The sequence below is a fragment of the Bos indicus x Bos taurus genome, chromosome 14 (genome assembly GCF_003369695.1).
Source record: "Bos indicus x Bos taurus breed Angus x Brahman F1 hybrid chromosome 14, Bos_hybrid_MaternalHap_v2.0, whole genome shotgun sequence".
Lineage (NCBI taxonomy): Eukaryota > Metazoa > Chordata > Mammalia > Artiodactyla > Bovidae > Bos > Bos indicus x Bos taurus.
In genome coordinates this window covers 20,578,612-21,155,327 of record NC_040089.1, presented here as the reverse complement: position 1 = coordinate 21,155,327, position 576,716 = coordinate 20,578,612, and the positions used below count along the sequence as shown (strand labels likewise).

At 40.4% G+C, this 576,716-nt stretch overlaps 1 protein-coding gene across 1 annotated transcript; it reads right to left on the bottom strand.

Moving 5' to 3' along the window:
- Positions 1-143,179: 143,179 nt before the first annotated feature.
- SNTG1 (syntrophin gamma 1) lies at positions 143,180-565,682 on the bottom strand. The gene is made up of 20 exons (XM_027560956.1): positions 564,613-565,682; positions 563,501-564,278; positions 415,226-415,300; positions 300,052-300,104; positions 283,085-283,219; positions 271,392-271,448; positions 261,490-261,547; positions 260,869-260,912; positions 260,737-260,778; positions 243,555-243,657; positions 238,855-238,937; positions 231,013-231,143; positions 223,722-223,851; positions 214,054-214,092; positions 183,726-183,842; positions 181,422-181,493; positions 178,004-178,156; positions 172,741-172,833; positions 169,337-169,447; positions 143,180-147,421 (listed from the first exon to the last, which is right to left on the bottom strand). Exons 4-20 carry the CDS (start codon positions 300,076-300,078, stop codon positions 147,263-147,265), a joined length of 1,554 nt encoding a protein of 517 aa, XP_027416757.1. The 5' UTR covers positions 300,079-300,104; positions 415,226-415,300; positions 563,501-564,278; positions 564,613-565,682; the 3' UTR covers positions 143,180-147,262.
- Between the last annotated feature and the right edge of the window lie 11,034 nt (positions 565,683-576,716).

Sequence of the window (576,716 nt, the reverse complement as noted above, 5' to 3'; positions counted from 1 at the left end):
ACCTCCTGCGAAGAGTTGACTCATTGGAAAAGACTCTGATGCTGGGAGGGATTGGGGGCAGGAGGAGAGGGGGACGACAGAGGATGAGATGGCTGGATGGCATCACTGACTCAATGGACGTGAATTTGAGTGAACTCCGGGAGTTGGTGATGGACAGGGAGGTCTGGTGTGCTGCGATTCATGGAGTCGCAGAGTCGGACACGACTGAGCGACTGAACTAACTAACTAAAAACACTTTTTAGATAATTATAATTGTGTTTTCTATTCAGAGTTTACTTCGTAAGAGTCTGGGTGCGACCAAAACATTTAAATATTTACTTCTCACTTGAATTTGAAATCACAGTCCATGACTCATATTCTCCATTTACATTGTTATTTTCAGTTTTTATTTTTATACTTTATGTTAGTATTTTCTTCACATTATTTTTTGTGAAATAATTATTACTTTTTGCTATAATTAATCCTTTTGAGTCACTGATCCATAAGCAGTGTTTTAATAACAATGTGTTAATGTTAGAAAATAAAGGAATGGTGTATGACTCTTATGAAAACAAGTTGCCCAGGAGCAATGGTGCCCCTGATTCAAGGTTCACTTCCTGCTCATGCTCATGCTCATGTCTACCATCAGGTGCAAAATGTAAGAGTATGTCAAAAAACAGGATACAGATAAACCATGCTTTATGCAATAAAAAAATTAATGAAGTAAATGAACCCAGAGCCTGTTATACAGAGTGAAGTAAGTCAGAAAGTGAAAAATATAGTATATTGTGTTTATATGGAATCTAGAAAGATGGTACTAATGAACGTTTTTGCAGGGCTGCATTGGAGACGCAGACAGATTTATGGACGGGGCAGGGGGCGGGGGAGAGGATGAGATGAATGGAGAGAGTACAGTGGAAACATATACACTACCACATGTAAAATAGATAGCCAATGGAAATTTCCCAATGACTCAGGGAACTCAAACTGGGACTCTGTAGAAACCTAGAGGGCTGGGAAGTGGGATACAGGAGGGAGGTTCAGGAGGGAGGGGACATATGTATTACCTATGGCTGATTCATGTGATGTATGGCAGAAATCAAACCAATATTGTAAAGCAATTATACTTCAGTTACAAATAAATAAATTTTAAAAATATAAAAAAGCTTTGTTGTTTGGGAAAAAAATCAAAAATAATGCAGAAATGCTTGATAAAATAAAATATCAACGTCTTAAATTAGGATCAGTATTACTGATGTTTATTTTTTTGCTCAGATACCTATATAGCAAATACAGGTAAACTATCTGCAAAATACAGACAAAATCTCTAGGTAAAACAATTAATAAGATATTTATTGACTATGCCAAAGCCCTTGACTGTGTAGATCACAATAAACTGTGGAAAATTCTGAAAGAGATGGGAATACCAGACCACCTGACCTGCCTCTTGAGAAATCTGTATGCCGGTCAGGAAGCAACAGTTAGAACTGGACATGGAACAACAGACTGGTTCCAAATAGGAAAAGGAGTTCGTCAAGGCTGTATATTGTCACCCTGCTTATTTAACTTATATGCAGAGTACATCATGAGAAACGCTGGACTGGAAGAAACACAAGCTGGAATCAAGATTGCCGGGAGAAATATCAATAACCTCAGATATACAGATGACACCACCCTTATGGCAGAAAGTTAAGAGGAACTCAAAAGCCTCTTGATGAAAGTGAAAGAGGAGAGTGAAAAAGTTGGCTTAAAGCTCAACATTCAGAAAACGAAGATCATGGCATCTGGTCCCATCACTTCATGGGAAATAGATGGGGAAACAGTGGAAACAGTGTCAGACTTTATTTTTCTCGGCTCCAAAATCACTTCAGATAGTGATTGCAGCCATGAAATTAAAGGACGCTTACTCCTTGGAAGGAAAGTTATGACCAACCTAGATAGCATATTGAAAACCAGAGACATTACTTCACCAACAAAGGTCCGTCTAGTCAAGGCTATGGTTTTTCCAGTGGTCATGTATGGATGTGAGAGTTGGACTGTGAAGAAAGCTGAGCACCGAAGAACTGATGCTTTTGAACTGAGGTGTTGGAGAAGACTCTTGAGGGTCCCTTGGACTGCAAGGAGATCCAACCAGTCCATTCTGAAGGAGATCAGCCCTGGGGTTTCTTTGGAAGGAATGATGCTAAAGCTGAAACTCCAGTCCTTTGGCCACCTCCTGCGAAGAGTTGACTCATTGGAAAAGACTCTGATGCTGGGAGGGACTGGGGGCAGGAGGAGAAGGGGACGACAGAGGATGAGATGGCTGGATGGCAGCACTGACTCGATGGATGTGAGTCTGAGTGAACTCCGGGTGTTGGTGATGGACAGGGAGGTCTGGTGTGCTGCGATTCATGGGGTCGCAAAGAGTCGGATACGACTGAGCGACTGAACAGAACTGAAATGAATCAAAGTTGAGGAATTTTTATAAATCAAATTGTTTCTGCATTCTCTTCTGAAACAACCAGAGTAGTTGTGAACCAATTGATCAACAACTGGAGATTAAAAGCAAATTAAATTCTAAGAAAATTCATTGTGAAAAATGCGTCCATTCAGTGTTTTCTGATGGGAAGGACTTGTATTTTGTGTCTATGAACTTCTGTTTGATTATAGTCACCCCTCATTATGGGCTTCCCTGATAGCTCACCTGGTAAAGAATCCACCTGCATTGCAGAAGACCCCAGATCAATTCCTGAGTTGGGAAGATTCCCTGGAGAAGAGACAGGCTACCTACTCCAGTATTCTTGGGCTTCCCTGGTGGCTGAGATAGTAAAGACTCCACTCCAATACAGGAGACCTGGGATCAATCCCTGGGTAGGGACAATCCCCTGGAGAAGGGCATAGCAATGCCCTCCACTATTCTTTCCTGGAGAATCCCCACAGACAGAGGAGCCTGGCAGGTTACAGTCCATAGGGTTACAAGGAGTCGAACTTGACTGAGTGACTAAGCACAGCATATCCTCATTACCTGTAAACTGGACTCACATGTCAGTTGCTGCCATTATATGTAGTGAAGGATATTCTGTTCTCTATTTTCCTTTCATTCATAAAAATAATAGCTTCTACAATTACATTTTTCGAAACTCTGTCATGACATAAGTGGATCTTTCTATTTGTTTGATCATACATAAGCATTTGAAATAGAGAATAAAACATTCCTGTTTTGTTTAACTTCTCTTTTACTTGGACTTGTTGGTACATGAATCAGTGATGCCATCCAACCATCTCATCCTCTGCTGCCCTCTTCTCCTATATGAAGTCATTCATATCCAGGTGAAAATATATTTAATGTTTTATATTTTGGTTTGGGATTTTGTTTGAAACATGTGTGAGCATATTCAAAACTGTGCAGTAATGAATCATACATTTGGAATTTAAGCCCTAGGCTTCCTACATCAAAGGCAAATTTCGTTCAATAGCATATAAAATGTTTATGATTCCTGAGCAAATGAAATCAGTTAAGAGATTATGCGTGCAACATAGTTAATGTGCCAGAAAAAGATTAAAGACAAATACAACATGGCATGAAATCCCACATCATGGAAAGCATGAGGCCGTGTTCAATCACTCTTTCCATTAATAGCAAGAGCTAGGGGGCTTGCCTCCTGCGACAGGAACACTTGGGCAACTGTCACAGTGATTAAACCACCATCTCCCCACCTCCAGCTCCACTCCCTAGGAGTCCTGGGAACACCTTAAACACGAGCTGTCAGTTGGCAGCTCAGATTTGAAGTGTGAGAAGTCTGTCCAAGAATATGATGTCAAAGCAGTCTGGTCACTAGCAGGTGGGAAATTCATTTTTTTTTTTTTTTAACTAAAGAATGTAATCAGATTAAATTCAAACGGTTGGCAAGGTGAGAGTACTAAAGACAGCTTCTATGTGAAATATTTCACCTGCTCTTTTCCCTTTCCATTAGTTTGATGTCTTGAAGACATCTCAAGTCAAAGTAACTCAAAAAAGCAATTAACATTACCTATCATATTAAAGAAGAAACTCAAGGCAAGACAGACATAGTGATATCGGTTGAAAAAAAATGTACATTAAGACATGGACATATTTTGAACACATATCATACTTAAATATTTCAAAAGAAAAGTGATTTCAAATTTGTGTTTTTAGCAAGCAATCTTTATGATAAGTTGGGCTAATTCAGAAGAAATACTTGCCACTGCCGAGAGAGAGAGAGAGAGAGAAAGTATTGATTTGATTTCTTTAAAAGAAACATAGCTTCTGTAGCTGTTTAAATGTTTCCAGGAAGTCAGTGAGGAAGGCTGAGTTGGGGGACTGTCTGGCTTTTATTTTGCTGATTTAATTTCAAAGCCCTTCTCTCCCCGTAGATGATGAATGGGAAGCATCTATCAGGTAGATGGAAAGTAATAGAGCTAGAAATGTGGTTTTCAGCTTTGTTCAGAAAGATACTGGTGACTTGAGAGAGTCATTACACATGAATATGAGTCCTGAAGGAATCTGTTTTGTCACCACATTCGGGAGATGGGGACGAGATGGTGAAGAAATATGTCCCTATTACTGAAGCAATGTTACTACAGGAGTGAATCACTTTAAGTGGATGGAATATAAATTAGTAATATGTCTCGTGGGGAAGATACAGTCCTCAGTGCCTCGTAAGTAAGTGGGCTTCTGGTTAAATAGCTACAAGGCTGCTACTCAATGAAACAAAACTAGATAAAAGGGGGAAGTAGTTGATAATCAGTTCAGGATAATTTTTAAGAAGATGCATGAGCCTGCTGGAAGGAAAGGAAACCTGATCCATTATTTGCTGCAACTTGACAATGAGAGGAAGATGACAACCTTGGATTTCCAAATACAAAGGATCAGTAATAATAATGATAAAAGTTTTTATTTCTTTAAGTCAACTTGACATATAGAGCAGCTTCAGGTTCACTGCAAAACTGAGTGGAAAGTGCAGAGTTCCCATATACAATCCGCCCCCATGGACTTAGCCTTCCCACCATCAACACACAGCACAGAATGGAATATTTGTCACAATTTGTGGATCTGTGTTGACACGTCTCTACTACTTCATTTTGACGTTTTGTTCATACTAAAATATATACTCGGTTTACATGATTTATTTATATTTTTACACAATTGTAGGTTCACATGCAGTTGTCGGAAATATTACAGAGAGAATCCACATATCTTTTACCCCATATTACCCAGTGGGGTCACCATGCTTGACTAGAGTGCAGTCATACAGTAGGAAACTGGGGTTGATACAACACACTGGCTGTATGTGAAGGTCATCATTCTATATGCAGTCCAGTGTGTGTGTGTGTGTGTATGTGTGTGTGTATATTTCATTCTTTGCAATTTATCACATGTGCAGATTCATAGAAAACCACTGCAGTTGAGGTGGAGGACACTTCATCACAGAGTCCTTTGTGCTGCCTTTTATAAGCCATTTCCACCTACCCCCAGAGCCTGCTGCTAAGTCACTTCAGTCGTGTCCCATCAGCCCACCAGGCTCTCCCACCCCTGGGATTCTCCAGGCAAGAACACCGGAGTGGGTTGCCATTTCCTTCTCCAATGCATGAAAGTGAAAAGTGAAAGTGAAGTCGCCCAGTCAGATCCGACTCTTAGCGACCCCATGGACTGCAGCCTACCAGGCTCCTCCGTCCATGGGATTTTCCAGGCAAGAGTACCGGAGTGGGGTGCCATTGCCTTCTCTGACCCCCAGAGCCTAGAAACCACAAAAGCCTTGCTCATGTTTGTAAGTCATGTCATTTCAGTACTTTTATTTAAGTGAAATCATAAAGTGTGTAATCCTTTTGGATTACTTTTTTCACTCCATGAAATCCCCTTGAGATCCATCCCAGTCTGTGTGTATTAACAGTTTCTTCCCGTTATTGCTACATGGCCTTCCGTGGTTAGTGGCGCCCACTGTGTTTAACCATCCAACTGCTGAAGGACATGCGTGTTGTTTCCAGAGCTTGCCTGTTAACATAAAACTCTTAGAAGCATTCATATCCAGGGTGTTACATGTGAAGATATATTTCTATTTCTCTGGGATAAATGCCCAGTAGCACAATTGCTGGGTCATGTGGTAAGGACAGATTTAGTTTGTCAGGAATTGTGAAACCGTTTTCAGAGTAGTTACAGTCTTACGTTCCCAGCAACAATGTGAGTGACAGAGTTCTTCCACACATGATGTTAGCCTTTGATGCTGTCACTTAAAAAAAATTGGCCATTCTGATAGGCATGTAGTGATCATTTGTTGTGGTTTATCTTGCATTTACTTAATAGCGAATGATGTTCACCAAATTTTCATGTGCTTAGGTACCATCTGTAAATCCTCTTCAGGGAGATGTTTTTTCATACCTTTGATTTTATTTGAGAATCTTTTCTGTTTTATCCTTTACATTTAGATTTACAACCTACCCATGATTGATTGCTTGTCTGATGTAGAATAACAATTTTCAGAAGGTTAGTAGATAATTTTGTGCAAGTTTACACAAGTTAAAATCACATACATTCTTATAAACACAGAAAATTTCTAGAAGGATACAAGGAGCTATTAAAAGTGAATATTCCTGTAAAACTGATATCATCAGGTATGGGATCACTCTTTTTTACACAAATTGAGCAGAATACACAATGGTAGAAAACTTAACATCTGTCTCTTGCCAAATAGACTTCTAAAATCATTATTTTGTAGGGTTAAGAAAAGATAGTGATGAAAATGCAACAGGAAGAGTCTCTTAGGGACCAATGCTATCTTTTTTCTTTACCATTGTTGTGCCAAAGACAAAAATTAAAAAACATGCTGAGAATCAGTACCTTGCCCTTAAAATGCCACATGGACCATCCAGAGAAACAGTGTGATTCTTCTCAGCTACATTGGGCTTTTTAATAAATTGATATGAAAACAAACAAACAAACATGCCGAGAATATGCCATGTAATAAAGCCTGGAGGAATTGGGGAGCTCCTTCAAAATCCTGACTGTGATTTTCAGCTGATAAAACTAATTAATCAAGTCTGGCTCAAGTTCAATTTGATTTTTTTATGGTTTGACTTGGTGTTGAAGGTATCTTTGGAACAAACCTGTAAACATTTCTATGCCTGATGACTTTCAAAGCCAGTACTTTAATAACTCAAAGCACAACAGAATATTTTTACAATACAATCTGAGAATATTATGGCACTTTAGTGCAATTCAAGTTAGGACTTTCTTTCCTTATTCTGTTATGTAGGAGAAGAACAGTGAGTCAAGACTAGTCAAAGTTTTCCTGAAGAAAGCTTTATAGCCAACAGTAGAATGAAGAAAAACATTAAAAAGATGTGATTTTTCCCTAGCTAATATCTAAATGTCCTGCTCCACTGTTGAAATGAGGTACTTGGCTGAATATTGACCTAAAGATGAATTGTATCAAGAAGCAAATTAAAGCATTGATAAGATGTTGATGTATACTTACTGCCCTAGCATTCAGATAAAATTTCAGGTTTACTGTATATGGAATTGAGGTTTATTATCTCATGTTTTGAGGTCCAATTTTAAGGTCTTATTTTTGCATGAATGATGGCAATGACAAGACTTTCAGCAAGTTGAACTTGCTGCCTCCAAGTGAGGTCAACCTACCGAGTGTGGGGGTGGCATCCATGCTCACTGGAAAAGGTAGGTTGTGATCCTTGGTGAGGGTGGGGTTAGCGTTAGGGTTCAGTCAGTCAGTTCAGTCATGTCTGACTCTTTGCAACCCCATGGACTGCAGCATGCCAGGCCTCCCTGTCCATCACCATCTCCCGGAGTTTACTCAAACTCATGTCCATCGAGTTGGTGATGCCATCCAACCATCTCATCCTCTGTCGTCCCCTTCTCCTCCTGCCCCCAATCCCTCCCAGCATCAGAGTCTTTTCCAATGAGTCAACTCTTCGCATAAGGTGGCCAAAGTACTGGAGTTTCAGCTTTAGCATCATTCCTTCCAAAGAACACCCAGGGCTGATCTCCTTTAGGATGGACTGGTTGGATCTCCTTGCAGTCCAAGGGACTCTCAAGAGTCTTCTCCAACACCACAGCTCAATAGCATCAATTCTTCAGTGCTCAGCTTTCTTCACAGTCCAACTCTCACATCCATACATGACCACTGGAAAAACCATAGCCTTGACTAGACGGACCTTTGTTGGCAAAGTAATGTCTCTGCTTGGGACCTGTCTTGGTGATTGATTTTCTTCTCCCTTTGCCCTCACCCACATGGCACCAGAGATGAGAAATCATTTTGAGGCAGATATAAAGACCTGCTCATCTTATGACCGTAATTCAAGCCCCAAAAATAAAATTTGACTTTGTAATATTTTACTACCAAGTTCTACAATGCAAAGAAAGATGACCATCCCACCCTACATTCCTGGCAACTTATGTGACCATCCTAAGGCCATGGGGCAACAGTTTCACAGTCTAAACACAGTCTTGACTGACCCTTCACTCTTGGTATCTATTTTCTTGCTGGTATTCAGAACTACCAGATATCCTATAATTTAATACTTATTCTCATTAGCCTTCAGTCAATTAGAGCAGATATTAACTCCTTGTTTCTGATACCAGTTACTGTAATGGTCAGGTTATTCATTGCAGACCACTGCATTCTTTTGTTTTAGCTTAAGAAAGGAGAGATTTAAGTGATGTGACCTATCAAACTTAAATGGAATGATTAATAATTTACAGAAGTTGGAGAGAGAGTGCATGTAGGTGTAAGAATTACATGTAAGCAAAAGGATAGTATTCCAATGACTCTGCCTCTGTAAAGGGAATGAATCTTTGACATAAATAAGCAGAAACCTGGAGAAGATCTATTTTATCATTGCATTTATGTTCTAAACGTTTTTGCTAGGAGTTTTTATCGCTCAGTTATCTATAGGATTCTTCTGACTGGTAACATGGTTGAATGGCTAAGCATTTTGGAAATGGTACAAAGGATCTTTTTGATAACCTGTCTACTGCACTGAAGTCTCTTAAGGACTTCAGGGCAGCCAGAACATTGCATTTCTTAGGCTTGCTATTTATTCCAAAGGCATTTCTTCTTGGGAGAAATCACTGAAATGGATGACCTTGTATATTATCAACCAAGACTGCCAATATCAACCTTAGTAAGTTTCATTTTGTTCTTTTACTACTAACTCAGTGGGTTATGACTTAGAATCAAATATCTTATCCTACCCTTTTCTCATCATAGATACGGATCAAATAATTGTACATACACCTGAGTGCTGCAGAGAGCATGGGCAATGTTTCGTTGCTGGTAGCGGTAGGGTCTCTTAACTCTTCATCTATAAGAATTCAAAATGCCTTGATAATTAAAGTCTGACACCACCCCCAGGATTGGAAAAGGATTAGCTCAAAACGCTATTTCTGTTTTCACGGATCGGCTATTGTGAAGAGCAATACTTACATTTTTAAAGAATTTGAAAGTGAAATGTAAAAGGGGCTAGCACTTACATGACAAATGTCATCACTGAAGAGCAGAGAAAGGTGTAAAAATTTGATTTGTGAAACATACGGTCTTGTCAAAGCAGAACTGATAGCCGTCGGATTGTTTCCAACTGAATAATTCACAAAAATTTGATAAGCAGACGAGTTCAAAAAAATACTGAACATGTGTAAAGGCTCCATATAGGCTGTGGGCTGTCACCTGAAAGTTCACGTGTGAGTGTTGGTGTGTACAGTGTTGCTGGGTGTGGGTAGAAGGGTTTAATGTCTTTGAGATGTGAAGAAACCTCCCCACACACCATGCAAGTGGAAAAGGAGATCACTACATTTGGCAGAAGGCTGGTGAGGACCCTGACTGCTGACGGCCAAGCCCAAGATGAACCTGCCACTTGATCAGAATTGGCTTTACGGAGTTTTGATCAAATGTTGGCTCCCCGCCTTCCCCGCTCCCCATGTATCAGAATTAATCTTGCCTAGGAGAGTTCTGAGAAGCTTCCCTGGTGGCTCAGATGGTAAAGAATCTGCCTGCAATGTGAGAGACCCAGGTTCAATCCCTGGGTCAGGAAGAGCCCCTGGAGGAGGAAATGTCTACCTTCAGTATTCTTGCCTGGGAAATCCCATGGACAGAGGAGCCTGGCAGGCTACAGTCTTTGGGGTCACAAAGTTGGACAAGGCTGAGCAACTAGCACAATAAGGAAAGATGGAAAAATATATTGATGACATTTTTAATCAAATTTGTTTTGATTCTATTTAGACTAGTTGCTTCACTTTGTATGTTATTCACCTTGGACTGTATAATGCTGCTTTGCAAAGAAAACCAGACTAAGAGTAAAAAGCTTGCTTCTCCTCAGTAGGACATGACTCAGTGTGTTAGACACAGGTTTATTTTTCAGCAGTTCATTTGCATTCTTGTGTGATAAATACAGTGTGGTTTCTTTGTTTAATATGATTTTAGGCAGCTGTAGAATCGTATGCTGCTGGCTTTAGAACACAAAACCATACTCATGAGGCTTCACAGTGTATTTCATCTTGGATCTTTGGTCTATTTCTCCTTGAATCTCTGTTGCCATGTAATTTGGTATGTGTTCTGCTCGTTCACATGTTAATAGATATTGTTATGCAGTCAAGAACTGAATGTACAGCCAGTTCCGTCTCAGTGGCTGTTGATTTATATTTGGAAGGAAGGAAAAGTAATAACCTTGCTTTCCAACATCTCCAGGTGAGTCTAAGCTGAGCACTGATGTGAAACCATTTAAGAGGGATCTATTCTAATACCAGATTTTTTAAAAATGTCATTTTCATGACATTTTGATGGTATTTACTCATTATGCTTTAAAATATTCTGTGATAATTGATATGGGAAAAGCATCTGAGAAAGAATGAATATATGTATATGTAGAACTGAATCTCTGTGCTGTACACCTGAAAGTAACACAGCACTGTAAATCCCCTATTCGCCTCTGTAAAATCAAAAATTAAATTAAAAAACTAAAAGTAAAGGAAGAGGTCTGAGATCACAGTGGGAACTGTCATTGTTTCTATAGTCTTGGGGTGAAATCAGTGAGTAAGTGGGGAGCCATGGTGAGCTTACATTCCTCCCCACCATGGAGGCTCCTCCGGGTTTGGTTTGTGTAGAGGGACCTTCGGAAGAGGCAGCAGTCAAAGCCTTGCGACCCCTCAGGCAACACAAATTAACTGAATCAGAAGCCTGATGACAAGGATGACTGTATATTGGTTCATCAGCTACACAGCAATGAGCCCGGACTGGCAGTTAACTCCAGTAACGAAGCCTAAGTAGATGCTATAAGGAGCATTAACCTGGGGCTCTTCATTCTGATGTCACACATGGTACTGCAGAGAGATGGACAGAAAATTGCCATGTTGTCCAACAGTCGCTTCATAACATTTCTATCTGGAATATAACAAGTCTGGTAACGCCTGTGTTACAGATGTGACACATCTGTATGAGGGAGCATCAGAGAAAAAGATGGAAAGATCTACAAAGTACAAGGCAGGTCTACAGACCTTCCGGTGCAGAATTTCTCAGTGATATACTCTGACTTTTGAGGCGATGAAACTCAAAAGCAGTGCTTCCTCTTCCTCTGAAATGCTGTGATTAGAACAACGCAAAACTAGGGACCCATGTAATGTAAGTAATGACTTGGGATAATTTTTAAAATAATTGATACCACTTTCTACATTTTGAAAATTGTCTAATAACAACAATAGACATAGAACAAAGAACATTGTATTTTATCTAAGTATAATAGGATAGAAAATAGCTTATAGGTAACTGTTATTATTTAGCAGCCAATTAGTAGAAACAGATAGTAGAGAATTATAGCATCTTAAAATGTTTTAAATTCTTTTCAGTATAAATATAGGTCTTTCATGAAATTATTTGAAAAGAAGTGGTAGAAGGAAATGATTTTTCCTCTCTGTGAGTTCTTTTCCAGCATAAGTCTATGCCTTTAAAATTATTTTTCAATACTAACATGTAGTAGTTGTTGTTCTTTAATTTCCCAAGGAAAATAAAGCTGTTTCTCCAAGGACTCTTAGAGTCACGTGCACACGGCATGAATGAAATCACCATGAACTTGCATGGCATCTATAGAAGGTCACTGAGAAATGGGACCAATCAATGCTGAAATAAGGAACTGAAGCAAAATTGAAAGGGACAATCTGATCCTAAGGAAAATATTTCCTTAACGAGTGTCAGACTATACTCCAAAACAAAATAAAGATTAAATTAGAAAATCTTAACTCATTTGTGACGCTAAATCATTTAATACCATCACCTTTTCTGCTTATCTGTTGATCATCTCAGGAATTTTCTTAGTTAGTGAAAAGAAAAAAGAAACCAAGTCATTTCTTGTACATTAGAGAATTCCATTTGTATTGATGTTTCCTTTGAATTATAAATTATGCATGGTACATGTCAGCTATGCTCTGTAATTTCCACTTAAAACTCAATAGTCTTGTATAAGGAGATATTCTCAGGCTCATTTACTTTGATGGAATATGTAATCCATAAGGAAACAGACTCTCTTGTCTAAGCTATCTTTATGATGTAAAAGTTATATGATATTAACATAATCAGACAATATAAAATACTTCTGATTGTTTCTCATTTAAGTGCATAAATATTAGAGAGGTGGGAGGAAAAAATAGAAGTAAAAACTAATATTCATTGAAAGCAAGGTACATGTAGATCTTTATTAGCTGTTATCTCACTAAATTCAAGTAATAAAGCAAGAAGTGGTATTTTTAGTCAATTTTCAGATTATGTGGGGCTTCCCTGGTGGCTCAGATAGTAAAGAATCTGCCTGAGAGTTCAGGAGACACAAGAGACATGGGTTTGATCCCTAGGTCAGGAAGATTCCCTGGAGAAGGAAATGGCAGTTCACTCCAGTATTCTTGCCTGGAGAATCCTGTGGACAGAGGAGCCTGGTGGGCTACAGTCCATGGGGTGGCAGAGTTGGACACAACCGAGAGACTGACACACAGGCTCCCCTGTCCACGGGATTCTCCAGGCAAGAATACTGGAGTGGACTGCCACTTCCTCCAGGGATCTTCCCAACCCAGGGATAGAACCTGCATCTCTTGTGTCTTCTTGCTGCGTCCTCACATGGCCTTTTCTTTATAAGCACCTCAAAGGAATGATCTCTGTTGTCTGTTCTCGTGAGGGAGTGGGTCCTGTATGATTTGGAACCTTATTTAACCCCAATTATCTCCCAAATTCCCAGCACTTAAGTGGTCGCACTGGAGGTTAGAGGGTATTCCGTACACTGGATCACTGCCATCCTACAGGGAACAGCAATCTTCTCATGAAAAGATACGGGGTTCCCAGATGTATTTTCCCTTTCTTTGTCTCTAATGAGTCTGCCAGCACTGCCTTCTGTGCACATTCAGAATGCTTTATCTGCCAAGACGATGCTCCAGGAAACACTGCTCTGACCCGGAAACTTCCTTCACAGGGTAAGAATGTGCAAAGGCCCATGCTGTTGAGTTTACTTGTCTTATTTCGAAACCCCATTGCTCACAAGCTATGGCCCGATGAATCTGGGAAGGGACCCTGGAAGACTCTGCTATGACCCTACCTGAGAGGTGGCATGTGGCAATTTGGATCCTCCAGGGAATGACTCTGAGAGAGAGTTTTGTGTCTGACATGGATCAGAAACTTGCTCTTTTTAGGTATTTCAGCATCTGTTGTTTTCTTTAATTTTGCTGTTACCTGGAGACCCTCACGGAGAAGGCAATGGCACCCCACTCCAGTACTCTTGCCTGGAAAATCCCACGGACGGAGGAGCCTGGTAGGCTGCAGTCCATAGGGTCTCGAAGAGTCAGACACGACTGAGCGACTTCACTTTCACTTTTCACTTTCCTGCATTGGAGAAGGAAATGTCAACCCACTCCAGTGTTCTTGCCTGGAGAATCCCAGGGATGGGGCAGCCTGGTGGGCTGCTGTCTCTGGGGTCGCACAGAGTCGGACATGACTGAAGCGACTTAGCAGCAGCAGCAGGAGACCCTCAAGCCCCATTCCTGCAGTTTTGATTCTATATTATGGTTTAGGGCTTTTTTGCCTCCTCTATTTTCTAATGCATAATTCAAAAGGTATAATAGGAACCTGGGTGGTCTTTCTTTGATTAAATTGACTCCTTGCTTACCATTGGGGGCTTCCCCAACAGCTCAGAGGGTAAAGAATCTGCCTGCAATGCAGGAGGAAGAAGACACGGGTTCAATCCCAGGGTCAGGAAGATCTCCTGGAGAATAAAATGGCAACCCACTCCAGTATTCTTGTCTGGAAAATTCCATGGACAGAGGAGCCTGGTGGGCTACAGTCCATGGGGTCCCAAAGAGTCGGACGTGACTGAGCAACTGAGCATGCACACTTCATTGACTTCAGCTCTGTTCACAGGTTTTGGAATCATATGTATTTAGAATTATTATTTTAACTGCCTTAGCAGTCAGGCACATATATCCTCAATAAGAATTCTTCCTGGAAAATAAAATGTGCATTAGACAGATAACAGAGATATGGGGCAAACAAAAAATAACACTGTTGTTGTAACCAAGCTAAGTGAGTATGTAAGATTCATCATCTTTCGTGCCATTGTTCACTTTTATTAAATGCATTGGGTGCCTCCCCAGGCATTCAACTTCTTCTGAAGAAGTTATTATTTCTTTACTCTAGTTGACAGGAAATTGATCAAATCTGCTTGTAGAAATCTAAATGATATCTGTAATATCAGTGAGTTGATCATGTTATTTTGAACCTGTCTAAAGCATTTTTCCAGAACTAAAGTCTTATAAATGAAATTTTAAGAAGTAAGCTTCATGATATTTTCAACCAGTAAATATATCATGTTATCTTAAAAGAATGGAGTACAAACAATTAAGTTTGTCCTTATGTATATATATAAGTACTTGTGTATATATACACTTGTGTATATATTTGTACTTGTGTGTATATATATGCACAAACTTCCAAGGTGGCTATATAATATTTTATATATATATATGAAATGTAGCAAAATATATTCTATAGTATATCATACAAAAAAGTATTTGGGACTTTTTATTTGGTTCCATTGAGATACATGCTTTTGAACTGTGATGCTGGAGAAGACTCTTGAGAATCTCTTGGATAGGAAGGAGATCAAACCAAGCAATCCTAAAGTAAATCAACCCTGAATATTCACTGGAAAGACTGATGCTGCAGCTGACCAATGCTTTGACCACCTGTCACAAAGAGCCGACTCATTGGAAAAGACCCTGATGCTGGGAAAGATTGAGTTCAGGAGAAGCGGATGACAGAGGATGAGATGGTTGGATGGGATCATTGACTCAAGACATGAATTTGAGTAAGCTCTGGGAGATAGTGGAGGACAGAGGAGCCTGACATGCTGCAGTCCATGGGGTTGCAAAGAGACGGACATGACTTAGCAACTAACCAACAATATCAACAACAACATTGATTAACCTTAATTTTTATTAGCAAAAGAAACTATACAGAAGGCTAGAAATTTAAGTTTAGGAATGTTGATCCCCTTCATTAGTATGAATTCACAACACAACACAAATCACTAAAGAGTACACAATTATTTGGTAATGAATTGTAATCATAAGTGACTTCCCAAAGAGTAAATTAAGTATTCATTAGAAAAAGTAATCACTATTAATTGCATTAATCATCTTAATTAAAAGGCAGAAAATGCATTTTTATATAAATTTGGGATTCCTTTAGTTTCAATCTTTGAAAAGTCTCAATTCTCTGGATTTTTTAAAAATAAAAATAAAAAGTAAAATGAGCATATGAATGTTTATTTACCTCTCGTTGCTGCAGTGTTTGAAGACAGTGAAGTGATTCTTCTCTCTGTGGTCTGTACTCATGTGAAGTTGTAGAGCCTAGAAAATAAACTCACTATTTCCAGAAAATAATGTAAAATCTTTTTCTGCCTCACATAATAGTTTATAAGATACATCTTTCATATTTTAACATTTAAATCTGTCCAGTGGGTGACATTCTAATTTCCTCAGTACAAGGTCATGACATGGACCACGATGGCTTCTGGGCTGCTGGACACCACATACATGATAAGACGTTGTTTCTGCATGTGTCTAGGAGGCTGTCTCAATGGGGGCTGACACCTGCACTGATGGATGAGTGAAGCAGATTGTCCTGCCCAGTAAGGGCCTAAATAGAAGGAAAAGGTGCAGGCAGGGAGGCTGGGCTCTACTGACTATGAACCGGGTATGGCTGTCCCCATTCTCCTGGCCCCAGGCCTTCAGATCCAGACTGGTGTCTACACCCTGGGCTCTCTCACTCCCAGGGCTCAGAACCACACCACCAACTGTCCTGGTCTCAGCTCGTGGACAGCAGCTCTTGGGCCTTCTCAGCCTCCAGAGTCCTGTCTGCTGGCACATTATTGGCTCGGGATTAGCTCTCCAATATGGTTAGATTTAGAGACTGATGCTCCTTCCATTAGTCAAGGGAGCTCTCAGATCTGAGCCAGTTTACAGATCCAGGGCCTGTGGAATGCAAGGGTGGAGCTGGGCTCCCTTGAGAAAACTTACATGGTCCCTCTTTCTCCATCCTTTCCCAAAGGGACCTGTGACTTTTCACCAGGGAAACTGTCCTTGAAAGGAAATGATCAGGGACTACTGGACACTGGATATTCTTCTTTCCTTTTTTTCCTTCATGAATTCATCTAATTTACTGAGTTCATTTGCCTTACATTTTAAAATCAAGATGACATTCATATAAGATTATACTGGCCATTTTAAGGGAACAATTCAGGGACGTTTAATACACTCACAGTGTTGCACAACCACCGCTTACATCTAGTTCCAAAACGCTTGTATCACCATTTGCCCCGAACCTCCCTAGGCTCACAAACACCCATTGGCAATCTGCATGGATTTTGTACAAATGGAATCATGTGATGTTCTGTGTCTGCCTTGTTTCAGTTCTCAGTGTGATAATTTTGAGGTTTATCACATTGTAGCATGTTTAAATACCTCATTTTTATGGCTGATTAATATTCCATTGTATTCATACACTACAGTGTGTGATCCGCTCATCCACTGATGGATGAGTCATTTCCACTGGGTCATCTCCACCTTTTGGCTACTGTGAATAGAAGTGCTATGAATGTGCCTACACAGGTGTTTGCTTGGGTACCAGTTTCATTTCTTTTGAATCGGTACCTAGGGCTGGATGGTGGGTTCATAGGGCAATTCTACATTTAATGTTTAGCAGCACCACCATCTGTTTCCACACGGGCTTCACTATCTCACATTCCCACTTGGAACACCTTGAGCTTCAGTTTCTCCATATCCTCCCCAGCACTGCTTATTCTCATTGCTCTGAGCTGGAGTAATCTTTCCATACTAGGCCAACTGCTTGCAGCTCTCTATTTTGCCATCTCCTCCAGTTTCCAGGCACCCAGTGGGGTCCTCTCCTGCCTTTTCTGAGCATGTATCCAGGCCTGGGCATGCAGTCTGCACTCCTGCTTTCTCTGGTGTATGTGGTGGTTGTTCTGAGTCCTCATTCCTGTAGAAGTCTTTCGCTGATCCTCCTCCTCACATCTGGGTCTGTCTGACCGCCATATCTGCTGTCCCCACACCAGACAGGCATAGGTGGTGGGCATCTCAAGATGTTCTGATGACACCAGTGCCACTCTCAGGAAAACAGCTCCAGCCCCAGGCAGCAGGGAGGAAAAATAAGGTCAACGTTTGTGCTTGTCCCTCAGGGAACTTCCGAAAGGTCAGAACACAAAATTTTAAGAATACATACTTTCACAGTATTTTAAAAACCAAGTCCACAGTAGCCTCTGAGCCATGGAGCCACACTATGAATGTGGGCCTCCATACCCATTGCTGAAGTCTCTCCTTTCCCACAGGCAGGACTGGTGGGCAGATGAATAGAAATATCACACTTTCTTACCAAAAATTACCTGTTCTTTGCATTATTAAACAGTCCTGTGGTTACTGGAAGTTTTAGATTAGTTTCTAGGATTCCAGGAAATTGATTCTCCGATTCTCTTTTAATATGAAATTCTCTTTATTACCTTTAAACATTTATTCTTTGCTTTCAAGTTTTAAGCTTAATCCTGGCTAAACCGAACTCTTGTCATCCTGTGCCTCAAATCAGGCTTTTCATGGTCTTGCCCATTGCTAGAAATGATATTTCTATCTTTTCTGTTTTATTTTTAGCTTGCCTTATTCTACTGGAATTGAGGCTTTACGTGATCAAGCCATCTGTTTTGTTCATTTCTATGTGCCTTATATCTAGAAACTATGATAGGCACTCGATGAATGTGTGGTGAATAGATGTCTAATGATCTTTCCACATATTTCTACCTGAATTTGTCAGTGTGAAAAAAGCTCTCCTATTTACACTGTAGCTTGTCTCATTGCAATCCTTATTACAGTCAGCCTCATTCCACTATTGTTTATGTTTTTAGGAAATTGCAGTTCTGGTCTGTAAATGCCTGGGGAATGAAATTTTCTTTACTTACCAGTTTCTTGCCAGGAATAGAATCTCAACTATTGTTCATCGTTTTTCAACCTCCAGCTGAATTCTAGAGGAGCAAAGAGCAGTATTATCCGTGAAGAAGCCGCTGGCTCGCATCACATAAACAGCCCGGCTTGTCCTCTGAACGGTGGGCGTCTACAGGTGGTCACCCCAGTGAGCACCTAGTGTTCACTCAGCACTAGGACCGTTAGTGGCCATTAGTGGTCACTCCACCTCCTTTCCTCCCTTCACACTTCAAAGGTCTGACAGAGCACTGTTACCTTTATGAATTCCTGTCCAAGACTCCAACTGCACTGCTTAGTTCCAACAACTACTGAAAACAGTCAGAGAGCTTAGTGAAACTAACCAAAGGTTAATTTCAGGGAGCTCAAATACCATGATCCTTTCCTTTTTTTTCTTTTTGTAGAGTTCTGCTCTTTAGAAACACCATAAAGTCCTTTTTATGGGCTTAAAATAAAACTTTTATATTGATCTTTAATCCTTTTTAGTTCTTTTTTATTTTTTGGTAGTATTTTAGTGGTAGACTGGTAATAAAAGGAAAACAACAGCAACTAGGACAAAACCATAGTTAGGAGATGACTGGAAACACATTTAGAAACACATTTTCATCTATCATATTAGTACTAATGGGACAAAAATGTGAACAATCATTTATAGTAAGGAAACCATCAACAGAGTTTGGTGTGCTAATACCCAGAATGAGATATTATAAGCCTTAAAATGATGTCTAAAAGTATTGAGCTGCTCATCACATCGTGTTAATTGCAAAGGGATCAAAATCTAATACATTCTGTGATACTTATTTTGTTTGAAGAGTTTTCAACATAATAAAATTCAAAGAAAATACATCAACAATTTTAATGTACTTCAGTGCCTGAGAATACAGATGGCACTTATTTTATCAGTTTACCTCATTAAATCTTCCCAATCAACCATAATGTACATTTATTGTTGCTTTCATTCTTAAAGAAGAAATATCCAATAGAGAAAATATGTGTATGTACATGCATGCATTATCAATCTAATTTAGGTAATTCTGCATTAAAACTTTAAAGATTTCTAGGAACCCTGTTATACCCACAATTTATCTATGCATTCATTGTTCTAGGGAGTCTTTTCTGAGTGTGTAGAGGGCATCGGTTCCCATGCTGGGTACTCACAGACCTGCAGGTTCTTCTCCCCACGTCGGACCGGGCACAGTCTCTGGTCTTCTCCCTCCAGGCTGTCAGACTCTGAGTTCAGGGGTGCGCCAGTAACACCTGTACCCCCAGCCCAGCATTATGATGGTGCAGACAGCAGTTCCTTACATGCTTTCTGAATGAACATATGAAGTGGTGCTTTTAGAGCTCAAAAGTCCATGGAGTTCAGCTTATTAACTGTTATACTTTAGCTGTTCATGGAGTAGGAGAGGTTTTGGTCTTTAATGATTGTCAGATAGTGCTGGTTGGAGAAAAATTTCTCTGGCTTTTATCTGACCAATGAGCCATTCTACTTACTCTGCTGTAACTCAGACTTTTCACATATTGCTGGACTTGTGACTTGGTGTCCTTGGGAAGGCATTTTGTTATCCTCCTGCTCACTGCATACTTATCCAAACACATGTTCATGTATTTCTGCATATATCAAATCTACCTCAGAGCAGGTAAATGAACTGATAAAGTACCATTAATTAAAAAGTCATTACTTACTCATGGATCTAAAGAGAAGAGCAGTCTCCTAAGAGAGTTTGTCAGTAGACAGTTTAAATAAATGAGATCTCATCAAATTTTTGTCCATGAGTTGGTGACCTTACCTGCGTGAATCATTCAGGCAATCTGTAAAAATGGTTTTTTTTTTCTCTCTTAGAAATAGCATTACTATCAGTCAGTCATCAATAGCTTAGCTTAGAGAATTCTAGGTAACCAGTTTTAATCGCCTAAAGTTTTAAGACAGACAATATGTACTTCCACAGTCACCATGAGAAAGTTATTGTTGCATGCCGTTGTTGTTGTCTTCCAGTTCTAATATAAAGTGACATCCCCAGGTAGAACATTGGTAAATATTTCATACCAGAATATGAAAATAAGATGAGACGTTTCAAGGGCAAAACTTAATTCATTAACTGTCAAGAATAAATTTAAACAACTTGAAAAATGTTCATGACATTTCCTGACTACTATCTGAATATTCATGTATTTGTGAATTATTGAACTCACATTTTAAAACACTATTCCCAAAACTAGAACAAAAGATATCTGCCCTAATAAAACCTCAAACTTTATAAATGACAATTTGATACAGTGCAAAGAAAGACATTTTAATGACATGAATATGAGTCACTGACTTGAGAAAATGAATAAATTCTCCTAAAATATTACTTTTATTCAATTGGCAATATAAAGCCAAATGATGAACTTGATACATAGAACATGAATACTCCTGTATGAAATTACATTGTCTTAGTAAGCAGTATCAAGACTTTACAATTAAGCAAATTTAATAAACACCCAAAGTGCCAACATCATGAACAAGTGCTGATGGGAGCTATGTTTCAGACAGAGCACGCCTAGAAAAATCTTCTAAAAGACTAATATTATCTCCTGATTCATTGTTCAAAATGGTTTAATGATGAGAGGGGTAAAAAAAATCTCTTTCCTATATCCACGTGTTTGTGGTTGGAAGTAAGTAGTTATTTAGTGACCTCATTGTAAGAAATGGAGGCTGTGGGCATCCGCTAATTTGATGGAAGAGAAAGAAAGGGCAAAAGGAAACAAAACATGTCTGAGTCCTATCTTTTGGGGGAGATGAACGAGCCAGGAAGAGGACTAAGAAACTTAACGGATGTGTTCTGTGGGAAAAGAGGTGATCGGGGATCTTTAAGTCCATGGAATTCAGCTTAGTACTTAAGTAACATACTTTAGCTGCTCCTAGAGAAGGGGAGGGTTTGGTCTAATGATTGTCAGATAGCTCTGGGCAGGGGGAAAACATCCTCTGGCTGCTTGAAAAGGCTGAAAACACGTAAAGAGACGGCTGCTCAATTTTCTGATTAAAATCATCCTCAATCCCTGAGCTCAAGAACAGACCATGAAGGGATAATGATCTCCCAGCTTGCTTTGAGAGAACAAGTAAAAGCTGACCGCCAGCTCCATTTTATTTGCTGCTTCCACTGACCTTTAAAGAGTAAAAACGTCATCTGAATTTTTGAGGACAAAGTGAATGCGTATTCTGGTTTTCACTGTTTACAGGGATTGGAAGGTGGACTGCCAAACAGTTATCTTTCAGGATAGAAGCCTCAGATTTTAAGCTCTTTCTATTACACTCTAGGCAAACAGAGATGAGCTGGAGTTCAGAAACCTGAACACCGGATCCTGTAAGTAAAGGACAGCAGAACTGCGGAGAAGGCTGCGTGCAGCACTGAATGCCCAGGGAGGGTGTCCTTGTGCTTTAGCGCCATCGTTGGTGCATGGGATCCAGGGTGAGTGATGGGGAAGCACCCCTCAGCACAGAACAGCACAGCTGCGCCAGTCCTCGAAGCCAGGAGCCAGCACCGGAGTTACGGCGGGACTGAAGAGAACCAGAATGAAAACAGAAGGTGGACCTGAGGAAGCTCTTCTGGTAAATAAAGTGAAAGCAATAACACAGCATATTACAAAGGAAAGCAGTCCTGCCTTGGCAATATTCTGAACAAAAGAGCTCACTAATGTGAAATCAGACTGAAAGGACTAAATCTAAGCAGATCATAATGGCTTCAGAGAGTGCTGAGTGAGAAGAGATTTTAATTGGAGACATTCGGTTTTAGAAATTTGGATTTCATGACCGAAGTCAGCAGAAAAATATTCTTGGATTTGGAAAGACTCTGAATACGCATGTCCTATTTTAAAAGAGTTTTTGGAAAACATACTCCTGATGGTCTTAAGATGAAGCTCAAGGGACAATTCAGGAGTTTTCAGTGACATGAAAAAATGGGCAGTGATGACGGTGAAATGGGACGTGGGTGCCCCAGCTGGTTTTAGGGGTGATGCCCCTGCCCCCTGCTGGGCAGATTGTCCCCATGCTGGCCCCCCCGTCACTTGCTGGTCCCCACTTGTCCAGGAAACACTGGCCGTCTACACAGAGGCTCCTCTCATCTGAGGTTCTCCGTCCTCACGTCTGGGTGAGCCTCAGATTTCTAGCGCCTGTATTTCTGAGAGGAGGGATCCCTCAGGGTCAGAAGAGGGCAGGTGAGGGGAATGGTCCCCAGGGAACTAGGGTAGCACTTACCTTTGTTCTGTCCACGTTTCACCGGGAGTGAGTGTGTGTGTCTGTGGGGGCTCTTCACACTCATGGAGTGGGAAATCCATGGAGGGAAAAGGAGAGAAGAAGGATCTCTTCCATCCAGAGGGGAATTCTCACCCACTTTGGTGCTCTTTTCACCTTATTATCCTCTCCTTCCACCTCACAGGTGGGAGGAGGGTTAGAACCCAAGACCCAACCTTACCTTGATGGTCCCTCCCCTAACTACCTTTCCCTTCACGTGCTCCCAGATAGAAGCTTTGACATCCCTCGTCTTCATGTCTACTGGGGGCCTCCCTCCCTGTTTTCTCCCCTCATCCCCGTCGGCTCCTCTCTGGGAGATGCAGAGACACACTGGCTCCTCCTTGAGAGGATTTCAAGACTGATCTGCAGGAGCACTTGTGCAGCATCACTGTAGTGCCCAGGTGGCTGTAACTGATTCTTTTTTTTTTATATAAATTTATTTATTTTAGTTGGAGGCTAATTACTTTACAATATTGTATTGGTTTTGTCGAGGTAGCCTTCATGTTCTATCAGAAGATAATGCCTGTGATGACCTCCTGATGAGGCACGGTGTCGAGGACTGAATAAGAAATGTTAACATTTTTCTCTTTTTTGGTTCACTATGAGATTTTATTAGGAAAAAATGTTGCATTATTTCACATGGGATTTCAGGTGGTGCTGCGATATGCTCAGTTGCTCAGTCATGTCCAACTCTTGGCGATCCCATGGACTGTAGCCTGCTAGACTCCTCTGTCTGTGGGATTCTCCAGGCAAAATACTGGAGTGGGTTACCATTTTCTCCTCCAGGGAACCAGGGATCAAGTTTGCAACTCCTGGAGATTTCAAGCACAATCAAGTAAATAATGTGTTTTCTCCTTGGACATTTTTTAATGTATTGCATTAATGAATCTTGTCTGTGTAACTGATCTTTGTTTTCTGAGAACAAATCCACTCTGTCAGGGTATATTTTATCTTCATGAAATGTCATTCTACTTGTTTATATTTTATTTACCATTGTTGTCTGTATATAAATGTATAATAGTTTGCAGTTTATTTTTGTTTTGTCAACATAACATTAAACTTGGAGGCTATTGATCATGACATGATAAAAGGCATGTTTTCTTCAGGGTAGAAGAGAGTTATATAGGTTGATTGAGTGTGCGTGCATGCTAAGTTGCTTCAGTCATGTCCAACTCTTTGTGACCCTATGGGCTAGAGCCTGCTAGGCTCCTCTGTCCATGAGATTCTCCAGGCAAGAACACTGGAGTGGGTTACCATGCCCTCCTCGAGGGGATCTTCCCGACCCAGGGATTGAACCTGTGTCTCCTATGACTCCTGCATTGCAGGTAGATTCTTTACTGCTAAGCCTGATAGGATGTAGAGTAGTTCAAATTTCAAATAAATAACACATGTGAAATTTCAAAAACAATTAAGGATTTATTTACAACTGCAAAATAGTGAAAGTGGAATATTTTTTAGTTCAGTTTTTAGAGAGCCTCAAATCATGAGGAGACAGTTTATGGCTGCCTTGTTCTGTAAGAGATGGAACTTGGAATAGATATAAAAAGTGGCATCATTGGGTTTATTAAGTCCAAATATTTGCATGACTTCCAGCCATCAGAATTAGAAAGCATCTAGTTGTTTCTTTCTACTCATGTGTTCATTCATTTTGTTTTTATTAAAATTCAAATAGTATCATTGCAATTTTATTCTAATCTTGAAAGTATAAGAGGGTAGGGAAAACACAACTAGAAAGCCAAAGGCTTAAGATTAGAAAAAATATAAATAATCATTAAAACTGGAGAATATGCATGTATATCTATGTCTATCCATCTATTTCTATCATTTATCTTGACATTCATTTTGTCTCCCTTCAAGTTTTATTAGTCTGTTCCCATATGTCTCACCACCATTACAGGCACTAACTGTATAATTTAAACAGCACATTATAATGCATACATGCTCAATCATGTCCAGCTCTTTGTGATCCCATGGACTGTAGCCCGCCAGGCTCCTCAGGCTCCAACTGGAGTGCGCTGCCATTCCCTTCTCCAGGGGATCTTCCCACCCCAGGGAACGAACCCAGGTCTCTGGTGTCCCCTGCATTAGCAGGTGGATTCTTTACCACTGGGCCACCATGTGTAATTTCACCAGTGAATCGTTCCCTGCCTTCTTGGAATTAAATTATATTGGAGGAAATGAAAAAAAATACAGATTATATGTTTTAAAATAATGCCAACTTCACAGAAGGAAAGAAAAAAAATTGCAGGTTGAGGGGGAAAAAATCAGACAAAAGAAGGTTGCCCTGGAGATGCAGATGTCTGCAGGTGTATTGATGGTGTGACACGTGAGAAGGTGTTGAGGGACTGGACCCAGTCAGCATGTGCATGTCTTGAGATGATGCTCCATCATGTTCAAGGGCCTATTTTTGCCCCCATGTTCTCCCTCAGGGCCTCCCACTTCCACCTGAGGTGTTGATGCTCAGGCCACATGAGTTGATGGACTAACTCCCTGTCTTCTATCTGAAGAACTTCCTCTGCAGTCAGAGCTGGGGATGAGTATCAGATTCTTCACGTGCACACCATGGCTAGGTCCCAGCTCCCAGGCTTGCTGCCAGTCCCTTTCTTGCTCCCAGGATAGGGGTGCAGTCACTCACCTTCAGGCCGGGCTTCTGCGAAGACCTGGCCATTCAGCTAAAGCTGCTGAAAGAGCAGATGTGGGTGCCAGGCCCTGAGGGGAGTCTGCACCCTCCCTCTTACCTGCTCTGTGGACAAAACTGACCAAGCAGTGCAGGTGACACACTTGGGCCCCCATCACAACAGAACGAGGTGCTGGCACGCTTGCAGCCCCATCCCCCCAGCCTGTGTGTCACTGGGGACAGATCCCAGGTTCTCACATGAGTTTCAGAGCAGCCCTGAAATTCCCTCACCCAGGGAAGAAATAAACCCTTACTGTGTTGGACTCTTTATCCAGGTGTTCGGCCAAAAGCCATCTCTCACACACAGAGCTGCAGAGACATGCTCACATTTCACTGGTGTGATTGACTGGTCACCTGCTCCTGTGCATTTTCAGCATCCAATGAGGAGCTGATGGGTGTTTATCTTTGTGCACCCATAACTATGTGCACTGAGTGGATGAAGCCAATGTTTCCCTTTGGTGCATTTTCTTATTCTAACTCTTTCTGTCAAATCAAGTTGCTCTCTTTCAGCAAAACTTATCTCAAGACTTCCATCCTGCCTGGAGCTCTGCCTGTCTAGCCTGCCCAGCATAATCACAGTGTGTATTCGTGTATCCCAATAATGCCTCATTCGTAGCACTTACAGATGGCTTTTAAATACCTGTATCTTTTGTAGGAAGATTGGAGTTGCCGAGGTGTCCTGTTGTGTTCCCAGCCTAGCTCCCCAGATGGGGGAAGCAGACCAAGAGCATGGAGGAAGCAGCAGGGGCCGTTTGGAGAGGATGTAAGCTTTGTATTCATTCAACAACATTAAACAAGACAAATACTGAACAAAACAAGCATTTTCTGCTCTCAAAGGACATGCATATATCAAGTATCTGGTCATAATTACAATGAGTTCTACAAACAGGAAAGTTTCTGTTTCCAGAGGTCTGAGGGGATTCCCACAGTTACTGTGCAGAGATGTTCCTGCACAAGAAAGGAGACAGAATCAAAGGATGTAAATACAGGCAGAAGCTTCCCTGGTGGCTCTGTGATAATCTGTCTGCAATGCAGGAGACACAGGTTCAATTCCTGGGTCAGGAAGATCCCCTGGAGGAGGGCACAGCAACCCACTCCAATATTCTTGCCTGGAGAATCCCATAGACAGAGGAGCCTGGAGGGCTACGGCCCATGGGGTTGCAAAGATTTGAACATGACTGAGTGATTAACACACAAAAACACAGGCAGAGGACACCTGTGTTCACCTGTATACAGAGCTATTTTACCCTCCATGCCTCTATGCTGGAGCCCACGTTTGCAATTTACCCCTCACACCCATGGAAGCCAACACTTTAAATTTTATATATATTTACATATACATGTCTAACTTTCTAAGAATCTACCAAACCATTCTGCCAGAGCTGCACAAGTTCCCATTTGCTCCCTAATCTTGCTAATATTTACTATCACCCTCTTAATCTTAGCCATTCCAAGGTATTGCATTGTGGTTTCTATTTGCATTTTCCCCACACTGAACATGTGCTCTCTGGACAGCCTATATCTGTGTTTGTAAAGTGTCTATTCTGGTTATTTGCTTTATCATTGTGCTTATTTTGTATTTTGTGACCATTTCTTAAGATTTTATTTTACATTCCAAATGCAAGCTTTTGTCATTTATATGCATTGTAAATATTTTCTTCCTAGACTGGTGCTTACATTTTTTTTTTTTAACAGTGTCTTTTGATGCTCAGAAGATTCTAATTTGAGTGACATCTGATTTATTACTTCTTTGATTTTGTAAAGTTTTTTTCTGCATGTTTGTGCTCTTTATGAAGCATTCACCTGTGTTAAGTTCACAAAGTTTTTCTCATATGTTCTATTGTAGGGACTTTGCCATTTTAACTTGCATGTCTGAAAGAAGCCCTTTTAATTCAGTAATCTGGGCGGCAGATTTATTGCCTCCCAAATTTTGGAATGAAAATCTGTGTATCGAAGGTACGATGGTCACTGGACTTTGTGTTTGGGGGAAAAAATTGGTAAATCATCCAATAAACTCAATCACAAAAGAATTTTAATATTTTTCACCTTCTTTTGAAATGATAATTGCAGACTTCAGGCTGGGTCATTTTAGCAAAGGAGATCTTTTAAGCCTTTTGGATTTCTAAGGGCTATTCATGATACCAATAGAGGGATAATCTTCAGAAAAACTAAATCAGTTCTCTTCAGTATCCCCTTCTCCAAAGCAAGGATCTGTTTTACACTATTTGCAAGTCCTTGGGGTACTACGGGTTGGCTGTGACGTGAAAGCCAGATTGGGGGCTAGACAGTAACCCCAGCTGGTAAACTCAGGGGTCTAGCATTGCTATTATTTGATTTGGGATCATAAAACCATATGGGTGTCCCAGGTGGCTCAGTGGTAAAGAATCTGCCTGCAATGCAGGAAAACACAGGTTCGACTGCTACATTGAGAAGATCCCATGGAGAAGGGCATGGCGACCCACTCCAGTATTCTTGCCTGGAGAATCCCATGGACAGAGGAGCCTGGCAGGCTCAGTCTGTGAGGTCACAGTCAGACACGACTGAGCACACAGCACACACACATGCCACACAAAATCATATCCTCTTTTTTTCAGGTTTAAGCACCAAATTTGAGAAGATTTTTTAGTCTTCTGTCTCTCTAGTTCTGCTCTGACGTCAAGAGTGCTGGACAGGCTCTACTATACCTGTCCAGGAACATGGCTGCTTTTCCATCAGTGCCACCTGCTGTTGCCACTCCATCCTACCATAGTGCTTCGGCTCCTACATCAAGCCACACAGTAAAAAAAGCTTCCTTATTTCACCCCCTTGTTCATTTTTTCTCATTTTGCTCCTCAAGTGACATATTATAAATACAGCTTCAAGACTAATATTTAAGGAGGATGTTTAAATCAAAACCCAAGTTATAATCAAAGCTCATTACTTCCCGCAGAAGGGAGCAGTTGGCCATCAACGCAAGGTTTCCTTTAAAACTATGAGCAATTTTTCATGCATTCACCTTCAGCTCTAATATGTACAGGCACTTGTATTTTTAAAATATTCACCTTAAAGTATGTCTTAAAGTACATCTTCTGAGGGGCATTTTTGCACAGAAGAAAACCACGAAGTACAGAGTTCTCCTGCTGATTGAAATACACTTAGTGTGATCTCCTGCTGAATTTCTGCAAATCCCACACATCTCTCAAACGGGCCTGAGGACAATTATATTTTCAGTCACAAGCACTGCTTAGGGAGGGGAGTTGGGGAAAAGTCAGGCCATCATTATAACTTTGTTCTGTGAATTTAGAAAAAGATTATTCTGTGTTTGGTCCGCTATTGACACAGGTAGGGTCTCATTGCCTGATAGATTGAAGGCTGTACACCCTGACTACCACAGATTACACAGTTTCGTTCCAAGTAATTTTATGAATAGAAAGTCCTTTAATGTATATTTTCCACCTCTCTAAGCTTCTGTGTTCATTGTGTGCAAACCGAGTGTCCGTGGACTGCAGAGAGCAGAGTGTGCTAAGGGGAACAAGATGCAGTGTATTAGATAGTAGCTTTTTACGACAACAGTTAGAGAGACATTAAACACCAGTGCTGCACCGTGCACTCGCCATCTGGAAGGCTGGAGTTTACAGAAACACCCAGAACTAGGTTTTGGTAGAGGTGAGAGGGTATCCTTTCCAATGCTGTTGCTTATCAGCCCGCTATTATCATTTGCCTGGAAAGGAGAATGTTTTGTTTTAGCAATGGATAATTGAACAATAAAGTCGTCACCTATTTGAAGGTAAAACATGATGTTTATTAATCAGCACTGTGTTCACAGCCCCTGGGTTCTCCCCAGGGAAGCTCCAGTCCTGGAACATCACATCCAAGGATTAAGATGTAGGGCTTCTGGAGGTTGGCTCCTCAATGCCCTCAAATTGATCCTCAAGTTGAGCCCTTCCTCATAATCTCTTTCCCCTCCAGAGTGACTGGTTAATTAGGAATGAACAGCCGATTCAGCGCTATGAAGCGGATTCTTGGTGTAAGATGTTGGGAAATGATTACCTCCTAACTGCCTTGTTTCCTGCATTTCCAATGGATGCGATGATTGGAGACGGAGGATAAGGCTAGCACATCGGGAGGACAAAGTCAAAAGTGTGCAGAGGAGTGGGTTTGAGCATCATTGGAGTGGTCATATTTCTAGACTTTCTGTTTGGGAAGTAATTAATGACCTTATGTTTTAAGCCAAAATGAAATGGAGGTTTATTTTACTTATAGTCAAGGACATCCCACCTGAGAGATTACATGTTTTATAGCCACTAACTATTGTGAAATTTTTAATTGTTTGAAAAAGTACTAAGTGTTTTTTGTTAAGGGTTAGGGTTAGGGTCCAGAGTTAGGACTTGTTTCTCAATATATAAAATACGAGATGTACAAAAAATTGAAGTATATAACCTATGCGGGCTTCCTTCATAGCTCAGTTGGTAAAGAATCTGCTTGCAATGCAGGAGACCCCAGTTCAATTCCTGGGTCAGGAAGATACCCTGGAGAAGGGATAGGCTACCCACTCCAATATTCTTGGGCTTCCCTTATGGCTCAGCTGGTAAAGAAACCGCCTGCAATGTGGGAGACCTGGGTTCAGTCCCTGGGTTGGGAAGATCCCCTGGAGAAGGGAAAGGCTACCCACTCCACTATTTTGGCCTAGAGAATTCCATGGACTACAGTCCACCGGCTCGCAAAGAGTCGGACACGACTGAGCGACTTTCGCTTTCGCTTTCGCTTTCACTTTCAACCTACAGGTGACGTCTTTATGTGTACCTCTAATATATACATGGCACTTGTGATTTTTTTTTTAAATTCATGTGACTTAAATATATCTTCTGAAGAGTATTTTTGCATAACAGAAAGCCATAAAATATAGACACTGTTGCTAACACACAGTTAGTACAGTCCCCTGCTGGATTTATGTAAATTCTGCAAATCTTTCAGAAGGATTCAAAAGGGATTGTGTTTTCAGCTGTGTTCACTTCCCTGACTAGAGGAGGGTTTGGGGAAATTTCAGATCATCATTATTCTTTCTGAGAGTTAAAAAAAATAGGTTATTCTGTGTTTGCCCGCCTGTTGACACAAGTGGAATCTCACCAGCTGGTTATATAACTTTTATGACATTTTCCCCAACAATTCAGAGTTTGAATGCATACATTATAAAATGTCTACATCAATGGATAAAAACAAGCACACTTTTAAACATATAAGTCTATAATGTAGTACAAATGACTTATTTATTCTGACTTTGTAGTGATGATTTTCGGGGCATTCCTGATGGCTCAGAGGTATAAAGAACTCGCCTGCAGTGTAGCAGACGCAGGTTCGATCCCTGGGTCAGGAATATCTCTGGAGAAGGGTATGTCTACTCCGATGGCACCCCACTCCGATACTCTTGCCTGGAAAATCCCATGGAAGGAGGAGCCTGGTAGGCTGCAGTCCATGGGGTCGCGAAGAGTCAGACATGACTGAGCGACTTCACTTTCACTTTTCACTTTCATGCATTGGAGAAGGAAATGGCAACCCACTCCAGTGTTCTTGCCTGGAGAATCCCAGGGACGGGGGAGCCTGGTGGGCTGCCGTCTATGGGGTCACACAGAGTTGGACATGACTGAAGTGACTTAGCAGCAGCAGCAGCACTCACTCTAGTATTCTTGCCTGGAGAATCCCATGGACAGAGGAGCCTGGCGGTCTACAGTCCATGGAGTTGCAAAATGTTGAACTTGCCTGAGAGTACATGCACACACACTCACACACATGAGTGGCTTACTCTGTCTCCGTAGAGATGCTTTTTGTCTGCTCTGGTAAAGGCCATCTCCACGTGTGTCATCTCTTAAGTGTCCTCACTGCCACATTGGTAGCTGGATAGGAGAGAGTGGGTGATGGTGTGTCCAGATCTGAGTTACAGACATCATCTGAGGATTACAATTACATTTTATGGCTGCTGTCAGGGTACCTTAGGAATTATTTTCTGAACAAAAAAATGACATCCTTTTCTTTTCTGTAAGCATTTAAGCTTTTTTATCATTTGAATTTACTGATTATTAGAATATCATTTTCCTATTAATTTCTGTAATGTGAATATTAGTATTTATTCTCCTGGTATTGAATTCAACTTTCGAATTATGAACAATTTTAATGATAACATTGACAAACGTTAGGGCAAAAAACACGCTCATACAAATTTTGTCATCTCCTTGAAAAGAAGAAAAGAAAGCAAGAATTGGTAAGTGTCAAAAATCCTTGGTACTTTTCATTCACTGTGGATTCACTGACCTTCAAATTATAATTAGATTATTCAACTTTAATTATAGACTTTCTTTTTCAAGGATTGTACCTTGATTTTTAAAGGTTTGCAAATCTACTTTGTATTTCCTCTAAATATTTTATTTCATATAAGGCTCATATGAATATATACTCAATATATGCGTAAAAAGTTGCTCAGTCATGTCCGACTCTTGTGATCTCTTTGTGACTGTAGCCCACAAGCGCTCCTTGATTCATGGGATTTTCCAGGCAAGAATACTGAAGTGGGTTGCCATTTTCCTTTTGCAGGGGATCTTCCTGACCCAGGGATTGAACCACGTCTCCTGTGTCTCCTGCATTGCAGGCAGATTCTTTACCCACCGAGCCATCAGGGAAGCCCCAAGCCAATATAGTCAGTGTGCTTATTACTCACGCTCTGACTCCCCAGTTATCCCTCCACTGACAAAGCCAAAGCCCCCAGCTTGTACCAACTGTGCTGAGAGGAAAAGCAAAGTCAGGATGTTGCCTCAAGTCACACATAAAAATGCCACCCTGCAAAATCAACACTCTGTACTCCACTTTCAAAACAACACAAATGTATATGTTCAAACACTCCATCATTTTCATCTCTTAAAAGCTGAATTGTTGGAAAGAATAGTATTGTATAAGTTATATAAAGTATATTAAAATCCCTCTCTTAAAACAAGTTTAGATGTACAACAGCTGTTTTATTTTAAATGCGAATATACAAAAAGCGAGCTGTGCATTTCTGTTTATGATATGCTGATACAAAATATCTAACATGTTGGCTGTTGTTTTCTTATAGAACCAGATTGCCCAGTTAAAATCCCTTCCATAGGAAAAAGTCTGACATACGGATTTTCCCCCATAAAATGAAGAAAACTGAAAATCATCTTGTGCTTCAGCACATAGAGGATGAGTTTAGCATCAGGGTGACCTGGTCACAGGTGTGTGCCTGTGGTGCCCACTGCCCTATGCTGGACCTCGCTAAGCCTAGGTGAGCACCCTACCTGAACTCTAACGACAGGAGCTGGTTAGATGGTCAATATCAATTACACAGTGTGTGTGTGAGTCACATCTATTGCCTCTCTGTTCTAATAGGTCTTTTCTTCCAGTATGTTCACAATTAATCCCGGTTTTGGAAATCTCATGCTTCCTCTCTTCAATTTTGTTTTTAGTAGACTTAAGGATTCCCTTGCAGCTCAGTTGGTAAAGAATCTGCCTGCAATGCAGTAGACTTAAACTCATAAAGTGTTGTAAATATATGCAAACAATAAAACCTTAAAAGAAAAAAATAAATTATCAAAGAATGTGTGGGACTTCCCTGGCAGGTTAAGACTTCATTTTCCAATGGAGGGGTTCAGATTTGATGCCTGGTTGGGGAGTTAAGATCCAACATGCCTCGTGGCCAAAAAACCAAAACATAAAACAGAAGCAATGTTGTGACAGATTCCATAAGGGTTTAGCTTTTTACGTGGTGCATCTGATCCATCTATTGCATACTGATCAAAAATTCCCAGTGCATTTTAGGAGATTTGTGTGCTAGGTGTGTGAATGTCTTCATGTGAAAATCCAGTACCTGTGAGGCAAGAACTTAATAAGACGTTCTGTGTCATTGTCATCATCATCTGATATTCATTGTGTTAGAACACTGTGTGCAAGACTGGCACTGAAGTGAATAGCTCAGGCTTATGCAGGCATAAGGGGAGTGATGTTTAATACAAAATAATTGACAATGTGTTAACTGATAATTAACAGTGTCATTAACAGTGATAATTAACAGTGTGATGGATAATCTGTTAGCTTTCTTATTGTTTTGTAACTTTGCTTTTAAAGAATTACCTTACCGGACAGTATGCCTCTCTCTCTCGTAACTGGAGAAACTGCATAACAGTCTATTAGCATAGGAGGTTTATTAAAATGTAATAATGTTTCCAATACTGTATTCTGAATATGGCTGGGGTACTGCATGCAAAAAATGGTTATAACTGTTTATTCATTAGTGTATCAGTTGGGCTCTGAGCGATCATATTGGTGACTCTAGTCTATCGTGCAGAGAAGGCGATGGCACCCCACTCCAGTACTCTTGCCTGGAAAATCCCATGGACGGAGGAGTCTGGTGGGCTGCCATCTATAGGGTCGCACAGAGTTGGACACGACTGAGTGACTTCACTTTCACTTTTCACTTTCATGCATTGGAGAAGGAAATGGCAACCCACTCCAGTGTTCTTGCCTGGAGAATCCCAGGGACGGGGGAGCCTAGTGGGCTGCTGTCTATGGGGTCGCACAGAGTCGGACACAACTGAAGTGACTTAGCAGCAGCAGCAGCAGTCTATCATGAAGTAATCATAGTGCTACCTCTTCATTATCAACACACAAATCATTATGTCCATAAATAAACATGGATTTCTTTTTCACATTGTCTTGTATTTTTTGATATCAAGTGTTAGTAATACATAAATCATCTACATTCTTTTGCATTATATAAACATATGATATAGGTACTGACAATTCATCTTGCAAACTTCTGGTACTGATAAATATAGAGCAGTATCTTAAGTGTGTTTTCTCTTCCTTATGATTTTCTTTTCTCTAGCTGGCTTTACTGTAAGAATACAGTGCATGATACATGTAACATGCAAAATACCTCTTAATCAACCTCTTGTGTTGTCAATAAAGCTTATGGTCAACAGGAGGCTATTTAGTAGTTAAGTTTTGGGGGGAGTCAAAAGTTACCTGTGGATTTTTGACTGAGCAGGGGGTTGGTGCCTTTAACCCTCAGGTTGTTCAAGAGTCAACTGTATTGCTAATGTTTATATTGTGTGTGTCTTAGTTGCTCAGTCGTGTTCGACTCTTTGCAACCCCATGGGGTGTAGCCGGCCAGGCTCCTCTGTCCATGGGATTTTCCAGGTAAAAATACTGGAGTGGATTGCCATTTCCTTCTCCAGGGGATCTTCCTGACCCAGGGATTGAACCCAGGTCTCCTGCATTGCAGGCAGACTCTACCATCTGAGCCACCAGGGAACAAGTCATAATTCCCTTGGGCATAGCAACCTGTGCTTCTTTTATCTTTGTGTCTGGTACCTGGGAGTGTACTTAATACGTTGTAGGCTTTTTGTAAATGTTGACCAAATGAGAAATGATTTCCCAGAAGGTGAAAAATTTGTTTTTCATTAGGAAACTGAGTTCTAGTTAACAGTAGCACTGTAGAACACAGCATTTTTAGGGAAGGTACTGAGTTTTATTCACATTTTAATTTATCTTGTGTGGTAAAATGACATCTTGGTAGTGGAAATACTTGCCTTGTGTTCTGGACACAATAGTGATAAGTAATAAAAGAAGAATTAATTAAAGAGAGCAGTATTTTATTTTACCTGAAAGCTTTGTGGAAGCGTGTATATTATAGTAAAATATAATGTTATATTATTATATTATATCATAGTTCTGTTTTTATACTCTTTTTATTGGGTGCTGCTGGTCAATTATACTCAAGAGGCACACTAAATGGTACATGGAGCCACCTCCTCAATCCTCAAGGTATAATGCAGAATCATTTTTTTCTTAATTATTTGGTTTTTAAAAATCCCTTAAGACGAAGGGATTTAAGAGGAAAAGTTAAAGTTTTACATAACTTCCTGCTCGTTCTGCCTCTGTAACTCAGCTTGCTCCTTGCAAAGTCTGGGTCACATAGTCTTAGAAAGTGGGGACTTATAATACTAGGAACTGGAACTTATCTCACTCATCCTTGTCCTTCTCTTTGCAATTGCCCGGTTCCTGCAAACTGCTTAATCATGCCTGTCAATGTAAAGGTCAGGCATCCCCTTCCCTGTCTTGACTGCTGTTCCCGTGCATGCGAAACCCCTAGTTTAAACCAGCCTATTAGCCGCTAGTGTTGCCCACTATAGTCTGTAGCTTTTATAGAGCTCTGTAACCCCTTTGTTTGGGGCTCAGAGCTTGGAGTGTTAACTCCTCTGGGCCTACCATCGTAATAAACCTGAATTCTCCAACTCTGCAAGTGTGGTGCTTGGTTTCTAGATTACTGGTTTCTGCAACATTTCTGGAGGTCCCAGTGAGACTCCAGCCACGCCAGCTCCTTCAGTCGCTGGACTGGTGGCTTGGCCCGGCTGGAGCAAAGGAGCCCCAAAATGAACGAGGAGGCGCGCCACCTAACAGTATTCTGGGTTCTCTTTCGGACCAGTGTTCCGACTCTCCAGATGGCCGAGCCCTGACTGGACTCATTGGAGGGATGGATCAACTCACCAGGAACAGCCACAGGATAAGTTAAGGCCCCAGGGCTTGTCCCCAATCTGGTCCTACTCCAACGGGTAGAAGAGGAGACTGATCACCTCCTTGGATCTCCCAGGAAAGGAGCAATAGTTAAGGAAACCTGGGGACTCAGGAGAAGGGAGGCATGGTGATAGCCTCTAAATGTGAGTGCATGATAACTGATTGAATGGAGTAAAAGAAATTTTTTTTTCTTTTTGAAAACTGGGAAACCAATTCTTTTTGTATATGCAATTAGAAACAACTAGCTTGTTAAAAGGCCTGCCCAGGGAAAAGCTCGAAGTTAACCCTTTCCATGTCCTTGAAATACAGAGCCAACTTTGTCTGAGACCTCAGCCTTGGGAAAATTAGAACTTCAAGCAAAGAAGGAAAATGGGGTCAAAGAGATATTTTAAATCTCAAACAGAAAACTATAAGATCTCTGTCTGTCTGTCTGGATTTACATATGTCTCAGTGTATATCTTTTTTTTTTTTCTGATAATATTGTTAAAGTTGTAAATGAGTTCTAATTTAATTGGCCTAAAGAAAACTGCTGCTGATGCTGCTAAGTCGCTTCAGTCGTGTCCGACTCTGTGCGACCCCACAGACGGCAGCCCACCAGGCTCCCCCATCCCTGGGATTCTCCAGGCAACAACACTGGAGTGGGTTGCCATTTCCTTCTCCTAAAGAAAACTAAGCACTTACAAATCAAACAATTCTAAATACAAGAAAAATTAACCTAAATAAATTCCAGATTCACATGAACTGGGAAATATTCAATATTAAATATCTAGTATTAATGTTTGTTTGCTAATCTAATAAGAAAGTAGGATATATGTTTTTAATATAAAAAGTACAAAAAAATAAAATTCCATTTTATGAAGGGAAAAGAAAGTAGGTCTGACTTATAGGTGGCTGTTATAGAAAGTGATTAGAAGGTTTGTGGAAAGTGGACCCTGAAAAACATTTTCATGCATGGTTAGGACTAAGTTTAAAATAAATTTAATTACGTTTACCTAAATGAGTTGAAAGTAAGCTGGTTCAAAACTTGAATTTGGCTTTTCTCTCTGTTAAGAGGACATACTTTTTCAGATGCTGAACTGCTTTTAATAATAGATTTAAGTTTTTATACCTCTTAATTGATCTGTTCTATATTTACCTTTGAAATCTGTTGTTAACTTTGGCTAAGTAAATAACTATTATTTCACAGTAACTTATATAATTCTACCTGACTGAGTGTTATAAACTCTTTTGATATTGATCAATAAAACTTCCTAAATAACTTGACTTCTAGCTAACTTTGGGATGCTTCAGAGGGCTCCTAGGATGTCCCAAAGAGGTATTAATCTACCTAGGTTCATTGGACATGTTAAGTTACATGGGAAGTACTGTTGAAGGGCTGATAAATCTTTTCAGGTTATACTGTATGGTTGCTGTTACTAATATAGATGGCCTAAAATTGTGTGAAATTCATATAGACCTGATATGCCCTGATGATATATGGTCAACTATAATTCTAGTTATCATATTATAGTATTACATACCACAATAATAACCAGGTTTACTTGTCAATTGCAATAGAATCAGATTTTAAACTTGCCTTCTATGGTTTTACTCTCATACCTTTAGAAGAATACTGCTAGTTCTTCAATATTTATGGGAAAGATTTTCTAAGATTAAGCAGATAAACAGATGTTGTTATTAACAGTAAGCTGGTACCAGACTGGAATTTGGTCTTCTCTCTGTTGAGAGAACAAAGTTCTCTTAGAATGGAGCTTTGATAACAGAGTATGAATTTCTTTACCTTTAAGTGATATATATTTGTTTTTAAAATCTTTTTGTTACTTTGGTAAAGTCAGTTCAGTTCAGTCCCTCAGTCGTGTCTGACTCTTTGCAAACCCATGGACTGCAGCATGCCAGGCCTACCTGTCCATCACCAACTCCCAGGGTTTACTCAAACTCATGTCCACTGAGTCAGTGATGCCATCCAACCATCTCCTTCTCTGTCGTCCCCTTCTCTTCTTGCCTTCAATCTTTCCCAGCATCAGGGTCTTTTCCAATGAGTCAGCTCTTCACATCAGGTGGCCAAAGTATTGGAGATTCAGCTTCAACATCAGTCATTCTGATGAGTATTCAGAACTGATTTCCTTTAGGATAGACTGGTTGGATCTCCTTGCAGTACAAGGGACTCTCAAGAGTCTTCTCCAACATCACAGTGCAAAAGCATCAATTCTTTGGCGCTCAGCTTTCTTTATAGTCCAACTCTCACATCCACATATAACTAATGGAAAAACCATAGCCTTGACTAGACGGACCTTTGTTGGCAAAGTAATGTCTCTGCTTTTGAATATGCTGTCTAGGTTGGTCATAACTTTCCTTCCAAGGAGTAAGCATTGTTTACTTTTGTGGCTGCAGTCACCATCTGCAGTGATTTTGGAGCCCCCCAAAATAAAGCCTGACACTGTTTCCACTGTTTCCCCATCTATGTGCCATGAAGTGATGGGACCAGATGCCATGATCTTAGTTTTCTGAATGTTGAGCTTTAAGCCTATTTTTTCACTCTCTTCTTTCGCTTTCTCAAGAGGCTCTTTAGTTCTTCACTTTCTGCCATAAGGGTGGTGTCATCTACATATCTGAGGTTATTGATATTTCTCCCTGCAATCTTGATTCCAGCTTGTGCTTCATCCAGCCCAGAGTTTCTCATGATGTACTCTGCATATCAGTTTTAAACAGGGTGACAATATATAGCCTTCATGTACTCCTTTTCCTATTTGAAACCAGTCTGTTTTTCGATGTCTAATTCTAGCTGTTGCTTCCTGACTTGCATACAGATTTCTCAAGAGGCAGGTCAGGTGGTCTGGTAGTCCCATCTCTTTCAGAATTTTCCACAGTGTATTGTGATCCACACAGTCAAAGGCTTTGGCATAGTCAATAAAGCAGAAATAGATGTTTTTCTGGAACTCTCTTGCTTTTTTGATGATCCAGCAGATGTTGGAAATTTGATCTCTGGTTCCTCTGCTTTTTCTAAAACCGGCTTGAACATCTGGAAGTTCACGGGTCAAGTATTGTTGAAGCTTGGCTTGGAGAATTTGAGCATTAATTTACTAGTGTGTGAGATGAGTGCAATTTTGTGGTAGTTTGAACATTCTTTGTGTTGCCTTTCTTTGGGATTGAATGAAAACTGACTTTTTACAGTCCTGTGGTCACTGCTGAGTTTTCCAAATTTACTGGCATACTGAGTGCAGCGCTTTCACAGCATCATCTTTCAGGATTTGAAACAGCTCAATTGGAATTTCATCACCTGCACTAGCTTTGTTCATAGTTATGCTTCCTAAGGCCCACTTGACTTCACATTCCAGGATGTCTGGCTCTAGGTGAGTGATCATACCATCATGATCATATGCATCATGAAGATGTTTTTTGTACAGTTCTTCTGTGTATTCTTGCTGCCTCTTCTTAGTATCTTCTGCTTCTGTTAGGTCCATACCATTTCTGTCCTTTATTGAGCCCATCTTTGCATAAATGTTCCCCTGGTATCTCTAATTTTCTTGAAGTGATCTCTAGTCTTTCCCATTCTATTGCTTTCCTCTATTTCTTTGCACTGATCATTGAGGTAGCCTTTCATATCTCTCCTCGCTATTCTTTGGAACTCTGCATTCAGATGCTTATATCTTTCCTTTTCTCCTTTGTTTTTCACTTCTCTTCTTTTCACAGATATTTGTAAGGCCTTCTTGGAGAGTCATTTTGCTTTTCTGCATTTCTTTTTCTTGCGAATGGTCTTGATCCCTGTCTCCTGTACAATGTCATGAACCTCCATCCATAGTTCATCAGGCACTCTGTCTATCAGATCTAGTCCCTTAAATCTATTTGTCATTTCCACTGTATAATCATAAGGGGTTTGATTAAGGTCATACCTGAATAGTGTAGTGGTTTTCCCTACTTTCTTCAATATAAGTCTGAATTTGGCAATAAGGAGTTCATGATCTGTGCCACAGTCAGCTCCCAGTCTTGTTTTTGCTGACTGTATACAGCATTTCCATATTTGGCTGCAAAGAATATAATCAATGTAATCTGATTTTGGTGTTGACCAATTAGTGATGTCCATGTGCAGAGTGTTCTCTTGTGTTGCTGGAAGAAGGTGTTTGCTATGACCAGTGCATTCTCTTGTCAAAACTCTATTGGCCTATGTCCTGCTTCATTCTGTACGCCAAGGCCAAATTTGCCTGTTACTCCAGGTGTTTCTTGACTTCCTACTTTTGCATTCCAGTCTCCTATAATGAAAAGGGCATATTTTGGGGGTGTTAGTTCTAGAAGGTCTTGTATGTCTTCATAGAACCGTTCAACTTCAGCTTCTTCAGCATTACTGAAGTCAGGACATAGATTTGGATTACTGTGATATTGAATGGTTTGCCTTGGAAGCGAACAGAGATCATTCTGTCATTTTTGAGGTTGTATCCAAGAACTGCCAGGAAATTAAAAATGGCTAAACAACAGCTGAAAATCAAAGAGACAGGGCTATGGGAAATCCAAGACAACCACTTGGCTTTTCCTAGCTCCCTGACAGACCTCATTTTCATTGATGGGTTAAAGCCTTCCCTGGCTACAGTGTTAATGCCCTCACAATGAGTTCTCCAAAAAGAAAAAAAAATTTTACTGAATGTTAAGTTCTAGTTTTGTTAATTAAGGTCTGTGCTTACTAAGTCTCACTTCTGAAATAGTTCCTTGTTATATTATATTGCTAAAAGATTTAATTAAGTTATTAAAAAGGACACGCTAAGGTTGTTTCGAAAGCTTATCTCAGTAACCAATCTTTGGATAAAGGTCAGATGCTTCATGATGTACAACCAGGAGATGAACACTTGGCTATAACCATTTAACTGAGTCAGATGACCTGGGGTATACCAGGCTATACCCAGTGAAAGTTCTTGACTTAAATTCTTGCTTGTGACCTTACTAATAACTGCTAGCTACATTATTTTCTATGTAGCTTGTTTCAGAAGATTATTTCTTATGTTACCAAATGTGTGACTGAGCCTGTGATAAAATACTGATATGCAGTTCCATATGAGATCAATAATTGTAATAATGTAACTCTAGATATGGGAAGAAGCAGCAAGAAGAAATATTTTCCTGGACCAAGAGTCTAGTGAGACAGGTATGGTCCAGAGACTTTTGCTACTTACCAGGCCTGGTCTAGTGACAACACGGTGAGTGGCCCGTCAGTGGAATCTGTGTCAGACCTGGGGGTGAGCCTCCCCAGCACCACAGGACACAGTGACCATGAAAGGCCCCCAAAATATGGTCACGGCCCCTTCATTGCTATGAAGGGGCCCTGCAGACTGGAAGTTGGCCCTTGCCAGTTGCCTCTACAAAGATTAAATCATGACCACTACAAGATGCTGAACTTCAGCAGCCCTTGAAAGGAGTTCAGGGACAAAAAATAAGGCACTCTGTGGTCTGGGAAAAACCCAGGACAACAGGCCTTCAGAGAGTGAGATGTTTTCAGGTAAAGATTTTTATGAGTCCAAATTCTTACATCTTCTCATACCTCCAGTTCATTTCAGTTCAGTTCAGCCGCTCAGTCATGTCCAACTCTTTGTGACCCCATGGACTGCAGCAGGCCAGGTTTCCCTGTCCATCACCAACTCTTGGAGCTTACTCTAACTCATGTCCATTAAGCTGGTGATGCCATCCAACCGTCTCATCCTCTGTCGTCCCCTCCTCCTCCTGCCTTCAATCTTTCCCAGCATCAGGGCCTTTTCAAATGAGTCAGTTCTTTGCATCAGATAGCCAAAGTATTGGTGTTTCAGCTTCAGCATCAGTCCTTCCGATGAATTTTCAGGACTGATTTCCTTTAGGATGGACTGGTTGGACCTCCCTGCTGTCCAAGGGACTCTCAAGAATCTTCTCCAACACCACACTTCAAAAGCATCAATTCTTCAGTGTTTAGTTTTCTTTATAGTCCAACTCTCACATCCATACATGACTACGGGAAAAACCATAGCTTTAACTAGATGGACCTTTAGAGAAACACTGAAGTCATGAACCAATGTCTGGGCTTGGTTCTCCTGGCTAGCCCCACAACAGCTTTCCTACTTCTATTACTCTTTGGGCCATGTATCTTTCTTGTTAAGTTTGTTTCTCCAAGTAGTAGTATGACAAGAATATCCCCCGGCCAACACCCAGACAGTGCTGGGACAAGCTGCCTTATCATTCTGTGGACTCTCACCTCCCTCCGTAAATGCACCCTGAGATCCTCAGGCTATTCTCCCTTTGAGATCTTATATGGGAGACCACCCGCAGTGATAGAAAAGCTCAAGGGAGACCACCAACAACTAGCTGACCTGGAGCTGTGCCAACACCTCCAGACCCTGGGAACAGTCTTCTGCCATATTGCCCGAGAAACCTTAGGAAGGACACCCATTCCTCTGGGCAACTGGGTTCATCCCTATCAGCCAGGAGATGAGGTATGGGTTAAAGATTGAAAAAAGGAACCATTTCTTCCAGTTTGGATAGGCCCTCACATGGTCATCCTGGCAACCCCTACTGCTATTAAAGTTATAGGTGTCATCCTTGTATCCATCACACCAGAGTCAAGAAGGCAGCAGCTCCCTGTGATGAGGACACCTGGAAAGCCATTCAGGACCCCGAAAACCTCAAGGTCCAGTTCCAAAGACAACAGCCCTCACCCATGAAGGATGCTGAGCCCTGCTCTAGTCACTCCGGAAGCTGACCTAGTCAATGCACGGCAGAAGCTTGAGGATTCTTCAGCCTTGCTCCAGCCACACTCCAGCAGCTGGCTGGTCAACGCACGGCGGAAGCTTGAGGATCTGGATATTGAAATAACGATGGATTTTCATTGTAAGCCCTGGCCTCTATCCCTAATCGGCATCATTGCTGTGCTCTTCATTACAGAACCAACTAGACACCCTGGCTGAGGTGGTTTTACAGAATAGGAGAGGGCTAGACCTACTGACAGCTGAAAAGAGGGGACTCTGCCTCTTCTTGAATGAAGAATGCTGCTTTTATATAAACCAATCAGAAATAGTCAGGGACATGGCCCAACAGCTAAGGGAACAAATCATAAAAAGGAGAGAGAAACTAGCTAATCCCTGGGGTAATTGGAATGATATCTGGAGCTGGGCGTTGTGGCTTCTCCCTTTAACAGGTCCTCTCTTCGTGGTCTTTGCAGTGCTCTTGTTTGGCCCTTGTGTTCTTAATGTAATTACCCAGTTCATAACCTCTCGGATTGAATCCATACAGTTACAAATGGTATTAGCTCAATTCAGTTCAGTTTAGTTCAGTTGCTCAGTCGTGTCCGACTCTTTGCGACCCCATGATTCACAGCACTCCAGGCCTCCCTGTCCAGCTCAATATAGCCCCCTAAACGGTGGGGCGCTCTGAATGTCCTACCAGAACATGAGATGATGATTTCTACACTGAGTGATAAAAGTATCAAGAGGCGAGAATGAAGATGAAAAGTTAAAATTTTACATAACCTCCTGCTTGTTCGTTCTGCCTCTGTAACCCCGCTTGCTCCTTGCAAAGTCTGGATCACGTAGGTCACGTAGTCTCAGAAAGTGGGGACTTACAATACTAGGAACTGGAGCTTATCTCACTCACCCTCATCCTGCTCTTTGCAATTGCCCAGCCCCTGCCAACCTGCTTAATCATGCCTATCCCTCCCCATCTTGACTGCTGTTCCCGTGCATGCAAAACCCCTAGTTAAACCCAGCTTATTAGCAGTTAGTGTTGCCCACTATAGTCTGTCTATAAAAACTCTGTAACCACTTTGGGGCTCAGAGCTTTGAGTGTTAACTCTTCTGGGCCCATCAGCATAATAAACCTGAGTTCTCCAACTCTTTGAATGTGGTGTTTGGTTTCTCGATTACTGGTTTCTGCAACAGGATGAAAATATTACCACAATGCTATTTAATATAAGGTGCCATTGAAGGAGGAAACAGACAGAACAGGCTCCGTCTTGAAAGCAGGACTTCATCTTGGGCCGGACTGTGGACTTTGGGCTATATGCCTAGTATCTATGGAAATGACATACCAACCGGAAAACCAGACCCCTGGATGGAAGAACCCCAGGGCTCATACCTAGACTCTCTGTTGCATAAAAGAATACCCTAATTATTTGTGTAACCAAATAGAATCATAAATTCTATTATGCTTATTGTGGTATGACCACAGGCCTATTGATAATTGTCCACTGTTAACTACCTAGGCTTAAGGCATACGAATCATAGGTTAACTTTGATTGTATCTTTCTTTTCCTTTGTTCAGACTAGTTTCAGAGAATTTGAGGAGGTGGGTTTGAGCATGTACACTTAGGGTATATAAGGTTTTATATATATATATATAAGGTCTGTATATAGAGAGAAGGCAGTGGCACCCCACTCCAGTACTCTTGCCTGGAAAATCCCATGGATGGAGGAGCCTGGTGGGCTGCAGTCCACGGGGTCGCTAAGAGTTGGGCACGACTGAGCGACTTCACTTTCACTTTTCACTTTGATGCACTGGAGAAGGAAATGGCAACCCACTCCAGTATTCTTGCCTGGAGAATCCCAGGGACAGAGGAGTCTGGTGGGCTGCGGTCTATGGGGTCACACAGAGTCGGACACGACTGAAGCGACTTAGCAGCAGCAGCAGCAGCAGCAAGGTTTATAAATAAGGACTATACAAAAACTGCTCAGGGTCCTTGGCTAAGAGGAGACTCTGCCTTGGGCTTTCTGGTGTAATAAACTGCACTCCACTCTCTGCATTGTCCTTCTGAGTGAGTTTGTTTCCCGGAATGCGTGGCTACAACATCATAGATCATAAGATCTGTCACTATCTAAGAGACTACTAAGGAAAAAACATGGTAAAATAAATTACATCGTAATGTTTTGTCATTTGTATTTTTTATCTTTTACTTAAGATTTTTAAAAATCTCTTTATTTATTTAAGGGCTTCTCTGGTGGCTCGGGGTAAAGAACCTTCCTGCCAATGCAGAAGACTTGGCTTCGATCCCTGGGTTGAAGATCTCCTGGAGTAGGAAATGGCAACCCACTCCAGTATTCTTGCCTGGGAAATTTCGGGGACAGAGGAGCTATAGTCCAAGGGATTGCAAAGGGTCAGACACAGCTGAAGCAACTTAGCACATAACAGTGAACGGTTGAATGTTTTCTTCCTAAATTTAGAGAATGAGCAGAGATGTTCTCTGATCATTTCTGTCCAGTGATTCTGGAGATCCAAATCAGTGTAAAGCAAAAAGGAGAACTGAGGATTACAGATTAGAAAGAAAGACTTAAAAGTGTCATTAGTTGCAGATGAAATAATCAATGTAGAAAATACTAAGAAAACGGCAAAATAGCTATTAAAAGTAACAGTGAAATTTAGTGAGAACACAGGGTACAAAGTTGATACAAAAATCAATTCATTCTCAGGTGTCAGCGAAAATGCACGCTGTAGGAACACCTTCGAAAATCTCCTCCATAAAAGCAACAAGAACAAAAAAACTGGCCCAAATTGTCAGAATCAACATTTTCTGGCTCTGGAAATTAACCCTAGATAAAGAAAGAGGCTGAATCTTAGTGAGATCAGCAATTTTTGTGGCTTTTGGTCCTGGTCAATTTCCATCCCTGGCCCAGGCTTTGAAAATCAACAGCCCATCATTGAAGGATGGCAGACTTGGACAGCCCAGGAAATGTCTCCTTGTCACAGGATTATTCTGAATTAATTACTCTGAGTAACTGCAAAGGAGTAGCAGTTGCCCCTTTGTAAGGGAAATCTGCATTTATAAGAGAAATTTCCATTAGAAAGGGGGCCTGTGCTGGAGGTGACATTTCCCCAGAGAGATTTGTCCCCTGGGGCAACCTTTGTCCCTCAACATTTTCTTCTGTACACCCCTCTCCCTAAGCCCCCAAGCCCTGTGCTTTCCTCAGCTCAGGATGCTGTAAAAGCCTTCATCGCTGGCCACATTTTGAACCTCACCTCTTTTGAGAACTGGAGTATTTCCTGCCATTTCAGTAAACAAGGATGGTAGGGTCCACATGGGGTCTTACTGATAAGATGGCTTGTTATATTGACCTTGAAAACAAAGACTAAATCACAGTGATCCTTGAGACTGACCAAATTGCCCAAATGGCATTCTGTTATCTCACTGGCACGTATCTTCTCAAAGCCGTGAGACCACCAGATTCCAGACCTCCAGCTACGTGACCATCCCTTCAGAGAGTTTTTCTTTGGTGGGGTATAAGACAAACTCTGTCAGAAAGGGAGAATGCTAGTTCTCTTTAGGAGCCAGTCACCCTCTCTTTCCCTTCTAATTTCCCTTTCTTTGCCTGACTGCCCAGCTTGCTCTCTTTTTCTCTGCACTCCCCATTACAAAGGGTGTTATAGTCATCACTGATTCCAGCCATCCCTGTGAGCTGATAAGCCCTAACGGCACTCAGGAAGGAGAAGAGTACCTTTGCCTTAACAGCCATCAGACTGTAAAAACAAACAAACAAACAAAAACAGGAGAGCTGACCCAGGAGAGCTGAGATACATACAAAAGGAATATCAGTGAACCCAAAGTCTTGCATCTTCCCATACATAGAAAAGCACTAAATTCTTTAACTTGGGATATCTGGTTTCCTTTCAGTTCAGTTCAGTCACTCAGTCGTGTCCTACTCTTTGTGACCCCATGGACTGCAGCATGCCAGGCCACCCTGTGTATCATCAATTCCCGGAGCCTACTCAAACTCATGTGCACTGAGCTGGTGATGCCATCCAACCATCTCATCCTCTGTCGTCCCCTTCTCCTCCCCTCTTCAATCTTTCCCAGCATCAGGGTCTCTTCAAATGAGTCAGTTCTTTGCATCAGGTGGCCAAAGTATTGGTGTTTCAGCTTCAGCATCAGTCCTTCCAGTGAATATTCAAAATTGATTTCCTTTAGAATGGACTAGTTGGGTCTCCTTGCTGTCCAAGGGACTCTCAAGAGTCTTCTCCAACACAGCAGTTCAAAAGCATCAGTTCTTCAGCGTTCAGTTTTCTTTATAGTCGAACTCTCACATCCTTACATGACTACTGGAAAAACCATAGCTTTCACCAGATGGACCTTTGTTGGCAAATGTCTCTGCTTTTGAATATGCTGTCTATGTTGGTCATAGATGTTTTTCCAAGGAGCAAGTGTCTTTTAATTTCATGGCTGCAGTTACCATCTGCAGTGATTTTGGAGCCCCCCAAAATAAAGTCTGTCACTGTTTCCATTGTTTCCCCATCTATTTCCCATGAAGTGATGGGACCAGATGCCATGATCTTAGTTTTCTGAATGTTGAGCTTTAACCAACTTTTTCACTCTCTTCTTTCACTTTCATCAAGAGGCTCTTTAGTTCTTCTTCGCTCTCTGCCATAAGGGTGGCATCATCTGCATATCTGAGGTTATGATATTTCTCGCAGCAATCTTGATTCCAGCTTGTGCTTAGCCCGGCATTTGGCATGAGGTACTCTACATGTAAGTCAAATAAGTAGGGTGACAAAATACAGCCTTGACGTACTCCTATCCCAATTTGGAACCAGTTTGTTGTTCCATGTCCAGTTCTAACTATTGCTTCTTCACCTGCATACAGATTTCTCAGGAGGCAGATAAGGTGGTCTGGTATTCCCATCTCTAAGAATTTTCCACAGTTTGTTGTGATTTACACAGTCAAAGTGGAGAAGGCAATGGCACCCCACTCCAGTGCTCTTGTCTGGAAAATCTCATGGACGGAGGAGTCTGGTAGGCTGCAATCCATGGGGTTGCTAAGAGTCGGACATGACTGAGTGACTTCACTTTCACTTTTCACTTTCACGCATTGGAGAAGGAAATGGCAACCCACTCCAGTGTTCTTGCCTGGAGAATCCCAGGGATGGTGGAGCCTGGTGGGCTGCTGTCTATGGGGTCGCAGAGTCGGACACGACTGAGGCGACTTAGCAGCAGCAGCAGCACACAGTCAAAGGCTTTGGCGTAGTCAATAAAGCAGAAGTAGATGTTTTTCTGGAACTCTCTTGCTTTTTTGATGGTCCATCAGATGTTGGCAATTTGATCCCTGGTTTCTCTGTCTTTTCTAAATCTAGCTTGAACATCAGGAAGTTCGCTGTTCACATACTGTTGAAGCCTGGCTTGGAGAATTTTGAGCATTACTTTGGTTTCCTTTAATTCACAATAATATCTTGATGTTCAGATTACCTGCTCTTTGTTGCAAAAATTCTGTATAACCTGGCTCCTCTCCCTGCCTCTTTGGAGCAGTTCCCTCAGGGTCACTTGAGATGCTGCCTCCCGGGTTTGAAGTCCTAAGAACGTCCACCAAATAAAACATAACTCTCAAATTTTAGGCTGTGACTATTTTTCAAGTTGATACTCTTCTTTGTCAATTTAATTCTTAGGCCAGCCACATGACCTAGAACTGTAGAAGGGAATATTTCTGTTTCCCAGCAGCTCCACAGTAAAAGCCATAGCCTGACAGCCACCGGAGGGGACAAGATGTGGCTGGAGCGCCTTAAAACCCTCCTCAGGTGACTCCAGTCCATGACCTGCCAGGTGTCTCCTTGAAAGACCTCAGCTGCAAGGCTCTCTTTGTCTTAACTGCCTGGAAACACACTCAAGTCTAGTAAAAAGTGTTTTCCCTGATCTTTTTCCTGAAAACAATTACACGTGTTGTATTAAAAAAGCATAACTCCAAGAGCATTTTTCATAATATTGTCTGTAATAGGAAAACACTAGAACCAATACGGTGGCGCTAGTGGTGCCACCACAAGAAACTTCCTGTCAGCGCAGGAGACTGAAGAGGCACAGGTTACACGGATCTGACCCCTGGGTTGGGAAGATCCCCTGGAGGTGGGCATGGCAACCATTCCAGTATTCTTGCATGGAGAAACCCGGGAACAAAGGAGCCTGGAGGGCTACAGTCCATAGGTTTGCAGTCACACAGGACTGAAGTGACTTAGCAGGAAGAGAACCAACACCAACATTATCAGTAGAGAACTACTGTGTGTGATTAGTCTACAAGGGGGCCTTTAGCATGATATTGAGTAAAATGTCACAATTAATTTAAAAAATATATTTAGGTTAAAAAAGTCCAGAGGAGGATTTACAGTATTGCTGTTTAAAATAAGATGTGTGTGTATATATATATATATATATATATATATATATGTGTGTGTTTGTGTATTTATTAATATATGAAGTATGCATATGTATGTATATATATAGGCCAACAGTGGCAATCACTAGGTGGGTGAACTGGACAATATTCTTAGGGATCATTGTCATTTGGGGAAAGTGTATTCAACATTAAAATACTTTATATTTTAAAAATCAAACAAAACTGTTATTTTTGTAATATAAGTGAAAGTGTTGGTCACTCAGTTTGTGTCCCCATGAACTGTAACCTGCCAGGCTCCTCTGTCCATGAGATTTCCCAGGCAAGAATACTGGAGTGGGTTGCCACGCTCATCTCCACGTGATCTTCCCTGACCCAGGGATCGATCGAACCTGGGTTCCTGCATTGCAGGCAGATTCTTTACCATCTGAGCCCAATATATATAATATAATATAAAACAGTGAATTAAAGTTTGGCAAAATCTTCTTGGGTTCTAAAATGCTTATAGTGGGAAATTTACAAGCGAGTCGGCAGGAAGAAAGCAGTTTAGTGTGAGATGGAAGCCATCAGCTTGTGTAGAGGGTTCTGATGCCTAGATTTATCAGAAGTGAGCATAAATTTTAAAAGGAGAAGAAAATTCTTACAGAATGACTAGATACTTTTTCTAAAGATTAGAGTAAAAATCTGTGTGTAATAAGATTTCTGAGCCCTGACATTTATTGAGGCCATATAGTTGTATTCAATACAACACCATTTTAATTGAATGGAAAAAAAATCGTGAGCATCTATTAAAGTTTACTGTAACTATACTTAAATAAACATCTTGAAAGAAGGGCTTATTTAAGAGTCTACATTACACTGGATAAAGCATGTTATTGCAAGGGGATTTAGGGATTATAAAGATAAACTGCAAACCCAGTTTTGAACTTTTATTATTGCAGAAGAAAATACAGAGGAGGGGAAAATGAGAACATGGAGAAATAGAACCTCACCTTTTGCACAGTCATGATTGTAAAATAGAAAATTTGACAAGTTTTAATTAATTGACAAAATAAACCCTAGATCTCAGGCCTAGGCAACCAGCAACCTACCTTGTGTCTCTCAAGATTTGCTTATCTGGACATTTTCATAAATAGAATCATATATGATGCGTCCCTCTGTGACCAGTTTCTTTCACTTGGCATGCTCTCAGAGTTCATCCACCTAGAGGCACCCATCAGTACATCATTATTTTTATTGCCAAATAATGTTCTCTGGTGTAGATATGCCATATTTTGTTTATCATTTCATCATTCAATAGACATTTTGGTTGCTTCCACGTTTTGGCTATTTGCAATAATGTTGCTATAAATATTTCCCACAGAGTTTTTCAGGGACTTATGCTTTCATGTCTTTTATTGGTACATTGTTGCTGTTGTTGTCTAGTTGCTAAGTCCTGTCCAATGCTTTACGACCCCATGGACTGTAGCCTGCCAAGCTCCTCTGTCCATGGGATTCTCCAGGCAAGAATACTGGAGTGGGTTGCCATTCCATCTTCCAGGGGATATTCCCAACCCAGGAATTGAACCTGCCTCTCCTGCATTACAGGTGGATTCTTAACTGTCTGAACCACCATGGAAGCCCTTTGGTACTACCTAGCTGCTAAATTGCTGAAGTTGCTAATCCTGGAGCTGGTGTTGGTCAGAAGTTGTGCCTCAGTCCCTCCAGTCGGATGAGCTGGGGTGGGGACAGGGAGGACCCTGGGCTGAGCTGACTCCCGGGGGAGAACTCCCCTCCTACAAGCAGGACCTCAGTGCTTCTGGCTGCACAAAGCAGAAGGGAGCTTCTGAAACCCTGGGCTGAGAGGATGGGAAAAGCCAGAGGCCACCCTCCTGGGGTCTCAGGTTCTAGGGCAGTTTCCGGACCAGAGCTCAGGTGGGTGGGGGTTAGGGCGGTGGGTGTGGTTCAAACACCAGAGACTGCCTTCCTCCTTACACTGAATGGTTTTAACTGGATGATTACATACTCATGTGCTGTATGCACTCAGGATAACTTCCTGAGACTGTAGTTATTTTTATAATTTTCCCTAGTTAAATGGTTGATTTGCTGAGAGTCCTCCAGGCTCCTCACTCCACTGTTTAGGAAATCTCAACCCTCTGGGGCATGCTATTATATTAAACTGCACGCCCTACACTCCACGCCCTTTGGACTTACTATCTGTATCATGTTCTTCTGGTTTAATGGGAAGAGGATGCTCGTAATTCTGGCAACTGTCTGTCTTCCTCTGCTTGGGGTCACCTCAGTCCTGTTTTGAGGCTGAGCCCTGTACATCACTGGGCTCCACGCCCGTTGCAGTCCACTCACCCTGCTCTGAATGAGGAGGTCAGAGAGGAGGCCCCTTCCTGCAGAACTTCTCCCAACACTGAGTGGGTGGCCCTCACGCCTGGCCCCACACAGAGGACAGAAGGTCCCATTTTCACTGGAAAAGCCGAGACAAACATTATTAAGGGCTTTGCAGAGTCATTCTAGAACTTTGTCTCTTTTAGTTATTTTCATGTTTATTTTTACCAGAAAATTATGAACAATTTGCCCAGAAACATCCATTTGTTCTTTTTACATGGCATACAAAGTAATTCGAGACATTGTTATACTCTGCCATACCTAGGCAGAGCTCTAGGTTGAAGTAACTGATTTTTATATATGTTCACTTTCCCTCAGCTGATAAGGGCAACGGTTGTTAGATAATAAGGGGGTATGTTAGTGGAAAGTTTAGAAAGTGAAATTGTATAATTTTAAATATTGCTTTTTAAAGCTATATATCTCCCTGGTAGCTCAGCTGGTAAAGAATCTGCCTACAATGCAGGAGACCCAGGTTCGATTCCTGGGTTGGGAAGAACCCCTGGAGAAGGGATAGGTTACCCAGTCTACTATTCTTGGGCTTCCCTGGTGGCTCGGTTGGTAAAGAATAAGCTTGCAATGAGGGAGATCTGGGTTCCATCCCTGGGTAGGGAAGATCTCCTGGAGAAGGGAAAGGCTACCCACTCTAGTATTCTGGCCTGGAGAATTCCATGGACTGTGTAGTCCATGGGGTTGCAAAGAGTTGGACACGATTGAGCTACTTTCACTTTTAAAGTGATAAAAAGTCTTTTCTATGAGGAGAGCACAAAATTATTGTTTTGTAATTCAAGGAAAATAAAAATAATATAAAAATTGTCTGAAGGTTTCTTAAATCCTCCTGTATTGTACATTTTGGGGACAATGCTTTTTTCCTATAAATTACTTAGCATTGGAGATTATAATGTCGTCATTGATTGAACCTCAGGGAAAAAAATTGTTGTTGCTGTTCAGTTGCCAAGTCATGTTTGACTCTTTTTGACCCTATGGGCTGAGGCATACCAGGCTTCTCTGTCCTTCATTATCTCCCAGAGTTTGCTCAAACTCATGTTCATTGAGTTGGTGATGCCATCCAATCATCTCATCCTCTGTCACCCCCTTCTCCTCCTGCCCTCAATCTTTCCCAGCATCAGGGTCTTTTCCAGTGAGTCAGCTCTTCGCATCAGGTGGCCAAAGGACTGGAGCTTCAGCTTCAGCATCAGTCCTTTCAATGATTATTCAGGGCTGATTTCTTTGGCAATGGACTTATATGATCTCCTTGCAGTCCAAGGGACTCTCAAGAGTCTTCTCCAATACCACAATTCAAAAGCATTTGTTCTTCAGCACTCAGCCTGCTCTCACATCTGCACAAGACTACTGAAAAAAACCATAGCTTTGACTATACGGACCTTTGTTGGCAAAGTGAAAAAAATAGAAGCACTAAAATAAACTACCAGGATATACATTCAGCAAAGTAAACCCAAACTTTAGTTACATCCTACAGATGGCTAATTCTGCCTTCAACAGCCTTGACATGGAAACACTGTGATAGATGTGAACAATTTAATGAGTGGTAACACACGGCTCTCACCTTCAGAAATTTCATATTCTGAAAGGGCAGAGAGGAACACACAGTGAAACCTGTCATTAGAGATTCTAAGAAGGTGATAACGTGAGCGCATCTTCACTTTCATTCGTAGCTCCAGTCTCTGCTGCTCCCACGTCTAGAGACACTCAATGGCTGCAGTGATTGTGTGTGAGCAAAATCAAGGTTCCTAAGGACCCCAGGCGACCCCACGACCCTCCAGAGGTAGGACCATCCTGGACAGTGGACACTGTAATGGGGCTTCCTGACCCCCAGAAGCCTAGGTGACAATGAACGAGTGACTGAGTGCATGGAGACCAGAGAGAATGGCTTAGCAAGCTTAACCAGGGGTATATAATCTGGGAGGAAGCTGACTTGTGGGAGTAATGAACAGGCACTTCTCAGGACTTCTACTTTGGGAAGCCCAGCTGAGCAAGGTTCCTCTGTTTTGAAATGCATCACCGTGATCTTCGCAGAGGCCAACTAACTCTCAGGGGCTGCTCCCAGCCAAATATGAATCCCAGCAGAGAGATTCCGGCAGGTGGTTCCTGAGAGAGTCTCAGTGGGAAACTGGCCTGAGGACTGGCAATGGCCTCACCAAACATCCTTACACCTGTGCTGAACATCGCCCGTCCAGATGGGCATCACTGCGGTTAGCTGCACCCTCCTCTGGTTGGTTCACCATTTCCCCAGGAGCATCTCCCCTGATCACCCTTCTCACACCCAGCATCTGAAAGTTTGTTGTTTAATCACGCGAAGACACCGGGATTCTTGGCCCCTGGAGGAGAATTCAATCCGGGGCCAGAGACGAGGCTTGATCGCTCAGAGCTTTTGTGTAATAAAGTTTTATTAAAGTATAAAGGAGATAGAGAAAGCTTCTGACATAGGCATCAGAAGGGGGCAGAAAGAGTACCCCTTTGCTAGTGTTAGCAATGAAGTTATATACTCTCCAATGAATCCAAAGAATGTCTGGAGGTTGTAAAGACCTCACCAGACCTACTCCCATAATTTACATTTCAAGATAACAGAATTAGCCAGAAGGTTTAATCCAGAGACTGTCCTCAGGCAGGATACATTATTGTTATATAATCCTAAGGAATGCAGAGAAGGGAAAAAAGTTTGTCCTTTCTTCCTTCTTGAGAATTCCAGACCCCTCTCTCCTTGGGAACCCCTAGACTCCTTATCAACCTACCTAGGAACTAACTCTCTCACATCTCACCTTGGAATCTGCTTCTCAGGTACCACGATCAACACAAGATTCTTTATCTTCACTTGCGCTTTAGGCTGATGTGGCCCTGGAAGAATTGACTCTCACTGCTGGGGGCAAACAGAATAGGAAACTGACCACTTGCATATCTGAGGACACCTGGAAACCAGGCAGAAGATCAAACAGGACCGACGCCCACAAAAGGAAATAGAGCTTCCTGAAGGGATGTATCTTGAATGATAAATTTAGAACTTTACTACATAATGAAAGTTCCTGTGATCTAAGCATTCTTTTTTTTTTTTTAAATTATGTGTGTGCTCAGTTGCTAAGTCATGTCCGACTCTTTGTTACCCCATGGACTATAGGCTCCTCTGTCCATGGGAATTCCCAGGCAAGAATACTAGAGTGGGTTATCATTTCCTCCTCCAAGGGATCTTCTCAATCCAGGGATAGAGTCTCTTGTGTTGCCTGATTTGACGGGTGGATTCTTTACCACTTGAACCATTTGGGAAGCCCTTTTTAAATTATAATGGACTTAAAATCTAATATGTCAAGTTCAGTAGATATGGTTTATTCAATGGTTACTATTCTCATGCAAATTAATGTTCTGGAAGATCAAAAATAAGACATATTTCTAAGCCCAGGGCAAAACCAAAAGAAAAACAGTGAAGATAAGATAATAAATTCAGAATATCTTATATATGCATAATTAGATATCCAGAGTTGTAAAAGGGGTTGACAGAGGAGGAAATACTTAAACCAATAAAATACAATTTTCCTGAGCTAAGGAAGGATATACAATTTTAGATTCAAAGAGTCCAGGCCCTGGGGTAGATTGATTAGAAGAGAAATACACAGCAGCATACTATGGACAATTCCTAAATGTCCCCAGGTTTCTAAATTTCAAAGAGAAGGATAAAATTCTACAGATAATCTTAGAAAGAACATACTATTTATTAAGGAAATAAATTAGACTTGTATCAGTGTTCTCATCGGAAATATTGAAATGACATCATTGGAATATTAAGAATAAATGACTGAAATTAATAAAATGACATGCACAAGCAAGATATCTTCCCTGTTGGAATAATGAGATATTGGCAGACATGCAGGAACTGAGTGTATATCATCCATATAACATGTAAGGCAACTTTTACTGAATTCTGTGTAACTATGATTTTGCTAGGATTTCATGTGCATCATTTCATTTTGTGTTTACAATCGTGTGAGATCAATGGACTTATTGTTTTTATATGAAGATCAATGACTCAAAGAGGTTAACAAATTTGGGCAAAGCACAGAACTGGCATGCTATGTTTGGATGAAAATTAGGTGGTTTTGATCCTATTTACTTTTCAAAAACATCATTTTTCTTTTTCCAGATAGCTATCACGGGAACCAAAAGTGTTAGTTTTATATTTATTATACTATTTTTTGCTAAGATTAGAAAAAAATGTAAGAAAGAGGGACTCCTGATAGCCTGATAGCCTCCAGCAGATTGGAGTTTGCAAAAATCTGTTTCTAATTATAAGATCTGTATATGTGTGTGCATCTTTAATATACATATTTAAGGTCATTAAGTAAAGTAAATGCCTAAACTCACAGTATTGCAAGTTGATTGTGTTTATACTCATGTCTTTAGTTTTGTCAAGTTGCTGGGACTCTTTATGTAAAAAGGGGCTTCCAGGGTGGCTCAGATGGTAAAGAATCTGCCTGCAATGCAGGAGACCTGGGTTGAATCTCTAGGTTGGGAAGATCCCCTGGGTGAGGGAATGGCTACCCACTCCAGTATTCTTGCCTGGAGAATGCCATGGATAGAGGAGCCTGGTGGGCTACAGGCCATGGGATCACAAAGAGTCGAACACGACTGAGCGATTAACACTTTCACTTTCCTTATATAAAAAAGGGGACACAGCAGTGGTTTTACAGGTTTTGAAATGCCAAGGCAGACTTCCTAGCGAACAGGAAACATTACTGAGGTATAAATTTTGTCTGCAGTGATCTCACTAGCTAGTTTATTTCATCATGTGATGGTGTATCAGCTTTTGAAGGACATATAATAACCATGGTATCACATTACTTTAGTGAAATGTAATCATGGAAAGCACTGTATAATATTAAATAGCTCCCAGAAGCCTGGAAGAGTTAATATACTTCTGACACTTAAGAACTCGTTGTCAGGGAGACATCAGACTCTAGTGAGGGGGACTAAGACCCAGCATTTCTTTCTAAGCATGCTCACAACCAAACAACAGCCAAACTTTCTGTAGCCAAAGTTCTAGTTCTCATTTCATACAACCCCTACTTCTCTGACTGTTTGTTAAGGTCTGTCCCGTGTACAGTGAGGTCTGCATTGTGAAGGGTGAACTGATGTGATAGATTTCAGCATGGCTGGGAATCAGAAATTTGTATTATTTTTTTCCATCAAATGTAGAAAAAAGGCACATCATAAGAATTCTAAGAAAGTGTCATTGTTTTGATGAGAGTTGCATAGAAAACTATTGATGCAAATCCCCAAATTATTTTGGCAGAGAAAAAGAAATATATAAAAAGTATAGCCTCATAGTATCAGTGAACACTAAAGAGAAAGAAATCTATAAGGAAAAAAAATGAGAATCACACATCACAGCTTTAAAGTCAAATGAATGTACTTGTAGTTCATGTTTAAATTTATGAGGGAAAGAAAATTATTCTAATGAGATCACTAGAAGACATATGTTAGGTGCTAAACTTTTTTTCATACTAATTGCTAAATTAACATGATAAAATTGTTCACAGTATTGCTAGCGTCTTGTTTGTCTGCCTTAAATGATTTTTTTATTAGCTTTGATTATAGGCTACTGTAAATATGATACTGAAAGACTGTTCTAGTCAGTTATATGCTGAGTGGTTTTATTATACTCTAGTTAAAATGCTGGCAATGTTCCTTTGTTTAAAAGAGATGTAACTTTTATTTGACTCTACTGCTTGGACCCTATGACTTGGCTATAGCCCAAAGCAGTTGATAAATATTATTATAATGACTGTGACCTGTCACCTGTTTAACTGAGACTAAAAGTTCCGTAAATCTTCCTCACCTCGGACACCACCTGCTTCTCACTGTATACTAGGTGAGGAACTCTTCCAGAGGTGACTCAGTGAAAACACAGCATTAAAATGATTATGGTATGGTCATCTATCAGTGCAATACATTTTATTGCCTGTGTTTTTTGGAAGGGAGCCGAACACCACAGTGGCTAACTATGAACTCAGCACTCAAAAGGTTTTATTTCTGCTGCTGTGTAGTGAAGACCCAACAGCAAACTGAGGCAGAACATAAAACACATTCTTATCAAAATGAAGAACAGTAGAAGAACTACTCCAATCCAGTATTCATTGTTGCCCCAACACACATCCACACACATCCACATACACACACGTACACACATATCCACACACACACATGCGCAAACACGTACACACGTGCACCTGCACATCCACACACACGTACACACAGACACACCCACACACACACAGACACATGTACACACACAAATGCACACACATCCACACACACACATGTATACACACATCCACACACACACGTGTGCAAACATGTACACACATGCACCTGCACATCCACACACTCATATACATACAGACACACCCACACACACACAGACACATGCACACACAAATGTACACACACATGCACACACATGTACACACACATCCACACACACATGCGCAAACACGTACACACGTACACCTGCACATCCACACACATATGTACACACAGACACACCCACACACAACCAGACACATGCACACACACAAATGTACACATACATGCACACACATCCACGTACACACACGTACACACACATACACACACATGCGCAAACACGTACACACGTGCACCTGCACATCCATACACATGTACACACAGACACACCCCCCCACACACAGACACATGCACACACACATGTACACACACATCCACACACATCCACACACACACATGCACAAACATGTACACACATGCACCTGCACATCCACACACACACATATACACACAGACACACACAGACACATGCACACACACAAATGTACACACACACCCACACACACACATACACACACATGCGCAAACATATACACACATGCACCTGCACATCCACACACACATGTACACATAGACACACCCACACACACACAGACACATGCACACACACACATGTACACACACACACATGAACACACACACACACACACACACATATACACGAGCAGCATCTGTAATAGTCAGTTCTGTCCCAGGTCTGCAAGTTCCCTCTGTCATCCTGCGCTGGGGCCGCTGCAGCCCTCCTGTTTGAACTGCTTGATGATTAAGGAGTTTCTAGATGGGGGAACATTACATGCTGACACTATCTGAAAAAAGTGCTGAGAAAACCTTAGAAGGTGCTCATATCACAACTAAAAGATCCTACCTGATGCAACTAAGACTGAGAAATAAGTAAGTAAATACATAAACTAAAAAAAAATGTTATCATTGTAAGGAATGCCGTAGGAGACAGGGTGAAAACATCTTAAAAGTATATATACATTTTTTTCATGAAACGTCATTCTTTAATAAGAAAATTTAATTTTCAGTTCTGTATATATTAAAAAGAGAGAATGAGATATTCCTGTTGTTTATCATGAAACAAATCATTGGTTTCTACTTTGAATATGATCACTGTATTTTTAGTAATCCTTGAATTCAAATAGTTTGAATCTTCTACAAGGAGCCTGTAAAGGCAAATGCAAAGGTGCAAACTGATCAAAGAAGTAAAAACAAGTGAGACATTAAACTCAGGTATGATTTGGGATCAGTTCTCTGACTGTGTTAAATATATTAGTTGCCATAAGTATTAGCTGTTTTTGATAATATAGTCTGTGCTGAATTTATTGATAATTTTAAGGTCAAAGCTGCTGCTGCTGCTAAGTCACGTCAGTCGTGTCCAACTCTGTGCGACCCCACAGACGGCAGCCCACCAGGCTCCCATCCCTGGGATTCTCCAGGCAAGAACACTGGAGTGGGTTGCCATTTCCTTCTCCAATGCATGAAAGTGAAAAGCGAAAGTGAAGTCACCCAGTCATGTCCGACTCTTCACTACCCCATGGACTATAGCCCATCAGGCTCCTCTGTCCATGGGATTTCCCAGGCAGGAGTACTGGAGTGGCTTGCCATTGCTTTCTCCGAGGTCAAAGCTAGAATTTATTTATTTTTATTTTCTTAAGGTTTTTAATTGGAGGATAATTGCTTTACAATGTTGTGTCAGTTTCTGCTGTACAGCAAAGTGAATCAGCCCTGTGTCTATATATATCTCCCTTTTCTGATTTCCTTCCCATTTAGGTCACCACAGAGCACTGAATAGAGTTCCCTGTGCTATACAGTAGATTCCCATTAATTATCTATTTTATGCAGATAGATAATTTATGTAGAATCTGCCTGCAATGTGGGAGACCTGGGTTTGATCCCTGGGTTGGGAAGATCCTCTGGAGAAGGGAATGGCTACCCACTGCAGCATTCCAGCCTGGAAAATTCCATGAACAGAGGTGCTTACTGGACTATGTCAATTGCAATCCCCCCAATTCATCCCTCCCCAGTCTGTGCAGTCCATGTTGAATTTAATTACTCAACTTTTCTAATAATTTTCAATAACAACTTACTTGTACAATGTACATCATACTATGCAATCATCGCAGGATACAGGCATTCCACCCTCCTACCCCAGAGACATTTTCTGCTTCAGAAGAAAATATATAAATAAATTTAAATTTGAGTTATCCATGTGTCAGATTTTGGGTAACTTAGTATTTATTTATTAAACCTATATGAATTATGCCATAGGAGAGAAATCACCTTAAGAAAATGGACAGAAGTGAGGAATGATTTGCCTTAATGACCTTAAGGAAGATTTAATAGAGACAGTAATATTTCAGCTAAGCCTTTTGTGGTTGGTAGAAATCCTGTCATGAATATATAGCATTCAGCACAGGGTAGGGTCCAAGATAGATACAGTAAACTCAGGATAATAAAAGCAATAACACGACAGAATATTAATTATAACATTAATGTTATAACATCACTGATGATTTTCCAATGCAGGTTTGAGGACAGTGTTCAGGACAGACCTGAAGGTTGGATGGGACCGTGGTGTGAACGAGAAGAGAAGGCATGGAAGCAGTGGACACAGCCTGGACTTCGAGGAAAAGACCACTCAGAGAGGAGCAGGGGGTAAGAAAATTGAAGTTCAAGGACTGAGCCTGTTTCTTTTGTTTGTCTCAGGGCAGAGAGACAAGATTATAAGTCAACAGGAGAGGAGATTGGTGATATAGGCGTAGGGGGTCAGGCGGTTGGTTAGGTGACCACAGCCTCTGGCCCACAGCAGCTCCTTGGCTATGTCTCAGCATTGATTAATGAACTGGACTTATGGAATTAGGGCATAAAAGGAGAGCTGGCCTTCGGCTGGCAACAGATGCAGAATCTGTAATTTAATGTTGTCTTTTATAGTTGCTTTTCATTTGCTTCATTAGAATACAAACAGAACTGATTTTGTGTTCAAATACTGTCCAAAGATTGTATCACTGATTCAATGAATGTGAATCTGAGCAAACTCTGGGAGATAGTGAAGGACAGGGAAGTGTGGCATGTTGCAGTCCACGGGGTCACAAAAATCAGACATGACTTGGCGACAGAAAACAAGGTTTGCCCACTCGTGAATTTGCAGTTGAGTATTTCTGCCAACTGGCATTTCAGTTACCACGTGATGTGTCCACCAGAGAAGTGGTCTACAGCATTTTATATACTTGCATAAATATGGTACACATTGTGAGTCTCTCTGAGTTCTTCTTTAAACTGGCTCTTCTTCTTATTTCCTCATAAATTACTGTTATCCTTTCCAGTTTGGTTTCTATGAAACATACCTCCGACTTCTTTTTTCAAAGCAGTGAGGAAGATAAATGGTAACATTTTCTGCCATAATCAAAACTGAAAGCGGTGAGAACGGAAGCCAGCTTCAGCTTGTTCCCTGCTGTTTCGATCTCTACCCTGTTGGGTACCCTGATAAATAATCCTCTCTGTAATTGTCAACTGCAGCATCTCTCACCCAAGACACATCACATTAGCCACTTACCGTATTGCATCCTGCAGAGCTGGGAAATTTCCATTGTCCCCTCTGCATCTCACGTAGTGGCAGGCCTTTTTCCTTTCTCCTCTCCTGCAAGATTTCAAAGGAGCAGATGCTTCTTTATTTTCCAAGGGGTCTGTTAGCTAAGTTGGCTTTTAGACGTGTTTAGAGCACAGGGGATCTTGGTATTCACAGACTGTCTGTGTGGCTTTGCAGGAGGCTTCAAAGACTTAGACAGCCTGCTTGACCCCAACCATGGCAGTGCCCATCTACTGTGTGTGCAGAGAAACACACAGATACATACACACACACACACAGATATATACATACAGACACACACACAGATGCATACAGACACACACACACACACACGAACATAAACACACACATGACAGGGACAGAGCTGGAGTCAGGCCAGTAGATTAAAAAAACCCCTAATTTTCTTTCACTTCTCATATTATTCCTTCCCCTACATTTATTCCAGCAAGTTGTTTGGGTTTCTCCTGTGGGCATGCTATTCTATGAAGATCTTGGATTTTTGATGAACTATTTACCCATCATTTCTTTGGTTTTAACTTTTAACCATGAGTAATTGAGATGTTCAAACAAGAGACAGATAAGATTTAGTATAAGGAAAATTACTTCTGTTATGAATTATTTGGGGAAATAATAAATCAAGATATAAAGCCGTATTGTTGGATCACCAAATGGCCTGGGGACATTTCCCATGGTTATAATGTTGTTAAAGTAGTGGCCTAGGTTCCTGGACATCCAAGCTTCCAGGTTCTGCCCATCCGTTTGTGTCCCTTCACGTTGCTTGTCTGGGCCCTAACAGAATTTGCAGTTGGCCCTGAATGCTAGGGGCAGGGAGTTCTTGCCAGGTCCTGTTACACAACCTCATCATCGAGGTTAAAGCGTCTGCCTGCAAGGCGGGAGACCCGGGTTCACTCCCTGGGTCAGGAAGATCCTCTGGAGAAGGAAATGGCAAAGCACTCCAGTACTCTTGCCTGGAGAATCCCATGGACGGAGGAGCCTGGTAGGCTACAGTCCACGGGGTCACAAGGAGTCAGACACGACTGAGCGACTTCACTTTCACTCATCATCTCAGAGAGACATGTCCTCACCATTTTGTTGTTGTTGTTGTTCAGATGGTCAGTTGTATCTGACTCTTTTGCGACCCCATGGACTGCAGCCCACCAGGCTCCTCTGTCCGTGGGATTCTCCAGGCAAGAATATTGGAGTGGATTGCCATGCTCTTCTCCAGGGGATCTTCCCAACTGAGGGATCAAACCTGCGTCTCCTGCGTCTCTTGCATTGGCAGGCAGGTACTTTACCACTAGCGCCACCTGGGAAGCCCCACTCAACACTTTAGGTGTTTTCAAATATCAGCTGTGTGAGGCTTTGCCCTTGTGTCACCTGTGATCATATCACCGTAAATTACCTGACCTCATTTTATCTCTGAATAGGAAGAGAGAACAGATGTTCACCAGGTACACACAGAAAACTAGCATTTCAGTATAAAAAACACTTTCAAAAGCAAACTCTCCATTGCTATTATTTGTCCCATGCTAGAAAATTTCAGGGAGAAATGAGTCATGTAGAACAGTTTTTGGAAAGAGATTCCAAACAACAGTTGGAGGGAAGACCCAGGTGGGGTTGGGCGAGAGAGCCAGCAACTTGTCCATGACGCTGGTTATATTGACTAAGAGGGTGTCAGGAGGTGGTCCTGAACTTGAAGAGATGAGTCCTGAGGGGAAGCAGGCAGACAACAGTGTGCGGGGCATGCTGAGTGGCCTCTAAGTGGCCCAAAGTCTGACCCCAGAGTAGAGAGCAGGAGCCACAGACACTGCTGGAGCCCCAGGAGCCCAGGCTCCTCCACCACCGTGGCTCTGTGCCCGTGAACATCCTCACTGAGGTCGTGGCTTCTGCTCATACAGAGGCTACCGTCTCCTGAAATACCCAGGACAGTCCCCACCTAACACAGAAAAGATGACAGGATTCATCCAAGTTTCATGGGCTTGAGGTTGCAAAGTGATGATGTGAGAAGATGCAAGGGCAGACAGATGTTTTCTCAGGCTGTTGTCTTTTTGGCTCAAACCACACGGCCCAGGGAGTCTCATCCATTTGGGAGGAGCTGGACACCATTAGAACAAAGGGTGATATCAAGTCCTTGTGTCTTCAAAGCTTGTCTCCTAAAAAAAGCTCATCTCTTACATAGCAACACGACGTCTAGACATCTGTAACTCAACCTTTCCTGCAGGGTGCGATCACAGAGAAGTCAGGATGTGAAAACAAGAAAGCCCACTTGTCTGGAGAAGAGGTGGAGAAGCTTTGCGGTGAGAACAGGAGTGAATCAGAGAGAGAGAAAAAACAGGAGCTCAGCCCCGAGGCCCCCACCCCCATCATCAGTGCCTTTGGTGCAGGACAGAGTAGGAGGCACAGGAATCCTCAGAATCTGAGACAAGAGCAGGGAGGGGCCTGATAGGGGGCAGGACCTCTTCCAGCCGCAACACAAGTACAAGCCAGTTAGAGGGGTGCTGATTCGGACACTATTTGGCAGGAGCTGCTGAACACCTGGGATGCTGAGGTCAGTGCCGTGAGTCTGAAACCTCAAGGACTGCAGATTTTCAAAGTGGGTCCCAGTAAATGCCGATAGCTGAGCTAGAGCGATGCTCCAGCTAGAATATTTGCTCATTATAAACAGTAGTGCCCTAAGAAAATCAAATGTTAAAGGTTGTAGAACAAACCATTCCCAGTGCTAGTAAATGTTATCATTTTTATAATTAGAAAGAGAATATGTGTTTACTATACAAAAACGAAACATGTGTGGGAGCATATGGTTTTATACACTGGGAATTATAAATTGTTTCTTTCACATCAGAGTGACTGAGATTACACTGTTTTGGAATTAAAATTATAATTCACATCAGCTAGTTTGGAAAAATCCATTAAAATGCATAAACGACTAAATGGAATGAATTCAAGAATCCTAGTTTTAGAGATTAAAATACTTACGTGTTTATATGTTTCCAGGATTTTTTTCTGAATATATTTTCATAAACTAAAACTAAAATTGAGACTAAGATTGCATTCTTAGGTTGTGATGTAAAGATATTTAAGTAGTAAGACTTTGTAAATGTATATTAACGGCACTGGATACATTTTTGTTGTGGTATGGCCCACCAGCTGAGAAGGCTTTTTAACATTTAAAATTCACTGAAAAAAATCAAAAGAAGAATATATTTCGTGGCACGCAAAAGTTGCATGAAATCCAAATTTTAGGGACTACAAATAAAGTTTTATTAGAACATGACCAGGCTCATTCATTTGCATATTGTCAGTGTCATACAGCAACAGAGTCACAAGTTGTAACAGAAACAGCCCACAAGCCCTAAACGTTTACTAACCGCTCGTTGCAGATTCCTTTGGTTGACTCTTGCTGTAAGCCTCTTAGATTTGAGAAAATACTGGGCCCTCTGACTCATCTTATCCTTCTCAGTTGGCAGCCTGATGAGTAAGTGTCCATACATTTTAGTAACTTTTGACCTTATTTTTACTTCCAATAGAGAAGCCACAAGCATTCAACTCTCCAAACAAGAACACGCATGCATAGCTGCCATGCTGTTTGGTGGTAATTAAAGCTCACAGCTGCAGGATGAGCTGCTCAGCCATTCATCTGGAATTAGCCCCCTCAAAGAACGGAAATGAAACTTCACCTCTGATGACAAGTCTAGGGGAGCTCATGACAAATGGCAGCCTTCAGCAACATAGATTTTTGGGTCCAGTGGAATCAAGAAAATTTAGAACACAGCATTTTTTTTTTCTAATTTCTGTTTGTTATTTTCAGGGGGTGTGTAGAATTAAAATGATACCAGAAGGGTACAGTCTGAGGAGATGTACATAGGACCACATCCCATCTGTAGGGACAGAGATGTCTGTTGGGAATAAACCCTGAATTTTGACCAGAGAACAGAGGGCTTAAGGGGTGAAGCATCTCCTCATAAAACTTTCCATCATTTGTGTATTTCTGACACAGCAATATGTATGTCAAAATCAAGCAATTATATTTCCCATTTTATTCCCATATGCCTTTCAATTTGTAGAAACTTTGCCCTGTATTGTAATACTTGTTTAGGAAATCATGGTTTTCATTCTTATTCTCATCAGAGGAAGTTTTTTTTTTTTTTCATTTCCCAGAAATGTTTATGTGAGAATCCAAGAGGTCATTTAATACTTTAAAAGGAATCAATCATTGATAATATAAATTAATATAATAGGTTAGCTTTGGATATCTTACAGACATTGAATTTTTTTTAGAGAACAGAATTAGTGATTTAAAAATATGAGGGGAAAATACAAAAGGACAAAGAGAATTAAAGAGATCAATTAATACCTTTAATTACTGTTACTAATATTGGTCCTGATTTGTAAAGGTGACCGAAGTTGTGAGCAGTCCAGGTGAATGATATATAATTAGTGCAAATTTGGTGAGTTTTTTTTCTTCCTGCCACTTCTAGCTGACACCTGCTAACCATTTCCAGGACTCTGTGGCCGTCTCCAGGTTCCCTGATCTTTTCCATAACTCTCTTGTAGAAATCAATGAAAAGTTCCCCTCAAGCAAAGTCAGCCTCAATGAGGTAATCACAGTCTACCCACTGACTAGATTATGGCTCTCAGTTTTAAGTGAGCTCTTCCATTTTCATACTGTCAGACAAATTAATTGAATTTATGGACTGGTCTAGTGCATTAGTCTGGGATTTCTATATGAGACTTTTAAATTATATTCTATTTTTCTGGGCACTAGATATAAAATTGTGGAAAAGACATGGTCCCTGCCTAGCAGAAGAGAGACAGACATAAACACAGATGATTTTAATAGAGTACTTTTAGATTTTTGTGACAGAGCTAACTAAAGGGTCTATAAAAGCCTCAAGGATGCATAAGCTTTAATATGTATACTTCATCATTTTTAAATTTTACACAGATATATTAAAAAAAAACCTTGAGAATATTTTTAAACAAAACTACTTATTTGCCAAATGTTAGTGGGATGTTTAGGTGTAACCATCAGCCTAGGGATGTCCAAGTAACACAAGCCAGTTTAAAAAGGGCTTCAAATCACCTCTAGCTTGGCAGCCAAAAAGTGTTCCCTAGAGAAATCTGAATCCTAATGCTTCCTTTTCTACCACACAGAACAATGGTATTTTCAGGACTTTTTTAGGTTACCTTCTCTATTTTGCTAAACTTGTTTTACTTCACGTGTTTCTTTGCACTAACTTGCCACTTCACATACACTCTAGATTTTCATGACTACTGATGCTCTATGCACAAACTTCGTATCTTGGAACCACACTGGCTGGGCCAGCGTTAGTGAAGTTCTTATGAAAGTAAGGGTAGATTCCCAAGTGGCTCAGTGGTGAAGAATCCACCTGCCAATGCAGGAGACTCGAGTTTGATCCCTGGGGTGGGAAGATCCCCTGGAGAAGGAAATGGCAACCCATTCCATTATTCTTGCCTGGAGAATTTCATGGACAGAGGAGCCTGGCGAACTACAGTCCATGGGGTCACAAAAGAGTTGGACACGACTGACCACACATGCACACGTAAAAGTAAGAATACTGAGTATAAATGCACTTGAATAAGAGCAGCAAGATAATATAAAATACATTTGCAACTACACAAGACGCAGAGGTACATGAGGATTGAGGTAACAATTTAGAAAGTGATTTGGGGTGACGGTTACCCACAATCCAAACTAGCTTTCCTATTTTAAAAATAGAGCCAAGGCAAACAGGAGAGATGATGGGTATGAAGGCTGTTATCTGTAGAGGACAGCAGTAGTGGTGGAATGTTTTTGTGTAATTTCCCTGAATCTCTAATTCAGTAACAAAAAATTAGATATCCTCCCAGACCCCAAAGTACAAGTGGATGGAGAAAATCCTTAAGAGCTGCAGGCTATCAGCATCTATGTAGAAAGAATCACAAGGAATAAATAAGGTAAGTCACACACCTAGAACAAGAGAGCCCTCAGTAAAATGGGGCAAGGGTAGCAGCTGAAACTGGGTTGACTATTGCTCAGTCTTAAAGTTGAGACCTATGGTCTGATGTGTCAAGGATTGAGGCATCTGAACTCTCAAATTTCTGTGATTTCTGTAAAGTCAGTCAAGGCTGATCACCTTCAGGTCCCACACTGAGGGGCAGGACTTATTGAGCAAACCAGGATATCAAAGCAAAGGGAAGCAAAATCCTTGCCAAAACTAATGGAAGAAACAGGACTAGGGAGCCTTGAAACCCAACAAACAAGAAAACGACAGCAGTGACTTCCCTGATGGTCCAGTGGTTAAGACTTTACCTTCCAGTGCAGCGGGTATGGGTTCAATCCCTAGTCAGGGAGCAAAATCCCACATGCCTCAGGGCCAGAAAGCTGAAACATAAAGCAGAAGCAATATTGTAACAAATTCCATAAAAACTTAAAAAAAAAATGGTCCACATTAAAAAGAGTTACAACATATGGCCCCATGTTGACTTCAGAAAAACTAATCTTGCAAAAACTGTGAGCCTCAAAAAGTATCAGCTTCTGATTCCACACAGTCACACTCCAGAGTGACGGAGAAGCAGCACAGTACCCCAGTGACAATGAGAGGATGCCAGAAAGACATTCCAATAAAACAGATTACATCTCACCTACTTCTTCCAAATGTGATAGAGCACACTTAGAAAATGACGGAAGAAATTAAAATGACAGCAAAATAGAAAAACTCAGGAATAAAATAAAATATGTCAGACAGAATTGGAAATAAAAAAACAAAGATGAAGAAAAAAATGAAAAGGAACACAATAAACAAATAAACAGAATGGAAAAATGGCTAAAAGGGAAGATAAAATGAATATAGAGTCCATTGTAAAACTTTCTAAGAAGAGAGATTAAGAGACAACCAGTTCTGAAGATTATGGAATAATGCACTAAACGATTTGACAAAATGTATTCTGATCTGATGAAATATTGACTTTTAGGCATTAGACAAAAGATAGTGCAGCTCTGTATCCCCAGGGAAGGGAAAGAGACAAGGTCAGTTCAGCAGTAGCTCCAATTTCAGGTTCCATCTGCAGGATAAGGAGGAGGGCCCCTGAGGGAGACTGCTGATCTTGCTGACCTCAGAAGCACAGCTCTGATTTCAGGGAGGGTAGGTCACCTGGAACAGAGGGTGGGGCTTCGCAGGGGCACAGAGCCCCAGAGATCTGCAGAGGGCTTCCCGCAGTTCTTCAGCTGAGAATTGATCTGTGTTTGCATGAGAGGAAATTGGTTGAGGCTGGGGAGAGAACCACCACCAATTGGTGGAGAGACACGGTGCTGGGAGGAGCTTGTGTCCACACAAGGCAGAGTGGATAAACCTTCTAAGCCTATGTTACCTGGGTGAACATGCCCAATCTTGAAAACAAACCTAAAAAGAGATCCAATCAATTCAAACTAACTTAACTATTTGCCCAAGCCTGGCGTGCTACAATCCATGGGATCACAAAGAGTTAGACATGACTGAGCACTCATCAATCACCAGCAGAAGATATAAAGACAAACTTCTAAATATGAAAAATATAGTATCTGAAATTAAAAAAAAAAAAAACAAAAAAACCCTTGGGTGAGATTAATGGAAGATTTGTTGACACAAAACTAAACAAAATACTTGAATTCATAGCAATAGAAATTATCAAAGTTTTCCCTCCCTCAAAAAAGAATTTATAAATTGAACAGAGTGGTACAGATCTGTGAGACAGTATTAGTCAGTCATACATGGGCAGAGTTGGTTTTCCAGAGACAGGATATATATCCAAGAAATTTTATGAACAAGAGTAGAATAAACATAAACAAAACTATACAAAAGCAGGATGAAATTTCTGAAAACTTGTGAGAGGCAACCATGAAGAAAACCAGAGGGAAAAATACTCATTAAATACAGAAGAATAAGGATAGTAGATGATTTCTGTTAAGAAAAACTGTAAGTTAGAACAAAATAAAGATATATTTTGAATTTACTGAAAGAAAAAAATGTATATATACTAAAATTCTCTATCCACCAAAGATGATTTTTAAAGTAAAGGCAAAATAAAACATTTTTAGACATACAAAAGCTGGGAGATTTTGTCGTCAGGAGACCTACACTGAAAGGCATATTCAGGAAGTCTTTCAGGCTGAAGCAAAATTATATAAGAAGGAAGTTAAAATCTTCATGAAGGAATGAAATTGGATAAAGTATAACTAAGTTTAATGACTTTTCTCACTTATTAATCTTGAAACAGATTTATTAAAAAATTTTTATATTAAAAATTTAAAAATGAGTGATTTTTTATATTAAAAAAGCACTCAGTGTAGCATGGGGCTTACAGAATATGTAGAAGTAAAATATCTAAGAACAGTAGCACAAAGAACGGGATGGATGAATTGAAGTATATTGCTGTACACTTCTTATATAATAAATGAAGTAGTATAAAATTAATTAATTAAAGGTAGATTATATTAAAAGTGTAGATCAACTAATAAAAAAGAGAAAAAGAAAAACTGATAAAATTGATAGTAAAAAACTGCTGCTACTGCTGCTAAGTCGATTCAGTCGTGTCTGACTCTGTGCGACCCCATAGATGGCAGCCCATTAGGTTCCTCTGTCTCTGGGATTCTCCAGGCAAGAACACTGGAGTGGGTTGCCATTTTCTTCTCCAATGCATGAAAATGAAAAGTGAAAGTGAAGTCCCTCAGTTATACCCGACTCTTAGCGACCCCATGGACTAGAGCCTACCAGGCTCCTCCATCCATGGGATTTTCCAGGCAAGAGTACTGGAGTGGGGTGCCATTGCCTTCTCCGAAAGATAAACTAGAAACAGTTTAAAAAAAGCTTAATCTAAGAGATAATAGATATAGAAGGGAAAAAAGGGGGGAAAGTACACGTAAGACAAATAGAAAAGAATATTGAGATGGTAGATTTGCACTTATTATCAATACTCACATTAAACTATAGATAGTTTAAGTGGTCAAATTAGAAACCAGAGGTTGTTGGATTGGCTGGAATGAAGCTCCAAACAATGCTGTCAAACAGAAATCTAATTTAAATAGTGATTCAAATATAGATGGAAAGTGGAAGACTAGAAGTGCATGAAAAAGAGACACTATGCAAAAACTAAGCCAAAAGTATAAATAGATAAAACAGTTGAATGGCTTATATGACCACAAGGAAAATTAGACTTCAGGGAACTGAATATTCAAATGGATAAAAGAAAGTCATTCTGTAATAATGAAAGGATTAACTGGCCGAGAGGATGAGAAGATGTGACCATCCTAAATTGTACTCACTTTTTAAGCTTAAAGGAGTTTACATAAAACCTGGAAATGTGAAGAGAGAAAAGTCCTCAGATATATTTGGAGATTTCAACATTCTACTCTCAGTAATTGATAAAACAAGTTGTATTTCCATATATTAGCAATAAACAATAGGATGTACTTATTTAAATATTCAGTTTGCAATGCATTCACAAAAATATAAAAAAATGAAATATTTAAATAAAAGGAACAAAAGGATAAATTGTGCTTCCTTAAAATTAAAAATCTTTTTTTATTCAAAAGACACAAAAATGACTTATTTTCTGCGCTATGCAGTTTGGTTTCCTTTGTAGTTATTGTACAGAGGATATATCTTTTCCTGTTTTCCCCTTCCCACAAATTATCCCAATTAAATTCCTCCCTCACTTTCACACCCTGAGTCTGGTGTTGTCTTTCTAGAGCTGGGTCTGCAGACTCACTCTGTAAGGATCCAGAGTGAATATTTCAACCTTGTGAACTAAGTAGGCTTTGCTACTGCTACTCAGCTTCCCTGGTGGCTCAGACAGTAAAATGTCTGCATGCAATGCAGGCAACACGGGTTCGACTCCTGGGTCGGAAGGTCCCATGGAGAAGAGAATGGCAACCCACTTCAGTATTCTTGCCTGGAGAATCCCATGGACAGAGGGACCTGGTGGGTTAACCGTCCACGGGATCAAAAAGAGTGGGACGCAACCAAGTGACTAACACTTTCTTTTTTCACTCAGCTCTACCACTGCAGCACAAACACCTCCTTGGATTACAGGTAAATGAATGGACTTGACAGTGTTCCAATAAAACTTTATTTACCCCAATATGTCAGCAGGTCTGACTGGACCCACAGCTTCAGTTTGCCAGTCCTGGGCTAGACCAGTCCAGTCCAGTAGAAAGAACACGTTGGCTGTAAATGCACCCTGCGTGCATGCTTTTAAATCTCCTCCTTGCCACCTAAGCTTTAAAAGTGACATTACTTTTGATATATTTTATTCGATCTACATATAAAGATTTTAATATATAGTTGACACAAAGCATTATTAATAAGATATTTGACATCCTTGATTTCATACTGCTGCTGCTGCTGCTGCTAAGTTACTTCAGTCGTGTCCAACTCTGTGCGACCCTATAGACGGCAGCCCACTAGGCTCCTCCGGCCCTGGGATTCTCCAGGCAAGAACACTGGAGTGGGTTGCCCTTTCCTTCTCCAATGCATGAAAGTGAAAGTGAAAGTGGAGTCGCTCAGTCATGCCCGACTCTTAGCAACCCCATGGACTGCAGCCTACCAGGCTCCTCCGTCCATGGGATTTTCCAGACAAGAACACTGGAGTGGGTTGCCAGATTTCATACTGCTGTTGCTGCTGCTGCTGCTAAGTCGCTTCAGTCGTGTCCGACTCTGTGACCCCACAGACGGCAGCCCACCAGGCTCCCCCGCCCCTGGGATTCTCCAGGCAAGAACACTGGAGTGGGTTGCCATTTCCTTCTCCAATGCACTAGAACATTCAAATTCCAGTGTATAATTTGCATTATGGCACATCTCAATTGGGCCCAGCTCAGTTCAATTCAGTTCAGTTGCTCAGTCGTGTCCGATTCTGCGACCCCATGAATCACAGCACGCCAGGCCTCCCTGTCCTTCACCAACTCCCGGAGTTCACCCAAACTCATGCCCATCGAGTCGGTGATGCCATCCAGCCATCTCATCTTCTATCATCCCCTTCTCCTCCTGCCCCCAATCCCTCCCAACATCAGGATCTTTTCCAATGAGTCAACTCTTCGCATGAGGTGGCCAAAGTATTGGAGTTTTGGCTTCAGCAGACTCAAGTTAATTGCCCAGTAGCCCCAGGGAGCTACCAGCTTCATTTGAACAGCACCCTCCCTCCCCCCCACACACACACAAATTGAAGTTTTCCACCACTCAGAATGGAGGGTGCTGCTGAAAGAGACTTGCAGAGTTCCAGAGGAGAGGTGGGGAAAACTGTTTTATCTTTGGCTCATGTTTTCCTTTCCTGGGATTATTTGCTCACTATGTGTGTGCTCAGTCGCTCAGTCGTGTCTGACCCTCTGTGACCCCGTGGACTGTAGCCCGCCAGGCTCCTCTGTCCATGGGATTCTCCAAGCAAGAACACTGGAGTGGGGTGCCATTTCCTCCTCCAGGGGATCTTCCCGCCCCAGGGAATCAATTCTAGTCTCTTGTGTCTCCTGCATTGGCAGGTAGACTCTTTGCCACTAGTGCCCCCTGGGACATATGAAGAACATTAGTTTGTTGGTATAGTTTAGTTGTTGATTTTACAATAATTTAGATTCCTTGTTAACCTTGTTTTCTGAAGGTCTCTTCTGCTTTCTGCTGACAGCTGAATCCACTGAGGTAAAGCCTTTCTCTCTTTTCTCTGCACTTTGAAATGGGAGTTACACATTTAGTCTATTTCAGTACCATTTTGGGGGGAAGTACACAGAGATTTCAGTGTTCAATAAGCTAAAAATAAGAAAATAATGGAGTGCTTATTTTTAAAATGCAAGTACAGTAAAATATGTGGATGTAGCAGAATTACATACAGATATATGTAGAGCAGCAACACAAAATAAAAATAATTTGAGTTTATGCTTTTTTTCTAATTAGGATTTGTAACATCTATTACTTGCAGTTGAGGAAACTTCATTCTGAAATTCATACGGTTACAAGGAGATTTAAGTAGCCTCTATGGGAAAGGTTAATGAAACAGTTAATATAGGATAGAAAAGACCAGAGGTAAATTAAGTTGTATTCAAGAGCATTGTGTTTGGGGGAAATTGCCCTCTATTTTCACTAAGGATAGAGCTGAGGAGAATTAGCTTAAACTGTAATAGAAGCAATTTAGCCTAGACATTACAAAGAAACTTTTTTCAGCATGAGGGCTGCAAAAGGAAGTGTTACCAGGGGAGTCCTTGGCATTTCATTTTCTCAAATATGTATGTTTTAAAGGAAAGAGTAAACAGATAATAATTTGAGAGCATTACTGGGGTATAATTTTTCCCTAAAGTGCAAGGAGGTAATAGACAAACAATATCTCTCTATTCCTCTCATACCTTTAATCTTCTGTTCATTTAGAGACATAAGCATTCTCTCAAATGAAAAGAAACGCAGCGAAGTGCTGAAAAGCTACAAAAATGTGCTGAGATGTGAGGACAAAAGACTTGTGTGGTTATTATCACATTTAGGCTGTTGTATTTTATTTTAATATTTTAATAAGCACAGTGGTAAAGAATCTGCCTGCAATGCAGGAGACATGAGTTCCCTGGGTTGGGAAGATCCTCTGGAGGAGGAAACGGCAACACACTCCAGTATTCTTGCCTGGGAAATACCATGAATAGAGGAGCCTGGCGGGCTGCAGTCTGTGGGGTTGCAAAGAGTCAGACATGACTGAGTGACCATAGCACACAGCACAATAAGAAGTATCCCCAAACTCTATTTTGTCATTATTTTTTTTTCAACCTTGAAAGTCTACAAAGCTTCTTTTCAACTCCAAAGGTAATTTTATTTTTCTAAGTGTCTGTTTCTAGTGTTTATTCAAAAATTGAATGGGCCCCTCAGTTGATTCTTTTACCTTCCTTTATATGGTTTCTCATTTTTCTACAAATACACCAAAGTGATAAATTTTAAATTTTAAATAATTTAAACATCACTCCTGTTATGTGGACAGTTGTATGGCATGTAGGTGTTGACAGCAACATTGGTTCCTTCAAAGGGGACCAAGTTGGAAGTGGGTTTGGTTAGTGAGAGAGAACCTAGCATAGGGCTCGAGCCGTGCAGAACTCACCACTGGCTAAATTCTAGGCCCCCCTGCTCTCCTTTTGATTTATCACCCTCCTTGCCATTCTTTCTTCTGCTTTTGAATCTCTCTAGTGAAATTTCCATTTCCGTTATTGTACTTTCGAACTCTAGAATTTGTATTTGGTTCCTTATTATGAATTCTATCTCTATTCATACTCTGTTTGCTAAGACATCATTATCTTGGTTTCCCTTGGTTCTTTGTCCATGGTTCCCATAGCTTTTGATCATATATAAAGCAGTGGATTTAATGTCTTTGTTAGTAAGTCCATGTTGTCCTCTTAAAAGATAATTTTTGTTCTTTTTTTTCTTCTGAGTGGGATATCATTTACATTTCTTTTAATGTCTTATAATTTTGTGTTGAAACCTGAATATTTTGAATAGTATATGATAAATCTGGAAATCAAATTGTTTGGTTGTTATTCTTTGTTACAATTGTAGCTGCTTGTGGTTTGATGCCTCTCTACACTATTTTTTTAAAGCTTGTATTCTTTGTAATGTGTGGTCTCTGAAGTCTCTTCCTTAGATTATGGCAAGCTATTGGCTTGACACAGAATCCTTTACATGTTTAGAGCCACAGAAAGGAAAGAAGAAAGCTGTAGTACCAGGGTGTGCTGATAGGCTCTGTGCTATGGCACTCCTTCAGTGCTTGGCCAGTCTGTTTACTTCTCTTCATTAGCCTGCACTCTACTTATACTGACTGTAACGATCAGCGAGAGGGGAAAGCCTCAGCTTCTCCCTTTCCTCCTGAATAGGACTTTCCCCTGGATCTGGGGCTGGCTTTCTAGGTACCCTATTATATGCTGGAGAATTCTGAAGTCCTTATGCCCTGAATTAACTCTCTCCTTGGCTTTCCCTCCAAGGCTCTTTGGCCTGTCGATTTATGTTCCAACTGTAATCTTTCATCCCAAGCAGCAGCCGCTTGTTAACTTCAATGTTGCCAAGCAATGCTATTCACTTAGGACTCTCACTCCCCAAGAGAATTCAAATTAGACTAAACAGACACAAATGTTTTGTGTCAATCAGGAAACCATCAGACCAGCTTAAGAGACAACACAGTTCCTCGAGAACAAACCCCACTCTGCTCCCTCCATAGCCAGACCACCATGCTGGGAACACGGCTACCATCTTTGCCACCACCCAGACAGGGGAAGTGACACAACTAAGTTCAAAGGCCACAAAGCCTTCCTACTGTGCTTAAGTCAGCTTTGTCCTGATGAAACGTTCATTGCATTCCTATATATTTTTTTACTGTTCTCCAGAGTTCTGATCACTTCATGGCAAATAGATTGGGAAATGGTGGAAGCAGTGGTTGACTTTATTTTTCTGGGCTCCAAAATCACTCCAGATGGTGATTGCAGCCATGAAATTAAAAGACACTTGCTCCTAGGAAGGAAAGTTATGACCAACCTAGTTCAGTTCAGTTGCTCAGTCGTGTCCGAATCTTCGCGACCCCATGAATTGCAGCATGCCAGGCCTCCCTGTCCAACATCATCTCCCGGATTTCACTCAGACTCACGTCCATCGAGTCAGTGATGCCATCCAGCCATCTCATCCTCTGTCGTCCCCTTCTCCTCTTGCCCCCAATCCCTCCCAGCATCAGAGTCTTTTCCAATGAGTCAACTCTTCGCATGAGGTGGCCAAAGGACTGGAGTTTCAGCTTTAGCATCATTCCTTCCAAAGAAATCCCAGGGCTGATCTCCTTCAGAACGTACTTGTTGGATCTCCTTGCAGTCTAAGGGACTCTCAAGAGTCTTCTCCAACACCACAGTTCAAAAGCATCAATTCTTTGGCACTCAGCTTTCTTCACAGTCCAACTCTCAACATGACCACAGGAAAAACCATAGCCTTCACTAGACAGACCTTTGTTGGCAAAGTGATGTCTCTGCTTTTAAATATGCTATCTAGGTTGGACATAACTTTTCTTCCAAGGAGTAAGCGTCTTTTAATTTCATGGCTGCAGTCACCATCTGCAGTGATTTTGGAGCCCCCCAAAATAAAGTCTGACACTGTTTCCACTGTTTCCCCATCTATTTCCCATGAAGTGACGGGACCAGATGCCATAATCTTTGTTTTCTGAATGTTGAGCTTTAAGCCAACTTTTTCACTCTCTTCTTTCACTTTCATCAAGAGGCTTTTTAGTTCCTCTTCACATTCTGCCATAAGGGTGGTGTCATCTGCATATCTGAGGTTATTGATATTTCTCCCAGCAATCTTGATTCTAGTTTGTGTTTCTTCCAGTCCAGCGTTTCTCATGATGTACTCTGCATAGAAGTTAAATAAGCAGGGTGACAATATACATCCTTGACGAACTCCTTTTCCTATTTGGAACCAGTCTGTTGTTCTATGTCCAGTTCTAACTGTTGCTTCCTGACCTGCATACAGATTTCTCAAGAGGCAGATCAGGTGGTCTGGTATTCCCATCTCTTTCAAAATTTTCCACAGTTTATTGTGAGCCACACAGTCAAAGGCTTTGGCATAGTCAATAAAGCAGAAATAGATGTTTTTCTGGAACTCTCTTGCTTTTTCCTTGATCCAGCCGATGTTGGCAATTTGATCTTGGTTCCTCTGCCTTTTCTAAAACCAGCTTGAACATCAGGAAGTTCACGGTTCACGTATTGCTGAAGCCTGGCTTGGAGAATTGACCAACCTAGACAGCATATTAAAAAGCAGAGACATTACTTTGCCAACAAAGGTCCATCTAGTCAAGGCCGTGGTTTTCCAGTGGTCATGTATGGATGTGAGAGTTGGACTGTGAAGAAAGCTGAGCGCCGAAGAATTGATGCTTTTGAACTGTGGTGTTGGAGAAGACCCTTGAGAGTCCCATGGACTGTGAGGAAATCCAACCAGTCCATCCTAAAGGAGATCAGTCCTGGGTGTTCATTGGAAGGACTGATGTTGAAACTCCAATACTTTGGCCACCTGATGTGAAGAACTGACTCATTGGAAAAGACCCTGATGCTGGGAAAGATTGAAGGCAGGAGGAAAGGGGGACGACAGAGGATGGGATGGTTGTATGGCACCGCTGACTCAGTGGACATGGGTTTGGGTGGACTCCGGGAGTTGGTGATGGACAGGGAGGCCTGGTGTGCTGCAGTTCACGCGGTCGCAAAGAGTCAGACATGACTGAGTGACTGAACTGAACTGAGAGTTCTGATGAACTTGATTCTGACAGATTTAGCTGTTTTTTTTTTTTTCCCCCACAACATTCTATCGAGGGCCAGACCCTTGGAGCTCCCTACAATGCCGTTTTAACTGATATGACCATTCTTGCCTAGTTCCTCACTTTAGTGGTGCATTAAATAAATAAACACAATGCTGGGTTTTAGGCTAAGAATATATTTTTTATTTATTATAATAAAAAAGATACACGGATTCCTATTTCATATACCTTTTAGTTATCTTTTCAGGGTGATGTTTTGTCAGATGTTTTCTGTACAAGTAAATAGGTTATCACATTATATATAGATTATCACATTCTTTTCATATTAAGATGTATACATATAAACATATGAATGTATACCTTAATTAGAATCACCCTTTCACTCCTAGAATCAATCCAATTTAGTTGCTATGTATTACTGTTTTAGTGTACAGTGTAAATATTTACTTAAAAAAATTTTTTTTAATTTCTTTAGGCCATACCACTCAGCATGTGGCATCTTAGTTCCCCAACTGGAATCGAACCCATGCCCTTGCAGTGGGAGCTTGGACTTAACCACTGGGCTGCCAGGGAAGTCCCTGTTTGTTTCTATTTTATTTTTGATTTGTGTATTGATATTTGAAGTCAACTAGGTTTAGAGTTGTCTTTTACATGCAATTTTATGATACAGTTGTATTTCTGTTTCTTAGAAAGAAGCTGTTGTTTTTCCTTTCCTTTCTTTGCTCTGGGGCAGCTTAAATAGCCCTAGTATTCTGTGACATGTGCCAGTGCCTTAAAACATTACTACTGAAGTTTAATATTATGGCTTCTAGTAGAATTACCTGGAGATGTTAAAAAAGCATTTTCTCTCAAAGTTTAATTTTTTCGGGCCACTGCAATAAAACGAAGCCAAATAAACCAAACGCATTATTTGGTATTTTGGTGTTAAGGAAGGATTAATCATCCACCGAAGTTAAGTTTAAAATTATCATTAACATAGTTCTACCTATCCCCATCTTTGCCTACGATGGTCCCTGACATTTCTAAATGGAGAAATAGATAATATAATTTAACTTTTGTCTTTCAGGATGAAAATGGATCAGATGCACTGGGTGTACAATTTCATTATCTGAATAAGAACTCCCTTCAATTTACAGGTGTGAACATAAATGTTAATCTTTCATTTATCTTCAGTAAGACTGTTAATTAACTATTTCACACTTCTTCAGCTGCTTTTATCAAAATGTCATAGGCTAGAATTCCTGAGGCAGTGTTTCAGGCAGTGAGCAAATTATTAGTGAAAGTACTATGTTTGCATCTTATATTTAAAGGGAGAATGTGCTAAAAATACATATTTTTGGAGTATGTAAATTTAAAGGATAAATTCTTAATATTTTTCAGTGGAAGAAAAATTATGTATGAATTATGAATTATTTATAAAAGTATGGCCAACTGAGTTGAAGAGGAAAATTGTATACACACTTTTTAAAGAAATAATATGTAGTATAAAGTTATTTTAATGAGACTAAACATTTAAATTATTTAATTTTTCTAGCATAATTTTCTTCAAGATAATGATGGACATGTATTCTTTGAATGGCTGTATTTTACGTACTTCATAAAGAAACAAAATTCCTTTCTTAGGAAAAGTCAGAGCTAGTAATAGATTCACATCCCTTCAAAATGCCCTCTTTTTATTGGAAATGTCATTAGATCTTTCAGAAAGGACTTACAAATTATTGATGTGTGTGTTAAGTTGCTCTAGTCATGTCTGACTCTTTGCAACCCTGTGGACTGTAGCCCACCAGGCTCCTCTGTCCATGGGATTCTCCAGGTAAGAATATTGGAGTGGGTTGCCACGCCCTCCCCCAGGGGATCTTCCCGACCCACGGATCAAACCAGCGTCTCTTATGTCTCTTGCATTGGCAGGCAGGTTCTTTACCAATAGTGCCACCTGGGAAACCCAAAATTATTGATCCAATATCATAAACTAACAGGGCAAATCACTATCACAAACTGTGGAGACAAATGAGCACAGAGAGATAGAGATGAGTTCACCTGGAGCAGACGTCCTCGGAGGTGTAAACTTACAGGGGCGCCGAGGTGGTAGTTTCAGTGAACTTCCCCAGAACGAATGTGAAGTAGGATGAGAGTGAGAAGCTCCTAAAGATTACTATCTAGGTGAGGGGTCTGCTTCCTGGGCTCTATCTCCAGGATCCGCATCGGGTTCTTCATATGGGGTCCTCTTCATGGCTCTTACATTGCACAGAAGGGAAAATGTAACCACTAGGAAAACACAGAGGCTTCTCTGAAGACCTACTCTGTAGGGGGGAAGTACCAGAGTCCAACTGTGAAACGTTCTGCCAATTTGGGAAGGGAAGCCCTCCTCTTCTTGCTCTCCTTTGCCTTCCTGGGTCACATGGAGCAGGGAAACCTCTAGCCAGCAGGGGTTAATAATTCATAGAAATGCATGAAGAATCCAGTGGGCAGGGTAGGCAGTAGAATTCTGAGGGGGTAAAGAGACCATTTTACTGGTGAAACACTCAAGAAGGTCAGAGACCCATGACGTCAGCCAAATTAAACTCTAAGGCTTAGCTGGGACATTATACAAAGTCCCCTGCCACAACCTTACCAAAACATATAGTATGAAAGCCTACTTGTGCGTGCATGCTCAGTCGCTTCAGTCATGTCTGACTTTATGCAGTCCCATGCACTGTAACCTACCAGGCTCCTCTGTCCATGGGATTCTCCAGGCAAGAACACCTGAGTGGGTTGCCATGCCCTCCTCCAGGGGATCTTCCAGACCCAGGAATCCAACCCATGTCTCCTGCATTGCAGGTGGATTCTTTACCCACTGAGCCACCTGGGAAGCCCATGAAAGCCTACAGTCCAGAACAAAGACAAAAACAAGGATGATAGAAATGTGAAGACTCTTGCATCTATATCTAAAAAGGTAGGTATCGCCCAACTCTTGGCCAAATCAACGTGAATACTTACACTAAGGACCTGTTTACTTTAATTCTACTACCTATATAACATTGCATATTGATAATGAAAATTATAAGGCAGCCAAAAGGCGAGAGAAAACAGTCTGAAGAAACAAAGAAGTCATCAAAGCTAGATTCAAATATAAAACAGATATTGTGAATTATCTGATAGACAATGTAAATAACAATGATTAATATTTTAATGGGATTCTCTGGTGGCTCAGATGGTAAAGAATCTGCCTGCAATACAGGAGACTCAAGTTCAATACCTGGGTCAGAAAGATCCCCTGGAGAAGGGAATGGCAACCCACTCCAGTATTCTTGTCTGGAGAATCCCCATGGACAGAGGAGCCTGGAGGGCTAAAGGGAAAAGCAGAAAACATAAAAGATCAGATAGATAATATAAGTAGATAAATGGAAATGCTAAGAAAAAAGAAAATGTTAGAAAATTAGAATCATAGGATCATAAATGAAGAATATCTTGAGTTAGCTCATTTATAGACTGAACAGCACCAAGGAAGGAGTCAGTGTTCCTTAAGATGTGTTAATTGAAACTGAAATGCAAAGAGAAAAGGAAAGTAAAACAAAAAGGGATATCCAGGGGATACGGGACACTCAGGTCTATGAAATTACAGTATGAGAAGAATGTGAGAACAGAGCAAAAGAAATATTTGAAATAATGGCTGAGAAATATCCAAAATAAATGCCAAGAGATTCTTAGATATGACTCCAAAAACACTGGCACAGAATAACAAACAGATAGTCTAACTATCAAAGCTGAAAACTTTGTGTATCAGAAGACATTACCAAGAAAGTGAAAAGACAGCCTACAGAATGGGAGAATATTGCAGCTCTTATACCTGATAAAGACTTCCCTATGGCTCAGATAGGAAAGAATCCATGTGCAATGCGGGAGACCTGGGTTTGATCCCTGGATTGGGAAGATCCTCTGGAGGAGAGCATGGCAACCCACTCCAGTATTCTAGATGGAGAATCTCCATGGACAGAGGAACCTGGCGGGCTACAGTCCATGAAGTCGTAAAAAGTCAGACATGACTGAGCGACTAAGCACATGCCTGATAAAGGCTAGTGTCAAGGGTACATTAAGTATTTTTACAACAAATAAAAACAAACCAAAAAAATTACAGGAAGATGTGCAAAGGACTTGAAAAATGTTTTTTTCAAAGAATATAGGCAACTGTCTAACAAGCACACAAAAGCATGCTCAACATCATTATTCCTAAGATAAATGTGAGTCAAAACCGCACTGGGACACCATTCCACACCCTCTGGGATTCTCTAATACACATTAAAAAAAACCCCCCAAAACAGGAAATGATAGGTTTGAGTGAACTAAGGAAAAAGTGGAATCTTCATAAAAATTTGCAAGGAATGTAAAATTTCCATTTTTACATAGTTTGAAATAGTTTGGCAACTCCACAAAAAGTTAAATATAGAATTACCACTTGATCCTGTAATTCCACTCTTCAGTATATAACTGAATAGTTGATAAGAGAGACCCAAACCAGTATACAGATACATGCATGTTCACCACAGGACTATTCACAACAGCCAAAAGGTGAAGACAGACCAAATGCCTTTCAGCTGATGGATGGATAAACAAATGTGGGCTGTGAATACAATGGAATATCATTCAGCCATTGAAGGGCTGGGACAAGCTACAGCACAGGTGTGTGTGACAACATTTTAGGATGCCTGATGTAAAATTCACATTGTGTTGATTCCATGTATGTGAAATAATCATAACAAACAAACTCTTGGAGACAGAGTGGCGATGGTTGTTTGCCAAGGGCAGAGGTTGGGAAGGGCAGCAAGGAATCGGAAAACTTGCTTATTGGGTAGGGGGTTTTACTCTGGATTGACAGAAATATTTTGGAACTAGACGTAAGTGGTACTTGCACAAGATTGTGATGTACTGAACTGTTCCACTGAAATTCGAAAATATAAAAATGAAGTAAAAACAGAGTATTAAGCAGTTTTTAGATTTATTAGTATCTTTAGGGATATTGAGAAGATAAGTATTACATTCGATTCTTAAACTAGAAGTGAGTCTGGTGTCTAAGCAGCTCTTGGATGATTAAAGCACGTTTAGACGATGGGAACTTGCTGAGATGCTGGTGCGCGCTAACACTGCCTGAGGGACTGGAAGATTTAAGCCAGAGGCTGGAATCAATTTCAGCGTGTCAATGTCAGAGCTTCTTCTGAAATTTAGTTTTCTGTTAATATAAAAGTAATATTTTGCTGTATAGTTTAGACTCATAAACATATGAAAGCAGAGAAAGCCAAGGGGAAAAAGGCTTTAAACTTTAAAGAAGATATGAATACCATCCAAACATTATGCCTGCTTCACATAATGAAAATAGCATTATTTGAAGTTATGTCCCTGCTAGACAGAATGCATTTGCTATTCATATATTTTAAAAACTGTAATTAAAGTCATCTAATGAGGTGTGATGCTTGAAGCTGTTTTTGAAGCACTTAAAATCAGATGCAAAAACAAGAATTTAAATTGAATCTGCAGTTGGACTCTTTAAAAAGTAAAAATAGATTTTACTGGTATAAAATAATATTCTTAATGCTCTTTCACCAGGCCAGGTGGTGTATTCAGAATGCTTTATTACCTTTTCTTCACAATTAGCAGAAAAAAATTAAAGTCAAGGCACTATTGTCAGGACTTAAAACTATTTGCTTGACTTACATTTTAAAATTAAAGTGCTATTGGATACTATAGGAAATCTTATTAGAATGCAAATAAGAGAGGGGTTATATCTGAATACAGAGGTGTGAGAAATAGATGCATAGAAGTGGTAAACAGGGTCACTAGAGATGTAAATAGCAAAAATAGCTACAAAGAGCAGCAATTCAAAGTCTGGACAACCATCTGCAAGTGAAGAGAGGAAGAGTAACAGCCAGGGTCTAAACAGTTCGAGAAAGATTCATGATGCTCAAGGACAATGAAAGCCCAGGAGCCCATCTTTCTCCACTGATGGCAGAGATGACTTCTCTACGCACCTGTATTCTCCACCATTTTCCATCCATTAAGGCCTACAGCTACTCGTGTTCCTTTTCTTCACTCGGTCAATGTGATTAATCCTTCACTGAATAAGTGACTTTGGATGCTCTTTTCTTCGTGATTGCTTGTCATTTAAGTTCTCCACTGAAAAGTAATTACTTAGAGCAACATTCCCTGCCCTTCAGCCTGATACAGATCTCATCTTTTGTGACAACCATTATTCTCTGTAGTTTTTTATGGTATTTGATCAGCTGTGAACAAGGTTGTTGTTTTTAGTTGCTAAGTCATGTCTGACTCCTTTGCTACTCCATGGACTGTGGCCTTCCAGGCTCCTCTGTCCATGGAATTTTCCAGATAAGAATACTGGAGTGGGTTTCCATTTCCTTCTCCAGGGGATCTTCCCAACTTAGGGATCGAACCCATGTCTCCTGCATTGGCAGGGGGATTCTTTACCACTGAGCTACCTGGGAACCCTGTGAGCAAAGTTGGAAAATGTTAAATCTTAAGGAGAGATGAGCATTGAATAGGTGTGGGAAAAGTGATGTGAAGAAGGTGACTTCTTCAGGGAAGAATATTAGCATAGACAGTGAAAAACCCATCATAGCCTCAGTTTTGCTGAGGTTATTTTCCTGAAATCAAGAATGGGCAAAGATGAAACCCAAGACTGTTTCAGTTTCCTACCAAATACCAGACAGTGGGCTGTAACTGAGTCCAGCAAGGTAATGAGAAGGTCAGCGGATTGATACCAGGGGTTCTGAGGTGCCAGCTGGGCAGTATCAAACATGCACTCAGGGTTCTGAGTCTTTTAGATCCTACCGCGCAGGTGGGCACCTTAGGAGTCCTGTAAACCAGGGCTCCCCACCCTGTGAGATCTAATGCCTGATGACCTGAGGCGGAGCTGATACAATAATAATAGAAATAAAGTGCACCGTGAATGGCAACCCACTCCAGTGTTCTTGCCTGGAGAATCCCATGGCCGGAGGACACTGGTGGGCTGCCATCTATGGGGTTGCACAGAGTTGGACACGACTGAAGCGACTTAGCAGCAGCAGCAGCAGCACCATGAATGCACTTAAATCATCACTTGAAACCATTCCACCACCCTAGTCTGTGGAAAAATGCTCTTTTACAAAACCAGTCCCTGGTGCCAAAACATTGGGGACTGTGGAATAGACCATTCCACCTGCTCCAGGTAGGGAAGTCCTATGGTGGAAGGAGGGGTGGTGAGCAAAGTGGCTCAGATAAATCCCGTAGGACAGTCCTGAGCCCTGATGCCACCATCCCTAACTTGAGCAGTGCTGGGTCAGCAGGAGTCAGATACAAAGCTTAGCGTAAAGGTGATGTGACCACCACCAAGGCTTGTTGCAGAAATGTGCAGCCTGCTCTTCTGGCCCAGATCCTGCTGGCTTTGAGGTCTCACTGCCAGGTTCCAGGTGGAGTCCTCACAGCTCTGATCACCAAGTCTGGTTCATTGCAGGGTGTCCTCCCTTAGAAAGAACAGTAGATGCTCCGATACCAAGGAACAGGGAAGCAAAGAAACACATGGTCTCCAGTGACCGATGGTGTAGGCTGGACAAGCAAGGCCAAAGGTCGATGTGTGATCTGCATTCTCCCTTCTGGGCCCTGTCATCAAGCCCCACCACCCAGTGTTTCCTCCAAGAGCTGAGCTTGAGCCTCTGAGGTGTTCTGAACCAGGAGGACTCACTGGATCTCGAGGCCTTTACTGAGGGCTTTTCTGACTGAAATGTGCTTTAGACTCTTGAGTGAGGTTGAGGAGTTTTAGTTAGAGGTTAATGTTCTATCCATGTCACCAAGGCAGCAGATAAAACCCAAGCAAAAGTGGCTTCCCTGATGGCTCAGTGGCTAAGAATCTGCCTGACAATGCAGGGGACACGGGTTTGATCCCAGATGCAGGAACATCCCACATGCTGTGGAGCAGCTAAGCCCATGAGCCACAACCACAGAGCCCACATATCTTAGAGCCTTTGCTCTGCAGCAAGAGAAGCCACTGCAATGAGAAGCCTGCACACACAGCTAGAGAATAGACCCCACTCGCCACAACTGGAGAAGGCCCCGCATGCAGCAACAAAGACCCAGTGTAGCCATAAATAAATAAAATTATTAAATCTTAAAAAAAAAAAAAGCAAAGGATATATTTGGAAGGAAAATGCTGGGTGAGGCGTGTTCTAATTTTGTTTATTTGCTTTGTGTGATTTCTGTTGGAATTCTGTACTTATGAGCAAGGTGAGTTCTACGAGTAGGTATAGATATGTGGCAGCTGTTACAGTCAGTATGAGGTGTGTGGGTAAGGTTGGAGATGGGGCAATTTACAGAAGGAAAAATAGGTGTACAAGGAAAGCTAAGGAAGGGAGCACGCAGCTCAATGCAGGGCTGCCACAAATCAGCAGATAATGCATGACCAGGTGGTATTCCTCATGTTATTTGGACTAAATATATTATATAGTATTAAATATAATATAATATTAAATATACAAATTAATTTTCTGCTTCATGGAAAAGAAATGCAAAAAAGCAAAATGGCTGTCTGGGGAGGCCTTACAAATAGCTGTGAAAAGAAGAGAAGTGAAAAGCAAATGAGTAAAGGAAAGATATAAACATCTGAATGCAGAGTTCCAGAGAATAGCAAGGAGAGATAAGAAAGCCTTCTTCAGCGATCAATGCAAAGAAATAGAAGAAAACAACAGAATGGGAAAGACTAGGGATCTCTTCAAGAAAATCAGAGATACCAAAGGAACATTTCATGCAAAGATGGGCTCGATGAAGGACAGAAATGGTATGGACCTAACAGAAGCAGAAGATATTAAGAAGAGATGACAAGAATACACAGAAGAACTGTACAAAAAAGATCTTCACGACCCAGATAATCACAATGGTGTGATCACTGACCTAGAGCCAGACATCCTGGAATGTGAAGTCAAGTGGGCCTTAGAAAGCATCACTACAAACAAAGCTAGTGGAGGTGATGGAATTCCAGTTGAGCTATTCCAAATCCTGAAAGATGATGCTATGAAAGTGCTGCACTCAATATGCCAGCAAATTTGGAAAACTCAGCAGTGGCCACAGGACTGGAAAAGGTCAGTTTTCATTTCAATCCCAAAGAAAGGCAATGCCAAAGAATGCTCAAACTACCACACGATTGCACTCATCTCACACGCTAGTAAAGTAATGCTCAAAATTCTCCAAGCCAGGCTTCAGCAATATGTGAACCATGAACTTCCTGATGTTCAAGCTGGTTTTAGAAAAGGCAGAGGAACCAGAGATCAAATTGCCAACATCCGCTGGATCATGGAAAAAGCAAGAGAGTTCCAGAAAAGCATCTATTTCTGCTTTATTGACTATGCCAAAGCCCTTGACTTTGTGGATCACAATAAACTGTGGAAAATTCTGAAAGAGATAGGAATCCCAGACCACCTGATCTGCCTCTTGAGAAATTTGTATGCAGGTCAGGAAGCAACAGTTAGAACTGGACATGGAACAACAGACTGCTTCCAAATAGGAAAAGGAGTATGTCAAGGCTGTATATTGTCACCCTGCCTATTTAACTTCTATGCAGAGTACATCATGAGAAATGCTGGACTGGAAGAAACACAAGCTGGAATCAAGATTGCCGGGAGAAATATCAATAACCTCAGATATGCAGATGACACCACCCTTATGGCAGAAAGTGATGAGGAACTCAAAAGCCTCCTGATGAAAGTGGAAGTGGAGAGTGAAAAAGTTGGCTTAAAGCTCAACATTCAGAAAACGAAGACCATGGCATCCAGTCCCATCACTTCATGGGAAATAGATGGGGAAACAGTGGAAACAGTGTCAGACTTTATTTTTCTGGGCTCCGAAATCACTTCAGATGGTGACTGCAGCCATGAAATTAAAAGACACTTACTCCTTGGAAGGAAAGTTATGCCCAACCTAGATAGCATATTGAAAAGCAGAGACATTACTTTGCCAACAAAGATTCGTCTAGTCAAGGCTATGGTTTTTCCTGTGGTCATATATGGATGTGAGAGTTGGACTGTGAAGAAGGCTGAGTGCCGAAGAATTGATGCTTTTGAACTGTGGTGTTGGAGAAGACTCTTGAGAGTCCCTTGGACTGCAAGGAGATCCAACCAGTCCATTCTGAAGGAGATCAGCCCTGGGATTTCTTTGGAAGGAATGATGCTAAAGCTGAAACTCCAGTCCTTTGGCCACCTCATGCGAAGAGTTGACTCATTGGAAAAGACTCTGATGCTGGGAGGGATTGGGGGCAGGAGGAGAAGGGGATGACAGAGGATGAGATGGCTGGATGGCATCACTGACTCGATGGACGTGAGTCTGGGTGAACTCCAGGAGTTGGTGATGGACAGGGAGGCCTGGCGTGCTGTGATTCATGGGATTGCAAAGAGTTGGACACGACTGAATAGATCTGATCTGATCTGATAGTTTTTGTAATAATACTAAGGGTAGTATAACATTTACCTTTTTAATGTATAAATGACCTTATTATGCTCTAAGTATTTATAGAAAATAGCATTCCATAAATATTAAGTTACAAAATTTTCTACATCTGTTCAGTTTTTATATAAACAAAATTGTAATACTCAGCACTAAAGCTAGCCATTAAATGTCAAAAACTAAAATCAGTCAGTCAGTTCAGTCTCTGCAACTGTCTGCAACCCCATGTAGCACACCAGGCCTCCCTGTCCATCACCAACTCCCGGAGTTTACTCAAATTCATGTCCATCAAGTCCGTGATGCCATCCAATCATTTCATCATCTGTCGTCCCCTTCTCCTCCTGCCTTCAATCTTTCCCAGCATCAGGGTTTTTTCCAATAAATCAGCTCTTCGCATCAGTTGGCCAAAGTATTGGAGCTTCATCTTCAGCATCAGTCCTTCCAAAGAATACTTAGGATCTCTACTAGCCACTGTACACCTTTAATGTGTGCATTTACCATTATTACATCTTTGCATTCTAGTCCCCTCTTATGAAAAGGACATCTTTTTTGGGAGTTAGTTCTAGAAGGTCTTATAGGTCTTCATAGAACCATTCAACTTCAGCTTCTTCAGCATTACTCGTCAGGGCATAGATTTGGATTACTGTGATATTGAATGATTTACCTTGGAAACAGACAGAGATCATTCTTTTTTTTTTTTTTTTGAAATTGCACCCAAGTACTGCATTTTGGACTCTTTTGTGACTATGATGGCAACTCCATTTCTTCTAAGGGGTTCTTGCCCACAGTAGTGGATATAATGGACATCTGAGTTAAATTCACCCATTCCAGTCCATTTTAGTTTGCGGATTCCTCAAATGTCTATGTTCACTCTTGACATCTCCTGTTGGACCACTTCCAATTGGCCAGGATTCATGGACCTAACATTCCAGGTTCTTATGCAATATTGCATTTACAGCCTCAGACTTTACTTCTATCACTGGTCACATCCACAATTGGGTGGATTTTTTTTTTTTTTTTTTTTTTTTGCTTTGGCTCTATCTCTTCATTCTTTGTGGAGTTATTTCTCCACTGATCTCCAGTAGTATATTTGGCACCTAGTGACCTGGGGAGTTCATCTTTCGTGTCCTATCTTTTTGCCTTTTCATACTGTTCATGGTGTTCTCAAGGGAAGAATACCGAAATAGTTTGCCATTCCCTACTTCAGTGGCCCATGTTTTGTCAGAACTCTCTAACATGCCCTACATGGCATGACTTATAATTTCATTGAGTTACACAAGGCTGTGGTCCATGTGAGCAGTTTGGTTAGTTTTCTGTGATTGTGGTTTTCAATCTGTCTGCCCTCTGATGGAGAAGGATAAGAGGCTTATGGAAGCTTCCTGATGGGAGAGACTGACTGAGGGGAAACTGGGTCTTGCTCTGATGGGCGGGACCATGCTCAGTTCAGTTTAGTTCAGTTCAGTCACTCAGTCGTGTCTGACTCTTTGCGACCCCATGAATTGCAGCACGTCAGGCCTCCCTGTCCATCACCAACTCCCGGAGTTTACCCAAACTCATGTCCATCGAGTCAGGGATGCCATCCGGCCATCTCATCCTCTGTCATCCCCTTCTCCTCCTGCCTCCAATCCCTCCCAGCAACAGGGTCTTTTCCAATGAGTCAACTCTTCGCATGCGGTGGCCAAAGTATTGGGGTTTCAGCTTCAGCATCAGTCCTTCCAATGAACATGCAGGTCTGATCTCCTTTAGGATGAACTGGTTGGATCCCCTTGTGGTCCAAGGGACTCTCAAGAGTCTTCTCCAACACCACAGTTCAAAAGCATCAATTCTTCAGCACTCAGCTTTCTTCACAGTCCAACTCTCACATTCATACATGACCACTGGAAAAACCATAGCCTTGACTAGACGAACCTTTGTTGGCAAAGTAATGTCTCTGCTTTTGAATATGCTATTTAGGTTGGTCATAACTTTCCTTCCAAGGAGTAAGTGTCTTTTAATTTGATGGCTGCAATCACCATCTGCAGTGATTTTGGAGCCCCAAAAAGTAAAGTCTGACACTGTTTCCACTGTTTCCCCATCTATTTCCCATGAAGTGATGGGACCAGATGCCATGATCTTCATTTTCTGAATGTTGAGCTTTAAGCCAACGTTTTCACTCTCCTCTTTCACTTTCATCAAGAAGCTTTTTAGTTCCTCTTCACTTTCTGCCATAAGGGTGGTGTCATCTGCATATCTGAGGTTATTGATATTTCTCCCAGCAATCTTGACTCCAGCTTGTGCTTCTCCCAGCCCAGCGTTTCTCATGATGTACTCTGCATAGAAGTTAAATAGGCAGGGTGACAATATACAGCCTTGACATACTCCTTTTCCTATTTGGAAGCAGTCTGTTGTTCCATGTCCAGTTCTAACTGTTGCTTCCTGACCTGCATATAGGTTTCTCAAGAGGCAGATCAGGTGGCCTGGGATTCCCATCTCTTTAAGAATGTTCCACGGTTTATTGTGATCCACACAGTCAAAGGCTTTGGCATAGTCAATAAAGCAGAAATAGATGTTTCTCTGGAACTCTCTTGCTTTTTTGATGATCCAGCTGATGTTGGCAATTTGATCTCTGGTTCCTTTGCCTTTTCTAAAACCAGCTTGAACATCTGGAAGTTCACGGTTCATGGATTGCTGAAGCCTGGCTTGGAGAATATTGAGCATCACTTTGCTAGTGTGTGAGATGAGTGCAATCGTGTGGTAGTTTGAGCATTCTTTGGGATTGCCTTTCCTTGGGATTGAAATGAAAACTGACCTTTTCCAGTCCTGTGGCCACTGCTGAGTTTTCCAAATTTGCTGGCATATTGAGTGCAGCACTTTCATAGCATCATCTTTCAGGATTTGGAATAGCTCAACTGGAATTCCATCACCTCCACTAGCTTTGTTTGTAGTGATGCTTTCTAAGGCCCACTTGACTTCACATTCCAGGATGTCTGGCTCTAGGTGAGTGATTATACCATCGTGATTATCTGGGTCATGAAGATCTTTTTTGTACAGTTCTTCTGTGTATTCTTGCCAACTCTTCTAAATATTTTCTGCTTCTGTTAGCAGAAGCTCAGCAAATCATGCTCAGTAATCAGTAATCAGACCATGCTCAGTTCAGTTCAGTTCAGTCACTCAGTCGTGTCCGACTCTTTGTGACCCCATGAATCACAGCACGCCAGGCCTCCCTGTCCATCACCAACTCCTGGAGTTCACCCAGACTCACGTCCATCGAGTCAGTGATGCCATCCAGCCATCTCATCCTCTGTCGTCCCCTTCTCCTCCTGCCCCCAATCCCTCCAAGCATCAGAGTCTTTTCCAATGAGTCAACTCTTCGCATGAGGTGGCCAAAGGACTGGAGTTTCAGCTTTAGCATCATTCCTTCCAAAGAAATCCCAGGGCTGATCTCCTTCAGAATGGACTGGTTGGATCTCCTTGCAGTCCAAGGGACTCTCAAGAATCTTCTCCAACACCACAGTTCAAAAGCATCAATTCTTCGGTGCTCAGCCTTCATCACAGTCCAACTGTCACATTCATACATGACCACAGGAAAAACTATAACCTTGACTAGACAGACCTTTGTTGGCAAAGTAAAGTCCCTGCTTTTGAATATGCTATCTAGGTTGGACATAACTTTCCTTCCAAGGAGTAAGCGTCTTTTAATTTCATGGCTGCAGTCACCATCTGCAGTGATTTTGGAACCCCAAAAAATAAAGTCTGACAGTGTTTCTACTGTTTCCCCATCTATTTCCCATGAAGTGATGGGACCAGATGCCATGATCTTCATTTTCTGAATGTTGAGCTTTAAGCCAACTTTTTCACTCTCCACTTTCACTTTCATCAAGAGGCTTTTGAGTTCCTCTTCACTTTTTGCCATAAGGGTGGTGTCATCTGCATATCTGAGGTTATTGATATTTCTCCCAGCAATCTTGATTCCAGCTTGTGTTTCTTCCAGTCCAGCATTTCTCATGATGTACTCTGCATATAAGTTAAATAGGCAGGGTGACAATATATAGCCTTGACATACTCCTTTTCCTATTTGGAACCAGTCTGTTGTTCCATGTCCATGCTCAGTGAATCTTTAACCCAATTTTCTGTTGATGGGTGGAGCTGTGTTCCCTTCCTGTCATTTACCTGGGGCCAAACAATGGGGGAGATAATGGCAACTTCTTTCAAAAGGTCCCAAGCAGGCATTACTACACTCAGTGCTCCCTGGGTGCACACCCCAACCCTGCAGCAGGCCGCCACCAACCCACACCTCTGCCAGAGACTCCTGGACACTCATGGGCAAGTCTGGGTTAGTCTCTTGTGGGGGTCACTGCTCCTTTCTCTTGGGTCCTAGTGCACACAAGGTTCTGTTTGTGCCCTCCAAGAGTCTGTTTCCCCCATCCTGTGTAAATTCTGGCATGGTGGGCTTAATGGTGACCTCATCCAAGAGGGCTTATGCCATACCCAGGTCTGATGCACCCAGAACCCCTGCCCCTGCAGCAGTCCACTGCTTACCTGTACCTCTGCAGTAGACACTCAAACACAGTTCTGTCTAAGTCTCTGTGGGGTCTCTGGGTCCTGGTGCACAAAAGATTTGTTTGAGCCCTCTGAATGTCTCTGGCAAGTATGGGGTTTGATTCAAAACATGATTTTGACCCTCCTACCGTCTTACTGGGGTTTCTCCTTTGCCCTTGAATATGGGGTATTCTCCTCAAAGTCATTCCAGTGCTTCACAGCCGCCGCTCCAGCACCTACTGTCTTGCTGGGCTTCTCTGCCCTTGGACACAGGTTATCTCCTCACAGCTGCTCTAGCACCATGCAGCTGCTGCTCCAGCATTCTGCAGCAGTCCATCTAAGTAAACAGAGCATAGACTGAACACTAAAACTGAAAACAAAAATAATCAAAGAGAATGTTAATTTTCACTGTACTTTGAATACCAAAGAGCTTACTCACTCATGTGTTTGTTTTTTTTTTCTGCTGTGGTTTTCCCATGAATGTTCCAGTACAGGTTATGAATAATCTAGCTGAAATTTAAAGATTCAATTAAAAATGTCATTTTTATTGAATATTTCAATGTGTTGTGCCATCTGATAAGCATATAATGCATATTTTATTTTTTAACATTGAAGTGTTTGCTATTAAAGACTCACCCTGGTTAGAAGATAATAAAAGTGAAGGTGAGATTAAGACATTTGCCCAACATCACCCAGCTTGTAGGTAAGTCTGGATAAGAACCCCTCTAGGCACAGTGGCTCTAACATTTATCTGACCCCGATACACATGTGAATTATTGATTCAGTATGTCTGAGGTGGAGCCTGAGATCCTGAATCTCCCATGAACCCTCAGTGGTACTGATGCTGCTCATCCGAGAAACAAACTTTGCAAAACAAGATTCCTCTCTAGACTTCTTCTGTTCAAAGATGACAGTGACTACATCTGTGGGACCATGGCATTCCTTAAGTGAGCCACTGTAGTTCTTAAAGTAAGAGAAAGAAGGAAAATTACATTAAGTGTTTAAAACAAAATCATGCAGCATTTGTCCTGTAGGTAGATGCTTATGTTTTCTTTGGGCCCACGGTTTCTATTTGGTCATTGTTTTGTATTTTTACTCTTTTATGGTTCTTTAAAGATTGTTGTATAACTTCTTGTATAACCAAGATGGTCATATAACTTGGACATTGCAAAGCTATATGTGGCATACTTTCTAAATGTCTTTTGGGGACTATCCCCCTTTCTTGCATTGTCTGGTTGTGATAGGCCTTCCAGTAGTCATACCTCATTAGCTTGTTTGGTTATTTATCCTTGGCTGTACTTTTGACTCACTCAGAGAGGATAAAACCTAGAGAACAAAACCACTCTTGATCAGGGATCACTAATGCTATCCTGAAGCAGTCTGTGGTCATTCTCTCGCTCTATATCTCCCCACCTCCTCACATGCCCCCACTCCACCCTGGGAGGAATTATATGGATAGTAGGGGATCATGTGACTGACAGAAAGGGACAATTTGAACCAAGGATTCAGGTCAGATGAGAGTTAGTTGATATCCTTCAAATCTCTGAATTCTCTGAAGATGACCTATTCCCAGATCTCCTAGAACAAGTGCATTTTATTGTCTGCTTACTTAAGAATGATTTGGTGTCCCATTGTAGGCAAGTGAAAACACACTGCAGTCATTATGTCTGTCTGCATCTTAGTTTTAACACTTCACACTTTTTCAACCGTGAAAAAGTTGGTTTATTGCCAAAGACAGCAACTATATCTTAAATAGTTTGAGGATCAAAAAACATCGTACACTTGCAAAATGAGCACTTAATAGACATAAAACCATACCATGAAAGACAAGAGTCTGTCCAGGAGTCACTTTGGTAGAAAAAAAATAAGTGAGGAGATGAAGAGAAAGACAAAGATTACTTCCACACGTCTCTGACCTTCTCTGCTTATTTCTCTTGTCAGTCGCACTTCTCACGTTTGATCATACCAAGCAATTTATTTTGTTGCTTATTATTTTTATTTAATTTTCTGTTTCTCATACGGGATGTAAAGTTCCACAGAGGCAGAGAAGTCTCTCTGTTTTGTTTACATCAAACAAATGCACCAAAAAAGATGCATCAAAGAACTTAGAACAGGGCTCCACACAATCAGAGACAGAACAGAAGCTCAATAAATACATGTTGAATAAATTCATAAATTTAAAAAGGTCTGTTCTGCTGAGAGAGAATTGCAAGGGACTGTTCATGGTTCTCACTCAGGCTGGTGGAAAGAATATAAAAATATCCCCATGAGAATTTGTAACCAAAATCCAGGCTTGACTTGAGTTTGAAGCTTGAGTTCAAACTCCCTGGGTTTCTGAAAACCTCAGCAGAATTTATTTAGGACTAGATGGGTCTATACTGTCACTATACCTGGCAGGAACCAATGCTCATTTTCTTCCAAGGAACAGACTCTCAGCCCAGGACTCACACATTTCAAATATTCTTCAAAAATATGAGCTCGAAGTAAGCAAAACAAAACGTAACCAAAATACAAAAGACAAAAAACAAAACCAAAATAAAGCCCCACCGAAACAAAACTAGATACCTTAAAAGCCAGAAGGAACATAGACATCAGAGTCACAGCTGCAAAGCTTTGACTGATGGAAGGCTCAGACTGGGAAATGAATCAAGAGAAATGCCGGAAAGCAGAGAAGGAGAAACCCAGACAGAAATTCCCTAAACAAGAAGGTAGAAATAAATCCAAATATATGACTAATCACTATGAATGTAGGGCTCAACTATCCATGAGAAATTATAGAGTATCTAATTAGCTTTTCAAAAATATGGCATGACACAGTTATGAAGCAGAAAATGAAATGTAGAATATAATAAGCCACATTAAAGAAGGTTGTAAAGCCATATTAATATCAGAAAAAAATAAACTTTAAGAAAAGAAAGCATTACCAAAGATAAAAGTGACTGTTACATAAGGACACAAAATAATCAAGAAGATATAATTTTCTACTTGTATCCAATGAATACCTTATCCTTAAAATATAGTTTGCATGTTAACAGACCTACAAAGAGATACTAACCTGTCTATAAGAATAGAGAAGGATTTTATCACTATTTCCCAATTAATGATTATCATTAAAGTTTGTGAGATAGTTAAGAAAAATTATTTCAAAAATGTTCATAGGAAAAAATGTGTTAGCAACAGATAGTAAGCTATACAAAATATCTATTAATATTATAAGGAAAGCTAATTTGCTATGATAAATAGCGAACATTTGGGTATCTGAGAGAAATAAAAATTGTACATGGGTGTTTATAACAGGTGTATTTATAATAGTAATAGGAAGTGATACAGGTGTCCATCAACAAATGAGTAGTCAAATAAATTATGGTACATCAATACTATGGGATACTATGAAGCAGTAAAAAGTTCAAAATATTGATACTTAACAACTTGCATGGATCTAGAGGGAATATTGCTGATGAAAAACGCCAGTGTCAAAAGATTCACGCCAGGCCTCCCTGTCCATCACCAACTCCCGGAGTTCACTCAAACACAGGTCCATCGAATCGGTGATGCCATCCAGCCATCTCATCCTCTGTCGTCCCCTTCTCCTCCTGCCCCAATCCCTCCCAGCATCAGAGTCTTTTCCAATGAGTCAACTCTTCGCAGGAGGTGGCCAAAGGACTGGAGTTTCAGCTTTAGCATCATTCCTTCCAAAGAAATCCCAGGGCTGATCTCCTTTAGGATGGACTGGTTGAATCTCCTTGCAGTCCAAGGGACTCTCAAGAGTCTTCTCCAACACCACAGTTCAAAAACATCAATTCTTCGGCGCTCAGCTTTCTTCACAGTCCAACTCTCACATCCATACATGACCACAGGAAAAACCATAGCCTTGACTAGATGGACCTTTGCTGGCAAAGTAATATCTCTGCTTTTCAATATACTATCTAGGTTGGTCATAACTTTCCTTCCAAGGAGTAAGCGTCTTTTAATTTCATGGCTGCAATCACCATCTGCAGTGATTTTGGAGCCCCGAAAAGTAGAGTCTGACACCATTTCTACTGTTTCCCCATCTATTTGCCATGAAGTGATGGGTCCAGAAGCCATGATCTTCGTTTTCTGAATGTTGAGCTTTAAGCCAACTTTTTCATTCTCCTCTTTCACTTTCATCAAGAGGCTTTTTAGTTCCTCTTCACTTTCTGCCATAAGGGTGGTGTCATCTGCATATCTGAGGTTATTGATATTTCTCACGGCAATCTTGATTCCAGCTTGTGTTTCCTCCAGTCCAGCGTTTCCCATGATGTACTCTGCATATAAGTTAAATAAGCAGGGTGACAATATACAGCCTTGACGTACTCCTTTTCCTATTTGGAACCAGACTGTTGTTCCATGTCCAGTTCTAACTGTTGCTTCCTGACCTGTATATAGGTTTCTCAAGAGGCAGGTCAGGTGGTCTGGGATTCCCATCTCTTGAAGAATTTTCCACAGTTTATTGTGAGCCACAAAGTCAAAGGCTTTGGCGTAGTCAATAAAGCAGAAATAGATGTTTTTCTGGAACTCACTTGCTTTTTCGATGATCCAGCGGATGTGGGCAATTTGATCTTGGTTCCTCTGCCTTTTCTAAAAGCAGCTTGAACATCAGGAAGTTCATGGTTCACGTACTGCTGAAGCTTGGCTTGGAGAATTTTGAGCATTACTTTACTAGTGTGTGAGATGAGTGCAATTGTGTGGTAGTTTGAGCATTCTTTGGCATTGCCTTTCCTTGGGATTGGAATGAAAACTGACCTTTTCCAGTCCTGTGGCCACTGCTGAGTTTTCCAAATTTGCTGGTATATTGAGTGCAGCACTTTCACAGCATCATCTTTCAGGATTTGAAATAGCTCAACTGGAATTCCATCACCTCCACTAGCTTTGTTCTTAGTGATGCTTCCTAAGGCCCACTTGACTTCACATTCCAGGATGTCTGGCTCTAGGTGAGTGATCACACCATCGTGATTATCTGGGTCATGAAGATCTTTATTGTACAGTTCTGTATATTCTTGCTATCTCTTCTTAATATCTTCTGCTTCTGTTAGGTCCATACCATTTCTGTCCTTTATCGAGCCCATCTTTGCATGAAATGTTCCCTTGGTATCTCTGTTTCTTGAAGAGATCTCTAGTCTTTCCTATTCTGTTGTTTTCCTCTATTTCTTTGAATTGATCACTGAGGGAGGCTTTCTTATCTCTTCTTGCTATTCTTTGGAACTCTGCATTCAGATGCTTATATCTTTCCTTTTCTGCTTTGCTTTTCGCTTCTCTTCTTTTCACAGCTATTTGTAAGGCCTCCTCAGACAGCCATTTTGCTTTTTTTCCATTTCTTTTCCATGGGGATGGTCTTGATCCCTGTCTCCTGTACAATGTCATGAACCTCCATCCATAGTTCATCAGGCACTCTGTCTATCAGATCTAGTCCCTTAAATCTATTTCTCACTTCCACTGTATAATCATAAGGGATTTGATTTAGGTCATACCTGAATGGTCTAGTGGTTTTCCCCACTTTCTTCAATTTAAGTCTGAATTTGGCAATAAGGAGTTCATGATCTGAGCCACAGTCAGCTCCTGGTCTTGTTTTTGCTGACTGTATAGAGCTTCTCAATCTTTGGCTGCAAAGAATATAATCAATCTGATTTCAGTGTTGACCATCTGATGATGTCCATGTGTAGAGTCTTCTCTTGTGTTGTTGGAAGAGAGTGTTTGTTATGAGCAGTGCATTTTCTTGGCAAAATTATAGACATGGGAAAAAGTTAATGATTACAGTAGTGAGTCAATTACTTGGAAACAAAATTACCGTTATTTACCTTTTGGGTCTATGGACCCTTTTAAATTCTTTATATTTTAAGTCCTCTTATTCATTTTATATGAATAAGAATAAAGGAATAAAAAAAAGCAACTTATCAGAAATTGTGATAAAGTTAAACCATAGCAAACCCAAAATTTATTTCTCATTTCCCTGGTTTTCAATTTATATGTACCCATAATGGGCAATACTTTGGCCACCTGATTGATGCAAAGAGCTGACTCATTTGAGAAGACCCTGATGCTGGGAAAGATTGAAGGCAGGAGGAGAAGGGGACACCAGAAAATGAGGTTATTGTATGGCATTACCAACTCAATGGACACAAGTTTGAGCAAATTCTGGGAGTTGGTGATGGACAGGGCAGATTGGTGTGCTGCAGTCCATGGTGTCTCAAAGAGTCTGACACAACTGAGCGACTGAACTGAACTGAACTGAAAAGGGGCAAAAATGGTCATCAAGGATCTAGAAAAATATCCATCTCATAAATGCTAGTACTAGATTCCAAATATGTTAATTCCAGCTCATCACTAGTGATTCCTCCTGCATTTCCACCAGCAAAATACAATACTTGAACAATTTTTGAAAGCTCTGATGGCTCACAATGATCTTGTATAGATGGCCATATTCTTGATATTTTACCTTATATCTTCTTGATATATTATGATATATCTTCCATTTTTATTTATAAACATCACTCAGAATGATCTACCCAGTAATTTAAAAATATCTACACCATCTATTTCCTTCCAATGACCTTCGTTTATTCACTTGGTTCATTGTTGTCAACTTCTGAAGAGCGTCAAGTGAATTTTGGCACCTAAACATGATGAGCACCCACTCCAGGATTCTTGCCTGGAGAATCCCACGGATGGAGGACCCTGGTGGGCTGCAGTCCATGGGGTTGCTAACAGTCGGACACGACTGAGTGACTTCCCTTTCACTTTTTATTTTCATGCATTGGAGAAGGAAATGGCACCCCACTCCAGTGTTCTTGCCTGGCAAATCCCACGGACGGATGAGCCTGGTGGGCTGCAGCCCATGGGGTCGCTAAGAGTCGGACACGACTGAGCGACTTCCCTTTCACTTTTCACTTTCATGCATTGGAGAAGGAAATGGCAACCCACTCCAATGTTTTTGCCTGGAGAATCCCAGGGACGGGGGGACCCGGTGGGCTGCCGTCTATGGGGTCACACAGAGTCGGACATGACTGAAGCGACTTAGCAGCAGCAGCAGCAAACATAATGAAGAATGAAAAATGTGAATTGGGATTGGCCAGAATCTTGTCACAAGATACTGCACAGTGAAATCCTTTCTGTTGAATGGCTAAATATGAACATCATATTTCCCTTTTAACTTAGACATACGTTGTCTATCCATACATTCTTAAGTTTGAGAAAATCTGTCTCAGATATTGTCGTTTGAGTTTTTATCTGATGTTACATTTATATAATCGAATTCATTCAACTCGAGTTGCAGTATCAAGTGTTGCTATCTATTTACTCTCTGATTTTTAAAAATAATTATGTCTTTCACTGCCACATTTTTTCCTTTTGGCATTTTTAGTGGAGGATAAAAAGCTGTTTTCAATAGAATTTTTTAAAAAAAGTCTATGAAGATGGTATCTCCAGTGTTCTATACATTTTTGAAAATGCATAACTCTGGGCAATACAGTAAAAAAATCTGAGTGATAATGCAATAGTGATAAATTACTGCACTTTTACATCATTTGAACCAGCTGTAGGCAAATTTTTGCTGTAAAGAGCCAAATAGTAAGTATTTAGCTTTGGGGGCTATGCAGTCTGTGACATCTTGTTTCAATTTTGTTTTTGTAGCATGAAAGGAGATGTAGGCAATGCATACTGCATACACTTGGAGATGATCTCATGAATCTTTATTTATAAAATTGGGAGGAATACTGGATTTGATCCACAGCTGCAGTATGCCAGACCTGTTTAAGGAGTTCATAATTCTTTTGGTTTCTTATTATTCAGTATATATACCTATTAGCTTCCCTGGAAATAATTTCTGCAGGTCGATGAATATCTACTATAACATGATTAGAAAGCAAAATGATATATCAGTTCAGTTCAGTCACTCAGTTGTGTCCGACTGTTTGCAACTCCATGGACTGCAGCATGCCAGGCTTCCCTGTCCATCGCCAACTGCCAGAGCTTGCTCAAACTCATGTCCATTGAGTCAGTGATGCCTTCCAACCATTGCATCCTTTATCATCCACTTCTCCTCCTGCCTTCAGTCTTTCCCAATATCAGGATATTTTCCAGTGAGGCAGTTCTTTGCATCAGGTGGCCAAAGTATTGGTGTTTCAGCTTCAACATCAGTCCTTCCAATGAATATTCAGGACTTATTTCCTTTGGTATGGACTGGTTGGATCTCCTTACAGTCCAAGAGACTCAAGAGTCTTCTCCAACACCACAGTTCAAAAACATCAATTCTTCTGTGCTCAGCTCTCTTTATAGTCCAACTCTCACATCCACACCTGACACTGGAAAAACCATAGCTTTGGCTAGATGGATCTTTGTCGGCAAAGTAATGTTTCTGCTTTTTAATGATATATAGAATATTGAAAAATAAGTCTCTAAGCTTTCTTAATGTTATTGAGATTTATAAAAGGGTCCCATGATTCAATATAAAAGTTGCAATGTAAAATTTTTCTATCAAAAATTAGTACATTTTAGTTTTAGGTTTTGAATGATATCTAAATAAGAATAAAATAACGAAATACCAATTATTGCAAATACTTCTAACAGCACAAAAAACTCAAATTAAAAGTTCAGTAGATGCTGGTGGACTTTTATCTGGCGATAAGGAAGGTACTACTTTGGGGTGAAACAATGGACCCTCTCATCTGACTTTCTCTCCAGAATTGTTGCCTGATAACAAATCCTAGTGACAGTAACCCAAGGAGGATGCAGAGGATCACCTGGAGGTGAGCACCCAGAGCACTCTACTATCCAGCAATAAAGTTTCACAGTAGCAGCCAGGTGAGAAAAATGGACCTTTTTATAAATTTAAGATACATTATGACAAAAGGAATCTGAAATAGTAAGCCTAGGAATCTTGAGTGATACTGAATTGATCCAGTTTTAGTAGTGACCCTTGCTTCCCATCAAAAGCATGTGCATTCCTTCTGAAGAAATCTAGGAGAATTTAAGCCCTCACAGAAAATCTAAGATTGAGCACAAATTAACACACAAGCAAAATCTAGTGTAGGAAAAAGGCCCAGTGGATGAGGGACAGTAGAAACAGAAATATCATCCCTACAACTTTAGATCAAACCACTCAATCCTAAAGGAAGTCAATCCTGAATGCTCATTGGGAGGACTGATGCTGAAACTTGAAATCTTTGGCCACCTGATGCAAAGAACTGACTCCTGATACTGGGAAAGATTGAAAGCAGGAGGAGAAGGGGACAACAGAGGATGAGATGGTTGGATGGCATCACCGACTCAATGGACATGAGTTTTAGCAAGCTCCAGGAGCTGGTGATGGACAGGGAAGCCTGGCATCTGCAATCCATGGGGTTGCAAAGAGTTGGACATGACTGAGCAACTGAACTGACTGACTGACACTTTTAGATCCTTGAGAACTTTAGGTGATATATTTATTATATAAAAATATAAAGTGCTTGTAAATTAAAAGGACACGTCACAAAAGCACAAAATAATCAAATAATAGAACATCAGGCTGATCAGAAAGATTTGAAAAGATATCTTTCTCTCATGTGTGTGTGTATATATATATATATATATATATATATATATATATATATAAAATGTCATCCTTTAATCTTGATCACCGACTCTAGCTGGTTTTTTAACCTAAACTCTTCTGTCTGAAAGCATCTCTTTCCTCCATGGTACCACCATACCCTGTCCCAAGTGGCCATTGGCTCTCTTCTGGATTCTGCAGTATCTTCAAAACTGACCTTATATCAACTCTCAACTCCTCACCCTCACTTGCTGTAACTAGAGGGATTTTATTTTTCAAATACATATCTAGTTATGTCACCAACTCTCTCCTACCACAATTACCCAGCACGGCCTTCTCAGAATGTGGGTGCTCCTCTGGGGAGAAGATCCAGCTGGAGTGGGGGTGCCAGGTGTTGCCACTCCACCCTCAGGTACCGTCTTCCGTCCCTTCTCAGGTCTTCTGTACTTGCTGGGATGTTCTGGTATCTCTTCCCACTCTTTCTCTCGGTCATCCCACTCCTCTTTCCTATGTAGCTCATCACCATGTTCTTGTGGGAGAATCCTGTACTTTCCTCCTTGGGATGCTCCCTTAGCAATATAAAATTACAGCACTTTGTATTCCTGTCTGACGCTTATTTGAAAGAGTGTAACTGTATTTATCTGAGTGGCTCTTTTATTAGCGCCCTTCCAGCCTACCAATTGCAAAATCCCAGGAGAGAAGGAGACAAAGAGCTTTTGGCTAACATAAGGCCTGTCATACTGTGGGCTTCAAAATATATTTACCAAGGAAAATGATTGAATAATTAGCATTTATGTGATGAAAACATAATTGGACCAAGAAAATGCTACTATAGTTACCGTCACATGAATATCAGTTTGTTAAATGAAGAGATCAGTGTGCTGTGCCATCAACATAAAAATAAACAAAACAGAAAAGAGTAAATGGATTCCAGATTCATTACTTTTTATTATGTATGACATAGGGAGCATCGCTTGTCATTGAGAATTAAATGGGTATTAAATAAACTGATATTTACATAACTGATTTGCATTTAAAAAATGAGTACATTTAATTCCCATATATATGGCTGTAAAAGAGAAACAGAATACTCATTACTCTGGACAATAATTCAGTTCTGAAAAAGTTATCCTAAATGGTCTCAACTTTCCCTATGATGACTTTGACCTTGGGGGTGCTGAATGTCCTAGGCTGTCACTTGCTGGTTATAATAGTCCTGCATCTATTTTCAGTTCACTGTAAACCCCATCCTGCCTCTGATTCTGATTTCAGAGCTGCTTGTCTTTTAAACATTTATTTTTTATGAACAGCTTGAGAGTTACCATAACACTGAGAGGAGAGTACAAGTATTTCCCACATAACCCCTGACCTTTTTCATCCATAGGCTCCCACACCAACACCACTCTTCAGATGGATGGTATTTTCTTTCTTTCTTTCCTTTTTTTTTAACCAAAGATGAACCTGCACTGACACATCATTATGCTCAAGAGTCCACCATGGTATGCCTGCTGTGAGTCTGGACAAATGTCAACATCACACCGTATTCTCGCTGCCCTAAAGTCCTCCATCTCCCACTGACTACCTCAACTGCCGCTTCCCTGGGGCTTTACTAGGGCTTCCATGGTGGCTCAATTGGTAAAGAATCTGCCTGCAATGCAGGAGCCAGGGTTCAGTCCCTGGTCAGGAAGATCCCCTGGACATGGCAACCCACTCCAGAATTCTTGCCTGGGGAATCCCATGGACAGAGGAGCCTGGTGGGCTACAGTCCATGGGGTCACAAAGAGTCGGACATGACTGAGTGACTAAACTTCAACTTTAACTGCTGCTTCACCCTGCAAACGCTAAAACTTTCTACTGTCTCCATAGTTCCGTCTTTTTCAAAAGGCCATACAGTTGGAGTCATACAGCCTTTAGCCTTCTCAGGGAGCTTCTTTCACTTAGGAATGTGCATTTAAAGTTCTTTCCATGGCCTGGTAGCACATTTCCTTTAAGCACCAGATCATAGATGCTTTTCCAGCTGCCTGAAATATTGTTGATCCTTTATTTTCTTTCCACGTTCTTTCTCCTTCTAACCTAACACTTACTCATTCTTTAATCAGTTCAGTCGCTCAGTCATCCAATTCTTTGTGACCCCATGGACTGCAGCACGCCAGGCTTCCCTATCCATCACCAGCTCCTGGAGCTTGCTCAAACACATGCCCATTGAGTCGGTGATGCCATCCAACCATCTTATCTTCTGTCATCTGCTTCTCCTCCTCCCTTCAATCTTTCCTAGTATCAGGGTCTTTTCTAAGGAGTCAGTTCTTTGCATCAGGTGGCCAAAGTATTGGAGTTTCATCTTCAGCATCAGTCCTTTCAATGAATATTCAGGACTGATTTCCTTTAGGATTGGCTGGTTTGATTTCCTTGCAGTCCAAGGGACTCTCAAGAGTCTTCTCCAATAGCCCAGTTCAAAAGCATCAATTCTTTGGCGCTCAACTTTCTTTATGGTCCAACACTCACATCCACACATGACTACTGGAAAAACCATAGCTTTGACTAGACAGACCTTCAATACTTAGGACATATTTTTCTCTCTTTTAAACTATCAATCTCTTCTTGTAAGCTGAAAATTCTTTCCACCCACCGTAGGACCCTCAGTGCCTTTTGCAGAGTCTGACAAACAGTAACACTTTGTATATAAGGTACTGAATGGAGCCTTACGGTCCAGTAAGAGCAGAGTCCAGACAGCCTGCACGCTCCCAGCATGAAGACACAGGTTCACCCACACCAGGATGAGTGCAGCAGGGACTGTCAATCTTGGTTAGGTCTTTGGAATAACTGCTTTCATAGAACAGGTAAACAGAAAAAGTTAAACAGAAAGGTTAAATTTTAAAAAAAATGTATTTATTTTTAATTGAAGGATAATTTCTTTACAGTGTGTTGGTTTCTGTCAAAACCTACATGAATCAGACATAGATGTACCTATGTCCCCTCCCTCTTCAAACTCCCTCCCACCTCACTCCCCATCCCACCCTTCTGGATTGTTACAGAGCCCTGTTTGAGTTCCCCGAATCATACAGCAAATTCCCATGTTACTCTCTCCATACATCTCACCCTCTCCTTCCCCTGCCCATGACCAAAAGTTTGTTCTCTATATCTTAAACAGAAAGATAAACTGATAATTAGGCATTGCTAAATTTGTTAGGTCATTTTGTATCAAAAAGTCAAGTACGAAATGTCTGGAGTTGTTCAACTAAAGGAATATGCTGTTTGAGTTTTGCTATTTGCCCAACAGTGTTAACTTTTTAACTTTTTAAATTCTGTTGTAGGTTTTGATTTTTTTTCCACCAGAAATTGGTTTTATTTGATGTACTGAGTCTTAAGTTTATCAGTAAGGAAAAAAAAAAATCTCAATTAAAGAGAGAACAAACTAATGACCAGTAATGCAAGTGTATCTTGAATAAAACTCAAAAATATTGATAGAAGTAATAAAATATCCAGGACCTCACGAGACACAACTCAGAACATCTAGAATTTTATTAATAATTTCAAGGGAGGAAACATAGCAAAATATGTTCTATACTTAAGAGGAAACATATCATAATTTATCCAGAATTGACAGGAATTAATAGACAAAGATATTAGATCAATTATTAGAACTCTATTGCATATGTTCAAAAAATTTAAGTAGAGCCATGGAAGTTATAAAAAAGACAAAATCAAACTTCTAAAGTTGAAACTACAATGTTTCTGGATGGATTAACATCAGATTAGATATGCAGAAGGTGAAATTAGTGAACTGAAAGATAAAGCAATAAAAATTATCAAATTCAAACATGGAGAGAAAAAATTAACAGAGCATTCTTAACCTGAGGCATAATTTCAACCAACATAACATACATATAATTAGAGTCTATGAAGTTGAAACAAACATATTTTAAATATAATTGCCTGAAATGTTCTAATGTTGTTGTTCAGTTGCTAAATCGTGTCTGACTCTTTGTGAATGCATGGACTGCAGCACACCAGGCCTCCCTGTCCTTCACTATCTCCTAGAGTTTGCCCAAGTTCGTGTCCATTGAGTTGGTGATGCTATCTGACCATCTCATCCTCTGCCGCCCTCTTCTGCTTTTGTCTTCAGTCTTTCTAATATTATGAAAACTATAAACTTCACAGATCCAAGAAGCTCAATGAAGCCAAAACACAATAAATATGGAGGAAGCAAATAAAATATAAAGGAAAGCATATCAAGTCATATTATAATCAAATTTTTCAAAGTCTGTGATCAACAAGAATTTTTATAAACAGTAAAGGGACAAAGACAACAGCAGATGAACCAAACACCCTCAGAATACAACCCCGGTGATACCATTCCCCCCCCCGCCCCCACTTCTGCCTGTAAGCGTTCCTCCCACGTCAGGCCCTCAAATCTCCAGAAGAATTATCATGTTATGGCTTCGCCACCTGTGTTGGGCACACAATTTAATAGATCACCGAAATCCTCAGTAGTCAAGGTAAATGGTATTTTAAAGCAATATTCTTACAAATGAAAACTTACACCAAAACCCTGGTTTAATAATTTATCAAAAATTTAAATAAAAGAAGAAAGGACTACTATCACCTTCATCCAACGTTACCATTCTGCTCATTTCTGGTTTTGATCTTCGCTCTGTCTCCTCCCCTGACCCAGTCCAGCCAGACACCCTCAGGCTCCTCACCGAGGTAGGGCGGCTCCAGACCCTCCCTCATCCAGGCCTTTCTGAGATTAGCAGATCTAACCAAGGTTCTAGAAATACTTGCTACAACCAAACTGAATTACCCACAATCTTCCTTTTTGGTGTATACAAGCACAAGTTTTTGCTTTGTTTTGTTTTATAACAAATTCTGCCAAAAGAGATTTCCTCCTAAAGAAATATCATAAATTATAGCTCTGACAGTTTAAAACATAGTAAGGGAATTTTATGTGAGCTAGAAGAATTTCTTTCAGTCAAAACTGCTAAAACACAGACATGGTTTACACAGGAATTTTCATTACTGAGGGTTATATATATTTTAAAGGCAAATACATTTTGTGCAAAGGGTTATCAATATAATAGGAATCCCAAGTATTTTATTTTTCCAGCCTTCAAATAAACATTTATCATTTATATTTTTTCCTCAGAGGAATTTACTTCTCAGTATACATTTTCTTTTAATAGAGCATATTTTTGTAAGAAACTTCCTTGTCCTTTAAATAATAAAAGTGAGGCTATTAAGAAACTTGATATAATAATGCAACTGTTTATTATACAGAGAGAAAATACAGTTTTGAACCTGGGTCTGGCACATTCATTCTCTTCCTGGATTTCTCTTAGCCATTTTCCAGCTGGTAATAACATGTTCACACTTCCCTCATGGGCTCGTGCCAAGTAATGTCACTGAGGTTGTTGCTGTTGTAGTCTAGTCTCTCAGTCGTGTCTGACTCTTTTCTGACCCTATGAACTGTGGCCTTATGTACGGTTTCTACCTTCATGCTGATGACAATGTCCTATGTAAGGTAAAGACAGGTGACTGAGACAAAGTGTATTAGGGATCATACACCACTGGACTTGAACATTTTATTCAGTGTAGAATATTTCAAACAACTTGATTTACCATCTATGTAGCTTGGATTTCTGACCCATGAAGCAAAAATACTGGGTGAAGCAGTCTTCATGCTTCTATGCAATTCTTACATTCTCTATGTGTAGCATATAAAAAAATAGTGTATTTTTTTTAACATTTTACTTATTCCTTATCCTTAAATATTTAATGTATTTTGGAATCAACTTAACTTCCTCTTACTGTAGTTATGTTTGTTTAAGATTGTGTTAATAAAGTGAATGATATCTGAGTATTTAAATTCTACATAACTCAAATGAGAGCAACTTAGGTAGTTGTTTGGATTAAAATTGCTAAAATACGTCCTGCTGCTGTTCGAATTGCTAATAATTGGGGATTAAAAGATGAGAAAAGATAAGAAAAATGAGACATAATTAAAACAACCCTGCTTGATATATAGTCTCACATTTTATGTTGAAATAAATTTAATCTACTTCAATATTTCTCAAAAGAACATTATATGACACTTCTAGTCATTTCTTCTGCCCTCTATCTTCCATTCCTAGAAGATTACATAGAAAAAATTATTTTCTTCTCTCTGACTAAATGCACTATTGTTGCTAGGATACAACCGGTTTTAGTCTTCTAAAAGTTGTTTTATGAAATAATAACTAAAATGTCTTTTTCTCAGTACAAGAATATAGGTGGGACCTCTCAAATCAGTCACTGCACTCTCTTTACAGAAGTAGACATTTTTTACTTGAATGTGCATAATGATTAATATAATTCTATTCCTGGAAGAGAAGGAGCTTAAGAATTTTGACTGTAAATGTCCTTTTAAAAATTCATTAATTTTAATATTTTTTACAAAATTACAAAGGCACATGTGTTTAATTTGTTTCTACAGAAGAAAAATATCTAGACAGAATGTGTTTCTCCCTGGGTTCAGAGATTTACTGCCTGAATATGCTTAAATATTTAGTAGATTGCATAATTAAAATTACTTTTTGTGCTATAAAATATTCTCATTTGAATATTAAACATTTGTTGCCACTTCTTGATGGAAATTTGTATAACTAATAGAGTCACTTCTCATAATACTCAAGTACGTTACTAATTACTATTCGTAAATCCTTATATTGCAGGGTGTTTTTCAAGATATTTCTTGAGGATATTTTTTGAAAGGAAATATTTTCTTAGCATGTAAAATTGAGTATACACTCTTAAAGTTGTATGTTTTCCTGGAAGATCACTGATCTGGTAAAATTAATGAAGACGCAGATTATTTTTAATGCTACAACACATCAGTTCCCTATGATACCTTAGTGGATGTTTTAGTATTATTTTTTATTTCATATAATTATTCAATGAAAGAATGCTAAATAAATGATTTCATTTTTCTTGTTAGTGTACATGTATGTGTGTGTATACACCGTATCTTCTTTATCCAATCATCTGTTGATGGGCACTTGGGTTGCTTCCATGTCTTGGCTATTGTAAATAGTGCTGCAAGGAACCCTGGGGAGCATGAAAACTTTTGAATTATGGTTTTCTCCAGATACATGCCCAGATACATGTGATACATTTTCTCCAGGTACATGTGAGATCATTGGATCATGTTAGTTCTATTCTCACTACTTGATAAAAACAATTGCTTCTAGAGTTTCTCCCTTTCACCAAACTATTAAAGTGTTTCATAAACACAGCATTCTACAAACTTAGGGGAGCACATTTTAAATTGTGAAACATTACAACATCATTGGGAATTTTGGTAGATTGATAAACTGCCAATTTTAGCCTGAATGTGGGACCCTGATTCTGTGCCCTGGTTCCCATTTACTAGCAGCTTTACTGATTAGATACCTTAATGCTGCTTCATGTTTCCAAAGCCCATGTTTGTCTTTATCATTTTCAATGTGGATTCAATTCACAGAGGCATTTCATGTTATTTATGAAATTTTCAAGTAGTGTGTTAGTTTCCTTAACTATCAAGTAAGAACATTTATAGTTTGGAAGCCCCTCAGGAACAAATGTGTGTGTGTGTGTGTGTGTGTCCTGACACAAGCTCGCTAAATGTTCCTGCATGCCTGCTGCCTGAGTGAAAGATGGCTGCACTAATGATGAGGTCCTTTCAATAAGAAAAAGTAATTTGATTTTGTAAAAGCATCCTTCCCTTCCATGATTATATATATATATTATTAATATAATGCCCCAAATGCCTGGTACTCTTGCACTTACTCTCATCGTCATTGCAACCACCGTGCAAGGACCATGTTGCCATGGTAATTACTTATTGCTCCCAAATAGGACTTGCTGTGGTAATAACATCCCAGGCAGATCTCAGGCAATCAAGTTAGAGCTGCCTGTATACGATTGTGCATCTATACGAGACATAGGTATTTAAAACCCCTTAATGTTGCTTTGAAAAAATCAAATGTATTCAGTGTACTGAGAGGTCCAGCTTGGTCTCCACATTTCACCTGCTGTTGCGTTCTCCCTTCTCACGTGTCCCAGACTGTGTGTGCCTTTTGGAATAAAATAGTCATTAACATGCTGCTGTCACCTGGCAGTGAAATGTTATGAAAACTGTGAGAAACAAGATGTATCATTTTGAATAATCGCGTCCTCTCTCATTTTTCAGTCTGTTAAGTGGGCATTAGTTCTGGCTTATTCTTCCTCCCTTCCTCCTTTCTCCTTTTTCTTCCTTCCTTCCTTTCTACCAAGTACAGAGGGGAAGTAATATGCAGATACCTGCATCAGGAGAAAGTGAAGTCGCTCAGTCGTGTCCGACTGTCTGAGACCCCGTGGACTGTAGCCCACCAGGCTCCTCCTTCCATGGGATTCTCCAGGCAAGAATACTGGAGTGGGTTGCCATTTCCTTCTCCAGGGGATCTTCCTGACCCACGGATTGAACCCAGGTCTCCCGCATTGCAGACAGACACTTTAACCTCTGAGCCAAGACTGCCTCTACATCAGGAGGAAGAACACGATAAACACGCTAGGAGAGGTGTTGAGTTGTCAGCAAGTTCAAAGCCTGGGGAGACTACACATGTGGAAGGATTTGGGGGTGTTTTTCAGAGGTTGGTGGCTTCAGCATTAGGCTGCAGTGTGTAGAGGAAAGGGTGTGAACAGTAGTGAAAAGGGCATTTTGCAGGGTAGTGTTGGCAGGACAGCACACGTGCTCACATTAAAAGACACAGAAGACTGGAGAGATGTCTGAGAATACGGTCAGTCCCTGCCCCCGGAGGAGCTTGACCATGTGGTCAGGGAATTTGGAGTCTGATTTGAGGGCATCATTGTGGAAGAGACCCACAGAGCCCCTAATATCCTGCAGCCCTGGCCAAAAAAGGATTATGTGGCAGGACTATAGGCCGGGCCTTCCCAGTGCCTCTAGGGAAGCAGTGAGCATGTTTCCCTGGAGGACACTGAGGTTTTTCATGCAACTTAGTGCAGGTAAAGGGTCCGGTTCTGATGGGAGGCTTGACGAGGCAGTGGGTATTTCTTCCCATCTCTTTCTCATGTGTGCTGCAAGAAGACCAAGTCCCAGAAAGCTTCTACTCTTTTGTGTCTTCTAAGAGAAAAATGAGAAATGGTGTGTTCGAAGACACTGATGTTCTGGGATTGTTTGTCGTTCCAACGAAGATGACTAACAAACATGGTCTTTTTCTGCAGGGGACATAATCCAGTCCCTAAAACTATTATTTGGATTGACCCTCTTAACTGTTTTAATTGAAAATCATGATTTCACCAACATAATTTGAAATATTCTTGGTGCTACGGATCCTCAAAATGTGTGAGTAAATTTAAGTGCATTTCAGGGTCCCTCATGGTTACCAGATCAAGAGCTACTTTAATTTCTCTTAATGCTTCTTGCCAAAACCTGAAGATTCGGTATCAGTGTGTTATATGAATATATTTTTTACTGAAATGAAATTGAAACTCTGAAGTGCCTTCCAATCCCACATCTTTAAAATTCTGTGGCTGTACTAATAAAATTTTCTGACTCATGTTACATATATTCATAATGCTTCTTGGTCTCTGGCTATTTCAGAAGTGACTAAATCCACATTATTCTAAAGCCCATGCTAAATAATTCCAGTTTTGAAAATTAGGGAGTGACATGGTGATTGATGTTAGTATTTAAGCTTATGTTTAAAGCATCCTATTTATACACAAGGAGAAAATTCAAAAGAAGAATTAGATTTTCTTTTGGAAGAACTATATCTTTGTCTTTGGAAAGGTTATATTAAATCCTATTTTTGATTGATCTGCTTTTCACCTTTCTTGCAACAAGAACATTTGAATACTGTCTGTTGTCTTGGGCTTAACTGTGTGTTGAGACCACAGTGCACTTGGTAGGTACCTAGCTGGTTTTCTGCAGTGACAGATGTGCTATTTCACTGGACTGTTTTCAGTTTCTCCTGGCTCTGCTATTTAGACAAGGAATCTTTGGATGAACTCACTCATGCCCAGTAACCTGCTGCCAGTTTTCCAACAGGGCTGTGGAACCAAGTGAGGGAGGTCAATTTTACTCTACAGAATACCTGAATGTTGAGAAGAGGGTGATTAGAAATATAGGAGGGAGGTGTTGTGTCCTAGGTGGCTGGACACTAGCTGTTGCTCACCATCCAAAGTTGTCCTGTCATTGCTAAAGTATATTTATTTGATTCTCTGAGATACTCAGATGTCCATGCAGTAAACCCTTCTGACATTAATCAGAATCTATTGAATTACTTGCAGTAAAAAATGTTGCCATAAAATGCTGTGACAGTGGTGCACACGCATCTCGGCAGGCCCCCTACTTTGAGTATTATCTTTGCGACTGTGTGAAACAGTAGAAAGCATATTGGGTCAAAAATCAAGCTAGTTTCCCAATAATCACCTTAATTTTATTTCAACAACAGCTACAGAAAGCCAGACTTTCCTTACTGATTAGCAGAAATAGAGCAATAAAGAGCTGATTTGTCTTCCCCTGCCTCCTTTACCCACTCCAGTGTTCTTGCCTGGAGAATCCCAGGGACGGGGGAGCCTGGTGGGCTGCTGTCTATGGGGTCGCACAAAGTCGGACACGACTGAAGCGATTTAGCAGCAGCAGCAGCAGCAGCCTCCTTTTACCTTATTGTCTTAGAAACAGTTTAAAATCAAGACTGATAGCATCACTCCCTTATTCAAAAACCTTTTGAGGCCTCCTCATGACCTACTGAAAGCTCTTTGTAATCCTTAGACCAGCATTCACAATATGATTGGAGCTTTATGTTTTAGCTATAAATTCTAAGCTCACCTCTCATGTGTTCTAAACACCTGAAAAACAAAACAGTGACTATTCCATAAATATACTCCTTTACGTTACAAGCCCATGCTTTTGCTCGTGTTAAGTTTTCAGTATCTAGAACATGCATCCAACTATACCTGACAAATTGGACCCAGACATTAGACTCATATACAAGTTCTGCCTTAGCATGAAAACCTTGACCCTAAGACAGCTCATCCAGTATTACTTGTTCAGTTTTTTCCATAAGATGGCTCTAGTAGCACTTGGTTGTCTTTAACTTTATTCAAACAGTTTTGTTAGATTGAATTGTGACAGCTGTCATATCAGCATGCATTTTAAAAAAATTAAAAGTGGTGAATTTTTGTGTAGCCATTTTAATATTGAAAATGGAAGGAGAAAAGCAACATTTTAAGCACTGATATTATTTCAAAAAAGATACAAACATAATTGAAATGCAAAAAAGAAAAAATGATTTGTGCAATGTATGGAGAAGGTGGTGTGACTGATTGAACATGTCAAAAGTGGTTTGTGATGTTCTGTTCTGCAGATTTTTCACTGGAAGGTGCTCCATGGTTGGGTAGACCAGTTAAAGTTGTTGCTGTTGTTATTGCTTAGTCACTCAGTTATGTCTGACTCTTCGTGACTCCATGGACTGAAGCCCACCAGGCTCCTCTGTCATGGGATTTTTCAGGCAAGAATACTGGAGTGGGTTGCCATTTCCTTCTCCAGGGGATCTTCCCTGACCCAGGGATCAAACCCAAGTCTCCTGCATTGGCAGGCAGGTTCTTTACCATTGAGCCACCAGGGAAGCCCTTAGTTGAAGTTGACAGCAATCAAATTGAAACATTAATTGAGAACAATCAATGTTATACCTCATGGGAGATGAATCAAAATATCCAAATCACTCATTGAAAATCATTTGTACAAGTTAATGGCTTTGATGTTTAGGTTCCACATACGGTAAGAAAAAAAAGCCCCCTTTTGATTGTACTTCTGCAAGTGAAATGAACCACCACCAACCACACCAAAGGCTGGTCTTCATCTGAAGAGAATGGTATCAGAAAACATACAATCTTCAATCAGGATAATGCAAGACTGCATGTTTATTTGATGACCAGGCAAAAACTGTTACAGCTTGGCTGGGAAGTTCTGATTCTTTCACCATATTTACCAGAGAATGCACCTTCGGATTTCCATGTATTTCTGTCTTTACCATATTCTCTTAACAGATACAATTTTAGTTCCCTGGAAGACTGAAAGGGACCTGGAGCAGTTCTTTGCTCAATAAGATAAACCGTGTTGGGAAGATGGAATTAAGAAGTTGCCTGAAAAATGGCAGGAGGTAGGGGAACAAAACAGTGAATATGTTGTTCAATAAAGTTCTTGGTAAAAGTGAAAAATGTGTCTTATTTTTACTTAAAAACTGAAGGAACTTTTTGGCCAACCCCAATTTTTTAAATTTAATAATTAATTCATACTTTTATGTACAGACCACAGTAAAATCTTAGAAAAAATATGGGGTTCTTTTGATCCTTCTACCACCTTGATAGCACTTAATATGATAGGTTCTCAGCAAATATTTTTAGATTGAACAGAAACTTGAATTATTCATACCCATGTTAGTTCCTACTTGCACCAGTCAATTTATCAGATGGTTGTGTTAAGCTACAAGCAATAGAAAATCCAAAATGACTTAGGACATAAAAATGATATATTGGCTTGTGAACCTGATGAACTCTTAAGTGTAGGACTAAGAAGAGGCTGGATTTACAACGTCCCCGCCCCATTTCTCATGCCATGCCCTCTCTCTGCCCGGCTCCGAAAGTAGTTTTAGTCTCAGGCTGTGACAAGTCCTGGATTGATGCATGCATCTGGATACATGCAGAGGAATAGAGACAGCCTTTTATGGGAGATTATTCCTCAAAGCAGAGGGAACTTCTAATGTGAAATCTTGCTTGGAGTTTATTAACTGAAATTGGGTCAAACACCTATGCTGATTCTAATCCCTATCACAAATGGATCGCCATGTGGGGAGTGGTTTTCCTGGGTTATGGAACCTGGATGGGGGAGAAATGCCCTTAGACCACCAAGCACACCCAAGGGATAGGAAAGGGGCCAAGTTCCCTTGATGCAAATGGTCTGTAGGAAAAAGACAGAAGTGTTGCCAAGAAAGAGATATCCCACGTTGGTCCTGGGGTCCAAATCCACCCTTTCTTCCCCGACTGTCCCAGGGGCTGGAAGTTACGACCACCCCCTGTGCTCTCCCAGTCCAGTTCTCTGTGAGATATAAACAGAAACCTTGAGTGTTGGACCATTTTCCTCATCAACCCTGCTGTAAAGGGCATGTGACAGCTGCCCACAAATCATCCTGTGGCCAAGAGGGAAATACCAGCAGCAGCATGGAGACGCCCGCTGGTGTCATGGGCCCTGAGACTGCTAACTCCATGGACATCTTCAGGTTCCTCCTTGTGTGACAAAAATAAAACCACTCAAGTCAGCATAACTGGGTCTTGCATAGAGACAGGTGAAAGTATAGCTAAAGGTCATGGTGGGAAAACGACCATTGTCATTTCAGTAACACAGGAAAGTGTGAACTCCCAAACCTGAAGAGAGTGTTTGATGTGGTTCTGCCTTCGACAGATTCCAGGAAGAGAAGGTCACTGAACCTCGATCTCATCACCAGTAAACTTGCTGTTAGTAAAATGCATGGTGCCGAAATGCAAGGTGTCTGATACCTAAAACTCCTCGTTGCTCAGATCTTAGGAGTGTCTAGTTCTATCTGCTCAGTCACTCAGTCGTGTCTGACTCTCTGTGACCCCATGGACTGTAGCCCACCAGGCTCCTCTGTCCATGGGATTCTCCAGGCAAGAGTGAGTTGCCATGCCCTTTCCAGGGGCTCGTCCCAAATCAGGGATTGAACCCACGTCTCTTATGTCTCCTTCATTGGCAGATGGGTTCTTTATCACTAGTGCCAGCTGGGAAGCCCATAAAGCTGGTGGCTGAAAACCACACTTCATAATCATTTCTTATAGTTGCGTGTGTGTTAGTCACACAGTTGTGTCCGACTCTTTGCAACCTCATGGGCTGTAGCCCTCCGGGCTTCCCTGCCCATGGGATTCTCCAGGCAAGAGTACTGGAGTGGGTTTCCTGACCCAGGGATTGAACCCACATCTCTCACAGGCAGGTTCTTTAACACTAGCACTACCTAGGAAGCCCTGTTGTTGAGCTGTTGAATAGGTAGTATTCAAGAAGAAGGGCCACAATTGTCTAAAAATAGTAGTGAAATAAGCCTCTCTCTGCAAACTGTTTATCTGTGTGAGGTAAGATTGCCATTATATATTTCAATCCAAACAACACAAGTTCAGAGAGTGAATTCAGAACCCAACTTCATTCTTTATGCTGCACGTTAAGTATTGGTAAATCTAACCAAGGCCACAACTCAGCTCACTGGTTTTGAAAACAGTTATTATCTTCAAAGGTATTTTGTTCATATATTTTATTCTTGACATATTTTATACAAAAATATAAGATTAAAGTGTTTCAAATATGTGAGTTATTTACATTATGCAATAAATTCACTATTGTTATTTTCACTGAATTAACCTATAACATTTAAATTGTTTTATTTTTAACTTCTATGAGAAATAGTGATACATATAACCCACATTAGGAAAAAAGCTCTTTAGTCCCCAATAATTTTTAATGGATGTTAGGATCTCTGAGAAGCATTCTCACATGGAACACCTTTTGTCTTTTTCCTTTCTAACTCATCTAAAACCAAGTACTAATTACCTTTGGCTGTGAAAAGTAAAGTAATAGTTATGTTTGGTAGTAGGACAAAGATGTTTCCCTTTAGAATGTATTAATTGACATTTATAAAATGATTATCCTAAATGAAATTATTTAACTTTAAAGCATACATATAAATGTCTATATATATAAATAATAAACACAGATACATGTATACACCTGTACACATGTTGTATATATATAAACAATAATTTGTTTATAAATATTTATGCACACATAACTAACTAATGTGTAGCTGTGAATGTTCATAGAGGGCAAATATATTGATGAAATAAAAAGATACTCAGTTGCAATAAACATACTTTGGTTTATTTTACATTCATTCAAAAATTATTTTATTCACATACAAAAATAAGCAAAATATTGTAAACAATCTCATAGGCATACAGACATGTTTCTTACACTCAGCCAAGTGACACATAGTCTAATTAGAGTGACAGCCTGAAAACAATGCAATCTTACTGCTAGAACCTATAAAGACTGTGTAATTATACTCTTGCTTGTTAAAAAATTTAAGTGGAAAATCTACAGTGTATATATGTTATACGATAATTTCATGTTATTCACTGTGACTAACTAAATGAAGCTGAGTGTGACACAGTTTGATGAGTAGACGTCCACTTATCTCCCCACTTTTGTTGTTTTGTGGCATGCTTTCCACCCAGACACTTGAAAACAATAATTTAATGACACTGTTAGTGAAGAACTTGATGGTGGTGAGGTTATCCAGGGAAGCAGAGGATTTCATGTTCTAGATGCCTCCATCCTTTAGCTTATCATTTCCAGTTTTTATTACCATCCTAATCCAGTTTTATTGGTTACACTGTTACACCTTTTAAAAAGAAAATTGGAAGAAATGATCTAAAAGAAGAGAATCAAAGTGATTTATGAATTAGGGAAATGAGATACGCATATATGACTCTTGTAAAACCCAAGGGAAAAGTAAAATAATTGGGGTTACTCCAGTGAGCCAAAGGCAGACTGCGTGTCGCCCTATTAAACATCACTCGGTAGAACGTGTCAGCACCAAGGAGACGACTCCGCTCTTCCCCATCCATAATAAGGACAGAACAAGGACAAATCTGCTTATTCCCAGAAACAGGGACATTTGGTTTGCTAGATACATGGAAGTTTTATGAAGATTTTAAATCTGTAAGAACTCCTTGAAGGTTTAGTGTAGTAGAAGATAACCTCGTTCTAGAGTGTATGAAATTAAGAGTCCATCGAGTGAACTGTATAACTAAAGAGCACAAAGTGGGGACTTTGGCGGCTCAGGAGGGGCGTAGTGTTTCTCAGACGGCTTTTCCTGAATGAGAGCTCAAGCTCAGTCACTCTGGAGAAAAGTCTTCCGAGCTTTTCCAGCTACTCCCAGCCCTGGAAGTGGCTTTCTAATGGCACATATGAAAACAAACTGACTGATCTGTGCTTCTTTATGCCACCTGATGTATCACGTTGACTGTTTACCTTATTATATGAAATTCTGTTCTCTGCTAAGGGACAGAGCTTGTGTAGGCTGAATATCATGTTATCGTAGAGTATAAAGTTGGAGGATATACTATATAGAGCAGGAAGAATTGTTCTGCAAAGGGAAGAGGGGCCGGAGGGTTGGGGGAGTACATCTGATTTTACCGGGACAGCAAGGAGACTCGAGAGTGTTTGTTTTGCTCCCTTGTTTTCTGTCTCTGGGTACCAGAAAAAGGAGCTAAAAACCTTGAGTTTGGCAGTACTGGCCCCACCCAGCAAAAAGGAACACAAACAATGATTTTTTTTTAAAAATCAAACTTCTGTGAAATGTGCAAAGGTAATATTCAGTCTTCCTCCTTTCTTATGGAAGGAATGAAGTTTTTCATTATCCAGTCAGAATGGATAAGTGAAGAACGACATATAAAGGATGAATGTAAAATTCACACAACCACTGTCCCTACTATGCAGTTCTTTATGAAGCTTGCTGCTGCTGCTGCTAAGTCACTTCAGTCATGTCTGACTCTGTGCGACCCCATAGATGGCAGCCCTATAGGCTCCCCCATCCCTGGGATTCTCCAGGCAAGAACACTGGAGTGGGTTGCCATGTCCTTCTCCAATGCGTGAAAGTGAAAAGTGAAAGTGAAGTCGCTCAGTCATGTCCGACCCTCAGCGACCCCACGGACTGCAGCCTAGTAGGCTCCTCCGTCCATGGGATTTTCCAGGCAAGAGTACTCGAGTGGGTTGCCTAAAGGGTAGGAAATAAAAATTTTTGAATAAACAAAAATAATTATATAACATGTGGGTCATTATTACTAGAAACATGTTACTTCTCAGTCACATACTCAATTTACAAAGAAAACCTTACATTTAAGCTCTATTTATGATTAAGAAATAAGCCATTATATAATGGATAATTAAAACATGTGAATAAGATTCTACTTTTATCTGGAACTGTGGATATAAAAATGAAAAGGCATCTAATTTTAAGTGATAATTGAATATGATAAATGTCATTAAATGACTTCTCTCAAAGTCTTAATATATTAACTCATTCTGCTGGTGCAGCCAGCCAGAGCCAAACACACAGGGAGATCAATTAAGACATTATTACAAGCCAGGGAGGAATTTTATTTTCTGTATGAAGCCTAGGATGTCTGAGATTTGAATAATCTTTATATGTATTTCTAGCAAGTCAAAGAAAGGGAACTAAAATGATCAAGAATAATATAAAGATTTTTTTGAGGTAAGATTAAAGATGAAAACTCTGGTAAAAGCCGAGAGTTTTGATCATGGCCTGAGCATGATGAATGCCAGAGAAGTATTAATTTACTTTCTAAAAGTTTCAAAGACTTTACTTAGGAATTTTAAACTAAGACAATGATTGTCATCAAACATGAGTACTACCCTGAGGATAAGACTTCCCTTGTAGCTCAGGTGGTAAAGAATCCGCCTGCAATGTGGGAGACCCGAGTTTGATCCCTGGGTTGGGAAGATCCCCTGGAGAAGGGAAAGGCTACCCACTCCAGTATTCTGGCCTGGAGAATTCCGTGGACTCTATACTCCATGGGATTGCAAAAAGTCGGACCTGACTGAGCGACTTTCACTTTCACCCTGAGAATAAGGGGGTGGGGCTGGCTCCATTCAGGGAGGGAAATAAGATCACAGCCTCCTAGGTCACTAGTCAAAGCCATATTCAATTTTGCTGGGATAAAATTGACCTTGTTGCCTCTGCATGTCAGGGAAAAATTAAGTGAGATGGAACACAAGCTTTTTTTGCTTTGGTGCCCCTTGACACTTGAGGGGATGGACAAAGAGGAGCTGGGCTGAGGTAACCCCCCATCCTTCAAGTGCCCCTAAGAGGAGGGCCAAGGTCTCTTTACAGATGGACTGCAGCTGCTGCTTAGACAACAAATGAAGTGAAGTTCCTCTAAGAGCGTGAGGTAGTGGATGTGGGTTTGATGAACTTGTCCATGACCTCAGCAATGCAATTTACTCAAGAAGAATAAAGAATATATGTGAATGATTTTAAGTGGTCTGATCACCCTCAAGCTGAGTGTTTTGGTTACTAAACACACTTTTCTAAGACAGATATTGCTTCTTTAGTATTTTATAAATATAGACTAATTGTAAAATATTTACCTTTATCTTTTAATATGACACCATTCAAAATAGTGGAAGTATTAACTAGGTGAGTGACTCAGATGGAAAGAATTTGCCTGCAATGTGGGAGGCCTGGGTTCTAACCCTGGGATGGGCAGAATCCCTGGAGGAGGACATGGCAACCTACTCCAGCATTCCTGCCTGGAGAATTCCATGGACAGAGGAACCTGCCAGGCTACAGTCCATGGGATTGCAAAGAGTTTGACATGACTGAGTGACCAGGCCACTGGAAAACTAACAGTGAGTGAATGAAATGTATACATACAGTACAAAAGAGCAAAAACAGTGGTTCTGTTACTAACATTGTAAATGAAGTAAAAATGATTAAAACCCAAATAATCAGCCTGTGATGTTTGTCTATTTGCATTATTCTCAGAAATGGAGATTTACTGTGCATTTGACATTCCAAATTTGAATATGAATAGTATTAGTATCATCTTTTGAATTTACATATAAGTCAGTTTCTTTCCTGTCACTCATGAACATATAAAATATGGAGTGGACAGCATACATAACAGAAATAAATATTAAATTGTGTTCATACTCGTGAAATACAATTAGCAAATTCCATCTAGCACTGTCTTTGAAATCAGGATTAGTAATTTGAAGCCAGGCTATTTGCTTTCAGGCTAGATGTTCTCAGGGTTATATGTATGTTTAAGAAGTTTCTGTAACTCTGTTTAATCACATGCTTTGAAAATGCAGAACTGAGAAAAAAATTACAAATGAATTTATTTCTTTTAACGTGTATTCTTGACCTGATACATCTAATTTAGTGGCTACCTAAACCATTGTAGGTTAAAAAATAATTTAAATAAAGATATTTTAGAAATAATCTTTCACTTTAAAACGCTTAAGGCAATCTGAAAAATACCGAGCATTGACACAAAATATATTTTAAGTGAGAGCTTCAAACAGGTATAATTTAAAAGGAGAGGATGTAAGGAATTTAGTTATGGGATAACGGGCCGATTTTTCGGTTCCGGTTCCCTGACTATAATATGGGATGATCAGGGAGGACTGGAATGAGCATTGCCTTGGATTACTGGTAATGTTATTTTACGACTCTGACATTCATTCTGAAAATTCTTAGGCATTAAGAGACTCTTGCCGGTTTGTCATATTCACCTGAAGAAATGAAGAAAATGGTGAGAGTGAAACTCACGTGCATAAATCACAGAGGATGAGATGGGACATCCAGGGACGTGACATGGGTCCCAGTGACCTAGATGTCCCAACTGACTCTCTGCGGAAGACTAGATGTAAGAAACTGCGCTCTACTGTGTTGTCCAAACAGGGAAACCAATCAGCGCTATACACCAGACCTTCCTTAGCTTCTTCTACCAGTAGCTAGAATTATGACTGGGTTTTAAATAATTACTCTAAATTGCATCATAAAAATGCGAATTTAATGATTACATTAATGGGCTTTTGCCATTGTGGACAGTAGTAATTGTTACCTTGAATTGGCAAAGTGTCTATGAGGATAACTTTCAAATGCTTGCCTAGACTAACCTAATATCATTTTATGCTTATTATCCTTGGAATAACATTTAAATTGCTAATTCTTTAATTAAAAGACAAATGAAAGTGATAACATAGTTTTACTTACATCAAGACAACTTTTCCCTTGATCTTTAACCTAAAGCTATGAGTTCATATGTACCACATCAGTCATAACAAATCTTTCCATCCTATGAAATGTCACACAATTCCTACATGAGAACTTTTCTACATTCTTATTCCCTTCACCTGATATAACATTCATTCCTTTACTAAGTTCCACCCAATTTTTTATTCTGGCTCTGTCCTCCCACTCTGTCCCATGAAACTTATCCCTGACTAGTCTGACTTTGTTCATTTTCTTGTTTCACCTACTAAAATTTGCAGTTTATATAATTTAATTTAGTGTACATATTTTGTTCATGAAATAGATTATTTCAAAAGTCATTGTCACAATAAAAAAAGGGATTTCTTTTAATCTGAGAAGTCAGTGTAAAAGAAAAGTAGGTTAGGGGAAATTTAGTGAAGGCAGTAGATTGATAGTACTTACTGATTGCTCACTCGGAAATTTCTTTGTGTATAATGTCTGTTTTATATACTATATGTGGAACTTCTGGGCTTGTCTCCAACAACCTTGGATGCTCATCACTCCTATTCTTATTACATAAAGTTCTTTAAAAATGAATAATCTGTGACTTTTTTGCAGCCATCAGAATCCTGAGGCCCCATGGTAGACTGCCACCTTAGATCAGGCTGAACAGGTGAGCCCTGAGGGTCATGGACAGGACCAGAAGCCACTAGAGGTAAGCAATATACAGGAATAAATGTATAATATACACAGAGAGGTGAAAACTCAAAGAAAGAATCAAAAGAAAATGCTAGAAATTAAAAAAAACTCCACCACGATGAAATTAAAAAAAAAAAAAATGCCTTAATGGTCTCATCCACAGAATGGGCAGAGCCAAGGAAGAGTCAGTGAGCTTAGGAGGTCATGCATCACCGACACATTGGACATGGGTTTGAGTGAACTCCTGGAGTTCGTGATGGACAGGGAGGCCTGGCGTGCTGTGGTTCATGGGGTTGCAAAGAATTGGACATGACTGAGCGACTGAACTAAACTGAACTGAACAAAAATCACTTATCTGGATAAGTCCACACTTTCTGACAATCTCCTTTCTAGAGGCTGCTGAAAGGCTAGAGAACAGATGTATGATCTCTAAAATGTTCTCTTTCTGACTCTCTCTCTCTGGTTGTTTCACATGCCAACAGCTGTTGCAAAGGCTCTTCCTTCTCTCCCCTTTTTGAAATCCCTCTACCCCACTGTGGTCTCCCTAACCCAGGACCCATGAGCTTTGGCACGCTGGTGTCGTCTTAAAAGGAAATGTAGGACATAGTCATGTTTCTGGCTACACATCTCTCCCTCTGTTTCTCATTTCTGCCTGTGGTTGCTTATCCCCATCAGTCTGGAAATCTCACAGGAATCAGCCCAAGCAGAGTCACCAAAACCTACTGCCACACAGGGAGCAAGTGAGCTGAACCTGTGAATAAACTCAGCTAATGTATCTTGGATGATATTTATCTGATTTGTTTTAAAAATATACTTCTTCATGGCTTAAAGTCAGTTTTGAATTCTTTGTTGCTCCCTTTTCTATTTTCTAATTACAGGAGCATTATTCGAGAGTGGATGGACTGCACTGAGTCAATAGCCAGTGAATCAGAAAGGAAGTGCTAACGTTTGTCCAGTCTTCTGAGTGCATCAGATGCCACAGAAAGGGCAAAGGTGACTCTCACAACAGAGTCAGGTGCTCTCTCAAGGTCTGCTTCTGTTTGTTGCACATCAAGTCATGGAATCCTAAAGGAACGCTTTGACTCTTCTGTACTTGGTATTCATAATTGAGCAAAAAAATTCCTTTGACCTTTATATCAGAGGTAAAACTTTTTCCATACTTCAGAAATTCTGCTTTAAAATCCACCTCAGTTTCACAAAAAGAATAATTTACAAACCTCCGAAACAAAATGAAACTAGGTAGAAATTTTTAAGTCAGGAAGAGGACAGGGTGTGAATAGATGATGCAAGGCAGACCTTTCTAGACAGATGAGCAGGTGCTGGAGCTTATGATGAAGGCTTTCTAAAGAAAATATAAAGGGATACAGACTTTACACAGAATATATTTAAATGGCATTTTTTTATAGTTATTGCTAACGACCTTTATATTTTTGAAAGCCAATGAATTGTCTTTCTGTGCATTTATACATACCATGGCAACTAAAAAATCAGAGTGGAGCAATTAATAAAAATTCTTATCCTAGGAGAATATTGATTATTAGCAACTGAACAACAATAACAACAACAATCTCCTTCCCTCTGTCAACCACTAATCTGATTGCTTATCTATGAGTTTGGTTTTGTTTTATTGTTTTTCTTTTTTAATTCCATATACAAGCGAAGTTTTATGGTATTTATCTTTCTCCGTCTGACTTGTTTCACTTTGCATAATCCTTCAAGTTTCATCCATGTTGTTACACATGGTTGAGTCTCATTCTTTTTTAATGGCTGAGTAACATTTCATTTAATGCATACACCACATCTTCATCAGTTCATCTATTGATGGACACTTGCAGGTTGTTTCTGTAGCTTGGTAATGCTGCAACAAACATAGGGGTGCACATGTCTTTTCATATTAGTGTTCTCATGGTCTTTGGATAAAAACCCAGAAGTGGAATAGCTGGGCTATATGTTAGTTAGTTCTAGTCTAAATTTTTTGAGGAATCTCCAGAACTTTGTTCCACACTGGCTGCACCAACATACACTTCTGCCAACAGTGCACAAGGGCTCCCTTTTCTCTGCACCCTCTCCAACGTTTGTTATTCCTTGTCCTTTCAGTAATGATCATCCTAACAGGTGTGAGGTGACGTCTTATTACAGCTTTTACTTACAACTCCATAATACTTAGAGACATTGAACATCTTTCATGTGCTCCTTGGACATTTGTATGTCTTCTTTGGAAAAATGTTTATTTAGGTCCTCTGCCCATTTTTTAATCAGATTAGTTGTTACATTCTTACAAATAGTGTGCATGTAAGGAAAAGTGTATTCTTCATCTAACATATGACTTGAAAATATTTTATCTTTTCCTCTTGCTTTAAATTTGACTTATGGTAACTTTTACTTTATAAGCATTTATAATTATTAGTAGCTGTGTTTGTCTGATTTTTCCTTTGTGGTTACATGTATTTCCAGGGAAGGATATTCTTGCCCCAATATTATAGTAAAAATATTTTCTATGATTTTTCCTAATGATTTTATTGTTTCTAGAGGCTTTTTTTTTTTTGGATCTATATTTGATCATTTACAATCTCAGGAAAAATGTTCTGCACAAAGAACTGCATAAACAGGATCATTTACAGGACTTCCTGGTGGTCTAGTAGTTAAGACTTCCCCTTCCAGTGAAGGGGATGTGGGTTCAATACCTGGTCGGGGAGCTAGGATCCCACATGCCATGGGGCCAAAAAACCAACACATAAAACAGAAGCAATATTGTAAAAAAGTTAATGAAAACTTAAAAAATAATAGGACTGTTTATCACCCGATCACCCAGGGGTTGTTCATTCTGCCCACTGGAAAGCCGCTTGGGGGGCCAGCCCTTGAAGGGTGTTTGTTCTCCAGTTCCTAGACTCGGGGGAGAGGTGTGCAGACACGCTTGCCATAAAGTGAGTGCAGCTGCCCGCTGTGCAAGCGCCTGAGGCTGGCTTGGCAGACACAGTCGTTCTGTAGCATGGGGCAGCTACTGGCTCCTTCTGCACACATGGCCCACAGAACAGCTGTGCTCTGTCACCTGGAGACATGACGTCCATCCTGTGAGGATGGACAGAGATGGAGCCAATGACACTCCCCCTTATAAGGGTGAATGGTGCTTCTGTGCAGTGGTTGAAGCCAGGTGTGGGCGCTGCTTTCTGCTCTGCTAATACAGTTCATCCATCACAGCATCAGACTCCCCCAAATCCACTCCTTTGTTCCCTCTAAGAAGTCAAGGCACGTGCAGTTTGTGCAACTAGAAACCAAAGTCGTCAGCATCCATCACTGTCTCGTGGTCCAAGCTCCTGAGATGCTGAGTAGCCTCTCAAATGTAAGGAGTGTTTTTCTTAAAATCTCTGCTCTCACTGTGATTTTACTAAAATTTACAAGTGCGCAAAATCTTTGTTTTAAGTGAGCATACTTTAAAGCTTCTTTATCAGCAGCTGAATTAATGTTTTAAAATTTAACTTTCAGTCCTTGGAAAATAAAATCTAGATGTCCAGAGAGAAAAGTCTGTCTAGAAGGAGTTTATTTATTTATTTTTTCATTATCAATCTTTTATTCTTTCTTATTTTTGTCTATATTTCAGGAACCAGGCATAGTTTGCAAAGATGATCTATACTCAAGTATTGAAGACTTGTAATACTGTAAGTTAAAAATTGCAAAATTAACAGATTCTCTGAAGGCAAAGTGCACCTTGAGAATGAATGACCATGTTGGACTTTAGCTAGTTGCTAGTACTCTGAGTGTCACAAAAATGATAATCTAATACATGGATGTGTGGTGCTATAGGTTCAATAAATATCTCCCCAATTGAAATCAAGCAATTTTATTTGCCATAAGTATTTACTTTTTGAAATCAGATTTGTTGTTTCTGGAGTTATTATGTGCAGTTAGTTCCACGGGGAACTGAAATGCTTGTAAAATGCAAATTGGGAAGGTCATCCAAGCTCTCTACCATTTCACTAGATTCCCTAATGCCCTGGCCTGAACATCTCCTGTATTGTTCCTGGGATTGGCAAATCCAGAAGGGAAAATAGCTCAGTATAAATGGGGCAGTCCATGGTTATTAAGACATTTAAAATCAAGGGCGAATAATAAAGTGGACACTCAGCTCATGCTATACCATATAATTTTAGTTCCAGCTGCTGACACCAGGCAATTAAAGATACGTTTGTTTTCAACAGCATGGATTACAGTAAAGACAAAGGCACTTTGGGTAGATAAAACTAAGAAGAATAAGATGACCTTTACAGCGCCTCTCAAGAAATTTTATTTAATTTGTGCTGGAGGCTCTCTTGGGCCATTGGTGGGAGAAGAAAATTAAGAGAACAGTGTCATAGCCCCTAAAGAGCTTATTAGAGGAGCCAAACAAACATATTTGGAAAATGATCATGCTGCTGCTGCTGCTAAGTCACTTCAGTCGTGTCCGACTCTGTGCGACCCCAAAGACGACAGTCCACCAGGCTCCCCCGTCCCTGGGATTCTCCAGGCAAGAACACTGGAGTGGGTTGCCATTTCTTTCTCCAGAAAATGATCATAAAAATGTAATAAAAAATTATCACAGGAAGCAGTGGTTCTGAGAGATGGACACAGTGACCATGTAGGACAGAGAAGAGAGAGGATCCTTCATTTCCCAGAACACGATGGGCAGTATCTTCACCTGTGACCCCAGTAACAGATGGACATTCCTCTAAAGGGGTCAACTCCTACAGATACACACAAAGTCATCAGGAAACAGAAATGATGAATGAAAGGGTTGATGTTTCTTTCAAACACACACGTTTGTGCTCATAATTATTTAAAATTAAATACCTCTTCACAAGCACTTTACATTAAATACTCATTTCCATTTTTCTTCAAATATCAACAAAATCAGGTTCTTCTTCATATAATTTTTAATGCATATACTTAAATTTAATTAACAACTATACACATGTATTAAGGAGTATTAAGCATGTATATATGCAAACAAAATATTTTTTCTTAAGTTAATTGTGCCTAGAACCTAAATTTGAGTGAACTCATTTCCCACCATAAGTCTTAAAAGTTAAATCACAAAGTGCAAGATAAAAACGCTGCATGCTCCTGGCTTAAATTCACACCAAACATTTATGCATCAGAACCTATGATTAGGAGAGGAGGGCATTTAAAAAGAGAAAGAAAAATATCTTCAATGGTTTTCTAATTTTTCAAACTTTTCTGAGGAAAAGTGGTCAAAAACAAGAAAATAAAAACCCAGATAATGACATTTTATAGACTCCATTGACAAATCCTCCCAGTCGTCTTTGTTTTATTCACCACACTTCCAGAGTTTCTCCATGCAGTTTACCTTTGACAAGATGTGGCCATGGGATTCTGTTTTTTGGTAACGAAATGAGAACAGAGGTATTTGAGCAGATTCAAACATCTTTCCAGTTGAAAGTCAAACCAGTTCTTCTGAAATTGTCTCTTTTTCCTTCCATCCTCTGGGAGTGGAATCTGGATGTCAATCTGAGCATCTTGGATCCCAACCAGGAAGTCATCTAAAAAGCACTGAAAGAAAAGATGGAAAGAACCTGACCAGGAGTGATCCCTATCTGCTCTGGGGTGTGTCCTAACGTCACACTCTCATTCAGAAAGCTTGCATTCTTTTAAAGACACTCTTGTGCTCCCTTTGTTTTAGCAACAGTGAACCTTCCTGTCAGTAATAACATTTTACTTATCTCATTTTACATCTACTTCAGTAGATTAAATCTATCTGCAGTCTTCAGGACATGGATAACTTTCCCGAGCACTTATTCCTGGTTCCTAAAGTTAGGTTGTGGTCTATGAACTTCAAGGTACTTTATTACAGAATTTTTAAATCTTTAATAAATAGAGTAATAGACAAATTTTCTTATTATTCTTTTCCAGGTTGATTCATTATTTATTTAAAAAAACATGTAACCTGTTTGGTGAATATCACCAAATATTTTTCAATAGAGTATCTCACAACACATCATGTTCAGGTTAAAATGTCAGATGCAAACACCAATATTTACAACTGTTTTAAAGAATATTCTCTCAGTGGTAAAGGACCTGCCTGCCAATGTCAGTTGGAGTCTTAGAGAATTTGTTTGTACCTTTTCATTTAGGTCCTAGAATTCTGGCTCTGGTAGTTCAATCATATATTTTTCTACATCATCAGCTTCCATACACAGAGAGATTCTGTGACGACAACTTCCACACTTTTTTTCCCCTCAAATTTTCATAAATGACGTCTTGTTTGAGACCAGAGTTCTCTTTCTCAGCCTAAGGAGAGCTACCCTCAGTTGTCTAAGCATCACATCAACTTTGGAAGAGATGTAAGTCACTGGGTGAGAACACGGATGCCTGCCCTCTCTAGCTGCACCTACTCCCTGAACTTCAGTGTGTTAGCTAACTTGGAAGTTTTTACTAGATTGAAAAAAAAGAAGAAGAAAGACAATAGAAGGGATGTAACTAAATTTTCACTGAGAAGAAATTGACAGTTTTAAACGTATGTGCTATAATCCAGTGGAGATCAGCTAGGAAAGGCAAAGCTAGTTCAATATTTGACAATCCATTAGTGTAATTCACATATTAACCAATTAAATAGGAAAAACCTATGTGGAAACTGTCTTTTCATGGTGTGATAGCTCTTTATTTTAGGGTTGATGATAGAATGACATGGTCTGCACCATAGTATATTTATCCATTTACCTACTAAGGGACATCATAGTAGTAGTAGTAGGGCTAAGTAGATTCAGTCGTGTCCAACTCTTTGTGACCCTGTGGACTGTAGCCTACCAGGCTCCTCTGTCCATGGGATTTTCCAGGCAAGAATACTGGAATGGGTTGTCATTTCCTCCTCCAGGGGACCTTCTGGACCCAGGGATTGAACCCACGTCTCTTGCATCTCCTGTATTGCAAGTGGACTCTACCTGGGAAGTCACCTAGGAAGCCAAGGGACATTAAAGTTGCTTCCACATTTTGGCAGTTATGAATAAAGCTTATATGGGTGGAGACTGTAGAATTCTTAAGAGCCAAGACTATGGAGCCAGACCACCTGGGAAAAGTGCCTTTGGGATATATATATATATATATATACACATTTTTTTTTTACAGTTCTGATTAATCTATGATCATTCCAAAATAAAAAGTTAAAAAACCTTGGTAGTTAGCCAGAGGAGTTGAAAACTTACATTTGCACACAAAAAAATATGGGTGCATGGTTTTGTGCAAATGTAAGTTTTCAACTCTTCTGGCTAACTACCATGATTTTTTTAACTTTTTATTTTGAAATGATCATAGATTAATCAGAACTGTAAAAAAAAAAAAAAAAAATGTATATATATAGATCCCAAAGGCACTTTTCCCAGGTGGTCTGGCTCCATAGTCTCAGCTCTTAAGAATTCTATAGTCTCCAATATGCAATCTAGAAATGCCTAAACTACTTAAATGTTAAATAAAGAAATAATTGAATGAAATAGAAAATGAACCAGGAAAATATTGGGAGATATTATATATAATTGTCAAGAGCTGTGAAGGCTCTGAGATTTCCCTGATCACTAGCTGTTAATCTCATGGCTGTTGGCAGAAGATATGAGGCTCCCAGGTACAAGCTGAAGCTAAGTTTATTAGTTGCAGTGATGTCAATAGGCAGAGAGCTTCGTTATTTTTTGTGCTGGTTTCCTGACCCTTGGTCCCATGGAGCAGTGAAAAGAGGACTGGATGATTCATGAATGGGGCTGCAACACCACTGAGAAGCCCAGAGTTATATGGACAATAAGGACTCCTGAACCAGCTACAGTGGACACTGTTATCTTATTACACTGAGCAGTTCGCCTGCCTGACCTCCACTCTAGGAGGAGACATTATCTCTGCTTCCCAAGGCTGAAAACAAACATGCTATTTGCTATTTAGGGAGCTACCAGTTCTATCATCCAAGACATTGGACTATAAAAGCATCCTTGCTAATGTCTTTCAGAAGAGGGACAGCCGGTGTTTCCCATGGAAGTTGTTTGAGTCATGAGATGCACAGGCAAAAACTGTCTCCAAAAACTGATCTGTGCACTAGGGGAGCATTATATAAATAAAAATAAACAAAGTCATCAAGAAAAACTCGGTATGTGTAATTAGGAAATAATTTGAGACATACACATGTCAAACAGCAGGCAAATAGCATCTTAAATAACAGACAAATGTTAAATTGGAAAGCAATGTAAAATAATTAAAAAGAGTATAAAATAAATTTGAATATTGTATATTAATGTATAGAAAACATGCAAGATGATATGTAATAAATTAATGGACAAATGGCAAAAAAAAATGCTCTAGGCATAAATGGACTCAAAAAAAATGCTCAGTATTTGAAAATAAATTTCAATATTGCTAGAAATTAAATAAATAAGCTAATAACACCAAACTCAGTCAGCTCTCACTTCATGGATATACATTATTACAATTCATGTAAACTGATAGAATATTGCTGTGAAACATTCATTAAATGTGTATGAAACATTTCAAATTCTTTATATCTTTGATCTTACTAATATAATTCTACTGTTAGGAATTTTTCCAACTCTGTTATAAGAGATCTGTATATATTTGGATTCACAATAAGTGTTTTAAAGAGGTTGGCATTTGTCAGGAGCCATGTTAGGCATTACTGACAAAATAGAGGCACGGCCCCTAGTCCCCTCTCCTCATTCCGCAGGCACAGACTGGGGATTAAGGAGTTAGGCCTTGTAATTTTGACTTGTCTTTTCCTCACCTCAGCTGAGTTGACTGAAAAGGAATATTACGGTGCTTATTGTTCTTGAGAGGAGCATGAGAAGGCACAAAGCCTTCTGCAGCTGTGCTCAGAAAATAATTCATAAAGTTAATCATTGACATTTGTTCAAGGACTTTTACAAAAGAGTGTTCCAGGATGAGCACATAGACCGTAGCTTGAGGTCATGGGAGGAATTGCTATCTGAAGCCTATTTGTCAGGAGAATGTTTATGACAAAGGAGTTTACTGAATTTAGGGCTTAACAATAATTAAAATAGTTAGAAGTTAAAGATTTAAGGAATGTTGTAAAGTTAGCATATTTTACTATAGCTTATAGAAGTTAGGAATTTTTAGAGATACTATAGCTAGAAGCCTTTTTAAAAGATAGTGAGCTCAGGATGTTAGGGGCAAACAGGATTTAGGAAGATAAGTAGTAAACTGAGGAATGTAGTATGAGTTACAATGTAATCACAAGTTAACTACAGGACACATTACAGGAGGTAGATAATAGATGATAAGGCTGATTCCTAGAGAATCTCTGAAGCAGGAACTCTGTTTGAAGAGCAACAATGATTTGTGGTGATAATAAATCTGGGAGAGGGGGAACCGAAAATGTCAAACCTCTGACCTAATGTTTTTGTAAAAGTATAAAAGAGAATCTTAAACTTGAAATAAACAGGCAGTCCATAGAAAATCGAGGGGCTGTCTCATTCTCATCGCCGACATGGTTCATCTGTTCAGGTTGAATCCCTGGCTGCTGGAGCTGGACTCCGGCAGGCATTTAAATTGATACCAATCTTGATGGTAATAGTATAATTGTTTTAAAATAACAGACAAACTTAAAAGGATACTCCAGCCATCAAAAGATATTGATATAAGAAGTATGAAATGAGAAGGAAAAAAATGTCCTCAGTATATTTTCAAGTGTTGAAAGTATGTTAGAAAACAGCACAATGACATGTTTCTCTTAGACAACTACATGCATATACAGACACATCCACAGGCCTGCAAAGACCATCAGAAAGGTAAATGCAGGTTTATTCTGAATTCAGCATATTTTTGTTTCTGAATTTATCATTTCTCTATTTTCCAATGTTCTTGGTAGATCACTTTTCAATTTGACTTTCAGGCTTACAGGAAGTTGCAAAGATGGTTCAGAGTGCAGCCTGGCTCTGTTCCCATCAATGTCACAGGTCACACGAGTAGGGCACAGTAACAAAGTCAGGACATCTGTATGCACACAGTGTGTGCAGATGTGTGTAAGCAGCATGGCAGTCAGGATGCAGGGCTGTCCCCGTCACAAAGACCTTACTCCTGTCACCTTCTGCTTACCTCCACCCCAAGCTGCTCGTTGGAAGTTCCTGTTTTCCCAGTGCTGTGTAAGGGGAATTGAGACCTGCTTCTTTCATGTCCCGGAATACCTTTGACATTCATCCTCGCTGTTGGGTGTCAGCAGTCTGGTCCTATTTCACGGCTGAGTGGTGTCCCACTGTTGAATACTTGACCATTCACCCATTAACGGGCCTTGTGTTTGTTTCCACTTTGGGGCACTGCTAGGGCAGCTGCTCTGAACACACTGCAAGGTCTTTGTGTGAAAACAGCTTAAAGTCCTGGGGGATGGGGCTTCCTGGGTGGTCTAGTACTTAAGATTCCGAGCTTCCACTGCAGGGGATGCAGGTTTGATCCCTGGTTGGGAAACTGAAATCCTGCATGCCACAGGGCCAGACCAAAAGAAAAAAAAAAAATTCCTGGGCGATAAATGCCCAGAGGGTCAATTGCTGGGTGGAGTGGTGAGCTCATGCTTATTTATTTATTTTTAAAGAAACTGCCAAACTGTTTTCCCATGTGGCTTTACAACTTTCCATTCCCATAACTAATGTAAGGGAGATCCAATTCATTTACATCTTCATCAAGATATGATCGCCAATATATTTTCTATAGCGGTTATGATATACTTGGAGAGATATCTCCTTGTGGTCTCAGTTTGCATTTCCTCTTGCCTGTTGATGCTGAACATATTTTCATACACTTATTTGCTCCTGTGTATTTTCTATGCTGAAATGTTTGTTCATATCTTTTGCCCATTTTCTAATTATTGGCAAAGATATAAAAGCAATTCAGTAAAAGAAAGTCTTCTAAACAAATGGTGCTTGAGGAATTGGATACATATATTTGTATACATGCATGTCTATATAAAAAATCTCTAATTGAGATTTTTTTTCCCCAGTTGAGTCACCAGGGAAGCCCACCAGTGGGTAGCCTATCCCTTTCTTCAGGGGATCTTCATGACCAAGGAATCAAACTGGGGTCTCCTGTGTTGCAGGCAGATTCTTTACCAGCTGAACTACCATGGAAGGCCATACTGTCTCTAATACATAATAAATAAAACTCCAATTTATTTGCATATATTTAATTAAAAAGTCAAATACAACCTAATCCTTACATTTTATACAAAAATTAAGTCTAAATGGTTCCCAGATATAAATGTAAAACATAGGAAAAAATCTTGAGGTCCTCAGGCAGGGTGAGATGCTCTTAGACATGACACCAAAAGTATGAGGCATAAAACAAAACAAAAAATAATGAACTGCAGATCATCAAAATGAAAATATTTGCCCTGCTAGTTGAGTTTTACATTTTTCTTTTTACCTGCCACAATGAATTGCTAAGTCATTTGAGGAGAAATTTTATGTCTGTTTATATTAAGTGTGTCTATCATAGGTGCCAGAAAATGATTAATTGTAATTGAACAAGCAAATGCTTCTGTATATTAGAATATTTAGCATGTGTTCAGGAATTAATGTTTATTGAATATTTATATAGTGCTGAGCTAAATCTGCACTGTGGAAATTCTCCAGCACTCAACAAGTATGTAATGAGTGATCATAATATTAACATATTCACCAACCTAAAGGGTTGGGCTTCCTTGTTGGCTCAGATGGTAAAGAATCCTCCTGCAATGTGTGAGACTTGGGTTCAATCCGGTTGGGAAGATCCCCTGGAGGAGTGAATGGCAACCCACTCCAGCATCCTTGCCTGGAAAATCCCCATGAACAGAGGAGCCTGGTAGGCTACAGTCCATGGGGTTGGAAAGAGTCAGACAGGACTGAGCGACTGAGCACAGCAAAAGGTGGATACTCAGAAGGAAAGAAAAAAGGTTAGTTCACTTTCCAAAAAAAAGTAAACAGTGTTCAAAGGGACAGTCTTTACCTACATAGAAAAAAATACGCCAAGAAGTCAAAATAAAAATTATTAGAGAAGGAAAAAGATGAGCGTGGGTCACAGAGGGCCCAGCAGAAGCTTAGGGGAAAGAGGAGAAAGACATTGAGAAACTAGAAGGAAGGCACTGGTCTTTGGGGACTAACTCTGGTCACTCGTTTTATACAGAAGGTGACAGACAGTCATGTTCTATCAACTAGGAATCAGTAAAACAAAGTCTAAACTGAAAGCATGGACATGATATGGAATCACTGAAATAATTCAAAATATATTTTCAAAATTTTTACAGGGCAAAAACTCCATAACAATTCCCTGTTCCTTCCTTCATTATTTTTATTTTTCTGAAGGAGAAAAGATGCCCTCCTTTTTCTAAACTCTGAGCCTATCATTATTTCTGCTTCTCTTCACTTTCCTTGGAAAATAAAACTTCAGGACAGGAGGAAGCTCATCTAGAACTCAGAGCATATACTTCTGAGGAGCCAGTCCTCCATGAAGAAAAGAGAATACTAAAAAAATAGTCAAAATACATTTATTCAAAACACTAGAAATTAACCAAAATCTTGCACACAAGTACCCAAAAGTGTTGATTAAGAAAGAAAAAAATGCATCATGTGAAGACCGCCAGGTTTGTGGATTTAACCTTGTCCTGTGCCCAATGCCACAGCATATATTAATTGCAACAGCCTTTTAATGTTATTCTACCTGAAAGAAGCCAGACAAAGGAAATCACATATTGTCTGATTCTATTAATAACTTGGTAAGTAGTTGACCCACGTATTGCGAAAGATTGAGAGCAGGAGAAGTGGGCGACAGAGGATGAGATGGTTAGATGGCATTACAGACTCAATGGACATGAGTTTGAGCAAGCTCCAGGGGATGGTGAAGGACAGGCAACCCAGGCATGCTGCAGTCCATGGGATCACAAAGAGTCAGACAGGGCTTAGTGACTACACTACAAGTAGTCATCAGAGTTTGGGGAAATGGGTAATTTGGTAGGGATGTTAATGGGTTAGAGTTTCTTTCTGTGGTGATGAAAATATTTTGGAATTTGACAGTGGTCATGGTTAGACAACTATGTGAGTAAATTTAAAAATCCAGTGTATTATACATTTTAGAAGGGTGATTTCTATAGTCTTTAAATTATACCAAATAAATCTGTTGTTTAAAAAATGACCTTCATAATACTTAAAAGCAAAGATATGTGTGAAATCAAGCTAACAATTGTTTAACTAACATAAATGTACACAATTGTTAAAATATCACCTATTTTATTAGCAATGCTGTTTATTGCTTGCCGTTAGAAAGTCTGCACACTAGCATTTATGTGGTAGTAAGTTAGGAGTTAAGTTGCTATATATATAATAAACAGAGACAATGAAAAATTTATGAAAAATGTTCTGTATGGTTTATAGCAAAATAAAAATAAGTAATATCACTGGATATAGCTGTTAAGTTTATAACAAAGCTTGCAAAACAAGTTCTGTGAACTGTATGTCTGTGAGGGGTGAGTTTATGCTCAATTTAATGAAGGCAATGGCACCCCACTCCAGTACTCTTGCCTGGAAAATCCCATGGATGGAGGAGCCTGGTAGGCTGCAGTCCATGGGTTCGCTAAGAGTTGGACACGACTGAGCGACTTCACTTTTACTTTTCACTTTCCTGCATTGGAGAAAGAAATGGCAACCCACTCCAGTGTTCTTGCCTGGAGAATCCCAGGGATGGGGGGGCCTGGTGAGCTGCCATCTATGGGGTTGCACAGAGTTGGACACGACTGAAGTGACTTAGCAGCAATGATCTTCATACATGACAAAAACGCCCATCCATGTAGCACAGTGGTAAAGAATTTGCTTGCAAGGCAGAAGACACAGCCTGTATCCCTGGGTTGGGAAGATCCTCTGGAGAAGGAATAGGCAATCCATTCCAGTAGTTTTGTCTGAAAAATCCCATGGACAGAGGAGCCTGGTGTGCTTCAGTCAATGGGATTGCAAAGAACCGGACACGACTTAGTGGCTGAACAAGAAAACAATTTTAGGGCAGCAGAATTGACTGCTTCAAAAATCTGATGTGTGTTTGGAGCTAAAGATGGAATATTGAAAGTTTATGTTAAGAACTTTTCCAATTCTTATATTAAAATCACCCCCAATAATATCAAATATAATTTTTTATTTCAATTTAATTTAGAAAACTTCATTGATATTTTTAAACATAAACTTAGACAACATATTCCATTTCAATACAAAGTTAACTTATATGGAAAACTTTAAAATTTTATTTTATATATCTTTATGAATGTGAAAGTGTTAGACGCTCAGTTGTATCTAAGTCTTTATAACCCCATGAATGGTAGCCCTTCAGGCTCCTCTGTCCATGGAATTCTCCAGGCAAGAATACTAGAGTGGGTTGCCATTTCCTTCTCCAGGGCATCTTCCTGACTCCATTTGACCTGGATTTCACGCATTGCAGGCAGATTCTTTACCCTCTGAGCCAGGGAAGTCCCTATATATCTTTATATATAACTGTTAAAATAACAAAATTCTAGTTGCATGTTAAATTTTTTCATAATTGCTTTTTTGTGAGAGAGCTTCTTGTCAGTGATGGAAAAATAGCTTGCAATGGTAACTTTGGGCTTTTCATTGTCCTTTTCTGCCATTTTCAATATATTTATTTTAGTCCACTCTGAACAAACTTATCTCTGCATTTAATAAAAAGGCTGTTTCTAGGAGTATTTTTATTTGTTTGTTAGTTTATCTGTGTCTTTTATAGAAGAAATAGAACAGGGTATTTTTTCTGACCTCATTACCGAAAACAGTTGATAATTTCATGAGCAATTGAAAAATGATCTTGTAGACATTGTTGATCAATAATAGCTCTTCATATTAATGACTGGAAAGCTCATAGCAAAGTCGGTGGAATGGGAAAAATGAGTGCATACACTTATACGAAGAAAGGAAAACATCTTTGGGGTCATTGACTGTGTAATGTAATTGATTAGGCCTATGATTAGAAATTCAACATTCAAAAAATAAAGATCATTGGGATCCAGTCCCATCTTTTCATGGCAAATAGATGGGGAAACAATGGAAACAGTGACAGACTTAATTTTCTTGGGCCCCAAAATCACTGCAGATGGTGACTACAGCCATGAAATTAAAAGACACTTGCTCCTTGGAAGAGAAATTATAATCAATCTAGACAGCATATTAAAAAGCAGAGACATGACTTTGCTGACAAAGGTCTGTCTTATCAAAGCTATGGTTTTCCCAGTAGTCATGTATGAATGTGAGAGTTGGACTATAAAGAAAGCTGAGTGGCGAAGAATTGATGCTTTTGAACTGTGGTGTTGGAGAAGACTCTTGAGAGTCCCTTGGACTGCAAGGAGATCCCACCTGTCCATCCTAAAGGAGATCAGTCCTGACTCTTCATTGGAAGGACTGATGCTAAAGCTGAAACTACAATACTTTGGCCACATGATGCAAAAAGGCAACTCATTGGAAAAGACTCTGATGCTGGGAAAGATTGAAGGTGGGAAGAGAAGGGGACGACAGAGGTTGGGATGGTTGGATGGCATCACCGACTCATTGGACATGAGTTTGAGCAAGCTCTGGGAGTTGGTGATGGACAGGGAGGCCTGGCGTGCTGCAGTCCATAGGGTCACAAAGAGTTGGACATGACTGAGTGACTGAACTGAACTGATGATTAGAACGAAAATAAAAATAAGTAGAATGTAGACATGGTTTTTAGAAAAAAAAAGTTAAAACTTCACTTATGGGTAAAGAAAGCATAGATAATTACCTTTTTGTTTACATATGATAGATACATGTTTCCTTATAATAAATCTAAAGAATCATCTCAACGCTTCATATCATCAAAATTTTAAAAATGGGGGCTTTCCTGGTGGCTCAGTGATAGAAAAAATCTGCTGCCAATGCAGGAGACATGGGTTTGATCCCCGATCCAGAAATATCCCACATGCCTCAGACAGAGCCACTCACCCCGGGAGCTGCAACTGCTGAACCACGTCTGCAACCGATGAATGCTGTGTGCCTGAGCGCCTGTGCTTCACAACAGGAGAAGCCGCTGCAGTGAGAAGTACATGTGCCACAAGCCGGTGCAACAACCAGAGAAAAGCCTGCACAGCAATGAAGACCCAGTAGAGCCAGAAATTTAAATAAATACAACTTTAAAAATGGATTTCTAATTTGTATTATGCATAAACTAAGGAATCAAAATAGGTTTGACTTGGTCAGGCTGAAAAAGTTGAGCACTAGAATTTGGAGATCTTACATATTAATATTTCAGATGGGAAGAAAATTAGAACATACTAATGATTAAGTTATCTTCATCAGAAAAGACATGAACTGAATCTAAATTATAGAAATTAAACTAAAAGAAGCAATAATTCTACACAAACTCATAATAACTCACACCCACAGAATTAAACAGTAATTCTCAAAATTTTTCACTTAAATGTTGCCATAATAACATTAGGAATTCCAAAAATTTAGATTGGAACATACCATCTGCTGAAAATATTAATGTCTGAACAAGTACAGCTGTGAGCTCAATTAGTCACACAGTCATTAAAATGAAGCATGCATAAAAAATGTACCCTTTCACAAATAAAAGCTAGCCTACTTAATTCATACCAATGTTCTGTGCTGTGGATGCCCTTGTCCTAAGAGAAGAAGATGACTAAAAAATTGCCGGAGTCCACACATGCAGGTGGCAAATATCACCCCAAAACTGCTTTCTCTGGCTATTTTCTTGAGAATCTTGAAAACCACAGCCTTCTGCCCAGAAGCTGCATGGAAGTACACGTCATCTAAATATGGCTTCACAGAAACAAGGAAACCTCTGTAAAATTAATAAGGCAGAGCATACCTCTTGCTTCTGTCAACTTTTAAGATGTTCTATTTCCTTATAAACCTTTTAGATCTCATAAATATTCTGGTAAATATGAAACACTGAAAAAAGCTTGTTAATGGAAGTTGCTTTTATCTGTTTCTCAGAGATCAGATCGGGTTGCTGAAGTTGAGTGCGTACATGAGTTTGAAGTATATTTGAGTGTGTCGTTCAATGAGAGCAACTTCACAGAGTCTTCACACTTGTTTCACATGCTGTCATAGTGTTAAATATTTCTTTCCCTTGATAAAAGGTGTTTGTTGAGCTTGACATATTAAAAACGGATTGCTGAGAATCCCTTCTTTGTGTTTTTTATATTTAGAATTGAATCATACTTGAATGATGTTTTGATAGCGTCTATCCTCAATGAAATGAATAAATTATTTCTTATTGCTCACATTTATCAAAATTTTATAATGCTGAAGGGTTACAAATAATAGCTTGTCATAAGCAACTTTTATAAAATTTGTGTAGGGGGGCAACTATTCATGTGAAGGAGGTTATATTGGAAAAAGTGATATGAAGGATCCTACGCCCTCATTCCCACATTTCATTCTTAATTTTTAATTAGCATAGAGTATGCATTAAATTACTATTATGCATCAAGCATTGTTCTTACACAAAGGATACGTTGATGAATAGGAAGCAGCCCCAGTATTCGAGCATTCATCATCTCTGTGGGTATCGATAAATGGGAATGACAACTATATTCTACACTCTTCTGAGACATTTCAGACACTATTCTGGAAACACAAAAACAGGGCACATAAAGGAGATTTGGCTGGAGTTTCAGGGTAGGAAAGTCAGAAGAGACTCTTTGCTATTCGCAAGAGCAGAATTAATTCTAAAGGAGGAGGAAGGTATGGGGGTTGGCGGAGCATCCAGGGGAAGATTAAGTTAAAGCCCTATATAAACAGATGTGACACTGTTTGGCTTCTGCTATAGTTCTGTATGATCCACACTGTACATGGAAGAAGTGAGGAAGTGGGAGGATCCAGGGCATATTCTTTCCTCTGTGTCATATTAACGGATTGAAATTTCCAGTAAAGTTACAGGAGATTTTTGTGAAGTATGGAGTAGGTGACACAGTCAGATCTCTGTTTCTTAAGGGACCCCATAGCTGAATCACAGTGGATTTTTAGAACAGGTCAAACTCCCAGCCCAGAGACCAAACAGGAAGGAGATAAATATTCTTGGTAGGTGATGGGAGCCTGAATGTGGTGACTGATAGGAATTACAATAGGTGGTCCTTGACTTGGGCCCCGCCATGTATATTGGATCACTTAATTTGCAATGTCATTCATTTTCAGTTCAGTTCAGTTGTTTAGCCGTGTCTGACTATTTGAGATCCCATGGATTGCAGCATGCCAGGCTTCCCTGCCCATCACCGACTCCCAGAGCTTGCTTAAACTCATGTCCATCATGTCAGTGATGCCATCCAACCATCTGATCCTCTGTCACCCCCTTCTCCTCTTGCCTTCAATCTTTCCCAGCATCAGGGTCTTTTCTAGTGAGACAGTTCTTCGCATCAGGTAGCCAAAGTATTGGAGTTTCAGCTTTGGCATCAGTCCTTCCAATGAATATTCAGGACTGATTTCCTTTTAGATTGACTTGTTTGATCTCCTTGTAGTCCAAGGGACTCTCAATAAACTTCTCCAAGACCACAGCTCAAAAGCATCAATTCTTCATTCTTTAATTCTTCATTCCCTTTAATTCCGAACAAAGCTTCACTTTTAATTAGTACTTTTATTGAAATCATTTAGCAGTAGCCCTTTTCATTAAGCCCCTTTTGTGTTCCAGGGTCAGCTCAGTGGTGAAGATACACAGCTAAGCAGTGTAGCCACGGTCACAGCCTTTGTAGAAACTAAAGCTTGAGAGGGATGGTAATTTCAGCCAGAGCAGTCAAGGTGGCCAAGTGCTGTGAACGTGTCAGAAGAATTCAGCTTTTTTTTTTTTTTAATTTTATTTATTTATTTTTGACCGTACTGTATCTTTATTGCTGTGCAGGCTACTCTCTAGCTTTGATGTGCAGACTTCTCACTATGTTGGCATCTCTTTCGTGGAGCATGGGCCTTAGGGCACTCAGGCATCGGTAGTCGCGGCTCCTGGCTCTAGAGCACAGGCTCAGTAGTTGTGATGCTTGGGCTTAGTTGCTCCACAGCATGCGGGATCTTCTTGGATCAGATATATGTATAAAGTTCATCTAAGAGGAATTGTGCTTGTTTTTGGTGGTGGTGAGACTTAATATGGTATCTATTTGGAGTTTTTGTGTTCTTTTTGATTGGTTTAATTATTTACGATGAACAAGTATTAATTTTCCAGCAAATTTTTTTCAAAAAAAGATAAAATGAGAACAAATAGATAATCATTAAGAAACTAAAATAACATAGATATCAGAATTGTTTCAAAACTATTTCTACAATTGTTCACTCTTTGGCACTGTAATTGCCTGACTGGAGTCTCTTATGACACAGAAATGAGCTGCTTCTCAGTTACGAATGACCAGAGAGTGATGTCCTGTCAGACCAGTCTTCTCAGTATAGATTCAGCTCTTAATGGACCATTGTGAAGCCATAACTCTGATGGCTTCACAATGGTGAAGCCACTCACAACTCTAGTCTTGCTTTCAGTAATTCTGGTTGCTTAAATAATTGGACAAATATCTTTATTCCATCTCTAGGGCCTTTCGGGGCCAGATAACTAATCTTCACAAACATTAATGCTTGTTACTAAAAGCTGCTCAAAAGTCAATAAACAGTCCAGATTGGTGGAAAGGAAAGTTTGCTTTATTTTGGATGATGACAACCGGTGGGGAGTGTAGACTCCTGTCCACAGGCCAACTCCTCCCCTCTCACCCTTGACAATCGGGGGCAGGGGTTTCATAGATGCAGGGAGGAGGTTACATGCAGAAACAGCAGTCAGCTCTAACAGTTATCTTAAATTGGCCATCAGTGGTCTGACCAACATCATCTTGATTGCTTTAGGTGCAGTTAATCTTCAGTTCTAGGGTCAGTTGGTTTCCATTTCCCTGAGGCCATTTCTTGAAACTGTAGCAGCTTATGTCAGTCTGGTCATCATGTAGTTAACTTCTTCCACTTGGTAGGGGTTTCAGTATCTATAAGACAGTTCACAGGATACGGCTCAGAATATGATCTATAACCCTTGAGAAGGAACTAAGTAAAGGTCCTTGACTGTGCTTAATGACTACATTATTATTATTTGATCTCCTTTGACCATTTTCCTTTGTTTCTGCATGTTCTCACTTCTCTGATTAAACTTATTCTTTGGCTAAAGTGTTTCCACAGATGAAAGGCAGGCAAAAGACACGGAGGGAAGGGCCATAGGGTCCTGCTCCATTTCATACTGGTGGGCCAGAAATTGTCTTCTTAGGGTTATGCACCCAAGGGAAGCAGCTCACCACCGGCCCTGTTCATGGCAGCCAAGTCTTCTAAGGACATGCTCTAAACATCTGTGAACTCTACAAATCAAACCCAGGAAGTGAAAACACAGATGTAGTAAAAATTATGTTTTTATTTTCCTGTATGCGTCATTAAAAAAAGGTACAGTTTTATTAGTAGTACATTAATGAACTTAAAGAACAAAGTGACAAGTTGTTGTCACAGATATTAATTTACATTTTACAAACATCCACCAAAACAATTAAAAATGAAATAAATATATTTACATTTCATACTTCTGGTATTTTCATTGCGTTTTAATATGTATAAAATATATAACATTTATAGTATTCTATTTATCTTTAAAAGCAACTTCAAATGTGCAAAGAAGTGAATTATAATTTTAAAGTATTAGGCAATAAAAGTAAATCATAAACAAGAGTTTTAGAGGAATGAATAAAGTAATTCTTTACGGAGAGTCATCAGGACAGCAGTGTGAAGCGTGTGTTAATATTATAGAACATTAACACTTACCTTAAAGAGCTATGCACAAGATCTCCCCTGTGCTTTTAAAGCTTCTCCACATTGCTGATTTCTAGCAGTAATTCTACATCTGTATTAGGATGAATACTTTTTCACAGTAATAAATCAAGCATTTCTCAAACCCAGCATTCCATGTAAACAAAGTTTATGACAAGTTTTGTTTTTGAAAACGAGGGAAACCTCTAACTTTAATGTTCCCAAAGGAAAGTCTCTCTGCTGACATAGTGAATATGGGGTTGGCATTTATTTTCAAGGACTTGTTTCTTCTTGATGAATGTGTTTTGTGATCAAAGGCTTTAAAACTCTAAGTTGGTGCATGCCTGAAAAATGGGCAAGAAATGACACGCTTATTATTTTCCCTTAAAAATAGTGTTGGATGGTAAATGTTGGGGTACACATTACACTTACATTATCTATTACAGTAGCTTTGAAATAAATACTTGTTGCAATATAACAAATTACAAATGTCCCTGCTTTAATATACTTCAGCTTAAATGAACTGTGACTCTTTATCAGGCAATATACATTGTTATAGTAGTTAGCAAAGAGGCCAAATGATATTTGAACTCCTTTCTCTGACCCAAGTATGTATAATGTAATGTTCCCTTTGAGCTTATACAATGTATACCATCATGAACTTTAGCATGTATTTATATACACACATATGTATACATATATGTATATATATGTATATTGTGTATGTACACACACACACATACACACATATACCAAGGCACTGGAGAGATTAACACATAATCAAGCTTTCTGCTGTTAAAATGGCTCTAGTATAAACTAGGATTTAAGGAGAAAATCTCATGCATCTAAATCTAAATTACACGAGAAGTAGAGATTAATCTGAATATTTTTGTTTATTTCTAAGTTTTCTCATTCAAGGAGTCCAAGTTATAACAAATTTCAGTGTCTAATCATTGCACAGTGAAAAAATATGTTAAATGTTATTTGCTAACTGAGGAAAATCAAAGTAATACTTTTGTAATAGGTGGCTTCTCTACTAGTCATGTTAAGTAGCAATTTAGGCCTGTGGGTTTTGTTTTCCAGTAGTATCAAAAATAAACTCAACATGGTATTATCATAAATTTTAATTTAGCCTGCAATTTACAATGTAAATTTAAAGTATATTAATATATTTACTTGAAATATATTCTTCTATAGAATTTGTTTAGCATTTTATTATATATACACGTGTGTGTGTGTGTGTGTGATACAAGGAGACATATACCCACACATATCTCATTGTGCACCTTTTCCTTTACATACACATAAGCACAGCCTAGACGAGCTTTATGGCATACAAAAAGGGCATTTAATTAAATTGCTTTTTTTGCTATTTTTTTGAATGGAGTTTTTACAAAATCTGACATTTTTAAATGATTGTGTTATACATGTAGAAAGCTTCAAACTTTCTCTTTCTTTAGGTTGAGTAGCCCATTTCCTATTGCCTGTGGCCCGACTGATCATCACATTATGGACGCACGGACGTCACCCCAATATGGGGCAGGCTAACACACACTCAAGGTGATGACAGAGGTCCTGTGATGAGCTGGCTTCTCTGCTCAGATCCTGAAGCAGGGGCCCATCCCTCCACACCCCGCCACCTTGAGCTGGTGGCCTCCTAAGTATGTCTTTGGTGGCTTCTGATTTTAGAATGACTGTTGTATCTGATCAAAAAACAGTGAGCCATAATGCCATAGTCATATCCCCATTATGCCATGTTAGTCGCTCAGTTATATCCGACTTTTTTTGCAACCCTCTGGGCTATATAGCCTGCCAGGCTCCTCTGTCCATGGCATTCTCCCAGCAAGAATACTGGTTGCCATTCCCTTCTCTAGGGGATCTTCTTGATCCAGGGATGGAACATTGCAGGCAGATTCTTACCTCCTGAGCCACCATATTCCTGTTCTGAAAATGTATTTAGTTAGATGGTCAAAATAAATTATTTAAATTTATTTAAATTTAAATGCTCTAACTAAAATAAATTATGTTAAAACTGTATTTTGTCCAGTTTCCCCAGTTCTTTTTAAAAGGACTCCTAGATCAAACTGAGCACTTGCTCAGCTACAATCCTGAACCTTCACTTCTTTTCAATTTAATGTGCTTAAGAGTTGATCAGAGTGAATTAATAATTTATAATGATTATGGAAATAGCTTGATGTTCATTTTTAATTATAATGTTCATGTGTCCTTTTTACAAATAATGTTTCCTTCCTGAGAGATTTTTTTTCCTTCTTTTTAAAATTAGTCCACCTTATTATATACTTGGTCATCTTCACAAGGAAGTATGCAACAAGTTTGACTGAGTTGGGAACATGTGTACTAATAAAAAAACTAATTTTTTCTTAATAGGGAGCTGGTTGTTTAAAAGATGATCTCAGCACAGCTGTGGTGTAGGACAGACAATGTTATACAAACACCTGGGATCTGAGCTGTGTGCACTTCAGGGCTTTCAAATTTCCAACCCCTTTATACCTACATTCCTAGGACAAGATGCCTACAATAATTCATAACTTGTCATTGTATGACTGCTTTTTATGACATGATAATGTAGAAGTTTTATTTATTTATTTTTTTTCTGTTTGGATTTTTTTTTAAATTTTATTTTATTTTATTGTAGAAGTTTTAACTTGTATTTTCATATCTCACCTTATTCTCTCATATGCTCTAACTAAAATGGAATGATGTTATCTACCCAGCAAAAGTAATAGATTTGAGAATACCTCCTGGGGACATTTCCCATCAGGATTAACTCCAGCTCCAGGTGGGGTTAGGAATACAAGAAGGAACCGTCTCTTACACCACATGAATTGATATTTTCTCTATGAAAGGTTTTGGGGTCACTGAAAATTTATGAAATTTTAATTTAATAATAAATTCCAGGTAAAATAGAAATCTCATTAAATGAAGGAAAGAACAAGAGGTTCACGGGTGTTTCCTTCATTTCTCGCTAAATTAGCACATTTTGGCATCTTTGAAGGAACACTGGCTGTGAATACAACATTTGGTGTCAGTGACCCCAGGAAGAAACATTCCATTTCACATTGTGTCTATTGTAGGTCAAATGTAATGATCTTTTTGAAATTCTCAGCAATGATTTACAACAGCATACACAAACTGGGGTGCCACTGTCAAGTCATGGGCTGAAGCTATAAGCAGAAATCCACACCAGTGAGCTGAGGTGCTCTCTTCTTGGACAAGGGTCTTCACGCTGGTCTCAGGGCCTCTGCCTTCTTCTGTCGCTCCTCACATAATAGCAGGGCACTGGTTCCTGATCAGGCCCTTCATGCATTTGTCATACAAAATAGTCTAAAATACAGACGTGACTGTTTAATGGGTGTTTTATTTATAGGTAGCTTACAATTTTTATATTATTTACACACGAGTCATTCATCGGTTCGTCTTCCCTTTCAATGAAAACAACGCAGCGGTCCTGACCCAACGAGGAAGAGCAAGTCGTCCCGCTCATTTAGGACGATCCCTCGAGACCTTCGAACTGCAATGCTTTGGGGATCCGTCTGATCTTCTCTGCTCAGATTTCCACTTGGCTTCACTGCTAACTTGGGGATGTGATGGCTTCTCCATTGTCTGCGGCGATGAGTAAGGTCATTCTGTTTACAAGTCAAGATGAGAGGGAGGCTGAGCTCAGGCTGTCAGGTCATGTACTTGGCTTTGCTCGGTACTCCAGAGCTGGAAGCCGCAGAGGCAGCAGCCTGACTGCCTAGAAACAGAGGGTCCAAACAAGCCACTTTGGCAGCGAAGAAGGAATGAATGCAGTGGAGAACAGCAAAGAGATTCGAAAACTCCAGCTCCTGAAAGGGACAGAGAGATGAGTCACACAAAATAAAAATCAATTTCCTTGAGATAAATGAAACATAACCACGCTAATAGATAACAGCTGGACCTTCTCTTTAAAGTGCAATAAACTCAACTAGAATTGAAGATATCTAACCTATGGAAACTGTTGGCACTTTTGTTTCATATGTTAATTTCAAATGAAGGTTTATTTCAAAATACAGTGCTCCAGGAGCTGGAAGGACTTAACATGATTATCACCCAGGAGAGTCTTTTCAACATTGATCAATGCTGCACAGAAATATACTTAGCCAGATTAAAATTTTACTCTTGATAAAGTGTAAACAAAGAGAAGCAGTAGATTTAAAAGTATTTTTATATCTTTAGAGACAATTCAAATGAAGAATTTGGATTAGAATGATTAACAAGTACTCTTCACTATTCTCTAGAATCAGTTGCTATTTGCTGTTGGACAATGAATATGAAATCCTGAAGCAAGGGATATGAGTATTTTCAATGCTATAAGCCAAACGGTTCACTTCTGAAATATAATGTGTGCGCTCATTTTAAATTTAATTAGTTTTGATGATCATACTTGGTTGTTAAATCAATGCAATGTAGGAGAGAGAGCTATGCGGTCCAAGTAATTCCCTTCATGACGTTGGAAGTTCTTAGTATCTGATGCTAAGTATTAAAACACCAGAGCTCTGGTTTAAGTATTTTAAGTTCCTAAAATGACTCCACCTAAAAGTGATCTTAGTTTTTCGGCCATTATGATTTCAGGAGCCTTATTTTTAGTAACCTGCCTCATGTCACTGTGAGGTGTTACTGGTCATACAGCAGGTTTCCTCTGGTCACAATTCAGTCCACAAAAGAGCCCCTTCATTCTCTGTGCAGCCAGCTCATTTTACACACAGGTTTTGAATACGTTCAGTGTCAACTTGTATAAATCCACTAGGTATAAAAAGGTGGGAAGGCTTTGGAAAACATGAGGTGTGCTTTCTGTACTCTTGGTAAAAGGGAGAATACTGTTGAATGTTGCAACTGGGCAACAATACAAGTAACTTTTTCTCAAAAATATATGTGCCGCATCTCTGTTAAACTGGAGATTATAGCTTGGTTGTCAGAAAAATAAATAGTCTAAATATGAAGACATTTCGGAATGATTAATATTTTCATACCTTGTCAAGAATATGTCAAGGATTTGATGTAGTTGGCACTTTAAAATTTTTACACCTATTTTCAGCTGTTGGGTGGGCAAGAAATTAACGGCAATCAGAAGAAAAAGCAGGAGGCAGAGATGTGCTTAAGTTTAGCCTTTGATTCCAACATCAACTCATCTTTCCTCAGCTCAGTGGTCATCTTTCACCATCACATCTACTCCTAAGGCTTTGATTTGCATTGCTATATACACAAGTAACACTCTTTTCCTCATTTCCAATGTAAATTCTAGACTTTCAGGTCCACCTATCTACTGAGCATCCACAGATGATGCAGATGATGTTCATTGAGCCATTTACCATCTCCTTGGAACAGAGCTCTTCTGGAGCCCATGAATCTCCCTAAGCATAACTCTCCTCAAAATGTAATCATTCACTCAATGAATATTTATTGAGAGTTTACTATGCATCAGGTCTTTTCCTTGTTGAAAAGACAGAGTCATAAGCAATGCAGACAGAAAAATGTCCTCCTAGGAGTTACAGTCTCGAGCAGGATACAACACGGAAGAGCATAAACAAATTAATATTTCTGGATGTAGTGATAAGTACAGTCAAGAAAATAAAGCATGGACAAGAGCAGAGTGTAGGAGGGGCTGTGGGATGGGAAGTCCATGTCGTCATGAAGGCAAAACCTCAAGAGATAAAGAAGTAAACCATCTGGATGTTTGTGAGAGAAACACTTGAGGCAGAAGTCAATTTCAGAGGCCCTGAGATGGAGATAGTCTAGGAGAGCTTGAGGAAAAGCCAGGGGCTGTTGGCACAGGGATGGAATGAAATGAGTGAATAATGGGGGCATCCCAGGCAGCTCAGTGGTAAAGAATCCACCTGCCAATGCAGGAGACACAGGAGATGTGGGTTCGATCCCTGGGTGGGGAAGATCCTGGGGAGAAGGGAATGGCAACTCACTCCAGTATTCTTCTTGCCTGGGAAATCCCATGGACTTAGGAGCCTGGAGGGCTACAGCCCATGGGGTCACGAAAGAGTCAGATACAACTTAGTAACTAACAAAACAACAACAGGTCAAGAAATGAGGTCGAGGAATAATGCAGGGCATTCCAGCCCCTTATGAGCTTTACTCCAAGCGACACAGAAAGCCACTGGAGATTTCTGGGCATAGAGTGACAAGAATTAGTATTAAGTCTTAAAATGATAATTTGGGTACACTGTTGATAAACTCTGTGGGAATATGATTTAAAGATAAAAAGGAAGTTGTAAAGTTTTTCAACTAAAAAATGTGGGGGATTGAAAGTAAACTCGAGTCAAGGAAGATTTCAAGATATTTGATGAATAACTGAGGAAGGATTTGCAGATTATCTGGTGAGGGCATAATATCCAAAAATATAAAGAATTCATGTAACTCAACAGCAAAAAACACAACACACTCTGATTAAAAACTGGGCAGACGATATGAATAGACATTTCTCTCAGATAAGATGTGTAGATGGCCAGCAGGTACACGAAAGGATGATCAGCATCGTCAGAAATGATCAGCATCAGTGACATCAGAGACATGCAAACCAAGCCCACATGAGACACCACTGCACAGCTGTTGCAGCTGGTTTCACCAGCTCAGGCAGCTGCAGTCTTACAAAAATTGCTGCCAACTGTTTTCAGCACATACCTCACTGAACAAGGTTTGTGTTACATCGAGTACTGATAAGCACTGCAAATGGGCTTTACCAGGGTAATTACCATTTTCATAAGCAAATTGTTCCAGGGGGGTCAAAATTCACTTTATTTTTTTTTCCATTTTCAAATGCTTTCATGATTTTTGCAATTTTGATTTTTTTTATAATGAGAAGATAACACCATACCTGATTATTTTGAGTTACTTTGCCTCCTTAGAAAAACTTTCAAGTATATCTTTATTCTTAAAATTTTGATTTTCAAATGTTTTTACTTATATTAAATCAAAATGCAATTCCATTTCTTCTATAGGTGACTGGTGACTTTGGGGAAAAAGGAAAAAAAAAATCACACCCTCGACCTGTTCCCTCTGACAGTTGCTTACTTTGGAGGCAGTTAATATATGTTTTACCTAAAAAATACCAGGTTAAGTTTTCTAGTTTACTAGATTAAAAGAAGTTGGGATTCTTAACATATGTGGGTAAACAAAATTCAATATCCCTATGAAGAATATAAGAGGCTTGAAAATAAATTATGCACAAGGAGGAAACATTCTCAGTGAGAAATAAACATGACTCAGAACCCTTGGGGATTCCCAGGAGCTTAAGAGCTCTTTTCAAGGAAGACAAGTATCCAATGCAGAGTTCTCCTTCATGTATTCATTTACCTGCTCCAATCAAGCGTTTGAAATAAAGTTTTAGGTAAGATCAGAGGTATGTAAATCTCACACACACACACTTGACTCATTCTCCACATTTACTTCCAGCCACTCCAGTTTCTTCTACACTATGATTTTGGATAAAGTCAGTTGTATGGAAATCACACACATGCATGCATGTTCACACACACACACAAACACACATACCTCATCCCCACCTCCATCCCCATTCACTCCCAGCTGCTCTAGTGTCTACTGCTGTATGAGGCACCAAACTGCTTTGATAAAGGACCTCATTACAAGCAGGAGCCGCCCCATCCTCACTTTTCTTCTCCAGAATCTAAACAGCTGGGGCTCTGGGAGTCCACAATCAGAGGAGAGTTCTAGAAAACCTCTGGTTCCGGATGCCAGAAAGAGTGAGAAACTGAGCAACAGGCTAGCTAGGAAGCTGATCTTTCACTTTCTACACAGAGGAAGGTTGTCGGCCCCAGTCCCTCCTGGGTTTGGCTTTGTGAATATTAAACTTCCTAGTTCATGAGCCCTCCAAATGCCAAATAGGAATCTGCTTAGATGATGAGTCATTATCTTCTGAAAGACAGACTTCAGCACATCATGCATTCTTTAGTAGGGTCTCTGCTGAAAGAGAAACTCCCCAGGTCAGTAGGTGCCCAATATGCTACTGGAGATCAGTGGAGAAATAACTCCAGAAAGAATGAAGGGATGGAGCCAAAGCAAAAGCAATACCCAGCTGTGGATGTGACTGGTGATAGAAGCAAGTTCCAATGCTGTAAAGAGCAATATTGCATAGGAACCTGGAATGTCAGGTCCATGAATCAAGGCAAGTTGGAAGTGGTCAAACAGGAGATGGCAAGAGGCAATGTCGACATTCTAGGAATCAGCGAACTGAAATGGACAGGAATGGGTGAATTTAACTCAGATGACCATTATATCTACTACTGCGGGCAGGAATCCCTCAGAAGAAACGGAGTGGTCATCATGGTCAACAAAAGAGTCCAAAATGCAATACTTGGATACAATCTCACAAATGACAGAATGATCTCTGTTCGTTTCCAAGGCAAGCCATTCAATATCACAGTAATCCAAGTCTATGCCCCAACCAGTAATGCTGAAGAAGCTGAAGTTGAACGGTTCTATGAAGACCTACAAGACCTTTTAGAACTAACACCCAAAAAAGATGTCCTTTTCATTATAGGGAACTGGAATGCAAAAGTAGGAAGTGAAGAAACACCTGGAGTAACAGGTAAATTTGGCCTTGGAATATGGAATGAAGCAGGGCAAAGACTAATAGAGTTTTGCCAAGAAAATTCACTGGTCATAACAAACACCCTCTTCCAACAACACAAGAGAAGACTCTACACATGGACATCACCAGATGGTCAACACTGAAATCAGATTGATTTTATTCTTTGCAGCCACAGATGGAGAAGCTCTATACAGTCAGCAAAAACAAGACCAGAAGCTGAGCTGTGGCTCAGACCATGAACTACTTATTGCCAAATTCAGACTTAAATTGAAGAAAGTAGGGAAAACCACTAGACCATTCAGGTATGCCCTAAATCAAATCCCTTATGATTATATAGTGGAAGTGAGAAATAGATTTAAGGGCCTAGATGTGATAGATAGAGTGCCTGATGAACTATGGAATGAGGTTTGTAACATTGTACAGGAGACAGGGATCAAGACCATCCCCATGGAAAAGAAATGCAAAAAAGCAAAATGGCTGTCTGGGGAGGCCTTACAAATAGCTATGAAAAGAAGAGAAGCGAAAAGCAAAGGAGAAAAGGAAAGATATAAACATCTGAATGCAGAGTTCCAAAGAATAGCAAGAAGAGATAAGAAAGCCTTCTTCAGCGATCAATGCAAAGAAATAGAGGAAAACAATAGAATGGGAAAGACTAGGGATCTCTTCAAGAAAATCAGAGATACCAAAGGAACATTTCATGCAAAGATGGGCTCGATAAAGGACAGAAATGGTATGGACCTAACAGAAGCAGAAGATATTAAGAAGAGATGGCAAGGATACACAGAAGAACTGTACAAAAAAGATCTTCATGACCCAGATAATCACGATGGTGTGACCACTGACCTAGAGCCAGACATCCTGGAATGTGAAGTCAAGTAGGCCTTAGAAAGCATCACTACGAACAAAGCTAGTGAAGGTGACGGAATTCCAGTTGAGTTATTTCAAATCCTGAAAGATGATGCTGTGAAAGTGCTGCACTCAATATGCCAGCGAATTTGGAAAACTCAGCAGTGGCCACAGGACTGGAAAAGGTCAGTTTTCATTCCAATCTCAAAGAAAGGCAATGCCAAAGAATGCTCAAACTACTGCACAATTGCACTCATCTCACATGCTAGTAAAGTAATGCTCAAAATTCTCCAAGCCAGGCTTCAACAATATGTGAACCGTGAACTTCCTGATGTTCAAGCTGGTTTTAGAAAAGGCAGAGGAACCAGAGATCAAATTGCCAACATCTGCTGGATCATGGAAAAAGCAAGTGAGTTCCAGAAAAGCATCTATTTCTGCTTTATTGACTATGCCAAAGCCTTTGACTGTGTGGATCACAACAAACTGTGGAAAATTTTGAAAGAGATGGGAATACCAGACCACCTGATCTGCCTCTTGAGAAATTTGTATGCAGGTCAGGAAGCAACAGTTAGAACTGGACATGGAACAACAGACTGGTTCCAAATAGGAAAAGGAGTTCATCAAGGCTGTATATTGTCACCCTGTTTATTTAACTTCTATGCAGAGTACATCATGAGAAACGCTGGACTGGAAGAAACACAAGCTGGAATCAAGATTGCTGTGAGAAATATCAATAACCTCAGATATGCAGATGACACCACCCTTATGGCAGAAAGTGAAGAGGAACTAAAAAGCCTCTTGATGAAAGTGAAAGTAGAGACTGAAAAAGTTGGCTTAAAGCTCAACATTCAGAAAATGAAGATCGTGGCATCTGGTCTCATCACTTCATGGCAAATAGATGGGGAAAAAGTGGAAACAGTGTCAGACTTTATTTTTCTGGGCTCCAAAATCACTGCAGATGGTGACTGCAGCCATGAAATTAAAAGACGCTTACTCCTTGGAAGGAAAGTTATGACCAACCTAGATAGCATATTCAAAAGCAGAGATATTACTTTGCCAACAAAGGTTCGTCTAGTCAAGGTTATGGTTTTTCCTGTGATCACGTATGGATGTGAGAGTTGGACTGTGAAGAAGGCTGAGCGCCGAAGAATTGATGCTTTTGAACTGTGGTGTTTGAGAAGACTCTTGACAGTCCCTTGGACTGCAAAGAGATCCAACCAGTCCATTCTGAAGGAGATCAGCCCTGGGATTTCTTTGGAAGGATGCTAAAGCTGAAACTCCAGTACTTTGGCCACCTCGTGCGAAGAGTTGACTCATTGGAAAAGACTCTGATGCTGGGAGGGACTGGGGGCAAGAGGAGAAGGGGACGACAGAGGATGAGATGGCTGGATGGCATCACTGACTTGATGGACGTGAGTCTCAATGAACTCCAGGAGTTGGTGATGGTCAGGGAGGCCTGGCGTGCTGCGATTCATGGGGTCGCAAAGAGTTGGACACGACTGAGTGACTGATCTGATCTGATCTGATCTGGCAGGTGCTGACTCAGCATACAAAGTGTTCCCTTCACCGTGTTGTATACTCAATCCTTACCTGCAAAGCAGGGAACATTTCATCCTGAGAGGGAACATTTCATCCTGAGAGTAATCCTTTTGGGCAGACACTTTTATCCACAATTTATAATCAGAAAATGAAGATTTATAGGAATAGCTGGTAAGTAGCATTACTGGGATTCAATCCTCAATTTCTGATTTAAGCCTCACTAAACCTTATATTATGTGGGAAGTTCTCTTGGGGCCACTTGATGTCTCTGAGACCATGGAGATTGGGGGCAGGAAGGATTTTGGGGAAAATGTCTGTTTAGAGGTGTTTTCCAAATTCTGCTCTGTTCCACTAAATAAAAAAGCAATTTTCTTTTTCCTTCTCTTACTATACAAAAAGTACTACCTTGGCTGCCAGATGTTAAATCCAGTAATTTAGGATTAATATGCTGTATACACTAGTTTATGAAAGATTTTAACAGTGTTTCCCTACAGGGATGGTCATGAATTTCAATGAATAAAGCTACAGCAGTGCCTTTAGAAGGCAGACTATTTTGAAGTCTGGGGATTCCCTGACTTCTTGTGTTATATCAAATTATAACTTAAAAGTAGATACACATAAAAATAATAATGAAATGTTAAAAATAGTAAGCAAATATATATATATATATGTATTTTTTTTTAACCTAGGAAGTTTACTAATGGCCAACAATGAGAATATGTTGGTAACCCTTGATGAATTAGTATCTATACTAACATCATAAAAACAGCACTTTAAAAAAAGTACCCAGGAACAATAAAATGAGCTTTTAAATCAATTATCAAATTACTGCAATATTGCTCATGACTTCAACAGAACCCCTTTGTTCTACTAGGAAAGTTCTGGGAAGTTTAATGAGGCTTTGAAAAACCGATGGCAAATTTACTAAGCTTTCTGAGTAATGAAGTGAGAATTTATGAATTTCTACTTTCAGAGAAAAAAAATATAACCAGTTTTGGTATTATAACATTGTCTTTGTATAGCCATAAAACAACAAAAACAAAAAATAAAGTATATTTCCCCAACTCTTGTCCTTTTTAAGTATTTCTAAGACTTTTCACAATGAAAATTTAAATACTATTTAGAACTTTTAAACTTGTAATATGCACAGCAACTCAATCACATTCCCCGAACAAACAATATCTCTTGTGAAATAAGAAATAAGCTCTGGCTTTAATGTATTTGCCTTGTAACCTGGGATATATTATATACTATGAGAGTATGTCTTATTCAAGAACTGAGTCCCTTTACTAAACCATTTCATCAGTTTTTTTTAATACAGCTTTTTGATGATATCTTAGACATATAAACCTATGTGTTTAAGGTGCATGAGTTGATGTTCTGATAAATGTATGCACTGTAAAAAGCACACCACAGTCAAACTAATTCATATACCACAACCTCTGTAACTACTAGAGTGGATGCTAGGGGTGCTTTACTGACTACCTATCCTTGCCGCAAATGTCAAGTATTTCATACCATTACCTACCATCACCGCATTACTCATTAGGTCTCTATTAGATAGATAGATAGATATGTGCTTCAGTCGTGCCTGACTCTGTGCGACCCCATAGACGGCAGCCCATCAGGCTCCCCCGTCCCTGGGATTCTCCAGGCAAGAACACTGGAGTGGGTTGCCATTTCCTTCTCCAATGCGTGAAGGTGAAAAGTGAAAGTGAAGTCGCTCAGTTGTGTCTGACTCTTAGCGACCCCATGGACTGCAGCCTACCAGGCCCCTCCATCCGTGGGATTTTCCAGGCAAGAGTACTGGAGTGGGGTGTCATTGCCTTCTCCAAGGTCTCTATTAATCTTGTATAACTTGAGCAAACTCTGAGAGGTAGTGGAGGACAGGGAAGCCTGGAGTCCTGCAGTCCATGGGGTTGCAAAGAGTCGGACACGACTTAGCAACTGAACAATCACCACAAATCTTGCATAAGGGAAACCGATATATTTTCAAGATATAAATTTCAATTAATTTGGAAAAATATCCAGAAGTGGGATTGCTGGATAATTGCTGGCACCCCCTATTTACCTCTTTAGAGGAATCCTCATACTGATTTCTATAAGAGTGGTACCAATTTACATTCCCACCAGAGATTCACAAGGGTTTCCTTTCTTCTTATCTTTGCCTAAATTATTATCTTCCGTCCTTTTGTTGATAGTTGCCCAAGTTGGTGTAAGGTGATATCTGACTGTGTTTTTGAATTGTGTTACCCTGAGATTTAGAAATATTGAGCAAATTTTTATGTATTTGATAGCTATTTACATTTCTTTTTTAGAGAAGTGTCTATTAGACCCTTGCTCATTTTAACTGTAATATTTGTATTTTGGTATTGAGTAGTATGAGTTCCTTATATATTTTGGAAATTAACTTATTATTGGATGCATGGTTTGCAAAAATTTTTTTCACATTACTTAAAATGCTTAAAAAATATTTTTTTGCTATGCAAATCATTTTAATTTAATGTACTACCACTCGTCTGTTTTGATTTTTGCCTATGCTTTCATAACATATATCATATTTTGAATTATATCCAAAATATTATTGTCAAGACCAGTGTCAAGAAGTTTTTTCCCTATGTTTTCTCCCAAGAGTTTTATAGTATCAGGTATTATGGTGAAGTCTTTAGTTTATTCTTTTTTATTTCTGTATTATCGATTGTAATGTTTCCTTTTTCATTTCTAAATTTGTTTATATATCTTTTTTCTTTAACAGTTTTTGAGTTTGTTTTTCTTTTAAAAAATACAACTTTCAGATTTAATAGAAGAGGGGTATTGAAGCTTCCTTTTGCTGTTGTTCAGTTGGTAAGTGGTCATCAGCAGATGGTCAATACTGAAATCAGATTGATTATATTCTTTGCAGCCAAAGATGGAAATGCTCTATACAGTCAGCAAAAACAAGACCAGGAGCTGACTGTGGCTCTGATCATGAACTCCTTATTGCCAAATTCAGACTTAAACTGAAGAAAGTAGAGAAAACCACTAGCCATTCAGGTATGACCTAAATAAAATCCCTTACAGTCACACAGTAGAAGTGACAAGTAGATTCAAGGGACTAGATCTGACAGAGTGCCTGAAGAACTATGGACGGAGGTTTGTGACATTGTACAGGAGGCAGGGATCAAGACCATTCCCAAGAAAAAAGAAATGCAAAAAGGCAAAATGGTTGTCTGAGGAGGGCTTACAAATAGCTGAGAAAAGAAGAGAAGCTAAAGGCAAAGGAGAAAAGGAAAGATATACCCATCTGAATGCAGAGTTCCAAAGAACAGAAAGGAGAGATAAGAAAGCCTTCCTCAGTGATCAATGAAAAGAAACAGAGGAAAACAAAAGAATGGGAAAGACTAGAGATCTCTTTAAGGAATTAGAGATACCAAGGGAACATTTCATGCAAAGATGGGGACAATAAAGAACAGAAATGGTATGGACCTAACAGAAGCAGAAGATATTAAGAGGCAGCAAGAATACACAAAAGAACTATACAAAAAAGATATTCATAAGCCAGATAACCATGATGGTGTGACCATTCATCGAGAACCAGACATCCTGGAATAAGAAGTCAAGTGGGCCTTAGGAAGTATCACTACGAACAAAGATAGTGGAGGTGATGGAATTCCAGTTGAGCTATTTCAAATCCTAAAAGATGATGCTGTGAAAATGTTGCACTCAATATACCAGCAAATTTGGAAAACTCATTAGTGGCCACAGGAGTAGAAAAGGTCAGTTTTCATTCCAATCCCAAAGAAAGGCAATGCCAAAGAATGTTCCAATCACTGCACAATTGCACTCATCTCAGAAGCTAGCAAAGTAATGCTCAAAATTCTCCAAGTCAGGCTTCAACAGTATGTGAATCAAGAACTTCCAGATGTTCAAGCTGGATTTGGAAAAGGCAGAGGAACTAGAGATCAAATGGTTAGCACCTAATGGATCATAGAAAAAGCAAGAGAATTCCAGAAAAACTTCTACTTTGTTGATTATGCCAAAGCATTTGACTGTGTAGGTCACAACAAACTGTGGACAATTCTTAAAGAGATGGGAATACCAGACCACCTTACCTGCCTCCTGAGAAATCTGTATGCAGGTCAGGAAGCAACAGTTAGAACCCAGACATGGAACAATGGACTGGTTCCAAATTGGGAAAGGAGTACGTCAAGGCTGTATATTGTCACCCTGCTTATTTAACTTATATGCAGAGTACATCATGAGAAACACTGGGCTGGAAGAAGCACAAGCTGGAATCAAGATTGCTGGGAGAAATATCAATAACCTCAGATATGCAGATGACACCATCCTTATGGCAGAAAATGAAGAAGAACTAAAGAGCCTCTTGATGAAGGTGAAAAAGGAGAGTGAAAAAGCTGGCTTAAAATTCAGTATTCAAAAAACTAAGATCATGGCATCCATCCCCATTACTTCATGACAAATAGATGGGGAAACAATGGAACCAATGCGCAACTTAATTTTCTTGGACTCCAAAATCACTGCAGATGGTGACTGCAGCCATGAAATTAAAAGATGCTTGCTCTTGGAAGAAAACCTATGACCAACCTAGACAGCATATTAAAAAGCAAAGACATTACTTGGCAGACAAAGGTCCATCTAGTCAAAGTTATGGTTTTTCCAGTAGTCATGTATGGATGTGACAGTTGGACTATAAAGAAAGCTGAGTGCTGAAGAGCTGATGCTTTTTAACTGTGATGTTGGAGAAGACTCTGGAGGGTGCCTTGGACTGCAAGGAGATCCTACCAGTCAATCCTAAAGGAAATCAGTCCTGAACACTCACTGAAAGGACTGATGCTGAAGCTGAAACTCCAATACTTTGGCCACCTGATGCGAAGAACTGACTGATTGGAAAAGACCCTGATGCTAGGAAAGACTGAAAGCAGGAGGAAAAGGGGATGACAGAGGAGGGAATGGTTGGATGGCAACACCGACTCAATGGAAGTGAGTTTGAGCAAGCTCTGGGAGTTAGTGATGGACATGTAGGCCTGGCATGCTGCAGTCCATGGGGCCGCAGAGTCAGACATGACTGAGTGACTGAAGTGAACTGAGTTGGTAAGTTGTGCCCCAGTCTTTTTGATCTCATGGACTACATCGTGTTGGATTCCCTTCCTGCACTATCTCCCGAAGTTTGCTCAAATTTATGTCCATTGAGTCGGTGATGCCATTTAACCATCTCATCCTCTGATGGCCCTTCTTTTGTCCTCAGTCTTTCCCAGCATCAGTGTCTTTTCCAATGAGTCAGCTCTTTGTATCAGGTGGCCAAATATTGGAGCTTCAGCATCAGTCCTTCCAATGAATATTCAGGGTTGATTTCCTTTAGGATTGGCTGGTTTGATCTTCTTGCAGTCCAAGGGACTCTCAAGAATCTTCAGCACCATAACTGGAAAGTATCAATTCTTTGGGGCTCAGCCTTCTTTATGGTCCAACTCTCACATCCATACATGACTACTAGAAAAAAAACATAGCTTTAACTAGATGGACCTTTGTCGGCAAAGTGATGTCTTTGAAGTCTTTTACTATGGTTGCCTTTCTGTCAATTTTTATCTTCAGATATGTCAATATTTTTATATATTAGGTGCTCTGATGTTATGTACATATATAGTGATAATTGTTATAACTTTTTGTTGAATTGAACCTTTTTCATTATATAATTTTCTCTATATTTTGAACAGTATTTTAAAGTCTATTTTGTCTTATTCAAGTAGAGTATCTGACATAAGGTAAGAGAAAAATGAAGTAAAATCATACAGAATATATTCTCTGACTAACTGTATCATACTAGTTATCAATTCTAGAAATATAACAAAAAAAATCTCCAGATACATAGAACATAAACATCATACTTCTTAAAAGAAAATCCATTTGTTAAAGAGGAAGCCTTGAGGGAAATTAAAAACACACTGAGTTGAATAAAAATAGAAATACAATATATCAAAATTTGTGGAATACAGTCCTAAGAAGGAAATTCTGGAATTAAATTTTTATATTAGAAACAAAAAAGTTTTGAGTCAACAATTTTAAAATTCCACTTGTGAAATCAGAAAAAGAAAAGCAATATAAAACCAAAGCAACCAAAGAGAAGTAAATAATAAAGGTGAGAGCAGAATTCATCAAGTTTCACAGAGGAAACTTCAACTGAGGAAATAAAGGAGAACTATTAGTTCTTTGAATAGTCTCTAACAAGACTGACAGATAAATAGAAAGAAGGCACCAATTATTAACACAGGGAATGAATTAGGGATGCTATTACAGAATCTGCAGACTTCAAAGTGACAATAAGGAAATACTATGAAAAAGTCTATACACATAAATTTGACAGCTTAGATAAAATTAATGAAGACCTTGGAAAGTAAAAATTACCACAAATCATCTGATAGGAATAGATAATTTGAATAGTTATCTACTAAGTTAGTTGAACTTATAGTTTAAAAAAATCCTCAAAATGAAATCTCCTGACTGACGTGGTTCCACCAGAGAACTTTACTAAACTTTTAGGGAAGAATCAGCAACAATGGTATACAATATCTTCCAGAAAATAAAAAAAGAGGAGGAACATTTTCAACTCATTTTATTCCAGCTTGTTCCAATACCAAAAGTAAGCAAAGACAGTACCAAACCAACCAGCCAACCAAACAAAAAACATCAAAAAAACCCCAACAGACCAATAACTCTCATAGATGTAAAAGCAAAAATACTTAAAATTTTGACAAATAAAATTCAGCCACATATGTAAGAAATTCCACATCATTATTAACTAGGGTTTATTCCAGTTGTAAGACAGGGTCAGTATCTGAAAATCCATTAATATATTCTGTTGCATTAAGAAGCCAAATAAGAAAACTGATATTGTCATATTAATTGATATTCATTCATAATAAAACCTTTAGAAAAATATGGGACCTAGCTTAACCTGAGAAAATAATTCTATTAGACCACTGACTCAGCTGGTAAAGAATCCTCCTGTCATGCGGGAGACCTGGGTTCGATCTCTGGGTTGGGAAGATCCCCTAGAAAAGGGAAAGACTACTCACTCCAGTATTCTGGCCTGGAGAATTCCACGGACTGTACAGTCCATGGGGTCGCAAAGAGTCAGACACAACTGAGCAACTTTCACTCACTCACTTGGTGAAAAGCTAAATGATTTTCCCTAAAATTAGGAACAAATGAAGAATGTCCACACTCATTACTGGTATTCAATATAGTATTTAAATTTTTAGGCAAGAAAAAGATAGCAATGCTATATGAATCTGAAAAAAGAAACATCTTTCCTTATTTCCATATGTCTTAGTAATCTATGTAAATAAACTGGAAGAATTTTAAAAAGCATAAATAGAAACAAAAGACCTAGAACTAATAATACATATATATGTGTGTATATATATATATATACAGGTTTCAGGATGCAATGTAAATATATAAATGTTAATTATATTGCTGCATATTAGCATTAATATTGGAATATGAAAAATTTTAAGATGTTTATATTCTCTCAAAAAAAGAATAAATGGTTTATCTAAGTTTAACAAAATATACATAGGATCTATATAATGAAAACTACACAATACTGAAGAAATAAATCAAAAGTTCAAAAATATAGAAAGATAATCTGTTTTCATTGCTTTAAGAAATCAGCATAGTAAAGATGTCGGATCTCCTGAAATTGATATCATCATGCCCTCCCTCTCGAACGGCCTCTGAGATTATTCATGGATATACAGAGGGTAATTCTGAAATGTCCATGGAAACACAAAGAAACGAGAACAACTAAAGCAGTTTTGAAAGATAACCATAAAGTGGACATAACCATCCGTTTCAAGGATTGTCGTTTAGCTTCTGTGTCAAAGAATGAATGATATTAGCAAAGTGACAGATGCAAAAATGAACCAAGATGTAGTACCACAGAGGTAGGACCAGGTGATTTTCCAGTGAAGCTGCTAAAATAATTCAACAGAGGAAGAATGGTCTTTACAACAAATGGTGGTGTTGTAACCTGATAACCACAGGCAAAACAGAGAAGGTCAGTCAAACCCCACAACTTATAGGAAAAAAAATAGACTCAAATGTATCACATATTTAACTGTCGATGGCAAGCCTATAATACATTTTGAAAATGGCATAAGAGAAAACCTTTCGCCCTTGTGATGTGCTGAAGAATTTTTACATGACACTAAAATCATTATTTCTAAGAGAAAGAACTGATAATTTGGTTTCTAAAAATCTTTAAATTTGTCTGCAAGATACATGATACACTGTTAAGAAGATGAAACACAAATTACAAACTGGAAGAAAATATTTGCAAACATTACATCTAACAAATCCTCGTAGACAAAATATTGAATTGGCCAAGAAGTTTGCTTGGGTTTTTTCCAAACTTCTTGGCCAATCCAATATATAATAACTCATAAAACTCTTAAGTAAAACAAATCACAAAATACAATTTGAAAACAGGAAAAAGTAGGAAGAGATGTTTCACCCAAAGGGACATAAATATTTAGAAAATAGTCACAGAAGAAGTTGTTCAGTACTGCTAGTCATTCAGTTCAGTTCAGTTGCTCAGTCATGTCTGACTTTGCGACCTCATGGACTGCAGCACGCCAGGCCTCCCTATCCATCATCAACTCCCAGAGCTTGTTCAAATTCATGCCCATTGAGTCGGTGATGCCACCCAACCATCCCATCCCCTTCTCCTTTCCCATCTCAATCTTTCCCAGCATCAGGGTCTTTTCTCATGAGTCAGTTCTTTGTACCAGGTGGCCAAAGTATTAAAGTTCAACTTCAGCATCAGTCCTTCCAATGAATATTCAGGGTTGATTTCTTTTGCAATTGACTTATTTGATCTCCTTGAAGTCCAAGTGACTCTCAAGAGTCTTCTCCAACACCACAGTTCAAAAGCACCAATTATTCAATGCCCAGCTTTCTTTATAGGCCAACTCTCGCATCCATACATGACCACAGGAAAAACCATAGCTTTGACCAGATGGACCTTTGTCAGCAAAGTAATGCTCTGCTTTTTACTGTGCTGTCTAGGTTGGTTATAGCTTTTCTTCCAAGAAGCAAGTGTCTTTTAATTTCATGGCTGCAAGTCACCATGTGCAGTGATTTTGGAAACCTCCCTCCCCCCCCAAAAAAAATATCACTGCTAGTCATTAGGGAATGAAAATTAAAACTATGATGAGAACTCTTGGAAAGAAAAGTAGTGACGATTCCAAATGCTGGGGAGGATGTAAGGAGACTGAGTTTCTGGTACATTGTTGGAGGGAATGCAAAATGTCACAGCTACTCTGCACAGTGATTTGGCATTTTCTTTAAAACTAAATAAACGTTTTCCATATGACTGAGCAACTGCCCTCCTAGGCATTTATTCCACAGAAATAAACTCTCATGTCTACACAATGACTAAATAATGGACCAGGAAATATTAAATTAAATGAAATAGAGACAGTTATGACTCGCCTGTTTCCAGGCAAGCATCAGGTTAAGCCTTAGGAATGCTGGGTTGTAAGAAACATTCCTCACACTTACACATTCTTGATCTAGTGGAGAAGGCACAGTGGTGAATAACAACCACATGGGGTGGACGCCAGTGTTACAACAGACAGAAAGTAATAGCACATATATCATATAATATGCAGGAGAAGTTTCTGTCCCTGACTTGGGGTTCCTGTCTCTAACCCCATTACAATTTTAAAAATAATATAAATTAATTGTCCAATGAATTTGATAAGTGACACAAACTTGGATTATGGTTATACATTTGAATTTCTTAAATGTGGACAGGACAGTGTACATATATAAGTAATCACCTTTACTAACTAGTCTTCTAATTATAACAACTGCTATTTTTTAATACTTCCTCTATGTTTATGCTACAGTCTTTGAAGATGAAATCATGCCTGAGTGATTTATTGTCTTCCATATGCCAGGTACCATGGGTATTTATTCCTTATATTTTTCCTGCAAGGCAGCAGTCATAATTTGGTGAATTGCCCAGGTCATGTAGCTGGGAAATGGTAAAGAAGAGAGTTTACTCAAGTTATTGTTCAGTCACTAAGTCATGTCCAACTCTTTGTGACCCCATGGACTGTAGCACACCAGGCTTCCCTGCCCTTCACCATCTCCCACAGTTTGCTCAACCTCATGTCCATTGAGTCAGTGAATGCATCCAATCATCTCATCCTCTGTCGCCCCTTTCTTCTCCTGCCTTTAATCTTTCCCAGCATCAGAGTCTTTTCCAATGAGTCTATTCTTAGCATCAGGTACTTAAAGTTCAGTTCAGTTCAGTCGCTCAGTCGTGTCCGACTCTTTGCGACCTCATGAATTGCAGCACGCCAGGCCTCCCTGTCCATCACCAACTCCCGGAGTTCACTCAGATTCACGTCCATCAAGTCAGTGATGCCATCCAGCCATCTCATCCTCTGTCGTCCCCTTTTCCTTGATCCTAATTTTCTTTTCACTGTATTGTGCTGCCTATTCCCTCATTTAGAAAAAGTGAGGAAATGCTGAATTCTCAAGTGACATCAGTTTTTATAAGTTCTGTGATGTGATACGTGCTGGCATTCTTCCTGCTTTCTTCCTGTGCAGGAGCTTCTGATTACTGCTCACATGTTACCGTGATAAAGGTTACAAAATAGCGACTGTACTAGTTTTAATAGTATATGTACTCTGTGGTATTGGCAGCGGCAATGCACACAAGAATGGCTAAATGATTCTATAGAACTGGCCGCTGTTCTGATTGGCTGGTTTTAAAACAATGTCCATGATTAATTTGATATTTTCAGTATCACCCTCCTAAGTCTTTTTCTTCCTCATTTTATATAAGGTGGTGACTTTGAATAAGTCTGGCGATTCACCAATGGTCACACTGTCTCATTAGCCTTGAAACTTCTCTTTTCACTTACTCAAAAATTACTGCCTCTAAATTTAAGGAGGAGTACCAGTGGAGCTATTTCAAATCCTGAAAGATGATGCTGTGAAAGTGCTGCGCTCAATATGCCAGCAAATTTGGAAAACTCAGCAGTGGCCACGGGACTGGAAAAGGTCAGTTTTCATTCCAATCCCAAAGAAAGGCAATGCCAAAGAATGCTCAAACTACTGCACAATTGCACTCATCTCACACGCTAGTGAAGTAATGCTCAAAATTCTCCAAGCGAGGCTTCAGCAATATGTGAACCATGAACTTCCAGATAAAAAGCAACAGAGTTCCAGAAAAACATCTATTTCTGCTTTATTGACTATGCCAAAGCCTTTGACTGTGTGGATCACAATAAACTGTGGGAAATTCTGAAAGAGATAGGAATCCCAGACCACCTGACCTGCCTCTTGAGAAACCTATACGCAGGTCAGGAAGCAACAGTTAGAACTGGACATGGAACAACAGACTGGTTCCAAATAGGAAAAGGAGTACGTCAAGGCTGTATATTGTCACCCTGCTTATTTAACTTATATGCCGAGTACATCATGAGAAATGCTGGACTGGAAGAAGCACAAGCTGGAATCAAGATTGTCAGGAGAAATATCAATAACCTCAGATATGCAGATGACACCACCCTTATGGCAGAAAGTGAAGAGGAACTCAAAAGCCTCTTGATGAAAGTGAAAGTGGAGAGTGAAAAAGTTGGCTTAAAGCTCAACATTCAGAAAATGAAGATCATGGCATCTGGTCCCATCACTTCATGGCAAATAGATGGGGAAACAGTGGCTGACTTTCTTTTTTGGGGCTCCAAAATCACTGCAGGTGGTGACTGCAGCCATGAAGTTAAAAGACACTTACTCCTTGGAAGGAAAGTTATGACCAACCTAGATAGCATATTCAAAAGCAGAGACATTACTTTGCCAACAAAGATCCATCTATTCAAGGCTATGGTTTTTCCAGTAATCATGTATGGATGTGAGAGTTGGACTATGAAGAAAGCTGAGTGCTGGAAGAATTGATGCTTTTGAACTGTGGTGTTGGAAAAGACTCCTGAGAGTCCCTTGGACTGCAAGGAGATCCAACCAGTCCATTCTAAAGGAGATCAGTCCTGGGTGTTCTTTGGAAGGACTGATGCTAAAGCTGAAACTCCAGTACTGTGGCCACCTCCTGTGAAGAGTTGACTCATTGGAAAAGACCCTGATGCTGGGAGGGATTGAGGGCAGGAGGAAAAGGGGATGACAGAGGATGAGATGGCTGGATGGCATCACCGACTCAATGGATGTGAGTTTGGGTGAGCTCTGGGAGTTGGTGATGGACAGGGAGGCCTGGCGTGCTGCAGTTCATGGGGTCACAAAGAGTCGGACACAACTGAGACACAACTGAACTGAACTGTACTGCACCTGGTGGCTCAGTGGCAAAGAATCTGCCTGCAATGCAAGACACCTGGGTTTGATCCCTGTGTTGGGAAGAACCCCTGGAGGAGGGCATGGAAACCCACTCCAGTGTTCTTGCCTGGGGAATCCTATGGACAGAGGAGTCTGGCAGGTTATAGTCTATGGGGTCTCAAAGAGTCGGGCATGACTGAACCACTAACACTATTAAATTCAAGGAAAAACATTCAATAAATAGCTTCTGAAACTATTTCTTATTAAATGAATTTATGAAGTATTATGTAAAACATGCTAACCATAAAAAGTAGCATTTTGAAGCTGCTGCTGCTGCTGCTAAGTCGCTTCAGTTGTGTCTGACTCTGTGCAACCCCATATATGGCAGCCCATCAGGCTCCCCCATCCTTGGGATTCTCCAGGCAAGAACACTGGAGTGGGTTGCCCTTTCCTTCTTCAATGCATGAAAGTGAAAAGTGAAAGTGAAGTCGCTCAGTCGTGTCCTACTCTCAGTGACCCCATGGACTGCAGCCCACTAGGCTCCTCCGTCCATGGGATTCTCCAGGCAAGAGCATTGGAGTGGGGTGCCATCACCTTCTCCTTTTTGAAGCTGGCAGACAATTAATAAATAGAGTAGTTAAGGAAGCAGTAAGTATATGAGCTACATTAACGAAGTCTAAATACAGCAGTTAGTAGTCATTTCACTGCATTTATCTTTTTTGCTTCATGTTGTGGACTAAGGTTTTGTTAGCATGTTAGATATATCAGACGAGAAGGAGTTTATCAAATCAAACATTAACTAGTGGTGGACACTCCACGTTTGCCCGAAGAACACAGAACTGACAACACTGACACCACTCACCATGTTAAGATTCCTGAGTGTTAAAGTGGGAAATCCGCCAAAACTGAAAGATACATCCTTTTGGAGAGTAGAGATTCATTCTTATAATGACACCAAGAAGCAATTGGAAGAGCAGTGTGCATGATGACACAGAGCAATGATCCACCCACGGCAGCCGGGGACACAGAGTTGGGGTGCCCACAGACAGGTCTGCATTTAGGAACCGGGTGAGGACATGGGAGTCAGGAGGGAGAGGGTGATGGTACCCAGGCCTCCGTCCACACTGACCGGAGACAGATGTGAGAAACAGCTGGACAGAAGCTGGCAGAGAGGAGTCGCTCCGCAACCCCATCACAGCTCCCAGGAGCAGGTGCTGAGAGGAGTCTAGGGACAAGCTCAGGGCAGGGGTGGGCACTCTGATAGGGTCAGAGCCAAGCAGACAGAGAGAGGAGTCCAGACAAAAGCAGGAGCAGCCTCGAGAAGGAAGCTGTCTTGTTAAAAGGAGAGCAAGAGCCTCTGGTCTGCACAGAGGAGGGCTGCAGAGCCCGGATGGGAGTCAGGAAGGGTCTGTCCTTTGAAGGCTTTGAATGTCAGCCAAACCTCCGCCGGACTTAATAGGTACCGGGATGTAACTGAATTATGGTGATTTTAAGTCAGAGTTGAAAATTTATATCTGAGTTTTCATTTCCATAGAATTCATTTTTCACTTTGGTATTCATTATTTATTCTCTCTTCCCCACTGAAATAATATATTTATAACTCATTCTAACCCAAAGACTGTTGGTGTGAATTTCACAGTAGGGCAAAGGAAGTCCTTCAGATTTTGAATATCTACAAATACATAATCATAAACATAAAAGCAGTGAATCTGTCTGATATATTTCAGAATACTGAAAGTATACATGGAGCAAAGCAAAAAACCATTCATTTATTCATTTTGTTTAACAGAATAACGTACAAAAACATGAATTGATTTTTAAAATATTTTTTAGGAATTGGTATTTATATCCAAAGGTTTCCCAGGTGGCGCTAGTAGCAAAGAACCCGCCTGTCAATGCAGGAGAGGTAAGAGGAGCGGATTTGATCCCTGGGTTGGGAAGCTCCCCTGGAGGAGGGAATGGAAACCTACTCCAGTATTCTTGCTTGGAGAGTCCCATGAACAGAGGAGCCTGGCCAGCTGCAGTCCATGAGATCACAAAGAGGACACGACTGAGTGACTGAGCACACACATACACTCATTCATATCCAAAGAGGGAATAAATAGTGATAGAATATCTTTTATGAATTATTATTTAGAATGTGAAACCACCAAGAAAATGTTTCGGTTCCCAGAATATTATTTTAATGTGACAGAAATTCAGTTCACAAAAATTAAAACTAAGAAATGAAACATTGTATGTAATTTATTCTCAAGTACGCATTTCAGTGAAAATTTGTCATTAAAATTTTAAAATGAATCTATTTTTTTGGTCATGAGAGCTACTCCAAAGTAAAAAAACCACATGTGTTTTTGCACTTACGGGTCTCCTAAATTTTCTCCCCTCTGTCTCTTAATGGCATGAATGCAGTTGGAGGTGGTTTGTGTGATGAATTTGGGTTTACCTTTGCTTCAATCTGTTTAGTATCTGGATTCTGAAACAAAAATTTGATTTTGCTCTTGCCGTCATCAGAGGAACCTTTCAGCTGAGAAAACTTATACCTCCAAAGTACCACCTAACAAGAAAAGAAAAAATAGGTGAGTCAGTGCAGCTCATCTCTGTATTCAAATGGAGAGATTGCTCTTTTAACTGGTAAAAGTAATCATACTAAGTTAGTCCTATATATCCCAGCATTAAAAAGTAAACTAAAATATGCTTATCAAAGGCTATAATTTAGTAATCGGTATATCCTTTAATTCCCCAAAGCAACATCCATTTCCATGAAATAATCATTTAAATATATATGTGAATAAAGTAATTTGAATATCTCATTTTACATAACCATGAAATAAAAGCCATGCCAGGGAATCAGCAAAAACACCTATCATCCATTTCTTTGTTTTTCTTCCATAGTAGCAACAAAGTGATTTTCAGCTGATTACTCCACAGAACTTCCTCTTGAAGCAAAAGCTAACCAGACCCACATCTTTGTCAAGATGAAAGGACACCCGAGTGTGTGACTACGAGGAAGCATCTTAGAAACATCATTCATCTGGCAATGGTGGTAGCGGGGACAAAGAGGCAGGGGACTCTCCCAGACCACCGAAGGCCCCCAGCTCCAGACCTGTCCCATTCATGAGACTGCGGGTGTCTTGAGAGGAGGGAAGGTATCCTTTTCTGCGTACCTTGTCTCTCTCAACTGTCAAGGCACAGAGTCCATGCATAAAAAGGTAAGGTAAGGTAAGGTAAAGTCGCTCAGTCGTGTCCGACTCTTTGCGACCCCATAGACTGTAGCCCACCAGGCTCCTCCATCCATGGGATTCTCCAGGCAAGAATACTGGAGTGGGTTGCCATTTAATAAACACAAGGAGAAGGCAGGCCTGGCCGATGCTGCAGGAATCCAAATGAGAATGACTGCCTGCACTGGTCAGGTGCACCCTCCAGATTTATTTAGGGGGAGTTGTTGAGGAAGAGGCCCGGGCACAGGACACAATTTAGGTTCCTTTTGATAATGGAGAGAGGAATGCAGGGGAGTCAGAACGAGATGGACAGCAAGCAGTAGGGTGGACCCGTGGTGCTCAGGGGCTCAGGATGCATCCTGAGGAAGCCAGGTGCGTATCTGAGCTGGAGTCAACAGAACAGAAACTCACCAGCATTGGGCCAGGCCCAAGACTGGATGAAACTTCCTGATCAAACGTTTTAATTTATTTTCCTATAATGTCTGTATCAGTATTTCATCAAATGTATCAGTATTTCCATCAAATAAATGGAACCTTTACAGAGGTTTAAACAGATGATGACTTTGACAGTTTACTTGGACTCTCTTAAAAGAAAAGGGGAAAAAACTAACAAACAAACAGAAAAAGTCTTTCTAAAATGTAGACCCTGTGGGTTGCTTTGCAGTAGCTTAAAGTCATGAAACTCTTCACTATGATCTTGTGTGGCCTTGCATGTCATGGCTCATAGCTTCTCTGAGTTCTGCAAATCCCCACATCATGACGAGGGGCACTGATTACACAGAGTACTTACTATAATCATATCTATGTAAATTTTAGAATAATCAAGATACACATGGAAAAAGGGGTTCTTGCTCATGTTTCCACCTGCTTGCTGAATGTGGTGTGCTGTTATTCGTAACTTACTAATCTTATATTGAGTAACTTCACATGCCATCTGCATAATAAAGACTGGCAGAAAATTTGGTTTTGCTGGTATTAATTTCTTGGATCCTTGGGAGTTTGTTTTTATGTTGTTTATTGTTGGTTGTTGCTTTTTTTCTGGCAACGTGATGAAATTCAGCCACATTTACGACTCATATTAGCAATTCTCTGCAGAAATCAGCCCTTTGCCCGTGACTTCTTTGTAGCATATGCATACACCTTTGCCAGCTTAATGGAGAGCAACAGCTCTGGGGAGAACATGAAATGAGTTTACTGAGATGGCTACATCTAAGTCAATATACCTGACAACGTAATAAGCCACCACTGCTTTCTTCTCCTCCAGGTTGTCTGAAGGCTGCTCCAGTGACAGAGACTAAGCACTTTATTAAATAACCGCTAAATTAACACATGAGCCCTAAGACATTTTATTTTTGAGGCAGTGCTATTCTTCAATTTGACTAATTTGATTTCTAAGCTTAGCTATGAACTTTATTACTACAAGTCAATCATTTTCCTTTTTTTCCCCCTAAGTATGATTTAAAAATCCTGCAATTCAAAGAAATCTTTATTCCTAGAAATTGACTCAAATGTAAAGGTGTTCATTAAATTAGCAATGTATAACAAGTTACCTTGGGATGAGTGGTCTTTCTGTGCTGAATTGAACTGATTTAGTTACATGCTTCCAGGCTGCCTTGAACTCCCTTTGCTGAGAACCAGTGAGCCTCCATCCTATAACTCTAACATACTACCTGTGTTGTGTGCTTAGTCACTCAGTCGTCCGACTCCTTGCGTTCCCATAGACTGTAGTCACCAGGCTCCTCTGTCTATGTGATTTCTCCAGGCAAGAATACTGGAGTGGGTTGCCATGCCCTCCTCCAAGGGATCTTCCCAACCCAGCGATCAAACCCAGGTCTCCTGCATTGCAGGTGGATTCTTTACCACCTGAGCCACCAGGGAAGCCCACACTACCTATAAAACTAAAAAAAAAAGTTTCCCCATTTTTGATATTGGAAATGTGGACACGGAAAAATAGTAAAAGAATACTTTGGTTAAAAAAATTGTTCTGAAAGAAGAAAATTTCCCTTCACTGTGAGGTCATACCTTTAGTAAAAGAGAATATACATATGTGTTGTGCTTAGTCGCTCAGTCGTGCCTGACTTTTTGTGACCCTATGGTCTGTAGCCTACCAGGTGCCTCTGTTCAGGAGGATTCTCCAGGCAAGGATACTGGAGTGGGTTTCCGTGCCCTTCTCCAGGGGATCTTCCCAACCCAGGGACTGAACTCAGGTCTCCCATATTGCAGGAGGATTCTTTACCATCTGAGCCTCCCAGGGAAGCCCATTTATATAAAATACATGGATATATATGTATATACGGGGCTTCCCTGATGGCTCAGACAGTAAAGAATCTGCCTGCAATGCAGGAGACTCAGGTTCAGTCCCTGTGTTGGGAAGATCCCCTGGAGAAGGGAATGGCTACCCACTCCAGTATAAACACTTTATATAGTAGTAATGTTTTGTGGCAAAACATTCGTTTTATTAAAATTCAAACTTCTATTTTTCTCTAAGCAGATTGAGGCATAATTTATTTCCTATTAATAAAGTTTGACACCTGATCACCAGGCAGCCTGCTGACAGTAGTTGGAAGCAGTTTCCGTTGTTCTCAGCACAGGACGCCTGCCTCATGCTCGAGCTGACGGGGTACCCTACCTTGGTCGCAGCGTCGAAGCAGATGAAGCCGGTGCTGAAGTCAATCGTGAGCCCCATCAGGTGACCCTCCAGCACACACGCATATGTCTTGCACTGGACAGAACAGAGAACTGTTACTTTCATGGGACTGACCCAACAGCAGGGTGAAGAGCCCACATTTATCAGACTGTGTCAAACTGCCTGTGACAAGTTCCTTATATGATTAATAACACAACAGCAGACTTCACTTCAGCAATAGCTGTAGAATAAAGCCGGTCTGACTGACATTCTGGTGTAAACAGAGCACGAGCTGAATGGTTGTGGATCTGCCTGGGGGATGCGGGATTGTTTCCCATCCTACCCTAGGTGACCTTGTCTTGACCTTGTGCCACTTTGATGCCCTTCACTCTTTTGGCAATAAAACTATACACATATTTTTGGGTGTAGGCAAGATGATATTAAATCGTTATATTCTGTAGCTAAATATCACTGCATTTTTATTAAACTAAAAGTGAGTTATTTTAAAATTATTGTCATTTTATCAATATTATTAGAGAGAGCTCTCAGGCAAACAGACATATTTACTAATCAGGTCAAGAACACCATGACCTTAAGAGTCTCTGTATATCGATTGGTACAAGTTACGTCCAAAAGACATTTACCTTTGCCTATTATTTGTGTAAACTTATTGATTCTTCTAAATCAATAATTAACAATTGTTCACACTGAGATCAGACTAAATTATAATTTTAATTATATAAATATTTTGGGAAGACTACTAAAATATAGATGCTGAGATACAAAGAATAACAGATAAGAAATCAAATTTGGGGATTATATGAAATGATGCATGTTTATGTTATAGGCCGGTTTTACTTGCACTTAATTGCAAACTGGAGTGGGATATTCAAATCATGAAAAATACTTGTAATTAACAAACAAAGGGGAAAGAGAGAGGGAGGAAGAAAGAGAGAGACCTCTACCAACTCTTATATCTTATTTGTGTTTGTAATACTGGGTATGAAAGTATCCATACATTAAGTGAGCCTCATTCTGACCATTGTTTTGTTGAGTTGCTAAGTTGTGTCCAACTCTTTCGTGACCCCATAGACTGCAGCATGCCAGACTCCTCTGTCCAACTATAACAATGGCCAAATGAATCAAGTTGCCTCCACCAGACAGGTACATTCATGTGCTTAAGCCCAGTTTACATAGGAAAGTTATGACCATGTCAAATTATTCATTTGAAGTTCAGTTTTTCAAAAAAGGAGATTAAAAAGCAAACTTAATGGGCCTTGTGAGTTGATCTGGGGGCTTCCTGGGTGGCTCAGTGGTAAAGACCACTTGCAATGCTGCTTCTTGCAGAAGACCCGGGCTGGAGGTTGAATTTCTGGATGGGGAAGATCCCCTGGAGGAGGAAATGGCAACACACTCCAGTATTCTTCCCTGAAGAATCCCATGGACAGAGGAGCCTGGTGGGCTACAGTCCATGGGGTTAGAAAGAGTCAGAAATGACTCAGCACGCAGCAAGTTGATTTTGGAGTGTAATTTCATTTAGTACACGAGCACCTTCCCTCCTTGCATCCAATCATTGTCACTTTATTAAAACTACTATCAAATTTAAGGCACATCCAAGGTTGCCTGATTTCCTCTAAATTATACATGATTGTTTTCTGTTTTCAAATGACATTATTTAAAAAATACATGCCAAGTGAAAACACCTTCAGTATAGAGCATGAACAGTTATCTAATAAAGAACATAATAGTGAATTAAATTACATTATTTCAATAATAATTATATTAAAACAGATGATATAAGTTGAAACCCCTCAAAGTTTTATTCTATGATTTATAGTCTTAGTAAACATATATAATGAGTATACTTGTATGTTTGAATATGGAAATATTTGATTTATTGTTTAATTTCTATGTTTATTTCATAATAAAATTGAATTATAGCTAGAAAAGAGCAAAAAATTATCCTTCTTAAAAAAGTTAAATTTGCACTTAATTATATATAAATATATATTTATATATTATAAATATATAATCATACAAATTATATATTATATGAAAGTGAAAAAAGTGAAAGTGTGAGTTGCTCAGTCGTTTTGGACTCTTTGCGACCCCATGGACTGTAGGATCTTCTGTCCATGGAATTTTCCAGGCAAGAATACAACAGTGGGTTGCCATCCCCTTCTCCAGGGACTATATAATTGTTATATATTATGTATGATCATTATATGTAATATAATTATGATATAACATATAATGATTATATATTAATTTGCACAATTTTATATATTATTACATAACATTTGAAGATACATCAAAAATAAAATTATTTTTCATATGCCCTTTTGGATGACAGCTAAATGTCTATAGTGGATAAAAAACACAATGAAAGTCTGAAATAAATAACTCCAAGAGAAATCAATTTTCGAATGTTATACACTTTACTGAAAGCCTTATTTTAAAAAGGCTGTATTAATTCAGATTGAATTAGTGTAAAGTAAACAATAATTATCCATCCCTTACCAGTATTATTCACTTACTCTGGGGAAATGTTTCAAAAATTGGACAAATAAAAGTACTAAAAATAATAGTAAATTAATTAGGCTTAATTGTGGTAATTTGAATACTAGGGAAATGTAAGTTGTAAGTCATATTTTGATTAATATAAAAATGTTAATTTTTGGTGTTCATTACATTTTATACTGTCATCCTGGGAAGTATGATTAAATTTTAAGATGTTAATTTAAATGACAATTAGGATGTTTAGAAATATCTCCAACAGTTAATTATCTATTAAATAAATATATAGATATTTGCATTAAGTACTAAGTAATTAGTGATCAGAAAATATTTAAATAGATAAAGGAATAGATTAGAAGGTAGAAAATGTTAAAATGCAGTCCTCTTAATGAAAACTGATTTCAAAATAAAAATAATTTATTAATTCTTAATAATTCATCAACTCACTGGACATGAGTTTGAATAAACTACAGGAGATGTGAAGGCCAGGGTAGCCTGGTGTGCTGCAGTCCGTGGGATCACAGTCAGACACGACTGAGCAACTGAACAACAACAACAAAATACCTGTTTCACAATGGGGCATGTGTCTCCTCTTTATTTCATTTAATTATCAACTTTAGTTGAAGTGGAAATACTAGGAAATATGAGTAAACTAAACTTATGAGTAAACACATAAAATTCTTCATGTAAATATTTTTACACGCTTGAATTTTGAAAATAACAGATCCACAGTAATCAGTCATTGGTTATTTCTGGTGGAGCACACAAGGGGAAGTTATAAAATGTGCAAAACAACGAAAAGCTAAAAAGATATTAAATACTTTACTTTCATGTATATATGCATCTTAAATTCCTATTGTGAATATGTAAGGTGCCAGTCAAAAAAAGGCATTGCTCAGGACATCAGCTTATAGAATATGAGGTCCAGAGTTAAAAAAAATAGTAAAATAGAATGAAACAATTTTATCTCTATCTCATTTCTAAACATTAGGAGACTTGAAAATCTTAAATTGAAACCAGCAAGTAGAAATTGCTGTGTATTTGTTTCCAAGTGAAGTGCAATATTCCAGGGAAATGATAATAAGGAAAACCTAAAACTATCAAAATGAGTAACAAAAATGTCAACTCCTATACAGCTTCATACAATGCTTTAATGTCTTTAATGTCATTTAATGCTTTAATGTCTTAGGGGTTGATACTTAAAATATTAATAAAATAATATTTAAGATATTTCTCATCTTTCCACTTTTGATATGAAAAATCTATTTACTAAATTGAGGTTCTATACAACTAAATTATTGAAACAACACGTCTTAGTTACTTTAACATTTTTAAATACATGCATATCAGCAAAATATTAGAAAATATTAATTGAGCAATGAAAAAATGATAAATGAGTCTTCTCCTTGTCTCTTCCCCTGATTTGTCATGTCACATTGTTGTGATTTGATGGATTGAATATAAAAATTTGTAGTCAGAAAAAAATTACTGCATGTCACAAATCAGTTCAGTGTAATTGGAAAAGTACGCATCCAGGTCCATTGTCACAGGCAACCATCCCCGGATAATAATGATGTGTTGTTGCCATCAGACATTTCACATATAAGAAATAAAGTTTAATAAACACCTGCTGATTACCTGTGAGTACAAAATGCACTGACTTCAGTCAGTGGAGAAATAAAATACTCCCAGAAACCTATAACTCAGTATGAGGAAAACATGTACAGATCACTCCAACTCATGCAGAGTGTGGACAGACCTAAGGAAAAAAGACAAAAGAGATGCTGCATTCTGAGGGGGAGGGGGGCAAGCTTGAATAGGACCGATGAGGAGGAACAGTGGTGGGCACATGGCAGGGCAGACTGGGAGTCAGGAAAATCGTCCTCCATGGCGTGACCTCTGAGGAAGCTTCAAATTCACCTGTGTGGTCTTGTAGGGTAGTGATGAAAACAAGGCTTCCCAGCAAGAAAAGAGACTTGTGAGTGAATAGTCATTCCGGCTGGAAATTAAGTGGTTGTGATTGGAGACCAGGAAATGGTTTTGTAAGCAATTAATTAAAGTAAGAACATTTCTGTTTTAGATGTCAGGTATGGATGTCAGAGTTTGGCTATAAAGAAGGCTGAGCGCCAAAGAATTGATGCTTTTGAACTGTGGTGTTGGAGAAGACGCTTCAGAGTCCCTTGGACTGCAAGGAGATCCAGTCCATCCTAAAGGAGATCAGTCCTGAGTGTTCATTGGAAGGACTGACGCTGAACCTGAAGCTCCAATACTTTGGGCACCTAATGTGAAAAGCCAACTCATTAGAAAAGATCCTGATGCTGGAAAAGATTGAAGGCAGGAGAAGTGGACGACAGAGGATGAGATGGATGGATGGCATCACCAACTCAGCGGACGTGAGTTTGAGCAAGCTCCAGGAGATGGTGATGGACAGGGAAGCCTGGCGTGCTGCGATCCATGGGGTTGCAAAGAGTTGGACACAACTGACTGACTGAACAACAACAGCAAGATTCTAATTAAATTTAGAAATGTGTTTTTGATGAGCAGTAGGAAATAGGCTAGAAAGATCAAATTATAGAAAAATTAAAATGCTTTCAGAGTCGTGTTGCACTTCATTTAAACAATGGCCAATGACTGAACATTTGAGCCTCACAGAACTGGATTTTCATGTTCGCCTGAATTTATAACAGAACTCTAGGGAGGGGTCATGCATCCTGGGGGTCACAGGGCCTCAGCTTTCACAGACCCTCACCTGTATCCGCTCCACCTCGAGGAAGGTTGCCGTTTGGAAAGCTCGTTCCCACTGCGCAAGGTCAGAGTCGAGCTCCACTGAGAAGTACAGGTCCTCCCCAGACTCGGACTGCACGGTGAAGCAGTGCCTCCGCCGGTCCAGCAGGTCACTGTCCTGATGGAAACTTGGAGTTATGCAGACTGGCACACACCTGAGCTACTGACCCAGCCACCCTCGGCTCAGTGTTGACCACTGTGTGGTGGAGACGCTGCAGGAACAAGGATTCCACCCTCTGACGTCACTAATTCTTCATTACAATGGTCACAGAGGACAATTTCCAGTCCTCAAAGTCCATAACTGACACACTTCCTTTCTGAACTGACACTGAAGAATTTCTGGCTTCAACTCTTCCTAGCAAGAGTAGTTATCAAAGCCCTGACTGCATGAGATTCCATTTCTCACTGGACAGGTGGATAACACACAATGTTCCTTTGTCCTTCCAGAGCTGTGAAGATGATGAGATTAAGCAATACTTAATGTAATTTGTAAGTTTTAAGGAGATTATAAGCATGGTATCTTTTACTGAGTTGATTTCTATAATCCTTAAACTATCATGGGAATATTCTACCAGCTGAGACATGAAAAAACTGAGTCTAACATGTTTCAGAAATTTTACTGCTTTTTAAAAACTACACATTTCCCTTACGTAACTGTGATTCATTAAGTCAAAAGGACTTTGACATGGCAATTTCTTGGTCTTAGGAGAAGTTTTCAACTAACATGCTCACACATCTATATGTGCAGCAACTTCAGGGATGTTAAAAGGTGAAAAGAATACAGCTAAGAACTGACGAAAAATTGTAGAAGAGAAAGTTGAGGAAATGACTCAGAATGTTATAAATCTGCTTTTGTACATCACAAAATGAAAAAAAAATTTTTGTGTGTCCTTTTCAACCAATATGACCAATGTGGGAAAATAGCATGCATTTTAAATGATACTAACTCAATAATTACAAAACTTCAATTCTTTTGTGCTATGCAGAAATTCGTCAAGAGTAGGTGAAAGTAATATACACAAATGCAAGTATTTCCATTTTTATAGCTACAGGAGATGCCAAGATATTGAAATTACTTTTCTAATAAAATGTCACTGAATACCTACTAGGATAATTATTTTCAAAATTATCTAGCCTTTAAATTATTATTCATATATTCATTATCCGAAGGGGTGTGGGGAAGGGGGATATCATGACCCCGGCTGACCCTCTGCCTTCCAAACTGCCCTCTGTCACAGCCTGGATAAGGATCCCCCTGTTTAAATCTAGCCACTCGGCCTGGCTTACACTCCTTCATTAGCTTAACATCTCTTAGATTCAGCTGTTGACAGGAAACCTGGAGGAAATTCCTATTTAAAAAAAGGAGAGTTCCAGTAAAGACAAGTAGCCCTCATAGACAATGCTGCATACTTTCAAAGGGAGAAATGTTTTATACTTAAACTTTTTAAAAAGTATACAGCATATAAACAAAATACGATTATCAAAAGAAGATTTTTATCTTTGATTTACATTCTTGATTTCTTATTTAGTATACTTGAATCAGTTTTCATTATTACTTCGACTGATATCAGCATTTCCCCCCTAAGACATTGTTATGAAGCAAACAGAAGCTTTGCTACAATAAATTAGCATAACTAGCACTATAAAAGCAAACAAACAAGAGACACATGAAAACAATAATGCTAATTTCTTATAATATTATTCAGGGTTGACTTTCAATACTGCCTATTCAGATTAATGGTTTTAATTAATAGCTATAAGATTCATCTTCAGATTTCTATTCTAATATTCTACTTCAGAGGATAATTACACCATACTAAAAAGAATCATCAAATCCATGCTTTGCAATCCAAAGAATATATGATTTTTAGGACAAAAATCCATCCAGCAGGGAGAGGTGTACCACTTCTTCCTATAAATGTGGGCATTGTAGGGTCATAAACAGCCAGAATCATGGCTAGTTATTTGGCCCTGCCTTTAGGAAATAATCCAAAGTCCCCCCTTTAAATAGTTCCAAAGAATAAAATTCCTACTCTCAGCTTTTAATACTTGTTATGTGAAGATTGTTCTTCAGTCTCCTAATATTCTTTTTTAGAAAATAGAATCTTTTGCAGAAGTAGTAAAAATAAAAATAGTTTATAAGATATAGACAGATGAAAATAACCTGTTAAGGTCCCAGCTGAAAAACTCTGCCCCCCTCAACAACAGGGCTTCCTGGCTGGCTCAGTGGTAAAGAATCCACCTGCCAATGAAGGAAATGGGGGTTCAGTCCCTGGATCTGGAAGATCCCCTGGAGAAGGAAATAGCAACCCACTCCAGTATTCTTGCCTGGAGAATCCCATGGACAGAGGAGCCTGGTGGGCTACAGTCCATGGGGTCGCAAAAAGTCCAACACAACAGCACACACACACACTCTTTAAAGTATGCAAAGGAGAAGTAACACAAAGCAGACAGTGCTCAGAGTGTGTGGCTGAGTTTCTTTAAGAAATACTGTGGCTGCTGCTAAGTCGCTTCAGTCGTGTCCGACTCTGTGCAACCCCATGGACTGCAGGCCACCAGGCTTCTCCATCCATGGGATTCTCCAGGCAAGAACACTGGAGTGGGTTGCCATTTCCTTCTCCAATGCATGAAAGTGAAAAGTGAAAGTGAAGTCGCTCAGTCGTGTCCGACTCTTAGCGACCCCATGGACTGCAGCCCACCAGGCTCCTCCATCCATGGGATTTTCCAGGCAAGAGTACTGGAGTGGGGTGCCATTGCCTTAAAGTTGACATCATTCTAAAGAAACAACTAGCAAAATGGATACAAAAGCTATCTGGAATTTTACCGAATTCTCAGTGACTTCCTATTGCAACAATCCTGTGTATAGCACAGAAGTTTAATTGATTTATGACGGCTAAATATGCATCTCTACACTCAGAGAAATAATGTAACTGTGAGACTTAAATATATTACAACACACACATATATACATACACACACACATCTTTCTTTGCATATACCTTTTTACTTTCTACATTCTCTAATTCCAAGTCTTATTCAGATCTTTCTCTTCTGCATTTTACACAGCAAATACAACTCTGGTAATAACTGAAGCTTAAATTCAGACTGTCTCCAGGTGACCTTCTACTTCATCCTCCAAGGACGTGACAAACTTCTTGTGTCCCTCTCCCACGGAGGGACCTGGGATCTGCTCAAGCCTTATCTAAGTCGATGTGCATTTCTCTCCACTCCATCTTTTCTCTTATGTATTTTTCTTTTCCACGTCTTCGCCTTGTGTTTTCCTTCATATCCAGGTATTGTTTATTTTCATAAACTGCCTGTGAACCCAGGACCCCAATTGGCCAAGCAAAGCCTTTACAAACATCACTGCTTTTTGGTCCTACCTTCAGGATCTTACACATGATCTCGTAAACTGAAAAAGTTTTCTCTGCTCGGGTCCAGTCCCACGTAGTCACCTTGAAAAGATGAGAAATGAACTCATCATGTGTTTTAGAAAGATGGCCCCTACTTTCCTCTATTAATACACAGTGGTGCACCCATGAAGTTCTCACACACACGCAAGGCAGCCTGAGTAGTGAGGTTTTCCTCAGGCAGTGTTTCTGCCTCGGCCCGCCCAGTTTCACACTGTTTCTCTTCCTCTTTCAGCAGACATTTCATATTATAAGCATATTATAAGACATTTCATATTATAATGGGACAACTTCCCATTGCTCAGTGTCTTGACGTATCTTAAGTAGTGTCTGCATTGCTGCTGCTAAGTCACTTCAGTTGTGTCCGACTCTGCGTGACCCCATAGATGGCAGCCCACCAGGCTACCCCGTCTCTGGAATTCTCCAGGCAAGAACACTGGAGTGGGTTGCCATTTCCTTCTTCAATGCATGAAAGTGAAAAGTGAAAGCGAAGTCGCTCAGTCGTGTCCGACCCTCAGCGACCCCATGGACTGCAGCCTTCCAGGCTCCTCCGTCCATGGGATTCTCCAGGCAAGAATACTGGGGTGAGGTGCGTTATCTCTACAAAAATTATAAGTGTTGTTTTGAGGGGAGTTAATTATTTTAATATGGGAAATGTAGCCAATATTTTGTAGTAACTGTAAATGAAAAATACTGTGTCCATATTTCACTATGTAATAGTCTGTTCTCTGTTTACCACTTTGAAAGAAAGTTATGACCAACCTAGATAGCATATTCAAAAGCAGAGACATTACTTTGCCAACAAAGGTTCGTCTAGTCAAGGCTATGGTTTTTCCTGTGGTCATGTATGGTTGTGAGAGTTGGACTGTGAAGAAGGCTGAGCGCCGAGGAATTGATGCTTTTGAACTGTGGTGTTGGAGAAGACTCTTGAGACTCCCTTGGACTGCAAAGAGATTCAACCAGTCCATTCTGAAGGAGATCAGCCCTGGGATTTCTCTGGAAGGAATGATGCTAAAGCTGAAACTCCAGTCCTTTGGCCACCTCATGCAAAGAGTTGACTCATTGGAAAAGACTCTGATGCTGGGAGGGATTGGGGGCAGGAGGAGAAGGGGACGACAGAGGATGAGATGGCTGGATGGCATCACTGACTCGATGGACATGAGTCTGGGTGAGCTCTGGGAGTTGGTGATGGACAGGGAGGCCTGGTGTGCTGCGATTCATGGGGTTGCAAAGAGTCGGACATGACTGAGCGACTGATCTGACCTGATCTGATCTGATCTGACACACAAAGAATACTGGACATCGTGTCAACGCTGGCTTTTCATTTAAGAAAGACATATTTACATCAAGAAGTTTTTCTAAGTTCTTAACATTGTGAAGCTCTAAATAGCATGTTGAAGCTGTTTCACTTGTTTGTGCTTTTTTTTTTAATTTTATTTTATTTAACTTTACAATATTGTATTGGTTTTGCCATATATCAAAATGAATCTGCCACAGGTATACATGTGTTCCCCATCCTGAACCCTCCTCCCTCCTCCCTCCCCATACCATCCCTCTGGGTCGTCCCAGTGCACCAGCCTCAAGCATCCAGTATCGTGCATCGAACCTGGACTGGCAACTCATTTCAAATATGCTTTAAACATGTATTTGTCTCTCCAGTCCTAAGAAATTGTTCAGAGTAGGGCCAGTGTAAAAGGTGTAAGCATTTATGATTTTCTGTCTTCTGGGTGATTTGAACTTTATGTGCACATAGATACTAAACATTACAACAAGTCTAACCTGATAATTCCAAGATCCTATGTAGTTATTAGACCTGTAAGCAAGTAGTTCAGCATTTAATATTTATAGTTGATAAATATTTATTGAGACTCTACTGTTGTGTAAGGTACATGTTTCCAAAAGCAAGACCTTAGGTGCAACAGGGCCTCATCCAAATTTAATTTGAAGGCTGATGATTAAATATGGGATATTACAAGTTATCGAAAGCACTACTGGTTTATTTGACTTAGACCTGTCAAATAATAAACATATTGAGCCTGGAAAAAATGCCAAAATAGAAATGCATCCTAGGTCTCTCAAGGGCTATAAAGTCAGTGTTTAATGCCAGAAAATATATCTTTAGCAAGAAATCCTCAGAAACATTTGGACTATTTTGCATTTTTTCCTGTACCTTATTTTCAAAATATATCACTAATATGCCCTTTGTCATTGTAAAGTTGATGTCACTATGCTGTGATAACATGGGAAAAATAAGGGATATTGAACAGAAACACTTACTGGAGGTGCCAGAAACTTGTAGAGGCAGGAGCCCCTCAGGGCCAGAAAGGCGGGTGAGTACACACGGTCCTGAAGCGGGTCTTGCTCCCGCATTTCACACCAGCCCATGTAGACAATCTGCAAGGAAGTGGAATACAATGATCTGTCAACGGAGTCTCATTTCTGGGGGCTTATGTGTATAAAGCACCACAAGACGCTTTCATTCTCTTATGAATGTATCAGATTAACTGCTGCAAAAAGTACATTAATCACATTTACCTTCAATAAATGAGTGTGAACCAGTCATCAGATTTTATAATATGTCTCCATCAATGTTTATAAACAATAACCTCCAAGGAACCAATGATTAGGTTGATAACTGATTTCTCAAGAAAAAGAATGAAAGCCAGAATATAGTGGAACATAAACATCAGGGTATAAAATGAGGACAACAATAGGCCTAGAATTCCATACATGGCAAAATTATCTTTTATTCATGATTGAATAAGGCTAACCCAAATTTGGGATGACTTTATGTATCTATTACATTGATGGGTTAAGTCTGAAAATTACAGCACCTGTGCACTGCTTTCTTTCAACTGATAAATATATTCAGAGAAGAGAGCTATCTTAACCTATGGTGTATCATGAGTCTAACTTTATCTAACTCTATGGAGACAAAAAAATACCTTTCTATTTACAAGTAAGTAGTCCTTAATCTGAGAAATAGTGCAGGGAGATGAATGTAGTTAATTTTTGCTTTTCCATAGCTCAGAATCACATATAAAATCATTCGGAAGTAGACTGTACATATCTATTGTGCTGTTTGCTGCCTTAGCAGCCATTAGGTTGAGATTCTTCTGCTTTAGAAAGTGTGTATGTTTTATTTTATAGTGACAATATATTACATTTAGCTTTGTGTATTTGCAGGCTCTGCACTGGAAGATTCAACCAACTGCGGACTGAAAGCATAGGGCAACACTTCACAGTTGTGTGAATTCACAAATGCGGAACCCACAGACGTGGAGAACGGACTGTGGGACTTGAGAATCTGCAGACTTTGGTTCTGGAGACAGTCCTCTGCAGGAACCAAGGGATGGCAATAAGATCTGGGTAATAAAAATAGCTGTTTGACAGGAAGGGGCAAAAATGTTAAACAGACTTGCACTGGACCCTGTTTGCAATATAAAGACAATTTTGTGGGTATTAGAGACTATTAAACACTAGACCCAGTAGACATAGTCTACTCTACTTTGCTATCATATTGTAGAGAAAGAGTTGGTTTTTATTCCTTCAAAGCAGGTTTAATCCTCAAACAAATGCAATGCTGAGCAGACTATTTAAAACATATGCTAAGATCTTTTATGACAAATACGTGAAACATACTATATGAAATAGAAAAGTACAGAAATGGTATTTTAAAACTTTGGGGAAATTTTACCTGCTTTAAAATGTGATTTACAGCCTTTCTTTGTTTTCATTTCTTTGTTAATTTAATCATTACTATATAAATTTGCACACTGAGCCTTAATTTTGTTCCCCTTTGCTATTTTTAACTTTTATTTGAAGGGGTTCATTCTCCAGTCTTTAAATGAAATTAAGAAAACAATCTCATTCATAATAGCTACAGAGAATATAAAATACTTAGGCATTAACCAAAGAGGTGGAAGATTTGTACACTGAAAACTGCAAAATTTTAATGAAGGGAATTATAGATACAGATAAACAGTAAGAATCTGCGTCCATGGATTGGAAGAATTAATCTTTTAAGAGATCTGTAACATCCAAAGTGGCCACCATTGCAGTGAATCCCAACCAAAATCCCTGTGGTTTCTTGAAGAAATCATCCTAAAGTCCACAGGAAATCATCTTAAAGTCCACAGAAGACCCTGAATAGCCGTATCAATATTGAATAACAAGAACAAAGCTAGAGGCACTGCATGCTCTTATTTCAAATGTATTGCAAAGTAACAGTCATCAAAGGAATAAGATACCAGCAGAAAAACAGATGTAGACCAACGGGACAGGATAGAACATCCAGAAATAAGCCTATGCATACATGGTCTCTGAATCTTTGAGAGAAATGGGGAATGGCTAATCTCTTCAATAAATGGTATTAGGAGAACTTAATATCAACCTGCAAAAGAATGAAATGGGACCTTTATGTCACACTGTATACAAAAATCAATTCAAAATCAATTAGACTTAAATGTAATACCTGAAACCATTGCAGTTTTAAAACTTATGCATTTCTGTGTAAAATCTCCCAGAGTGGCTGCAACTAAGAAGACAGGAAACGTCACATTTTGGTGAGGGGAGGGTGACTAGAAACATAGAAGCCCATATACCGCTGGCGAGGCTTTGATCCTTCACATCTAATATAAACGCACCTTGGTGTGGACACCTGTGCCCCGTTGCACACATGCAAGTGTGTTCCTTATGGCATTATTCTCAGTCCCAACCACGTACATGTGGCTTAAAACACTGATAAACCGTGTGCCCTCCAATATATGTTGCAGACGAACACTGTAGCAAACTGTGATACCATAAAGGAAGAAGATACAGCAAGGAAAATTCGTGCATTTTAGTCACACAGAACAATGTAAGTGAATGTCACAGAACACAATGTGAACTGAAAGAAAGCAGATACCCAACTATATTTACACACATTATATACATATATGACCTTGATTCAGATAAACTACAGGCGTAGTTTGCAATGCATTCCTGATTGGGGTACAAAGACCTATCGCAAAGCTAGACAATCATTACCCAGTTGTCAGGACAGTAGTTACTTTAGACGGACGCAAGCCCAGTGTGAGTGGGGAGGACACACTGGGAGACAGAATCCGAGTCGAGCACAAGCCACTCTTCTTGACTTAGACTGTGATTACACAGGGCTTTGGCTTTTGAATAATGAAGCTGTACATCTATGTTTTATGAACTTTCTATATATGTATTATATTTTATGAAACCTCATTTTAAAAATAGCACCCAATGTGTACTATTAATAAAAGTCTTATAACAAATCCATCTTAAAAATAACAGATTTTGTGAGTTTTACAGGCAGAAAGTCTTCCAACAAATATAGTTAAATTGCCCTATTATTCTGGGGCTGCTACAATGAGGTAAAACTTTATATATTATGAATTATATCACCCAAATTATTATATTATTGCTCAATTAAGTCAGAATATTTCATTTTAATTCAATTGGATAAAACTTACAGTTTCCTTGTAACTTCTCTGCATTGACAAGAGAAAAGAGAATAAAGTGGTGTACACAATCAAGAGACGGAAATAACTGAACTTCCTCAGACCATGCGATTTGGAGTTTACTGTCTCTTTCCACCTCTATAATTTACTAGAAGCTGAAATATTAAGAATGATGTACTGATATTTTTCAAGAATTATCATTAAATACAATTTTTTAAAGTTTGAACTGATTGTAGCTTTGAGGAATGAGCTGAAGATGTAACTAATAAAAATGGGATTATTGGATCTGAAAGGGATATTTCTTCATACTTGTTCTCCAGGCCAAAGATTGACCTTATTACTTTCTGTGCCAAGGGAAAGGGCTATTCTCAGTTTGGCAGAAAGGTCAGAAAGCAGTTTCTGCTTCTCATCATTAACCTGATTCGTGGGAATAATTACACGGTTGAGGAGGCATAATGCATTTTCAGTAAATTCATCCTACACTTGTCACACCAAACAATAACTCTAAAGAAAAACTGTGTCACTTAACCTTATTTTAAAAAGAAATAGATGAGCAATACAAGTATAAGGATATTTCAAATAGAATACTTTAGAAATGAGTAGAATTAAAGGGAAATAGTTTTTTATATAAACAAAACGACAAACGAACTGCCAACCATATATCATACAATTTTCAGATAAATATTTAGGAAACTTGCCTATTTTTCAGCTTTATTGAGGTATAAATTGACACAGAAAAATGTAAAATATTACAGTGATTTGCTATGCACATCTACTGTGAAACGATTCTTTCCACCTAGTTGATAAACACATCTATCATCTCACATATTTATTTATATATAAATATATATTATAATGTTCCATTCAGTTCAGTCACTCAGTCACATCCAACTCTTTGCAACCCCATGGACTGCAGCATGTCAGGCTTCCCTGTACATTACCAACTCCCGGAGTTTGCTCAAACTCACATCCATTGACTCGGTGATGCCATCCGACCATCTCATCCTCTGTTATCCCCTTCTCCTTCTGCCTCCAATCTTTCCAAGCATCAGGGTCTTTTCCAATGAGTCAGTTCTTCGCATCAGGTGGCCAAAGTATTGGAGTTTCAGTATCAATCCTTCCAATGTATATTCAGGACTGATTTCCTTTAGGACTGACTGGTGTGATCTCCTTGCAGTCCAAGGGACTCTCAAGGGTCTTCTCCAACATCACAGTTCAAAAGCATCAATTCTTTGGTGTGCAGCTTTCTTTATAGTCCAACTCTCATATCCAAACATGACTACTGGAAAAACCATAGCTTTGACCAGATAGACCTTTGTTGGCAAAGCAATGTCTTTGCTTATTAATATGCTATCTAGGTTTGTCATAGCTTTTCTTCCAAGGAGCAAGCGTCTTTTAATTTCATGGCTGCAGTGACCATCTGCAGTGATTTTGGAGCCCAAGAAAATAAAGTCTCTCACTGTTTCCATTTTTTCCCCATCTATTTGCCATGAAGTGATGGGACCAGATGCCATGATATTTGTTTTTTGAATGTTGAGTTTTAAGCCAGCTTATTCACTCCCCTCTTTCACCTTCATCATGAAGCTCTTTAGTTCCTCTTTGATTTCTGCCATAAGAGTAGTGTCATAAATATATGAAGTTATTGATATTTCTCCCTACAATTTTGATTCCAACTTGTGCTTCATCCAGCTCAGCATTTCACATGATGTACTCTGCATATAAGTTAAATAAGCAGGGTGACAATATACAGCCTTGACATTCTCCTTTCTCAATTTTGAACCATCCATTGTTCCATGTCCAGTTCTAACTGTTGCTTCTTGACCTGCATACAGAATTCTCAGGAGGTAGCTAAGGTGTTCTGGTATTCCCATCTCTTTCAGAATTTCCCATAGTTTGTTGTGATCCACACCATCAAAGCCTTTGTCATAGTCAACAAAGCAGAAGTGGATGTTTTTCTGGAATTCTCTTGCTTTTTCTATGATCCAACGGTTGTTGCCAGTTTGATCTCTGGTTCCTCTGCCTTTTGTAAATCCAGCTTGAACATCCGGAAGTTCTCAGTTCACATTCTGTTGAAGACTCCATTGGAGAATTTTGAGCATTACTTTGCCAGTGTATGAGATAAGTGCAATTTTTTGAACATTCTTTGACACTGCGTTTCTTTTGGATTAGAATGAAAACTGACCTTTTCCACTCCTGCGGCTACTGCCAAGTTTTCCAAATTTGCTGGCGTACTGAATGCAGGACTTTTACAGCATTATCTTTTCGAATTTAAAATAACTCAACTGGAATTCTATTACCTCCACTAGCCTTGTAGTGATGCTTCATAAGGCCCACTTCACTTCAGACTCCAGGATGTCTGGCTCTAGGTGAGTGATTACACCATCATGATTATCTGGGTCATTAAGATATTTTTGTAGAGTTCTTCTGTGTATTCTTGCCACCTTTTCCTAATATCTTCTGCTTCTGTTAGGTCCATACCATTTCTGTCCTTTATCAAGCCCATCTTTTCATGAAATGTTCCCTTGGTATCTCTAATTTTCTTGAAGAGATCTCTAGTCTTTCCCATTCTATTGTTTTCCTCTATTTCTTTGCATTGATCACTGAGGAAGGCTTTCTTATCTCTCCTTGCTATTCTTTGGAACTCTGCATTCAGATGGGTATATCTTTCCTTTTCTCCTTTGCCTTTAGACTTAAACGTAAGACCTTTTCTTCTTTTCTCAGCTCTATGTAAGGCCTCCTCAGACAACCATTGTGCCTTTTTGTGTTTCTTTTTCTTGGGGATGGGTGTAATTTATATTACAATATAAATTCACATAATTTTGGGGAGGGCATTTAAGTTCTCATCTCTTAGAAAATTTTAAATACCAGTGTTATCAACCAGTCACCATATGCACATAGGATCCTCAACATTGCTCCTCTTATACGTGCAAGTCCACACCCTTACAGTGGTCTCTCCCTGTTTCCTCCAGCCCCAGCTCTGTTTTTCTGAGTTTGATTAATTTTTTTATTCCATGTATAAGTGATACAGTGCATTATTTATCTTTCTCTTTTAGCATAGTGACTTCAAGCTTCATCCATGTTGAAACAAATGCCAGGATTTCCTTCATTTTCATGGCTAATATTTCACAGGTATATGTGTGTGTGTGTGTATACATGTATATAGTATATAAACTCTCCATTATCCATTAACCTGTCAACAGCTTGTTTCCATATCTTGGCTATTATAAGCAACACTACAGTTACATGGGAGGGCAGATGTCTCTTCAAGACCCTGTTTTTGTTTCCTTTGAGAATATACCCAGATACGGCATTCCCAGAAGGAAACAGCAACTCACTCCAGTACTCTTGCCTGGAGAATCCCGTGAACAGAGGATCCTCGTGGGCTACAGTCCATGGGGTAGCAAAGAGCTGGACACGACTGAGTCACTGAGCATGATGGCTGGATCATATGGTATTTTTAATTTTTTGAGGATCCTCTATACTGTTTCTGTAGCAGTGGCTGCGCCAGTTTACATTCTCACCAACAGTGCACAAGGGCTCCTTTCTCACATCCACAGCAATACTTACCTCTTACTTTTTTATATCAGCCACTGTGGTTTTGATTGCATAAACTTGCCTATTTTAAACTACATGTGAAAACACGTCCCTTATGTGAAGATGGTGCTGAATAGCAATGTTCTATTCTTTAATTTTTGATCATTTTATTTTACATTACTTTTTTCCAGTTTTAAACAAACTTTATTTTGCAGAGCTGTTTTAGGTTTACAGCATCATTGAGTGGAAGGTATAGAGATTTCCCAAAGATGTCTCACCCTGCTACCTCACACCTGTGTAATCCCCACTATCAACATCCCCCCACAGAAAGCACATTTGTTACAATTGTTGATTTTATATAGATACACTTTATTGCCTAAAGTCCTCCATTTACTTTAGGGTTGCTCTTGGTGTTGTATATTCTATAGGTTTTAACATGTAGGGACATGTATCCACCACTCTAGTATCATCCAGAATAATTCCGTTGCCCTAAGAACCTACTGTTCTAAGCCTATTCATCCCTCCCTACTCAACCCCTAGAAACCAATGCCCCTTTCAGTCTTGCCAGCATTTTGCCCTTTCCAAAATGGCACACTGCTAAGTCACTTCAGTCGTGTCCGACTCTGTGCAACCCCATAGATGGGAGCCCCAAAGGCTCCCCTGTCCCTGGGATTCTCCAGGCAAGAACACTGGAGTGGGTTGCCATTTCCTTCTCCAATGCATGAAAGTGAAAAGTGAAAGTGAAGTCGCTCAGTCATGTCTGACTTTTTGCGACCCCATGGACTGCAGCCCACCAGGCTCCTCCATCCATGAGATTTTCCAGGCAAGAGTACTGGAGTGGGGTGCCATTTGCATACAGTTAGACTCAAACAGCACATAGCTCGTTCAGACTGCCCTCCTTCATTTGCTATCACACGTTTAGTTACACATGGGTCTTTCGTGGCTGGATGGCTCACTTCATTTTATCACCAAACAGCATCCCACTCTCTGGATGTACCACAGGGTATTCATCCTTTCACCCACGGAAGACTGCTGGGCTGCTTCTGAGTTTGGGCCATTATGATAAAATGAAAGTGCTGTACACAGCAAATGCATGGCTTTCTGTGTGGACACAGGCTTTCAACTAAGGTAAATACCATGAAGGGGTGATTGCCAAAATGGACGGTTAAAATATATTTAATTTTATAAGACACAACCATACTGCCTTCCACAGTGGCTGTGTGCACCACCTGCGTTCCCACCAGAGTGGATGGGCGCTCCCACTGCTCCACACCCTCACCAGCACTTGGTGCTGTCAGCGCTCTGGATGTTGGCCATTGTAAAAGGAGTGTAGTGGTATCAATATCTCATCATTGTAGTTTGCATTTTCCTGATGACATATGATTTGGGCCTTCTTTTACTATGCTTACTTGCCATCTGTATTTCTTCTTTGGTGAGGTATTTACTAATGTCATTGGCCTCCTTTTAAATTGAGTTGTTTTCTTATTCTTGAATTTCAAATGTTCTTTGCATATTTTGGGTAACAGTCCTTTATCAGATACATGTTCTGCAAATATTTTCTCCCGATCTGTGGCTTGTCTTCTCATCCTATTGATACTGCCTTTTGCAAAGTAAAGGTTTTACTTTTAATAAAATTCACTTTAGCAATGATTTCTTTCATTAGATCATGTCTTGGTGTTGTTTCTGAAATGTCATCACCATGTGAGGGCTGGTCATGAAAGGTGAGACCCAGAGTGCCTGTCACCCAATAAGCAGCTTTGCTAACAGACACCCATGGAGAAGCAAGACTTCATCAGAATGGCTGGTAGAAAAGGTCAAAATGCTTAAGGCTTTGTTGCAACCTAAAAGATAAGATTTGTTAGTAGTTATATGTTTCAGGTTATAAATATTTAGGCCTGGGAGTTTAATTGGTCCTTTATTTGAATATAAGTATTTATTTAATTATGTATTACAACAGCAGAGGTGTAGTGGAATTTTTGCTTTCGATAAATATGTACAACTCTGCAAATAAAACATCATAAGCATGATTGTAGGGATTTCTGCTGTGGTCAATGAAGCGTTTTAGTAGCCAAAGCTACTGTGCATTTGAAATTAATATGGAAGCAATAAAATCAAATCACATTTCTTACAATCTATTTTAATTTCATTGCTATGCTGACATTACAATTTTTTCTACTACATAATTTCAAAGAAAAAAGACAATAAGTTCCACATATAAGAGAAGTTTATGAAGGGAATCAAATTACTAAAAATTTAGAGAGCTCGGAGTGAGGCTTGGCTTAATTTCCTATTCTGCTAAAAGCCAGTGAGTATAGGACCATTGTGGAAATAAATAAGCCACTGAAATATAGAAATCGTTTATTTTCTGAAAGCCATATTTGTCACTAACAGATATTTCATAAAAGAACAATTAGTTTCTCTTCTAAAGAGCTTTAAAGTTGTATTTCCATTTCAGTTCAGTTCAGTCACTCAGTTATCTCAGTTATGTCCAACTCTTTGCGACCCCATGAATTGCATCATGCCAAGCCTCCCTGTCCATCACCAACTCCTGGAGTCCACCCAAACCCATGTCCATTGTTTCAGTGATGCCATCCAACCATCTCACCCTCTGTCATCCCCTTCTCCTCCTGCCCTCAATCTCTCCCAGCATCAGGGTCTTTTCAAGTGAGTCAGCTCTCCACATCAGGTGGCCAAAGTACTGGAGTTTCCGCTTCAACATCAGTCCTTCCAATGAACACCCAGGACTGATTTCCTTTAGGATGGACTGGTTGGATCTCCTTGAAGTCCAAAGGACTCTCAAGAGTCTTCTACAAAACCACAGTTTAAAAGCATAAATTCTTTGGCATTCAGCTTTCTTTATAGTCCAACTCTCACATCCATACATGACTACCGGAAAAACCATAGCCTTGACTAGACGGGCCTTTGTTGGCAAAGCAATGTCTCTGCTTTTTAATATGCTATCTAGGTTTGTCATAACTTTCCTTCTAAGGAGCAAGCGCCTTTTAATTTCATGGCTGCAATCACCATCCACAGTGATTTTGGAGCCCAGAAAAATAAAGTCAGCCACTGTTTCCACTGTTTCCCCATCTATTTGCCATGAAGTGATGGGACCAGATGCCATGATCTTAGTTTTTTGAATATTGAGCTTTAAGCCAACTTTTCACTTTCCTCTTTCACTTCCATCAAGAGGTCTTTAGTTCTTCTTTACTTTCTGCCATAAGGGTGGTGTCATCTGCATACCTGAGGTTATTGATATTTCTCCAAAATTTTGATTTCAGCTTATGCTTCCTCCAGCCTAGCATTTCTCATGATGTACTCTGCATATAAGTGTGGGGCCACCCAAGACGGACGGGTCATGGTGGAGAGGTCTGACAGAATGTGGTCCACTGGAGAAGGGAATGGCAGACCACTTCAGTATTCTTGCCTTGAGAACTCCATGAACAGTATGAAAAGGCAAAATGATAGGATACTAAAAGAGGAACTCCCCAGGTCGGTAAGTGCCCAATATGCTACTGGAGATCAGTGGAGAAATAACTCCAGAAAGAATGAAGGGATGGTGCCAAAGCAAAAACAATACCCAGTTGTGGATGTGACTGGTGATAGAAGGAAGCAAGGTCCAATGCTGTAAAGAGCAATACTGCATAGGAACCTGGAATGTCAGGTCCATGAATCAAGGCAAATTGGAAGTGGTCAAACAGGAGATGGCAAGAGTGAACGTCGACATTCTAGGAATCAGTGAACTAAAATGGACTGGAATGGGTGAATTTAATTCAGATGACCATTATATCTACTACTGCGGGCAGGAGTCCCTTAGGAGAAATGGAGTAGCCATCATGGTCAACAAAAGAGTCCAAAATGCAGTACTTGGATGCAATCTCAAGAATGACAGAATGATCTCTGTTTGGTTCCAAGGCAGACCATTCAATACCACGGTAATCCAAGCCTATGCCCCAACCAGTAACACTGAAGAAGTTGAAGTTGAATGGTTCTATGAAGACCTACAAGACCTTTTAGAACTAACACCCAAAAAAGATTTCCTTTTCATTATAGGGGACTGGAATGCAAAAGTAGGAAGTCAAGAAACACCTGGGGTAACAGGCAAATTTGGCCTTGGAGTATGGAATGAAGCAGGGCAAAGGCTAATAGAGTTTTGCCAAGAGAATGCACTGATCATAGTAAACACCCTCTTCCAACAACACAAGAGAAGACTCTACACGTGGACATCACTAGATGGTCAACAACAAAACCAGATTGATTCTATCCTTTGCAGCCAAAGATGGAGAAGCTCTATGCTGCTGCTGCTGCTAAGTCCCTTCAGTCGTGTCTGACTCTGTGGGACCCCATAGACAGCAGCCCACCAGGCTCCCCCATCCCTGGGATTCTCCAGGCAAGAACACTGGAGTGGGTTGCCATTTCCTTCTCCAATGCATGAAAGTGAAAAGTGAAAGTGAAGTCGCTCAGTTGTGTCCAAATCTTCGTGACCCCATGGACTGCAACCTACCAGGCTCCTGTGTCCATGGGATTTTCCAGGCAAGAGTACTGGAGTGGGGTGCCATTGCCTTCTCCAGGAGAAGCTCTATACAGTCAGCAAAAACAAGACCAGGAGCTGACTGTGGTTCAGATCATGAACTCCTTATTGCCAAATTCAGACTTAAATTGAAGAAAGTGAAGGAAACCTCTAGACCATTCGGGTATGACCTAAATCAAATCCCTTATGATTATACAGTGGAAGTGAGAAATAGATATAAGGGACTAGATCTGATAGACAGAGTATTTCCACTCAGTGCATTTTTAGTTTCTACTTTTGCATAAATAATACATTCTCCTTAATACCAGGCTGTAGTTAAGTTCTTGGGCTTCTCAGGTGGTGCAGTGGTAAGAATTCACCCGACAATGTGGAAGATGCAGGAGACACAGTTTTCAATCCCTGTGTTGGGAAGATCCCCTGGAAAAGGAAATGTCAACCCACTTCAGTATTCTTGCCTGGAGAATCCCATGGGCAGAGGAGTCTTATGGACTACAGTCCATGGGGTTGAAATGAGTCAGACACAACTGAGTGACTAAGCAGGAACATGAGTTAAGTTCTTACACAATTTAAATAATGTTATAAAAACTCCAAAAACTGAATCAATAGAACGAAGCGATAGCAACAAGCATTTTTTAGCCTTTTGAGCACAATAATCTTTTTTCTCTAACTTCAGTTAATCAAATTGGCCATGAATCTAGATCTGGACAGAGGCGATCTACACACAAATTCAGTGTTGATGACTTCGTAGACATCCGGTATCATTTGGTTGGTGCAGGAAAACTGCTACTGTATGCATGGTGGTGGTTTAGTTGCTCAGTTGTGTCTGACTCTTTGCAATCCCATGGAGTGTAGCCTGCCAGGCTCCTCTGTCCATGGGATTTTTCCAGGCGAGAATACTGGAGTGGGTTGCCATTTCTTTCTCCAGGGGATCTTCCCAACCCAGAGACAGAACCTGGGTCTCCTGTATTGCAGGCAGATTCTTTACTGACTGAGCCACCAGGGAAGCCCACTGTATAGCATGCTCCAGACTAAACTCCAACTTAGTTATCAAATTTTCAATGATGTAAAACTATTTAAAGTGGAAAACTTGAGAGGGTTTCCTTCTGCTGGAAGAAAGTCTACTGAGGTATACCACAGTTACTTCCTCTTCTGGAGTGGAGGTCGGAAGATCATACAATCTCAAGAAGATTCTCAAGAGAAAGAAATATCATATGACATCCCTTTAATGGTACAAATGAACTTATAACACAGAAACCGACTCATAGACCGACAGAATGAACTTCTAGTTGCTGGGGAAAGGGATAATTAGGGAGTTTTGGACGGTCACATACATTCTGCTGTGTTTAAATGGTTAACCAACAAGGACCTACTGTGTAGCACAGAGAACTCTGCTCAGTGTTATGTGGCAGCCTGGATGGGAGGGAGTTTGGGGGAGAATGGATACATGTATATGTTCGACTGAATCCCTTCACTGTTCACCTGAAACTCTCACAACATTGCAAATCAGCTACACTCCAATATAAAATAAAAAGGAGAGAAAAAAAGGGGAAAAAGGAAGAGCTCAACATGTCAAGAAAACAGTTTTGCTTCCTCCTGACTATGTCAGTATATGAAGGGCTTTTCTCTTAAGACAGTGGAGGACAGATGCCTTCCCGCCCCATCTGCTCACACTGGAGTACACAGTGTTCTGTGAAAAGGTTTTAGGAACTTTACTCCTTGCTCTTTCACTCAAAAATCACAGCAGAAGGCAGATGAGAAAAACCCATATTGTTACATGTTATCTTTGGATCTGTATTAATTTATAAATAATGACATGTTTGGTACTTTATAATGGCACTTCATTTTCAGATACCAAAATCTGCATTGTTTCCTGTTGCAGGAATAGAAAAATTACCACAACCGTGGTGACTTGACACAGCATGAATGTATTATGTCATGGGCCTGCTGGATGGAGCAAAAGTCAAGATGCCAGCAGCCTGCCTTCCCCTCTGGGACTTCAGAAAGAAACCACTTCTCTGCATTGTCCAGCCTACAGAACTGCTCTGTTCCCTCTCTCATGACCCCTTCTTCCACCCTCAGAGCCAGCACCTCTGCCTGCATCCATGGTCACACAGTTCCTGTAATTTCACTCTCTTCCACTCACCTGAGCCTGGAAAGGTTCTCTGCTTTAAGGATTTGATTGGATAAATCAAGACAATACAGGGCAATGTCCCTATCTCAAAATTATCAACCAAAATCATACCTGAAACGTCCCTTTTTCATGAAATCCATTCATAGGTTTCAGGGTTAGGACACGACACATCTTTGGTGGCCATGGTATTTGTGAAAGCAATGCAAGAATCAACATGTTGACAAAATAAGCTTCAGAGACTTACCCTTGATACATTCAGTTCAGTTCAGCTGCTCAGTCATGTCCAACTCTTTGTGATCCAATGGACTGGAGCACGCCAGGCTTCTCTGTCCATCACCAACTCCCAGAGCCTGCTCAAACTCATGTCCATAGAGCCGGTGATGCCATCTGACCATCTCATCCTCAGTCATCCCCTTCTTCTCCTGTCTTCAATCTTTTCCAGCATTAGAGTCTTTTCCAGTGAGTCAGTTATTCACATCAGGTGGCCCAACTAATGGAGTTTCAGCTTCAGCATCAGTCCTTCCAATGAATATTCAGGACTGATTTCCTTTAGGATGGACTAGTTTGACATCCTTGCAGTCCAAGGGACTCTCAAGAGTCTTCTCCAATACCACAGTTCAAAAGTATCAATTCTTTGGTGCTCAGCTTTCTTTATGGTCCAACTCTCACATCCATACATGACTACTGGAAAAACCATAGCTTTGACTACATGGACCTCTGTTGGCAAAGTAAAGTCTCTGCTTTTTAATATGCTGTCTTAAGCCTGTCATAGTTTTTCTTTCAAGGAGCAAGCGTCTTTTAATTTCATGGCAGCAGTCACCATTTGCAGTGAGTGTGGAGGCCAAGAAAATAAAGTTTCTCACTGTTTCCATTGTTTTCCCATCTATTTGCCATGAAGTGATGGGACCGGATGCCATGATTTTAGTTTTTTGAATGTTGAGTTTTAAGCCAGCTTATTCACTCTCCTCTTTCACTTTCATCAAGAGGCTCTATAGTTCCTCTTCAATTTCTGCCATAATGGTGGTGTCATCTGCATGTCTGAGGTTATTGATATTTTCCCCAAATTTTGATTCTAGCTTGTGCTTCACCCAGCCTGGCATTTCACATGATGTACTCTGCATATAAGTTAAATAAGCAGGTTGACAATATACAGCCTTGACATTCTCCTTCCCCAATTTTGAACCAGCCCATTGTTCCATGTCTGGTTTTAACTATTGCTTCTTGACTTGCATACATATTTCTCAGGAGGCAGTAAGGCATTCTGGTATTCCCATCTCTAAGAATTTTCCACAATTTGTTGTGATCCACACAGTCAAAAGATTTAGCATAGTCAATAAAGCAGAAGTAGATTTTTTCTGGAACTCTCTTGCTTTTGTGATGATCCAACAGATGTTGCCAATTTGATCTCTGGTTCCTCTGCCTTTTCTAAATCCAGCTTGAACATTTGGAAGCTCTTGGTTCATGAACTGTTGAAGCCTGACTTGGAGAATCTTGAGCATTACTTTGCTAGTGTGTGAGATGAGTGCAATTGTGTGGTAGTTTGAACATTCTTTGGCATTGCCTTTCTTTGGGATTGAAATGAAAACTGACCTTTTCCAGTCCTGTGGCCACTGCTGAGTTTTCCAGCTGGCATATTGAGTGCAGCACTTTCACAGCATTCTCTTTTAGAATTTGAAATAGCTCAGCTGGAAATCCTGTGCTGCACAGCATGTGGGATCTTAGTTCCCCAGCCAGGCTTGAACCCACTCCCCCTGCATTGGAAGTGTGGAGTCTTAACCCCTGGACTGCCAGGGCAGTCCCCTTGATACAATAGTGTGGGTTAAAGGAAATATTTCAAAGAGAATTACAGTATGATATTTTAAATTTATTCCTGCACCTTAAAATACAGAAACTAGACAATAAATTATTCTCTAGATAGTTAATTTGAATAAATCCTTTGAGAAATTAAATGCATCGACGTTATTACGACTTATTCCTGATGCACATGTCCACCACCACGGGCCGCTTAGTGACGTGGCCTTTCACGAGTGTCGTCAGGTCACAACTGTGCACCTTCTTGACATGTTTCAAGTCTGGCTTACAGTCATTTGGGACCGCCTTGGAACATTGTTTATGAACACTCAAACCACAATCTAAAGAATTTAAAAAGGAAAAATTCATTATTATTTTCAGAATTTTGAGTGTTCTGGAGTGTTTATTTTGGCAAGACACTTCAACCTGAATTAGGTTTAAAGACTAGCTTTCAGCCAGGAGAGTGAGGGGAATATTCTTCTCATTCTCTCTTTTGAAAAATTTGATTTTAAGTTAGAAGACTAGAATTCCAGCTCATGTTCCATCATTTACTCACTGTATGATCTCAAGAGAATACCAACTCAGACCAAAGTTAATAAGTGTTCAATTAAATGTCTACAAAATGTAATATTATGCCAATTAAAAATTTATCCATTTCTTTAAATTTAAAAAATACATTAGAAAATAATCCAAATTAATCCTGAGATGTTTGTGACCAATCTTCCCTTTGTCAAAAAGATAAGACACCCAATTTTGGGTCTTGTTTGGAGCAAAGATAAAGTAGAAGCTTGTCATTGACTAACTTCAGTTCAGTTCAGTTCAGTCACTCAGTCGTGTCCGACTCTTTGTGACCCCATGAATTGCAGCACGCCAGGCCTCCCTGTCCATCACCAGCTCCCGGAGTTCACTCAAACTCATGTCCATCGAGTCGGTGATGCCATCCAGCCATCTCATCCTCTGTTGTCCCCTTCTCCTCCTGCCCCAATCCCTCCCAGCATCAGGGTCTTTTCCAATGAGTCAACTATTCACATGAGGTGGCCAAAGTATTGGAATTTCAGCTTCAGCATCAGTCCTTCCAATGAACACTCAGGACTGATCTCCTTTAGGATGGATTGACTAAAGACTGAACTAAATGTTGTTGTGAGAAAAGATTTATGAAATCTGTATCATAAGCCTGTTCTCACAATTCAGCTGCTTCCTGACCTTGGAAAAGTCATTTAACCAATACTGCATGTTAAGCTCCTGAAAAGCAAAGATGGATTATTTATGCCGGGTCATGAAAGCCTAAAAAGGTTTAGCTTCTAGAGATAACAGAAAGATAGAGATAACGCACTGAACAGAATTAATCTTTTGAGGGTTTTCTCTGTAAAATGAGAAAACTAGACTCAATAATCTATAAACTAACCCTAAATTAAAGGCTTTATAACTGTAATGAATACGACAGTATCATGTGTGCATGTGTGCTAAGTCACCTAAATCATGTCCGAATCTTTGGGACCCCCATGGACTGTAGCCTGCCAGGCTCCTCTGTCCATGGGATTCTCCAGGCAAGAATAATGAAGTGGGTTTGCCATGCCCTCCTCCAGGGGATCTTTCCAACCCAGGAGCTGAACCCAAGTCTCAAGTCTCCTGTGTCTCCAGCAGGTGGGTTCTTCACCACTAGCATCACCTGGGAAGCCCTGATTGTATCATAAGAAACTTATTCATCACAATGCCAAGATTTAGAGGTAATTTTAGTTATGATCTTGGAGTACAATGAGGTATCAGCATGTTTCTTATCAGGAAAGTGCAACCATGTACTGGAACCACCAGTGTGCTGGGAGCAGGGGCAATGGGACCACTCACAGGCTAGGCTCCTATTCTACCTGCTGGATGCATTTTGATACCCAGCCCCTGGCAGGTGGTGGAGCTGCAGGACTCGGCCCTGGATGACCATGGGGAAATGGTTTGCCTGCCTGTTCAGAATGCCTATCCTAGACTGTTAGTGAGAAGTTAATCTTATATCATGTTTAAGACATTACACTGTTGGTATTCTCTGTTATGACAGCTTAGCCTAATATAATGATTAGAGAAATGAATATTGTAATAATTACTTGTTTTAAGCATTGATATAAGCATTATTATCATTCTTTAAAGCTGCTTTTAAATATGAGATAATTATATGGTGGTCTATCTCAGAACTATTCTTTTTCCAGTAGTCATGTATGGATGAACCATAAATAAGGCTGAGTGCTGAAGAATGGATGCTTTCAAACTGTGCTGTTGGAGAAGACTCTTGAGAGTCCCTTGGACTGCAAGAAGATCAAACCAGTCAGTCCTAACAGAAATCAGCCCTGAAAATTCATTGGAAGGACGGATGTTGAAGGTGAAGCTCCAATCCTCTGGCCACCTGATGCAAAGAGCCAGTTCACTGGAAAAGACTCTGATGCTGTGAAAGATTGAAGGCAGGAGAAAGGGGAGACAGAGGATAAGATGGTCAGTAGGCATCACCTACGCAATGGACATGAATTTGAGCAAACTCTGGGAGATGGTAAAGAACAAGGAAATCTGGCATGCTGCGATCCATGGGTTTGCAAAGAGTAGGACATGACAGCAACTGAACAAAAACAACCATCTCAGGAACCATGAATAGTTATCTCCTCAAAACTCAGTGTCTTACTTATACAAAGAGAAGATGATGAGTTTACACTAGTCCTTCCTTTCTAAGTTATCATGAATCCTTGTCAGCGGCCTACTCCTGCCAGACACCTTGCAGGATGTGGGAAGTGAAGTCACTTCCTGCAGCTCGTACTAATTGAGCCTCCAGATTACCACTGGGTCCCGAGCTATGTGATCAAGCACAAGTCTTAAGAGAATTTCTTAGAACCATTTACAATTTCTGAAGAACTAAAGAAAATGGAAAGTTTTTAAAAAAGTGAATGCTACCATGATGACTGATGGCCCACAGTTCTGCATCATCCCCTTCTGCTAAGGGTGTGTAGGAACTTAAGAATAGTGTAGTTGCCACCCCCTTAATTATTTAAGGTTATATGGCAGTGCAGAAGAGCTACTGCATATGTAACTAAAGCCTCTAATCAGAGCTGAATCAGGTAAGCCATTTAACGGAGACTGGAAAGAGCAGGATGATGCCCTTGGCCTTGAAGACACCAATATGCGGGAGAGAACCCTGTTCTCAAATTCATGTCCACTGAGTCGGTGATGCCATCAAATCAACTCATCCTGTGGATGAGAGGAATGATGGGGAACCCCTAGAAGCCAAGGGTCTCAGCCCCACAGTTTGAACGGGACCCTTGAAGAGAACTCCAAGCCTCCCGTGAGATGATAACAAAGGTCAGAACCATGACTGCATTCTTGTGAGACTCTGGGAGAAGGACCTGCGCTTGGACTCTTGATCAGAACAAACTGGGAGATAATAAGTGTGTGCTGTATAATGTGGCTGCATGCACAGTCACATGTTGTACAGTGGAAAACTAACACAGGATTTTTCACTGGAATAGAGTTCTGCTTTAATAAACAGCCAAGAGATGGGAGCAGCTTGAGAAACAGTTGGTGGAGACTGGAAGAGTATGGGGCGGTGGGGAGGAGAGTGAGAGAGTGAGTCTAGATCACAGGACAGAAGACTTAATCTCACCGTTGGTCGAAACCTGCACAGGGGGCAGTTGCCTGCCAGGGAGAGATCAGAAGAGAGTCAGGAGCATGTTATTGGAAACCAGAAGACAGAGACCCTTGCTGGTCATGGCAGGAAGCTTGACGTCACTGTTTCCTGCAGGAATGTGGAAAGCAGAAACGGCCAGTAGTCATGTCTACCTGGTTACACCCCTATGCTGCAGGTGCTGCCTGGTTTCTTCATTATTCGATCATAAAATGTGAGAGGAGGGGAGGAAGGGAGGAACTTGGTGACAAACTACCAGATTGAAACAAACAGGATTTGGTGATTCTTTTGGGTGTGTATGTGTGTGTGCACATAAGTTTTCTTCTTCTTTTTTTTTTTTTATTGGAGGTGAATTGTTTTACAAACTTGTGTTGGGTTTGATGGCTCTGAATATTCTCAGCTTCTCCAGATGCCAAAATATGCTGAAAATTGGGTGGCTTGAAATCCTAGCATGGGGGCAATCCTAGGTGTGTGACACAAAAGCTTTTCCTCAAATCTTAGAAGGATCAAAACTTCTCACAGAGGGTCTTCTGAAGGGATTAAGAACTTGACTCAGAGATTGCCTCAGCTAAACTGGAGGGTCTCTGGGAATCTGAAGGTGTTTGTTGTTCCCAGGCCTCTCAGCAGGAGGCTGGGAGAGAGAGACCGGCTCAGAAAGATCTGTGAAGTTACCTTTTGTCCCACACAGTGAAGGAATGCATCTGAAATCCATGAGAGTCCTAGAAACTGGTAAGAAAACTGAGCAGCAACTGGGGCAGAGTGAATGCAGAATCAAAGGAGGCTTTGAGAAGCCCTAAATGCTACTGGCAGGGACAGTCCATGAAACTGCTCAGGGACAGACACTACTACCTTTCATGATGAAGGAAAGACTGACCTTTGTTCAGAGGTCAAGAGCCCAGGGCTGGAGTGGACAGCTACGGAGCCTGGCAGTGCACTCCACGCTAGAAGCAAGGTGCAGTGGTTTTCCTTAGTGTTATTCTTCTTATGAAACATTGTGTGCTCCACTCTCTCATCCCTCAAGTGAACCTCAGGTGAACCACGCATAGTTTTAACTGTTCACCTGGTTTCTCCCTATTGTTGTTTAGTTGCTAAGTCATGCCTGACTCTTTCAAAACCCCATGGACTGTAGCCCGCTAGGCTCCTCTGTCCATGGGATTCTCCAGGCAAGAATACTGGAGTGGGTCACTATGCTGTCTTTCAGGGGATCTTTCCAACTCAGGGATGAAACCCATGTCTCCTGCATTGGCAGGCAGGATCTTTACCACTGAGTCACCTGGGAAGCTTTCTCCCTGTAGTGGCTATAATTTTCCCCTCTGTAATGCTCAATTCAGGAGCATTTCTGTAACCATTGTCTGAAAAAGATCAGAGCTGTCTGCTGTCCCAGGACAAACATTATAGGGGTCACAGTCAGAGGACTGAGCAAGGCTCCCACCTGAAGGGCAGCTGAAAACACTTGAGGATGCTCTGGTCACATGGCTGTTATTTAATATGCTACCCATCCTCTGCTTAGCACCTCCCCTCAAATCACTCCTTATTAACAAGCAACTAACATGTTCACTTGGGGAAGGCAATGGCACCCCACTCCAGTACTCTTGCCTGGAAAATCCCATGGACGGAAGAGCCTGGTAGGCTGCGGTCCATGGGGTCACTAAGAGTCGGACACGACTGAAGCGACTTAGCAGCAGCAGCAGCAACATGTTCACTGCAGGTGTGCATGGACTTCTCTCAAATCTAATTAACCATTCTTCCACTACCAAAAAACAACATTTCTGTCACCAGCTCATCCTTGCTACAAAATGTGATGAACCACGAAAGGTCTGAGATTTTGCAAGCTACTGAGCTATGAGATGGTTGGATGGCATCGCTGATTTGATGCACATGAGTTTGAGCAAGCTCCAGGAGTTAGTGATGGACATGGAGCCTTGGTGTGTTGCAGTTGATGGGGTCGCAAAGAGTCGAACACGACTGAGTGACTGAACTGAACTGTTACCCTCTCACAGGTTTACGGATGCCAGCGGAAGATGTTATATTCTTGGGTCAGAGACAGAGGACTTCATATTCACAGCACAGCCAACACCATGAGTATCAGCATTTTGTGACTGAGGTATATGCACACAACAGGCTGTGTCACATGGGGGTCCCTGAGGTTAGGGAACTAAGATATTTTATAAAGGGCAATAGGCTCTTTTACTGACAAACCTAGACAGCTTATTACAAAGCAGAGACATTACTTTGCCAACATAAGTCTGTACAGCCAAAGTTACGGTTTTTCCCGTAGTCATGTATGGATGTGAGAGTTGGACCATAAAGAAGGTTGAGAGTCGAAGAATGATGCTTTCGAACTGTGATGCCGGAGAAGACTTTTGAGAGTTCCTTGGACTGCAAGGAGATCACACCAGTCAATCCTAAAGGAAATCAGTCGTGAATCCTCATTGGAAGGACTGATGCTTAAGCTGAAACTCCAATACTTTGGCCACCTGATGTGAAGAACTGACTCATTGGAAAAGACCCTGATGCTGGGAAAGATTAAAGGCAGGAGGATAAGGGGACAACAGAGGATGAGATGGTCGGATGGCATCACCAACTTGATGGACATGAGTCTAAGCAACGTCCAGGAGATAGTGAAGGATAGGGAAGCCTGGCATGCTGCAGTTCATGGGGTCACAAAGAGTTAGACACAACTTCGAGAATGAACAAAGGCACGCCTCCCCTGGGCCCTGCCCGGAGATATTGTCTCTACCTTCTGAAACTTCCAAAGGGAGGGTAAGAAATTCTCCCCTTGGTTCTGAAGAGAAACACTGTCTGATTTACTAAGTCTGCTTTGTACGTAAACACCCTTGGAGAAACAGTCTGAAACAAAATGCGTGCTCACAAGACAGCATGCAGAGATGCAACATGTCCAAAGAGAAACATCTCCCACTGCACAGCTCCTGCCCTCCTTCCCTGGAACTGGAGGGTCCATTTCGGATACTCTTCAGAGGAAGTATGACAAGGGCAGGTGTGTCTCCTCCACGTGTCACTGGGTCCCACTAATGCCTGACACAACGGTTACTTGTCATTTGAAGGTCATGTCTTCCTCACCTTCATTAGAATGAAACGATTCCTTCCCTGCTACTTGTCCAGCCACACACAGTTCCTGTTACCCTGGAAACCATCCTACTTTGATCCCTGTAGATGCAAAGCCAGCACACGTGCCACAGGCTGCCTGACTTTCTCCTCTCCTCTCAGACGACCGCCTACCTGCTCCACTCCACCAGGACCTTGTTTCTCATACTTGACATCCGACCTCATGCTTTATGTTTATATTTTATCCCCTTTTTCACTGACGACTCTTCCCTCCCAGCTCTGGGCTCCTAGTCCTCCCGGCCTCTCTGATTCAGGTGGACCCAGGCTCCTCCCACCTGGAGCCTCGGCTCAGTGAGAAGCTGCCACCCAGCTCCTTGGGGGCCTGCGAGTGAACATAAACAGCATCACCTCAGTTTGCCATAAACCATGACTTCTTGAATATGACACCCTTCATATTTTTAGCTTTGGGTTTGTGTATAGTTTACTGCTTTTATAATATTAGGCCCTGAGTTATTCATATTTTTCTCTTTTACTTATTATTTCATGATAGAGCACACAGAATACATTTTTCTTAAGCTAATAAGATAATAAAATATAGGACATGATATTTATCATTTTATAACATATTCCTCCATTTCCCAAGCCTACACCTATCTTTTGCAGCTAGTATGTAACTATACATATAAACATAATTTAAAAGACAGTTTTGTGTTTTGAGCTGTTTTGTTCCTCAGTTAAGGGCATGGCCTATCCTGTGAAAATTAATGACTGGTGAAAAAAACTGCAGTGTTCCTAAACAGTGCAGTATATCTTTTTGACGTGAACTTGTTTTTAAAGTATTTTTTAAATTAATTTATTTATTTGGTTGTGCTAGCTCTTTGCCGCCATGTGGGCGTTTCTCTAGTTCGGCGAACAAAGGCTCCTCTCTGCTTGAGGTACGCGGGCTTCTCGTTGCAGGGGCTTCTCTTCTCAGGAGCCTGGCTCTAGCGTGCAGGTGCAGTAGTTGTGGTGCATGGGCTTAGCTGCTCCACAGCACGTGGAACCTTCCCAAACCAGGGATGAAATCCGTGTCTCCTGCACTGGCAGGCAGATTCTTATCCACTGTGCCACCAAGGAAGTCCTTTAAAGTATTTCTTAATGACAGATCATTTGACAGATCAAGCTCATCATCTGGGTTATATTTTAAGGCTTTGAACAGCAGAGAGGAGAGCTGGCTCATTGCCAACATCATCAAAACTGCAGTAAAGGACTTCGGGCAGGTTCTGCAGTGCATGCACTACAGAGTTTAGAGTCAATCCATTAACCCCAAATGGGATGAATGGTTCTCTTACGTGAACATTCTTGCTGTGCTTTTCTGTTATGCTTAATCACTTATATCTTCTTTCACATATCAGAGGAAAAGGAGTATACAATTTGGTCAATTAAATCACACTTAAAGAAGTGATAAAGGAAGTGAAATATAGCCACTGTCCTATCCACATGTGTTTAAAAGCATAAACTTTTTCACCAATAGGACTTTACTTACCTTTTGCTAATTTGCCCGTTTAACATGTACTTCCCCCCTTGAGTAGGGAGGGATAGGGAGGCCTGGCATGCTACAATCCATGGGGTCATAAAGAGTTGGACACCACTTAGGGACTGAACAGCAACAGCAACATCAAATTAACAACGAGTGGCTCTGAATCTCAGAGCCAGAAGGTTTACTTATGAAACCTCTGCCACTATCTTTTCACCATGGTTTATAAGCTAATAGCTCTTACAAGAGTTAATTTATATAGGAATATTACTTTTTACAAAATTTTAAGTTCCAGCATATTTTATTGCCAAATATTATAAAATAAACTAAACACCACCACTCATTATCACCAGATCATGTGACTCTATGATTTGCTGTCATCGTTTATAAGCTGAATATATGAAAAATGAAAAAAAAATTGCCCTTCAGTTGAAAAAACCTTCAGCTTTGAAATCCAAAATAAAGACCAATTGTCAGTCCCATTAATAGAATATTTTGTTTAAAAAGGATGCAGACACATGTGCAAATATCTTTGATACAGCAGACATAGATGAATGAAACAAATATGCATCATCTTATTAGATTACAAATTTCGAGCTAGCTGGTTTTAAGTGATGGGAAGAAGACTAGACAACCAAAAGATCAGAGCAGATGGTGAGGAAACGTAAGCCCTTAATTTTGAGGCTGCCCGATTGCTAGGAAGCCGGGACCGGGGCTGGATCAGTTCAAATGCCGCAACGATCACTATTCCTACCAAGATTCAGCTGTTTTTCTTGAGTAAACGCTCACTGAGTTCAGCATACACTTGGTGAATTTCTATAGATCTGAAAATTTTAATTCAGACCATTTTGCCAGTTCTTTGTTACTTTTATGGAGAAACAAGTGTTTGGAGGTCCTAACTCCTCTCTTTTCCCTAATGTTACTTCAAAACTCAATTTTTAATGTGTCCTTTAATTTCTCAGCACTCTCAACACAACTGGAGACTACTAGTCACTTTTCCCTCTGTTGTTTCCAGAATTCTATGTATTCGTCTAAAATAATGTTTCCAAATTTTTATAGCTAGTCAAAAATGAATAACAGTTTATAAGATAAACTTATTGAGGTAATAATTTATTGTAAATGAGTATGTGCTGTGTATGTGCTGTGCTAAGTTGCTTCACTTAGTCGCTAAGTCGTGACTCACTCTTTGAGACCCTATGAACTGTAGCCCACCAGGCTCCTCCGTCCATGGGGATTCTCCAGGCAAGAATACTGGAGTGGGTTGCCATGCCCTCCTCCAGGAGATCTTTCTAATCCAGGGATCGAACCTGTGTCTCTTATCTCTCCTGCACTGGCAGGTGGGTTCTTTACCACTATTACCACCTACAGAGTATAGTTTTTATGTATTTAGACTACTATAATTTAATAACTCTATTTTGCACAGTGCCTGATATAAAGGGAGTTCAGTATTAATATTTTCATGATGAATTAATTCTCAATAACCCTTCTCCTTAGGAATTATAGAAAATATAAATTGCAAAGTGCCACTTTATGGGAGTAATGCGATGTATTTCAGGATGGAGGAGTTTTGGTTAATAAAGATTAAACATTAGAAATGCAACAAGTCATGACTCAGAAGGCTATGTGCACAAAGCGCTGCATGTAGGTCTGCTTGTCTACATGACCTGCAACTGAGTGAACTAGCACAACACAGTTTCACACCCAACTGAATATCCCTGTGTAATCTATCAGCAGGACCCCCATTATCACTGTTATCACTGTTATCTCATGCACCGTGTATCCCTGTGTAGTCTAGCAGCAAGACTCCCATTATCACTGTTATCACTGTTATCACCATGATCTCATGCACTGAGTATCCCTGTGTAGTCTAGCAGCAGGGCCCCCATTATCACTGTTATCACCATTATCACATGCACTGTGTGTCCCTGTGTAGTCTCAAAGCAGGACTCCCATTATCAATGTTATCACTGTTATCACCATTATCTCATGCACTGAGTATCCCTGTGTAGTCTCACAGCAGGACCCCCATTATCACTGTTATCACTGTTATCACAATTATCTCATGCACTGAGTATCCTTGTGTAGTCTAGCAGCAAGACACCCATTATCACTGTTATCTCATGCACTGAGTATCCCTGTGTAGTCTCACAGCAGGACTCCCATTATCAATGTTATCATCATTATCACACGCACTGTGTATCCCTGTGTAGTCTAGCAGCAAGATTCCCATTCTTATCACCATGATCTCACGCACTGAGTATCCCTATGTAATCTAGAAGCAGGACCCCCATAATCACATGCTTTTCAGGAAAAGTCATCATTTGCAGCTGAATCTCACTCTGCACTTCACAAATGAACCTGATCTGAATTGTGCTAATGGCTATGCTCCAGACACAAAGAGGAAATGAGAAAGTTGTTCTGAACAAAAGTGAACTGGAAGAAACTGTACTGACTCTACTAATTTCAAGTCTAGACAATAATTAAGATGGAGCCAAACTCCAATGGCCTTGATATAATATTATTTCTTAACTTATCTGGCTCCCAAACATTTTAATAACAAAAATGGCTTTAGCTTTATTGAGGTATAATGACATGAAGAAAGTACACATATTTAAAGGGTAAAATTTTATAAGTTGTGACATACATGTGAATCCACAAAACCATAACTACAGTCAACATAATGAACTTATCACCTCCCAAAGCCCCCTTCTGTCCCTTTATAAGCCCTCCCTGACCTGGGAGACCAGTCTATCCTAAAGGAAATCAGTCTTGAATATTCACTGGAAGGACTGATGCTGAAGCTGAAACTCCAATACTTTGGCCACCTGATGTGAAGAGCCAACTCATTGGAAAAGACCCTGATGCTAGGAAAGATTGAGGGCAGAGGACAAGGGGATGACAGAGGATGAGATGGTTGGATGGCATCAGTGACTCGATGGATGTGAGTTTGAGTAAACTCCAGGAGTTGGTGATGCACAGGGAGGCCTGGCGTGCTGCAGGCCATGGGGTCACAAAGAGTTGGACACGACTGAGCGACTGAACTGAACTGAACTGGCCTGGGAAGTGTTAGTGGAGAGTAATACACAGTGTGAAAACACAATGAGATAAGTCAATTGCTCAAATGTAAAATAATAACATAAAGTTATTAGAAATCAGCAATGGATTGCTTTTCTCCTTTTATTAATCTTGAATGGATAAACTCTAAGTACAACATAAATCCTATAAGCCACTAACAAAGCGTGCTGATTTAGGTGACATAAAATACAACGGTTAAATTCCCTTCATGTATTGAGTACACAGTGCTTACAAATAAATAAGAAAACAACAAGAAGAAAAGAGGAACATGTTCAAAAGGGTAGAGAAAGGCGAGCGAAAGGATACGCCAGTGTCATTTCAAGTTGCTCAACCTCATGCACAATATGAGAAATGCATCCTGAAAATGGCCAGTGCACACGTTTCTCCAGGTATCCAAGTGGACAGAGATGATTCCGGTCCACAAAAAGCAAAATAGAATGTAGGAAGAACAAGGACAGACCCAATACACATCTGTTTTCAAAATAGAAATGGAATGTCCTTGTGCAGGAACTGAAGAGGGGAAGAAAGTGAGAGAAGTCACAGGGGAAGGAATCCAGGCTGGGGTGGGGGAAGGCAGGAGCTTATGCAGGAGGCCGGGGAGGAAACCCTCCCTGTGGGAAGGAGGCTGGGCTGTTACTCTTGCTCCCAGATGTAGGCACTCGGGCATCTTCTTGTGCATATCATATGTCTGTTTCATCCTTTATTACACCCTTTATTAAAAGTAGAAGTTTATCTAGTCCCTCTTCCTTACTTGCCACTGGTACCTCATATGCTTTCCTGGAGAATCTTCCAGACCAGCACCAGGAGAGCCAGCTCACCCTATGATGGTTGGTCATTACCCTACGGGTGGGACGTTCAGGTTGTGGATCTGGTTTTCTTCATCGTGCTCCAGGGTTAGCGTGGTTCTCTAACCTCAAGTCTTATAGAAACTCCTAGCCATCAAATCTCTTCACAAGTTCGTCATCTCCAGTCTTTCTGCAGAATTTTTCTTTTTGGAGCCTCTCATTCTAAACTTCAACTCTTACATCATTTTTCATATTTTCAGCCCTTTCTGTATAGGCTGTATTCTGATGGTACTCTCAGATACACTACTTCCAATTACATGTTTTATCTTTATTTTTATCTGTTCTATTATTCAGTTGGCTAATTGATTATAAGCTTAAACATATTCATGCTTTATTCATTTTTGAACTTCTGTTGAGTTATTTTGCAAATCCACAATTTTTTATACCACTTCTTGTTCTTGCCTTACATTTTGTACCACCTTATTAAAAAAAATAATTTAAAATAGTCGTGGATTGTTCTTTAATCTTCACAGTGTGTTTTCCCTTATGATGGTTTATTTGCTCAAATGGCTTATCCTTCTGATAAAAATATTCTTCTCTGAGATGATCTTACTGAGAGTCTGCTGTGCTCTGGAGCATGGGGGTATCTCTGGAGACTCGGTCCACAGCGCTGGCCTCTGCTGGGTGCAGTGACTTTCTCCAGTTCCAACCCCTTTGCATTTTTTAATTTTAATTTCTCTGGTTGGGGTACCAGTACCACAGTGGCTGCACAAAGTCAAAACCAAACCCCACAGGAGGCAGAAGACTTCTGTTCTAATGTATTTCAGCTGATGTGTATCATGGCTATGAGGGGACTTGAATACTGTAACATTATGTCTGATGTTATTTAATAAAAAGCATATATATAAACATATATACTTATATCAAATCTGAGCATCAGAGAATGCTCCCTGAAAATTAAGTTTGAAGAAATTTGAGATGAAAGCAACTAGTCCAAGGTAAGAGTTTGAGTGCTAAATCTTCATGAGAAGTTAGATTACATATAATTTTCAATTTTTGTTCCTTGAAGTGGCTCAGATTTTAGGCAGAAGATGAACCCTGATCTCCTAATGCACGGCTATTATACTATGTGGGTGAGTTCTTCCTATTAAGCATAGATATGAAGGTTGAACTATAAAGTAATCCTATATCCCAAAAGACTTCATTTACAAGGTGGGAAGTAGTGACAGAAAAGTCTATTAGCTGTAGCTTTCAGTTGTTAAAGTGTCTAGAATTCATTGTGATTTCAAATTGTGAGATGCTAAGAGATTTGAAATAAAATTTCATAATATTGAAAGGTTAGCAGATAAACAGCCGTGGATGCTTATCTGTGTTTATTAAACGTGGGTAGAATATTAAAGTTTTTGATTTCTTCTATATTCAAGGTTTTCCAGATTTTTACTGACTTCACTCAGCATTATTCAAAACCTAGATAAAAGCAGGGGTCCCTGCTTTTAAAAAAAAGCAGGACGAGACAGGTCCCTGAAGGGAATGTGCAGGGAGTGTTCCACATGGTTGTCATCATGGTGAATAAAGCATAGCTGTGGACTAGTCAGGGTTAGGAAACATTCCTAGTGAGGAAATTACACTAATTATTGATATACTTCAAATGCTGAGGGTTGAAGGGACAAGAGAGGTGATAACATAAATATTAGAGTCACTTTTAAAGAAATACTTCATTTGTATTTTTGGCAAGAATTCCCCAAAAGAGCAGGTCTACATTTTTACACTTCTGACTATAAAACAACCCTATCTCGTCCTGGGCATTGCAAACTTCCCTCACAGCTGAGGCTTCCAGTTGAACACTTTATCCTTAATGCCTGGCTTTTCCCTCCTGTTCAGTCCCGTGAAGCTGTAAACTGTTTTCCCAGATGTGACCTGTGCACTCCAGCCTCAGAATCACCTGCGGTGGAAGGAGCGATGCCCCAGTGTCCCAGGCATCACCCCAGAGCGAGTGAGTCAGGTGCTCTGGGCTGAGCCTCGTCTCTGCCCATGAACAACCCCCATGTGCCCCCACTTGCTGTGGTTCTGAGAGGCACAGACACCCCTCCAACCCTGTACCTGCCAAGAGCATCGCATGGCTCAGAGGCAGGGGGCCAGAAGGAGGGGAACTGGTTCCCCTGGCCTCACCCCAAGCAAGACAGGTCAGGGCTGTAGGCACAGCAGGCTCTGCAAAGCTGCCCACCACCTCACTCAGCCACATGGGCTCTGTGGGTGGCCCGGGCAAGGGGCACCCTGAACACCACAACCTACCCCAGAACATAAGTTCTCTGTTGCAAGGAACACACACATCTGACACGCTGATGCAAGCAATAGCATATATTGAGAAATTTTCTTCTCGTTTAACTTTCTAAATACATATGAGATGGCTGCCCTTATACAGATGCTACTGATATGGGACCCCAGGCTTAGACGAAAAGGAACTGGTTTTGCCATACTGAAAGTTATTTTAAAGTTTTACCGTGGAAGCTAACTAGTGGCGGGTATGCCATTTAGGAATCCATATTGTCGATGTTTAGATTGTGGTCAGTGGCTGTGGACTGAGGTTGCTGTGGGGAGTTAGCGTCAGTGTCCTGCCACCGAGCCCCCTCCCCGTCCACACACTGGACGAGGACAGCTCAGCGAGTCCAGGCGGTGCGCCTTCACTTCCTTTTCTTATTCTATTAATAGCTAATGCTTATATTATGATTGTGAAAGCAATAGAAGTTAAGTTTACCGTAATAAAATTATTACCATTTCCTTCTCCAATGCATGAAAGTGAAAAGTGAAAGTGAAGTCACTCAGTCGTGTCCGACTCTTTGCGACCCCCTGGACTGCAGCCTACCAGGCTCCTCCATCCATCCATGGGATTTCCCAGGCAAGAGTACTGGAGCGGGTTGCCATTGCCTTCTCCGAATTAATTAATAATTGGTACGAATTATTTCCATGTAAAACTAAAGGCAATCAAAATTATCATTTGTAACAGACAAAATGAAAGAAATACACAATTTGGCTTTGCACGTGTTTCTCTATCTTACCTGCTGGTTTACAGGAAAGTTTCTGTTGATTTTTTTAATCTGCAAAAATAAACAAAGAAAAGTGAGGTCAGCAAAGATAATGTAATACAAGAACCCCAGGTTTATGGGACTCTCTTCTTAGTGAGTAAACTATATTGTTGACATACTAAAATCATTGCATATCAAGCACCAATTAGGAATTTTTTTTTAATTCTGACGGTCAAAAGTGTCCCAAATTTCATATACAAACATTTCAGAAATATTTCAACTTAATCATATTCTCTTGATGAGAAATGAAAAGCCTCTGATCCCACACAATCTACCGAGAATGTACAGCATAACTTTTGGTAACTTCTTTCATTATTCACTTTCACTTCATATTATATTTGTTTTAACAGATAAGAGAACAGAGGGGATGGAATATTCAGACACTATAGGACACTGTATATTATCAAGATAGTTTCAGTCAGGATTACCCATAAAATAAACATTTAAGACCATTTATTGAGTGAACTGGAGAAGGAAAAGGCAGCCCACTCCAGTATTCTTGCCTGGAGAATCCCAGGGTCAGAGAAGCCTGGTGGGCGGGCTGCAGTCCATGGGGTCGCAAGAGTCGGACACGACTTAGTGACTACGCTGCCACCACCACCGTTGAGTGAAACATCATAAAAATTTAAAATAAATCTGCTGAGTTTCCTCTGTATCAAGTCATGTAAACAAACTTTAAAGACCAAATGAAAAACGATTATCAGATTTAGACAAATGACCTTATAACACATGAAATCTTTGTTCAACAGAACTTTTACTAATTAAAACCTTCTTTTTCACTGGTTTTCTAGAGAAACTTAAATGATGCTGTCTGTATGCTATAATCTGACATCAGACTAAACACAGACTGTTTTCACTTAGAAAATGTTCTGTTGAATTGCTTTGTTTTTCCTTGTTTTAGTGTTAGTTTACCTTTGTCTTACTGACAAACATGAATTAAGAGGAGATATAAGGAGGCACAAACTTGCAGAAGTGAAATGGCCCGTGGATGAGAACAGACTCACTGGTGGAGACATGTCATTTAAAATATGAAAAAAAAAAAAAAAAAAAAAGCTGACAATTTGAGAATGTTTGTGTGATTCCTCAGGGTCATGTACAAGAAGCATATCTTTCTTGCTCTGCTCAATTGTACCCTACTCTTTGCGACCCCATGGACTATAGCCGCCAGGCTCCTCTGTCCACAGGATTCTCCAGGCAAAGAATACTGGAGTGGGTTGCCATGTCCTCCTCCAGGGGATCTTCCCAAACCAGGGATTGAATCCAGATCTCTTGCATTGGATTCTTTACCGTCTGAGCCACCAGGGAAGCCCAAGAAAACTGGAGTGGGTAGCCTATCCCTTCTCCAGGGGATCTTCCCAACCTAGGAATCAAACTGGGGGTCTCCTGCATTGCAGGTGGATTCTTTACCAGCTGAGCTACCAGGGAAGCAGGTTGCTCTAATTGTTTCAAAGTATTTTCTGCTCTGATGAGGAGTCAACCAAGGAAAGTCTCTAGAAGTAAAGATGCTTTCAACCAAAGTCAGGATGGTTTGAAGATGGAGACAGAAGAGCAGGTCCCTAAATGCGTTTTACCAATCAATCAAAAACCCACATTGAACACTTTGTGGAACAATACTTGTTACCATTTTTTAAAAAATAAAATTCCACCAATATATTTTTAAATTTTTAATTGGAGGATAATTGCACTACAATGTGTTGGTTTCTACTGTATAGCATTGTGAATCCACCATCTGTATACATATACGACCTCCCTGCCCCACCCCCACCCCAGCCCTCCAGGTCATCACTGAGCCCTGAGTTGAGCTCCCTATGCTGTACAGCAGCTTCCCACTAGCTCCCTATTTTACATGTCCACTAACATTTTATGTCGACCGTTGGCTCTGAGTGCATACTATACAGTATTGTATTTTAAGTTCCTCCAACATGTAATTTTAGCTCTATGAATGACATAAAATGTATGATTGAAGTTAAATCAATGATACTTCTTTGCATAGTATTTACTTAAAACAACATTCAACAAATATTGTTTTTCAAAATCAAGTCTATGCCATCAAATGTACTTAAAATCGGGTCCTCCAGATTTATTTAAAGGAGGTGTACTTACACTCTCCTTCTAAAAATGACTTAGTAACTTCAAGGTATTTGAATATGAAATGCATATAAATCAGTAGTCATCCTAAATTTTAAACTAGACAAATAAATACATTTTAAACAAAATACATTTCATTAAAAAATAAAATTCATAATAATTAGCCTAATATGAAATCATGGGCTTCCCTGGTGGCTCAGTGGTGAAGAATCTGCCTGCCAATGCAGAAGACGGGGGTTCTACTCCCTAGGTCAGGAAGATCCCCTGGAGGAGGAAATGGCAACCCACTCCAGTATTCTTGCCTGGGAAATCCCATGGACAGAGGAGTCTGGCAGGCCACAGTCCATGGAGTCACAGAGTCAGACACAACTGAGCCACTAAATGACAAATATGAAATCTACAGATCCATTTCTGAATGTCAAATTTCTTCTAAATTAAAATATTATACTGTGGTATTATTCTAGGGTGACTGTTTTTAGGCCTTTAAGGGCCTGTGGAGAATAAATGGTTGAATGCAACCAGAGGTATTTAATGTCAGGGGCTATTTCAATGCATTACAGAGTTACAATCATTGAGACAGGGTTTTACACTGCAAAAGTAAATGTGACAATGAATTTTGATAGAAAATTAAAACTGAATATAAAATGCATATTACTGAGTTAACAATAAAGATTGTATTAAATATGAATGGAGAACAACACTTTAAAAAGTGGTTAATTACTTGAAAAACAATGTCTCACCTGCCAACTCCCAAAACAGCCCATATTTAGCCTATAGATTTAGGGCGGCTTGGGGTGGCCTGAGGCACGCCAACCTTCCTATTGCTAGCAATAGAAGCAGAAAGATAAACCTAGCAGCAGCACTTTTTGTGAAGACTTCTGAGAGGCCCCTGTACAAGTGTGGCTGAGATTCTGGATGTGAGTGGCTCAGAGGCAGGAGCGGACCCTCCGCAGTCACTAGCGGGCTCAGGGGGGTGTCCACTAATCGCTTAGATGGGACCAGGTGGACCGAAGGAGAAGCAGAGCTTCTGCTTTCTCCTGTGATAACTTGGGCAGCACTTGTGATGGGTAGGGCTTCAAATGCAACACAGGTCTCTACCTCAATATGTGTGCTGAAGTCTGGATCTGAAAACCTATGAACACAGACAAGGGTTTTGTAAATTTGTGCTGAGGGAGAAGCTGGGAGAAGTCATTATCCCTGCATAGACCTGCCCCCCGGCCTGGTTGTGGGGGGTGCATTTTTGGGGCAGAAGGAATAGAAACAAAGAGAACCTCATGGAAACTCCAAGCCAGCCTGAACTGGGCTGCATTAGGACATCAGTCATAGTTTACAAGACCAAAGAATGTTCATATTCTTAGATTCTTCTCCTAGACGCCTATGGTGGTTTGGTGGTTTCATTGCTTAGTCATATCCAACTCTTGAGACCCCATGGACTATAGCCCAGGGATTCTCCAGCAAGAATACTGGAGTGGACTGCCATTTCCTTCTCCAGGGGATCTTCCCGACCCAAGGATTGAACCTGAGTGTCCTGCTTTGGCAGGTGGATTCTTTCACTGCTGAGCCACCAGGGAAGACCCCTAGACCCCTATATTAAGGTATAATTAGTGAATTAGCAACATTTTCACTGACTAATATGCCAGAAATTCATAGGGCACTATTACATTAATGATGCATTTTAAATGATGTGCATTTCAAATAATACTCTATTCATTAATTTTAATTAAATGAATAGCAAAGTATCTATTAGTCCATTATATATAGGTGATTTCAGAATATAATTACTATCATAGGAAAATGCTCAGGATTATATGTTAACTGAACAAAGGTTAATACCATCTACACAAGAAGATGGTCATTTTCTTTTATGTACAGTGTCCTGGCCATGGGCTGGGTTGCAGGCACTGGGCACCTGGGTTTCAGGCGTGTGGGGGTGTTTGATTGGCCCCCATTGGTCACAGGTGAAGAGGGCAGGTTCTATCATTGTGGAGTCATTAGTCAGGCTTCCTATGGAGGGGACACGCAGTGTTTATAGTTAGAGCCTGGACCCTCAGGACGCCTGCGGTCACCTCTGCTCCCTCAAGCTTGGCTTCTGAGAGACATTCGTCAAGCAATAGCAAACTGAAAGTGATTGCTGTATGATTTCTGCTGGCCCTTCGTCTGCACTGAGCTCACCGTGTGCCTCCTCTTCCACATGACGCCTGGTGCTGAGAGTGGGAACATCTCCCCCCGCCCCCCAGGACTGATCAGAGCCCTCAGTGAATGTCTGGAAGCAGGTGGTCCCCTGCGAGAGTCACAGGTGAAGGGAGGGGCCTGGTGCAGGGAACAAGCAGCGGCTGGTGAGTGGTCCATGTGTCTGAGCGCTCAGGCTTCTCGTAACACGCTGTCCATGGTTCACCAGGTGTGGCCTCCCCCTTCAGGGCCTGAGTGCTCACTGGGTGTCCAGTGGTTCATCTAGTGAGCAGGTTCTCTGCCGGCCGGTGTCCTCTGCCCTTGACATGCACTGGACAGCGTGTGTCCCCACACCCCTGTGGGGTCTCCAACAGCTCTGGGCCCAGGAGGGTCAGTTCCTGAAGCCAGCCTCAGGAGGGCGGGAGAAGGGTCGGTGGGTCGGGGCAAGGCCCTGGGCACTCCCTGGGGGCTTTGAGGCCCCTGGAAAGTGGGAGACTGGGGAGCTTGGGCTGCAAGAAAAGAGAAAGACTGAGGCCCAAAGGGAACGAACTAAGGCCCAGCAGGCAGAGTCTGGCTGGCTAGGGGGCAGCTCCTTGGAAACTTCCCAGGAAAACTGCCCATTTGCTTACGACTACAATTGTCAGTTAACATCAAATCAAAGCAAAGGGTCTGGATTGTGCAACAAAATTACCAGCTAATTTTTTCCAACGTAAAAATTCGTTGAAACTTCCCTGGTGTTTCAGTGGTTGGACTTTTCCTTCTAATGCAGGGGTTGTGGGTTCAATCCCTGGTGGGGGAGCTAAGATCCCACATGCCTTTTGGCCAAAAAAAACCAGAACATAAAACAGAAGCAATATCGTAACAAATTCAATGAAGACTTAACAAATGGTTCACATCAAAAAAATCTTTAAATTAAAAAAAATTGTTTAAAAGCTTTTTTGGTGAGCAGCTTTCTACCAGATAAAGTAGGTTAGTTATTTTATTGAAATCCCTCCAACACAACTTGCCAAAATAAACTCTAATCATGTAAAAGGAACAGTATGATTAAGAAAATACACTCGTAGTATAATGCTAGACTTCCCCTTGCTCTTATCCTGACTTGACTTACTGTCCCTGCCCTGTCTGATCCCACTCTCCATGGCCCACATCAGGTTGATGCCTGCACGACTGAAGTTCGTATTTGATGTGTGAGGAGAAACAGTGGTGAAAACAAGACACTGCGCAAAAGTGCATCCAAGGACTCGGGAACGCCAGCTGCTACAGAAGGAAGAAAACGTCTCCCTCGGTGACACCACGCCTGTCAGAATCTCACTCAGCAACCTCTGATCACAGCTTCAGGCCTTTCTGGTAAATCTCTTTTCTGTTAGGCTTTATTTTGTTATGACTTTCAATTCACCTACGAGCTTTGTTGAGTCTTTCTAAGGCGGCAGACACAATAGAAGTTTTTCCTTCAGTTCTTCACAACCAACAGTATGATGGAAAAAAATTCTCTTTTCAGCTTGCAAGTGTTTGCCATCTAAAATAGCAGAACTCTATGGATTAAACATGACTCCCAAATGACCCTTTTTTCTTGGCTCCTGCAGGTAAATGGGGAAAATGTAGGAAGATGGCTGAAATACAGCCTGCAGGAACTCAAATGACTGATGAGATGTGTGTGTGTGTGTGTGTGTGTATATGTGTGAATCCTGAAGGACTGTGATCATTCCACAAAAATCACAGGGCGGCTGGTTGTTCATGCATTTTTTTAGAATTAATATGTTTTAAATATTAAACAGTGTAGTAGATACTGTCAGTTATCTGACTCAAAAGCCATTTACAGTCTTCTCTTCTTGGTCATCCCACCATAAACAGTACAAAAGGTAGAGACTAGCCACCCATCCCCAGAATTGTCATGGGGCTGAGTCAGGAGGAGAAGTGAGCATTATTAGTCTAGTAAAGAGTTTCTGGAAAATTTTATCTTATCTTGATAAAAAAAAAAAAGGAGCGATATAGCTGGCACTATGTATCCTTCTTCCCTTTCTTTCCTGTTCTGAACACTGAAGTGATGTTTGGAACTGTTGCAACCCTTCTGTGATCATGAGGCAGCAAACTCAAGGTAAAAGCCAACACTCTAAGAGTAGTGGGTAATAGTAGCAATAATGTGTGTGGACAGAGGAAGGGTTCTGGGTGGATGGTAGCTTCCAAGAAATGCTGCCATCCGTGACTCTCTTCATTTGGGAAAAAAACCCACTATTTACTCCTTTGAGGTCTCTCTAACTTGTTATTGAGAGCATTCTCATTGATAAAAACATTTGGGGAAGAGAGTCTATCCTTTTTCTCATAATCAAATATGATTATGTGTTTTGAAAATCTCACATATACAACCATACATCCTCATTTAATATCACTGATTTTCAGTGATCCTTTAAGAATAGAAGCATATTGCATAAGTATTTGTATTTATCTATATGCAAACACCTATGTCAAAGCCTTTGACTGTGTGGATCACAATAAACTATGGAAAATTCTGAAAGAGATGGGAATACCAGACCACCTGATCTGCCTCTTCAGAAATTTGTATGCAGGTCAGGAAGCAACAGTTAGAACTGGACATGGAACAACAGACTGGTTCCAAATAGGAAAAGGAGTTCATCAAGGCTGTATATTGTCACCCTGTTTATTTAACTTATATGCAGAGTACACCATGAGAAACGCTGGACTGGAAGAAACACAAGCTGGAATCAAGATTGCCAGGAGAAATATCAATAACCTCAGATATGCAGATGACACCACCCTTATGGCAGAAAGTGAAGAGGAACTCAAAAGCCTCTTGATGAAAGTGAAAATGGAGAGTGAAAAAGTTGGCTTAAAGCTCAACATTCAGAAAATGAAGATCATGGCATCCGGTCCCACCACTTCATGGGAAATAGATGGGGAAACAGTGGAAACAGTGTCAGACTTTATTTTTGGGGGCTCCAAAATCACTGCAGATGGTGACTTCAGCCATGAAAGTAAAAGACGCTTACTGCTTGGAAGGAAAGTTATGACCAACCTAGATAGCATATTCAAAAGTAGAGACATTACTTTGCCAACAAAGGTTCATCTAGTCAAGGCTATGGTTTTTCCTGTGGTCATGTATGGATGTGAGAATTGGACTGTGAAGAAGGCTGAGTGCCGAAGAATTGATGCTTTTGAACTGTGGTGTTGGAGAAGACTCTTGAGACTCCCTTGGACTGCAAGGAGATCCAACCAGTCCATTCTGAAGGAGATCAGCCCTGGGATTTCTTTGGAAGGACTGATGCTAAAGCTGAAACTCCAGTACTTTGGTCACCTCATGTGAAGAGTTGACTCATTGGAAAAGACCCTGATGCTGGGAGGGATTGGGGGCAGGAGGAGAAGGGGACGACAGAGGATGAGATGGCTGGATGGCATCACTGACTCGATGGACGTGAGTCTCAGTGAACTCCAGGAGTTGGTAATGGACAGGGAGGTCTGGCGTGCTGCGATTCATGGGGTCACAAAGGGTCAGACACAACTGAGCGACTGATCTGATCTGATATGCAAACACACACACATAAGTGATATATTTCAAGTACCACACTCCATTCTGATAAAGGGAACACATGCATAGGACATATGTGGAAGAATTTAGACCAGAAGAGATTCCTTTGTGTTAACAGGTAACCTTAGTAGAAAGTCGCATGAAATTCTCTCTGTTTATCAATCGGGATCTATTTCAGTGCTTGAGCAGTAAAAAGTGATTGGAAAGGTTAGATTCATGAAATGCTGGCTGAGAGAGAGCTCTGCCTTTTATTTGCTTCCCTCTGTCTCTTTTAAAGATGAGGGACTGAGGGGTAGGTCTTCGGTTGCCAGAAATCAGAGCTGCTTAATGGTCTAGTCAGCACTAGACATTTATTTTAGCTCAGCTTGTCCTGTGTGATTCACATTCTGGTATCCACACAGCCATTCTTCAGAAGATGAAGAATCTCAAATGACAACTGGACAAAACAGAGATGTGCAGCGTCACACATGATGAGTGAATCTATATGGCCATTTATCAGCAGTTTTGGATTAAATCATGAAATTTAGAGTGCCGCTGCAGAAAGGAGAAGTGCAACTGTTTCAGCATCATTTCAGGGCCAGAATGGCTGAAGCACTTCTTCATTTAGCCCTTGCAGAGACTGAGGCTAACAGCATTCATTTAAGAAGAGGAGCTTGAAGTCCAGCTCAGAGCTGGTGCAGGGAGACCTGGGCTCCACACCGAGTCCCCTGACACCGCATCCCAGCTTCTCCCCGGCAAAAATATCACTGCATAGGCAATCGGCTTGAATCCCCTTTGCCTGATCACAGGAGAGTGTGTTTGAAGTTATGCGTCCATGGGTCCTTTCATGGTCCCTCCCTGGGTCCTCCTTCACACCCGTCCTGTCCTTCTCCCTCCCCTGTATGTGATATTCACAGGCCTCCAGCCATGCCCACTGAGGCTGTGAGAAACACATACCCTCCCTTGCCACCCGAACACAGCCCCCGTCCAGGTGCTTTAGCTCAACAGTTATTGCACAACTTTTATTGTGATATTCTTACAAGTGAATTATTCTGAAAAGATCTGCTGCTGCTGCTAAGTCACTTCAGTCATGTCCGACTCTGAGACCCCACAGACAGCAGCCCACCAGGCTCTGCCATCCCTGGGATTCTCCAGGCAAGAACACTGGAGTGGGTTGCCATTTCCTTCTCCAGTTCATGAAAGTGAAAAGTGAAAGGGAAGTCGCTCAGTCGTGTCTGACTCTTCGCGACCCCATGGACTGAAGCCTACCAGGCTCCTCCACCCATGGGCTTTTCCAGGCAAGAGTACTGGAGTGGGTTGCCATTGCTTTCTAGGGGCTCAAATAATATTGTAGACTGCTTTGCAAGTGGACAAACTAGTAAACATATAGATGTATAGATATATAGGTAGACAAATGCATATATGTACATGGATTATAGATGCTGATGGATGCATGATATATATATATAGAGAGAGAGACTGTATAGAGATATGAAATGTAAGGTAGATAGATGCATATATACATATATAAAAATATAGGTGGATGATATATATATACAGATATTTAGTGTTTACATGTTAAATATATATTTTCAGTTATTTAACTAATGTAGATGTTACAATGTTTGTGAATGGAAACTTAGGTGTAAATACTGTTGTACTGATACACTGGACTAAAACACTCAAGATAGAGTGGCTTTCTTTGAGCAAGTATAATCCACTTTAATAATAGCTCTTATGGTGGGTGTGCAGTGGTCCATTCCTAGCAGAACACCAAACAGCTGATGGAATTAACTTGTATACTGAAGAGGTTCACTGAGGCAGGCGGAGGAGCTTTCCAAGCATTCCTGGAACCACTACTTACATTGTGCTTTGTGAGGCTGGAAATGTTGGTGGCTATTGCTTGTAGCCACTCCCCGCAGTCCTCTGCGGAGAGGCACTGGATGACCCCGCTGCAGACCCCGTCCACTGCGGTGACTTGGAAGGCGTTCTGCCTGCAGAGACGTCAGAGCAAATCAGACCAAGACATCATCTCGGGTGTCTGTGTGCAACTTGAGATAGCTGTCTGCTCAAAAGCTCTTCTTGCAGACCACATAAATGCAGCTTCAAATTCCTCTTTCCTTATATCTTAAAAAATCTGTTATTACACGGAACACTAAAGATAAACCCAGCTTCCCAGCTGGCACTAGTGGTAAAGAACCTACCTGCCAAGGCAGGAGCCATAAGAGACATGGGTTCGATCCCTGCGTTGGGAAAATCCCCTGGAGGAGGGCATGCAACCCACTTCAGTACTCATGCATGGAGCATCCCATGGACAGAGGAGCCTGGTGGGCTACAGTCCATAGCGTTGCAAAGAGCTGGACATGACTAAGCAATTTAGCACACATGCATACAAATATGAACCCAGATGACACACAATTTTGAATTACTCAAAGCTTCTTGAGAAACAGATAAGTTTGGAGAAACTTGGAGACGTACAATATATTATGTAAATGGAAGCATGTCAAACACCTTTGGGAGGGATTCTCCCTGTTCCCTGAATATCACAAAGTTATGCATAGATGTTTATCCATTATTTTGGCTACCATTTCCTCTTGACATTTTTCAGTGCATTTCTGATGGAAAGATCGCACGAAAACCCCGCACCCAGATACCAAGCATCATTTAAAACTCTCATGCTGTCATGAGCTGAAGCACTTTCCCAGCTGTTTGTCTTCTCAGGGATGGTTTTGGACAAGGGTCCACAGTTCTTCACATCTAAATATTCACGCTGTAAATTTATGTAGATGTTTGCATTTCAATAACAACCACGATCTCCTTAAAAGTGCTCTGGCCAGCCTGAATATCTCTATTGTCTTTTCTTGAGTTTTTGTTGTTGTTAGAGAAAATTAAATAATGCCATTCTAAGTTGTTTACAAAAGTGCTGTAGAGTTTAAAGCAGCTTTCCGCAGCTTTAATTACTTACTTTTATTTTTCTGTTTCAAGTTCTTGCATGTTTCAATATAAGCTTAATGGAGAGGAATAGATAAAAATCCCAAAATGAATGGAAAGTAGCCAAATGCCTCATGCTTGAAAATTACTCTGTGGTGCAACACAATACACTTCAGAAAATGCACAAACTATCTTTAAATCCCAGCCAGTTTTGAAGCAATAGACAAATGATGTAGTTCAGCATTCCAAAGGCTATGTAAATAGTGTACATTTATATGTTTTTCTCCAATTAAATTGCTTTTTGTCTCTTCTGAATTTTGTTATGTAGGTGTTTGTGGATATTAAACATATTTCAATTTCAAAAATAAAGACACTCCAGCCGGCAATTATCTGGCCCAGCTTCATCATGAGGCTGGTGTCTCTCTCCTGTCCCATGAGACTGGTCCAGACCTCAGAACCGGACACGCTCCAGAGACTTTAACACTGAAGGCCCTTTGCATCCACATTATTACTATTTTTAGAGACACTTGTTCTGATAAACTTGACCAAGCATTTTCAACTGATTATGGGAAAGTGTTCAAATATTCTTTTTTATTTGCTCTGAAAAACACATAAAAAGTCTGAGAGGGGGCAACTATTGTCTGTCTCTTTGAAATAATATTCTTTTGAATTTGTGAAAAGAAAAAAACATGCACAGCACAAAAAGAATACTGTAACTTCCCGTGACTTTCTCAACTTTAATTCTGATATTCACTAGTGAGTAAGACATTTAAGATATGCAGTCAGAAGCTCAACTATCCATGGAAAATGAGAACTAATTTGAGTTAGCAACAACGTTTCTTTCTGCTTTTTGATTATCGTAACCATTGCTTCATGTACCAGAAATTAAAGCATGTCTTGAACATATTTGTCCTCTCTGCTGTAAACGAGTCATGGCAGCTGGGTATTTTTAGCTGATTAGAGTTGATGCACTTGGAGGAAACCCACAACCCATGCAATCGCACATGGCACACAGTCTCCACAGTCATTTGCAAGGACTAGCCTTTATAAACCCAGGCTTATACACTACTATATACCAATTGTACATTCTGTTTCCACTTTTCAGGTTATTTGTCAGAAGCCCTTTCATGAATATAAGTGAAATATTTCAATAGTTTCTTTGATTACACACAACCTCTTACAAAATAAACAGGTCATCAAGAATTAGCCTGGGCCCTGTTTCTACTTCTGCTATTGAATAAATAAGAGCACTGGCACATTAGTCCACTTAGTTGTGCCCCGATTTCCCCTAACAGAGAATGAGGAAAACATACTTTACAGATTCAACAAATATTTATGGAGTAACTGGTGGGACCCAAATCCTCTCATTGATCACTGAAGCACTGAGAAAGAACTGCCAACGTGTGACCCTGAGGCGATATTTAAGAAAGTTTGGTGAGCATGTGTCACCCAGCACTTAGCCAGAGCCCCAAGGCTGTGGGGATATTTGTGCTTCTAGAAAATGGAATTCTTTAGGTCAAGATAATCAGTAATTGTAAAAAAAAAAAGAAAAACAAAATTTCTTTTTTTCAGCTTGTTTTGATCATATACTCTCTGAAATCAGTAAACTACACTACCTTCTAAGTAGGACTTCCCAGGTGGTGCTGGTGATAAAGAATCTGCCTCCCAATGCAGGAGACATAAGATATACGGGTTTGATCCCTGGGTCCAGAAGATCCCCTGGAGGAAGGCATGGCAACCCACTCCAGTATTCTTGAGTGGAGAATCCCATGGACAGAGGAGCCTGGCAGGCTACTATCCATGGAGTCGCAAAGAGTCAGACACAACTGAAATGACTTAGCATACACATGCAGCCGCTAAGTTAGCATTGAGGTATTGGGAAATATGAAAATTTAACAACATTTGTAGTAGTCTTGAGGATTCCTAGATTAAATTACGATTCTTTGTACACACACACACACACAGATACAAACACACACACACTCACTTGCTCAAAAAAACCCCACAGTGACAAGATTACAGTTAGATAATTTGAACTTTTTTCCACTTTCCACTCAATATTGTTTTCTATTTTTCTAATGATTCTTGATCACTACTCTGGCAACAAAAGTTATGCTCAAATGTTGCTAAATTTCAAAGTAGTTTTTTTCATTTAAACTACAAATTTATTCTTCTGTTGCATAAATAATTATGCAATTATATTCATAAATAATTCATAAATAATTAATTGTCAATATGCATGTTGCTTCTGCTGCTACTGCTAAGTTGTTTCAGTCGTGTCCGACTATGTGTGACCCCATAGATGGCCACCCACCAGGCTCCCCCGTCCCTGGGATTCTCCAGGCAAGCACACTGGAGTGGGTTGCCATTTCCTTCTCCAATGCATGAAAGTGAAAAGTGAAAGCGAAGTCACTCAGTTGTGTCCAACTCTTATCGACCCCATGGACTGCAGCCTACCAGGCTCCTCTGTCCATGGGATTTTCCAGGCAAGAGTACTGGAGTGGGTCAATATGCATATACATCAATATATGCAATTCTTATTTACACAGTTAGTAATTCATGTTTGTGTTCATTGTTCATCACGTGCCACATGCAGGCACATGCAGGAGAAGTTTACTTTGTGAGGAGTGAGGAGGAGAAGGCGGTGGTGGAGGGGCATTGCAAGCAGGCGGGAGAGTTGCAGAGCCTAAGCTGCACCAGTCTGGAGTGGCTGGACGGCCTTGTCCAGGAGAGGGTTAGCGGGACTGTGGGAAAGCAGGCAGAGTTAGACAGGGCAGCCCGGTGAACATCACGGAAGGAGCTTCAAGTCTATGGGAACGGTGGCTGAACCTCCATGGAGGACCCCATGGTCAGATTTGTGTGCACTGGGTTGATTGTGTCAGATAAGGTAGGATGACCGGCAAATACAAGCTGAGGTGGGACTGCACATGTGTGAGTGGGAGGGAAAGTAAACATCAGCTCAAGAATATTACAAAGGCTATGGATCAACGAGAGCTTCCTGTAAAGGAAAATGAGGGAGCAGGGTCTGGGGTCCACCTGGATAGATGGTTTATACAGAGGATAGGAGACAAGGCACATGCTTTAGACAGGAGGTGATTCCTCCAAAAACAAACAGCAGCAGCATGAAGGCATGACTGGCTTAGAGGAATGGGGTTGTATGGAAATTAATCTGTTTCTCAGTCTATTCAGGATTTCTGTTCTATAGTTAATACAAAGAAGCACTTTCTTCTCCTTAATAACCTTCCCATTCTAATCTCCCGACACTGAAATGTTCTGCAATATTATGATACTTCAGAATTGAACCGAAACACATATTTCCAAGTCATTATTATATAACGAACATAAACTGTCTTATTATTGATAAAATGTTATGATGTTTTAATTCATATTTACACAATAGCTATGACAGTAACACAATTTTGTTGCAATTAAAAATGAGAGGTATTATATCACTAAAGTTAAAATTATGGGCCTTGGAAAAACCAACCAACACATAGCGTCCTGGCTTTTGATCCAAGTTCAACAATTTTGTATATTTGTCATCATGGGCCACTAATTTATCTTTTCTCTTTTATTTCCCTCATTTTCTCAACTGCCACTGGCCCATGAGCTCCTTCAGAGAAAGAAGCAAACACAACATCTTGCATATAGACATTAAATCGATATTTATTGAGTAAATGAGTGAACAATAAATTAGCTCTTGAATCTGAATTGTTGTGCAATCCACTCAGAAGAGTGTTGTGTTTATAACTGCTTATTACTGTCATAGTCACTGAGTGTAATTAATTCAACTGCTAAAAGCTGTTGATGTGTTGAGGTGTCATAAAAATAAAAATGGAAGAAGTCATCTAGATTTATACAATTTCCTTTGTCTCATAAATTTCTTTAGCTAAACATTTCTACATCATTTAACTACAAAAAATTTTTAAAGTAAAAACAAAAGAACAAATACACACACTAAAAATACCATTAATAGAAATATTTTGAAACTTCTTAAAGCAGAAGACAAATAGATCCAAAAGAAAAAAATAAACAGAAGCAGAAAGATTAAAAGTAGGGCATATTTGAACAACAGTTATCTGAAAACAAAAAAAAATATCTTGAAAAATTTAAGATACATATATAATTCAACCTTGAATATTCATTGGAAAGACTGATGCTGAAGGTGAATCTCTAATACTTTGGTCACCTGATGCAAAGGGCTGACTCACTGGCAAAGACCCTGATGCTGGGAAAGACTGAGGGCAGGAGGAGAAGGAGGTGACTGAGGATAAAATGGTTGAATGGCATTGGTGACTCAATGGACATGAGTTTGAGCAAATTCTGGGAGATGGTGAAGGATAGGGAAGCCTGGCGTGCTGCAGTTCATAGAGACGTGAAGAGTTGGACACAACTCAGCAACTAAACAACAACAATAATATAATTCAAATATCTTCAGAAATATGCACAAAGATAAGAAAGAAATAAAGGAATTATTTAAGGTGTTTTAAGTTTCTAGAATTTCCTGAAAGAGGTAAAATTAATAAGTTGTACTGGTGGTGGTTTAGTTGCTAAGTCGTGTTCGACTCTTGCAACCCCTTGGACTATAGCCCACCAGGCTCCTCTGTCAATCAGGTTCTCTAGGCAAGAATACTGGAGTGGGATGACATTTCCTTCTCCAAAATAAGTTGCATTAAACACTAATAAATCGTGCATGGTGGTCTGAGTGTTGGTGACAAACCTCCTAGTCACATTTTGAAATCCTAGTGACCAACATGATGGTGTAAGAGGAGATGCTGAAGCCACGAGGGTCAAGGCCTCATGCACAAGGTCAGTAGTTCATAAAAGAGTATCCAGAGTGACCCCCGGCCCCACCCAAAGGGCGGACAGAGGAGAAGACAGCAGGCACGAACTAGGAGTGGTCTTCGTCAAAGAACTTGAGGACTCAGCCATGACCTGGATGCCTTAAACCAAGGCTTCCAGCACCCAGAGCTGTAAGAAACCATTTCTGTTGTTTGCTGCGAGTACTGGGGCTTCCCAGGTGGCACAGTGGTAAAGTACCCACCTGCCAAGGCAAGAGACACAGGTTAGATCTATGGGTTGGGAAGATCCGCTGGAGGAGGTAGTGGCAAACCACTCCAGTATTCTTGCCTGGAGAATCCCAGGGACAGAGAAGCCTGGTGGGCGACAATCCATGAGGTCGCAAAAGAGTCTGACACGACTAAGTGACTAGAGAACAACAACTGCGGTTATTATCTGCCATGTTTTGTCACAGCAGCCTGGAAGGACTAAGACATATGGTGTAATGTTTAGACAATAACTAAAACCAAATAAAAGGTGTATATATAGTGATATAATAGAGGGAATATTAAAATTTTAAATATTTAATTACTTTGAAAATCAAAAATAAGTTCAAAAAAACAGAATAGAAAAACTAGCGTGTTGATACAAAGGACTTTTTTTCTTGAATATATACAAAACTCTCAAATCTCAACAGTAAAAAATAAAATGGTAAAAATACATAAGTATAGCCAATTTACTAAATGATCAAAAAACAAAGAGATATTTCACCAAAGAGGACTTCCTGTGATAAATACACATGTGGAAAGATGCTCAACATCATTAGGACACACAAATTAAGGTCATGTGACACAGTGTACCTACACCTTACATCGATAGGAAGGCTAAAGTGGAAGACGGCGGCAACTCTAACCTAAGTCTGCAGCTGCTGGGCTGAGTGAGGTGACCCGAGGAGGGGCTGCTGGACTCTGTACCCTCTTCCCACACTGACCGCTCTGGCTCACAGGGACCTCAGGCCCCACTCCACCTGTCCTCCCCAAGATGGGGTGAGGTGGTGGGCGGGGGCTGACTGCCCTCAGCTTCCCCTCCATCCCTGCCTCTGTGAGCAGGTTCCACGGAGAGCTGGGGGTTCATCACCACCTGCAGCAACAGCACAGTGTCCACGGGTCCAGCCATCCACCCTCCTTGGTGGCAGCAAGGCCAGCCCAACCATGGAGCAGAGGCCCCACGGTGGGGACGGCCACAGGGGTAGAGCTGGTGTCTGAGGGTTCCCAGGGCTCGGTCAGCAGGGCTGAGAAGCGAGCCAAGCCCATGCCCACCACTTGCACTGAGGTGTGTTTGCTACCTGGCCCTCTTCCCACTTTTGGAAGCACACTGAACAACGAATCACAGTCCCATCACCAGCCAGACTCCAGGCCTCGCTGTCGGTTCCCCGTGGAACTCACCGGCTCAGGTCGGTCCCGGGCAGGTACTGGGAGAACCGTGAGTGCAGCAGCGGGATGAGCCTCAGGTCGCACCACCGCTTCTCCCACCGCAGCCCCGGGGACGCGGGCCACGATGAGCAGGACAGCGTGTCCTGAAAGGAAAACAGACTTTCAGCATCGCGGCCACAAACCCCTTCCACCATAGGGCTATTTCCCCCTAAGCAATCCAAAGACAGGGACAGAATACCATGGGATATCCATAGTCACTGGCAATGAAATTACATTTTCTAATGTCTCCACTAATGGAATCCTATAAGAAAGTGAGGAGGGAATCGTTGAGATGAAAAATCAGAGTGAAAAACATATGAAAATAATGGGTCAGGAGCTGGGAGAAAAAATAAAATTGGGACAACTGAATCCATTCAAGAATGCAAAGACGGGTCAACTGTGATGAACTTGTAGGTGACAAAAAAAAAAAAAGTTCAATTAGCAAGTATTTTCTATCTGTGAAGTACAAAACATTACAAGGGCTTGTGATTCATTGGTTAGTTAAAAATATTTTTGAATAGAATGAATATTCCTCTAAAACAACTCTCAAACAGTACTCAAGGAAATCATTGTCAATTTATTTAACTTTATGTTAAAATGTTCGTATTTTCCTGTATTGCTTTAGAGTTATGTTAAGATAACCACTACTGGTTTGAAATTCCATGTATTTTAAATTCCATTAAAAGTCTGTGTTTTTTTCCTTTTGTACAGAGAAGACATACATTTGAATAAAATTTGAGCTTTTCAGTGGGTGTTGATCAGTGTTTCTTTCATTTTCTTTCACTGTTGGATTTCTCCTTGGCTCTAGTACAGGGAACGATGTTGGTGCGTAGGCTGGCCTGGGTTCTACCAGCCAAGGCTCAGTTTGATCAGAGAGCTGCTGACGTGGATTTCTCTCTAGTCTAGAGATTCTTTGTGTATAGATGGGTGCTCAGGCATGTCTGATTCTTTGTGTCCCTATGGACTGTAGCCCACCATGCTCCTCTGTTCATGGGATTTCCCAGGTAAGAATTCTCTCATTCTTGAGTGATGATACTAGAAGGAGATTCTGTTTTAGTTTAAATATTGAACTTCTGTGATTCTAGATATTATTAACCTTTTCTTCTGGTATTAATTTCTTAAAAATTGGTTATAGCAAAAAAAAAAAAATCTTCCATTATTTTCACTAAAGGTTGAGTGCTCTCTGGTATTACTATGTTAATTGTCAACAGTTGTGCCAGTGAAAGTCCATGAAATCCTTGGAGCAGTTTGGAGCACCCAGAAGGAAGGTCTGGCTTAGACGGTCAAGAGGCCCCCTTGTTGTCCAGTCTCTCGGGGGCTCAGCCTTTGTGCAGGATGGTCGTATTCAGGGCTTCTGTGGTGACTGAGATGCAGAGACCCAGGGTTCACATCAACCATCCCCTTTTTCCTCATGTCAGATGTCACAGACAGTCAGCACATGGCCCAGGTGAGGCAGTAGCTGTGCACCAGGGGAAGAGGGCTGAGACCCCCATTAGAATGAAGCCACCTGGGTTCAGAATCATGCTTCCCCAACTGATGAGTCCTGGGAGAGTCACTCACCAAGTCTTTGCACCCATGCATCAGTCTCCAAAGTCATGGCTGTCACCAACGAAACCCACAACTCCTCCTAAGTCTTTTCTGCACAGGGGTACTTGAAACCACCATCCTATGTGACATCCTGGGGAAAACTGACGTGGTTTCCTTGGTCAGGCTGGACCCAACCAAGCAGCCCTGAGAAGTGAGAGGCAGAAACCCACTTGTGAGCTTTTGCTTGAGGCCCCACCTGGGAGGCTGTGCAGTCAGGCATTGACCAGAGGCCCCCAGCTGGTCAGCAGCAGTGTCAGGATCCACTCGGACCTATATCTCTCTGACTCCACAGCCAACATGTGGCCCACAGCGCAACATATAACATTCATAATCAGAGCTTAAATGATGGAAAGAATGACTCAGATTTTTGTCTTGATTATTTCACAATTCTGCAAAGTTATTTCAGGCAAATTATTTACAGACGGACCCTCGTTGTTCATGAAAAGCACAAAGAACTCCTCTCACTCCATTGTTCCCTGAGCAAATGGACAGAAAAAGTAAAAGAACATAAAAGACAAGGGAAATGGAATATGGAGAATGAAATCACCATAGGAGAGGATGATAAGCTTTACCAATTACATTTTATAGACTTTGTGTGCTGGCAGGTATGAAAATACACATGACCTTTGACCCTTCCTGATATAGCACCTCAACCTGGAGTCCTTAAGTATCAAAGTTGAAAAATGTCACTTCCTCATACATTTCTTTCTCATAAAAAATATGTTATAACTCCCACTTCAGCTATTGAAATAATCAAGGTTAGTGCATTTCATTTTACAGATCTGTTATTTACAGTGAAATATCTGGTGTCTTTTGAAAATGATTTATACTTATTGCTTAAATTATGACAGTAGAATATAAATTTACTTTCTAGTCTTTTTCTGTAACAACTGCCAGAATTATTTTTGATTGCATACAATGATCTAACAACACAAAGATTTTAATGGTTTTAAGGCCCATAACTAACTTTCAAAACATTTATTCTTCAATGTCAAGAATGTTGTTTCCTATAATATTAATAGCACAAATGGGAAAAGTAGCATTAACAGTCTTTGCTTTAAAATAAACTCTTGCCTGACTTCAGACTATACTACAAAGCTACAGTCATCATGACAGTATGGTACTGGCACAAAGACGGAACTATAGATCAATGGAACAAAATAGAAAGCCCAGAGACAAAGCCACACACCTATGGATACCTTATCTTTGACAAAGGAGGCAAAAATATACAATGGAGAAAAGATAATCTCTTTAACAAATAGTGCTGGGAAAACTGGTCAGCCACCTGTAAAAGAATGAAACTAGAACACGTTCTAACACCACACGCAAAAATAAACTCAAAATGGATTAAAGACCTAAAAGTAAGACCAGAAACTATAAAACTCCTAGAGGAAAACATAGGCAAAACACTCTCTGACATAAGTCACAGCAAGATCCTCTATGACCCACCCCCCAGAGTAATGGAAATAAAAGCATGACCCATTTCCCAGAGTAATGGAAATAAAAGCAAAAATAAACAAATGGGACCTAATTAAACTTAAAAGCTTCTGCACAACAAAGGAAACTATAAGCAAGGTGAAAAGACAGCCTTCAGAACGGGAGAAAATAATAGCAAACAAAGCAACTGACAAAGAATTAATCCCAAAAATATGCAAGCAGCTTATGTAGCTCAATACCAGAAAAATAAACAACACAATAAAAAATGGACCAAAGAACTAAACAGACATTTCTCCAAAGAAGACATATAGATGGCTAACAAACACATGAAAAGATGCTCAACATCACTCATTATCAGAGAAACACAAATCAAAACCACAATGAGGTACCATCTCACGCTGGTCAGAATGGCTGCTATCAAAAAGTCTACAAACAATAAATGCTGGAGAGGGTGTGGAGAAAAGGGAACCCTCTTACACTGTTGGTGGGAATGCAAACTAGTACAGTCACTAAGGAGAACAATGTGGAGATTCCTTAAAAAAACTGGAAATAGAACTGCCATACAACCCAGCAATCCCACTGCTGGCCATACACACTGAGAAAACCAGAATTGAGAGACATATGTACCTCAATGTTTATCACAGCACTGTTTACAATAGCTAGGGCATGGAAGCAACCTAGATGTCCATCAGCAGACAAATGGATAAGAAAACTTTGGTACATATACACAATGGAATATTACTCAGCTATTAAAAAGAACACATTTGAATCAGTAGTAATGTGGTGGGTGAAACTGGAGCATATTATAGAGAGTGAAGTCAGAAAGAAAAACCCCAATACAGTATATTAACGCATATATATGGAATTTAGAAAGATGGTAATGACAACCATATACATGAGATAGTAAAAGAGACACAGATATAAAGAACAGACTTTTGGACTCTGTGAGAGAAGGCGAGGGTGGGATGATTTGAAAGAATAGCATTGAAACATGTATATTATCATATGTAAAAGAGATGACCAGTCCAAGTTTGATGCATGAAACAGGGCAATCAAAGCCAGTGAGCTGGGACAACCCAGAGCACGGGCATGGGGAGGGAGGTGGGAGGGGGCTTCAGGATTGGGGACACATGTACACCTGTGGCTGATTTATGTCAATGTATGGCAAAAACCACCACAATATTGTAAAGTAATTAGCCTCTGATTAAAATTAATTAATTAAAAAATAAACTCTTTTTACAAAATGTAACACATTTCAAGGTATATTCCCATCCAAGATCTCAAGAACAATGATCAGGCCAAAGTAGAAATGCATACAGAGCAGAAGTGTGCTGTCAGTTACTCAGTCATGTCCGACTCTTTGTGACCCCATGGACTATAGTCCACCAGGCTCCTCTATCCATATGATTTTCCAGGCAAGAACACTGGAGTGTGTTGCCATTCTCTTCTCCAACAGATCTTCCTAACCCAGGGATTGAACCCCCATCTCCTACATTGACAGGCGGGTTCTTTGCCATCTGAGCCACCAGCGAAGCCCACATAGGGCAAAATTCAGATACAAATTTTGTTAAGGACTTGGCATAGAAAGCACTGATTAAAGGTGAATAGTCAGAATGTTTCTCAGAAACTGGTGAGCTAGTCACCTGAGTTTAAGCCTCCTCGTGAGCACAAGGCAAACTCTCTCTTCACCTTGATGAGCAAACTGGGAGAATCTCGTGTGTCCTAAAATTAGTGACCTCAAGTCCTTGGGAGGACTAGGCTATACTGTTATGTAAGGCGGTGGAGTGATGTTAACGTATCATCAGGTGTTATTTTCTCTTATGTTTCAAATGTTGTCTTAAATACGTAGGCCATGTTTCAGGAAACTCAAACAGTATCTGCTTACTCAAAATCTGCTTCAGAAAATAAATATGCCGCAGGAACTGAACACAGCATCCCTGGGCTGGGACAGAAGTGAGGACTAGACACAGCCAGGACTGATGCTTCTCCTAGGGACCTGACTCCACAATGCACGTTCCAGGAACATGTGCCACAAGGCACCCTGCTGTCCAGGTTCCCAGGTACCTCATTATCAGTGACAAGCCAGAAGGACACAGGCTCCTAATCTTATGAATCTCTGAGTAGACCATACTCCATTCCCCAAACTGGCCACCAAGTCTGCGTGACCCACTAATTCCTGAGCAGCCTCAAGTTTGGTATGAAGTCTCCCAATTCTGGATGATTTAAATTAAGTCAGATATTCATAGTCTCTAGCAGACCTTTCTCTGATATTAGGATGCTAATGTCCACTGTTCTTTTTCTGCTAATGTTACAGTTTATTTCACACATTTGCCTGTAGATTTTGGGTTTAAACATTTTGGGGTCAGGAACCATAATTAACTGTTTCCCATGGCACCTAGACAGATCCCCACATGGTAGGTTCTCAGTAAATATCCATTTGATTGAGATGCAATGCAATAATTGTCTTTACTTTTATTGTATTTTAATTTATATGTGTCTTGATTCTTATTGTCTAAAACATTGCAAGTGTTATTAATTCCTTTAAAGATCCTTGCATGCATGTGTGTGATAAGTCATTTCAGTCGTGTCCGACTCTTTGCAACCCTATGGACTGTAGCCCACCAGTCTTCCCTGTCCATAGGATTCTCCAGGAAAGAATATTGGAGTGGTTTGCTATGCCCTCCTCCAGGGAATCTTCAGGACCCAGGAATCAAACCTTCATCTTACCTCTCCTGCTTGGCAGACAGGTTTGTTACTATTAGCACCACCTGTGAAGCCCTAAAGATCCTTAGCAAAGTCAAACAACGTTCAATCCTAACGCTAAAAATGGAAATCAAACATGCCTCTTGAAGTGGAAAGACATAACTCAGAAAGAAAAGTTTATGATGATGGAGTTTTTAAAGATTTGACAGTTGGATTTATTTGGAACAGTTGTGCTGTGGAATTGCTGAGTGGTTTCCTTAACGCAGTCAGGTATTTGTAAGGAAAACACTGACTCCAGCTCCACACTGAGGCACAAGTGGTGAACTCAATCCACAGTCACTGCTGTGTATGTAATGGGAAGAGAATAAAGCAGCCTGAATGGCTCCCACCCACTGACCTTCCTCTTTCCGTCTCCTTATTACAGAGGGGTCCACGGGTATGGGGCAGGGACTAGAATAACGTGTCACCCAGCTTGTTCAGCTCTGCAGAAGAACAGCTCTTCCCCCCTCTCAGGAGAGAGCAGAGATGGAGGCTCTGATGTGAGGGACAGATGGGGGAGGTCTCCGGAGAAGGGGATGAGGAGGGAACCTGGCAGGATGTGGGCTCCTGACGGGCGGGGTGGACACTGTATCGCCTGCCTGCCAAGGCTGGAGGGCTGCTCAGTGCCCCATGTCTGCATCCCTGGCTGCAGCCACAGTGGGGATGGGGCACTGAGCCCTGATTCCAGGCAGAGGCTCCTTTCAGAGGGGAGGCGGTCGACTCACAGCTGTGGGGGTCAAGGCACCACCCGTGAAAGGACCCGAAAGACAGCAGAGGCGTCACGAGCATGTTGACCGCAGGGATGGATGAGAGCATGCAGGAGGTGGAAGCTGGGCTGCGGCGGCGAGATGGAGCTGACGGGCGCGCGGACCGACGCCTGTATTCACTTCATACACATGCGCTCATTGTTTGAGTCATTCAGACCTTGCCGCCTTCTGAAGACCACATTTTAGATATTCTCCACCGTGTGACAATTACTTCTCTGGTGACAGGAGTGAGAGAGAAGGGCAGTGAAGTACCGGATGTGGTTGGTTTACTCTTGGAGAGACGACCCTGGTGGTGCCAATGGTCCTCTTTCAGAACAAAAAAGGCAAAGGAAAACGACTGGGAGCCTGCTGGACTTGGCTGAGACTGACGCTTTGCAGTTCAGTGCACTGAGGCCAGAGGCATGAAGATGTTCAGAAGGAGGACTTTGAAGTGAAATGCCACCGTGAGGTCAAGAATTTCCAATGGAGAGTGAATCATACAGGTCAGAAGAAGCTCCACGTCTTATACATCCTAATACTTGGAATAGAAAAATAAAATTCTTCGTAAGTGAGCTCTGCTTCTCTTCACGTTTGTGAGCACAGGGGTAATGACCATCTTACATTTAACCGGAAGGATTCGTTTTGTCTTTAGAATGTGTGCATGTTTCAAAGGGTGAAATACAAGGAAGTTCAAAATATTTATAAAAGAAAAAGAACTGCTTACTCCAAAGTACAGGTGGTAAATAAAAATCAGCACTTTATTAAATGTGTATAAAACCAACATGCTGATTTTATCAATTATTAAATACAGATCTAGTTTAACATCCCTCACATTTTACACAATGTGTAGATTAGATTTTCATCTTTATCACTTTGCATTAATTCCCTGGTGGGTGTGAAGGTGGCTAAGAAATCCTAATATATCACAAATTATATAGCTACTTTTTGTGAAATAATTTCAAATGAAAAATAATTTCAAATGATAACAAATTATGTCAAATTACATACAAGATGCCATGTTATAAAATGATTTATGATGTTCTTTCAAAGTTAAGTCTCTACAGCTTACAAAGGGCTTAGTGCAGACCTGAGAGGAGAAAAATGACATTAAAAAAATAACAGACCTCCTTATTTACCTCCTCCCTGGATTAGCATAATTCTGAAAAAATAAAGCAGCCAAGGATTTCAAGTCTGTCAGAGAAGCCAGGTCCCAGAGCAGTTTGAGCAAATTCTAACTCCGTGTACCCTGGGCTTTGTCTAGGTTCCCTCGTCATTAGTGGGGACCATGCCCTGGGCATCTTACTGTGTTGTTGGGATGGTAGTTGAGGTGCAGGCCGCTGTCACAGAGCGGGGAGGAGGTGCCGCTGCTCTGGTCGCTCGGTGCACCTGCGGGAAGAGTCAGAGCATTGCTGGTTAGAAGCCCACCTGCTCTGCATGGACATCTTCTGTCCCGTGAACTTCAGGTCACTTCAGGTATCATGCAAGCCAGGGAGTAAAATTATCTCTGTTTTATTTATGTCAAAGCCAGAGTTTTGGAAGAAAACAAAAATAAAAATGAAAACCTAAAGTGGATCCTAAAAGAGACCTGCAAATATTTATCTTTGATTTCAGAAGCATTAAGGTTTTATTAAGGGAAGCATTCAACCTTATAAAAATAGTATTTTACTTTATTACCCGAAGAGACCTATTCTTATGGACCATACTTAAAATGGTGCAAGATTTTGTTTGGCTACGAAGTCCTACTTAATTTTTTGTACTAATGTACTAGCAAATCTCGTGTATGTTTACCATAATTTTCCATAATGCAAAGTTTGTAAGTACTCTGTCTTCACAATCACTCTTTCTGTGTACACTGTCACTGGGAGCACCTTCATTGACATGCAATCAATTTACAACTAAAATAGTTCATATTAGATCCTCATGAGAAAACTACAAATATCTATTTTTAAAGATGAGTAATATAAAATAAAGACTTGTGATTTTCTAAGATTTTACAATTTAGTAATTGCTTCAAAGATATATAATCTTGGTACCAAAATCCCACTAAAACATCACAGGAAAATACATCTGGAAATCTTTAATGAACATAGATTAAAAAATAATAACAATACTTTACAAATTAAAACCTGTAATATATCTATAAAGATACAGCATGATCATGGTGTTTATCCTAGGGATGCAAGCTTTATTTGGCATTCAAAATCAACTTTTAAAAAGTTACCATATCAACAGAAAAAAATTTTTTAATGTAGTATCTCAATGGATGAAAAACATATTTGACACAATTCAACATTAACTTCTAAAACAAAGAAAGAAAAAGAAATATCTTCAGTAACCAGGATTAGAAGGGTGCCTATATTTTAACTGGGGCTTCCCTAGTGGCTCAGCTGGTAAAGAATCCACCTGCAATGTGGGAGACTTGGGTTCGACATCTGGGTTGGAAAGATCCCCTGAAGACAGGAATGGCTACTCACTCCAGTATTCTGGCCTGGAGAAGTCTATGGACTGTATAGTCCATGGGGTCACAAAGAGCTGGACATGACTGAGCGACTTTCACTTTCTATTCTAGCCCAATAAAAGGCACCTGTGTTATACAGAGCAAAGTAAGTCAGAGAAAGAAAGACAAATATTGTCTATTAACGCATATATGTGAAATCCAGAAAAGTGGTACAGGTGAACCTATTTGTAGGACAGGAATGGAGACACAGACGTAGAGAAGAGACTTGTGGACACGGTGGGGAAAGGAAAGAGTGGGATGATGGGAGAAAGTAGCACCAACATACACACACTACCATGTGCAAAGTAGACAGCTAGTGGGAAGCGGCTGAACAACACGGGGAGCCCAGCCTGGTGCTCTGTGACGACCTATAGGGGTGGGATGGGGAGGGAGGGAGGCTTAAGAGGGAGGGGAATTATGTATAATTATGGCTGATCTGTATCTGTATTGTTGTATGGCAGAAACCAACACAACACTGTAAAGAAATTTTCCTCTGATTAAAAATAAATTAAGTAAATTAATAATAAAAAGGGCAACTATGAGCACCCACAGCTGATGGCACACTTAACAGTGAGAAGCTGGATGGTGTCCACCAGTATCTTGCAAGGGGGAAGGACATCTGCACTCAGGACTTCATTCAACACATTACTAGAGGACCACCCCATTACTATGTGCATAATCAAGAAAAAACAAGGAATTAAAGAAATATAGCTTGGAAAGAGACAAGCAAAACTCACTATTTGTAGATGACATAACTTCATATGTAGAAAAATTTTTACAAAGCACAAAAAATCTTATTAGAATTAGTAAGGAAATTAAGCTATGCTGTAAAATGTCAATATATAAAAATGCTTGTTTTTTGTATGTTAGCAACCGATAATTGGAAAATTAAATATTTAAAATATTATTTACACTAAAATACAAAAATATAAAAGACTTAAATTTAATGAAAGATATGATATACTTTCCCATTGGAAACACTAAAATATTGACAGAAAAAAAATATAAAGAGATGGAAAGATATGTTTGTGGAATGAAAGATTTAAAGTTGTTAAGGTGTTAAGTATACTAATTGTTTATCAATTCAATCTAGTCACATTCAAAATCATAATAGCTTTTTATATGGAAATTGATATGCTATTTATAAAATGTACGCAGCAATGCAAGGATCTAGAATAGCTGAACACAAATTGAAATAGCTTGAAATATTGCAAAGTTGAAGAACCTACCCTGGATGACTTTTTAAAGTAGTATAAAGCTGCAATGATCAACTTCGGAGAAGGCAATGGCACCCCACTCCAGTACTCTTGCCTGGAAAATCCCATGGATGGAGGAGCCTGGTGGGCTACAGTCCATGGGGTCGCTAAGAGTCGGACACGACTGAGCTACTTCACTTTCACTTTTCACTTTCCTGCATTAGAGGAGGAAATGGCAACCCACTCCAGTGTTCTTGCCTGGAGAATCCCAGGGACAGGGGAGTCTGGTGGGCTGCCATCTTTGGGGTCGCACAGAGTCGGACACGACTGAAGCGACTTAGCAGCAGCAGCAGCAATGATCAACACTGTGGTTTTGTTGAAAGAATACAGTATGCATAAATTAATGGAAATAAGATGGTGATTCCTTCATTCTTGATTCCTACTTCAGAACCAAAATGTTATTACTATAAGAGAGATTATAAACTTAAACATAGAAATCAATGTTATAGGCACTCCCCTGGTGATCCAGTGGCTAAGACTCCATGCTCCCAATGTATAGGGCCCAGGTTGGATCCTGCATGGAGGAAACTAGGTCCCAGATGCCTCAACAAAGATCAAAGATCCTGTGTGCAGGAACAGCCAAATAAATAAATAAATCTATTTTCAAAAAATCAAGCTGAAAAGCTGCTTGCAAAAATGTAGGGAAAGATCCTTGCTACCAAGGGGTAGGCAAATATTTTTTAGAGAAGATACAGAAAACTAAAAGCATATACAACAAAAACAACAACAAAATGATAAATTAGATCTTATAAAAATAAAATCAAACTCTCACAAAGAGTTGTACAAACTGAGACACCTTGGGTAAAAAATACAGTCATGCACAAAATGAGTGAAATGTTTGTAACACACATAACTAACAAAAGGCTTATAAGCAGTCTTGTATTCTCCTGCAATGTGATAATATAAAGGCATACCAATAGAAATAGGGGGGAAAGACACATCACAAAATAAGAGATGCAAATAGCACACGACAAGGAGCAAATCATCATCAGTCTTCAGAGAAATGCAAATTGAAATTTCAATCTTATACCACCAGACACTCAAGAGAACAGCTGAAGAAATTGTGACCATCACATATTGCATTAATACAGAGCAACCAAAACTCTCACCCACACTGGAGTGGACACTGAGAGATCTGTAAATATATGCCCATCTTAGAAATAGATTTGGCAGTTTGTCAGCAAGTTACTTGCACATCTGTCTTGTCACTCAGCAATTCCACTCCTAGGTACTTACAGTACCAGTTATAGTAGTGACATAAAATACTAAGACTCTCCATCATTGTACAGGATTGTTTATAGCAGTTTTCTTTACAATAGCAAAACACCGGAAACTGTTTGCCTATAAGCAGGAAAATGTATTACCCAACTTTACTACAGTCACAAGTGGAACACTATGCAACAATGTAAAAAAAAAGTTCTGAAAATATGTAACATGAGATGGTTCATTATGAAAGAAGCCAGATGTAAAAAAATAAAAACAGCTTGATTACATTACATAAAATTCTAAAAGAAGCAAAAATAATACTTGATGGCAAGAAATCAAGTCAGTGGTTTTTTGTGGGAACGTTATTTATAGGAAGATGCACAGCAGAACCATTTTATGAGCTATATGCATGTGGACTAAGCAAACATGTGTTTGTCAAAACTGATCCAATTGAGAATTGAGGATCTTTGCATTTCATTTCATGTAAACTTCATTAAAAATATACTCTTATTTGATTTTAGCAAAACCTGTAAGATGTATGCATTTCATTTCATAATGTTCAAATAGATATGGAAATTTTTAAGTAGCTCTTATGAAAATTATTGCATTTTCACATAGACCAGGGCTTCCTTCAATCTCCATATTTTCATCAGGACAGATTAAGTGTAAATGTTTATTTAGTAAATTCAGTAGTTGAATAAGAGTATATTGCTTTCTACTTAGAGAATATATATTCATCAAACATTATGAATGAAATTCAATAGAGATACAAAATGTATATATTTAATATGACAATTTTAAAATAAATAATGTTTCCCCAATTATAGTTGGAAAATAGCTAAATGTGAATACATTTTGAAACAAAACCAACAGCTGTTCCCTTTGGAGAAAGGTTAATTGAACGCTTTGTGACATCAAGACAAAATGTTTGTATTCAGGTAGAAATCCCAACTTTGAAAAGAAGCTACTAATTACTGTCAGGAAATAATGGTTCAGAAAGCAAGCATGACTTGAGCATTTTACCTATCCTTCACAAATGCTTACATGCACAGTCTTCGTTCAGTGACAGTTTGAGGAAAGCGGGTGCTCGTTTCAAGAATGAGACTGTCAGGGTGACCTCTTCTCCAGCATTCCGAAGAACTTGAACCTAATAGAAAACATAATAAAAATGATACCACTATCAGTGTGTCAGCAAACATTTCTGTGATTGCAGCAGCTTAAAGTACTGGGTGGTCTTTTCCAGCTCTCACATCTTGTGATGTGGCTGCAAACATTCAGTGGGAGGTGCACAGGATGAATGAGCTAAGCTGCAGGCACTCAGCCTTCACAGCCTCCCTCCCCCACCATTCTGTGTCCCTGTTCACACAGGATGTGATGGCCCTTCATTTACATTCATCAAGACTCTCTTGAGTTTATGGTCTATCTTAGGTCTACAGAAAGATCTATATTTATGAATTTACTGAATATTCATTGAACATCCATGATGCACTATTTGGAGATCTATGAGAAAATTACCCTGCAGATGTTGACCAGAGTGCTAATTCTAATTAAATTGTTCCAGTGCACTCACACACGTTCGCAAAGAATAAATAGGTATTGCTTTTCCATTATATCATTGCATATTTTCTTCTCTTTCTCTGAAAATATAGAACAACTCTCCACACTTTCCAAATTATAGAATTACTATGTCTATTTCTACCAGTTAAATTATAGTCATTTATCAAAATATTATAACAAGCCAAATGTTAGCAATATTAAAAGAAGTTCATAAAGCTGAGGATTATTTATAGCAAACATATCTAGAAAAGATATGTATATCTATAATTTTAAAAACTCACATAGACTAAGAAGAGAATTAAGAGTAAATAGTGAAGAAGCAGTTAATAACCACGGGGACATAATTTGTTATTAAACTTATAGAAAAATGATCATCATAAAATCATTAAAGAACTGACTATGAAAATGGTTTAGAATGACTTCTGGTCTCTATGTGCTATATGCATGTTAAGTCGCTTCAGTTGTGTCCAACTCTTTGAGACCCCATAGACTGTAGCCCACCAGGCTCCTCTGTCCATGGGATTTCCCTGGCAAGAATACTGGAGTAGGTTGCCATTTCCTCCTCCAGGGGATCTCCCAACCCAGAGACCCAGACTGCATCTCCTGCATTGCAGGGGGATTGTTTACCGCTCAGCCAACTGGGGAAGCCCCCCAAATCAAATGAAATTATAGAAATAAAAAGCAAAATAGCATAAACAACTTTGCTGGATTGGCCCTAACCCTGACCTGAGGACAGAACAATAACATTAAGCCAGTCTGAGCATTAAATAAGATACACACACACAGACACACATACACACACACACACACACACACACACACACACACACAAATAATACATAGCATCATGTTAAAAGTAGGAAATTTTTAAAATGAAGAAAATTATATAATCATTTTAATAGATACAAAGAAGACTTTGATTACATTCATTCGATTCATTTGATAAAAGCTCATAGAAAATTGAATGTACAAAGAAGTATCCTTCATATTATAAAGAGATACACAGAAAGTGTATAAGAAACATCACAGCTAATGGTGAATTACTGAGACATTTCTCTTTGAGATCAGAAATGAGACAAAAATGGCCACCAATTTCATTTCTCCTTAATCTTTCTTCAGGTTTTACTGTAATAAGGCAAGAACAGAGCTAATAAAAATCATTAAAATTGAATAGAAGAAATGAAACACATTATTCAGAGGTAACATGATTTTTGAATATAGAAAATCCTTAAGAGCCTATAGACATCACTGCATGGTGAGTTATTAAGTGAGTTTAGTGTGGAATATCACAGATACAAAGTAATGTATAGTGATCAACTGGCTTTGATTTAATATCAACAAATAAATACAAGATTAGCTGAACTGGAGGAAGATGGTGTATCATGGACACCTCCGGACATAAAACTGTGAGGATATCAGTTCTCTTCTACTTTCCCATGGATTCACGATAATCCCATGCAAAGTTCCCATTCTTCTTCTTTTTTTTTTTTAGTTTTTAGCTTAGTAAGAATTTATGAATTTGGCTTGTTTCACAGTGGCATGTAATAATTATATAATTATTATACAAGTGCACTGGAGTGTGTGAGGCAGTGGAAAGCAGCCACTAAATGCACACATTCTACAGCAAGTGTGCAATACATAATATCCAATGTTAAATAAAAAACAACACTGTGAGAATCTCAAGTATAATTAAGAGAACAAAGTAGAATAAGTTAAATATAGTTGACCCAGAAATAGCTAATGGGCAAGAGCTTTTCTTTTGAAGCTTTATATTGGTAAACTTGAGTCTTGAAATTTTGTTCAAATGCCATCGAGATAAATAAAAACTTTTCAAAAATTATAAAACCTTACCCTAGCAAAGGAACTTTGAGTTTGTTTTCAATAAAAGGTCAGTTATGGGTGTCTTTCTGGATAACCACAACTTCAAGTTCTCAACACATACTCATTTCTTAATTAATGCGAAACACATGCTTGATTCAGCAGCACGTATGCTAAAAAAATTAATGCAGAAGTAGTCATCTTTTCAGAGAACAGGATTGAGATAATTGGCCTGATACTGTCATGTAGAAAATACAGGTTCCACATCATGAATAAGGAAGAATGTCATCTTCTTGCACAATCGGAAATCAGCGCCAATAAATCCAATCATCGTTTTCATATTCATTTACATTTCTTTTTGCAAATCAAATGTCCATTTTAATCAGATGACATATTGGCACAGTTTTTCTCTCATACTGCCTTGGGTGAGTACATGAGCAAAACACAGAAGTTGGTAAAAGATGACAATCAGTAAAAATGGAAAAAGGAAAGGGAACTACTCCTATATGTATAGGCTGACTCTGTTAAACCAGGACAAGATAACTGTTCGGACTGTGACCTAAATGTCCATAAACTCCATCCGTCTGTTAGACAGGAAACTGCGTAGAATCCTGTTGTGTTCTCTGTCCTTCTGCCTTCCCGCGGGGGCCATTCTAAATTCACAGGAGATTCTGAGGAAATATTTAGCCGCCCACCACCGCTGTGGTGTATGAAGCCAAAAATGCTCATAGCTGGAGGTTATTTTACCATTTTGTTTTCTGAAGACTTTATTTTTGTAGGGCAGTCTCAGGTTCTTAGCCAACTGGAGGGGAAAGTGCAGAGATTTCACTTGGGCCCCCAGCCCTCTAGAAGTACAGCCTCCCCGTGGTCAACACACTCGAGCTGAGTGGGACATTTGATACAAGTTATGAACCTGCAGTGACATGTCAACACCACTCAGAGTGCACAGCTGATGGGAGGGTTTAGTCTTGGGGGTGAGCCTGCTGTGGGTTCCACATACCACACACACACAGACCAACCACACAGAGAGAGACACACACAGACCACACACACCACACACACACACCACACACATACACAGGACTTCCCTTTGACTTTGGCCTCACCCCGCTGATATGTCGTTAACTGCAGTAAATGATTTCCTTAGAGTCCTGACCTCTGGAGGAAAAGGAAATTGAGAATGACTTTGAGGAACGGTCTTAAACAAACTTCTTTTCAGACAAAACAGCTAAGCTGGCACTAGATATGACACCGAGCTTTACTATCCATGTTGAGATGGTGACGACCTGTGGACACTGAGTAAACAGTGTTTCCTTGTATAACCATTTTATTTATACTAACTGTAGGGGGAAATAATGTACTTATTATATGGGGCTCTCTTGAGTGGGACTAGGTCCTCGGCTTCCCACTTTCACATGTAAATTTGAGGGGAATCTGTGGAGCAGTGGGGGGGCACACGCCCCTCTCTGTGAGGACAGGTGTGCGTGTCCATACCTACAGGTGACGGGTGGGGTCAGAGTGCTGCCAGCGTTCAGGGTGGAGACAGGGCCTTCTCAGGAAAGAGACATCTGGTCAAGGACGGAGCCTATAGTTCCCACGAACCCTGGTGCCGGTGCGTGTGTGTGTAAGTCCTGTCCGACTCTGTACGACTCTGGTGGGACTGTAGCCCACCAGATTGGACAGTAAGTCGTGTGTGACAGCCGGAACTGTCCCTCTGGAAAATGAGGTGCAGAACTGCATACAGAAAATCCTGTCACCCCTGGAAGTAGTGGGTGGATTAACATGAGAAGGCAAGTATCACATGGAATCTGGAAAATAAGAAAGAAGTCTGAAGTAACTTAGAAATACCATCTCTTACCATAAAGTGACACTGAACAGTGATGGAAAAGCTGAAGACAGATGGAGGAAGGGATGGGGGATTGGATTACTGTGGACATCACAGCTGGAGAAAGGTGCTGTGACGTTCCTGAGGGTGAATCTCACACATTCATTCATCTCATCACCTTTCCTGCATTTTAATTTGTGGGAAACATTCCACATACACAAAAAGTACAACAGGATCCCTTATATAGACATTTCAAGTCTGAATGTTACATTCTCATAAAATTAAAAAAAAAAATCACAGCAAAAATGCTTATATAGTTGTATGTTTTAAAGAGAACTACTAAATTTTTAGTACTTCTGAATTCCTAAAGTTTCACCCTAAAATAGTGTGCGAGTATGTAGTAAGTTTTCAATTTGGGCAAATATTACAAATAAGAATGGAGGTTGACTAAACAACAATGTCAGCTCTAATAACCAGGATATAGTAATAACTATTGATGAATTTCAATATGGAAAAAATCATTTACTTTAGTGAGGTGAGAATGTAGAACACCTGATCCACTTTTACTGTAATATTTGAAGCTATAACTAAAAATTCCATCACTTTAAAAGACCTCATTAAAATAAGATTCTATGTAATAAAAGTGGGTGAAATGCCACATTCTAGATGAGTTGAACTTAACAAGCAGAATACATTGGTAGCTAGTTCATACACTATAGTAACACTATTTCAGCATTTGTTTTAATTGCAGTATTTTTTCAAAGACACAAGTAATATTTTACTGTGCTTTCTAACGTTGTATGTCAACCGACTAGTTCATGTTCTATTAGGCAGTTTAACAAAAATTTTAAATTGGTAAAAAGTTTATTTTTAAGAAGTCATCTGGAACAGATGGGTTCAAAACTAAGCTTTATCTAATTTTTGAAGGAAGGGAGAGACTTTCCCTCATTTTTGTACAACTCTGTATGAGATTGTCTCAGGAGTGAATTGTCAGGATCTGAGAAGCAGCACGGACTTGGTGACTCCCACGTTGGAAGAGCAGCTGAAGCCCGGAGCTGCAAGTGTTTGTTTACACACATCATCACAACACGTTTGCACAGCAGCACAGGACTCGGAAGTAAACACTGTGGAGTTGCTGGTGCACTTTCTTCCCGTAGTCTTTCATCTCACTCTATCACATGCATCATTTCTTATGTCACTTTGAACTTTAGGTACACCCCCGCCCCCGCTCCCCAGAGCACGCGGAGAGCAGGATTAATGCTCTGGTACAGTCAGCAGCGCTGTGGGGCCACTGCTGGCTCTGCCAGCACCTTCCTGGAAACAGACATTCAAGAGGGAGAAATACAGCTGTCCTGCCATGAGAAAACAGTGATTTTTCTGGGCGTATGGTCATTTCAAATACTTGAAAATAGATGTGAGTTTCAAATATAATGTGTTAAATGAGTGGGGAGAAAATAATCCTTATATGCTGCTAAATACATGAAGGAAAATAGAGTTTATTACTTCATGATTACTTCAGATTTCAGTCTTCAGAGGAATCTATCACACACAAAATGGTGGGGACATGGTGATTATAGCCCTGAAGATGGTTATGAACTTGTGCAAAACACAGGCACTTTATTTTGAAGCTGTGTATGTCTGTCCCTGTCTGACGTATCTGAAATTACTGAGAATGTGTAAGGGTGGCCCTTAGTAAGAGTATCAACTTACTGCCTTTTTATTTTGTCATCTGGAATCTCCCTCAAGTCTCCTGTTCTACTTTGAACTCTACTTCTTTTCAACAGAGTAAGTCCCAGAGGACAGTCCTGCCATCTGGTACCTGACAAAGTGACCAGTGATGGGATGACAAAACAGAAACCAAGACAGACTCTTCGGGAACCTCTCTGTCAGTCACTCAGCTTCAGGCTCAGACCTCACACTCACCCCTCCCTCTCCAACAGGCACCATCATCTCAACCCAAGGACAGTTCACAAAAGGGTGAACTAATCAAGACGATACATGAAACACAGCCGGTGCCCAGACATTAGCCTGTCTTGTCTTAAAGCCGCCTTGTCTCAGAGGCCATGGGGAATCCTATGTGTCTCATGTGACCCTGAAGCCAAGGTTGAACAACAGGAACTTTAAGCTCTATCTCTTTAAATAAATTCAGGTCAATGAATGCCAATTTCAGAAATCTATAAGCTGGTCACTTGAGATATAAAATTGAAATGGCTTATGTTCGGTTAGAAATTTTAGAAGAATGAGGGTTCAATAAGGGCACATAAGCTTGCAGAGAGTACTTTCCAATGAAACAGTATCAGAGAAAACCACTGACTGTAATTCTCACCAGCACGTCCCTTAAAATGCAGATGGTGAGGAACACTGGGCTCCCTGCCCCTGCCCCTCCTGGCTGACGTCCCCTCATACTCCCTCCACCGGCTTAGCTCTATTTGGAGTCCTGAGCAGGAGAAGGGTTCACCTTGTGAGTAATGAGAGGAGAAGGGCTGCTATTACTCCTGCATCTAGTCTGGCTCCGTTTCCATAGCAACCTGGGCAACCGTGTCCCCAGACAGAGCACCTGCCCAGCACAGCTCCCGGAGAGGAAGGAGATTGATGAGGTGAGGACAGTCAGACCACTGGACCCACAGGGCCATCGCCCACCAGCGTGGCTGGCAATTCCCGTCTGGGTTTCACAAACAGGAGACTCAATCAGCAAGTCTGTGCCACGTGGCACATGGGGCTGGAACTCCAGTCCAGCCCTGTTTCTATTCACTGCTGGGAGGAACCCTGTTTTGTTTTGTTTTTTTTCATCACTGAGCAGAAACCACAGAATGGACAGAGCAGCAGCAGTGCCTGGCCAAGGACCCCAGTAAGAACCATCTCATATTCTCCTTGACGTTGCTTGGGCAAAGAAACTCTGAAGGAATTCTTAACATTTCCCAGACTAACTATCCAGCTCTTTCTGAAGTAACTGGGAGATGTGTATGACCATCCCAGTTGTTGAGGAAACATGTCAGGGGGATGCTGAGATCTACCTCCTGACATCCAGAGTACTAAATGGAGAGCCTTTCATCTTTCATGTGTCGCCTCACAAGGTTCACCATAGGGAAAGAGAAAAATGTTTGAATTTCATCTGATCTGGTCAGATGTATTTGCTACCCAATAAACATAAAGTTCACATTATTTGAATGGATGGAACACAAGTAATTATAGGGAGAAAGAATAAAACTCTCCAAGTGAAGCAAGTGTTGTATATTGTCTGTCACCAGCACCTGACAATGCCTGATATTGTACAGTGTATGTGATGCAGTGTACCTTGTACTACTGGGGCTCTGCTTTGTGGATCCTGGTATCTCAGACCATAAAATCTTCACAGGGACAAATATAATTTCCAGTACAATTGTTTTATCCCAGAGACGTGAGTGCACACTAGATATAGTTGTTGTTGTTCAGCTGCTAAGTCGTTTCTGACTCTTCCCAACCCCATGGACGGCAGCATACTAGGCTTCCCTGCCCTTCACTACCTCCCAGAATTCACTCAAACTTATGTCCATGGAGTGGGTGATGCCATCCAACCATCTCCTCCTCTGCCCAGCCTCTTTTCCTTTTGCCTTCAGTCTTTCCCTGGATACAATATTTGTTAATAAAAATAATGCTAATCATGGTTTTGTGTCTCTCACTCAGTATCTGAGCTACACCACTTTAAAAACAACTGTATTTTCCCTTATTTTCACAACCTGTAATTCTCTCAAAAAGACATTTTTATTGCTAATTACAGGCTGATTTTTGATATGAAAGCAAAAAATTTTGTAATCAATCTTAGATTCCACAAAATAATCTGTATCTGAGCATCAAATTATACTTTCTTTAAGAACATAAAACATCTTTGAACAGCCTTTCACCATCAAGTCAGTGTGAAAGAAACTTTTAGATGTGGTTCACAGCACAGCATAACTCTTATGTATTATCTGACAGCATGGTTATTATCTGCCTCATTTTTTTAAATTTAAAATCCAAAAAAATAAAATGAAATTACATCATCTCTGAACAGAGATCATCTTTTTTATTTTCCAATTTTGATGTATTTACTTTCCTTTCATAGTTGCACTGGATAAAACTTCCAATACTATGTTGATTAGAACTGGTAAAAGTGGGCATCCTTTTCTTATTCTTGATCTTAGTGAAAAAGCTTTTTTTTGCTGAGTATGATATTAACACTGGGTTTTTCATTTAAAGTGTTTATTATGTTGAGGTAGCTTACTTTTGTTCCCTGCTTGTTATTTTTATCAAGGAAGAGTGTTGAATTTTGTCAAATGCTTTTCTCTGCATCGATTGAGACAATCACTCCTTTTTATCACTGAAGAGTATTCCATTTATGGTTGCAGTACAGTCTGTTTATCCATTCATATGTTGAGGACATGTTGGTTGGCTCTAATTTTTGGTGATTAAAAATAAAAGCTTCACTAAAACCTCCTATACATATTTTTCTATGAACATATGTTTTCGTTTTTCTTGGCTAAATACTTGTGAATATGCATGCTCCGTTGTATAACATAATATTTCACTTTGCAACAAACTGTCAAACGGTGTTTCACGGTGGCTTGATCATTTTGCATTTCCACCTGCAATGAGTGAAAATTCTGGGGCTCCACACCCACTCCATTATTTTGTACTGCTGATTTTTGGATCGTGTTATTCTACGGGATTTATGGTCTATCTTCCTGTTTTCGACTCAGTTTTGTTTGTGGCACATAATTGTTGGAAGGCACTGGCTCACAAGTTGAAGTGACAGGTAGATAAACATCCCTTGAGGAATGCTGATATGATGCTGGGCAGCCCCAAATGCATTTATGCAACAATCTTCAAAAAGTCATTAGTACATCAAACCCAACCAACAATGTATAAAAGGAGTTGTACATCAAAACAAAGTAGGTTTATTCCAGGTAAGCAAGGATGATTCAGCATTGTAAATTCAAACAATGTTATCTCCACATCAAATATTTAAAGAACAAAACAAGTATATTCATATCAACTGATGTAGGACAAGCATTTGAAAAGCCTCAACATATGTCCTTGATTAAAACTCTCTGCAAACTAGAAATATAGGGGGACTCCTTCAACTTGATAAAGAACATCTACAAAACACACACAGCTCATATCACACTTAATGATGGGAAATTCCCTTCCCACTGAGACCAGGAACAAGAAAACGACATATAAGGACACATTTTCTCATATTCATATGAGCATTCAAATCATGCTGCAAGCTTCCAGACTTGTTTCTAATATGATGGAAACAAAACATAAGTTAAGGTTACATAGATTTAAAGAAGGAAATAAAGCAATCTTTATGGCTATCAAATAATTGATGTGTTGGACTTTATTGAAATTAAAAAACTTTTGTTCTGTAAAATATACTTTTAAGAAAATTAAAAAGCAATTTTCTCCCCCACAGACAGGGAGAAAATATCTTTAAACCATTTATTTATGTTGTATCCAATACACACAAAGAGTTACTTCTTATGTATATATACATATATGTATATATATAAAACTTTGTTCAGTTCAACAATAAGAAAACAAACAACTGGATGTAAACATGGGCAAAATATGTGAATGGACATCATCAAAGACAATATAAAGAGGGCAAATAAACATATGAACACATGTCCTCCATCATCTGTCATTAAGGAATCATACAGACCCAGAGGGAGGGTATGGGGAGGGAGGAGGGAGGAGGGTTCAGGATGGGGAACACAGATATACCTGCGGCGGATCCATTTTGATATTTGGCAAAACTAATACAATATTGTAAAGTTTAAAAAAAAAAAGGAATCATACATTAGCAGAATGAGATAGCCCTGCCCACGTGGTTCAGATCCACAAACCTCGAGACACCAGTTGTGGCTGAGGATTCAGAGCACAGGACACTCCTTTACTGCTGATGGAGGGACTGCAGAATAGCACTGCCATTTCAGAAGACAGTTTTGGCAGCTTCTTGTAAAGTAAGTAAAATCTTACCATACAACCAGCAATATACCTGCTAAGTTATTTTCAAAGTATTTAAAACTTAGGTCCACACAAAAACCTGCATGCAAATATTTATAACAGCTGTATTCATAATCACTGTGAACTGTAAGTAAGCACAACATCCTCCAATGAATAAATAGATTTAAAGAAAAACTGTAGTGAAATTGCTTAATATTGCCTTGTCCAGACCCTGAAATATTATTTGGTGCTCAAAAATAAATAAATCATTGAGAGCTAAACTACATGGATCATTCTTCAATGGCATTGCTAAGTGAAAGAAGCCAGTCTGAAAAGGCTACATTCTCTATGATTTCAACTGTATGACATTCTGGTGAAGGCAAAACTCTGCAGACAGTGAGATGGTTATTTCCAGAGGATCGCTGGTGTGGGGGAGAGGGGATGGTTGAGGAGGATATTTTAGGGATGTGGAACTCTTCTGCATGGTGTCATGATGGTGGAGATGCAATGCTGTGTGTGCACTTATCAAAACTTGTAGAGTGTGCAGCAAAAGGTGAGTGAGCCTTGGTGTGTGCAGACCTTTAAAGGAGTCACTTGGGAGGTTGAGAGATGTTAGGATGAAGAACAGAAGGCAACAAGATTGTGTTATTAGTGTCTGTAGCCACTTTCCTGTAGGGCATGGGGGAGTGGAACTGACGTAAAACTAATGAAATCTAGAATACGAAAGGCAAAAAGGAAATGTACATCAATCCTCTACTGTCCTCGTGGAGTTTGCTCACTGGTGAGTGGGTTAACCATCCTGATCCTGCTGTACATATGTACTGGGTTAGAACAATTAAATCGATAGACGGCAGATGGTGTGGCCATCTGTTGAGGGGGGTTCAGTTCAGTTCAGTCGCTCAGTCATGTCCGACTCTTTGCAACCCCATGAATTGCAGCAAGCCAGGCCTCCCTGTCCATCACCAACTCCCGGAGTTCACTCAGACTCACATCCATCGAGTTGGTGATGCCATCCAGCCATCTCATCCTCTGTTGTCCCCTTCTCTTCCTGCCCCCAATCCCTCCCAGCATCAGAGTCTTTTCCAATGAGTCAACTCTTTGCATGAGGTAGCCAAAGGACTGGAGTTTCAGCTTTAGCATCATTCCTTCCAAAGAAATCCCAGGGCTGATCTCCTTTAGAATGAACTGGTTGTATCTCCTTGTAGTCCAAGGGACTCTCAAGAGTCTTTTCCAACACCAGAGTTCAAAAGCATCAATTCTTTAGCACTCAGCTTTCTTCACAGTCCAACTTTCACATCCATACATGACTACTGGAAAAAACCATAGCCTTCACTAGACGAACCTTTGATGGCAAAGTAATGTCTCTGCTTTTCAATATGCTATCTAGGTTGGTCATAACTTTTCTTCCAAGGAGTAAGCATCTTTTAATTTCATGGCTGCAATCACCATCTGCAGTGATTTTGGAGCTCAAAAAAATAAAGTCTGACACTGTTTCCACTGTTTCCCCATCTATTTCCCATGAAGTGATGGGACCAGATGCCATGATCTTCGTTTTCTGAATGTTGAGCTTTATGCCAACTTTTTCACTCTCCTCTTTCACTTTCATCAGTGAGGGGGGTTACAGATAAGCAAAGGGAGGGGGCTAGTTCTAGTCGTTCATCTACGTGATGATGGCTTTCCTTGGAGGCAGCCATGTAGCCTCATGTTTAGCCTAATGTGGATATGGACATGGACATGGACATGTGTGAGTAGGTATGTGAGCACTTCGGTACACATACACATTCACACACAAACACACACACACATTCACACACACCTCCTGTCCTGTGAGCCGAGGGGCCTCAGAGGCACAGCTGCTCCAGAGCAATGAGCACCCAGCTCCAAGAACGCAGTTTCTCAGATGTTCTCCAACAAGGGAAAGCAGGGCCTCTGGGAGAAATGGCTGATTCCTGGCTTAGCAGGAAATGTGCAAGATGCGCCTAAAACAACTTTTAGTGTAAAAACTGAGAAAATGCTAAAAAAAAAAAAACCCCAAAGCCCAAGGACTATTGCAAAGCAACACTAAAACCACTTGAAAAGAGCTTATAGCCCAGAGTACAAGGTCCGCAACCCTTACTGATCTATCAGAATGATGGAATAAAATTTAAACATTGAGGATAAACAGATAGATTTCCTGTGCAGCAGAATTCCAGGGAACGTAGGCAGACAGCCCACCCCGTGAGAGAGAAGCATGTTACCACTGAGTGTGGGGTCTGCACTGCGACCCCCTTCCTCAGAGCAGAGCATGCGCGAAGCACGCAGGGCCTCAGGCAGAGAGACCTGACACTCAGCCTCTGCCCAGCGCTGGCCACTCGGTCAGGAAGGTGCATACACATGGTGAAACGGGATGAGGATGGGCTGTGCCTCTGTGGCCTTCCTCCTGCAACACAAACACCCAGTCTAGTTGCAAGAAAAACATGAGAAAACTCCCAGTTGAGACATATTGCACAAAACAGCTGACCCCTACTCCTCAAACCTTGAGTGTTATCGAAAAAAGGAGTCCTGGAAACCATGACGGCCCGGAGGAGCCATGGGACACTTGACAACTCCCTGTGATGTGTGATCTGGCTGGGATCCTGGGACAGGAAAAGAAACATTGGGCAAAAACCAAGGAAATGAAATAAAGTACAGACCCCTGTTAATAGCCAGATAGGGACTGGCTGAGAGTCTGTAGCCAGGAGGAAAATTAATTAACTTATCTCCTGTGCTGTCTCTATTCATAACCTAATTAGGGGACAGACTTGTGAGAAGGAACTCCTAAAGGTGTTAATGAAAACCTAAGGATGTAAATAAGGCAAGTTCTGGATGTTTTTTTGCTTTTCCAAAATCACAGAGTTCTGAATATTTTATTGCTTTTCTAAATTCACAGATTCAATAAACAATATTTCCCACATTGTTGCTTTTGCACTTAACATTTTCCAAACCAGTGGGAAATATTAAAAGTTAAATTACTTCATGTGTGGCTTTAGTTGGTAGTAGTTGATCCAAAGAAAAAAAGGCCAGTATGGTCAGAGTCCTCGAGGAAAATATTAATCGGTTGGACCTTAAAACCTATTTTCAAACTGAGAACATGGGAATTGTCAGCAGTTAGGTAAAACATGGTGTGTAACTCAGTGACAAGTTAACCTTTTTGCCAAGGTCTAAATTGATCTGTAGTCCCAAGTCACATCCTGAATGTGTTTCTTGGTAACTCACAAAACCTCTAGTATATAAACTAATGCCTCATTTTCAGATGATGTGATACAAACCCTTGCAATGTCATTTTCTGATTGAGCTAAAAAGGTAAATGTTATTTTTATTCCAATGAAAATTTTGAATTAAGCACATATTATAACAATCAAAATTATATTAAGCAATATTTTATGTTTCTCTTATCAAAATTTGATATCATTGCTTGAATGAATCCTTTAATTTACATAATTTGAGCTCCTCCTTCTGCTGTTGTAAAAATTACACACTCTGGTAGAGTTTGGTTCAAATTCACAAATTCAGAATTAGAGTGACAGTTATTTTCACTTCTAATTATCTAATGCTCTTTATGAGTAAGATCATAACAACAAAGAGTGGATGAAACTCTTTTTCAGGACACATATGTCTCAAAGTTGGTGCCTGTGCTAATCCTTTTTGATACGGAAACTGGGAGCTTTTCTTTCTTGGTTTCTTGTATCAAGAGGGCTCCCAGGGTGGGGTGGGTACAGCCTAGAGTTGAGATCACTCACTCCAACTGGCAACATGAGAAACAGATGCAGAAGCCATGATGATCTATTTCTAGGCATTTGGGTAAAGAATTCCATTAACACAATCCCCTGAGCACCCAGGGGTAAGGAGGAGGGATTCCCCATATACACAGTCCAGCCTACAGCTCATCGTAGAAGCCATGGCTTCCTGTAGAAGGCATCTAAGAACAATGCTGCTTCTAACAGCAGTGACCTCTGCAGGTGAACAAGAGAGAGTCAGGTGCGCAAACAACCTGTGGTCATACCTTCTCAGTTTCTTTCTAAATCAGGGACTCTGAGGCACTGACTACCCATATCTCTAAAACTATCCATACCTCTCAGGTTGTGGTGCCTTTCTCTGCCCATGTAAGTCTGGTCTTAAACATTTAATTAAAATCAGCCCCACTGAGGTGCTTACTTAGATAATTGACAGTGAAGATAAAAACTTGCTAATCACTGTTGCAAAGTGAAAGACTGGAACCAGCTAAGAAAATCAGCATCTACATTTCAAAGCTGATAAGTTTAAACTTCTCAGAAGAATAAAAGCTTATTATAAAGGGCCACATACAATTTGCAATACAATCTCAAGTCCCTTTTCTTTGAAACAGAATGAACACCATTCAAGCATGTTCCAATCTTTTAGACTGCAGCCATGAAATTAAAAGACACTTGCTCCTTGGAAGAACAGCTGTGACAAACCTAGTAGCATAGTAAAAAGCAGAGATATCAATTTTCTGACAAAGGATTGCATTGTCAAGTCTATGGTTTTTCCAGTAGTCATGCACAGATGTGAGAGTTGGACCATAAAGAAGGCTGAGCACCAAAGAATTGATGCTTTCGAATCATGGTGCTGGAGAAGACTCTTGAGAGTCCCTTGGACAGCAAGGAGGTCAAACCAGTCAATCCAAAAGGAAATAAACCCTGAATATTCATTGGAAGGACTGATGCTGAAGCTGAATCTCTAATACTTTGGCCAGCTGATAAGAAAACTGACTCATTGGAAAAGACCCTGATGCTGGGAAAGATTGAGGGCAGAAGGAGAAAATGGCAACAGAGAATGAGATGATTGGATGGCATCACTGACTCAATAGACACAAGTGTGAGCAAACTCCAGGAGATGGTGAAGGACAGGTAAGCCTGGCGTGCTACAGTCCATGGAGTCACAGAGTCAGACACAAATACTGAGCAACTGAACAACAACCACAAATCTTTCAGGCCATGCTGATCTATTCAATCAAAGCCCCACACAGTTCTTGTAAGCTCACTGCGGCCTCTGAAGAACACATCACAAACTGGACTCCATTGATAGCATGCGTTTTTGGAAGAGAATGCACCTGTTCTTGCTCCCTGGACAATGAGTTTAACATCTCTCTGTACTTCTGAAAAAAAGACTAAAGTTAAAATATCTCTGCTTACAGGGCTTTGTTTGGAATTTACATACATTTAGAACACAGTGGTTTGTGCTGTGCCGATTATCATTTTCGGAGAAGGCAATGGCAACCCACTCTAGTACTCTTGCCTGGCAAATCCCATGGACGGAGGAGCCTGGTGGGCTGCAGTCCATGGGGTCACTAGGAGTCGGACACGACTGAGTGACTTCACTTTCACTTTTCACTTTCATGCACTGGAGAAGGAAATGGCAGCCCACTCCAGTGTTCTTGCCTGGAGAATCCCAGGGACGGGGGAGCCTGGTGGGCTGCCATCTATGGGGTCGCACAGAGTCGGACACGACTGAAGTGACTTAGATCATTTGTCTAAAAGTTTGTTCTCAAATGTTGCTTTTCCCTGTACCTATGTGATGTGGCATAAGATCTGAAGTATATACATTTTCTGCGAGGCTCACCAGGGATGCCAAAGGGGACCAAGTAGGATTTTTGAAATAGCAGAGGAGTGATGTAAAGGGACACTCCTTGCCCGTCCCACGAAGAACCCTCCAGAACTCTGCTCGTGGAGCTGGAGCTTTTCAGACACTTGAAGCTGCCTCTTTGAGGTCTGAAATATGTAAATATGTCAGAAGAGTCTTCTCCAAGTAGCTGTTAGCAGAGGCGCCACATCCTCACAAACCAAATGAACTGAAGCTGTGAGAAGCCGAAAGCTCAGGGTATTTTCATTTTGTTTGACCCCTGAGTACAAACCTTTAAACATAATTTCTCCTCTCTCCTTTCCCATGTGAGCTGATATGGAAATTCAGTGAAGGTTCTATGAGTGTTATTGAATCAACCGTGAAAAACATTTCCCAAGTGCCCGACACTGGCTGTTCTTTCCGGCATCATATTTTTATGTCCTCCCTGAGCCTCACGGAAGCTCCTCCACCTCCCAGCTTCTCCCAAAGTGTCGATTAGAGGTTGCTGACAAGACACCACTGGGCTGGCTGCTGAAAGACAAATTCCTGGGTCACCTAAACTGAGTGAATTAGGACATCTGGGGCCCGGAATTCAGGTCTGCACATTTACCAACATCCAAGAAAATTCACAATAAACACGGCTGACCTTTTTGTGTAGCTGCTGAGTGCTAAACCAGAGCCTTGAGATCAACTGTCTCTAAATGTTGTCTGTCTCTGTCACACACATGCACGCGCGCCTGTGCACATGCACACATGTGTCTCTTAAGTCTCCTGCCAGTTTGAACCCTGGGTGGGGAAGATGCCCTGGAGAAGAAAATGGCAATAGACTCAAGTATTCTTGTGTGGAGAATCCCAAGGACAAAGAAACCTGACGGGCTACAGTCCATAAGGTCACAAAGACTCAGAAAGGACCGAGCAACTGAGAATGTATAAGCTTTCAAAGATTTGCAAAGATTTAGAGGTATATTTCACCTAGAGATATGCTTAGTGGACATGCTCTGGTAGTGGTTTAGTCACTAAGTCATGTCCAACTGTTGCGACACTGTGGACTGTAGCCCATCAGGCTCCTCTGTCCATGGGATTCTCTATGCAAGAATACTGGAGTGGGTTGCGATTTCCTTCTCCAGGGGATCTTCCTGATTCAGGAATTGAACCCAGGTCTCCTGCATTGCAGGCAGATTCTTTACTGACTGAGCTACAAGGGAAAGCTGTGGGGATTAATTGGGAAACATAGCAAATAGCCCTCCTTTAGTATTTCTTGAATTACATTTTGTTCCAGGTGATATTCACTGATCTGTTTCTAATATGAAAAATAAAACAAGTAAGAGATTATTTGAAAATCTGATATCACACAGGACTAGTTTCATATGTTCCTAATGAAAAAAGGAAGTTTTTATCAATGCCATAAATCATTTGCACATGGGGAAAATAACAATATTAGAAAAAGTAAAGAAGACTCACCACTTCTTCATGTCTGCATTTTCTTACATTAATCCCATTTATCTGCAAAGGAAAGAGAGAGAGAATTTGAAGAGCATACTGTGAACTGACTGTATCTTGGTGACACATGGAAAATAATGGTAAAATGTATACCTGGAGAATTGCGTCCCCAATAAAGAGCAGTCCTGACAGTTCAGCTGTGAATGGAGAAGGAGAATTGACTATGCCTTGTCTACTTTCTTCACACAGAAGTAAGAGTTCTTAATTCAATAAAGCCAAAACTGATTGAGGGCAAAGGCAAAGATGGAGGAGGATTAAAGGAAAAAGTAATTAAAGCAAAAAGTAAGATGGTCTATAAGGGTAGCATCTTAAAAGATCCACAAGCAATGGAAATGCAAAAAATGATCATACGATTCAGCTCAAGTTCTGAAACCCATGCTGAGATACTTCCATTTAACCCCATCATTTCAGATCTTACAGTCTGGAGGGAGGACTAATGTTCTCATGTTCCCTTAAGTTTAAGGTGCCTATGAAAATGTCTAGATCTGGACAGTCAATCCACTGACAACAGAATCAGCTCCATGCTTCTTTTAAAGACCAGCCTGCCCCACCGCAGGGGGCTGGGTGTGGATAAGGGTCTGAACCAGCCACGTGTGGCCTGGTCCTGGGAACTGGACTGAGAGATTTCGTACAATCTCCTGGTTCTGAGCTACAGTCTTGCTCCTCAGTGACTCACTCAGGAAGCAGCCACAGGACACCCTCTGAACACTTTACCTCTCTGCTCCTTCGAGATTTTTGAAACCACAACTGGAATGTTATGTTCCGCTCCCCCCTGGAAAGAAAAAAATCACACGTTTCACTTTTTCATCTCAAAAGAATAAAAGCTCAGCTTTTAGTTCAGAAACTATACAGGCCAAGGAAAGCAGGTGAACAGACACTAAGTAGAATTTAAATAAACTCGTGGCATCTATCAAGGAGACTGTGCTCCCAAGAAGCCTATCTGTTTAGAATTTCACTGTGACATCCAAGAATTAATAATAGTTGACTTTGAAAATGTTAATTTTTTAAGATTAATATGGTGATGCCTGAAGAAGACATTTCCTCCAATGACCAGCCATGCTATCCATCGTAGAAACTCTTATTTCGGGTTCCAAAGAGCAGATAATTATGCATTTCCATTATCTAGCTAAGTTGCTTTATGCTGGGAACCAAGCAATGGCCCCTTGGAATGCTAAGTAGCTAGACAGACCTCTACCTGCACAAACTGGACAAAAAGCAGAGTGTGCATATGCTTAACGGAGGGGGTAGGTCATCAGCATTATATGGAAGCATATACCAAAGAACACAGTAAGCCACCAAGAATTATGCAGTAGTGCTTTGGCTAATGGACCAAATGAGAGGAAAAAAAACCGAAAAATAAGTAACTGAACTTATGTGGAAGAAAATAAATTCCTGAAGTAACTGTATAAATTACTGTTTTATGTAACAGAGTTGAGAAGGTTGAAAGCAATAGTTAAAAAAGTCAAGTAAGTTCATTAAACAGTAAGATTTCACATAGAAGGTAAGGATGGCACTTTTAATGTGGGTAGTTCAAAAGAAGATCTAAATTCCACTGGGGCTTCTGCAGCTTCAGAATAAGTAAATCCCTAAGCCTTTCTCCCTTCAAGGGCAAAAATTATTTTAGAATAGACAATTTTTTCCCATGAATGTCCATTTTTAGCACTGAGTTTCAATAAACTTAAAAATAAGATAGACAATGTACACATGCTCAGTTGTGTCAGATTCTTGCAGCCTCATGGACTGTAGCGCCAGGCTTCTCTGTCCATGGGATGGATTTCCCCGGCAAGAACACCAGTGTGGGTTGCCGTTTCCTCTTCAGGGGACCCTCCTGACCCAGGTATCGAACCTGCGTCTCCTGCATTGGCAGGCAGATCCTTTACCACTGAGCCACCTGGAAAGCCCAAGAGAGGCGATAGTCGAGAAAATTTTTCTCTGTGGCTCTGAAATTTTTCTTGACAAGTAGTCCTTTCTACTTCTGGGGTATTAGGAAGCGATGTGATAAAAATATTGAAAGCTGCCTTACCCAAGGTGAAATTCAAACCCACCCATCAGTGCCCTTTTTCACCACATCTCACCGAGCAGACACTCACCCCCCACCCACACGAGTTCTGGGCAGAGTCTCTGGTGTGAGCTTCCTCGGCTCTGGGTCCTGCTTTTGCCTCCTGGTCTGTGTCATGGCGCCCTGATCCTGTCCAGGGCAATCTTCACATGATCAGAGCCCAGGACTGTGACAGAGGGCACAGTGCATACATGTGCTTCCAGAGCACAGGAAACCCCACAGGATCAGGACCCAAGGACCTTCAAGCGTAGGTTTAGGGCTCTGGGTTCCCCATGCCTGCGTTCTGTTCTATTTTCTCCCATTATATTCATCAGCTTCTACTCTTCTACCGTCTTCTTCATTTCCTGCATTCATCATGTATTTTCTTTCTCCTTCCCTTGTCCCCAACCACAGAGTAAGTTCTGCAACAGCAATGGACTTATTTATGTATTTGTCTTGGCTCTTTGGTTTGGCTATTTGTTTCCTGCTTGTGTGCACATGCTAAGCTGCTTCAGTCGTGTCCCACTCTTTGCAACCTCATGGATTGTAGCCCACCAGGCTGCTCTGTCCATGAGATTCTTCAGGCAAGAACACTGGAGTAGGTTACTTTGCCCTTCTCCAGGGGACCTTCCTAACCTAGGGATCAAATTTGTTTCCTACATTGAGGTAATATCTGTGCCTGGAATAATGATGCTTTCTTAAGCTTTGAAATGTTTGTTGAATGAATAAGTGAAACAATGAACTCTAGAGCTTTCTCAGACCTAAAATTTTTCACTCTTGAAAATACTTTGCAGAAAGATTTTGAGTAGAAACTAAGAAGGTGAACAATGGAATCAAAGGTGTATGGTTACAGATAGTTCCTAGAGATACTTCAAAAATGGGAAAAATTTTCAGAATACATCTCCATTTCTTAGAAGAAAATGCTGATTAAAACAAAGCATAGAGTGATGAAGTTTTATGTGACATAAAGAGAGAAAACAGACCCATCCAGATATGGTTCTGGTGTTGGGGGCAGAGGAGAACCCCATGTATGTCACTCTAGGCCGGCAGCTGGTGTCATAGCACTTTCCTTCAGCTGTTCGTCTTCTCTCCTTGCAGTACTGAATTCAAAGGTTTTCTTGATGCTCAGGTGTTTAGCACAGGCTACCATGGTAGGAGAGTGGGAAGTCTCTCCCAGGTTTGGTCTAGGGTACCAGTTTTCTGAGGGTCAACTCAGCTATCCATCCTTCTCTCAATACCTGAGACTTACAACTATCTTTTAATAATAAGGTTTAACTAACCCCTGTTTGGTCAACATTTTTCTTTTATATGTAAAATTGCTTCTGAAATTTCAATGATTTGAATCCAAAAGTGTTTTATTTTTACTATGTTTTTAATCAGACATTTGAGGCTCTGAGAGAATTTTAAAGCTAATTTAAGGAGATCACTTTATTAATTGATTAGAGAGAGATTTTTAAGACAAAACTCAGAAGATAAAATTGGAACTGAAGATCACTGTGCCTTCATTTATTTAATGAAATGTGAAAGCAGTCCAGCTTTATCAAAGTAAATTAGATTTAGCTCTGGACCTAACTAGGGAGATTCAAAACCTTCCAGACAGAAAGCAGATAACATGATTCACCCTGTTTACAATTGGTGACAGGCTTCACGTTGCACGTGGGATAAAAGCCAAGGTCCAGTGACCTCAGCCTCCCCTCTGCTTTATCCTGGACCTTTGTCCTCCTCCGCAAGCACGACCCCTTGGCCCCCAGTGCTTTTCCCCTTGACCCTTGGCCAGGTGTAAGGTTAAGACTCTGCTCACACACAGCCAGAGTCCTTCCATCAGCCTCTGTGCACATGCCCTGGGCCATGCCTGGGACCACATTTCTCTGCATGACACTTTGATCAGTGTCTCCTTTCCCTCTAGAATATGAAGGACCTGAGGTCAGGGCAGATTCCCTTCATCATCTTCTCCCCGACCTACCCTAAGGCCGGTCAGGCTGCAAGGCTTTTGGCCATGGTTTATAGAAAGTAAATGAATTACTCGAGCTCGGTTGATCCAGGGTAAAATGAGATTAGAAAAAGTGAGGTGACAATCTAAATTGCATCCCAGAAAATATTAAAAAGTACGCCACTCAGTTTTGAGAGAGCCTTTTCACAAAGGATAATCAATTCTATAGCTAGTTCTATAGGTACCAGGATATAAGGCCTCAGTTAAAGCATTTTGAGCTTGAGACTATATAATGATTTTCTAGTATAACCATGAAATTCCACTAAGCCAAACTCAGTTATGTTTTTAATAACACTGGGAATCTTGCCAAATAAATCCTTTCAACTCAATCTTTTCATTACAATCAATCAGTCATATTCTGGGCTCCAGAAAGAAAAAGATAATAGACTTCAACATCACAGATCCATTCAGAGAAAGGAGAATACTTGTAAACAGAAAATCACAGACAGTCAACAGGTCCAGGAGAAGCACCTAAAGGAACATCATTTTGAGAACATGGACAACGTTCTTATCCATCTGAATGCGGTGCTGATCTGCCAAAACCACTCAGCTTAGCTATGGCAAAGTTAATGGTCTTTCCCACATGATTTATGATTGCCTTCCTATGGAAATTCAGAATAGGGAATCTGTAGGGGCAGAGAGCAGACTGCTGGCTGCTCAGAGCTGAGACAGAGTTGGGGGCGGTGGCTGAAAGCTACTACGGGTTTCTTCTTCAGTTGATGAAACTGTTCTAAAACTGACTTAGTGAGGAGTGCACACATCTGTGAACATAATAAAAACCACTGACTTGTACATTTTAAGTTGGTAGATTGTATGGTATGTGAACTACAACTCAAAAAATTATTTAATTTAGAAAATCATCCTTTGAATGATAATTCATTGGTGGTTTTACCTGGCCCTTGGAACTAGTGCACACTCTCTATGCTATGCTATGCTAAGTCACTTCAGTCGTGTCCGACTCTGTGTGACCCCATAGACGGCAGCCCACCAGGCTCCCCCGTCCCTGGGATTCTCCAGGCAAGAACACTGGAGTGGGTTGCCATTTCCTTCTCCAATGCAGGAAAGTGAAAACTGAAAGTGAAGTTGCTCAGTCATGTCCGACTCTTAGCAACCCCATGGACTGCAGCCTACCAGGCTCCTCCATCCATGGGATTTTCCAGGCAAGAGTACTGGAGTGGGGTACCATTGCCTTCTCCGGCACACTCTCTAACTGAGCTCAACTACCTGCCCTGTCACACTCCTGTTTCTGCAGCACAGAGGTATCCCTGTTGACACTGGTGGAGACAGAAGCCTCAGACTCAAAGAGTGAGAACCGGGCAAAGTGAGCAAATGAATGCAAATACGTGTGTGCTTGTAGCAACACTTGGTATCTACAGACCTTTGCCGTGAAATCACTAATAAATTAAAATGCAGACATTTATGACAATTACTATGAAGACGTGCATGTTTATTTGGTGAATCTGATACAATTAATCCCCAGTCCTTGATGTTAGGAAATTGTTTGCTTGCTGCTGGACATTTCAATCTGTTTATTTCAGTTGTAAGTAAACCAGAAGGCGAATAATTTAGAGAGGAAGCATTGTTGTTTTCAAATAGAGAGCATAGAGATTATTTCGTGCTGGTTGTACAGCTAGAGAGAATATTTATTGGGAGTCAAGACTCTGTCATCAGCTTTGATGGGGTTTATGTGCAGCTCTGTCTGTTATAACAAATGGTAAATAACCTAACCTCTTAATACTAAATCTTGTTGTCTATAGAGGTCCAACAACAGCTGTCTACTTTCTGGACACAGAAAAAATTTAGCTCAGAATCTGGCGGTTCAAGAGCGGTTAATAACTATTAGAAATTATTGTTTATAAATGATAATTTTAATGGTAATAATACTTAGAATTTCACATTGCTGCAAAGTTCAAGATTTCAGATAGAAATCTTATCTTTGATCACAGACATTTCCTTGGTCCATCAACTTATTTAGGTAAGAAAAACTGAGTCTTTAGAAAAATACCCCATAAGACATCTTTCTAGTAATAATATTCAAAACACTCTTTCTCTAAAAGGTGATTATTTTAATCACAATGACCAGAGGTATGATTTAATAATATGCAAATGGATGGTATTGCACTTTGAGAGATAAACAGAAAAAAAATTAAAGTCTGACAAGGTCAAGACGACAGCTTACTTTAAGGTGATTATATGGTGATTCTTAAAAGCAGAATGGGGAAAAATGCAAGGTTATTAGATCCCTGGGGGAGAAACACTGGTGATTATCGGGGATGTAATGTGGAGACCATTACGTTATTTTTAGAAATGTAAGTATCTGGATGGTCCAGATAAAAGAACCGGAAGATGCAGTAGGACTAGTGGCAACCTGGACAGGAACCAGAGGCCACGTGAAGATCAGTGTGGACAGTGGGTGCCTGCAGAGAAGCCGAGGGTATAAACCAGGTGGATGCAGGAACCTGAGCCCTTCAGAAAAGTGGCTTCAGGCTGAGAACCCAGGAAAGTAGGTGATGGTAAGAGGAGAGTTAAGTGATTCTATGTCCAGCCTTTTATTGAAATCTAAAAATACAATTAGAAGAGCTTGGCATTTTACTGAGAGGCAAACAAAAACAAAAACTAATACAAGGGAAAAACACCCAAGTTTGTGACTTTTGAGAGATATTTTAATCAAGGAAGACTGTGAGACTTGGTAGCCGCCATGAAGAATTCCAAAGAACGGCCAGGAAAAAAGATCCTAAATTATAGCAGATATGGGAATGACCCTAAAAAGCAGTATGAGAGTGAAGATGATGTAAAAGGAAGGACAGGAGGCCAGAGGGCAAGAGGGTGCACCCCACACAAACCCTGGGGGCACTTCGCCGAGGGGGCAAGTCTCAGGCCTGCCGGTGGGCGCATTCCTCCCTGCTCTCAGCTCACCGTAGGGGCTGGGGGGTGAACTGTGTCTTGGAGATGCAGGGCCGGGCCAGGTGTAAACGTGTGCGCCCACACCTCCAGAGTTCATCCCACTGCACCCTGGGTCAGCCGCTTGACTTGTCGAGTTGGGAGATAAGCAAACAAATGGGCAATGTTAAAATACGAATTTTGCTTTTTAGCCAGAATACTTTCTTAAACTGCCCCTTACGTTTAATTCTCAGATGCAAAGGAAGTAATTCAAATAGATAATCACAGTAGGTTTACCCAATTTACAGGGTAAAGGAATTTGCATAAAATGTTGCCATTTAAAATAACTGAATGAATAAATAATTACATTTTGAAATACCTTAACAGAATGATAGCTTAAAATCTTTTTTTTTTTTTTTTTTTAATGTAGGAAAGCAAGAGTCAGTGGTAAGTACTGAGAAACCTAAAGTAGAAAACCCTAAAAGGAAAGTTTTCAGGCTGAATGGACAATATTCTAAATAAAACATATTGATGTTTTTTATTTCTGGTTGGTCGGTTTGTCATAAGAATTATAAAATAATTTCATGTTTTTGTCAAATCTCTTAATATATGGCACCAATCACAATTCAAATATTGCTTCTGTAGCCTATATTTTCAATGGAAAATATATACTTATTTTATTTAGAAAATAACTATTACATGTATAAGAGTTTTGTTTGTGTGAAATAATGTAAATATTAAACTGAAATGATTTATTGGCAAAATTCTTAAGGTTTTAAGAATTGTCTAGGCTTAAATGTTATATTTCTTAATGTGTCTAGGCTTAAATGTGACTATTGACTATGCCAAAGCCTTTGACTGTGTGGATCACAATGAACTGAGAAATTCTGAAAGAGATGGGAATACCAGACCACCTGACTTGTCTCTTGAGAAACCTATATGCAGGTCAGGAAGCAACAGTTAGAACTGGGCATGAAACAACAGACTGGTTCCAAATAGGAAAAGGAGTACGTCAAGGCTATATATTGTCACCCTGCTTATTTAACTTATATGCAGAGTACATCATGAGAAAGGCTGGACTGGAAGAAACACAAGCTGGAATCAAGATTGCTGGGAGAAATATCAATAACCTCAGATATGCAGATGACACCACCCTTATGGCAGAAAATGAAGAGGAACTCAAAAGCCTCTTGATGAAAGTGAAAGTGGAGAGTGAAAAAGTTGGCTTAAAGCTCAACATTCAGAAAACAAAGATCATGGCATCTGGTCCCATTACTTCATGGGAAATAGATGGGGAAACAGTGTCAGACTTTATTTTCTTAGGCTCCAAAATCACTGCAGATGGTGACTGCAGCCATGAAATTAAAAGACGCTTACTCCTTGGAAGGAAAGTTATGACCAACCTAGATAGCATATTCAAAAGCAGAGACATTACTTTGCCAACAAAGGTCTGTCTAGTCAAGGCTATGGTTTTTCCTGTGGTCATGTATGGATGTGAGAGTTGGACTGTGAAGAAGGCTGAGTGCCGAAGAATTGATGCTTTTGAACTGTGGTGTTGGAGAAGACTCTTGAGAGTCCCTTGGACTGCAAGGAGATCCAACCAGTCCATTCTGAAGGAGATCAGCCCTGGGATTTCTTTGGAAGGAATGATGCTAAAGCTGAAACTCCAGTCTTTTGGCCACCTCATGCGAAGAGTTGACTCATTGGAAAAGACTCTGATGCTGGGAGGGATTGAGGGCAGGAGGAGAAGAGGAAGACAGAGGATGAGATGGCTAGATGGCATCACTGACTCGATGGACGTGAGTCTGAGTGAACTCCAGGAGTTGGTGATGGACAGGGAGGCCTGGCGTGCTGCGATTCATGGGGTCGCAAAGAAGACATGACTGAGCGACTGAACTGAACTGAACTGAACTGAAATGTGATAATTTCAGTAAAATGAGTAACACTATTTTTGGGTTTAACTCTAAATGGAAATTGAACAAAAAGAAGAACATTTCCATCCTGCACAGAATTCACACAGCTCCACTACCAGAAACATCAGTGCTGATGTCAGATGAAACCGCTGTCATGAATGGATTTCAGCCACATTCAGCTGTTGTTCTCTTTTCATGGACAACATCTTCAGTGGTACCTTTAGATCCTTCATGACAATCTCAATAAATATGGAAAAAAAAAAACCAACGTGAAAACTTGCCTCTGTTTATTCCCACTGCCTCATTTCCACACCTTATAATTTGTCCTACATCTCTTGTAGGCCTTAGTTGATGATAAAGTGAAAGTAAAAGATATATCTTAAAATTAACGTTTTAGATAGAAATACTCTCATTGCTTGACAAGATCATGCCATTCCACACTGATCAGATTTTTGAGTCATTTTCATAATGTAACTAGAGCTGATGTTCACCAAGCTTAGAGTTCTACTTTCCAAGCATCTATACTTTGAGTTGTGTTAAAATTTCATGAAATGTACACCTGAGATGTATGGCTTTCACCCCACACAGGCAAAGTATCTAAACCAACAACCAAGATAAAGTTACATTCCATTGATCTCTGCACAGATGTGGGTTTCTGAAGGGCATTTAAAATCACTGAGGTAATTTTTTTCAATATTTATGTAATTTTCCATCCTTTTAAAACATATACTTTGTTTCAATGATGTTAAATTGCAGATGTGTTGCATGTTTAATAATTAACAACATACAGGAAGAAAAACCCTTTAAAATTTGATAATGAATGGAACAGGAGAGAGATGGTCAATTTTAAAAATAATTCAGAAATTAAAACGTTGAGTCTTCCTGCATACTTGGCCTAGGACATGAGGTTTTCAATTTCTTAAACAAAAAAAAGAAAACTGAACAGAATAAAAAGACAACTGGAATCAAACCAATATTTAACTTATTATCGGACCTTATATGAACCTGACACACATCCTGGCTCCTTTCACTGACAACCCAGATTTTTCTGCTCTGACTGGTTACAAGATATGCACACTTGAAGACTGTACTTGAAATTCTAGATGAAACCACATAAAGAAAATTAATGAGCTGCATTCAATTTCAGGTAAGGTAAATCTCCCAAATGGGGCTTCCCTGGCAGCTCAGACGGTAGAGGATCTGCCTGCTGTGAAACAGACCTGGGTTCAATCCCTGGGTCAGGAAGATCCCCTGGAGGAGGGCATGGCAGCCCACTCTAGTATTCTTGCCTGGAGAATTCTGTGGACAGGGGAGCCTGGTGGACCACGATCCATGTGGCCACAAGAGTTGAACATGACTGAGCGACTCCAAAATACTTTTCTAAAATTTCTAAATCCAAAGGTGGCTAAGATTTTGAGAGCCTACTTATTTCACATCTCAGTGCAAATACTGAGAAGTTTTCTATAGGCACTCGTCTAATTAATTATCAATGAGCAAAAAGTTAAAGGGCTTTCCTGATGGTTCAGCAGTACAGAATCTGCCTGCAATGCAAGAGATACAGGAGATGCAGGTTTGATCCCTGGGTTGGGAAGATTCCCTGGAGAAGGAAATGGCAACCCACTCCAATGTTCTTGCCTGGAGAATCCCATGGACAGAGGAGCCTGGTGGGCTACAGTCCATGGGGTTGCAAAGAGTTGGACATGACAGCACACGCACAATAGCACAAAGAATTAAAAGTTCACAGAAATGCAAGCATTAAGCACATGCTCTGCAGGACAGATGGAGAGACAGCTACCTTGATGCTCAGTCCAAATCCTCCCACAGCCTGTCTCCGAATGGTCACTGTTCTCTCCTGAAAGACAGGTTGTAAGAGTGGTTAGCACTTCCTGCCACTGCACCTGCACACCATCTTCCTTCTCTGGGTTTTGTGCTCACCCTTCAAGAAAAAGAACATTTTGTGACAGCATTAAGCCTCCAGATTTTGCAATAAGTGGAGTCTTTTGGAATTTTTAAATCAAAGTCTAACCACTTGTCATGATAAAAGGGACTGTAGTTTATTAAATTGCTAACCTCTCAAAAGTTAACTTCTTTCAATGCCTTTTTTGGACATAGTTTGGAATCTGAGCTTTAAAACCTCTTTTCATTACCATGAATGTGTTGTCTAATAACACAATTTTTGTTACAGAAAAACAGCTTAGTGTCTGTGGTGAGTATGGTCTCCATCACTGAGTCATACTGTTCATGGAGACTGGAGCACACGGCTGTGGCCTGCCACGCTGCAGCACATTAGTGGTCCGTGATCTGGGGTTGAAACTGAATAAACCATGTTCACAGTGACTGCTTGCTGGGAAGAGGAATGGATTTTACAATTAACTGACAGTCATACTGGGATTATGACAGTGGGATTAATCCATTTTCAAAAGCAGCTCTGTTCTGCCTTCCACAATATAACCAATCATTCAGTCACCAGCATATGGCACTTAAAAAGAAAAAAGAATCACGTTTGGACAAATCCTTTAGTTTCCAATAAAAAAAGACATCAATATTACTGTTTCATGGTGCTCCTCTCTACAAAATACATATTCTCCTGGCATGCTAAAGGGTTGAGAGCTTTTATATACAAGCTTCTCCATTTACTTATAACCTTCTCATCTTCCTGAGCCCTCCCCTACCCAGGAAGGTTTACACTCCACCCATCTCCCCTGGTACCTGGGCAGATGTCTGTTTTCTGGTCCCTGCATGTCCACAAACTCCCAGTTTATTTGGCTACATTAGCCACTCCCCTAACTAACAGTCACCTAAGATGTCCCACCTGTGGTGGTTTAGAAAATATATCTTAAATCAATTTTATCATTTTAAGGGCAATATAAAATATATTTAACAAAACTAGTTCTTATATTACTTTATGTGGATTTCCTTCTGAATAATGAAAAATTATTCTATACATTTAGAATCTAATCAATACTGATCCACACCATCACCAATGCTGAGTCAGAGAAGCTCCAAGCCTGGAAGACTCAGAGGTACAAGCTGATTAAAGGTCAGCTTTATCCTCACCAAGCAGACACTGCTTCTCCAACACTGCTTGTCAAACTAAACCACAGTTCTTGGATAACAGAACCATTTTCTTCATTCTGTTTCTGAACAGAATAAATACTTGATCCCTTAAAACAGTATCAAAACCAAGGTTATGGTTAATTCAGACAACCCACATCAACTCTCAAAATACAAATTTCAAAATGTCAGAACAAACACATTTTCTGCCACTTTTTTTTAAATTGAAAGATCATTGCTTTACAGAATTTTGTGGTTTTCTGTCATACATCAACAAGAATCAGCCATAGGTAGACCCATGTCCCCTCCCCCCTGAAACTCCCTCCGATCTACATTCCCATCCCACCCTTCTAGGTTGTCACAAAGCCCCTGTTTGAGTTCCCTGAGTCATACAGCAAATTACTATTGGCTGTCTATTTTACATACGATACTGTAAATTTCCATGTTATTCCTTCCATACATCTCACCTACTCCCTTCTCCCCTCCCCCCATGTTCATAGGTCTGTTCTCTATGTCTGTTTCTCCACTGCTGCCCTAAAAATAAATTCATCTGTGCTATCTTTCTAGATTCTATATGCATGCATTGGTATACAATATTTATCTTTCTCTTTCTGACTTACTTCACTCTGTATAATAGGCTCTAGGTTTGTCCACCTCACTAGAACTGACTCAAATGTGTTCTTTTTTATGGAGCAGTAGTATTCCATTGTATGTATGTACCACAGCTTCTTTATCCATTCATCTGTTGATGGACATCTAGGTTGCTTCCATGTTCTAGCTATTGTAAGTAGTGCTGCAATGAACACTGGGGTATATGTGTTTTGGGTTTGTTTTTTTTTTTTTTTTTTAATTTTGGTTTCTCCAGGATACATGCCTAGTAGTGGAATTGCTGGGTCATATGGTGGTTTTACTCCTAGGTTTTTTTTTTTAAAGATTTCTCCATACCATTTTCCATAGTGGCTGTGTCAATTTACAGTCCCACCAGCAATGCAAGAGGGTTTCCTTATCTCCACACCCTCTCCAGCACTTGTTGTTTGTAGACTTTTTGATGATGGCCATTCTGACTGGTATGATGTGGTATCTCATTGTAGTTTTGATATGCATTTTTCTAATAATGAGAGATATTGAGTATCTTTTCATGTGTTTGTTAGCCATCTGTATGCCTTCTTTGGAGAAATGTCTGTTTAGGTCTTCTTCCCACTTTTTGATTGGGTTGTTCGTATTTCTGATATTGAGTTGTATGAGCTGCTTGTATATTTTGGAAATTAATTCTTTGCCAGTTGTTTCCTTTGCTATAATTTTCTCCCATTCTGCGGGTTGTCTTTTCACCTTGTTTGTAGTTTCCTTTGCTGTGCAAAAGCTGTTAAGTTTTATTAGGTCCCATTTGTTTATTTTTGTTTTTATTTCCATTACTCTGGGAGGTGGGTCATAGCAGATCTTACTTTGATTTATGTCATAGAGTGTTCTGCCTATGGTTTCCTCTAAGAGTTTTATAGTTTCTGGTCTTACATTTAGGTCTTTAAGCCATTTTGAGTTTATCTTTATGTATGGCATTAGGAAGTGTTCTAATTTCATTCTTTGCATGTAGCTTTCCAGTTTTCCCAGCACCATTTATTGAATGGGTTGTTTTTGACCTATTGTATATTCTTTCCTCCTTTGTCAAAAATAAGGTACCCATACATAGATGCATGGGTTTAATTCTGGGCTCTCTATCTTGTTCCATTTGTCTATATTTCTGTTTTTGTGCCAGAACCATACTGTTTTGATAACTGTATCTTTGTAGTATAGTCTGAAGTCAGGCAGGTTGATTCCTCTAGCTCCATTCCTCTTTCTCAAGACTGCTTTGGCTATTCAGAGTCTTTTGTGTCTCCATACAAATTGTGAAATTTTTTTGTTTTAGTTCTGTGAAAAATTCCATTGGTAAATTGATAAGGCTTGCATTGAATACATAGCTTGCATTTGGTAGTATAGTCATTTTCACAATATTGATTCTTCCTATCCAGAAAGATGGAATATCTCTCCATCTATTTATATCATCTTTGATTTCTTTCATCGGTGTCTTATAATTTTCCCTATGCAGTTCTTTTGTCTGCTTAGGTAGGTTTATTCCTAGATATTTTATTCTTTCTGTTGCAATGGTGAATGGAATTGATAATGCATTTTTAACAGCAAGCAGCATCACCAGAAGTTTCAAGAATGTCTTGCACGACAATCATCGGACAGGAGGACAGCTTGGTGAGTGAGTTCTCCTGAGCAGTGGTGTGTGAAACCCGGCTTTTCTCTGAAACAATGGCAAGCATGCAAGTTACCAAAAGTCTGTGCAGGGCCTTATTCACTCTGTATGATGCCCTCCCATCTTTGGGGGAGCATATTTAGAACAGGTTCCAAATCAAATACAAAACTGCTGATGCAGAGAAGAGTCTGGAGGGACCAAAGAGTCAGCAGAACCCGCGGGAAATCTCAGAAGCAGCACTTATTTTAATGTTTTTTAAACACACAGGCACATGCACATGTGCAGAAGCAGCCAGCACCTTTGGATCTGCTGCCTCATTAGCTGACTACCAAGAAAGTGGGGAGACAGACAGGACAAATGACTTTGTGCCTTGAAGCCAAAACTTTAAATTGGTGCCTGCAGGCAGCAGGAGGCACGTAAAGGCAGACCGCTGTTTGGATGTCACCTGCCGACACTCCGTCCTAGTCTGTGTGCCACCTGAGCTGTGCCCCCGGCCCCTTCATACCTCCTCACGTGGGGGGTCTCCTTCCCGCCCCAACAGTCAAAGGAAAGAGAAACAGTGTTAATGGGTTGTTTCAGCTGCTCACCTCTAAAATCAGAGGCTACCTGGAAGTTAACTGGGAGCTGTATTTAGTTATCACAGCGTGAGTTTCATAAAGAAGTTGCCTAGCAACAAGCCACTGTCCTTTGGGAAACCAAGTATAATCGGTTATTTTATTTCTTAAAACACAAAATTGAGTCAGGAGCTCCGATGCACTCATACACATGAATAGCTTTCCTTTAATCTTTCTGTTCCTCACAGGACAAAAAGATGGAGCCCAACAGCAGTGCTGGCTTGTGTGAAGTTGTGTTGTGCACCTGAACCCATTCATGTTATGAAAAAGACATTGTGCTACCAAAAACATAATTATTTTCACCCCTGCTCTCGGAAAGATTATATTTGACATACTCTCCACATTTACTGTCTGAACTGCATGTGAATCAGTATGTACGTGTCACCAGAGAGAACACAGTGCTCTTATACACCCGAGGAATGGACATTTTCGAGACATGTAGTGAGAAGAGGAGGAAGTCATGAGAACGAGGCAGAAACTAGAAAGATTACAGTGAAGAAGTGGACTGATTTTGTGTGTTAGATGCAAAGAAGATATACAAGAAAGAAATAAGAAAAGTCGTGAGCTCTTTTTGACAATTCAAGAAAAATAACTAAACCTCACAAAAAGAATAATAACAAGACAGTCGCTTCTGATTACTAAAAACCTACTGTGTGCACACATGGGTCTATTAACACTCATGATGGTTTATTAAAATACACTGTTACCTCGACTGTCTTTTCCCACTAGTTTCCTGAGTTCTGAATCTATATCTTGCTCACAGTTGTATCCGTAGAATTTAGCATTGGGCCTAAATCAAAGTTAGATAATCATGTGCTAAGTGAATAAAGAGTTTCCCCCCCACATTTTCATTTCAAACACGTAATCATTGCAACAGCCCAGCTGCGTAGGCAGCATTGTCCCAATTAAGAGTGAGAAAATGCAAATGCAAATGAATTGAAGTAACCTGGCCAAGATCCAACTCAGGATGGAAATAAAAGTTTCTCAGATTCTACTGTCTTTTCCATTACACAGCCCTGAGACGAAGTGGAAAAATAAGATGAAAGAAACAAAGATACTGAAAAATCTGGGTGAGCTCTGACAAAGGGAAAGAGTACTTAGAAACACCATTCTCCCCTGAGATGGGGAACAAGGCAGGCACGGCCCTCACCACTGTCCTTCAACTTCATGCTGAAAGTTACAGGTAGTACAACACAGCAGTGACGGGAATGAAAAGTCTGTGGATTAGAGGGGAAAAAAGAAAATTGTCTTTGTTCTCTGTCTATGTAGAAAATACCAAAGAATCAACAAAAATCCCATGGAACTAAAAGTAATTACAGCAAAGCCATAGGAGACAGAATTAATACACAAAATTTGACTGCTTTCCTGTATATCAGCCATGAGAACAGAAACTTGAGATTAAAATCACAATACCATTTATAGCAGCCCATTAAAAAGGGAATGTGTGTGCTTAATTGTTCAACTCTGTGTCCAACTCTGTGACCTCTTGGACTGTGCAGTAGGACTTACAGCCCACCAGTTTCCTCCATCCACAAGGAATCTCCAGGCAAGAATACAGAAGTGGGTTGCCATGCCCTCCTCCAGGGGATCTTCCCAACCCAGGGATCTGGGTTGTGTCCAACTCTGTGACCTCTTGGACTGTGCAGTAGGACTTACAGCCCACCAGTTTCCTCCATCCACAAGGAATCTCCAGGCAAGAATACAGAAGTGGGTTGCCATGCCCTCCTCCAGGGGATCTTCCCAACCCAGGGATCGAACCCAGGTCTCTTGCATTGCAGGGGATTCTTTACCAGCAGAGCCACCAGGGAAGCCACAAAAGGGAATACGGTGGTGCAAATCTAACAAGTAAAGGTTTTCCTAGAAACTCAAATGGTAAAGGGTCTGCCTACAATGCAGGAGACCTGGGTTTGATCCCTGGGTTGGGAAGATCCCCTGGAGAAGGGAATGGCAACCCACTCCAGTATTCTTGCCTAGAAAATCCTATGGACAGAAAAGCCTGGTGGGCTACAGTACATGGGGTCTCACAGAGTCAGACATAAGGTCACAAAGAGTCAGACACGACTGAACAACTAACCAACAAAGACGAAAAGTTTTCTAAGTGGAAAACTATAAACTCTGAGGAAAGAAATCAAAGATGAGGAAGGTAAAGAGAAATATTTTATATTTGTGGACCAGAAGACTCAACATTTTCAAGACACTGACTGATTCCACTTGATCTATGGAATCGATAAATCCTAATAAAACTCCAGCAAGCTGCCTGTGGGTATTGGAAACTGGCTCTCGGGTTTGTGTGGAGAGGACCCATAACAGCCATGTGATGCTGAAGCAGAGGACAGAGCCAAAGGATCTGGGATCTCTGTCTCAGACCTGCTGTAAAACTGCAGGAATCAAGACGACACAGTGGCTTTGTTTTTTTTGAAGACTAAACATACAGATCAGCGGGATAGAACAGCAAGCCTCAAAGTTCAGGAGACAGATGATGGCGAGAGTTGTAAAACAACATGAATGTACTTAGTGCTGCTGAAATTTACAGTTGAATGTGGTTAAAATAGTATTTTCATATTATGTGAATTTTACCACAATAAAAAAAAATTTAAAAATAGTTCTTAAGAGCTATAATTCATGTACCTTTAGAGCAGCCACTTAAAAGTGCGTAATTTAGTGGCTTTTAGTATTGTCTCTGCAATGGCACCCCACTCCAGTACTCTTGCCTGGCAAATCCCATGGACGGAGGAGCCTGGTGAGCTGCAGTCCATGAGGTCGCTAAGAGTCGAACACGACTGAGCGACTTCACTTTCACTTTTCACTTTCATGCATTGGAGAAGGAAATGGCAACCCACTCCAGGGTTCTTGCCTGGAGAATCCTAGGGACAGGGGAGCCTGGTGGGCTGCTGTGTATGGGGTCGCGCAGAGTTGGACACGACTGAAGTGATTTAGCTGCAGCAGCAGTATTGTCTCAGTTATGCATCCATCATCACAATCAATTTAAGAGCATTTGTCTTTTCAAAATGTTGCTGGAACCTATCACTCCTGATCCCCTCATTCTAATCTTCAGCATGCTAATCTATACCATATCTCCATGGAATTACCTGTTGTGGACATTTCACATTAATGAAAATGTACAGCATGTGGTCCTTTGTATCTAGCTTCTCACTGAGATGCTTTTAGGTTTGTCCAGATTGTAGCATGTACCAACACTTTGTTTTCTAAGCTGCCAGCTAACATTCTGCTGTGTAGATACACCACAATCTATGTATCCATTCCTCCACCTCTGGGGTATTTATATGATTGGGCTACTATGACTCATGCTACTATGAACATCCGTGGGCACATTTCTGTGTAGACATGTGAGCTCATTTCTCCTGAGTGTCCTCAAAGGAGTGATACTGGGAACTGCCGGCTGTTCCACCCCACAGACATTGCACATCCTTCCAGCAGGGTCTGAGGATCTCTGCTTCTCTGCATATTGAGGACCGCTTGCTCTTTTCTGTCTTTTTGATGATAAACATCTTAGTGGATATAAAGTGGACCTTGCTGTGGTCTTGATTTCCATTTCCTGGATGGCTGATGGTGTCAAGCATTTCTTTTTCCTTATTGGCCATTTATAAATCTTGTTTGAAAAAAATCTCTGTTCAAATCCTTTGCTCATTTTTATTGCCCATTTCATTAATGAGTTGTAAGCTTCTGCCAGATTCTTGAAGGTTACTTAGGCATATATAGAAATCTGGGTTGCTGGTTCTTTCTCTTCAGTAGTTGAAAAACACTGTGCCACTTCCTTCTGGTTTCCATTGTTTCTGGGGTGGGGGAGGAAATCTACTATCATTTGAATTACTTTTCCCCTATTGCTAAAGAACAATATTATTTTCTTCTTGCTGCTTTTAAGTTTTTTTCTTTGTCTTTAGTTTTCAGGATTTGACTAAGATCTGTCTTGACACAAGTTTCTTGGGTTTATCCTTTTGAGATCTGTCCCACTTCTTTGATGTATAGGTTTATGTCTTTGGCAAAATTTGGGGAGTTTCAGCCACTATTTCTTCAAGCGCTGTTTGAGCTCAGATCTCCTTCTCTTTTTCTGGGACTCTTAGGACTTAAACGTTGGATTTTTCATTTTAAGCTCATGGGCCCATTATGTTTTTCAGATCAATGTCTCTCCTAAATTCAGAGAGGGTGATTCTTATTGTTCTGTCTTCAAGTTAACTGATCCTTTCCTCTGTCCTTTCCATTCTGCTGCTGAACCCATCCTCTGAGCTCTTATTTCAGCTGAATTTTCAGCTCTGCATTTTCCACTTGCCCTTTGCTGAGACTTTCTTTTTTTCTCACTTGTGTCAATGCTGTTGTAAGAAGGGTAAAACCATTTCATGACGGCTACCTTCCAGCTCTTGTTATAATTGTAACATCTGTGACATTTCAAGGTTGGCAGCTGTTGATTATCTTTTCTTATTTAAGGTGAGGGTTTCCTTGTTACTGCTGGTCCAGGCAGGAGTTCCAGCTGCTTCAGCACCCCCACCCCATGAGAGCCTGGCTGGGAGGCACAGGGCTGCCCCATGACTGCCCCTGGAGAGACCTCCATGGAGGTCTCTGTCAAGGTGCTGAAGTAAATCTCAACCTTGCACAAGTCTACTTCTCTAGCAGGAAGGGGAGGAAAAACACATTTTTAAATATAAAATTTCTCTACCAGTAGTACAAAACAACTGATGGCATTAAAGGCTGAAAAAATATATATCTATATAATGTGTATGTTGTGTGTATGTGAGTGGCTTTTTGATGGGAAAAAAAGAGAAAAAAACCTAAGGCTTCACACCACTTTCACCCCAGATGAGCTGGTAAGAATCCACCCCCGGGAGCTGCCATGTCTCTCCTTATCAAATTCCACAGACGGTGGACCTCACATCTGAATCCTGCATCCCAGCCCATCCCCCATGGAGTGAACACTGACTCACAGTGAAAGCCAGACATCAATTTCTCCTGATGTCGACTTCAGGAAATGATGGTTTCACACGTGGGATTACTAACTGCACACTTTCTCCCACAGGGAAAACTAAAGGAAGTCGCCCAGTTTTGTTGATTCTAAGTCCTAATGATGTTCATTAGAACTCTGCTGCGGAGAAGGCAATGGCACTCCACTCCAGTACTCTTGTCTGGAAAATCCCATGGATGGAGGAGCCTGGTAGGCTGCAGCCCATGGAGTCATGAAGAGTTGGACACGACTGAGTGACTTCACTTTCACTTTTCACTTTCATGCATTGGAGAAGGAAATGGCAACACACTCCAGTGTTCTTGCCTGAAGAATCACAGGGATGGGGGAGCCTAGTGGGCTGTTGTCTATGGGGTCGCACAGAGTCCGAGCTGCTGCTGTTAAGTCACTTCAGTCGTGTCAGACTCTGTGCGAACCCATAGACAGCTACTGAGGTGCTAATTACATTGACGCTACATATCTGATAGTTCTGCCATATTTAGAATTTAATCTCCAAGAGTTTCTTGTCTGTTACTGGCAACCCCTTTGAAACGGGCATCTCTGAGATGAAATATGCAGCCATCTCATATTGATTTTAGTCTCATTTGCCTTCTAAAAATATATTGCCAACATTTAAAACTGACCTTGGCTAAATTTGATTTTCTTTCAGGGCAATGTTGAAGGAGATAATATCACGGGGATGGACATGGCTTCCTCTGGTTGAGGGGGCTGGTCACTCAGGAGGTACAGGGACAGAATAGTCCACTTCTGAGCACAAGGAAGGTGACTCTTTCTGTTAACTGAAGCATCACGTCTCCACCTGACAACTGCTATGTTCCATGATGATGTATGTAATATATGTGTATATATGTACCATTTTGATGTATGTAAAATATGTGTATATGTGTATATATGTAATGTATATGATATATGTAATATATTTTTCTGCCAAAAAATAAAGGAAAAGAAAGGGAGAAAAAAGGCAATGGGCCATTACTCTTTTATTAACTAAAAGAAAGAAAGGGTGACCCTATGGGAACAGTGTAATCAGCCTTGACAGCCAGACCCATGATTCAGGATGATATAAATGGTTTGTGACAAAGAACAGTTAACAGTCTGCAAAGCATCCATTGTCTTTAGTCAGCAGGAGATTATCGATTTAGGACCCAGTGTGACTCCCCGCAGGATGTTGGTGAGAAGTGAGGTGGAAGCTCAAATTCAGCATTATTCACCCCAACAAAACAGTCTGAAATAAGCCTGTGAATCAGCTACACAGTAAGTCTACCTGCTGAGTCACTACAGACATCCAGGGTACCCAGGAGTGGCCTGTGTGACACATGCTATGATGCTCCTCTGAGACCACACATGACAACACTGTTAAGATGATGTCTTTGATGTTATTACACAAGAATGATAAACTCTAAAACATCTAGTTTTATGATAAGAGTATTCTGTCACATTCAATTTAGTTTCACCTATTGAAAAGGGTCCGACAGGCCCACATGGAATCCCATGTGCTAAGCTCAGGTCACCAGGAACTTGACATTGACCACCCTGCAGTCCCAGCTTCCCCAGGATGGCCACTGGTTTAACCACTCAGCCTGGAACTCCCCTAGAATGACCCACCTCCCCCACAGACCTTCTCTCTCCTCAGGAGGATGACCGTTACAGAAACAAGCCTTTCTTTGGGAACAGTTTACTTTTTCTGACCATTTCTCCCCATGAAAACCTCTTATTTTCTTTAGCTGACAGAACTCCTCCTAATTGCCAGATGGGTACTGCCCAATCCATGGAATGTAGCCCATCATGCTTTTCTGTCCATGGAATTCTCCAGGCAAGAACACTGGAGTGGGTTGTCATTTTCTACTCCAGGAGATCTTCGTGACCTGGGGATTGAACCTGCATCTCCTGCATTGCAGGTGGATTCTTTAACACTGTGCCACCAGGAAAGGCCTCATGAATCACTGAATAAAGCTCATGAGATCTTTAAATGTACTCAGGTGAGATTTTGTCATTGAACACCCCCCAGCCTGTCTCGAGAGCTGTACTTCAGTGAGGAGGCTGACCAGGGGGCTGTGAGATAATTAATGCTGGTCAAAGGCAGGACCAGCAGCAGGTTCCCGTGTCCACTGCTGAGGGGACAGACAGAGCCTGCACAGCACCCAGCGTGACTCTGTGAGGTTCACAGAATCTCCCACCCACAAGCCCCAGGGAGAATTTGACATGCGTTCAGGGACCACTACCTAAACCCTTCTGCTTCCCAGAGACGCCCCCCTCTGAAGGCTCAGTGAGATGTAAGGTGAGTTCAGAGTGGAAACTGTCACGTGATGCTTCCACTTAGTCCTCGGGAAGGAAAGCTACAACCTGCTCCCTCATGATCACAAACACAAGTGTCCCTCCAGCCATACAGTGGCAACTTGGAGTCAACAGGACCCCGGGCTAGAGATGGGCCCCCATGTGTGTCTTTTACCCGGTACGAATCCATAAGCAAGGACGCTGCTTACAACACTATAGACAAAAATTACTGGCTCTGAAAGTAAAGGAAAAATATTAAGTATTTTCTGTGAATAGATGTTTTTATTCTTAACATGACAGGAAAAAGTGAGAAAACTTCAAGAGAGGGAAGAGATACTTACACCGGAATAGAAAGGCTCTCCAGAGACACATGTCACGTCCTGCTCCTGGATCATCAGGATATCCCTAGCCAGGTGCAGCCGCACTTTGAAGGGCTCCTGGTTACCATCCTGCAGCAAACAGATCCCCGTCTTTGTCTTCAGACCAAAAAAGAGCAAAACAGAGAAAGAATTATACTCAGTTCGTAGACTATATTTTTATGGCCTTTTTAGCAAAACATCAAGAAAGCTAAAAGAAATGTAGTCAGATGAGCCTGAAACAAAATAGGTACAGAGAAAAGTATAACCATTTCACACCAAGCTGTTGTTCAGTTGCTAAGTTGTGTCCAACTCTTTACGACCCCATGGACTGCAGCACACCAGGCTACCCTGTCCTTAACCATCTCCCAGAGTTTCCTCAAATTCATGTTCATTGAGTCGGTCATGCCATTCAACCATATCATCCTCTGTCACCTTCTTCTCCTACCCTCAATCTTGATCAGCATCAGGGTCTTTTCCAAAGAGTCTGGTCTTTGCATCAGGTGGCCAAAGTATTGGAGCTACAGCTTCAGCATCAGTCCTTCCAATGAATATTCAGGGCTTATTTCCTTTAGGATTGACTGGCTTGATTTCCTTGCTGCTCAAGGGACTCTCAAGAGTCTTCTCCAGCACCACAGTTGGAAAGCATCAATTCTTCAGTGCTCAGCCTTCTTTATGGTCCAACTTTGACATCCATACATGACTACTGGAAAAACCATAGCTTTGACTATACAGGCCTTTTTCAGCAAAGTGATGTCTCTGCTTTTAATAACTGTCCAGGTTAATGAACATACCAGGTAGGCCTCACAGAGATCATATCAAAAAATACCCATGAAGATTTGGAAAGGAAGGATTATAGTTTATATGCTATATTTGAAAAATAGTGAGCATTTATTTAATATTTACAATCTACATAACTTTTTTTGTAATGGTTTTTATGAAATCCAGTTCACACAGTATATATTACAAAATTCAACCCCTTAAAGTGTTCAATTCGATGTTTTTAGTGGAGCAATACACAGCCATTGTTATAACCAAGTTCTGACCATTTTCATTACATTGAAAAAAGATCATATCCCCATGCCGCCCCACCCCCATTGCATGCTCAGTCACTTCAGTCATGTCCAACTCTGACACCATGGACTGTAAACCACCAGGCTTCCCTGTCCACGGGGTTCTCCAGGCAAGAACACTGGAGTGGATGTCCTTCCCCATGGGATCTTCCCGACCCAGGATCAAACCTGTGTCTCTTATGTCTCCGGCACTGGCAAGTGAGTTCTTTACCACCAGCACTACCTTGAGCCATTCTTAATTTGGATAAAGGGATAGATACATAGAAATTTATTTTTATCCTTAGTAGTTAAGTAGCATGAAATCCCAGGTAAATAATACAGGACTTTCTCTTGGAATATAAATTACACATGGATTATTAGGGGTTTGTTTCTTTAAGAGAATGTTCACAACATTGATGAGAATATACTGAGACACCGTGGCTTCTAGAGAGAATTTTCTGTAAACTGTTTATTCCATGTGGGATACACACCATTATGCCCTTTATTATACGTGGTTAGATTGGTCTGTAATTACTCTGTAAGTATTATAATGTCTTTTAAGGAAAAATAAGCTTTTCCAGGAGTTGTGATGGTCCTAGTCCCTCCTCTGAGACCGCACAGCTGGGTCCCCATAAATCGTATCCATTAATCCCCCCAGAGCTCAGCTCGAGTGACAAAAGTATTGATATTTCAGCAAAAGCAAAATTTATTTTCTTTAATACAGAACACAAGTTTTGTACATTTTTCACAAGGCAAATTCTCTCATGCTTACAATGTGATCTTGGCCAGGGGCCGATATCAGACTGCCTGAAATGCTCAGGAGAAGGAGATGAAATCAAAGCCCAGGGAATTTAATTGGGTGTGTTTGATGTTTTTTCAGTGGACAGAACATTCCACACCATTCCCCTAGCAGAATCACGGACTAGCTGACACTCACAGATAAAGCTCTGCCTCAATTCCAAGAGGAGAGAGGGGCTTTTCCCTGAGACCCCATAAACACATTATTGTCTCACATCAAAGAGAGATTGAAGATCATCCAGGGAAAGCTTAAGGAACTAAAGCACAGCTCGGAGGTTTCTCTCATCACATTTCTGATGTGGTCACAGTTCCATCCACTCAAGCAACATGTGTGATGTCTCCTAATTACTGGAGAGTTGTCTGGAAAACAGAATGCTGACCTAGAGCCGTGCTGGGCTCCTCAGAGGACAAGAGTGACGGGAGATAAAAAATGAGGCAGCTTCTATTAGAATGTAATATATGTACCATAACTATATATACCAATAAATTTCTATTTGGAGAAAATGACAAACTGAGAGATAATGAAGCTAACAATAAATTAACATTAAGATATATATTTCAATATAAATGCTATATATATTCTATTATGAAAATACAACTCATGGACATGAAATTACATTAAAAATCCCACAGATGCATTTGTTTTTCAAATACAATGTAACTCACAGAGAGTCAGACATGAATTATATGATAATCTCTGGTCTCAGAATATTCCTACCCATCCAAATATACAAATAAGGTGCAATATGATGTTTCAGCACTTGACACGGGAGAAATGTAGAGGAATTAATTATCTATTCATGAGTGAAGGCATGTGAGAGAAGGCTTTGTGGACAGAAAGAGGTGGCTTGTCTTGAAAAAAATAAATTGAGAAAACAATAAGTAGAGAGGGCAAAAGTTATTTTATCCCAAAGGGGGAAATTTGAGTAAAAATATAGAAGCATGAGAATGCAGAGTCCATGTGATGGAGAACACAGCCCTGATGTGGAGCCCATGGAGTTTGACAGGAGCTGAACCAGAAGAAGTTTCAGGAGGTGGGGGGTGGTGGGGGGGGGTGGGAGGCCAAGGTCCCTGTACTGTGTGCCCGGCAGGTAGGCACTGCACAGTGAAATGGTACACTTAGAGTAAGGTCTTATAAGTCTATTTCTTAGACCAGAGGAGAAGGTGGATGGGGACTGGGAAAATGAGAACAGTTACTGTTGGCAGAAACATAGACCTCGGGCAGGAGACGCTGGGGACCGAATGGATGGGTCAGGCCCAGAGCTGCTTCAGTAGCTGCAAGAAGATGGGTAATATCCATTTCGGACACTCTCCTGGCTCAGAGCAGCCTTCTGGGTTGGCAGCAGCACTGTGGAAGGCGGGCACACCGTTCATTCACTATATAGAGCTGACTGTGTGCCCAGATGTATTCGTTTATTCACTTGACTTTGGTCCCCCAGCACAGTGGTTCTGGCAGACGGGACAGAAGCAGAGGCGTGGAGACAGGCAGGAGGTGGGGTTTGAACCTGGGCCTCCGACTCCCGGCCTGGTGTCCTCCTGCAGAGATCTCTGTAAGGATGCCTCCCCATCTTTCTGTACACAAAGCCAAGGCTATCAGTGTCTTTCACCAAAGCTCTGGAGAGAATTCAGTCTTGAATAGTGGTGCTTTCTGGATCAGAGTGATGGCAAGTGGCGGCAGAAGCCACTCGGCCTGAGGGATGCCCTTCCTGCCACAGCCGGGCTACGGAGGGAGCTAAGGACACCAGCTGACATGGGATGGGAGGGCTGGATCCACACGCCCTCGTCCCCCACGCAGTCGTGGGGGCTGAGAATGGGGAACAGCACCTGAGAGTGCTGCCTGCGCAGCATGAACTAAAACAACCCTGGCTGCAAAGTCTTTACAGATCTGTGGACCCAGGTTGTTCGAGAATAAAAACACCCAGATAATGACCAGTCCCACATTTTAGCATAAACTTAGGACCTGCACCCATCTTGTTTTTCTTTATTAACATAAGAGTTGCTTGTCTTCAACCTTTTTAAGCTGTGGTTGCATCACACATGCATGAGGACATGCGCGTGCTGCATATAAGCTACAAGCACCGTCTGTGATTATAAAATCTGAAAAATGACACGTCTTCAAAGGCTGTTTTCCTATCCCTGATGGACGATCTTACCTTGCACTGGATTTTGCAAACCCCACACTGAAGTCTGTTTCCTTAGAGGAATACTAAAAAGCAATGCCTCTTCGTTACTCAAAAGGCAATGCTTTTAAGCATCTAGTCATTGATTCCTTTTCTGTGAATCAGTGAAGTGTGTTCATGAATTTACATTGATTTACTCTTTGTTCTAAAAACATAGCTCACATGTAAACTTATTAAGAATGTGTGCTTAGCATAAATCAAGTACTTTTGGAAATTCAAAAATTAGACCGTCACCGACTTCCTACGTGAAGAGAAAACCTCTTTAGTTTAGGTTCTAGGCCCTGAAAGAACACAAACTGTGTTTTCATTAAACGTTAATATCTATGTTCCTTTCACCCTGAAAGGTAGTATTTGCAAGATGACAGAAGAAACTGCACAAAGCCAGGTGGAGACCACCACATGCATGGCCAGTATTCTTTCAGGAGTCCTCCTATTTCTCTGGTTTGGTTGCTGACTGTAAGTTACCTGTTCCTTAAGCCTGCAGTTGTGAGTGATATGTGACCGCTTGTGTGGCTCCATCTGTGGTAGGAGAACTGATCGTACTAAGTGTCACCCACACAAGATGCTTCTAGCCTCATTTCATCCCCTCCCTTCCCTGCTGCAATGTGTCTGACCCAGCCTCCTCCTCTGCTAACTTCCAGCCACTTTTCAAGCTCTTATACAAGAAGTGCAGCTCCTTGAAGCTTTCAGAGGCCCTTCCATCCAAAGGCCTTTGTTGACTATGAGGGCCACTCCATTTCTTCTAAAGGATTCTTGCCCACAGTAGGAGATATAATGGTCATCTGAGTTAAATTCACCCATTCCGGTCCATTGTAGTTCAGATTCCTAAAATATCGATGTTCACTCTTGCCATCTCCTGTTTGACAACTTCCAATTTACTTTGACTCATGGACCTAACATTCCAGGTTCCTATGCAATATTGTTCTTTACAGCATTGGACTTTACTTCCATGACCAGTCATATCCACAGCTGGGTGTTGTATTCGCTTTGGCTCCATCTCTTCATTCTTTCTGAAGTTATTTCTCCATTTATCTCTAGTAGCATATTTGGCACCTACCAAGCAGGGGAGTTCATCTTTCAACATCATATCTTTTTGCTTTTTCATACTGTTCATGGAGTTCTCAAGGCAAAAATATATTTTTTAAATTTTATTTTATTTTTAAACTTTACATAATTGTATTAGTTTTGCCAAATATCAAAATGAATCCGTCACAGGTATACATGTGTTCCCCATCCTGAACCCTCCTCCCTCCTCCCTCCCCATACTCCCTCTGGGTCGTCCCAGTGCACCAGCCCCAAGCATCCAGTATCGTGCATCGAACCTGGACTGGCAACTCGTTTCATACATGATATTATACATGTTTCAATGCCATTCTCCCAAATCTTCCGACGCTCTCCCTCTGCAACAGAGTCCATAAGGCTCTTCTATACATCAGTGTCTCTTTTGCTGTCTCGTACACAGGGTTATTGTTACCATCTTTCTAAATTCCATATATATGCGTTAGTATACTGTATTGGTGTTTTTCTTTCTGGCTTACTTCACTCTGTATAATAGGCTCCAGTTTCATCCACCTCATTAGAACTGATTCAAATGTACTCTTTTTGTTTGTTTGTTTCATTGCATAATAATTTTTTTTATTTTTTTTAAATTTTATTTTATTTTTAAACTTTACAATATTGTATAAGTTTTGCCAAATATCGAAATGAATCCGCCACAGGTATACCTGTGTTCCCCATCCTCAACCCTCCTCCCTCCTCCCTCCCCATACCTTCCCTCTGGGTCGTCCCAGTGCACCAGCCCCAAGAATCCAGTATCGTGCATTGAACCTGGACTGGCGACTCGTTTCATACATGGTATTATACATGTTTCAATGCCATTCTCCCAAATCTCCCCACCCTCTCCCTCTCCCACAGAGTCCATAAGACTGATCCATACATCAGTGTCTCTTTTGCTGTCGTGCATACAGGGTTATCGTTACCATCTTTCTAAATTCCATATATATGCATTAATATACTGTATTGGTGTTTTTCTTTCTGGCTTACTTCACTCTGTATAATAGGTTCCAGTTTCATCCATCTCATTAGAACTGATTCAAATGTATTCTTTTTAATGGCTGAGTAATACTCCATTGTGTATATGTACCATAGCTTTCTTATCCATTCATCTGCTGATGGGCATCTAGGTTGCTTCCATGTCCTGGCTATTATAAACAGTGCTGCGATGAACATTGGGGTGCACATGTCTCTTTCCCTTCTTGTTTCCTCAGTGTGTGTGCCCAGCAGTGGTATTGCTGGATCATAAGGCAGTTCTATTTCCATAGTGGCTATACTAGTTTGCATTCCCACCAACAGTGTAAGAGAGTTCCCTTTTCTCCACACCCTCTCCAGCATTTATTGCTTGTAGACTTTTCCATCACAGCCATTCTGACTGGCGTGAAATGGTACCTCATAGTGGTTTTGATTTGCATTTCTCTGATGATGAGTGATGTTGAGCATCTTTTCATGTGTTTGTTAGCCATCTGTATGTCTTCTTTGGAGAAATGTCTATTTAGTTCTTTGGCCCATTTTTTGATTGGGTCATTTATTTTTCTGGAGTTGAGCTGTAGGAGTTGCTTGTATATTTTTGAGATTAGTTGTTTGCCAGTTGCTTCATTTGCTATTATTTCCTCTCAGTCTGAAGGCTGCCTTTTCACCTTGCTAATAGTTTCCTTTGATGTGCAGAAGCTTTTAAGGTTAATTAGGTCCCATTTGTTTGTTTTTGCTTTTATTTCCAATATTCTGGGAGGTGGGTCATAGAGGATCCTGCTGTGATGTATGTCAGAGAGTGTTTTGCCTATGTTCTCCTCTAGGAGTTTTATAGTTTCTGGACTTACGTTGAGATCTTTAATCCATTTTGAGTATATTTTTGTGTATGGTGTTAGAAAGTGTTCTAGTTTCATTCTTTTACAAGTGGTTGACCAGATTTCCCAGCACCACTTGTTAAAGAGATTGTCTTTAATCCATTGTATATTCTTGCCTCCTTTGTCAAAGACAAGGTGTCCATATGTGCGTGGATTTATCTCTGGGCTTTCTATTTTGTTCCATTGATCTATATTTCTGTCTTTGTGCCAGTACCATACTGTCTTGATAACTGTGGCTTTGTAGTAGAGCCTGAAGTCAGGTAGGTTAATTCCTCCAGTTCCATTCTTCTTTCTCAAGATAGCTTTGGCTATTCGAGGTTTTTTGTATTTCCATGCAAATTGTGAAATTATTTGTTCTAGGTCTGTGAAGAATACCGTTGGTAGCTTGATAGGGATTGCATTGAATCTATAAATTGCTTTGGGTAGTAGACTCATTTTCACTATATTGATTCTTCCAATCCATGAACATGGTATATTTCTCCATCTATTAGTGTCCTCTGATTTCTTTCACCAGTGTTTTATAGTTTTCTATATATAGGTCTTTAGTTTCTCTATGTAGATATATTCCTAAGTATTTTATTCTTTCCGTTGTAATGGTGAATGGAATTGTTTCCTTAATTTCTCTTTCTGTTTTCTCATTATTAGTGTATAGGAATGCAAGGGATTTCTGTGTGTTGATTTTATATCCTGCAACTTTACTATAATCATTGATTAGTTTTAGTAATTTTCTGGTGGAGTCTTTAGGGTTTTCTGTGTAGAGGATCATGTCATCTGCAAATAGTGAGAGTTTTACCTCTTCTTTTCCAATTTGGATTCCTTTTATTTCTGTTTCTGCTCTGATTGCTGTGGCCAAAACTTCCAAAACTATGTTGAATAGTAATGGTGAAAGTGGGCACCCTTGTCTTATTCCTGACTTTAGAGGAAATGCTTTCAGTTTTTCACCATTGAGGATAATGTTTGCTGTGTGTTTGTCATATATAGCTTTTATTATGTTGAGGTATGTTCCTTCTATTCCTGCTTTCTGGAGAGTTTTTATCATAAATGGATGTTGAATTTTGTCAAAGGCTTTCTCTGCATCTATTGAGATAATCATATGGTTTTTATTTTTCAATTTGTTAATGTGGTGTATTACATTGATTGATTTGCGGATATTGAAGAATCCTTGCATCCCTCGGAAAAAGCCCACTTGGTCATGGTGTATGACCTTTTTAATGTGTTGTTGGATTCTGATTGCTAGAATTTTGTTAAGGATTTTTGCATCTATGTTCATCAGTGATATTGGCCTGTAGTTTTCTTTTTTTGTGGCATCTTTGTCAGGTTTTGGTATTAGGGTGATGGTGGCCTCGTAGAATGAGTTTGTAAGTTTACCTTCCTCTGCAATTTTCTGGAAGAGTTTGAGCAGGATAGGTGTTAGCTCTTCTCTAAATTTTTGGTAGAATTCAGCTGTGAAGCTGTCTGGACCTGGGCTTTTGTTTGCTGGAATATTTTTGATTACAGTTTCAATTTCCGTGCTTGTGATGGGTCTGTTAAGATTTTCTGTTTCTTCCTGGTCCAGTTTTGGAGTGTTGTACTTTTCTAAGAATTTGTCCATTTCTTCTACGTTGTCCATTTTATTGGCATATAATTGTTGATAGTAGTCTCTTATGATCCTTTGTATTTCTGTGTTGTCTGTTGTGATCTCTCCAGTTTCATTTCTAATTTTATTGATTTGATTTTTCTCCCTTTGTTTCTTGATGAGTCTGGCTAATGGTTTGTCAATTTTATTTATCCTTTCAAAGAACCAGCTTTTGGCTTTGTTGATTTTTGCTATGGTCTCTTTTGCTTCTTTTGCATTTATTTCTGCCCTAATTTTTAAGATTTCTTTCCTTCTACTAACACTGGGGTTCTTCATTTCTTCCCTTTCTAGTTGCTTTAGGTGTAGAGTTAGGTTATTTATTTGACTTTTTTCTTGTTTCTTGAGGTGTGCCTGTATTGCTATGAACTTTCCCCTTAGGACTGCTTTTACCATGTCCCATAGGTTTTGGGTTGTTGTGTTTTCATTTTCATTCGTTTCTATGCAAATTTTAATTTCTTTTTTGATTTCTTCTGTGATTTGTTGGTTATTCAGCAGCGTGTTGTTCAGCCTCCATATGTTGGAATTTTTAATAGTTTTTCTCCTGTAATTGAGATCTAATCTTACTGCATTGTGGTCAGAAAAGATGCTTGGAATGTTTTCTATTTTTTTGAATTTACCAAGGCTAGATTTATGGCCCAGGATGTGATCTATCCTGGAGAAGGTTCCATGTACGCCTGAGAAAAAGGTGAAATTCATTGTTTTGGGATGAAATGTCCTATAGATATCAATTAGGTCTAACTGGTCTATTGTATCGTTTAAAGTTTGTGTTTCCTTGTTAATTTTCTGTTTAGTTGATCTATCCATAGGTGTGAGTGGGGTATTAAAGTCTCCCACTATTATTGTGTTATTGTTAATTTCTCCTTTCATACTTCTTAGCATTTGTCTTACATACTGTGGTCTCCCGTGTTGGGTGCATATATATTTATAATTGTTATATCTTCTTCTTGGATTGATCCTTTGATCATTATGTAATGACCTTCTTTGTCTCTTTTCCCAGCCTTTGTTTTAAAGTCTATTTTATCTGATATGAGTATTGCTACTCCTCCTTTCTTTTGGTCCCTATTTGCATGGAAAATCTTTTTCCAGCCCTTCACTTACAGTCTGTATGTGAGACTGTTTTGAGGTGGGTCTCTTGTAGATAACATATGTAGGGGTCTTGTTTTTGTATCCATTCAGCCAGTCTTTGTCTTTTGGTTGGGGCATTCAACCCATTTACGTTTAAGGTAATTACTGATAAGTATGATCCCAATGCCATTTACTTTATTGTTTTGGGTTTGAATTTATACACCATGTTTGTGTTTCCTGTCTAGAGAATATCCTTTAGTATTTGTTGGAGAGCTGGTTTGGTGGTGCAGAATTCTCTCAGCTTTTGCTTGTCTGAGAAGCTTCTAATTTCTCCTTCATACTTGAATGAGACGCTTGCTGGGTACAATAATCTGGGCTGTAGGTTATTTTCTTTCATCATTTTAAGTATGTCTAGCCATTCCCTCCTGGCTTGAAGAGTTTCTATTGAAAGATCAGCTGTTATCCTTATGGGAATTCCCTTGTGTGTTATTTGTTGTTTTTCCCTTGCTGCTTTTAATATTTGTTCTTTGTGTTTGATCTTTGTTAATTTGATTAATATATGTCTTGGGGTGTTTCGCCTTGGGTTTATCCTGTTTGGGACTCTCTGGGTTTCTTGGACTTGGGTGATTATTTCCTTCCCCATTTTAGGGAAGTTTTCAACTATTATCTCCTCAAGTATTTTCTCGTGGTCTTTTTTTTTGTCTTCTTCTTCTGGGACCCCTATGATTCGAATGTTGTAGCGTTTAATATTGTCCTGGAGGTCTCTGAGATTGTCCTCATTTCTTTTAATTCATTTTTCTTTTATCCTCTCTGATTCATTTATTTCTGCCATTCTATCTTCTAATTCACTAATCGTATCTTCTGCCTCTGTTATTCTACTATTTGTTGCCTCCAGAGTGTTTTTAATTTCATTTATTGCATTATTCATTATATATTGACTCTTTTTTATTTCTTCTAGGTCCTTGTTAAGCCTTTCTTGCATCTTCTCAATCCTTGTCTCCAGGCTATTTATCTGTGATTCCATTTTGATTTCAAGATTTTGGATTAATTTCACTATCATTATTCAGAATTCTTTATCAGGTAGATTCCCTATCTCTTCCTCTTTTGTTTGGTTTGGTGGGCATTTATCCTGTTCCTTTATCTGCTGGGTAGTCCTGTCTCTTCATCTTGTTTAAATTGCTGATTTTGGGGTGTCCTTTCTGTGTTCTGGCAGTTTGTGGAGTTCTCTTTATTGTGGTGTTTCCTCGCTGTGTATGGGTTTGTACAGGTGGCTTGTCAAGGTTTCCTGGTTAGGGAAGCTTGTGTTGGTGTTCTGGTGGGTGGAGCTGTATTTCTTCTCTCTGGAGTGCAATGAAGTGTCCAGTAATGAGTTATGAGATGTCTGTGGTTTCAGGGTGACTTTGGGCAGCCTGTATCTTGAAGCTCAGGGCTGTGTTCCTTTGTTGCTGGAGAATTTGCTTGGTATGTCTTGCCCTGGAACTTGTTGGCCCTTGTGTGGTACTTGGTTTCAGTGTCGGTATGGAGGCATTTGATGAGCTCCTGTCAGTTAATGTTCCTTGGAGTCAGGAGTTCCCTAGAGTCAGGGTTTGGACTTAAGCCTCCTGCTTCCAGTTATTGATCTTATTTTTACAGTAGTTTCAAAGCTTCTCCTTCTATACAGCACCATTGATAAAATATCTACATTAAAGATGAAAAGTTTCTCTACCGTGAGGGTCACCCAGAGAGGTTCACAGTGTTACATGGAGAAGAGAAGAGGGAGGAGGGACTTAGAGGTGACCCGAATGAGATGAGGTGGAATCAATAGTGGAGAGAGTGGGCTAGCCAATAATCACTTCCTTATGTGCACTCCACAGCTGGACCGCTCAGAGATGTTCACAGAGTTACACAGAGAAGAGAAGACAGAGGAAGTAGACAGAGGTGGCCAGAAGGATAAAAGGGGGGAATGAAAAGGAGGGAGACAAATCCAGCCAGTAATCAGTTCCCTAAGTGTTCTCCACCGTCTGGAACACACAGAAATTCACAGAGTTGGGTAGAGTAGAGAGGGGTTAGGGAGGAGACACAGGCGACCTGGTGGAGAAAAAGGAGAGTCCAAAGGGAGAGAGAGGAGTTAAGCCAGTAATCTCGTTCCCTAGTGAAAAATGGGTACTGAAGATTGGGTTCTTAAAGGTACAAAATTGGTAACAAATATATAAAAGCAAAAATTAAAAATCTAGAGTAGAGTTTGGAATTTTAAAAATACAATGTTAAAGAAAAGAAGAAGGAGAAGAAAGAGAAAAAACAAACAAACAAAAACAAACAAGGTTGTGAAAATTATAAAGAAAATATAGGTACAAAATAGATAACTAATACCAAAAAGCAAAAGTTAAAAATCTAGAGTAGAATTTGGAATTTCAGATATACAATGTTATATAAAAGAAGAAGAGAAAGAAACAGAGAAAAAAAAAGTCACAGAAATTATAAAAAAACTATAGGTACAAAATTGATAACAAATACCAAAAAGCCAAAATTAAAAATCTAGAGTAGAGTTTGGAATTTCAAAAATACAATGTTAAAGAAAAGAAGAAGAAGAAAAAAAAAAACCAAGGTCAAAAAATTATAAAAAATATATATATGAAATTTGCTGAAGAAAAAAAAATAGGGTCTTTTTTTTTTTTTGCAAAGTAATAGGTTATAAAAGTGAAAATTAAAGGAATAAAAGAGGACTTAAAATTTTTTTTAAAAAAGTAAAAAAAAAAAGAAAGAATGATCGTATAAATAGTAAAAATATATTGAGGACTTTTTCTGGTTTTGTTGTGAGTATTGTGGGTTCAGCTCATTTTTGGCTAGTTCCTTGGTCCGACTTTTATTTCTCAATATCTATAGGCCCCTTCCTATGTAGTCCATAGTAACCACAGGGTTTTAATCTATTGCCTGTTGCTTCCAAGGCGGTTCCCTCTGTTATAGCTTCTTCTGTTTGCTGGGCTCTTCAGTGTCTGGTTTCCGCCCTGACACAAAGGGGACGGTGGAGGACATTTTTTTTTTTTTTTTCTTTTTAGGCTCACTTGTTCAGTCGCGCTGTGGGGAGGGAGGGAGGTATGCTGCAAACAAGTAACACTGGCGTGTGCTCACAGTGCCTCAGCCACACTGGGTCTGCCCCCGCTCACGGCGTGTGTAGCCTCCCTGCCCACACTGCTCAGGCTCTAGGTTGTTCCGCCAGGAACCATCTGAGGCCGGCCCTGGGCTGCCTGCACCTCCCAGGTCCAAGCCCTCAGGTTCAGGCACTTGGGTAGTCCCCAGAGGCACAGACTCGGTTGGGCTTGCGTTTTGTGCCCTTCCCAGGTCCGAGCAGCTCAGGTGATGAGGTATTTAGCGAGCATGATTGCTGCGACTTATCGCCTCCCCACTGCTCAGTTATCTAGGTGTACAACCGGCGCACCTTCTCAGGGAGATGTTGACAGTCCAGACCCCCAAGAAGTTTTAGTTAGCAAAGAAGCCTGCTTACAGTTTTATAGATAATGTCTCTCTGGGGCTGCGATTGTCCCCTTCCAGCTCTGGCTGCCTATCACCGGAGGGGGATGGTCTGCCGCCGGCTATCTCTGTTCAGTCCTTTGTTCTGTGCGTGGGCCTGGCGGTGTCTTAGGTTAGGGCTGGCTTTTCACGTGGTAGATATCCCACAGTCGGGTTTGCTAGCCCAGATTATTTCGCTCAGATAGCGCTCAGGGTTTTCAGGCCAGGTCCTTACTCTAAGTGATGCAGCCAGCGCTGGGCCTCCCTGCCCAGCCCCTGCTTGCTAATGGCGTGTGCAGGCGTCTGCGCTGCTTCTCCACTGGGGGAGTTACCGTAGGGCTCACAATCTGCGAGTTTTAATTGTTTATTTATTTTTTTCTCCCTGTTATGTTGCCCTCTGTGCTTCCAAAGCTCAGCACAGATTCGGCAGTGAGAAGGTTTCTTGATGTTTGGAAACTTCTCTCTTTTTAAGACTCCCTTCCCGGGATGGAACTCCATCCCTCCCTCTTTTGTCTCTTTTTTTGTCTTTTATATTTTTTCCTACCTCCTTTCGAAGACTTGGGTTGCTTTTCTGGGTGCCTGATGTCCTCTGCTGGCATTCAGAAGTTGTTTTGTGGAATTTACTCAGCTTTTAAATGCTCTTTTGATGAATTTGTGGGGGAGAAAGTGTTCTCCCTGTCCTACTCTTCCACCATCTTGGCTCCTCCCCAAGGCAAAATATGAGGTGGTTTGCCATTCCCTTCTCCAGTGGACCACATTTTGTCAGAAATCTCCACTATGACCCCTCCATCTTGGGTGGCCCTACGCGGCATGGCTCATAGTTTCATTGAGTTAGACAAGGCTGTGATCCAATCCAAAGGCAAGTCCTTACTTCTTGAAACTCAGGGCCTTCGTCAGGTAAGAACATTCACCTAAGAGTCAGTCAGTGCTGTATTTAGGCGTCACATGCCTAAATGATATCATAACATTTAGCTCCATCACATGATTTGACTTCACTATATATACTATTATCTCTAGAAAATCTTAGCAAGTTATTACTCTTTTCATTTTTAAGGATTATTAATCTAGGACCTAGTACAGTCTTTTACTCATAGTAGAGTTTCTTTCAATGTTTATTGATTGAATCAGTCACAGATTATATTTTATTATATGAGAGACTAATCAAATTATATGTGGTCAGGAATTATTAAATTAGTAAGTGTATGTTATAAAGGAGCATGTATTTTCACATCAACATCTATGAGATCTCAAGGAGGACAGATGTGAAAGTGAACTGTGAGGAAAGCTTGGACTGAAAATGGAATGGGGACCTACTGCTGCACATTTTGATGACACTTTGAAGGCAAAGAAGCAGTAATCATGCCTGGCTGTGCATACACTGCTTCTTCTGCACTGTGGGTCTTGTATTTGTCTTCATTGTATTCTCTCCTAATTTTTGCTTCTTTTCAGATTATTGAATGCCAATTCCTTAAAAATAATAACGTTTTCTTCTTAAGAGAAGAATTTTTTAAACAATAAATAAACCGCCTTTTCAAAGACATTCTGTATTAGATAATTAAGATGTCTACATGAAACGTATCTAGCCATATTTCTATTTCTTCACAAAGAAGAGAGATCATGCCATTTGTAGGGTAATATTCTAAGTAGATCTCTCTGTGGACATGAATATCAAAATTTCATCGTTAGTAGTTTATTGGCAGTCAAGAGAAAATAAGTTTACTTTAATATACCTTTGATATAATTTTCAGTGATGTAGGACTTTATAAAGAGGCCGAAACTTAGACTTCCCAAGTGGCACATTATGATTTTGCTTTTGCCAAATTCATTAAATGGAACTCAGCGCTTCATGTTGTTGTTCAGTCACGCTATCGTATCTGACTCTTTGTGACCCCATGAACAGCAGCGTGCCAGGCTTCCTGTTTTTCACTATGTCCCGGAGTTTGCTCAAGTTCATGTCCATTGAGTCAGCGATGCTATCTAACAATCTCGTTCTCTGCTGCCCTCTTCTCCTTTTGCCTTCAATCTTTCCCAGCATTAGGGTCTTTTGCTGCATTTTTCAGCATTTCATAAAATCTCTCAATCTGCTTCTCTGCAGAGTGAGAGATAGGCTAGAGTGTCTTTATGTGCCAGTCCATGGAAATGTTCTAAGACCAAATGTCTGGCAAGCTCTGATTTTGGCCCATCTTCGAGGTGATTTGCTCATCCTCAGAGCATCATATCGTCCTGTATCCCTTCCAGTCCAGCCAGCAGGTGGGAGACACATGGGAACTGCTCTGACAGCTCTAAGAAGCCGCTCCACTATGGGGGCGTCAGAATGGCGGCACCCTCAAGGGATCAGTGCCAAAGGGCAAGAATGTCGACTATAGAAGCAAGGGTGAGAGAAACCTCAAAGGTATCACTGGTGTAACATACAGCCGAAACCTAAGGGAATTTGGTATCTGCTTCAAATCAGTGAATCAAAACCTTTTTGTGTAAGAAACCATCTAGGAATCAATATTCTGTCATCTCAAGTCCAGGTGAACTGTGCGCTAGAAACACTGCCCACTGTCCAGTCTCTAGCACAGGAGTCTCTGAGGTGTTTCGTGGCTGTCTCATTCATACAGCACATGTTCAGACTGATGAGGGCCTCACTGCCCAGAACTAAAATAACACTTCAGTGGAACTGGTAGGTTTACTATACTCATTCAAAATTAAGAATACCTTGTTCAGTTAGTTGCTAAGTCAGATCCTACTCTTTGCGACTCCATGGACTATAGTCCACCAGGCTCCTCATTCCATGGGCATTCTCCAGGCAAGAACATGGGAGTGGGTTGCCATGCCCTCCTCTAGGAGATCTTTCCAACTAAGGGATCGAACTTGAGTCTCCTGTTTGGCAGGTGGATTTCTTTATTTACCACTGAGCCACCTGGAAAACCCATGGTGTATGATATCATGTACTATATTTACAACTAGAAATGACACAGGATTCAAATTTATGCATCTAAGTTTAAGTTTCTAGAACAATAATTTACCTTTTTTTAAAAATGTATGAAAAAAAAAGCACGGGGACATGTGCACCTGTAGCTGATTCATGTTGATATATGGCAAAAATACACAATACTGTAAAATAATTATCTTCCAATTAAAATAAATAAATTAATTAAAAAATAAAACAATAATTTACCTTTTAAAAAAAGTATGAACTGAAAGGTGTTTTCCTTGGTTATTTATACCTAAGCAAATACGACATTTCTTAACATATGAATATTGGCCTTTTGCCTGAAGAGTGCAAAGACAATGCCTTGAATGTCACATGAAAAGATAATCTTTCTTCCTAAAATAGAGTCATTGCCTTCTCTGAGGGCCCAAGTTCACGCACTGTTGACTGCACACTTGAGTGGCCTTTAACACCCTTGACAGAGCAATGCATCACTTTAGCTCACACAGAACATGATGGCAGCTCCACAGAGTCAGAATCACCAATATTAATAGTTAAACAACACTGAAATAGTGAAAGAATAGTGGAATCATAAAATTGGAGGATTTTAGTGCTAAAAGGGACCTTAGACGTCTTCTAATTTATAACCATTTATGTGAAAAGAATTAGTTTCAAGGCTTCCACTACCTGAAGCCGTCAGCACACAGTTTAGGGAGGAGGACAGCTCAACCCAAGGAAACATGCTCCCTTTTTGCAGGAAGAAGCCCAAGGCTTCATAGACCCTCTGAGCCTTCAAGTCTCACAGAAACAGGTTGTGCTCTGGACCCGATGAGGGCCTTCACCCACCCCTCTGCTACAGGCCAGGCTCCACGGACATGAAGGGGGGCCAGTGCCCACCCCCAGCCCCCTAATAAAAAAGCAGAAAGGTGTGGGACCTACCTCCTCACAGGCAGTCCGGAAATCCATGTGCTACGGCACCCACAGGATGTCGTCTGAAAAGACAGAGAGAAGCCATCAAGCACAGCACTGAGTGTCAGAGAAGACTGCAAACCAGTATGAGAGAGGAGGCATCGGGTCCTGTGGGGCACTTGTGTTCACAGCCCCTGTGAGGACACAAGGATGAGACAGGAGGAGGTGATGGACCGTCTCCCTCGGCTCCTGTGAAGTGTGAATCCCCTGCCACGGCGGGGCAAGGATGTACACCTTCAGGTCCTTCTCCCTCTGCTCAGCACCCACATGGGATCCATGGCAGCATGAGTCCCTCTCTCCAGGGGGCTCATCCCCACCATCCACTATGAACCATACTTTGCAACTGGGGAAGGGAAGTGAAGTGAAAGTCTCTCAGTCATGTCTGACTTTTTGTGATCCCATGGACTATACAGGCCATGGAATTCTCCAGGCCAGAATACTAGAGTGGGTAGCCTTTCTCTTCTCCAGGGGGTCTTCCCAACCCAGGAATAGAACCCAGGTCTCCCACACTGCAGGCAGATTCTTTACCAGCTGAGCCACCAGGGAAGCCCAAAACTACTGGAGTGGGTAGCCTATTCATTCTCCAGTGGATCTTCCTGACCCAGGAATTTAACTGGGGTCTTCTGGGGAGGAAACTTCAAAAGGAATAATTACAAGTTGTCTATCATGTGGTTATCTCTTGAAAAAAAAGGTTGACAAGTCTTTTTCTTTTCAATTAAAAAGCTACATGCATGAATCATTGTTTCTGGAACTTAACATTTGATTCACAAACAGTGCGAAGTAAGAAAGCAAGCTATTTATCAGAGAAATAATAAGATAAATTGATGTATGAAATATCCAATACAGATTCCTCTAGTAGTCACTGTAATATCTAAATGATAGGCATAGACTTAAGTGATCAGAAATCCTGTCTTGTTTCATTTTAAATACTTTAGAGAGTTTTCCTTTAAGTATATGATAAACTTAAAACTAAGAGTCATCATAGAAAATTTACACCCTGTCAGTGTAAAAAATGTGGAGTTAAAATATAATCTTTTAGGTAAATGAGACTTCAAAGTAAAATGCATGGTGCGTTCCAAAACAGAAGACTTGATGCAATTCAAATTACTGCTCCTCTCCACCTTCGGAACAGTAAACTCTCTAGTCCTCTTTGTCACTTTCTGTTGTGTGAGATTGACAAGCACTTGATAAGTATGTGTGAGTGGAATGGAGTACATTGCCACTGGATTATCACCGTTGCCTTTGAAAGAAAAGAGATGGACCATTTTCAGTAGAATTGAACATGCCACATAATATATTATTTTCCATAAATATAAGTCTTGTGGACTGTGAGCCTAGTTTGGTTTGACTGGAGAGCATAAAGAGGTTGATATTAGTAAAGTTAGGTAAGAATAAGTCGTTAGCAAATAAAAGGGCAATTTGATGAAATTATAACTTGATGACATGAATTACGTATTTTGTCCATGAAAATTTTGTCATTAATTTAATGATTATTTTTCAAAATCGCTCTTGAAGATTATATTTGAAAGAGCTACAAATATTTACTTATTGCCATCTCTGACATATAGTTATTTCTTATCTTTAAAAGTAGGAACATTTCAGTATTTATTGATTACATAAAAACTCAGTGTTTCCAGAACCAATTTCCTGCTTTTAAATGCAGCCAGAAAAATAGGCATGAGGGCATTTAACCACTATCTAAACTTGACTCATAGTTCAGCAGGGAGTATATCTGTGCCTTCTTAACACTTTCTCAACCATTTTAACACATCTTCCTTTTTTCCCTTAATTTTCCATTAGCCTTAATGAAAATAGCTGGTAATAATATCAATAAAGAGAATTAGTATGATATTCAAAACAATTTAATTACTAGTTAACATAAATTTCATAGTGTTATTTTTCAGTCACTAAGTTGTGTCCAATTCTATGTGACCCCATGGACTGCTGCACACCAGGCTTCCCTGTCCTTCATCATTTCCCAGAGTTTGCTCAAATTCATGTTCATTGGGTCAGTGATGCCATCCAACCATCTCATCCTCTGTTGCCCCCTTCTCCTGCCTTCAATCTTTCCCAGCATCAGGGTTTTTTGCAATGAGTTGGCTCTTTGCATCAGGTGGCCAAAGTATTGGAGCTTCAGCTTCAGCATCAGTGGCATAAATTCCATAGCTATCATAAGACCATTTTCAGTGATTATGAACATAAAAACTGGAGTAAAAATCATACTAATTTATGTGTTTAAAAATCTCTGAGAACTGATTCTGTATAAACTGCTATGTTAGAATGGTTTTAGTTTTACAGAGATATTGTAGAAATAGCTCAGAGGCTTCCTGAACACCCTTGTGTCAGCACGTTTATGGACGCCTGCAGTAGTATGGCACGTGGCATGTAACTGTTACAATTAATGAACCAATGCTGTTGCATTATTGTTAATCAACCCCTACTTCTTTCAGATGTTCTTGGTTTCCCACTCTTCCTCTACAGTTTCTAGCATCCCATCCCAGAGGACACATGAGGTTTAATCACCCTGTCTCCTTATACTCCCCCTGCCCGTGACCATTTCTCAGACTTTCCTTTCTTTAATGACTTGGGCAGTCTTGAGGATTACTGATCATTTGTAGAACGTTATTCCATTGGGACTACTCTGACGTTTGTCTCGTGATGGTGACGGGCTCGTGGGTTTTGGAGGGGATGCCCAGAGATAAATGCCACTTGACCACCTCACGTCAGAGAATCACTCTGTCCACACGTCCACAGGCTGCTGAGGCTGACTGTGGGTCTGGATGACAGATGTTGGTCAGATCTCCCTGCTGTCAGTTCCTCTTTTTTTTTTTTTTTTCCTTTCACAATGTATTTATTTGTGAATATATCAAATCATCACAATGTACATTTTAAGTATCTTATATTTTAATTTGTTAATTGTACCTCAAGAAAGTCAGACAAAGGTGAATATTACTGACTTATCTTTTTTTGTCCTGTGTTCCACACTGCACTCTGGAGCCCAGGCACTCTCAACAGCATAGGCTGTCCTGAGAGCAGAGAACCCACATGAATCACTTGGAATTGCTCTGCACAGTGGGTGCATCTATTCTCCCCATCTATTGATTTATCATTTACTCAGGCCCTCTAAGCTGACAGAGCAGGGCACACATGTGCATAAGATAACCCAGGTTAGAGCACAGGTGTTTACAAAGGTTTCCATGATCAACCATCTATATCTTTGTTAAATCACATATGAGCTCTCAATGATGTTCCTGCCTCTAATGCATGAACACAGGGACCATCCTAATCTCTTCCCTTGTTTTCCTGTAGATCCCCACTCACCAGGGACCCACCATTCACCTGCCTGGTTGTACAGGAACAGTCACACAGGAGCTGTTAACACATATCTCTGTGGGGAACAACTTCATCACTTAGAGTACAGTTTATTTTGCCTTTAATATTACAAGCTATGCCTATTTTCAAAATGACTAGTGTCAACACCTTTTCCTCTCCCCTATTTCAGTGAGATTTTTTAAGACATTGCATTATTAGTATGTCTTACAAGGAAAAAAAATAAAGCCTTTGTTTAAATTAATTTCTTAAAATATGATTCTTAAAAATCCTCATCATTTAAAATATGGAGATGAGAAAAGCAAAACATAAGAAGCCTGGGTGGATAACGATAAAATTAATTTTGATGTTTACAGAATCACAGTGTGTAAATGTGACCACCACCCCACCACCCCACAATTCTTGATCAACTTGGAATCCCTGTAACCAGTTCAGAGATGAGCTACACAACATGGAAAAGTCTTAGCCTCAGAAAACCTGTTTCTACCATAATTACAGGCGTGACCCAAGGAACAGTGCCAGTCTGTCGTCCCAGGCCACAAGTAGTGGGAGAGGAGTGAACATTCCCAAGTGCCCCCAGAGTGCCACCTACATGTCCCAGGTCTCAGACCTGGCCTCTGCTCGAAGGGCTGGCCTTCTGCAATTAAATCTAACACTCCAGAGTTAGATGAAACTACTCTTGTTAGTTATGCTGACAACAGCACCACTTCCTGTTGATTAAACCTCATTTATACCCCAAACCAGGGGAGCAGACGCATGTTGCTGCCTATGGAAATACTACTTCTCTCAAAATGATTCATTTGTCACGAGGCTGACAAGATGAAGACAAAGCCCTTCCCCACTTGCACACACATGGGGACATGCTCAGGTGGAGACCTGAACAGGTGGTTATATAAGACTGAACGGAAAGCATCGGTGCAAACACATTTGGATTTAAATTATTTAAGTAATTTCCAGAATGTTTCAGTCAGTGCATATAAAAAAAGTCTCTGTAACACTCTGCTTACCATGACAGTTCAGTTTACTCAACGGAAAAATGTTATCTATTTATAGAATTTGCCTGAGGCTAAATAATAAAATATGCAAAATTTATTTGCTATCTTTCTGTGCACCCCAAACTCAAGCCCAGCACACGCGCTCTCTACACACTTTCACATCTTCTTCACATGGTGATGCTTTGATCAATTGGAAATTAACTCCCTCTCCTCCTGGTTAAAACAATAAGAGTAAAAATGACATTTGCATTCACTTAGGTTTGATTTTTAGAGAACCTTTAGATCATTCAGGGGTGGGCATCTTTGGGGCGACTCCCCTTTCTATATTGATTAGGAGAGTGCATGGTTATTTTAAAATGCCACAAGCCAGTGGCTTGACCAGGAGAGCAGAGGGTTTCTTCTCCTGTGAGGACTGAGCCAAGTAGCTGAGAGGTGGCCTCACAACATCTGGAGCCCACACTGCCACCCACAGCAACTCATGGCCAGATGTTTAGATATTGAGGGGAGAATATTTGATCACCATCTGGAGAGGACATGGCAACCCACTCGCATATTCTCGCCTGGAGAAGCCCATGGGCAGAGGAGACTGGGGGGCTGCAGTCCATGGGGTCGCAAAGTTGGACACAACGGAGAGACTGAACAACAACAACTATTATTAAACCCAGGTGAGTTCTTTCTCCTACCTTGGCTTAAACATTTACTGAAGCACAGTGTTAAGTTTCCATGAAATAGGAGAAGACACATGTCACATTCATAGCTGGAAAGACAAAGTATAAACATAATATTTGAAAGGAAATGTTTACTTTGTAGTAAAGGAGATCTGGGTTTGAATTCAGGCCACTCACTTGCTTTCTATGAGTAACCTTCTGATTGTTCAAGTTCTCTAAGCTTCATTAGTTCCACTCTAATCTTAGGTTGATGATCTCCATACCCCCAGTGACTGGGGAGTTTAGAGCATGTAAGAGGTGATTAGGGCCCTGCCACCCAACACACAACAGCCACCTAACAGTGCTGATGAGAATGCACTATGCCTTGTGTGCGTGCCTGCTGCTGTCTGCAGGTCACTCAGTCGTGTCCGACTCTTTGCGACCCTGTGGACTGTGGCCCACCAGGCTCCTTTGTCCTTGGGATTGTCCAGGCAAGAATACTGGTGTGGGTTTGCCATGCCCTCCTCCAGGGGATCTTCTGGACCCATGAATTGAACCTACATCTCTTACACCTCCTGCATTGGTAGGCAGGTTCTTTACCACTATCACTGCCTGGGAAGTCCGACCTATGTCTTACATGGTAATGAAAGCAAACAAGACTGTGTCCCACTTCTGCTTAGATTAGCTCCAAATGCCCTGAACAGGAATGTATCAGCATGCACCGAGCAACTTGAAGAGGCCCATGGAATACAGCTCGCATAGTCTTAGCTCTGGTGTCCCTCTCTCCCCTCAGAAAGCAGAGCCTGGCTCACTAGCCAGTAGGCTGGGCGACTCAGTAACAATGGCAGAAGAGGAGCTTCTACCATCTTTCCCTGGAAGAACACCTAGTCTGACAACAACCTGCGGATGAGCACCTCTTTGTGGAAATCTGGGAGTCCAGTGGAGAAGTTTCCAGCAGCTTACTAGAGGGAAAAGAATCCAAGTGTGGACACACTGGAGAGGGTCAGAGGCAGAGTTTCCCTTCACCAGGTCACCCCCTGCTCCTGCCCTGAGAGAGGTGCTTCCAGGACACCTCAAAGGACTACAGCAAAAATATAATGAGACTGATGTGGACTTTTTCCAAGAGAAAAAAAGAAAGAACAAAAGAAATCTGCCAGATGCTGACAGAGAGCTGGATTACCAAGTGGATGCTAAGCAATGCAAGTGTTTGGGATTATATATATGTAATTATATGTGTATATGGATAAATATATGCATATATGTGTATGCTACTGCTACTGCTAAGTCACTTCAGTCGTGTCCGACTCTGTGCGACCCCATAGACTGCAGCCCACAGGCTGCCCCGTCCCTGGGATTCTCCAGGCAAGAACACTGGAGTGGGTTGCCATTTCCTTCTCCAATGCATGAAAGTGAAAAGTGAAAGTGAAGTCACACAGTCATGTCCGACTTTTAGCAACCCCATGGACTGGAGCCTACCAGGCTCCTCCATCCATGGGATTTTCCAGGCAAGAGTACTGGAGTGGGGTGCCATCGCCTTCTCCGATATATATGTATGTATATATATATATATATGTAATTATATGTGTATATGGATAAATATATGCATATGTGAGTATAGGGATAAATCACTGCTGAGTTTGCAGCCTATTTAGTGTGATGGGGGAACCCTGAAAGATTTGAGTAAGGGTGATCTATCCTATCTGTGTGAGGGTGTTGAGCATTCTGTGTGAATAGTAAACACTAGTCAGTAATCGCTGCTGATTATCGCATTCATTGAGACTTAGAATTGTTGTTAATTCACCCTAACATTTTTTCTACACAAAAACTTATATTTCTAGGAAAATTGCCTGGCTTTATTTATTTATTTATTTATTTTGATGACCATTCAGTGAATTAAATGAGCACAAATGTAGTCAGAAAAATCCATAACAAATTCACGTAGAAAGAGAAAGAAAAGCATCATAGTGGAAGAAGCAGAAGTAAAACAACGAAAGATCAGAGGTTTAAAATCAGACCAAAGATTGAAAGAAGTCAATAGAAAGAAGAGAAAAACTTCAAAATAATATTTTTTATCTTGAATCCTGAAACTTTATACCTTAAGTTTTACTCCCCTGATGCTGAAAGATATTTTTTAAAGTGTTTAGGAGAAGTTGACAGACCACTCTGTGCTTTTTTTCACACATTTAATTTAAAACACATTTATTTTCATATTTCATTTAGACATTTGTGTCATATTTTAGATTCACAAAATCACTCTGAGATTGGAAAACATTACTGCTATCATGGATGCAAAGATTAGCTCAAAGCAAACTTTCTTGAAAAACATTATCACATTGAGGACAACAAGGAAAACAGAGACACAAAAACTGGAAATAAGCCAGAGTTTTATGTGTGAAAACATGCAAAACAAGCAAGTTGGGGACCACTGAAACAGCGGCAGTTCACATCATGCAGACCCAAAAAGTAAGATACACAGAGCAGCATAAAGCCCAGGCCTGTCCAGGTGTCAGCTACGGGCTAGAGAGTCTAGCATAGTTAAGTCAGAGACCTGGAGCCCCCGGCCAGCAGGGCTGATCCCATGAACCAAGGCAGGGAACTCAGATGAAGGCCGAGCAGGAAACAGCATGAGAGGCATGTCTGTCTGGGGAAACCTTGATGTTCATGTACCAGGGAGACAGCCAGCCGATGGTTTCAGTTATGACAGCAGAAGCAAAAGGGAAACACTTCTGCAACAAGAAGGCAGAAATGGTCACGATTATGACTTGGCAGCACCATGCTGGGATATGTCTATCGATGGTACCCAAAGCTCCTAAACCCTGAGAGGCAAAAGAGGGCCCACCTGTGTGCAAATTCACATGCAATAATAGGAAACAAACTGTCTGGCAGGGAAAAGTTCTACTGTCACACTTGATGGTTTGAACTTGAATAAATTAACCAAGGCTTAAAAAAAACAGTACTGCATCTGCATAGAAGATGTTAATTTTTCTAGTTTATAGACTGAATTCCAAATCTGTGAAACATAACAGGCATTAACCCAACACTGCTGGAATAAACCACCCTTTCCATCCTCTAGTGGCAATGCTGGTAATTTACAGTGATTTCAGTTTTCCGCCGCAGAAGGCAATGGCAACCCACTCCAGTACTCTTGCCTGGAAAATCCCAGGGATGGGGGAGCCTGGTGGGCTGCCGTCCATGGGGTCACACAGAGTTGGACACAACTGAAGCGACTTAGCAGCAGCAGCAGCAGCAGCAGTTTTCCACAGATCCATCCACAGAAACACTCCTGGAATATCAGTGGTCCCCAACCTGCTTGTTTTGCATGCTATCACATGTAAAACCTTGGCTTATCTCTAGTTTTTGCAACGTGGAGAGATTTCTTAAAAGAAAGAAGTTAGGAAAGTTGAACTCGATGTTTTCTGGGGCCTAAGTGATTGCAAAGCTCATCAGAAATCCTAAAATGTGGACTGGGGTCCGAACCGCCCACCTGGCTTTATTCTATTCTCTCTCTGTCTGTGCCCAGCACGAACATGGAGCTGGTTCCTGCTCCTGTCTTTCAGGGTTTCCTGAGGACATGTACGGATAAGCAGTCTTGACTTTTGCTTTTATCCTCCATCAGCTAATTAAAGTTGAAAACAAAACAAAACTTATGCTAGTGAATACGGAGCAAACACCAAAGTGTGAGCCTCTCCCAAGCAAACTGGGAATGGCAGCAGCACGGCTCCTAGGGCAGCACTAAGGTTTCTCTACCTTTTGTCTCTATGAAGTCCAAGGTCTTTTGACACTAGCCCAGAGCCCCTAGAGGAGGCTCCCTGCTCACCTCCACCCTTGGCATAGCATCTCCACACCCAGCACAGGTAGAGCCTGCCCTGCCGCCTGGTGGGCACCTGACAAATACTTGAAGAAGACCTCATGTCATGTCAGGATGGCTGGAAAACACTTGTAAGTATCAGCTGGGGTCTGCACTTTAAAGGACTGAGCAAGTACTTAAGACAACATAAAACAAGGAAACAAGAACACCTTCTAATTACACACAAAGACCAGCCTCCAGGCACCTGCAGGGACACAGTGGCTCCCACAACCCAGCAATTATTGATAATTGGCTGTCAAGTTCATTGTATGGTTTTCTCTTATTAAGTCTAGTTAGTCATTTTGTAAGTAACATGAGAATAAATTGCTTGATATTTCTTCAAACCATGTTGCTAAGCAGTTATTAAAGAACTGGAAAATATCCTAGGTGCCAAGAGAAGACCACTGGAAACACAGGGAAACATAACCGAGGAACAAAGGCAGGGAACATAACTGAGAAACAAAGGCAGGGAACCTGCTTCAGTGTCAGGGCTTGTCAGTTTCCCTTCGGTCAGTTTTTGCACAGACAGCGATGTTAGTGTAATAGAAAATCTCTTCACCTTGGTAATGGGAGGAGTAGCGATCACTCCCAAATACAGGGCACATTTATATTACTCTGGGATACAGTTCTGGGCCGGCTTTAGAACACAATGTGCCGGCTGCTCTGAGGGCTCATCACGTCAGAGTGGTAGTCAAGCCTGTCACAGTACATGCACTTTGTCTCCTCTTGAGGCAGTTTAACTTAGAGCACTGACTGGCTTCTACAGCAGGGACACTGAGTGGACCATCCTCTGGTTCATGCTGGGTGGGACTGGACGGTCTATGGAGTGAACCTCAGAATGAGCAGATACACCTGAAGCCAGGGATCAAGTCAGCCTAAAGGCTGGGATTAATTCCAGGAAGATAATCACCAGGTTTTCGGTGAATAGATTAAATGTACCCTTGTGAAAAGGAAAGCTAAAAATGAGGATGCAGCTGGTCTAGAATAAAACCCTCCTTATTTTACAGGGCAGGAGCCTAGAGACTGAGGGCAAACCCCACAGCTGATTGTTCAGTAGACTGGAAACCCTTGGGGGTCAGACTTCTCTACAGCACTCCATGAGACAAGAGGATGGACAGATGTCCTCAAAGCTCTGGGCAAGATGTACTTCAAACTACCCTCAAATGTTAGTGGAGAACACAAACATTTTAGACCTTTAAAGGCTCACAGATTTCATCTTTGGTGTATTCTTTCTCAAGTAAAGCAAACGAGTATATACAGAAGGCTCCATTTAATCCAAAAATACTAATATAATTTCAAACATGGACAGTAGTTGGCAGCATGAGAAAATAATAAAAATGAGCTCAGCTTCCTCCATTCAGTAGGTAACATCTGACCCTAATCATCACCAACTAGATACGCACACATATTATTTAGATTAAAATTGGCAACTTAAGAAATAAGAAAAGCAATGAATACATATCAGAAGATCGATGTTCTTCCATTCTGAAATCTTTTACTAACCAGCCCTTTGGCTTATATTTTTCTGTCCCTTCATTGATTAAATGAAATATTTCAACTAAAATTCTGTGAGGCAGTATGATTTCAGGGACACACTGCAGGTGTTGAAAGTAAACAAACACAGTAAGTAAACACTCTTAAATTTTCCTTTCCTGCGTTCCGGATCTCAGGTCACCTGTTGGAAGAGATACACACAACTCAAGAGTGGCGGGCTTTCTTATGTTAAAAGACATTTGACCCTCATATCCCAGTGCATCCCCCACATCCCTGAACTTTCCAGAAACTGAGTGCATCAGAGTTACATTCTGACTGGACACAACGGGGCTCACGTCCCTGTGTGCTGATTGCACCTTGAACTCTGCTCTTTCTTGCTGGAAAGAAAATGGAAACCTCAGGGCCCTGTAGGGAATTAAGTTCTCAACAGCTCATGAGCTGGGAACGGGACCCAGCTCCAAAAAGGGTGCAAGTGGCCAGCACCTCGATTGTTGCTTTGGAAACCTCTGAAACAGGGGTCCCTAAAAGTCAAGACTGGATACCTCCCACACACAGGCTGGGAAGTAACACATGCTGCTTAAGCCACTGAGTTTGTGGCAATCTGTCACACAACAGAAGAGACACAGGTTTTATCCCTGGGTATGGAAGATCCCCTGCAGGAGGGCATGGCAACCCACTCCAGTGTCATTGCCTAGAGAATCCCATGGACAGAGGAGCCTAGCATGTTACAGGACAGAGGAGCCTAGCAGGTTACAGTCCATGGGGTCGCAAAGAGTCCAACATGCCTGAGCGACTAAATAACAACAACAAAGTAATTTTTATGAAACTGCAAATAAAATATAGTAAAAGAAAGTATTTTCTAAATCTGATCTATTTGGCTATTCGTTTCCTATTTACATTTATTCATTAAAAATCCAATGAAGTAACAGTTCCTCTTAGAAATAATTTGCTTTATTTTCTTTAGATTTAGCAATTGTTTAAAATTTTATTTTTATAAAGTAAATCAACTGTTATTTGCAATTATATATTCATGACTCTGGTTATTCTTTTGGAAATAACTCATTATTCTATCCTTAAGATGTCATTTCATGACCCTTTTAACATAGAAATCCTGGTGCTGTCACAGGTTGTCCTTGTAGCAGCTGGTTCACGAACCACTCTGATTAACAGGCCACATGACCTATTGCTCAGTGCTGATGGCATCCGGGTCTGTGTTCCCCACCTTCCAGGGGAGACCTGGCACTGATGGCACCTGGGCCTGTGTTCCTCACTTTCCAGGGGAGACCTGGCACTGATGGCACCTGGGCCTGTGTTCCTCACTTTCCAGGGGAGGCCTGGACAATCTTCGCTCACCAGGGGCTCAAGCTCCTTCAAGTCTAACTGAGCGTGAGCCCTCTGACTCGTGTAAAGCCGAGGCAGGAACATTTCAGTAACAACATTACGTGTGATGTGCATGTTTGTTGGCTTTGGTTTGATCTCCATTTTGTTTCCTGGAAATAAAATCCAGGCAGTTTTGCCTGAAGAAGGACTTTGACTTAATCCAGAGCTGTCATGCTGATGGATTTGTCAGGCGCTCCAGGCAGATCACTCAGCTTCTCTGGAGCCCGCTTGCTCCGGCTTTGAAAGGACAGATTAGATCAGAGGACACATCAGTCCTTCTCCAGCTTTGAATTGCCAGAACTCCTAAACGCCCCACCACCTGGCTGTAAGCCTGTCTGGACATGCACACAGGGGAACTTCAGCCTCAGTTTCCCCTTTCATCCAACGTGAGCATTGCACCTCTTTCATTCCCACATCTCATGTGGGGTAACAAGGTCTGCTCTTCCTACTTCTCGTTACACATGACTGCAATGAATTACATGGTACAATATATTGGAAAATATTTTGTTCAGAAACATTAATATGTTAACAGTCCTTGAGGAGAGAAACATAATACAAAGGGATCCACTGTAAATATGGGGAGAGAAAATATCAAAGATTAAAGCAGCATCTTCTATGGCAAAGTGGGAGTCTTGAGCCTAGTCTAGGGAGAATGTACAGACAGAGCATCTGGGCATCAGATAAAAGCAAGATTGGTTTCTCTCCTTTTCCAAGTTTAGCAAAGAGTAAAAGTTAATTTGACCTAGTTGATTCATATAACTATCAATATATAAGACTATATATACACATGAGTAAAAATTATGCCTTCTTTTCTAGTGACATGTTTATACTTGTTACAGACTGTCATGGAGTCACAAACTAACAAATACTAGATTTTGAAGACACCAGAAAGTCTGAGACTCTGTAAATATAATGAGCTAATCACTACATGAAGACCAACTCAAGCAATGAGAATACAAATGTATCATTAAACTACAATTGAGTTGTTTTTGTTTACAAGTACAGGGATCATGCATTGCAGTAAAAAATGCTGTCCTTCCATGATGGGTTTCCACCACTTCTCTAGAGAGGGGCTGCCTGGAACTTACTACACCCAAACTTCACTGATATGAGACCTGCATGATCTGACCTTCCAGGGTGGCTGAGAAGCCGTCCAGTCTGCTCCAATGAGAGGAAACTCAGTGCAGGTTCTCTAGGTCCTGTGCGCCCCCTGCCTCTCCTGTGGGCTGCACGGAGCAGCGTCCTCCCAGATCCGGGGTCTGTGGGGTCAGAGCAAAGTGTGGCCACAGCCGGGCGACCTATCAGCTGAGGGTGAATGTCATCTTCCTTTTGCCTCTATGAGTCCCACCACTTTTACCAGTTTTTACTGACTTCCATGGACAAAAGAAAGACAAGGATACAGAAATAAATACAATGCATAATGCCTGTTCTATGTTTAATTTGTATGGAAAGTCCCCCTTTATGCAAGGCCCAGAGTTCATTTCCAGTTTTGTAAGAGTAGATCAACAGATTGGGGGAAAACAGATGTATTTTTACTTCAGTAACAAACAACATAAGAATTCTTTTTCTATAATTGATTATTATACTAGTTTTTTTTGGCTTCCCTGGTTGCTCAGGCAGTAAAGAATCTGGCTGCAATGTGGGAGACCTGGCTTCGATCCCTGGGTTGGGAAGATCCCCTGGAGAAGAGAAAGGCTACCCACTCCAGTATGCTTGCCTAGAGAATCCCTACAGACAGAGGAGCCTGGTGGGCTACCATCCATGGGGGTCACAAGGAGTTGGACATAGGTGAGCAACTAAGCACATACTAGGTTTAGGTCTATTTAGCCAAACCAAACAGGATAAGTTTATCCAAACATCACCATGAGTAAGCATTTGTTTTTTCAAAGTTACTTTTAACTCATTTGTACAGACGTTTTTCACCAATAACAGTTGTGTGTTTCTTTGGTTTGTCTTCCAGCTTGGATGGCTTGCTTTGTTTGGGGAACGTAGGTGAGAGATTTCAGGCAACTTAGAATGTGACATGATGGAGCCATCAGGAGATTAAACCAAAAGATGTACTAGAAGTTTTGGAGTCAAAACACCTCTTTCTAAATATAGATGCAGAGAAAGCCTTTGACAAAATTCAACATCCATTTATGATAAAAACTCTCCAGAAAGAAGGCATAGAAGGAACACATCTCAACATAATAAAAGCCATATATGATAAACCCATAGCAAACATTATCCTCAATGGAGAAAAATTGAAAGCATTCCCCCTAAAGTCTTGAAATTGAAAGCATCACCCCCTAAAGGGTGCCGCCTTGTCTTGTTCAACATAGTTTTGGAAGTTTTAGCCACAGCAATCAGAGAATAAAAAGAAATAAAAGGAATCCAGATTGGAAAAGAAGACGTAAAACTCTCACTGTTTGCAGATGACATGATCCTCTACGTAGAAAACTGTAAAGACACCACCAGAAAATTACTAGAGCTAATCAATGAATATAGTAAAATTGCAGCATATAAAATTAACACAAAGAAATCCCTTGCATTCTTATACACTAACAATGAGAAAACAGAAAGAGAAATTAAGGAAACTATTCCATTCACCATTGCCGTGAAAAGAATAAAATACTTAGGAATAAATCTACCTAAAGAAAAAAAGACCTATATATAGAAAACTATAAACCACTGATGAAAGAAATCAAAGATGACACAAAGAGATGGAGAAATATACCATGTTCATGGATCGGAAGAATCAATATAGTGAAAATGAATACTACCCAAAGCAATCTACAGATTCAATGCAATCTCTATCAGGTTACCAACGGTATTTTTCACAGAACTAGAACAAATAATTTCACAATTTGTATGGAAATACAAAAAGAAGAATAGAACTGGAGGAATCAACCTGCCTGACTTTAGACTATACTACAAAGCTACAGTCATCAAGACAGTATGGTACTGGCACAAAGACAGAAATATAGATCAATGGAACAAAATAGAAGGCTCAGAGATAAATCCATACACCAATGGACCCCTTATCTTTGACAAAGGAGGCAATACTATGCAATGGAGAAAAGATAATCTCTTTACCAAGTGGTGCTGGGAAAACTGGTCAACCACCTGCAAAAGAATGAAACTAGAACACTTTCTAACACCATACACAAAAATAAACTCAAAATGGATTAAAGATCTAAATGTAAGATCAGAAACTATAAAAACTCTTAGAAGAAAACATAGGCAAAACACTCTCTGACATAAATCACAGCAGGATCCTTTATGACCCACCTCCCAGAGTAATGGAAATAAAAGCAAAACAAATGGGGCCTAATTAAGCTTAAAAGCTTTTGCACAATGAAGGAAACTATAAGTAAGGTGAAAAGACAGCCTTCAGAATGGGAGAAAATAATAGCAAACAAAGCAACTGACAAAGAATTAATCTCAAAAATATACAAGCAGCTCATACAGCTCAACACCAGAAACACAAATGACCCAACCAAAAAATGGGCCAAAGAACTAAGCAGAAATTTCTCCAAAGAAGACATACAGATGGCTAACAAACACATGAAAAGATGTGTTGTCATCACTCATTATCAGAGGAATGCAAATCAAAACCACAATGAGATACCATCTCATGCTGGTCAGAATGGCTGCTATCAGAAAGTCTACAAACAATAAATGCTGGAGAAGGTGTAGAGAAAAGGAAACCCTCTTACACTGTTGGTGGGAATGCAAACTAGTACAGTCACTAAGGAGAACAGTATGGAGATTCCTTAAAAAACTGGAAATAGAACTGCCATATGACCCAACAATCCCAGACTGCTGGGCATACACACAAAGGAAACCAGAACTGAAAGAGACATGTGCACACCAAAATTCATCACAGCACTGTTTAGAATAGCTAGGACATGAAAGCAACCTAGATGTCCATCAGCAGATGAATGGATAAGAAAGCTGTGGTACATATACACAATGGAATATTACTCAGCCATTTAAAAGAACACATTTGAATCAGTACTAATGAAGTGGATGAAACTGGAGCCTATTATACAGAGTGAAGTAATTCAGAAAGAAAAACACCAATACAGTATATTAATGCATATATATGGAATTTAGAAAGATGGTAACAATGACCCTATATGCGAGACAGCAAAACAGACACAGATATAAAACACAGACTTTTGGACTCTGTGGGAGAAGGAGAGGGTGGGATGATTTGAGAGAATAGCAAAGAAACATGTATATTACCATATGTGAAATAGATCACCAGTCCAAGTTCAATGCATGAAACAGGGCTCTCAAAGCTGGTGCACCGGGACATCCCTGAGAGAGGGGTTGGGGAGGGAGGTGGGAGGGGGGTTCAGGATGGGGGACACATGTACATCCATGGCTGATTCATGTCAGTGTATGGCAAAAACCACTACAATATTGTAAAATAATTAGCCTCCAATTAAAATAAATAAATTAATTTAAAAATATATTTCTAGCTTGTCTACCTTAGCAAAATATCTTCCTATTGATTTACATTTTAGCACTATTTTTTGCAATGCTTTACAACATAGTATAGAAATAAGCCATACAGTTACTGCTCACATAAAGCATACTGATGTTTCCTTCTATTGAGTGTGTGTGTGTGTGTGTGATAATGTGAATATTGCATGTTTTCACAGTTGTCTTATACATGTTTACTTTGTCTTCCAGTAGGTGGCAGTCTGTGATGTTAAAAGGGTACATGGCATTAATATTATTCTGGAAGCTTTTAAACTCCTTCATGCAGAACTGAAATGAGCAGAAGAAAAAAAAATAATGCCTTTTATAGCTGCCTATATATTCTGTGTAACAAAAACAAGTTATGTATTTATTGTCGTTCTGCATGTAATGACAAAATCACTATTGTACAAATAGTGATTATGCTGCTTTATGACCCAGACTATAAGGGTGAAGGGAGGTTTAAAAAACACAATATTTGGGACAGTACGTTTAATCTGAGAGTATAGAAATGGGCAGTTGTGTAAAACGTATTTTTTGGAAAATGATCAGTTATTTTACTGTTTTCTAGCCTCTCTGAAGGAAATGGCAACCTACTCCAATATTCTTGCTTGGAAAATCCCATGTTCAGAGGAGCCTGGCGGCTGCAGTCCATGGAGTCACACAGAGTTGAACACAACTAAAGTGACTAAGCAGCAGCAGCAGCATCTCTGAAAGTGAATGAGAAGATAACTTTATTTATATGTAGCTTATTATTGATAGCTCAGTTGGTAAAGAATCTGCCTGCAATGCAAGAGACCCCGGTTCAACTCCTGGGTTGGGAAGGGATAGGCTACCCACTCTGGTATTCTTGGGCTTCCCTTGTGGCTCAGCCAGTAAAAAATCCACTTGCAATGCAGGAGACCTGGGTTTGATCCCTGGGTTGGGAAAATCCCCTGGAGAAGGGAAAGGCTACCCACTCCAGTGTTCTGGCCTGGAGAATTCCATAGACTGTACAATCCATGGGGTTGCAAAGGGTCGGACACAACTGAGTGACTTTCACTTTATTATTATTCTACAAGGACAATTATCTTGCCGTGTACTGAGGGTTATTCAGACTCAATATCAATTACCTTTACAAGGCAAAAATGACAGTTGTCACCTCCTAACTGGTAACACAGTGCTTGAAGCTAACTTACCGACATTAGTTTCCCTGTAACATGGTAAAGCCCATTTGTGTGAGGACAGAATGCAATAATTAGGTTGCTCTATTGTCAGGTCTTCTCTCCAGTTGTGCACTTTCTTCCTTATTCCTTGTGTCAATCCTCCCCTAAATTCATTTTCTGCATCTACCAGCTTCCAGTATTCAATGGAGTAGCAAGCAGTAGATACTTTAATAAATGCTTGTTGAATAAATTAATATAAATGTTGAATAAATAATATGTCAGATTGGCCCAATATTTGGCACAGAAAGGAATACAGCAAATATTCACTAAGCTTCAAGCCTGGTTAGACAGAGAAGGAAGAAAAAGTCCCATTTAGGGAACAGAGAAGAAGTTTTAGTGATTGTTCCTCTAATTCTTATTTGTCCCTTGTTTGAACTCCAACACATTAACTACCTTTTTCAACAATATGGATCTCTTCTCTATGTGCTAGGAGGCACGCTCAGTTTTATGTTTCTCTAGTTAAAACAAGAGAGAGAGAGAAAGAGACCAATTTCTCCAAGGAAGCTTGGGACTGACCGCCTCTATTTATGCCGCCTTGCATCAAGCTGCCAAACTGTTATTCAGCTGGAAACAAACAAAAGACAACAACAAACAGTTGAAGTGATAAAAACTCAGATAACTTCAATCTTTTTGCTTTCATTCATGCCTCTCCCACATTTGAATGAGGTAAATCAAATCTCGGTTCAAGAGTAAAATACTATTCTTTTGTGAACAAGTGAAGTAATTTCCACACTAAATTGAGTACTATCTACTCTGTAATCAAACTCGTTAAACAAATCGAACACCTCCTTGAAGCAGGAAGTGTTTTAAGTTTCAAAGACGCTGCAGAGACAAAAACAGCATCTCTGATTTACAGAGTGTGTTATTTTTAATCTACTTGCAGTCGATGGACCAGCAAGACAGACCAATGTAAACACTGGTGAAACTCTTACAGAAGTCCGTTCTCCACCATCTGGAACCGCAGCGCAACAGGCTGGAGGCATGCCTGTGTTTGTTTCTATTTTGTTGCCTTTTTTGTTTGTTTCCTTTTGCCCTCCTTTCTCTCTTCCTTGTTTTTAATTGAGCCCATCAAAGGCGTTCTTTATTTCTGTTGCCCTGCTTTTCATTTCTAGCATTTACTTCTGATTCTTTATTACAGTTTTCTTCTTTTCTTGCATTGTGAAGTCACTCAGTTGTGTCTGACTCTGCCATCCCATGGACTGTAGCCCGGCAGGTTCCTCTGTCCATGGACTTCTCTAGGCAAGAATACTGGACTGGGTTGCCATTTTCTTCTTCAGATGATTTTCCTGACCCAGGGATTGAAACTGCATCTCCTGAGTCTCTTGTATTGGCAGAGGTTCCCTGCCTCAAGGTTACCATTGAGCCACCTGGGAAGCCCGTACTGGGAGATATCACAGATCAGTCACTCAGTCGTGTCTGACTCTTTGTGACCCCATGAATCACAGCATGCCAACCCTCCCTGTCCATCACCAACTCCCGGAATTCACTCAAACTTATATCCATTGAGTCGGTGATGCCATCCAGCCATTTCATCCTCTATCGTCCCCTTTTCCTTCTGCCCCCAATCCCTCCCAGCATCAGGGTCTTTTCCAGTGAGTCAACTCTTCGCATGAGGTGGCCAAAGTATTGGAGTATCAGCTTCAGCATCAGTCTTCCAATGAACACCCAAGACTGATCTGCTTTAGGATGGACTGGTTGGATCTCCTTGCAGTCCAAGGGACTCTCAAGAGTCTTCTCCAACGCCACAGTTCAAAAGCATCCATTCTTCGGCGCTCAGCTTTCTTCACAGTCCAACTCTCACATCCATATGTGAACACGATGGACCTTTGTTGGCAAAGTAATGTCTCTGCTTTTGAATATGCTATCTAGGTTGATCATAACTTTCCTTCTAAGGAGTAAGCGTCTTTTAATTTCATGGCTGCAATCACCATCTGCAGTGATTTTGGAGCCCCAAAAAATAAAGTCTGACACTGTTTCCATTGTTTCCCCATCTATTTTCCATGAAGTGATGGGACTAGATGCCATGATCTTAGTTTTCTGAATGTTGATATAGATATATATAATATATGATATAACATACCTAATATCAAAATATAGATGCTGCTGCTGCTGCTAAGTCACTTCAGTTGTGTCTGACTCTATGTGACCCCATAGACAGCAGCCCACCAGGCTCCCCCATCCCTGGGATTCTCCAAGCAAGAACATATTAAAGCAAATATACACATGCATTTATAAGCTCTTAAAAATTGATGAAAAATTTTTTCATTAGCTAAATGAATCCCCATAATGTGATAATGTTATAATACTGTACATCTAAAACGTGTTTCTTAAGACACAACTTTCTGATCCACCATTTTGCTTAAATGATATCTCAGTAAAGTGAATACTGATGATAGGGATTTAATTTAATGTTGGAAAACATATTCATCATTTGACTTATGATTTTAACACTTCAGTTTTAAAACTACAGAAATTTTAAAACTTCTGTATTTTAAAAGTTTAGTTGTATATATGACCCTAAAAGTAAAATTCAGCTCCTGAATGAGATAGATAGATGACCATTATGAATGAATTCTTATCTTAGCCAGACACCTGAATCCAGATATACTATACATCTATATATCTTGGTGCCTGATGCAATTCTAAACTTTCTTTCAGATATTTTTTATTTAAATTTTTCCCCTCTGTGGCTTCCACCTTTGATTTAACCACTTGCCTTAAAAAAATAGAATAACAAGCAGGAAATTTCTTTAAAAGATTTCTCCTTTCATTATTGCTGATTCTATTTTCATGTTAGTTTTCCACATAATCTTTCTGCAACATAACCCTCTGGCTATTCTCTTAAACCTAGAGAAACACAGGCCAAGTAACCGCGTAATGTATCTCTTTTCTTGGAATCCTGCTAAACAATTGTTTACAAATAATCCCTATTTATGCAAGACACATTTTATTGTTATGAAAGAAAATCATAGAGGAAATGGTTTTCACTATTAATAAATCAATATGTAAACTTATGAAATTCTTTGACACACTCTGCCTGCCATGATGAGGGAAGGATCAGGTATGTGTTCACTCGTGTCAGCTCCTGTATCTCACACCTTTTCTTGACTCAGTTGTGGCCGCCATCAGCTGCCACTGCATCAATGCCTCAGTCATGTTTTACTCCCCTAAAGATAGTTTCTCCTATATTACTTTACACCAGCAACAAGAAGAAAGCTGAACTGAAGAAATCAGCGTGTCTCCTCAGATCCACCAGAACTCGAGGGTTGTAGAACACACTGCTGCCCCAGATGAGCCAGGTGGGTGCAGACAGTCTCCACTCACAGCTCATGGAGTAGAGACCTGTGTGGGAGCCGGGAGCAGGCAGGACAACCTGAATGAGAACTGACAAGTCTCTGGAGGGCCGGCATGTACAAGACTGAGAGGTGAAAACTCTGGGTGTGGGGTCCACACATTTCTAAATTTGTTTCTAGGAAATCTACCTGTTTCTCACAGCGAAAGCTGGAGGAAAATCCCCTTATTATTCTACCAGGAGAAAGGGAAGATAGCTATTTTGAAATACACCAGAGCATCCTGTTCTTTTCTGATTTAATTTTTATTTTCTATCACAGTATACTTGATTCACAATGTTGTGTTCATTTCAGGTGCACAGCAAGGGATTCAGTTACAAATATAAGCATGGGAGCATTCTGTTCTCAAGAAGCTCTAGATTCAAGGAAAAGGAATTTACCAGAACCTAACCTAGTTTTTTCCAAAGCCTAAGGAACCTGAGTGAAGGGAAATAGCCGACTCCAGCCCACATGGAGAAGTAGAACTTCCAGTTCCAGCTCCATCTGACTCTCCAGGTAGGAGAAGGGAAGAATCCAGCTCGGGAGGGGCTGCAGAGAAGCACAGTTGAAGGCTACGTCCTGGGGGGTCTGGGCTCACTAATGCTGAGACCACAGGATGGTAGAACCCTCTCCTCCCCTCAGACCTTACCACTACATTACTGAAGGCTAATTTACTACAGTCTCTTACACTCAGTACATCATGAGTGGATTTCAACAAAAAAAATAGCAAGACATTATCAACAGCAAAACCCACAGTTTTAAGAGATACAGAATGCATTATAAATAAACATGGCAGGGATGTTGGAATTATCAGACCAGAAATGTAAAACAATTATAATTACTATGTTAAAGGCTCTAATGGGTAAAAGTAGACAAAAAGGAAAAATATATGGGTAATGTAAGAAGAGAGAAAAAATTCTAAGAAGGAATAAAGTAGAAATGCTATAGAGCAAAAACAATGCTTTTGATAAGCTCATTAGTAGATTGAATACAACAAAAGGAAGAATCTCTGGGCTTGACGATATGTCAATAGAAACTTCCAAAGTTGAAAAGCTAAAAAAAAAAAAAAAGACTGAAATATTGATCAAATATATAAGAACTATGGGATGACTACAAAAAGTACAATGAATGGATGAGAAAAGAACAGAAAGAAGAAAAATGGTCTAAGAAAATGATGACTAAGAGTTGCCCAAAGTAATATCAGACACCAAACCAAAGATCTAGGAAGCTCAGTAAACACCACGATGGATAAATATAAAACCAAACACCTTGTATATCATAACAAAACTAGAGAGAATCAAAGATAAAGATAAGTCTTAAACCAAACCAGGGGGAGGAAAAAGCCTTATCTATCTGGGAGCAAAGCCAAGAATTGCATCTACTTTTCTCTCAAAAAAAAAAAAAAAGAGAGAAGCAAGAAGAAAATGGAATTAAATATTTAACATGTTGACAAAAGGAAGTAAACAAAAACACCAAGATATCTTTATCTATAAAATTATTCTTCAAAAGTGAAATGTGAATAAAGGCTTCCTCAGGCAAACAAAAATCGATGAACTTTGTTTCAGGTATTCCTGTCTCACAGAAATACTAAAAAAGTTCTTGAGAGAGAAGGAAAATGATATAGGTCAGAAACTCAGACACACAGAAAGAAGATTAGAAAAGAAATAAGTTAAGACAAAGCAAAATATTTTTCTTATTCCTAATTGATCTAAAAGACAGTTAAAAAATAATAGCAAAATGTATTTGGTGACTATAGCTCATGTATAATTGAAATGAATGACAGAAATAATACAAGAAATGGATGGAGAAATTAGGAATAATTTATAAGTTACTTGCACTAACAGAGAAGTGGAATAGTTATTTGAAGTACATTTGAATTAGTTGAAAATGTATATTGTGAATGCTCTACAACAATAAATAAAAGTTCAAAAGAAGTATAATTAATGTTCTAAGAATGAAAAGTTGTAATCATATAAATGTTTAATTAACAACAGAAAAGATAGAGAAAGAGTGGGGAAAAAAAGGAACAAAGAACAACAGGAATGAATTGCTGTTGTTGTTCAGTCACTAAGTCATGTTCAACTTCCCAACCACATGGACTGCAGCACGCCAGATTCCCCTGTCCTTCATTATCTCCTAGAGTTTGTTCATATTCATGTCCATTGAGTCGGTGATGCTATGTAGCCATCTCATCCTCTGTTGCGCCCTTCTCTTGCCTCCAAACTTTCCCAGCATCAGGGTCTTTTCCAATGAGTTGGCTCTTCACATCAGGGGGCCAAAGTTGATGCTTCAGCTTAAGCATCAGTCCTTCCAATGAATATTCAGGACAGATTTCCTTTAGGATGGACTGGTTTGATCTCCTTGCAGTCCAAGGGACCCTCAAAAGTCTTCTCTAGCACCACAATTTGAAAGCATCGATTCTTTGGCACTCAGCCTTTTTATTGTTCAACTTCACATCCACACATGACTGCTGGAACAACCATTGCTTTGACTAGATGGACCTTTGTTGGCAAAGTGATTTCTCTGCTGTCTAGTTTTGTCACAGCTTTCCTTCCAAGGAAACTTTTTTTTTTTTTTTTAATTTTGGGGCTGCAGTCACTGTCTGCAGTAATTCTGGAGCCCAAGAAAATAAAATCTGTCACTGTTTCCACTTTTTCCCCTACTATTTGTCATGAAGTAATGGGACTGGATGCCATGATCTTAGTATTTTAAATGTTGAATTTCAAGTCAGATTTTTCACTCTCCTCTTTCACTCTCATCAAGAGACTTTTTAGTTTCTTTTCACTTTCTGCCATTAGAGTGATGTGTGCGATATGTGTGAAAGTTGCTCAGTCACACCCGACTCTTTGTGACCCCATGGACTATACAGTTTATGGAATTCTCCTGGCCAGAATACTGGAATGGGTAGCCTTTCCCTCCTCCAGGGGATCTTCCCAATCCAGGGATCAAACCCAGGTCTCCTACATTGCAAGCAGATTCTTTACCAGTGGAGCCACCAGGGAAACCCAAGAATACTGGATGGGGTAGCCTATCCCTTCTCCAGTGAATCTTTCTGACCCAGGAATTGAACCAGGGTCTCCCGCTTTTCAGGCAAATTCTTGACCAACTGAGCTATCAGGGAAGCCCAGTGATAACATCTGCATATCTGAGGTTGTTGATATTTCTCCCTGCAATCTTGATTCCAGCTTGTGCTTCATCCAGTCCAGCTTTTCACAAGATGTACTCTGTGTATAAATTAAATAAGCAGGGTGACAATATACAGCCTTGTACTCCTTTTCCAATTTTGAACCCCTCCGTTGTTCCATGTCCAGTTCTAACTGTTGTTTCTTGATCTGTGCACATGATTCTTAGGAGACAGGTAACGTGGTGGTCTGGTACTCCTTTCTCTTTAAGAATTTTCCATAGTTTGTTGTGATACACACAAAGGCTTTAGTGTAGTCAGTGAATCAGAAGTAGATGTTTTTCTGAAATTCCTTTGCTTTTTCCATGATCCAGTGAACACTGGCAATTTGATCTCTGGTTACTCTGCTCCTCGAAACTCAGTTTGTACACCTGGAAGTTCTGTGTTCATGGACTGCTGAAGCCTATCCTAGCTTGAAGGATTTTGAGCATAACCTTGTTAGAACATGAACATAATAATTACACCACTGTACATTATGCTTTTGTGTTATAAATATGACTGATATACCTTAGAGATAACAAGTCACTGAAGTAACTATAGTACAAAATAAAAAGTGGCTTTTCAGATTCATTATGACTTAGGCTGTTGGCCAAGATAAAGAACAAAGATAGGATTCAATCTTCTTAAAACAAGAAAAACTGAATATATAAAAAAATGGTATTCAAAATATGGACATCAGGCAATAAAGTCAGTGTTTCATGGAAATGAGAAACATTGAGGTAAGCCCTAGGAATGTCCCTGCTGACTGCCTGGACAGAATTCCCAGGAATAGCATGCATATACACAGGAGGAAATTACTCAAGGCCAGTGAGGAGATACCCCTCATCCAAGGTAAGGAGCAATGGCTGCACTTTGCTGGAGTAGGCATGAAGAGACCCCACGCCCAAGGTAAGAGAAACCCAAGTAAGAAGGAAGGTGTTGCAAGAGGGCATCAGAGGGCAAACACACTGAAACCATACTCACAGAAAACTAGTCAATCTAATCACACTAGACCACAGCCTTGTCTAACTCAATGAAACTAAGCCATGCCCGTGGGGCAACCCAAGACGGGCGGGTCATGGTGGAGAGATTTGACAGAATGTGGTCCACTGGAGAAGGGAATGGCAAACCACTTCAGTATTCTTGCCTTGAGAACCCCATGAACAGTATGAAAAGGCAAAATGATAGGATACTGAAAGAGAAACTCCCCAGGTCAGTAGGTGCCCAATATGCTACTGGAGATCAGTGGAGAAATAACTCCAGAAACAATGAAGGGATGGAGCCAAAGCAAAAAGAATACCCAGCTGTGGATGTGACTGGTGACAGAAGCAAGGTCCGATGCTGTAAAGAGCAATATTGCACAGGAACCTGGAATGTCAGGTCCATTGAATCAAGGCAAATTGGAAGTGGTCAAAAAGAGATGGCAAGAGTGAATGTCGACATTCTAGGAATCAGTGAACTGAAATGGACTGGAATGGGTGAATTTAACTCAGATGACCATTATATCTACTACTGTTGGCAGGAATCCCTCAGAAGAAATGGAATGGCCATCATGGTCAACAAAAGAGTCCGAAATGCAGTACTTGGGTGCAATCTCAAAAATGACAGAATGATCTCTGTTCGTTTCCAAGGCAAACCATTCAATATCACAGTAATCCAAGTCTATGCCCCAACCAGTAACACTGAAGAAGCTGAAGTTGAACGGTTCTACAAAGACCTACGAGACCTTTTAGAACTAACACCCCAAAAAGATGTCCTTTTCATTATAGGGGACTGGAATGCAAAAGTAGGAAGTCAAGAAACACCTGGAGTAACAGGCAAATTTGGCCTTGGAATACGGAATGAAGCAGGGCAAAGACTAATAGAGTTTTGCCAAGAAAATGCACTGGTCATAACAAACACCCTCTTCCAATAAACAAGAGAAGACTCTATACATGGACATCACCAGATGGTAAACACCGAAATCAGATTGATTATATTCTTTGCAGCCAAAGATGGAGAAGCTCTATACAGTCAGCAAAAACAAGACCAGGAGCTGACTGTGGCTCAGACCATGAACTCCTTATTGCCAAATTCAGGCTGAAATTGAAGAAAGTAGGGAAAACCACTAGACCATTCAGGTATGCCCTAAATCAAATCCCTTAGGATTATACAGTGGAAGTGAGAAATAGATTTAAGGGCCTAGATCTGATAGATAGAGTGCCTGATGAACTATGGAATGAGGTTCGTGACATTGTACAGGAGACAGGGATCAAGACCATTCCCATAGAAAAGAAATGCAAAAAAGCAAAATGGCTGTCTGGGGAGGCCTTACAAATAGCTGTGAAAAGAAGAGAAGCAAAAAGCAAAGGAGAAAAGGGAAGATATAAACATCTGAATGCAGAGTTCCAAACAATAGCAAGAAGAGATAAGAAAGCCTTCTTCAGCGATCAATGCAAAGAAATAGAGGAAAACAAGAGAATGGGAAAGACTAGGGATCTCTTCAAGAAAATTAGAAATATGAAGGGAACATTTCATGCAAAGATGGGCTCGATAAAGGACAGAAATGGTATGGACCTAACAGAAGCAGAAGATATTAAGAAGAGATGGCAAGGATACACAGAAGAACTGTACTAAAAAGATCTTCACGACCCAGATAATCACAATGGTGTGATCACTGACCTAGAGCCAGACATCCTGGAATGTGAAGTCAAGTGGGCCTTAGAAAGCATCACTACGAACAAAGCTAGTGGAGGTGTTGGAATTCCAGTGGAGCTATTCCAAATCCTGAAAGATGATGCTGTGAAAGTGCTGCACTCAATATGCCAGCAAATTTGGAAAACTCAGCAGTGGCCACAGGACTGGAAAAAGTCTGTTTTCATTCCAATCCCAAAGAAAGGCAATGCCAAAGAATGCTCAAACTACCACACAATTGTACTCATCTCACACGCTAGTAAAGTAATGCTCAAAATTCTCCAAGCCAGGCTTCAGGAATATGTGAACTGTGAACCTCCAGATGTTCAAGTTGGTTTTACAAAAGGCAGAGGAACCAGAGATCAAATTGCCAACATCCGCTGGATCATCGAAAAAGCAAAAGAGTTCCAGAAAAAACGTCTACTTCTGCTTTATTGACTCTGCCAAAGCCTTTGACTGTGTGGATCACAACAAACTGTGGAAAATTCTTCAAGAGATGGGATACCAGACCACCTGATCTGCCTCTTGAGAAATTTGCATGCAGGTCAGGAAGCAACAGTTAGAACTGGACATGGAACAACAGACTGGTTCCAAATAGGAAAAGGAGTTCGTCAAGGCTGTATATTGTCACCCTGTTTATTTAACTTATATGCAGAGTACACCATGAGAAACGCTGGACTGAAAGAAACACAAGCTGGAATCAAGATTGCCGTGAGAAATATCAATAACCTCAGATATGCAGATGACACCACCCTTATGGCAGAAAGTGAAGAGGAACTCAAAAGCCTCTTGATGAAAGTAAAAGTGGAGACTGAAAAAGTTGGCTTAAAGCTCAACATTCAGAAAACGAAGATCATGGCATCCAGTCCCAGCACTTCATGGGAAATAGATGGGGAAACAGTGGAAACAGTGTCAGACTTTATTTTTTTGGGCTCCAAAATCACTGCAGATGGTGACTTCAGCCATGAAATTAAAAGACGCTTACTCCTTGGAAGGAAGGTTATGACCAACCTAGATAGCATATTCAAAAGCAGAGACATTACTTTGCCAACAAAGGTTCGTCTAGTCAAGGCTATGGTTTTTCCTGTGGTCATGTATGGATGTGAGAGTTGGACTGTGAAGAAGGCTGAACACCAAAGAATTGATGCTTTTGAATTGTGGTGTTGGAGAAAACTCTTGAGAGTCTCTTGGACTACAAGGAGATCCAACCAGTCCATTCTGAAGAAGATCGGCTCTGGGATTTCTTTGGAAGGCATAATGCTAAAGCTGAAACTCCAATACTTTGGCCACCTCATGCGAAGAGTTGACTCATCGGAAAAGACTCTGATGCTGGGAGGGATTGGGGGCAGGAGGAGAAGGAGACGACAGAGGATGAGATGGCTGAATGGCATCACTGACTCGATGGACGTGAGTCTGAGTGAACTCTGGGAGTTGGTGATGGACAGGGAGGCCTGGTGTGCTGCGATTCATGGGGTCGCAAAGAGTCGGACATGACTGAGCGACTGCTCTGATCTGATCTGATCTGAGGGAAAGAAACAGCTAGCTGTAACTGTACTCCACCCTCACACAGGCCTGCTGCTGCTAAGTCACTTCAGTTGTGTCCAACTCTGTGTGACCCCATAGACAGCAGCCCACCAGGCTCCCCTGTCCCTGGGATTCTCCAGGCAAGAACACTGGAGTGGGTTGTCATTTCCTTCTCCAGTGCATGAAAGTGAAAAGTAAAAGTGAAGTTACTCACTCATGTCTGACTCTTCGCGACCCCACAGGCCTAGAGGAGTGCTTTCCCAATATCCCAGCGTATCTCTCCCCTCCTTCCCCTGATAGCCATAAGTTCTACATCTGTAAGTCTATTTCTGTTTTGTAGATTTTTTTCATGTCTTTTACTGTTTATCTTGAAAAATGCTGTTTATTTAAGACAAAACAGTAAATGAAATGGGTTTTCCCATAATCAAAACCATCATGTAATCAAGGCTTTCTGCTAAGGGCATTTATCAGTTAAGAAATCTTTCACTGAAACACCTAAAATCATGGCAGCTAAATAGAATTGATATCTGCCACATTTACACATCCCGGTGAGACTGGAGGGAAGTCTTCCTCCGGTGCCTCTCCATCATATTCTGGCTAAATCAGCTTCACCGGAGGCTTCCTCTAACATAGCTGCTGGAATCCATATTGATAAACATAAAAAACTGAATATATCATTTCAGTTTAGAGAATGGTTCTGAAAATTGAGAGCATCATTTCTGCCCTCTTAATGCAGCTAAGACTATGGCATGTATTACAATAAATGTGCAATCGCTACACCATTGTGCCTCAACAGTTGGAAGCAATGATGCACAACCAAACTGTATTATGGAGGCTGAATCTGTGTGCCTAGTGGGAAGGAATAAAGAAAGAAAGCAATACAGTTAGTGGAACCAGAGAACAAATTAAGGGTAGGAAATAAATAATAATAAATGTTGCATAAAGATATCATTTTTCTATTTTATGATGAAGAAAGGGAATAAATGCCTTTCAAAAATACAGAAAGATCATGAATGCAAGATAGAATTCATAACTGAATGATGGATTAGAATACAGAAAGATAAAACATATTCTGAATAAAGCTGAGGCCCACCAGGTAAGTGAAGAAGGTGCCCAGAACTGCAGGAGAAATCAGGGGAAAAAAACAAGAAAGATAAGAGATTTCCACTGCAAATTGTTTAGGTGGAAAATACAGGAAAGATGGCATATAGTTGCAGTCCTATAAATGGTATAAACACAGTTGTGTAATGATTTTAACTATCATGAAATCAATACAGACAAAATAAGACACTGACTTAGAAACTAATGCAATGTCAAATATAAATTAAATGCACCAAAAATAAATAAATAAATACAACAAATAAGAATTTAAAATATTTTTATTTTCCCTATGTCCTACTATATTCTGCATATGTATTTCCACAAAAAAAATTGCTCCAGAAATTACTTCTTTAATAATGAAAGAGCAGATAAATATATAGGCAAAATTCAATGAAAAAAATGGTATATTTATTTAACATTAAATTATGTGTAGGAAATTATGTATGAAAAATATAACAAAGTTGTCAATGTCATGATTTTCTACTTAATTACATAATATGTTGATTGTCCATTTTTAAAATTTCTAGTTACCCAATTGAAGAGGTTTAGTCACTCAGTCATGTCGAACTCCTTGAGACCCCATGGACTATAGCATCCTAGGCCTCCCTGTCCTTCACTATCTACCAGAGTTTGCTCAAACTCATGTCCATCGAGTCAGTGATGCCACCCAACCAATTCATCCTCTGTCACCCACTTCTCCTACCCTCAACCTTTCCCAACATCAGGGTTTTTTTCCAATGAGTCACCTCTATGCATCAGGTGACCAAAGTATTGGAGCTTCAGCTTCACCATCAGTCCTTCCAAAGAATACTCAGGGTTGATTAACTTAAGAATTGACTGGTTGGATCCCTTGCAGTCCAAAGGACTCTCAAGATTCTTCTCCAGCACCACAATTAAAAAGCATCAATTCTTCAGTGCTCAGTCTTTATGGTCCAACACTCACATACACACATGACTACTGGAGAAACCATAGCTTTGACTAGATGGACCTTTGTTGGCAAAGTGATTTCTCTGCTTTTTAATATGCTGTCTAGATTTGTCACAGCTTTTCTTCCAAGGAGCAAGCCTCTTTCAATTTCATGGCTGCAGTCACCATCTGCAGTGATTTTGGAGCCCAAGAAAATAAAATCTCTCACTCTTTCCATTTTTTCTCCATCTATTTACCATGAAGTGATAGGACCAGATGTCATGATCTTAATAATTTGAATGTTGAGTTTTAAGCCAGCTTTTTCACTCTCCTCTTTCACCTTCATCAAAAGGCTCTTGAGTTCCTCTTCACTTTCTACCATTAGGGTGCTATCATCTGCATATCTGAGGTTGTTGATAACTCTCCTAGCAATCTTGATTCCAGCTTGAGCTTCATCCAGCCTGGCATTTCACATAATGGACTCTGCATATAAGTTAAATAAGCAGGGTGATAATATGCAGCCTTGATGTACTCCTTTCCCAATTTTGAACTGGTCTGTTGTTCCATCTCTGGTTCTAAATGTTGCTTCTTGACCTGCATACATGTTTCTCAGGAGGCAAATAAGATGGTCTGGTTGTTTAGAAAGATTATATAATTATTAAAGATTATTATATTTATTAAATATAAAATACCTCATAAAAGAAACTTTATATGTAAAAATATATTTTTGCTGTTTTTTTTGTTTTGTTTCGAAATAGCCCAGAAAATCATGTCAGGACTGGAAAAAAGTTAAAAGTGAATCATATTTTGTGATACATAAGTACAGTGATAGAGATGTGGTTATTTATAATACTATTTTCTTTATTTTTGTATATGCTCAAAATTGTCCATAATCACAGTATTTTTAACCCAAAACCTTCATTAGCAAGAAAAGAGCCCTTCTCAGCCACATCCTCTTCCTTTATGAGGCAGGTGAAACGCCATTTTCTGGTTACAGCCCTGATTTTCAGTTTTCCTTTGGTACTTACCTTATTTTCTTAATTATGTTTTACACTGAAAATTGCTATATTTTAGCTGAATATTTTAAAAATTTTGTACAAAATATTTTTTCAGATTATTTAATTTGCCTTATGTTTGCAAATAAAAAAGAATTCATTTAGAATAGGGAACCTGTTTGCATTATTTTAAGATTATAACTGAACATTCATCTTTTTGAAAACAGGATGAGGGGTATCGAAAAGAAAATGTGGGTGGGAACTGAAAAGTGTATGTTGGTTTGAGCTTTTACAATATCATCTAAATCGTAGGTTATATCCTCAACTTATAACTTTGGATTTATTAATCACACTTTCACATTTTTAACATAAAAATAACTGCTATTCCTTAAGATTCTTTAAATTCTACATTTAGAACTGTTTTTAGAATGCATTTCTGCAGCTCTCTCTATCAATGTACAGTCTTCATCCTTTAAAACTGAAATTTTATGATGCTTCAAGAAACCTGAAAACTGATTCAGTAAAACTGGAGAAGAAACTGGGTGACAAGTTTGAAATCAAAACAGGTACTTCGGACAGTGCAGTAAGCATCACTGCAGTCAGCAAACTGCTTTCAAGCTTGAAGGATCAGGTTCACTTAGGTACATCATGGAGATTAGCACACAGGCCAGTGAATATGCACATATGCAGACTGAGGCTCACTTAATATCTATTAAATACAATGGGTAATTGTGTTAGTGTTTTCGCATATGTAGATACAGACTTTTAACTCTCAGCATGACAGAGTTACAACAAATTCATGTTTTCCATTAATTGGCTCAATTCAACGTGTCTTCCTTCCTGACTAAAGTGGTCTATGGACAATGAATTCATATGTGCAGGGTATTAAAATGTAAAACATTTTACTATCATACAAGGTACTAAAATATTTTTCTTCTAGGGGCTTATGGCTTTTTGGAAGAGAAGTGATGAGAGCTAAGTTAGGTTCACACTTGGGCAACATCTCCCCTTCCTCTTTGGGTGCTTACGTCAGTCAGCTTCGAAACAGCTGCACAGTTAGGCCAACAATGAAGACTCAGTGTACTTGGTTCAGCCTTAAATATTACCTTTCACTTTTGTAGATTTTTACATCTTTTCACCAAAGACAGACACAATTAATCTCTCTTAAATGAAAGAGGGTAGGTCGCATAACAAACTTAAAATGTTAACAGTGCAATAAGATTCACCAACAAATGGAAGAGTTTGCCTAGCAGTTGTTTTGCATCAGATGATGTGGGAAAAAACAAAACTACTACTTTCTTTCCTTGGAATCATTGTACTTTCTTTTTCCCCCAAAGGAGAACGTGGCATAGCCTATTTAATATTTAGCAGTTTAAAGACAGAGTGAACGCACTGTTAGCTTTTTATCATGGAATGCTATCATTTCTGGCTTGGGGAATGAAGGACATGTATCAAAAGAAATTTAAACCACTATGCCCTTTCAAATATAGACAATAGCAAAAAGCGTGTGTTTCCTTCATCTCTTGAACTTTAAGCTTGATTAAACTCAGTAAAGGGCCATTAACACCATCAGACAGCTTTAGAAAACTATTTTTATTAGCTCTTTCCAGATGACTATAAATGCCAAGCATTCATGAAGTTACATTTGCTTCCTTTTGTGAAAGCTGTTCAAAGTCATCTTTGATGTGTAGATCAAAAGTATTGCTTCCTAGTTAAAATAGACAGAAACTGGTTCATGAATAGAAGTCTCTTTCAGAAAACAAATTACTATTTCTGCAATTCTGTAGCTCTGGAAAACATTTTCTAAGAAAATGAGGGCAGGAAATTAGCAAGAACAAAAAAAATATCTAAATAGCATTTATAACCTTAAAAACCAGCTGTTGAAATACATCAATATCTATGGACAGTTTTAAAATGATAGACACTCATATTTTACCTGGTATTTAATATGAATAAATGAATAGGTATAACATATGAGATGTTAAAGAAAAATGAAATTAACAGCAATATAAGATATAGAACTTGGAATATTACAATCTAAAAGAATATAAAAGAAAGTTGGAGGTGATGCCAGTATAGGTTTTTATCTTCTTAAATTATTGCCCCCTCCAAGGAAAAACAACCCTAGAGTGACTGATACAAAGAGACAGTCTCAGATACACAGGTATATGCTTTCTATATAAAAACTAAGATCACGGCATCTGGTCCTATCACTTTATGGAAAACAGAAGGGGAAAAATGGAAACAGTGACAAACTTTATATTCTTGGGCTCCAAAATCAGTGTGGATGGTGACTGTAGCCTTGAAATTGAAAGATGCTTGCTCCTTGGAAGAAAAACTATGACAAACCTAAACAGTGTATTACAAAGCACAGACATTACTTTGCTGACAAAGGTCCATGTAGTTAAAGCTATGGTTTTTCCAGTAGTTAGGTATGGATGTGAGAGTTGGACCATAAAGAAGGCTGAGCACCAAAGAGTCGATGCTTTCATTGTGGTGCTAGAGAAGACTCTTAAGGAGATCAAACCAGTGAATTCTAAAGGAAACCAACCCTGAATATTCTTTGGAAGCACTGATGCTGAAGATGAAGCTCCAATACTTTGGCCACCTGATTCAAAGAGCCAACTCATTGGGAAAGACTCTGATGCTGGGAAAGATTGAAGGCAGGAGTTGAAGGGGACGACAGAGGATGAGATGGTTGTATGGCATCACTGACTCTATGGACATGAGTTTGAGCAAGTTTTTCTGGGAGTTGGTAAAGGACAGGGAAGCCAGGTGTGCTTCATTCCATGGGGTCGCAAAGAGTTGGCCATGACTGAGTGACTGGACAATAAAAACAAATGAATATAAATTGGTAAGATATTAATGATCAAACAAATATTCTGTCTGAGAACAAGAAGGAAGAGGAGGAAAAAACAGGCTTTGAAACACTGGCTGATGTTGAAGTAAAAGGGAAAATTCTGCATGTAAACAAACAGAACCACATGTTCTTTTTGTTTGTTTGTTTTTTGCAGGTTTCTACTGTCTAGAACACAGGCTCTCAACACAGAGGTGCTAACACCAACAATTTCTAGGGACGAGTATGAAATTTTAGGGAAGTACTTAATCCCCTCTGAGAACAAGGAGATTAATATTCAAATAAGATTTGGGCTTTATATTTGCAAACAAAGAATCTGGAAAACTTTTTAATATTTCTCTGTGTTCTATATATAACCTTTAAATTTTTCACTTTTGGCGTTAAAAGCATCAATGCATGAACTGACCCTGGAAGAGACAACTTAATTTTAATGATAATTAAAATAGTGTCAGCCATGATTTTGGAATTATTTGATTTATTTCACATAAGAATTCTGAGCATTCATATTCAAAGTAAATGCTATCTCACTTTTAAACAAATGCATCAGGACAACCTGGATTTTAAAACTTTCTAAGAGAGAAAGCTTTCCTGCAGCTCATATATATTAGCACTGTTGCTGTGAGATGGAAGGAAACCTCAGCTAAGACTAGAGTCGGGAAGAGAACTCTCATCCCTACCACTCATCAGTTTCCCCAGATGGGAAGAGACCTACCAGGACCTCCAACAGGAAGAAGGTTGCTACTTTGCTACTCAGCTACCCCAGCTGTGGGAAGGAAGACCCTCTTCTCTTCCAGCAACAAGCCCAGCCAGCCAATGAACCACACCCTGAAATCTTACTCTCCTCCAATAAACTTTCATCTGCAAGAGCCCCTCGGAAAGCCCCCTCCCCTCTGTAAAAACAAGCTCCCTGCTTTGCTCTATGGAGCCATAGACGGTATTTCCCAAATGGCAATCCTGGTGGCTATTCCTGAATAAACTCACTTTTCTGGTGAGATAACTGACTGTTTTATTAGTAAGGTTGACAAAAAGGCTTTGTGGGGACACAAATCTTCCCTGGAGTTTTCAGAGCTCATGCAAGAAGTCTTCGTCTTCAGAGACATGAAAATGTATACAATAGACACAAAGGAAACATTTGCATCACTTCCCCTAAAACACTTCATTCTTCTTGTGATAGGAGAATTAGATCTGTGGTCATTTGTCCAGCTTATTTCTCTGCTCCAAAAAAGTAACACAATTTCTTTCATCTCCCCAAGATGGACAAATGGTCACAGCCCACACTAGCCCTTAGGTTACACCCCAAAAAACCCAGGAAGACTAGTGAAGTTACCTTCCAAGGCATTTACATCTCAAATAGAAGTGGTACTTAGGATTTTGGAAACATCTCTAAATTGCAAACATCCACATGCAAGGTGCTATATGCCTCCCTGAGTAACTTGATGACATTCCAAAGAGCCGGAGTTAGGGCTCAGCACCATCATGCTTCCCAGAGACTCTTGTGAGAGGGGAGGGACAACTTCCTCATCCCCTGTATAAGCAGGGAAGAGTCTTTTCATTGGCCCTCACCTTTGGAGTTTCAGGTTACTGATGTATGAAAAATTCCCTTGGCCTCTCCTGACTTGGAATAAAGGTTAAAGCATGGGGGGCAGGGGGGAGGTGGACAGAGGGAAGAACTGGTTATTTACTCTGAAGCAGTAAGAAATCTGTGCCTGCTCCAGGACAGCACTCAGGACTACAGGGACACAGAAGAAAACTAACAGGCTGCCACCCGCATCCCCTCAGCACATCCTCTCAAACGACTTCCGAAGTCTACTTCACAGCTTTCTTTACTCTGTGAAAGCCTACTTCACAGCTTTCTTTACTTTCTTTATGTCAGCCACATAAACCTATACTGAGGGAAGCTTTTACATATTTGTACACCTGAGAATCAATGACTATACAATCCCCCCAAAACTACTGCTGAATGTGATTGCATGAAAAGTGAAACATACAAAACTAAAGGGTAAATAAGACAGTGCACATTGTTAAAGCTGGCAAGCTGTGTCTATTGGCTCCATGTTTCCTTTTTCACTGAATTACTGCATTCAGAGCTAGTCCAAAATCAGGCAACCTGTAAATTATTGGGTTTCATGCCTACGTGCCTTTGTTCATGCTGACTCCTTTCCCTGAATCACCCTCCTACTCCATCGTCCAACTTTTATAATACATCTGGATTCAGATAACTTTATTATTTGCATTTGTATATAAATATGGTTCATAGCAAGTCAATGCATGAAAAATATTATCTCCATTAAAGGGTTTCCCTGATGGCTCAGTGAAAAAGAATCTTCTCGCAAAGCAGGAGACATAGGAGATGAGGGTTTGATCCCTGGGATGGGAAAATACCATGGAGGAGGGCATGGCAACCCACTCAGGTATTCTTGCCTGGAGAATTCTATGGACAGAGGAGCCTGGCAGGCTACACTGGGGTCACAAAGAGTTGGACACAGCTGAAGTGACTGAAAACACACACACAAATAAAGAAACTGAAGCTTAGAAAGACTACTTGCAACTGTTACCTAGTGAAGTTGCAAGCCCTCTAAGATCAATCTGATTCTGGAGACAATACTTTACTGTCTCACTGGCCAAAGCCTATTTATTCTTTAAGTATCAGCTCAAACTTCCTGCCCACTTGGAGAGCCTTTCCTCATCTCCTAATTCAACAAGGTATACCCCTCAGGCATCCTGTACATCCCCATCCTTACACCACTCATTACATGCTCTAGTCACTTGTGTGTAGACACCCACATCTCTACATGCGTCACTTCTGAAGTCAAGCAGTGCTGCAAGGAGACTGAGCTGATCCCTTCTCTCTTATGATTTAATAAACACACAAAACTGCCTTGAAATAATTATTAAAGTGCCAGATTGCTCTGAAGGACAACACACAGGAAGTAGCGAACAAAAGGAGCTACCTGATAAGGAGCATAAGGAACTAAAAGGTATGTGCTATTTAACTTCTGATTCCTAGTTAGAATCAGGATCTGATTCTCTGAGGAAATAAGTTTCTAGATGAGGCCTGAATAAAAGAAGTCAGGCATTGGGAAGAAGCAGAGGAAGATGTCCTGCGAGGAAGGGTTAGTGGTCGATGTGAATGATACTTGAGGCAGAAAGATCACACTGTGGGAAACCTGGCCAAGAAAAGGAGCTGGACAATGGCCAGTGTGTCGGGAGCATCCCTTATAAGGGAGTGGGATGCCTGAGTGGCTGGGAAGCTGGGTGATGACCAGTGGAGCTTAGGAACAGGATGGGAGGAACAGGATGGGGACATAGTCTGTGTCCTCTGTCAGCTCCACTCCACCACAACAAAGGCGGCACGTCACTTACGCTTGTTTCCTCATTGTGGAGTAGAGTCCTCACATAACAGACAGGGAACTACTTATGGGCTAAACAGCTGTTGTCAGAAGATCCAGGTACATCAACCACCCCTTCCTCCCACAACCCTGCCCTCTAATTACCACACCATTCCCATGCTCAGTAACGAGCTGTTCAAGAGTTCTCATTCAAAAATTCTCTGTAGGTAGTTTCACAAAATATATGTGTCCATGAAACAGCAGATCACAGCACGTACTGGGCATAACCACGTTCTGCACTCTGCTCTCAGGGCTCCAGAGTCAAGCTGATGAACAACAGACCTGGAGATGGATCTGTGGGGTGTGTGGGGCACATGTTTAGGGCTACTTCTTGTGCAAACTGCTTAATAAGCGTGACTGTTCATTTCCTCAAATGTAATGTAAAGTCCCTGGAACAAAGTTTGATTACTTTAATTGCAGTCTGTAACCCGCCCTTCTCATCCCAAGAGCTTCCTCCTCTAACTGGGATGCAGAACACGGCACTGCGCTTGGGAGAGTGTGTGGTCCGGTGCAGAACAAATTAAATCTTATGTAATTTCAAATCTTAAAATCTTCTTAACCAATTTAACAATTTTTCTGAGTCTAGGGCCATGCTAATGAGATACACACAAGCTCAAATGTCATTATTGAATCTTAATGCCCACGATGCAATTTCTCTATCAAGAGTTTTTTTATTAACAATCAGAAACTGACATCTCTGGAATGGAGTTTGACTCAACAGGGAACATTTGCCTAAAGATATCAATATCTTGGTACTTTACTTCCTATGTAGAGCATATGGGGATTCTTGCAGTTTCTAAATTTTCTTTAAATTGCCATTTGAATAGCCAAGCAAACACAGTGGCAAGTAAAGAGCATCTGTAGCAAAGAGAAAAATCTACCTTCTGACAAGTTATCTGTCTGCACCAGCACTCATTGGCAGTGGTGGTGTCTCTCCTTTTAATCCACCACAGGAAAGAAGAACCAATGCAGGTGACTCAGGTCAATCAATACATCCGTGCTGGCAGCTGGGAAACCACTTCTCAGTTAAAACTGCAAATCCTGTTAACATCAAACTGTTTGGTTTAGATCACAATTCTCATTTCAAAAAAGCATTCACATATTTTATTAAAGAGAAAAGAACTTCTTAAGGTAAACTGTAGAAACTCTACACACATATAGAAAATGTACAACTGCTTTAAATGTACATGGAGGCTTTTGGAATAAGCAGGGATATAGGAATCTCAGGCTTCCCTGGTGGCTCCAATGGAAAAGAAACTGATAGCAATGCAGGAGACCCAGGTTCAATCCCTGGGTCAGAAAGTTACCCTAGAGAAGGAAATGGCAATCCACTCCAGTATTCTTGCCTGGAGAATTCCACGGACAGAGGAGCCTGGCAGGCTACAGTCCATGAGCCCCCAAAGAGCTGGACGAGTATCATTTATTCACTTCCACTTTTTTTTTCATAGGAAAATCAGGGTGCTTGAAAGGAATATTGACAACAAAAATTTTTCCCTCTGCTTAATCAGCTGTCAGTACTGACACTGATATACTTCTTTCTATGCACATTTTGTTGGACTATTACTACTGGAAAATATGAACTCTTATGTGGTATTTAAATTGAGGCTTTAAAAATGCACTCCGTTCTTAGGTCTGATTTTATGGCCTGCATTTTTTGGCTACATTTTCAAGGTGTCTTGGAGGTAGATGCTATCTTCAGTAGTTTTCTTTCTCTGACTCTAATACATGCAAGAGACATGACAGGAACACATAATTTGAACAAAAACCACCATAACTGTCTGGTGCTCTGGTCACGTCAGGGCCTGGCTCCTGGGGGGAGGGTATGAGGAGCTGCTGGGGGAGTGAACTGAGTGATCCCTGTCAGCTCTGGAGCCTCTCAGCAAGGCAGCGGCCACTGAAGCACTGACCTGCATATCAGCCCCACGGGCCTCCTCCTGGCTTACCAGCTGTGAGTTAGCAGGTAGAGGAGAAATAGATGGCTGAGATGCCTGATTTTGTGTCACCTTGGCCGTGGTGACTTCTGCTTTATTGACTACACCAAAGCCTTTGACTGTGTGGATCACAACAAACTGTGGAAAATTCTGAAAGAAATGGGAATCTCAGACCACCTGACCTGCCTCATGAGAAACCTGTACACAGGTCAAGAAGCAACAGTCAGAACTGAACATGGAACAACAGACTGGTTCCAAATCGGGAAAGAAGTATGTCAAGGCTATATATTATCACCCTGCTTATTTAACTTGCATGCAGAATATGTCATGCAAAATGCTGGGCTGGATGAAGCACAAGCTAGAATCAAGATTGCCAGGAGAAATATCAGTAACCTCAGATACTCAGATGACACCACACTTATGGCAGAAAGCAAAGAGGAAGTAAAGAGCTTCCTGATAAAAGTGAAAGAGGAGAGTGAAAAAGTTGGCTTAAAACTCAACATTCAAAAAACTAAGATCATGACATCCAGTCCCATCACTTCATGGCAAAAAGATGGGGAAACAATGGAAACAGTGACAGACTTTATTTTCTTAGGCTCCAAAATCACTGCAGATGGTGACTGCAGCCATGAAATTAAAAGAAGCTTGCTCCTTGGAAGAAAAGCTAGGACCAGCCTAGACAGCATATTAAAAAGCAGGGACATTACTTTACTAACAAAGGTCCATCTAGTCAAAGCTATGGTTTTCCCAGTAGTCATGTAAGGATGTGAGAGTTGGACTACAAAGAAAGCTGAACACCAAAGAACTGATGCTTTTGAACTGTGGTATTGGAGAAGACTCTTGAGAGTCCCTTGGACGGCAAGGAGATCCAACCAGTCCATCATAAAGGAAATAAGTTATGAATATTCACTGAAAGGACTAATGCTGAAGCTGAAACTCCAATACTTTGGCCACCTGATGTGAAGAACTAACTCATTTGAAAAGACCTTGATGCTAGGAAAGATTGAAGGTTGGAGAAGAAGGGACGACACAGGATGAGATAGTTGGATGGCATCACTGGCTCGATGGACATGAGTTTGAGTAGGCTCCCGGAGTTGGTGATGGACAGGGAACCCTGGCGTGCTGCAGTCCATGGGGTCACAGAGAGTCGGACATGACTGAGTGACTGAACTGAACTGAACTGGTTGTGGTGCTCAGATATGTGTTCAAATGTTACTCTTGACATCTCTGTGAAGGTGCTTTTTCTGTCTTCACAGCAGAGCCTAACCTTGCTTCTATTTAACTGTATTCCTAACACGGGGTCCTGCACGCATGCAGGCATGCTCACTTGGGTTATTCTCTTATTATCCTAACTGGTGCCTCCCTTCAAATCCTTACAGCCTGTTCTCCACTAGGAATGATTGTTTTAAACAGCCTTCCCTCATGATACTCCTTGTTTGGAACCCACATCAGCTCCCCATCACACAAACAGTAAAATCCCACATCTTCAGTGCAGCCTTGGAGGGCCATGCACAATCTGGCCCCACATTGTCTCCAATGTCGGGTCCCACTGGGCCCTCTTTCACTCAAAACCCTGCTGATCATCACAGGCAGGCTTCTACTGCACACACATATTTTTCTTCTGCCTGGAGAAGCCCTCCCCAGCCTGAATACTGACATGGTTTGCTCCTCTCCTGACCCAGGCCTCTGCTTGAATCATGCTCCTGAGAGAGGACTTCCTCAGAGCACACTCTCTGCCTCCCTCTGGTTTATTCTTCTTCATAGAGCTTCTTATTACCTGATCATTTATTATATACGTGTCTGTCTGTCTGCCTGCCTCAACTTCCTCTCTAGTATATGGGACATCTGAGGGAAAAGACTTAGCCTTTTGGATCTCTCTGAAAACTTCAGACTCTAGAGTACTGCATTGTGGTGCTAAGTCACTTCAGTCATGTTCACCTCTTTGCAACCCCATGAACTGTACATAGCCTTCCAGGCTTCTCTGTCCATGGGATTCTCCAGGCAAGAATACTGGAATGGGTAGCCATGCCCTCCTTCAGGGGATATTCCTGACCCAGGGATCAAACCCACATCTCTTGAGTCTCCTGCATTGGCTGGCAATTTCTTCACCAATAGGACCACTGGATTGCACTATAAATGCTCAATTTTTATTACTTGAATGAAATGTCCTCACTCAGGAATGAACAGATGAATGAATGAAGACTGGTATTGTTAACATTGTAGCTGACTAGACCCTGTTCTCAAGGAGAATGAGGAAGAATAGACAATATATAAACAAAAAAGGCAATAAAGTGACATATGTGCAACACTAATGTCGATATTTAGAGACACGGGATGTTAGAAAATGAAAGCATTCTTTGTATTAATATCTTTGGAAACTGCAGCCCTGTAGTTTTGGGACACTTGTCAAAGGCTGCACAGTGGGCCAATAATTTTTCCTCGTGCCCTGTAACGCAAACAATGATGTTCCCCTGCAGTGGTGCTGTACTATATAGAAAACAGCATGAGGATTTTTACTCAATTCATTTGAGTAAAAAGAAGCAAAAAATCCTCTTCTGAGGACCTTGTCGTTATTCCAAAGGGCATTCTGAAATCTGAGATAGGGCACTTACTAAAGGTCATGATTTTTTTAAAAAAGTAGAAATGCTATAATAACTCACAAAGCACATTAGATGGTTCGTTGGAATCATTCCAGATGTGGAAAATAAGCAGATTTGGAAGAAGCTAGGGGCAGGAGAGGTTTGGGGTGTCAGCCTCCTATGAGGCAGAGGTGAGACATCTGCAGGGAACTTAGTCACACCACCTGCTCACACACAGTTCAATGGGATTAATTCCAAATTCTCCAAGTACATCCTGAGACATGCAGACTCCCCACATGTCCGCACCATGAATCTCCTGAAAGGGAAGAAGACAGGTGTCCAAAAGAAAGGTGAGTGCTCAACCAAGTCTGCTGTTTTCCTGGTACCACTCTTGACTCTAACCACCTGTAAATACTGGTTTGTCATTTCAGTTAATATTCACTCAACAGCTGCTCAGTATTCCAAAACTCAGGGCACCTAGAATGAAGTGAAGAGGAGAACAAACAACTCTCCTGTCTGGTAGATTTTACTTTCTAGTTGGGTCTTTAAGTCCAAATTTATTTCTTAAATTGAAGAAAGTAGGGAAAACCACTAGGCCATTCAGGTAAGACCTAAATCAAATCCCTTAGGATTATACAGTGGAGGTGCCAGATTCAAGAGGCTTGATATGATAGAATGCCTGAAGAACTATGGATGGAGGTTCATAACATTGTACAGGAAGTGGTGATCAAAACCATACCCAAGAGAAAGAAATGTAAAAAGGCAAAGAGTTGTTTGAGGAGGCCTAACAAATAGCTGAGAAAAGAAGAGAGGCAAAAGGCAAAGGAGAAAAGGAAAGATATACCCATCTGAATGCAGAGTTCCAAAGAATAGCAAGGAGAGAGAAGAAAGCCTTCCTCAGTGATCAGTGCAAAGAAATAGAGGAAAACAATAGATTGGGAAAGACTAGAGATCTCTTCAAGAAAATTAGACATACCAAGGGAACGTTTCATGCAAAGATGGGCACAATAAATGACAGAAATGCTAAGGATCTAGCAGAAGCAAAAGATATTAAGAAGAGGTGGCAAGAATACACAGAAGAACTATACAAAAAGATCTCGATGACCCAGATAACCATGCTGGAGTGATCACTCACCTAAGGCCAGACATCTTGGAATTAGAAATCAAGTGGCCTTAGGAAGCATCAGTACAAACAAACCTAGTGGAGGTCATGGTATTCCAGCTGAGTATTTCAAATTCTAAAAGATGATGCTGTGAAAGTACTGCACTCAATATGCCAGCAAATTTGGAAAAGTCAGAAGTAGCCACAAGACTGGAAAAGGTCAGTTTTCATTCCAATCCCAAAGAAGGACAATGCCAAAGAATTTTCAAACTACCACACAGTTGCACTCATTTCACATGCTAGTGAAGTAATGCTCAAAATTCTCCAAGCTATGCTTCAACAGTACATGAACTGAGAACTTCCAGATGTTCAAGATGAAATTAGAAAAGGCAGAGGAATCAGAGATCAAATTGCCAACATCTGCTGGATCATTGAAAAAGCAAGAGAATTCCAGAAAAACATTTAATTCTGCTTCATTGACTATACTAAAGCCCTTGACTGTGTGGATCACAACAAACTATGGACAATTCTTCAAGAGATGGGAATACCAGACCACCTTACCTGACTCTTGAGAAACCTGTATGCAGGCCAAGAAGGAACAGTTAGAACTGGGCACAGAACAACAAACTGGTACAACATTGGCAAAGGAGTACGTAAAGGCTGTACATTGTCACCTCACTCATTTAGCTTATATGCAGAGCACATCATGAGAAATGCTGGGCTTGATGAAAATACACAAGCTGGAATCAAAATTGCAGGGAGAAATATCAATAATCTCAGATATGCAAATGATACCAACCTTATGGCAGAAAGTGAAGAGGAACTAAAGAGCCTGTTGATGAAAGTGAAAGAGGAGAGTGAACAAGCCTGGCTTAAAACTCAACATTCAGAAAACTAAGATCATGGCATCCAGTCCCATCACTTCATGGCAAATAGATGGGGAAACAATGGAAACAGCGAGACTTTACTTTGGGGGGCTCCAAAGTCTCTGCAGATGGTGACTGCAGCAGCCATGAAATTAAAAGATGCTTGCTCCTTGGAAGAAAAGCTATGACCAACCTAGGCAGCATATTAAAAAGCAGAGACATTACTTTTCCAACAAAAGTCTGTCTAGTCAAAGCTATGGCTTTTCCAGTAGTCATGTATGGATGTGAGAGTTGGACCATAAAGAAGGCTGAGCACCAAAGAATTGATACTTTGGAACTGTGGTTTTGGAGAAGACTCTTGAGAGTCCCTTGGACTGCAAGGAGATGAAACCAGTCAATCCTAAAGGAAATCAGTTCTGAATATTCATTGGAAGGACTGATGCTAAAGCTGAAGCCCCAGTACTTTGGTCACCTGATGTGAAGAGCCAACTCATTAGAACTGAAGGCAGGAGGAGAAGGGGATGTTAGATGATGAGATGGTTGGATGGCATCACCGACTCGATGGACATGAGTTAGAGCAAGCTCCGGGCGTTGGTGATGGACACGGAAGCTTAGAATGCTGTAGTCCATGGGATAACAAAGAGTCGGAAACAACCGAGTGACTCAACTGAACTGAACTGAAAGATTGAGTTTTACCATTTTGCTCTTCTAAAATAGCCTTGCAAAGCAAAATACCAAACAGCACGAGAATCAATCTTCTTGGTCAAATTGTTCACATTTGGAATTATATGTCATATCTTCCTAGTAAACAGATTAAACACACCCTTGATCTATTAACAGGAAAAGGGTAAAATTGCTGTCCTTAATTTAAAAAGAAGAGACACTAAAAATTTATGTTTTTAGCAACATATAATTTGAAATGCTTGGGTGGTAATTAAAAGTTAAATTACTAGGAATAAGACTAAAGTGTTAAGTTCATTAACTTCTGAAATAACTAAAGTAGCCTTATGTTTCAATGTCATTTAATTGTGTGACTAGAAATCACTCTGTTAATCTTGAATTTAATTCTCCAGTTGACTTTAAGCAACACATTTTATAACTCTGCACACAAAATGTATCACTTGAAATCGTCAATGTTTTTGAGCTTCTGAGTCCCCAGAGAGTTCAGTTGTCATGAAATGAGCTGTTTAATTCACTGCACATCTAATATGTGCAAGTGCAGAGGTTTTGGTTTGTCAGTTTGAAAAGATAATCAAGGACTGGTATAAAGAAGTAAAGTTTTTCAGTATCATGAATATGTCCTTAGCTTTGCTGAAACAGTATGAATCACTGATCTTCTAATTAAACTAGTAAACTAACAAATTGATGGCATGCCATTTAGAAATATGGGAAGCAGTTTTGTTACTTGAGTAGGTAATTTTCCTCTTTAGAAAAACCAATTCAAAATATGGGAGGGTGGTTTGTATTTAGAAAATGTGACAAATCAGGTGTTGCTTAGTCGCTAAGTTGGATCCAACTCTTTGCACCCCCATGGACTTCAGCACATCATGCTGAAGCCTGTTTAATATTAATGTATTAATGTGAATTCATTACTGTTAGTAAGTGCTCCATGCTAATGTACCAGGTTAATATGGGAATACTGTGTGCAGGGGTGTATGGAACTTTGTGCTATAAGTTTTTCTGTAAGTCCAACTTGGTATTGTTCATGAGGTTCTCACAGTATGAAAAGACAAAAAGATAGGATGATAGGATACTGAAAGATGAAATCCCCAGGTCAGTAGGTGCCCAATATGCTACTGGAGATCAGTGGAGAAATTACTCCAGAAAGAATGGAGAGACAGAGCCAAAGTAAAAACAACACCCAGTTGTGGATGTGACTGGTGATGGAAGTAAAGTCTGATGCTGTAAGAGCAATATTGCAAAGGAACATGGAATGTTAGGTCCAAAAACCATGGCAAATTGGAAGTGGTCAAACAGGAGATGGCAAGAGTGAACATCAACATTTTAGGAACCAGCTAACTAAAATGGACTGGAATGGGTGAATTTAACTCAGATGACCATTATATCTACTACTATGGGCAGGAATCCCTTAGAAGAAATGGAGTAGCCATAATAGTCAACAAAAGAATCCAAAATGAAGAACTTGGATGAAATCTCAAAAATGACAGAATGATCTGTTTGTTTCCAGAGAAACCATTCAATACCACAGTAATCCAAGTCTATGCCCTGAAGAGTAATGCTGAAGAAGTTGAAGTTGAATGGTTCTATGAAGACCTACAAGAACTAACACCCCAAAAAGATGTCCTTTTCATTATAGAGGACTGGAATGGCAAAGTAGAAAGTCAAGAAATACCTGGAGTAACAAGAAAATTTGGCCTTGGAGTACAGAATGAAGCAAGGCAAAGGCTAATAGTTTTGCCAAGAGAATGCACTGGTCATAGCAAATACCCTCTTCCAATAACACAACAGAAAACTCTACACATGGACATCACTGATGGTCAATACCAAAATCAGATTGATTATATTCTTTGCAGCCAAAGATGGAGAAGCTCTATACAGTTAGAAACAACAAGACTGGGAGCTGACTGTGGCTCAGATCATGAACTCCTTATTGCCAAATTCAGACTTAAACTGAAGAAAGTAGGGAAAATCACTAGACCATTCAGGTATGCCCTAAATCAAATCCCTTATGATTATACAGTGGAAGTGACAAATAGATTCAAGGGATTAGATCTGATAGAGTGCTTGAAGAACTGTGGATGGATGTTCATTACATTGTACAGGAGGCAGTGATCAAGATCATCCCCATGAAAAAGAAATGCAAAAAGGCAAAATGGTTATCTGAGGAGGCCTTACAAATAGCTGTGAAAAGAAGAGAAGTGAAAGGCAAAGGAGAAAAGGAAAGATATACCCATTTGAATGCAGAGTTCCAAAGAATAGCAATGAGAGATAAGAAAGCCTTCCTCAGTTATCAATCCAAAGATATAGAGGAAAACAACAGAATGGAAACACTAGAGATCTCTTAAAAAATTAGAGATACCAATGGAACATTTCATGCAAAGATGGGCACAATAAAGGACAGAAATTATATGGAGCTAACAGAAGCAGAAGATATTAAGAAAAGGTGTCAAGAATACACAGAAGATCTATATAAAAAAGATCTTCATGACCCAGATAATCATGATGGTGTGATCACTCACCTAGAGCCAGACATCCTGGAATGCAAAGTCAAGTGCACCTTAGGAAGCATCAGTATGAACTAGTCGCGATGATGGAATTCCAGTTCAGCTATTTCAAATCCTAAAAGATGATGTTGTTAAAATGCTTCACTCAATATGCCAGCAAATTTGGAAAACTCAGAAGTAGCCACAGGACTGGAAAAGGTCAGTTTTTATTCCAATCCCAAAGAAAGGCAATGCCAAAGAATGCTCAGACTGCCACACAATTGCACTCATCTCACATGCTATCAAAGTAATGCTCAAAATTCTCCAAGTTAGGCTTCAATAGTATGTGAACTGAGAAATTCCAGATATTCAAGCTGGATTTAGAAAAGGCAGAGGAACCAACACCCATTGGATCATCAAAAAAGCGAGAGTTCCAGAAAAAATCTACTTCTGCTTTATTGACTATACCAAAGTTTTGACTGTGTGGATCACAACAAACTGTGGAAAATTCTTAAAGAAATGGGAATACCAGACCACCTGACCTGCCTCCTGAGAAATATGTAAGCAGGTCAAGAAGCAACAGTTAGAACTGGACATGGAACAACAGACTGGTTCAAAATTGGGAAAGTAGTACATCAAGGCTGTATATTGTCACCCTGCTTATTTAACTCATATGCAGAGTACATCATGAGAAATGCAGGACTGGATGAAGCACAGGCTGAAATCAAGATTGCCAGGAGAACTATCCATAACCTCAGATATGCAGATGACACCACATTTAAGGCAGAAAGTGAAGAAAAACTAAAGAGCCTCTTGATGAAAGTGAAAGAGAGAGTGAAAAAGTTGGCTTAAAACTCAACATTCAGTTTTGATCACAGCAACTGGTCCCATCACTTCATGGCAAATAGATGGGGAAACAATGGAAACAGCAAGAGACTTTATTTTCTTGGGCTCCAAAATTACTGCAGATGGTGACTGCAGCCATGAAATTAAAAGAAGCTTTCTCCTTGAAAGAAAAGCTATGACCAACCTAGACAGCATATTAAAAAGCACAGACGTTACTTTGCCAAAAAAGGCCCATCTAATCAAAGCTATTGTTTTTCCTGTAATCATGTATGGATGTCAGAGTTGGACTATAAAGAAAGCTGAGTGCTGAAGAATTGATGCTTTTGCACTGTGGTGTTGGAGAAGACTCTTGAGAGTCCCTTGGACTGCAAGGAGATCCAACCAGTCCATCCTAAAGGAGATCAGTCCTGGATGTTCACTGGAAGGACTAATGCTGAAGCTGAAACTTCAATACTTTGGCCACCTGATGTGAAGAACTGACTTATTTGAAAAGACCCTAATGCTGGGAATGATTGAAGGTGGGAGGAGAAGGGGATGACAGAGGATGAGATGGTTGGACAGCATCGCCGACTCAATGGACATGAGTTTGAGTAAACTCCGGGAGTTGGTGATGGACAGGGAAATCTGGCTTACTCCAGTCCATTGGGTCGCAAAAAGTTGTATACGACTGAGTGACTGAACTGAACTGAACTGAACTGAACACTGTACTAAAATTTCAAACTTATTAAACACATAAAAGATACACAATCAGACCCTGATGCTGTGAAAGATTGAAGGCAGAAGGAGAAGGGGATGACAGAGGATGAGATGGTTTGATGGCATCACCAACTCAACAGACATGAGTTTGAGCAAACTCCAGGAGATGGTGAAGGACAGGGAAGCATGGCATATGTGGCTGAGCAACTGAACAACAGATTATCACATCTTCATCAAGGAAACAAACTTTCTCAATTAGGAAGAGCTTGGGAAATACAGTAATTCTGTGCCCTTCTTGAAAGAAAAAAAAACTTCTTGGCAATTGAAAGCATTCAATTGATAACTGAGTTATCAAAATAAATATATCAAAAATTAAAAACTATGCTAAAAAGATAATAAAAGCTGGTGAGCACAGAATCCATATCAAAGAAGAACTAGCATCAAAGACCTTGAAACTCGTGTTTACAGAAAAAAATTAACACTGCTGCTGTTAATTAAAAGTTAATTAACACTGCTGCTGCTGCTGCTAAGTCGCTTCAGTTGTGTCCGACTCTGTGCGACCCCATAGACGGCAGCCCATCAGGCTCCCCCGTCCCTGGGATTCTCCAGGCAAGAACACTGAAGTGGGTTGCCATTTCCTTCTCCAATGCATGAAAGTGAAAAGTGAAAGTGAAGTCGCTCAGTCGTGTCCGACTCTTAGCAACCCCATGGACTGCAGCCTACCAGGCTCCTCTGTCCATGGGATTTTCCAGGCAAGAGTACTGGAGTGGGGTGCCATTGCCTTCTCCTAATTAACACTATAGAAATGCAATGTTTAAAACTTAAAAACTATATCCTTTATGCTATGCTTTCCAAGTAAATACAAGCAAACATATAACAATCATGTGGAATAAGATGGTAAAATGGTGAGTTTATCCTAGTTGACAAGTTTGGTTTACTTATTCATTTGGATAGACAAAGATTCTGGTAAAATTCATTAAGTTGGTTTTCAAAAATATTAATTAGAAATTTTACAATACTTTTCTCAGACTTATTTTCTTTTAATACCAAGAAGCAGCAATAATGTACTGAAATCTGAGCATCTTTAAAGAAGTATCCTTAATACCATCTGACTTCATTCATTTCTTTTGAGGTTTTTACTTGGCTTTTCCTCACTCTTACTAATTTTATTAAGCACTCGTGCTTCATAAGTTATTTAGGTGAAGAACCTTGATTTCCTCCATGGTTCTTACATACGAAGTAAGTTTCATGGATTGATTTGTCGCCTAAAACTTAGCTCTGAGAAACAATTTGAAAGTAGTCAACTCTCTCATGCTCCACTCATACTGCTGCTGAGTCACTTCAGTCATGTCTGACTCTGTGCAACCCCATAGACGGCAGCCCACCAGGATGCCCGGTCCCTGGGATTCTCCAGGCAAGAACACTGGAGTGGGTTGCCATTTCCTTCTCCAATGCATGAAAGTGGAAAGTGAAAGTGAAGTCTCTCAGTCGTGTCCAACTCCTAGTGACCCCATGGGCTGCAGCCCACCAGGCTCCTCCGTCCATGGGATTTTCCAGGCAGGAGTACTGGAGTGGGATGCCATTGCCTTCTCTCTATTTGTTTTCCCAGATGTATAACTATTCTGATGCAATTTTTGTTGTTGTTGTTCAGTCACCAAGTCATGCCCAACTCTTCCCAACCCCATGGACTGCAATACACCAGGCTTCCCTATCCTTCACCATCTCCTGGTGTTTGCCCAAGTTCATGACCAAATTTGATTAAGTTAGTTTTACATTTTTCCCTATTCATTTTTCTTCATTATTTTTTCTCACTGGTTCCCTTACTTCAGGTTTGAGATTATTGATAGAGTCCATTAATGTATTCCCAGAAGATTTATATAATTGAAATTATTTGACAAATAAGCAACTCATACCTGCTCTAGAATTTCGCTCTGAATCTATGTGCAAATTTTTGTATATCTGAAAGAATCCTTGTTTATTATTCACAATAAGTTCAATCAACAGGAGTTCTGAAGAGATTTCCATTCCAATTAGACAGACTCATTATAATACTTCTGGTCAGGCAGAAAGTACATTTCAAGGTCAAAGGTCAAAGACAAGGGAAGAGAAAGTAAAAAACAATAAAAGAAATCTTTGCAATTTCAGAAGTGAAGAGCTGGAAATGAGTAATTTTCAGGTAAACTGAATATAATATTCAGTTATTACACAGTTATATTTTCTTCTAAATTCTAGAGAAAGAATAATTCATAAAGTTAACTTTTGTTAGTTATATAGATGCCAAGTAGGTGTCTTTCAGGATGATCAATAAGATTAAGACAGGATAATTAATAAAACTGATAAGATTTTAAATAAAATAAATAATAAAATATAAATAAAAATAATTAATGACAATTGTATTAATCTAGATCATATTCTTGCCTAGAGAATCCTGTAGACAGAGGAGCCTGGTGGGCTGCTGTCCATAGAGTCGCACAGAGTCGGACACGACTGAAGCGACTTAGCATGCATACATGCATTGGAGAAGGAAATGGCAACCTACTCCAGTATTCTTGCCTGCAGAATCCCAGGGACGGAGGAGCCTGATGGGCTGCCGTCTATGGGGTCACACAGAGTCAGACACGACTGAAGCGACTTAGCAGCAGCAGCAGCAGATCATATTTAGGTGCCTTCCATAACAATCAATACAGGATAGTTTCACAGACATAGTTAGTATCTTCTTGGACAATAATTATATAATTCTGAAATGGGACTTGTGAAAAGTTTGTAGGATGGCCCATCCTCCTAACAAAATAAATACCTAAATAAATTACCTGTTATATGAACATAGGACCATGTTACCTAATTGCTTAACAATGTTTTCAATTCTACTTAGTAACATCTATCAGATTCATTTTCAATTTCATTCAAAATAGACTAAAATCATGTGGATCTGCCTTAATTTAGATAAAGAATCATTCATCTTCTGGTTTTTCTTGAAAAATGTATATGACTTATCATATATTTGAAATAATATATAATCCAATGTAACTACAATTTAAGGAGTTAAGAGAATGTTAAACCCTTACTGGATTTATTCCTTATATTAATATAACCTATTTTCACTTTTTCTTCTAAGGAGCCAGCATCTTTTAATTTCATGGCTACAGGCATCATCTGAAGTAATTTTGGAGCCCAAGAAAATAAAGTCTGTCATTATTTCCATTGTTTCCCCATTTGCCATGAAGTGATGTGACCAGATGCCATGATATTCATTTATGACAAATCTAGACAGCTTATTAAAAAGCAGAGACATTACTTTGCCAACAAAGGTCCGTATAGTCAAAAGTATGTCTTTTCCAGTAGTCACGTATAGATTTGAGAGTTGGACCATAAAGAAGACTGAGCACTGAAGAACTGATGCTTTTGAACTGTGGTGCTGGAGAAGAATCTTGAGAGTCCCTCGGACTGCAAGATTAAACCAGTCACAATTCCACTGCTGGGCACACACACCGAGGAAACCAGAATTGAAATAGACACGTGTACCCCAATGCTCATTGCAGCACTGTTTACAATAGCCAGGACATGGAAGTAACCTAGATGTCCATCGGCAGACTAATGGATAAGAAAGCTGTGGTACATATACACAATGGAATATTACTCATCCATTAAAAAGAATACATTTTAATAGGTTCTAATGAGGTGGATGAAACTGGAGCCTATTATACAGAGAGAAGTAAGTCAGAAAGAAAAACACCAATACAGTATAATAGCACATATATATGGAATTTAGAAAGATGGTAACGATAATCCTATATGCAAGACAGCAAAAGAGACACAGATGTATAGAACAGTCTTTTGGACTCTGTGGGAGAAGGCAAGGGTGGGATGATTTGAGAGAATAGCATTGAAACATGTATATTACCATATGTGAAACAGATAACCAGTCCAGATTTGATGCATGAGACAGGGTGCTCAGGGCTGGTGCACTGGGGTGACCCAGAGGGATGGGATGGGGAGGGAGGTGGGAGGGGGTTTCAGGATGGGGAACACATGTACATCTATGGCTGATTCATGTCAATGTATGGCAAAAACCACTACAATATTGTAAAGTAATTAGCCTCCAATTAAAACAAATAAATTTAAAAAGAAATATTAAACCAGTCAATCCTGAAGGAAATCAACCCTAAATATTCATTGGAAGGACTGATGCTGAAGCTGAAGCTCCAATACTTTGGCTACTTGATGCAAAGAGTCGACTCATAAGAAAAGACCCTGATGCTAGAAAAGATTGAAGGCAGGAAAAGGGGACAACAGAGGATGAGGTGGTTGGATGGTGTCTTTGACTCAATGGACATGAGTTTGAGTAAGCTCCACGAAGTTGTGAAGTTCAGGGAAGCCTGGCGTGCTGCAGTGCATGGGGTCGCAAAGAGTCGGACAGGACTAAGTGACTAAACAACAACATTTTCACCTTAGACATTCTATAAAAATTGTATTTCTGTGAAAGACATTTTCTAGTTTATCATAATTTGTACATCACATATATTTGAACCAAAGTTTTATTACTTTTATTCTCTCTCACTCACATTTCACCTCCAATTAATGGAGCAATGCTGAAAAATATATCCATAAACTAACCTCCTCCTCCCCCACCTTCCCTGCTCCCCTTTTATCAGGCATCATCACACTGTTCACCAGGAAGATTGTACAAGCCCCTTAACTGTTCTTCAAAATTGGGCTTCACCACCATGGAGCCAGTTCCTCTGCCCAAAAGGAAGTTGTGGAAACATTTTGGTCTGACCAGGACAACCCAGAGCTCACACTCAGTCATGGTTCCTCTCGCACCCGCCTCAGCAGCATCTTTGTAGCAGACGCCAAGTCCTTGGGTGACTCCGAGCCTTGCAGGATGCCCTCCCAGGCCTCTTCAAGTCATCTCTGACTGCTTGCCTCCTCATTTTTCATCTTGTTCCCTCTGTAGAGCCATCTGCTTCCTTGCGTGGCTCAGACACTCCAACAATGAATATACTCGAGGGCCCTGGCGTGGCTGTTCCCAGAACAGAAAATACTCTTCATCTGCATTGCTAGCTGTCACACTTTCTACACGCTTCTGTTTAAATGTGGGCTCCAGGAGACGTACACTGACCTTTGTGTTTGAAGTTGTAACCTGCATCTGTCTGCGTTCAACATTTCTCACCCTCCCAATTCTCAACTTTCAATCTTCTCCTGAGCTGGTAAAATGAGCTAACATCTTACACATCCTTTTGTATTACAGTCATAATTTGCTTTCTGTCTTTGCTGAGTATGAATTATTTTTATGTTTTAGTCACTGATGTCCCTCAGCACTTCGTGTGTGTGGCACACAGTGGGTACCATGTAGATGGTTGGGATGAAGCAATGACCGGGTAGGTATTCTTTGCAGAACTTCTCTCAGAACTTTTGTTCTTCAGAAACCATTTGAGCCATCTTGGGTTAAGTATTTGCATGAGGCTCTTTCTGTGAAAATATGTAATTATATTCTGAAAGCTGCTTTTATTTTCCTCAAAGCCCTTATCACATAACATGATTCCCTAAGAATTATTCCTTAAAAATATGCTAAACTATTCTAAACTTCAGCACACTAATCATCCTCTATATTGATGCAACTTCTATCTCACTCCAAGAAAAGTTTGACATGCTTTATTAGTTTTCATTATGGAAAATTTGAATAAACATTATCATTTTAAAAATGCATAAAATTAAAGGTTGCATAGTCTAAGTGGCACATGGTATATATATAATCACTTTAGTGGTCAAGCTCAAGGCTCTGGCCCTGGTGTCTGGGGCTGGCACGCGCGGTCCACAGAACAGGCAGTGAGAGGGGACACGGAAGGATGGCCAGGAAGAAGGAGCAAGCTGTGCCTGCTGTATGAACCAGACTCACAGGAAAGGTGGGAACACATGCCAGTTTATATCATACATGATCTTGGTGGGACGAGGACCTTGCAGAGTAGGGGCTCTTTGTCATGGAGCCAAGTATACTAACCTACCCAGGGAAACCAAGAAGCTGGAAGGGGGCCCAAGGGAATACACACAGCACTTGTGGCCTCTGCTGTGTCCATCAGCCTCCCACAGGAAGACCCCTGTGTACCCCCCAACCCAGCCAGAAACACACAGGAAGGACTGTTCTGGGCAGGGCAGTGCAGCCTTGCCTCAACCAGGCAACGTTCGAGAAAGACATTGCAGTGGGCACCTGCTTGACAAATGGAGGATATTATAACCAAGTACGAGTATTATATACCTTAACTCAAACCATGCCATGCCTCCAGATAATATTAGTCATAGGATGTTCAGAGTCAAAATGCTTAGGAAGTAAACTCCTGTACAAACAGATTCCACAGTTAAGCTTTGCTGAATCATCCTGATGAAAGAAAACTGAATTCTATCTTCATTTTTTAGCCCACAATCTAATTCTTGGAAAGCAATCTATGTAGGTATGAAATAAACCCTCAACTACAATCAGCTAACAAAAACAGCTCAAAAGCTTAGAGCTGATTAAAATGATGTCACTGCTATTCATTATCAGAAAGCCTTTCAGACTTTAACTGGATGCCAAAGGAAAATATCTGTTAGTGATTTTAAAAAGAAGTAGAGAAAAAAGCCACTATGAATTTGATATAAGCACAAAAACTTCCTGAGCTCTGGGTAAACATAAGAAATATGGTGCATTAAAATGGAAAGTTATACTGTTTATAGTTCTTTGGTAAATGTCACTATCATTATTCTTACAGTTTGTTGACATAATAATGGATCTTCAGAAAAGATTAGGGATGAAATACCCAAAGCTGACACATTTTTAGTAATATTTTCCATTTCTCACATGCTTCTGTAATCTCTTTCACTAATCGTCTTTGCAAGGACAACGTGATTCCAGTTAATCATCCAACCCCAGCACTCATTGTTGACGGGAATTCAGTGCATAGTGTCTCATGTTTCCTCTCAGAAAAATAACCAGGTTCATCTATTTCTCTGACTCTGAGTGTTTCTAAGTGTCAGTAATAGGCGGCAAGAGCATATTTAGAGAACTTGCACCATATTCCAACTACGCCCAGAGGCGGTGCAAACAGCCGAGCCGTGATAGTCTCATAACTCACAGGGCATGGCTGCGACTTTGCGTCTCCACAGAGTCTCCCCTCACCACACGCCAGGGCACAGCGGCTTTCCTTTCCACACTCTCCCTTCTCTGTGACTCACATAACCAACTAAGCCGAGCGAGTCTTCCTCACGTCTGCATGCCTTCGTGACTCAGTTCAGATGCTCACTAACCTGTTATTATGCCCCAAACACAGTGCCAAGTACTGAGCGTGAAGCCCAGAGCAGAGGACGTGCCCCCTCCCTCACTGAGCATGCGGGACGGAGAGCTCTTACATCCATCTCAACTCCCTTCTTTCACAGACCATGCAAACCCTCAGCTCCTTGGATTTCAAAAGCTTGAACACAAGACCGCTCTGCACCCAAACGCAACTGGCTTTCTGGTGGTTGATTCACAAGGTAACTGTAAAGTAACTTTTCCTTCTTCTATTTCTTGAACCTTTCTATTTTTAATCTAGGATTAGACTGAGAGCTTTGATGGTATGTGTTCTTATCAGATTGCGTGTTTTCTATCTGCCCCATTGAGACACTTACTGACTTTTAACAATCTAAGGGGCAAATGTACAATTCCTCATGTGGCATTCAATGCCTTCTAAAATCTAGCCTGGATTTTATCTGACAATGTTACCACATAGAACTCTTGATTTGAAAGAAATGGGCTGATTGGGTTTTGCCACCTTGTTTCTGTCACCCTGAACTTACTCCTGTTACTAATTTATATTTATAAAATCTTCCTGCTTTTAAAGATTGTTGTTTGTCAGTTAGTCACTAAGTTGTGTCCAACTCTTTGGGATTCCATGGTTTGTAGCCTGCCAGACTCCTCTGTCTATGGAATTCTCCAGGCAAGAATACTGGAGTGGGTTGCCATGTCCTTCTCCAGGGGATCTTCCCGACCCAGGGATCCTTCAATAGCAGGGGGATTCTTTACTGCTGAGCCACCTGAGAAGTAATCTTTAAAGATTACTGCCTGTGTTCAGTGGGCTTTTCCAAAAAGCACTGCCATCACCTGCTTCTGCTTGTGCACGTCTTTTATGTAATGGGCACTTTCTGCTGCTGCTAAGTTGCTTAAGTCGTGTCCAACTCTGTGCGACCCTATAGACGGCAGCCCACCAGGCTCCCCCGTCCCTGGGATTCTCCAGGCAAGAACACTGGAGTGGGTTGCCATTTCCTTTGCCAACGCGTGAAAGTGAAAAGTGAAAGTGAATTCACTCAGTCGTGTCCGACTCTTAGCAACCCCCTGGACTGCAGCCTACCAGGGTCCTCCATCCATGGGATTTTCCAGGCAAGAGTACTGGAGTGGGGTGCCATTTCCTTCTCCAATGCATGAAAGTGAAAAGTGAAAGGGAAGTCGCTCAGTCACGTCCGACTCTGCCCTACACCAAGATCATTTGTTGGGCATCTCATTTTCTTACTAACTCTGGAATCCTCAAAGGCAACAGCTGCATATGTATCGTTACTGTTCTTTTTTCTTGTTTCAAATTATATTTACTATATGCAAGCTATTATATATGCTAAAATACTAAAAGTCTGTACATATTTATACTGACTTACAGTACAGGGTTGTGTACATAAATCCAACTGTCCTATTCTGTGACCCTATGGGACTTCCTCAAACGTAATTCTTTCTGCATATAGATTTTGTGTGTGTGTGCTTTAAAAAACTTCATTTTGAGTAAATTATGGACTGACATGAAGTTGTGAGAATTAACACAGACAGATCCAGTGAAATCTTTACAATTTCACCCAGTGGCAGCGCCATGGGAACCAAGTACACCATGGAAACCAGAATTATGACATTGGCATAGCCCACCAACTTTGTCTAAATTTCCTCATCTCTGTTTGCATCAGTGTGTTTCTGTGTGGATTTAACTGCATTATTATTATTATGCTGGTGGTGTAGCTACAACCACAGGTGAGACAGGGCCGAGTCCAGGGTGCAAGGATTGTTCCCATTTCCCTTTACGCTCACCCCATTTCCCTCCGCCTCCTCATAACAACTGGGAGCCACAAATGTTCTCAACTTCTGTAATTCTGTCACTTCACAATGGTCTATGGAAAGAATCATACATTATGTGACCTTCTGAGATGGACTTTATTCACTCTGCATAATTCCTTTGGGGTTCTGTTCTGCTGCGTTTCAGTATCCTGTTTCTTCTCCCCACTAACTAGTACTCCACAGCTTGGATGCGCTACTGTTTTTTCAGTACTTCATCCACTAAAGGCAATCAAGGGAGTGTCCTGATTTGACTATTACAAGTAAAGAAAGCTGCTGTGACACTTATCATCAGGATTCTATGTGACCACAGCTCTCCATTTCTCTGGGATAAATGCCCAAGAGTACAATTTGGGGGTTGCATAAACATGCATTTAGTTTTGTAAGAACCTGACAAATTGTTCTCCACAATGACTGTACCCTTTATGTCTCCATCATTGACGAACACAGGATGGAGATGCTTTTCTGTATCCTCATCAGCATTTGATGTGGCCCCTGTATTTTAGCCATTCTGATAGGTGTGCGGTGACAGGTCACTGCGAGTCTGATCCTCATTTACCTGCCGACTCACGACAGCAGACATTAGGTAGGTGCTGACTTGTCATCTGTACGTCTTCTCCAGTGAAAGTTTCTTCATATCTCTTACCCATTTTAGACGTGGATTTTTTTTTAAACAACTGTTAAGTTTGAGAGTTTTAATATATTTCAGATATTTTTTTTATCCTTTGCAGATATTTGTTTCCAGCCTGCAGCTTGTCTCTTCATCTTCTTAGGTTTTTGCAAAGTAAATGTTTTGAATTTTAATGAATTCTTCCTTTTATGGATCACGCTTTTGTTGCTAGGACTAAGAATTCTTGGCCCAGTTCTAGATAGCAAAGATACTCTCTTTTAATTTTTCTTTTAAGTTTTATAGTTTTACATTTTTATGTTTGAATCTGTGATTCATTTTGAGTTAGTTTTTGTACAAGGTGTGAGGTTTAGCCCATTTTTCTTTATCCATATCTAGCTGCTCAAATAGTAGCTGATGAAAACTTTATCCTATTCCAATAAATTGTTTCCATACAGTTTTCAAAATGAGTTGGGCATAGTTTATGCATCTATTCCTGGGTTTCTACTGCACTGTGTTCCCTGATATGTGCTCCTCTCCCATCACCAGTGCCACTCTGCCTGGATCACTTTGGCTGCATATTAAGGCCTGATTTTGCACAGAGTGATGCTTTTAAATATGTCATTGGAAAACAGGCATAGTTTTTTTCTTCATTTCCAATATGTATGGCATTTATCTCCTAGTATTCTTGAATAAGGGCTTCCCTGGTGGCTCATTGGTAAAGAATCTGGCTGCAATGCAGAAGCCGCAGGAGACTTGGGTTTGATCCCTGGATTGGAAAGATCCCCTGGAGGAGGGCATGGCAACCCACTGCAGTATTCTCCTGGAGAAACCCCATGGACAGAGGAGCCTGGTGGGCTACAGTCCATAGGGGTGCAAAGAGTTGGACACAACTGAGGTGACTTAGCATGCATACACACACTGTTTCGAGTGTTGAGAAGGACAATCTTGCCTTGCTTATGATCTTCGGAAATGCGTTCATTCTATCACTGTAACTTGACCATCTGTTACAGTATCACTGTATCTTTTGCAGATGTTCTCTGTCAATTAAGTTTCCATTTATTCCTAAATTGTAGAGAGAGTTTTCATGAATGAGTGCTGGATTTTCTCAAATATATTTTCTGCACCAGTTTAATTATATTATGGTCTCCGTACAGACATTGTTGGTTGTTAGTGTTTTAAATGTCAAGGTAGATTTTTGGCTGAGGAACAAATTTTTCTTCACAGCCTCTTTCCAGTCTTCACAACTATGCAGACATAAATGTCTTTTTCTTAAGCCACCCAGTCTATAATTCTGAGTTAGGACAGCCCTAGACAATACACATGATGACAGATTAGAAAGTGCTACAATATCCTTCAGAAGTTAGTTCAAAACAGTAGTCAGTAGTAAGCTGATGTATCTATAAAATGAATTAGAGAGAAAGAAGCTCCTAGATATTAGGAAGCCAGCTAAGTGGTGAGAATAATAATCATGGCTAAAGGTAATAAATGCATCTGCTCCATTCTAAAAATAAAAATAAAAGTCTGACCTTGTAATTACAAGTGACCCTGATGAAAAAGAAAACCAGGGGTTTCTAAAGACTAATTGTGGATTCAGAGACAGCTCTGCTCTGTGATGAGCTCAGATATAACGAGGTCAGTTAAAAAGGACAGAAGGGCCACTGAACAAACCACAGCAGATAGAGCCACATAGATGAGTAACATCAGGACGGTTACCACTGAGACTGAAATGAGTTGAATGAAAATTACTAGATGGTGACAAAAATGCTTGGAGCACAATAAGTGAGAAAGAAAGAGACCACCAAGCCCAGCAGCAGAATCCCACAGAACAGAACACCTAGTCAGCCCTTGGCTTCCATTCCCATTCAGCTCTTTTCAGTCTTGACATCACTAAGAGGAAACCCAGGTCTGCAGCTGGAGAAGACATTGTGAGAAATTACCTGGGGACTTTTGAGCCATTTACAGACCAAACTTTAGAGAGAACTGTAAGACTGTCCTTCTCAACACTCAAAACAGTGTGTGCATGTGTGCTAAGTTGCCTCAGTTGCGTTCAGCTCTTTGCACCCCTATGGACTGTGGCCCACCAGGCTCCTCTGTCCGTGGGGATTCTCCAGGCAAGAATACTGCATGTCTTTGAGCGATCTTCAGTGATCTTTGCACTTCCAGGAAGGGTACAGAGAAAAAGGTGATCCCACATGGCATGGAGCCCATGGGGAGTGTATTCTTTGCTAGGAGATGCTTTGTGTTGGCTGCAAATACAGGCTTTGAGGTTCATTGCCAAATTTTCCCTTGGCACCTTCTTTTAATTACTTGATAAATCCAGGCAGGTTATTTAACTATCATGTCATATTTTTATTTTTAAAATAAAAATAGACTTTGCAAAACAATGAACACATATATAGCACAGGGCAAATACTAGACAAAATAGCTGTTGCTAATACCATACCAGCATCACCCCTATGTTCATTTCCAGTGATTCAGCTTTTCATTTTTTTTAATTGAAGGATAATTCCTTTACAGAATTTTGTTGCTTTCTGTTTAACCTCACCATGAATCAGCCATAGGTATACATATATCCTCTCTCTTTTGAATCTCCTTCCCATCTCCCTCCTCATCTCACCCTTCTAGGTTGATTCAGAGCTCTTATTTGAGTTTCCTGACCCATACAGCAAACTCCCATTGGCTATCTATTTTACATATGGTGATGTAAGTTTCCATTTTACTCTCTCCATAAATCTCACCCTCTCCTCCCCTCTCCCCATGTCCATAAGTCTATTCTATATGTCTGTTTCTCCACTGTTGCCCTGTAAACAAATTCTTTAGTATCATTTTTCTAGATTCCTTATATATGGGTTCAAATACAATATTTATCTATCTCTTTCTGACTTACATCACTCTGTATAATAGGCTCTAGGTTCATCCACCTCACTAGAAATGACTCAAATGTGTTACTTTTTATGGCTGAGTAATATTCCATTGTGTATATGTACCACACTTTTTTATCCATTCATCTGTCGATGGACATCTAGGTTGCTTCCATGTTCTAACTATTGTAAATAGTGCTGCAAGGAACAATGGGATACTTGTGTCTTTTTCAATTTTGATTTCCTCAGGGTATATTCGTAAGAGTGGGATTGCTGGGTCATATGGTAGTTTTATTCCTAGTTTTTAAGGAATCTCCATACCATCTTCCATAATGACTGAATCAATTTATATTCCCACCAACAGGGAATAAAAGACCATTGCCTTTTCTCCACACCCTCACCAGCATTTATTGTTTGTAGACTTTTTGATGATGGCCATTTTGACTGGTGTGAGGTGATATCTCATTGCAGTTTTGATCTGCATTTCTCTAATAATGAGTGACGTTGAGCATCTTTTCCTGTGTTTGTTAGCCATCTGTATGTCTTCTTTGGATAAATGTCTGTTTCGGTCTTTTTCACACTTTTAATTGGGTTGTTTGTTTTTCTGGTATTGAGTTGTAGAAGCTGCTTGTATATTTTGGAAATTAATCCTTTGTCAGTTGTTTCATTTGCTATTATTTTCTCCCATTCTGAGAGTTGTCTTTTCACCTTGCTTATAGTTTCCTTTGCTGTGCAAAAGCTTTTAAGGTTAATCACATCCCACTTGTTTACTTTTGTTTTTATTTCTGTTATTCTAGGAGGTGGGTCATAGAGGATCTTGCTTTGATTTATGCTGTCAGGTGTTCTGCCTATGGTTTCCTCTAAGAGTTTTATACTTTATGGTCTTACATTTAGGTCTTTAATCCATTTTGAGTTTGTCTTTGTGTATGGCATAAGGAAGTGTTCTAATTCCATTCTTTTGCATGTAGCTGTCCAGTTTTCCAAGCAACATTTATTGAAGAGGGTGTCTCTGCCCCATTGTGTATTCTTGCCTCCTTTGTCAAATATAAGGTACCCATAGGTGCATGGGTTTATTTCTGGGCTTTCTACCTTGTTCCATTGGTCTATATTTCTGTTTTTGTGCCACTACCATACTGTCTTGATGACTGTAGCTTTGTAGTTTAATCTGAAGTCAGTGAGGTTGATTCCTCCAGCTCCATCCTTCCTTCTCAAGACTGCTTTGGCTATTCGGGGTCCTTTTTGTTTCCATATGAATTATGAAATTTTTTGTTCTAGTTCTGTGAAAAATGCAATTGGTAATTTGATACGAATGAATCAAATTGAATCTGTAGATTGCATTTTTTAGTTTAGTCATTTTCACAATATTGATACTTCCTACCCGGGAACATGGAATATCTCTCCATCTGTTTATGTCATCTTTGATTTCTTCATCAGTATCTTATAATTTTCTGTGTACAGATCTTTTGTGTATTAGGAAAGTTTATTCCTAGATATTTTATTCTTTTTGTTGCAACGGTAAATGAGATTGGTTCCCTAGTTTCTCTTTCTGACTTTTCATTGTTAATATATAGAAATGCAAGTGACTTCTGTGTATTGGTTTTGTATCCTGCAACTTTGCTAAATTCACTGATTAGCTCTAGCAATTTTCTGATACTATCTTTAGGGTTTTCTATGCACAGTATCATCTCATCTGCAAACAGTGAAAGCTTTACGTCTTCTTTTCTGATTTGGATTTTATTTATTTCTTTTTCTCCTCTGAATGCTATAGCTAGGACTTCCAAAACTATGTTGAATAATAGTGGTGAAACCAGACACCCTTGTCTTGTTCCTGATCTTAGGGGGAATGCTTTCAGTTTTTCACCATTGAGAATAATTTTTGCTGTAGGCTTATCATATATGGCCTTTACTATGTTGAGGTAGGTTCCTACTATGCCCATTTTTGAAGACTTTTAATCATAAATGGGGCTGAATTTTGTCAAAGGCATTTTCTGCATCTATTGAGAGTATCATATGGTTTTTATCTTTCAATCTGTTAATATGAAGTATCACACTGATTGATTTGTGTTTATTCAAGAATCCTTGCATCCCTGGAATAAACCCAACTTGATCACCGTGTATGAGCTTTTTGATGTGTTGCTGAATTCTGTTTGCTAAAATTTTGTTGAGGATTTTTTGCATCTATTTCATCAGTGATGTTGGCTTGTAGTTTTCTTTTTTGTGTGTTGTGTTTGTCTGGTTTTGGTATCAGGGTGATGGTGGCCTCATAGAATGAGCTTGGAAGTATTCTTTCCTCTGCAATTTTTTGAAAGAGTTTTAGAAGGATAGGCATTAGCTCTTCTCTAAATGTTTGACAGAATCCTCCTGTGAAGCCATCTGGTCCTGGGCTTTTGTTTCTCAGGAGTACCTTTTCATTTTTCATTCTTCTTTTAACCCAAATCGAGGGCTTGCTGTGTTTCATGTGCCACATCTTGCACTAATCTGTAGAAATATCTGGATATAAATTAATAGAAAAAAAAACTATTCATTTCCTAGAGCAAAAACTCATTACAAGGAGAAATGGAGACAGAGATTCTGGAGAATTTACTGTTGTAGAGGTGGAGGCAGGAATTAGGATAAAACGTCAGAGGGGAATTGACAGTCTGACAGTGTCTGGCAGGGACAGGAGGGATTTATGAAGGTATTACCAGAGAAAAAGCTTTTGGGAAAAGGAAATCAGCGTTTGGAGATGCAGAGATACATAAGGTCATAAAAGTCCTTGAGGGAATTGGGTTTATAGTGGCAGGACTGGTGAAAAGATCTCTAGTCTTTCCCATTCTATCGTTTTCCTCTATTTCTTTGCATTGATCACCTAGGAAGGCTTTCTTATCTCTCCTTGCTATTCTTTGGAACTCTGCACTCAGACGGGTGTATCTTTCCTTTTCTCCTTTGCCTTTCACTTCTCTTTTTTTCGCAGCTATTTGTAAGGCCTACTCAGACAACCATTTTGCCTTTTTGCATTTCTTTTTCTTGGGGGTAATCTTGATCACTGCCTCCTGTACAGTGTCACAAACCTCCATGCATAGTTCTTCAGGCACTCTATCAGATCGAATCTCTTGAATCTATTTGTCACTTCCACTGTATAATCGTAAGGGATTTGATTTGGCTCATACTTGAGTGATCTTGTGGTTTTCCCTACTTTTTTCAATTTAAGTCTGAATTTGGCAATAAGGAGTTCATGATCTGAGCCACAAAAGCTCCTGATTTTGTATTTGCTGACTATATAGAGCCTCTCCATCTTTGGCTGCAAAGAATATAATCAATCAGATTTCAGTGTTAACCATCTGGTGATGTCCATGTGTAGAGTCTTCTCTTGTGTTGTTGGAAGAGGGTGTTTGTTTTGACCAGTGTGTTCTTATGGCAAAACTCTGTTAGTCTTTGCCCTACTTCATTTTTCCTCCAAGGCCAAATTTTCCTGTTATTCCAGGTATCTCTTGACTGCCTACTTTTGCATTCCAGTCCCCTATGATGAAAAGGACATCCTTTTTGGTGTGAGTTTTAGAAGGTCTTGTAGGTCTTCATAGAACCATTCAGTTTCACCTTCTTCAGCATTACTGGTTGGGGCATAGATTTGGATTACTGAAGAAAAACATCTTCTGCTTTATTGATTATGTCAAAGCCTTTGACTGTGTAGATCACAACAGACTGTGGAAAATTCTTCAAGAGATGGGAATACCAGACCACCTTACCTGCCTCCTGAGAAATTTATATGCAGATCAAGAAGCAACAGTTAGAACTGGACATGGAACAACGTACTGGTTCAAAATCAGGAAAGGAGTACGTCAAGGCTGTATATTGTCAACCTGCTTATTTAACTTATATGCAGAGTACATCATGCAAAATGCTGGGCTAGATGAAGCACAAGCTAAGATTGCCAGGAGAAATATCGATAACCTCAGATATGCAGATGACACCACCCTTAAGGCAGAAAGTGAAGAGGAACTAAAAAGCCTCTTGATGAGAGTGAAAAAGGAGAGTGAAAAAACTGGCTTAAAGCTCAACATTCAAAAAACTAAATTCATGGCATCTGGTCCCATCACTTCATGGGAAATAGATGGGGAAACAATGGAAACAGTGACAGACTTTATTTTCTTAGACTTCAAAATCACTGCAGATGGTGATTGCAGCCATGAAATTAAAAGATGCTTGCTCCTTGGAAAAAAAGGTATGACCAACGTAGATGGCATATTAAAAAGTAGAGACATTGCTTTGCCAACAAAGGTCCATCTAGTCAAAGCTATGGCTTTTCCAGTAGTCATGTAAGGATGTTGGAGTTGGACCATAAAGAAAGAATTGATGCTTTTAAACTGTGGTGTTGGAGATGACTCTTGAGAGTCCCTTGGACTACAAGGAGGTCCAACCAGTCCATCCTAAAGGAAATCAGTCCTGAATATTCATTGGAATGAGTAATGCTGAAGCTGAAACTCCAATACTTTGGCCATCTGATTTGAAGAACTGATTCCTTGGAAAAGACCCTGATGCTGGGAAAGACTGAAGGTAGGAGGAAAAGGGGACGACAGAGGATGAAATGATCTAATGGCATCACTGACTTGATGGACATGAGTTTGAGCAAGCTCCAGGAGTTGGTGATGAACAGGGAAGCCTGGTGTGCTGCAGTCCATGGGGTCACAAAGAGTCAGACAAGACTAATGACTGAACTGACAGAATGGACTGGAGAAAACCTGCAAGTTGGACCTTAACAGAGGCATTGTGGGAAGAGTGGTCAGTTTATTGGCCAGCAAATCAAGAGGGTTGTGTAGCATACAAGATAGGTTGGGTGATGTCCTCCCTAAAAGTCTTATGTTGAGGTTCTGACAACCAGTTCCTGGGAACATGACCTCATTTGGAGTCAGAGTCTTTACAAAGAGGATGAAGTTCAATGAGGTCACTAGGATGGGTCCACAAAGAGTCGGACATAACTTAGTGACTGCACAACAGCAACAACAGAATGAGTCCTGACTCACCGGCACTGATGTCACAAACAGGCATAGCTTGGATACAGAGACAGACATGAAGTTGCAGAAGGAAGACATGAGGCAGAGAGACACAGGGAGAAGGAAGTCATCTACAGGTCAAGAAGAGGCCAGGCACAGATCCCCTCACAGCCTCAGGAGGAACCCTCCGTGATTACAGGCTTCCAGTCTCCAGACTGTAAGAGGATCAGTTTCTGCTGCTGGAGCCACCCAAAGGGTAACACTTCATTACTGCAGCAGACTTTATCCTGGAAAACTAAGGCAGATAGTGAAACACAAGTATGTTACTTTCTGCTTCAGTTCAAATGATCATATAATCTCTACTAACCCAGTCTACAAAGCACCACATTTAATGCATCCAGTGTCAGATGCGTATTATTTCTGTGCATGAGCCCTCTTAATGTATTTTAATAATGCATATTTAATAGTGCTCACTCTTTCTTTAATTACTCAGTTGTTAAGGCTTTTAAAGCAGGCTATTATGTTTGCCCTGGTTTTTGAGATTACAATTACATATCACTTCTCCCAATTTGAGGATGAGTACTTTGGGAGTCATGGATGCTGTCATCCAATCAAGAAGGCATAAAGCAAAAACCTTGCTGAAAGGAGAGAGAGTGAAAGCCACTTTTTAAAAACTATCAAGAATTATTACTATAGTCTTCTTGTTTATCAGTATTAATACACAGTCTTCTTGTTCATCCTAACTTTCCAATAATAAAGAAATTTATCCTAAGTCCTTGTGAATTTCTGGATATCATTTTACAGTGGACATTTTTCATTCTACAAAGACTTAATTCTATTAAATCTAACTTTCCTCTATTTACCATCCTTATTGTTAGAAAAAAGTAAAACAGAAAGATACACACATCATTTCCTTGAGATGAAAAATATAAATTCAGAATATGAATCTCTCAAGAGTAAAAAAGAGCATTATGAAAAAATTGGTAAAATAATAAAAATTATTTATGCCTAAAATTGTTTCCAAGTTAAGCATTATGCTATAAATTATTTTACTTGTAGGTAAGGGAACAACTCAGAGACCTAAAGAAAAACTATTGCTACCACATCAGCTGAGACAAGGTTGACCACTAAACCTGATTCTGCCCCATCAGCAGCAGAAACACCTTCACTCCCCGCCCCCAGTTTTCTCCTCTCACCATGGAGGACAGTGCTCTTGGTGTGAAATATAAAATATAATGTTTTGAGGAAAGCTTAGCTTGTTAAACGAACTCACAAAGTGAAAATAAGGTAAAAGATTAATGAGAGTTCATAAAAGTTAAATTATTTCAGATATAACCAATGGAAACTCACTGGAATTTTAATTCTTTTAACTTAGTAAATCTTATTTATTCAGCAAACATTACTGAAAAAAAAGTGTGACTTGGAGTATTTGAAAAAATTCAGTTCAGGCTGTCATCTGCTGAAAATAAAAACACAAAATCAGCAGGATAAAATAAAAATGATTTGGACGACTGCTAACAAAACCAGTATGCAAAGGCATGTTTATACTTCAGAGATGTGGGTCTGTCAATACCATGGATCTGTCCCTCCTGTGGATCTGTCCACTTGCTCTCTTCAGCACGGGTACTTCTGGACACAACTGCTGTAGAGGTTAGGCAGGAGAGCATGTGACCTGTGCTTCTTTATAACCTGGTCAACACTTTCAGCTTTAACTGCTCCTTCAACTTTCTGTCCACTAGTGGAAGCCAGCAAGGTATAATTAGTGACAGATAATAATTTATAATTTCAATATATAACGGAAAGCAAAGGGTGTTCTTATATCAGAAGGAGGATTGGAGGTTTTCACCTGATGCTGTTCTAACTATTCCAAATACTATTACATTAAATGACTGAGATCAAGTCTGGCCAAGACACTGATGGATTAATACCCTTCCCCATCTTCAACCCTTTGCAAACCCCTGAAATAAAATAGCTCTGTGCAAGTAGGGCAAAACAAACAAGGAAATGAAAAAATAAATTAAAAAAAATGGACAGAATCAAGAACAATATTGACAAAGTATCCCCCAACCCCAAAATTATTTGCCAGGGAGCTTGATGGCGTAAAGCAGAGTGCCCAGTGGTGCCAGCAGCTCTGCATGAGGAGGGAGCAGAGGAACAGAAACCCTTCTGATGGCTCTGGAAGCACAAGAAATTGAATTGCCAAGTGGTCCTTGTCTGACAGCTTAGCATCCTCACTCAGTGGGAAAGTTTAGCACTTGGCAGTCAAATACGGGCTTTACAAGCTCTGGTTCATGACACAGCTCTAACCATAAAGACTATGTCTTCATTTATCAGCAAGCAGCCATGCAACATTGGAAGATATTTCTGTATTCTGTCTTAAAAACCATCTTAATAATTTTCAAAAAGCACAAATAATGTAATAACACAATTTGAATGTAGGTACAATAAATTCAATAAAATTAACACAAATGGAAAACCAAAAAGTATTATTTGACAGCTTTAGATTAAATAAAAATTCAAAATAAAATAACAGAAATACTTTAAAACAATGGTGTTGATTGTGTAATGTTTCAGACTCTGGAAAATAGCTAAAGGATTTAGAAGAAAGAAATTTATGACATAAGGAATTGAAGCCTTTGGAAATAAAAACAAAGAAATGAACTAAAAATTCTAGTGAAGAAAAACAATTAAAATAAGATGAAAACAAAGAACAGAAAAATAGTAATTATAAATCAAAAAGAGTTAAAAAACATACACCTTCAGAATTTAAAACTAATATATAAATGCAAATATTGATTCATTAATGAAATCAGTAAAATAATAAAACCCCTAACCAACCTAATGGATTAAAAAGAGAGAGAGAGAGACAAAGCACAACTAAATAAAACTGGAAACTAAGAAGAGGAATAACTATTAAGAGGAAATATCAAAAGCCTATGACACTGCTTTACAAAACTCTTCAAAAATACATTTGGAAACCTAGATGGAGTGACATTTTTCCTAAATAGAACATATCCTATTGTAATAGAGCAGAGCATTATACAGAAATTGGACAGAGTAAGCATCACAGAAGAAATGAAGAAAGAAGTAGCTGAAGGGTTTCCTGACACACGGCAGCAGTGAACCAGGATCTCTCCATATGGGAGGAAGAGGATCCGGAGGCAGCACCAAGAGTTTAAGTAATGATCCCGTGACCAGTTCAGTTCAGTTGCTCAGTCGTGTCTGACTCTTTGCAACCCCATGGACTGCAGCACTCCAGGCTTCCATGTCCACCACCAACTCCTGGAGCTTGCTCAAACTCATGTCCGATGGTGATGCCATCCACCATCTCACCCTCTGTTGTCCCCTTCTACTTCCTTCAATCTTCCCAGCATCAGGGTCTTTTCAAATAAGTCAATTCTTCACATCAGGTGGCCAAAGTATTGGAGTTTCAGCTTCAGCATCACTCCTTCCAATGAATAGTCAGGGCTGATTTCCTTTAGGACTAGACATGGAACAACAGACTGATTCCAAATTGGGAAAGGAGTACATCAAGGCTATATATTGTCATCCTACTTATTTAACTTATATGCAGAGTACATCATGAGAAACGCTGGGCTGTATGAAGCACAAACTGAAATCAAGATTGCTGGGAGAAATATCAATAGCCTCAGATATGCAGATGACACCACCCTTATGGCAGAAAGTGAAGAGGAACTAAAGAGCCTCTTGGTGACAGTGAAAGAGAGTGAAAAAGCTGACTGAAAACTCAACATTCAAAAAATGAAGATCAGAGAGGGGTTAGGGAGGAGAAACAGGCAACTCTACTCTACCCAACTCTGTGAATTTCTGTGTGTTCCAGATGGTGGAGAACACTTAGGGAACTCATTACTGGCTGGATCTGTCTCCCTCCTTTTCATTCCCCCCATTTATCCTCCTGGCCACCTCTGCCACCTTCCTCCTTCTTCTCTTCTCTGTATAACTCTGTGAACAACTCTGAGCGGTCCAGTTCTGGAGTGCACATAAGGAAGAGATTACTGGATAGCCCACTCTCTCCTCTATTGATTCCACCTCATCTCATTCGGGTCACCTCTAGCTCCCTCCTCACTCTTCTCTTCTCCATATAATGCTGTAAACCTCTCTGGGTGAAACAAATTACAGGGCAAGACATACCAAGCAACTTCTCTAGCAGCAAGGAACACAGCCCTGAGCTCCAAGATACAGGCAGCCCAAAGTCACTCCAAAACCATAGACATCCCATAACTCATTACTGGACATTTCATTGCACTCCAGAGAGAAGAAATACAGCTCCACCCACCAGAACACCGACACAAGCTTCCCTAACCAAGAAACCTTGACAAACAACCTGTACAAATCCACACAGAGCAAGGAAACGCCACAATAAAGAGAACTCCACAAACTGCCATAATACAGAAAGGACATCCCAAAATCAGCAATTTAAACAAGATGAAGAGACAGAGGAATATCCAGCAGATAAAGGAACAGGATAAATGCCCACCAAACCAAACAAAAGAGGAAGAGATAGGGAATCTACCTGATAAAGAATTCCGAATAATGATAGTGAAATTGATCCAAAATCTTGAAATCAAAATGGAATCACAGATAAATAGCTTGGAGACAAAGATTGAGAAGATGCAAGAAAGGTTTAACAAGGACCTAGAAGAAACAAAAGAGAGTCAATATAAAATGAATAATGCAATAAATGAAATTAAAAACACTCTGGAGGCAACAAATAGTAGAATAACAGAGGCAGAAGATAGGATTAGTGAATTAGAAGATAGAATGGTAGAAATAAATGAATCAGAGAGGTTAAAAGAAAAACGAATTAAAAGAAATGAGGACAATCTCAGAGACCTCCAGGACAATATTAAACGCTACAACATTTGAATCATAGGGGTCCCAGAAGAAGAAGACAAAAAGAAAGACCACGAGAAAATACTTGAAGAGATAATAGTTGAAAACTTCCCTAAAATGGGGAAGGAAATAATCACCCAAGTCCAAGAAACCCAGAGAGTCCCAAACAGGATAAACCCAAGGCGAAACACCCCAAGACACATATTAATCAAATTAACAAAGATCAAACACAAAGAACAAATATTAAAGGCAGCAAGGGAAAAACAACAAATAACACACAAGGGATTTCCCATAAGGATAACAGCTGATCTTTCAATAGAAACTCTTCAAGCCAGGAGGCAATGGCAAGACATACTTAAAGTGATGAAAGAAAATAGCCTACAGCCCAGATTATTGAACCCAGCAAGGATCTCATTCAAATATGATGGAGAAATCAAAAGCTTCTCAGACAAGCAAAAGCTGAGAGAATTCTGCACCACCAAACCAGCTCTCCAACAAATACTAAAGGATATTCTCTAGACAGGAAACACAAAAACGGTGTATAAATTTGAACAAAAAACAATAAAGTAAATGGCAATGGGATCATACTTATCAGTAATTACCTTAAACGTAAATGGGTTGAATGCCCCAACCAAAAGACAAAGACTGGTTGAATGGATACAAAAACAAGACCCCTACATATGTTGTCTACAAGAGACCCACCTCAAAACAGGGGACACATACAGACTGAAAGTGAAGGGCTGGAAAAAGATTTTCCATGCAAATAGAGACCAAAAGAAAGCAGGAGTAGCAATACTTATATCAGATAAAATAGACTTTAAAACAAAGGCTGTGAAAAGAGACAAAGATGGTCACTACGTAATGATCAAAGGATCAATCCAAGAAGAAGATATAACAATTATAAATATATATGCACCCAACACGGGAGCGCTGCAATATGTAAGACAAATGCTAACAAATATGAAAGGAGAAATTAACAATAACACAATAATAGTGGGAGACTTTAATACCCCACTCACACCTATGGATAGATTAACTAAACAGAAAATTAACAAGGAAACACAAACGTTAAACGATACAATAGACCAGTTAGACCTAATTGATATCTATAGGACATTTCATCCCAAAACAATGAATTTCACCTTTTTCTCAAGTGCACATGGAACCTTCTCCAGGATAGATCACATCCTGGGCCATAAATCTAGCCTTGGTAAATTCAAAAAAATAGAAATCATCCCAAGCATCTTTTCTGACCACAATGCAGTAAGATTAGATCTCAAACTACAGGCGAAAAACTATTAAAAATTCCAACATATGGAGGCTGAACAACACGCTGCTGAATGACCAACAAATCACAGAAGAAATCAAAAAAGAAATCAAACTTTGCATAGAAACGAATGAAAATGAAAACACAACAACCCAAAACCTGTGGGACACGGTAAAAGCAGTCCTAAGGGGAAGGTTCATAGCAATACAGGCATACCTCAAGAAACAAGAAAAAACTCAAATAAAAAACCTAACCCTACACCTAAAGCAACTAGAAAAGGAAGAAATGAACTCCAGGGTTAGAAGAAGGAAAGAAATCTTTAAAATTAGGGCAGAAATAAATGCAAAAGAAACAAAAGAGACCATAGCAAAAATCAACAAAGCCAAAAGCTGGTTCTTTGAAAGGATAAATAAAATTGATAAACCATTAGCCAGACTCATCAAGAAACAAAGGGAAAAAAATCAAATCAATGAAATCAGAAATGAAAATGGAGAGACCACAACAGACAACACAGAAATACAAAGGATCCTAAGAGACTACTATCAACAATTATATGCCAATAAAATGGACAACGTGGAAGAAATGGACAAATTCTTAGAAAAGTACAACACTCCAAAACTGGACCAGGAAGAAACAGAAAATCTTAACAGACCCATCACAAGCACGGAAATTGAAACTGTAATCAAAAATCTTCCAGCAAACAAAAGCCCAGGTCCAGACGGCTTCACAGCTGATTTCTACCAAAAATTTAGAGAAGAGCTAACACCTATCCTGCTCAAACTCTTCCAGAAAATTGCAGAGGAAGGTAAACTTCCAAACTCATTCTATGAGGCCACCATCACCCTAATACCAAAACCTGACAAAGATGCCACAAAAAAAGAAAACTACAGGCCAATATCACTGATGAACATAGATGCAAAAATCCTTAACAAAATTCTAGCAATCAGAATCCAACAACACATTAAAAAGGTCATACACCATGACCAAGTGGGCTTTATCCCAGGGATGCAAGGATTCTTCAATATCCGCAAATCAATCAATGTAATACACCGCATTAACAAATTGAAAAATAAAAACCATATGATTATCTCAATAGATGCAGAGAAAGCCTTTGACAAAATTCAACATCCATTTATGATAAAAACTCTCCAGAAAGCAGGAATAGAAGGAACATACCTCAACATAATAAAAGCTATATATGACAAACCCACAGCAAACATTATCCTCAATGGTGAAAAATTGAAAGCATTTCCTCTAAAGTCAGGAACAAGACAAGGGTGCCCACTTTCACCATTACTATTCAACATAGTTTTGGAAGTTTTGGCCACAGCAATCAGAGCAGAAAAAGAAATAAAAGGAATCCAAATTGGAAAAGAAGAAGTAAAACTCTCACTATTTGCAGATGACATGATCCTCTACATAGAAAACCCTAAAGACTCCTCCAGAAAATTACTAGAACTAATCAATAAATATAGTAAAGTTGCAGGATATAAAATCAACACACAGAAATCCCTTGCATTCCTATACACTAATAATGAGAAAACAGAAAGAGAAATTAAGGAAACAATTCCATTCACCATTGCAATGGAAAGAATAAAATACTTAGGAATATATCTAACTAAAGAAACTAAAGACCTATATATAGAAAACTATAAAACACTGGTGAAAGAAATCAAAGAGGACACTAATAGATGGAGAAATATACCATGTTCATGGATTGGAAGAATCAATATAGTGAAAATGAGTATACTACCCAAAGCAATTTATAGATCCAATGCAATCCCTATCAAGCTACCAATGGTATTCTTCACAGAGCTAAAACAAATAATTTCACAGTTTGTATGGAAATACAAAAAACCTCAAATAGCCAAAGCTATCTTGAGAAAGAAGAATGGAACTGGAGGAATCAACCTACCTGACTTCAGGCTCTACTACAAAGCCACAGTTATCAAGACAGTATGGTACTGGCACAAAGACAGAAATATTGATCAATGGAACAAAATAGAAAGCCCAGAGATAAATCCACGCACATATGGACACCTTATCTTTGACAAAGGAGGCAAGAATATACAATGGATTAAAGACAATCTCTTTAACAAGTGGTGCTGGGAAATCTGGTCAACCACTTGTAAAAGAATGAAACTAGAACACTTTCTAACACCATACACAAAAATAAACTCAAAATGGATTAAAGATCTCAACGTAAGACCAGAAACTATAAAACTCCTAGAGGAGAACATAGGCAAAACACTCTCTGACATACATCACAGCAGGATCCTCTATGACCCACCTCCCAGAATATTGGAAATAAAAGCAAAAATAAACAAATGGGACCTAATTAAACTTAAAAGCTTCTGCACAACAAAGGAAACTATTAGCAAGGTGAAAAGGCAGCCTTCAGAATGGGAGAAAATAATAGCAAATGAAGCAACTGACAAACAACTCATCTCAAAAATATACAAGCAACTCCTACAGCTCAACTCCAGAAAAATAAATGACCCAATCAAAAAATGGGCCAAAGATCTAAATAGACATTTCTCCAAAGAAGACATACAGATGGCTAACAAACACATGAAAAGATGCTCAACATCACTCATTATCAGAGAAATGCAAATCAAAACCACTATGAGGTACCATTTCACGCCAGTCAGAATGGCTGCGATCCAAGTCTATAAGCAATAAATGCTGGAGAGGGTGTGGAGAAAAGGGAACTCTCTTACACTGTTGGTGGGAATGCAAACTAGTACAGCCACTATGGAGAACAGTGTGGAGATTCCTTAAAAAACTGGAAATAGAACTGCCTTATGATCCAGCAATCCCACTGCTGGGCATACACACTGAGGAAACCAGAAGGGAAAGAGACACGTGTACCCCAATGTTCATCGCAGCACTGTTTATAATAGCCAGGACATGGAAGCAACCTAGATGCCCATCAGCAGATGAATGGATAAGGAAGCTGTGGTACATATACACAATGGAGTATTACTCAGCCATTAAAAAGAATACATTTGAATCAGTTCTAATGAGATGGATGAAACTGGAACCTATTATACAGAGTGAAGTAAGCCAGAAAGAAAAACACCAATACAGTATACTAACGCATATATATGGAATTTAGAAAGATGGTAACAATAACCCAGTGTACGAGACAGTAAAAGAGACACTGATGTATAGATCAGTCTTATGGACTCTGTGGGAGAGGGAGAGGGTGGGGAGATTTGGGAGAATGGCATTTAAACATGTATATCATGTATGAAATGAGTCGCCAGTCCAGGTTCGATGCACGATACTGGATGCTTGGGGCTGGTGCACTGGGACGACCCTTAGGGAGGGTATGGGGAGGGAGGAAGGAGGAGGGTTCAGGATGGGGAACACAGGTATACCTGTGGCAGATTCATTTCTATATTTGGCAAAACAAATACAATATTGTTAAGTTTAAAAACAAAATAAAAATTAAAAAAAAAATGAAGATCATGGCATCCCGTCCCATCACTTCATGGCAAATGGATGGGGAAACAATGGAAACAGTGACAGATTTTATTTTCTTGGGCTATAAATTCTCTGCAGATGGTGACTGCAGCCATGAAATTAAGACATTTGCTCCTTGGAAGAAAAGCTATGACCAACCTAGACAGCATATTAAAAAGCAGAGACATTACTTTGCCAACAAAGATCCATCTAGTCAAAGCCATATTTTTTTCAATAGTCATGTATGGATGTGAGAGTTGGACTATAAAGAAAACTGAGCACCAAAGAATTGATGCTTTTGAACTGTGGTATTGGAGAAAACTCTTGAGAGTCCCTTGGACTGCAAGGAGATCAAGCCAGTCAATCCTAAAAGAAATAAGTCCATGACTATTTAAGTTACCTCTTGGAAAAGCGACTCATCTTTCTACTGAAAGGCCTGGGAACCATGAGTGAGTGAGTAGCACCAAGTACCCACACTACCCAGAGTTTGGTCTCTAAATATTTTTTTTTTTTTTAAGTTTAGCTAGTTTTAGTGCAAGTAACATATAAGCCTGAGGAATCCTATTACAGTTGAAGGCAAAACATCATCAAACACTGCTGCAGATCACTGTGACCCCATGGACTTCAGCACACCAGGCTCCTCTGGCCATGGGGTTCTCCAGGCAAGAATACTGGAGAGGGTTGCCATGCCTTCCCCAGGGGATCTTCCTGACCCAGGGATGGAACCCTTGTCTCATATCTCCTGGGCTGGCAGGTTCTTTACCACTAGTGCCACCTGGGAAGCCCTGAGATATGCTAACTAAACTACTTGAAAAGGGAGTTTTATGATGTCTAGCATTTGCGTCAAAGAAGCAATAGAAGAAGGTTGTGGGAAGAAGGTAGCCAAAGAAGGTAGTGGGAAGTGGATGGGGGGCCCTGATTTGACAGCTGCTAACACTGAAGGAGACTGATATACATCTGTGTACACTTGATACTTTCAAAATTTTCCAATTAAAAAACTAAATTTTCTAGTGATGAACTATCCTTCTCCTCTATAATAAACCCATTGAGGTAAGGACCATCTAGTACAAGGTAAAAGAGCTCTGGGGTATAAAGGACAGCATGGTCGCAATAATTAGCAAAACTGTATCTGTACGTGAGAGCTGCTAGGACAGTAGATTGCAAATGTCCTCAACTACAGAAAATAGTTGTGTGCAGTAGCAAAGTGTTAATAACCTTATGTGGTAATCATTTCACTCTCTCTGTATATGTATCAAATCATCATGTTACATCTTAATCTGATACAATGTTACATTTCAATAATGTCTCAAAGCTGAAGAAGAAGATGGAAATTATTTTTTCCCATGGTAGTTAGTACATATTAAGCTCTTCTGCTGCTGGGAGATATTTAATATTTATTTCCCTTCAAAGTGTACAATTCAGTGGGTTTGGTATAGTCATGAGTTTATGTACCTATCACCAATATCTGATTACATAAGATGTGTGTTACCCCCAGAGAAAATGGTACCCTTAGCTAAGGACCTAACAGAAGCAGAAGAGATTAAGAGATACCCTTAGCAGCCATTCTTTATCCCCATTCCAGTTAATATCTCTTTGAATTCCTTAATAGTAAACTTGATTTGAATTGCCCTTAAAATTGTTTCTAGGAGCTTTTTCAATTTTATATAAATTTTCAAATGTATTGGCATTAAGTGTCTGCTTCTGATAATGCCAATTGCTGAAGCCCCCGTTCACTTACTTCTGTTGACTGTTTATTGTTACTGCGATCTTCATTCACGTTTCCTTATCTCCTCCTCCTGTTGGTCATCGGTGTTGACTGCACGCATAACACTATATTTGGAAAGTGTGTTTACAGAAATAATCTAATGCCTAGGCTGATACTATCTGTCTCCAGAGAGGATGCTCATTTGCTTCCGTTTGCACCTGGAGGCACTGGCACTCCAGGGACATTTAGGCCAGTTTTCATAGTGGAGATCACGTGAGGCCAAGCGCGTTCCCTGGTGAGAAACTGTCTGCTTCAGGTTTATTCTGTTACTGTGTGGCTCTTCAAGCAACTAACATTCGGCAAGCCTTAGCTTCACATTGCTATCCCCATAGTGCCACAAAGCTGTCAACTTCCTGCCAAATTGGAAAATGCAGAGGAAAGGTGGGCCGAGTACAGAGCACACACTCTGCACTGCTGTCCATTCCCAGACCCTGCCTATCTCACGTGATTTCCCTCGCTGCAGGAGTGCATGTTCTCATAATTAGTCAGCTGTGAACGCACATTTGTGTGTGTGTGTGTGTGTGATGCAGAGGAATAGCAGCAGTAGAAGGGCTTGGAATAAATATTGCTCATAATTTTATACCAATTTTTTGTTTTTTATCTTTTCTTTTTTAACACTTCAGTGTTGTTGACCCTCTCTATTGTCTTGACTTTCCATTTTATTTAACATTTTCATAACTTCTTTCTTTACATTGCATCTTTCTTGGCATTCAAATTAATTTTCAGTCTTGCATTTTCCCCTAGTAAATGTATTAAAAAGGCTATACATAGTCTGTCTCCTACAAATTTTTGTATTTAATAATTTCTCTATTTCAATATTGTACACATTCGTATACATTTCCATTGTGTTTTCTTCTTTGAAAGATTAATTACTTAGAAGACAATTTCAATTTCCAAATGTCTTCATTCCAAATAGAGGGGTGTTTCATGACTTTCTTTTGTTGTTGTTAAATGTGCTAACTTAATTGTGCTGTAGACAGAGAACATATAGCCTATGTGATACCAATGCTGTTTTCATGAACTCAATTCTAAAGAAAGATTATTTCTCCACAAGCCCTGCCCAGCACCTTATACAATCTATTCTGCACAACTTGTGTCTCTGTAAATCAAATTCACTCATACAGGATAAATTAATAGACTACTTTGGAACAGAAGGAAAGTCGTATTTGTTCATGCATAGTGTATCCCAGGCAAGAGCAGACAGAACGATGGTAGAATTACGACCTCTGTTTGGAAGTGGGAGGGTCTTCAGTGTCACTGCTCGATTGGCAGGAGAAGCACTGCAGCATCTCCCTTGAGATGCGGGGAGCCAGCTCCATCTGAGCAACAAGATCTCAAGACTCAGCCCAGAGAGAGTGGCCTGGCTCACCCCCATCTCAGCACTGACTCCACTGCCGGCCCTCTGCAGTCACTCTGCCCCAAGCACACATGGCACCTGGGCAAATAGCTCCTCTTCAAACCAAGACCATAAAACAGCATAATTAAGGGATTCCATCTGTCCCATTCCTGCCCCCAGCAGCCAGGGTCCAGATAAAGTTGAGACATCATTTCCACTCTATTGTTCTGGCACATGTTCAGTCACCACTGTGACAGCATCTGCTCGCACGCATACATCTGCACGAGCAGTCCAAATGATCCCCTCGAGTCCCAATCACTCCTTTTTGTTTTGTGTTCTTGTTGCTACAAAACGATGTAGTTTTGTACTGTCCTCCCTAACTTGCCTTTGCTCAGAAGACATGCTGTTTTTCCTATATACTTTTGAAGACTGATATGATTTTCAAGTAATATATAATAATGTTTTAGAAAATAAATATCTCTTTGTCCTTTAGTTTTACTTTACAATTTGAGTGGTTCAAATCTTTCATACACTTACTATCAGTTTTTAAGACAAGTGTAAAAAAATCTCCCCAAAGATCTGTAGCTATGGCAATTTCCTCTTGCAGGTCTTATACTTTTGGCTTCACATATTTTGGGTTTTTGGTTTTTTTTTTCCCAGTGAAACTTTATCATTTCACTTGTGAATTCTTTTTTTTTTTTTAGTTGGAGTATAGTTGTTCTACGCTGCTGTGTCAATGAGTCAGCCATATTTATACGTACAGTCCTACTTTTTTGGATTTCCTACCCATTTATGTTGCTACAAAGCACTGAGTAGAGCTCCCTGTGCTATACAGTAGATTCTCATTAGTTATTCTACTTTATACACAGTATCAATAGTGCATAGATGTCAACACCAATCTCCCAATTTATCCCACCCTCCCTGCCCCCATTGGTATCAATATTTGTTCTCTACATCTGTGTCTTTATTTCTGCTTTACAAATAAGATCTATATCATATTTCTAGGCTCCACATAATATATGTTACTATACAATATTTGCTTTTCTCTTTCTGACTTACTTCACTCTATATGATAGGCTCTAGGTCCATCCATGACTCTGCAAATGACCCAATTTCATTTATTTTTATGGGTAATATTCCACTGTATATATGTATCACATCTTCTTTATCCATTTCTCTGTTGATGAACATTTAGGTTGCTTCCATGTCCTGGCTATTTACATATTTTAAATTTATGCTACTAGGTTCTTAAAAATTTAGAAGTGTTCGCTTCTCCTGCTGAATTGAACTTTTCCTGTTTCATGTCTAGAGAGGCTTCTGTTCAGAAGTTCTATTTTGTCTTACATTGGTGAAATTATACTAGTCTTCTCCTGTATTATCTGCTTTTCATAATCTGGCTATTTCGTCTGGAAGCTTTGCCACTTCAGTCCTGGGGCTGGTGCTCCTTGCACTTGCCCTTTACAGCTTGTAACCTCAGGTTTTATGTGATTTTGAGGATTGTGAGATTATAATCAACGGCATTTAGTGTATGGGACTTTTCAGGCTTTGATTTAAGGAGGAATCTCATTATCTATGCTGTCAGGCTCCTGGGAGGGGTCATCAACTGGGACCTTCTTAATCAAATTCCAGGCTTATGCCTTTGGAGTTCCATAGCAGTGAAGATAATGCTAGTGTAAAGTGTAGATTGCAGCCAGACTGTCGTTGGAAACTCCTCGCTAATGCTACTGCTCCTTCCTCCACATAAAGCAGGTGTGTCTACCCTCTGTCTTAGCCATTGACTGATCTCAGCCTTACATTACCAGCCCTTTCCTTGAGAAAAGCATCTTTTAGAGCCTGTTTTGTGGAGATTCTCATGATTTTCCACCTTGTGTGGAGTGGAAGCTTTTCCTCCTTCCTTTGTCATGAACCCCATTAAGATGGAGGGAATAAGGTCATGCAGGATCAAGGCTTTTGCTGATAAAGATCTGTATAGTCAAGGCTATGGTTTTTCCATGTAGTCATGTATGGATGCGAGAGCTGCACCATAAAGAAAGCTGAGCACTGAAGAACTGATGCTTTCAAACTGTGGTGCTGGAGATGACTCTTGAGAGGACCCTGGACAGCAAGGAGATTAAACCAGTCTAAAGGAAATCAACCCTGAATATTCATTGGAAGGACTGATGCTGAAGCTGAAGCTCCAATACTTTGGCCATCTGATGCAAAGAGCTGACTCATTAGAAAAGACCCTGATGCTGTGAAAGACTGAAGGCAGGAGGAGAAGGGGATGAATGAGGATGAGAGGTTGGATGTCATCACTGATCCAGTGGACATGAATCTGAGAAAACTCTGGGAGACATTGAAGGACAGGGAAGCCTGGTGTGTTGCAGTCCATGGGGTTGCAAAGAGTCAGACCCAACTTAGTGACTGAACAAGGATCAGAATATTCTCAGAGCAGCCAGGCTTGGTGCTTCATTACGTTTCCAATCTGTTGTTTTTGTCTCTGAGGATTTCTGCCATTTTCTCACCAACTCAACTCCACACATAGAGAGCATATTTGTATTTCATTTTCAATATCATGTATTACGAAGGTTATTTAGATAGTTTGCCACATTGCTGGAATATGAATTCTGACTGTGGTTATCTCTGTTTTATTCTCCGTGCTCCTATATCTTAAAATGTCTTTATAACTAAAACATACTATTATGATAAGAAAGTATTAAGCATAATGACATTTGCTTAATTGAGACATTCTCAGTAATTCCCTCTACTGGATAGACAGCATAGTAACTATGTAATCAGTGTAGTTCATATGTTTTTATACCTTTGTAGATGAATAAGTTCTTATTTCTTAATAATATATAACCTAAGTAATTCAGTTCAGTTGCTCAGTTGTGTCCGACTCTTTGCAACCCCATGAATCACAGCACGCCAGGCCTCCCTGTCCATCACCAACTCCCAGAGTTCACTCAGACTCACGTCCATCGAGTCAATGATGCCATCCAGCCATCTCATCCTCTGTCGTCCCCTTCTCCTCCTGCCCCCAATCCCTCCCAGCATCAGAGTCTTTTCCAATGAGTAGTTACAAGCATTAAATAAATATTAATATGTGGCAACCAGTAATAAATATTCTTATATACTGGCATCTAATGTAGTCAAATATGAATGAATTCTTTTCCCTGTGAACTTAAAAAAATGTTTTTTTTCTTAAATATCTAGGCTGGTTGAAGGGTGTTTAGAAGCCAAGCACAGCATGCAATACTATACATTCTTCCATGCCTTTAATCCTGTCATTTCCTACAAGCTTCCTTAAACACTTTATATGTCATAGGGATTGCTAGTAAGGATGCTTTTCCTATGGTTCAACAGAAAACACTGTTATCATTTTATAAAACAGCTTTTGTGTTAGGAGTTCAAATTTTAGCTATTATGAAGAAAAAAGAAAATCCAAAAACTCAAAAACCATTAGTTCATGATGAAATAATATCTCAGAAGTTGATTCACCAATGAAGCTCTCCTGTCTCAAAGTGTGAGGAGATGTCGTATTTCTGCTGTTTGATTTTATTCCTGGAGAAGAATTAATAACAGTGAAGTTAAGAAGAGGAATCCAAATCCCCATGCCAAGCTGCTGCTGCCTCTGCTCTCCGAGGCTCAGAATGAATTCACTCCTGTCTCCCCTCACCTCCAGATATTCTTGCTGTTCCTCAGCTTGCTGGTGTGGGACAGTACAGAGCCTGAACTCTGAACAATTCTGCATCACTTCCCTTCACCATCAGGGTCTTCTGGAAGCCAGGTAACCCTCCTTAGCCTCAGAATGTATAGAGTTGTCATAATAAGAATATTTTTACTAAATGTGAAAACAGTGCTTTGTAGAATATAAAAAGACATTTAATGCAGTCAGTTTTAATACCACAAGTCTTCCCTAGATACTAGAATTAAATCATAAATAGTGAGTATTAGCTTTGTATGCGTTCACTCAACTTTTTCTATCAAATCTACTACTGGTCCCTTTTCATTATGTGAAATGAGATAAGACATTACTACAGAATCACCAGCTCTTATGAAGGTGCTGAATAGCAATACAAATGGGCAACTGGATTTTATTGCCAAGATGAGTACTGGTTTAAAAACTGAATCTGACAATAATAGATGTAAAATTCCTCAGCTGTCTGAACTATCTTCCTAGCAGCTAATCAGAAAGTATTGCTCTACTGATACAATTCTCATCTTAGGCTAGTATGAACTTTATTTGACTTTGCTGCTGCTACTGCTGCTAAGTCGTTTCAGTCGTGTCCGACTCTGTGCGACCCCATAGACAGCAGCCCACCAGGCTCCTCTGTCCCTGGGATTCTCCAGGGAAGAATACTGGAGTGGGTTGCCATTTCCTTCTCCAGTGCATGAAAGTGAAAAGTGAAAGTGAAGTCGCTCAGTCGTGCCCGACTCTTAGCGACCCCATGGACTGCAGCCTACCAGGCTCCTCCATCCATGGGATTTTCCAGGCAAGAGTTCTGGAGTGGGGTGCCATTGCCTTATTATTTTACATCAGCAATATGAAATGAGTTACAATATGTATCATTATACTAATACTGCTTAATTTAGTAACATTTAAATATGTACACATTCACACCATAATGAAATTTTACTTTTATTAAATTAGTATCTCCAGGCCAAGTTGAATCACAGGTGTTGACAAATTTATTCCATGAATGTTTAATACTAACAAGTTTTAAAAATCTTTCAGGTGTTTATCCCTGAGCTGTTCCTCCCCAAACTTAACAAATAAGTCTCGTATTTCTGTTACATACTCACAGGAGGGTATCTGGTGGGTTGACCAATCTCTGTCCCAGCAAACCTTGTAATGTGCGTGTGTGTGAAGTCACTTAGTTGTGTCTGACTCTTTGCAACCCTATGGACTGCAGCCCGTCAGGCTCCTCTGTCCATGGGATTCTCCAGACAAGAATTTTGGAGCAGGTTGCCGTGCCCTCCTCCAGGGGATCTTCCCAACCCAGGCAACAAACCCACATCTCTTACATCTCCTGCATTGGCAAGTGGGTTCTTTACCATCTGGGAAGCCTGATGAAAGGATGAGAAAGAATAATGTCCAACCAGTCAGAGAAGCTGTCCATAGAGCAGCTAGTGGGATGACAAAGATCCACTAACCTGTCAGCAAGAGTGGGACACTTTTCAGGAGGGAAGACACACCTGAGTCATTCTGAATGAGGTAGAAGAAATCACCTGACTTTCTACTCTTAAAAAATCTTTAATTTCTCAATAAATATTAATCAATGAATATGCCAATATATTTTTACCATAAATAAGCTATTCTAATTAAAACTGATAACTAATTTACCTTTGAAAGTAAACTGGACATTACTCTTAAGAACATCTTTGTGTTAGTTCTTATCACTCTCTGGCAAACACTAAAGGAACTATCACCCAAGAGGATATAATTAAACTTCCATCTCCTCCTGGACATTCTGCACAGCATTTGAATACCACTGGGTTCTGTGTCTCAGAAGATGAGCTTGCCCACCAGCTCTCTTGAGTGGAGAAGGCTTACACTAGACCAGTTATTTAGGCTACAATTATTTATCTGGATTAACAATGCTTATCAAATCAGTTTTAAAAACAAATCTATACTTGATCTTCTATTTTATGAATCTCAGAGATTGTTATCTTGGTCACTTTGAAAATCAATTATAAAATTTTAGGATATTAGCACAAACTTTGCCAATCATGGATGACACATTCAAACAGGAACATAGTCATAGCAATCCTAATCCTTATTTAAACAGTACGATATGATAATGAATTGCCATTTTTAGGTAAAAGTTTTTGTTCTTATTGATCATTTCATAACATGACTCACATCTACTTATCTTGCTCTAAAGTGTCAATATAGATAAAAATGAAAAATAATCAGCACCGTTCAGACTGTGATGTGTTATATAATGCCCTATATATGGTTTGAACATGGAGTTCAAGGTCAGGAGGGGTGGCCGTGAGGAGATACCGCCATCCAAAGAAAGAGAAACCCAGGTAAGACGGTAGGTGTTGTGAGAGGGCATCAGAGGGCAGACGCACCGAAACCATAATCACAGAAAACTAGCCAATCTGATCACATGGACCACAGCCTTGTCTAACTCAATGAAACTAAGCCGTGCTGTGTGGGGCCACCCAACATGGGCGGGTCATGGTGGAGAGGTCTGACAGAATGTGGTCCACTGGAGAAGGGAATAGCAAACAATTACAGTATTCTTGCCTTGAGAATCCCATGAACTGTATGAAAGGGCAAAATGATAGGATACTGAAAGAGGAATTCCCCAGGTCAGTAGGTGCCCAATATGCTACTGGAGATCAGTGGAGAAATAACTCCAGAAAGAATGAAGGGATGGAGCCAAAGCAAAAACAACACCCAGTTGTGGATGTGACTGGTGATAGAAGCAAGGTCCGATGTTGTAAACAGCAATATTGCATAGGAACCTGGAATGTTAGGTCCATGAATCAAGACAAACTGGAAGTGGTCAAACTGGAGATGGCAAGAATGAATGTCTACATTCTAGGAATCAGCGAACTAAAGTGGACTGCGATGGGTGAATTTAACTCAGCTGACCATTATATCTACTACTGCAGGCAGGAATCCCTTAGAAGAAATGGAGTAGCCATCATGGTCAACAAGAGAGTCCTAAATGCAGTACTTGGATGCAATTTCAAAAACGACAGAATGATCTCTGTTCATTTCCAAAGCAAACCATTCAATATTACAGTAACCCAAGTCTAATCCCTGACCAGTAATGCTGAAGAAACTGAAGTTGAACGGTTCTATGAAGACCTACAAGGCATTTTAGAACTAACACCCAAAAAAGATGTCCTTCTCATTATAGGGGGCTGGAATGCAAAAGTAGGAAGTCAAGAAACACCTGGAGTAACAGGCAAATTTGGCCTTGGAATATGGAATGAAGCAAGGCAAAGGCTAATAGACTTTTGCCAAGAGAATGCACTGGTCATAGCAAACACCCTCTTCCAACAACACAAGAGAAGGCTCTACACATGGACATCACAAGATGGTCAAGGCTGAAATCAGATTGATTATATTCTCTGCAGCAAAAGATGGAGAAACTCTATACAGTTGGCAAAAACAAGAGCAAGAGCTGACTGTGGCTCAGATCATGAACTCCTTATTGCCATATTCAGACTTAAATTGAAGAAAGTAGGGAAAACTATTAGACCATTCAGGTATGACCTAAATCAAATCCCTTATGATTATACAGTGGAAGTGAGAAATAGATTTAAGGGCCTAGATCTGATAGACAGAGTGCCTGATGAACTATGGACGGAGGTTCATGACATTGAACAGGAGACAGGGATCAAGACCATTCCCAAGAAAAAGAAATGCAAAAAAGCAAAATGGCTGTCTGAGGAGGGCTTGCAAATAGCTGTGAAAAGAAAAGAAGTGAAAAGCAAAGGAGAAAAGGAAAGATATAAACATCTGAATGCAGAGTTCCAAAGAATAGCAAGGAGAGTTAAGAAAGCCTTCCTCAGCAATCATTGAAAAGAAATAGAGGAAAACAACAGAATGGAAAAGACTAGGGATCTCTTCAAGAACATTAGAGATACCAAGGGAACATTTCATGCAAAGATGGGCTCAATAAAGGAGAGAAATGGTATGGACCTAACAGAAGCAGAAGATATCAAGAAGAGGTGGCAAGAATACACAGAAGAACTGTATAAAAAAGATCTTCATGACCCAGATAATCATGATGGTGTGATCACTCGTCAAAGCTAGACATCCTTAAATGTGAAGTCAAGTGGGCCTTAGAAAGCATCACTATGAACAAAGCTACTGGAGGTGATGGAATCCCAGTTGTGCTATTTCAAATCCTGCACTCAGAACGCCAGCAAATTTGGAAAACTCAGCAGAGGCCACAGGACTGGAAAAGGTCAGTTTTCATTCCAATCCCAAAGAAAGGCAATGCCAAATAATGCTCAAACTACTGTACAATTGCACTCATCTCACATGCTAGTAAAATAATGCTCAAAATTCTCTAAGCCAGGCTTCAGCAATACGTGAACCATGAACTTCCAGATGTTCAAGCTAGTTTCAGAAAGGCAGAGGAACCAGAGATCAAATTGCCAACATCCGCTGGATCATGGAAAAAGCAAGAGAGTTCCAGAAAAACATCCATTTCTGCTTTGTTGACTATGCCAAAGCCTTTGACTGTGTGGATCACAATAAACTGTGGGAAATTCTGAAAGAGATGGGAATACCAAGACCACCTGACCTGCCTCTTGAGAAACCTACATGCAGGTCAGGAAGCAACAGTTAGAACTGGACATGGAACAACAGACTGGTTCCAAATAGGAAAAGGAGTATGTCAAAGCTGTATATTGTCACCCTGTTTATTTAACTTCTATGCAGAGTACATCATGAGAAATGCTGGACTGGAAGAAGCACAAGCTGGAATGAAGATTGTTGGGGGAAATATCAATAACCTCAGATATGCAGATGACACCACCCTTATGGCAGAAAGTGAAGAGGAACTAAAAAGCCTCTTGTTGAAAGTGAAAGAGGAGAGTGAAAAATTGGCTGAAAGCTCAACATTCAGAAAACTAAGATCATGAGATCCGGTCCCATCACTTCATGGCAAATAGATGGGGAAACAATGGAAACAGTGTCAGACTTTATTTTTTTGAGCTCCAAAATCACTGAAGATGGTGACTGCAGCCATGAAATTAAAAGACGCTTACTCCTTGGAAGGAAAGTTATGACCAACCTAGATAGCATATTCAAAAGCAGAGACATTACTTTGCCAACAAAGTTCGTCTAGTCAAGGCTATGGTTTTTCCAGTGGTCATGTATGGATGTGAGAGTTGGACTGCGAAGAAAGCTGAGTGCCAAAGAATTGATGCTTTTGAACTGTGGTGTTGGAGAAGACTCTTGAGAGTCCCTTGGACTGCAAGGTGATCCAAGCAGTCCATTCTAAAGGAGATCAATCCTGGGTGTTTATTGGAAGGACTGATGCTGAAGCTAAAGCTCCAGGACTTTAGCTACCTCATGAGAAGAGTTGACTCATTGGAAAAGACTCTGATGCTGGGAGGGATTGGGGGCAAGAGGAGAAGGGGACGACAGAGGATGAGATGGCTGGATGGCATCACTGACGTGATGGACATGAGTCTGGGTGAACTCCGGGAGTTGGTGATGGACAGGGAGGCCTGGTGTGCTGCAATTTATGGGGTTGCAAAGAGTCAGACACAACTGAGTGACTGAACTGAACTGATATATGGCTTATTGTTATTTATTTATAGTGGCAAATTAAAGCATATAGAGAAAAGGGAAAAAAATTCTCTCTTTGCCTTTTTCCACATTCAGCTGGTGGTCAGATCAGATCAGATCAGATCAGTTGCTCAGTCATATCCGACCCTTTGCAACCCCATGAATCGCAGCACACCAGGCCTCCCTGTCCATCACCAACTCCTGGAGCTCACTGAGACTCACGTCCACTGAGTCCGTGATGCCACCCAGCCATCAAATGCTCTGTCATCCCCTTCTCCTCTTGCCCCCAATCCCTCCCAGCATCAGAGTCTTTTCCAATGAGTCAACTCTTTGCATGAGGTGGCTAAAGTACTGGAGTTTCAGCTTTAGCATCATTCCTTCCAAAGAAATCCCAGGGCTGATCTCCTTCAGAACCGACTGGTTGAATCACCTTGCAGTCCAAGGGACTCTCAAGAGTCTTCTCCAACACCACAGTTCAAAAGCATCAATTCTTTGGCACTCAGCCTTCTTCACAGTCCAACTTGCACATCCATACATGACCACAGGAAAAACCATAGCCTTGACTAGACGAACCTTTGTTGGCAAAGTAATGTCTCTGCTTTTGAATATGCTATCTAGGTTGGTCATAACTTTCCTTCTAAGGAGTAAGCGTCTTTTAATTTCATGGCTGCAGTCACCATCTGCAGTGATTTTGGAGCCCAGAAAAATACAGTCTGACACTGTTTCCACTGTTTCCCCATCTATTTCCCATGAAGTGATGGGACTAGATGCCATGATCTTTGTTTTCTGAATGATGAGCTTTAAGCCAACTTTTTCACTCTCCACTTTCACTTTCATCAAGAGGCTTTTGAGTTCCTCTTCACTTTCTGCCATAAGGGTGGTGTCATCTGCATATCTGAGGTTATTGATATTTCTCCCGGCAATCTGGATTTCAGCTTGTGTTTCTTCCAGTTCAGCATTTCTCATGATGTACTCTGCATAGAAGTTAAATAAGCAGGTTGACAATATACAGTCTTGACGTACTCCTTTTTCTATTTGGAACCAGTCTGTTGTTCCATGTCCAGTTCTAACTGTTGCTTCCTGACCCGCATATAAATTTCTCAAGAGGCAGATCAGATGGTCTGGTATTCCCATCTGTTTCAGAATTTTCCACAGTTTATTGTGATCCACACAGTCAAAGGCTTTGACATAGTCAATAAAGCAGAAATAGATATTTTTCTGGAACTGTCTTGCTTTTTCCATGATCCAGCAGATGTTGGCAATTTGACCTCTAGTTCCTCTGCCTTTTCTAAAACCAGCTTGAACATCAGGAAGTTCACGGTTCACATATTCCTGAAGCCTGGCTTGGAGAATTTTGAGCATTACTTTACTAGCATGTGAGATGAGTACAATTGTGCAATAGTTTGAGCATTCTTTGGCATTGCCTTTCTTTGGGCTTGGAATGAAAACTGACTTTTCCAGTCCTGTGGCCACTGCTGAGTTTTCCAAATTTGCTGGCATATTGAGTTCAGCACTTTCACAGCATCATCTTTCAAGATTTGTAGTAGCTCAACTGGAATTCTATCACCTCCACTAGCTTTGTTTCTAGTGATGCTTTCTAAGGCCCACTTGACTTCACATTCCAGGATGTCTGGCTCTAGGTCAGTGATCACACCATCATGATTATCTGGGTTGTGAAGATCTTTTTTATACAGTTCTTCTGTGTATTCTTGCCATGTCTTCTTAATATCTTCTGCTTCTGTTAGGTCCATACCATTTCTGTCCTTTATCGAGCCCATCTTTGCATGAAATGTTCCTTTGGTATCTCTGATTTTCTTGAAAAGATCCCTAGTCTTTCCTATTCTCTTGTTTTCCTCTACTTCTTTGCATTTATTGCTGAAGAAGACTTTCTTATCTCTTCTTGCTATTCTTTGGAACTCTGCATTCAGATGTTTATATCTTTCCTTTTCTCCTTTGCTTTTTGCTTCTCTTCTTTTCACAGCTATTTGTAAGCCCTCCCCAGACAGCCATTTTGCTTTTTTGCATTTCTTTTCCATGGGGATGGTCTTGATCCCTGTCTCCTGTACAATGTCACGAACCTCATTCCATAGTTCATCAGGCACTCTATCTATCAGATCTAGGCCCTTAAATCTATTTCTCACTTCCACTGTATAATCATAAGGGATTTGATTTAGGTCATACCTGAATGGTCTAGTGGTTTTCCCTACTTTTTTCAATTTGGTATCAACTATTAAAATGTTTTCCCTTTTGGTATGTATATAAACATAGCTTGATATCTCACAGAAACATTGAAGTATCTTACAGTAAGGCCCGTTCATTATAACAAAACATTAAAATGTCAACACATTTGTAACATGAAAATATTTGAGAAGTATTAATACATAAAAGGATAAATTTTTGAAAATATATTTAGCTAAATATAGCCCAATGTATTTGTCAAGTTATGTATCTAACAGTATGGTCGTTAAGCAAAAAAAGTGATACAATTTTTAATTTTATATAAAAATTACACTTCAAATATCCTGCATTATATAATTCTAATTATATGTCCTGAAGAATATAATTCTCCAAAATTCTAGGCTGATTATTGTTTTTCTCTTTTGATGTGCATGCGTTGTGTCTTAGTTGAGATAAGCCTGGTTGATCCTGCCTTGAAAGAAAGATGCCACGGAAGTGGCCGCCAGCAGGTGGAGCAGGTGGAGCTGTCTGGCAGGCGGGCTTCAGACAGTGTCGGAGAAGATTCAGACAACTGCACTCTGATTGCTGGAATGGGAGACAGACCAAACGCAGGTTGGGTTCTGCTGTCTGTTTTCCCTCCAGCATCATGGTCACTGGAAGCACCACAGGTGAATCGGATAGGGTCTCCTGTGACATGCAGGTAGCTGCGGGTCGGGCAGTGACATCCCCTCACTCCTGGGGTATCCCCTTCCTACTCTTCTCAGCTTTGTCAGGAAACCACCTCACTTCTTGTTTGTCAACGCCACAATTATCTACCTGCTTTGTGCTTCTCATTTTATATTCTAAGTGCCAAAGACTGAAGGTGGACAAATGAAAAAGCTCCCCTGGCTCCAAATCAAACTGTTATTCAGTTCAGTGGCTCAGCCGGGTCCGACTCTGTGCCCAGCATGCCAGGCTTCCCTGTCTGTCACCAACACTCAGAGCTCGCTCAAACTCATGTCCATTGAGTCGGTGATGCCATCCAACCATCTCATTCTTGGTTGTCCCTTTCTCCTCCTGCCTTCAATCTTTCCCAGTATCAAGGTCTTTTCAAATGAGTCAACTCTTCGCATCAGGTGGCCAAAGTATTGGAGTTTCAGTGTCAGTCCTTCCAATGAATATTCAGGACTGATTTCCTTTAGGATTGACTGGTTGGATCTCCTTGCAGTCCAAGGGACTTTCAAGAGTCTTCTCCAACACCACAGTTCAAAAGCATCAGCTGTTTGGCACTCAGCTTTCTTTATGATCCAACTCTCATATCCATACATGACTACTGGAAAAGCCATAACTTTGACTATATGCACTTTGGTTGCCAAAGTAGTGTCTCTGCTTTTTAATGTAATGTCTAGGTTTGTCATAGCTTTTCTTCCAAGGAGCAAGTGTCTTTCAATTACATGGCTGCAGTCACCATCTGCAGTGATTTTGGAGCCCAAGAAAATAACTTCTCTTGCTGTTTCCATTGTTTCCCCATCTATTTGCCATGAAGTGATGGGACTAGATGCCATGACCTTAGTTTTCTGAATGTTGAGTTTTCAGTCAGCTTTTTCACTCTCCTCTTTCACTTTCATGAAGAGGCTCTTTCATGCCTCTTCATTTTCTGCCGTAAGGGTGGTGTCACCTGCATATCTGAGGTTATTGACATTTTAGAGACACAGATTAATAGTCAACCAGGTCAGGCTGATGTCACTGCACAATAACTCTGAGGAGCTCCTCGGGAGCAGAAAGCTGCACAGAAGACGCACTCCTGACCGCAGTCTTCCTGGTCCACAAAACGCAAAACTCGCACACCCCTCCCTTCCAAACAACCCAGTTCAAGGGATTTCAGATTTTCTGGTCTAAGTGAAAATATAGAAAAGGTAAAATCTGAGTTTTTCTAATGCTGTAACTGAAAATTAAATCCTATTTCATGCTTCCCAAAGTTCAATGGCAAAACACTTGAGATTATTTTCAGATCAACTCATAAATATTTATACTGATGCCAAAACTCATTCCTGGAATTCCCCCCAGAAAGTGGTATGTGGTGTGCCCCGGCCTACATAATTTATCAGTGATTCCATCTATACTCCTTCCATCTCCTTTGGGTTTGTTTTGCCGCTCAATATTCAGTCATAAGAATATAATTTGGTAAAACAGGCCCATTTGAAAGAAATGCCTATACAGAATTTTTCATCGAGAAATCCCTGTTCATTTGTTAAGCTGTTTCAGCTCTTTCTCTCTCCCTCTCTCTTTCTGTCTCTCTTTCACACACACACACACACACACCATGGTATTTCCTTCTGGAAATGTCTACTAAAGGTCTTCTCTGCATGAGGAGACACTTGTTCCTGTGGCACATGTAAGGATGTTCAGGTAGTACATTCTGACAAGGAAGAGGGCTCCTGTGCATACCACAAAGACCAAGGGAATGTGTGCCGGGCCCACAAAGCCAGCACAGGCAGTTCAGAGTAAGTAAGTAGTTCGGAGTAGAATTGTCCCAGATGGTGGCCATGCAGAAGGCAGCCCTGAGAAGTTGTTCACCATCAGACAGGAGGCCAGGACCTTGTGGAGCCACATCATGTGCTCTCTGACAGGACAGTTCAGAGAACATTCCAACCAAAATCCCTATTCAGATTGGTCAGCCTGATTTGAAAACACAGCTGCTCAAAAGAGGTAAACGGAGCTTTGAATTCCAGCCGTCACACCTCCTCGTGGACCGACCACGTCTGACCAGCCCCACCCCACATCCTGTGCAGAGTCCGAATTCCTCTGCTACCCAGTGAAGAGGCAATGTGGCAAGACGTGAGTTAGCCGTCTCACACCACTGCTGCGTCTTGTGACAGAAAATGAAACGCTTCCCATTTTTCTTACACGGAAGCACTAGCTCCTCTCCCTCGTGTGTCTCTCCCACCAGCCCATGACTTGCTGGCGGGGAGGGCAATGCATGTTTTCTTCCACACCACGCATCACTCATGTCCTCACAGGATGTTTGCCTAATGAATGCCCAGTGGGCATGGAGTGATTCTGTCACCACCTCCACGTAACCCTGCCACCGAGCACCAAGTTCTCATTGCTCTGTAGAGATGCATTTCTCCTCCAAGTGAATTCCATTACTCAGGTTGGATAGAATCCCTGTCATTCATTGGGGGATATAATCTGCATATCTTTACTGATGGTTAAAATGGTCCCTTATCTGGAACCGGATGGATACAGGAAGAGAAGTGTTACCCAGGCAACGGAGCTGCTTTGTTTGAATGGCTTTCTTTATTATCACAATGGAAGTTAAAAGATACAATGTTGTGTAAATTACTGAGTTCACGTAAATAAGTGTAATGATAAAGAGAATGAGGAAAAAACTACCACTTTTAAGTGAAAGATAGAACATTTCTGGACTTATTTCACAGTTGTATGGATTGTATAATCCATTTATGTTCATTAAAAATTATTAACACCCTTGAATAAATTCAGGAGTTTATCACAGTACACATATTCAGTCTGATGTTTATTTTTTTATTTGTTCATTTTCCATGTCTCCTTTTGAAATGTGAGCATCTTGAGAGAAGCCTTGCTGATCTTGTTCACAGAGGTTAACTCCTATTCTAGGAATTCAGAAAACATAAAATAACAGGGAAATAAATTTTGAGACTGGGTGTCTGCCACTAGGTAGCATGGAGGTCCTTTTGTCTCATAAAAACAAATTTTACATTTGTAACTGCAGCATTTCATATAAAAATAAAAAAACTTTTTAGAAATACTTATCTCCTTTTTTATTTCTTTAAATTATTTATTTATTTTAATTGGAGGCTAATTACTTTACAATATTGTGGTGGTTTTTGCCATACACTGACATGAATCAGCCACGGGCATATATGTGTTCCCCATCCAGACCCTCCCTCCCACCTCCCTCCCCATCCCATCTCTCAGGGTCATCCCAGCGCACCAGCCCTGAGCACCCTGCCTCATGCATGAAACCTGGACTGGCGATCTATTTCAGATATGATAGTATACATGTTTTCAATGCTATTCTCTCAAATCATCCCACCCTCGTCTTCTCCAACAGAGTCCAACAGTCTGTTCTTTACACCTGTCTCTTTCGCTGTCTCTCATATAGGGTCATCCTTACCATCTTTCTAAATTCCATATATATGCATTAATATACTGTATTGGGGTTTTTCTTTCTGACTTACTTTGCTCTGCATAGATCCTGGAGACAGAATCTCAGCACTCATTTTATTGATAATTATCTTGTTTTTGTTAGAATTGTCTTGAAAAGTATTAATGCAGAGCCGTTCTGAAATCAAACTGCTTGGCTTGGCATTCTAGCTGAGTCTGATGACTTTGTCAGCTAATTGGTGGGATGGAGTAAAAGACCACCGGCTCCACAGCGATGCTCTCGGAATGGAGAGGCAACAGATACAGGGTGAGCGCAGAGCACGGCACAAGGTGAGTGCCCAGTGCATAATCACAGGGAGAACGTGAAATATAATATGTCTTTGATAATAAAAGTCTTACAGAATCAGTTCAAATATCAGGAGCAAAAGTTTTCATTTTTATAGAGTGTGCATATGGTACAGAGTAAAAACACATTATTTAAACATTTTCTTATAAAGTCAAACAGATTTCTTACAACCCCCCTGGTGTTATATCCTCCTTAGTTATGAAACTTATCTGAATATCATCAAGTCATAATAATTTTAAAAATCCATTGTGCATAGCTTAAGACAAAATGCTTTGTCTTGCCTGCATTACGTGTTTGGGGTCTAACTTTTTTCACACCCTATTTCTGCTCTTATGGTTAAATAACATTGATTCTAGGCTTGAAAGAAACAATCGTATATTAACAGTATCAGTGCATGGGTTACAGTCATCACAGGGTCTTTACATGACACATAGCATCTGGAAAGGTCCATGACTTGGCTAAGAGCAAAGTTAATTAGTGACTATGTACAATTAAGACCAGCTTCTAATCTGGTTCCTTCTTATCCTGCTGCTTTCAAGAACTACAGTACCATGAAACTAATCCTTGTTACACAACTGTTGACGTTAATACCTCCTTTGAGCTACTGAAGAGTCTTAAGTGCCATAAATCAAATCACATCCAAGTCTGTTTAACAATGAAAGGGGTTACCATTAACTTATTTCCTTTTGGTTTTCAGATTAATTAGATTGATTGTCAACAGATTTATTATTCTCACACTTATGTCATGCCTACATTAATATTTATAGGGATGTTATTTGCAATTTACTTGTAAGATATCTAAGACAGAAAAAAATTGACTGGCAGGGAAAAGACAGAAAAACACTGTCAGGATAGTCCACTGTGAACACAGTTTATGCCCAGATCATCCTGGATTGACTTCATTCATTCACTGCCATGTTTGCTGGACAACAGAAAGATGCCTAGTCAAGGTAGAACTGGGATAATGTGAAATAGAAAGAAATAGAAAGCTCTTCACTTGAAGAGGGTAAATCTTGCCTGTAGACACACCTCAAGGTGCACTGCGTAGCTGGCTGGACTATCAGCACCCAGACTCAAGGAAACCAGACATCCTGTTCCTGGTCTAATGCATTAGTAAATGTGTTAAATTGACGTTAAATTATGTGTCAATACACTAAAATGTATCCATTACACTCTTTTTCCAGGGAAATCATCATATATTTTTCATAACCTTATAAAACTGACAGAGAAGGTAATGGCACCCCACTCCAGTACTCTTGCCTGGAAAATCCCATGGATGGAGGAGCCTGGTAGGCTGCAGTCCATGGGGTTGCTATAGTTGGAGACGATTGAGCATCTTCACTTTCACTTTTCACTTTCATGCATTGGAGAAGGAAATGGCAACCACTCCAGTGTTCTTGCCTGGAGAATCCCAGGGACAGGGAAGCCTGGTGGGCTGCCGTCTATGGGGTCCCACAGAGTCGGACATGACTGAAGTGACTTGGCGGCAGCAGCATAAAACTGAAAGGTCTCTAAGGTTGGGATGCCCTGTACAGAGCTCATCAATAAGAACAGAATTATTAGGTTTAAATATTATATATTTGCTACAAGAATTACATTGGCATTGCCAAACTACCTTTAGTCATTCTCTATCCATTCCTTTTCTAATTTATGTTTTAAACTTGAAGCTTTAAATCATTTTTCACTACAAATATAACCAGATTTTTATCACATACATATGTGTGCTTTTTAAGATATTTCAAAATGCATGGCAAAGTAGTACAATGAAATTCTGTGTTAACCCTATAATGACCCTCTCCCTCTGGTCCCAAAAACCACTAGGAATGTTTAATCAAACAGTAGACATTTTCAATTTTTGCTGTATGACTTCCTGCACACAAAGTCAAACCATACATTAAAACAACCTAAACTTTGCTATTTTAAAAACAGACTCAATATTGTAAAGTTTAAAAATAAAATAAAATTAAAAAAATAATAAAAAAAAATAAAAAAAGGCTCCTGGTTTCAACTCTGATGAGCAAAGAGCTTGGAAGTTGTCCCTCCCACATTTTCAACAAGAAAAGTTCTGCACAAATGGAAGGTCAACCACTTTTATTGAATGCCTCAGAGAACTAAGGCCTCAGAATAAATTGCCACGGGGACATCTGGAGAGATGACATGAACAGAGAAGGAGCTGAGATCAACTTAACTGCAGGAGAGTTGGCAGGAGCCTTCACCCAGACTATGCTGGAGAAAGCCGACAGTGTGCAAGAACAGACACATGATGTAAGCAGAGAAAAAGTCACAAAGATGCAAAAGGAAATGCTAGAACCAAAACCCTAAAACAGAAATGAAGAGGCATCAGTGTGCTCATCAAAAGCCTAGACACGCCAAAGAAAGAAGTGAGCTTGAAAACTTGTCAGCAGAAACTTCCCAAACTGAAATACAAAAGAAAAGATACTAAGAACGATAAGAAGAAGAACTGAGGTCCTGCAAACCTTGCGTGAGGCCAGGAAAAAAAAAAAAGATTCAAGTCTGTTATTACATTAAAAATGGGCTACAAGGCCATTAAGGATGCTCCTCCTGTGAGTTCCCTCTTTCTTGCATTTTGAGCCATGATCCATTTCTTAACGGCGTGGCTGGAAATGAACTCAGCTAAACAGCACCCATTCTTTAGACCCTTCAAGATCAAGTAAAGCATTCAATCCAATGAGTCACAATATACATCTTAGAAAATCTACAAGAAAGAAGAAAAAACGGTAATACTGGTTTCCTCCAAAATCACAGTTGTACCAGTCATTCTAAATTCTATTCACAACTACTATCCATTTCTTTTCAATTTTCTTGGGAAAAAGAAAAAATGTAGCTACTTAATTATAGCAAAATATCACATAAATTTTGGGGAATGATACTGAAAGGAGAAAAACTTATACTCCAATATTTATTGTCTGACATTGAATTTATGCCTTTAAGGTGTATGTTACCTGTTTTAAACCTCTAGTCTCTCTCTGGAGAAGGAGTTGATATATTGTTTCCATCTTCCTTTCTTCCTGAATTATGCTGATCAGTATAACCTCAAGGTAGTCCACTGTGTTGGAGAAAGTTCTAAGGCTTAAGATGAAAAGTCACACAGATGATGAATGAGGAAGCTGCTTATAAATGTGAGCCGTCCTCTGATTCAGGAGAAAGAATAATGTGTTACAAACCATGTCCACTGTGGTGCCACATGAAAAATAAAGTGGACATATTTACTAATACAAATGTGACACTCTGGTACTTGGGGGTTGTGGGTGTATTTTTTCCTTCATCCAATTTGCCTCAGATATCACTTACACAAAGTTTACATGTAACACTTCAGGGATCCACCTCCTTCCTTCCTAAGAGAAGTGTTCGGTCTTCATTTCTCTCAAGCTTGACATTGGCTTTTATCAATTGAGTTCTTGTGCCCAATGCTTTCATTTCATATTTTAGACTCTTGACCTTCTGATGACTGCAAATGGACTTGAAACTTGAGCAGGGAATCCATGGTTTAGGGAGTATATAATTCAAAAGACCCCAGATGAAACAGGCCAGATTTTGAGAGAGAGCAGAGATCCACAGTTGTTCAGAGACTTTCTGAACAGTCTCTGCTTGCTAAGTTTCACACATTTTAACCCAAACCTAGGGGCTGAGCCTCATGTGTTAATACTGTAAATTAAAGAACCAAGTGTTCTTCTGTGATCACTTACTTTCTCTACAAGTCAAGTCATTATGACCTTCGATTTTCCGGTACCACAGTCATGAGGCAGTTTGGATCTGTTAGCAGAGGATTAGCAGTTAGTTTAGTGGTTAAGTGAAGGGGTTTCAAAGCTAAGCTGCCCGAGTCAATGTCCATTTCCAACACTCAGTCATTGTGACCCCGGGCAAATTATTCTCATTTGTGGTGAATTAGATTTCTCACTATAAAGTGGATATATTAATGGGCCTTGTCTGACAGGGTGGCTTGAGGATTCAGCCAGTCAGGGTACTAAAGTGCCGGTCCAGCCCCTGCCAGACAGTGGGCCTCCTGAAGACCAGAAGTTTGTGCTGACTTAACCGCCACCTGCCCTGCTAACACAGCCACATGGACAGTGAGGTAGGGACTTTGTCACTCAGACCTTCAAAAGCAAGGTCATGTTATTGTGGAATGGTAAACCAAAATGCAAGAGTGGGACTGTCTCTCACCTTATTACTCACCTGATCTCTCTTGCTAAAATCTACCATAACAAAACAGATTCCCCTGATCATTTTTCTTTACCCAGGTAATTCAGTTCAGAATCAAAGGTCCCCACAAATGCAAGTGACATGAAACTGAAGTCACACTTGAGGAGTCAGAAAGTCTATGCAGCTTTGCATCCTTGCCATAACTGTCACAGCACGCAGAAGACTTGGAATGATCCAGTCCCTGCATTCACCACAGGTCCCAGTTGGGCCTGCACACAGACTGGACAGCTGCCAGCCTGTACTCATATCCTCAGGCTGCTCGGTATCTGCAGCCACAAATAGGTTTCGTCCTCTTGGCCCAAACCTCCCAAAGGACCTCCCAAAGGCTGCTCACCCAGATCATGGGCTTTAACCTTGCTTAGTTGACTTGCTTTCTGGGAGCACATTAGAAGTTTTGTCATCTTCCATTTTGTTTCAACTGTTTTGTCTAATTAAGTAAAAACAAAAATTTTAAACACTGAAAGAGAAAAAAAAAGAGTTTCTAATGAATGGTAGAAATTCTCTTCCCAAGAAAGTAAGTCCTAAACCTAAGCATGACCAAGTCTCCCAGGTTCTGACTTCACGGGTGAGCTGGCCCTAACATAATCTACAATAAATTTCTCTACTAAGCATTTCATATGAACCTTCAAAAAAAAATGAAAATAATTTGCCCCCAGGGTCACAGTGATTGAGTATTGGAAATAGACATTAACTCAAGCAGTTTGGCTTTGAAATCCCCTCACTTTTCTATTACTACTATATTGTTTATTTTCTGCTAAAAGATTTAAACCTCCTCCTGATTGTGATAGCAGAAAATCCAAGGTCATACTGATTTGGGCAGTAAGGAAAACAAGTGATAACGGAAGATCACATCCATTCCTTGAATTGAAGCATCAATAGCTGTTTTTGCTATCAAAAGTTCTATGAGGCTTCACACTTTTAGTCTAAAAAAAATGACATAAAGGAAGAAATGGACGCTGTATTGTACTTTGCTGATGATGTTAATATTTCTGGCTATAATTCTATCTCCCTTTCTAGTATATGCACTTCCTTAATACCTGTCAGCTGTCACAAAAGTACACTAGCAGGGCTGGGCCTGTGCTGCACTCACCTTGGGAAACTCTGAAGCAAGAAGGATCAGGGGCTGCAGACCTGCAGGTGTGAATCCACAGAGGGCTCTGCAGCTGCCCCCAAATTACCCTGAGGATGCAGAGGTCTCTAATGCGGTTTTACTTGTCCTGATTGTCTTGTAGAATTACTGGCCGCCCCATTCCCAGAGAAATGATCTGGAGCAGAATACTGAAAAAGTATTCTCCTCCTCAGAAAAGGAGCTGTGAGCATGCAAGGATTTCCCCTCCCCACCTGCAGAGCCGGCAGGTTAACCCTAGAGACAGCCTCCTCCCAACAGGCTCCTTCCTGATGCGATTTCCTTCTCACAGTCTACACTCTGTGACTGACGTGCCCAGCATCTCATAGCCTGCACCTGGTTGGTCACTGACTTGACTGCTGCAAAGGCTGCAAATAGGCAAGCTGACCACAGTGTGTGTGTGTGTTGGGGTGGGGGGGTGTTGCCACCTGATGCAGGGCTCATTCTAAATGGAAAACAAATGTGTAGACACACTGCATAGCCAAAGAAAGAAATACAGTGGCTCTGGGAGGGCTGTGGACACCAAAAGAACACAATGGGGAGATTTCAGATGGACCAATTTATAAGTAGCAACTGAATACATAATCAGGGCTTCCCTGGTGGCTCAGTCAGCAAAGAATCTGCCTGCAGTGCAGGAGACCCAGGTTCAATCCCTGAGTCAGGAAGATCCCCTGGAAAACAGAATGGCAACCCACTCCAGTATTCTTACCTGGAGGATTCCATGGACAGAGGAGCCTGGTGGAGTTGCATGGGTCCATGGGGTTGCATAGAGTCAGACATGACTGAGTGACTAACACTTTCACCTTCAAATACATCATCAGAAAGCCACCAAAATCAATTAGAAAAATAGACTGTTTAGCAGATGTTCTACAAGTAGGGAAAAAAAAATACCTGTCCCCACATAACTCTATATTTAAAGGTTTAAAGGAGATATACTGAAAACATTAATATTGGAGAAAAAGCAACAAAGATAATACAAGATAATGAAGTAAAATTTTTTTCTCCACCATAATAGTTTGGTTCACCATTCTGGAGAGTTATCTGGCAATACAAATTCTAATTAGTTATGTGCAAATCTTAGGAAAGAGAAAATGGGATCCTGGTAAAATTCTAAAGATATTCTCATACAAGGGATAAAAATTTTTGGATTGGAGATTTTCTTTACCTTAATATAATTTATGTTACAGTTATACTGCATATAGACTATGGAAAGTAAATATATCAGTTTCCCTAAATGATAAAAGCACACTGACTTTCAATTTGAAGTAAATTAAAAGACTAGTATATGTCTCCTGCGTTTTCCATGGGATTTGAAGAGTTAGAAAAGTAATTTGGTGAGATGATTTTCATTCCTCAAAAGAGAATTTCAATGACAGGTTAAATTGCAGTTAGAAAGCAAAGCTCCCTATGTCACCCATTTGCCCCTCAGGGTTCCGTTGAATAAACAGTTGTTATCTACATGCTTCCTGCAGACTTTAAATGATCACATTGCTGCTGCTAAGTCGCTTCAGTCGTGTCCGACTCTATGCGACCCCATAGATGGAAGCCCACCAGGCTGCCCCGTCCCTGGGATTCTCCAGGCAAGAACACTGGAGTGGGTTGCCATTTCCTTCTTCAATGCATGAAAGTGAAAAGTGAAAGTGAAGTCGCGCAGTCGTGTCCGACTCTTCGCGACCCCATGGACTGCAGCCTACCAGGCTCCTCCGTCCATGGGGTTTTCCAGGCAAAAGTACTGGAGTGGGGTGCCATTGCCTTCTCCGAATGATCACATTATTAAACTTCAAAAATCCATACTAGAAAAGGTGTAATGAAATAATGTAAATCAGATAATAAACCAAATTATAACCAAAAGCACATGTAGAGGAACTGAATAGATCCTTCTGTTTACTAGCAAAAAACATGTTATTAAAACATTAATTTAAGAGAAGAGTGTAGTTCACTTACATCTTGATATAAAATTTTAATATTAATAATTTGGTACAGATCTTTATCCATCAAAATATATGATGGTGATTCAACTGGAGGTTATTTGAAGAGTTCCATGAGCTCAATGCAAAGATTCTCTCGTTTTTGGATGCCTTTGTCATTTCAGATGCTGCCATTGGTGGGATTTTACTAGTAAATTACTTCCATAGAGTCCTAGAGCATCTCACTCGAGTTGATCAATATCCACGAGTCTCTTGACCAAGTGTCAAAAAAAAAAAAAGCATTGAGATACCTAGAAAGCCAGGATAGAAACTTGCTTTGCTGTTTTATAGCTAACAACTACCTTCATAGAATTGCTGAGGGTATGGGGTTCTTATAAAAACTGGAAGACACAGTTTAGAAAAACAAAAATGTACAAACGTTAAAAACCAAAACCATCATAAGTAGTACAGGTCAATCAGAACTTTCCAGAAGCAACCTTCAAGTTATCTGTTCTTCTTACCTGAGCTGCCTCTATTCTCCCCTTATGCAAGTCAGGAGGGTTGAAGAATGTAACTCTTATCTATCTTGGATTATTAGGATGAAAATGTCTTCAGATTTTTTATTCAGTGTAGAAGATAACAAAGAGGAAAGATAAAATTTTGGGGGGTGCTATATCTGGCAAGTAGATGTGAAAATGCTTGATTAAAAATAAAAGTAGTAGATGGAGAGAGAGAATCTCTATGCTACTAAGCATTTTCTTAAAGATTAGAAATTGACTGAAAGCTTACTCTAGCAAAAAAGCTTGTTACATATATATATACACACAATATATACGTACAACCATATACATAAACTCATTTGTATATATAAAACATATATACATATAACCACATACATACATATAACTTTTCTCTCTGTCTCTATATGTATCAAGATCTCGCTCTTATCATCTATCTATTCATCAAATCTATCATCTACCTGCCTATCTACCTATTACTCAATATGCTAGGCATATTTAGTTATTGCAGATTGCAATTGCCTTGTGGAAAATCACCAACTCACAAGGGTAGACACCATAAGAAGAAAAATAGAACAACTTATACCACAAAATATTCTGAAAATAATAAAGTGGCACTAATAAGTCCTTGCACATCAATAGTCACATCACTAATGATCAGATAAATGCAAATGAAACCACATCGAGGTATCACTTCACAGTTGTTGGAATGTCTATTCTAAAAAAGGAGAGCAGTAACAAGTGTGTGAGACAGGGCAGGGGACTCTTTGTTCACTGCTGGTGGGGATGTAAATGAGAGCAGCCACTATGGAAAATAAATGAGGATTCCTCACAAAATTAAAAACGGGACTACAATATGATCCAGCAATCCCACCATTGGGTGTACATACAAATGAAATGTAAACAGGATAACAGGGTACTCCGTGTTTACTGAAGCATCACTCACAACAGCCAAAATGAGGAAACCTAAGTGTCCATAAATGAATGAATAGATAAAGAAAAGCTTTTATATACACAATAAAATATTATCAAGCCACAAGAAATACAGAAATCTTGCCATCTGCAACAATATGGGTGGTCCATTAGGTCATACTGTGCAAATCACAGTCATTAGATTATTAGGTCATTAGGTCATTAGGTTATACTGTGATATAAGAAAGGGAAAGATACATGTTGTATGTTATCACTTATATGTAAACGTAAAAATGTCAAACTCATAGAAACAGAATAGAATGGTAATTGCCAGGGGCTGGGGGCAGAGAGAACTGAGGAGATGTTAGCCAAGTGTAGAAACTTTGTTAGAAGATGAGTAAATTCTTGAGGTCTAATTAACACATACTGTTTATAGTTAACAGTACTGTAAAATATATCTTAAACTTGCAAGACATTAGATCTTAAAAGTTCCCACTATGAAAAAAGAAATGTTAATTAAGTGATGAGATGAATGGTAGCTTACCCTACTCTGGTGATCATGCATAAATCTATCAGATCATCAGCTTGTTCACCTTAAACTTACACAATGTTATACATCAATTAGAATTTTTCGTCTAGCAAAAGAAATTAACCAGAAGAGTAAATGTTATGAATGGCACTGCATACTCAGAGGATAGCTTTGGATGGATATTCTAGAGAGAAGCCTATTCAAGTTAAAAGAGCTTTCACTCTTCAGAGCTTTCTTAGAAAAGAAAGCAACCAAGAACGAAACACAAAAGAGAAATAATGCTCTCATTGGGATGCAAGCACGTTTTCCCTCACCTCAGAGCCTGTGATTAGAGCAAGGAGAACATACCCCTGTAGGAGCTTTTTCTCAACTAGGAGAGCTCTGCTTACTCAGATGCGAATGTGGACCCAGACCCCTGGACAGTCTCTACTCCCATCTGAGAACCATATTGAAAGTGAAAATATTAGTTGCTTAGTCATGTCCCAGTCTTTGTGACCCCATGGACTGTAGCCTGCCAGGCTCCTCTGTCCGTGAGATTCTCCAGATAAAAACACTGGAGTGGGTTGCCATGCCCTCCTGCAGGGGATCTTCCTGTCCCAGGGATCAAACCCAAGTCTCCCACATTGCAGATGGGTTCTTTACCCTCTGAGCCATCAGGGACACCCTGGATTCTATTATCTATGTTCAAATAGTTCAAGGCCTTCAAAGGGAAACCATGACTCAGGGAAGCTTAAGAAAGCATAATAGCAAGTCCTTTGGTAAAGGAAACATTTAACTGCTAAGTTATTTATTTTTACAATTCTGATTTGCATCATTCTGTTAACCCATTGGACTGTTGACTATTAGAGCACACTTGAAGTTTGTACTTTCTTTGCCTTCGATCTACTTCTTTCTCATCTTCTTTATATCTTTCTCCATCCTGATGTAGAAATAATATCATAATATAATCATGAAAATATAATATAATAAAATAGAAAAACATGACTAAATGTGACCTTTTCATAAAACATTAAGAGAGACTTTAAGTCAAAAATTTTTACAATAAAGTATGAATCTACAGATTCATTTATTTCTCCTTTCTTCCTGTTCTCAATGCTCAAGTTTCTTTCAGTATACCATTTATTTAATATAAAACATTTTCTCATGTCTGCACAGCTCAATGTGCTCAAAATATTTAATGATCAACAGTATCTCTCCTAAAGTTCATGAGTCATGAACAGGAAAAGCTACACCCTTAAACTGAGAGGGCTTCCCTGTTGGCTCAGACAGTAAAGAATCCACCTGAAATGCAGGAGACCTGGGTTCGGTCAGGAAGATTCCCTGGAGAAGGGAATGGCTACCCACTCCAGTATTCTTGCCTGGGAAATCCCATGGACTATAGGCTATAGTTCATGGGGTCACAAGAGTTGGACACAACTTAATGACTAAACCACCAATCTGAGAGCAGTTAAGTGAATTAAATGAGGGGCCATCAGACTGAGGAGGCTCTAGTGCCTTAGCAGCCTATGTAAGCAAATACAAACCTCAGGCTGAAACGTCTCAAGGTTAAGAAATCAAAACCTAAGGACAGCCTTTCCCAAATACAGCAGCGGTATACCAGCCAGGCTCAGGATTTCCTAGCTCTACTTCCTCTGTGTCTCTTCGGCTCCTGTTGGTGGCTCCGAATCACTCCAGCTGCGGTGCTGCCTGAATGGAAGTAATTTTGGGGTGATATACATTCTTGAAATATTTACTATGTCCCAGGTTATCTTTCAACACTAGGGAGTAGAAAATCCTTCCTTAACGTTGTCCAATTAGACCCTAGTTTGATTAGTGAGCTCACACCACTCATCTGCTCCTTGTCCTCTCATCTCATAAACAGTTATAAGTACAGTGGTGTGGACACACACACACACACTGGCATGAACATAGACCCACACACACACTGGCGTGGACACACGCACACTGGCGTGGACACACAGACACACACAGCAAATCAGATTTCTTGCTAGAGGAGACCCATCCCAGATCTGAATAAGGACAGGACCTGTATTACACACAAATAGTCTTAACTTTGATGTTTGTTTGAAGTCATTTAAATGACACTCTAGGTTGCTAAAGATCAAAGAGAAAACAGAAGTCTGAAGAAGATCATAAACAATGTTAACACACTATGAGGTAGTTAACATTTTACCAAATATCTGTCAGTACTCTTAAAAAATGATTAGACTATGTCCCTGAAATAGGTAGTATTTGACCTTGTTCTGAAATAAAGTTTTTTTCAGAATTTGGAACATTCAAGAGTACGATTAGAAAAATACCTGATCTAGATACTATGTATTCTTAATGTGCTAGTAGTAAAGAGCCCACCTACCAATGCAGGAGACATAACAGACCTAGGTTCAATCTCTGGGTCGGGAAGATCCCCTAGAGGAGGGCATGGCAACCTACTCCATTATGATCATCACAAATGATGACTGTCCTGATTAGAAACCCCCCAAAAGTCTTGCCTTTACTTTCCAGGAGTGGGTCCTCTCGTTTGATCATGAGGGACAGCCACGTAAAGGCTATGTGATAGCTTTAGACTGTGCATTTTCTGAAGACCTTGAAAATAAGTTCACCCTCTGACTAGTCTGAAATCCATTGGTCTGAGCTCCAAAATTATAAGAGCTAAATGCATTTTCAAAGTTATGCAATGGAAGAAATTCCTCCACCAATAAATGTCTGCATTATTTCTCCCACTTTGCTGTTTGCTGCAGTGCTTCTTAAGCAGCTGCTGCATCTACAGCTCACAGTAACCCCAGAGGCACCTCTGCGTCTCTCAGAACTCTTCCCGTATCATCTACCTTCACTGTGATGAATGCTATCATCCTTATTTCTGTGCTTTTAAGTGGCTTAAATTAATAGATTCCATTTTAAAATGATCTAGTGGGCTCAAGAGAGAGGTCCAGAGTGAGTAACTCAGAAACGAATTGGATCGCAAACAACATTGAGAGTTTCGGACAAGACACCACTGCTGGTTGCCTTAAGATGAAACCTCGAGAAGCCCTGCAGGGGGCCAGCTGGCTACACTCAGATTCCTGACCTGCATCACTGGAGACAATAAATACGAGTTACCAGAAGGCATTAAGTTGGTGCTAACTCAATACACAGATATTAAGTGTATAGATAACGAAAGTGATAAAGTAATAGATAGCTAAAGCAAAGTCTGAAAATGAAATTCTAGACCAATTTTGCTGCCATGACAGTAGCTGAAACTTACGAAGAGGATTATATAAATTAATAAAGGAACTCAAATCAAAGATGCACATATACATACATTTCTTTATGTCTTGGCACGCTGAATCCATTTTTTCCCTAAAATCTAAACTAAAATTTATCCACTTTGGTACACCAGCTCTCCTAGGTATTTCTTATCAAATTGATAACTGATGCACATTTTATGAATCAAGCATATTTTAGGTTAAATTATTGTTTTTCATCACAGAAAACAAACAAGATTTTCTTTTTAATCACTGAGGACAAATAAAAGTGTTAGTCTCTCATTTGTGTCCAACCCTTCACGACCTGTGGACTGTGGCCCACCAGGCTTTGCTCTCCATGGGATTCCCCTGGCAAGAATACTGGAGTGGGTTACCATTCCCTTCTCCAAGGGATCTTCCACACTCAGAGATCAAACATAGGTCTTCTGCATTGCAGGCAGATTCTTTACCAACTGAGTCACCAGGGGAGTCCAATAATTAATAGTAATTTGTGTCACTGGTCTCATCCCCAGAATAGGTTCGTCTCATAATTCTGTATTAAAGGCATGGGGTTTTCAAAATAATATTCACTTAATTAACCAGTGACAGCAAAAGTGACCTGCCAAACTCTCAAACTTCACTCTTGTGAGTGGACTGAATAATGGGAGCAACCAGAGCCAAGAACTCAACTGGATGCTTCAAAATGAACAAAGATCCACAGAGTATTGTTCTCCCATGTTCTACAGTGTTGGTTCTGATGAAACAAAAGGAGAAGAAATGAGATTTTTAGAGGAAAATTTCAGTCTTCTCACCATCACCAAGCAGCTGCATATAATGCAGGTAGTTTGACATCAGAGAGGCTTTTGTTTCTTGCAAAATCACCGCCTAATATTTAAAAAAAAAAAAAAAGCCAGCCTAATGTTTTTAATCAAAAAGTCCCATAAAATTGCAAGTTTAAAGAAAGAATGAGTATTTATGACTATTGCAAGACAGATGAAAACAGGAAAGTTCTGAAATGGTAAAATTTGGGGAAAAGAACAGTAATGAAAAAAATAACAAACTGCTTATCTAGAAAGCACTCAAACCCAGCATGGCTTATTGGCACAGGAAGGCAGACTGTTTGTAATGTAATTGCACCATTCTACCTAAGCCCAATTCACTCTCATTATCTTGTCACTCCACCTTTTCTTCTGCAGACTCTTTGGCTGCCTGGCCTCATAGGCTGCAGGAGGGAACAGGTGGTGGGCTCCTCACTTGGCCTGCGATGCCGCCTTACTAATAGCTCCTGCCCGAATAGACCAGCCTGCTCATCTGACATGGACAGACTCTGCTGTCTTTGTGGATAAGACAGGACGTGCTAATGTGGCTTACAATCTTCTGTAAGAGTGTGAAGATGGCTGTACTGAAACAAGACCCCTTTAAAAGATAAGTGTTACAGAAAAAAAACAAGAAGAATACTTGCAGTTACTATACTTTTCTTAGGTTTTCAAACAGAACAAAACATCCATTTGAATCAGGACATGTTCCTCAGTTACAGCCAAGTCTTATGTCTTTCCTCAAAGAGAGATAATTTAAATCAACTGGTGCCAGGCATTTCCAACAGACTGGAAGCAAGCATCCCTTAATGGATGCTACCAAAGTGATCCACGACTGAAGTGTGCATGTGCTTAATTTGACTTGCACACAACTACCACCCTTACTTTAGAAGAGAGGGTCGGTTGCTTTAGCAGCAATTTAAATTTGTGACAGAGAAAGATATCCTTTGGAGATAACTGTAAATATTAAATTGGCCAAAACATTCATTCAGCTTTTTCTGTAACATCTTATGGAAAAACCCAAACAAGTGTTTTGGCTGACCCAATTTCTTTACTTTTAAAAAATTTGACACATTGAATAAAAATAAATCTGAATTGTAGTTTTAAGAGCAGAAAACATGAAACATGAGTCTTACTGCTTTTTGTTCTGAATGACCTCCTCAGTCAAAGAAGGTGATGACTATAAAGCACAGAACAGCTGAATTGTGAAGTACACACAACATCGTATACAATGAAATACAGAATGGTTCTAAGAAGAATCAGAAGCAGAAAGCATGGCTTTCCCCTGTAAAGACTCAGTTACAAACCACCAGACTTCACGGGCTCCACAGAGGCTGTGATGTGTACCTTATCCATCTTTGAGTCCTCACAGTACACAGTGGATATTCAACACATACTTGCTGAATTGATGAATGAATGTATGAAAGGTGAAAAATAACTGTGCAGGATAATTTAATTTTAAAAATACAAAATGCTCAAAACATAATCAAATGTTGCCCACTGTTCACAAAATAACCTTCACTCAAGTGTACTCAAGATGAGATTTAGCCTGGATTAGAATTTAACTCAGGAAAGAATTTAGAATTAAGATTCAACTAACCTCAGTTCAATTCTTAGATCTGCTACGGATGGTAGTTTGAAATCTTTTCTCTTTATCTTTATACTTTTTGTAAAGATATTATATTTTGTGCACGGAATATTCAAGATTCATACTAAAATTGTGTCTCTTCTGAAAGGTATGGAATGCTTGATTCTATTGTGTAAATGGCACACACAGACATAATGCAGGAATTCAGGCAGGGTTTTACAGAGAAACTGGTACCTGGAGTGTGACTGTTGTCAGTTCCCCTTACCCACAGAACACACTCAGAAATAAAACAGACAGATATCAGTGACAAGTCACAGCAGAGTCAACTTACAACTTGCTTCCCAATGTAAGTCATCCATCTTGGCCTCTGGTAGTTTTCTAAGGGTGCTCCCTGTCTCAGCAGCCCTGGAAACTCTGAGCAATGCAAATTCTCAGCTTCCAACCGACTCACTGAACTGGAAGCTCTGTGCTGGGGCCCAGAAGCCTGAGTTGGGACCAGCAGTCCAGGTGGTTCTGATGGGTGCCCTAATTTGAGAAACACTAACCTATGATATCTGTGGTGCTGGAGAAGCCTTTTGAGAGCCCCTAGGACAGCCAGGAAATCAAACCAGCCAATCCTAAAGGAAATGAAACTTGAATATTCATTGGAAGGACTGATGCTGAAGCTGAAGCTCCAATACCTTGGCCACCTGAAGCAAAGAGCTGACTTATTGGAAAAGACCCTGATGCTGGGAAAGATTGAGGGCTGGAGAAGAAGGAGGGTGAGAGAGGATGAGATGGTTGGATGGCATCACTGACTCAAAAGGACATGAATCTGAACAAACTCTGGGAGATAGTGAAGGACAGGCAAGCCTGGCACACTGCAGTTCATGGGGTCACAGAGAGTCGGACATGACTCAGTGATTGAACAACAACAGCCTATGATATCTAAGCATATTCTAGAAAGCACATTAAAGACATGGGCTAACAATGAGCAAATGTTTCCATTCTATTAATTTCACCCTTAAGCCATCTTATCTGAGGCGCGTTCAGTGCGCTCCCCCGAAGTTTCTAGCATCCGGGTATAGAAAGACTGTCAACAGCCCTCTTCACAGTAAAGGACAGGTGTTGCTTCCGGGCCCCTGTATTACTCCTGCTGGGCCCTCTCTGGGTTCCAGAATAAACACGTACCTAATGAGGGTTAAGAGCTGCTAAATTTGAGTCGGGCTCAGAAGAGCAGGCTCAGCATGAGCTCCAGGAGACCCTTCCTGCTGTGTGGTCAATGTCACGTGATGTGACAGGTCAGCCAGTGCCTGGAGCTCCAGCACAGAGGGAGACGCTGTTCAGAGCTTCATTCTCACCAATGAAACTTCACATCATTTTCTTGCCTTTAACCATTTTTATATGCTTACTAGCAACCACATTTAAAAAGACATAAGAAAGCTGTCAACTATTGTCCATTATACCAGTGCTATTTTCCTCTTTAAATCCTCAAAATGGTGACTTGTTGAAGCAGTGACTCTTATAAATACCAGTTCACCTCAATTTAATTAAACAAATAGAATGTACACTATGTCAACAGCACCTGATGAACCCGCGGAGTGCCCTCTGTTTATTTGTGGGGCTGCAGCAGGAAACTGCTTGCCAGAGGGTGGTTCCTGGGGCTTTAGTTCGGGCAAAGGCGAGGATGCTGGAATTATATCAAGACAACTAAAAGGTCCAGGGGTCACATTAATGTTAACGTCCATTATGAAAACCAAACAGAAGGGTCGAGTTCAAAGAGCCAGACGCAGTATCTGAGGGATGCCGGGAGCAGAGAGGTGAGTGTGGAGACTGGGGAAAGGGGAGGGGCACATGTCTGAGACAGGTTAAGTTAAGAGGCCACCTGTTCTAGGGCAGCTACTTCCAGCGGTGTCAGCCTGTAGGCTCAGTGCACACATCCAGGAACTAGGACTGGACAAAGACTACTAGAAATAAAGCAAATACTTCACACTTGGGTAGGGACAATAGACAAATCTAACCATGGAAAAAATGTACTTAATTAGGATTATGGCACCTGAGAAATCTGTGGATGGTGATCGGGTTTATGTTTGGGTCTTACATGGTAAGAAGGCTTTTCATAGAGGGAAGAGGATTCCCTGAATAATTAGTACCACACAGAGTTCACAGCATCGAGGAAAGATGTGATTTAATGATGAAGCAGAAATAGATACAGACAGCAGCAACAAAGCTATTATCAGAAAACAGGTGAAGAGACAGTAAGAGAGGATGGTTATAGACTTTATGGACAGTTAGAAGCAAGAAATGTCCAATGGTATGGTTGAACATCACAAAAAAGTCATGGTTGAACATCACAAAAAAGTCATGGTTAAACATCACAAAAAAGTCAAAGAAGATATGGAATAAACACTGACAAAGCATATGCTATGATTTGAAGAAGCTTCATATTGGATCTGTTCATTTGTGTGTTAATTTGTGTTGTTTTTAATTGCATTTTCTAATTTGTTAACCAAAAAACTTACATATTAGGCAAGCACCTCAAATGTCCTTAAGGTTCTCAGTGTGTGAGAAAGTATGTGTGAGTGAGTGTGTGTGAATGTGGGACTTTGTGTGTGAGAATGTGCATGTAAATGTGTATGTGTGTGCGTGCATGTGTGTGGAAAGAGAGAAAAAGAGGGGAAGAGGGGGAAGGGGCAGGCATCTCCCATGGCCACTTAAACTTTCCCTCATAGGACTTGAATAAATTATAACTACTTCAATTTTCTGTTTTCAGCTTTGTGATATTAGTGTCCCCTACCAAATGTTGTTCATAATGCATATATGGCTGGGAAAGTGTTAATAAACTTTTATTTTGGAAGAAAATGTCTCTACTTACTCTGAGAGCATATTTTAAAGTGTCTTGTAAACGTTTTGGTTCGTAATTCTACAAAGATATTATAAAAGTTAAATATTAAAAATAAGCATGAAGTGTTAAAGCTGACACCACCAGCTGCTGGCAGGAACCGGAAAAGATTGACGGCTTCTTATAGAATTGTCCACATTCTCACCATGGATGCAGCTGTTGCACTACTAGGTTTTCAACCAAATGGTTCAAAAACGTATTAAGCCTGCACCTGAATGTTTATAAAAGCTTTCTTCCTAATTTCCTTCCTAGGTGAGTGAACAAACAGACGGATGAATAAACGTACATCCATAGAGTGGCATGTGATTCAGCTTTAAAAAATCATCTATCAAGCCACAAAAGGACATGATGAATCTTAAATGGGTATTGTTCAGTGAAAGAAGTCAGCTAAAAAGGCTTAAACACTGGACATTTGGGAAAAGGTAAAACTGTAGAGATGACTAAAAACCAGTGGTTTACAGAAGCGTAGCAAGAGGAGGGGAGGGCAGAGCAGGTGAAGCCCCTGGAGTGTTTCCCATGGGCATTCGTCTGTGTGATGCTGTATGGTGACTTCCTGACATGGTGCTTTTGGGAGACCCTGTGGAACTCACCACACAGAGCGGGTCCTGTACGGATTAAGCCAGTGGGGCTGCTCTCCATTCATGGTCCTGTGAATATGGGGTTTTCCCTCCCAGGAAGCCAGAACTGCCCCTGTCTCATGGTTAATGTCTGCCCAGGGAGCCTGGACCCCTTGCACTGGGCTTAGTACCAGCATCTCTGCCTCCGCTCAGGAAGCCTGGTGGTTGGACCAGCTGGACTTTGATGACTCTTGCTCTGCGGGAACAGCAGGGGCTGAGCTACAGAAGGGAGCAGAAGGGAGCACTGAGGCACATCTGGAGACCGGGCACTGACCGCAGCAGAAGCTTACACCAGGGGATTAGGCTGGGCACCACCAGGACTATTCCAACCACAGGCAGGACAGGCAGCTGCAGTGCAGGAAGTGGGAGCTGAGTGGACATGGGAGGCAGGAGAGCCAGGTCCACACGCACAGGACAGCACAGGGCCTCCACCAGCCTGGCCACCACGCTTCCCGTTCTTCCCCCACTTCGTCGTGCAGTGTGACACTGCTCAGCATTTAGAGTGATCACATAGGTGAGATTTTACATTAGAACTTGTGGTTATTTCTTTTATCAGTAAAGGTACCTCACAGCGATCTCAAGGCTTTGTTGTGAATCTCCTTCACAACCAGATACTGATGCCAACACACAACTGTTTTAAGCCCTGAAAGGACACCAATAGTCTTCAGCGGCCAGAATTACCCAACAATCTCTTGACCATATTTTCCAAACAGGGAGAGATGGGATTGTCAAGACCAAAGCAGGCGAGGCTACAATCTGTCCCTGAAGGACAGGATAATGTCTTTGAAATGCATGGAATGCAACTCCAGAAACAGTGCCACTAATTTATTAAAGTTTCTGAAATACTTATTGGGACCCTGTATATCTAAGCATGATGGTAGATCCTGGGCTGACAAAGAGAAACTAGTGTTTCTTCCTTCAAACTCTCATGGAAATAAACAAAAAAGAAAAAGTGAAAACTGTAACATAAGTCACATACTCATTTCTACAGCAGGGATCAATCAGCAACCCCAGACGCCAGCTCCAGGAGTCGTACCTTCTGCGGGTGGCAAAGTCTTCAGACCCTCTTGTAAGCAAGGCAGTTGGAGAGCAGGTCAGAGTCAGGAAACATTAAGAAAATTGCCTGAATACAAAGTCAGTCTTGGAAGCAGGACTAAGCTTCTTGGCCTTTGATAACTGTGTCATTTTTTTTTCATGACAGACAACATAGTCAGCAAAGCTAGAAGTAGGGATGCTTCACTAGGGAAGCCAGTGGCTCTAACATCACAAATACACCTGAAAGGGCAGGAATATGAATCACAAGTCTGGAGGGAAATGGGCCAAGAAGTTGATACAGAGGCAGACCAGGAGTCCAAGCCCATGTCTCAGACATCTTCAAAGCCACAGAAAAGCAGCAATCACACTCACCAGTTCAGATGTTTAGTGTTTATATTACAGCAACCTTGCCTTGTCAATTAGAACGAAAATGCCCGGGAAGGTTGGACCTTGTTAGTTCAGGGTGCAGGGCGGTTGGCACCAGGCGGGGCAGGGCCCGTCTGGAAAGGCAGCCCGCACAGTGGCTGGCCACCCAGCGTCCTTTTGCTCATAGGGCCATTTCCCATTCAAATGGGAAGCCAGCCCCGCTTTAAATGTGGACAAGCAAGTTGGAGGCACAGGTGACATTCTACAGGTCAAGGCTGCGTGAGCAGTGCCTGCTAAGACCTGCAGGTTTAAGTACCCCATGTGAGAGAAGGAATGCCGGCAGGCTGTGTTACAGACCCCGTGTAGCACTTCCCCTCCTGCTCCATCCTCTCCCCAAACAGTACCAATTCAGACACACTGCTTGAACTTCAAAGATACATTCCTAAGAAGGGAGATACATGCTTGAGATGCATCCAGGGATATTTTAATAACAAAATTGTGATTCCAGAAGGTGTGCTAGGGCAAGGAAAAGTCACCCTCAGCTAGTGTTTATCACTCCCCTTATAGCTGCCTTTGTCCCCCTCTTCATTTAGAGTATATGACCTTTCTAGGACTGCAGTCAGAGTTTGCAGGGCACGGTACTTTGAAATCCTGCAAACTGGGCTTTGCACAACATGAAGTGAACACACACAACAGCTGATGTTGGGAAATTCTAAGTAGGTGATAAATAAGATTCTCCAACAGAGCAATAACTTTACTTACAATGACGTATCAGAAAGCAAGGGTCTTACCTGAATTTAGCTAGGGCAATGTTTTCCTTTCTCGGAGGTCACTTCTCTGGCAATCTCAACATTCTGGAGAGTGGTCTAAATGCAGAAAGCAAAAATGAAGTCCTATGAGTGTTCAGAAGAGAGAAGGATAAAAAACTATACACAGAAACTGACTTTATCCACCACAAGAAACACATGCATCCCATTCACACTTATATCACATACAACTTTATCGCAGTTTCTTATCAGTTTCTAGGAGTAAACCAAGCCTTGTGAATTGTCAAGAGGAGAAATAAGAATACAATAAAGGAGGCAAATACACGCAATGGGAAATGACAGTCTCTTCAATAAATGGTGTAGGAAACACTGGATAGCTGTTAATACTTGTGAAATAATCAAACTGGATTACTTTTCCACACCATATACATAAATGAATTCAAAGTGGATTAAAGACTTAAACCTAAGACCTGAAACCCAAAAAATTCTAGAAGAAAACATGAGCAGTATTCTCTCTGACATCAGTCTTGGCAATATTTTTGGGGGGATACATGTCCTCAGGCAATGGAAACAAAAAGTAAAGAAAAAAAATAAAAATAAAGAAAAGGGACCACCTTATCAGACTAAAAAGTTTTTGCACAATGAAATAAGCCATCAACAAAAGGACAAGGCTGCCTACTGAATAGGGGAGATGCTTACAAATGATATATTCAGTAATGAGTTTATATGAACTGTAGCCTGCCAGGCTCCTCTGTCCATGGGGTCGCAAGAGTCAGACATGATTTAGCAACTAAACCACCAACACATTCAAAATATACAAAGAACTCTTACAACTTAATATGGGTAAAAAGCAACCAGTTTAAACAATTGGCAAATAATCTGACTAGATATTTTTTCAAAGACATAGATAGTCAACGGGCATATGAAAAGATGCTCAATATCACTAATCACCAGGGAATGCAGATCAAAATCTCAGCGAGACATGACTTCATACTTGTCAGAATGACTTTTATCAAAAAGAAAACAAATAACAAGTGCTGGTGAGGATGTGGAGAAAAAGCTATTGGTTGGAATGTAAATTGGTGCAACTTCTTTAGAAAACAGTATGAAGTGTCCTCAAAAAATTAAAAATAGAAGAACCAAAAGATCCAGCAAATTGACTTCTGTTTTTTTTTTTTTTTCGAAAGAAAATAAAAACACTAGTTAGAAAATATATATTCACTCCAGGGTTCATTAAAGCATTATTTATAATAGCCAAGATATGGAAGCAAGTCAAGTGCCCATCAGTAGATAAATGGATACAGAAGTTGTGGTATAGATATACAATGGAATACAGCTCAGCCATAAAAAAGAATTGAATCTTGCCATTTGCAACAACAGCATATGGATGGACCTAGAGACCTAGGACTATTCGGCTTGCTGAAGTAAGTCAGACAGAGGAAGATACATGTTGTATACCATTTTTATATGTGGAATCTTAAAAAAACCCAAAACAAGTAAATAAACATAAAACAGAAAGTGTCATGGGTACAAAGAACACACAGGTGGTTGCCACAGGAGAGAGCTAGAGGGTGAGTGAACTCGGTGAGGCAGGTGAAAGGGCACAAACTTTAAAACAAATGAGTCATGGGGATGAAATGCACTGTGTGAGGAACGCAGTCAGTACACTGTGATAGCTTTGTATGCTGACAGACAGTAACTAGACTTCTAGAGGTGATCGATTTGTAATATATAAAAATATTGAATCACTATGTCATACTCCTGAAACTAATATAATGTTGTTAAGTCAATTAAACATCAATGAAAATAATCCCAAAAAACAGACCAGAGAAAGAAGCAATAAGGTAATAAGTATATCCTGAATAGTTAATGTCATAAGATTAATTTCTGTAGAGCACATTTTAGGGAAATTGGCTTTAAAAGAATTATAAGAGTATATTGGTAACCTGACCAAAATTTTGTCTGCCAGCAGCTGGCATTTCAATGTAACTGCCAATATTGCAGCCTTTAGAGTTAGATTCCAAGTTTAAATTATTGATAATATTTAAAAGCATTCCTTGTAAGGAACAGCTTATTGATTTAATGCCAAGAGGTGATTACTATTTTAATGAGACACAGCTATTAACTCAGTTTTGTACTGTGGAAGGGGGCTGGCCTCTATAAATCAATACCTAAGCAACAATTGGATTGCTAATTCGCAAGACCAAAATCATGTTTCTGCTTGTGCCTCTTAATTTTTAATGATCCCATTTACGTTACCTGTCCTCTCATGAACTCAATTGTAGTTTTGAAAATACTGCAATACTTTAATAAACTGATGGCCAGGTGAGATGTCACACTTAATAGAGCAGTGATTTTCCAGGGAAACTCCAGGGAAGACACATCTGACTCACTAGACACATTCTGATTCTGAATCAGGTTCAGATTCCTACAGAGACCTGTAAGCACAGCTATCTAGTAAACGCCTCAGACAGAAATGACCCTTGGCAAGTCAGGAAACTGGAGTTTTAATGTATAAGCTCACAGGCTGTGGTGGGGTAATTCTGGGATGACCACCAGTTCATGCCCATGGCTGGATATTACCTTAATGACATAATAAATTGTGTGACAGTTCACTCTGACGCTGACAATGATAGTTCTCATCACAATAAAAACCAAAGCCACCAGGTTTTCTGTTACACATGAAAATCTTCAGACGTCAACTGAATTTAGAACTATGGATCCAGCTGAATGAAACTCCTGAGCTATCTGAGTTTACTCATCGCTAAGAATCACTGTGAGTCTTCCTGCAAACTGTCTCATCTCCTTACACTCCAGTGACTCACTCCTGGCTCTGTGCTTCTCCGTCTTGGCAGGGATCTGGGGAATGTGCGCAGTGGGCACATGAAAGATAATTAGCTGTTTCTGCAAATAGTACCATTGTAAAGTAAATCACCCCTCAATCCTATCAACGGAGAAGGTTCTCTCTTTTCTCCCTTGCTGAATCCTCCAAGAGCTGACTATATCATGACACAGCTAATGAATGTAGGTTTTCACTAATGGACTCTCAAGAACACTGTCTTGAGTCATTTTAGCATCTATTTGGGAATGTTAACCGAGTCAAATGTTGGCACACATGGCACAGGCATTCTGTTTTCCAGTAAGCAACACCTCGTGGCAGCCCTTCTGGGAGGGCCACTCAATGATATTTATCAAAGCCTAAATCACTGATATCCTTTAGCCTAAGTAGGATTTAAAGAGATAAGTCACATCAATAGATTTCATGCACAGGAATGCCCACAACAGTGTTATATTAAAAAAAAAACAACAGATTACATGTCCAAATATGAATCATTGGTTTAAAATGGCACTATGGACATTCAGGATAACACTGTGTTGCCATTTAAAACTTTTAAGCTTTTTTGATGACATCATTTCCCTATGCTCTATGTCTGCTGTGGACTGAATTATGTCCTCGCAAACCTCCCATGTTGAGTCTCTAACCCCAGCATGATTGTATTTGGAGACTAGCTACGCCCAAACCCTGGTCACTGGATGCTGGGAGATGATAGGTGCACTTAGTGGTGAGCCACGGAGTTTGTGATCACAGACTGGGCTGACAGAGGACTAACAGGACCACTGAACACCCCCTCTCTCTGGGCACACGGCTTCCTCTGACTTTCAGATCTCTCCTGTCAGCTTTCTCTTTCCTCACCAGTGATACTCGTTGGTTCTCCTGCTGGCTCTGACTCGCCGAGCCTCCAATGCACACATTTCGGAAGGCACTGAGCTCCAGAGTGCTTTTCTCTGTAAAGTCGCTTTCAAGGCGATGCTGTCCACCCTCAGAGAGTCAAAGTCCACCCAGTGCTGACGATGCCTCAGAGCAGGGCACAGACTCCTGCCCAGCCTCTTCTGAGGCCTCTTCACACAGCCCCTAGTGGCTCATGCCCCATCACTTCATCCAGGCCCCTGCAGCTATGACTTCCCACTGAGCCCTTCCTTGCAACCCCTTCAGTGTGAAGCAGCATGGAGCCACTCTATCCGCAACCCGGCTCTCTTCGTTCTCAACACCACTCACTGCCACCCAGGGTACTATCCGTTTACACATTTGCTACTCAGTGACTGCCCACCCTCATGAGAAGATGAGCCCTTACTACAGGCTTTGCTTGCTTATCGCTATGTCTCCACACCTGTACTAACACACAGGACACAGAAACCACAGCATCAGCATCTGCTGACTGCATGAGGCAGAACCACTGCAGGCAGGGGAGCGGGGTGACACTGTGACACCAGTGCTGCAAGGTGGGGGATGCAGAGCCTGTCATGGACGCTAGACTGGAGATGAGTGGGCCGAGGGGAAACAGGGCCCTAACCTGTGCTTCCTTCTTGGCTCTTATGTCCATGCAGTCACCCTTGAACTCATCTCCTCATGCCAGCCTCACTCTGATGGCCTTCGGCTTCCACACAGCCCAGGGGAACTTTAAATACAGGACTCACAGGCTGCAGCCCGCAGGGTCCTCATGGTGACTGCTCTGCTGAAGATGAAGTTGTTCTGAAGTGGTCATCTTTCCCAAATGTGCTGTACAGAGGCTGCTCGGCATAGATCCCTCTCCTTAACCCCAAGTGCCCTGTGCCCTCTTCTTCCTGGTGAAAACCTGCTTTCATTCAACAGACCCTGCAAGCTTGTCAGCTCTAAGGATGCTCCTGACCACTTCCTCATTCACGGACACTGGCTACAGCTTCGTCGGTCTCCCCAAAGCTGTCCCCTGTGTGCACTTCTGTCAGTCACTATAGGGCTATGGGGCTTCCAAAATGTCTCAGCTCATAAAGCTTGCCTGCCAATGCAGGAGACTCAAGAGACATGGGTTCAATCCCTGGATTGGAAAGATCCCCTAGAGGAGGAAATGGCAACCCACTCCAGTATTCTTGCCTGGAGAATCCCATGGGCAGAGAAGCCTGGTGGGCTACAGTCAGTGGGGTCACAAAGAGTTAGACTGGACTGAGCATGCACATGCACATATAGAGTTACTGGTTTACAGGTCTGTTTAACATAAACGAGTTGAGCACAGGGATAAATCCCATTCATCTCTGGGCTCCTCTCAGCTAGACCTAGAATAATATTCAACAAATATAAAATCAATGCTCCAGTAAGCAATGGAAATGTGGAAGTTTAATGAGGGGCAGCAAGAAAAGGAAGTGAGGAAGAAGGTAAGGAAATGGACAGGAGGAATGGAGACAAGGAGGAACTATGTAAAGTTTATGAAGTCATCTTCACAGAAAATGTAGGTGACAAAGGAGATAAAATAACTCAAGTCCTAACCTTGGAAGAGCAGGTGAAAAAGAAGGATTTGATAAAAATAAATAAATAAATAAACAGAAAAACTTAAGAAAAATCTATCAAAGTGGTGGTATCTGTGGTTCAAGAGATTACATTATATCAAATGATTTAAAGAGAGAAACTATTCCTATATTTGAAATATTTGGAATATAAGTTACTGTATTTCACAATGAAAGATGATTACTGATTTTGAGATGGCTCTGATTTTAATTTCAACATTACATAGGAACCTGGAATGTTAGGTCTATGAATCAAGGTAAATTGGAAGTGATCACACAGGAGATGGCAAGAATGAACATCAACATTTTAGGAATCAGTGAACTAAAATGGACTGGAATCAATGAATTTAATTGAGATGACCATTATATCTACTACTGTGGGCAAGAATCCCTTAGAAGAAATGGAGTAGCCCTCAGTCAACAAAAGACTCTAAAATGCAGTACTTGGGTTCAATCTCAAAAGCGACAGAATAATCTCTGTTCATTTCCAAGGCAAACAATTCAATATCACAGTAATCCAAGTCTATGCCCCTACCACTAATGCCTTAGAAGCTGAGGTTGGATGATTCTATGAAGACTTACAAGACCCAGAATTAACACCTAAAATAGACGTCCTTTTCATTATAGGGGACTGGAATGCAAAGGTAGGAAGTCAAGAGATACCTGGAGAAACAGGCAAATTTGGCCTTGGAGAAAAAAATGAAGCAGGGCAAAGGCTAGCATAGTTTTTCCAAGAGAACTCACTGGTCATAGCAAACACCCTCTTCCAACAACACAAGAGACGATTCTATACTTGGACATCACCAGATGGTCAACACCGAAATCAGATTGATTATATTCTTTGCAGCCAAAGATGGAGACGCTCCATACAGTCAGCAAAAACAAGACCAGGAACATACTGTGGCTCAGATCATGAACTCCGTATTGCCAAATTCAGACTTAAATTGAAGAAAGTAGGAAAAACCATTAGACCATTCAGATATGCCCTAAATCAAATCCCTTAAAATTATACAGTGGAAGTGACAAATAGATTCAAGCGATTAGATCTGATAGAGTGCCTGAAGAACTATGGACAGAGGTTCGTAACACTGTACAGGATGCAGGCATCAAGACCATCCCCAAGAAAAAGAAAGGCAAAAAGGCAAAATGGTTGTCTGAGGAGGCCTTACAAATAGCTGTGAACAGAAGAGAAGCTAAAGGCAATGGAGAAAAGGAAAGATATACCCACCTGAATGCAGAGTTCTGAAGAACAGCAAGGATAGATAAGAAAGACTTCTTCAGTGATCAATGCAAAGAAATAGAGGAAAACAATAGAATGGGAAAAACTAGAGAGCACTTCAAGTAAATTAGAGATGCCAAGGGAATATTTCATGCAAAGATTGGCACAATAAAGGATAGAAATTGTATGAACCTAACAAAAGCAGAAGATATTAAGAAGAGGGGGCAGGAATACACAGGAGAACTATACAAAAATTATCTTAATGACCCAGACAACCATGATTGTGTGATCACTCACCTAGAGCCAGACATCCTGGAATGCAAAGTCAAGGGGGCCTTAGGAAGCATCACTATGAACAGAGCTAGTGAAGGTGATGGAATTCCAGCTGACCTCTTTCAAATCCTAAAAGATGATGCTGTGAAAGTGCTGCACTCAATACGCCAGCTAGAAGTTCTTGATTCACATACTCTTAAAGCCTCATTTGGAGAATTTTTAGAAAAGGCAGAGGAACAAGAGACCAAATTGCCAGCATTCGTTAGATCACAGAAAAAGAATTCCAGCAAAACATCCAGTTCTGTTTTATTGACTATGTCAAAGCCTTTGACTATATAGATCACAACCAACTGTGGGAAATTCTTAAAGAGATGAGGACACCAGATCACCTTACTTGCCTCCTGAGAAATCTGTATTCAGGTCAAGAAGCACCAGTTAGAACCAGACATGAAACAATAGACTGGTACCAAATCAGGAAAGGAATAAATCAAGGCTGTATATTGTCACCCTGTTTATTTAATTTATATGCAGAGTACATCATGTGAAATGCCAGGGTGGATGAAGCACAAGCTGGAATCAAGATTGCCGGGAGAAATATCAATAATCTCACATTGCAGATGACACCACCTTATGGCAAAAAAGTGAAGAGGAATTGAAGAGCCTCTTAATGAAATTGAAAGAGGAGAGTGAAAAAGTTGGCTTAAAACTCAACATTCAAAAGACTAAGATAATGGCATCCAGTCCCATCACTCCATGGCAAATAGATGGGGCAACAATGGAAACAGTGACAAACTTTATTTTCTTAGACTCCAAAATCACTGCAGATGGTGACCGCAGCCATGAAATTAAAAGACACTTGCTCTTTGGAAGAAAAGCTATGACCAACCTAGATAGCATATTAAAAAGCAGAGATATTACCTTGCCGACAAAGTTCCATCTAGTCAAAGCTATGGTCTTTCCAGTAGTCATGTATGGATGTGAGATTTGGACCATAAAGAAAGCTGAGCACTGAAGAATTGATGTTTTTGAACTGTGGTGTTAGAGATGACTCTTGAAAGTCCCTTAAACTGCGAGGAAATCAAACCAGTCCATCCTAAAGGAAATCAGTCCTGAATATTCATTGGAAGGACTGATACTGAAGCTGAAACTCCGATATTTTGGCCACCTGATGCGAAGAACTGACTCATTTGAAAAAACCCTGATGCTGGGAAAGACTGAAGGCAGGAGTTGAAGGGGACAACAGAGGATGAGATGGTTGTATGGCATCACTGACTCTATGGACATGAGTTTGAGCAAGCTCCAGGAGTTGGTGATGGACAGGGAAGCCTGGCATGCTGCAGTCCATGTGATGACAGAAAGTCGGACATGATTGAGCAACTGAATCAAACTGAACTGATTTTAAAGGAATGTAAAGGATCTCTTCTCCTAGTAGTCCATATATTGTTTTATATATATACATATAGACTATATATATATAGTCTAAATGGGAACACTGTAAGAGAGTCAAAGAAAATTCTGAAAGAATATGTAAAATTTAACTAATGAAAAAACACCATAAACCCAGAAACAAACATATGAAAAGCAATAGTTCCTGTTTTCTATTGATTTGTTTAATATCTGCTTCATATAATGGCAACTTTCTCCATTGGTAAACACAAACAGGACTAATGTATCAATTCAAATAATGACAAGTGCTTACAAAAATGAAAATAAACATCAAGGAAGACTACATTTCTTCAGCTGCATTCTTTTATGTGATATTTAAATTTTTGATTTATCTATTTATTTGTTACCACATGATGGAGTGCCATTTAAGAACTGCTGAGATTTTAATATAAAATAAAATTCCCTTATTAATGCATATAAGATAAAATAAAACCAGACTTCTCTCAAAAAGCTGTGAGAACAAAGTCTTGGCAAGGCGTGTGAGTAACTGTAACTATATTGCCCCTTGGAGACTGTTTCCTGTTGACTGTGGCTGCACTTTGCAGGAGACTGGCTTTTCCACTCCCACAGCAGAGTACAACTGAGTGTCAGGGAAATATTCATTTCTAGGCCGATCACCGACTGACACAATTGGACCCATGGAGTTGTTTCTCACTGAGATCACAGAAAACAACCAGTTCAAGATCAGATTTGTGCTGTGGCTTCTGCTTCTTTGATCTTTTTTTTTTTCATTGTAAAGAACATGAAAGAGGCCTGAAATTACTCTGACAACCCCTGAAAGGATATCATCAAAGCCTTTTTCTTTTTATAATGATTTTGGATAATTCCAGTCTCCCATTCAAAGTGAGTCTTTCCATCTACACTCTATCTCAACTCTTCCAAAAACCACATCCTCTGAGTTATTCATGATTCCCTCCCTTTCTGGTATCTTTCGTTTAACCTTCCAACTGGTTTTTCTCCTAAGTATACATACCTCAGTGTACTCTCTCTCATTTTTTTAAATTATAAAAAGGAATGTACTGCACCCATTCAGGCCACTTCCCACCACAAGTCCACCCGAAATTGCTCTCTACACTTGCTGATTACACTCCCCCCAGATTCCATGGAAACATCTTGCCCATAGATCACAAAGAGGCTATTTACCAAACCCAAGGGACACACATATGTCCTTCTCCTGACCAATCTCCCTGTTCACATCACGACCCACCACCTCCCTGGTCAACACTGCCATCCTCACTCCCTCTCTCCCATCCTACATACTGAGCCCTGTTAGGAAGCTCTTCTTGTATCCTTCCCACGTTGCTGGTAGCTTCTAGGATTTGTTCTCCCTCTTCTCTTATTAGCTCTGCACGTCTGATTAACCTCAGTGCTCTATTCACTTCCACTGGCTCAGCTATAACCTGTGTCTTAATAACTGCCATTCAGGTATCAGATCAGATCAGATCAGTTGCTCAGTCATGTCCGACTCTTCGCGACCCCATGAATCGCAGCATGCCAGGCCTCCCTGTCCAATACCAACTCCCGGAGTTCACTCAGACTCACGTCCATCGAGTCAGTGATGCCATCCAGCCATCTCATCCTCTGTCATCCCTTTCTCCTCCTGCCCCCAGTCCCTCCCAGCATCAGAGTCTTTTCCAATGAGTCAACTCTTCGCATGAGGTGGCCAAAGTACTGGAGTTTCAGCTTTAGCAGCATTACTTCCAAAGAAATCCCAGGGCTGATCTCCTTCAGAATGGACTGGTTGGATCTCCTTGCAGTCCAAGGGACTCTCAAATCCCTTATGTTTATACAGTGGAAGTGAGAAATACATTTAAGGGGCTAGATCTGATAGACAAAGTGCCTGATTAACTATGGACGGAGGCTTGTGACACTGTACAGGAGACAGGCATCAAGATTATCCCCAAGATTTTCTATTTCTTCCTGGTCGAGTTTTGTAAAGTTGTACTTTTCTAAGAATTTGTCCATTTCTTCCACGTTGTCCATTTTATTGGCATATAATTGTTGATAGTAGTCTCTTATGATCCTTTGTATTTCTGTGTTGTCTGTTGTGATCTCTCCATTTTCGTTTCTAATTTTGTTGATTTGATTTTTCTCCCTTTGTTTCTTGATGAGTCTGGGTAATGGTTTGTCAATTTTATTTATCCTTTCAAAGAACCAGCTTTTGGCTTTGTTGATTTTTGCTATGGTCTCTTTTGTTTCTTTTGCATTTATTTCTGCCCTAATTTTTAAGATTTCTTTCCTTCTACTAACCCTGGGGTTCTTCATTGCTTCCTTTTCTAGTTGCTTTAGGTGTAGGGTTAGGTTATTTATTTGAGTTTTTTCTTGTTTCTTGAGGTGTGCCTGTATTGCTATGAACTTTCCCCTTAGGACTGCTTTTACCGTGTCCCACAGGTTTTGGGTTGTTGTGTTTTCATTTTCATTTGTTTCTATGCAAATTTTGATTTCTTTTTTTATTTCTTCTGTGGTTTGTTGGTTATTCAGCAGCGTGTTGTTCAGCCTCCATATGTTGGAATTTTTAATAGTTTTTCTCCTGTAATTGAGATCTAATCTTACTGCATTGTGGTCAGAAAAAATGCTTGGAATGATTCCTATTTTCTTGAATTTACCAAGGCTAGCTTTATGGCCCAGGATGTAATCTATCCTGGAGAAGGTTCCATGTGCGCTTGAGAAAAAGGTGAAATTCATTGTTTTGGGATGAAATGTCCTATAGATATCAATTAGGTCTAACTGGTCTATTGTATCGTTTAACAGACCTATCACAAGCACGGAAATTAAAACTGTAATAAAAAATCTTCCAGCAAACAAAAGCCCTGGTCCAGACGGCTTCACAGCTGAATTCTACCAAAAATTTAGAGAAGAGCTAACACCTATCCTGCTCAAACTCTTCCAGAAAATTGCAGAGGAAGGTAAACTTCCAAACTCATTCTATGAGGCCACCATCACCCTAATACCAAAACCTGACAAAGATCCCACAAAAAAAGAAAACTACAGGCCAATATCACTGATGAACATAGATGACAAAATCCTTAACAAAATTCTAACAATCAGAATCCAACAACACATTAAAAAGTTCATACACCATGATCAAGTGGGCTTTATTCCAGGGATGCAAGGATTCTTCAATATCTGCAAATCAATCAATGTAATACACCACATTAACAAATTGAAAAATAAAAACCATATGATTATCTCAATAGATGCAGAGAAAGCCTTTGACAAAATTCAACATCCATTTGTGATAAAAACTCTCCAGAAAGCAGGAATAGAAGGAACATACCTCAACATAATAAAAGCTATATATGACAAACCCACAGCAAACATTATCCTCAATGGTGAAAAATTGAAAGCATTTCCTCTAAAGTCAGGAACAAGACAAGGGTGCCCACTTTCACCATTACTGTTCAACATAGTTTTGGAAGTTTTGGCCACAGCAATCAGAGCAGAAAAAGAAATAAAAAGAATCCAAATTGGAAAAGAAGAAGTAAAACTCTCACTATCTGCAGATGACATGATCCTCTACATAGAAAACCCTAAAGAGTCCACCAGAAAATTACTAGAACTAATCAATGACTATAGTAAAGTTGCAGGATATAAAATCAACACACAGAAATCCCTTGCATTCCTATACACTAATAATGAGAAAACTGAAAGAGAAATTAAGGAAACAATTCCATTCACCATTGCAACGGAAAGAATAAAATACTTAGGAATATATCTAACTAAAGAAACTAAAGACCTATATATAGAAAACTATAAAACGCTGGTGAAAGAAATCAAAGAGGACACTAATAGATGGAGAAATATACCATGTTCATGGATTGGAAGAATCAATATAGTGAAAATGAGTATACTACCCAAAGCAATTTATAGATTCAACGCAATCCCTATCAAGCTACCAACAGTATTCTTCACAGACCTAGAACAAATAATTTCACAATTTGTATGGAAATACAAAAAACCTCGAATAGCCAAAGTGATCTTCAGAAAGAAGAATGGAACTGGAGGAATCAACCTACCTGACTTCAGGCTCTATTACAAAGCCACAGTTATCAAGACAGTATGGTACTGGCACAAAGACAGAAATATTGATCAATGGAATAAAATAGAAAGCCCAGAGATAAATCCATGCACATATGGACACCTTATCTTTGACAAAGGAGGCAAAAATATACAATGGATTAAAGACAATCTCTTTAACAAGTGGTGCTGGGAACTCTGGTCAACCACTTGTAAAAGAATGAAACTAGACCACTTTCTAACACCAAACACAAAAATAAACTCAAAATGGATTAAAGATCTCAACGTAAGACCAGAAACTATAAAACTCCTAGAGGAGAACATAGGCAAAACACTCTCTGACATACATCACAGCAGGATCCTCTATGACCCACCTCCCAGAATATTGGAAATAAAATAAAAAATAAACAAATGGGACCTAATTAACCTTAAAAGCTTCTGCACATCAAAGGAAACTATTAGCAAGGTGAAAAGGCAGCCTTCAGAATGGGAGAAAATAATAGCAAATGAAGCAACTGACAAACAACTCATCTCAAAAATATACAAGCAACTCCTACAGCTCAACTCCAGAAAAATAAACGACCCAATCAAAAAATGGGCCAAAGAACTAAATAGACATTTCTCCAAAGAAGACATACAGATGGCTAACAAACACATGAAAAGATGCTCAACATCACTCATTATCAGAGAAATGCAAATCAAGACCACTATGAGGTACCATTTCACACCAGTCAGAATGGCTGTGATCCAAAAGTCTACAAATAATAAATGCTGGAGAGGGTGTGGAGAAAAGGGAACCCTCTTACACTGTTGGTGGGAATGCAAACTAGTACAGCCACTATGGAGAACAGTGTGGAGATTCCTTTAAAAACTGGAAATAGAACTGCCTTATGATCCAGCAATCCCACTGCTGGGCATACACACTGAGGAAACCAGAAGGGAAAGAGACATGTGTACCCCAATGTTCATTGCAGCACTGTTTATAATAGCCAGGACATGTAAGCAACCTAGATGTCCATCAGCAGATGAATGGATAAGAAAGCAGTGGCACATATACACAATGGAGTATTACTCAGCCATTAAAAAGAATACATTTGAATCAGTTCTAATGAGGTGGATGAAACTGGAGCCTATTATACAGAGTGAAGTAAGCCAGAAGGAAAAATATAAATACAGTATACTAACACATATATATGGAATTTAGAAAGATGGTAACAATAACCCGGTGTACGAGACAGCAAAAGAGACACTGATGTATAGAACAGTCTTATGGACTCTGTGGGAGAGGAAGAGGGTGGAAAGATTTGGGAGAATGACATTGAAACATGTAAAATATCATGTAAGAAACGAGTTGCCAGTCCAGGTTCGATGCACGATACTGGATGCTTGGGGCTAGTGCACTGGGACGACCCAGAGGGAGGGTATGGGGAGGGAGGAGGGAGGAGGGTTCAGGATGGAGAACACATGTATACCTGTGGCAGATTCATTTTGATCTTTGACAAAACTAATACAATTATGTCAAGTTTAAAAATAAAATAAAATTTAAAAAAAAAAGATTATCCCCAAGAAAAAGAAATGCAAAAAGGCATGTATAGTCAAGGCTATGGTTTTTCTAGTAGTCATGTATGGATGTGAGAGTTGGACTATAAAGAAAGCTGAGCACCAAAGAATTGATGCTTTTGAACCGTGGTGTTGGAGAAGACTCTTGAGAGTCCCTTTGGACTGCTAGGAGGTCCAACCAGACCATCCTAAAGGAGATCAGTCCTGAATGTTCATTGGAAGGACTGATGTTGAAAATGAAACTCCATCCTGTTTGGGACTCTCTGGGTTTCTTGGACTTGGGTGATTATTTCCTTCCCCATTTTAGGAAAGTTTTCAACTATTATCTCCTCAAGTATTTTTTCATGGTCTTTCTTTTTGTCTTCTTTTTCTGGGACCCCTATGATTCGAATATTGGGGTGCTTAACATTGTCCCAGAGGTCTCTGAGGTTGTCCTCATTTCTTTTAATTCTTTTTTATTTTTTCCTCTCTGTTTCATTTATTTCTACCGTTCTATCTTCTATCTCACTTATCCTATCTTCTGTCTCCATTATTCTACTGTTGGTTCTCTCCAGAGTGTTTTTGATCTCACTTTTTGCATTATTCATTATATATTGACTCTTTTTTATTTCTTCTAGGTCCTTGTTAAACCTTTCTTGCATCTTCTATATCCTTGTCTCCAGGCTGTTTATCTGTAACTCCAATTTGTTTTCAAGGTTTTGGATCATTTTCACTATCATTATTCGGAATTCTTTATCAGGTAGATTCCCTATTTCTTCCTCTTTTGTTTGGTTTGGTGGGCATTTATCCTGTTCCTTTACCTGCTGGGTATTTCTCTGCCTTTTCATCTTGTTTATATTGCTGTGTTTGGGGTGGCCTTTCTGCATTCTGTCAGTTTGTGGTTCCTCTTTATTGTGGAGGTTCCTCACTGTGGGTGGGGCAAGACGGGTGGCTTGTCAAAGTTTCCTGGTTAGGGAAGCTTGTATTGGTGTTCTGGTGGGTAGAGCTGGATTTCTTCTCTCTGGAGTGCAATGAAGTGTCCAGTAATGAGTTTTGAGATGTCAATGGGTTTGATGTGACTTTGGGCAGCCTGTATATTGAAACTCAGAGCTATATTCCTGTGTTGCTGGGGAATTTGCCTGGTATGTCTTTCTCTGGAAATTGTTGGCCCTTGGGTGGTGCTTGGTTTCAGTGTAGGTATGGAGGCGTTTGATGAACTTCTTTTGATTAATGTTCCCTGGAGTCAGGAGTTCTCTTGTGTTCTCAGGATTTGCACTTAAGCCTCCTGCCTCTGGTTTTCAGTCTTATTCTTGCAGTAGCCTCAAGACTTCTCCATCTATACAGCACTGATGATAAAACATCTAGGTTAATGATGAAAAGTTTCTCCACAGTGACAGACACTCAGAGAGGTACATAGAGTTACATGGAGAAGAGAAGAGGGAGGAGGGAGATAGAGGTCACTAGGAGGAGAAGAGGGGGAATCAAAAGGGGAGAGAGCAAGCTAGCCAGTAATCACTTCCTTATGTGCTCTCCACAGTCTGGATCCCTCAGAGATGTTCACAGTGATACACAGGGAAGAGAAGAGGGGGGAAGGAGACAGAGGTGGCCAGGAGGATAAAAGTGGGGATCAAAAGGAGAGAGACAGATCCAGCCAGTAATCAGTTAGTTCCCTAAGTGTTCTCCACAGCCTGGAACACACAAAGAGATTCACTGAGTTGGGTAGAGAAGAAAAGGGGGAGCGGGGAGATAGAGGCGACTTGGTGGAGAGAAAGAGAGTCAAAAGGGGGAGAGAGCAATCAGGCCAGTGGTCTCACTACCAAATAAAAATGGGTACTGAAGATTGGGTTCTTAAAGGTACAAAATTGATAACAAATACCAAAAAGCAAAGATTAAAAATCTAGAGTAGAGGTTAAATTCTCAAAAATACAATATTAAAAAAGGTCACAAAAATTATAAAATATATATATGTGAAGTTTGCTTTAAAAATGGGGTCTTTTTTTTGCAAGGTAACACTAGGTTATAAAAATGAAAATTAAGGGAGTAATAGGGGACTTAAAAATTTTTAATTAAAAAAATGATAATTGTAAAAATATATCTAGGACTTCCTCTGGAGCTGTTGTGAACAATGTGGGGTCAGTTCATTTTCAGATAGTTCCTTGGTCCAGCTTGTACTTCTCAAGGTCTATAGGCTCCTTCCTATGTAGTCAGTGCTAATGACAGGGTTTTAATCTATTGCACCTGTCACTTCCAAAGCAGTTCCCTCTGTTTAACTCTTTCTGTTTTCTGGTCTCTTCAGTGTCTAATTTCCACCCTGACACAAGGGTGGGGCAGTGGCAGTCACTTTTTTTAGGCTCCCTTGTTCAGTCGTGCTGTGGGGAGGGAGGAACACTGCAAACAAATATCACTGGCATGTGCTCACAGTAATGCAGCCACACTGTGTTTGTCCCCGCTCACAGTGTGTGTCCTTCCCCAGTCTACACTGCTCAGGCTCTAGGTTGATCTGCCAGAACTGTCTGATGCTGGCCCTGGGTTGTATGCACTCCCCAGGTCTAAGCCAAAGGCAAAACACCCCAAGACACATATTAATCAAATTAACAAAGATCAACCACAAAGAACAAATATTAAAAGCAGCAAGGGAAAAACAACAAATAACACACAAGGGGATTCCCATAAGGATAACAGCTGATTTTTCAATAGAAACTCTTCAGGCCAGGAGGGAATGGCAGGACATACTTAAAGTGATGAAAGAAAATAACCTATAGCCCACATTACCATACCCAGCAAGGATCTCAAATATGAAGGAGAAATCAAAAGCTTTACAGACAAGCAAAAGCTGAGAGAATTCTGCACCACCAAACCAGCTCTCCAACAAATACTAAAGGATCTTCCCTAGACAAGAAACACAGACAGGGTGCATAAACTCAAACCCAAAACAATAAAGTAAATGGCAACTGGATCATACTTATCAATAATTGCCTTAAATGTAAATGGGTTGAATGCCCCAACCAAAAGACAAAGACTGGCTGAATGGATACAAAAACAAGACCCCTATATATGTTGTCTACAAGAGACCCACCTCGAAACAAGGGACACGTACAGACTGAAAGTGAAGGGCTGGAAAAGATATTCCATGCAAATAGATACCAAAAGAAGGCAGGAGGAACAATACTCATATCAGAAAAAATAGACTTTAATACAAAGGCTGTGAAAAGAGACAAAGATGGACACTACATAATGATCAAAGGATCAATCCAAGAAGAAGATATAACAATTATAAATATATATGCACCCAACATAGGAGCACCACAATATGTAAGACAAATGCTAACAAGTATGAAAGGGGAAATTAACAATAACACAATAATAGAGGGAGACTTTAATACCCCACTCACACATAGGGATAGATCAACTAAACATAAAATTAACAAGGAAACACAAACTTTAAATGATACAATAGACCAGTTAGACCTAATTGATATCTATAGGACATTTCACCCCACAACAATGAATTTCACCTTTTTCTCAAGCACACACGGAATCTTCTTCAGGATAGATCACATCCTAGCCATAAATCTAGGCCTTGGTAAATTAAAAAAAACAAAAACAAAAAACTGAAATCATTACAAGCATCTTTTCTGACGACAACGCAGTTAGATTAGATGTCAATTACAGGAGAAAAACTATTAAAAATTCCAACATATGGAGGCTGAACAACACACTGCTGAATAACCAACAAATCACAGAAGAAATCAAAAGAGAAATTAAAATATGCATATAAATGAATGAAAATGAAAACACAACAACACAAAACCTATGGGACACTGTAAAAGCAGTGTTAAGGGGAAGGTTCATAGCAATACAGGCTTACCTCAAGAAACAAGAAAAAAGTCAAATAAATAACCCAACTCTACACCTAAAGCAACTAGAAAAAGAAGAAATGAGGAACCCCAGGGTTAGTAGAAGTAAAGAAATCTTAAAAATTAGGGCAGAAATAAATGCAAAGAAACAAAAGAGACCATAGCAAAAATCAACAAAGCCAAAAGCTGGTTCTTTGAGAAGATAAATAAAATTGATAAACCATTACCCAGACTCATCAAGAAACAAAGGGAGAAAAATCAAATCAACATAACTAGAAATGAAAATGGAGAGATCACAACAGACAACACAGAAATACAAAGGATCATAAGAGATTATTATCAGCAACTATATGCAAATAAAATGAACAACTTGGAAGAAATGGACAAATTCTTAGAAAAACACGTTTCCAAAACTGAACCAGGAAGAAATAGAAAATCTTAACAGACCCATCACAAGCACGGAAATTGAAACTGTAATCAGAAATCTTCCAGCAAACAAAAGCCCAGGTCCAGATGGCTTCACAGTTGAATTCTACCAAAAATTTAGAGAAGAGCTAACACCTATCCTACTCAAACTTTTCCAAAAAATTGCAGAGAAAGGTAAACTTCCAAACTCATTCTATGAGGCCACCATCACCCTAATACCAAAACCTGACAAAGATCCCACAAAAAAAGAAAACTACAGGCCAATATCACTGATGAACATAGATGCAAAAATCCTTAACAAAATTCTAGCAAACATACTAACAATCCAACAACATACTAAAAAGATCATACATCATGACCAAGTGGGCTTTATCTCAGGGATGCAAGGATTCTTCAATATCTGCAAATCAATCAATGTAATACACCACATTAACAAATTGAAAAATAAAGACCATATGACTATCTCAATAAAGGCAGAGAAAGCCTTTGACAAAATTCAACATCCATTTATGATAAAAACCCTCCAGAAAGCAGGAATAGAAGGAACATACCTCAACATAATAAAAACTATATGACAAACCCACAGCAAACATTATCCTCAATGGTGAAAAATTGAAAGCATTTCCCCTAAAGTCAGGAACAAGACAAGGGTGCCCACTCTCACCACTATTATTCAACATAGTTTTGGAAGTTTTGGCCACAGCAATCAGAGAAGAAAAAGAAATAAAAGGAAGCCAGATTGGAAAAGAAGAAATAAAACTCTCACTGTTTGCAGATGACATGATCCTCTACATAGAAAACCCTGAAGACTCCACCAGAAAATTACTAGAACTAATCAACAAATATAGTAAAGTTTCAGGATATAAAATCAACACACAGAAATCCCTTGCATTCCAATACACTAACAATGAGAAAACAGAAAGAGAAATTAAGGAAACAATTCCATTCACCATTGCAATGAAAAGAATAAAATACTTAGGAATATATATACCCAAAGAAACAAAAGACCTATATATAGAAAACTTTAAAACACTGGTGAAAGAAATCAAAGATGACACAAATAGATGGAGAAATATACCGTGTTCATGGATTAGGAGAATCAATATAGTGAAAATGAGTATACTACCCAAAGCAATCTATAGATTCAATGCAATCCCTATCAAGCTACCAATGGTATTTTTCACAGAGCTAGAACAAATAATTTCACAATTTGTATGGAAATACAAAAAACCTCGAATAGCCAAAGCAATCTTGAGAAAGAAGAATGGAACTGGAGGAATCAACCTGGCAGACTTCAGGCTTTACTACAAAGCCACAGTTATCAAGACAGTATGGTACTGGCACAAAGACAGACATATAGATCAATGGAACAAAATAGAAAGCCCAGAGATAAATCCACACACCTATGGACACCTTATCTTTGACAAAGGAGGCAAGAATATACAATGGAGAAAAGACAATCTCTTTAACAAGTGGTGCTGGGAAAACTGGTCAACCACTTGTAAAAGAATGAAACTAGATCACTTCCTAACACCACACACAAAAATAAACTCAAAATGGATTAAAGATCTAAATGTAAGACCAGAAACTATAAAACTCCTAGACGAAAACATAGGCAAAACACTCTCCAACATAAATCACTGCAGAATCCTCTACGACCCACCTCTCAGAATATTGGAAATAAAAGCAAAAATAAACAAATGGGACCTAATTAAAATTAAAAGCTTCTGAACAACAAAGGAAACTATAAGCAAAGTGAAAAGACAGCCTTCAGAATGTGAGAAAATAATAGGAAATGAAGCAATGGACAAAGAATTAATCTCAAAAATATACAAGCAACTCCTGCAGCTCAATTCCAGAAAAATAAATGACCCAATCAAAAAGTAGGCCAAAGAACTAAACAGACATTTCTCCAAAGAAGACATACAGATGGCTAACAAACACATGAAAAGATGCTCAACATCACTCATTATCAGAGAAATGCAAATCAAAACCACTATGAGGTACCATTTTACTCCAGTCAGAATGGCTGCTATGCAAAAGTCTACAAGCAATAAATACTGGAGAAGGTGTGGAGAAAAGGGAACACTCTTACACTGTTGGTGGGAATCAAACTAGTACAGCCACTATGGAGAATAGTATGGAGATTCCTTAAAAAACTGGAAATAGAACTGCCATATGACCCAGCAATTCCACTGCTGGGCATACACACCGAGGAAACCAGAATTGAAAAAGACACATGTACCCCAGTCTTATAATAACCAGGACATGGAAGCAACCTAGATGCCCATCAGCAGATGAATGGATAAGAAAGCTGTGGTACATATACACGATGGAGTATTACTCAGCCATTAAAAAGAATGCATTTGAATCAGTTCTAATGAGGTGGATGAAACTGGAGCCTATTATACAGAGTGAAGTAAGCCAGAAAGAAAAACACCAATATACAGTATACTAACACATATATATGGAATTTAGAAAGATGGTAACGATAACCCTGTATGTGAGACAGCAAAAGAGACACAGACTTATAAAACAGTCTTTCTGACTCTGTGGGAGAGGGCAAGGGCAGGATGATATGGGAGAATGGCATTGAACCATGTAAATTATCAGATGTGAAATGAATCGCCAGTCCAGGTTTGATGCATGATATAGGGTAGGGTGCTCGGGGCTGGTTCACTGGGATGACCCAGAGGGATGGGATGGGGAGGGAAGTGGGAGGGGGGTTCAGGATGGGACACCCATGGTGGATTCATGTCAATGTATGGCAAAACCAATACAATATTGTAAAGTAAAAAATAAATAAATAAAACTGAAAAAAAAAGAAAAGAAAATGAAACTCCAATACTTTGGCTACCTGATGTGAAGAGGTGACTCATTGGAAAAGACCCTGATGCTGGGAATGATTGAGGGTAGGAGGAGAAGGGAGCAATATAGGATGAGATGGTTGTATGGCATCACCAACTCAATGGACATGAATTTGGGTACAAGAGTTGGACATGACTGAGCAACTGAACTGAACTGAATAACTGCCATAAAGGCATCACATGTTCTCAGCAATTCAATGATCTCATTTTCTAGGAAAGACATGTTGATATTTACCTTCAACCAATAGCACAGGTTGAGTTTCATGCATTTTATACAACTGACTAAACCTTGGTAAAACACCCATTTTCTTTATACTGACCTTCAGTGATTGCTACTCAACAATAGACTACTTGAACAACATGTCCTCATAGATGGTCTTCCTTAACATCCAAGTATGGAACAGTCATTTCTTTTCTTGGTTCTCATAACTTCCTGATGAGGAAGGATGAACTCTTATACCCAGCACCTCAGAGGAAGCTTGGTCCTCTTGAAATCTTGGGCTTCTAGTCTCCAAAACTTTCAGAGAATAAATCTGTGTTGTCCTAAACCACCCAATTTGTGATACTTTGTAATCAGAATCCCAGGAAATAAACACAGAGGTTGGTATTAGAGAGTGTGTTGCTGCTTTAACAAATAAATAAAATGTGCAAATGCTTTGGAATTAGGAAATGGATGGAGGGTGGGAGCCTTTTTCTTAATAGAAAAAGCCTGAATTATTTAAGAGCTGTTGTTAGATGTACAGACATTCAAGGTGCTTCTGTTGAGACTTAAGAAGGTAATAATGGCCGTATTAGTGGACAGTTGAGGAAAGGCCATCCTGGTAGTCAAGAGTCAGGGAACATGACTGGATAACACCCTAGGGTTGGATGGTAGCAATGAACTTCAGCATTACCTGAGATCTGCAAGGAGAGCATGGAAGGTGCAGCCTGCTTTCTCCTAGTTGTCACAGTAAAATGTGAGAGAAAAAGAGAGAAACCGAGAGAGTGATTGTAAAGTAAAAAGGAGCTAGCCTGTGATAATTTGAAGAAGCCACATCCTGAGACAGGCCAGTATGCAGCTGGAGGACTGCAGACAGAGGTCAGGTGTGCGTCTCATGTGCCCAGTCACACGACTCCACAGAAACCAGGGTAGAGATGCCTATTCAGGAGCGACCGAGGGAGGATTCTTTCTTCTGATGGCTCAGACCCCATGAATTGTACAAAAGGTCAACAAGGTTTTTGAGAATTTTATACTTGTAGAATCACCACCAGCACAGGAAATGAGACAGGATGAAGGAAGAGCAACTCCAAGGGCAGAGCCAGGGATTGCGGGGCCTGATAGACAAGATCTCAGCCGAGAGGGCAGAGTTACCGCCCTAAAAGGCCCAGACAATGGAGCATCAAGGCTCTGAGAAAAACATCCTAAAGCCTGATGGAATTTGCTCTGCTGAGTTCTGGCCTCCTTGTGACCCAGGTCTCCCTCTTTCCCCCTGATTTCTCCCCTGATTTTCTCCATCCTAAAGCCTGATGGAATTTGCTCTGCTGAGTTCTGGCCTCCCTGTGACCCAGGTCTCTCCTCTTTCCCCCTGATTTCTCCCATGAAGATGAAAACATCTACCCTAGGGCCATCTACCATTGGATCTTGGAATGGTGAGCATCTTGGGGTTAAATTGAAGCTTCATTTCAAAAACATTTAGGCACTTACTGACCCCTCTCATAGTCCATATCCTAACCCTCTTTTGTCTCATGTTAATATCCATCCTTTTCTCTTCCAACAATATTCAGGATTTTGAAATCATATACTTATCTAATTTCTCACTATTAGTTATTTACTATTACCCTATTTAATCAACTTGAATCACAAGCTGGAGTCAAGACTGCTAGGAGAAATATCAACAACCTAGGATATGCAGATGATGCCATTCTCATGGCAGAAAGCAAAGAGGAACTAAAGAGCCTCTTAATGAAGGTGAAAGAGGAGTGTGAAAAGGCTGACTCAACACATTTATACCCATGGCTGATTCATGTCAATGTATGGCAAAACCACTACAATACTGTAAAGTATTTAGCCTCCAGTTAAAATAAATAAATAAATAAAAACTCAACATTCATAAAACTAAGATCATAGCATCTGGTCCCATCACTTCATGGCAAATAGATGGGGAAACAATGGAAACAGTGACAGACTTTATTTTCTTAAGCTCCCAAATCACTGAGGACAGTGACTGCAGCCATGAAATTGAAAGAGGCTTGCTCCTTGGAAGAAAAGCTATGACAAACCTAGACAGCATATTAAAAAGCAGAGACATCACTTTACCAACAAAAGTCTGTGTAGTCAAAGCTATGATTTTTCCAGTAGTCATGTATGGATGTGAGAGCTGGACCATAAAGGACAGCCTCACCCCTGGGGGCATCATTCTGTCACACCAGACTGGAGCCTGGCATTGTGAGTGTACACCTGTTATCCACAGCACCGAGCACAGCACTTAGTACATAGAGTGAACTCAGTACTAAAGTATTAAGTACAACAGAGTACAGAAGCTGTCTTAATAAATAAAAAAACCTTTAGAGTTGATGTGCTTTTCACTGAAAAATCACATGTTCTAACACTACATATTTAAACTTCCTAGACATTAATTAAATATTTGAGTGATTAGTATGTGACACACATTCACAATAAGGTGGGGGATGGGCAGAGAGAAGCCCTGATGCTTATTTAAGGAAACAAAAAATAAAAGATAATGATACTGAACCAAATTAACCTTCTCCTTTAGTTTAGTTAATGATTTTTTAAAAACAATTGAGCCACTTTGAGATGGTTTTGAGAGTAGAAAAACAAAAGATGGAGATACCTATACTTAGAATTTCACAGTAATTGCTTCAAAGGAGGGTTAGATTCTTAATCAAAATTGAATTTCACAGTTAGAGGAGGAAATTGATTCCTGAGTCCCTGACATTAAAAAAGCATGTTCTCAGAAGTCCACCTCCCAGGCAAATGAGATCCCACAGGTTACTTCTCACTCGCGCGATCTCCATTAAGAGCTCTACACTTTTCAGAAATAAGCAGTTAGATTCATGCAGGGACAGCGGCCATCTGAGCACTTTCAGATGTCGCCATAGACAGATCAGCAGGTGAGTAATCATTTTATAGTATCACTTATGAGACTGAATGTCATGAAAATAGGATACCATGTATTCAATGCAAGCGACTACCTATGAGCAAGAACTTGCAATCCAGTTACAAATCCTTTAATGAAGAAAACACTTGGAAAATTGTATGAAGTATTGAATCCCACCTTTAAGAGTAAATCTCATCCTCCTACCTTTTTTAACCCAACACTATGGTTTCAGCAACAGGCATGTGGGATTTATCTTATTTTCATGTCACTCAGGAAAGCAGTTTCTTTAGAAATCTAGCAACAATTTTTTTTGTTACTATGTTAGCACAAACGCAAGGAGGGGAAGCCCCCAGAGGCAATTTGGCATGCAAATGGAATGATTTTCTGCCTTATTTACCAGTAATGTGAAGCTATATCAATAATTTATCAGTAGATGGTTAACAATAAAATTTCCTTGTCTGTTCCACTCATGTGCAGGCCACAGTGCTCTTTGGCATCTTATTTTTAGATGTCAGTTTAACTAATGCATAGCTTTCATTTTTTAAATGATTTTGTCCTATAGAAGTGTCAAATACTATTTCACACAGTGGATAATAAATATCTAAACACTTAGCTGTTAAATCCATTCTTTAGCAGAAACACTGTCCACAAACTAAGGAGGTGTTAGGGCTGCCATAACATAGCACCACAGACAGGGCAACTTCAACAACAGAAATTCACTCTCTCACAGTTCTGAAGGTTAGATTTCTGGGATCAATCTGACCACAGGGTTGGCTTCTTCTGAGGCCTCTCTCCTTGGCTTGTAGGTGGGTGTCCTCTCCTGTAACTTAACAGGGTCTTGCCTCTGTCTGGCTGCGTCCTGACCTCCTCTTTTTATGAGGACAACAGTCCTATGGGATTAGAGTCAGGCCTATAACATCACTGCAATTTAGTTACCTCTTTAGAAACTCTATCTTCAAATACATTCACTTTCTGACCTACTAGGGGTAGAAACTTCAACATATAAACTGGCAGGGAGTGCAATTCAGCCACAAACTGATTGTTTTTCCTAAGAAAAAATGAACAAACTAGCAGTGTTTCTTCCTTTGGTTCCCTTGGTGTCACTGATTCCTGGGAAGAAACAAAACAAACCAGTGCTTTGCTTAGACCTAAGAGGTAAATGTTATTCTGAAAGCAAGTTTTATATAAAAATATGAGAAGTAATCAAGAATCCCCCAATTTCTGAAAGTCTGCTTCATGCCACACTGCTTTTACAAAAGACCTACATCACTATCTGGTTTCACTAACTGAAGGAAATCCAAAGAGAAGTTTCACTTTTATGAAAAAAAGGTGAAAAGTAAAAACAGCATCCACATTTGTTTTGCAGGAGCCCTCAGAGGGCAGGGTACACCCTGAGCAGTGAGGCTGCTCCGCTAAGTGCCCTCCTGCCCAGGAACCACTCTCAGCTTCCCAGCGTCCAGCCTCCACAGCCTGGAACTGTCCATGCACACCTAGGCTCCATCTCCATTCATTTTGTGCATCCCAGGGCAGGACTGGTCTTAAGGTAAGCACTCTTCACCTTAGCCATTTCAGCTTAGGGCTCTACCTTGAGATAGCAAGGAACCTGTCACAGGGACCCCTCGGCAAGCTGAATTTCATCACTTAGAATGGATATGGGAGAAGATTGCACTGTTGCACTCCTGTACTTTCTTAATATCAAGATATTCCTAAACCCTTAATCTCTTCATGTTTTTGGCGGTCATGAGTCAGCTACAAAAAGGCTTTAGAAGAATCTCACGGCCTCACATTCTCACTGTTTACAAATGTTCATCTGCTCATCGCGGGGATTCATGTAAGATCTGTTCAGTATCCTTGTCTCTCCCTTCAGGAACACTGAAACCAGCCAACACATTCTTTTTTCCTAAATTTGTCAGTTTTTGGACAACTTAAGTATATTTGCTTTCGAACATGTGCGCAACTGTGTCAGAGCTCTGAGCAGTACAATCATTGCCGTCAGCTGATTGTCTATTTTTCTGTAAGCCTCCTCAATGTCTAGATGAAAATGGGCACATTAGGTTTTCAGTGAGTTTCATGATGCCTTGGAAGCACGCAGCCTGCTTGGCAAGTGAATCTGTGATTGCATACCCCAGTGGTCTCATTCTCACACGCAGTTCTGAAGACGTTATTTGACCACATGCTTCTGCAGAGTCTTTAATCCTTCCCACAAGCTGGAAGTTATGAGCTGCTAGAATCCCTGGAGCATTCATGCTCAACACATAATAGATACTCAGTAAATAAGTGTTAGACAAATGCACTGCCGTTCCCACTCTATAAGCAGAGGAATTAGTCTCCTCTCTTCCTGCAGGAGAACAAGGGGTTCAGCCTCCTCCAAGGAGATGCATCAGGCACGTCTCTGGAATCCCTCCATCTTCCTCACTGTTCTTCACTGATCACAGTGCTTCCTCAAGCAGGGCCAGTCCCCCCACCCCCCTACCCCCGACACCCTGCACCCTGCCCCAGCCTGGCAACCGCCTCCCCACCCTCCCCTTCCAGCCCCACCCCTCCATCTACTTCTTGGCTTTGTGGCCAGAATGACCTTCCTAAAATGTAATTCTAAATGTCATTTATATGTAAAATCTAAGAAAATGATATAATTGAACTTGTTTGCAAAGCAGAAACAGACTCACAGACACAGAAAACAAACTTACAGCTATTAAAATTGGGGAGGGATAAATTAGGAGTTTGGGATTCACATACTCACATTGCTTCATATGTTTATATATATATATATAAACATATATATATATATATATATATTTAGAGAGAGAGAGAGAGAGAGATACAAAGACAGAGAGATAGAGAGAGAGAGCTTCCCTGGTGGCTCAGATGGTAAAAAGTCTGCCTGCAATGTGAGAGACCCGGGTTTGATCTCTGGGTCAGGAAGATCCCTGGAGAAGGCAACCCACTCCAGGAGAATCCCATGGATGGTGGAGCTTGACAGGCTACAGTCCATGGGGTCTCAAAGAGTCAGAAATGACTGAGCAACTTTCACACACACACACACACACATAAAATAGGTAGTCAACAAGGACCTACTGTAGAGCACAGGGAACTCTACTTAATATTGTGTATATTCAGTGTCTTTTCCTATAGAGGAAAAGAATTAGAAAAATTACATAAGTATAACTGAATCAGTTTGCTGTACACCTGAAGCAAACAATATTGTAAATCAACTGTACTTCAATCAAAAATAAAAATAAAACATAAATGGCATTCCCTATTCAAAAGTCTTTAAGCTCTGCAGCTTTCCTTTAGGATGAAGTCCAAACAGCTCTGTCTGTAAGTCCTGGGTGCTGCCTCCTGGCAATGGCTGGGCTGCCTCCACTCCCTCCCCTTCTGATGGCAGACCCACTGCAACTCCAGAGGGCACCTGCTCCCTCCTCTCTGCCCTCCATCCCCATGCCCTCTCCACTACATGGGCACCCTGGACCTGCTGCCCACAACAGCCAGAAACATCTGCCCATCTCCCTCTTTGCTTTGCAAAATCAGTAGACATTCATGAGAAGGGGGCACATGACTGAGCACAGGTATAGGGCCTGAATTGTTGTGGATATTTCTTATTATTTATCCAAAGGAAGTATGGATTAAAAAGTTTGAAAAACACCTGATGCACAGCCTAGAAGGTGTGTGTCTATGCGGAGGCAATCTCGGGCCCTGACAGTGGGCACCTCGATGAGCATGGAGACACAAGGCCAGCTCAGGCCTGCCTGCCATCCCCTCCTTGAGGGCCATCCCACCCAAAGGCTCAGTGGTAAAGAATCCACCTGCCAATGCAGAAGACACAGGAGACCAGGGTTCAATCCCTGGGTTGGGAAGATTCCCTGGAGGAGGAAATGGCAACCCACTTCAGTATCCTTATCTAGAAAATCCCATGGACAGAGGAGCCTGGCGGGTCTGTGGGATCACAAAGAGTCAGACACTACTGAGTGACTGAGCACACACTCAAGCACATCAACCATTCTTATTAGCTTTCCCATCCAGAAACCCCAACTTAAAATTTAGACTTAAGACAAATATGCCTACCCTCCTGACTTTGTTCTCTCTTCTCATTTGGAACAGTTACAATCTCTTGGTTCAAATCTTGGGAAAATTCAACATCTGATTATTCTAAAATACTCTGTACAATACAACTAAAGAAAGTCAATATTACTTATTTGACTGAATCACATTACTTCTCATACCTATCTGAGTATTCATTACCCTCCAAAGCACTTAAAACCTGTTAGTGGCAGACTCCTTTTAAATTATATTCATATATATATATATATATATATATATATATATATATAATGTATATTTTGATAAACTGGTGAGCTTAACTTACCTAGAACTTCCCTAGGTGTCTGTGCACTGTGCGTAGAATGAGGAATGTAGGAACTTCAAGGAGCCTTAGAGACAATCCAGCTACAGGTTTAACTTTATACGTATAAAAACTGAGACTCAAAGGTGGAAATCCACCTAAGTTCACAAAAATAATAAATGTCAAATCCGAAGGTAAAACTGGTCACTCACCCAGTAACATGAATTCTGACTATTTGAAGATGCAGTTACTTTATTCTGAGGCACTTATGTATGGAAATTACAGCATCGAGAAATAAGTTTCTGTATATATTGTAAGTACATATTTATTGGCAATAAAACAGCAGACTTTCCAATATTCACAGATTAAGATAAAACTAATACCTAAATAGTTTCCCTTCAGTATCTACTTAGTTTGATTTGTCCATAAAGAATGGGGGAAAAGAAAATCACACTATAGGAGAAAAAGAGCATCAGAGTGTTTCACATAGGTCAAATTATCTACAATATGTTCACGAGACAGTATAACAAGCTGCCTGGTGAACATGACCAGCTGTCTCCTTGAACCACGTTTATTCCACAGCTCCACAGTGTGTTCCCTTAGTACGTTATATACCGTTTCTTTACCAGATTAGTGCAGGTTAAGAACCTTATACATGCTTCTTGACTAAACAAAATAGGAGGGATAAAAATTAAAATAGGATCTGAAAATTTTAAAGGGGTTAGTAGAAACAGTGAATTCAAAAGAAGAATATTGTTCATCATATTCATAGTGGCGGTGGTGTAATAGAAGGAATGGTACCGGCAATGGTGACATGAAGGCGATGATGGTAATAGTACTGTTAGTCATTCAGTCGCGTCCTGCTCTTTGAGACCCCGTGGACTGTAGTCCACCAGGCTCCTCTGTCCATGGGATTAGAATGGACAAGAATATTGGAGTGGGGTGCCATTCCCTTCTCCAGGGGATCTTCCCAACCCAGGAATTGAACCCAAGTCTCCTGCATTGCAGGTGGACTCTTTATCGCCTGAGCTACCAGGGAAGCCTACTAGTCAATAACAATAGGAGCAGCTATTTCCTGAGTGTTTACTGAGGGTCAAGCATATTCAGAGCCTTTACGAGCACAATTTTTCCTTGTAATAATCCTGGACCGCAGGTACTGTTACAGTTACTTTTCTTTTTTTTATTTTTTTTTTATTTTTTTATTCTTCCAATTTTATTTTATTTTTAAACTTTACATAATTGTATTAGTTTTGCCAAATATCAAAATGAATCCACCACAGGCATACATGTGTTCCCCATCCTGAACCCTCCTCCCTCCTCCCTCCCCATACCATCCCTCTGGGCCGTCCCAGTGCACCAGCCCCAAGCATCCAGCATCGTGCATCGAACCTGGACTGGCAACTCGTTTCCTACATGATATTTTACATGTTTCATTGCCATTCTCCCAAATCTTCCCACCCTCTCCCTCTCCCACAGAGTCCATAAGACTGTTCTATACATCAGTGTCTCTTTTGCTGTCTCGTACACCGGGTTATTGTTACCATCTTTCTAAATTCCATATATATGCATAAGTATACTGTATTTATGTTTTTCCTTCTGGCTTACTTCACTCTGTATAATAGGCTCCAGTTTCATCCACCTCATTAGAACTGATTCAAATGTATTCTTTTTAATGGCTGAGTAATACTCCATTGTGTATATGTACCACAGCTTTCTTATCCATTCATCTGCTGATGGACATCTAGGTTGCTTCCATGTCTTGGCTATTATAAACAGTGCTGCGATGAACATTGGGGTACACGTGTCTCTTTCCCTTCTGGTTTCCTCAGTGTGTATGCCCAGCAGTGGGGTTGCTGGATCATAAGGCAGTTCTATTTCCAGTTTTTTAAGGAATCTCCACACTGTTCTCCATAGTGGCTGTACTAGTTTGCATTCCCACCAACAGTGTAAGAGGGTTCCCTTTTCTCCACACCCTCTCCAGCATTTATTGCTTGTAGACTTTTGGATCGCAGCCATTCTGACTGGCGTGAAATGGTACCTCATAGTGGTTTTGATTTGCATTTCTCTGATAATGAGTGATGTTGAGCATCTTTTCATGTGTTTGTTAGCCATCTGTATGTCTTCTTTGGAGAAATGTCTATTTAGTTCTTTGGCCCATTTTTTGATTGGGTCGTGTTACAGTTACTTTTCGATGGGAAAGAAAACAAGCACGGAGCGTTGCCATTAAGGCCGAGCCACACATCTGCTAACTTGCACCACTGGAATCAACACCCAGGCTGGGGGCTCCAGACCCCGCATGCTGCCCTCAGCCACTCCACCTCTCCAGGGGAGACGTGAACTGTCACACTCAGGAAGGCTCTGGGTAACCCTTCCTGAAGGCTGAGGTCCCTCATTCTCAGACAGACTCACAGATGAGTGTGGTGCACTCCCTATCTGAGCACGCACTCTCCTGGAAGAGCACATGTGTGTGATAAATCAACTGTGAGCTTGCATCATAAAAGGTTAACATTTTTTGAACACGTACATATTCTGGCTCCTGAATTTACCAAATACGAGCATAGCACAGTGTGTTTAACTTCCCTAGGCCTCAGTTTCTCATCTGAAAGGGGGATATTAACCATATTTGCAGCACGAACTTGTTACTTGAAGTGAATCAATGTAAGAGCCTAGATAATAAATGATAGCCAGTAACTTCAGTGCTAGCACAGCATTAACTGTTTACAGATCACCTCATTAATTGTCACAACATCTTTTAGGTGAATGAAACAATGTGAAAGGGATTCAATAAGAAACCCAAATCACCTGAGCAGTGACAAGCTGAACCAGGGTTTGAGTCACTCTTTAACCCTTGAATTCTGTGTTCTGGCCACCATCCCACGTTACACTGTGTTGTGGATCCCATCAGCTCTCCTGCTCTAGGTCTTGGCACTGCCCTGACCCATACATCTCCTGTAAGCACAGCAACGCCTCCAAGACAAGACACTCGCTTATCCCCAGGAGGCCACAGCAACATCGATATTTCCTTAAACAGACCAAATTGCAACTGAAGAAGGGAATAACTCTGCTCCCAGTTGTCACAGTGGTAAAATATAAAACTGGGCATATTCACTGAGTCTATTTTCCTACCACATAGAGAAAACTCACAAGAGAATAAAAAGGCTAATTTAAGAGAGAAAAAATCATGAATAATCAAAGAAAAATGATTTATAGAATTTTTTTTTTTTTTTTTTGGTCTGAGGTGTTTCTGAGGCTCACCTCTTTGGGGGTTTACCTCTCCATTTGTTTTCATGAGCTCATACATCTCACCGTATTTTCCTTAGCAATTTAGAGGTAGAGTTCATCACTCAACCAGAATCCAGGGAATCTCTATTCACGACTAGAAGACAGAGGAGATAGATTCCAGTTCTTTCAAGAGACCGACTTCTGTTTTCACAATGAGCTTAGTAAGATATCTATCTCTTTAGAATAATGAAACATGACATTTTTGTCATTTGAAAAACTAGTATTTATGGAATTTAAGAACAAATTTCAATTTTGTAAACCATAAGTGGAAACTGAAAGAAAACAGCTGTTTGTTTTCAGACAATAAGCTCCTGATTTGTCTTTCAGATTTCTCAGGTGTCTCTGGAGGCCTCGTGAGCAGGTGAACTGAGCCTGCCTCTGCTTCCTTATGAATCTGGCTCTGAGATTTACCTGCTCCATTGGCCTTGAGCTAGTGGTCCATCCTGCTTGCTTCTCTTCTTTTACACACAAAGTAGAGGTAACAACAGCATCCACCCCATGTGGAAATTACAAGCATTACAAGAATCTAAATTTGCAAAAGTGTGCAAAGAAAGTACTGAGACAGCACTTGACAATTAAAAACTTAATCAACATTATTATCATTCTCCTAAATATTTATGTGTAATAAAATTTGAGGACACAGCAACCTACTCTAGTATTCTTGCCTGGAGAATCCCATGGACACAAGAGACTGGCAGGCTATGGTCCATAGGGTTGCAAAGTGTTGGACACAACTAAAGCGACTTAGCATGCACATTATGAAAAATGTAATAAAAACTGATGAAGTAAACTAAACTGTTGCTTCCTGGGGAACCATGGCTTCTCCTGTGGATGGGAACCCACTGAAAACTGGCCCTCAGTGACTCTCAACCTCAGATGCCAGGACACCAAGAAATCCCAAGATGCCAGCAAATCTAACCTTCACCCGACGGGCGTGCACCTCACCAGTTATCATCAGACTATTTTAAGCCATACATCTGAAAAGCAGAAAAGCAAGCAGGGGCTCTGGGGTAAATGTCACCTAAGAACACGTGTCCACACTCTTTTTCCTTCTCCACTGCAAGCATCCCAGCTTTACCCACAGCTGCAGCCTGCCTGTTTCCTGACTGCAAACCTGACCAGTGCTTACCAGACTGCCAGGTGACACCACATCATCACCTGACATCAGGCCTGATCGTACAAAGGGAACAGAAATGACTGAGGGAGGTGTTCTCTTCCTCCCTCCTGAGACCGTGGAGTTGGAAACCCTTCCTGCCACATTCCAGCGACAGCAGACAGATAATTAAACTCAATGACCCACACATAGCAACTGAGCTTCCCCACTGAAACTCACTGAGAGCTACAGCTGTGATGCTGAAGTGTTTGGGGAAATTATTTTTACAACAATGAATTGTAGGATTCAGACAGAAATCCAGTGATCAAGGTTTTGCTGAGAGCATGAGGGCTTGTGTTGTGCTTTACTCTCCCCCTCAGCTCTGAGACAGCGGTGCTGTCCTGCCGGTGAACCAAACCGTACACTGTATGTTCTCCACAAGGAAAAGAAGGTAAATATGTCACATACTGGTGTTATGGATCATTCTTAGATGAGGAATAATCCTTCCTGTTTTATTTTTCCAAAATGTTCTGAAAATGTGAAGAATCACATATACTTTGATCATGCAGTATAAGTGAGTTTAGGCTGTACATCTTATGATAAGCTGGAATAAAATGTTGGTGGTCTAAAGTTATAATAATAAATTATATCTGTTTTTCAGTTAAATTGTTTTCACATTATAACATGTCATTATTATTTGCACACACTCTGGAAATAATGTCTTAAGAGGGATTGGAATATTTTTATGTATATGTGAAACAGTGGCAAACAAATGTTCTCATTCACCTGAGTGATTAAAAATTTGTCAAACAGAAAGAATAGAATACATTGGTTCCAGTATTATTAAAAAGTGTTTTACAATATTAACCTTAACAATAACATTATAAAATATAATATTTTTCAGGCAATTATATGCCTCATTCTCCACTGAGAAAATGAGTCCTAAAAAAAATTCAAAATCTCTGGTCTTCTGTAAATGAATACAATTTTTCCTACTTAACTTAAAATGCTGAAATATTCTACAAATCTAGCTTTCATAGTTCTGAAAATTATTATGTTAATGGCATGATCAGGTAGAGTCACATGTAAATTCTTAGAATGAATAGATGAAACCCAAGAAATTATTGAAATATCACTTCTTTAGGAAAGAAATTAGAGCAACAACCCAACCACCACATACTCCTTAAATGCTCACAGAAAGTGAGTTTAAAATAAAACATTTTTGGCAAATAACAAACTGACACAACCAACAGGAAAAACAAATGGACCCTCAGAACAAAAAGCTCACCTGGGCTCACACCCAATGGGCAGGCGAAGTGCAGCTGAGGGGGTATGTTCAAATCTCTATCCACTTACAAACTCAGAAAACAAGTGGGCCATGACTGCGGATGTAGAATTGATGAGAATTTTGTCAGTGCAGACAATGTTCTTCCAATGCAAAGCCAGTGATTCTTTAAAACTTCAAGCACAGAAAACAAAAGGGCAAGTTAAGAGTCACAGAAACAAAAGACCCAAAAGTAAAGGTAAGGAAAAGGCAGAAGCAGTAGTGACTTCTCCTAAGCTGCGTGTTGGATGTAAGAAAAATCAAGAACGTTTGCTCAGATTGCTAAGTGGCCAGAATCCTGAACTAGCAAAAGGCTTGACATATGGTAGGTTTTCAGCAAAGGGTCAATGAATAGTACAAAAATACCTGAGGTACTTTACATTCAATAAAATCACAAGATTATCTATGGAATCATATTTTTTATTTTATTTATAGATCTTAGCTTGTTTTTCCCCCCTTCATGGACTCTTTTTGAGAAATACAAAATCTTGCTTATTATCGATTATCACCTTTATAATATGGAAAAACCCCCTTTCCACCTTTCCTTCCTACTGTTGTTTTTAAAAAAAAAACATCAAATCAATCCCAATTCCATATAAGACCATTGCACATGTATACCTGTGGCGGATTCATTTTGATATTTGGCAAAACTAATACAATTACGTAAAGTTTAAAAATAAAATTAAATTAAAAAAAAAGACCATTGCCAAGTATGACAAATGTATGTTGCTCAGCTTTCAGCTTTTACCTGCGCTCTGAAATACTAGAATACCACCTGTCCCGTATTTTGTACATTCCTTCAACTTTCCTGAAGCCAGCATGACTTTACCCTATTCACGTCAAATAAATGACAGTGCCTGATGTTTTCTCAAATAGAAAGGCTGTGTTTTGCCTCAGTCCCTCCCAACAGAGTTCTGTTGGTGAGCGTACGGTATCCACTTGAGGACAGAAAACTCTGCCATGCAGGGTGTATGTGGCCCATGGGAGCCACCTCACCATTATCTGGAATCTCGTCTGCTGCATATATTCAGAACAAGACCGCAAGTCGTTTGGAAGAGATCAACGAAACGGACACTGACTCACCATTTAAAGTATGGCTCTGGGAACATCGAAGGCAGTAGCAGGTACTTAGTATTTATCAAGGGAAAGTATTTATGAGGTACTAAAACTAAATATTTTATACATAGCCTCATTTGATTCCTATAACTCCTTAAAAGTTATTTTTTTCCTTGTTAAAACCATGATCCCTAATTTACTTTAGCTTATAAAATAAGCTTTGAGGTAATGTACTCTTAAATCTTAAATAAGATGAGTACATTAATTGTAGAGCTATTAAAAATAACAAACTAATAAAAGTGAAATATTTCAAAACAAATTGCATGTAAAAACTAACATTTAAATAACATCTCTGTGTGCAAATCTCTCATCAATCTATCCATCTATCATCTATTATCCACCTATCCATCCATCCATCTATATCATCTACTGAAACATCTATCATCTACTCATCTACAGCTTATCTATGTATCTACTATCTATCATCTATTACCTATCCTTCCATCCATCTATCCACCCATCTCTATCATCTTTATCTATTCATCATCTATGTGGCTGATATTTTGTACTGAATCATCATATAATAGGGAGGGGAGTCAAAGTTTCCCTCCTCCAGTATGGTCAAGTTACAATTTCTTGGGGCATATTTTAACAGTCTTGAGAGACTTTGATATGAAGCAAAGATATTTAGAAGACTAAAGCATTCCAGGGCACTTCAGTTCAGTTCAGTCATTCAGTCGTGTGCGACTCTTTGCGACCCCATGGACTGCAGCATGCCAGGCCTCCCTGTCCATCACCAACTCCGGGAGTTTACTCAAACTCATGTCCATTGAGTCGGTGATGCCATCCAACCATCCCATCCTCTGTCATCCCCTCTCCTCCCGCCTTCAATTTTTCCCAGCAATAGTGTCTTTTCCAACGAGTCAGTTCTTCGCATCAGGTGGGCAAAGTATTGGAGTTTCAGCTTCAGCATCAATCCTTCCAATGAATATTCAGGACTGATTTCCTTTAGGATGGACTGGTTGGATCTCCTTGCAGTCCAAGGTACTCTCAAGAGTCTTCTCCAACACCACAGTTCAAAAGCATCAATTCTTTGGCACTCAGTTTTCTTTATAGTCCAACTCTCACATCCATACACGACTACTGGAAAAACCATAGCCTTGACTAGACAGACCTTTGTTGGCAAAGTAATGTCTCTGCTTTTTAATATTCTGTCTAGTTTGGTCATAACTCTTCTTCCAAGGAGAAAGCGTCTTTTAATTTCATGGCTGTAGTCACCAACTGCAGTGATTTTGGAGACCAAACAATAAATTAACAATAAAGTCTGTCACTGTTTCCACTGTTTCCCCATCTATTTCCCATGAAGTGATGGGACCGGATGCCATGATCTTAGTTTTCTGAATCTTGAGTTTTCAGCCAACTTTTTCACTCTCGTCTTTCACTTTCATCAAGAGGCTTTTTAGTTCCTCTTCACTTTCTGCCATAAGGGTGGTGTCATCTACATATCTGTAGTTATTGATATTTCTCCCAGCAATTTTGATTCCAGCTGGTGCTTGATCCAGCCCAGCGTTTCTCATGATGTACTCTGCATATAAGTTAAATAAGCAGGGTGACAGTATACAGCCTTGACATACTCCTTTCCCGATTTGGAACCAGTCTGTTCCATGTCCAGTTCTAACTGTTGCTTCCTGACTGCATACAGGTTTCTCAAGAGGCAGGTCAGGTGCTCTGCTATTCCCATCTCTTCAAGAATTTTCCAGAGTTTGCTATGGTCCACACAGTCAAAGGCTTTGGCATAGTCGATAAAGCAGACGTAGATGCTTTTCTGGAACTCTCCTGCTTTTTCGGAACAATTAATTTACTAGACACTCATGACACTCTTCCTAAACAATAAAGTTCAGTTCTTCAGCAGCCCTGACTTTGTTTGAAGTCTTCTGTTGGTACTGAGTGACCCTGCTGCTCTATGTGTGTGTGGTCAACAAGCTACAAGGTGCCAGCCTGCTTCCCTCCTGCTGGTTCTTTTGGTTCCATTTGTCAATCAGCTGTGTCTGTCTCTAAACCTATTCATTCTAATGCAATTTGTTACTATAATTACCTAAAATAATATGGGAAAACACATGGGCTTCCCTGGTGGCTCAGATGGTAAACAATCCATCTGCAATGTGGGAGACCTGGGTTTGATGCCTGGGTTGGGAAGATTCCCTGAAGGAAGGGCATGGCAATCCACTTCAGTATTCTCACCTGGATGATCCCCGTGGACAAAGGAGCCTGGAGGGCTACAGTCCATGGGGTCGCAAAGAGTCAGACATGACTGAGCAACTAAGCACATGTAAATTGTTGAAATATTCATGCCAAAATATAGCATAGATAAAAATCTATAAATGGTGTGGTTGATCTAGGTTAACTAGGCTGAGTTTTCTCTACCAGCAGGAAACAGCATCTAAGTTCTTTCCCTCGTGTTGTTTGTATGCTGATAACACTGGACTAGACTTGCTGTGGGCGAGGGGCAGACAGCTCCAGTGTTGAGTCTCTGCCAGTGGAGGCAGTGTCAGGTCAGGTTATGTCTGGTTTACCTCCTGGGAGGTCACTTTGTGGAGATGACCTTCTCACCGACTTTCCTTCTGCTGATGTTTTCAGGTCAGTTATGTACGGTGAACAAATTTACAAATAAACATATTCATCCAATTAATAAAAAATTATTTCTCATGTTCTGGAAGCTGAACATCTGAGCCTGGGTTTTGCCAGTATGGTCAGGCTTGGTGAGAGCTCCCCTCTGGGTCCGGACAACTTCTCACTGTGGTGAGAGCTTGCTGATTTGACAGCTTGGGTCCCTGACCTTTGTCCGTGCTCACAATGTTTCCTTTCTGTGTGCTTCAGCTTCCTTTCTATCTCTGACTCCTCATGATATGATGCTACTCCACTCTACAGCTAGGTAATCTCAAACACACCCATGATTTGGCAAATGACTGGACAAAACTCAAAAATCCTTATCTTCAAAACACCTATTGCCCAACCTCCAAAGCCCTATAAATAAATGGAATCCAAACACACAAATAAAAACCTTTTCTTTTCCTTTGTCCTTGCTCAGGTAATGGCTTTATCATCCTCTCAAATCATTGAAGCTAAAATCCTGAATTTCTTCCGAGGTTCCTATTTCTACCACATCTTTTATTTGAATTCTCATAAAGCTCTATCCATTCACTCACAATCCAATTGTGAATGGATTATTGGGGCCTTAACAAGTATTGCTTTGGTAACTGGAAAATCCCTCTGGTTGGGATGCTTACAATCATATTAAATTTTTTCAGATTGATCTTCTAGCCTTTTGCCAGAATGACCTTTCTACAGTGGCTATTAATCATGTTTCTTTGTGGTTTAACATTGTTTCATGGCTCTTCATCATCTGTAGATAAAACCCAAGCTCCTACATGGAACATGGGCTTTTTGAGGTCTGGTCATAGTTTATTTTCATCTTATTCCGCTGTGTCTAAGTGTTTCATCACAAACTTTCTGGACATCTTATAGATCTAGAAAGCCTGCGTTTTTTTACATCGTAGCATCTCCATCCGTGATGCCTTCTCCAGGGGTTAATAACCAAACCCAGCTGATACCTTCTCCATCTTCAAACTCATTCCCTTTTACCTCCTCTAAGCAAACTTCCTGAGCTTCTCGTGTAACCTCTTTACAGGTTTTGCCTAAATCTCAGTGAAAACTAAATGAAAGGACCTTGGGCAGGACTACTAGACTCCCATTAAGCCACGTCCGTGTGGGATTTTAGACTTTTTCAGCTGGCCTAACAGAAACTATACAAGAATGAGATGGTGAGCTGATCAGACTCTTAGCACTCTGCTATTTGATGTATGGTCTGGACATGAATTTGTTATATGATAGAGATAACTGTATAGCTCTTTGAACAAATTGAAAACCACCAAACCATACACTTCAGAGAGCAGATTGATGGTATGTAAATATATCTCAGGAAAACCATTTCTGGACATGTAAATGGTCTCAAGCCTTATCCCTGACCTACTCAGTTTTAACAAGACTTCCAGAAGCATGCTGCTGCTGCTAAGTCGCTTCAGTCGTGTCCAACTCTGTGTGACCCCATAGATGGCAGCCCACCAGGCTCCCCCATCCCTGGGATTCTCCAGGCAAGAACACTGGAGTGGGTTGCCATTTCCTTCTCTAACGCATGAAAGTGAAAAGTGAAAAGTGAAAGTGAAGTCGCTCAGTCGTGTCCGACTCCTAGCGACCCCATGGACTGCAGCCCACCAGTCCCCTCCATCCATGGGATTTTCCAGTCAAGAGTACTGAAGTGGGTTGCCATTGCCTTCTCTGCAAACCTTGTATGTAGGATGATAAACAACTGCCCACACTTGGCAGGCCCTAATAATCAGGAATGTTTGCTCCCCAACTCAGATCTTTAATTTGCATGACTATCTCCATACAGATGAGCAATCCTATTCTCTGATAGAATTCTTCAACTGTGGTGCATTTTCACTAATCACATCCTTTTCCTTCTGTGGTAAATCCATATAACAGAATTCCGAACAATTTCACTGTATTGTATTGTATAACAGAATTTCCAAACAATTGCAGTTTCACTATATTGCAATTACTCTTTCTCTCAATATAGTAAGATTTCACATGGAGCATTAACTGTCTTTCTTATCTTTACATTTCTAGGACCTATCCTGTTAACATCACCGTTCACACAGTTTGTTGAAAAATAAAATGACTCATCCGTGTAGCATGTTTTGTTAGTCCAAGTCCTCTCAGAAACACATGCCAAGACAGGATTAAACATACAAGAATTTCATTAGAAGAGATATCTGTGAAAGAAAATGAGGTGGGGCCCAGGAAGTCTGGCCCCCAGAAAACATGATATAAGGACTCTGAGTGAAGAAGAAGTCTGGGTAGATGTTCCCTGAACTGCCACCCAGGCTGAGGAGAGGTCTGGAGGGCTATCAGGGAGTCTCAAGTCCACGCCCACTCCAGAGGAACCCTGTATCTTCCAGAAATGGGCCTGCCTATGTGCATCCCTGTCACCCTCCACGGACAGCAGAGAGCAGCCACGGGACACAGTTTGGAGGAAACACAGAGACGATTCGGAGCACAGTGGATGTGTCCTCATATCAGTCGTGTGCCCCACAGTCGGTGATCTGAGAGGCGTGTTCACTGTTGTCACTGTGGTTTTCACGAACTCACGCACATTTTAACTCTTCAGATTGTCAACCACGTATTCATAACTCAACGCACCTCTTACTTTGGTCTGTGTTTCTCTTCACTGGACACTGATTCCTCAGCATGGGTGAAGTGTTTTTGTGTGAGGGGCAGAGGACTTCCCAGGTGGACAAGTCTCTGCCCTCAGAAAGCTGAGGGAATGGCAACAAGTTCATGTGTATAGTTTATTAAATACAACTTTGTTAAGTGCCACAACGAGGAATACATGCCTTGTGATATTTTCCTTAGAGTAGGAAAAGGGATTCGAAGAGTTTTATATCTAGACCAGGAGCTCCTAAGTAACAGATTTTATGCTCGGTCATTGCTATTGGTCTCTTGGCTGAGTTCCTGCCATACCATATATTTTACTCAAATTGAATTTTATGTTTTAATTAAAATTATACTGAAGCTTCCAGGGGCCATTAAATAGGAGATAAATTTTAAAATTAAAGAAGAGCCAGTTATCTGTTTGCTGTCCTCCTAATAGATTACCTACAGCTTCATTCCTCATCAACCATTCTTCAGGGACCCCATCAGCCAGGGTACATTCAAGGAAAACAACAATCTCACCTTAAGTAAAATACATTCAAGAAGAAAAATATATAATCTACTGTTTCTCTAACCACAAATTAAGAAAGAAAAATGTGTCTTCTTACCAACGTTTTTGATTACCTATGCCACTGTTCTCATTAACTAAAATTTTATTTTGAAAAAATCTATCATTTGGCCCACGGTTATTCTTATGAGCACTTTCACCTCTTCAGTAGCCTTGAGCATTTTCAATACGCAAATCATTTTTAAATACAGCACGGAGAGGCACAGCTTTAGAGAGGGCCCTGCACTTGGCCTCGCCTCTGTGGAGCTTCCTTGCTACAGTCACTTCATTTGCTTTTCCTGCATTTGATGCACTTCATTACACTCTGGCTCATTGTGCTCTTGAGGTTCCAGTCTGTGCAGTGTGCACAGCAATACAATGACTCTTCCTAGCTATTTTCTGCCCCATATCTAACTCCTCTTCTTTGTCAACAGCCCTTGACTTCCTTGGAGCTCACCCCTGCTTCTGACTCTCATTCTGTATAACCTGGTGGCAACATGAGACTCAGATCACTATCTTCACCTACTCTGGGAGTAAACCTCAGAGGCAGACACCATCCAAGGTGGGGACTTCAAAGTGACTCTCAGGACTTGTAGAGGGATTTCTGAAGCTGAGTTCCTCCAAGTCTACTGCTCTTTGAGTTGTGAGGCAATAAAGCTGAAAGCCATCTCACTGATATGAGGGAAGAGCCAGTCCCACACAGGAACCAATCCAGAGGAAGAGAAGATGAGAGGGAAGAGGAATAGGACCCCAGGGACATCTTCTGAGACCTCACTGGCAGTGAGCATGGAACCAGCCCTGTATTAATACACGTTACAAACCAATCAATTCCTCTTCTGCTTAAGCTGTTCTACCACAGAAATTTTATCACTTGCAAATGAAACCATTTGAGCAATACACAAAATGAATGAAATAAAACCTGACTCAGGACCTTACGATAGTTAAGGAGAAAGAGTCCTCACACCACAAGCAAATTTGAGGTCAGGGGGCAGTGACAGAGATGCATCCATGCTGTCTACTACCAGCACACCTTCTGGGAAACTGAAAACACCCTCCCCAAGGGGGTGGCATTTGTCTGGGCTTTTAAAGTGTGGGTAAGGATTTCATCAGGCAGAAAAGTGAACATGGGCATTCTAGTATGTGGGAACATACTGTACTAAGTTTAGAGCAAGTACGACACTCTGTTCCAGTTCTTTTATTTCACAGCTTGAAGAAACTGATATCTTGAGTGCTTGTGATGATTTAGAGATATTTATGTGATGAGTTGACTATTTCCAGACTTGCTATCAGTTTCCATTCACCAGTCATGTGAAGGAAGCAGAAGAGTGGCGAAGGATGGTCACTATTTATCCAAAATTTTGTCCCTGGTTTGCCATGTTTAAGGTCTATTTATTAGACGAAGAAGCTTTACTGCCACATTGTAATATATGATCCATAGAATGGTATGAAATTCTGTCTCCTGAAATAACTTCTACACTTTTTTAGAGTATAATAAGACTTTCTATGGCTGTCTGTTGGGTAATTTGGATTTAAGTTTAACAGTGAATATTATCCTCACATATTTTGCAGTGGGGGATATTAGCAAGTTTATACTTTGATCAAAAATACTCACTGAGTTAAGTAGACTATATCGATAGACCACAGTATGGACCACCCATAGTATTGTTTGATGACATAAAGATATTCTTTCACGTGAAAGTACCTAAAATATTTCAGGAGCTAAAAAAAAAGTGAGGGAAAGGTAAGCAAGAGGAGATGGGATGTTCTGATACTATTTTGGTATCATGTAAAGATGTCTGAAATTATTGAAAAAGTCATTTATACATGACACAGGAAAATAGTGAAGTACACTGCAAAGATTTTCAGGCCCCCTAGAACCGAACAGATCCTCTATTTGAGAAATCAGAGCTCCAGGACTCTTGAGCAACAATCTTTTATGATCAAAGGCAAATCTGACCCTTTCAGAGGAAGCCAGCCCCCCAAGGAGATCGCAGTGGAGAGAAATATCATATCAACAAAAGAAGAATCCAAAAGTGAGTCAGGAATCTGAGACTTTCTAAAACATGTCTTGTTCACAAAAATTCAGTTACAGAGAACAGCTCAAAAAACTAGACATGGCAATCTCTCACTTATTTCACAAAAACTATCAGAAACATAAAGGTGTAATAGCACAACTCAAAAGTCCCCTTAACCCTGACAAGACCTCAAAGCCCATACTGTGTGGAGGAAATAAAAGAACAGTGTCCTCCCTTAAAATTGTGGAAAAGCACAGAAATAGCTTCAAAAAGAGTGTTCTACAACACTATTTTCCATTCCACTGCTGCAGTCACCTAAAACGTGGTCGTTACTGATTGTAAAACCTGTATGCTAATCCTTCATCACTTCATGCAATAGATAATAGGTTTTCTTCCCTTCCAATAGTGGCCATCACACCCATGTAACTCAATGACCTCTTGGAAACAACCCAGAAGTCCTTGTCCCTCAATGGGCCCAGAAGTCAGATTTGCTCTGTCCCCTGCTGAACATGAGATATTTAGTACAGGCTCCAACACAAACTGTCTCTGTAATGTGACAATGAACCAACCTAATGAGTTAGACACCAAGAAGAAAAGACAAGAAAATCAGGAAGAGCTGGAGGGTCTGAGGATGTAACTGGAGTGCTAATTACTCCGTGCATAAAGTCATGCCTCTGGTCTTTGGATCCTTCAGCCCTCAACTTCCCCGGAAGGATGCAATCTAAACGAGATGCAGGTCATGTCTGAGTTATCCAGCACAGCCTCTCCAGTGCTCACAGGAGTGCTGGGACCTTCTGGAGTTCAACATACAATGTGGAAGAGAGAGAAGAACAAAAATAGAGAGAAGGAAGTCAGCTCTATGCATTGTTAAAGAGAGTGCAGATTTTGCTACTGAGAAGTAAGGAGGTTTTCAGTGCCCAGTTAATTTTTCTCTAAGGAATTATTGCTCCAGATTGTGGGATTATAGATCATTTGTTTTGACTTGCATACATTCTCTGTATGGTCTTAATATTCTACAGTCTTCATGCATAATGCTAATAATGAAAGAAAAGTAATTTTTAAAAATGAACAAAAGAGGTTATATTTAATTTGCTCCATAATTAGTTTATACATGAAAATGTTGTATAATGGCTTCCTGCTATTGCATCATCTAACTTGAGAGTGTACTTTTACTAATAATATAAAAATTACTTACATGCTCATAATCAATTATAATTATGAACATGTAAGTATTATAATTACAAATGTGTCCATAATTAGAAATTTTAAGCATTATAGCCTCACATTGTTTAACTCTCACTTGCATCATAAAATAATTAAAGCTGAGATCTACAAACGACTTTTCCAAAGTCATGCAAATTTTGGTAATCCAGATTTGAGGAAAAAATCATAGTATATTTAAAGATTTTATACCTCTATATGGTATTTTGCACAGTATTTCCTTCAATATCACAGAATTTCCTCACGCAGTATCAGCAGCAGTGACTGTCTTTAAGAGGTTGAGTGTTGGGAATATATATTCAACTTAGAATGAGGAAGCACATAAAATAATTTATATGTAAGTCTATAAGAATGAAGCACTTAGACTTTAAAGAAGTTCTACATAAAAATTACATCAACATATTGAAGATGGTCAAGAAAGCATTAAATTGGTATGGTAGAGCATTTTTTCTATTCAACCCCTAGGTCACGAAGATCCCCTGGAGGAACAAATGGCAATCCAGTCTAGTATTCTTGCCTGGAGAATCCCATGGACATATGGTTCATAAGGTGGCAAACAGTTGGACACTGAAGCAACTTAGCAGTAGCAGTATTTTTTTGAGTAATTTTAGACTAAGAAAAATGTGAAATTTTGCAGAACCAAAGATTCACAATTTTGAATAATAATGAGACATTGCAAAATTACTGACTGGGTAGTCAGAAAGCTTGATGCATTGAACAAATGAAAAGCATAAGCAAATATAGTTCCATCATTTTGACAGTTATTTTTTCCCCAAGAAACAAGAATATATAACAACAGAGATATATATCTGTGTTAGGGCAACAATAAAATATTAATACACAAATCAAATGAATGTTTGAAATAGTTGTTTTTAAATAATCTTATAGCTTAGATGCATAATACGCTACTGCTAATGGATAGAATTCTGGCAGTGAAAGAATGTGGTCCTTTATACAAAATCCACAAATTTAAGACTTGAATTTGTATGCTAATTTCCAGTTCCCTTACTGCTCCCTTCTTATAAGTCAGTGTACATGTACCGCAGAGACGAAAGGGTGCAAAGACAACCCAAACGTCCCGACAGAAGAAGCCTGTGCACTTGAGCAGAGGCGGTGTGGAAGAGTCCATTGAAAGTAACAGCACGGAAGCTTTAAGATGGACTGACATTTACAAACTCTCCAGGCCAAAAGTTGATCCAACAGCAGGGACTAGAAACTTTACTGGCTAAAGGTCTAAGTATATGCTTTTACTAATATTAAGATGAACCCTAACCTAATCAAACAGTAGTAGATAACCTAATCAGTTATCAGTAGTAATCCAGACCTAAAAATAACACAACAAAAGACAGAGAAGAGAAATAACTAGGCACACATTAGAAGGAATAGAGAATCATCAACTTGTCCTGGAAAGCTATAAAGCAAGCAAAGAAACAAAATGACAGCACTCAGTGGGAAAAGTCAGAATTCACTGTTTCTAGAATAAATGATCAAAATGCTTATTCTTAAGCAAAAACAATTTCTAAACATGAAAAGAAACAAGAAAATGTAACCAAAACATAGTCAAAAAATAGTCCATATGTATTTTTTCTGATTGCCAATAGACGTGTTACTCAGCCAAGAATTAAAGGTAGCTCTTATAAATATGGTCAAAGAGCTAACAAAGATAATACCTAAAAAATTTAGGGTGAATGACAATGACTCAGCAACAGAGAATGTGAACAAGCATATAACTTATTTTTTACAATAGACTTAATTGGAAATTATAGAGTTAAAAAGTACAATGGCTAAAATAAATGCTCTAGTAAAACTTAACAGAAAATTTGAGATGTGGGAAGAAAGAATCAGCAATTTGAAAATAAAGCAAAATAAGTTACAGTCTGAAGAACAAGTAGAAAGAAGATTAAATAAAAAGAGCTTAAAAATCTGTGGAAAAACATCAAACACTACAAACATAAAACTGAGCCACAGAAGAAAGGAGAAAAGGGGGAAGGAAATATATGAAGAAGCAATCATTCAAATTCGCAAATATCATGAAAAACTTTAATCTACAGATTCAATAAGAAAAATAAATCCCAAACAAAATAAAGACAAAAAGTAACATTTAGGCACAACAGTCAAACTGTTGAAAACCAAAGAAAAATGTGGTAGAAGCAAGAGATAAATGATCAGTCATAAACAACATGATTAATGGTTGACATAGTAAATAACAGGCAAAAAAATATTTCACTCTATTCAAATTGATGACAGAAAAGTATTGACGACTAAGAATTTTTTTTTATCCAGCAAAATTCAACTTCAAAAATGAAGCAAAGTATAGACATTCTCAGAAGTTAAGAAGGCTAAGGAAAACTGTTACTACCAGGCCTGACTTACAAGAAATAGTATTAATAATATAAATCTTTTAGACTGAAAGAAGCAGCCAGAGAGTAATTCAAACTGACAGAAAGAAATGAGTGCTGGCACAGTATTTGTATGGGTATATATAAAACACTCTATAAATATACTTTCTCTTTTCCTATTAAACTACTTGAAAAACATAAGATGGTTTAAAGCAATAATCACCACACTGCTCTCAGGGTTTATAAACATAGAGACATGATATTTACGATGTGTGTGCTTGTGGGTGCTCACTCAGTCATGTCTGACTCTTTTGATCCCGTGGACAGTAGCCCGCCAGGATCTTCTGTCCATGGGATTCTCCAGGCAAGAATACTGGAGTGGGTTGCCATTTCCTTCCTAGGGGGATCAAACCAGCATCTCCTGCACTGACAGGTGGATTCTTTACCACTGCACCACCTAGGAAGCTCCGATACATATGATTATATTAACAGAAAAGGGGTGGAGGACAAGGAGCGAATATTGTAGCTGATTTCTAATCTTAGCATGAGGAGGTTACTCTGGCTCTGAAGTAGATTATAACGAGCTAGTATACACATGTGATCCCTAAAACCTGAGGGCACAAGATGACCGGCAGAGCACACTTGTCCCACCACCTGCTTTTCACTTGCCTGTGGACCCTGGGTGCTTCCATAGTTCAGTGGCAGAGCTGCAACAAAGAACTCGTAGCTCACAGTCGAAAATATTTACGTCTGGTCCTTCACGAGAAAACGATCTGCCCACTCCACTGCAAATAAATACTAAGAGAATAATTCAAAATAATGTGGTAAAATATAAATAGATAGGTTAAAATATACTGAAATGCTTAGCACAAGAAGAGACAGTAAAGGAGCAGAGTAGCTGAAAAGGCATGAGATAATTTAAAAATAAGTACCAAACAGGAAACAAAGGTAAAACAACATAAAATACGAATGGACTAAATATCCTTTTCAAGAAGCAGATTGCCAGTCTTGATTAAAAATCTAGATGCAACTACATGTCAGCAAGAAACTCATCTTAAATTCAACAACATAGATTTAGAATGATACATGATACACCATGCAAACAGTAACCATTAGAAAACTGGACCGTCAGACAAATAGGGTTTAAAACAAGCAATATTATTAATACAAGGGAAAAGAACATTATATAATGATAGATGTCTGAATTAGCCTTAAGTGTAAATAAGCATGCATTTTTATTCTAGTTGGGTTTACAAGTGAGATAGATTTATTTATAAATCTCTGCTAGATGTTTAATGTTATAAAGTTATAAATTAAACCTAAGAACAAATGTATAAATAAAGATGCAGTGAAAAGAAAATTGTTGGGTATCCCTCACTTCTTTCATATTAGGCACAACAGTAGAACAGAGACCCATGTATTTAAACATTTTTAGGGTATTTTGCTTTTGCGATACTTTCCTAACACTCATGTGCTACAAAAATTGTTGACAGGGAAAGGCCTGAGATGACAGATAAATTTGTTTAGTATTATGTTTTGCTAAATAAGAAGATGAAATAGTTTCCAAAAAGTTACAGAAAATTCACAATTGTCTAATTCCTAGTTTTATGTGTAAACGAGACCTTACTAAGGGTTAAAAATAAAGTTCACATATAAAAATAAAACTATTAAAATAAAGAGAACAATTTCACAAGAGAAGTATGCACCAAAAGTACAATGTATCTGAAGGATACATTTTCATTAAGGAGAAAAGAGAGTAATTTTGTTTTAAAATAAAGTGACTGGATGTTTCAGAATGAGATAGAGGAAAATGAAGAGGGGGGATTGAAGCTAAATAGACATAAAAAGTTGTAGAAGGGTTGCAAAAAAAAAAAAAAAAGGAGTTTTATGTGTTATCAGAACTGGCTAAGATTTGAATGGATTTATTTATAATTTTGATTTTTAAAGCAGTCTTTAATTTTCTGGTGCAAAACAGAATTTGCTATTTTCTCTGTTAAAATGACAAAATTTTCTGGATTATTGCTCTTCACAACAGGTTGTACAAGATTTTTACTTTTTGAGTAATCTTTCTAAGAAACCAAAATTTTATGTCTTAATCAGAATAATTTCCTAAGCTTTATGTTAACCTGTTCATGTCCTTGATTTGAGAGATGAGACTTCTCACTTTTAAAAGAGGTAAAGTTTTTTATATTTTTGACAGTTGGCTTTCCCCAAATGAAATCCTAAATAAAAACTTGTTGCTCTTAATCTAGGCTTGGCATCACTGACTAATGGACATGAATCTGAGAAAACTCTGGAAGATAGTGAAGGACAGGGAAGCCTAGTGTGCTGCAGTCCATGGGGCTTGCAGAGTCGGCCATGACTGAGCGACTGAACAACAAGAGGTTACATTTTTATGAGTAAATACTATATAGTAACATTTACATGAATAAATGCTATTGTAGGTATTCCAGAAACTGTCTTGTAAAAGTTCTGAGAATTCTGTCAGTACCTTTCCTGCTCATGACATGGGTTTTAAAGTGTCTCTTAGTGCTGGAGTGAGGACGGCTGTGAGGAGGATGCAGACTTCCTGGTTTGCAGGCTGAATGCGGCTGGATGTGGCTCAGGTTCCAGAGTTACAGGCACAGCTGTTACCTGGAAAATGGTGGTGCATGCAGCCTTAGCCCACAGGCCTTCTCTAAACAGTCCCAATTAAGAGCTGGGCAGTTGGGTTTTAATTCTCAGAGGCACCAAGCAAAGTAGGTGAAAGAAAAACTGGGTTCAGAAACTGAGTTTCCAACCATTAACCTCTGTTATTCTTTTATTTCCACAGAACTCTCTCTCACTGAATGCCTGACTACTGGCACACCCACTCTGCATCCAAGTCCCACAGATGGTTCACTGGCCCTCAGTGAATAGGAGGCAACCGGATAAGAAAATTGACTTACACGTTCAAACAAAAGAGAAATGTTCCTTTTTTCCATGAACAAGAAGTGGGGCTGATACCGATGAAATCTCAGGCTTTTTGAAGCGCTCCACGCTGCGAGGTCCAAACCTGAGTTCCATCTCAGGCCTGTGGTGTCCAGCTCTAGTGACAGTTCTGCTACATCAGTTAGAGAACTTCTGCTCCCTCTAGAAACCCCTCAGAGCTGATGAGACTCCTCGTCCCCCACCATCCCTCGGGTGCTATCTCATCACTGTGCTCTGCTGAAGCCAGAAAGCTCTCAAGTTGGCTTGGCCAGAACCCCCTCACCCTGGATGTTGCTTCTCAGTGATTTTTCCCATCCCCATCCCCCTCCCCCCTGCAAACATGCACATACTCTTCTCCTTGGCTATAAACACCCAGTGGTCCACATTGTATTCAGAACTGAGCCCTATTGCATCATTCATGATTAAAGCCTGCCTTACTGCTTTAACTACTGTCCAGCTCTGGTTTTTATTTGACAGGGCTTAAGCATCAAGCAGAGAAAAGAGCACGTAGCATACAGCACAGAAAATCGCACCAGGGAGGCTCTGTGAGAACCACGGGAGAAGTCAGTGGGAGCTTTGAAAATAGAAGACCTTCTGATTATGAACCCGCATATTCTCACCTGGGAGAAAGCCAAAAGAACATGCACTCTCAGTCCCACTACCCAGGATAACCACTCAGCTCGGTTCAGTTGCTCAGTCGTGTCTGACTCTGTGACTCCATGGACTGCAGCACTCCAGGCTTCCCTGTCCATCACCAACTCCCAGAGCTTGCTCAAACTCATGTCCATCAAGTCAGTGATGCCATCTAACCATCTCGTCCTCTGCCGTCCCCTTCTCCTCCTGCCTTCAATCTTTCACAGCACCACGGTGTTTTCCAGAGTCAGCTCTTCGCATCAGGTGGCCAAAATTTTGGAGTTTCAGGATCAGTCCTTCCAATGAATATTCAGGATTGATTTCCTTTAGGATTGACTGGTTTGATCTCCTTGCAGTCCAAAGGACTCTCAAGAGTCTTCTCCAACACCACAGTTCAAAAGCATCAATTCTTTGGCACTCATGTTTCTTTATAGTCCAACTCTCACATCCATACATGACTATTCAAAAAACCATAGCTTTGATTATATGGACCAGCAGTAAGGATAACCACTAATATCACATTAACACATTCATTTTCAATATAGTTTCAATGTACAATTTTTAGTAATAAATAGTTTTGTATAATGAGAGCTGGACCATAAAGAAGGCTGAGCACCAAAAAACTAATGCTTTTGAAGACTCTTGAGAGTCTCTTGGACTGCAAAGAGATCAAACCAATCAACCCTAAAAGAAATCAATCTTTAATATTCATTGGAAGGCCCAGTCAACCCTAAAAGAAATCAATCCTGAATATTCATTGGAAGGACTAATACTGAAGCCGAAGCATCAAATATTTTGGCTACCTGATGAGAAGAGCTGACTCATAAGAAAATACCCTGATGCTGGGAAAGATTGAAGGCAGGAGAATTAGGAGGCAACAGAGGATGAGATGGTTGGGTGGCATCACCGACTCAATGGACATGAATCTGAACAAACTCCGGAGATAGTGATGCACAGAGAAGCCTAGCAGCTGCAGTCCATGGGTTGCAAAGAGCTGGACGTGACTTAACAACTGAACAACAACAAATTTTGTATAGCATTTTAATTGTATTTTTTATTGTATCATAAAATGTTCTCTAGAATATAGCTTTATGTTCATGGTATTCTCACTTTATTAGATAAGACGGTTTCTTTTAGATCAAAGTTCACAGCAAAACAGAGGAGAAGAAACAGAGATTTCATAGGGACTCTGCAGTTTCCTTCAGCATTGGCGTCTCCTACTCAAGTACATTTGCTACCCTGATGAACCCTCACTGACACACACAGACACTGCCAGCCTGAAGTCCACACCAGAGTACACTTCTGGTGGCTCACACTCTCTGCATCTGTACTAAGGTGTAAGGATGTGTATCCATCATTACAGCAGCAACAGAACATTTCCACTGTCCTAAAATTCCTCTGTTGCCCTCCCATTCCACCAACCACTGGTAACTACTCATCTTCTATCTAGTTTTCTAGTCTCTCTAGTTTTGTCTTTTCTAAATAATGTCATATAGTTCAAATCACGCAGTACACAGCCTTTACAGACTGGCTTCCTTCACTTAGTAAAATGTATTTAAAGTTAATCCATATCTTTTCATGGCTCATTTCTTCTAGTGTGGAATAATATTCCATTGTCTGGATGTACTGCAGTTTATGCCTTCACTTAGTGAAGAGCATCTTGGTTTGCTGATTATGAATAAACCTACTTGCAATTATGTATCTATAAGAAAAGACATATTGGGTTGGCTAAAAAGGTCCTTCTGTTTTTTAAGTAAAAATAAAAGACACATTTTTCATTTTCTCCAAGAACTTTATTGAACAAAGATATAAGCATCTGAATGCAGAGTTCCAAAGAATAGCAAGAAGAGATAAGAAAGCCTTCCTCAGCAACAAATGAAAAGAAATAGAGGAAAACAACAGAATGGGAAAGACTAGAGATCTCTTCAAGAAAATTAGAGATACCAAGGGAACATTTCATGCAAAGATGGGCTCGATAAAGGACCAAAATTGTATGGACCTAACAGAAGCAGAAGATATTAAGAAGAGGTGGCAAGAATACACAGAAGAACTGTACAAAAAAGATCTTCACGACCCGGATAATCACGATGGTGTGATCACTCACCTAGAGCCAGATATCCTGGAATGTGAAGACAAGTGGGCCTTAGAAAGCATCACTACGAACAAAGCTAGTGGAGGTGATGGAATTCCAGTTGAGCTATTTCAAATCCTGAAAGATGATGCTGTGAAAGTGCTGCACTCAATATGCCAGCAAATTTGGAAAACTCAGCAGTGGCCACATGACTGGAAAAGTCAGTTTTCACTCCAATCCCAAAGAAAGGCAATGCCAAAAAATGCTCACACTACCGCACAATTGCACTCATCTCACATGCTAGTAAAGTAATGCTCAAAATTCTCCAAGCCAGGCTTCAGCAATACATGAACTTTCTGATGTTCAAGCTAGTTTTAGAAAAGGCAGAGGAACCAGAGATCAAATTGCCAACATCTGCTGGATCATCAAAAAAGCAAGAGAGTTCCAGAAAAACATCTATTTCTGCTTTATTGACTGTGCCAAAGCCTTTGACTGTGTGGATCACAATAAACTGTGGAAAATTCTGAAAGAGATGGGTATATCAGACCACCTGACCTGCCTCTTGAGAAATCTGTATGCAGGTCAGGAAGCAACAGTTAGAATTGGACATGGAACAACAGACTGGTTCCAAATAGGAAAAGGAATACGTCAAGGCTATATACTGTCACCCTGCTTATTTAACTTATATGCAGAGTACATCATGAGAAACGCTGGACTGGAAGAAACACAAGCTGGAATCAAGATTGCCAGGAGAAATATCAATAACCTCAGATATGCAGATGACACCACCCTTATGGCAGAAAGTGAACAGGAACTAAAAGCCTCTTGATGAAAGTGAAAGAGGAGAGTGAAAAAGTTGGCTTAAAGCTCAACATTCAGAAAACGAAGATCATGGCATCTGATCCCATCACTTCATGGGAAATAGACAGGAAACAGTGGAAACAGTGTCAGACTTTATATTTTTGGGCTCCAAAATCACTGCAGATGGTGATTGCAGCCATGAAATAAAAGATGCTTACTCCTTGGAAGGAAAGTTATGACCAACCTAGATAGCATATTCAAAAGCAGAGACATTACTTTGCCAACAAAGGTCCATCTAGTCAAGGCTATGGTTTTTCCTGTGGTCATGTATGGATGTGCGAGTTGGACTGTGAAGAAGGCTGAGTATCGAAGAATTGATGCTTTTGAACTGTGGTGTTGGAGAAGACTCTTGAGAGTCCCTTGGACTGCAAGGAGATCCAACCAGTCCATTCTGAAGAAGATCAGCCCTGGGATTTCTTTGGAGGGAATGATGCTGAAGCTGAAACTCCAGTCCTTTGGCCACCTCACGCGAAGAGTTGACTCATTGGAAAAGACTCTGATGCTGGGAGGGATTGGGGGCAGGAAGAGAAGGGGACAACAGAGGATGAGATGGCTGGATGGCATCACTGACGAGATGGACGTGAGTCTGAGTGAACTCCGGGAGTTTGTGATGGACAGGAAGTCCTGGCGTGCTGCAATTCATGGGGTCGCAAAGAGTCGGACACGACTGAGCGACTGAACTGACTGACTGACTGATACTTCTATTTTAGCCTATTCCAACCGGGTAAATCTAAGTTGACCATGGTGTATAGTTTTTTATCCACTGTTGGACTCAATTTGCCAACATTTTGTTAAGGTTTGCCATCTTTGTATCTGAGAGATACTGGTTTGTAGCTTACTTTTCTTATAATAGCTTTTCCTGATTTTGGTATTAGGGTAACTCTGGCCTCATAGGATGACTCAGAAAGTATTTCCTCTGTTTCTATTTTCTGAAAAAGAATGTAGAGATTTCTGCCCTTAAATGCTTGGTTGAATTCACCAGTGAACCCATCTGGGCCCCACACTTTCTACTTTGGAAGGTTATTAATTATTCATTCAATGTCTTCAACAGATATAGGTCTGTGAGATTGTTTCTTTCTTCCTGTGTCACAGAGTTACTTTTGCTTCCCTGGTAGCTCAGTCAGTAAAGAATCTGCCTGCAGTGTGGGAGACCTGGGTTCAATCCCTGGGTTGGGAAGATCCCCAGGGAAGGGCATGGCAACCCACTCCAGTATTCTTGCCTGGAGAATCCCCATGGACAGAGGAGCTTGGTGGGCTACAGTCCACGGGGTTGCAAAGAGTCTGACTGGAGTGAGCAACTAAGCATAGCACAGAATTAGCATAGTTCCTTCCTTAAATGTTTGGTTGAATTCAGCAGTGAACCCATCTGGGCCCCATACTTTGTACTTTGGAAGGTTACTGATTATTCATTCAATGTCCTCAACAGATATAGGTCTGTGAGATTGTTTCTTTCTTCCTGTGTCACAGAGTTTCTTTTGCTAGTATGTTGATTAACACTGATTCAAACAGAACTGGACATGGAACAACAGACTGGTTCCAAATAGGAAAAGGAGTATATCAAGGCTGTATATTGTCACCCTGCTTATTTAACTTATATGCAGAGTACATTATGAGAAACACTGGGCTGGAAGAAACACAAGCTGGAATCAAGATTGCCAGGAGAAATAACAATAACCTCAGATATGCAGATGACACCACCCTTATGGCAGAAAGTGAACAGGAACTCAAAAGCCTCTTGATGAAAGTGAAAGTGGAGAGTGAAAAACTTGGCTTAAAGCTCAACATTCAGAAAACTAAGATCATGGCATCTGATCCCATCACTTCATGGCAAATAGATGGGGAAACAATGGAAATAGTGTCAGACTTTATATTTTTGGCTTCCAAAATCACTTCAGATGATGATTGCAGCCATGATATTAAAAGACGCTTACTCCTTGGAAGGAAAGTTATGACCAACCTAGACAGCATATTCAAAAGCAGAGACATTACTTTGCCAACAAAGGTCCATCTAGTCAAGGCTATGGTTTTTCCTGTGGTCATGTATGGATGTGAGAGTTGGACTGTGAAGAAGGCTGAGTGCCGAAGAATTGATGCTTTTGAACTGCGGTGTTGGAGAAGACTCTTGAGAGTCCCTTGGACTGCAAGGAGATCCAACCAGTCCATCCTAAAGGAGATCAGTCCTGGGTGTTCATTGGAAGGACTGATGCTAAAGCTGAAACTCCAGTACTTTGGCCACCTCATGCAAAGAGTTGACTCATTGGAAAAGACTCTGATGCTGGGAGTGATTGGGGGCAGGAAGAGAAGGGGACAACAGAGGATGAGATGGCTGGATGGCATCACCGACTCAATAGACATGAGTTTGGGTAAACTCCAGGAGTTGGTGATGGACAGGGAGGCCTGGCGTGCTGCAATTCATGGGGTCGCAAAGAGTTGGACACGACTGAGTGACTGAACTGAACTGAACTCAAATGTTTAACAAGTAGCTTTCTGGAAAAGAAAAGCTGTAAATTGCAGACTTTAAGGTTTCTGTTATGTAAGTACTCCCAACTCTGCCCAATTTTACTGACAGTAGCTTTGGGAAGAAATGTACAGAATGGTTCTTGTGAGCTGGCACAAGTCAGCTCAAGCACATCACTGAGTTTGTTTTCAATTGCATAACTGGATCAACTTTAGTTCATTTCTTTTATTGGAGATGCTTAGTTAATTCCCATGTATTCGCCTTTGTAAATAAATTTTGTCACTCTAGCACTTAATTCCTGAAAAAAGTATACCAGATAAAATTTATAAGGGAGTAGTGACCATTATCAATGCTCTGGAAAAAACAGATGAATTTTAAATCATGGGTAAGATAAGGTTTTTCTAGCTTCTCTATTTTGCCAAGAACTGCAGTGAATAGACTACACATGATCACTTATCATTATTGTTGCTTTCTCCCTTTCATTTATTTGCTTATTACGTTTCTGGCTGCCTTTCTAGTTTGCCTTTATCTTTGTGGGTCTCCCAGTGCACATGTACATAATTAATTTTTTCCCTCCTGTTAACTTATCTTATATTCCAGGCAAGTTTTGGCTAATAACTAAGAAGGGTAGAGGAAAAATTATTCTTCCTTCCCTACAAGTTCAGTCCATGCTCACTGAGAGTTTTGGAGTGGTTGAAAGATGACCATTGCAAGAGCCCTGAGGCCTTTTTCATGCCCAGCAGCTTGGAAATACTGGGAGGCAATATTTCACTCAGGAAAGTGACTGGTATAGAATTGATTGGTATAGCTCACAACACTGATGGAGAGAAGAAGGTACAAGTCTGGTGACAAGAAAAGCTAGTTAGAGGTGATAATGCAGATGGATCCTCTGGAGGTAATTCCAGATGAATATAAAAGCAAAATTCCCAGAACCTCTCTCCTGTCACACCCACTAATCCTCTTGAGACTGTAATTAGAATTTCATCACACCTGTTACTTAAGAAGATGGGTAACATTGCTCTGTAGACAGTATATCAAGGAACATGATTGATGGTTTCCATTTCTTCCCATCTTTTTTTATCTTCCCATCTTCTGCCCTTGAGGAAAGTTCTGTACTTTACTCCATGTGAATTCCCTCAAGTTTCTTGATGAGCTTTTCTAGGTATTTGGTCTGATTTGCATTATGTGGGTGTGCTGGAACATGGTACATAGTAAAATGCTTCAAACTCCAGTGGGATTTCTGGGGAATATCTATTTTGTCTAAAACATTCTTGCAGTCATTCATGTAGCACCCACAACTGGAGGCTGCCCGGTGACAAGCCCTCTCAGGCCTAGTGCCCAAGTACTGGAGACGGAGGACGAGCCACATACAGAAGCTAGTCCAGGGTCTCCTGGAAAAGAGTGGGAGCATTCTGAAGACATCAGGCCAAAGACAAAATCAGGATGGGAATTCTCAAACTTGCACAGAAAGAGAAACTCGGCCAATGGCACCTTTTCATCCAAAGAAGATAACAAATGAGTTAAGATTATGGAAATACATTATAGAAAGTGGAAAGAAAACAAATTACTAAACTGTTAAAGGGAAGACCAAAAAGGTTTAGCAAATTTCAAGAATGAGAAGGTAGTTCAAGAAACCGAGTAATTTCACACTGAGCTAAGTAAACAAGCCCATTTGAAATGAAATTCCACATCAGAAATGGAAAGACCTGAGACAGCCATATGGCCTGCAATGCACTTCTACTAATCTTATTTTCTTAATGGCTTAAAGGTAAATTTAAAGTTAAAGTAGGTTCAGAATGCAATTGGAAATTAAATGGTGTATAAATTAATAGCTCAATTTTTAAAGTAATAGCATTAGTTTGGATTTTGAAATAAACCGGGGAGAAACAACATATGTGCAAAACAAGAATGTTTTCTACTTTGTAAAACTTCATTAAAATTGCTTACACTGAAACATAACAAGCAAACTAATGAAAATGAGAAAGCAATCATACTAAGCATAAGAAATGCAGAACTTTGCTGGTTTGGGGAGGGAGCACATTTGACACAATCAAAAGTAAGATGGATGTGGTTGACAGCAGAAGAGTTTTGGTCTTTAAAAAAGAGAAGGAAAAAGGATTGATGAAAGAAAAAGCAATCATTGATGATATTTATTGCCATGAGAAAATTGATTGTTCTGTTTCTTCCAGACATATTTTCTACATAAGCATACCACATTTTCTTTACCATGTTTTCTCCTGTTCAAGAATTTTTCAATAAATTTGTCTGTAAGTGCTAGAGACCACTTGTGACTAGGTAATTTGGCAGGTGTAAGAGTACGAAGACCACGTAGAAAGTGTTTGTCAAGATAGGCCTGCAATTAGAATATTTCCATTCCATCTTTTATTATGTTAAACACTGAAGCTAAAGCAAGTTTGTTTCTTTATATCCTTTACTAGAGGTTTACAACATAAGGAAACAGAATTACAGGCTCATATATTTGTACTTCAAATTTGCACTCATTTGTGTCTGAAAATATTTTTATTGTTATAACATAGATACAATAAACAAACAACCAAAAACAACAGAGGGGAGAGAAGGAAAGACATTCTGTTAATAATTTTCAAGTTGTCACATTGTTACTATAGATATTATTATTACTCTCACTTCTCAAAAAGGTTTTACTGAGTCAAAAAAAAAATCAAAAAAATAAACAGCCAGAATGATGTGGGGGTTATTTTAAGCTGAAACAGTAATATGACAAATGGTTATATAGACTATTACTCTGCCTGAAGCATCCTGGGACAGACATCTATGTTCTGGGTATGGTAAGAAGGCAGTGGTTCACGGTGTGTGTGTGTGTGTGTGTGTATCTGTGCATCTGTGTGTGTCTGTGTCCAGTTCATGGTATATGTCTGTGTGTGGAGGGGGAGTATTTCATGTATTCCCTCATCTGAAAGCATCTCCCAGGTTGGTTAAACAGCATGTGTACACATTTCAGGTCCCACCCTTCCAACCCTGCCCTTATATGTATCCTCCCACCCACTGGTGACCTTTAGTCTGTTCTTTGTATGCGTGGGTCTGCTCCTTTTTTGTCACATTAGCTGGCTGGCTGTAGCTTTTAGGCTCCATGTGTAAGTGAGATCGCACAGTGTTTGTCTGTCTCAGACTTGTTCCACTTAGCGTGATGCCATCCAAGTCCACAGGGATGGGGTATTTTACAGGCCATAGTCAGAGCAAGCTCCCCAAGTGGGGATAAGTGAACTGAGATCAGGAGGACTATAAGGACCAGGTTGGAAATCTCTGGCCAGAGTCCTGCAGGCATGAGAAGCAGAGCCAGGACAGCCCTGAACTGGGGCAGGAGCTGGGCATGTTTGAGGACCAGAGAGAGGAGCACAGACAGAGGGCTAATAGCCCTGGGGAGCACCAGGAGGAGCAGCAGAAGACTGTCTGGCAGTCTCTGCTCTGAGGTCACTGTGGGGCTGATGCTGGGTGAGCATCTAAAGCACCTTGTGATCTCACCCACCTTCATAAGAGGCATGAGTCTATTGTTACATGTCTATGGTTGAGTCATTCTCTCATACTTCTAATCTCCAGTTCCCTTACATTTGATGTAATTCACTGTGCAACCTGATACAATTTGGGATAAATATACATATATCACATATGCAAGCAATATAAGTAATCCATAGAATATGTAGGGCTTCCCAGGTGGCATTAGTGGTAAAGAAACAGCCTGATAATGAAAAAGACATAACAGACGCAGGTTCAGTCCCTGGGTCGGGAAGATCCCCTGGAGGAGGGCATGGCAACCCACTCCAGTATTCTTGCCTGGAGAATCCCATGGACAGAGGAGACTGGTGGGCTACAGTCCATAGTAAACAGCTGGACACAACTGAAGTGACTTACCCTGCATGCACCCACAGAATATATAAAATATATGCAAATTTTATTCATGTTTGTGATATGCAAATTCATGAATGAAACCAATGTTGGTGGGCAAACCACCTTGCAAAGTTTTCAGAATTTAGTACTGAACAGGAACTACAAATCCTAGTTAAGATGAATCTGGTTTTGTTGACTATGAGACTCACTTCAAATTAAAAGACAGGTTGAAAGTAAAAGAATGGGAAAAAATGTAACATGTAAACATTAATAAAATAAAGCAGGAATCATAACACTAGTATCAGAGAAAATAAATTTCAGAACAAAGGAACCTGCTAAAGAATAAAAGAGACAGAATGTAATAATAAAAGTGTCAATCCAGCAGTAAGACATAACAGTTTTAAGTGTGTATGCATCAAGAAACAGAATCACAAACACAGGGAGCAAGTTGGCAGAGTGGTAAGAAAAATTAAGTAAATCCACAGCAGCCAGACATTCCTGTGTGTGTTATTCTCTGTGTTGAAGTGATGTCATGTCACCACATATCATGAGGCAGGAGCCGAAGCCCTGAGATGGGACTCTCCTGAGTCATCCATGCCGAGAAAGGGACTGAGCCAAGAGCTGCTGAGCCACCAGAACAGGTGGTCACAGCCTCAGGCTCCAAGTCCTCACAGCCCACAGACAGGGAGGAGGGGTACCCTGCCTGAACCTCATCCTGTGTACACAATGCTGTAGTCATGAGCATCTCGTACACATTTACTCCTAAAGAAACCTTGCGTAACGCAGTCTTTCCATTTTCCAGATGCTGACACAAAGGAGGTTACATAATCTGCCCAGATAAGTATTAGACCTTGCATTTGATCTTCATTCTAATTTTAGAGCCCACACACTCTCTGCTGCACTGTGGCATTTCATACAAGTTGGAGAGATTAAAAAAAGAACTGAGAGTTCAAAAAGGAGAAAAAAGGAAAAAAAACAGGCGCAACCTCAGCCAAGACACATGTCCCAACAAACCTGTCCTCCTCCAGGGTATCTTCCCGATCCAGGGATCGAACCTGCGTCTGTTATGTCTCTTGAATTAGTAGGCTGGTTTTTTACTGCTAACGCTACCTGGGAAGCCCTATATATTCTCTGTATTACTTATGCTGTTTGCATATGTGATACATGTGTATCTATCCCAAACTGTATCATTGCATGCTGAATATCATCAAATGTAAGCCAATTTCACTTTCACGCAGCCTGGCTCACGTGAGCTGAACATGTTTATGAGTTTATGTGTGTTTAGAAACATGCTTGTACTCAGCATGGTCCTTGGGACCAACATATCAAAGGGTGAATGTGCATGACAAAATGGCCCTGGCCAGGAGAGCACTACATTGTAAGGAAACAATTTCCTCCCCTAAAAATGAAAGGAAAGATACAAAGGAAGGAAGGAGGAGAGGAGAGAGGGAGGGAACGCTGGCCATGTAATCAATTTCTTAGTAACCATCACAAGCCTAAATGTTTGCTCTAAATTATGTTTTGCTGAATCACTACAGAAATGCATCATGAAATATATCTTTCTATCTCTTCTCTCATGTCAGTTGATATAAACAGGCTAAATCTCAAAATACGTAGTAGCTGACATGGTCTTGCTCTTGAAACTGAGCCTGCAGGCTTGGTGAAGGCTCATTTGCTTACTCGTTTATTTGAAATAACACATGTCTGTCCTCAACTCTGACATGTGATCCACTGCTCCACTGTTCTGGTGACCCCCCCCCCCCCCACACACACACACACACTTTGCTTCTGTGGGGCCGTTTGCTCATGCATTTTACCAGGCATTTGTTGGAAGGTGAAATTTGATCTAATAGCTAACTTGGTGATCTTGTGCCAGACAGTGTCCTAAAGGACTTAATCTATCAAAACCGTTCAAAACCTAGACAGAAAGCACTATGATTACCTTCCTATTCGCCTGCTTGCACAGAGAGGTGCAGAAAACTGCCTTCCCTGGTGTGGAGTAGATTTGAATCCAGAGTGTTAGTCTCAAAGGCCTGCAGATCTAACCACCCAGGCCGCTTATTTTAAAGGATGGCTCCCATTTCCCAACTGAACTCTTCTCCACAGTTTTTCTGCTCATCCTATGAGCGGCCTAAAAACTGGGGGAGAAAAAAAATGAGAGACAAGTTTCCATAGTGACAGGAGGAGGCGGTGGATGTAATCTCACCAAAGGGTTGGCTCTTGTCTTTCAGAAAGAAGCTCTACAGCTGGTCTGAGGTCTAAATCTCAGTCTTGTCCTTGAGGGTTGAGCTCAGTCTCTCACGTACAGAGCGCAGTAGGACACACAGCCTTTCACAAACTGGCTCTAATGAGGCCTTTAATCTTAAGGACAAAGAACCCTAGATTAAAGGGGTACCTAGGGACCCATAAAGATTGTGAGATGGATAGAAACCCAGGCTTTATCTGAAGTGAAACAAGATGCAGCCATTTTCAGAGACAACCTGAGAGCCGAGAATGCATGTGCAGGACATGATGATTCATTCAGCACACCCCTTGCAACTGCTTCCAGAGCCGTTGAGAACAGAAAGGGTAGAAAAATGGGGTCAAAGAGAATTGCCTGACATTATCCATTGTTTTCAATAAAAAGATGATAAAACATATGTTCTAAGGAAAACAGAGACAATCAAATTTATTAAAAAGCAATTCTTAAAAGTTACAAAATGCACTGACATGCTTGTTTCTCTACAACTTTAGAAACAGTGCAAATTTTCTTATGTGAAAGCAAAAAGGATGGGGTATATGGCTTAGACGGTAATACAGAAGACCTGAGTTTGATCCCTGGGTCAGGAAGATCCCCTGGACAAGAGAATGGCAACCCACTCTAATAATGTTACCTGGTGAATCCCATGGACAGAGGAGCCTGGAGGGCTACAGTCCATGGGGTCACAAAGAGTCAGACACAACTTAGCAACAAAACAACAGCAACAACAAATAGAAAAAGAATCTAGCAAAGAATAGATACAGGTGTATGTATAACTTAATTACTGTGCTATACATCTGAAGTTTCCTTCTCCAGGGGATCTTCCCAACCCAGGGCTCGAATCCTGGTATCCAGCATTGCAGACAGACACTTTACCATCTGAGCCACCAGGGAAGTCCATCTGAAGTTAACAGGACATTGTAAATCAACTATACTCCAATTTTAAAAAGTTTCATAGCAAAATAATATGGGCCTCCCTTCTTTCTAATGATGTGTGACAACTGTAATTGCAACAAAACGAAAGACGTGGAGTTAAATTTTCTGGGCTTTTGTGTCTGGTGCAAAAGTCTCTCCCACGAGCACTCCTGATCCCAGGGATGGTGAGACGGGATGGCCACAGCAATCACGAGGAGTACAGGCCAGCTCTGGGGCTGGCGCAGTGCTCAGCTGTCTGCCCACCTCCTGCTCCCACCTTGCCTTTCCCTTCCTGTTTTACAGGTTGCCTGAGTCCTTGACTCAAAATGACTCATCTTCGTTCTCATTTCAGAAACTCAGGGTGTGCTGCCCCCGTGGACGTCTTCTTTGGGGACAAAGGGACATCTGGTCCTCACGTGTACTGTGGCTCTGTCCACGCCTCGGAGATGGCCTGCTGCACAAGAAGCCACAAAAGACATAGGCCACTTCCACCCCCACCTCATACCTTTCAGTTAACAAAAAGCAAGTTGGTGTCTTTTGAATCATGATTTCTGAGTCGAGGATTTCAGTTTATGTCACGCATATTGAGGGCTCCCCAGGTTACTCAGTGGTAAAGACTCTGCCCGCCAGTGCAGGTGACACAGCGATGTGGGTTTTGATTTCTGGATTGGGCAGGTCCCCTGGAAGAGGAAATGGCAACCCACTCCCATATTCTTGGCTGGGAAATCCCATTGACAGAAGAACCTGACAAGCTACAGTCCATGGGGTCACAAAGAGCTGGACATGACTAAGTGACTGAGCACGCATACACACACTCACCCATATTACCAGAAAAGACACCATACAAATCTGATGATTTGCCACAAAACAAAAGAGTTCACAGCTATGACAATACTCTAGGGAATCCAACAAGAGTTACTATTTAAGGGTAACAGGGAATATCCTCAAGGACATATAAGCAAATAACTAATTTAAGGGAGAGGAGAGGGGAAGGACTAGAGGAATGGTGATGTGCTCTCACCTTAGAGCTGGATAGAGGAGGGCCTCACCTGTGCCAGCACCCCTTTTCTATAAGAAGTTGCCTGGTAATTAAACTGAGTTTTTATTCTGAGAGTCATGTGTCAGGTGTAATGATCACATCCAGGTGGATGCGTGGATAAAGGTGGGGGCTCCAGTGGCCATTCTAAGCCAGTGACCAGAAGCCACGAGACACACCCTGGGGAGCCCAGAGCCTTCTCTGATCCCTCTGAAGCACCAGGTGCCACTGGGGAGGGGCCACGTGTGGCCCACTGGTCAGGCAAAAAGCAAACACTGGGCAGCCAAAGTTAGTCTGCAGGAGACATGGTGCCTCTTGGGCGCTGGCTGAGCAGAATGTCCAGGGCGTCTGGGGGTGACTTGTTGACATCACAGGATGCCCCTGGGTGATCAGTCTCTATCGCCACTAGCCCTGGATGGAACCTATGCTCTCCTGCATTCTGCTCCCCCCACTACCTCCTCACTCTTCCCTTTTTTCTCAGCAGTGAGGTCTCCACAGTAGCAAAGTTTGTAATTGAGTCTCACGGCCAAGGGAGAGCAAACCATCATACCCACTGTCAGAACACTGAACAGAAGGAGACATTAAAACTGTAGGCAATGCTCATAAAGTTGCCACATCTCAAGCCAATTTTTTTTCTTTATAATTACAGCCAAACGTTAAGAGGAGAAATGGAAGGAAACAAAATATTGGAATATATAAATAATCACAGAAAGTAACTAGAATTAATGTGCAGTCACTTCAGTGTCTCCCGCCAGATCTCTAAAAAAATCTGCTGATTTTGTCTTAAATTTAGTGTCTGTTTTCTTCAGGGACTTAGTTTAAAAAAAAAAAAAAACCTAGAATTTAAATAGTGAAGAATCAAGCAGGAAATGAAAATTAAGAGAGACTGGGAAACCTATAACTGAGATAATTCCCTACTAAAATAAATATGCAATAATACTTCCCAGTAAAATACTGGTTTGGAAAAAGTACCTATAAATAAAATCATTCATCACAACTCTTTTTTGATAACCATAGCTTTATGAAAATTAATTTGAGGACATTAAAGAAACACCAGTCACTGTGTGTGTCTTCAGAACCCTGCCTCCCATAGACTTTATTTCTGACCTAGATGAGGACTTCCATGCCAGGCTGATGTGTGTGTGTGAGTGTGTGTGTGTGTGTGTGTGTATTATCCTTTGACACAAAATTGGAGAAGCAGCAAATTTATTGATGGAAAAAATTATCCAGATGGACGGGCATGAGGCCAGCATGTTAGGGATACATTAAACTGGGGTAACAGTAAGCAAGTCCATGGGGCCCCTAAGCTCTAAAGCCAAGGAGGACTGGAGGGGAGGGGTGACAGGGTCCCATAGGGGAAAAGGGTCTGTGGGATGCGGCCAGCTGCCATCCTGTGCCCACCTATGCTGTGGCCATAGGGGCTGAGTGAGTCTGGGCTGCACAAAGAGAACTCCTGGACTGAACAGGAGACGTGGAAGGACCCACCGCACAGCACAGACCTGGGACTTCTCCAGCCCAGAGGAGAGGCGCTTAGTGCAAGGGACTCTCAAGAGTCTTTTCCAACACCACAGTTCAAAAGAGTCAATTCTTTGGTGCTCAGCTTTCTTTATAGTCCAACTCTGACACCCATACATGACTACTGGAAAAACCATAGCTTTGACTGGATGGACCTTTGTTGGCAAAGTAATGTCTCTGCTTTTTGATATGCTGCCTAGGTTCATTGTAGCTTCTCTTCCAAGGAGAAAGTGTCTTTTCATGGCTTCAGTCACCATCTGCAGTGATTTTGGAGCCCAAGAAAATAAAGTTACATAAACAGAAATAAGAAGAAGTGCTGATATTCAAACTATTCAGCTCTTATACTGTCATTACTAAACTTACTGTTAATCCCATTTGAAGTCTTATGAAGCTTGAAGAAAACAGGTAGGAACTCCTGTCTTAGGTTCTTGGATTCAGCGGCTGGCATGCAGGCCATCACAGAAAGCTGGTGAAGAACATGGGCTCTGTATCTCCATCCAGCAAAATCCCGGGTTATTCATGGGAAACAAAGTCTGAGAAGTACTGGTTTATTATCCATTTATCTAAAACCTTAGATACACCTTTTGTTAAAATAATAATGTTGAAACTATCTGTAACTTAACAAACTATGTGTGGAAATACACACGGTATTGACGATTTCCTAAACTTAAGAGAACAAATGTGCTGGTTGTGCATCCCAGTCAACTCAGGATCTAACGAGAAGAGGAATCAGGACATAACACTGAGAAAAATTAGGAAACAATCATATCTCCTGTTTAAATGAAGCCATAGGTACCAGCAAACAGATGAACTTGAATAGCTGAGATGTGCACAGGTATCCACTTCTCAAAACTGCAGGTTATAGAATATTAACTCTTTTATCCTTACATAAGTTTCTGTATCTTTCATAAGTGGGTAGGAAAAAAAAAAGTGAAAAGTGAAGTCACTCAGTCATGTCCGACTCTTTGCGACCCCATGGACTATAGCCTACCATACTCCTCCGTCTGTGGGATTCTCCAGGCAAGAATACTGGAGTGGGTTGCCATTTTCTTCTCCAGGAGATCTTCCCAACCCAGGGATTGAACTCAGGTCTCCCGCCTTGCAGGCAGACGCTTTACCATCTGAGCCACTAGGGAAGCTCAAAGTGGGTAGACCCAGAAGCATCTATCTGCTAGTGAACAATAGCTATTGCTAGAAGATAATTTTAGGCAAAATAAAAGATGATATAATACATCTGAAGAAATGAAAACAAGTTATTCTAAACTTGCAGAGAATTCTTGCAATGGCTGAAGAAAAGGAGGTTGGTTTTTAGAGAGTTAAATTCACATAATAAATAACCAGTCATGCCACCCATTCATCCTACAGGGGTTAGACCTGAGGATGGTGGACTAGTAGCTGATCCAGGAGCTGGGACTTCTTAACCATGAGATGTTCCCCTTTCCAAAGTGCATTTCCAGTTTAGTGAGGAGACAGATGAGGAAACATGCTGACGGAATAGAAGTGTGATGACAGGGAAATATTTCTGAGAATAGCTCATCCCAGACAATGGAGGAGCCCTGGAGAAAATTAAACCTAGAATGGAGCTCAACAACCGAGTAAGCATGAGTCCAATAGAAGTCGGGATAAGAAGGAGGTTCTCAAGCCTAGGAAAGGGGGTGCTCAGAGTTGCGAATGACCCTGAGGGTGCACACTAAGGGAACCAAGAGACTGCAGACTGCACAGAGATAGAAAAATGGTCCTTTTCCCATCAGTACGACGGCATTTACTGACCTTGCAGGCTTTTTGAGTGCTTGAGATCATATATATGAAAGCAAAGCGTGCCTATGAAACACCACACATTTAATTCATATCATTGTGCTTTCATCTGTAACAAATCTAATCCCCTCACTACACATTCCTCACTGCTTTTATTCACCTTGTCCCATCCTGAGGGGGTCTGTTGTGAGGAGAAAGCTGAGCACAAAGAGACCACATTTTCTAAATGCTGCAATGCTAATTTTTATGACCCACCTTTGCCTGTGCCTTTTCTCACTAAATCTGATATAAACCCCAAACTGGCCTCACCAGCGTGTCCTTTAGTTAGATTATGGCAGGTGCAGGCTGTGCTAGGACATCTGTCCTGAGGATTCACCCACATCTTTCGCTAAGGAACTCCATCTGGCCCTCCTTGCTGGCAGGTTAGCATTTCTAGCCTAACGCAGATGTCCTCTTCTATTTCACTGCGCCTTAAAGGGGTTTGTCTAGAACCTGTTTAGACTGTGTATGTGGGACAGTTACCCACGAAGACCTGTGATAATGGGCAGAGGCCAAGAGTGATTTCCTTTGCCTGCATTTTGGAGTCTGGACCAACAAATGACTTTGTTGAGTTCAACATGAGGGGACATATCAGGAATTTCCTGGAGACACAGTGCTCATTTTTATACCAAGAAGTGAGAATTTTGACAACGCCCAAGATACTTGACGTGTATCTTTCTGAAAGTTTCACATTCTTATGATGTGCCACCTCTAGGAAAATGGACTTAGGGAATAAGAGTATGTGGGTCCAAACCTACAGATTCTGAAAACAGGAAAAGACCAGCAAAGTGAAGATGTAACCAGCTTCATTTCATAAGAATAAATGGAGACCGCAGGGTGGGGAGTGTTAGTGGTCCTGGGTTAGCAAAGGACACAGCAAGAGCAGTTTGACATATTCATTCAGCAAATTGAACACGCAGTATCAACTCTGTTGGAACAGCCATGTTTCCAAGGAGAAACACTGCAAACAGCCCAGTGCTCCTTAGAAGTCAACAAGGCTCCCTTGGAGGGAGGCCCTGGTAAGACTGTCCGTGTTCTGAGTGCCAGGGGAGGGGCCAGCCAGGAGGAGATCCCAAATTGGCACATCAAGGGGATAAAGAATTGCTTCTAGTAGAAGCTCCATGGGGAGGTCGCCAGTCAGAAGGCAGCCCCAGAAGGAGGAGGGTTCTACACCAGAAAGCACCATCTCAGTCCCCATTGTGGTCATCCAAGACTCACAAAGACAGCCTTCAGAAGACAACACTAATTTCTAAACATTGAGGCTGCTCGCTGCTGCTGCTGCTGTCATGTCAGTCATGTCCAACTCTGTGCGACCCCATAGACAGCAGCCCACCAGGTTCCCCCGTGCCTGGGATTCTCCAGGCAAGAACACTGGAGTGGGTTGCCATTTCCTTCTCCAATGCATGAAAGTGAAAGTGAAGTCGCTCAGTCGCGTCCGACTCTTCATGACCCTATGGACTGTAGCCTACCAGGCTCCTCCATCCATGGGATTTCCCAGGCATGAGTACTGGAGTGGGTTGCCATTGCCTTCTCCAGAGGCTGCCCACGGAGGTTCATTATTCAAATCCCACCCCATCGAGAAACCCATGCTCTTCCTACTAAAGCGATTTCAAACAGAAGAGTTGTCCTTGCTGTAAAAATTCAACCTCTCAAACTGTAGAACAGCACTTCTAGGAGCTTACTGTAAAACAGCACTTCTAGTTGACTTTCTAAATAGATGAGGTAGCAAGGCTGAGAGAAGCTGAGCCACACTGCCATGTCGTGCTTAGTCGTGTCTGACTCTTTGTGACCCCATGGACTGTATCCCACAAGGCTCCTCTGTCCATGAGATTCTCCAGGGAAGAATACTGGAGTGGATTGCCATGCCCTTCTCCAGGGGATCTTCCCAACCCAGGGATCAAACCCAGGTCTCCCGCATTGTGGGTGTATTCTATACTATCTGAGCCACCAGGGAAGACTAAGACACACTGCCTCATCTCTTATTCTTCTAATGAAGTGAACAAAGGAGTGGGTGTTTTTTTTATTACTCCTTTTGTCTGTTTTGATGCTTTCTTCTAAAGCTTTGTTAAGCGTTCTGGCAACAAGCTTGATGGTCCAGTTGCTGTAGTTATTGGAATGAGAAGGAAAAATACGAATTTCTCCCAAAATCCAGATCCCTGGGGATATTGTGCCTGATTGCTAAGATTATTATGGTAACTATTTGAACAGCCAGAAGAAAATCTTTCATCCTTACCACTCTCTAATTTTTCTTAAGCTATGACTTCCACAACCAAACAATGCAGTTAATTATCTTTTTATCACAGTCATAAGAGTGATTGCTGAAAGGTTTTTATTTTTTCCCCCTCTCACTGATCACCCTTTCCCTTTTATGATTTTTTAACAAACCATCAAAATATTACAGAATAACTTGCTTGTTCCAAATAATGTGAGTGAGACTGGATATATATTAAGTATGAGTATTGAGAAAAGTAAATGACTTTTACCGAGCACTATGCAAGACAGTTGTCAAAGAAGCTTCATCTGCACCATCTTGTTTTGTTACCTAAACTACATCCATTACTTAGGCAGATGGAAGAGTGTTGTACCCTGATTTATGAGAAATATGCATTTGGTCTTCCACCCCACTTCTGGCACAGTTGCTAATACTCTCGGAATTTCCTAAGTGTGATAAAGGTATCTTCTGTTATGTTAACAGGGTTTGCAGTTGCAGTTGGGGGCTGGTTGCCTGTGGAGTCAGCCTAGTAATTCGATGGTGGGAACTTTTAGTCCCAACCCCTACCTCTGAGAGGGGGGAAAGGCTGAAGATGAGCTCAGCCCAAGGTCAATGACTTGGACAACCATGTGAATGCAATAAATCTCCATAAGCTGCAAAAGGAGAAGGTCAGAGAACCTTAGGGTTGGAAACATTTGGAGGTGCTGGAAGAGGGCCCCTGAAGAGGTTGCGGGGGCTCCCTGCCCCTTCCCCACACCCTGCCCTGTGCCTCTCATTTGCCTGGCTGCTCCTGAGTCACATCCTTTTATAATAAACCAATAATCTAGTAAGTTAGAGTAGGAAATAGCAATCCATTCCAGTATTCTTGCCTGGAAAATTCCATGGGCAGAGGAGCCTGGAGAGCTAGTCCATCAGATCCCAGAGCTGGGGACACAACTGAGCGACAATCTGAACAATCTAGTAAGTAAAGTGAACAATCTAGTAAGTAAATGTTTCCTTTCTGCAAACTGCTCTAACATACAAATCTTAATATAGACCTTAATACCAGGCTAGTAAATGCTTGGCACCCCATTCCAGTACTCTTGCCTGGAAAATCCCATGGATGGAGGAGCCTGGTAGGCTGCAGTCCATGGGGTCATGAAGAGTCGGGCACGACTGAGTGACTTCCCTTTCCCTTTTCACTTTCATGCACTGGTGAAGGAAATGGCAACCCACTCCAGCGTTCTTGCCTGGGATGGGGGGAGCCTTGTGGGCTGCCGTCTATGGGGTCGCACAGAGTCGGACACGACTGAAGCGACGCAGCAGCAGCACTAAATGTTGACCACAATCTTTAATCAAGGGTTGGTGTCTGGGCTTTCTAGCAGAAGAACAAAATGAGAAATGCAGTATTCAAAGATTAATCAACTTTTGACATCTACTTCCTGGGGGCAAAGTACAATTAAAAACTCCAGACCCAAAAAACAAATGTGAGAAGACACTTCAAGTTGAAGTGAAGGAGGCAGATGTGCTAAGGACTTGAGAATAACTGAGATTCTGGTCCCAGCAAAGCGGGTCACCTGGAACTACTTGTGAGTGTAGACCAAAAAAAAAGCTCCAAGCAAAACTTGCTCCTCTCTAGTTACAGGGCCACAGAAGGAGCAGCCAGCAAGACAGGAAATCTGTAACCCCTGCCCACTGTACTCTAGCCAAAAACCTCACAGAAAAAACTGTGGTCCCACCCCTATTCACTCCAGCAAAAAATAAGTGGGCATTAAAGTCCCAATTCACACTTAGTCTTCTCTGACACCACCCTGGTGGGGTATGTGGCCCTCTCTACAGCCTTTCAAGGATGTGAGTTATCAAGTCTCTGTAACCAGTTTGACTAGCCAGGCAGACAAGCCCGTTACAATCAGAACAGGAAAAGTCCATTAGGTAAGTATGCACATACACACACATACCAAGTAGTCCAAGACAGTGAGGAATTCAGACAGCCAAACTTTCCAGAACAAGAAGCCTAACATAAATCACTGCCCTCTGTACATGCCCAAAGACATTTTTGTTTAAAATCTTACAAGTAAAGCAAAATAATTATTGATAAGATATACATAGACCAAAAAATAGTCTAAAAATGGGACTTTTAACAAAAGTCCATATAAATACATAAGAAGTGAAATGCATATTGATTGAAAATACACAGCAAGTGTTCAAAGAAAATCTTTACAAATAAACATTTGAACTTATTTTTGCAGTAGGAAACAATTTTAGATAATTTATGTTCTTCTGAAACTCATTTGTATTCTACTCTATATATACAGCAGCCCAAAAGGTTGAGGAAATCTGGGCCAGAGACCTAAATACAGAGCTCTGGGAGGATTTCTGGCTGGATGAAGCTCATTTATGTAACTGCTGGTTGAGCATCTTATCAATCTGAGGACAGTTATGCGCTTCCCTGGGGTCGGTGGGATGCTCTCTGCGACACATGGAACAGTGGGAGGGAAATCTGCAGTGTATTGATCAGGACATTATTTCCTAGAGCAAAGGCAGCGTGAAATCATACTTTCAGAGTGCTTCTAATGTTTTTAGCATGCCGAGATTTCCATACATTTTTCCAAAAAAGAAAAGGTTTATAAAAATACGGGATTTTCCTCAATATCTGAAATCATGAATTGGAATCAGAAGTCTTTAAAAAAATACCAATACAACTTTTTCTGACTGCAGGAGTTACGACACCCACTTCTTTTCCCACTGACCTTCCTTGAATGCTTTCATTTAGTAGTTAATCTCTTTGATTTATTGTATGTCTCAGAATATCTTTATAAAACACATTTCTTATACTTGATATCACATCATCTCATAGAACTAAACATCCTACCTTCCATTAATTTCTGGAAGGACAAATTTATCACTCTAAACTAATTAATAGTCTGATATATAGGACTGAATGTACGGTACAGTAAGTAGAGATAAAAGATACCTACTAATTAGATTTTTTGATAAATTAGTATTAAGATTAATGATAAAATAGCCTAATATAGAGGACTAAAATTAATGAACATACTCTTGTTTAATTTAAAGTGGTATTCTATTTGGTAACCAGAAAAACCCTACAATGAATGTACTTCTATATTTAAAATTTTTCATCAAAAACATGTCTTCTCTCAATTTTTCTTATCCCTCAAAGTGGTTGCTGTAAAAATATTACAAAGTATTAATATGTAAAATATTACAATTCAGCACAGAGAGCTGGTATTACCAAAGTAACATAGTATAGTGTTGAGCTTTGGAGAGAAAAGAAGGGGGAGGGTGGTGAGGTATGACTAAAAGGGAGAAAGTCATTTCCATGTGTTTAAAAGCAAGCCTTCCTGACAGACATCTAGGACTCAGGCTTTTGCAAGTTTCCTTTAAGAAGTGTCTAATGCCATCTTGCTTTGGTACTACATACTCATTTTCCTAGATCTGGATTCTGTTTGCCTAGAATAGTAGTTTTCAAACCTTATTGTACAACAAAATCACCTGGAGAGTTCATGGAAATGTAGACTCTCAGAGTTCTTGATTCAGAAGCTCTAGGGTAGAAGCAAATTTGAATTTCTAGCAAGTTCCCAGGTGGTACTGATGAAGCTGGTCCAAGCACCATGCATGGAGAACATATGGATAAAAACTGAGAATACCTGCTGTATAAAGTGTATCCAATATTACACAAGACACAGCTACACAGAGCCGGTTCAGAACTGAAGTACATTCCCTGGCTGGCCACATAAACACATCCCCACACTTAGTACGACCTGGAGACATCCTCGTTAAGTAGAGGAGGCTTGGAGCCTGAGAGCCTGTGGACTCAAACAAGACCATCCTGGTGGTCAGAAAAGAGCAGGCTTAGACATCACTAGAGTCCTCTTTTCATCTCAGTTATTTGGGTTTCACAGAAATTTATGGTTGAAAGCATTTTATTGCTATTATTCTTGCCACTCATTCTGTTAGTTTAGGAAAGATTGATTCACTGAATACACCAGGCATGAGTACAACTGCATTTCCTTTCCTCTGAGGCCCAGGAGTCCATAAAGAAAGACATGGGAGATGCTGAAAAGGACACTGGAAGAGGCTGCCAGAGAAGTTTTATGGTCCCAACAGCAGAAGATTCCTTTCTTGTTGTTCAGTCACTCATTTGTGTCCAACTCTTTGTGACCCCATGAACTGCAGCACACCAGAGTTCCCTGTCCTTCATTATCTCCCAGAGTTTGCTCAAACTCATATCCATTGAGTCGATGATGCTATCTAACCATCTCATCCTCTCTTCCTCCTGCCTTCAATTTTTTCCAGCATCAGGGTCTTTTCCAATTAGTCGACTCTTCACATCAGGTTTTCCTCTGTTTCACATTGGATGACCAAAGTATTGGAGCTTCAGCTTCAGCATCAGGCCTTCCAATGAGTATTCAGGGCTGATTTCCTTAAGATCGCGAGAGACTATTAAAATTCAGTGGATGAAATCAACTTTCTGAAACCCTCATATGCACAACTGAATAAGTTTTTTGTGATGAACATAAAGTGGACTATACACTTTGTCCTCTGAGCTTTGTGTTGGTAACCTAAGGTGTTCTGTACTTGGAAAGCAATTATTAACAAAGTAGTGCCCTCTTAAGTGTAGCTTGACTTCTTGAAATGTATAAATCTGCTATTATTTATTAGGATTTTAAAAACTGTTTCTTCCCCTCTCTCTTTTCTATTCTAATCCATGGCTATGAGTTTTCCCAAACTCAGATGATCTAACTGGAGTACAGCTCTAGGGGAAATGATGAGGTCATGGAAGGCTGGCTCATGCCAGTCCTAACTGCTAATGCCCCCGCTGTCACCCCTAAGATTCACTGCCCTGGCCCATGTCATCCATCCATCCATCCCCACAGGCTCCAGCCCAGCTGCCCTGTGAAAGCCGGTTCTGGGCTTTTCTCTACCACAACTCCTGATGAATAGCAATCAAGAGCCATTCTTCCCAAGCCAACAAAAAGCTGTCACTTTATCATCAATCCACTTTAACCACACTGATTGTCCATTATGGCCTCTTAGACTGCACCTACCATATATTTACAGAAAACATTAAGTAACTGAGTTTTTGTTTTTATTTTGTATGGTTTTGTTTTTTTGTACTGATCACATTGATTACCTACTTAACTGCCATCAGGACAAATGTAAATGTTCCTGCAAACCAAAGATGACCAACATATGTATTGTGTGAGCAAGCATCCCCTCACACACACGCACACTTCACCACATCCCCACCACCAGGAATAGGGCCCTCTAGATTTTGCCCTGTGGGAGCACGGCTGACATGCACACTGCTCTGAACTCTATGTATCCTCTGACACCACAGCACTTCCTGAAAACACAGACAAGAAGTAGCAAAAAACACCTCTCCTTTCACAGGTCAAGGAAGGCTGGAAAGCTAGAGGCGATTATTCCACTTAATTAAATCCAGTTCCATTCAGTTTAACTTGGGGTATAAGACATTGATCAAGCTGCAGGCCTCTACAGAGAAGACCCGTCAGCACGAGAGTGGACCTTCAGCTCTCATGAGTCTTTCTCATAATCTGCCTTGCTTCAGTTCCTGCGGCTTCCCAGAACTTGTCCCACACTTCCAGACTGTTGGCGTGACTTCCTACTGCAGGACTGGACTCCAGCCCTGATGCGCTGGGAAAGCTGGCGCTGGGCTTTTCTCTCTCGCAACTCAAGATGTAGCTGAGCATTCTATCCCCTTAAGCCTCAAGCACATTCCGCAAATTTCTATTCGTGTCATCAGCATCATTATCTAATTTATCTGCATAGCAGGCTCCAGGGTTGTTATGCTCTCAGTCACTGGGTTTACTTCCCTTGAGTGAGTTCTGAGAGACTGCGTCTTGCTGAACGTGACGCACAAGGAAGTGAGGGTGCTTGGTCCGTGGTCTGACCCACTTGTGTTCTTGACATTAAGGTCTTCCCGGCCATGTCTGTGAATTTCTGCATTACGCTTCTGTTCACTAGAAGGAAGTTTCTCTACAGTAACTGTACTATATTCCTCTTGTAACCGAGCACAAATGTAGTGTCTGACATACAGAAGGTGACTAATGAGGATTCCTGATGGTCATGGGGCCATGTAACTCACCAGCACCACGACAAAGGACTTACTCCCCAGGCCTGTGAAGTTTCTGGAGTCCCTGCACTAACTGTACCTATATACAAGGTCATTTATTTTCATTAACTCAATGGGAGAAATAAATTTATCCAATTAAATGTGTCATCTAAGAAGGGCTTGAAATAATAGGTCATTGACCACATACATGATATTAGTGGGAGAGATTAAGACAAGTCTAGAATCTGAAAAGGATAACTAGACTGCACCTGTTTTGAGAAGAGATGGCAAAACAGGGGGAGAGATGACAGGATTCAAACACAGGTTGTGAGAAATGGTGACAGTGCAGACAGAATTAAGGATGCCAGTCAGAAGAGCATTATCAGACTGAAAGATTTTAGATAGAATTTACAGTCTTTCCCCTGAAAAATAAACTCTGGAATCATGGGGGTTGACCTGAGCCAGTTTCTCAAGTAGGTTTAGCTCTAGCAGAACTTCACAGAAGGCCTTCTGTCACCCTCGGGGTCTTGTGAGCACAGGTAAGACCTGGGCTGTAGTTAAGATGCAGGCACCTCCATCCCCACCAGAGACTTTCCGTGGGGAAGGGTGGCAGTTCATCACATCTGTGACTGAACCGTGCTCTGGGAGATTCTGAGTTAGTGGGCCTTAGGCCACAATTGGAGAAACTTTGGGTCTTGTCTGTATCTCTGATTTTTATCAGAATGAAGAATCCATTTATAATACAGTTAACCCCCACCAAATATTTTATCTCTACCAAATAGAGATTTTCCTCATAAAATTTCTTAAACTCTAGAAAAGTCAATTTTTCATGCTTTGCATATAGACGAGAGCTGAGTCTAAATCCCAGGTGCACTGATTATTCCAGTTATAACCAGAGAGAGGGAGGCACCTGCAGTCCCTGCCATCACAGCTCATCACAATGCAAGTCATCAGCGTGGACAGAGATACTGTGTGCAGTATGTTCACCATCTGCCTTCCAATACAAAGTCTCTTCAATAAGAAGCTGTGTGCATCAGAAAACAAAACCTCCATACAGATTCATGGTGTGCCCAAATAGACAACTATAACCAGAAAAAAAAATATTTTGCAGAAAAATACATTTCAAAGGGCATATATTTGAAAGTTAATTACATTGTACATAGTAAAGTCATTATCCATAGTAACTGATAAACTTGACACAGCTTTGCTTGCACTTCGCCCAAGGATTTAAAAGCAGGAAGAGCTGCTGTCAAGGAAGAGCAGGCTGCCAACCTGTGGGAAGTCTTCCTTCTGCATAAGCAGACCTGGTGTAAATATGCCACAAGTTACCTAAGAAAGGGAAGGTGTTCTATTCACTCTGCATTGCAAGAACTTCACACTCTCTGATGAAATGGGCGGGGAAGGAGGAGAAGACAGAGAAGGAGAATAGCTGTCCATCAAAACAAAATATTTCCTTCTGGATTTCAGGCTTGTCCAAAGCAGGAAGAGATAACAACCCCAGGGTTGTTTGATACCAAAGGAAATGAGGATGCCTGAGTAGGCAATGGGGGCACGCCCACTGAGGCCAGACTGCTCACTGATCATTTGTTCAGACTGGATCCTGCTGCCAAGCTGCTGCCTATTTTATTCTCTTACTTACATCAATTTCATCATCAACCTCAATATGACACGTGGGGTGAAATGGCATCCGTGCTTGGAGGGCGCTCTCCCCTCTCCTGGAACACACGGCACCCTGTGTCTAAGGCCCTTGTCCCAGTGGGACCTCAGGCTGGATAGAAGCCAGTCACGTGTCTCTCCATACAGACCTATCCCAGCTCCCCAGGGTTATAGGCACTTCATGATCACCTTGCTCTCTGTTCTTAACGCATCCTTGAGTATTTGGGGAGCTTTTTTGTTTGTTTGTTCATGTTTTTACTAAGTATATGAGCCACATTTTTATCAGGACTCTTCTTGGAGCAAAGCAGTTCATAAAGTGAACTGGGTGAATGCATGCATGGAAGGATAAGCGGATGGTGAAGGGATGAATGAATGACACAGATACGTTTTCCCAGATATCGAAAGTGAGTGAAACTGAGAGATTGTGCTTAGAATAAGTATAAAGTATAATAAGAGTTCTCTGGCTGTCAGTCAACAAGTAGAATTTAGATGTATAGCACATTCACTCACCTCTGCTCACTGACTTGTGCTCCACAATCACTCTTTATAGAGACTGGAGGTCTTATCAAATAAAGTAATTGTCTTCAAATCTATCAGAAAGGTAATGGAAATTTTTTCTCCATCTTTACAGAGTAATATTCACATGCCATTAAGTTTACTCATTTACAATACTCACTCCTGTCTTGATAGTATGTTCACGGAGCTGTAAAACCACCACAACAAACTAATCTTAGAACTTTCTTGGCACCCCCCCCCCACAAAAAACCCCATACACATAAGCATCACTCTCTTGAAGGTACTCTTTGACACGCAAGTTGTTAATTTTGATGATGTTCAGTCTGTCCATTTGTTTTCTTTCAGTACTTTTACTTCTGGTGCCATGTGAAGAAACCATGGTCATGGAGATTGACTCCTGTTTTGCTGTGGGAGTTTCACTGCTTTAGCTCCAGACCATTTTGAGCTGATTTCTGAGTATTCAAGAGGCAGAGGTTCAAATTCATCCTATGCGTGTGGATATCCAGTTGTGCCAGAACTGTTTATTAACAAGATCCTTCTCTATCCACTGAATGAACTTGACACTGCCATTATAAATCAATTCAGCATAAATGTGAAGGTTTAGTTCTGAACTCTTAACTGTATTCCGACAATCTATGTATCTATCTTTATGCCAGTATTTCAACATCTTTATTATCGTAGCTATGCAGTACATTTTGAAAGCAGGAAGGGTGACTCCTCCAACAATATCCTTTCTTAAAATTATTTTGACTGTTATGAGTCATTGGCTTTTCATATGAATTTTACGAGCAGCTTGCAGTTTCTGTAAAAACCTCGCTAGCATTTTTATGAGGTTACAATGAATCTGTAGATTAGTGCAAGGAGTATTGCAATCTTAGTAAAGTTCAGTCTTATGATTGATGAAAACTGGTTGTCTATTTATTTTAAAGTACTTTAATTTCTTTCAGTTTTGTGTTTTTCAGTATCTCCCATGTACAGGAGAAGAATATTTTTTTTTCTGTTAAGTGTTATGTTCTATAGGTGTCTCCTAAGCCTAGTTGTTTTACAATATTGTTCAAATCTTCTATTTCCTCATTGATCATCTGTCTAGTTGTTTTATCCATTATTGAAAATCCATTCTTGAATCTCCAACTAAATTGTTGACTTATATCTCTCTTTAGTTCTGTCAGTTTTTGCTTAATGTATTTTGAGGATAAAGCTTTAGGTGCATCTGTGTTTATAAACATATATATCTCTCATTAATTAACACTCCTATCATTATAAAGTTTGTCTTTGTCTCAGTAACAACTTTGACTTAAAATTAATTTTTCTGATTTAATATTGTTCTGCCAGCCCCATAGTAATCAATTTTGTTCTGTATACTTTTCCAACATCTTATTTTTCAACTTATTTGTCTCTTTAAAATGGCAAGTGTTTCTGCTATAAACAGCATACTGTTGAATCATATTTATTTCTTATCCATTTTGCTAATCTTTGCCTTTGGATTGAGGTTTTAGTCATTCAAATTTTATATGGGTACTAAGGCAGTACTTGTATCTGTCGTTTTGCCTTTTGTTTTCCACATGTCCTTTGTCTCCTTTTTTTCACTCATCCGCTCCTGCCTTTTTCAGCTTTTCAGTAGATCTACTCTGGTATACTTTTTAAACTCCCTTGTTTCTTTCACTGTGCTCTTTTTCAGTTATATTCTTACTAGGTGCCCTGGAGATGACAATTAACATTTCAATTTAAAACAATCTAGTTCACATTAATAATAATTTAATTTAAACAATATACAAAATCTTTGCTCTAATACACCTCTGTTTCTTCCCCACTCATTTGTATTATTATTATTATCATACAAATTACATTATTATGCATTACAAGGTCATCAAACTGTTTTATACTTACTGCTTTATGCAGTTATATTTAAAACAGACAGGACAAAGAAAAATAATAACCAAAAGCACGTTTACAATGCTTTTCATAATACCAGTACACTGGGTTTTTTTTTTTTATCTCTTTTTATTTGAGGAACTATTTATTGTCCTTTCATTTCAGCCTGAAGTTTCACTTTAATATATCTTAAGAGCATGCCTGCTAGGCTCTTAGTGTTTTTTTTTTTTCCTGCAAGTGTTTTAATTTTTCCTTTTTTATTAAAGATAAGTTTAGCTACATATAGAACTCTTAAACAATATTGTTTTTCTTCCAGCACTCTGAAAATGTTTTCTCATATCTTCTGGCTTCCATGGTTTCTGATGAGAAGTTAGCCATTGATCTTAAGTGCCCTTGTACATAAGTCATTTCTACGTGTTGAGGGACAGGTCCTTTTGAGTTTATTCCACTTGGAGACGGTTGAGTATCTTAAAGGTGAAACTAATATTTTTTTTTACCTTTGTTTTTTCCTTCTCTCTCTCTCTCTGTGTATTTACCTTTCTGTATTTTATACATGTAAGCTTCATAGTGTCCCACACGTTGCTGAAGTTCTGTTCATTTGTATTCATTGCTTTTTCTTTCTGTTTTTCAAGCTGCGTTATCTGTACTACCTATCTTTAAGTTCCTTGACTGTTTCTTCTGCTTGCTCATGTGTGATGTTGAAGCACTCCAGTAAAATTTTGATTTCAATTATTTTACTTTATCAACTGGAACTTCAGGGCTTTTTTATTTATTGATATTTTTAAGTGAGATTTGCTTTATACTTTCATTATTTACGCATGGCTTCCTTTTGTCTTTAGACATATTAGGGTTGATTTAAAGTCTCTTCCTACTAAGTCTCAAGTCTGGGAGCCTTCACAGCATTTGTTATCTCCTTTCTTCCCCTTGTGTATACATCATAATATTCTGGGTTGTTTTTTTTTCATGTCTCATAGTTTTTTTCTGTTGAAAATTGGATACTATATTATAACGTATTTAGTGTCACATTCTTCATACCCTCTCATACCACCAAGGTCTCTTGATTCTGATATTCTTGTTGTTCTTTATTTAACAAACTTCTTGGAAAAAATCTAGAATCTGTATTTCCTGAAGTTTGTGGCCACTGAACTTTTTTCTAACATTGTCTTTTAAATTCTTGTTACCACTTTAAAGTTTGGTTTCCTAGGAGGCACACCTTAGTCATTACAATTTACTGGTGAGCCAGTGACTGGTTAAATTTCCTTAAGTGCCGATATAGATCCTGCATCCCTAGGCAAGGGTGTCTGTGTGCACACATCCCAACTTCAGCCAGTTTACAAGATAGCCAGAGTGCTTACTTCCTGCTTGTACAGAGCCCTGAGGTCAGCCCAAGGTCAGTGACTGGCACCATCTCCTTTGTTAGATCTTTTCTGCACATTCATTCTTCCTTTTAGGTACACAGGAATATGTAGAGCTTTTTTGATCCCTATCATGTTTTCCTCAGTGGAAATTGCAACCTAAGTACTTGCAGTATTATCATATGTTTTCTATTGTTTCCATAATAAAGGGGGATAGGCCTTTTACTTTGCCTCCACCCCAAGATGAGCACTGAGTCAAATGAAACAGCCACTACCCTCTGAAATTTCCCAGGGAGCTGCCAATTTGGACCACCGTAGACTGTGCTCTGCAGACAGAGCTATAGTGGAGCTCTACACGTGCTCACATATCTCCACTGTTCATGGTGATCCTGGCCTTCAGCAGCTGTGTCACTGAGCTGGCATGTGTGGTGTGCAGGGAGAGTGGGAACAGCTCTAAGATAGCACAGAGCCTGCTGTCACACTGTGGTTCAATGCTTTCTCTCTGACAGAAGACCAGTTCATTCTGTAGCCTTGGTTAATTATCAACGTTCTGAAAGGGTTGATTTTGTTTTGTCATATCTGTCACTCTAGAGAAAACCTGAGTTCATTGGGGTCCTTACATTGTAATTCTGGAACTTGTTCCCAGAATAAACTTTTCAGATGCCACATCTGCACTCCCTCAGCATGGGTACCTACAAAAACCCTGATACATCTTTGTTTTTCCTCTTTGTAATCTTTCCAGGAAAATAGGATAAATATGTTTGAATTTTCATAGGATCAGATTAAAGTAGCATTAAAAAGAAACTATATTTATACCTGATTTTTGTCCAGCACATTATATTCAGCCTCATCCTGAAGGTTAAAGCACCAAAGAATTGATGTTTTTGAACTGTGGTGCTGGAGAAGACTCTTGTGAGTCATGGTTACTGGGAATTAAGATTTCTGTCAGGATCCAGAGGATCTGCACATAATATAATTCTGCCTCTTAAAGAGGATGAAAGAGGAGAGTGAAAAAAAAATGGTTTTAAACTCAACAATCAAAAACATAAGATCATGGCATCCGATCCCATCACTTCAGGGCAAATAGAAGGGGAAAAGGTAGAAGCAGTGACAGATTTTCTTTTCCTGGGCTGTAAAATCACTGCAGATGATCACTGCAGCCATGAAATAAGAAGCTTGCTTCCTGAAAGGAAAGCTATGACAAACCTAGACAGTGTAGTAAAAAGCAGAAATTGCACTTTCCTGACAAAGGTCCATGTATTAATAGCCAAAGTTATGGTTTTTACACTAGTCATGTATGGATGTGAGAGTTGAACCATAAAGAAGGCTGAGCACCAAAGAACTGATGCTTCCTAACTGTCGTGCTGGAGAAGATTCTTGAGAGTCCTTTGGACAGCAAGGAGATCAAACCAGTCAATCCTAAAGGAAATAAATCCTGAATATTCATTGGAAGGACTGATGCTGAAGCTGAAGCTCCAATACTTTGAGCAAACTCTGGGAGACAGTGGAGGACAGGAAAGCCTGGTGTACTGCAGTCCATGGGGTCACAAAGAATAAGACACGATCTAGCAACCAAACAACAATACAACAAGTTATTGTGGCAAAATATATCGTCTCTTACTAACCATTGTCCATACTTATCATCCTTGGAATGACTTTATTTTTATTTCTTTAACACTCATAATAACATGTAAGCCATGAGCTATATTTTCACTGTTCCCTAGTTTAGAACGTAAACTTTACTTTTATGTTTTGTGAAGTGAAAGTGAAAGTTGCTCAGTCGTGTCCAACTCTTTGTGACCCCATGGGCTATACAGTCCATAGAATTCTCCAGGCCAGAATACTGGAGTGGGTAGTCTTTCCCTTCTCCAGGGGGTCTTCCTAACCCAGGGATCAGACTCAGGTCTCCCACATTGAAGGATTCTTTATCAGTTGAGCCATCAGGGAAGCCCAAGAATACTGGAGAGGGTAGCCTATCCCTTTACCAGTGTATCTTCCCGACCCAGGAATTGAACCAGGGTCTCTTGCATTGCAGGCAGATCTTTACCAGCTGAGTTTTCAGGGAAGCCCCTTTTATGTTTTAGAGTATGTTTAATAATTATGATTAACAGTATGAATAAATAGATTTTAGACACTTACCAGGCTATATCTTTTGGATTATTAGTATCAGAAACAATAGAAAATACATATATGACTCTAACTGGCATTTCAGCGTATTTTCTGTTGCCAGAAACAAAACAAATAACATATAACTCAGTCTGGTTCATGTAATAAAGGGGATTTGTTAGCTCAAATAAACAGAGAGTCAATGAGCAGGCAGTCTTTGTGCATGGTTTAAGTCAGCAGTGCAATAACATCATAAAGACTCCAGTTAGTTAGACTCCACTTCACTTCCTCTGCTTTGCTCCTGTGACACAGGGTTTATTCCAACACCAGCTCCACTTTAGGTCAGAACACTGAACTAAAATGATACTTGCTTTTTCATCACCTACTGCTAGGGATGGAGGATTTCTTCTGAAAGTTATTTCAGAAGACTGAGGAGTTGTTGTTCAGTCACTAAGTCATGTCCAGCTCTTGTCACTCTATGGACTGCAGCATGCCAAGCTTCCCTGTCCTTAACCATCTTCCACAGTTTGCTCAAACTCATGTCCATTGAGTCGGTGATGTCATCCAACCATCTTAACCTCTGTCAACTCCTTCTCCTCCTGCTCTCAATTTTTCTCAGCATCAGGGTCTTTTCCAATGAGTTGGCTCTTCGCATCAGGTGGCCAAAGTATTGGAGCTTCAGCATCAGACCTTCCAATGAATATTCAGGATCGATTGCCTTTAGGATTGACTGATTTGATCTCCTCACTGTCCATGGGACTCTCAAGAGTCTTCTCCAACACCACAGTTGGAAAGCATCAATCCTGACATCTCTACATATACAATATCGGACCAGATGAAGTCACGTGCCAATCACTGCAGCAGTAAGTACTGCCTGTAGATCGGATGTGGGACTGAGAGATTCATCCCTTTCTACAGTCATAAAAGAGTCAACATTACCAAAAGTAAATGGGCTGTGCTGGGGGGTGGGGAGTGAGGGAGGGCAGGGGCGGGGAGCCGAATAAGGGAAGGGCAAGCCCAGTATCCAGGAAGAATTACACTACACGCAGATCCTATGAATCCTGACAGGAATCTTAATTCCCAGTAACCATGGCTCGCCACTGTCACCCTACTGAGATTGAGGAAGCCAACAGCTTTTGTTACAAATATTTTAAGTGACTATTTCCCAAATTTACTAGGAATTCCAGAATTAAATCCTTTGGAGCTTAGTAATTTCCCAATTTATATGATGTCTGTTGACCTAACAAGATAAATCCTTGGGGCAGAAGAAAGGGTAGAATTTAAGCAGTTGTATTACCACTATTACAACCACTTATATTGTTATACTAAGGCTTTGTGTGTATCATCAAAATCATTAATGGCAAATGCACATTATTCTAATAAAACACAGAGATTCAGGTTAAAGGACATTAAATAATGTCCCTGGGACGACATGATCCCAATATACGTGCTGCTAACCACTACCATAATGTGTAGCCTTCTGTAAATGTGAAAATCAAACAGGAATAAAAGTTCTAAATAATTTTGGATCTCTGGCAATGTCTTCTACCTGGAGCAATAACCCTGGGTCAACCACAGTGAAGTTCACATCCCCCTACTCTTCTGGATCAGAACCAGACACAAGACAGGATGGAGACACCTGGACCCATGATTTAATTCTCACTGAGAGTGCCAAGTGAGCAAGCGATTTTCATTTGGGCATTTTCCAGAAAGAAAATGACCAAATCATTTTTAATCTCCCCTAGAGGTATTAGCACAGTGTTCTAATATATGCAAGGGTAGCTCCTCTTACAGGGTAAAAAGGAAAATATCAAGTAATTCAACAATAAAAACATCTCTCTTGTAAATTAAATTTTCTCTTAAAAGGAAAAAGTAAATTTTACACAATAATCTTGCTTTTTAACTAAATTAAGACAAATCTTTCCAAGGTAATTACATCAAAATTTTGAAATGTATTATTTTATCCTTGAACTTAAATTTTTATTTTAAATTAAATAAAATAGAAATTGTTTAGCACTAGTACTTAATGCAAAAATGGCAATTGCTGCTAGATTTTGAGAAGACTTTTCCAAAGCATTTGTTTTTCCCATGAGATCAATGCAATTGTTTTTGGCAGGAAGCATTAATATTTAATCTTTAGTAGTTAACAGTAATATTTTATGCAGTAAGAAGAGATAATTTCCTTTATTTTAAACAAATACAAAATGCCATGACACTTCACATAACTACCTTATTGAGATATAATTGATACACCATTAAATTCCCCTTTTAAGAGTGTGCAGTGCAGGAGTTTTAGTCTGTCTGTACATTTGTGCAACCATCACCACAGTCTAGTAGAATGCTTTCATCACCCCAAAGAAACCTTTGTACCTAGTAAGCAGTCGCTCACATCTCCACCTCCCACTAGCCCCTGGAAAACACAAGTCTACATTCTGCTTTTATAGGCTTGCCTGTTCTAGGTATCTCATACAAATGGAATGATGCAATAGGTGGTCTTGCAGAACAGCTTCCTCCGTGTAGCACAACATCAGGTTTGTTGTGTTGTAGCAGGATCAGTATACCATTCCTGCTTATGGTAGTGTCCGACTCTTTGCGACCCCATGGGCTATACAGTCCATGGAATTCTCCAGGCCAGAATACTGGAATGGGAAGACTTTCCCTTCTCCAGAGGATCTTCCCAACCCAGGGATCAAGCCCAGGTCTCCTGTATTGCAAGCAGATTCTTTACCAGCTGAGCCACAAGGAAAGCCCAAGAATACTGGAATGGGTAGCCTATCCCTTCTCCAGCGGATCTTCCCGACCCAGGAATCGAACCAGGGCATTCTGGATTGCAGGCAGAGTCTTTACAAACTGAGCTATCAAGGAAGCCCTGTGGCTGTTCAGTGTATCATCATTTATGTGAGTTTCCTTATCCCTTAGCCTGTTAATGAATGTTTGGTTTGTTCCCACCCTTTGGTCATTATAAACCTGGGTCTCCTGCATTGCTGGCAGATTCGTTACTGTCTGAGCCACCAGAGAAGTCACATTGTAAATAACGGTACTACAAATGTTTTGTACAAGATTTGTCTGAATATACATTTTCATTCCTCTTGGGTATACATGCAGTAGTGGAATTTCTAAGTCATAGGATAGTTTTTATTTTGTTATTATTACAAATAATGCTTATATCTACCAAATTTTGAGGAGGTATCATGTGTGGTCTGTTTAACAATTTTAAGAACAGAAACCTGAACAGGGTTCACAGCAAACTGAGCATCCCCCCAATACTCTTACATTTCTTTATAAAACATAGGGATATAGTATACTAAGATATTAAAATTATGTTCACGATTTTTTATTGTTGAACTTAAATGCCTGTTCATATTATAAAATATTGTATGTTTTTAGTTTAAAATATTCCAATCACCATAGTGAAAAATAGTCAATACTAAATTTTCAAAGTCATTTTTTCTATTTCTTTAACAGTTCAAAGGATTTTTAGTCAGATGTACTCTTTTCACATTTACGAAAATTTTGGCTGTTTTTACATCAATCCCCAACAGTTAAACCTCCTCAGTCAATTATATTTCAACTAACAAACATTAATATGTGTGATGAGGGCATAGAGAACCTTCAAAATAAAAATAAATTTCATCATCAATAACTTACTTTTAATCACACTATATACCAAGTATGAACCATTAGTAATATATACAAATAAAGGATGTCATCCATGTCTTCCAGAAGGTCACATTATAGTTAAAGAGACAATACAAAGAAAAAGAGGAAAAAAGAAATACAGTAGAATGTCCTGATGGCTAAACAGTAATGGCCTTGCATTCCAGTATTTATATAAGGATGAAAATATCTGAAGTCGGATCTTTTCAAAAATACCAATTTTTTTGATGCATCACTTTCCTAAATGATTTAGTCTCAGCACTTCAATTTGCCCCTCTGTTTCTTCATAGTTTCCAGAGTATTATTCAGTAACAGAATCTTTCAGTATAATAAAATGTCTAGAGTTGGAGCTGATGAACACATGATAAGCACGATAAGAAAGGAGGCACTACTGGAAGGAGCCTTGGTCCTGGAGCCCAAACCTCAATCCTTGGCCTGAACCGCGGCTTCACTGCCTGTGTCACCTCTGGCAAGCACTCAGTTCCCTGAGCTGCGTGTCCTTATCTACACAGTGGAGTTCAGGCCCCTGCTTTCTTCACATGGGAGTTATATAAATCAAATAAACTGGTATTTGTGAAATGACTTTATAAACCATAACTTTCGCTGCAAATGACTGTATAACCTTGCACAAGCACCTGCCTTGGCACCTGCATTGCCCCTGGACACAGAGAGGGACTCTACTCCATCCTCCACAAGCTGTAATCCCTTCACAACTTAGGCCAGGAGACCTCCCCTGGGTTTGTGGCTCTCACTCACACTGTGCTCTGAATACTCACAAAGAGACCTGTCCTGTGTGCAGAGAGGAGTTAATGGTCCACAAAGCCCTAAGACTGCTGGTGCCACAGGAGTGATGGTGAGCCAGGGTATGGACTAAATTAGGTGAGAACTCTTTGCAACCCCTTGGACTATACAGTCCATGGAATTCTCCAGGCCAGAATACTGGAATGCATAGCCTTTCCCTTCTCCAGGGGCTCTTCCTAACCCAGGGATAGAACTCAGGTCTCCCCACATTGCGGGCAGATTCTTTACCAGCTGAGTCATAAGGGAAGCCCAAAATTAGGTGATAAGCTATCTAGAAAGACAACTGTGCCACTTGGCAACTACGCTCGGATGCCTTCAAAAGGCCAAAAGTTCAGACATGGTGGAATCGTTTCATTCAATCGGCTAAAATAAACACATGTGTATGCCACCAACAAGAAGGAGAACCTCTTTTCCAAATCCACAGCAGGATTGGAATCCACAGGAATGGGATGAAGTGCATTAAATGAGAAGCAGGATTGGAATCCACAGGAATGGAATGAAGTGCATTAAATGAGAAGCAGGGTGCAGTTATTTCCAACTATATTTATAAACCACAAGCTCTAGTCTTTCATGCAGTTATGCGACACAAGGGGCAGGAAAGCGTAAAAGCTTGGTGTATTGGAGCCAAGGCGAACATTTGATATTGCTTATGGGAAGTAACAGAGACTGTGATATCTGCATTATGGGCTAGTGTTTCTCAGGTCAGGCTCAACACTGAAGTTTCTTTCTTTTCACAAAAACGTTAAGTTCCCCATGATGTCACAGACAAAGAGGCTTTTGAAGGGATAAAGACGTGCAAAGCTAAAATACATCACGAGAAAGAAAAAGACATTCCAGGATAACAGGAAGGGGCAGGCATTTTCTGAGTGCACATGAACTCTTGAAACATTTCTGTTATTTAAAAACTTGGAAGAATTGGAATTGATAGACTTTTAGGAATATAGTTGATGGCACGTGGGCTTAAAATTTGAACTGGGAAAATGGCATTCAGAAAAAGGTTGAAGATTCTTTGCTGTAGATATTAAAAGCCTGGGTCGAAGCAATCAATCACTTCAACACAAATGGAAAAAGGCAAGAACAGAAGCAGATCTTGGAGCCTGAACTATGAAAAGAGGACATCTGGACAGCTTGGCACAGCACTAGCTGTTATGGTCAGCACTGAATGGAAAAAAAAAAAAAAAACGTTAAATGAACGAGCAGACTTTCTCCCAGCCATATCAGGCTACGGTTTTACTTGTCTTATAGCAAACAGTGACTAGATGGAAATAGCAGCTATAATTAATTGATCAATTCAACAGCATTTATGGAGGCAGGAACTGATCTGGGCAATGGGGATACAGCAGGGAACAAATAGGAGAATAAGGCATTCTAGTTCTTTTGGAGTATGCGTTCTAGTGAGCTACTTACTGGGTTCCATCATTTGAGAAGGCTAATTATATTTTAGATGTGCCACGCATTACACATACATTGGATAAAGTATAATAAATAAAATTATTTTAGCATTGCCTAAAAATATACAATGCTGATTTCCATCTTCAAATTCAGATCAGAAAGAAACTTTTGTTAAGTCCCTACAAATATCAAAGTGCTAGATATTAAAAATTCAAGGGTTACGAGAAATATTGGTTATTAAAACTATGACTCTTCTCATAGTATTGAGTACTGAAAGCACTGCAGTAGATCAAGGGGGCAAATTTTTAAAAACATTTTGATTGCCATTAGGTCCTTTCTTCAGATAATTGTACTTTTTGAATGGTGAGTATTTTAAGAAATATTGTGGTCTATTTATTTATAGGGACTTTATTGTTCTAGAAAGTATATTCTATATTTTAAGCTGTCCCTTATTTCCAAGATTTAGAGTAACAAAATAATTCCCTCCAACACTCAAGGTGAGGCTCGTGGATAAAATTAGAACTGAGGGAACAGGAGAGGACGAGGACATGAGAAGGAAGAGCTCTTTAGAGAATGTTCCATCAAACATCGGGGAAGGAAGAGAAAATACCCGGCTTCCCTTTACAGGCTCACCTTGGTATATTTATATAAGAGTAATGAGCAGCAAGATTTTTAACACTGCAGGTAATTTGGCATTCTCTTACTCCCTTGAAAAAGCTTATCACCTGGAGGAAATAAAACAGTTGTTGTAAAATAGTAACTACATCCTTCTATTTCACTTAGTTTATGAGTAAATTTCAGGAAATAAGATGAAATCAATGAAAAGGGCTAAGTGGCTTGTTTTCTAAATTGGAAAACCAAAAAAAATGTGAATTTGAACATTAAATTGAATGATACATATTTCCCAGTATTGGATTTCTCTTCTGAATTTCTAAGGTCTTTTTTCTCTTAAAATTTGAGCTGAGACATTTTTCCTGTCAGTGTGAATACTTAAGTTTAAAGGAATGGGCTTTTATGGTAGAAAAACTAGAAAACTCTTGGTAGAAGCATCTCGATCATCAGACTTCCCAGGTGGCACTAGTGGTAAAGAACATACCTGCCGATGCGGGAGACTTAGAGACTCGTGTTCAACCCCTGGATCAGGAAGATTCCCCTGGAGGAGGAAATGGCAACCCACTCTAATATTCTGCCTGGAGAATCCCATGGATAGAGAAGCCTGGTGGGCTACAATCCGTAGGGTCACAAAGAGTCAGACCCAACGTAACAATTTAGCATGCACGCACCCACCTTGATCATAAACTAATAAGATAAATAAAAGGCCTTCTAGCAGCAGGGATAAGCGGCAGTCTGCTGTGAAACAGTGATGTCTGAGGGCACAGGACAGCCCGGGGACTTTGAGGACACAGCAGAAAGTGCTCCAGAGTCATCCTGTACTGAGCACAGATAACAGTGTCTATTTTGTCAGTATCCTGAACATTTTTGTAGCAGTATTCTTGGATACTAACCAGATAAGTGTGTCTGCGTTGCATGAGGGGGAAACTCAGCTGGATAACTGTGCAAAACCTCTCAACTGCTGGAAGCTACTAGAGAAAACCACACAGCTGCACATTCGATGCCACCATTACTTTCTGGTTTCCAAACTCAACTGAGTTCTCAACTCTGCCCACCAACCCTTCTACTTAAATACTGTCTCCAGTCCTCAGCAGACGTATTTTCCAATTTCTCCATTCTTCATAGAGTTATAACCCTGTGGCCAGATTTATTCTCAGGAAATAAACTTATATACAATTTTCCTTTAAAAAAGTCATCTAAAAATAATATTTACTCCAAATCCAACAAATACATAGAGAGCTGCATCCATTCTTTCTTTTTTTAATATAAATTCATTTATTTTAATTGGAGGCTAATTACTTTACAATATTGTATTGGTTTTGCCATACATAGACATGAATCTGCCTCATCCTGAACCCCCCTTCCACCTCCCTCCCCATCCCCTCCCTCTGGGTCTTTCTTTTTTAATTTTCTGTTTTACACTATAACTGAGTCACCTTATTTACTTCAAAATTGAAGTCTTCATCAGACTTTGAGATTTTTCTACTCTTAATTTTTGAAATCTCATCAATAAATCATTTATCTTTCTCCTTTTTTCATTCATATCTCCCAATCAATTGGTATTTCTCAATCTACCGATTCTCTCATCTTAAAAGCCACACACAAACCATCTTACAATCAGACCTCAATATTCATATTTAAATATGAAGTGATATTGCTAGGCAATTACTATATTTTTCTCTAGCACTGACATTTACTGCTTAAAAGATCTACAAGGCTTTGAGGCAAATTTAAAAAAGTATCCTAAACTGTTTCTTAAGATCTGAGATGATCTACTAATTTATGAAATCAAGAAGTGTCCATTGTGATATTTAATAAACTATCTTTGATTTCTCCTCTAACCCACTCACTGTCTTACACTCCTGACATTTCCATCACAATCCCCATCATCTTTTATCTCATTGCAATGAAGCATTCTCTACATTCAGAGGGAAAAAAATTGGTATTATAATTAAAAAATGAGGGGATTAGATAAGTTTTAACAGTTTTTCGACTTTGAAATAATGTTTATTTTATTGCATTATCTTAATCCAATACACAGCTCTTTATAATATTCCTTAATAAGAAATATGATCTTGAGAATTATACTTAATATTTGATGAACAGTAGAAAAGAATTTATTTTTTCATGTCTCATTTACACCATTTAAACAAAGCATATCATGAAAAATAATGCTATGTGTATATGCATATGCTTACAGTTATGTATATGTAAATATCTATATCTCTATCCATCCACATATTCATGACAATTTAAAGCATGTATTAAGATGCAGTAAACTGCAGATAGTATAATGAGTATCCTGGGGGACTAGAAGACTTCTCACCTAGAGAGGTGAGAAGGATACAGAAGGGGAACTTCCCCTCTCACATGTATAAGCATTCACTTATTCTCAACAGCAATATGATGGTTCAGTTGACATTTCACTGATTTGTTAACCAACACTCCCTCTCTTCAACATAGAGCCCATAGAGAAGCGATTTCCAATTTCCTCACCTTAGGATGAAAAGACCTTCACGCATTCTCCTTGATCTCCATAAAAATGTAATAATGGTACATGCACACATAAAAGCATATAGCAGCTAGTGGGGATCCTGAATATTCATTGGAAGGACTGATGCTGAAGATGAAGCTCCAGTACTTTGGCCACCTGATGTAAAGAGCTGATTCATTGGAAAATACCCTGATGCTGGGAAAGATTGAAGGCGGGAAGGAGAAGGAGACAACAGAGGAAGAGATGGTTGGATGGCATCACTGAATCGATGGACATGAGTTTGAGGAAGCTCTAGGAGTTGGTGATGAACAGGTAAGCCTGTCTGAAGAGTTGGACATGACTGTGACTGAACTGATTTGAGGGATTTTGAACACATAAAATGTAGATAAGGATAAGATATTCCTCAAAATAATACTCTGCTTTCAAGTTTCCAATGTCTGTATATACTCATGCTCTAGTAAAAAGTGCAAGTATAAAAAATCACAATATATTAATAAATAACTACTGGTTGATCCACAAAAAGCTGATTTGAGCATTTTGGTGGACTTTTTATTTATTAAAAATAACTTTTTAGCATTACATTTTGAATTATGTCTGTAAATTAATGGTTGAGTTAATACACACAACTTAACTGTCCTCAAGAGATCCATTAAAAGGTAAAACCCACTTTCACCCAACAGGGACAGTAAAGGGTTTTAATCAGGACAGATGTACTTAGAATTCCACCTTTTTGCTGATGGCAGGCACTATCATGAAAGCCAATTTAAAGTTTCTTCCAACACTTGCCATCTGTCGGTACAAACATGTGGGAGTTTGTTTCTAGTTAGCTAGTTTTCTAAAGCTCTCTGTGTACACTTAGGACTTTTATCCATCAACTTTTACCTTATTATTAGGTACCTCAAGAATGTTAAAAGCTAACATGCTTCAAATCCATGTAGAAAATCCCATATAATAAAATGTTGGTTTTCAGACTATGTTGTTGTTTAGTCACTAAGTCATGTCTGACTCTTTGCAACCCCACAGACCACAGCACACCAGGCTCCTCTGTTCACAGGACTTCCCAGGCAAGAATACTGGAGTAGGTTGCCATTTCCTCCTTCAGGGGATCTTCCCCACCCAGAGATGGGACCCACATCTCCTGCATTTCTTTGACAGTAAATGGGTAACCTAACTGGTTTCCTGAGTTCTGTGAGCAGTTCTAGCAAATTCGCTGGACTCAAGGAGGGGTTATGAAAACCCCTGATTTGTAGCCAGTTGGTCAGAGGCACAAGTGACAACCGAGCCCTGCAGTCGGCATCTGAAGTGGGGCATCTTATGGAACTGAGCTCTCTGCCCATGGGACCTGACACTCTCAGGCTGACGGTGTCAGAACTGAGGTAAATTTGTGCGAACCTGGTCAGTGCCCGCTGAGAGTTTGAGAATTGCTGGGTGGTGCAGCTATGGCTCTGATCATGAACCGATCAGATCTGTGATCAGTGGCTCAGTGGATCTGAATCGCAGTGGATCTGAACTGTGGCTCAGATCATGAACTCTTTATTGCCAAATTCAAACTTAAATTGAAGAAAGTGGGGAAAACCACTAGACCATTCAGGTATGTGTGTGTGTGTGTGTGTGTTAGTTGCTTAGTCTTGTCCATATCTTTGCAACCCCATAGACTGTAGCCCACCAGGCCCCTCCATCCATGGGATTCTCCAGGCAAGAACACTGGAGTGGGTTGCCATTTCCTTCTCCAAAAGGAAATATAGAAAGAAAGAAAGTGAAGTTGCTCAGTCGTGTCCAACTCGTTGTGACCCCATGGACTGTAGCCTACCCGGCTCCTCCATCCATGGAATTTTCCAGGCAAGAGTACTGGAGTGGGTTGCCATTTCTTTCTCCAATTCAGTTATGACCTAAATCAAATCCCTTATGATTGTACAATGGAAGTTAGAAATAGATTTAAGGGACTAGATCTGATAGAGTGACTGATGAACTATGGACAGAGGTTCATGACATTGTACAGGAGACAGGGATCAAGACCATCCCCAAGAAAAAGAAATGCAAAAAAGCGAAATGGCTGTCTGAGGAGACCTTACAAATAGCAGTGAAAAAAAGAGAAGTAAAAAGCAAAGGAGAAAAGGAAAGATATACCCATTTGAGGGCAGCGTTCCAAAGAATAGCAAAGAGAGATAAAAAAGCCTTCCTCAGTGATCAGTGCAAAGAAATAGAGGAAAATAATAGAATGGGAAAGACTAAAGATCTCTTCAAGAAAATTAGAAATACTAAGGGAATATTTCCTGCAAAGATGGGCTCAATAAAGGACAGAAATGGTATGGACCTAACAGAAGCAGAAGGTATTAAGAAAAGTTGGCAAGAATACAAAGAAGAACTGTACAAAAAAAAGATCTTTATGACCCAGATAATCACGATGGTGTGATCACTCACCTAGAGCCAGACATCCTGCAATGTGAAGTCAAGTGGCCCTTAGGAAGCATCATTACAAACAAAGCTAGTGGAGATGATGGAATTCCAGTTGAGCTATTTCAAATCCTAAAAGATGATGCTGTGAAAGTGCTGCATTCAATATGCCCGCAAATTGGGAAAACTCAGCAGTAGCCATGGGACTGGAAAAGATCAGTTTTCATTCCAGTCCCAAAGAAAGGCAATGCCAAAGAATGCTCAAACTACTGCACAGTTGCACTCATCTCACATGCTAGCAAAGTAATACTCAAAATTCTCCAAGCCAGGCTTCAGCAATCTGTGAACCGTGAACTTCCAGATGTTCAAGCTGGTTTTAGAAAAGGCAGAGGAACCAGAGATCAAATGCCAACATCTGCTGGATCATTAAAAAAGGAGGAGAGTTCCAGAAAAACATCTATTTCTGTTTTACTATTCCAAAGCCTTTGATTGTGTGGATCACAACAAACTGTGGAAAATTCTGAAAGAGATGGGAATAACAGACCACCTGACCTGTCTCTTGAGAAATCTGTATGCAGGTCAAGAAGCAACAGTTAGAACTGGACATGGAGCAACAGACTGGTTCCAAATAGGAAAAGGAGTACGTCAAGGCTGTATATTGTCACCATGCTTATTTAACTTCTATGCAGAGTACATCATGAAAAATGCTGGGCTGGAGGAAGCACAAGCTGGAATCAAGATTGCCGGGAGATATTATCAATAACCTCAGATATGCACATGATACCACCCTTACAGCAGAAAGTGAAGAACTAAAGAGCCTCTTGATGAAAGTGAAAGAGGAGAGTGAAAAATTTGGCTTAAAGCTCAGCATTCAGAAAACTAAGATCATGGCATCTGGTCCCATCACTTCATGGGAAATAGATGGGGAAACAGTGGCTGACTTTATTTTTTGGGGCTCCAAAATCACTGCAGATGGTGACTGCAGCCATGAAATTAAAAGACACTTACTCCTTGGAAGGAAAGTTATGAGCAACCTAGATAGCATATTAAAAAGCAGAGACATTGTTTTGCCAACAAAGGTCCATCTAGTCAAGGCTGTGGTTTTTCCAGTGGTCACATATGGATGTGAAAGTTGGACTGTGAAGAAAGCTGAGTGCCGAAGAATTGATGCCTTTGAACTGTGGTGTTGGAGAAGACTCTTGAGAGTCCCTTGGACTGCAAGGAGATCCAACTAGTCCATCCTAAAGGAAATCAGTCCTGGGTGTTCATTGGAAGGACTGATGTTGAAGCTTAAATTCCAATACTTTGGCCACCTCATGTGAAGAACTGACTCATTGGAAAAGATACTGATGCTGGGAAAGATTGAGGGCAGGAGGAGAAGGGGACAACAGAGGATGAGATGGCTGGATGGCATCATCAACTCAATGGACATGGGTTTGGATAAGTTCCGGGAGTTGGTGATGAACAGGGAGGCCTGGCATGCTGGAGTTCATGGGGTCGCAAAGTCAGACACGACTGATCGACTGAACTAAACTGGGTGGTGCAGCAAAAACACACTGTAGTTAGTGTAATATGCAAAGTCACCAGCGCCGAGATGCTGCGGGGCTTTGCTGGCACTCAGTACAGGTCGCTGTTGCCCTTCCTCCTTCCCAGCTCTCCTGCCTGCTCCACCCAAGTGTCCTGATCTACACTGCAACATAACACCATTTCTGAAAATTCCCTATTTTCCTCAATTTACAGTTGAAATCTATTACCATAATGGCACTTGAGAGTTCTCCTTAAATATTTGGAAACAATACCAGCTAACTCCATGAATTGGAGAAGGAAATGGCAAACCACTCCAGTGTTCTTGTCTAGAGAATCCCAGGGACAGGGGAGCCTGGTGGGCCGCCGTCTATGGGGTCGCACAGAGTTGGACATGACTGAAGCAACTTAGCAGTAGCAGCAGCAACCCCATGAATACAAGTATTCTATATACAAGTTTTAGGTCTGTGCACATTACATTCCGGCTCAGGGACAGCATGCTGTAAAGGAGGCGTGTGTGTGTGTGTGTGTGTGTGTGTGTACGTGTGTGTGTGTGTGTGTGTGTATGCGTTTGTGCGTTACTTATTCAGTCATGTCTGATTCTTTGCAACCCCATTGACCGTAGTCTGCCAGTCTCTTCTGTCCATGGAATTCTCCCAAGCAAGAATACTGGAGTGGGTAGCTATTCCCTTCTCCAGGAGATTTTCACAACCCAGGGATTGAACCCATGTCTCCTGCATTGCAAGCAGATTCTTTACCATCTGAGCCACCATGTAAGCCCAAAGGAGGCATATTGCAGGGGGGAGGGTATAATACTAGAGAAGTGTAGTAGAAAAAAAATGGGGGGAATTCTTCTTTATGGCCTTCTTTATTTTTTAACAGCTCTAATGATATTAGTCACATATCATAATACTCCCCTACTTAACTTTACACATTATTTGTTTACAGTATTGAGTTGTGCAAATGTTACCACTGTCTAATTTTAGATCATTTCATGAAGCCAAAAAGAAACACAATACCCATTTGCTGTCACACCCCATCCTCCCCTCCCTTCTCCCCCGGAAACTATAATCTACTTTCTTTCTCTAAGGATTTGCCTATTCTGGATATTGCATATAAATGGAATCATAGAATATGTGTTCTTTTGTGACTACATAATTTCACTTAGCAAGTTTTCAAGGTTCATCCATTTGTAGCATGTATCATTACTTCATTAATTTTATTGTCTGATACTCTTCCATTTCCAATTACAATTGATATCAGACATAGTTTTGTTTCATTTCCACATACTTGTGCATTTTCCAGTTTTCCTTCTGATAGTGATTTCTAACTTCAACACCTGTGATCTAAGAAAATACTTTGATTTCAATGCCTTTTACTCTTTTTGAACCGTGGTGTTTAAATTAATTTTAAATTAATAACTGTGGATTTAAATTAATTTATGAGGTCACTTATTTTCAGTCTGAGTATTTTCTTTTAGTATTTTTTCTAAGGCAGCTACAGGAACAGAAGATAATGTTAGCTTTCATTTGGGAAATGCTTTTATTTTCTCTTAATTTTTCAAATAGTTTTCTGGATATAACATTCCTACCTGACAGTTTTGTTTTGCATTTTTTCCTTTCAGTACTCTTCATTTCCTTTCAGTCACCTTACTCTCTCTGGCCTTCATCATTTCTGATGGAATGTCAGCAATAACTTTTATTAGCATTCCTTTGTACATGACGAGTTAATTTTCTCTTGCTGCTTTCAAAATTGAATCTTTATCTTTGGCTTTCATTCTTTTTCTACAATGTGTCTGAGTTTGAGGATCTTTGTCTTTACGTTAACTAGACTATATTGAACTCCAAAGTCTAGTTCATTTTTTTTCAACCCATTTGCAAAATCTTCCACCATTATTTCTTCAAATACTATTTCTACTTCTCTCTCTCCACTCATTTTGGTACTCCCATTATTTGAATATTGGTTACTTCCTGAAGTTCCTTTCATTTTCCTTCATTGTGTTTTCTGTTCTTTAGGTTGCATAATCTCTATCAATCTATCTTCACGTTTGTTGATGCTGTCTTCTGCCAGCTCAAATCTACTAATGGGGCCACCTAGTGAATTTTTCATTGTGATTATTAATTATACTTTTCAACTCCAGAATTTCTATTTTTTAATAATTTTATCCACTTCCTTATATTGCATATTTGATGAGATATTGTCCTATCTTCCTTTACTTCTTTTTACATCAATTGCATTAGTTCTTTGAACACTTGAGTAAAAGCTTCTTTGGAGTCTTTTTCTGCTAAGTCTGGCATCTGAGCCTTCTCCAAAGCAGTTTCTGGGACTTTTTCATTCATTTGTTCATGTGTTTTCCCTTATGTGTGGATCACCCTTGTCTTAGGAGAGTTTTCTTTTCTAATTTTGTCTTGGCTAGACCATTTCACTGAAATATCTTTCCCGTCACTTCTTGAAAGTCACAGCCTTGAGCCTGGATGCAGCCACCCTGGGATGACCATGGTGTTCATGCAGTTCTTTTGAGTGTCTCTCTCTTCCTGATCTCTCTGTTAAGCTGTCTACATCTGTTTGTATCATACCTAGCTGTTAGTTAGCTTCCACTAATTTCAAGCTGATGGTTTTATTATATTCAAAAATGCCCTAGGCACAAATTGTTCTAAAGTCTGATCTAATTAAATTTGGACTCCTTTGCAGAGGTTAACTTTGGGAATAGATTTTGAGGCTTGTTCCAATCCCAGGAAGGTTCTTCTTGGATGCATGTTTTATTTCTCTCTGTGAAACTTTCAGATGGTCCCTAGCTTAGCCTTTTGCTCTCAAGAAGCAACCAGTCTTTTTCTTTAACGACTAAATGAGAGTGTACACAGTATGGATCAAATAAAACCATCTTAGGTGAAAAAATGTCAATTTAATAAACCATACTCAAATTTGGTTGTTTTCAGCTTTGTTTTGGGTTTTAAGCTGAAAGTGTATAAAAGTGGGTATGAGTTTTTTCAATTTTTAAAGTTATGACCACCTTTGACAAGAAACTATGACACCATCGGGAATGGGAGGAAAGTGTGTTCTCTGTCAAATTATTTGAAATAGCTGATTGGACTGTCAAAACTTACATTGCTATAGACCGAATATGAGTCTTCTTTGAACTCTATTTACTGTGTGTTATATGATTATATGAAGTGTTTTGAGTCATTAACTCCCTCAACTTGTAAGTCTAAGGAAAAAATTTCTATTTTCATTTCTAAATAAAAGCCTAACCCACCCGAAGAAGATTCTCTGACAACTTAATAATGTCGATATTCTCTAGGAAGATAATAAGAATTATGACTTGGATATTTATCTTAATAGAATAAAAGCATTATGTATGCTTTCAATTTTATAACATGTACACTATATTTGAACCACCAATTTGTGCCTCTGTAAACTTAATTCTCAATTCCTGATTATGAAATTTTACTTCCCGCGTTATCTAATCCTAGAAGCCAGAAGGAAAGCTGGTTAATTAGAATTCAATCAAAAATGGCTTTTAGATAATTTTCCTTCTGGAAATTGATAAGGTAGAGGTTAAAAAAACGCATTCCAACAGGAGAACAGACTGCTTTCTGCTTCAGATGCTTAAGAACTTAACATTATCGAAGCTGCTCACCTTTCCCGAGGGTCCCCCAGCCAAAATGTCTAATGATATTTATTGTGTGGGAAGTTTGCCATTTCATTAATGAAATCAGGTAGGCAGAAATTCTTAAAACTGTACAACACTTAGTATGGTAATCTCTTCCTATTACAAAGGGTCAATTCTTCAAGTTACTCCCTTTGGAATTTAGTGATGGTTTTGAGGAAAAAAGGAGCAAAACACAGTAATTTGGCAAGGTAAGTTACGCATTAAGGTTTAAAACATTAGGAAAATTTTATACCTCAGGTCATTCACTGAATGTTATTGGAAATAATTTATAATTGACCTCCCTCCACTGCAAGAAAATTACACTGTTTAGGAATAATAATTAAAAAATAATTTTAAAAAAAGTTGGTCACAATATGAGTTATATTTTTAAACATTTATGCTTTATTCCAAATCAATTTATTTTTTTATTTTAAATCTAGACTTGGAATAAAATGCCCCCAAAGGAAACCAGTGGTGTGGAGAGTCAGAGAAAAGGTGGATTGGAAGGGAGCAGGATAGAACTGCACTGCACAAGCCCAGGGCGTGTCCCATCAGGGCCTCAGGGCAAAGGTCCGCCCCATTCGTGGTCACATCTCCTCCTGACCAAGACTGAGCTACACTGAAGTTCCAGCTCCTCAGTGGAGCAGTGTTCTCTGCACTCCTTGGTCGTGGGGTGGGGGTGGGGAAGGTTTCCTACAACACTCTCCTGCAAACCTACAAGCACCAGGACACCGAGAGCCTGTGATTGGACCTCCAAAGGCTTTCTTCCACGATGAGATTTGTGTCTCTCTCAACAGGGAAGCTGGAGGACGGGGACGAACAGTAAGTTACTGGCCGCTAAGGACCATCGTGATCCATGTTATCTCATATATACTACTTCACCTGCTTATTTAAGTTCACCTATCTCATCCATTTCTCAATAATAAAAGGCCAATAAGATTAACAATAAATGCTTAGAGGTTCAAAACAAAAGAAAGGATTCCTTAAATATATAACATGCATATCCTTTGTATCAAATGACAGAATTTTGTCTTTTTATTGAACTCAGACTAAACAATAAGTTAGGTGTTGGGACTAATATATACATTCAGGATGGGGAACACATGTATACCTGTGGCGGATTCATTTTGATATTTGGCAAAACTAATACAATTATGTAAAGTTTAAAAATAAAATAAAATTTAAAAAAACAGATAAACAACAAGGACCTATTGTAGAGCAAAGGGAAGTTTACTCAATATTTTAGGATAATCTGTGTGAGAAAAAAATCTAAAAAAAAAATGAATATATGTACAGTTAGAACTGCATCACTTTGCAGTACAACTGAAACTAACACAACATTGTAAATCAACTTCAACTAAAAAAATCAAATAGAAAATAAACTGACAACCAATTTAAAAAATAAATAAATACCATATGCATGAAATGATCTGACCTTTAATACTTGATGTGTCAACAACTATCTCTTAACAAACACTAATCAGAAGGTTGTTTTTTGTTTTTGTTTCAAATTCTCCCTTGTCACTTGGGGTTAAGTTTTCATAAAAATACAATCATCCACCCAGGACAAGTTGCCCAGCACCAATGTGACTGCTGAGTGTAGAGCAACTGGACTTTCCAGGGCCCCACACTCCTAGGTATGAATCCTGCTGTCCCCTCAGCACCTCCCAGGGGAAGTGTGGGCAGAACCAGTGTTGAATACAAATAACCATTACATCACCCTGGTTGTCTGCACACACAGGCACACACAAGCATGTGTACATGCACATACACACAGCTATACATGACCCACACCAGGGTGTGAGTGCAGAAACTGCACAGTTGTCCTACTGGACACTCAGCCCACATGCAGAGCACCCCCCACTCCAGAACCCACGTCCCCATGCAGTCTGGTCTCAAGGTCCCCAGCACACACATTTCCTACCAGCAGGTCCTCGTGCAAAGCCGGAGCCAGTATCCAGCAGCAGCGGGCAATGATCAGCACATCCTGGTGTCCGACCTGCCTTCCTGTCCCTGCACTTCTCTTTGCCCACAAGACCCAGAGTGACGCTTCAAGAGGAGTGAAATCAGCCACTCTTGCTGAGAACCTGCTGGTGGCTTCAGCTGTACTTGGAATCCTGTGGGGATCCCTGTCCTTGGTGCTGCTCACTGCCCCTCTCACTGCCGGCAAACCCTCCTCATCACAGAGCTGACTTTGTTCTGCCAGTTACACCTCAGTTTAGGTCTTCCCTTCCCTTGTGGCTCAGTGGTGAAGAATCCACCTGCCAATGTAAGAGACACAGGAGATGGGGGTTTGACCCTTGGGTTGGGAGAATCCCCTGCAGTAGGAAATGGCAACCCACTCCAGTATTCTTGCCTGGAAAATCCCATGGACAGAGAAACATGGCAGGCTACAGTCCATGGGCTTGCAGAGTTAGACACAACTGAGCACATGGCACATTTGCATAAAAGCCTTACTGGACAAGCTTAAGTCACTTTTTTTCCCCCTAATACTGTAAAATTCTCTATATCACATTCTGCAGCATCACGTTTATCTTTTCATTTGCTTACTTCATGTTCCTGGTCCCTCTCGGACCCCCTTGGAGGTCAGTTTCATGAAAAGAGTCAATAGTCGTCCTTATTCAGCCTCAAGAAAACATCAGGTAGTATTTTAGGAGTAAATATACAAATGCAAAAACATGGGAGAAGGCAATGGCACCCCACTCCAGTACTCTTGCATGGAAAATCCCATGGATGGAGGAGCCTGGTAGGCTGCAGTCCATGGGGTCACAAAGAGTCGGACACAACTGAGCGACTTCACTTTCACTTTTCACTTTCATGCATTGGAGGAGGAAATGGCAACCCACTCCAGTGTTCTTGCCTGGAGAATCCCAGGGACGGCGGGGCCTGGTGGGCTGCCATCTATGGGGTTGCACAGAGTCAGACTTGACTGAAGCGACTCAGCAGCAGCAGCAGCAGGAATAAGTGAGTGCTCCCCTTGCAGCCCTTCCTGTCTGTATCAAAGTCACCTACAGAATGCTGTGTACCCTGACTTTACAAGAAGGAAGCCTTCCTTCCCACTCCTTTATGTATTCCACATAACTATTCACACTCTGAGCTTCAAAGAAGGCCTTACTTTCCCATGAAAAAGATATAAAATCCAATTAAGTCTGCACTGATTGCAAGGTACATCTGGACGGATCATTGCTCAGTGGTGAACTGGCTGCAAATCTCGAGATTAATGATAGCTGACAGACATGGCACCCGGTCCTCTTTCCAATTCTCTTTTCATCCCAATTTTTGAAATAAGAAGAATAATAACTCAAGAAACAAATTTACTCTGTAAAGAAGCTGTTAATTAAAAGGTAAATGAGGCAACGCCATGCACCCCACCACCAACAGGAACAGAAAACAAAAACGTAAAAAAGAGGAAAAAAGTGCTGAAAGGAGGCACTATAACAAATTCTTAACCTCATTAATTTGTCAGAAACAAGGACAAAATATTTTCAAATTATATATCAACAAACAGAGGCTTTTCATGTGTGAATCTGTGTCTGAGATATTTCATGGACACAGTGATTTAACCAGGATAAACCTAACCCCATACTGAAAGGAAGGGCCCCATTCCTGGGACCGCTCATGATTCAGGGCATAGAGAATGATTCTCCCAGTTACTGGTGAGCTCTTCTGGAAGACCTGGGCATGCCAGGCACACTCAGGCCAGCTCCACAGGGTTTTTAATGGTGAAAACCATAATAAGGGAAAACATCAACAGGAGTTGTAGAGGCCGTGCACCAACACAGCGACTCTGCACAGCTCTAGTGATCTGGAAGGCAAAGGTTATGTGTATTTCCTGGTGATCAGTTAAAATCTTAACCTTGGGAGAGTTCATGTAATAGGTTTATATCATAAAGTCAGCATCAGAAAGCATGATAAGGCAACAGAGTCAGGGATTCTTAGAATGAAACTCCAAGAAATGTCAGAAATGAGGAACACTGCCATAAATAAAGAAGAACTAAAGTAATCTCAACAGCTGAAGAGATTCTGAATTAAGACATTCTAAATTGTATGCCTGTGGTTATATTTGGTAAGAAACGTCTGTAAATCTCATTCCACCAAAGTCTTTAGCCACCTCAAAACCATTTTGGAAGAGACAGAGCGTGGGAGATGCAGTGGTGATGTGGGGATTGAAAACCACCTCCAAATGTCGGGCTGGGAGGGGTTTTTCCGGGACTCAACCCCTAGACAATCTTGCCTAGAAGATGCCCACAATGCCCTCCTGGCATGCTTATGAGCTCATCCCATGCATTCTCTTTCAGTCTCTGCACTCATCTGTGACAGTAACAGAGTATCCTACCACAAACAGAAGTAGGTCCAATTTGGTTCCACCCTGTATATCCCAAACCAAATTGGCCATAAAGCTTATTTTTGACATAGTGCATATTAGCGTATGTGAAACTAACATTTTCAGGATACAGTCTGGGAAACTTTCACCAATAAAATACATTATTGTAGATGTAATTTTTCTAAAACCTCTTAAAATATTTTAAATAAAACCCCCAAATGTTGTTAGCTGAAAATTATCCAGTGCAAGCCCTTTTGTAGTTGGTGAAAGAAGCCACAGGCAGGCCACAAAGAAGTCACTGACCCAGCCTGCCAGGGTTGTGCTCTCCAATTCTCAGGCCAGGCCCTTTCCCGACATCAAAATAAAGCAAAAAAAATTCCGTATGCATCATCCTGAGAAACGGTTGAAAGAGCAAGAATGTTGAAATCAAAAGGCCTGAGGCTAATTTTACTACTTTTAACTAAACATCCTTGGGAACATTGATTTCCCCTCTTAGGGGGAAAAAAAAAAACTGTTTTCATTTATCTATCTCATAGAATTATCCAGAGGCCAAATAAACTAACAAAATATAGAAATGAACTCTATCCATACGGAGGGCTAATCTCATAAATTAATGTTTTTCCAGTGGCTGTTTTAGTTTATCGACCTCCATTTGGAGGATGAAGGTGATTTTAGTAACTCATAGAATTAGTCTCTTTGCTAACGGCGTTTGGCCAGTGCTTCTATACATGCTGGGCTTCCCTTGTGACTCAGCTGGTAATGAATCCACCTGCAATGAGGGAGACCTGGGTTCGATCCCTGGGTTGGGAAGATCCCCTGGAGAAGGGCAGAGCTACCCACTCCAGCATTCTGGCCTGGAAAATTCGATGGTCTGTTTAGTCCATGGGGTCCCAAGGAGTCGGACACAACTGAGCGACTTTCACTTTCACTTTTCTATACACATAGGAACAAAAGGACAGCTGAATGATTTGAAACTGTGGAAGCTTATACTCATTCACTTTAGAAGAAAGCACACTTCCTAGTGTAACTAAATAAAAACTCGAACTCGTAGATGATCTTAACATGTTCAAAGAGCAAACAGCCTCACAGTCTAACAATTGGAAACCTGGGCTTCTCCTAAAAGTTGGCATGCTTCTCTATCCCCTAAGATGGTCATGTGCTGAACACCGAGAACCCTCTCTTACTTCATCTGAATAAAAAGACCGGACCTAAAAAAGTTGCTTCAGTAATTGCAGAAATATTGTTTTTTGGAAATGAGATATATGCTACCAAAGAGAATCAGAGTGACCATTGTTGCTATCATTTTTTCCTCCAGATATTCCTTTCTCACCCTATGCATCTCTACTGTTTTTCTGAAGTCCTAAATTCAACAGATTTGACCCATGTATTGACATATACTGAATGAATACTAAATCTATTGAAAGAATATTCTTTTGTCCCACCATATACTTCATCTGGGGCTTCTCAGGTTGTGCTAGTGGTAAAGAACCAACCTGCCAATGCAGGAGACATAAAGTGATATGTGGGTTCAATTCCTAGATCGGGAAGATCCCCTGGCATAGGAAATGGCAATTCACTCTAGTATACTTGCCTGGGAAATCCCATGAACAGAAGTGCCTGGTGGGTTACAGTCCATGGGGATCAAAAAAGAGTCAGACACTTAGTGAATAAATAACTACAATAACATACTTCCTTTTACACCTTCATGTCTTGCTTGAATTATTCTTAATTTATAGAGCACATTGGTGCACATTTTATGAAACCCAGGAGTCACCAGGCTGGAGGAGTGAATTTCATCTCATCTGAAACATAGACTCCATCTTGGAGGACAACCGACATGCATTTACCACAGCCCTCCACACCCTCTGCACCTTTAAGTCACCTTGACTTAGACATGGGCGCCTCCCTCACCACGACTGCCAGCAAGGAGTCCCTAGTATTGATATGACAGCTATTGGTCAGGCTCAGTAGCCCAAGGGTCTAGGGCAGCAAAAGGATGCTTCTCTAGAGCATGGTGCGTGCTCAGAACCGCATAACTGACATCTTTGACTTTCAGCTTGGGAGGAATCTTTGAACAAAAGATAAAAGAAAGCATTTGACTAGTTTGGATTCAGGTAGTAAATGCCTATTTCTCTAATGAAATAGATACTTTATTATTATCTTGGAAGCTCCAAAACAGAAACAATCAACTAAAACAAGTGGCTGTGCCCTGAGAAAGGATCACTGCTCAGGTCAGACAAGGCCACCAGCTGCCAGATGTTGGATAACTATGTTAGTGTTGTTGTTTAGTCTCTGAGTCGTGTCCGACTCTTTGCGATCCCATGGACTGCAGCACACCAGGCTTCCCTGTCCTTCTCTATCTCCCGGGGCTTGCTCAAACTCATGTCCACTGAGTTGGTGATGCCATCCAACCATCTCATCCTCTGTCACCTCCTTCTCCTTTTGCCTTCAATCTTTCCAAGCATCAGAGTATTTTCCAATGAGTCAGTTCTTCACATCAGGTGACCAAAGCATTGAAGCTTCAGTCTCAGCATTAGTCCTGCCAGTGAATATTCAAGGTTGGACGTGTGTGCACTGCAGGAAGAATGCAGCGTGTTTCAGTGCATGTCTGCAGCACTGCCTGCTGCCCACAGAAGTTACTGAAACTTTTTGCTGGGCTGACAGTTGCCTGGTGATGGCCTTGTAGAGCCTCTTCCTCACCACACAAGGAAAGACGTTTTGCAAGAAGATGAAGTAGAGATATTACTGGATTTTCAAATCACTGTAACCTTTTCCTAGTTAGATGTCAGCCTGCCTAGTACTTGCATTCTGCAACCAACCCTTGCTAATCATCCCAAGGTTGGTCTAACTATTCCCTTAAGTCACTGTGCATCATGCCATTTGATTAAAATAAATAATTAGATCATGAGATGTTTTCGCCAAGATTCAGTAGTACACCATGACGAAAAAAACACACAAGCGGTCCTTAATTCCATCATCAAAACCCAGCCTGTATTGGCTGAGGAAGGGAGGAGGGAAGACACAGCTTTTCATATTCTGTAAACAGGAATTTATGAAACTGCATAATTATTGTTTTGATAAATGCAGCCATCTCTCTTTTATAACATGCCCCAATGGCATGCCACATGTCTCAAATGTAGTTTGAAAAACTAGTTGAACAAAAATAAATTTGCTACTAAGAGTTTTCCTAAATTTTACAATTCTACATAACAATTCTCCCCAAGTGATTTATGAACCCTGTGGTGAAATATATCCAAGGTTTCATTGTATTAATGTCTCTGAGTTCTCACAAATTCATAATCAATCAAAAGGAGGAAATTTAAAAAGTGGATTAATCCTCCTAAATAAATTAGTTCAACTACCTCATTAAAAAAAATAATCAGAACAGAAGACTTTAATTGAATTAAGCAGCGGGTCCCCAAGCCACCACTGATGTATTAGTCACCTCGGATCCAGATGTGCGGTCACCTGGGTTCTCTCTCACTCTTTCACTAATCCATCTTACACACTATTCTTAAATTAAAATTTCTGAAGCTCAGAAACGTTCACTCACGTCCCATTCCTCTACCAAGGGACTCTACCAAGTTTCCCTTACTTGCATTCAAGCCCCTCAATTTAGATGCCGCCTGGTTTTATTCCTCCTCCTGGATACTGGCACTTTCCCTGTTGTTGTTGTTTTTTAGTCACTAAGTCACGTCCGACTCCTTGCAACCCCATGAACTGCAGCACGTCAGTCTTCCCTGTCCTTCAGCATCTCCCAGAGTTTGCTCAAACTCATGTCCATTGAGTCAGTGATGCCATCCAACCATCTCATCCTCTGTCATCCCCTTCTCCTCCTGCCCTCAATCTTTCCCAGCCTCAGGAAAAGACTCCAATAAGTCGGCTCTTTGTATCAGGTGGCCAGAGTATGGGGCATTTTCCTTGAGTAAACACCAAACCAAGGGAATGCTCTGTTATGTCCCTAGATGTGTTCTGAATAGACCTGCCGTCCAGGGCCATTCAGTTTTCTGAAACTTGGAGCACAGTGTACACAAGCGCATGTCCTTGAGCCCAGGGGACCCATGCTTCTTCTCCCCAAGTTCAAGCATCACCTTCACTATAAAGCTGCATCTGACCTCCTAGTCTTACGTGATCTCCTCAGAATGAGAAGACACCTCTGCTCATGGTAACCTGGGAATGTTATTATAAGTCTGTCCAGGACAAGGATCACATCGGATTTAGTTTATATCCTTTAGTACCTCATGCAGTAATCTTTCCTTTTCAGATACTTGTGAAAATTCAGGGACTAAAAGATAAGCTCAAAGTCAGGTTCAGAGTCACCTTCTGCAGGAAAATGGATGTGTTCTTTACAGTCACGTCTCAAGTCACAACAAGCAAAAGTAAGAGAAAGGATCTATTTATTCATCAGATTCTCTAGATAATCAAGATATATATATATATATATATATATATATATATATATATATATATATTTGTTGGCTTCCTTTGTGGCTCATACAGTAAAGATTCTGCCCACAATGCAAGAGACTCCTGACCCAATCCTTGGGTCAGGAAGAGCCCCTGGAGAAGAGAATGGCAACTCACTCCAGTATTCTTGCCTGGAGAATCCCATGGACAGAGGAGCCTGGAGGGCTACAGTCCATAGGATCACAATGAGTCAGACACAACTGAGTAACTAATACTTCCACTTTCTTTCTGTGAGAAATCAGCTCGCATGATTATGAAACTCTAAACATGTGTCATCTGCAAACTGGAAACACAGGAGAGCCAATGACACATTTCAGGCTGAGTCCAAAGACCTTACAACCAGGGGCCAGAGGTGAAATTCCCAATCCAGGGGCAGAAAAGATGAGACAGAATGTCCCAGCTCAACAGTGAGGGACATTCCTTCCTTCCTCCACCTTCTGTTCTGTTCAGGGCCCCTGTAGATTGGACGATACCAGGCCTCACTGGGGAGGACCTCCCACCAATTCAAATGCCAACCTCACCCAAAACACCCTCACAGACATAACAGGAGTTAGGTTTACTCCCAGCATTTTGTGACCCATCAAACTTATACAGAGAATGAACCAACATCCTTATTCTTGAGACAAAATACAGAATGACTAGGAGGGGGACAGGGTGCTGAAACCCCATAAACTAACGTCTGGGATGTGGGGCCCATTTCATATCATCAGACTCAATGATGTATGTGAGCAAATGGCTTTGGACACAGGAGAAATGGAAGAATATAAAACAAATTCATTCTTCTCTGCAAAAATCTTTGCTCCCTCTCAAAAAGTTATACATAAACAAAAATATAGATTGAACAGTTACCACTGTACTTCTTTGCAGGAAAAAAATAAAACAGAGAATGGCCACCAGAGTATAGCGGAAACATGCTTGGGTTTACAAGGTGAGGAGGGAAGTTTTTGCTGCTTGCAAAGGATTAAGGACAGGATGATCTGTGAGGAGAGAACGTGCTCACATCTGTACCTTCACATACTGATACCCACACTTCTGGGGCACAGTGAGGGAGATGCTCAAAAGACATGTTATTTTGATTATCATTATCTTGAACTATAAATGTCACTCCTAAGGCATACATGCTCATAACATCTTTGTATTTGCTTTAAAAACTTTCTGTAAAATGCCACCCTAGTAATTAATTCTGCTTAATGGATTCTTCGTTGCTTTAATCTCACTTTCAGTGATAATTAACACCTATCAGTTCTCACTAAAATGAAAAAGATAATTCAGAGAAAGGGCAGAACTCAGAAGACCCAGCACTGTCATAGTGAAGATAGATTGAAAAAAGGATAAGATTACATTTACTGAGCTTAAGAAGAAAATTATCCATATCAACCCATTAGAACTTAAACACAGTATACACATTATACTAAATATACAAAAATTGAAAAACAGAACATGGATGAAAAGTGAAGATTTTATCAGATGAAAAACTCATCACCATATATGCTCTGAGCAAATGTGTGTAGGAGAATGTAAACCGAGGCAGGAAACTTCACAGGCTCATGTCTACATAAGCAGGTTCTGGAAGAGATTAAAACACAGTAAAAGGATAGACAGAAAATTCTCCAAGGACAGGGCCTCATCATTTTGGTGGAAACAGAGAATAATCACTAAAGGCATGGAATCCAGAGCCAGCAGGCGTTGCTCGAAGCCCCGCTATGTCACTATATTAACGTGACTTTTGGCAAGCTGTTTAACCTCTCTGTGGTCAGTTTATTCATCTGCAAAATACAAATGAGAACAGGTCCAGCTTTGCGAGGTTATTATGAGGACTCCAATAAGCACTTAGAGCTTAGAGCAACGCTTGCCAGTACTGGGTGTTTAGGAAGCCTTGACTTTTATCATTATTAACGGAACTGGCTAGCCTTGCACCCTCCAAACAGAGCATAAAAATACTTGTTGGCACTGTTCATAAAAAGATTGAAAAAAGTGTCATTGGCAAATTAATAATATGACACTAAATTTACATAAAATGTAATACAGCTGTTAGCATTGCAAGAGAATCATAAAAATATTTATTAACCATTAATTCTGTGTTAGGCATACATAGAGTGGTACATACAAATATGCCTATAAAATAATGAAAATTATTTCACAAGTCATCATTCCCTTTGTTTATCACAAATTAACTACTGCTAGGAAAATGTGAAATAAAACTAAATCATTTTCAGAGGCAAAAATCTATGTTTTATTAAAAAGAACTGAAATAAGCAGCAGACTGTTTTAAACAAGAAAAACAATAATGGAAACTATTACATCTAAAATATTGACTACATTTCAAGTGCAAACCTACAATTAACAACTCTGTGCACTAAAATCCAAGCTGAGACATTAAAGAAGCAACTTGACCAAAGACTCAGACCCACGAACTCAAGACTCCAAAGTCCGTTTTCACCCCCACCACTTTCCTAATATGGGCTTCCCAGATGGCAAATGGTAAGGAACTCAACTGAAAGTGCGCTACGGGAAAGAGATGAGGGTTGTTTTTGTTTTTTTTTTTTTTAATTTTATTTTTAAACTTTACAATATTGTGTTAGTTTTGCCAAATATCGAAATGAATCCGCCACAGGTATACATGTGTTCCCCATCCTGGTTTGATCCCTGAGTCAGAAAGCTCCCCTGGAGAAAGAATGGCAACCCGCTTCAGAATTCTGGCTCGGAAAATTCCATGGACAGAGGAGCCAGGCAGACTACAGTCCATGGAGTCACAAAGAGTGAGACACAACCGAGCATGCAGGCATGCGTTTTCCTAACAGAGTTAAGAAAAATAGAGCACTGGAGGCTTGAATAAATAAAAATTCAATCAAATAGAAACCAAACACATTTTTGGAATGAATATTACATGCTGAAGATATTGAAAAGAAACCCACGGTCTGGAAGATTCACCAACATTTAGGTGAGCAGATGAAGCAGAAAAATGAGAAGGGCTGACAGAAGAAGCTGAAACAACAATCAACACATTGACAACCGTAGTAGTCATTAAAGGGTAAATAAAAGATGATGAATGACCTCAGGACAAAGATAGGACCTCAGGACAATCAACACATTGACAACCGTAGTAGTCATTAAAGGGTAAATAAAAGATGATGAATGACCTCAGGACAAAGATAGGACCTCAGGACAATCAACACATTGACAACCGTAGTAGTCATTAAAGGGTAAATAAAAGATGATGAATGACCTCAGGACAAAGATAGGAAAAAAAAAATCTCAGTCAATTAGTAAAAATAACATATAGGGGAAAAAAGATAAAGGGAGAGGGAAAAAACTAAAAATTTGTAATATGTTTGGTTGTAAATATCTTCAAGATGACAAAAGCCAAAGTGGTGCCTATTTGTCCTGTTTTCATTAAAAAATTCTGTTATCTGAAAATTGAATCCTTCTGGTGGAGGGAGGGAGCAATGACTAAGATCCATGACAAGGAATCCACCTCAAGGAAATAAAAGTTTCTGGTTATCTAGATTGCAAATCTCTACAGAGATCATTGTCCTGGGGTCTGGGACAAGAATGCTTGTGTGCTCCACTGACGACCTAAATGATTCAATTTGTGAATGCATTCCCCGTTTGGTGAGTAAATATGACAATCAGAGCAAGATGTTCTTGGGGAGAGAACAGACTGACTGCACAGCAAGTTGTGTTGGCAGATACACTCAGGCCTCCGAATCTCACAATACGCATACACATTCATGTACACTCATGTTCACTGCATACAAGCACATACTCAGAAAGGAGTAGGAAAAGGGGCCCTGGGATCTACCATTACCTGTTAACTGTCTTGTTAACCACCACATTAATGTCACCTGTTAACTGTCTTGCTCTCTGACAAGACGTTACACTCTGCAGTAGAAAATAACTCTCTCAGAGCTGACAGTGTGCAGCCTGTCAGCATTTACTAAATGAAAATCCATCCAGGCAAATGATGGCACTTTAGTCCATTCCGGAAAGCGGCCAAAGCCCGTGCTCTTTACGTGATGCAGGTAGTCTCAGCTCTGGTATCTCATTTACCAGGATGACAGAGACAAACACAGACCTTCAGCAAGAACTGGTGAATGGCCCTGAACTCTACTTCACAAAAGCAGTGCTGGCTTAACTGAAAACAAAGATCAGAAATTCCATGCCCTTTACTGCTCCATATGTCATTAATAATTCCCAGTTGCCCCCATGAATACTCTACAGATAAACTCTAATTTATACAAAATGCCTGGGCAACACTTCGTGTGTCACCAATGACTCCCAATTACAGAAAAAACAACACAGACACAACTTCACAATTATACTGAGCATAATTCCTTCTATTCTGCAGATTTCTGAGATAATTTTTGAAACTTCATTGCATCAAGGACATCACGAATGAATACTGATTGTCATTGACCTGGATAAATACAATTCTGGTCAAAAAGAAGAAAATATGAACACAACAAAAATTAAAAACAAAAAAAAGAGCAGCCTAATCTTGTTTTCAACAAACATGACTGGTTCTTCCCTGTACAGGGGTTGTGCTCGGAAGTAAGATTGCAAAGGTGAGCAGGGTACACCTGGACCAGAATTTGCAACCTCATGAGAAGGAAGGAAGGAGTAAACCCACTGTCACTAAGTGAGTCAGTCAAGGTTCTCCAGAGAAATAGCACCTACAGACCAGACGGTGTGTGTGTGTGTGTGTGTGTGTGTGTGTGTGTGTGTGTGTGTGTGTGTCTACGCATGTGTCCACAGAGAGAGATTTATCTTAATTGGATCGCATGATCGTGGTCTGCAGGGTAAACCAGCAGGCTGGAGACCCAGGGATGAGCTGAGTCCATAGGCCATCAGCTGCAGGATGTCCTCTCACTCAGGGAGACCAGTCTTCTACTGACCAGTCAGGCACACCCGCATAGGAAGAGCACTCTGCTTTCCTCAAAGTCTACTGATTTAAATGTCAATAGCATATAAAAAAGGCTTCCCTGGTGGCTCAGTGGGTTAAGAATCTGCCTGCAATGCAGGAGACACAGGAGTTGTGGATTGGATCCTCAGGTCAGGAAGATCTCCGAAAGAAGAAATGACAACCCACTCCAGTATTCTTGCCTGGAGCATCCCATGAACTGAGGAGCCTGGGGAGCTACAATCCATAGGGTCGCAAAGAGTTGGACATGACTGAGATGACTGAGCACGCATGCACACACATCACCTAAAAATGCCTTTGCAGAAGCAACATTAAGAATAAGCTTTGACCAGTTATCTGGGTACTTCAGTCTTGACAAAATTAACAATCCCACTGAGGCCCTACTATGTATAAGCCCTGGGATGTGTGAAATAGGTATTCAAGTTAACTTGTGTTATGTTGAAAATAAGTGTCAAAAATTTAACAAATTTGACTCATACCATTTTTTTATGTTGAGTTTTAGAGATAAATTTTAAAAATCAGACATTAGTGAGGAGGTAAAGCAAAATGCTTTCTGAATTGAAAAGATTTACAAAGACATGTTTTGTCAGATCAGCTATGAAAAACAGGAGACTATGAAGTCTCAGCAAGGTCCTATTTTTAACAGGTTTCAGAACTCACTGAAATAAATTGGGAGCTATTCATAGCAGTGCTGCATGAATTTGAGCTCAGATAGTCATCCAAAGGTTTCAAAGACAGTTGCTCATAGAAAAGGAATCCCAGGCCCGTAAGCACCAGACCTGAATCCTACCTGACTTACAGAATTGCAAGGAACAATGCCTGCCTGCAAGATAAAGAAGCAAGATCGTTGTTGTTCAGTCGCTCAGTCGTGTCTGACTCTGCAAGACTGCAGCACACCAGACCTCCCTGTCCTTCACCATCTCCCAGAGCTTGCTCAAACTCATGTCCATTGAGTCAGTTATGCCATCCAACCATCTTATCCTCTGTCATCCCCTTAAATGATCCTTAATTTTTCAGAAAATATAGTAAACACTAACAAAGAAACTCTGTTGTATTGAAACAGTAATTTAAGGCCCTACAAACTATGACTTTAAAAAGATAATAAACTTGTGAAATCATAGTCTATAAAGGAACATAGCAAGCCCAAGACGTAAACCAAACCAAAATCCGATCTGCCGAGATGAGAAGCAGGCAGAGTGCCAGAGGAACTATCACACCCTCTTGTCCAGTCTCCTGTCTGATTTCCAGGAGAGTCTATAGAGAGATGCTCAGCTCGCATGTGCGACAGGCACCTATCTTGAGCCTCCTCATTGTTGTTGTTCAGCTGCTAAGTTGTGTCCTACTCTTTGTGATCCTATGCACTGTAGCCCGCCAGTATCCTCTGTCCATGGGATTCTCCAAGCAAGAATACTGGAGTGGGTTGACATTTCCTTCTTCAGGGGATCTTCTTGACCCAAGGATCGAACTTTGGTCTCCTGCATTATAGCCATATTCTTTCCTTCCTGAGTCACCGAGGAAGCCCAGTGGTTGTACAGCTCTGTATATACTCTAAAATCTTTAAGTAGGTGTACACTTTGGTATGCGGTAAACAGGTGACTCAGTTTACTTGAACCCGGGTTTCCCACATTGTAGGCAAATGCTTTACCATCTAAGCCACCAGGGAAGTCCAATATGTTTATTAGTAATTGTTAAATAACATTGCAGATGTTCTTTGACTACAAAAATTATGTTCACAAGAAACTGATCTCCAATCCACACGCCCCATTTTAGTATTTAAGAAATGTTGAACCTGACAAATTTTCCAAAGTGCTAAGTAGATGAACTGCAGTTCCCTATTGCAAGGAGGCTCATCGCGTTCACACTGACTGGAAGACCAGAAAGGATGAGGCGGAGGCTTTGAAGCACGTTTTCAACCGTGAGATCATTTCAGGTCTGATTGAAGCTATATTTTCACTTTTATGAGGGCTGTAATCTCTGCTTTGGAGCCCCAAATGGAGAAATATTTCTGTGCTAAGTGTCACCTTTCTACTCCGTGACGAGTAATGATTCACCTGTGATTATATGCTTCACTTTTTTCACCTAAAATGATCTTAATTAGGCTTCATGGCAGTAAATCCTCAGAGCAGAAAGAAAACAGTCACAAGCCAACCAGGCCTGGAGGTGCAGGTCTGTACCTTGTCAGAATCCCTCCCTAAGTGAGTGGACACCGTAGGTCCCTTCTACCTTTTGGGGGCTTTGCCTTTAGTTTGGTTCCAGGATGAGTGTACAGTGTGGATCTGTGGCCCCTCAAGAAGAGCTCAGTCCTCTCACTGGATACTATCTGTCACAGCCCTCAGCAACTGCCTTGTCCCTCATCCACCTTCCTTCCCTGGTCTCCCATGACCTCTTATTAGACCAGAGCTAAAGCCTGACTTGTGGACATTCAGCCTGAAACACAAGGCAGCAAAGATGTTTTTAAGGGCAGGGCTTCTAGCATCAAGGTCCATGGGCCCCACGTCATGTTCATCATTTTAAAGCCCCTGCTTCTTCTTCCAACCAGTTCTCCAAATCCAATTACATGAAAGATGAAAGCAATGATGCATCACCTCCTTCAGACTTGGCCAATATTCCAGGTTTTATCTTCATCTGGATCCTGTGGGACAGGAACTGGGGGACTTGGTCTTCTGGAAAACGTTCTTTCCAGGCAGCATATCCTTGCCAAGAATGCCCCGGCTCCCCTGTCAGCCCCTCCTCCCTTGTCAGCCCCCCCAACCCCTGTGGGGATGTCCAATTTATGAGGCTCTCACCCTCCTACACGCGGCTGAAGCAGCTCCAACTGCTCAGAAATACTTCAAAACAAAATATTAATAATTGGTAATGACAAAAAGAACAAAAAGATGACAACCACAATCAGTAATATGCACACTGAAAAATGAATAAGCTTAATACAATAAAAATGTACTATAGATGGGACAACCTTAGCTAAAATGAGCTCAGAAAACAGCATTTTGCTCATTCTGCTGTTCCCGCTCTTAGTTACAAAATATCACTGTTTCTGAGAAAGTGTGAGCATGAGGCAACTCCACTCCTGTTCACAAGCCCTATGTGAGACCTAAGTCTGGCTGCAGAAGCATTGTCTCTAATGGGTGGGGCTCCTGGAGGTCACCCTGAGGGCACTGATTAAAGATCTGGAAGGGCTATCTTTAAAAGACTTGAATCTGTCATCACCTATTTAAGTCAGCATTTTATTAACCTTATTTCCTGAGTTCCCACTTTCATGGATGTGTCTGAAGATAAACTTGAGTAATGATCTCTTTAGAGTCAAGCTATGCTCCCCACCACCCAGGGAAGTACACGGATCATCACACTTTGAACCAGCTTTCATACTTGTTGTTTAGTGGCTCAGTCATATCCGGTTTTTTGCCACCCCATGGCAAAGAGGAGCCCACCAGGCTCCTCTGTCTATGGGATTTCTCAGACAAGAATACTGGAGTGGCTTGCCAATTCCTTTTCCAAGGGATCTTCCCAACCCAGAGAATGAATTTGCATTGTGGGTGGATTCTTTACCGCTGAGCCTGCATTGGCAGGTGGATCCTTTACCACTGAGCCACCAGGGAAGCCCAGCTTTCATACTGCTGCTGCTGCTGCTGCTGCTGCTGCTGCTAAGTCACTTCAGTCGTGTCCGACTCCGTGCGACCCCAAGGACGGCAGCCCACCAGGCCCCGCCGTCCCTGGGATTCTTCAGGCAAGAATACTGGAGTGGGTTGCCATTTCCTTCTCCAGTGCATTAAAGTGAAAAGTGAAAGTGAAGTCGCTCAGTCGTGTCAGACTCTTAGCGACCCCATGGACTGCAGCCTACCAGGCTCCTCCGTCCATGGGATTTTCCAGGCAAGAGTACTGGAGTGGGTTGCAGCTTTCATACTACACTTGTTTTAATACAGGTTGATGAGCTGTTTTACTCACCTCTACTGAGTAATGGGACTCTACTTACAAGGTAGCAAAATGAAGTGGGAGATACACAGCTGTTTGGAAAGAGCAGGTCTTGTGATCTAGAGAATCCCACCCCTGGACAAAACAGGGGTTTTTTGTCCAAAAAAACAGTCTGAGTTTTTTGTTTTAGGTTTTGTGTTTCTTGTACAAACGGGCTCGATGGGGTTCTTCAAGTCACTAGTTGTACAATGAATTTTGCTCATAACTATGTTTTTATTACTGTCCATGTAAGAAGTAAAATTTCTGCCTGCAAAATGTAAAATCAACCAGATAAGAATTTTAAGTCTGTGTGTTGTCTGTGAAATAAATAGCAACTGATCCATGTAACACTGCAGGAGATTTCTTTGATGAGGAAATCTTTCTAGGTGGATATAAGGAAACTATGACACTGAAAAGAGACAGGCGTCAATCAAAAGAAAGCCAAAGAACACCAGTACTGAAGATGAGATGACATATAGTGTCCTTGAGTTGTTTTGCCAAGGACTTAGGAATCCAGCCAGGGACCTCCCAGAGCCCTACTGGCCTTCGAGGCAGCAAGTCTGAGAAAAAGCCCATGGATTGGTGTTTATCTCTGTGCTGATATCGAGATGCAGCTGTGGAAAATCCCTGAGCAGAGTGGGGATCACCATGTTCTTGCAGGGCCTGGGTCTCTTACAGCAGAGACTGATTCCCATGGGAGTTAATGACATCTTAAAGCAGAAAGTCCATTCCAATCACAGGAATACTGAGTACATGGAAAAGGCACGTCACACTCATCCATTTCCCGTGACAGAGAAGGAAATGATGACAGGCGGCCGTGGGTCTTTGCCAGTTGATCTGTTACTGTAAACACGTCACCTCCCAACTGTGCACTTGAACCTGAAACAGTCCGGCTCCTGCGGGCAGGACTCGAGCTCAACTCATTGGCTGGGCATTCACCATGCCTGCCATCAAGGCCCAGCCGAGGGGTGGGTGAAGGCGCTGCTGAAAGAACGTTACTGCTGCAGACACTCTACCGAGGTCCTTTTAAGTTAAAAATTACTTTAAATAGCTGAAAGAGGAAAAGTGACTTGTCCAATTACTACTACAAGCAGCAGATTTTTTAAATAACTGAATATGCACTGAAATACATGCTCTGGATGTCAATGAAAAAAGGATGCCAAACACTGTCCCTGCAAGTGTTCACTTTTAACATTTATGGATCAAGAACCTTTAAGAAATAAGAACACAAGAGATATAATATTAAAATGATGACAGAATAGTTATTCTTTGTAAAAAAAAAAAAAATTTGGCTGCACCACACAGCATGCGGGATCTTAGTTCCCTGACCAAGGATTGAACCCATGCCCCCTGCATTGGGAGCATGGACTCTTAACCACTGGACAATCAGGGAAGTCCCCAAATATCCTTTTGATGTTGATGAAAACACTTGAAATATTTTCACTATTTTGGAGTCATATTACATTGCCAATTATAGAGATGCCAGTTAATAAATACTTCTGCTTAAAAGAAAGCTGGATAAATATTTGCAATAAATGCATCTTGATAACTAAAAATACTATGTTTTTCTGATCCTTTGAAGCAATCAATGACATATATATTTAACACAATATTGCATCCTAAAAAGTCAATAGGCTTTTGTCTTTTTCTAAGGAAATTGGAAAAACTACTAGTGGAAATATGTTAGTCCTTCTAAGACATACTGTAAACTTAATAGTAACTTGGTCATTTATTCTCTGGCTCTGTATTTTATGAGGAGGAGAATTACTAATTTAATTAAGGAGCTCTATCCTATAAAATACCAAGAAAATAGCAGATTTTATTAGAACCATAAATTAAAGATTAAAAGAAAGGAAAAAATAAACATTCTAATTCTTTTAAATTTTCCTTTGGCTTCATATTTCTCTGTTAAATTTTAACACAGAATTAAGGCAATAGAAACTGGGTCACCTTTCTCCCTCAAAATAGCAGGCTTTACAAGTTGGGTTTCACTCACCTTGTTCACTAGACACTGCAGCCTAAAATAACCTTTCCCAAGGAGCATGTTAGTAATTTTTCTGTCTTAAACATGGTCACATAGGAAGGACTAATGCTGAAGCTGAAGCTCCAATACTTTGGCCACCTGATTCAAAGAACGGACTCATTAGAAAAGACCTTGATGCTAGGAAAGACTGAGGGCAGGAGGAGAAGGGTACATCAGAGGATAAGATGGGCAGATGGCAACACCAACTCAATGACATGAGTTTGAGCAAGCTCCAGGGGTGGTGAAGGACAGGGAAGCCTGGTGTGCTGCAGTCACTGGGGTCGCAAAGAGTCGGACACAACTGAGCGACTGAACAACAACACAGTCTCTAACCATGTGAGAACTGTCAGCTGACGTCTCTCTGAACGCGCTCTACTAATTTCATTACTACACATTTAACTGTACTTTCTGGCCACATGGAATCCTCTCTCCAGCTGGGTTTCTTTTATTTATTTTTTTCTTGATAGGAAAATGTTTCTCTTTTTTTTCAATTTATTTACCTTAATTAGAGGCTAATTACAATATTGCAGTGGTTTTTGCTATAAATTGACATGAATCAGCCATGGGTGTACATGTGTTCCCCATCCTGTGCCCCCCTCCCACCTCCCCATCCCATCCCTCAGGGTCATCCCAGTGCACCAGCCCTGAGCACCCTGTCCCATGCATCAAACCTGGACTGGTGATCTATTTCACATATGATAATATACATTTTTCAATGCTATTCTCTCAAATCATCCCACCCTCACCTTCTCCTACAGAGTCCAAAAGTCTGTTCTTTACATCTGTGTCTCTTTTTCTGTCCTGCATATAGAGTCATCATTACCATCTTTCTAGATTCCATATATATGCTTTAATATACTGTATTGGTGTTTTTCTTTCTGACTTACTTCACTCTGTATAATAGGCTCCAGTTTCATCCACCTCATTAGAACTGAATCAAATGTATTCTTTTTAATAGCTGAGTAATATTCCATTGTGTATATATACCACAGCTTTCTTATCCATTCATCTACCAATGGATATCTAGGTTGCTTCCATGTCCTGGCTATTGTAAACAGTGCTTCCATGAACATTGAGGTACACGTGTCTCTTTCAATTCTGGTTTCCTTGGTGTGTATGCCCAGCAGTGGGATTGCCGGGTCATATGGCAATTCTATTTCCAGTTTTTTAAGGAATCTCCACACTGTCCTCCATAATGGCTGTACTAGTTTGCATTCCCACCAACAGTGTAAGAAAGTTCCCTTTTCTCCACACCCTCTCCCAGCTGGGTTTCTCTTAAAAATTACCCATCTAATACCAATTGTTAGCGGGGAGAAGATCAAATGAAAATAGATGTTAAATTATTGCAATTATTTCTATCAAGCCACTCTCATAGCATTTCTAATCATATTTATCTTCTACTCCCAGACTTGGACTGTAACAGAAAACACAGCAAGTGATTTCAATCCTTAAACTTTGTCACAGAAGAAATACAGTAAAAATACATATGATGCTTGCATTTCTACCTCTTTGTTAGTCACAGAAAATTTTTATTAGAAATATACTAGAAGTACCTGAGAAATAATGAAGGAGGAGAAAAAAGCAGAAAATTGTAGCTGCCACTTAAAATAATTTCAGTTTTCCTACCCAGGTGCTGTAATAGTCTTTTTTGTTCAGGGATCTGATTTTTTCAAGAAATGAACTGAGTTTCCACAAAACTGCACTCATTTCTGTGACCCAGGCCATGTTTTCCTTCCCTCAGTGGGAGACCTGGCCTCAGCGACAACAAGTACTAACCACTACGTAAGGCTTCAAATTTTCAAGGCAGTCTCCAGCATCTAAAGTAATTTAATTCTCACCACACCCTGGGGAGATAAGAAAGCAGATAACTTCCACATTTCCCCTGTACTTTATACCATTAGAGGTGAGGAAAGAGCGTGCAGGCTCCATCCGCCTCATTTAAACCCTGCTGTTCTCCATGCCCTCCCTCTCCCCCGTGAGGCACTGTCCTGCCTGACCTGCCATTCACAGGCTCTGGACCTCCAGCTTCCAGCTGATTTGTCCAACAGGCATATCAAGGGAAGACAGGAGTGCCCTGTACAGCTGTGATTCCTGCCCACTGGTCTGCCATCCCCAAGGGTGAGGAGCAGTGACTCATTGACTGTTCGTCCCCCAGAGGGTAAACTCTTCCAATTTGATCCACCACATGTTGCTGTCGGGACCTTGACAGACATGGTCTCCCTGGCTCCTCCTAGACTTCTGGTTCCTTGGCACCACTGGTCGTCTCATCCATTCTTATGGGTAAAATCCCCTGATAAGCTTCTGGCCATGCACATCAAGTTTAGACTCCTCTTGGCTCCAGCCTCTTGTATCCGCCCATTCACTGACACCTCCATCTAGAAGGAAGTGATTTTATTAACAGGAATAAGCCTGACACTGAAGACTCGCTGTCCTCCCACCGCGACTCGCTGTCCTCCCACTGAACCATCCAACACGTGTTCCTAACCAAGGTATTCTTAGCAAATGGAATCAACCAGCTGGTTGGCCAAGGAAAATCCCTAAGAATTTCTCCTTGATCCCTTCTTTATTCTCAGTGCTTGAATCAAGTCTGTCAAGTACTGTACTCAACACCAACAACACACTCGCCACCTGCCCATGCGTGGTTTATGATCCGAGCCCAGTCATCCTATGGTGACCTGGACCCTGCAGTGCAACTGTGCTTGACCCCACCTCTCCACCCTCCCAGGTCAGGCACCTCTTAGAGGTCACCAATCGAAACAGCAATAACAACACTGGAGGAACTACACCCCTCACCTGCCTGTCTCTCCACCTCATCCTAAACCATCACCCTCACCTCTAAGCCAAGGCCACAGCAACCTCTGGTTCGCTGGACAAGCCGAGATCCTTCCCGCCTCCCCACGTGTGGGAGTTGTTCTCCTGTGGATGTCTCGCCCACTGTTTGTGCAGGATGGGTCCTCCTCTCCCCTTCTCACTGCTAGAGGAAGTCTTCCCTCCCCTCACTTACCACAAACCCAGCATCGCCCACTGCTAGAATTTCCCCTGCTCTGGGAAGCTCTGTGGAATGAGTCTGAGTCTGCTCTGGGTTCTGTTTTATTCTTCATGGCAAGGGACAGTCTACAGTAGTTTAATGAAGACAAGCAATAGTTTGCTATAAGAAAAGTCTGTTCATGGTGATGACAAGCGTAAAGTGGTCTTGCTGGTGGGAACCTTTCTCTAGACTCTGAAGTTGTCTTGAGAGCCACTCAGTTCCAATTATTCTCTTAACACAACAAGCAAAATATTCATTCCAGGTGATGTTTTTACTGATGACTCCTGTCACCACTCCCTATGTTCACAAATGGCCTCAAGAATTTACATGGCTATTAATAAAGATCTGCACTTTCCAATGACAGCTGCTGCCACTTTCTGCTCATGTGACCATGGTCAGTGGATTTTCTCTCTGCCTGGATGTGGCCAGCAGTAAAACTAGCCAATTATACCTGCCATTAAAGTTTGGGAGAACCCATCTAGATGGTGTATTTAAAGCCTGGATATAGCAAGCATTCAGTTAATTGCACTCACTATTTTTATGTTATTATTTTATTTCTTACTTCACTGATTATTTTATTCTCATTTCACTAGTAAAATATCACATAATAGTAGGATGAACTAGATGTCAGCAACCTAATTTCTAGTCTTACTTTGACCACTAATTAGCTGTGTAAGATGGCAATTAAGACATCTTTCTTGGTCTCAATTTCACTATCCTCAAAAATGAAAGTGTCTGAGTAGATAAACTCAACATGATCTGATAACCCTAAGATTATAAGGGTTTTATGAGTAATCAAAGGGGAAAAAAGAGTTTTGGCATTGTATAGACAGCAGATTTATATCACTTAATATTAAGAAAAAGTATGATGTGAGCTTCTCACAGCTGGAGAAATGCACAGTTTCAAAACAGTGACAATATTTTCTGGAACCCCGGGAGAGATTCACTTGCCATTGAGCTCTGAGAAATGAATGAAGCCTGGGAAGCATTTGGTAAAACCCACACTTGGCAGACAGTGAGGGTGAAAACTGACAGATTTTCTCCATGCCAAATCAAAGCCAACTGTCCATACATTTACCACATGATCAAGTTTATCATTGGAGAAAGCAAAATATATCCTTTTCATTAAAAAAACAGCATGGGGAGCTAACCTCTGGGTTTACTTACTCTCCTGATAAAGATGATGTGTCAGTGATGGTGATGGTTTTGCCAGTGTGCTGAAGTTTTCCAGGTGCTTTCACACTTTTTTTTTTTTCAGTTGGTAAGTCATGTCTGATTCTTTGTGACCCCATGGACTGTAGCCTTCCAGGCTCTTGTGTCCATAGGATTTTCCTGGCAGGATTATTGTAATGGGTTGCCATTTCCTTCTCCAGGGAATCTTCCCCAATTCAGGATCAAACCCTCATCTCCTGCATTGGCAGGAGGATTCTTTATTGCTGAGCCATCAGGGAAGCCCCTTACCTCAAATTTATAGAGGCCTTGGATGGGTGTCATCAGAAACATCATTTCTAATTTACTGATTAAGAAATTGAGTGTCGGGCTTCCCTGATGGCTCAGTGGTAAACAATCTGCCAGTCAACGCGGGAGACACAGGTTGGATCCCTGATCCAGGAAGATCCCACATGACACAAGGCAACTAAGCCTTGTGAGCTACAACCTGAGCCTGTGCTCTAGAGCCTGGGAGCCACAACCACTAAGCCCATGTGCTCTAGAGCCCGCGCTCCGCCAATAAGAGAAGCCACCGCAGTGAGAAGCCCATGCATCACAGCTAGAGAGTAGCCCCCGTAGCAACAAAGACCCAGCACAACCAAATATAAAAAAATAAATACTTTTTAAAAAAGAAGAAACTGAGTATCACAAGGACCAAATAATTGCAAAAGGGCATTCCTAGATTAAGGAGTAATGCATCGAACTTTAGGTCAAAACTTAAAAAAAAAATCACTATATTGTTGTTATTTCTTGGTTTAATTGTTTATATGGGCTATTAAGTTTTTTAAATGAAATAATGAATTAGCTTATTTTTTCTAGTTATCATTTTAGGATTCTAAGAAGCCTTTTCATAATGTCCAAAATACTTTAAAGAGATAAAATAGATATTTGGGGAATTATTTCTTCTTGTAATTTTGTAAATATAGAATAAAATCAAATATCCCATTGCCAGTTATTTCTGTTTTTTTCATGTTCTATGAAGTATTTTAAAGGCAAATGTTGTGATCATATTTCATACATTGAAATACAAAGAGACCAAAGTAGCATAAATATTTATGCCAATTCTAGTTAAGTTATAAATCCAAGCATTACATAGTTATATTCCTATTTAGAATGACTTCTAAAGAACTTTTTAACATACATATTAGGAATATAAGGATGTACTAGAAAATATCAAACACTTGCTAATATTGTACCTTTTTGTATCAATATCCCTAGTTTTTTATTTCAGAGAACATATGAGTTATGGTGCTTATAGACGGATAAGACTCACAAAGCCTCCACAGGACAGACATTCGCATAAATGTTTAGTTCATTTGTGTCCTTTCAAATTCTAGACGTCTTATTATTATGATGATTTTTTTTACTTCCAAGTGTGAGGACACTGTGGAGAAGGCAATGGCACCCCACTCCAGTACTCTTGCCTGGAAAATCCCATGGATGGAGGAGCCTGGTAGGCTGCAGTCCATGGGGTCGCTAAGAGTCGGACACGACTGAGCGACTTCACTTTCACTTTTCACTTTCATGCATTGGAGAAGGAAATGGCAACCCACTCCAGTGTTCTTGCCTGGAGAATCCCAGGGACGGGGGACCCTGGTGGGCTGCCGTCTATGGGGTCGCACAGAGTCGGACACGACTGAAGTGACTTAGCAGCAGCAGCAGTGGGGACACTGAGGAAGGGCCCTGCTCTGGGGACACAGTAGTTCTGAGCCACATCCAAGCCTAGCCTCCCCTCCAGTCCTGTTTGTGCCTGTAATGCTCACTGAGGATAATTTATAGCTGTACTGAGGACAGGCTTTTAGTCTCCTGTTAATCTTGTGCAACAATCAAGGAGTACTTAATTTTAGTAAATGTGTTAAACATGTATTTTGAGTATTATGCGTTTGTGTGTTTAGTCGCTCAGTCATGTCCAACCCTTTGAACTGTAGCCCGCCAGACTCCTCTGTCCATAGAATTCTCCAGACAAGAACACCGGAGTGGGTTGTCATGCCCTTCTGCAGGGGATCTTCCCAACCCAGGGATCAAACCCGAATCTTTTGCATCTCCTGCATTAGCAGACAGGTTCTTTACCACTAGTGCCACCTGGGAAGCCCATATATTGAAGATGTTAATATAAAAAATGAAAATATGAACATTTATGGGCATGTTCATTTTAAGAAAAGATTTTAAAATGGTATGCAATTCACACAAAATTTGAATTCAACTAAAGTTTACATCTCCTAAGAATTATCTAACACAGATATAAAGTTCATCTTTTCATGGTTTAGATCCTGTCCAGATTAAAGGAGGCACTGTGTCAGGGAACAGAAGATTTTCATAAAATTGAGCAGACTCAGATTACATTTGAAGGCCCAGTCTGACTACAGAAACGCACTGTGAGACTTTATTTACTAGTAAGCCTCTCTTTCCCTTTTTCACTAAGAAATATTCTCTTTTCTATTTTATGAATAAATAAAAAGAAACCCTGAAATCTCTTCCTCTGGAATTCTATAAAGTAAAAGCTACCACCACCACTTTAAAGTGAGTATTTTTTAAACACTTTATAAAATAATTTCCCAGAACCCAAGTAAAATTCAGAAAGGACTGAAGTTCTTAGGATATATATATATATATATATATATATATTCCACAACCACACACACCTCCCAGAGTTTTCAAGATTTAATTCAAAGATTCCTATTGAAGCCTAAACTGGTCAGACATATATTGATTTATCTTATCTATAAAATTATTTTAAATATTTTGTCTAGTGGTGGTAGCAGATTTTAATGTGATTGTGAGTATGAAATAATGGTGACCACAGTGTTTAGCCGCTGGAATTCATCTGGAAAATTAAAAGATTCTGATGGTAACCGGGAGGAACACTAGCGTGTTTGGAAAAGAGAAATCTTAAGGGGAGTATGAAGTTTTCTTTCAAATTGATGTACTTATGGTCTGGATGCTGAGCCAGAGAGAAGCCATGGGAATAATGCAAAGACAGCAGCTTTGGACTCAATTAGCCTGGATGAGCCTGCTGGCCTTTCTCCTTGCTGTCACCAGGGTGGGACATTTAATCTTTCTGATTTTCAGCTACTGTATCTGCAGTGAAAGAGGAAGCTTATAATGACCCGCTTTCATGCAGAGATCAGATTTAAAAGGAATGATCTTTTGAATTATTGTTGAGGAAGTACTTAGCCTCCTGCTCCACTCACACTGGGCTGGACGGGGCTATTTGCTGGGAGTGGATGCTCGTGACCTGATGCCACAGAGGCCATGAGCGAGCCTGTGTCCTTGCCAGCCTGGCATGCTCCACTCGTCAGCATGAGAACAGGACCCAGAAGGCACAGCACACATGTGCAACAAGACCTACCCTTACCTGAGTCCAGAGCAAGGCTGAGCCCAGCACAGTGAGCTGGACATGGGTCACCTGCAGACTCAGGGACGTGAGCTAAATGCTTGCTGGAGTCAGGTCGTGTGTCACTACGTCCCCAGTGAGCATTACTGAGGGAAGAGCCGATTAACAAGACCACTGAGAGTCGGTGAAATGGATGCTCAAACATTTGGAGCAGTCCTATAACAGAATATATACCCCTGAAAATAAAACTTCTCTATTGTCTCCAGGTCCCCAGCAGAACACAGGGGCGATGCTGACCTGCCAGGGACACCTCAGAAGGGTCCTCCAGTCAGATGTGAGTCCTTAACCACAGATCCTACCAACCTATCTACCTAGGAATGTGTGTGCATTTCAGCACCAAAGTAACTTGGCAAAACTCTGACACTGCTCTGAACATTGTAAGTCCAAAGACAAAAGATGAACTGAATGGATGGTGTCTTAAGCTGAGCGCTAAATACATAATTATTAAATATACATTCAGAATATTCATCACACCACGAGAGCAAATTTCATGTCAATTAATGTTTTATTGGGGAACTTTGTGACAAACACAGTAATAAACAGTAGTGAATATTCAGATTAAAGAATTAAGAACATATATTATGAAACTGACACAAATATCTTTTCTCCAATTACTTCTTCCTAACACAAGGTCTACTGATTATAGAATAACAAGTATAAATTCCATTAATCCTTAAAACAGAATTTTAGACTCACGGCCCACAGAGAACTCTGCAAAGTCAAACCTGATACCCTGTTTAACCATTTGAGGAGATATTCTTTCCCCAGTGAGGTAGTTGTGAAATGTAATATGTGTCAGAATTGGGACCCTGCAAAGATCTGGCATTAGGTTAAATCAGACAAGAATCCAGAGATGCATGAACTATGGATAGAGTGACTGCTGAAATAATTTGGGAGGGGACATTTAGAAAGATCACTTTTTAAATTACTAAACAGTAAACACCAAAATTATAATGCATAAATTTTAGCCCATTAATAATTTCTTAACTTTACATTTACATTATAACTTTTTGATATGCTTCAGAGACCTTGTGAAATTAAATTTTCCTGCTTTAATTTTTTAAAACTTAAAAAAAAAATAATAAATGCATTGAAAGTGAAAGTGAAGTCGCTCATTTGTGCCCAACTCTTTGTGACCCCATGGACAGTAGCCTGCACCAAGCTCCTCCATCCATAGGATTTTCCAGGCAAGAGTACTGGAGTGGGTTGCCATTTCCTTCTCCAGGGAATCTTCCCGACCCAGGGATCGAACCCAGGTCTCCCACATTGTAGACAGACGTTTTACCGTCTGAGCCACCAGGGAAGTCCTTATAATGCATTAGCTAAATTAATATAACAAAAACTAAGCAGTTAAACTTATGTGATTGCTTTAAAAATATTTATGGAAATAAAATTCAAATGTGCTACATTGAGTGATGCAAAATTTGTCTAGGGAAAAAACTCATTTTAATAGAATAATATAGCATGCAACATAATTTGGAAAGAAACATAGAGATATTTCCATCCAAATAAGACACATTTAATGTGGGGTTCACGGTGACATTTGAAAAACATGGGTTATGGGGTGACAGAGGCAAGGATTATAATTCTACAAGTTGGACAGAATAGTGTCCCTAAGACACACAGCAATGTTGGCTCAAGCCTTCTGAGGTAGCAAGGGGGTGGGATGGGGATGCTCCCACATTCACACCTTTTACCCTGAGTGATGGTTTATAACTCCTAGCTCTAGAAGGTAATCTTGTTCTTCAGTTTTACCATTTCAGAAAAAGCAGTAATAATAGTTCCTGGAATGCAGAGGAACATGGGGTGAAGAGCTGCCTTAGAAAGATAGGTGTTCACTCAGATATACGCCACCAAGGGGCAGTTTATTGCTGAATTCCATCTAGGTAATGTTCTAGACTCTAAATGCCCAGGGTGGTCCCAACAGTGCGTTAAATATTGGTCCATCAAAGGCGCCTGGTTTAACCAATTCAAGTTCATTAAATTGCGTCTATCAGTCCAGGATCACTGCCTCAGGAGGCTCCCTCCTGACACGTCAGATCAGGATGGTCTGGGGAGGCAGCCTGCATCTCTCCCGCACGGCCCTCATGCAGCAGGTCCTCTGAGTAGCTGCTGTCTTCCCAAACAGGCCCTGTGCTCAGAATTTCCTCTGAAACTCAACGCACTTGGCAGACTAGGAGAGCTGGGGGTGGATGGGACACAGGAAACAGCCAGAGAATAAGTTGTCAGTCCGTGTGTTTTAAAAGCCTATTGACTGACAGCTTAAAAGAGTCATTTCATGACTTGTTACCTATGGTTACTGAGCCAACTCAAAAGGCAAATGGCAGAAATTAGATGTACAGAAAATAAAATGCGGTACATTGCATTTTATTAAATGAAAATTTACTGCGTCTCTACTAAGTGGTCAGTGGCAAAGGGCTCTTAAAAGGCTGTGATTAGATGAATACTAAGGTCATTTTCATTCAATTAAACTACTTATTAGCATCTGCCTATAAACAGACAATTTACAGATGGGATCTTAATGACTGAAAAATTTGAAAAGATTCTAGAATTTACTAGTAATAATAGAAATACAGATTTAAATATCAACTTAATAATTTTTACCCAACAGAAGAGCAAAATTAAAGACTGGCATATGCCAAAGGATGTTCAGAATGTACAAAAGTGGAAGTCCTCACACACAAGTGAAGAGAGGAAAAATTCAAACAAAAATAGTCTGGCAGTACTTAATGTAATTGAAAATGTGCAAACCTTCTGACCCAGCAAACCCGTAAGTCAATAGGAGACATACAGGAAGGTTCTACCCTACTGCTGCCCACAGAATCTGGTCACTGGAAGCAATCTGGGTGTGATGCAGTAGTTCACTGTCGTTCACTGCAGACAGTTCACTAGTAGGTAAATAGGTTACTGCACTTGTTCACTAGTACATATAGGCAGGTGTAATACAGTAGTCTACTAGTAGACAGGTACGTTAATGCAGAAGTTCACTAGTAGGAATACTATGCAGCACTTGAAGTGTAAAGTGTTCATTGCTGTTATGTCCAACTCTTGGTGACCCCATGAACAGCAGCCCACCAGGTTCCACTGTTTATGGAATTTTCCAGGCAAGAATACTGGGGTAGGTTGCCATTTCCTCCTCCAGGGGATCTTCCTGACCCAGGGATCAAACCGGAGTCTCCTGCATTGCAGGTGGATTCTTTACCATTAGGAGTACTGAACTTTACAAGGACATAAACAACATAATGGTATCTTTGCATACACTGGAGAAAGTAATTCATAAGAGAACAGGATTATAGCATAAATTTAAAACACACACAAAATGTCACCTATTTTATAGGGCTATTCCCATCTTTAAAAACTCTTTGACCTGTATTCTTCATCACTTCTGGCCACAGGAGGTGGACCTGCATAGACTATATCTCTCCTCCTCTAGTTTCTGCTTGAAGGGGCCAGCAAGAAACGGGGGCTGTGGAAAAGTGTCTGGGGGTGTTTGTTCTCAAGTCTCTGCCAGTCGAGTACTTGGGGTGGCAAAATGCCTTCTAAAGAAAGCAGGTCATGGCGGGTGGCTCTTTCATATGGTCCCTTCTCTGGGGCCAGGTGGGATCCCTGCCCTCCATCCTTTACCTCTTTGGGCACCTCAGGAGGATGCTCGATGTGCCTGCTGTTTCCCCAAGTCTCACCCACACTTTGTAAATAACCCATTTATTAAACTCCCTTCAAATTACCTATCAATGATCACAGCTTCTGGCTGAGTCACTGACTGATAGTAAGTAGTATAATTAATTACAGTCCTACCATGAAGTCCAAGAAAATAATGGAAGAAGGGGAGAAATGGAGTGAGGAGCCCTCTAGGTGTGAAGTCTGGCCGGATGGTGCAAATATAATGTGAATCGTGATGGTGAATCAGGCTTCCATCCTGAGGATCTGATCTAATGAACATGCATCCTGTTTCTTCATGTATAAAATGAAGATTACAGTTGCTACTTGCCTTACAATTTCCCTACACAGGTTAAATGAGCTATGGCCTGCAGAGTGTTCAGCATGTGCTGAGCTGATCCCATGGGACTGAACCACACCCCGGGGAAGGATCACACACGGGACTAAAGACACATGGGCAGCTTGTGAACAGCTTGGCAAATCCGGCTGAGGAGTCACTCAGTGTGCACCAGTGCAGGTAGTAAGCAAGGGTATGGGAACAGTGGGGTTTCCCGTTGAGAAAATCGACCTGAAAGTGGTATGTATTTAGAAGGAGTCTGGGGGCCAGTGAGGAGGGTGCAGGTACAGCCATGGAGGAGAGAAGCAGATTCAAATATCAATAGAAACAAGAGTGTAAGACCAATGACTTGCACAGACATGGACTTAGAGCCTGTCATACAGAGTGAAGTAAGTCAGAAAGAGAAGAGCAAATATCAGATATTAACACACACATGTGGAATCTAGAACACTAGTACAGATGAATCTATGGACATGAGTTTGAGCAAAGTCTGGGAGATAATGGAGGACAGAGGAGCCTGGTGTGCTGCAGTCCATGGGGTCACAAAGAGCCGGGCACGACTTAGCAACTGAACAACAGTAGAGACACAGACAGAGGTAACAAACACATGGACACCAAGGGGTAAAGTGGTGTGGGATGAACTGGGACATTTGAATTGACACATATACACTATTGATACTGTGTATAAAATAGGTAACTAATGAGAACCTACTGTATAGCACAGGCAACTCTACTCAGTGCTCTGATTAATGGTCTATATGGGGAAAGAGTAAAAAAACAGAGTGGATACATGTCTATGTATAAAATTGATTCACTTTGCTGTACACATGAAACAAACACAACACTGAGAATCAGCCATACTTCAATTTTTAAAACAAGATGGCTCCCTGGCAGGATACAAAAGGAAGCAGAGAAACAGGCTGTGGACTCGGATGGAGGATGAGAAGCAGAGGATCCAGAAAGAAGAGGGGAGGTGATGCAAAAGAGGGAGGGGGAGAGATGACAGTGTCGCCAAGAGCAGAACAACTCCAAAGAGAGATGGGAAATCCAGGTCTAATAACGTCCCTGCACTTGGTGGCTATTTTCATAAATGCTTTTAGCTATGGCTTCTCAAGTCTTCTATTTGTTGAAAAAGCCCAGGCCCTCTTCCTACGCTTTCCATCTTCTGGACATACTTCTGGACGTAGCTCCCTGGACCCTGGGGATGATGTTTCATGAACCTTTTGTTCCCACAGTTCCTGAAAGATAGAGCCCTCAGCCAGCACTCTCCAACAAGAATGTAATACAAGCCACGTCGATCATCTCAAATTTCCTAAGAGTCACCTTTCCAAACTACAAAGAAACAAATGAAATTAATTGTAACAGCCTTTGTGAGGATGACTGACATACAACAAGCTGCATGTATTTAATATCACCACAATCAAGATACTGAAAAATTCACTTCAACCAACTGGAAATTTATATTTAAATTACTAAACATGAATGATACTTCTACAATTCTCTAAAATTGCAGGTTGCATAATAATTCTTCTAAGAATATTAAGTTCACTGTAAAATTAATTCATACTAATAAATAGCCAAAGTAGTTTTGATGCTTTCAGCAACCTGAATTTTTCATGGCAAATAATTAAGAAAGCCACATATAAAAATAAAGGAAAACCTTCCTTTTGCTTAAATCAATTTTTAAATTTATTTTAAATAATTAACAATTTGGTTGACACGATTTTGGCCAACCTGCTAATGGCCCTTACCCTTGCATGAAGCCTTTCAATTTCATCCATTAGGTTGCTCTGACCTCAAGATTCTTGCATTTCATAAACAACATCAGCCACTGCCAACTTAGTTCATACAATCCATTCCAATTAGGATAATATTCAGCTTTTAGAGACATTTTTAATTTCAACTTCAATTGGTTTTCATTGGGTTCCTTTTCATATTATCAATTAGTTCCTTAAAACTGTGAATGCCAAAGTTCATTGTCATCCATATCCATTGAAAAATCAGGGGAACGGAAGCAGGATATTTAAAAACCTGAGATGGTACAACCATGTGTCATGGTCCAGTAGGAAAAATGAATGGAAAAATAAGACGAGGACATAAACTGTAAAGACCAGAAACTAGGGTGCCTTCCAGGCTCTGGTGCACTGCAGTGTTGGGTTTTATGTTGGCAGAGGTGTGAGGATGCTAGCTTGAGTCCACTGGGCCAGAGCTGTGGGTGGACAACAAAGAATCCTGACAGGTGCACCACAGAGAGGCCACAGTGACTGCATCCAAGCTGGGTGCTCACTCCTTGGTTCAAGGCCTTGGCCTCTGTCTCCAGTGGACTAGGAACGCAGGACTGGCACATCTTCAGACAGACCCACCTCCTCTACTGTGACGATTCCTTCTTGGCTGAGCTTCCCCTCGTCATGGGGACACATTCTCCCAGTGACCCAACATCTCCACTTGCACAACTCTACCTGCCCATGCCCAACACCAAGAAGGGAATTATGACTTCAAATGCCTTTAGTAAGGGAAATGATATGGAGGAGTCCCTGAGGGAATGCTTCTAGTTCCTCATTTCATTAGGATGCTCTTCAGACACTTCACTTCAGAAGATGACATTCGAATACCCCAGAGTTCTGTCTCTCTCTCATAAATACACATACATATAGACACATGCATGATACAGATACACACTTGTACATGAACATATGTACACACATGTAGTAGAGGCACATGTACACACATATGCACAGACCCATGTGTGTACACATGCATGTACATGAACACATATACAGACATGTGTGTGAACACATATACCTGTACACTTGCACATACATGCATGTGTGTATAGGCACACATGTGTACATGCACACATTCATGCAGCACACATATGTACAGGCACGTGTGCACATTCATGAGCACATACACATGTACAGGCATGCATGTGTACAGGCATGTGTGCGTGCGTGCACACTTATACATACATGTCACATATAGACATGTGCTTGAGCACATGTGTACTTCACATGCATATACATGTACACGTACATGCGGGTGCATGCATATACATGCACATGTGCACACACACAAGGGTACACGCACTCTTTCACTCCAGAGATGAGATTCAGTTCAGTCGCTCAGTCGTGTCCGACTCTTTGTAACCCCATGAATCACAGGATTTAGCAAATCTGGAATAGGGTCTAGAAGCTGTATTTTCAAAAGTCTCAGAACTCCTTGGCCAGTTTTATTAACCACAAATCTAGACTAATTTTTGCTTCCCTCAACCTTTACAGCACTGGACTAGTCCTAAATGTGGAACATCTTTTCATATGCTTATTTGACAACTGTATATCATCCTTGGTGATGTCTCTGTTTAGATCTTTGGTCCATTTTTTTAATTGAGTTGATCATTTTGTTTATTGTTGAGCTTTAAGAGTTCTTCACATATTTTGGATCAGAGTCCTTTATCAGACATGTCTTTTGAAAATAAGTCCTCCCAATCTGTGACTTGCCTTCACAGTCTCTTGATGTTGTCTTTCACAGAGGAGAGGTCTTTAGTTTTAGAGAAGTCCAACTTCTCGATTATTTTGTCTAATGGATCGTGCCTTTGTTCATGTATCTAGAAAGTCAGCACCATACTTAGGATCACCTAGATTTTCTCCTATGTTGTCCTGTAGGAGTTTTATAGTTTTGTGTTTTACATTTAGGTCTACAGTCCATTCTGTGTTTACAAAATCAAGTAAACATGACATTAACTAAAATCTCTTCTTTAAAAATCAATAATTATGTGGGACCATTAATGAATGGTTTAAGATTCTGCATTGCCTTAGAGAAAATACTGTTTTACACCTATTACATATCAGAAACCAGTGCTCACAAAGCAAAAGTAATGAGTACAAAACTGTCATCATTTATCAGTGGAAAGCCAAGTTTTAAACAGTATTACTTGTTTCAAATCCTTTGCTTACGGCCTGCCTTCGAAATACTATTAATATATTCTGTTAGGCATTCAAGTAAACTTATATAGATATATTCAGTTTACATATTACTACATAACAAACTACTTCTATGTGGATGTTCATAACATCCATAGAAGCCCCAAATTGGAAACAATCCAAATACTCTTCACATAGTACATGGCCAAAAAGCTGGTGCAAGTGCACCATGAAATACTACTCAGAAATTAAAAGAGATAAACACCTAACATGAGCAGGGACCTGGGTAGATCTCATTATGCTGAATGGAAAAGCAAACGTCATCTCAAAAGATCACAGACTACACAATCTTATTAATATAACATTCTCAAAAAAGCCAAAATTCTAGAGCTGGAGCATGGATGAGTGTCTCTAGGGGAGTGGGGAGTGGTCACAGTGTTAAGGGTTAGGTGAGGAATTTCTGTTGCAGACATTAAAAAGACCTGTCTTGATTGTGATAATAGTGATACAAATCAACACACAGGGTATATTATATAGAACTACACACATGCAAATGAGTTCAGATGAAAATGGATGAACGAGCTATGGCTGTTGGTGTTCCCTACACACTCATCACTAGCTGCTCCTCTACCTTATCCACAGACCAGCTAATACAACATATTCTTGGAATAGAAGATCTTACTGTGGAGGGGACCGCCAATGAAGCCATGAGGTTTTATCCCTAGACCATTGACAATAAACAGTACTCAGCAGATATCAATCTGCGTGTGGGACCACACAAATTTTTCGTCACCGCAGAGACTGCAGTCTATCCAAGCATTTGTAGTTTACTTCAACAGCACACAAAAATCTGGTCTTGATAGTGTTTCCTCTTGGCTTCCACTGGCAGAATAATGGTTACCTGAGTGGTTACCTGATGATCTTGGTTTGCAACAGAGTGCCTGAAAATAGTGTAAATCGACAGAAAGCTCAAGTGGTCAAACATGGGTTTGAATTGGTAGAACTTAGTAGAAACGTTGCCTGAAGAGGATGAGTTCCAAGAACTACAGGAGTAAAGCAAACTGTTCAAGCCTCGAATGCCAATGGCTGGTAGTGGTGAAGAATGAGAGGAACCAAGGCTTTAGCATTCTAAGCTCTTCAGCTGGAGCAAATCATAGCACCAGATCAGCAGAAACTTGCCACTCAGAGCAGCCCCATCTGCCAGCAGCAGAGAGGACTGAAACACTCTTGGATCATCAAGGTGGTCCATCTAATATAAGACTGAAGGCAGGAGGAGAAGGGGGTGGCAGAGGATGAGATGGTTAGATGGCATCACCAACTCGATGGACATGAGTTTGAGCAAGCTCCAGGAGTTGGTGATGCACAGGGAAGCCTGGTGTGCTCCAGTTCATGAGATGGCAAAGAGTTGGACATGACCGAGCAACTGAACAACAAAGGAATTCCCTATATAGGCCATTGACACTGATCATATCCTGAGACTTTTGTATTAGTATTACTGTGGAGAAACTTTTATTTCTTAGAGTTTGTTACCTGAGATGGCAGAGCTGTGTTGTCACAATTCATACCCTCAAAACAAGGGGAGATTGCTCTTCTGTCTCTGAATACCAGACATCTCTGCCAAAATAGTAACACTAAGGAGCAGACTTGGTGGGAAAGCATGCAAACTCAAGGCAGCAGATGCCTCAGTACCTGTGTTACTTCCAGGGCTGGAGGGGTCAGCTCCAGGGGAACTGATCACCAAAGGGAAACTTTTCAGAGGAAGAGTGGGAAATACAGCAAATGAAACCCTTAGTTTTGCTTTTCTAGGCACTCCATAGTGCACGTCTTGAGTCTTCACTCTGCCATGGCTCTCAACTGGCTCAGGGCACATGGGCTGAGAACCGCTGCTGGCCTGGTGTGGGTATGGACTCCATAGGTCACCTATGGAAACACGGCTCAGACCCATCTGTGCAACACTGTCTAAGCACCAAAGAACCTGAGACAGAAGGAACGGACTATTGCAGTTTCCAGAGGGAAGATTTCAGTGAGTGGGACATTCTGGAAGAACCTCTCCAGGGAACACTGGAGGCTATCTTCTTTAATAACTTTTTTTTCTTAAACTATTCTGAAGGTCTTTGAGACTGTAGTTTAGCTGCATTCCAGCAGTGTCTCTTTGAGGTTGAATACTGGCCATTTACAGGGAATGTTAGGGAAATCAGCTTTGGGGTTGCAAAACAAAAGGTGGAATATGTTTTTCTTAAAACACGAAAGGTTTCAGAAAATACATTAGGTCACGTGGTTAGGGAAAACAGACTAGAAAAAGCTGTGAACTTGATCTTGTGGGTTTAACAAAGCCAGGTGATTAAAATCTGATTCATTTATTTTTTTAAAAAAATGAGCTGTAAATAAGATTCATAATCTGTTTGACAGTACTGTGGCAATATCAATGTCTGGTCATGGTGCATTACTATAATGATTTAAGATCTTTATCTTAAAGGGGAAGCTGGGGGAAGACTTCACAAGAAATATCTCTGCCATTTCCTTTGTGTCTGTAATTATTTAAAAATAAATAAGAAGTTAAAAAGGTGATTATTCAAATACAGCATCGCTATGCTAACAGCGTCTCCAATGGACACTCAATCTCACCTGCTTGAGACTTTAAGACTTACATCTTTTCTAGCTTCTCATCATCCTGGGTTGCTCATTTACTCTGAAGGATAGTTCCGGGAGGAGCCATAAACAGTATTTAATCTTCCTTTACCATCCTTGGAGCATCATCACTGATTAAACCATAATTTATGGTTCTATGTTGATTCAGCCATGAGCCAAATTTGAACCTTTTTGCAAATTTCCAGAATGTTCTGAGGGTCAGCTTCCTAAGCTGCTGATCGGTGAGTATATCTCCAGCTCTGTCTTCTAGGGACTTCATGACTCCAGGTACCCTTGCTTTGCCTCATTAGACTCCGGCCTCCTTGAGGTCAGAGACGACACTTGATCCCTAAAAGGAATCTACCTTGTATCATTCTGCATGCTCAGGTGGCCTGAAAATACTTGGGCAAACAGGAACTGGTGAGTTATGAGCTGTATGTGCATCTACTCATCAGTATTCTGAGCACTTGACATTGAAATTTAGATTTTGGCAATGCCAACCAAGCAAGCTTTGAGCACAGATTATTTCTAACAAAGTATTATTTTCTACAAAGTACATTCAACTTTCCTTATGAAAGACTCAAATATTTTAAATGATCAGAATACTGTATCTTCAACATGAATATTGTTCTACAATTCCAAATATTGCAGAAATTTAAGAAGCTTTCAGATTTTTCACTTTATCAGTTAGTTATAAATGAAAACATTTACTGGTTTATCAGAGCTAGTTGATATACTCCTCCCATTCATTAAAATGCAACCCACCTTGAACTTTCCTTCAAAATATCCTAGAAAATGACAAAACTGGTATTACATAAACATATATTGCCTTAACAATCCAATAAACAGATCTAATAATGTTCTATCATGTCCTGATTCAGTATCATTCTGCTAAGCATTTATTGCTAATTCACTTTATAACAGGCTTTATTAAAAGTCATTAAAACCTGCAGCTGCATCCCTAATTATTTCCTAAATATAAAGACTGCTTTTATAAATGATCTTCTTGTTCAAAACACTGCCATACAGCTCACAAACTCTTTGTTGGGAGCCAGAGAGCTTTTATTCTTTACGAAAAGAGATGCTAAGTAATTCATCAGATGCCAAACACTTTTTTTTTTTTTTGTCACATTTAGGCTTTGTTCCAAGTGGTCAACTTCTATGTTCATTAAGAATAGGTATATTGATAACATAGTCTCAGATTCATGCCCAGGACTTCTACCCACTGGTGTGTCATCCAATCTCTTAATGTGTATCCTTGATAAACTTAAAAAAGCTCAGTGATTTGGCAAAGCTAAGCACATTGAAGTGTAGCTCGCATGCAAATATTCTGGAGACACACGTGGAAGGAAGAGAGGGCATTTCATTTGGAGATTGGTTAATTCTGCTCAGAAGAAAATAGCCTAGTGGGGCGAATTATATGCTTGTAAAAATAATGTAAATGATTTCTGTTGCTGTTATTCAGATGCTCAGTTGTGTCCAACCCTTGGCAACCCCATGGACTGTAACCCATTAGGTTCCTCTATCCACGGAATTCTCTAGGCAAGAATACTGGAGTGGGTACCCATTTCCTTCCCCAGGGGATCTTCCCAACCCAAGGATTGAACCAGGTCTCCCACACTGGGAGGCAGATTCTTTACCATCTGCGCCTCCTGGGAAGACCAAATTATTTCTAGGCTCCATTTAACTGATTATTTTATGATTTCCTGCTTTTATACATAACCAAAAAAAGAAAACTTCAGAAAAATTAAGTATGGATATGATTTAAAGAAATTTCATTTTCACTGGAAAAAAGACACACTGAATTCTATGTAATAGAATTGCTTATTTCTCAAAACAGTTTTATACATTCATAAGCATGACCATTGTATCAACACCCATCAATACTGTTGACAGTTGCCCGAAAAATGTAGGACACCTGTGATTTAGTGGGTAGGACAGTATGTAATTTGTATGCATATACTGCCCAGAATATGACCTAGAGGTACAAGGACAAAGGTTCCCAAAGGATATTTCAGGTGGAATAGTGACAGAACACGAGTAAACAGCTAAGTAGAATCACTGCAACTCCTAAGAAACACCAGAAGTGTTCTCACCACAGAGCTGTGTCGACCGGCCATCTACACTGAGGTCATTGAATTTTATAACTGGCAGAAAGTAATTACTCCATTAGTCAAAAAGACAAGGACAAAAATAGCCATGGTCACTACATTAATACTAGAGTAGTTGTTGCATTCAGTCACTAAGTCGTTCCCAACTCTTTGCAACACCATGAACTGCAGCCCGCCAGGCTTCCTTGTCCTTCACTATCAAGCTTCTATCCATTGTGTCGGTGATGCTATCTAACCATCTCATCCTCTGTCTCCCTTTTCTCCTCCTGCCCTCAATCTTTCCCAGCAACAAGGTCTTTTCCAGTGAGTTGGCTCTTTGTATCAGGTAGCCAAAGTATTGGAGCTTCAGCAGCAGTCCTTCCAATGAATATTCAGGGTTGATTTCCTTTAGGATTGACTGGTTTGATCTCTTTGCTGCCTGAGGGACTCTCAAGAGTCTCCTCTATCACCATGGTTCGAAAGCATCAATTCTTCCATGCTCAGCTTTCCTTATGGTCCAACTCTCACATCCATACATGACTACTGGAAAAGCCACAGTTTTGACTATATAGATCTTTGTCAGCAAAATGATGTCTCTGCTTTTTAGTACACTGTCTAGGTTTGTCATACCTTTCCTTCCAAGGAGCAAGCATCTTTTAATTTCACAGCTGCAGAGTAGCTGATTACTTCACAAAGAACACGTCTTTACAAATCTGTAATCAGATAATTTCTTGTAGCCGTGAGTGACTGACTTGCCGATGGTTGCCCAGTACACAGACAATGGCACAGAGATCCCACGTAGATAGCAGTCGACAGCATAGCTGCATTTCTCAAAGGCAGGGTACCCCTTTGCATTGCCCTGCTCCCCTGTCCACATCTCCTAACCTCTGTGGGCCAGCCTTGGACAGACTCACTGACTCAACCCCCATGTTGATGCAAATGTGACTCGTTGAGTCAAAGTAGCTCCTGTGGATGTACCAAACCACGGACTGCATCAGTGATGAGGGGATAGCCCCCACCGTTTGGTGGCACATCGTCCCCTGCACATTACTGGAGGCCTTTTAGGGCTCTGCAAGGTAACTGGCTAAATGGCACACTGTTGGCTTAGAAAACTTAATTGCCCACCAGAAACCAGATAATTTATTCCTTTTATACCAAGATACAGTCAGGAAGTTATCTGGAGAATCTGAGAGGCTGGAGAAAGGAATTTGAAAATCAGACAAAAACAAATTTCTGTTTGCCTGGCCTGGCTTGAAAATTCTAGTCATTCCCATGGAAGTTATTCAGTTTATGAGAGAGAAAAAGCACTGAGGACACTTAGATTGATCTGAATAACACTGCACTTATTTTTACCATCAAAAATTTCTTTTAGCAAAATGTGGAAGTTTTACATAAGATCTAATATTAATGAGATATAAAAATTATATAATGAAAAGATATTTTATTATTATTGAAGATCAATTGCAGCCTTTCAAGTAAAATCAACAACAGGTTACATATCAACAGTGGAAGAAAGTTAATCTTCCAGTGACAAAAATGAGTAATTACTTGAATGTTTGATATATTTTACATGATCACTTAAAATGAATATATAATTTACTGGAAAAAATAAGATTTTAAATAGGTCTCTTCCCAACTATTATCTGTATTTCTTTTAGATTTATCATGTAAGATATGATATTTTGGGCTTCCCTGGTGGCTCAGACAGTAAAGAATCGGCCTGCAATTCGGGAGACCTGGGTTCAATCCCTGGCTCGGGAAGATCCCCTGGAGAAGGGAATGGCAACCCACTCCAGTATTCTTGCCTGCAGAATTTCATGGACAGAGGAGCTTGGTGGGCTATAGTCCATGCGGTCAAAAAAAACTGGACAAGACTGAGAGACTAAGGCTATATTTTCATGGCTTCAGCAATCATTTCCATTTTTCCAGCTCTGAGCTGGACATGTCAGGTTGTACCTCTTTCTGAAACCAAAGGTTCCTCCCTGCCATTTGGTCCTTCCACCTCTTCTCCACTCAGAGGACACATCCCAAGTCAGGTCTGACACCTTTCCTTCCAAAGATGGGTGTTTTATTCCCAAGTGCATTTGTATTTATCCAGCCCATGGCAGGTACCAAGCACATGACCTAGCTTGATTCATTTCCTATGTGCCAGTCCATCACCCATCACCTTACCATCCAGTCTCAACTGACTCACTGCTCACCTTCACCTCATGAGATCAAGTTCTCATCACCTCAAACCTGAATCCCTGCAGCAGAATCAACCCTGGTCCTTTCTGACTCACCAATGCTTCTAAAATATGACATCCAACATATGAGTACAACATCTACAAACCCTCCTATTTGTACAACAGTGTGGAAGTGAAAGTGTTAGTTGCTCAGTCATGTCTGACTCTTTTCAAACCCAAGAACTGTAGCCTGCCAGGCTTCCCTGTCCATGGGATTTTTTCAGGCAAGAATACTAGAGTAGGTAGCCATTCCCTCCTCCACTGAATAAGATTAAGGTCAAGATAATCTGCAAGACCTTTCAAATCCTTAAGAATCTAAACCCTTCCAGTTCCTTAGTAAAAGCAAAAGTTAGTAAAATACAATCACTCGGTTTGTTTGTTTATAATCATAATTTGAAGCAAGTGAAGCATGTAATCAATGGGACAAGAGATATTTCTTCTTTCCAAACCACCTACAAAGTATGGAAAATATGAAATATTGACACAAATCTTGATTTTGACTCAATGTATGGAGACTCATTTATGGACCTCACTGTCTCATTGGCAAAATAGGAATCAGAATGTTTGCCTCAGGCCTGCTGTGAGATTCATAGGTAAGATGCCCTAGAGAGGGAATTTCACAAAACTGCTGAAGCCACAGAAGTGCTGAGTCTCACTGAGGATGGGAACTCAAGGAGGTTGGGTCGCCTGGAATGTAGTCATATGGCCCATGAAAACCTCATATAACAGTGAAATACTCTAACTTTAGGACTTCCCAGAAATTTGCCGCCATGGAAACAAAATATGAAATGGAAAACAAAAACACATTGCTTAGGTAGATAGTAGGCCAGTTTCATTTTTCAGTAATCACACAAAAGGATTTGTAAATAGAGAAAAAGGATGGACTTGGAAAGAAAAATGAACAGCCTGAGTGTTTGTGAATGTAGTAAATTAGATGAACTACCCTCATCTTACTTACCTGAGCTCTAAAGGTCCTGACCACATAACAGTTTGCTCATATGAGCTGTAATCAGAGGTGTATTCAGGCAATTAAATTAATCTGCTCTTAGGAGTTTTATTTCTTCAAGATTAAAATCAGAACAGAGAAACATAGGATAAATAGTTGAGCTAAACTGGTATAGGCTTACCACTTGATAAATGAGGAAATATTATATAAAACTGCAGGAAAAAATATAGAAAAAACAGCTCTCCAGCCAGAAGTACTATTACCCACATTGGTCTCTGGCTCTGTTTGTGTGTCCTCTGGATACTAGTCATTTCTGAGTAACAAACTGAAAGGACGCCCACAAAGCTGGGGTATCTTAATTACATCGAGGCCACATTATGAACATTTCATCTTGTTAATAAAACGTTCTGCAAAAACAAGCTTTTAGAGAGACAACAGCCTATGAGCCCACCTTCCTGAGCATTCTATCAATGGTAGATATAGAAACTGACCTAGAAAGCTTTGGTAAATTCTTTATGACACTGCAATGGACAGTTGCTGTTCTTTCCACCTTGTAATATAACCTCTCCCCTTTTCTTGAATACTGCATCAAAACTTGTATTGGAGGCAGCGCTGCATTTAACAGACCATAGTAACAGCTGGTTCTCTGTTTTCCTCTTGGTCTTACAGTTCCCCAAGGCTTTCATCTGGTTAGAGCTGCTATTGTGGGCTTCCCTTGTGGTTCAGCTGGTAAAGAATCTGCCTGCAATGTGGGAGACCTGGGTTTGATCCCAGGGATGGGAAGATCCCCTGGAGAAGGAAACGGCAACACACTCCAGTACTCTTACCTGGAGAATTCCATGGACGGAGGAGCAGGACAGGCTGCAGTCCATGGAATCACAAAGAGTCGGACACGACTGTGCAACTAACTTTCACTTTTCACAGCTGCTATTGCAGGTATCAGAGGACAAAGAAGGGGAAGAGTTGCCAGAAGAGACACATCATGGAACATTGTTGATCTGGCTTCATTCCTGCCTGTTCTTAGGACTTTTTTCCCACAATATTTTGACCAAAGAAATGGAGTGGTTATTTCTTCTTAGCCACTCCTCATTTTTAGAGATATATTTTCTTGTAAACTTCTAAAAGATATTAATATGAAGTTTTATTTTGCCAAGTCCTGATTCATTCTCCCACTTTTAGAAAGAGAGAGAAAGGACTGGAAAAAGACTGATGAAATATGTCAGTTTTGGTTTTTAACAAATGGTACTGAAATTGGAGTAGTCATGGTCTGCGGCTCTGTGCCGAGTCCAGCTTGCAGTCCATTTTATTCCAATTAAATCAGGTAAAAACCAAGAGATTTCACCCAAAATCTGGTTCTGGATCAAATGACATTATTCTAATGACTTTTCACCCATTGCTTTTTTCCTTTTTTTTTTTTCCTCTACTGTTTATTAACTTTTTCTTTTTTGGTAAATGATAACAAATCAAACCAAAAACTTATCATCATTGTATCACTGACTAGACAATTATATAATTTTCCATTTCCAGTTCAGTCAAATAGTTTAACCAGCAGACTATATGGAAACTGACTATGACACCAATAGTAGTTTAGATTTCTCAAGCTTACGCTTGATGTATTTTTAGTGATACTCTAGAAATCTATACAGACCAAATGCTTATCAATTACATTTTTTAAAAATCATAGCCACTTTTAAAATTCCAACTGATGAAAAAAATAAATCATGAGGTGTTACTTAACTGGAGATTTCCTGCGTTACCTATGAAAACCAAGACCACAGCATTTCCAGGGCCGCCCATGGACCAGCCCCACGCTGTCTACCCTCCACTCCATCCTTACTAGTTGGTGAAGCAAGACAAATTGCTTTCTGGATGTATTATCAGATGCTGAGTTTTTAAAGACCACTTAATCCTATGAGCTTCCTTATTGGGATAACTAATGGTAAACATTACTTCTCCTTTACAGACCAGAAAATGATGACAAAAATGCAGTGGTTGATTCATTTCAGGTCAAAATGAAAGTACAGTTGACCCTTAAACAACATGGGTTTGAACTGCATGGGTCCACTTATACCCAGATTTTTTTCAATAAATATATTTAAATTTTTTGAGATTGGTGATGATCTGAAGAAATGCATAGCCAAAAAAAAATCTAAAAAAATAAGAAAAACTTAGGCACATCATAAATACATAAAATATACACCATACAGTGTCAATGGATCGTTTATATTACTGTAAGGATTCTGGTCAAGAGTAGGCAATTAGCAGTCAATTTGTATGCACGTTGTACTCAGTCATGTCTGACATTTTTGTGACTCTATGGACTTCCAGGATCCTCTGTACATGGGATTTCCCAGGTGAGAATACAGGAATGGGTTGCCATTTCCTCCTCCAGGGAATCTTCCCAACCCAGGGATCAAACCCAGGTCTCCTGCACTGGCAGGTGGATTCTTTATCACTGAGCCACCTGGGAAAGCTATTGGGAGGAGTCAAAAGTTACATATGAATTTTTGACTACACAGAAAGTTAGAGCCCCTTACCTCTGCATTGCTCAAGGGTCAAGGGTAATTAAAATGAACTTGGGTGTCACGCTGACCTCGTCTTGCCTATTTGGTTTAAAGCATGATGTCAATTTTGAATACTAATTTTAAATGAAGTCCTCCCTGCATTAAAATATTTTTTCCATTGAGAGATATAAGAAAATTGATGCTGAATTCCCAGGGAAATATTATATTCCCTACATTTAAGCTCTTAAAATGCAAGAAGCATGTTGCCATGTACTAATAGAAGGGACTTTTTTGAGGAGTCAAGGAATGATTGCTATAAGAGATGACATAATAATTCAAAGATATAGCACTTAAGTTTCCAAAATACTCTCAAGAGCACCATATTGAGACTTTCCAATATTCCAGCATATGCATCTCTTCATTTATTCCACAAATACCTAGATGTCAACAATATGTAGAGGACCGCATCTTAATTGGTAGATAAAGTACCCCGTGTTAGGTAGAAAAAGTTGAGTAGTGGGTTGAGTGGCTTGCCCAAGATCTTAAGACCAGCCTTTCAAGAATCCCCATGTCCTGACTGTCAAACAAGTCTTGTTCTGCTACATGGTGATGCATAACATACTTCATGCTGCAGAATGCGGTCTCTTTCCATGCATGCCATGCACAACTCGTTCTGCCAAGCTCAACAGGAAGAAAATACAAAATGAGAGGTCTCTCCATTTGTGTGCCAGTTTATGACTCACTGGAGGTGAGATAGCTATAGAAATAATTTCTGGCTTAGGATACACTTTTCTTCAGTGGCTTTTGCCTTCTTAATAGAACTGGGTGAATAACCAGGTTCCTTGCCTAGAATCTTTTAATCAGTATGAAAATAACAAATCAATTATCGAGGGACTTCTTAAATTCCAAAATAATCATCTCTTCTTTTACATTTTTTGTAAACATGTATATAACTTGGTTCAAACCCAAGCAAGCAATTCCAAAAGCAAACTGTGGACCTTCCAATGCAATAGGATCTGATGGTCAATAATCACACTGAAGTGAAGTGAAGTGGCTCAGTCATGTATTAATAATCAGATGGTCTAAATAATAATACTGACTGATAAGTGTTTCTATAATATTTGTATAATATAAAGGTTCAAGCCAGAAATCTCTGTCCCACTCTCATGCAGACCATTTCTTGTTAAAAGAAGAAAAGTAACTTACCAGATTTCAGAACTCATTTCAAATTATCCTATGGTCCTATATACACTTTCCATTGTCCTCATTATGCAATCTTACTTCACTTTTCTCCTCTGAGTCTCAAGTAGAAGCAACACAAAAACACTGACCCCCACCAACAGAACTCCTTCCTCTGAGAGGGGATGTTGAATACTATGTCTGATACTTCTCAAACTTCATGCATCCTTTTTTGGTAACAGACCAAAAAAACATCAGGAAAGAGAGCTATTTTAATAGGATATGGATGTCCTAGAATTAAGTATTGATTTCTCTTTATAGACAAGGGATTCTGTGCAAAAAGCGGTATGATTGTATTAGCCCACCCACTCCTTTTGTGGAGTCAGGAAGACTGGGGGGAGTTAGAGATTATAATTTACATAGGCACTAAATTGGTTTACAAAATGCTGTCTCAATGCAATGGCATTTCACCACAGATAAGGAGAGCTTCCAGGCAGCTTGCCTGGGCTTGGAACGGTGAATCAGTTCTTTATCTCTGCGATTAAATCTCTCAAGGGATGAGCCCAGGATAACTTTTACTTTGTGCTGTTTCTGTCACACATGGAGAAAGCCTGCCCCTCTGCCACCGAGAAGGTAACTGCGGCCACGTGCCCACAGGCCTGCTTGCATCTTATGCTCTGCTGACCAGGCAGTCTGTCTGTGCTGTTAACTGACAACCACACTCAGTCTAGCAACAGGCTGCAACTCTCTTAAAACATGATTAATTAGTATATGTGGCAATTTCATGTTCACATCTTCCAGATTAGGGGAAAAAAACAAACACACAAAAGCAGGTTTGTCAGGGGCACATCGCAGGTCTCCTGGTGAGGACTCCAAATCAATAGTGCATTTTTCCTCCTGAGATCGCCGCTTCTGACTCACACAGGGCAATAGAGCCCCCAAGGAGCTCCATGACACGGACACCACTCTCCCTTTCTGCTAAGCAAGCAGGTTTGTGGTAAGTGGCAAGTGACAGTTAAGAACAATTTGTCCCCAGAGTGCAGTTTCTGCTCTCAGTCAACGCAAAACAAGAGCCCTTCAGCACACTGGCCAATGCCATCTTAACTGCCGTCAAGGATTTGAGTGATGAGATTGAAAAACAGGGCAGTATGGATATGTATTTTGTGATCGATCATAGATGCCCTATGAAATTCAAAGGAGAACCTGAAGAACTGTGCTTTTTCAAAAGGGCCAACTCTCCCCACAGGGCTGGTCGTGCTCACAGCACCACATGTGTTCACAGGGTTGTCAGAGTCAGTCCTGCCAAGCCCTGCTCCCCACTAACTGGATGTGCTTGGTGGAACCCACCGAGCCCTTAGTGAAATGTCAGGCATGGGCTATAAATATGTGCCTTTACCCGTAAAGCCCTTTTTTTAAAGCAGAATGCTCATCAAGGTCACTGTGAAAGATTGCAGTTCTAAAGCTACAGAAGTAAGAGTCAACAGAAAATAGATTTCATAAACACTTTAAACCTTATGGTTCGTCCAAAAACTCTTGGCCCCCCCACCACTTTGTGGATTTCAGTGACAAATGCATTTTCATAGGACTAAGAATGCTTTGGAAACCTGTTCTCCTAAAAAGGCACACTATAGCTTCTCATTTTCTGCCTTCTGGCAGATCTGGTTTGAGCAAGCAGTCTTTAGAAGGCTAGAAAGACAACATTGCATAAAAATGTGTGTATTTCTGTAGGTTAAGATCCACAAGTGTAGGTACACTCTGGATTGGGATAGAGAGAGGGACTGGGTGTACAGTTTGGCACATTATATTCATATAAAATATAATAGACCAGATGGTGAAACCATCACTACTAGTAACTTTTTGAGTCTTGCATACTATGTAATACAAACAGGATCACTTTAAACTACATGCATAACATCAAGAGTGAAAAAAAAACTTACAAAATGCCACATTGTATTCTTTTGGGGGAAAACACAGACATAGATTCAAAAAGATACTAGATCATCAACAAAAATATCCAACTAAATTTTTACTATATTTATATAGGCTTACACACACACACACACATATCATTTTTAATATTCTTGTCACATAAAGGACTTCAGATAAGTAAAACATCCAACTACTTTACTAGGCAAGATTTTCCCCAAGATCATTACGCAGGAACAACCATTTAAAAATCAAACAGTTTATCATCTTAATCCACAAGGAAACAATAATACTGTTTCAATCTTTCCATTAAAATCTTGCGGGGGTGGGGGTCACTTGAGTTACAAACAAGCAGTAATAATAGTATTATCACTTACCGGCCAAGTAAAAGAATTAGAATCTTCCAGTTTCTCTAACGCCAGGTTGTGAGTAGTTCTAGAAGCTCCTCTCGCAAAGCTATTTCCAAAACAGGTGCAGCCCGCTCGGGAGCATCCTGTTTATTTGGAGCATCGCTGGGCCTCCTCAGAGCGCTCGGACCCAGTCTGCAGAGCCCATGGTTCTCAGAGGCCGGACAACTTCGGCCTCTCTGGGCTGCCGGTGCTCCTCTGGCCCCTGTCGACAATTTTCCTGGAAGTTGCTGCCGAGTTTAATCTGTGGATCAGGTGAGCTTCTCTGAGCCCTGCGCGGGGGTCGCAGCAGGCAGAAGAAGGTCCCTTTCGGTCTGTCACGGCCGGCCAGGGGGGTGCCGGGGCATCGGAGACGAAGCCCCTTAGCTGCTCCGAGCTGAGAGAAGGGCAGCCCTCGGCGACGACGGCGGCAGCGAGGACCGTGGCGGCGCAGTGGGGTCCCTGCGGTGGCCCGGTCCAAAGACGCTGTCCATCCCCGCTGGTGCTGAAGTGCGGGCCCGAACCCCAGGCCCGGCCCCGCGCTGCACTTTTCCCCACCGGCGAACGCGATCGGTTAGCTGTTCTTTCAGGCTTGCCTCCGCCGGCGCTTCTTACGCTGCAGGGCTAACCGGCTTTCCAAGATAACGGTCTCATGTTTGTCTGGGGACACCGCTTCCGGACAGCATCTGCCGTTGGAGGCAGAAATCCGTGGGAAATCAGTTGTGAGCCGCTCCTGACTTTTCAGTGGCCGCGAACGAGTTTCCTGATGCTAGAAATGAACGGGAGCGCACGCACACGCGCGCGCACACGCGCGCACGAGAGGAAGAGGGGGGAGAGAATAAATATAGATTATGTACCGTGGAAAATCCAGCGCTTCTGTGGGTCTCTAATTACATAAGATGGAAAGGGCTATTTCAGAAGACTCCGCAATCTCCATCATCCATGGGGGTGGGGGGGGGGGCGTTTAGATTCTGAGAAGCGCCTTGTGAAATTCCCAGGTTAGACACAGCACCGAGACCCTCTGAGCAGAAACGACAGGTTACTGTTTAATGAAAACACAGAAAATGAAAAAAGAAAAAGGAAAAAAGAGAAGGCCCCGATACCTTGTAAAGCGTTGCTGAACTGGCTGGAAATCCTTGCCGAGCCCCTGGGAGGGGGTCGGGCGGGACTAGGACGTTTGAGCGCGAGGCTCCGAGCCGGGGAGGCAGCGATGCGCGCCGGGCGCAGGCTCCTTCCCCGAGGCCGGGTTGGCGCGCGTCCGCAGCCCCGGGCCTTGCAGGGCAGCGGGGGAGGCGGTCTCTCAAAGACCGAACGAGGGACGATTAAGTCAGCGGGAAAGATCGGCCGTCCCCGCCCTTCTAATGCCTGAATGCAGCGCAGCCCGCCGGTCCCGGCTTGGGTTTCCGCTCTTTATCCTGCTTCTGATCGCTGCCCTCAGGCCTCGCCGGCCCCTCGCCCCCGCGGCGCGCAGACCCCACCTCTGCCCGCGGCACTGGCTCTCACAGCCGCCGACCCCAGCACCAGGAGGGGCGGCGCGGGGGTCCCCGGGACGGCCACCGAGGGCTCCGCCGCCCACATTCGACACCCGGTGCGGACGCGCGTGGGGTGAGGCGGGGGACCGAAATTCACTACATTGGAACTGCTAGAGAGCTGATCAAAATTACGACCAAGGACTCATAGAAGAGGGAAAATGTAGCTGGGCGTGGGGGTCGTACCACCGCGCACCTCTCCAGGCACTGAGAGTGCGAGTGTCATTTTCCGCGCCCGGAGATTGTTGGAGACCTGGGAGGGAACTCAAGAGGGAAGGACCGGGTGTGGAGTGAGGGCGCTGGAGATATACGCGAATTTCCCGAACCGGGTCCCAGGCCCTCCTCGAGGCCGGGCGTTCAGAGTCCTCGTGCCCGGATGCCGACAGCAGAGGGAGTCGTGCGCGCAGCGCGGTCCTCCACGCCGGCGCGGGGTATCCGAGCCAAGGGACTGGCGCCGCGCGTCCAGAGGGCTCCCCCAGGACCTGAGGGTGGGGGACTAAGTGGGAGGCGGCAGCCAGCGCGGCTCCGGTTGGTTCCCTCAAGACTAAACGGGACTGGACCGGCGATCACCTGGGATGGAAATCAGACATGCTTGTTATTCACCCCGGGAAGTCCACGGTTTCCTTAGACTTTGAGCCACCTCTCCGCCGCTAAGGCTCGAGCGGGATCCCGCGGGGGGGCGTGGGGCGGTGGGGCTGGAGACACGCAGGGGAGGCGGGTTGAGGGGGGCGAGGCGGCGGGCGAGGGTCCGACTCACTACGGGCCTCCAGTACCCGCTGAGCTGCGCTGGGGAACCTGCTCTTTCGGTGGGAAAGGGCGCGTCGCCCGCCCTCTACCGGGCCTTTGACCAGAGGCGCTGGTGACTGGGGCGCCGGTAGCAGGTGCGGAGGGAGCTCTCACACCGCGTCAGATGGAGCCATCCAGCCTTCACTAGACCCGCAAAGCTACTCAGAACGTTGTTACTTGGGGCGAATGTGGAAGCGTGTGTTTTGCTTTAGGGTCCGTGTGAAAGTAGACGGATTGCTGGGGATCTTGGTAAATGAAGTTTCTCTTTTCCTTGGATAGATGTAGACACACATGTGTCTCTAGTGTCTACAGAGACACGTCGTGTCATCCCCACAGACAAGCTTCACAAAGTGCGGGTTTTGTGAGAGGACAAACACATCGCTTCCAGGTTTGGGGAGCTCGGACTGTGCTCGCCAGGTGGGTGAGAACGCTTTTCTCCGCAGAATTTAACCCGCTTGATGCGATTGATGGCGTCTGTTATCTTCTCCCGACAAGTAGAAACAAGGATAATAGCAGAAATTTAACACATCAGATAAAAGAACCGTATTTAAATGAGACGCAGGGCACAAAGATGTGACTAATTAAATCATATGCCGTTGATTATTCAGACCTGGAGGGAGAGATTCCCTTTATGGGGCTGGTTGACAGGGACTCAAAGTCTCTGGGTCTTTTCCCCTGCCTCTGTCTCTGCCAGGAAGAGAAAAAAGAAATTGCTGATTAATTTGAATTGTCAGTCCCAGTAAGATCAGGTTAGTTTGATGTCTTTTTTTTTTTTTTTTTGGAAGGAGAAGCAATATCTACTCCAAATTTTCCTCATCAAATCGTGTAACCAGTTACGGAAATTAACATGATGAAAATTAAATGCAGTCTAACATCTGACGCTCCAAATGAATATAAATAAAGTACACAAACCAGGGGACAGATAAACTGAGATGAACATGAACTATTTAAAGAAAGTTCACCTTTAAAGCAGTTTCTTAAGATTCATTTTAAATGTTAAAAATTTTGTTATTATTTTTATAATATAAGCATAGTAAAATGTGAATGTAAATCTTCAAAGCAATACAATCTATGAAGCATAATTTTCACAAGAACCTGCCTCTTGAGAAACCTATATGCAGGTCAGGAAGCAACAGTTAGAACTGGACATGGAACAACAGACTGGTTCCAAATAGGAAAAGGAGTACATCAAGGCTGTATATTGTCACCCTGCTTATTTAACTTATATGCAGAGTACATCATGAGAAACGCTGGAAGAAGCACAAGCTGGAATCAAGATTGCCAGGAGAAATATCAATAACCTCAGATATGCAGATGACACCACCCTTATGGCAGAAAGTGAAGAGAAACTAAAAAGCCTCTTGATGAAAGTGAAAGAGGAGAGTGAAAAAGTTGGCTTAAAGCTCAACATTCAGAAAACTAAGATGATGGCATCCGGTCTCATCACTTCATGGGAAATAGATGGGGAAACAGTGGAAACAGTGTCAGATTTTATTTTTGGGGGCCTCCAAAATCACTGCAGATGGTGATTGCAGCCATGAAATTAAAAGACGCTTACTCCTTGGAAGGAAAGTTATGACCAACCTAGATAGCATATTCAAAAGCAGAGACATTACTTTGCCGACAAAGATCCGTCTAGTCAAGGCTATGGTTTTTCCAGTGGTCATGTATGGATGTGAGAGTTGGAGTGTGAAGAAAGCTGAGCGCCAAAGAATTGATGCTTTTGAACTGTGGTGTTGGAGAAGACTCTTGAGAGTCCCTTGGACTGCAAGGAGATCCAACCAGTCCATTCTAAAGGACATCAGTCCTGGGTGTTCATTGGAAGGACTGATGCTGAAGCTGAAACTCATGCATACTTTGGCCACCTCATGCAAAGAGTTGACTCATTGGAAAAGACTCTGATGCTGGGAGGGATTGGGGGCAGGAGGAGAAGGGGATGACAGAGGATAAGATGGCTGGATGGCATCACCAACTCAATGGACATGAGTGTGAGTGAACTCCGGGAGTTGGTGATGGACAGGGAGGCCTGGCGTGCTGCGATTCATGGGGTTGCAAAGAGTTGGACGTGACTGAAGTGAACTAAACATCTGATGCTCCAGATGAATATAAATAAAGTACACAAACCAGGGGACAGATAAACTGAGATGAACATGAACTATTTAAAGAAAATTCACCCTTAAAGCAGTTTCTTAAGATTCATTTTAAATGTTAAATTTTGTTATTATTTTTATAATATAAGCATAGTAAAATGTGAATGTAAATCTTCAAAGCAATACAATCTATGAAGCATAATTTCCACAAGAAAATTTTGTACCCTAGTATGATTACTGTGAATCTGAAACTAGGTCCTTCAGTCTCACTGTTTACAAAACTAGAGTACAATGGCCACCCACTCAGCCCACCCTTCACAGTGTAGGAATCTTAGAACACTGTATTAGTTTGCAAAACATTTTGGAAACAGTTCTTTGGAAGAGGGAGTTTGAAATGCATATCAAAACCTCTATATGCTATCATATAAAGTAACAATCATTGTATATGAAACTCAGACACTGGCTGAGTTGAGCCATTTTGACTCCATAAAATGTCTGCTAATCTCAGTGAATTACCATATGCAAATAATGTGTGTAAAACTTCATATATCCTAATATATTTCTGTAAAAATAGGTTTTATTATCATCTATGGAATATCCCTTGGTCGCTATTTCTACACCTCAGTTTTAAGAGTGGATAGGTACATTTAGGGTTTCTGTTTTTGGTTAACGTATTTTTCTTATTTGCTTCACTTTGTGTCTCCTGTTAGAAAGATAGGGTTACATGAATTCAATACTCACATCTGAATCCTTCTCACTTCATGGTTTCAACATGTCCAGTATGATTTCAAGCTGATTTTCTTTATTGTGTTCAAATGCAGCTAAATATTAATACTTAACCATTACCAAATATTTCTGAATTGGAACAGTGATCCCATTTATTTTTCTGTGGGTTTTCTAATGAAATGTTGCTGAGGGTACATTGTTTTGCCCCTTTTCATTTAAGACCCCTCCCTCAAGACACACCTTTACTTAGCCAAGGTGTTCTAGGTTACTGAGTCATCACCGAATAAGTCTAGAGGACTTCCATGACAAACTGAAACTATGATGGAACAGTAAGATCAGACACTCAAACGTGGAGTCAGGTAGTCGTGCAGGATCTGGGCTCAGACTTGGTCCTACCTCCACTGAGAACTTGAACTTTCTCTGAACTGCTCCAGATGTAAGGACACCATCAGATGAACTCAGAACAGCAACTGACAGCTGCAGCCTATGGTCTCAAGGTGACCTCTGGCTGTGAAGCCTTTCAGACCCCAACCATCTTTGTTTGACAAGCAGCCTACTCCTGGCCAGCCCCTGTTATAACTCTTGAGAAAAAACTCATGGAACCAACAGTAACCTTGCAATTTTTTTGTTTTTCCTTTATAAGCCTCCCCCATTTTGAAGTCAGGGGAACACAATTCAAGTGCTTCTTGAATCTGTGTCTCCTGGGCTTCAGTCCTAACAAATAAACACCTTTTTATTTCAACTGGGTCTCCATTGCTCAGATCTTGGCTAACAGCTTCATGTGCATTTCCCTCTGTGATAGTTGAGCTCAGCTGTCTCCAGCTACAGGAAAAAGGTGAATGCATTAAATAACTTCAGAATTCCACTCACCTCAGATTAATTGAAGTGCAAAGATCCATTGGTTAGCTTAATGTGGTTTTTGTTTCAGTGTGTGGGGGGCGGAGGCGGGGGAGGGAATGGTGTCACAAGAGAGGTCAGAAAAACTCAGGAAATTAACTGGAACTGCCTGGGAGGGAGATTTCATTTTAGACAGTGTAGGTTGAACACTGAGCCTTTTATTTTTTATCTTTCTTTTTAAAACAGGAAGTTCAGTCTGACTTGCCTCAGAAAGAATGCTACTTTCTGCTACGTGGGTAAGATACTAGACTGTTTTGAATCTACTTCATTTCAAAATGGAAATAATGCAACCTACTTAGTTGCCTTGGTAGATAGCCTGTGGCTGGGGCTCCAGGTATGGCGCATGCCCCTCCCCGCCTCTTGGACAGACAGAAACAGTACCTGGGAGGACTTTCTTGTTCATTCACATCAGCTTTATTCGAAGCACATCCATGTAAATAGAACTGTTAGAAGGATGTAGAGATCCCAGGGCAAGTTTTCAGTGCTGTGGAAATCACCCACAGGTCATCACGTCCTCCATGGTGGCAAGTTCCTAACTGCTGACAAAAAACAAAACCATCTTTAAAGGGCCTACTGCTGATTCAGCTTGTTTATAACGGCAAATATTTTTACACTGGCCAGTGATATACATTCTTTCTAATAAGCACGCATACATGGAGAGCAGCCCCACTCTCCGGGCAGTGGAGGGGGTTAGGGGTACGGGGGACTTGTGGTGGCCCAGGAGAGACTGACAAGGGAACCACTAATGGCATAACTGGGCTTCCCTGATGGCTCAAGTGGTGAAGGATCCGCCTGCAATGCAGGAGATGCAGAAGTCACGGGTTCAGTCCCTGGGCCAGGAAGATCTAGAGAAGGAAATGGCAACCCACTCCAGTATTCCAGTCTGGGAAATCCCAGGGGCAGAGGATCCTGGCTATATAGTCCATGGAGTTGCAGAGATGGACATGACTGAGCACCCACACACACTTGTGCTTTATACAAGTAATTTCCATAAAAAAAAGCTGTGTGTGTATGATGGTGCATGCCTGTGTCTGTATGTCTATATATGTAGATAAGAATAAATCAATATGACATTGACACCTCTAGCTGGTGCCCAATCATTTACAGAAAAATGTCTTGGAAATGTTACCTAGAGAGTCTCATTTACAGCTTTTCTTCTTTCTCCTTTCCGTATACCACCTTCTTTTGGGACCCATCTGATTAGATTCCTCTGTCAAGGTCACCAATGCTTGCTTTATTTCCAATCCATCAGTCACAACGCTGCCTTCACTGTGTTCAGCTGTCTTACAAGACTGTAGAGCATGCTTTCACCCATTTGGTGAGTCTGTCCCTGAAACTCAATACCCCCAGCTGCTGTGAGGTTGTTCACACATGGGGCTGTTCTTCCTCAATCTTCCCTGCTGGTACCTTCATGCTCAAATCCCTTCACTTTGGAAATTCACGTGACTTAGTTCTTGGGTCTTGACTCTTCTGACTCTGTCATCTCTGCTTAAGTGATCTCATCCAGTCTCAAATGCCACCACTCTTAATATCATTTATATGACATTGACTCTTAAATTCATCCACCGAGTTCCAAATATACAGAGATACGAGTTGCATATTTGAGATCTCTGCTTGAATGCTTCTAGACATCTCAAACGTGACCTGCCTGAATCAGCACAGAGTCACCACCCCAGAAAAGCTGTTCTTCTGACTACAGTCTTCATGGAGTAAATGCACCCCCTACCCCCACAGACTCAGTTAAAGCTCACAGTCAACAACGCACATCTCAGTGTTTGTCCTCCCTCCCCGACATGTCCAAGCAATCAGCAAGGACTTCTGCTTTTGTTCCTAAAATATTTCCAATCCACCCTCTTCCTCTAGGATAACTTTTTTGCTCTGGCTCAAGGTCACTAGGAGTCAGACACGACTGAGCGACTTCACTTTCACTTTTCACTTTCATGCATTGGAGAGGGAAATGGCAACCCACTCTAGTGTTCTGTCCTGGAGAATCCCAGGGACAGGGGAGCCTGGTGGGCTGCCATCTCTGGGGTCGCACAGAGTTGGACACGACTGAAGTGACTTAGCAGCAGCAGCAGCAGCAGCAAGGTGCTGTAATTTCTTATCTATCCAAAGGCCATAGTCCACTCATTGATCTCAGGGTGACCGCTGTTCCCTGGGACTCCTCTGCACAGCAGCAGGAATGAATTTTGATGACATGAATCCTTCCATGTCACGCCTGTGTTCAGATACTCCTAGGGTTCCCAGTGCCCTGGGGACAACACCCAGCTTTGGCAGCCTGATGTGGCTCTCATCAACCACTCTCTTCTCCTGGTCACCTTCATCCCAAGTCCTCGTATTGACCAAGCTCAGTCCTGCCTGAAATACACCACCCAACCTAAACTACAACTCCCCCACCCACCCCCCCCACCCCCCGCCCCAGATCTTGACAAGTCTGGTTCCTTCTTTGCCATTAAGTCTCAGCTCAGAGGTCACATGATCAAAGAGGCCTCCATTGACCAGCCAATTCAAGTTATCCCCCTAGTCTCTTTGAACATCCATCAAGGTGTTTTAAGGTCTATAACAAGTATTTCTCTGGGAACATATTAGTGTTTTTTTTCCATATTGATTCTCCTTTCCTACTATAACCTGGACAGCAGGGAAGCAAAACCTTGGTGCCTTCTGAGTCCCCGTCCTGAAAAACAATGTCCAGCCCACAGTGGGTGTTCCGTAAACAGTTAGTAACTGATTAACAGTGGAAACTCTGTGATAATTGCTAAGAGTACAAAAGTAAACAAAATGATGTCTTTGTTCTTCAGAGCTGCAAAATATTTGTTATTTACAGGAATAAGAGCTTTAACACTGTGGTTACTTTTTTTATAACAATAGCTTTTTTTAAAAATATGCTCATTTATTTTTAAACTATCAAAGGTATATTTTCAAGGTTTAATAAGGATTTATTTTTAGAGAGATTTCACCTCCTATGCTTCCATAATTAAAATCTTCAGCTAATTAGCTAGATGGATATTCATGTTTAAATTACAAAAATTATTCATTGTCTGGAAAAAACAAAAGTAAGGACATAGGCAGAGATTTTATTTTCAACCTTCCCCTAATTCTCTTTGCTCTGCATTTGTTACGCTTTTGTTATTTTTTGCTTCTGTATAAAGAATAGTTATGTAACTATTTTTATTTATAAATGCATCTACTATTATAACAGCAAGTATAATGACTATGGAAAAACTAGGAAAGAATGAAGAAAACAGCCTGGCACATCCTTACCAATTATATCACAATTTTAATGTATTTTCTCCTAAACATGTTTCAATGTATCATCTCAACCCCTATTAAAGTATCACAGCTTACTTCCAATTGTTACTAATACTCAGTTAGTAAGATTTTAATATGTAATAAAATATGTAAGATTTTATTCTGTTGTTATAAGATCTTTGTCCTCACTTTTAAAGGCTACATATTATGTGGAAGTAACATAGTTGGTCATATCTTTATTTTAGGACATAGACTGCATTTTTATATTTTATATTATTTATATTGAGTTTCATGAATATACCTTCCCTATTATTTGCATGATTTTGTGGATGGGAGAGCCAAAGAAATATAAATACTGGTTTAGAGTAGTTGCTTGTTTTATGGTTCATAGTATATGTCGTGTATGTGTGTGTGTGTGTGTGTGTGTGAGAGAGAGAGAGAGAGAGAGAATGTAAGAGAGGAAGTTACCTGACTGCCCTGCCTCACTGGGGAGATCGCTGACCGTGAACCTCATGGACGTGATTTAATAAATGCTGCTTTGCCGTTTTTCTCTCCAGAACCCACTGTTTACAATGTGAGATGAAGCCTGATTTCAAGTCCTTGAGGCTCTCTCTGTGGGCTTATATTTGTTTGTTTGCTTTTTCCACATCTTAATATGTGTTGTCACATTACATACCTCTTGTAATATTAAATTTTCAACCATTCACGAAGATAACCATCTGTCTTGTCAAATATACTCCCAGTCCCCCAAAAGCAAGTTCTGTAAATGCTAGAACACACCAAAAAAAAAGTCAAATCACCCCCAAAATGCCACTTCAGTGAGGTGAAAGCACATTTCCAGCCACGCTTCTCTGGGTGATGAGCACGGAATGTCTTTGCAGTTCTCTCCCCACTTCCTCCACGGAAAGTTCACATCTATTTTAAGTAAGATCATTCCAAACATAAACTCACTCAGGTTTTCATAGCAGACAGTTTAAAAGAAAAGACAAGTAAACAAAAAGTCTATTTTTTTCTTTTCTAAAATACATATGTATTTTCTGTAATGATTGGAACCAAACACAATACCAAGGACAACATATAAAAATATAAATTTGTGATGGATTCCCATAACTATGGATTGTATATAACTATTGCTGTCTTTTCACACTGATTTGTTGCCCTGTCATAATCTCTTAAATAAAGAAACCAACGTCTGGCAGGTAGGCAAACTGAGTTGCCTGAGTTCTAATCTGTCTACCCAATAGACCACATGACAATCTTCAGTTCAGAAACACACGCATGTATAAAGCACATCCAGGCACCTTTACCTAGCAATTGGATTGATTGAACTCACAGATTTAATCAATAGCCTCTCTGTATCCATACTCTGTGGTTTCCATAAACAGTTGGGATCTGTTTATCCACCCCTTGAATCAGGGTCGTTTCAGGATTTGCTGTTATCAATAACTCCTGAAGTGATGGTGTGTTTCTGCCAGATCTGGGTATCCAGAGCCCTTGAACCCTTTGGTCTTCTTTTGAACTTTTTCCAACCAGGAAAACAAGGACAAGCTAGTTAGAGGGAAAGAAACGTTGTTTGGTAGACCTTGGTCCTCTCAGCTAACACTGACCCAGCCCGGCCATCCCCTAGCACTGCAGAACCTTATGAATAAAGGCCAAACGTGGTTATCATCTTGGAATAAAGTTTATTTTAGAGTGCGTGTGTGTAATTTAAATAGTATAGTTTCTCTATAAAAACTATACATATAAACATACAGTATATGAATACAGAGTCAGAGAAATATTTTCATGCCAAGCAAATGCATGTTCTATAAATTTTTATATCTCTATGTTTTTATTAACACTCTTAATTAGTTGAAATTTTTTTACTTCTCTTCCTCTGAGTACAGATTGTCATGTTCAAGAGGAGTCCTGATTTCTCAAAGTTGTACCAAGATTGCTGGCTGATGTTTATTTACCATCTGTAATATCCAGAAGTTTATATTTCAATCTTATTTTACTTTTGTCTTTCCTCCTTTACTTTTGCTCCCAGTGCCTTCTTCTCTTCTGCGTTTTCATAATTTTGTTGTGGCTTTTTCCTTCTTCCTCTCCTCATCCTTCTCTTCTCCCTCTTTTTAGTTTCTCTTCTATATTGAAAAATACAGAAAAAGGCAAGACAAAGATTCCACAGCCAGCAATGATGTCTGCGTACGAAGCAAAATTTGTCTGTGCCTTCTGATGTTTTCCCAAATTGTGCTAAGAGCACACTCTGCCATCTCAAGTTTCAAAGATGTTAATAATCAGGGTTTGTCTTTATAAGGAAAGTACATGTTCCTGTCAAGCTGAGTCCAGCTCTTGCAATTTAGGGGACTGTAGCCCTCAAGGCTCCTCTGTCCATAAGATTTTCCAGACAAGAATACTGAAGTGGGTTGCCATTTCCTTCTCCAAAAGATTTTCCTGACCCAGGGATCAAACCTGAGTGTGTCCTGCATTGGCAGGTGGATTCTTCACCACTGAGCCACCGGGGAAGACTCGTATAAGCAGCACCCCTATTATATTTAAACAGCCCCAGGTTCTCCTGAGATTCTAATAGTCTAGAACAGCTCCTTGTGATAGTCACTCATTGTGTCCCTTCATCTCTGTATTCAGCAGCCAGTTAGCAAATGATGCTGGGTGACTGCTCTCTGCACACCGCTTGCCAGCACTTTCCTCTTTCTAATTTTTATTGGAGATATTTGATTCACAATGTTGTTAGTTTCTGCTGTAGAGTAAAGTGAATCAGTTCAGTTCATTCACTCAGTCATGTCAAACTCTGCAACTGCATGGACTGTACCACCAAGCCTCCCTCCATCACCAACTCCCAGAGTTTACTCAAATTCATGTCCATTAAGTTGGTGATGCCATCCAACCATCTCATCCTCTGTTGTCCCCTTCTCCTCCTGCCCTCAATATTTCCCAGCATCAGGGTCTTTTCAAATGAGTCACTTCTTCACATCAGGTGGCCAAAATATTGGCGTTTCAGCTTCAGCATCAGTCCTTCCAATGAATATTCGGGACTGATTTCCTTTAGGATGGACTGGTTGGATCTCCTTGAAGTCCAAGGGACTCTCAAGAGTCTTCTCCAACACCACAGTTCAAAAGCACATCCATACATAACTACTGGGAAAACCATAGCTTTGACTAGATGGATCTTTGTTGGCAAAGTAATGTCTCTGCTTTTTAATATGCTGTCTAGGTTGGTCATAACTTTCCTTCCAAGAAGCAAGCGTCTTTTAATTTCAAGGCTGCAGTCAACAACTGCAGTGATTTTGGAGCCCCTCCAAAAAAATAAAGTCTATCACTGTTTCTACTGTTTCCCCATCAGTTTGCCATGAAGTGATGGGATCAGATGCCATGATCTCAGTATTCTGAATGTTGAGTTTTAAGCCAACTTTTTGACTCTCCTCTTTCACTTTCATCAAGAGGCTTTTTAGTTTCTCTTCACTTTCTACTCTAAGGGTGGTGTCATCTGCATATCTGAGGTTATTGATATTTCTTCCGGCAATCTTGATTCCAGCTTGTGCTTTATCCAGCCCGGCGTTTCTCATAATGTACTCTGCATATAAGTTAAATAAGCAGGGTGACAATATACAGTCTTGACATACTCCTTTTCCTATTTGGAACCAGTCTGTTGTTCATGTCCAGTTCTAACTGTTGCTTCCTGACCTGCATACAGATTTCTCAGGAGGCAGGTCAGGTGGTCTGGTATTCCCATCTCCTTAAAGATTTTCCACAGTTTGTTGTGATCCATACAGTCAAAGGCTTTGGCATAGTCAATAAAGCAGAAATAGATGTTTTTCTGGAACTCTCTTGATTTTTTAATGATCCAACGGATATTGACAATTTAATCTCTGGTTCCTCTGCTTTTTCTAAGTCCAGCTTGAACGTCTGCAAGTTCATGGCTGACATACTGTT

What these genes read in the sequence shown, in the direction of transcription:
- SNTG1 (XM_027560956.1), bottom strand. Translation starts at nt 300,078, where the DNA reads ATGGATTTCCGGACTGCCTGTGAGGAG. An exon ending in CCCGGGACCGACCTGAGCCG is followed by an intron (nt 223,852 to 231,012) that starts GTGAGTTCCACG and finishes ACGTCTCTGCAG; the next exon opens with GCAGAACGCCTTCCAAGTCA. An exon ending in CTAAACAGATTGAAGCAAAG is followed by an intron (nt 147,422 to 169,336) that starts GTAAACCCAAAT and finishes TGTCCCTTTCAG; the next exon opens with GAGCTGGAGTTTTCGAATCT.